Source organism: Drosophila elegans, unplaced genomic scaffold, assembly GCF_018152505.1.
Source record: "Drosophila elegans isolate 14027-0461.03 unplaced genomic scaffold, ASM1815250v1 contig_208, whole genome shotgun sequence".
Lineage (NCBI taxonomy): Eukaryota > Metazoa > Arthropoda > Insecta > Diptera > Drosophilidae > Drosophila > Drosophila elegans.
In genome coordinates, this window is record NW_024545578.1 from 14107734 (window position 1) to 14684449 (window position 576716).

General features: G+C 37.5%; 36 protein-coding genes across 72 annotated transcripts; 16 read left to right on the plus strand and 20 right to left on the minus strand.

Moving 5' to 3' along the window:
* The first annotated feature begins 71091 nt into the window (after positions 1-71091).
* Positions 71092-73680, plus strand: LOC108150117 (ninjurin-2). Of its 2 annotated transcripts, none has more exons than XM_017278081.2 (4): positions 71092-71415; positions 72500-72569; positions 72776-73158; positions 73296-73680. In XM_017278081.2, the coding sequence occupies exons 1-4, from the start codon at positions 71338-71340 to the stop codon at positions 73479-73481; spliced, it is 717 nt and encodes a 238-aa protein (XP_017133570.1). In that variant the 5' UTR covers positions 71092-71337; the 3' UTR covers positions 73482-73680. The 2 variants fall into 2 exon arrangements, with proteins under 2 accessions (XP_017133570.1, XP_017133571.1); XM_017278082.2 differs by having other exon boundaries at positions 72824-73158.
* Positions 73681-73954: 274 nt separating this feature from the next.
* LOC108150330 (NADH dehydrogenase [ubiquinone] 1 alpha subcomplex subunit 5) lies at positions 73955-75100 on the plus strand. The gene is made up of 3 exons (XM_017278452.2): positions 73955-74066; positions 74188-74349; positions 74800-75100. Exons 1-3 carry the CDS (start codon positions 74046-74048, stop codon positions 74989-74991), a joined length of 375 nt encoding a protein of 124 aa, XP_017133941.1. The 5' UTR covers positions 73955-74045; the 3' UTR covers positions 74992-75100.
* A 445-nt stretch (positions 75101-75545) lies between these two features.
* On the plus strand, positions 75546-76102 carry LOC108150331. Its single transcript, XM_017278453.2, has 2 exons — positions 75546-75803; positions 75887-76102. The coding sequence occupies exons 1-2, from the start codon at positions 75569-75571 to the stop codon at positions 75931-75933; spliced, it is 282 nt and encodes a 93-aa protein (XP_017133942.1). The 5' UTR covers positions 75546-75568; the 3' UTR covers positions 75934-76102.
* Positions 76086-77826, minus strand: LOC108150329 (guanylate kinase). Its single transcript, XM_017278451.2, has one exon. The coding sequence runs from the start codon at positions 77682-77684 to the stop codon at positions 76998-77000; it is 687 nt and encodes a 228-aa protein (XP_017133940.1). The 5' UTR covers positions 77685-77826; the 3' UTR covers positions 76086-76997.
* Positions 77827-79727: 1901 nt separating this feature from the next.
* Positions 79728-105283, minus strand: LOC108150274 (transcription factor dcp-66). 2 transcript variants are annotated; one of them, XM_017278360.2, is made up of 9 exons: positions 104689-105283; positions 84211-85092; positions 83827-84145; positions 82822-82932; positions 82656-82757; positions 82392-82590; positions 80876-81820; positions 80700-80801; positions 79728-80120 (listed from the first exon to the last, which is right to left on the minus strand). In XM_017278360.2, exons 2-9 carry the CDS (start codon positions 85050-85052, stop codon positions 79936-79938), a joined length of 2805 nt encoding a protein of 934 aa, XP_017133849.1. In that variant the 5' UTR covers positions 85053-85092; positions 104689-105283; the 3' UTR covers positions 79728-79935. The 2 variants fall into 2 exon arrangements, with proteins under 2 accessions (XP_017133849.1, XP_017133850.1); XM_017278361.2 differs by having other exon boundaries at positions 79729-80120; positions 82822-82908.
* A 387-nt stretch (positions 105284-105670) lies between these two features.
* LOC108150131 (1,2-dihydroxy-3-keto-5-methylthiopentene dioxygenase) lies at positions 105671-106735 on the minus strand. The gene is made up of 5 exons (XM_017278098.2): positions 106514-106735; positions 106363-106440; positions 106175-106302; positions 105963-106056; positions 105671-105893 (listed from the first exon to the last, which is right to left on the minus strand). Exons 1-5 carry the CDS (start codon positions 106634-106636, stop codon positions 105756-105758), a joined length of 561 nt encoding a protein of 186 aa, XP_017133587.1. The 5' UTR covers positions 106637-106735; the 3' UTR covers positions 105671-105755.
* A 470-nt stretch (positions 106736-107205) lies between these two features.
* On the minus strand, positions 107206-109302 carry LOC108150375 (ankyrin repeat and MYND domain-containing protein 2). Its single transcript, XM_017278515.2, has 3 exons — positions 109002-109302; positions 107751-108524; positions 107206-107481 (listed from the first exon to the last, which is right to left on the minus strand). The coding sequence occupies exons 1-3, from the start codon at positions 109203-109205 to the stop codon at positions 107251-107253; spliced, it is 1209 nt and encodes a 402-aa protein (XP_017134004.1). The 5' UTR covers positions 109206-109302; the 3' UTR covers positions 107206-107250.
* A 508-nt stretch (positions 109303-109810) lies between these two features.
* LOC108150261 (CYFIP-related Rac1 interactor B) lies at positions 109811-131192 on the plus strand. Its single transcript, XM_017278342.2, has 5 exons — positions 109811-110016; positions 111043-111332; positions 124006-124269; positions 129353-129615; positions 130031-131192. Exons 2-5 carry the CDS (start codon positions 111150-111152, stop codon positions 130293-130295), a joined length of 975 nt encoding a protein of 324 aa, XP_017133831.1. The 5' UTR covers positions 109811-110016; positions 111043-111149; the 3' UTR covers positions 130296-131192.
* Positions 126667-127905, minus strand: LOC108150263. The gene is made up of 2 exons (XM_017278344.2): positions 127489-127905; positions 126667-127423 (listed from the first exon to the last, which is right to left on the minus strand). The coding sequence occupies exons 1-2, from the start codon at positions 127534-127536 to the stop codon at positions 126758-126760; spliced, it is 714 nt and encodes a 237-aa protein (XP_017133833.1). The 5' UTR covers positions 127537-127905; the 3' UTR covers positions 126667-126757.
* On the minus strand, positions 128222-129253 carry LOC108150262 (genetic suppressor element 1). The gene is made up of 3 exons (XM_017278343.2): positions 129119-129253; positions 128505-129051; positions 128222-128444 (listed from the first exon to the last, which is right to left on the minus strand). Exons 1-3 carry the CDS (start codon positions 129187-129189, stop codon positions 128271-128273), a joined length of 792 nt encoding a protein of 263 aa, XP_017133832.1. The 5' UTR covers positions 129190-129253; the 3' UTR covers positions 128222-128270.
* Positions 131193-131323: 131 nt separating the features above from the next.
* LOC108150266 lies at positions 131324-131742 on the minus strand. The gene is made up of 2 exons (XM_017278348.1): positions 131617-131742; positions 131324-131552 (listed from the first exon to the last, which is right to left on the minus strand). The coding sequence occupies exons 1-2, from the start codon at positions 131672-131674 to the stop codon at positions 131416-131418; spliced, it is 195 nt and encodes a 64-aa protein (XP_017133837.1). The 5' UTR covers positions 131675-131742; the 3' UTR covers positions 131324-131415.
* Positions 131743-131821: 79 nt separating this feature from the next.
* LOC108150264 (nuclear envelope phosphatase-regulatory subunit 1 homolog) lies at positions 131822-133540 on the minus strand. Of its 2 annotated transcripts, none has more exons than XM_017278347.2 (4): positions 133383-133540; positions 133212-133283; positions 133009-133143; positions 131822-132241 (listed from the first exon to the last, which is right to left on the minus strand). In XM_017278347.2, exons 1-4 carry the CDS (start codon positions 133402-133404, stop codon positions 132087-132089), a joined length of 384 nt encoding a protein of 127 aa, XP_017133836.1. In that variant the 5' UTR covers positions 133405-133540; the 3' UTR covers positions 131822-132086. The 2 variants fall into 2 exon arrangements, with proteins under 2 accessions (XP_017133836.1, XP_017133835.1); XM_017278346.2 differs by having other exon boundaries at positions 133009-133155.
* Positions 133541-133798: 258 nt separating this feature from the next.
* Positions 133799-137341, plus strand: LOC108150294 (histone-lysine N-methyltransferase E(z)). 2 transcript variants are annotated; one of them, XM_017278399.2, is made up of 8 exons: positions 133799-134032; positions 134100-134825; positions 134924-135084; positions 135270-135284; positions 135639-135736; positions 135803-135992; positions 136057-136626; positions 136875-137341. In XM_017278399.2, the coding sequence occupies exons 1-8, from the start codon at positions 133911-133913 to the stop codon at positions 137282-137284; spliced, it is 2292 nt and encodes a 763-aa protein (XP_017133888.1). In that variant the 5' UTR covers positions 133799-133910; the 3' UTR covers positions 137285-137341. The 2 variants fall into 2 exon arrangements, with proteins under 2 accessions (XP_017133888.1, XP_017133889.1); XM_017278400.2 differs by lacking the exon at positions 135270-135284.
* LOC108150295 (chromosome transmission fidelity protein 8 homolog) lies at positions 137306-140826 on the minus strand. Its single transcript, XM_017278401.2, has 3 exons — positions 140712-140826; positions 137709-137832; positions 137306-137648 (listed from the first exon to the last, which is right to left on the minus strand). Exons 1-3 carry the CDS (start codon positions 140729-140731, stop codon positions 137343-137345), a joined length of 450 nt encoding a protein of 149 aa, XP_017133890.1. The 5' UTR covers positions 140732-140826; the 3' UTR covers positions 137306-137342.
* Positions 137938-140599, minus strand: LOC108150293 (general transcription and DNA repair factor IIH helicase subunit XPB). Its single transcript, XM_017278397.2, has 3 exons — positions 140470-140599; positions 138598-140408; positions 137938-138539 (listed from the first exon to the last, which is right to left on the minus strand). Exons 1-3 carry the CDS (start codon positions 140519-140521, stop codon positions 137994-137996), a joined length of 2409 nt encoding a protein of 802 aa, XP_017133886.1. The 5' UTR covers positions 140522-140599; the 3' UTR covers positions 137938-137993.
* A 373-nt stretch (positions 140827-141199) lies between the features above and the next one.
* LOC108150169 lies at positions 141200-142143 on the plus strand. Its single transcript, XM_017278139.2, has 5 exons — positions 141200-141446; positions 141509-141592; positions 141648-141795; positions 141854-141940; positions 141993-142143. Exons 1-5 carry the CDS (start codon positions 141246-141248, stop codon positions 142043-142045), a joined length of 573 nt encoding a protein of 190 aa, XP_017133628.1. The 5' UTR covers positions 141200-141245; the 3' UTR covers positions 142046-142143.
* Positions 142097-143823, plus strand: LOC108150104. 6 transcript variants are annotated; one of them, XM_041708422.1, is made up of 6 exons: positions 142099-142324; positions 142388-142471; positions 142538-142685; positions 142739-142837; positions 142903-143025; positions 143187-143273. In XM_041708422.1, the coding sequence occupies exons 1-5, from the start codon at positions 142193-142195 to the stop codon at positions 142986-142988; spliced, it is 549 nt and encodes a 182-aa protein (XP_041564356.1). In that variant the 5' UTR covers positions 142099-142192; the 3' UTR covers positions 142989-143025; positions 143187-143273. The 6 variants fall into 6 exon arrangements, 5 of the variants coding, with proteins under 5 accessions (XP_041564354.1, XP_041564353.1, XP_041564356.1 ...); XR_005977275.1 differs by adding an exon at positions 143771-143823 and having other exon boundaries at positions 142097-142324; positions 142739-143394; XM_041708420.1 differs by having other exon boundaries at positions 142097-142324; positions 142739-143025; positions 143187-143306.
* A 101-nt stretch (positions 143824-143924) lies between these two features.
* On the plus strand, positions 143925-144781 carry LOC108150171. 2 transcript variants are annotated; one of them, XM_017278141.2, is made up of 3 exons: positions 143925-144068; positions 144127-144358; positions 144415-144781. In XM_017278141.2, exons 1-3 carry the CDS (start codon positions 143955-143957, stop codon positions 144666-144668), a joined length of 600 nt encoding a protein of 199 aa, XP_017133630.1. In that variant the 5' UTR covers positions 143925-143954; the 3' UTR covers positions 144669-144781. The 2 variants fall into 2 exon arrangements, with proteins under 2 accessions (XP_017133630.1, XP_017133631.1); XM_017278142.2 differs by having other exon boundaries at positions 143953-144068; positions 144132-144358.
* Positions 144782-145125: 344 nt separating this feature from the next.
* LOC108150103 lies at positions 145126-145931 on the minus strand. Its single transcript, XM_017278067.1, has 4 exons — positions 145815-145931; positions 145666-145749; positions 145459-145606; positions 145126-145406 (listed from the first exon to the last, which is right to left on the minus strand). Exons 1-4 carry the CDS (start codon positions 145920-145922, stop codon positions 145126-145128), a joined length of 621 nt encoding a protein of 206 aa, XP_017133556.1. The 5' UTR covers positions 145923-145931.
* A 1009-nt stretch (positions 145932-146940) lies between these two features.
* Positions 146941-147858, plus strand: LOC108150173. Of its 3 annotated transcripts, none has more exons than XM_017278144.2 (4): positions 146944-147230; positions 147287-147405; positions 147467-147617; positions 147681-147858. In XM_017278144.2, exons 1-4 carry the CDS (start codon positions 147059-147061, stop codon positions 147812-147814), a joined length of 576 nt encoding a protein of 191 aa, XP_017133633.1. In that variant the 5' UTR covers positions 146944-147058; the 3' UTR covers positions 147815-147858. The 3 variants fall into 3 exon arrangements, with proteins under 3 accessions (XP_041564100.1, XP_017133633.1, XP_017133634.1); XM_017278145.2 differs by having other exon boundaries at positions 147118-147230; positions 147300-147405; XM_041708166.1 differs by lacking the exon at positions 147681-147858 and having other exon boundaries at positions 146941-147230; positions 147287-147401; positions 147467-147598.
* A 1927-nt stretch (positions 147859-149785) lies between these two features.
* Positions 149786-150584, plus strand: LOC108150144 (pathogenicity cluster 5 protein d). The gene is made up of 2 exons (XM_017278113.2): positions 149786-149874; positions 149929-150584. Exons 1-2 carry the CDS (start codon positions 149820-149822, stop codon positions 150336-150338), a joined length of 465 nt encoding a protein of 154 aa, XP_017133602.1. The 5' UTR covers positions 149786-149819; the 3' UTR covers positions 150339-150584.
* A 32219-nt stretch (positions 150585-182803) lies between these two features.
* On the minus strand, positions 182804-300848 carry LOC108150175 (sex determination protein fox-1). 25 transcript variants are annotated; one of them, XM_017278147.2, is made up of 17 exons: positions 300387-300848; positions 272788-273276; positions 209431-209892; positions 206812-207015; positions 203668-204396; positions 203063-203116; positions 202158-202250; positions 200933-200987; positions 200117-200158; positions 196905-196925; positions 191633-192344; positions 189400-189460; positions 189188-189241; positions 188373-188444; positions 187602-187762; positions 186426-186489; positions 182804-186285 (listed from the first exon to the last, which is right to left on the minus strand). In XM_017278147.2, exons 2-17 carry the CDS (start codon positions 272848-272850, stop codon positions 186241-186243), a joined length of 2892 nt encoding a protein of 963 aa, XP_017133636.1. In that variant the 5' UTR covers positions 272851-273276; positions 300387-300848; the 3' UTR covers positions 182804-186240. The 25 variants fall into 25 exon arrangements, 24 of the variants coding, with proteins under 24 accessions (XP_017133636.1, XP_017133645.1, XP_041563851.1 ...); XM_017278156.2 differs by lacking the exon at positions 191633-192344 and adding an exon at positions 195151-195424; XM_041707917.1 differs by lacking the exons at positions 272788-273276; positions 300387-300848 and adding exons at positions 261081-261392; positions 262994-263129.
* Positions 219177-219933, plus strand: LOC108150179. The gene is made up of 2 exons (XM_017278169.2): positions 219177-219512; positions 219565-219933. The coding sequence occupies exons 1-2, from the start codon at positions 219399-219401 to the stop codon at positions 219931-219933; spliced, it is 483 nt and encodes a 160-aa protein (XP_017133658.1). The 5' UTR covers positions 219177-219398.
* Positions 288801-290860, minus strand: LOC108150178 (cytosol aminopeptidase). Its single transcript, XM_017278167.2, has one exon. The coding sequence runs from the start codon at positions 290593-290595 to the stop codon at positions 289027-289029; it is 1569 nt and encodes a 522-aa protein (XP_017133656.1). The 5' UTR covers positions 290596-290860; the 3' UTR covers positions 288801-289026.
* A 2051-nt stretch (positions 300849-302899) lies between the features above and the next one.
* LOC121467053 lies at positions 302900-310980 on the minus strand. Its single transcript, XM_041707855.1, has 3 exons — positions 310840-310980; positions 303367-303862; positions 302900-302991 (listed from the first exon to the last, which is right to left on the minus strand). The coding sequence occupies exons 1-3, from the start codon at positions 310978-310980 to the stop codon at positions 302960-302962; spliced, it is 669 nt and encodes a 222-aa protein (XP_041563789.1). The 3' UTR covers positions 302900-302959.
* Positions 310981-316774: 5794 nt separating this feature from the next.
* On the minus strand, positions 316775-320010 carry LOC108150380 (cytosol aminopeptidase). Its single transcript, XM_017278519.2, has 2 exons — positions 319789-320010; positions 316775-319070 (listed from the first exon to the last, which is right to left on the minus strand). Exon 2 carries the CDS (start codon positions 318760-318762, stop codon positions 317155-317157), a length of 1608 nt encoding a protein of 535 aa, XP_017134008.1. The 5' UTR covers positions 318763-319070; positions 319789-320010; the 3' UTR covers positions 316775-317154.
* Positions 320011-320752: 742 nt separating this feature from the next.
* Positions 320753-321560, minus strand: LOC108150165. The gene has a single exon (XM_017278135.2). The coding sequence runs from the start codon at positions 321448-321450 to the stop codon at positions 320818-320820; it is 633 nt and encodes a 210-aa protein (XP_017133624.1). The 5' UTR covers positions 321451-321560; the 3' UTR covers positions 320753-320817.
* Positions 321561-322081: 521 nt separating this feature from the next.
* On the plus strand, positions 322082-325937 carry LOC108150361. Its single transcript, XM_017278495.2, has 3 exons — positions 322082-322425; positions 322493-324696; positions 324763-325937. The coding sequence occupies exons 1-3, from the start codon at positions 322236-322238 to the stop codon at positions 325663-325665; spliced, it is 3297 nt and encodes a 1098-aa protein (XP_017133984.1). The 5' UTR covers positions 322082-322235; the 3' UTR covers positions 325666-325937.
* Positions 325938-354779: 28842 nt separating this feature from the next.
* Positions 354780-356474, plus strand: LOC108150102. The gene has a single exon (XM_017278066.1). The coding sequence runs from the start codon at positions 354780-354782 to the stop codon at positions 356472-356474; it is 1695 nt and encodes a 564-aa protein (XP_017133555.1).
* Positions 356475-356803: 329 nt separating this feature from the next.
* LOC108150101 lies at positions 356804-358525 on the plus strand. The gene has a single exon (XM_017278065.1). It carries the CDS (start codon positions 356804-356806, stop codon positions 358523-358525), a length of 1722 nt encoding a protein of 573 aa, XP_017133554.1.
* Positions 358526-373198: 14673 nt separating this feature from the next.
* LOC108150128 (E3 ubiquitin-protein ligase ariadne-1) lies at positions 373199-375223 on the minus strand. Its single transcript, XM_017278094.2, has one exon. The coding sequence runs from the start codon at positions 375002-375004 to the stop codon at positions 373427-373429; it is 1578 nt and encodes a 525-aa protein (XP_017133583.1). The 5' UTR covers positions 375005-375223; the 3' UTR covers positions 373199-373426.
* A 152019-nt stretch (positions 375224-527242) lies between these two features.
* Positions 527243-528193, minus strand: LOC108150100 (odorant receptor 67d-like). Its single transcript, XM_017278064.1, has 3 exons — positions 527904-528193; positions 527518-527707; positions 527243-527455 (listed from the first exon to the last, which is right to left on the minus strand). Exons 1-3 carry the CDS (start codon positions 528191-528193, stop codon positions 527243-527245), a joined length of 693 nt encoding a protein of 230 aa, XP_017133553.1.
* Positions 528194-529404: 1211 nt separating this feature from the next.
* On the minus strand, positions 529405-534707 carry LOC108150099 (odorant receptor 67d). The gene is made up of 5 exons (XM_017278063.2): positions 534599-534707; positions 530663-531011; positions 530046-530483; positions 529800-529989; positions 529405-529745 (listed from the first exon to the last, which is right to left on the minus strand). The coding sequence occupies exons 1-5, from the start codon at positions 534705-534707 to the stop codon at positions 529524-529526; spliced, it is 1308 nt and encodes a 435-aa protein (XP_017133552.1). The 3' UTR covers positions 529405-529523.
* Positions 534708-537644: 2937 nt separating this feature from the next.
* LOC108150098 (transcription initiation factor TFIID subunit 5) lies at positions 537645-541041 on the plus strand. Its single transcript, XM_017278062.2, has 5 exons — positions 537645-537783; positions 537840-538281; positions 538338-538398; positions 538462-538614; positions 538669-541041. The coding sequence occupies exons 1-5, from the start codon at positions 537757-537759 to the stop codon at positions 541001-541003; spliced, it is 3018 nt and encodes a 1005-aa protein (XP_017133551.1). The 5' UTR covers positions 537645-537756; the 3' UTR covers positions 541004-541041.
* Positions 541042-562604: 21563 nt separating this feature from the next.
* On the plus strand, positions 562605-564024 carry LOC108150130 (odorant receptor 67c). Its single transcript, XM_017278097.1, has 4 exons — positions 562605-563430; positions 563485-563683; positions 563740-563895; positions 563958-564024. The coding sequence occupies exons 1-4, from the start codon at positions 562631-562633 to the stop codon at positions 564015-564017; spliced, it is 1215 nt and encodes a 404-aa protein (XP_017133586.1). The 5' UTR covers positions 562605-562630; the 3' UTR covers positions 564018-564024.
* A 3899-nt stretch (positions 564025-567923) lies between these two features.
* Positions 567924-569431, minus strand: LOC108150161 (importin subunit alpha-3-like). Its single transcript, XM_017278131.2, has 2 exons — positions 569068-569431; positions 567924-569008 (listed from the first exon to the last, which is right to left on the minus strand). The coding sequence occupies exons 1-2, from the start codon at positions 569353-569355 to the stop codon at positions 567998-568000; spliced, it is 1299 nt and encodes a 432-aa protein (XP_017133620.1). The 5' UTR covers positions 569356-569431; the 3' UTR covers positions 567924-567997.
* Positions 569432-576716: the final 7285 nt, after the last annotated feature.

Sequence of the window (576716 nt, forward strand, 5' to 3'; positions counted from 1 at the left end):
CAACTCCTTTAAAAAAAAAGGTAAGAAACATTAGTAAATACCTTCAAAACTATCATATTTTAATATTATTTATTATATAATTGCGAATCGATTATATTTCTTATATTAAGTTTGACGGTCTAAATATGCTTTTCAGTTCTTTTGTTTAAGATAACAAGTCACTACTTTTAATGAAAATAAAACAATGTATGTGCTTTCCACTAAGTGACTGTTATAGCAAATCCTTGGTTATAAAGTGACCCTTTGTTGTTCCGCCCATAAAGTCACAGCATCACTGACTGCCACAATCTGAAAAATCTGCATGTGGCAGACCAGAAGCCGACTGCGGAAAGCCCCAGAAAAAAAGGGAGCCCAAGCCAACCGGAGGGTATACATTTTCGGGATGGTCAGGTGGGGAGTACAGTTTACATCGGCATTCGACATCAGACCAGCCAGAGCAAAGGCAGAAATCATAAAACGAAAACGAGTTACAAAACTGCTGGAAATTCCGCCAGAGAATCGGCCTGAGAATCGGAGAATCGGAATCAAGGGGGCCGGACCGGGGAGAAAGGGGGGTGTGGCTGTGGAGACAGGTAGAGCGAATGGGTGAAGCAACGTTTGCGGAATGCAAAACTAAAAATAGGAAGCCCCAGCGATGTTGATGTTGCTCCTGTGTTGTTGCTGTTATTGGGGGGCTCTATTTATGCCTCCTGCGATGTGTGCAATCCAAAAGTCAAACCGAATAGAACAGTAGGAGCAAGCAGAAGGATAGGCGGTTGATAGAGGTACACCGGAAAAAATGCACAAAAAACTGTCCTTCGGGAATAACCATTGATGTTTTTTAAAAAACCTATCAAATTATAATAATAATTATTCTAATCTTTTATCTTTAACCAAGAAAATCAGTTCACCATAAGTACCAAAATGCATGCAGTCAAGCATTTTCAAATTAATTTAAATTAATATTGATCTCAGCATGCAGATTCTATAATTCAGTTAATTTTTACCATATAAAGTAAAACAAACATTTCCATTTTAGTGAGCCTTAGTCAATAGATTTGTAATGGTTAATAATTTCTGCAAATTGTTTCTCAGTGATGTTTGGGTCTCGCTTCTAATGTCTAGTTGCCGTCGTCGTTGCCATTATATCGTTAGACATGGCAGTCACCCCACATTATAGCCCCAGCTCTATCCCCTCCTATTCCCCATATCGCTTTGACTTTGATTGCAAAGTTTACATGGCACCAAAGTGCATTTTCAATAAAAGGAAATATCAAACTTCCCAAGCTCACCAATGCAAACATCACATACACACACACACACTCGTCGGGATATATATTTTCTATTCAGTCTATAGTATATTTATCGTGCCTTTAGTTTTTGCACTTGTTCTGCTTCTAAGCGAAAAGCAGGAGGAAGGAAAACCTTGCGGAAATTCTGTGACCTCGCGCTATGAAAGTTGTCGCCAACTTAACTCGTCTTCGTCCTGGTCTCCTTCCCATTTTCTTTGGCACCGCGCATGCCAAAACAGGTAAGTTTTCACTAGAAATGAATAAAGTGAAAATGGCCTTGTGGGTTATGCTTCAAAAAGATAAATTCGGGTTTATGTTCAAGGATTCTTTATGTTAATATATGGAAAATAAAAATAAGAAATACAAGACTTTACAAAAATGTTTAAAGCTTATTCAATTTCAAAGCCATCATTAACTAATATGTCTTAAAAATAATGAATGTGTGTTTCCTTAATAGAAGCATTTTAATTTAATTTAATATTTCTAGAAAGGCAAATACAAAGCGCCTATCCTTAAAGTATCAATTTAATTAGGGACAGCTACTTTGAAGATAAAATATAAAATAAACATTACTACCTTTCATTATTTTTGTTTGTAAGTATACCATTTATAAATATATTCAAATTAAAATTAATGTGGTCCATTTTTTGCGTAAGAAATTCATTTTTAAGTATTTACAGTGTAGTAAAACTGAATGAAATTCGGGTTTCTTCAGTCCGTACAACTATCAAATAAAATACAATCAAGGAAAACTTTTCCACAGCTAACATTTCTTTGGAATACAACTTTTTGACACTTTGTTAATTTGAGTGAGTTCCGTTGGAGCTCTTTGTGAAATTTACATCGATGGCATCGGCGTTGACTTGTGTTGATATCGTTTCGGGTTTTTTACGATACCACCTGCCAGGGATTTTGGCTAATTGAAATGCTAAGCAAATGCTAAAATTTGTAATCCTCACTTTAAACGCAAAAATCGAATGGAGGTGTTGGTTACCAGCGGTCTTTAGAGCTGTTCGCAATTGAAATTCATTTTTACCACCGGCCGGATGTCCGGAGTACTTGAGCGTGGTTTTGGTTCACCCTGTTCGGTTCTGGGTTCTCTTGGGATTCTTTCAGTTATTCTGTTCGTCTGTTACTGGGGACACGCCTCGTCGGCGTATTCATCAAAAATTCACTTTAACTTCATTATCATCGTTATTGTTTTATTTATTCCACCTTCTGTTTCGCCTCAAGACACTTGATCGCTCAATTGATTTTCTTGCCTTGCCTTCATCATCCTCAGTGGAGTTTTTAGAGCGTGTGTGTTTGTGTGTGTGTGTGTGGGTTTGTATCTGTGTGTTGACTTGGTGGCCAGTTGGCTAACCCCCCTGGCCCCCCTGGCCACCCCTCTTGCCACGCCCCTGCTGTTTGTGCCCGCTGCTTTTTGACGGTTTTCGTTGTCTTCCTCGGGGTTTCTTTCTCTTGTGTTTCCCCTGTTGTTTTTGTTGATACTCGTTGTTGGGCGCATTGTCGACACTTTATTGACTACTTTTCTGGATGAATTTGTTGGTTTCTTAATTTCGCTGCCTTTGGCCCTCGTCGACTCGGTTCATTGTTCAACGCTCTCTGATATCACTCATACGCCCCGCTGGCCCCCCATCCATCGACTTCCTTGGCTGCTCTTTCGCTGCGTTTCGGTTTCGTTTTCCCTCCTTTTTTTTGTAGCTTGCTTTATTTCTGTTTATTCGGTTGTTTTCGTTTTTAACTTAGCCGGCTGCATCGATTTTGCCGTTGCTGCCTCTTTTTTATAATTTTATTGTATTTTGTGTTATTCTTTTTTTTTTCGTTTACTTATGTGTTTAATTTTTTTGCATTGGCTGAAGGTGTTTTAAGGTATATTGGTTTGGAGGTAAAGTTGCCTATAAAGTTCTGAAAATTTTAAAACTTGATCAGATGTAAGATATTTTTTGTCAACTTAAATTTAGAATAAATGTGGAAGTAAGTTAATTATAAAGCCGGTTGAGTAAACTGAAAGCTTATAAGGCTGCTTTTTTCTTTAGCAAATATGGCAAATAAGTTAAAAATGTAAATGAATGATAAAATTATAAGTTTAAAAACTTCAAAATTTAATTACATATATAAGTTTTTTTTTTGCTTTTTTAATAGATTAATAAGTAATGGAGTCTTAAAATCGAATTCCTAAGAAAATTTTTATAAAAACATATATTAAGCACACTTAAACGATGTTCTTTTGTTAATTTAAATTTAATATAATAAAGTTTTACATCAAATGCTTATAATCCTTTATTAAATGGCTCTCAATATCGTTCAAGCTTAAAATAACCTTTCTATAAATAGATATTTTAAAATTAAAATATAAAGAAATGAAGAAAAATTATTATATTAGGCTCATGATATTAACAGGATATTTCCAGTTCGACTCCCCTTCAAATTAACCCCGCTCATTTGGTTTTTTTCATCGCTTTTGCGGGCCAGACACAAAGACAAACCGAGCAGACAGCGACGGCGTCATCCACGACGCATTGGGTGACTTGGGGACCCGGAGTCTTGGGGATCTGAAGGCCTGGGCTTCCACATAAGCACAGATACACACCGCCTTTAACGTTCTGATTTAGCTGCCTTTAAATATGAGTTGAGGTGTTGTCCTCGCTTAAATTAGCCTGCGACTCAGAGACCGAGACAGAGGCTCAGTCCCAGACGGCGGCGACTCCATATATTCCACTTGAAGCCGGGTCTGCAACTGTTCTCTTATGTGCCTGGGTACATATCAAATAATTTGCTTGCCCGATCGGGAATAAATATGTATGTATAAGCAGGCAGACATTATATATATTAAGTGTATATATATATATATCTTTTGTCTTTAAAATCTCCTTCTCTTTCTTTTAATTTACGTTCCTCGTTTTCGGCTCTTTGTTGGACAATTTTTAAAAATCTGTTTCTGTTACTGGAAAGGCCAACAAACCGATCGTTGTCCATAAATCAGTAACATTTCGGGCTCATATAACGGAACACACATCTTTTTATAACCCCACGATCATGATCAGCGATCGACAGATCCAGAGAGACGGCCAATAACCATAACGAAATCAAAGTGTGAAAAGTAACATAAACATTTAATTGCCGAGCGACCACAAATTGTCATTTAACCAGGGGTAACCCGAGTACTCGGCCCCAAATCGAAGGGGAGATTGATGTCGAGATGGGCCCAGAGACTGAATTGCTTGTCATATAATTTTATAGACTCGACCCGCCCGCCAACTTGGGGTGGCAGAACGACCAGTAAATAACGTGTCGAGCGATCTCTTATGGCCTGTTAACTGATCATAACCCGGCAAATTGCTTTACTGTTCTCGCCTGACGAGTGATCACGTCTTGGTCGCAAGATCACGGATTACAGGTGAGGACAGCTAAAGACAGCAGAGTGATCTCCTGAAGAGAGGATCAGTCACTGATCGTGGATCTATGGATCAGTCAAAATAGTTGATTCATTTGATGGAAATGAATGATAAGCAAAAGATCCGAAGTAAACAAAAACGACCTTAAACGATCACTCAAGAAGAATAATCGACCAAAGTCTATGGAAGCATATGAAATTAAATGGGGGATGAAGATCGGTAGCAGATTGGCCATTGAAGCGGTCAAGTGTAGTGTAAGGATCGGTAACTGATCGAAGGGCTTAGAAAAGTTATCTTTTATACATTGCGATTATCAAAATTATGAAGTCAAGTTAATTTAAATTAAGTTTCAATTTAAATTCTAGATCTTTCTAGCTACCAGTAGCAAACAAATTATTAAAAACAAAGTAAGAATTCCTTATGTTATGTGCAGTATATATAATGTTTTTAAAAATAGTTTAGTTCATTTATAAATCTTAATTCAAATAAATAAATATAACTGATGAGTTATTAAATGTAGAATCTAAATAAATTTTATGGATACCATTTTTCGAGAACGGTCATAATTCATCCTTCGGTCAAATTGAAATGCGAAATAAGTAAGATCTTTCCGACAATCTTAAGCCACTCAAAGGGACAAAAAATTCTTGCTAATTTAGTAGAAATTCCCCTCCCGATCCTTTCCACCTGCCAGAGACACGAAACAGATATTGACAACACCCTTCGTCAATAAACCATATCACACGATCATCACGATCATCATTATGACCGTCTTCGGTTGCTGCTCGTCGATGACATGGATTTGACATTGGAATTCAATACGGGTCGAGGAATAACACCGATCCCCTCTTAAGGCTTCTCTGTCGAAGTGCAGCCCTTCTCCTCTATGGGATCATCGTGATCAATTTCGAGTCATAAATCGCAACACGAAGGCTTTTGTGTATGCATGGCAATATTTACAAATTATGTGCTGGCGATGGAATGTTGTGCGATAGAACCGAGCGCCAATGTCAGGGTTATCCTATAGAAAGAGACAGGAACTGAAGCGGCGACAAAGACGGACGAACAGAGGTGGAGCCTTGGCAATGACAACGCACCCAACAACCGACAACCGACAAGCAGCAACCAACAGCAACAACAACCGGCAACAGACAAAACAACAACAATGACACTGCACTGGTTTACCTTCAGGACGGTCAGTTGGCAAGTTGGAGACCCAAGTCCAAAGGCAGTACACCGAGTACACCGATGTCTGGGCACCCGACAACACGTTCCATGCATCCCACTCCACACTGCAAAAATCCCGCCCGCTTTCATCCTCCTTTCTGGTGAGTTACAAAGACAGGAACCACACTATACGGGTACACTCGAAGTACAAAAAATATATTTTATAAAATATTCAAACTTAAAAAACAATTAAAGGCCCAAATATTTCACAAGTTTAAAAACAAAGATGTCCTAAACAAAACCACAGAAATATTAATACGATATGTAATAAAATAGTACACAAAATATTTAAATATATATTTTCAAGTATTCATAAGTTGAAACTAATCAATTCGCTTGCCTTTCATAACATAAATTAAGATTTTATATTACTTCAAAAATATTTTCTTTTGTGTAAAATGCAAGTGATGCAAAGTCATACATATGATGGCGAGTGTTCCAAAGAGTCCGAGTCATAGCCAAAGCTAAAGCCATCCATCCAGGACAGAGGCGGATAGAATCTCGGGGGAGGGGCGAGGGGAGTTGGCCAAGGGGAGGCAACTGTCTGTAAATTAACGCGGGCGTTAAAATTGCAATTTTTCACTTAATGCACACACTGAGACAACAACAACAACCGAAGCGGCAGCACCAACTGCAGCTAAATCATGCGAGTGAAGCGACGCTCGAGTAGGATTGAGATCGAGTTTGCTCTGACATTCATACCTTTAACTCATTTACGCATAGCAAAGTCAATGGCAGAAGAGGCAGAAGCTGAGATTTAAGATGCGCAGATCCATCTAGAGATGGGTTGGAGATCATTATTATACGATTTGAGGTAAGGAGGATCAATTAAATAGCTTACACGGTTTTAGTATTTAACAAAGTTAATATAATGAAAGTTTATATACAAGAAGACAGCATAATAATAACAAAATCAGAATTCAACAAATTGAGTTTAATGACTCTTATAAATTTAAATTAAGTTATATTTGTTGAAAAAAGCTTTGTGACTATACCTACAATTTAAAAAAAAAAACTAAATTAATTATTACACAAAATTTTAGTAAAATCAATTTTAGATTTTTTTTACTTTAAATACCTTACACGAAACCAAGCCACTTAAACTTTGAAATTTGAGATTGTTGATAAATGTATTGTCAAAGTTCTGCATTTGGATATAACATGAAAAGTATTAAAGTTAACTTAATAGGAAGAATAAGATTTTAGTCACAGATATTTCGCCCATCTCTAAGTGGAAAATCAGTGTCCAACTAAAACTTGTTTCTTATGTAAAGTGTCCTTGAAATAATTGTAAATTATGTCTGCACTTCCCTCGTTCTTACTCTGTGCCAGAGATCTCGGATCTGGAATCTTGAAAGAAAGAAGCTGAGGAATCTTCATCCAGTTATCGGTGGCCTTCCCCGCGCCTCTTCAAGTTGTGTGGGTGGTGCGCGGTTTCGAGCTATTAATAAATTTCAATAAAGTGCATTGGCGGCTGCCATGTGGCATGTGGCATATTTGTGGGGCATGTGTCACCCCGCCAATGGCCCCTCTGCATATCCCTATCCCGATGCCCCTTTCTTCGGCTTCTGCTTAATTGAAAATCGCAAAAGCACAAATTATGAGATCTCATGCCTTTGCCGTCTGGTTGGCATTTTCCTGCTATCTCCCGGTGCATCTTCTGCATTTGGCAATTGAACAAATAAACAGAGATATACACCACCCCACCTCATCCCCGGCATAAACCTGCTCACCAACTTGTGTTCAATCTCTGCATTCTATTCCCAACCTGTTCAATTTCATCGCTTTGCTCATTTCAATAATTTATTTAGCCAACAAGCAGACGACAGCCACAGAGCGAAAGGGAAATATAAAATTAGAGAACGAGAGGTAATACACATTAAATTTTCTAAATACCATAATATTACCATTTCAAATATAATTTATAAGATCCTATATGTTTTAAGATTTTTTTTATAATATTTTAAGCTTTTGTTTTCTTTTATTTCTTATATTTTCTGAGCCATTTTTTTAAATTAAAATATAATAATAATTTTTTGATTGGTTCATGTGCATTTCTTTAAAATACAAAACATTTGTAAAAGCTCTATATAATAATTTTCCTCAGCGTAGGGGAAATGCACCCTCTTGTGTTGTTGCACTCGGCTAGCCAAATTATTTGGCGAATAATCTGCGGCTGCTTTCGCTCGACGGATTGCAATTAAAAACTTATTTTTAAGAAAAATATACACAATCCGGGGGGTTTGCAATTGGGGAGGGGGGGTGGTATTGAAAATGAAGGGGCGGGTCGTAGAGGGGGTGGCTGTAAATTAAATGCACATAAAACGAAGGCATGCTGATGGTTGCGGCAGACAGCCCAAGCACATGCAACTGCGGCAAAAACACCGCACACAATTGAGTCGCAAATTTATTTGGTCGGGACGCAAAGTGATGAAGGGGTGGCAAAAGGGGTGAATCGAATGGGGGCGGGGCAGTGGACGGTGCGTCGACTCTTCGAATAATTCAAAGTTGCATTTGGTAGAGAGGCCAAAAAAAAAAACGAAAATTGGGCATACAAAAAATTATAAATGCCAAATAAATATTAAGATATATATGGAAAATTAAAGGAAAAAGTTAAAAAAAGAAGGATTTTCGGCGTAAATAGAATATTGTACAAATGACCAGGAATAACTATACTATATATTAAAATATAATAAGTATCAAAATAACAATATTCAAATTGAATTATCATGAATAAGATATATTTTATACGTAGTGAATAAATACACTTAAGAAGATCAAATCCAATACGATGAATATTTAAATTTTTTCATCATATTAAAACGTAAACGTAAATTCAATCTTTTAAAGCTTCCTGAAACAGTGCCATAAATGTTGTATATGTAAATTAAACAAACAAATAATAATAGAACATGACTTAACACAAAACCTTGATTGACTCGATAATTTGATGTTATCCCACATTCTCTATTCAATTTCCCATAATATTGCTCATACGCCCTAGGTGCCAAAAAGCCACTAACACAGCATTATTTCCTATTTCCCACCCTTTCTCCTTTCTCCTTTTTAATTTAGTCCATCGCACAGTTTTCCCATACTATTTTCAATTGTTTGGTGGCTGTACCTGCTTTCGTTCAATTTTCAATTGCCTTCAATATTTGCCAAAAACAATCATTGCAAAATCGAAAATATGAATATGAAATTGGCAAATCTATATGCGTATTTATACTATACAAAATCTACATGTGAGTATAGACAGGCTGGGTAATGTTTGCAAATAGCTGTGCATAAAATTTAATACAAACAGTGGATTTTTTTTTTCTTTCTTGCTGCTGCCGCTTTTCAATAAAATATCAAAGCACACGGCGCAAAACAGCAGCAACAAATATACACTCGAAATGCAATAATCATATTAAAAGCCACAGAGCAAACAACAACAACCACGGGCAATCTCTAAAGGCAACAAAATAGTTCGTTTTTAAAGTTATTATTAGCCGCAAAATGTGGCCCGATACAAGAGTGCACAGATATGCCAGATATACGAGCATATAGATGTACATTGTACACCCAAAACATATATATCTATATATATATATATATATATAAATAGTGAGTGTAGTTTGGGCTATTGTGTGTATATGTGCAATCAATATATTGTACATCGGTTATATCTGTATCTTGCGCCAATTGAACGACCATCTATATGCACACCCCGAATAACATATATATAAATATACATACTCGTATATCCCATTCCGCTGGTGTTTCGGTTCGGGTTCTGTGTTTGTGTATAAATCATTTAAGCGGCCACCAAATAAAAATCAAGTTGAAAACATTCAATGAACTACTTTTTCCCTCTGCCAGTGCTAAAGTGTTGCATGCAACGCACATATAAATATAAATAGTACATGTGCCATATCCACATAAAATTCAATATACAGATAAGTACATATAGAATTCTATACAGTGTACTTTTTTTGCTGAGCGAAAAATCAACAAGAACAATGCAAATATGGAAACATAAACTATTTGCCAAATAGCAAATGGGAAAGAGCGTTTTTCATTAGATTTTAAATGTTAGTAATTTTCTTTTTGCTTTCATAATATGTCGAGGAAATTATAAATAATTCAAACGTGAAACGCATTTTATACGTGGGTAAACAAATAAGGGAATTTCGAAAATAAAATGGTCAAGCGGTAACGTCAGAGGGAAATTGGTCGAACGAATTGCGTGAAGTGTTTGCAGTTTTTTTAACTATTTTATTTGCCAAAAACAAACGTTCATTTCAAATTCAAAAAACAAAATGGAATGTTACTTATGAACCGACTAACTGAATACCGTAAGGCAAATTCCAGGAAGTGATTCACAAAATTTAAAATTGTAATCCTGATAAAATCTTTGTTAGTCAATATAAGCCTATTCTAGATAATTTAAAATTAATTATTTTAAACTAAAATGTATTGGTATTGTATTTTTAAGATAAATTTAATTATCAACTTTATTGATTACTTAGGAAATCAAGTACATTTTGCATCTATAGGATGAAATAATTAGACAATAATATATTTAAGATAGTGGCCCTGTCTGAATAGTCAAATCACCAAAAACGTCAAACCAAATAAAATTCAAAATGAATAAACAAGGTGAATAAAACTTTAAATGACGAAATGTTGCAGTCATTTTGGGTATCTCATTTCAATGTAGCACATTTAAAAGATCATCAAATGGTAAATAAATCAAAACCTGACTTTTATTAGGCTTACCATAAAATGCGGATGAAATTTTTAACATAATCTTTTTCTACCTCTCCTTTTGAACACTGTCGTCCGAAATTTCTTGCAACAAAAAACCCATCATATCGATCAATCCTTCACGCTGTGAAAATTTGTGTATTCCCCACTGAGAAGAAATCTACGACAAAGTATTTTGATGGCTTCTTCTGGTTAAATGCGGCTGTCTTGCCTTGGCTAATTTAAGCCATCAGCCGCTGCAAATCGATTGGATGTGGCAGGCAAAAAAAAAGGGGTACCTGTCAACAACTTGTTGCGATCATTGTTTAGTCACGCCCCCTACTCAGCAATTAAAAGCCGCCTACCCGCCAACACTTTTATTCGGCTTTTAATTAATATGCAGCAGCGGCCACAAATAAGGTGGGCAGCTGCCGCCGTTCAGGGGGCGTGGTCGTGTGGCAAGTGTCGAAAATTTATGCGCCACATTAGTTATAGATCCATAGATACAGATACTGTATCGCGAAACAACGACACCGCCCAGGCCATTTAAATATTTAGCTAAGGAAAACAATTATTTATTAATTTGTTAATTCGTTGTTTGTCATTTTGCGGCTTAAACGTTTCGTTCTGCTACAAAACACATTAAATTTATGGGACCCCACATTATGGTGGGGGTCTCAAGAAAGAGAGACGGGGAGAGTCCGCCAGAGAGAGAGAGGGCGATACGATCTTCGGATGACCACGCTTCGGCTCAGTTCGGTTTGGTTCGACAGCGGCCTCGGCTCGTCGCTCGCAATTAACACGCCAAATTAGCGACGCAACGCCGCTGCCGACGTCACTGCCCCCGCCTCTGCTGGCATCGACGACACTGAAAAAAAACTACAACCAATTCGGTCATCAACAAATGTGTCTAGGGACTTAAATTTAAATGATATTTCAAATTCTACCGCTAAAATGAAATTTCTGAAATGTTATATGGTACTCATCACATATAAACACAAATTTTCACTACTTTCTTTCTTTACAAGGATTTATTTATATCACATTTATATAGTTTTTCTACCCAGCTTAAAATATATCGAACTCAAATTATGATTGTTACTATCTACAGACAACATTCCAACATTTTTCCTAAGTGTATGCAAATGTAAATTTCAGTTTTCATCTTGCGGCAGCAGCAGCGGCAGTCGAAAACTTGTTGAGCATTTTTATTGATACGTTTTGATATTTTTCAAGAATTTATTTAATACATTTACAGATTTATGAGCTCGCTCTCGACCATCGCCGCCTCAGTCAAATATTTGTAGATTTTATTTATGGCCAAGAGCGGACCAGCAACAGCAACAAAAAGCAACATACACACAAAATTTATTAGCCAAGTTGAACTTTTTTCGGTTGAACACAACTCTCAGCGCCTCGTGCTGATCATTTTGAGGGGGCCATGATCGGAATATCGGAATATCGGGCGGGGGGCCTTCTGCCAAGGTGACTGATCATCTTGGTCCAATGTGTCAAGTGGTTGCCAGAGCTTTGAATAATAAATAATTGTTTATAATGTATCCGCTGCGCGATCTCTCGCCGGTTTTTGGGGCAAACGGAAAAAAATTGGGTTAAAATCGAGTGGTGCGGGATGGGGAATATTTGTTTGAGTATCTCATCAGGTGATCGATTGGAGCTAATGAGAGTTCATCATGCATATATGCAGATTTTCGTTGAGTGATATAAGCCGATGAGCGATTGTTGGTTGTCAAACAAAATATAATAGAGGAAGAACAGAGTGGGAATTAGGTATGTTTTACAGCTCAGCAATTATAATAAGCTGATATACATGTAATTCTTTAATTGAAAACTTTTTATTTGAAATAATTTCTAAATTATTTGCACACTTTGACTTTAACAAATCCTTAGCCAATCAAGGTTATTGTCTTTCAGTTTTAAATTCTTTCTTTTGGGTAATACAAATTAAAGTTAACATTTATATATAAATACTTTTTCATCAAAGTTGTATTTTCCTGTGAAAATGAAGTTATTAAATTCCTTGTATGAAAACTTTTTATTTGAATTCCTTTATTAATAATTAAATATTTCCAAGAGCTCTGTCGTGAAATGGGAAATTCTCCTCAGCTTAACTTTGTGCTGTCTCCATGTTGGACTGACATTTTCATTCGTTTGCCGTGCTAACATCTCCTCGAACATATGTTCTTGGCTCGTGCTGTCTGAGTCGCTGTATCTGAGGCAGTACATGTATATGTATCTGTATCTGTAAATGTATATGCGTGTGCAGATGTATATGTCGCTCTATGTGCCGCACTGTCTGCTCCCGCGGCGTATACGTAATGTGACAATTGCTCGCTTCGCTTCTGTCACACACTGCAACTTTGTTTATCTGTCTATCTTCCCCAACTTCTGTACGCCCTTTTTTTCCTCCTTTCCTGCTCATCTGAACATCTTGTACAATTTTATTACGCTTTGCATTGCATTTTGTTGACAGTTTTGTCAACAAGCGTTGAAAATTGGCTAAATATAAATATATGTACCCATCAGATTTCCACCAGCCCCTTCGGCTCGTTTCGTTTGTCGCACTGGTGTGCAGGCAGGAATATTTATTACAACGGCAACAACTCGTTCGCATCGCATTTTATTTATAAATGCGAATATAAATAGGTGCAAGATGCACAGATTTCATCTGCCCAAAATAAGGGAGAGGGGGTTGGTGCCGAGGCAGCAAAATGAGGGATCCTGGTGGTGCACAGTCAAGCGAATTCGCAGCAAGCATGACTTGTAAATAGCTGCGAGTTAAGTATCTGGCAAAGTGCAAAGTAGTTGCCAAGGCATCATCACCAGACTGCCGCAGCATCTTCCTCGCCATCATCTGCGTCTTCGGCACTTTTCGCCCTCATCTTACATACAAATACACTGAAAAAATTATTATAGATGCCGTATTAGTTTATAACATAAATAAATATCTTATGCATGGTTACTTCATTTGAAACTTAACTGTGTGCTTTTTATTTATATATTTTATTTATTAGTTTTGAATATTATAGTTTCAAAAACTTTTATTTATACAATTTATTTATTTTTACATTTATTTCAATTGAGTTCACTATTTTACAAAGATTTGTCAGATCACAGGTTAACTTTTCTCAGATTTATCTTTTGTAAACCTTGAATATCGCTTTTTACCCGAATATTTTCAGTTGAATGGCTTGACAAAAGGTGTTATTCAAGATGGCTTAAATAAAATGTATTTTCAGTATAAAATTCTAAACGTATTTTTTCAGTGCGGCATCATCATCATCGTAATGAACTGGGCACGCACTTGTCTCGCTCAGCCGTAGAATGATGAATGTGGCAAGCGGCGGCAGATGTGACGATGTCTATATGGCTTTAACTATAGCCCTACCTATGCCACCGAAACTACTGTATGCGACCGCTGCGAGAACGAAGAAATTGCAACATTCTGACGCTTTATCGCTTTTCCTGGAATCGGAAAATGCTTCCGCATCAATTGAAAGCGCAAGTGCCACTATTTTTGTAAGACGTATCAAGCTGAAAGTTTTTAAAGGGAAAATACCGGCGATCTTTTTTTAACATTTTATAACCATTCACTTATTTTGCGATTCAAGAAACCTTGTATTTTTCAAAATATTTTGCAACAAGCTATGTTTATTAAAACAACTTCCAAAAAAAAATACAATTTGTAAATTGTTTGTGAACTCATAAATACATTAATTCGTTAAATATACATGTTAAGCTGGCATAATTTGTAGTAATATACATTTATTATCATCCATTTTAAAAATATAAATATTTGTAATGGTAATCTTATTATAATGATATATTTAATTACTCAAATAAAAATATCATCATACAGAGCGTTATATATATTTACAATTTTTGGGTGTATTTATTTAGCCGATGTGTACTAAATAAATTTGATCCCAACCCAAAAAAAATGCAATCCACACGTAAATATTTTTCTTACAGAGCGTTAAATATTTATAAATTGTCCATATATTTATTTAGTCAAAGTGTACTGAATCAATTTGGTCCACACCTAAAGAACTTAATCCACTCGGTAAATATTTTTCCCCAAACCCAGCTTACATACTTATCTTTGCTTGCTGCGATTTATTTGTCATCTCAAAGCACAAATCTTTCCACCTATTTTTTTCCCCTTTTACGACTACAATCCGTGGTTTATCTTTCGCACTTTAGAGGGGCTTAAAAATAGAAGACCACGACACTTCCTCCCCCTACAAAAAAAAAAGTGGAAACTGCCGCCCTATGGCGCTGTCAAAATCAGTTAAAAACACCGATTCGCTGTCTCATCGCCGGATCAACGACCACAGCGACTTGTATGCCATGTGTGTGGTTTTCTGTTGCTCATTTTTTTGTTGTTTTTGCTGTACTTTCTGTCTTCTATGTGATGAGGTACGAGCAACAAAATAAAAAATAATATAAAAACAGCAACGAGAACCAACCTCAAAGACAACTTTCAGGTGAAACACAAACAACAACGTCGCGCCAAAAAAAAAAAAACGTAAGAAAAAATATTTAAATATTTTAAGAGCGATGACCCAGAAGCCGAAGCCCCAACAACAACAACAAAAAAAACCTCCAACACCTTCCACCAAGCAAAGAGCAACAAAAACGAACTGGACAACAAAAAAAAATTAAAATGAAGAATTTTTTTGGTTCAACAAGAAGAGTTTAATTTGTCAGAACAACAAACTTGATCAAAATCTATACACACGCGAGGGAGCGAGAGCGAACACAAAGTATGGTAAAAAAAACTGAAGCGAAGCAAAAAGTTTCCCAAAGTCTTGAACTTCAGCAAACTAATTTTTTGCTGACATTAACGAATTTAGTTTATGTCATTTTGTGGAATAAAGTACAAAATAGACTTTATGCACAAAAAAAAAAAACAATTCATATTTTAATTTTATATGGAACCCATGAATATTAATTTTAAATTGTAGATCTTTACTTTATGACTTTCTCACATATAAAATATGTGTAACTTTTATGCTTGAGTTTAAACAAAAAATTAAAGGATAATGGATAGTCCCAATAAATTTGAATATTTTTTAAAAATTTAAGAAATATTGATAACCATTGCAAAACCATCATGGGTTGCCATAGGAAAGATCTTGTTGGCAGTATAAATATATCTTCTTCGAGCTGTCAAACTCCCTCTATACGTAGCTTCCCCTCACAATCTCGAAACTCTCTGATTCTATTTTCTCATCCAACTCTGAGATCATAAATCTTTGTTCGGCTGCCGCCTTTTTCCTCTTTAGCTCGAAGCTCGTTGCTAGTTTCTTCTTACGTCAAACACTAATTGGTATTAGCAGTTGCTATCACACGCATCCCCTCGACAGCCCCTCAATTATGGCCTTTCAAGATTAAAGAACCAACGGGTTCAATGGATCAAGCCAAAGTTGGCTTTACCTTTTACGGCCTTTGACTTTGAATTGTGCCGCTGAATTTTGTTTGCCGCAGCCGCTGACAAACAACGAGAAACAGGTGGGCGTGGCATTTGGAGAAGGAGAACCTGTTGTTAGAGGCTGTTGTTAATTCAAGAAGTGGGTGGTCAGTGAAAAAGCTCAAATTAAATTAGTATCGGATTTAACAGCCTTTGATAAAAACTCTTTAAAGGCTTTTCCATTTTTGGAGCCTATGTATTGTTTTTTAAATATTTTATAGACCAATAATTTAAAAATATATTTAGTTAAGATTCAAAAAGTTCAAAGCCAAATTTTAAAATTGCGTCAAATCCAAATTTTCTATTTACCAAATTTGTTTATAAAATATTTATTATATTTTCCTTAACTTAAAGAATTCGTGGTGTAAATAAAAAGCTTAACTAAAATGTAATGTTTGAAGTTTATTTTAAGAGTATTCCAAAAAACATTCAAGTTTTAAGTTTGCTGAGAAATTAAAAAATAAAATCATTTTTTTAAGTATATTAAGTGTGTAGATGTCTATTAGTTGAACAATCAAAAGTATCATATGTTAGAACTTAAATATTTAAGCCTCTGAATGTGTGATAACGCTGGGAATGCAAAACTTTCCTAGGTATTATATCGATACGCGATTATTTATATTTTGGAGCCAATGTTCAGCCAACGAACCCCAAAAACAAAGCGACAGCGCGACGTACAAAGTGCGAAAACGAACAACGGAAAAATTGTAACTCAAACGGAGGTCGAAGGGGGTGAGAAGGGGCGGGGGAGGTGAGGTGAGGAGGGGGTTGCGGTAAGCAAATGCAAATGCCCAGATACAGATACAAACGGTCACAGATACAATCAAATACATACGTCAATTGCTTCGCTGCTTTGTCGGTGTGGCTAAAAATGAAAAATTGCTTTTCAAAATTAAATCAACATTTAATTTTCTCGTAATTTGCTGCCTGCCTGCTCAGCCGCAATAGGAGAAAGGGGGCGGCTGGCGGCAGGGCGGTGGGCGGTGTTGGAAAAACGAGTGGTGGCTGAGGGAAAACTCACGCACATTTTTCTACAAATTAATTTTAGCACAAAGATTGCCAGATACAGAGAAATGTACCTCAGCTACCAGATACAAGACACCAGTGCACGGCTATAGATACAGATACATGGATCCGAGATACAGATACAGATACATCTACAGCTATAAGACCTGTCTGTCTTCCACAGATACATCGTATTGGTTAGCCATTAAATAACGCCAGCAACAACAAAACTACAAATCGTTTGGCAGCCAAGTGCCAAATAAAAACTTATTACTTATACGCCTCGTATGCCAGAGCAAAAGCACCCAGCACATGAATCTATTATGAATTAGACTTTGAATGCCAAAGCACACTCACATTCATCCATACACACTCACACACAGGGTAGGGAATAAATAAATATTTTGTAGCTCGTTTAAATATTCACCCTGGAGGGCAATTTTTCGTAAAGATTTTTCGGTTCGATTTGAATAGTATTTGCCGCAGATTTAGTTGAGTTCTCTCGCCGGTAGAATGAGTGGAAAATGTATTTGGATGAGTGCAATAATGTGGAACAAGGTCCACAAATAAACAATTGTAGATTATTGAATGTCGGTTGTGATGAGAGGGGGCTTAGAGGAACTTGGGTAGCAACCAATGAATAAATTAGTAATGGTAGGAAAAATAATATAGTTAGCCTTGTACTAAATTTCAAGTTTAAGTAGCTCTCAAAAATGTATTATCTGTACCAATCGTAATGTTTTTCCTAAACTGAAAACTATATTATTATTATTAAATCAAATACAAAACATCCAAAAATCCATTATTTTTTTGTGACGACTATTTATTTACTAAAATAATTACATATACAAAGTGATTTCATTAAACATTAAATTGCCCTCATTGTATGTTTCTTTTAATTTTCGGCTTCAGTAAGTCCATATTTTAAGCATATTAATGTCCATAAATCACAGTCAAGTGCTAAGCCACCATAATTTTATTTCTTGACCAAAATTATCCATCACATAAACGGGTCTTCATTCATTTTATAAGTCAGCCCCCGGACAGACATAGCAAATGATCCATGGCATAACTCTAAATAGAACGCATTTGTCACAGAAATCAAACGAAATTTCTAATATTTATAGACCACAAAGGTGGTGTGTCCCTCTTTCTATCTATATTTCTTTGTCTATATCTTTGTATGATTTGTTTAGGAACTGTGAAAATTGTTAAACTGCCACTTTATTAATAATGTCAAACTTATACACACACGTATGGGGAAAATGGAAAAACCGAAAATCATTTTTAGTTCTTTATTGTCAAACAAACAAACGGCCAAAAAGTTCTCTATTTGAATTGAAATATTTTGACGTGTTCCAAATAATTTTTACCGAGCTGTTGTTGCCGTTTATTATTAACTCGATTCTCTATCGGTGTGTTTGTGTGTTGACAAGATAGAAAAATGTGTCAGAACAACAGAAATTGTGTGTTCGCCCCGAGGGCAAAGGAAAGTTTCCATCAGATGAAGAACAATCCAATTCCCAGCTTCTTGGCTTGAATGGATGAGTTCCCGATGCTAATGAGCGCGTATCTGACAGATACAATTTATAAATTTGACAAGTGCAAAAGCACGAAAAAGTAATGCCAACAAACCCCGCAGTCAGCCAAATGGAAAACGAACAATAATGCAATTTGAAGGGAAGAGAGTGGAGCAAATTCCAAAGCAAAGCCAGAAAAAAATAACTTTGAACAACCCACAGCAAATAACAATACAAATCTCAAACAAAGCCAAATTATTTTGCATAAACGAAATTGTTGACAAATTATGATTTAGTACTGACCGCATTAACATATATCCATACACAAATACCCGGCATATCTGAATATATATAAATGTATTTATCTGGTCAGCAAGTTTTGAGCGCCGGCCATCTGTTCATAAATTTCACGCTGCTTAATTAAAATTTTGAATATTTTATGCAGTTGGGCATGGCAGTAGCCCAAGTAGCCGAAACTAATGCCCGATAAACTGTCTGACCTTTTGACCACAACTCATTTCCATGGAGAGGCAGTTGTCGACTTTAGCTTTGATACCCATTAATTAAAAAAAGGTGGGTCGGTCATTATTTATGACGTTCTAAGTGTCCAATCCTTAATCCAATTTTAATTACTTTTTTAACGTATCAAAATTTACTACATCTCTTTATTTAAACTCTTTATTAAGCATTTTTCTAATTAAATTTTGAATCATTTATCATCACATCTCAATTTATAATTATGAAACAAAATTAAAAAATAAAAAAAAAAATTAAATGCCATTACAATAAAAGTCATAAGGGATTATCAGGTTATTATTTTTTAAATTCATTGTCACTCAAAAAACCATAATTTTTGGTTTATAATCCTATTAAAAATAATTTAAGGTTTTCATAGAATTATAGCTATATCTTCTATAATATTAATGTTAATATTTTTCATAATTTCCCCAAATACTTAAACATTTTGAAAATAAGCAAAAATTTGTCTTCACTATAGGTAACACACAAGTCGTTTCCCAAACCATTGTAATTATTTATTGAGAGGAAGCAAATATTAAAAATGCATTTGGATTGAATAAACACATAAATCCAAATCCGAAGTCGTAGATAAGTATAAGTATATGTATATTTTAATCGTACGAATTGGAACAACCCACTCGTGTGAAAAAAATTCATTCGTACAAGCGTATGCAAATTCCCTGACCGCGAGGTGTTTACATTTCACTAATCGACATCATGACGCTGTTCTGTCGCCACTTTCTCAGCTTTTTGTTGTCCCTGTTTCCCCTAAATAAATCCACATCCGCTCTTCATTTACATTTTTACCCAAGCGGCGCTCTGCTGATAATCACCAAATTTACGCTTAAGTATTCCAAATTAACATTGTTGCGGTTGTTTCCGTCGCCGTGGGTTCTCATTTTGTGATAAACATTTGTTTTGGCTTTGGCCCGACGTGTGTCTTATACACACACATTTTGTTTTCGCTGCCTTTTGCTGTAATTGATTATTCTGCCAACTTTTCGCTATTGTTTGTCTCGCACATTTGGTGGAAATTTATATCCAACACGCGGTAAATTAATTTTGTGGAGTGAAATATCAAAGGAAAGGTTAAGAATCGTAACCAAGCAGTTTTAGCTTTACACTAAAATATACTGTTGATGACTTTAAATTACATACTTAGAAAAAAATCAAAAATATTGTTATCTTATTTATTTTAAACGATGATCTGAACGATAATATATCAAGTTTTATAGACTTCATTAAAAAGAAAGTAGCTTCTAATCTTTTATATCGCAATCAAAATCATTATGATTTTTAATGCCCAATAAAATGTCAACTTCTTGTCACCTAGATTGTTATTTAACACTCCCTAAAGATTTGTTTAACCGCCCTGATAACAAAGCTATTTTTAAAAAAACATTTTATTAGCAACCAGAAATAACTCTCTACAAAGAACGATCAACAGGCAATCACAGTTATCGACTCGGCACTCTGATTGATCGATTTGCCAAAGGTCTTGAGTCTAGACCGAAATCGCTACCCAGGATGATCAATCTTCAGAGCAGCTTTCATCAGTCAGCGATAGCTATTGAAATCTGGATCGGAATCGGAATACAAAATGTCAGCACTCTGTCAACGGCTTGACAGCGGGAAATAAAACGAAGGGGAGCGTTCTCAGACTGAGAGTGAAATAATGGAAGAACCGACAGTGGTTCCTTAATCTGTTTAATTTGCAGATGCAGTTGGCCAGATAAAAGGCAGCCAAATGGGCAGGGATATAATAAAAAAAGAGCATAAAACGACTGTTTCTGAAGTGAGCGCGTCTCTTGTCTCGTTGAATATAATTTATGAGTCAATTTCAGACAATTATTGTTAAATATTATTAAGCATTCGTTGGGCTGTCAAAACACGCGCTGCCATCGTTTCGAATGATTTACAGCGAATTGAAGACAATTGTCACTCCGTCGCGAGCGATGACAAATTTTAAGTGGATAATCTTCCATATTATATTGAAACTGAGACTGAGCAATGGTAGGAACTCAAAATAAAAAAAAAATAAAAAGGGAACAAGTGCATTGCTAGCGCAAATTAATGTCAACGTTGATTAAGGCTGGCAACTCTGGCCTCTCGGAAATCCCCCAACCTTTTCGAAACCCCTCAAAGGCATTCCGCAAATTTACACGCCAAGCGAAATGCGAAGACGCGTGGCTGCCAATTATGGCAAAATGAGAGGAAAAACAGGGTGGATAGAGGGGAATCACCGGGGGAAAGACAGACCAAACGAGACGAAGACAGATCGCCAAGATCATTGACAATTTGTCGGTGGCATCAGATCACAGAAACCAGTCTTAAACGATAGACGACAAACAAATTAAAACTTTATGAGCCAAGTTTTTGATGAGAATAACTACATGGATGATATAAAATCTTTTGATCCATAGCTGGAATTCAGATGCTTTACTTTCTTTCGAAATTATTGATTTTAGTGGGATATATAAGGCCTACTTAAAATAAAGATAAGAAATGTAAACATAACATAAGCAAAGTGACAAAAATTATCCATATGGTTCTTTTAAGATGTTAGTAAACAAACTTATTTGAAATGACACTAAAATTGTTAAGAAAATTAATGGTTTTTTATGTCTGAATAAAGACAAGCTTATTTCCATCTAAGTTGCTCTTATTGAATGACATTTTCTAAAAAATAAACTAAAATCTTGACTAATACTTTTCAGAAGTCAACAATTTTGCTCCAAATTCCCCTTGAGCTACCGCCAATAACCGCTGTTAAATAAAACAAACAAATTAAGACAATGCAACTCTCTGCGCTTCGGCTGAGATAAATATCAAAGTAAACACAAAAAACAAAGCCAAAAAAAGTGGCTCAGTTCGGTTCGGTTAAAATCAGCTTACTTGGGATCTGCTCAAATGTGTGAACAATATCGGCGTGCGGATCTTGCCCAGCAACCAAAACAGAGAGCCAGATATATCGAGGGGGCGTTAGGGGGTTAAGAGGGGCCAAGAGGGGCCAAGAGGGGTCAAGAGGGGGGTACGATGAAGCCGAGAGACCTGTTTAAAAACCTGTTAATCAGCCAGAGAGCAAATCGGAGAGATATATGGCGATGGAGAGCGAAATGCAGCGGTGACTGCTGCGCTTTTGGAGCAACTAAAGAGCTGTACTTTTGCATAGTCGTTGGGGGATAGCTATAACACCCCCTACCAAAATGTTTGGCGCCTTACTCCTCTGTTTTTCCCCCCTTTTCTTTATTTTTCCCTTCCAAAAGTGACGGGACAAACAGTTGGAGAATGACAAAACAAAAATAGCAACCGAAATGATTCCATTTCATTCGGTACGAGGGAAAATTTCAATTCATCCTTAGTCCTCTGTGGACTGTCCACCCCCCTTATCACACACCCCCCTTTCCGAACCACCACCCATGATAGCCACCCACTCGAGGGGGGAATCCAATCAGCCACGCGTTGGTGATAAAATGCGTTAACAATACGTGAAAAGCTCTTTTCCTAACCGTTTTCCCTCTCGCCATCCGTTTTCCGCTTTTTCCCCCTTTTCTCTTCCTGTTTTCGGTTGCTCTTGCGGTAACTGACAGATTTTTGTGGGTTGGCCTAATGGGGGAAAATCAGGCAGAAGTTTGTTGAAGCAGGCTACTAAAATCGGCAAAAGCCTCTTTTGAGGGATTGAAATTTTGGGTCACGTTTGGGGGGCGATGGTGTATCAGATTATCGGGGTGTATTGCATACCGCATCACACCTGATTTTTGTGGCTAAGGAAAAGACAGTTGGCATGTTTGAGTGGATGAAATTGTCAGGAATATTTTATTTCAAGTATAGAATTAGCTTGTTAAATGGAATTTTCTAAGAGAATTTTAAAAGGAGAAGCAATAAATTGAAAAACTTTTTAAGTGGGTATGTTACATGAATAACAATTATAAAAATATTTTAAAATTTTATGAATAAAGGGTTGTTTAACGAAAACCATTAGCTTGAGAGCTTATGTAAGAGACTAAAGTTATACAAAAAATATAAAAATGAAATTGTAAGACAGATAGTCAACAAATTAATGATAAAACACGGATTTCATGGCAATAAAAAAAAATATATGATAGTAAAGAATAATAATTTAATTTATGGAAATTAAAAGTTCAAAAGAATAGTATTAAAATCTCTTTAGTAAAACAATTCTTTAAAAATCAACTGAATTTTATTACTTCTTTAAATAAGTTAAAAAAAATACAAAAGGCTTTAAGCTCCATGTCCATGGGGAAATCAATTCAATGAGCTCTTCAAGTAATTTGCACAAAGTGATGGGTGCACTCCTTCTCTTAATGTCCTGGAATTTTATGAGCCGTATCGGATAATCTTAATTTAAATTGCTTTCCATTCCCCATTTACCGAAATTTTCGGGCTTCCCGCTTTCATTGCAGCACAATTAAGCATTAAAAAAATGGTTGATCATGTTATTTAAGCCAAACACTTGTCACAATAAATCACATTTCAATCCAAATATTTGCGCAATTCCCCCAAGTCAAGGCCCCATTGAAAGTGCCCTCCCGTTTGCAGCGGATCCCCCGCGTAACCCTCGCTGCGCATCACTCATACGCCCTGTGTACAAAAGCCGAATTGTCCACAGGCCAACCACCGGCTTGCAACAACAACAATAAATACAATAAATACAGTAAAGAGCGAAGCCGAGAAAGGCAAAAGCAAAAGCAAAGCATAGTGAAGCAAAGCAAATCTGAAAGCAAACAGGGCAAAGCAAAACAAACGCAGCAGCCGCAGAGCTGCCATTTGCCCATTTTGAACTCCACCTATCCCCAACATCGGAGAATCCATTACCCCCAGCCACCTCATCCACCATATCCCATATCCCCTCCCCCGCATTCCACGGTGGGCAGAAAATAAAAAGGAAAACACTTTTAAGCAAAATCAAATTCACAAGCATCAACAACTGGAAAAAGGATAAGAGTAGCGAAAATTTAAATACTCTTTAAAAATATTGGTTATTGTTTTTCTTTTTTTTTAACTTTTGAAATCCCAATCTGGGACCTTGCTAAAAAATATCATTAATCCCAAAATAGGATCGGAATCATTAAGATATATGATAAGCTATTTAAGCCCTCATAAGTTTAAAATCCCTATCTTAATATCATCTTATTTTTAATTTTCTTTAAATTGCGATTTTTTAATCCAATTTGAAATGTTTAAAATAAATAAGGTTATTTAAGATTTAGTAAATAAATGTTTAAATTTTAGTTTGACCAAATTTTATAGACAAATTTTAACTCAAAGTACTATTTATAAAATATATTTATATATATTTTTTAAAATTCGAAATACCTTTTTTTAAGCGTATTTGGGTAACAATCAAGCGCAAACGCAGAGCAGTCGGCGAGCATGACGAAAGTCCTTTCGCACATTACCACATTTTTGTAGCTCTTGCCGTGTTTGCTGCTGTTGTTGTAGTCTCGCATATTTTTGTTGTTGCTGCCACCCAGTGAGGCAAAAAAACAAAAATAACAACAAAAACAAAAACAGAAAAGCAAAGCCAACACGAAAGACAAAAGCTAAAAGCGACAAATGAAATAATAAGAGAGCTTAAATAACTCCACACGAGAGCGCACTCACATACACGCACACGAAAGGGCGACTCCAACACACACACACAGTCATAAGAGTTTCTTGGTGGGAAAAGGGGGTGGGGCAGGTTGTGTTTGCATGTTTGTTGTTACATTGACTTCCGATGACGGGCAGCAGTCTCCCTCTGGTCCTCTCTCTCGTGTATCCAACCCCCTCTCAGCACCCACCACCCACTCGGCGGCAGCGCCGCTCGCTCAGAAGCTGCGAACTTGTTTGCTCAATATGTTTCACACACAAGCGCACGCACACTCACACGCCGACAAAGAGCGGAGACAACGAGCGACGATGGCCACACGAAGCTTTTACATTCCACCTCCACCTCACCACCCCCAACCACAGTATTCGTTACACTGCGATAACAGTACGATGAAAATTCAGAAAATCAATTTCCTAAGATTCATTTTCAAGCTAATCAATCCAGTTTCAATATAAAAAATGCTTTAATAAAAACAATTTGTTTATTAAATCTTAAACAGATCTATCTTATTATAAAATCCAAAAATTGTCATTTCTTGGAAATGAATTAATGTTTATTATCGTATTGGTGTGCTTTTTATTGACATTTATTACAGATTATGGCCATACCTTTTATTTGTAATAAATACATTTAAAATTAAAAAAAAATAGTTTCGAGCCATTGATTTTAAAATACATAATTGTTTTCAGTGAGCTTCTCTGCCACATTGCACGCTAAATAATGACTGACAGTATGTTGGTGCTGTGCCCCTTCCTCCATCTCTCCTTCTCTGTCCTCTTTCGCCCCCTTCCAAACCTCTCCCACCCACCCACTGTGTGACCCCCAATTGCTCTCGCTCCCACTAAACTGACAATCCAACAAACGCAAACAAACCAAAATCAACAAAAAGAGGGAAAGAGAGCAAGAGAAGTTGAAAAGAGACAGAAAGGGGCCAACAGAAAGAGATGGAAAAACACGAGTTGATTGAGAGAGCAGGTTGCATCGAACTTGTTGCGTTGCGCCACCTTGCGCCCGCTGCCTCTGCTAACGGCGCTGCCTCTGCCAACGCTCTCGTTTTGCTCTTTGTGCTCCCAATTACTTTTTGCATGCTACCTTGTGCCCCCACTTCACCCCACAGCAACAACATCGCATTGCTTTTTGTTATTGCTTTTGTTGTTTTCGCTTGGCTTTTGGTCAGATACCGACTGCGACGTCGACAGCGGCAGCGCAGAGGCAGCATTGTGTTGACGTATTTTTATGCAGCTTTAGCCTTTGGTTGTTGTTGTTGTTATGCTTCATGCTATATCCGATGCGATGCTATATATGTATGCTTAATCCCTCGAAAACTGACGACCAGCAATCCACAATTTGAAATGTGTGAACCACTGTATGTTCGAGTGTCGAGTGTTTAGCTCCCTGTGTGCACTGAGAACAAATATATGGGCCAAAAACCACTGAATAATCTGTATTAAAAATGTTAATTTCTAATTTTCGAGCCCCACTTTTGTATTTTTATGTCCATTAAGCTAATTAAATTGAAACCCGAATTGGGAGAATTTAAAGCTTTTTATTTCATTTAAATTTATTATTAATTTTAATTGTTAAAAAAAAATTTATATAATTAATATGTTATCATCTAATTGGTAAGATAGTACCCATTATTTTCAGTGCTCTCGTGAAGTTTGTGCTTCGGGCTTGATATGACCCCCTCTCGAGAGCCCCCCTCCGCCCCCGCAATCGAGCACCGTTCGACCGCAAAGCGCTGGGGCCATGTTTTCACACAGAGCTTACACAGATAAACTCGATATGGTGAAAGAGGCGGGGGAAGGGGGTGGTGAGCACACATACATTAACATATCAAATCCAAAGGCGAAACATTCGCAGCGTTCTCATTTCGCAAATTGACTTTAATATTTGTGTTGTGTTTGTTTGCCTTTGCTTTTGTCTGTGCTTTTGTTTATTTCTTGCTTTTCTGCGTTTTAATTTTGTACGATAATTGTTTGCCGTCACAGAGAGCAGGAGAAAGGGCGAGAGGGGGTGCTAAATTAATTGATACGATATTATTATTTATTTTTAAATGCTAATGGGTCATTTTTGGTATTTTAACATATAACTCTTGCCCCAAATTGATGGGCCATAAAAGTCATAAGATATTCGATTTTTATGGTTGATTAATCTGTGATCATTTTTCAAGAATCGATATTTAAAGTCGTTCACCGATTTTAAGATCGTTGATACTGTTGCGGTAACGGTATTAGCAATTTCAGTAAATGTTTAAAAATTAATGGGTTTGTTTTGATCCATTTGTCAAGACTGAATGGCCATATTTTACAATCGATTTTTAAAATTATTGAATAATGGCAACATAATCAACTATTAAAAAATCTATTATATAAGATTTTTTGTCAAAAAACAATAAACAATTTCAATTTTTTTCTATTAATTAAAAAATTTTAAATTAAAAAAATGTTTATAATATGTTAATGCTCAATTTTTAAATTGAATAAAAAAACGTTCTCATTTCAACTATTTCAAAAAATTAGTTTATCATTTTTTTTTTTTTAATTTGGTTAAAAAACCAGACAATTTTCAGTTATTTAATAATACATTAATCAAGGGTGTGCAACAATTTTTGTCCTGTTCGTTGCACTGCAACAACAATCTGGGCGAGCTGTCAAAACTATTTAATCTAAATAACAAAAAACCGCAGAGTGGCCACCAAACAACAGCAACAACAATTTGGCTCCCAAAGGGGCAACACAACAACAACACCGAAAACACAAAAGCGCACACCAACGCGCACAAAGCAGCAACAACAACAACAGCGAGAAAAGAAAAAAAGAGAACAACAAACAGTAACAGCAACAACAAGAGCGCAAACACCGCAAAATAATAAACCAGCTCGACAAGTCTAAATCACACTCATTAGCAAAAGCCCCCCGAAAAAAAAAACAACAACAACATCACACTGACCCCATCTCTCCTTCTCTCTCACTCATTCTCTCCTTCTCTCTCTTTTAGTAGCTCCCCACACAAATCAAAATACACACAAACACCATCATATCTCAAATTGTTAAACGATGAGAACGAGATGAGAACCTAATAAGAAACCGAATACAAAAGATAAACACAAGCGTAAACATTTAAGTAACAAAATTGGCTTTTTGTTATGCTGGGCGAGCGAGAGAGCGAGACGGTCGCACTGTCGCTCTCTTTCTCGTGAGAGAGAGAGAGTGAGGAGCAACAGCACGGCAACACCTATACACTTGCGCCTGCAGCACGGCAACACTGCTTTTGAGAGGGAGAGAGAGCGCACCGCTCTCCGAAGTAACGGTGTGTGTTTGTGGCTGTGTGTGTTGACTGTGCAATTGTTTTTTCAGTGGACAGATTGCCAATTGATTGTTGTTGCTGGCGCTCGGCCGCTGCTGACGTCGCCGTCGCTGCCATTGCCTCTGCGGCGTCGTCGCTTTACGCTTTTTGTGCTTTTCGCTTCTTTTTCAGTCCCCCTCCCCTCCCACTCAACATCGTTTTTTTGTTTTTACTGCCGACAGCGCTGCCGTCGGGGGCATAAATGCTGCCTGCCCCACAAGTGCAAACACACACACACACACACACATGCCGGAACACACATCGATTTACAGTGGAGCCTGCGATGAATTGTACAGTTTGATGTTTAACTTAATTAAATTTAAAAATATAAATTGTAATAAAAACCCTAATTTCAGTTTTGAAACTCGTTGAAAACAAATATATCTTGCTTACGAACATAATGTTACCCATTTATACAATGTTGACATTCATAAAAAGAATTTAGTTCTTTTCAAAAATACATTTTATAGTTTTATTTATTAAAACAACAACTCCAGATTTCCATTACAAAAAGAGTTTTATCATCAAAGAATCAGAGCTGTAAAATAAATTACTGCCGTTATGTTCAAATCTATGTTCTGAAATATATATTATTGAACAATATTTTGAGGTAACTATAAAATTGTTTAAATATTTTATTTGTTTCCTATTTATTTATTACTAAAAATAATTTAAAGTTATAAAAGTTCGACTTATGCATCTTTTACGGTATGTGTAATGTGTTCGAGTTTGAGGCTGCGTCGTCGCCTCTTGTCGTATTTTCCATTTTCCATTTCCATATGTTGACTGTGCTTTTCTGCTGTTGTTATTGTTGCTCGGCTCCCTTTTCTTCTTCTTGTGTTATTTCTTTTTCTGTGTTTTGGTTTTGTTGTTGCGCAAAAGTTGTTAATATATTTGTAAAATGAAATTCATTTCGGAATTGCTGTTTGTTCTTCAGATACGTAAATGTGTGTGTGAAGGGGTGGTGGTGGGTGAATATTGGTGACAGGGGTGGTGGGTGGCTGACTTGCTTTGCATAAGTGGGTTGAAAAGAGGCGCGTTTGGGGCACCGGTGGCTTCTGAGGACTTTAGCGGGCAACCAATTTACACTGAATGACAATTTTGATTTATAATTTGTGATAAACATGGGAGAAATGTTATACAAATGGGTCAGTGAATTTGGTTTAAAGGTTCGAAAAGGTTAGAGTAAGGGTTACTTTTGAGTATGTGAATCAAACAACCGTTTTAATTTTCCTAAGAGCTCTATTAATAAATACCAACAAAATAATTATGTCAATAATTTTAACTTCATTAACGCTTAGATTGGAATTGAATATATACTAATTTTTGTAAATTGGCTTAAGCAAAGAAGTAGTACGTTATAAATAAATAAATATCTTATCGTCTTAAATATAAACTTAAACTTAATACATTGATAATAGCGGCGAAGTCTTAAATTAGTCTGATTTAATTTAAAACACTATTTCCATATATGTATACTTAGATATGTTCAGCTATCTAAGCGCAACTTTGGTCTTGCTGCCATAATCTGTTATGGATATCATAAGTAACGATAACATTAGCCCAAATAGACCCATTTCCCAGACCAAACTCATACAAAACAGCCAAGGAAGTAGAAAGAGAGGGAAGCACTTGTGTGTGCGCTCGGCTTTTCAAAGCATAAAACCGCGCCAGGCTCCATTAAACACCCAAAGAGTGGGTGAGAAAATATGGGTGGTGTAGGAAAAGTGTGGAAAATGGGTTGTGATGGGATGTTGGGTGGGTTTCGGGTCGCTTGCTTGCCAAGAGCCAAGTATAAAAGTGTCAAAACTTTCTGTTGGATTTGTTTTTGTTGTAGCCCTTTGTTATTTGTACACACACTGCTACAAATAAAAATACACTTAGAAAAATCACATAATCTTGACGAGCTTATTAAAAAATAAAACAATTATAAACCCATGCTAAAACAATAATAAATTAATTGTAGTAAAAATTATAGTTGATTTTAAACTAAAATTTAAGCTTTATTTCTAAACCAAAATGAAAATAACAAAAGTTTTACAACAAATTTCTTAAAACTAGGAACATTTTCTAAGCAAAATAAAGATATTTTTAATTAAGTTAGTTGCTCTAGCAATTTCTTTCCCTGTGTTGAGGACAAAAACATAGAAATAGTGATGAGAGAAGAACGCGCGCCAAAAGGAACAACTAAGGCAAAAAAAACATAAGCTTTTTCACTTCTACTCGAGTTAGAGGAAACAGGATAGAAGAACAGAATATGTGAAAGAGAGAGCAAACTTAGAGTGAAAGAGAGCGAAATAATGGAGAAGCAAAGTCAAACAAGTGACGCCCCACACACCCATTCCTCATTATACCGCACACATTTTTATTTATAGCCCAGCTATACTTTTTTCGCCCTATATGTAGGATATGTATATGTATGTATATATATAAAGGATATACACGGGAAATGCCTTAACACAATTACAATAACTTTGACATGAAAAGTGGTACAATAAACCAAACCAAACGCGGCTCAACTCGCTGGAATTGAATTGAATTGAATCGAAAGCGGGGAGTTGACACCACGGGAGGCAATGGCGGTTTGTCCTCTTCCTTTCGCTCCTTCGCACGCGCTGCTCACTTCCGCTTCCGCTCATACCCGCTCATGTGTTGGAGTATTTGTGTTTGTGTGAAATGAAGCGACAGCCGGCGGCAAATGTTTCCATAAACAACAAGCTCAAACACAACTACAACAACGAGGACGCAAAATATTTATTGAATGAGAAAAAGAACAGCAAAAACAAAACTATCGGTAAATAACAAGGCTTATGGATGCACTTCTCATTAGAGTAGGTCAATTTAAGAAACAATTATAAGTATAATTATAAGTATATTAATCCAAAATAGAAAATTGAATGTCAAATACATTAGATGTTAATATATAATGGTCATATTGGGCAAGACAAATAAATTGAGATTTAAAACATTTCCTTAAAAACACCAACCCAAATTTTTTTCAAATGAATTTGTTGAAAACCATGTTTCAAGAGTGTTTTAAAATTTGACAATTAAATATTTCAGAATTCGGACAGAAATATTTAAAAATGTTTATTTATTCTTGAAATATGTTGAAAAAGTGTACTTTTTTTGTAACGAAATCAAAGAACTCCAAGATGAAAACGTAGAGCAATCGCAGCTTGAGCAACTTGTAGTTGTGCTCCCGGCTAAGTTCTAAGCACGCAATACCACCCCCCTCATCGGTTCACTCCTTCTCACCACCCACCGCTTTTATTAATTTAGGTTAGTGACTTAAGTTTAGCATTTGCCGCAATTAAGTTAATTAGAAATGCATTTTGTGGTTGGGCCGAAGGAGCAGCCAAAGTCAACGAATGAATCAATGAGTGTGTGTGCGATTGAGTGTGAACGTGACGTGAGTGAGTGTTTGAGTGTACGGGATGGGAAAAGAAGACTCTGTATGCCAATAAAACATTTTGTCATTTGCTCACTTCTTTGAACTACACAGTTTAAAAAATAACTTCACAACATAAATATCTCTTTTCATATCCGGCTTAAAACAAAAATGACAAATTCCATACTCATACAAATTATTTAATGTGTTATCAATTTCTACATAAAAATGATTTTTTAAAACAAAAATTTATTACATAATTAAATACTAAAATCTTTAAAATTTTTAGGTAAGATTGACAAAATTAAATGGAAGAAATTGGGAAAAATAAAAAAACTTTTAACGACATCAATTATTTGTCTTTTATAAGATAACAACAATCTACATTTTTTCTGTGTAGACAAATATATGAATGAGCAAGAGTGAATACAATTGTGAGTGCTGCGATGGCAGCGTGAGTTTGCTTTATTGCCCATTATGGCAATCGCCAATATATATACACATTCGTGCTTATGAAAAAGCCTCCGTTTCGATTCGATTAACTAAATGCGTAATTTTGCTCTATTTTCTGCGGCAACATGGCGTATACGTCATGCTGGAAGGCAAACTTGGGCGGAAATAAAAAGCAAGAATAAAAAGGAGGCAATGGGCACACAGTGACACATGGCCCTGTGGCGGGTGTAAATGCGTTGAGCATCCAAGCGAAAACTAATCCAAATCAAGCGAAACAAGACCCCCAAAAAAAATGGCAAACAAAAACAAATCACACAAAAATAAAGTTTCAATCCGGTTTCCATGACTAGCTTTTATTTTATTTTTTTCGAGCAGAAATAACTGAATTTTTTCGGTGTTATCCCACGCATGATCCAACGCCCGCCACCGCCCCCTCCCGCAAATCCATCATGGGCAACACGTTTCGCTTCAACATGTCAAAGACTTTTCGATTTTTTCCTCCTGTTTTGTTTTTTTTTTTTAAATTTTTTTGTCTGGCTGTCTTTTTTATAATCATTTATTTTTATTTGATTTTATTTCTTCCTCCGCATATTTTTGCGGTCGCTCGCTTTGTGGTATGGCCAAAAACCAAATAAAACAGCGATAAAAAATTAGCGCTATCTGTATTAATCTTTCAAACCACATATTGTCGAGAGACTCGAGTGCGAACAACAATCGTTGTGCAATCGGAATTTGGATTTTGATCGATATATGCTCAGAATGTGCCAGTTATTGTGGAAAATATAATCTGAACGAGTGAATAAAACAAATCAAACAAATTATATTAATAAGTTGCCTAAATTTAATGTTTTGAAATTTATGATGCTGAAAGTTTTTTAAATCTAAGTTTGTTAAAAGCAGCCACAATCTTAAGTCTTTGGCAGTGGTAAGCTTAAAACTACAATTCAATACCAATTTCAGCTTTCACTTAAGGTATTCATTACCAAATATCCTATAATTCGGCCACGGATTCCAACACGCCGCCTTCGAATTTCGAGCATTCAGATACTCAAGTTTGGGCTCTCGAGCTTCTTCATCTGTTAATTGTATCTGTATCTATGAAGAGTGAAGACTGGGTCACACACACGGCGGCCACTGAAGTGACTTGAATGGAAGTCAAGTGGAGCCAAACATTAGCGAAGATGAAACTGGAGACTCCCCCGCAGAGAAACAGTCGAATGTCGGGGATCAGCGGGTTGAGCGGATGGTCGTAGGTGGCTCCACAAATTAGCATAACTTGTCATAAGTTGAAAAATCTCATTAGGCTAAAGATTTGCCCTTTGTTTTGTTATTGCTCGTGTACACAGAACGAAAAGATAATAGTATCAGATTGTTATCGACAGGTAATTAACTTATTTCATCAGCTATTTTTATAATTTTAAACTAGTAAATTAATAGTTTTTGTATTATAATTAAACAATAAAATCTCATTCATATATATTCTGCATAATACAAAACACCAACTTTTTTAGGTATACACATTCATTCGTTAATTATTTCAGAAAAAAAAAGTCTTATATATCTTTTACATAAAGCTTTATTTAAATATTATAAATTTATTATTACAGATATGTATAAAATTATATATTAAGAAAATATTCCTTGCAGAACAGAACTAAACAATTGTAGCCTTACAACTGATGTTAACAAATAATAATTTAAAATAAATTCCCCGAATAATAATACATCTAAAATATTCATTGGAACTTTTAGTTCTAGGAAACCATCCTTGAATCTGGCAACATATTTTAGAAGGTCAAATTATTTATTTTTGTTAACATTATTTTGTTATTAGTTTTTATATACCAGAAACGAATGTACTTTCTCATGAAAAAAAAACCGATTATATGACTAGCTTTTCAGATTTTCTGGGAATATTTTTCTCTGTTTATGCTTTTGGATTGTTTTGTTTTGGCAGCGTCGAAGGCTGATCAGAGCAGTCGATCATTAAGAAATTAACATTTACGAGGGGTGAGGGTTCCGCTTATTGGATTCCCTTCACTTCACGAATGCCAGACGAGGCAATTAATTTGCATAACTAAACAATGCGAAGATCTATTTCTGCCTTTAACGAATTTAATGTTTCATTTCCATTTACACAAAATTTCTTGGCACATCTAAGAAAGCCGCAAAATGTTTGGAGATGTTGCCGAAAATGTGGGGGCGTGCTTTCATAAACCCTAATGATATCGATTAATTTGCATTTCCCTTCACAGCTTCCGAGGAGGCAGCGTAACTTTTCCGTTGTAATTAAAACGCCAAAAGGTGCCACACCCAAGTTTTTCCCCCCCAGTTTCGATATTTTATATACTTGAGCAGGACTCGGATGTTTTAATGTCTGGAAAAAGTTGGCGCAACAGCAAAAGAAAAAAAAAAAAAAAAGAAAACAAGCTCGGGAAATAAAGAGAGCAGAAAAGTAAAAGAAAGGAAAGTCAATGGCTGAAGAGGAGGACAAAGTTTTATGGAGCCCAAAAGTAATAGGCAAAGACGTCGAGGATGAGGGGCAGGGATGGATTTTCCTGTGCCAGTCGTAAGTAGCATTTAACAGCCAACTTATGGCCAAGGAAAAGCGTAAAGAGGCTGAACACAAGTCAACCATGAAACCCCATGAGAAGCTATAGGAAAAGGCCGCCCCATAACCATTACAGATTTGGCTCCTGAGTGGAGAATATCATTCAGGGTAAATCAAAGCCGATTTGCAGTTGATCAGTAAGCAGGGCCATTCCATACCACAAATGAACATGGGTATTATACCCTTTGGGATATATCTACAGCCGATCCTTTTTTTTTCTGCCTTCGACAATTTCATTAAGTTTCTTTTTTAGTCAGGGCAGGGGGAGACCGAAAAACTTTTTTGCAGCCTTTAAATTTGTCTGGCTTTTCTTTTTCTTCCCCCACCTTTTCCATTTTGAACATTGCAATCTCGCTCTCAGGCTGGAAAAACTTTGTCTGCATTTTTGGCTCCTTCTTGCAAGAAGGAAAAACTTTTGCCTTTGCTTTTTGTCATATTAACAGCAGAAAATCAGGAGGACGAGGGGCTTGAGAGATGGTTATCAGACACAGAATGGCGACTACTAAAAATAATTTCTTGCTCGGAGTTTGTGCAGTTTTCACCCACCCAACAGTTTCCCTGACCACTGACCTGACTTCTTCATCATCATCATCATCATTCTCATCATTGGCAACGCAATCTTTGGACACTTTAACTTGATATAATATATATATAATATGTTAAGCTCTGTATATATGTAAATATATATGCAGTGAAGCCACAACCACAGGAATCGGAAAGAAATCGCTCAGCAATCAAAAGGGGATGAAAGAATGAAACATTCCAAGCGATTCAATATGAGGAGGGGTTGTCCTCTCCACCAGAAGATACACTTTCTCAAATCGCGTTTAGTTTAGCCAGCTGGAAAATTTATTTAGCATAAATTAAATGAATTTCTTAATACAATAAAGTCGAAGGATTTGTTCTTTCCTCTTTAATCTTGTTTAATTGAGGTTAGCTGCACAGATTACCAATCCACTGAGAGTCAAAATAATTACCAATGATTGATTGGTCATACGATCATCCATTATTTATGAGGTCCAGTTTTTTTATCCTAGGAATAAAAAATTAAATCTTACAATTTCCTCAAAAAAAAAAAAAATAATAATAATAATAAATAAAATAAATAATAGGCCATTGAAAATAAAACATGGTTCGTTTAAAGCTTGACCTTATAAGAATTCCTAATTTATAGTGATTCAAAGGGTATTAGTTCTGAAATTGGTCAATAAATATAATTTTTTTAATTTAGTTGATTTTCATAGTTTTTACCACACTTTTTACTCCTACACCTATAGAGTATCCCCCAAACTGTGACATATTTTCCATGTCACTTTTTTCCTTCGTCTTGATACATCCTTGCCTGAGTGCATTGGCGTCTGTTGTCCTTGCCAGCACACACACACACAAACACAGTGAATGAAGATTCTCGCTGACACACACAGACATACACAATTTTGCAGGGAGTGCATTGGCAGCTTCCTTTTGGCTTCTTTCACCCATTTTCTTGCACTCTGAAGATTTCTCCGCCATATATACTCTTTTTCTTTCCTATTTTTTCCTTCTTGTTGCCGCTTTCTGGCATGTGAATGTACTTCAAGCATTTCCGGTGCACATTACAGTAGAGAACAGCTCGGAACGACGACGACAACATCGTCCATTGTTGGCTCATACCACCCACTCCCACTCCCATTCCCGCCCCCTGACCTCATCCCCCCCTGTCCTATTTCTTTCATCATGAAAGAGTCAACTTTTTTTGCGCTTTCTTCGCTTTATTATACAGTACACATGACAAAATACTTGAAATATTTTATAATAAAAGTTTATAATGATAGATTTATATATTTATGCATTAAATTAAAATGTAAATATGTACACAATCTTATATTACTCTTTTTTTTAGTGAAAAAATGCCGATTAGTAATTGAGATTTAAATTTTAAAACCTGTATGGCAATACGGAATATTAACCAAAAACCAAAAAAAATTATTTTATCAGAAAGATTATAAGAAAATATAGAAAAAAAATATTAATGCTGGCTTATCAGTTGCGTAATAAAATTTAATTTTGAAAACTTAAATATAAGGTATACCAAAGGTTTAGCATTAGTTTTCCTAAAATATATTGTTAATTTAAAATACAATTTTAAATCAAATTTTTAATTCTTTTATTTTTTTAGTGCAGTAGAAGCAGTTGAAAGAGCAAAAAAAAAGGAAAAATTATCAATTTAATTTTGTAACTCAACTTCCGTGCGCTGGCTTGGTTTAACACCCTCCCCACCGCCACGCCCCCATTCACTCCTTGCCGAAAGCCACCCACCCCCATGCCTGCTCACTTAGTTGAACTGTTTTCCTTTCTTTACTCTCCTCACACATTCATTTTTTTAAAACTCGTTTTTTTCCTGCTCGCTTTTTCCGCCTTGCACACTGTTGACACTGCCGCCCCCTCCACCCGCCTCCCAGACACGCCCCTCTTTTGCACACTTGTGGGTTACATAAGCCAGGAGTGTTTGCTTGCTGCATTTCTTGCTGCGCTGCCAACTTGCCGACTAAATAGCAAAATGCAGCGAATACGCAATATGCGCAAATTACGTATACGTCGTGTGGGCAAATATGTGTTTTTTTCCCCATCACACTTACACATACGTATGTATGTACTTAGTTATGCTATAGCTATATAATGCAGGGCTTAAAAATTCATGGAAGCGCAGGAGAATAATGCGAAGTGTTAGTTCACTGTCCATACTTTTTCCTCCAAGTGGAATTTTATAAATTTCTGGGAAAAGATTTTTAAGAGGGAACATTCTAAAGACCTACGCCGAAAATTTTACTTTAAAAAAACCGGTTCTTAGAAATTTCATTTAAAAATATTTGAATTTGATAGTTTTATAGAATAATAGGATTATAAACTTTATACATGTTTGATGTTTATTGTACAATTTCTATCATACTATTAATTTTTTCAAATTAGTATTTAAGGCTGTTTGAAGCTGTTATATTCCAAAGTATTTAACCGTTTTTGATCTCAATTACTTCATCTACTTTCAGATATAATTAAGATTTTCAATTGTATTTGTGAAATTTAAATAAATAAACTGCTGGAATTGCCCTTTCTTATCTATATTTATATTTAAAGCTGTACTCAGCACGTAAGCTTTAGTAGCATTTAGATATAAAAGCAATGCCCAAGCCGTTTACTTTTGACCAAGTTTTTAGTTCATGACTATAACTATTTTTATGAGGATTAACCATCCAAGTTTTCATAGACTACTAAACAAAGTTTATAAAAATATTCATCGTTTATTTACGGCGTTCTTTCGGGTGATAAACTCCACTTTATGCACCTATCAAGTGGATAGCTTCTCCCTTTTAAGTAACTGAATGTATTCCCTTAAATTTCATCAGATTTCATGACCTATTGGTTTTGGTTTACTTTTTTCAGAGATTCTGTACACCAGAGACAAGTTTCATTTCTCATTTATGGCGTTCTTTTTTCGGAGGCTTCTGGGGGGCTGGAAATTTTAACTGCTGGCAATTTTCGAACATTTCGCCATTTTCTAGTTTGCTTTTACCAATTTTCCTTTATTTTGCACGCTGCCATTGTTGTTCTTGCTGTTGTTTCTGCTGCCTTTTGGCTTGGTTTTATGCGTTTGCCAGGTAAGCAAGAGGGGAATATGGGGGAAAAGTTGGTTGGAGGGTGGCGAAACCACAATAGCAACAACACGCAACGCAGGATTTTCGAAAACCCACAGCATAAAACATCAGTTACCCCCCGTTTCTCGCCCACTCACTTGGGGATTGCCTGAACACACCCGGTCCTCTTTTCCCCGCCCACCGCCTCTTCCGGTCCTCGCTCTCTACTTTACGAGCTCTGAATACAAAATGGGTTTTCTGTGGGTCTCCTACATTTCAACAGGACCGCCTCACCATCGCCCATAGCCCACAGCCCACCTCCCCCTGAGTTCCGCTTTTCATCCCGTTTAGAGTGTGTAAGCTTGCCGCGTGAAATTGCCACTTGCTGCACACCCTTCTCGCCTGTTCAACTTGGCCTCCGTCGTGGCATCGATGTCGACGCTGGCCCGTCCCTACTGGAGTACTTTCAAAAACACCACATCCTGCGCACTCAAACAAATATTACATAGGTTTTGAAATTTGTTATTGAAATCAAAATGATATCTTTAAAAATATACAAATCAAAAATAAAGACAATATTTGAGCTTTTTTAAAATCATTTATAATTATTACAGACCAAGTTGTTACATTTTTTAAACTTTACCTAATGAAAGCTGAATAAACATTTGATATTTAAGTTTTGTATTCCAAAAAAAAAATTAAAATATTTATATAACAAAATAATAATAAAGCACTTTCATTAAATTCCAAGTCGAATTCAACATAAGAACATAGAACATAGAAATGCCTTTCAGCGCATAACTTATACGTCCCGAAGTACAGCAAAATTAGTTTCAATAAAGGTACACATATTATATAAACTTTTTGTTTTCAGTGCATTACTCATCCTCATCTACCCATAAAGTTTATTTCATTTTCGCGCACATTGCGTTGTCACAGCCACTCTCGCACTCTCCTCTTTTCTTGCCCCTCTTCCGTTCATTATCCTCCTCTGTCCCTAGTTCTCCTCTTCCCCTTTTACTTCCCCGTGGAAAACAAAAGTGAGCGAAATGGCAACGTCATCGTCATCGAAATAGAAGAGTGGAGCATGAGGTGGTGCAGAATAGGAAATATATGGACGGGTGGAAAAAACAGTTGAATAAAGAGAGAAAAACCGAAAAACATTTTCACCAGCCCAACTGCAGCCCCCTATTTTGTACGAGAATATGTGTGAGTTTTTCTGCACCAGGCCGCCCACAAAAGAGGAGATCTCGTTTTGGTAGCATACTTTTATGGGCAAACAGAAAGAAAAGAAAAAACAAGAGAATTTCACTTTATCTTCGCCAGATCAGGCTTCTTCACTCCATCTCTCCACCATATTTAACCCACAAAGAATGAAGCAACAAAATTAAACCAAAAAAAAACTTAGATCCAAGTAGAACACACGCAAATAAAACAAAAACAAAATAAAAGCAGCACACAAGCAACGAGTGTAAGGAACAAGGCAAACAAAAAGCGGAGAAACAAAACAAAAAGGCACCAACAAACACACCCACACACAAACAGGCGGACAGAGGCTACAGATAGCAAGAGCTGAAAAAAAAAAAGAAAAAACACAAACGAGAGACAGCGACAGAAAACGCAATCAACGCAGCTATAAGCAGAAAAACAAAAAAGCTTACAAAAACATACTACGCAAAGGCAAAGCGAGAAAAATCGTAAAATAGGTATTTTGAAATACTTTTGTATAGCGACCATAAGCATACTCTTGGGTAAAGGCTCCTAATGAAACATATTACATATTCAAAAATCTATTTCGAAGTTCTAACGATTTTTTGCTATACAAAAAGAATGAGTAAAATATTAAAACAAAACAAGCTTTAATTACTAAAAATATCATTGAATTAGATATATAAAATAAAAATAAGTTAATAAATAAGCAAAAATGTATGTATCACATATTTAAATATTACAATTTCGAGACGTAATAGCCCCATAATCATTTATGTCTTTAATTAAACCATTGTTTTGTTCAAAATAAAGCAGATTATGATTGTGTGGCTTATAAGTACATATTTCATTTTATGAGTTTAATATTTCTATACATCAGTTCAATTCTTTCATTTTCTTTTTTTTTTAGTTTACATACCTATCCATCCTCTCTCTTCAAACTTAAACTATTCTTCTCCATCCTTTAACCATTTGCAGCCTTTCAAAAGGGATGGCTAAAGAAGCTGAAGGAATAAAGGATCTCGCTTGCTTGCTAAAATAAAAGAAAAGAAGCAACAGCAGAAGTCGCAAAAAGAAAATCAAGTGAGTAGAGCAAGGAAAAGCGGACAAAAACGGGGGGAAAAGCGGAGAAGCCAAAGACAAGAGCAGAGAGCGGGTGAAAAAAAGTGGGTGGCAAAAACTGGCAAGAAATGTTGATTTTTTTTTGTTGTACTCATTTTTGTATATATTGTGCCACACTGGGGCATTATAACGTTATCCTTCTGGTTATGTTTCCGCTTGCCAGTCAAGCCCAAGCGATGACACGAACCAAGGGAAATGAAGGGTGGGAAATGGGAAATGGGGGGAAGAGTGGATGGTTTTGGGGGCAGCAGCAACAATGGCTGACTGACTGTCGGCCAAGAGACACACACAAGCAGAGGAAAACCCAAACGCACGCCCACAGTCACAAACAAAGCGAGGAAAGTTCTCTTATTTTTTTTTTATAGCAAAAACGGGTGGAATAAGTGGGTGGTGGGGAGAATCGTGGAACGAGTGCAACTTATTTTTATGAGCCACATGTACACACACAGACACAGGCACAGCATCTCTGCCAGTGGCAAGCTCATAAAATTTATAACACAACGTCCTTGCCGCCTCCTGACTCCTTGCGGCTTTAGCTACAGCCAAAGCACCCAACCACCCACTACCGCCCGAAACCACCCACCCATTTTCCCCCCCTATATCTCTTGTGTATGTGTGTTTGCGACTTATGTTTGAGTTTCGCTATGTGTGCGTGCGTTTGTTGGCGGCTTCGTTTGCTTTTTCATAGCATTTTATGCTTTTTGTGTTGTCGGTGGCTCTTGTTAAAGAAGATTTGCCCAAAATGTCAGAGGAGGTAGTGCCATGAGATGAGAATGCCGCCCACTTAAACGCTAAGTGGTGCAACTTTTCCACGAGAAAGAAAATGGCATTGGGATGAGTTGAGTTTGAGTTTCGGGTGGCAAAAGTTGGTGGGAAAAGTGGGGGGCGTTGAAAGTCGCCGTGGCACCTGTCAGGTATGCAAACGTATGTAGGTGTGGGTGAGCGATACTTAATAATGCAGATATATACACATACGGTAAGGAATCTATATATTTCCATGTGGCAAAAAGCCAAATTTCGAGCAGTCGAGAGGTATTTTGTATCTATCTTTTAATTTTTTATTTCACAAGCAATTAGACTGAAATATTTTGATCCAGTTTAAATATATAGAAAAATGAAACAAAATTAATTTGACTAGTTCAGTGATCAAAAATCAACTTTTCATTTTCACAGAAAAACAAATGAAGTATTATTATCTGACACAGTAATAATAATAATAATATATATCAATTTTCCTTAAAATAATTAACTTAACATTTATGTCAACTCTATCATAGAAAAGTCACGAAAGTAGTTTTATACATGAATCCTGTCACCCATCAGATGTTTGCCCATATCATACTCATTTCATAATCACCAACAAAACGTAAACATTTCATTGGAACTTGGCCCCAGAGAGTGAAATAAAATCCATGTTGGCCCCCAATGCCTTAAACACAGAACAACACAAACAAATGTGCACGCACACACACACACACCCATGTGTAAAACAAAATTTTTCCGAGAAAAGAAAAAGTTAAAAATTTTTGCTTGCAAATTGCCAGGCGAACAGAAAAGAGAAACAGCAAACGAGTCAAGCAAATCTCAAAATAGTGACGAGGGAAGTGAGGACACATGCAGGACTATCAAACAGGTCAGACTGTTGTACATATGTATCATCCACGAGCCAGCACACTACTTTCCCCATTTTCCATTTTTCCCCACTTTCATACACTTTAACCCCAGAGAATTTCGTGTGCGAGCATTTCACTCGATGAGAAACGAAAAAGGAAAAATACAAAGGGGAATCCTCTTGGAGAAGCTCTTAAATGCAGTGGTAAACGAATTTTGATGAAATACTAACAATTTCTGGCACAGAACAAAACAAACTTTAAATTTAGTTACTGGAAAGGAAAGCAATTGCAGGAAAGAAACTGGACTATAGTATTTTATAAAATAAAATCTTTTACTTCTTATAAGATCCTTTGTAGTTGGTTATTTAGACGTTTAAAAAAAACATTTAATGCTCAACTAATCGACTTAAAGCCAAATCATGGAACCAACAAGGATTCTAAATTCTAAAATTAAATGTTTCTAATGGAAATTCTTGTATTGTATTTAATTTTAGGGCTTATAACATAAGTGGTCAACTCAATAATTTTTTAAACAGCAAACACAAATTAAAGCATATACATATAAAATTTAAAACTTAAATTAAATTAAATTAAATTCCCTATTCCCTTACAAAATAAGGTTGAAATTAATAAAGACAACAGCAATTGGTATCAAGGCAAACATTAACCAGCAAACATTCTCTCGATTGTCTGCATTTGCCATGCAAATGTTTGCAGGGGCGTGCCAGCAAGGGGGGTTCGGCAAATGCATTGTCAATGTCTGTTTTACATAGTATGTACAAATGGGGAAAGGGGAGGAGGAGGGGGGTATCGAGATCAACATTTATATAGACAACACTCGACACTTGCCCGAAAAGGGAGCAAAGGATGTTGCGAAAGCGAATATGCACACATGGATACGAGCAAATTGTAACTGTTCTGTCTGCCGCATTTGTGAGAGTGAGTGTGTGTGTGTGTGTGGGCTTACTACTGTCCCTATCTACTCCTGGTATCCCTATTTACCCGTTCTCTCTTCATTTTCGGGGGAAAGCCATCAGCTTGCGAAAAAGTTTTGAGGCAGACAATGTGTGCTGCCTTACGTGCCCATATCTCTCATAGCTTTCCCCCTTGCTCCTGCTTTCTTTCTACTCCCTTTTTCCTACCTCTATCCATCCCCCTACCCTTCCTTCCCCCTCTTTCTCTGCTTGCATCTGTATGGGTTTGCATAAATAGACAATGAGCAAACAGCTTGCGCACTGAATGATAACGCTGGAGCATCTGAAACGAGGTCCCAGTCACAGTCAAACCAGCAAAAGCCAACTACGAAGATGCTTCTTCTTCGCCTTCATCTCCATTGTGCCATGTGGCAGGCAAAATGGCAGCAACAACAACAATACAATCACACTCTCAAACGCACACACACACACACAGTCACAACGATGTCACCAAAAATTTACCCAGCCTCACACACACACACACACAGACTAACATGCTGAATATTCGCATCCAATTCAGAGTCCTTCTCCTTCAGTCGAGCCACTAAAACTTTTGCAGCCTTCAAAGATGAAAAAGATCCATAACAAGTAAAACGAAGATTGGATGTTCTGAATGTTTGTGCTTCAAATTTGATGACCAAAAGTTGAGAAACTAAAATAATATTTCTAAAGGCCTTTCAATAAGGTATCCATGTTTCATAACTTCAAAATGCAAGCATTAATATTTTGAAAATTATTTAAAATTTAAGTAAAACCATGAAAAAAGTAATAAATAAAAGTAAAATTGTCTTGCTCGATATTCCTAAAAATAAAAAAAAAATGTTATATATTCATTTAAAATCAAAAATTCACTTTACGCTTATAAGCAAAAATTGAAGTTCATTTAATTTTAATTTAATTTTTTTTTTAGTTTTAAATAAACATCTAACAACTAAGAAAATATTTAAATGTACTGCTTTTTATTCGAGTAACATCTGCATCACACCCAAAGTAAGAACCGTAACCCCAATTCCCCAGCCCTTAAAACAGCTTTGCTTTAATTTTCATTTTCATAGATTTTTTCTTGTTGGTGTTTTTTTCTTGTTGTTGTTCCGCTTTACGTTTTCTCTCTTTGTCTTTCGTTTGGCTGTGCGAAACTTTTTGGCATTTTTGCAGCTCTGCTTAAACTTTTATGCGCTCCGTATATGTATGCATATAGGTTTGCGTGGCTGAGTGAGTGTGTATTTCCGTGCGAAATTTTTGTATAAATGTTTTTGGCAGCCTCCTAAACGGCAGCGCAGGAAGCGGCACCACCAACACCATTCACCACCCGAAAAATAAAAACCAAGGAAATAAAAACAAACAGAAAAAAGGAACAAGGAAAGCGGGGAACTCCTAAAACGCCTGGCACAATTTGCGCCTCTCCAAGTATGTGTTTGTGTGTGTGTGTGTGTGGGTGAGTGTGAGCGGGGGATGGTCGGAATAAAAGGGGGGTGGTGGCGTGCTGTGTGCTCAACGGCCTTCGCACAATGTGGCGTATGCGTAATAATTAATACGCTTGAATTCATTAGTTGAGCAGATTTTGCATGCCACGACAAAAACGATGAGTACATATGTATTTGTGTGGGTGGGGCGATGACTGTATTGGTGTAAGTAAAAAGAACAAATTACTATATAATTATTAAAGTGAATTTTAGTAAAAACTTAATGAAACAAACGGTTCTATAAATTAAAATTCGAAATATACTCCTTGTATTTGTTCATTTTTGTTTTTGGCTTTTTAAAGTTAAAAAAAAAATATCTTTGCTGTTAAATAAAACAATAATCTAAAAACCGTTTAATTAAAACATTGCGTTTACTTTTGAAGCACCTCTTTTCGTACCTAAAATTACGTATACGCAAATAACGAAATTAAATATTACATTTTCCCATTGCTCAAAGAGCAAACATTTCACTCATTAGCCCTTTTTCTGCTCTTTTGTTTTGCCAGCCCCACTGCCACTACATTAACCCCTTGACGGCCCCCACGGCCATCAGCGAAGGCGTTTTGCAATGAAATTATTATTTAAATGAAAACAGCAATGGAAAAGTGAGGCGTTGGAAAAGGATGATGACAACAATTGCAATAACAACTAAATGGAGGGAAAAGGCAGTAAGGACAGAGATGGGTGGGGGATGGGGTAGGGGGCGTGGCAAGGACGATAATGTCGACAGAGTGACAATGCCAACAGCGAACATAACAGCGAAAATGTTAATAATTACATAAATAACAACAACAGCAACAGGAGGGAAACAAAGATGGAAGATGGGAAAGAATTTCAGGAGGTTGGGTCTTTTTGCCACGGAAAATGGGAACTCCCGTTTATACATGTTTATATATATATATATATGTATATGTAAATGTGCAGAGCTATAAATGAAACCGGGACAAAGAGGTGGAGAAGTGTGCTTGGTTTTTTGTCATTGTTCGAGGCTGCGGGATCGCCAAAAGTGACAGCGCACAATATGTAATTATGTTCCCGACACAAACGTACAAACTCACAGACACTCGCCTGTATACATACACACAAACACACACACACACCCAGATATTGTATGGCAGGATGGTATGGGTGCACACAAGAAATATGGAAAAAGGATGCAAAAATGTTGGCAATTTGTGTCGCGCTAAGAAGAAAAAGCAGCAGTTGCAAAAAGGAGACAGGGCAGAGGTTGCTAATACAGAGAACAAAATTTGGTTTTCAATTTAAGATATCAAAAATAAATATTTCATATTATCAGTGTATAAAAATCAATATTACTTAAGTTATTTAAAATAACAAGAATAAAATAATACATTTTTAATTCAAAATTTCTAATAATAAAAAAAGAATTAAATATATTTTTGTTACATAAAATGTTGTATTCGTTTAGAATAACAATACTCGTTATCCCTTCCAAATTTAAAGTCTTATAAAATTCAATATTTTATAACGTTTTGAAATTTAGTTATCAAAATATCTTCCTTGTGTAATGGAATCGGAACGGGTGGGTAGGATCCTTTAAGGAGTGTCCTTGTGCATTGTAAACTGGCATTGGTGGGGGCCGCCCTTTAATGTAAAAGGCAATATAGCCCCAAAGACAAAAAAGGTGAACTGCGTGTGACTTTTATTGCTCCAAGAGGATAGGACGGGGTGTCCTGAAGGGGTTCCCGGTTTTCGAGGGGTTCGGGGTAGAAAGGGTTGTCGGTGGCTTTGAGGTAGCGCAAAATTGGCGACAGGTGGCGCATGTGTTGACATAGCCAGCAGGCGTGAAGAATTCCATATGCGCGGGGGTTGATCTCCGATACCCCAGAAAGTATGCTATATAAAGCTAACTTCGTTAAAGGCACCCACCAACCCTTGATAAACAATACTTGCTCAAGCTTACCTCGCTTCGTTGGTTTGCTAATTAGCAAACGCGCAACGATAGAAATTTTAATTTAAAAGCCGCCACCTGCTGCCTCTTTCTCCTGGCGAAAATGTCAATTGAGCAACCTTCAACCTTTCCAACGGGGTATGCAGCTCGCACAAATTTTTTAATGCAAATACGTTGGCTTCTTGACGGAGAACAGTGGTTGATATACATATTTACCCAAAAGCAGCAGATCCTGAGGCTAACGTAACACCTAAGAATCTCTTATAGAATTATTCCGGTTTGCATAACCATTAGATACAAAGGGTAATTTTTTTTGGTATAAAAAACTTTTTATTTGGCCAAAATAGATTAATTTTTATTTATTTTATTGATTGACAACTTATTCTAATAAAAAAAATTATATTTGTTCTATAAATTTCGGTTTTCACTTCTTCAAGAAACAAATAAAATTCAAAATACAGTTTTATATTTAAAAAATCCATCAGAATAGCAAAAAATCGTTGTCATTAAATTTAATAAAAAATAATTAAGTAAAACACTGTTTTTTGATTTGCAAGCAAATAAAATTGAATAAAATCCATTTTATAAATTTAGTAAAGATCAAATATGCTTAGTTTCTGAAGATCTAAACATGTCTTTAAATGTTTCTATTTCCAGGCAACACTTGCTAAATTCTTTGAAAATTTGTGTGGGTGACCGAAATGCCACTGGCAACCAATTTCAGAGCTAGCAAAACAAAAGGAAGTTGTGGCGTAGGCAGTCGTTACGTCATTGCTCCGAAAAACCGTGACGTCATTAGAGATAGCATTTTCAATCTATAAATGGAAGCCCAGAGACCGAAAGCGAATGGAGAAATAAAAACAAATTTCGCCTCTGCTGTGTTTGTCATGTATATTTATTAACCTTCAACTGCCGCAAGGATGGCGCGCCAGCTTATTGTTAACCTTCGTCAGTTAGCCACCCTCGGAGGCTCCTGCGACCTGCGACCTGCGACCTACAACCCCGCAGCCAAGACCACCCACTCCCGCTCCCGCGGACCCTTCTCTCTCTTCGGTTAGGAACGGTGGATTCATAAAGAAAATGTGTGTGCGCGGGCTAAAACGGAATACAGATATACACAGCCGTATGTCGTACGCCCAATGGGCAACAACAACCCACCCATCACCCACCATCCACCACCCACTGAGAGCCGTTAGAGTGAAACGACCTCGCCCACCTAGCCGGGCCACCCATTAAACGCCTCCGCCCGCCGGTGGCAACCTTCATTCTGTTTTAACGGTCTCCGAGTAGCCTCGACCCATAAATACGATAAACTTGCAAACGTCTGTGTGCCACTGTAAGTGTGTACGGGTTTACTATTCATATAAACAGTTCCATTTTGCCAGAGAACGTCGAATAACCTTATCCTTCGACATATATTTAAAGAAAACCTCATTTTTGTTATTAAAAACACTTCCAAGGTGATAGCTTAAGTGAAACTAGAAAAATATTTCTTTCTTTGAAAAGAAATAAAAGAATTAAGCTTTTAAATTAAACAATTTTGGAAATAGATATTAAGAACTTGACAGAATTAAATGTTAATATAAAGATTAAATGTATAGTTAGTTTTAAAATGTAAATAATTTGTATAAAAGTACACTTTATTTAAGCCTGGTATTTTTCAAATGCCAAACACATTTAAAAATAGATATAAGTTTCTAGTAATGTCTAAATAAAAATCTATATAAATGAAGTATAAAGAATTACGACAGGAATTCAACTAATGGCCACCTTACAATTTGATTTGTATTTCCCAGTTCCAGTCGCATCATAATTGATAATAAATTCATATGCGAACTAGGGAAATACCCGACGACACCTGGGCATATCGAAATGTCCAACTGAACACGCTTATTAAAACTCGCACAATTCGCTTATCGAATCAGAAGCGCACTAATTCCAATACAAATAGCTGCGGTTCGGGAAGCGTGGAGGGATGCAGTTCCTCGACTTGGCCGCCACATATAGCAAATGCTAAGCAATATAAAACCAGTCCGATAACTGTTCATAGCCGATTAACCAAAGCGGCACGCAAGTCACCGAACGAACCTGACCGTCGAGAGATCTGCTCATCGCTCTCGGAGAACATTGAGAATGGAGAACTTAGAAGGCAGTTCGCAGTGATGGACAGTAATACCTTTAGAAAATAGTTAGATATGATCGAGGTTGCCTCTAAATAATTATGAAATATAATGGACATTATAATAAATTTTATAATTTACAAAGTGTTCTTGCAATCTTCGATTATTGTTAGGTCTTAGCTAAAAAACATTTAGAATTCGAGTAAAATGCTAAAAACGAATGAAATGATCTAAACATTATAATAAATTCCATAATTAAAAGATTGTTCTTGCAATTATGAAGTCGTCATCTTCAATTATTATTGTCTTTTATGAATATATATATATAATATTATAATTTTACATTTTCTACTACATTTTCTTACTTATTTAAATTAAAATAAGCTACATTATTTATTTTTATGCCTCATTCATCAGAAAATAAGCTTCCCATCTCTAGATAGATGCAACAGTTGTCGCTGTCCGAATGCTGAATACTTTTGATGAGCGTGAAAAAGAATAAAGTCGAGAGCAGCAACAAGTGGTAAAGAGGGCGTGGCAGGAGGTCGTCTCGGGGGCGGTACGGCCGGCGACAGTTGTGCTAAAGGTGGCCAAAGCCAGCGAGTACCAAGCACCGAACATCGAACACCGGACATTCGATATTCGACATTGGACATTGGTCTTGGTCAGTAGTCGGTGGTCGGTGGTCAGTGGTCAGTGGTCAGTGGTTAGTGGTCCGCTCTGCGGTCTGAGTGGCCGTCCAGTTCTTGGCCACTGACAAAACGATCGTAAATAATTTTTATTTCAACTTCAAGATACCAAACTAGTCTCCAGCAGCTGCGCTGCCGGCGTCGACTGCAGACAGCAGAAGCTGCTGCAGAAATGAATTTTTAAGAAAGTTTTGCACAAACAAAAGGCGATGATGCATAAAGAAATAAACGACTAAAATGATTAAAGAAGTCATGTAAATCGGCTAGGAGATGCTCTTCAGTTTGGAAAAACTGTTTATTTTTTAACTATTTTGTAACACCCTATCAATTATATCAGGATCACAATTGTAACGAGTAACAAGATTTAAACGCAGTTTTTTAGAGACTTAAGCCACAAGTTGTTAAAGGTATACCACTTTAAAATCAGATGTCTGCTAAAAAAGTTATGCACATAGAACAGCAGGTTTTTGGTCAATTTTTTCCAAAGTCTGTTTTTAGGAAATTTTGAAAGGGGTGACATCATAAAAATATACAAAAAATCCACCTGAAATTACAAACCAAGATTTAAACGCAGTTTTTTAGAGACTTAAGCCACAAGTTGTTAGAGATATACCACTTTAAAATCGGATGTCTGCTGGAAAAGTTATGGACTTAGAACAGCAGGTTTTTGGTCAATTTTTGCCAAAGTCTGTTTTTAGGAAATTTTGAAAGGGGTGACATCATAAAAATATACAAAAAATCGACCTGAAATTACAAACCAAGATTTAAACGCAGTTATTTAAAGACTTAAGCAACGAGTCGTTTAAGATATACCACTTTAAAATCGGATGTCCGTAAGACAAGTTTTGGACATATAACAGCAGGTTTTTGGTCACTTTTTGCCAAGGCCCTTGTTTAGGAAAAAAATTTTTAGATTCGGGATAGTTCTCCTATTAAAAGTCTTCACTTGTACAGTAAGAAATTTATTGATTCTTTTGCTGTATAAAAAAGCTAACCTCTCCATTTTATGAGATATCCTTTCGCTGGGTATCTTCATGACAAAAATAAGAAGTAAAAAGCCGAAACTGTTTTGGCCCGAGGCTTGTGGACTAATGATAGCCTTGATGGGGTTTCTCAGGGGTCTCGATCCCCAGATCTTATTTTGAAAGCCCTCGAGCCCGAGGCGAACCAAGCAAGGGGATCAGAAGTATGTGCATGAGGAGCACAGGTGACTGGTGCCAAAAACTCTTTGCATACATTGATCATCCCACCAAGTGACGTTTTGTGTACCTGCACGGGGATCAGTTGATCTGGCAGCGCACTCTCCACCTATTCTCCCCCCCCGCAACCCCCTCTATTGATGGCCTGGCCTTGCCCGGAACGTGTGACCCGAGAAAAACGCGCTCTGAGCTGTCTTCTGTGCTTGGGTCTTCGGGTCTCGATTCTTCGGGCTTCGGTGTGTGCTGTGTGTCAATGGCCGCAGAAGACTCGGAATCAGAAATGGACTTGGACATGGACACACGGACATATGAGGGGGCAGGGGAGTGGAAAGGAAAGGCGAGGAGGCTCAATCCTGGGAGCCGTCGCGCAATAGAAATGAAAATATTCGCAAATTGGCTGCGCCCCCTCCTCTGATGAGTCTCAGACCCACATCCCCTTTTGGCCCTTCATCGCCAGAAATCCGTTCTCTTCATTCTGTCTTCCTTCGAGTTCTCTTTTTCAGTGTGTGTTTGAGCCACGCAAATCGTCAGGCAGCAGGCAAAATTTCCTTGGACCGTCAGCTAGCTATAGGGTATTATAGAGTGTATCGGACTTACAAACTGGCAGAAAAAAAATTCTTTTCATCAGTTAAAAAAAAATCTTTAATAAGGAACTTCTCAGAACTTGTTTGTCTTTTTAATAAGAAATGTCTAAATTTTAAATTCATCAAAAATATATATTAATATTATATAAATATATATATTTCATTTATATATTTATGACTTTACCAAATCAGAACAATCTGAATCAGCATATCAAGATCTAAAAATATAAAAAAATCTATATTGGGCAATATTGGTTATTTAAAGCTAATGCATCAACTTTGAACTTAAGAAAATACAAAATTAGAAGCGCATGTAATTTTAAAACTCCTCTTATTTTTCCTGGGTATCCATCTGGTTGAGACCAAAGTAATAGCATCATTCTTAGCTGATCATTCCTGCTTATCGTTGTTGTGACTCCACAACGTCCTCACCTCTTCCTTCGGATCCATTCTTTTGCTCCTGCTGTTGTTGCTGTTGTTATTGTCTCGTGTGTTCTGTGAATGTTTTCATTTCCAGGCGACCATGTCGATTTATTTGAATTTAATCTCTGCCTTTAACATGTTTTGGGGCCCCAACTGGAGCTGAAACTGAAGCTGGACATGGAGCCAAAGCTGAAGCTGAAGCTGGGAGTCTTCATCGCCGGTTTGGTAGCCGTTTGCATTTGGATTCGACTCTCCCCTTTCTACCGACGCTCTTTAGCGGCATTCCTCAAGTTTATTATATGGCCTAGGACATCGACATCCACCACATCCACATCGATCGACACTTGGTGCCATTGGCCAGGCGGTGGGTTGGCAGGGGGCGGGGCCAGGGTCTTAGGAGGTGGTTCTGCTGAGTGAGGTCAAGCCGAAAAGCCAAGGGGCTTTTTCAGACCGATCTAGTCGGAGTCCCCGTTTTAACAGGTCTTCTTGGCGCTTTGCTGAGCCGAAGGGGATTAGCCTTTTCATTGATTTTTTTTTTATATAAAACTTATAAAGTACAAGTCCATGAAATGATGATTTAATTGCAGTTTGTTTGTGCACAATTATTATTGTTTTATATAATAATGTAAAAAAAAATTGGTTTAGACACATCTTTAGTAAGAAAAACATTTTAAAAATTTTAATTCTTTATTAAAACGTATTTTTATTGATCTACTGCAAATGGTATATAATAATTATATTATAATATTTTATTATAATAAAATATTTTTCTGGTATTTAAATCCTATTATTATAGACTCTTGTATTTGTTACATATGATACTTATCATTAATCAAGTCTCTTTAAAATAAAATCATTAAAGCATTTATTCATTAACTTAGTTAGTGTAGCTATTAAAACAAAAGGAATTTGCTCTAATGACAGCATGTAAAGTTTATTTATTATGCTAAATAGGAAGTACCAAGTATCTTTATGGCCACACTATTAGCCATCTCTGTTCGTTCATCCTCCAGCAATGAAAAAAAAAAAACAACTCATACGTCTAGTCGACGACCGCTCAGGAATTTGATTTATTTTATTTGGCGTTAAAACAGCAAAGTTGAACAATCATGTTTGGTGATCATCGTCGAGCGATAGAACTGTGGTACAACTTACAACTGCAGCTATTCGCCGCTAGAGAGTACGAGTATGTATGTACCTGGAGTTGGCAATTGGACACGGATAGCTCAATAGCCATATAGTCGAGGCTGCAGCTTCAGTTCAGTTCAGATTCAGCAGAAGCTCGCCTTGGTCTTTGGCTTTGGCTTATTAGATGAAGGCATATAATAAAAGTGTTGCGGCTGCTGTGTCAGCTTTGGATGGAGGGAGGTGGTGGTGGTGGGTGAGCTTGGGTTAGGAGAGTGGTCACAAACCAGTTGGTAAAAGTTGAAAAAGCAAAAGAAGCAAGGTAGAAATAGAAAAAAAAATCCGGCTTAGATGCATTTTTACAGTCAACTCTCGGTCGCACCATCTCACTCTTTCTCCGGCGGGCAGGTTAGGCCTCCATCTCTTTTCCCCCCCTTGGCCCTTGCTTTCTCGTTCGTTGGCTTTAATTTTTCCATTTGTTTTGGCATTTAAAAATGCGCTTCCTTGTGCGAAGTGCACTGAGAAAAACTAGGATCGCAGCCATAAACAGTTGGGAATTATAAAAGTTAAGTGAAAATTGCAACGAAACATATTATTTATATTTTTTTAAAAATAACCGATTAATCGAATTATATGGCAGGACTCAACTTGACATTACAAAAATAACAAAATTGAATATAATTTTATAATAATTAATGCTTTATTAAAAGTTAAAAATTTTTTGATATTTTTTTTTATTTTCATTAAAATCTATTTGATTTTTTTTCTGTGTACAGATGCTTTGAAAGGGGGGTGGTACTTCTTTCAGCTTCTGCTTTGGACCAACTTGCCTTGGCCTTAGCTCTTTTGGGCTTGAGCCGCAACAAATGCAAAGAAGCATTGAATTCCTTGGGATACTATTGACCCCAAAGTCGTAAGATTTTTACGCCGACTCTAATAATGAAGTTGTTTTTTCCGTCGGCTTTATCTCTGTCTCATTTTAAATTTATTAAATTATATGCAACTTGAGTTTAAGGCGCAGAAGCTAAAGCTGTATAATGCAGCAATGTGATATTTCCAAGAATTTTTTAGCAGCTGCTTCCTGTTGTCTCTTGTCTCTCGTATGTTGTTGGCACTTTTCGGCCACTCGGCACACGCACATTCTTCTTCCTCATCCTCACTCCCCTTCCTGTAGTATGTAAAACTTGCCACAAAAGATACAAAAAGGCACTCAAAAGATACAAAACAAAAGCAAAGATATGAAATGCAATGTGTCCCACCAAAAAAATGTATAAAAGTAAACATGACGCGGCAATAAAGATGATTAAGCTAAAAATGAATAAAGAGTTTGTGAATGAAAAGAATTCGCTTATGATAATTTTTTGATGTAGATGATTGCGTACATAATTGAGTGATGATCTAAAAGATTTAATCAGACTCAATTATAATGCATTAAGCTGATAAAAATATTAAACATGGGCATGCCGAAAAGAAAAATGATAAAAATGTTTTATTAAAAGTGATTATGTATAATTGTTGACAGTGAAATTACTGGGTAATATTGTATTTCTATGAGGATTAAAAGGCTTAACAGTGTATTTTTCTAATAACTTTAGCATTTTTTGTTTTTAGGAAAATGATTTTTTGGGGATTTCGTATAATAGTTTAATATCTTAATTTTAGAGCCTTATATCATCTCGTAAATTTATAAAAAAAAAAATTGTTTCCCTTACCTTTTCATCCAAGTCATTCATCTGATTATCACTCGACATCAGTCAGCTGCCCAATGCACCTGAACAATTTGTATTATACATAAACAATATTAAATAAGTGAAAATATGCATGGGACCCTGGCATTGTGGCTGTTGTTATGCCCTTTTAACTTGTTGAGTTCTTTTGTCGGATGCATTTTGAGGGCATTTAATGACCGATGCCAGGTGAAATACACTACCAGTTGCCAATTCGAAACGAAACCGAAACAGAGCCAAAGTCGAAGATCCAGACGAACAACGTCGACAGATCGTTCAAAAAAAACAAAATAAAAATAAACACAGAAATAAAGGAAAATATTAACCATGTGCGAGTGTGTTTGGGTCTTGGCCGCTCCGAGGACGCTAAAAAAAAAAAAAAAAGGAAAAGATGGAGGAGTCCCAAATGGAGGTGGGGGCGAGCGATCGCCAGGAATGTTGCAGATGCAGGATCCGCGGGACGATGAAGGAGACTTTGTTTTAAATATTTAAACTTGCAGCAGGATCTGCGGAAAGGTTTGGGGGAGACGGCCGGAGGATATGGTCGCTTCTGGCAGACGGATCTTTGATGTTTTCCTGTGTGCAGCAGCGCAGCCGATTAAAAAAATTTATAATGAGCGACGACGGCGACGACTGGCAATGGATCGAAGTTGAGAAGAAGAGTTTGTGGGGCTTATAGGGTATAACGGGGGGTATATACAGGGAAAAGTGGCAGGGGGAGGACAGACGTTGAAGGCGGCACTCGTATTTTATATATATATGCGTATACATATGCCATACCTCTCGATCTCTCGTTTCGATTTCGTATTTAGTCCCAAAAGTCCCTGTATCCTACACAGAAACCTAAATAAATTCATGTCATTAAAAAAATAATTTTCTGAAATATATAAATGTTTCAATAAATAAATCCATACTTTTGCAGAAATAAACATTTATTTAAATTCTATCTACATAAAAATTAAAGTCAATTGTACATTTAAATAATAATGGCTGTAGTAATCTACAAATGGTAGCGTAATATTATGACTTTTTTGATTTGTTAAGATTAAATTTAATTTCGCTTAAATTAATCTTAAGGAGTCGTACGTGTCATAATGATACTGACTTTCTTCCGGTGTATCTCTCTTATCCCCCTTTTCTCCATTTTGGCACTTAGTCAGTCATTTAGTCATTGGCCCGTCGACATCATCGTCTCGGTCTCCTTTTGGATTGCGTCTGTTATTATTTTATTTTATGTGCTTTTCCTTTGTCTTCTGCACCAATTTCTGCAAAATTTACTTACACGCATGCGGCAGAAGAGAAAAGAGAAGCCTCTTGCCAGTTGCATTCCCATACATATACCACCATATATATATATATAAGATATATCCTCCTTTTGTCTGCTCCTCTCATAATCCCCCTTTAATTTGTCTTTTTGCTGCCTTTGGCCACTTTTTTTTTTGTTGGTTTCTTGGCCGCTTCTCGGTCGGTCGCTTGGTTTGTTTGTTTGCTGCCAACTTCTGTTGTTGTCGCTTCTTGGCCAAGAATTTTAATTGAAACGAGTTTGAGCCGAGGCTCCAGAACCACAGCCACAACCCAACATCCAACCCAGAGTAGTCCAATCCGCTTCACTCCACTTCACTGCAGTCGCCTCTATTTCACTGCAGTTCGGTTGTCTAGACCTGGGTCAAGTTTTTTTGGCCAAAAGAAAAGAACCTCCCACAGCCACAGGGTCCAAATTCTGAAAAATGGTTAAAAAGATTCAAAACAACTTCAAATCGTTGAAAAAAACCGATTTATAAAAAAAAAAAAACAAAATAAAAAAAAAAAAATTTTTTTCCGTTTAAAAGATTATAAATAATGATACTATGTATTTATAATTTATAAGAATTTTAGTATACAAAATCTAGACAACTTCTGGTTCATTCTTTATTTTTAAGCTGTATCTTAGATAAGCAAAATAGGCAAGAAACAAACTAAAAATATTTCATATGTTACCATTAATAATTTATCATTAAACAGTAAATGTCGTTTTAATAAATTTCTGAATAAGTTTTTTTCCAAAACAGTTTCAAGTCCGAAGATAAACAGGCAATTGTAAATGTTAAATAAATGTATTTTATAAAAAAAAAAAATGGAGGATTAAAAGTAATGGTCTTAATTAAAAAAAAAACATTTTAGGCATTCACAGAAATTTAATATTATTTAATTAAATTTTGCAGCTTTTAAGAACACAAACATCTGAATTTGTAGTTATTCACGTGTAAAGTAAAAGCAAGCCTTAGCTTGCACTGTAGATTGTAGACAATCTTTGTTCACAGCAAATCAAAGCACAAATCCCTGATTTGGCTAGATATGGGATCCTCCCCCTAACAGCTCTGCATCGTCGCAACAAATCCCAGCATTCTCTGCCTGCCGATCACGACATGGCCGGTCGAACAACTTCTGTCTGCAGTGAGGCGGAAAAATCGAAACGCAAATATATCTGACAAAATACACGACACCTGATGGCATCCATATACACATACACATGTGTAGAGCAAACAGGAACAGGTAAGAGGAGTTGGCCACTGGGAAGCCGCAACCGAATCCGAAGCCTGGTCAATTTGTCTAGAGGGCAGCTCACAGAAAACTGGTCGAGTGCACGTGCTTGGTATCGAACCTGAAGTTGGGGCTTCATGTTGGGCCTCTGCACACACCGAGATTCTCGACAATTGACCTCAAACTGGGTGAGAAGAGGGCCGGTGGACGACAGCATCTCGTAAAGTTTCCTTTCACAAGCCGTTTTTCTGCCGCATTTTACTAATTGAATTCCAAAGCCAACAATATTTTGGCTTATTATGTTATTACCAAAGGACTGCCCTTCACTTTGCTTCACTGCCACTTAGACACGGCAATTGGGGCGAACTTTCTTTCGGCATCTGTCTGATCCTCTCGCCCAGTCTCTGGTCTCATGTCATTAAATTCACACCCAGGGGAGCCGGAGGGGGCGGGTAGGGGACAATTGGAAATTATGTTGTAATGCGTTGTGGTAATTACAATTTGCGGCCAGGTTAATGCGCATGTGCAACAAACACGTCAACAGCGCCGCTCACGCATAACCCGAAACAGGAGCAAGGAAACGATCAAGAAGCAGTTGCTTAAAGAGAAACAGGGGGCTGTGGTGCCAAACAGGACTGAAATTTGAAACTGGCCAGGCCATGTAAAGCGGCCCAAACATGCGCCACAGTGGCCACCAAAAAGCGACAGTCGGTCGAGGCGATCGGGCGACAATTTTTTTAAAGAAATTTTTTGGATAACTGTTTCAGGTGTGGAGTGGAGGTAAATAATTGGCGCCCAACCGGGGGCTTCATTAAAACCAAAAATTTATAAAAGTAGACAAGTGGCGCACACTTTAATTTACAAAATGTTTGAAACGATACTTCAAATACATTTACATTTTATTTATCTTTAGTTTTCTTTTAAAACTTTAGCTGGACTAAAATGTTTTTTTTTATTTATCGATGTAATATGTTATCTGTATGATCAACGAAATGTCAGGAATAGAAAGTAAACAATTTATTTATATAACTGGTTTCTATGCACATAATAACATATTCTGAAAAATAAAATAGTTTAGTTAAGATTTTACTAGTTAAATAATTTATTTAGTTGCCTTTTTTTACATTTGGAATTAATCTTATTAATTTTAACTATGTTTGCGTAAAAAATTGTTATTAAAAAATTAAATAAATTTGATATATTTTAGATAGCCCCACTCCAACCAGCGCCCAAGGCTGTTGGATCTTTGAAACCGCTTATTGGCGTTTGGCTGGCTGTCTGAACAGGCTTAAGCGCTGCACACGAGCAGCTGCAGTGGCAGCGGCTCCAACCTGGACTCACGCAGGTGCTGAAAACTTAATTATTGTATAACACACAACGACGCGCCGCCACCGCTCCGCTCCGCTCAACCTACCCCGCCCCTCCTGCTGCAGTGGCAACGGAAGCAAGTTACTGAAAGCGGTTCGAGTTAATTAATATTTCTTGCTGGCTGCAGATACTGGTACAAATGCTTTATTAATTCTGTTAATTAATATTGCCAATGAGCTTGGCTAAAATGTCAACGATAGGTACTGCTCTGTCCGTCTCTCTTTCGTCATGTCCGTCCGTCTCCTTCTTCTTGCTTCTTGCTCCTTTCTCCGGCCAGAGAGAAAGAAAAAGAGATATATAGGGAAACCAGTTTTTATTTTAGTAGCAGGCGCCAAAGTGCATGTACAACTAATTGAAGTAACAGAGAGAACAGGTGGAGAAAAAGAGAAGACACTGTTACAATTAGCACAGGCGCCTAATTAACTTCTCTCTTTTGCTCAATAATATTTTTTTGTACTTCTCGAATGAAATCTTTCTTGCGATCTATTGACTGGCTATCGATAACTCTCGATCATATTTTCGCATAACTGTCGACGACTGTAACTATTTACGACTCTAAATTGTCGCCGTTTGCGTTGAAGAATGCGGTTGGAAAACTCGTTTTTTTTCGCTGTGGTCGTCATCGAATGATTGATGGCTTGACTGATTGATTATCGAAGGTCGCGGAGTCTTTTAAGTGACTCGCTGACAAGTGCGCTGGGTGTTTCCTTTATGGTGTTAATAACACGGCCACGCCCCGCCTCCTGCGTTGACATTTATTATGCACAAAATGCCACATCAGAAATTACAAAATACAAATGCAAATCGATGTTTTAGCTCTTTGCCGAAATGCAATTAATTTGTAACTCCAACAATACTGTGTCCCTTTCACACCCATTCCTGCATGTGTGCGGTTTTATTCCACCTCTGTCTCTGGTAGTACTGCGCTCCACCGCCTACATAAAAACGAAGGCAATAAACTGCAAATTTCATGGCTGCAAAATGCTATCTCAATGTTTGTAGAGGGTGTGTGATTGGGTATATCAGTGGAGAGATATATTGACAAGTTTGGCATAACTAATACTGTAAAGGATTTGAAGTAAATTAATGGCGCCCAACGTGAGACTTTTTATATAATCGTTTTCGGAAGTCAGGAAGATCTTGGTAAAAATTAATATGCCAAGATGAAATACCTGAAATCATTTACAGGATATTCCCAAAGTGCTATCATTGTTAAGACCAAAGTATTTCTCACTTGTTTTACGTCTGCCACTGATAAAAGCATTTCCACATATCGAGCCCATGCACACACACACACACACACACACATACCACAAGTGATGTACTCTCACTCTACCATAAATATACACAGGCACACACAAACCAAAAGATATACATATATGAGCTCACATATCCAAACACACCCACACAAGGATACAGTCACGGACACGTAGTTATCCTGACACCGACACGCAGTCAAATGTAAAATGCAAACAGAAATTTCATGATTCTCTTCAGCTGCTGTTGCAACCTGCCCACCACCATCATACCACTGCTCGCGCCTTTGCCACGCCCCCATTTCCAAAAAGCCCCCTTATACGGCACCCCTGCACCATGCCGCCCTTTAGTGTTTACTTGCATACTGTGTATAAATACGAATTTTATGTTATTTACACAAACGTTGCATCCTCACCTGCCGCACATATCTCTCGCTTCCACTCTCTTCTCACTCTTAATGCATGTGTGTGTGTGTGTGTGTGTGTGTGCATCCTGCAAACTTTGTCATTTGCATAACCTTTTTTTTTGGAAACGAGGGCGGGACGGGCGGTAAGCTTTCCTCTTTATTTTAAAGCAATTTAAAATATTTAGTTACAATTACATGTCAACAAATATACTGCACAGAGGCAAAACGGACAGCAAAGGACACGCACGTACGGACAGGACACACTTATTTGTTTGTTTGCTTCAAAGGTGGCTGTGCAAAGGATAACTGGAGCCTGGGCAGCCAGTCAATGGCTCAATTCGAACATTTGCTGCCCTTTGAACGTCGTTCCACAATGAAAAGCACAAAAGTTTTGCCAATTTTTATGCTGCACAACGATGCGTATGATTAATTTAAGTTTACTTCGGACAAATATTAAGCTTACGACATGAAGGGCCTGGCAAAACTCTAGGACTGAGCACAGCGAGGCTATCAACCCAATAGACACAAGTCTAGACAATGACAATGGAGGCGAACAAAAAAGGACCGCTTAAGCAACATTAAAGGGAATGGGCGAGCAGACTTTTAAATATTTTCTAGGGATGGTAGCGTGAAAATTCACCTCAGTCGCGCGCTCTGCCATTTTGGTTTTTGTTTTAAAGAACACAAAATATACATGTATATATTTTTTTAGTTTTTTTTATAAAAAGAAAACATATGTAATTGTTGGTTGGCAAAGTTATTAAATCAAAAGTAAGTGCAACTATTTAAATAGGTTCAAAAAATGTACTTCTTCAAAAAGCCATTAAGCCAAAAAGCCATTAAGTACCTTCGAATATGAGGTGTGGGCCCCCACATATTCGAAGATCCGAAGGAAGATTTGTTCTTTAAATGATTTAAAAAATCACACATTTTCCATGGTTAAAACACATAAAAGGGAAAATTTCTGTATAATTTTATTTTAATACAAAATAATTACATTACTATTATCTAGATGATCACGTCTCATCTCTAAGCCGCAAAAGAAGATTTAATGGAAAAGTTGTAGCTGCCGCTATTGTCTGTTGGACTCTGTGGGCCAGAATCCGGGCTGGCATGGCTAACAAACAAACAGACCGAGTGCCGAACCAAAAACCGAAACCCAAAAGGGGGCAACAAATAAACGGCAAGCGAGCATCGTTGAGCACCTTTAGTCGGCATCCTGCCATCCTTTCACCGGTGTCCTGTCTGTTGTCTGCCACATAGAACGAAAACGCAATAACGAAAGGGACTGTAAGGAAATCAAGGAGGACGAGGAGGTGGAGTGCGAGTAGCAAGAGTCCTCCATGTTGCATATGCATGCTGTAGACAACTCCTTTGTATATAGTCTGCCGGTGGACTCCCTCTCTACTTGGACAAATACTCCCATATAGGACCCAGGTCCTAGGCCCCGACATTTACTTAATACTCGACTGGTAAATGGGTGTGTGTGGGGGGGGGTTGGCGCTTCAGCAGGAGGAGGATCCCGGGTTAAAAGGGATCCCAGACCCTGCGTGTGTATGCCCTGCCAAATGGCAGGTAACATTCAACGCAATTTCGCTGCCAACACACACAACACAAGAAGCTGGCTAAAAGAAAGTGGAAAGCGGCAGGAAAATCCGTGGGAGGAGAGAGATCCGTCTACAGAAACGAGTGGAAAGTCCCACGGAGTCTGTGTTGTATTTTATTGCAGTTTGCTTTTGTTGCCATCGTAATTGTTATTGCGATACTATTGTGTCCTTTAAGACGAGGAGGGAAAAAAATACTGTCTATACGCTGGTATAAAGTCTGAAAATTTGAAACTTTCTGTTCAAAAAAATAATAAAATGGGTATTTTTATTTTTTAACTAAAAAAATGTATATTTTATATATTTTATGTATTATACTTACAAGTTAAACATTTAAATGAGATGAAGATAAATTCAAGACTAATTTTAAGACAACATAAATTTAAGACTTATTTTAGTTATTTCCATCCCAATAAAAATGTTTTATGTTACTGCTGTATTAATAAAAATTAATAATTGCATGACAAAACAAATCATTTTATACCTTGGATATTTTATTTATTTTTTCGGTTACTGCTTAAATGATAATGTTAAGTTTTTTTGAAAACCTATTAACGCTATTTCAAACTCAATAAGTTTACATCTATTGATTAACAAATGTATTATGGCCACTTAACTACAAGTTAAAACAATACATTGAAATAACTTGTGTTGGCAGTTTCTATATTTATCTAAATATTTAACACAATTCTTACCTTTAATTGAATTAAACAAAAGTATACTTTTAAAAACTCAACTCACAGCTGTCAGCATTTTGGCTAACCAACTTTGATTACACATTTAGCCAGTGTGTTATTTTAATTTATAGCCCAGTAATTAACAATAAACCAATAACCAGCAACGACACAAAAATAGCAAACACATTAACAACAGCCGCCAGATGGCGCACAGCCGTAATAATGATGATGATATATGAAGCAAAGAGCAGGATCCCAAAACATTTCACAATTATTTGCCATATTTGAAACCGCAGTCAAAACAGGAGTTGGCAACGGAGGAGCAGGGATAATGACCTACCAAATTGTATATCCCTGGATGATATCCCTGTCATACGCTTTTCCTGTTGCCGTTGTTCCTTTTGTTATTGTTTTTGTCACGAATCAACGTTAACAACAGCAACCTGAACAACGACAACAACAACAACAACTATGTGATGAGGAGTGGAGCAGCAACAACAGAATCATCCACAAACCGCAGGAAACCCAACACGGGCGCCAGGAAGAAGGACTTATTATGTGAATTTATACGCCCGAGTAAACCTATATGTAAGTACACTAGTGTTCAAAATAATAGCAGTGTGCAAAAATCATATTTTGTACCTTTTAATAATGTATTTATTAACACCCACATTTAATAATTACTTTATAAAACACAATTAGATTAGATTTATTTATATAACACAATTAGAATAAAAGGACATAATTTTAACATTTTGCCTGTAAATAAAATTAAACTAATTTATTTTCTTTTCATACATGTACTCTTTAAAAACGTTAGACTCTTATTAAAGAAGAAATTTTTAGCAAAATAAACTATACAAACTAAAAACCATTTTGTGATTTAAGAAAATTGCTAAATTAATAAATAAATTCTAATCAGTTTTATAAAAAAAATGTTTTAAAAATATATATAGCTCAGGTACTATTATCCTGCACATAACTATTTGTGTGTGTAAAATGGGGGCGTGGCCGCTGCCCTCGTCCTGTGGTCCCGGGCAAAAATGTTATGCAAATTTGCATCATCCTCACACACGTGTGTAAATTGCTGTATGCATTGTTACCTTATAAAAACAGCGTAATTTTTTAAATGGGTTTTATTTACACTCGAACCCACACCTACTTTTCGCTGCTTTTATTCGAGCTCCCTGGCAAAAAGTGATTTTCCATACAAATTAACAAATAAAAACACACGCAAAAAAGGAGCAAACAGTAGAGAAACATTCGCAGGACACTCCACTTACTTATACAGAGTCATACACATGGCATACATGACTGACAGATATATATATATATATACAAAGACATACGCATACGTATGTATATATTATCGTATATATCTGTGTGCCATTTTATTTATGCGATGCCTGTGCAAAAGATTCAGGGAAAATGTTGAATTTTTAATGCAAATATAAAGCAGAAAATTGTATTTCTCTCATCCGCCGATCTATGCAGGAGATTTATTTGGATGGTCTTTATATCACAGATTCATTTGTTTCTCGAGATAAAATGTTTGGAAATATTTGAGGTTTAATTTGAATTTCAACTGAATTATACATGAATATGGAGAAACATATAGAGACATATTTTTGAAATTGTGAGGCAATAAAATTAATTGGCTTAAAGAACGAAGAGTTTAATAAAATTGTCAAAAAAAGGAGTGAGAATAAACAATTTTAATCTTTTATACGTTATAAGTTATAATCTGTATATATCGTTTATAACATTATTTAAAACGTGAAGGAAATCGGTTTAGATTTTTACATGAATTTGAAGCGTTTATGAACTTGAAAAATGTTTCCAATTCAGCAATCGAACTGTTCAAATAAAAACATCTGAAAAGTATATATACCCAGGAATTTCAAAGGGCATTCCATTCATTTAAATACCGAATATTTTTTTACTTTTTGGTAAAAAGTTTTGCAGCAGATTGCCAATTGGCCAGTGACACTACACACACACACTCAGACAATGTAAACACAGATATCCACACATACAAACACCGATATGTAATGGTATCATTTTTATTTGTTGGTCCTTTACCCAGAGTCCATTCCATGGTGGAAAAACGTTTATTTAAACAAGTGAAATGTAATTATTTTGGAATTTATTATTAAATTAATTTTAATTGTAATAATGTGCATGTTAAAATGGCTCTCTCGTACACAACCACTCGTACATATGTGTGTGTTTTTGTGGTTTTTATTGATTTTAATTTATTTATTTAACCATTTTTTGTTGACGCATTTCGGTTTTTGTCGTTCGCCCTTTTTTTTTTTTGCAGCCACTGTCGGGTCGGGTTATTATGAAAATGTACAAGAGTTTACAGCGTTAATCAATTTCATTTTCACTCTGGCGAGCAGAAAGCGAAGCAAATTAAATGAAATTAAAAATGCATTTTCATACCTTGCCACACCGCTTACCGTTAGGCCCCGTGTAAGCCAACAAGTAAACAAAAACTCGACCACAATTTACGCCTCATCTAATTGAGAAGCAGGAGCGACGACCAGACATAGCAACAATTTCGTTTTATTTGCTTGCATATTTTAATTAACCCAAAAGCCACACAAAACTCTCAACAATTTTCCGAGCCACAGGAGGGCGAACGGGACGTGCTAAATCCTTGCTCAATTGTTATTAGGTGTGATTTGTAAACATAATACATATAGTACACAATACAGCTTCAACGTGTGCGACATTGTGTTTGTGTGGGCAGTACTTGGTATGTCGGGTAGCATAAATCTTTTGTTAAGCTGAACAATTGAAGGTGAGCAAATAAAAAGCTAATACAAAGGGGGAGACTTCCAAGCCTTTAAAATTCTTTTATTTAAACAAACTAATTTTTGTTAAGATACCTTGACTTTAATAATTTCAATAAATTTTATTAATATTTAATAAGCGATCCATCTTTGATATCATCGACGAAAAAATTTAAGATTGTGTAAATCATTCCTGTAAACCTTTTTTATTATTTTATTAAAAGCATAAACATTTAAAATATATTGCTGTTGTTAAATGTTTTCTTTTTTATTAAAAATAGAGCATACAATATTTTGTAATATTTTAATATTTTGTGCATTGTTGTAAGCCTTTATGTGATATTTATAAAAGTGATTAAATAAAAGAAACTATATTATTAGAGTATTGAAATCTTTGTTAAACCAATTCCGATTTCCTTGTCTGTTTGGGCAAAGATTTAGCACTGCACGCACAAGCAGATACAATTTGTTGCCTACTTACGAGAGCTCCATATCCTTGTGACTTGCACTATCTCTCTCTCTCTTTCACTTCTCGGCTACCACACTTGCCATCTCGCTCGGGGGCTGGAAATGGGGCTCGTTAGGCATGAAACGGACGTGCTTAAAATTTCATAGACACACACACAAGCACGCAAGTCAGACACACACACACACACATACACGTGTGCATATCAAATGAACATGTGTGCGTATCCTTTATGGATTTAATCCGCATGCCTGCGGTCGGCCACAAGATCAACTGTTGGCAGAAGTGTGTCAACAAGGAGGCCCGGCTTCCATGTCCGTTTTTGGGGTGGGATGCGATGGTATGAAAGTGGGCGTGGCAGTGGGGAAGGTGTGGGTGGTGCCTAGCAAGTGGTCATAATGGCCGACCTCTCACCCCACTTTCTCTGTTGCGAGTTTGTGTGTATGCTCATCTTATGTTGTCCGTGTGTGCACTAAAAGAAGAGATTTACATTTGAATATTAAAATAAACACTTTAATGTCTTGAGGCCTTCAAAAAAGGACAATTTTGCAATACAAAGCAACTACCTATTGATTATATTAAAATATACATTAATGCTTTAAGCCAAGTTTTTGTAAAACATAAGAAGAGTTTACTTTTTTTTGGCTTGAATTTAAGGATTGTACAATTTAGAAACATATTTTATGATTTAGCTCCTGAGTTATAAGTAATATTTATATCACAAATATATTTTTATTTTTAGTTTTTTGTATAATGAACAAAAAAACTAGAAATGTTTTATAAAGCCATTTTTTTTGAAGTGTGCCCGAAATGTTTCAACAACAAGGATGCTTACCGCAGACGGAGTGTTTGAGTGCAAATGAGTGAATGAGTTGAGGGTAAGCATCAGTCAGTTACACTCGTCAATACTTTAAGCCAGGATCCGGAACTCCTTACGCCCACCTAACCACATATTGTTTTGGCAGGTAGGTTCCCATGCCTTAGTCCCTTCAGTAACCCCAATTAAAATGCCTTTTATCAAACAAATATCAATTTGTTTCATTTCTATTCAAATTAAGATGGCAAATTTGTTGATGGCCCATGTGGCGTATACGCAATATTGTCTTATTTTGACAGGTTCTCACCACAAATTAAAATATTTGCTATAACAATAAATCAGTATAAGACAAAGAATGAGAAAATCGATGGAAGATTCGAAACGAAAAGTTAAATTTTCGAAAAGAAGTGGGAGTGTAAAAGGATTTTTGTTAAAACGGCTTGACTATTATATAGCATATTTAAACAATAAATTTAAATTTTGTTTCCAAGGTTTACCTTTAGCTTTATTTAAGCGATTAGCACAAAGATGAGAACGAAACAGTAAGCATTTTTATTTATTCGGTGGCCTTCCAAATTTAAAAGGAAATAAAAGAATGAATGTAGTTCAAGGAAATACCAATATAAAGAAAAATGGATTTTAAACTTAACCAGAACTATAGTTCGCATTTAAACCGACAATTCCATTTAGTTATTCAACAAACCGCAATGTATGAATCACTGACATCAAATTTAGTTGGTATCTGCCATCTAATTCAACAATCAACAAAGCAACGGGATACCCACAAATACCGAGTCATCCAAACACACACATATGGACCAATGAATTCTGGGAATCCCCCTGCCATGACAGGCAAATACACATTGTATACACAGCCATTGAGGCGTGCTTGTGTGTGAGAGTGTGTGTGTGTGTAACGGCAATCATTATTGAGGCAATGATGTGCATTTCATGAATTATACACGGCAAGATGATGCGTTGCGATGTCGAACATCTGTGGGTGTGCTTGTGTGTATGTCCGTTTCCTGCTCAAGGACTCGTCCTGTGCTATCCTGAACAGCCTTCCATTCCCTTCCTTCTCGATCTGAACATGGTTGGTTGGGCAATGCGCCGAGGTAAGTAATAAACTTATTGGCCCCATGCCTGTCCGTTGATTGTCCGTTTGTAATACACAATATGCCGGGACTTTGCAGACGGAGAAGGGGAGATCAGGGATGGCCAAACTTATTGGCTGCTCATTTACGAAGTAATCTAGTTAAAATGCTTCTAGTTTTCGAAGTCTCATTTTGATTAATTCACTTAAATTATTAGGAAATGTTATGGAAATATAATGTACATTATGAAAGGAAGCTTTTAGCTATATTTGAATGAAACAAAAATGTACTACGTTACATAATTATGGTTGGTTGATTTTAAAGTCAGGTTTTTTGTTTTTTCTATTTCTTTATCATCGACGTTTAAGAAACAGTAAATATATTTATTTTGTATATGTATTTAATGAATATTAAAAGAGATCTTCGGCTTAACCAACTTTTAGTCGACTACGTTAAAAGATCCTATAATGTTAAAACATCTTTTAAGCTATAGCACATTTTGCCATCCCTAGCTGTGAGATTGGCGTAAGGGAATTAAGGAAAGTGGGAGGAATATGAGCTATTCGGAGCCGCCCACTCAAATGTGGCCATATCATGACGAGCTTGGCAATGCCAGCGGACGTTTCATCGTTAAATGTGGAACTGTTAAACAGATAATGACCAACCACACCACACCGGGAAAGGCCCACAAAGGCCACTCCCTTCCCTTCGAACGCAATGCCAGCCACCACCCTGAATTCACCGCAGGACAGCAAGGACTTTCGAGGCAGAGGGGCAGGAGTCAGTCATGGGGCGTGTAGGTGAACTGACCAAGAGGCCTTTGTTATGCTCACCGGCTTTCATAACTGTATCAATGGCGATGACTATGATGCTCCTGCTACTGCCAACGATGATAAACCAATGATGACGATGATGATGATGATGATGTTGATTCCACGGCTGCTGGTGTTGTTATTATTCTCTATTTGTTGTTGTCCTGCGGAAACCAGACAACTGTCCTGCTGAAATTCTGATGCATTGAAATATAATTATTGGGAAATGTGCGATTGTCGTTGGGTTTCCGTTTACGTGCTCGCCATTTCGGTTTGGGGCTGTCCGATTATGCATGCATGCGGATGCTGGAGTAAGGGAACAAGTGTATGACATGATTGTTTGTCCTTGTACATGCAACTACACCGGGAGTACGAATATTGGTAGTACAATTTCAAGGCTTGGCCTCTGGAAAAGGGGTTTCCATGTAACAATTTTTCATGTAAACTCGGCTTTTCTGTGCTGAGCTTGAATATTTTTTAACAGTCGTAAAAAATTAAATTAGTAGAAATGTTGGAACATTTTCAAATCTTGCTTCTTCAAATTCAAATAAACTTTCCAGATATTAAGAGGCATTTTTTTCTCACTTTGTATTCTAGTAAGTTTTCTATAATGTATTATAGAATATATAATAAAAATTGAATATTAAATGATACCTGATAACAGTAATTTGACCTACACTGTTTCCTATTACATACTTGTATCGATTTGGGCAAGGAATTGATACTCTCACCCTATACCTACCACCCACGCCCAAACCCACAATCATAATTTATGCAAGCCCAATGACATAACAGTTGCCAGATTATTGCCATGCATTATACACATGTACGCATGTGTATTGTTGCCAATGTCCGTACATGCACATTCAATTACCATATTAACCGAAACGACTAATTAACTAAAGTTGTATTTACCTCGCAGGTCTCAATTGGCACCCCAAAAGCACACGCACACAAAGACATTGCATATCAAATGCAAGACATTTGACAATGGAAAATGAGATTTTGCGGTCTGTCTCCGGTCTGCATTTTAAATGAGCATGTTAATTAAATTCAACCTTTACTTTCATTCTCCAAAGCTTTCATCAAATTTCATTTGAACTTTTTCCACCACACATGTTTCCCGGGCAAATCAACTAGTGTTGAACAGTAAATAAAGTATGGTTTGAGTCTAGACTAAACGGCACTACTTTTTTCGCGCTCTGTTTTGAGTTCAAAACATTGCCTTGGAACATTTTATTTGGTCTTCAATTAAAGGACTTGATTTCCTATTTGATAATAGATCAAACTTTATACTTCAAATAAATTTATGTGCACACCGTTTTCTTAATTTTAAGCTTATTAAAAAAATGTTTTTTATGATGATTTAAATGATTATATGGTTAATCTCAAACGACAAAAGTGCTTAGCAAATAAAAAATTATAAATTTATGTAACCAGTAAATTCAATTATACCGCCCTGCTATGGTCGCATTTGAAAATCAAACTCAGAATGTCCGACAAAAGCGCAGATATGAGAATTAGTGCTGTACAGTTCGGAAACCCAAAAGACGTTATAATTTGAAATTAAAATTAAAAAGACTTCACATTTATGCTTTTACGCATAAAAGCTTTAATAATTATTTTTACTTACATAACTATATACCTTTTTTCGCAGCGAAAATCGTATCTAATATTGAAAAGAAGCATTCATTCTTCCTTCATTCATTTGGTATTAAAATTCGGATTTACTTTTTTGAATAAAGTAAACGAAATTCTGTTTTTAGATAATTAAACAAATTTAAGTTAAGGCAAAAAAATAATCCGTAAAAAATTTCTTGCAACAGATATAATTTCCAGAAATAAATGACAATTTAACCAACGTCAACAATCTCATATGCCAAAAATAAATTCAAGAAATATGGAAAGCCATTGGGTTTCGGTCCAACAGCATCCCAGGCCATGTAGATACTCAGGGGGTAAACTCTTGGAAATTTTGTGTGTGGGTATGTATGTTTAATGCTACCAATCTTGGCAACCGGTTTTTAGACTCTCATTTCTTCTGCTCGATAAAGCCAAAAGAACTCGATTGTTCTTTAATTGTGAAAGTCCTCAGTGAGTTGCGCTCTCCCACTTGATGACTAATTAAAATCGTAAATATTCCCTGTGACATTTTCCTGCTAGCTCAATTGGGCTTTTTCCAAGAACTCGCGTTTTTCAAACAGTAGCAAAAAAAAAGAGCATTGAAAATACATAGTCTATAGACTATATATAAGTGCTCTGGGTTATCGCGCTGAATGTAATGACGTCGGAAAACTAAATGCTGGTCGAATGCATTTTAATGCGAACGAGGAACTTGGCGTGCTAGACTGCGGAAATAATTCACCAAAAGAAAGAGATGGGTATAAAATATTAGAAAGAGAGAAAGTTGAAAGAGAGAATGTGCGGGATAGGTGCTAGCTTCAAACAACTTTTTTATGCATCACTGAGAAGAAAGTCTAACCATATACTTATAATTCTACATATAATGTTATTTAAAGTATAAAAAAAATATTTAAACACAAAAACTTAAATGAGTTTAACCTAAAAATAGTTTAAAAACTTCTCAAAAAGTACTTTGCAGCTTAATAAATATTTAAACATAGAATTTTTCTTCGTATATTAATAGCCTTCGAACTTTTTAAAATGTATTTTTTACTTAAAATTACAGTTTCTTACAATTTTTCGCTGTATATGAACTCTGATTTACACCACTCCAACCCTCTTTTGGAGAATGTTGTATTAACAAATTCTTTTTATTACACCAACATAAAACTTGTAATTCTGTAGGCTGAGAACGTGAAATCCCCATGGCTGATTGTTTGGGGAAACGTAACGCTGGCGACCAACCGGCCAAACAAGTGGACGCGAGAGAATATTCGCAATTTTATTTGTATCTCTGGTCAGTTGTATGAGGAATAGCGTGCCGAGCGGTCGCAAAACGCGCACGAGTATTAACAAAAAGCCAGAAAAAAAAAGACATAAACACCAAAGTGATTTCCCCCAAAAGATCTAGATAAAAATATACTATATAACGGACACAAACAAACAAAGGAATTCTTCAAGTATCTGACGCCAAAGATCGCACTGAAGTTCATAATTTATAATTGCCCCAAGCCGTTTAATTGTATTTAATTAATTTTCAAAAAAATGAGTGACCTACAGCATATTACACTGCAAATGGATAAGCTGCCGCTGGAAGATGATAAAACTTTGACGAGAAATCAAGTGAGTTTAAGCTTAATAATCATTAAACTGCGGGAAGGCTGAACAAATGTACAGAACCGGTGACTTTGTTTACTTTGCTGATAGGTTGTTTAAGTGTCTACGAAAAATTATAGTTTCGCATTGCTTGTTAATTTTTGTGTAAACAGACGAGAAGCTTCCCTCAGATAGCACCTAAATTTTTTTGGGAAAAGTGACAGCAGAAACGTAAAAAACCCATGACTTAGTCATAGAAATAGACCCCCTGGACCACTAAATAGACTTTTTTGATTTATTTTTTATTGCAATCTGTGCAAGATCAATGAAATTATATTATTTATCTCATAATAAACATTAAAATTCGGTGATGTTAACAAATGTCATAAACCAGTTATATGTTTTCTGTGCTTTTAGATCTTTTTAATATAAAAAACGTACAAGCTGGTAATCGTTGTGTAAAGCGAAGAAAAACTTCCCCAGTTGGTACACTAATTTTTTTGGCAAAATTAAGTCGGAAAAATCACACGACCAGGGGGATCTATTTAAATGACTCATTTATCAATCATTCAGATTTCATAAATCTTTTGAAATGGTGTTTTTTTCTTTATAGTCATAATAAAATATTATTTCACGCTCGAAACTTGTGTTTCAAATCAAATTTAATAAAAGATTAATACATTATTAAATTAGAAACTATTTTGTATTTATTTTGTATAACAATGTTTATTATTAGCTTTTAACAAAACTTCTTTAAAATATTATTTGCGGAAAAAACGGTTTGATAGGTTTTTATTATTTTTTTGTAAACAAAGACTTGTAGTTATAATTTTAATTGCTATAATTATTAATTGAGACTTTTAATAACTGAATAATTATTCAGTTATCAGCTGGATTTGCCATGCATTTTTGTCCCTGAACCTTATCATTTGAATTTTTAAAGCTATTGAAAATTCTTTAATGTATGCCTATATACAGATAAGAAATTATAGTACCCACTTAACATATAGTTGCATTAATTTGCGTTTGCATATTTATCAGCGCTGAAAACAATGCATTTTTCAAGCCAACTTGTTAATATTCCGGAAACGTTGTTATTGAAATTTTACAGGAAAATATCAACAATCACAGCAACGGCGATGCAATCGACAGACGTAACAATGCACGAGTGCCCAGAGCAGGTTCGTATCCCAACATACTCGTTTATCTCTGAAAAACTAGATTCATTTTTTGTGCTTGTCTGTCTATATGTTAATCGATTTTGTGACTAATGCTGCTTTAAACCACAATCTTTAAACAATTTATGTAAACCACATTAATGTGTAAGTAGTGTAAGCGAGTGGAAAACAATTTATACTGACTATTTTATTTTTCTGGCTTTTGACAGTGCCCGAAACGGATGACGATGACAACGATGATCGTCCCTTTGTTAAAGATGGGAGTGGTAATCCCGGCGTGGACGATGGTCTTCTCGGCGGCGGTGGCGGTGGCGGAGGAGGAGTCAATGTTCTCGTACCCAATGGAGGCAGACGACCCAGTTTCTCCTTTCCGGGCTATAATGGACCCGGTTTTGTGACGATCAACGGAGTGGAAACACCAATACCCGATGTGAATGCATATCAGCACAAGAAAACCCTGGCCCAGGGAATGATGGATTTGGCATTACTCTCGGCCAATGCAAATCAGTTGCGTTACGTGCTGGAAACCAACACTCAACATCCTTACTTTTATCCCAGTTTACTGTTCATCTCACTGAGCATTATATTCCAGGTAAATTGCGTATACCCAATCATTAATTTCTATATTATCAAAGTTTTGGTTGTCCGAGTTTGTTTATAATTGGAAGGTTATTTATATGTATATCCATAATTTTAAAGTTATTTATATTATATTCCTCTTTATTTTAGATCGCTGTCGGCGTGGGCCTTATTTGGAATGGCCGGTACAACATTAAGAATGAGCAAGAGATCTGCCGGGCGAACAAGATCAACAATTACACAGTCATCGGCATCTTTATTGTGACGGTGGTCAATGTCCTTATATCAGCGTTTGGCGTTGCAGAACGAGCCCCTGTGCCTGCCAATACCATCTAGTTCCAGGATAAATTTAAATTAGCATGTAGATTTGTAAGCACAATCGCATCCTTAGATAAAATTCACAGCAGGTCGGAAGTTATTGAAATTCACAAAGCGCCTCATTTCTCTATGTTTAAAAAATCAATTGTGATAAATAAATAAAATCCCACGAGCATTTTACACTTTATTGGAAATTAATAAAATGTTATTATAATTATTTTTAGGAAATTTTGTATGGATAAATATGTTGTATATTTATTTTTGGGCTTTGAAAGGAAACTTTAACTTTGGCGATGGCTAAAAAATAATTAATAAATATATAACAGTTAATATATTATTAAAACTTAATGGTATCATTTTAATATTTTTGTAAAATTATTCAAACAAATTTAAATATAATCGTGTTTTAGCTTTTTGAATTTATTTACCGCCAAACTATCGATAAACTGCCCCACTAAAATTGACCAACACTGCAAAGTACCTTTGATATTTTACAGCACCAGGCAACAGCTGTTTTTCATTGACTACAAAAAAAAATCGTGCGGAAAATTAAGCATTTTCGGCTAAAAGTCTATTCCAAATATGGCCAAGATTATTAAGGCGGTAAGTTTGCGAGGAATACGATAAAACACAAGTCTGGATACTAGAGGTGTAGCGTTTTGAACCGCCGAAACTCAAGCCGATCCTCCAATTGTTATGGTTATGTCATCGCTTCCTTCTGCAGTCCACAGGTTTAACCGGACTCGCCGTGTCCTCCAATCCTCACCATACACTGAGTGCCCTTTACGGAAAGATCCTGGGGGCGGTGTCCAAGATGCCACAGGATGCCAGCTACCGAAAGTACACGGAGCAATTGGTCAAACAACGCGCCGATGCAGTGGCCCAAGTAAGATTATATTGCACGGGAATAACATCCTAACAATTCAATAAATGTTCATATTTATTGTCTCAATCCTTGGTAGAAACTCTAGAATGAATCCTTGTAAAATTTCATATGGAAATTCCTATCCTTTTTTAGGATTGTTCGTTGATAAAGTCTTGCTTCTATAAAATTTTTCTTTAATAAAACATTAGTTACCAATTTCCATTACTTAATTGCTCTATAAAATCATATTTAATATTAATTCGCTCTATAGTTTTGAAAGATTCTCTTCTAAATGTCATCTCAAAATGAGATCCTTTGGTAGGGTCTTATTTCTTTTAAGTAAGAAATTATTATTGATGGTCAGATAAATTATATCCAAAATGTGACTTACATAAAATTTGTAAAAATATATTTTATCGTTAAATCGAACACAATTAGCTATTAAAATTAAAAAATATATTTATCCCCCAGAACAAAGACATCGTTGCCCTGGAGAAGGCCGTTGGCTGTGGTCAGGTGGAGGAGCTGATTGTCCAGGCCGAGAACGAGTTGGTGCTGGCCCGCAAAATGCTCGGCTGGAAGCCCTGGGAGAAGTTGGTCCAAACCGCACCTGCCAAGCAGTGGGACTGGCCGCCCGCCCAGATCCTGGAGCCCAAAGTTTAGGCTCAAGCCTCAAGCTTTACACATAGAACTAATTATTCTACAGCGAATGGGAAATGAGATGAGAGCAATAAAGGCGTTGATAAGCTGGTAGCATTATCAACAAACAAAATTCTAGAGCTTCGATCTGTGATCTTTGGGTGTGTTCCGGTTTATGTGTTCACAAGGTTTTTTTTTTACTAAAAACTTTGAGACTATAATCTTAAAATTTTAAACTTAGGTCTTTTTGTTTGTTAAGGATACATTTTTGTTTTAAAAAAGGAATTAAAGTAAGTATTCCAGATCTTTAAAAAAGGGGTTATAAGTAATTTTTTTTTTTTAAATAGGACTTGAGATAAATTCAAATAGTTTGTGTTTAACGTTGACAACACAAAATTAAATTTAAAAACAGTTAAGCCGCTGAGGATAAGGCTCGAAAAAGTAAATTAAAGTAATTTTGAAATATTTCATTTACGATGACCACAAATATGTTGATTCTCCCTTTAAATCAATAAAATCTGGAACAACCCCCAACCAGTTCTCCCTTCAATATTCCAACCAGATTATTATGATCCATTGACGATCTCAGTTTGCTTTCAAGATGCGTGCTCTTCAGTTCCTCCTACTGCTGCTCGCGATTTCCTGCGGTTTTGTGGCATCGCTTCCCCGCCAGCGACGCCAGATTGATCTCACGGTTTCGGCGGAGCACGACGACAAGGATGATGAGACGGAACTGGCACTGGAGGCCATCGCCGGACTCTGGAGCAGTGCAGACAGTCGGACGAAGATCGATGGATCCGCCAGCCTGGTGCATCGCACCCAGGGAATGCAATCGGGTATGGGGAGCACCAAATACCAGGCACGCTTGCATGTCCATCATGACTATAAGACCAATGCGTATCCCTCGTAATAATCCAAGGTTCGGAGCAGGACTTTCGTCTGGGAGTACGCATTACGTTCGAGTGATAGAGACGGAAGTTCCAGACATCTGAAGCCGGGGGAAAATCGAGCGATTGCGTGTGGAAACCAAATACTGTATAAACAATCCCACTGCCGATAACATTTTGACCTTCGCAGCTCCGTATATTGTAGAATATGTAATTGAACCTTGGTGAAAATACAATATACCCGCAAACTGTTTGCTTTATTGATTCCATTTTAATTGCCTTCCCCGGTTTTTTTTTTTCAACCAACCGTGAAGCGGCGCAACAACTTTCAGCTTAAAGTAACAACTACAACAACGAATTTGCACAACAGTGAGGTGGACAGGAGGAGATTAATAAATACAAGCCATTCCTTAAGTATAAATGCCATTAGTCAACGTGGTTTTAGGGTGGGTGTTTTCGGAATCGCTGGCACGAAAAGTAATCTATGGCACGTTTTCATTGCAAATAATAGGTCAAGTTTGCACCTCTAATTGGGTTAACTTTGGCGGTCTTTAATAAAAATGTTTAACTTTACTCGAAATTGTGGATCCACTTTTTTTTGAAATGTTCCTCTTCTGACAAAAAAATTCTTTACTTTTTCCAACAATTATTAAAAAATCTACTACAGCAAAGAACTGAACTAGCAAAAAATCGAATTTAATGTTTTAAAAGAATATAACAACTAAAACAATGCTTTAGTCTAATTTATATTAAATTGCTTACTGTGAAAATAGTTAGTACATATTTTATCCAAATAAAACTTGTTTTCTGTTATTAAAAAAATAATAAATCTAAAATACCTATCTTTACTCTGAATAAAAAGGTATTATAGTAAAGGAAAATGAATATGCGAAGAAAAGGAAATTACTGACACTATAATTCTTAAGCTTTTGGAGTTTTAACTAAATATTAACCATCCTAACAGAATCTTATTTTCCTTTAATTTTAAGAAATACATTTAAATACCAGGCCTATGCCTTCCAATGAAAAATAAACTTCATGGATTACTTTTCTTACCATCGAATCGTGCTCTAATAAAATAACTATTTACTCCACCCTACTGAGGTTAATATCATTGCACACTGGTTCTTACAGTCCTTTCACTTAATTCAAGCTGATGGGCACTCCTTGGATCTCCTGCTGCTTGAGTTCCTGGACCACAAAGTTTCGGAACTCCTCGTAGGCCACATCGATGTCCACGTTGTTGATAATCTTGTGGAAATTACCGGGCGTCAGACCATAATCCAGTTCCACTTGGGCAGCATTTAGGCGTTTTTTCAGCGACTCCTCCGTTTCGGAACCGCGTAGACGTAGCCGTCGTTCCAGTTCTTGGATACTCGGGGGATTGTTAAAGATCAGGATGGGATTGAGGTCCGTGCGGCGTATCTGCTCCACACCCTTCTGTTCGATGTCCAGGATGCAGACCCTTCCCTGTGCCTGGATTTCCCGCACCGCCGCCTTGCTGGTGCCGTACATGTTGCCCGTAAACTCGGCCGTCTCGATGAACTCGTCGCCGGCGATGGCCGCCTCCATTTCGGGGCGTTCCACGAAATAGTAGTGGACACCATGTTCCTCACCTTCCCGTGGCTTTCGCGTGGTATGGGATATGCTGAAACCGAAGGTGTTGGGAAATTCGGCGAACAGACGCTTCAGGAGCGTACTCTTTCCAGATCCCGAGGGGCCGCAGAGGACGAGGGGGCGTGGTCCCGGGGCGGACATCTTCTTGCTCGATACGGAGGTCAGCGCGCTGCTGCTGAGAGCGCGATTTACAATGAACAGAAAGCTTATCATCGCGTGGCCTTTTATTCTTATAGCACCAGTGCAACAACAACGACACCGCTAATGGGGCCCAAAAAAAAAAAGCTGGTTCTTTTTTGTATTTGGCTAAATTAAGAGAAGCGTGCTATTGCAAATGTGTGTGTGTGTGATTGTGTGGGTGCCAGTGCGGGCCAGCGATGGACTAATTTCGATATTTATCGATTGCGCGATTAGAACGATAATTTTGTACAATCTTTATGGTCACCCCAATTTTCAATTTTAAACTGAAAAATGAAACAATTAAAAAAAATGTAAAATAATTAAATTAAATTGCAAAACTATTTTAGTTTGATTGAATTTTAAAACCTTTCTTTAAATCCAAATATTATCTTTATTTTATCAAAAATCAATTTAATTTGGAAAAGAAAAAGTAATGAAAGCAATCTAACGCTGATTAAAGAGTAGTTAAAACTTTGAAGTTCTACTATTTAAAGATTTTAAGTTAGAAGTAAATAATATAACATTGTAGTTAAAACAAAAAACCATCTTAAAATTGTTATCTTAATAATGTATCAAGAAAAATAATATATAAAGTAACTCCCAAAATTACAACCAATTAAAACTAAACGATTTTGGTTTAAAAACTGTTATATTCTTATACTGTTTTACATTTAGCATAGAATTTCAAACACACATACACACTGAAACGGATGCCGAATGAATTACAATGCATTTTTAGTTATTTTTGTGTTTTTTTTTTTTAGCTTAAATTAATTATGAATTTCTCATCTGCTTGTTTCCATTTAATTGTTTCCATTTTATTCTCATTTTCTTACGTTTTTTGTAATTTCATATTTTGATCACATTTTGATTTCGCATGCCCAAAGTGAATTTGGTTTGTTTCCGAATGATTCGCCTGAATGTAAACCTACAACTGCCGTCGTCCGATAAATCAAAAATATATATGTTTACTTCGTATGTTTAGGGATTTATGCAAGCCTCTGCTTCTGTCTAGAATCCTACTACTCTGTGTATATGCTAATATTCAGTCAATATTATTATATTCATGTCCGCTCAGCTCATCTTCACCCGTTTGGGAAGAGCTCGCTTTCAATGGAGAATCGAAAACCTGAAGATCTTTTCTGTTCTAATGGGAAGAGTGAGTATATAAATTTCGGTTTACCGAAGATGAATACCTCATCTGTTATATATGTATGTACAAATTATTATACGGTCTTTAGTTTTTTAGTTTTCGATGTATTTTATTTGCATTTGAATTGGAACAAAATCAAACAGTCCTACTAAGAGACGATCGTGATATTATATGGTTGCTGGATCCCTTACGGTCTCAACTAAATAACAGTACTAACTTCGTATCGGAGCTGTAACATGGATAAGGCATGTGGAGGATTTGATATCGGAAATGATTATGGTGTGTGTGTGTGTGTGAGCGATGAAACGTGGTTTATGTTGTGTGGCTGGCTGGCAATGCAAGAACTTTTGTGTGTGTAATTGTTTTCTGTAATTTATTATACCCTAAAAATTTGTTTACAACTAATACTATGCATATGCTTAAAATTGATTAAAAAATATAATTATTATATTTATAGATTTATTCACGATGCTACAAACTAAACGAATTGTACGACAAAATTGTTTAATAAGACCGAAAAATGGAGCGCTCTTCTTATCGATAAGGGTGGTGCTGTTTACCAATCCAATATTTGAGACTCCCAAAAAAGGTTAACAATTACAAAAAGTTGTGGCGTGGGAGTGGGTGTGGTATTGAATGTGGTGTGTGTGTGTGTGTGTGTGTGTGTGTGTGTGTGGGCCCCTAGAAAAACGGGGCAATCTTCTTACAGGCTAGGATTCAATATTATTCATATTTAATATTCAATTACTAGGAGCATAAAGGGTTGCATTTATTTATCGGCTGCTATATTCTGGCTGGCAAATTATTTAAAATATTTAATGCAGTGGTAACAAAAAAAGGAAACTACTAACAATTATTTTTAGATCGGCTTTGTTTTTGCTTCTTCCGTTTTGTATAATTATATATAATTATTGTTTACAAATAGCATAATTAATATTTACGTGTATATTTGATGTTGTTTTCTTATTATTTGTTTTTTGTTTTTTCAGTTTTGTTTAAATTATAAAATTACCTAATCAAGAAAACCATAAAAGTAGTTGTTACTGCTGCTGCTGCTTTTTTTTTTTTTGTTTACGTTTACGTTAACGTTAGCGTTAATGTTAATTGTAATTTGTCGTTAGTGGCGGCCTCTTAGGCCTTCCAGTTGTTCTGGCGACTGCCGCTGGCTCCGCTCTGCTGCTGGGGCGGAATCATCTCCAGTAGATATTGGCGCTGCAGCTCCGCCGCCCGCTGAACGTCCGCCATGCTGCTGGCGCTGCTCGAGTTCTTCGCCGATCCGGAGGATGAACTGCTCTTCTTGTTGTTGTTGTTGAAAGCTATGGATAAATATTCATGATAATTTCAAATTAGTAATGATTTATAAATATTTAATGATTTGAAAATATTTTAAAGCTCCATAAACTAACTGACTGGATTCACTAAAATTTAATTTTAATTCTGATATTTAAAATGTATCACTATACTACACTTTAATAAATTGTTAAGATTATTTAGACTGATATAACATTAAATTAGATATAGTTATTAACAGCAAATTCTTCAGCTCTACTTATGTAGTCTTTATAATCAAGAAAAAGTAAACAAAGCATTAAATATGGATCTAAGACTTTCTTTCCTGTTATAAGTTGTGTATAGTCCAACACAAGCTAATTTATTGTTAAATTATTACTTAAAAAAACTACAGTTTAAAATAAAAAAGGTTTTATAAAATATTAAGACAGTTTTCCAGACTAAAAGTCGGTTTAACTTATTATAAAGATGACAAACCGTGTCTAAATATATGATCAAGTTAACTTAAGCTAATACTTTAAATTTAAAATTATATCAGATAAAAGTATATTTCATTTACAACTTTTATATTTATGTCTGTCAGTGATGACGTGTTAATAGCTTACCTGCCACTTGTGCTGCCTGCGCCATGGCCATCTGGTAAGAGTACAGAAGCGGAGCAAACTGCATCATGTGCTGCGGATTGCCACCAAGACCTTGTCCCAGAGCTAAAAGTAAAAGTAATAAAAATTAGTTAAATTTATAATACAAGTGGAGTTCCAAAATGCAAACAAAAGCCCACCTCTAAAGAGCTGCTGTTGGAAAGCCTGCATGGCGGCCGCCGTGGCAGCTGGCGAGGAATTTCCAAGTGCCGCCGCTGGATTATTTGAGCCCGTCGAGGCTCCGCCAAAGTTGCCCAAGCCACCGAGGGCGGCCAGGTTGCCCAGCTGGCTGAGATTGCCTAGACTGGCCAAACTATTGATGTTCAATCCACCCATGCCGCCAAGGGCACTCAGATGGGCAGCCGCCGCCAGCGTGGCCGCCGAGTATTTGTCGTAGCTCTGGGCCTGCTGCTGCTGCTGCTGCTGCTGTTGCGTCTGCTGATCCCGCTGCTGATCGCGGTCGCGCTGATCCCGCTGCTGTTGCTGCTGCGACTGGTGATGGTGATCGAGCCGATCGTTGCGGGAGGATCTGGAGGAGGTGGCCGCCTCGTGGTGATGCGCTGCCGTCGGTCCGGGACTAAGAATGCCCGCCTGCTGAGCGGCAATGGCGGCCGCTGCAGCCGTGGCAGCTGCTCGCGAGGATCGCGACGCCCCCGACGACGACGACGACGACGGCGGCGGTGGTGTGGCTTGACTTTGGGGTGGCGGCGGCGTTGGACGCGGTGTCGCTGGCGTTGGCGTGTGGCATTTGGTGGGTATCACCGTCACCGACGGCGGCAGATTGACCAGGGCAGCCGCCGCCGAAGCGTGCGTCGCCTGCAACTGTTCCCGTTCCCTTTGCAGGTGCGACGATGTGGAGTTGCTGTTCACCGCGGAGACGGACAGCGAGTTACCGCCACCACTCGACCCATGGTTGTCCACTGGCGAGGGACTGCTCTGGCTGGCCAATCGCTGCTCTATCTCCTGCTCCTGCTGCAGCGCCTTCACGAACGCCTGTTTCAGTCGGTTGGTGTGCTCCGCCTTGAGAGCCTTCTTCACATTCGAGGTTACGCACTGCTCGCAAATCACCTTGGGATCTTTGTTGGCTGTAAATAGAGAGAAAGTCATTATATTAGCTGTTTAAATTTACTTTTTATATATTACATAAAGAAAGTCCTTAAAGTTCTGCAGAAAATAAAGGTTTTTTTGTATTTTAAATTTGCTATTAAAAGAGATTTTTTTTTGAGCACCGAATGATAACATTTTTAATTTGATTAGGGACACACAAAAGGAAAAGAGATGATTACATTTTTTTTATGGACCATTACCGTGATTGTTTTTTTAAATTAGCTCTAAATTAGCTATTTTTATTGTTATTATTATAATTATTTCTTTAATGTGCATCCCAGCACTACACTCTTAATTTAATGTGCAAGTCATTTAAACTTTTGCTTTAAAGTTTAAGGAGCTTATTTAACTCTAATTTATTTCATCCTACATTTTTTTTATCGAAAACGATTCATTTAATTAAATTTTTTGTAATATTTAACTATGAATCTACACATTCAGCTTACATTATTATTTATTTAAGATTTCTTTTTAATACAAGTTAATAAAATATTTTTTTGAGTCATTCTACTAGTCGAAAACTATTTTATGAATTAAGGATATACTTACTCTGCTTCTCCCACTTCCACACAGGTGTAAAATCAATCTTGCACTGGGCACAACGGAAAGGAGCTGCCACAGCATTGGCCTTCTTGTTGACCGTCAAATAGTCCACAACAGTTTCCAAGCCAAGAAGATAGACAAAGTCCGTGTTGCTGGGATTGGGTATAAAGTGCATCTCTGGCGGTGGTGGCTTTGGTGGGGGAATCTATCAAAGATAAACGAGTATAAAACCAAAATTTCTATATTTTCTTAAGCGATTTCAGCACTCACCTGAAGCAACGTTTTTTCCAGCTGCTTGCGAAGGGCCATTTTAGCTGCCGCCTGTCTTTGAGCAGGTGTCTGGGCATCTTCCCTTGGCGTGGAACGATCATTCTGCCATTTAAGAATTGTATTAATCATCTAGAAATCATCTAGAAAATTGACATAAAGCATTCACCTTTTGCTCATTGTGCTGATTCTGATGCGATTGGGACAGTGGGAGCGCCGGTGTGATGGAAACAGAATTGCTTATGGTCCCAGGTACCTTCGAATTATCCGAAATATTAGGCTGCATGTTTCAACGATTTGTTTTTGGTTTTGTTTTTGTTTTTTTACAGGATAGCAAATATGAATATACAGAGCAAAGTTGCGTTTTTAGTAGTTGGGGAATTAGTTAATGTTAAATGAATACGAGAAATTAAAGAAAATTTAGTGCCACTTGCACGAAGCCTCCTCGATTTTTGGAAAATCCTCATACAGAGGCCGACTTCGGCTGGTTTGACAGGTGAGTAGTGTTAGTAAGCAATGTTGGAAAAGTTTTGTGAACTTGTTTATGTTGTTTAGTGTTAGGCAACAAGAACTTTCAATAGAGAAGCTTCAAACAAATTTCAAATTTATACATTTGTTGGTAAATATAGAAAATTGAAAATAAATTGAATTTATATAAAAATGTAAAGAGAACAGTTGGTTACTGTTAGGCAAAATGTAATTAAAGGTTGCTTTTATGTTTATTTGTTTATTGTTTATTTGTTTACCTTTCGATCTCTAAAAAGTGTTAGTTTAGGTATCTTTTTTTAATTGTTTTTGATTTGGTTGCTTTTTTAAAGCATAATTAACATTTTCGTTTGTATTCAATATATTATTATGGAATGATTTTTAACTTTAATTTATGAAAATTAATTTTATAAGGCTATAAAAATTAGCAAATGCTTTTTAAGTAATTAAGTAGTTGAAGGCTAAAAGTTCTTGCTGCTCTAATGTGCTAAGTTTGTTAGTTTTGTATGTGTTTTGTGTTGGTAAGCGTGAGTTTTTGTTTATTAACGGTGTTTTGAATATGTTTGTTCTCATAGAATGTTTGTCTATTTATGTGTTTTTGGTGAATTGCAGTGTCTTTGGTGCTTTTGGACAAAAGGTGAGAGAAAAACTCGGCGCTTACGGCAACGATTACATTACAATAACTCACATTGCGTGGTTTCAGACTGGAGGGCGGCGCCGATGTGGGCGTGATGGTCACCGAGGGCGTGATGGTGAGATTCGGCAGGTTGGTGCGCGGCGGCAGATTGCTCGAGCGGTGCGATGAGGAGGTGGCGGGCGTGATGGTGGTACCGGCGGCTAATGTAGCGCCCGCTGGCAGCGATGACCTTGGCGGCGGCAGAATGGAGTTGCTACTGCTGCTGCTGCTGCTGCCGCGATGTTGACCGCTCAAGGCGGCCGCTGCAGCGGCAATTGCAGAAGCGGCCGCCGCCGCTGAGCTTGAGCTTCCCGTTCGACTGTTGGTGGCGCTGCAGATGTGAAAAAGTATATTGTTAGTCACTAGATTTAACATAAAATAAATAGAAATTCTCACCTAATGCTCACTGCCGGTCCGCCGCTGCCGCTTAAGCTGCTCCTGCTGCCTTTACTGTGGGCGGGCAGCGGTACCGCCGACGTCGGCGTCACACTTAGCGATCCCTTCGAGGTGAGGGCGGCGGGAATTGCGGCCAGCGGATTGTTGGGCGAAACGCTGGTCGGTGTCACCACCATATTCTCCTTCATCACCTGCTGCGACTGCTTCAGTTTTTTGAGCAGCATCAGTTTGGTCTCCTCGTTACGCAGATCCTGTCGCAACTTCCTCAGACTCTTCTCGCGCTCCTTGAGCTCCGCATGACTCAGCTCCTTGATGGGCACATAGGGCGGCATCTCCTCGTCATCCGTCTCCGAGTCTATATTCCCATTCTGCTGACGTCCATTGGTGCGAGCGGGTAATAACACAATATCCGGTGCTTCGGCATACGATTTGGGTTCGGTTCGGGGTCGCAGGACTCGCCTTTGAACCTTATTCTCATCCTGACCGCCTCCCAAGGATCCACCACCTGTCGCACCTGTCGCCCCTTCACTGCCACTGATGCTGTTGTTGTTGTTGCTGTTGCTGTTTGTGCTGGAGCTATTCGTGGGGTTACTGCTATTGTTGGTGCTGCTGCTGTTGGAGTTAATGTTACTGATATTGGTGGTGGCGGTGGTGGTGGTGCCGTTGTTTGTCGCCGGCGCCGAAGATGGAGTGATAGTCAGACCCGTATTGTTGGCCGTCAGCGCTCGCAGATCCCGATTACTGAGCGCCGCCGGAGACGGAGCCGGCGTTATGGTCAACGCCGGATCACGGCCGGATCCTAAACTCAAGTCGACCACGTCGTCGACCTCCATTTTGGCCATTTTCGCTCGTCGCGTCGTCGTGATTCTGTATCTTGGTCAACTGCAAAGGGTAAGGAAAAGAAAACTGGTTAGTTGTAGTGGCCTTATATTTTGTTCTATATATGAATCACTTAATTTAAAGATTTTGTTCCCTTTTTTTAGTTCTTATTTCCCAAAACGTTTGCTTTAAAATAATGTGTCAATAAACAAGATTATATTTTTGCGAAATTGTAATCCTATGTGACCAGAGTGAGGTTTCCAGCATTCAATACTTAGTACTGCTACTCAACCTTATAACATTATTTACAAACAACATTTGAAGTCAAAAATGTACCACAGTTTTTATTAAATTAATTTTTATTTCAGAAAACCAGAGTTTCTTCCATGCTTACAAAAAATTTTCATATTTTTTTGATATAAAAAGCGGAGCTGTGTCTGGTTAGGGGTTAAGAAGGCGTGGCCAGGAAAGGGGATTTTGTGGCGTTCTTGTTTTACCAAGGGTTGTATTTGGGTCTACAGTTTTTTATTTTGTTTCCCTTTTGCCAGCATGGCACTTTGAAAGCGGAAGTGCCACTGTCTAACCCCTAAATGTGTCTGTATCTGTATCACCTTTTTTCCCATTTCCGTGTTAAGAAATAATAAAGATATCCTGATTTCAATTTATTAAGGCGACGACCTTGTTGGGAATCCAATATATTATGTCTCCGCAAGGAAAAAGAAGGCAAGATTGGAAAAGAGAGGGGAGAAAGCTGCACTAAATCACAAATCAAATCTGATTTGATCGCAGATATGCAAGTGTAAGTGGATTTGTGGCGCTTGTGTGAGTGAGAGAGCGGCAAGCGAACAATTTCTTTCGATTCGGACATCTTCCACAAACAAGTCACGTTTTCGATTTAACAAATTTTCGCATACAAAGCCGCTGGTTTTGCGGCTACAAGAAAATTTACATGAAAACCGAGCTAGTTGGTGGGGTGAGAAATTTGCAAGACAGTCGTAACTCGCTAGCAAGAACTAGCTATTCAATTTAACAAATTAAGAAACAAAGACTCTACACCCAAAATCCAAATACCCTACAGAATTTTCAAAATTTAAATTTAAATATTTAAGTAAATGCATATATTTAATTAATGCATCATTTTTAAGATTGCATAAGAATAAAATATGTCCAAAAGCCAACAATCTCAAGGTCATTTAGAAATTTATAAATTTAATTATGGGACATTATTTTAGGCGTACTCCACTGTACATGGTAGTAAGAATAACTAGCAGAGATTCAAACCAGCAAACACAGTCGCATACAATCACAGCCCAACAACAACAGCGACCAGACACGTGAGAGCGAGAGGTGAATAAACCTTTCAAGCAACTTGAGCTGCACTATAACAACACAAACAACAAAGCCCAGCAGCAGCAAATACGGCAAACATTCACCTGCTGCTGATTTTGAAAAGCACACACAAACGATATAAAAAAGTCAATAAAAATCATTTTAACAAGACACAAACGATAAACCAGCAATAAGCGTCACAATTAAAATGATATATAAACGTAGGATCGTAAAATAAATACGTTAAAGCAGGTGGCAACCCTGGCAAAGTGGAGCTTGCAGAGAAGTATCCACTTTTGCAGATTCCGGCCGAAGAAAAGCGAATCAAATGGCATAATTACACAAAGCTGGGCCATATAAAAGAGAAGAAAAGACTATACAAAAATAAAACAACTTGGCATTGTTGTCCCCAACGTGCTATAAATTAACTCGCTTTGAAAGTTAGCACACAAACAAACACACACACCATGTAAGTTGAGTGTATAAGCACGCTTACTCGTTCGTTTTTTATTATTTTTTTCTTCCCCGACCAGCCGTTCCCCTTTCCCCCTCCCCCCCTCAAAACGGCTGTCGGCGGAGTCTCGTTACTTTCGACACTTGTGTCGTCATCAGATTGTGCTGCCCGCTATCAGTGCACAGTGGGTCGCATTCGCGGGGTGTACCAGATAATAGGTGGCAAAGCGTGCTGTGCGATAGTGGGCGATGATAACACCGAGTGGAGCTGCTACAGTGGTCAACACGTACTGGGAACCTTGAGGAATTTATATTTCAAGGAGACAATACACTACACATCTTTCCGTTCGATTTCATATTTTAGATATTGGTTACATTTTACTTATTACTTAACAATTAATGTTATTTTGGTTCCAGTTTAATATGCATAAAACTTTTTAAAAAATTGTTTTTGCCTAGTTAAGTTGCGGGAAAGTTAACTTTCTTAAAATTTGTATACTGTTTGTGTGAAAAATAGAACGCAAAGGGAAAACAATATTTATAAAAGATATATATATATGTATATGTATGCTGCGTTCACTCAAAACATTTTTTATTTTTTGGTACCGAAATTGTTTTTAAACGACATTTTTGTCTTCTGGCATCATTCAAGCCATATTCTTGGCAGAAAAAGTGTACATTATTAAAAATTAAAAAAAAAATTGTACTGTCGAAAATTGTTTTACGATTTTTGCTAATAACCTGTCCCAGTGTGCGTTGAATTTGTTGGCTTGTGTGCCGAGTTAATTCCACAGCGTGAGATTGTGTGTGTTTGCTTGTTAAAGTGTGTAAGTTTGTGTGCTTTGATGATTGTCAACTTTTTCTTATTAAATTAATGCAAACATTTTTAAATTTTTATAGATGCTTTTTAATGCTCGAGACCATTATGCGTGATGATAGCTTCTTCACCCCCTCCTCCTAACATCATCCGCCCCCTTACCCTTTAACCCCTTGGCCGCCTCCGAGAAAAAAACCGTGTTTATCGATTTGTTGCGACGTTTGGCATTTGTGTGACTATAATTGTGCTTAATAGCGCGCTAAATGTGCTTCAATTAGCGTTTGCGAGTTGCCCAGCTTAAGTTCACAATGGGTTGTGTGGGGATAACAAATACCTGATGATCTTAGGGGTCAGTCGGGAACAAGTGTGCCTTACAATCAAGTTCAAGTTTAAGGGTCGTTGGCACCTGAAGAGGTAAAATACAGATGCCAAAGACACATTCACATTGAAGTAAATGCAAATTGGATGGGGATTTTACAAGGATTGCTCAAAGATATCAATATCAAATTAACCGATGGCGATATTAGGAAGTTGTTAAAGTGACCGATGGAGATAAAAAACGAAAGGGGAAGGGGTAGGCAAACTTTGAGGCGAATGACTAGCAGCGACGACGCAAAAAAGCAAAAGAAATAAGGTTAAATCAGAAGTACAGTTGTGTACATAGCGCGACCAGCAGCAGCACCAACAAAAGCAACAACAACACAAACAAAAGCAAAGAGCAACAGCAAAGCAAGCGAAATGTGTTTGGATGTGGCTGCGGTGAGAGCGACAGAGAGAGAGTGAGCGCGGTGCGGTGCGGTGAGAACGAGAGGAGGAAGCGGGAGAGCGAGAGTAAGATGGAAGAAGAGAGCGCACGTCGCACACACGCGAGACGACATCGAAATGAGAGAAAGAGAGAGGTGAGCGGTCGGCGGTTTTGGGGTCTGGCCACCCAAAAGCACCACCCCCCAAATCCCCACCCACTCGCTACACCCCCAACTCCCATCTCCCAACCCATCGATTTGCATATTAGTTGCTTATCCACCCATGGGATAAAAACTCATTATAATTGAACTTTCTTTTATGTTTTGAGGTTAAACTCCATAATTCTATATCAAACCTTTCAGATTTGTTACTTATTGATAACGACAATGTTTCATATTAACTTCCTTTCACATTTAAAGTTGAGCTTAATAGAACACCAAACACCTCCAACAACACAGATACAGGTATTACGAAGAAAACATTCCTTACACTCAAAATTCTACTCAAAGCCCCCGCGTAAAAAATCTTTTCTGTAATCCTTTCCAAATTAAAACACACTTTTAAAATCTAAAACCAAAGTCATTCAAAGCAACTACAAATATTTGATTTGATAAACTACAATTATATGATTTGATTTACTACAATTATTTGATTTGGTGCCTTAATTTGTGAAAAAGTATTATTAATGGAGCCCCAAGGTCTTTGTCAATCACTCTTGCAATCTATAGAAACAGTTTAAATTTCCCCGGGTTTTATAGGTGCACCCTAAAGTATTTCAACACACGAATATTAAATAAAAGCCTTTAAAAATGAAAAGACAAGACGCAGCTTAGCAAACAAACATATTTATTTTGCCACGTTTCGGTTCGACATTATAAGAAATGCGCATATCTTATATCTTATGGCCATTGTACATAGGCGTCTAGGAGAGGGGTGTACGGATGGACGGGGGCTTAGTAGAGTGGAGTGAGGGTCTCTGCTTGGCTGCTGAGAGGAAAAGCGAGAGAGCAGGCGAAAGAGCACGACTTGTTGTACATGGGTGGGGTGGGGGAAGTGGGCGGGGGGAGGGAGGGAGCGACCGACCTTCGTACATATTTACTCATCCATGCTGGGATTTGGAATCGGAATGGGGAGGGTGGTGCAACGGGTGCTCAAAACACAATCCCAAACAATTCCAATTCCAATCCAAAATCCCTACCCAAACGTAGGCCAATTCCACAAATGCAGTCAAGTGATGTGATGTCATCGAAAACTATGGAGAACTATCGAATTGCATTCAAAGAGTTTTACTTGCAATTGCACCAAGACTCGAAATATGTGCTATTTTTATTCCACTTATAGACCTGACAAAACTTCAATAGCTAACAATTTGTAATTTGTTAATTTAGAGGTCTATATCGTTGATTGAATTTTCAGTCCTGCTACTCTACTATATTTATTTATTAAATCAATATTTATACACTTCCTGTAAAACAGTTTATAGCTCTGTTCCACTGACACATATTTTTAGATACAACCAGATGTTCAGAAGTTTACCTAAAAATGTTCACATACAAAAGATCAGTAGAAAAACAAGAAAGATAATGATACAAGATTAAAAGTAAAATGTATCAAAGTTATTTAATAAATATATAAAAGATGTTCATATCATTTACTATTTCTTATACTAATCGCAAAATAGTTTAGTCTAGAATATTTGTGTATTTGTGTATTTCCCATTTCTCCGAAATAATAATTTTCTTATCTTACATGTTTCTCTACCACAACCATTTCAGAAAACGTGAAGGAAATAAGCTAATCTTATCAAAAATATTTCCCTGTTAAGATTTTTGTACACACAAGTTTTAAAAAGGGCTTTCGCTGAAAGTTCCCTCATTTGATGTAATTAACTTAAGTGCGCTATGACAGTTCCCTCAAAAAGACCACTGTACCTAGTTGTTGTTCTCGTTGCGTTTATTTATAACAACCGATAAGCAGCATTGAGCAATTCGCCAGCACTCAAAAAAGCGAACAAATAAATAAATACCCAAAAAAAAAAAAAAAGTTCTAAATGGGTTAACTAGAACATTTGGCACCATTTAATTACGTGCACTGTATGACAAGCTCAAAAAAGTAGAAACTGATTCTTTACATTTTTATTTGGTTATATATATTTTATTCTTCGTTATCAGTTAATTATACACAAAAAGTAAAGCAAAGTAAAAAAAAATAGTGTTGGGGTGGTAAACAGCTGTTTTTTCTTCGTGCTCTTGACCAGTGTTGCCAACTAAACAAACAGTAAATACAATACATAAGGAGCAATAGCAACAATGCAAAGACAAGCTAAAAATTAATGACTTTCAAACTGGTTTTGTTTACTGTTTTTGTTGTTGTGAATGAGAAGAAAAAAACGATGAAGAAGAAGAAAACGCGATGAGGCTGATGCCAAAGCATCATTTAATGCTTTGTTCACCTCCGGCAGTACAAAAAACGTTAAGGTTTATACTTTATACTTTTTTTTTAATATAACATATTTTGTTATTTTACAGAGATCAGCTTTGCATGTAGGTAAGATGTGGGAAAAATATTGTTACAGCATTGTTACAACTACAATTTTAGTAAATGGTTTTAAAGAATAATAGGCCCAGAATTTTAAGATTTATCATGTATTAAAGGATGTAAAGTTTTTACCGAAATAAAATTTATTTAAACACTTGAAGGATAAACTTTTAAGTATGCTATTTTAAAGATGGCAACCTCTTTAAATATTGGAGGTTAATAAAATAACCGACGAAAACAATTTAAATATCATGTCATTTTGCAATTTGCTCATTTGGGCAGGTAGTGCTTATATACCATATCTATACATAAATATTTGATTGCATATACAAATACATAAATGCATGGCGAAATATGCAATTGCCCACCTTCTCTTCTTCTTCACATTGCGTCTTTGCTGTTTGTTGTTGTTACTTTTGATGTACATAAGCAGTCCCATCCATGAATGTGTATGTTTTCCACTCACACTCCCGCAAATTCACATAGGCAATGGGTTCAACTTGTATATAAAACCAAACGACCGACCAACTCTGCCGACGTCGCAGCCAACGTCACCGTCTCTGCTTTTGTCTATCCAACCATGCGCCCCCTCTCCCTCTTTTGATTCTATGTCTGTGTGTGTATGTATGTTAGTACGACTAGGGTCATTTAATTAGGAATAAGAAATAATCTCCTAATTTACCGGCTTAATAAATTAAGGTGTTTAGGAGACATGGGCCCCCACTAAAATCAAAAGTTAATGTTTTATTTTACGCTTTAGTGAATCAATTATGTTCAGAAAAGTTTATTGTGCACTAAAAACACTTCTATGATTTAAATTTTAAAATTATTGAGTTAGTGAAAGCAAACCTATACTTTATAAATTTAAATTTATTAATTAACTTTTACTACAGAAATGCATCTCAAAACATCTAAACCAAAATAAACCTTTTGGAAGATTGAAACAAGTTTAAGGTTAGACATGTATACGCATTTAAACAAGATACTTATATTTATATTTATAACAGAGACTTCAAAGATAAGATTTATTCCAGTTGAGTAAACATTATTATAATAATGAAGTAAACGTTGCACCTGCAACAAAAAAATAAATTCCTATTTTTCTGCCCCCGAGTGTAGAGCATGTATTTTATGGCATTTGGTGGCCGTTGACTGTTTGGCTGAGAAACGGCGAAAAGGCAACCGATCTATTTATTACAATTCAGAATTCACAATTCACTCTGTGTAGCGTACATCATTACGCATTTGCATTTGGCACATTTAAAATTTCAGCGTGCCTAATTCTTTCTGACTTCCTGGTTTTATTTTGTTTGCTTTTTTCGCTCGCCAAGCAATTGACGCCTGCACTTCGAATGCTTTGGAAAAATTCCACTTAATCAAGCAAATTACCAACGCGTTGCTATGCTTTTCTCTTGTTTTGGGCTATTTTTAGGCTTTGTGCTTTACCTTTTTTCAGTTTTTTTGGTTTTTTGGTTGGCAAAACAAAGATTGAATGCTGCATGGGAATGAAAATGAGAGAGAAACGTTAAGAAGCGTTAAGAATAACCCCGAAAAGTAACGCGTAAAAGCAGCGCCCGAAAAGAAATAACAAAAACCAGTTAGCCGATACTTTTCTCTCTCGTACGCACACAAACTTAACCGTTTTTTTATGACATAGTACGATAAGTGCGAAATATTCGTGAAATTCATTCAATTTCTCGGTGAGATTTCAGTTTCGTTTGCCATTAGTATAATTAAGTAAATATCAGTCTATAAATAGGCTTATCAAGCTGCCAGCAAGCAGCAGTTAGGGCAATGCAATAATAATAAACTTTAGCCTTGAACTAACCAACAAAAATAAATAGCATATACATATGTACAAACTTATTCATGTAAATATGCAAATGCTTTTTTATATATTTTTCTATGTACACATACATATTAGCGTGTAATTGTATCTTAGCACGCGTTTTTCGCCTGCAAAGTGCATGCCCGGACCCAAAGACTTGCATTGTGCACTCTACAAAGGGTACCGAGGGGTATATAAGCCACCTATCAATCCAACTAGGGTGTGTATAAAGTAGGTACTAGGTATGCGGCCACGGTGGTGCGTGCAACATGAAAAACTTCGAAACATATTATAACAGGATGTGATACTTACATTTCTCAAAACGGCTTAATATGTTTAGGTAATATATATTGAGGCAGTTTATTTAATAATTTTAGTTACCGTTATATTTTTTTTTACCTAATATAATGTTAGAAAAATCATGAATTAACTCTGGAGGATAATAAAAATCTGCTTAGATTAGTAACATGATTTTTGACGAATCACGGTTTAATCAACCCCATTCTTATTATCGCGTGCACACTGTTGTTTATTTACTTAAACCAAGCGGCCATACATAATTATATTTGAGCCACGTCACTTCCTGCATAGAGTCAATATACTGATAAATATCCCCACTTTTAAGATTGGGTATTTGGCAAATTGAACCCTTTGGATCTGCAGAGTTTGCATGGTCATGTACGGTTGAATGTGTGTAGTCCAAGTATTGTACATTTGTCTGTGCATATGCACGGCGTATAAAAATAAATGTCAGCGAAAAAAAAAAATGGAAAAAGAGAAAACATTTTTTCTAGCTCTCTAGCTGATAAGGAGGGCGACACTTACATGCACACACTCACAAACGGCCCAAGTATATAAGCATATGTATTTAGGGTCTCATAGTACGCGATACTTTCAATTTGACTGTTGTTAAGGCTGATTCAGAGTATTTCATCTTAATCCGTAGTGTGATAATTCTGCGGACTAACTTTACGAAAGCTACTTCGCTAATACTTAACCAAAATGATTTCTCGAAACAATAACTTAATGTGAATTGTTCATAGTTTAATTACTTTAGTATAGGCAAATAATTTATTTTTATTAGAATACCTTAAAAATTATATAAGAATTATTCTTAAAAATAATTCTAGCAATTTTCTTAAGCCTTATTTTTCCTTGATTAAAAAATGAGAGCTTTAAAGTGGCCTTTAATTAAATATCCATTAATAGAGAAGTTTTTATGTACTAAGCTTAATGTAATTGAATTGATTCTTTGTTTTATAAATTATATCAAATTAAGCTTTTTATCAAGTCAACAAGTAACCGTAAATATATGCATATATGATAATGTGATTAGGCTTCATATTGGAAAAAAAATGTTTCTGTTGGAAATCAGTTTGTATTTTTTTCAATACAATAGTGTTCAAGGTCTGTGAACTCCACATAAAAGAGAAATCGCTGGATGCAGCTTAATAACGGTAACGAGTTAAGTGATGCTGCAACTGCAGCCACTAATACAAGCACTAGTGAGTGCAACTAAAACTAGTATTAGTCGTTGCCTTCTATGTGCGGCACAATTCTTTTTTTATGCGCTTGTTCTTATTTTTGCACTTAATGACGTGTAACGAGCTCGCGCGCGTGTTTGGCGCTCTCTCTCGCTCTCTTTATATATATATACATATATATATATATATATAGGTGAATTTATATGGCCAGCATACACACAAACATATGTACTAATAGCTGGGGTGTGTGTGCGAACGAGATGGAGCAATTTGAAAATAAACAGGTAAAAAAGGTAAGCCAAAAGAAATAACAACAAAAAAGCAGCTTTGCCACTTTTTTTAGACGTCTGTCTTTGTTTTTTTTAATTTTTTCTTGAGTGAAATGATCGTCAGCAAACCAAATTGGCCTGGCGGTTTTCTTCTTCTTGTTTGTTGGCCAACAATAATTATCGTTGGTACCTTTAAATAATTAGTCAGCAAGAGCTGACCATGAAAATCAGCACAAAATAAGGAAATCGATGTAAGTTTTTGCCAACTGGTTACGGCAGCGCATTATCTTTTGTGAAGAACGTATAAATTAAGTAAATTCTTAACAATGGAATGAAAAAAAAAACAATTCCGCTAAATGAGTTTCACATTTAGCATTTTCCGTTTTACAACACAATTTGATTGATTGATAGCAGTTGATGTATTTTAACGCATAAAAAGTATTAAAAAATGTATAAGGTAAATATTTTTTAATAGTGGAAAGTTTAATTTATACATTTAAAGGCTAAGTTCTTACGATATTATAAAGCTGGGTATTAAAAAGACAACTGCCAGGTTTTTAACGGTCCCACAATCGATAATTTGACAAGAAAGTAAGTTTTTTGAGTAAACTTTGTAGCCATGGAAATTTTAAAAGCACACATCTTACTTGGTGGCAACTTTTTTTTTAGCTTTTGAAGATAGACTAACGAAATATAAGAAACATTTTCAAAAAAAAAAACAATCGGCAGATAAGTCATTTAAACGGTCAATTGCCTCAAGCGGCCAAAAGCAAATGTCCGAACGAGATGGCAATACGAGAAAAACACAAAAACCAAACACAAACTAAATGAAATTGAGAGGCACCACCGAATGCCAGAGCGAGAGGCTGGCAGTGGGGGAAAAAGAAGGGTGAGCCAGCTGACAGCTGCCCATTTAAATAGCAGCCAAAAAACTGCACGTCGAAAATTAAAAAATGTTTTATGGCCAACGGGAAGTATTTAACAACAGCATTGCACAAAAAGAATTGGTCCATTTGGTAAAAACAAAGAAGTTATTAATGAAATTAAAGAAGGGACATCGGTATTATATTAAAAAGATTACTAATTTTTTTTTAAGTATTTTATTATTATGTTGTAGTATTTCTTAAACAAAGCAATTATAACATTTATAGAATGTCCCTACTCTTCTAAGTATTTTAACTATTTTATATAAATATAAAGGAAACATAACTTTTAAATTTGAATGGATATTTAACAGCTGAATTTAAGCTGTTTTTCAAAATTCTTCAAATGTACTCACAAATTGGCCATTAAAATATGTTAACCACATCGAAATGTGCATAAATTATAATTTACCGAAGCGCAGCAGCCCCAAGATTTCGAAAAGGAAGAAGAAGAAGAAGAGGAGGAGGTGGAGGTATAGGTGGAATCAGGGAGAGAAGGCGACAGACCGATACCCAAGAGAGAAAGAGAGAGAGGAAGCAAGAGAGCCGTCTTATATACACGACCATGGAATGTTTGCCTGTGTGCACGCAACACACTCATACCCATATTCCGCCGTTTGGGTTCTACTTTCGTGTATATAGTACATACCATATAGTGGGCATTATGTACAGCTGTGTGTGTGCAAGCATCGGGACAGCTAATCAGGCAATTAAAGAGCCGCCAAATAGCCCAAGCAACAAAAAACCACAAGAAAGAGAAACAATTTAAAAACTGAGGTGGAATCGAAAACGAAATGTGCAAATAACTCAAGGAAAAGTTTGGCAGCAACTTAAAAATGTTTGCCATAACAAAGTTAATGTGTTGCGAAAAAAAAAGTATTGTTTATATAATGGGTGCAAAATTAATTTAATCCCAACTGATGGCAAGGAATGTGTTTTCAGGAATAAGCTGGGTTGTCATTAGCAGACGGTGGGTGGTATTTCCAACTGTCCCACCCTATTTTTGGGTTCAAAACACTCACCCATTCCTTCACCTGCAAAAACCACGCACTTTTCAACCAATTTCAACCACCAAAAACAACGCAAAAAGCAACAAGAAAACAAGTATTTTATCGTTAAGCTTCACGACTAAAAGATACTGGCTTTTCTTCGGTTTTCAACCCTTTTGCAGACATCACTTTAACCGTTAAAATAAAATGTTTTTAAAATTTACTTATATAAAATACAAAAAAAAACCTGAGTAGAATTAGAACATTTCCTACCTTTTAATGCCAGTTTGTAACACCTTATCTAAACATGGTAAGAGAAACACATGAGCTTTCTATTAAAGTGTAACAAGTTCGACTTGTAACATTTGTACAAAATTGGTAAAACCCTAATGGATTAAGGGTTTCAAGAAACACTCCTTGGTAAAGGGAAATGTTTTGTATTTGCCCGTAGTTTTCATGAATATAATACAACTCTCAAGTTAAGAAAAGCCATTATGAAACAAGAAGAAAAACAGATTCGACAAGTTGCTTCACTTAATGCAGTTCGTCGAGGGGAAGAAAATCCATAAAGGAAGTTGGAGAAAATGCAAAAACTTGACGCGAACCTTTAAAACGGTACTTTAAAAAGGAGGAAGGAAGGAAGGAAAAGAGAGTGTGGAAGGCTTTACGTCTGGTCTCCCTTTTTTAGCCTCCGCCCCCAGGGGTTATGCCCACATAGCAACACAACCCAATGGCGCCACCCACGTGCCACCCCTCAAAAACCCCACACCCCACCCCCTTGGCCTGTCTGTATGTTGGGTAACTTTTTTTTTCTTTTGCCTGCTTCTTCTTTTGCTTTTTGCCCTAACACAAAAATGTGTATCTAGAAATATTTTATGCAGGCAACTCTTCAGCGGGGGTGAGGGGAATTTGGAGGGGGTGGTGGCAGATATGTAGGTGGAGTAGGTGGGGTTGGGGTTGTTTCACCCCACACCCCCTGCCCATCAATGACAGCTGCTCTGGTTGTTGTTTTTGCTGTTATTGCCTTTGGTTTTGGGCGTGTTTCTCTGGTGGCACAAAACTATGACCAAAAAACCGGGTAGGGTGTTATATGGGGCGGAGATGTCGCTACCTCCGTACACATATAAATCCTCACAAAATATACAGTCGAACTTCCATAACTGAGACTGCACAATAAAAAGCAATAAAATATGTGTCCATAACTCAAAAACTTCCATGGCGTTTCCACTTTAAACAAAAAATCTTCATAAAACTAATAAAACAAATAAAACAAATTTAAGGGCACAGAAAAGTATTTTAAAAAGTCTTTTGGTTTAATTTAACATTAGATATTCTTATATTTATTCCAGAATATTCCAAAATAATTCAATGTTTCATTATACCATTAAACCTATTCCCAACTAAATTAAAGATATAAATTAAATTAGTATAATGTTGATTTTAAATCAATAATTGGTTTACAAATATTCTGAGAAGTTCCTAATGCATCCCTATTAATATACCAGAACCCCGGATTGGATTTCGATAAACAAGGAAACTTTTCTCAAACCTTAGAATTGAATAAAAAAAATAAAGAATGGCTATTGATGTTATAAGAAAAATAACCTTAAACCGCTACAAATGGATTTATGGATGACGCTGAACTGTGTTTATACATATATATAAATATATATGTATATATTGATATACATAGGCGGCACATGAAGACACATGTCCACATAATTGCCAAACGCGCAAAATCGAAGTGGCGACCTGCCCACTCCACCCTTAAACTCAGCACCCCAGCCCCAAAATTCTACCCAACTCCCACCCCCTTGGCTTAGGATTACTCACCAGTTTGCACTTTCAGGTGGATGGTACAGTTGCGCTTGCAATTTATAGTTCGAATTTCGGGGGCCTGGGCAAACTAAGTCAGTTTCATAAATAATTGCAGAATATTGAATTTTGAGGTGCCCAAAGCCCCTGCCAAAATAATTCCCCCACTGCCGATGATATTTGCGCTAATTGCCATTGCCGTCGTTGGCGTTTTCATTAAAATTGCGTAATATTAATGGTCGAAAACACAGTGCGAGGGGTGCTGGGTCACTATGTGGCTAAAACTAATTTCCCGTCCGACGTTTCATGTTCGCACACAAACCATACGAGTGCCATCAACCAATTCGGATTTTCGGCATTACAATTTGTGAAAATTTGCATACATGGGTGGGGGGAGGGTGCTGACCCCGAACCCCATCACAAATAAACCATATTTGCTTCGACCTGCAGCAGGAAGCTCAGTGATATACAATGGCGTAGGCATATCATCGCATAGATTACGCAACTATTCCCAGGATACCATGGACCAGAAAGAGATGGGCTGCTAAGGGGGGGAGGGTGTGTTGGCTTCACACATTCGCGGCGACGACACATTTGTGCCACTCGACTCCACAAGGTACGAGAGTAAGCCACCCACAGATGGCCACCCGAAAACGGTAGGAAATCCACTCAAGCACATCGAACACAACACATCGGACCAAGCCACCACCCAACCACATTTGACCCCACACTTCTGCACCACAGTTCAGTAAACCACTGTACAGCTGGTGTCAAAATAATAACACAAAATACCCTGTCCATAAATTATGAAAACTTTGTTATCTTTTAACTAAATCGAGTGATTTTGCTTGTTCATCACAAATATTGTGTTTGTTGTTGTTTCGCCCATCCTCATTTTTTTTTCCTAAGAAGGCCTAATTTTAAAACAGATAACCGACAAGAATATAATATTTTGCTTATGAGAAAACCAAATTTGATTGGTTCATTTGGGGAATCTAAGCAAATTAAACAGATTGAATGCTAAAATGAATATATTTCCATGGAGTTTTTTAAGAAAATAAATTTTCATTGCTATAATATTTTTCTTTGCTCCATAATATATTTTGGTTATGCAATTAATATATCATAATATTAAAGATTTTGTGATTTAAAATTACAAAGTAAAACTTACTAACTAACTAACCAAATTCCAAGTTATAAACAAAAATAAAATAGATTTGAAATCACTTATAAAAAAATTGTTTGCGATATATTTTGAAAACGGAAATGCAATGGATTAAATGTCGAAGTACTTTTGTTGTTAACTAACATACATAATTTCTCACATATTTTAAAGACATATCAAGCCTCGTCTTCTGGGGCATACCCGACTTAGGGTTTTGATTAAATCTGCCAAGATTGTCAATCTGGACGATGACATTTTCTATAATAACGACCACAGCTGTGCGTAGGCCTTCGATGGGCGGTGGTTCAGGGGGGTGTGGTGGTTCATCGGATGATGCTATGTTTGTTGTTGTTGCCTTCGTTTTCGGGTACCGACGAGCCCGGATATTATATGCATACTTGAACTATGCGAGGAAGGAAGCAGGCGACCAGACCAGCAGACCCTGTCATGCCATTCTACTCCCTACCACCCCCACCACCATTCCGCACCACCACCCCCTGGGCGCCCCTCTTGTCCTGTTTTGTATATGTATCTGTTTTTGCATGCTCCTCTCTCTTGCTCGCTCTCAGCTTGTATTTGTGTATGTGTGTGCGAAATGTTTATATACATGTGCATGCACAGCTGTACCGTTTCGGGGCATTTTACAGCCACAGAGCCGCCGCCACAGACCACCCACCCAGCCACCCACAGCCACCCCAAAAACAGGATCACCCACAACAACAATGCAAAACGTCTGCATTTCAACTAACGCCACCCGATACACAAACAAATGTAAGGGAGGGGAAGGGGAAAGGGCTCCACAGCTCCTCGTTCTCTTTTCCTCTATCACCCCCTCGAAAAAAGCAACACCCACCCACCGAACCACCCATCCCACCCACCTACAACCAACCCCCCACCCAACCATTGCAGCAGCAGCCTTCTCATATTGCCATAGTTGTTGTCTTCTTGTTGTTGCTGATGTTGTTGTTGCCGGGACTGCCGAAAAAGTTTTATACATAAGCGGAAGCTTACGGAAAAACCCCTACCACCAAAATGCCGCCCCCTCGAAAAGCCAGTAAAAACAGAACTCATTACAAAATCAATAAGTTCATTTTGCTCTTTTTCATTTACCATTAACGTGACATTTTTTTATGTCGGAGTTTCTTGTAATTTAATCAACAAATTCCTTGTAAATCAAACTTAAGGACTCTATCGCACTCAGTTTAAAGTATACTTACATAGGTGGACATTATATAAAGAAATAAATGAATAAATCCCTTGTAAACTTAAGTTAATTCCACTGTCTGCTTTAAATTTAAGTTGCGTGTCCTTCTTGGTCGCGCTTAATCGATTTTTTCAGGAGCAGCAAAGCCAAAGTTAAGACCACCCACTCATCCTCAGACCGAAAGCACAAAGGGGATCCATACAAAAATATATATAAGTAAAAACGACTGAAGAGACAGAAAAACTCCCAGAAGGAAAGGGGAGGTGCTTAAATTCGGATGGGTAAGTTGGGTTAAGGTTGAAAGTTTGGATAAATCCAAACAATAAACAAATTCCTTTGGCTGAACAATCTCCTCCCTGTGACCATTTTCATATCATACAGTATATTATAAAATTCTTAGACTAGTTCAAAACAAAAAATCTAAAATTTTTGTTTATATATTTGGATAAGGTATTAGGATTTATTTTTATTCAGAAAGATTTAAGACAATTCAAAGTTAAATATTAAAAAATCAAATAAGGTTTCGGGCTATTTTGAGTTGGAAAGTACTTAGAAATAACCATTGAAAAACTTTTGAGGTTTTTTCACCTGATAAGAAAATGTTTTCCTTTTCATTGAGTGTCTTATCTTATTCGCCATTACAATCGCTCTTGAATCGATGTGTAGACTTTGATTCATGGCACTTCATGGTTGTTGCTGTTGCAGTTGGGCTTTTGTTTTACTTGTCGACAGAGATTTTAGTTTGGTGCATCGGCTTAGGTTTAGGTACAACATAACCCCCCCTTTTTACCCAACCCTCAGTACCACCCCGAAACCCCTCTGCCCATCCAAAAACAACAATGCTCTCTGGACGCTGCATGCAACTATTGAAGCATGAACATGCAATTTATGTACCTATATGTGCATATATACCTACGAACTATGAAATACAGCAACAACAGCAACAGCAATAAGCGACTGTACTTTTGATATAAAATCCACTCCACTCCACTCCATACATGGAAAACCAAACAAACACTCGCACATACAGAGCAGATATACGTATGTATGTATATAGCACCAAAAAACCCCCCACCACCCACCTCCTACTTTTAGAGACACCCACTTGGAGTGGAAAGCTCTGTTTAGTTTTAGTTGCGCTTTAAACTGCATTTCGGCTTGCGATGCTTTGTTGTTGTAAGCTGTACATAGAAAATTGCATGGGTGTAGAAAATGGGGTGTTACTTGTGCAGCAATCGAAATAGAAAACAACTGCAATATGTTTGGTTCCATGGAATGCAGATTATATCGGCAGAAAACAGCCCCAGATGCGTTACAGCTCCAACCACAAAAAAAAACAGAAATTACACCCAAAACATGCCACCCACCAATCCCAGTTTTCATCTATAAATCGAAACTTCTACAGCAGTTATATTTGTGTTGGAAGGGAAAAACTTTGAAAGGGCTGCCAAAAAGTGCGCTATTAAGCGAAAGTTGCTTTTAAATCTCTACCAAGGGGAAACAAATAAGTTACAGTCGATATGTTAGTACATTTTAGTTAATTAATTTAATTTCTAATTCTACAATTGTCTTTGGATGTCTTTCAGTTCGACATATGAAATATACAACTTTTTTGTTTCTGGTGTCTTAAAAAAATAGTTATTGCTGAACTTTTGACCTTTTGCTCCAAAAAAATAGAGGTAAATCTTTGCTATCGATATCAAGTACAAGGGAGGTGTGCTGGAAAACATTGAAGGGCAGGAGAAAGGAGAAAGGAGAAAGAAGGAAGAACGGTGCTGCAGAACTGTCGACTTTTGTTGCGCCACTTGCACAAACAAAAACGCACGAAATTTCGGCTTTCGAGTTGCTCCCCCACCACTTAGAAATAACACATACACACACTCAAACTCACCTGCAAACGCAGGTACTCTGACATCTGTGTGTGCGGGTGAGTCGTGTGTGTGTGTGTGAAGCTGACACGGCAGCAAACAAAGGTAAACGCCAAAGCTACAGCGATAAATCTAGAACCGGGCATACTAGTTTCAATCCGCCAGATATTTTATTCCTTCGATTTTACATTTTGTTTTTATGGCAAGCCTATAAAAGAGTTACTTTTGTTAACAGTGGAAAACGTAATTTTGAAGTTGTTCAAAATAATATATTTCCAAAAAAGTTTAATTTACTGGGGTCTACCATGCACTGAACTAAACTGCGTACTTAAAATAAATGTTTTCGAGGTCAAATTGTTGAACTGTGAATTTAAAATTCATTTTTAGTAACAAATCCTCCAAATTCAATAAATATTTTTGTGGGGAATAAGATTAGCCCTTAATAGTTTTGAAAAATCGTACGATTCTTTCAATTGATTTAGATAAAATATGTTTTGGATTTGACCTGATCCACTGTGAACTAGTTCCAACTTTGGTTCCCCCTTATTGCCCCTTGAAACATCGACTATTACGACTACAGCAACAAAAACTACAACTACACTGTAACAATAACAACAAAAACAGCTAGAAATGCGGGTCTGGGTCGTAAAATCGAGACCAAAAAGAGAGAAGAGAGGAGGCGAGAGGTGAAGAGATGTGCAAAGAGGAGGAGAAGGAGGATGGGGAGACCCGACGAGACGTCGAGAATGCAGTGCACATAAAGAATGCCAAAATAAGTTTAAAACTAACGACGAACCGGGTTTTAGTGCGTCCGACGGTTTCTGTGCGTAGGAGCGAGACAGCCAGCAAGGTGGTTTTTTGTATGTCTGTGTATTTGTATTTTGGGGCATGCAACTTTGCCGAAAAATGCGTATGAGCGAGGGGGTAAGCGAAAAAGAGGGTGGAGGGCCCCAAAAAAGAGAGCACGAAATGGGATAGAGAGAGTTGCCGAAACAAGTGCATTTCTATATGTGTGTGTGGGGGGTAATTTTCGAGAAATTAACAAGTGTTGCAAAGCGCAAAAAGTGCGTACAGGTAATTAGCAAAAATAAATATAGAAATATACCCCGGAAACTTCATTAACACAGTTAAATAAAAACCCGCCAACAACTCATTCATAATCAAGAAATGTGTGTATAGATAATGGAACAAAAAGGAACAAGCGGCGACAACCCCTTCCGAAAACAAAAAAGAAAACCGTGGCAACTCGGTCGAGCGGCAAGGCAACAAAAAAAAAAGTAGCAGCTGAAACAAGCGCCTAAGCATGGCGTCACAGCAACAGCAGCAACCACAAATAAAAGCTATAAAAATTGTCAATATAGAAGAAAGAAAGGCAGCAACAACAAGAAGCAGGCTTTGGAGCTTTGCGAAATAATGCGCGAGAGTTAAAGAAGAAGAAGCCGCCAACGCCGACTGCGACGTCGGCAGAGCATTTTTAACGAGCCGAATGACAAGCGCACACAAACACAACCACACGTAGAGACGCTTATGCAGATGCACACAGTCGAGGGCGGGACAATACGACCAAGAGTTTGCCAAGTCGTTTGCATCTTGACTTATGTTTTAAATGTAATTCCTAGTTATAACTTTAATTCATAATATCTTTATGTTTTAAATTATCCAACGACAAATTGCTTGTTTGTTGTAATCAAACAACAATAGGAAAGGTTATTTGATTTATTGAGAACTTAAATAGATCCGATTATTTAGGTAAAAAGCGGACAGTAAAAAGATTTTTTTACTTTTTCACTCTGGTTAACACTCTTTTAAGCGGTATTTGTCAACTAAAAATAATCAGTGAAAAGTTAACTTTACATTTAAAGAAAACAGGTTTTATAAAATATTAGGTTTCCTGTTTATTTTCATACCATCTGCTTATATTTGTTTACAGAATATCGCGATGTAGTTTTATCAACCTGATTGAGGATTTTATTGAATGTCCGACTTTTATTGCCACTATTGCTTTGACCTCTATTGTCCAAACACACAGACACACACAGTCGCAGATGGCGACATGCATACGAGACCGGTTGAGGTTAAATTGGATAGTGGCAGAGAGAGCGGGCGAGAGAGGAAAAGGAATAGAGCGAGACAGAGATGGAGCTGCTCTCGCATACATATTGAATTTTTCTTCTTTGGCGTAATGAAAATTTTAGCACTGTTTTGGGGCACGAAGCTGAAGAAAAAAACTTACCCGCGTGTGAAAATCCGTTACTTTGATGGCGCCTCTGCTGCTGCGTTGCTGCTGCGGAAACTCCTTTTGATTCTCCCAAAATCGCATGCACAAAACTATATGGATTTCACTTAATTGAATGCACTGCTTATGTATTATGTACACGTTATATGCACCTATTCGCTGGTATATATATATATATATGTGTGTACGCCTCACTAGCACACTTGCAGCACGCTGCTTTTGCGGCGGCTTTTCCGAATTATTTCACACGCACTGCTGAATATTATGTTTAATAATATTAATATTTGTATTTTTGTTTCCTTTTCGTTGAGCCTTTTTTGCAATTTGTTTACTATTTCAAAGAGAGAGTGACCTACGCACACACAGACACTCCGCTCTATGCACTTGTGTGCGGCATTATTTCATTCCGATTTGTTTGTAAATAGATAACGATATTGTATTGTATCGCCTGTTATCTCTGGATTAACAGCTGCAACTCGATTTTATTTTAATTGTGCTTTCTCGCCGCTCCAGTCACGCACACTCACTCACTCACACAGACGAGACCGCGTAGCACGTCCGAACGATCCGAAGGCCGAAAAAGTAAAAAAATGTTTGTTTTGTTTTCCGTTGGAGGTGGAACATAAATCGATTACTATTCGATACTATCGGCGTAATTGCTTGCGCTAGGGATTTTTGGTTTTCGCGGTGTTATTGTCCCTATCGCAATTGTCACTCTATCTATCTCTCTTTTGTTTTAAGAGAATTGTTGGTGATTAAAAAAAAAATAATTTGTGTTAAATAAAACAGATTATTTATTTAGTTCCGTCAACATCGATAGTATCTCCCCATTATTTTGAACTCATAAATGGCGCAATTTCATTATTTTTCAGAGCTCTAAAAAATTTAAGTTCAAATTTTACATTTTTTATGTTACTGCTGTATTGTTCAACCTAAAACGAATTCGTCACGAAATAAATTTAAAAAAAACAGATGCAAATTTAATATATGTCAGCAGAACATTGGGATTTTTTTTGTATTTACAAATATCAAACTTTGTTTTAAAATATAGGTACATATATTCTTCAAACCTTGTTCAATTGAACAAAGTTTTCCGACTGATGTTTGATGTAGGATTTTCGGCAATCCATATCATCGGCGGGACGATTGTGCGGTGTCCAAACGGGCTCGCCAACAAAATAGCGACGAGCTCTAATAAAGTTCTATAAAAGCAAAAATAAAAATTTTAAAATAAATAAACCTAAGTAATACACCGCAATAGGTAAAATTACATTGGAATCTAAAGTAAAGCGATGGTAGATGCCAGCAGGTATTATAATCAGATCTCCTTTCACAACCAGAATACGCAGCCAGTTCTCCTCGTTGCTAAAATGCATAAATTAAATTGAATAAAAATTAAATTCTTTTCGACCGAGTAATAAATGTATTATAAAAGAACACAAATTAAAATTAAGTAAAAAAATAGACGTAAGCCAGTACTCACTCGCGGACATCAAAGTAACCGGATCCATCCAAAACTAGGCGTATTTCCTCATCCGTATGAAGGTGTTCGGTGAAAAAAGCCTTTAACTTGTTAGCATAATCTGGGAGACACTTTTCCGAGCAGGTGATCTGAAATAAATCTCGAATTTATAAAAATTCTCTCTCTTATTATGGGATCGCCGATCTTGCCTCATCATCATAAGTGTAACCACGTTGTGCCCTTAGTTCCGTAAGAGTGTTATCGCTCTGGTATTCGTCCGCGTTGATCTGCAAAAAGTGAATGATCAAGATAAGCTCGCAACCAAGGTCAACTAGGGTTTAAAGTCGTAGTTTGACTTGCTTTAAAGTATTCCACGCCGGTCTTCTTGTAAAGATCATCCAGTTCCAAATAAGTTGGGGGATTGCGATGGTGCTCCAAGCGTTGATCGGTTTCCTCAGTATCCATATACCAAACTTTCACCATTTTAAGACTGTTCTTAGCAACTTTTAACGAACAACTAGCCACAAATAGATTAACATGAAAAGTATTAAACTGTCGTCAGCTGTTTCTTGTTTTCGACTTTTCACAGCAGATAACAGAAAGCCAGATGAATACCGCTAACACTGTCAATTTAACATTCGAAAAGACACAACAGAAAGAATGGTGAATGTTGTTTATTCCGTTAACATTCGAAAATAAAATATTCTGGTAATGGTTTTTTATGATTTTTAAAGTAACCCCAAAATTTTCCATTTTAAAAAAAGTCTTTGAAAAAAAGATTTTTATATTTAAAAACAAATTTGTAATTTTGAAGTCACAACCCATTAAAAATGGTTTTTAAATTGCAGTTATTATATTATATTTATATTTTCGTTTAGTGGATATAAAAAGTTTGGGCAGTTTTAATTTCAATTTTTGACTGAAAGTTATTGAAAAGTTCTAAAGCTGCCTTTCCCTTCAGCCATTAATATTATCTATTTTTGTGGCATAATTTGTGTTGTCAACTGACAGATGGTACTAACTATAATTTACTACATGAAAATGCTTAGATCCGTGTTTTTATGTTACATTTATTAGCGTTACAAAGGATCGCAGGATTACGCAGTCAGCTTGGAAAGCTCCTCACGCAGCTCGGCGGTATCGATGGTTCCCTTCGCTTGCGATGGCGATTGGTTTTGGGATTGGGCCAGCAGACGGGCACAGTTCTTCTTGTGCATAAACCAATGGAGTCGTTGGCACTCCCGATCGCAATACTGCACCGCCTTGCACTTGGAGCACTTCTTGTCCGGCTTTTCCGCGCCGCAGGTGCTGCAGTAGCTGCCCTCGTCCTAAAAAATACAATACGAATTTTTATTACATATTTTACGCTTATATTCAAGAAACTTTTGGTGACTATGCTCTTTGTATGGTGGAAACAAAGTGTACCCATATTAAACTCATAGCTAATCCATTGTTAAGCCAGATAGCAATAAAAATTTAAAAATGTTTTAGGTACAAACATGAATTTTTAACTAAAGATTGTTTTTTATGATTTAAAAAAATTTAAAGATTAATATCTGAATTTGTATAATGTGAATAAATGACTGATAAAACTTACCACAAATCCTCTCATTCCGTTGATGGCATTTCGCAGGATAGTCAAAGCTGGCGGAGCATCCTTGGCGCCAAACTGGGTGGCGATTTGCCGGAAGATGGTGCAATCCCTTACGGGAAACTCGCGGGCGCACTCCCTCAGCGTGTATTCCACGTAGTCCAGCTGACCCAGCTTGTTCTCCTTGAGCACCCGCTTCACGAACATTTCAATAAAATCATTCTTGTTGGCATCGCCGGCCTCCTCGCCACCTTTTTCCTTGTGCTGGGCCTTGAATTGCTCCTCGCAGCGTATCAGTTCGGCCAGAATCCAACCCTGATAGTGAAACTTAAAGGCCAGAAGTTCGTTGAGGTCATGGGTCTTTTGCATCTCCTTTTCGCACATCAAAGACAGGGTCTTGCGAAGGTTTGAGAGGATCCTGAGTAATCCCAATGACTGAACATTCAGGGCAATCCTCACGGGATGCAAGTTGATTTCGGTGACAAAGGCATGGAAGGGATTCAGTAAACTGGGTGGAATCTGGGGCTCCGTTTGCTGGCCATGAGCCTGGGTGTAGTACTCCAAACTCGAGCGGGTCACATAGTTGTTGATGGTCTCCACGCAGCCGTGGTTGCCCACAAAGGCGGCCATTTGGGCGGCGGTCCTTTGGACACTATTAATGCTACTTGGCTTGATACCGGCATCCAATAGTTGCCGGCACACGTGGGTATTACCAGATAAGGCAGCAAAATGCAGTGGCGTATAATCAGCTCCATGTTGATTGAGGTTTATGTCGGCACCCTGAAAGTAAAAAAGGCGAGTTAGAAAGTGTATCATAAATCTTTAATGATTAAAAAAGTTTCGGGTCTGCTGTTTTTTTTAAGCATATAAATTCGTGAAATTTGTAGTACTTTAACTAAAAGTAGGAAAGGTTTCTGGGCGTTAAATTAGAACCTGTTTGAACTCTTGATAATCTAATCCTTGATATATAATGGACATTTTAGGAACCCTTTATTAAAGAGTTTTTAAGTTCTATAAGTTTTAGATCTTAAGTTGATAGATATATTTACTCGGAAACGAGATGCACTAAGGAATCTGTAAATGTAATAGACTTATTTGATTAAGTTAAGGTTTTATAAATCCGGTAGATTATGAGTTCTGTACCCCCAGTTATCAACCCTATGCACAGTTCAATAGGAACATTTACTGAAAAGAGGGACACTTGTGGGCCGAGTGGTAGATAACTCCAAAGAGGGTCCGAGTACCAGGTATACCCACCATATCCAAGAGCAGTTGGACTGCCTCGCGATTTCCTTTAAAGCTGGCGTGCGCCAAACACGACATCCCGCTGTCGTCCACGAAATTCACATTTTTGCAACCGACCAGCAGTTGCTTGAATCCACTGGTGTCATTTTTGGCTAGGCGATCCAGTAACTGGCGTTGCAGGTCGTCCAGCTGCGGGTTCTTACTCTTATCGGTCATTGTGGGTCGGTTTCTTACAGAAAACTCGCAGGGATTATCCGGAAAATAGTAATCAAGAAAACTCCACTGTTTTCGGCGTGCACTGGTTTACAGCGATAGTTACGGCGTTGTTCAGCACTTACTGGCTGGCCGATATATCGTTATATTGATGGGAGTCATTCCAATAAGTTTAATACAAACAACTATTTGGTTAATATTTTTGAATTAAAGAACACAATGAATAATAAATTATATGATGCTTTAAAGTTCTGCCTAAAAAAATTGTATTAGCTTGCAAAAAATATATAACAAATATTTAAATAAACATTGAGTTTAATTTTATATTGTTTTATTTAATATGTTATCCAGAGGTGGCCTCTTTAATTTAAAATCTAATCCCATAAACAGCAATAATGAATAGAAATATAGAAAAATATCTTTAGTTATTGGAAAATTAAATGTTTTCCTATTTATTTCTTTTAAATCAAACAAAATGTGTAGATAGGTTCAGACTTCCATCACTAGCTTGCTCGTTTTTGTGTGGTATACTTTTAGTATTTTATGCCAGTTTTATTTAAGTATATTTGGTGTCGGGATGCCGTTATAATACAAGACCCAGCGACGGTCACTCTGTTGTTTGTTGTTGTGTTTTTTGTGTGGCGGCGTGTGTATCGCATTCGCATCGAATTGAGACGAAAATCGTGTATGTTTTCTGTGTTTTCAAAAAAATACAAGCATTTAAATCCGCGAGGTGCCAAGCATATTATAGGCGCCATTGCGCTTTTTCAAATAAAATACAAATTAAACAAAGTCCGTACAGTGGATCAAAAAGGTGATAAGCGTGAAGAAAAAAAAAGGAAGAAAGCAACGAAATTCCAATGCAGACGAACCCTTTGGAAATGTATAAATAATAAAAGTGAAGATAAGCGCGCAAAATAGCGAAACAGGCGCAAAAAGGAAAGCAAAAGAGCAAGATAACGAAAAGCCAGATAAACAAAAGCCACACACACATGGCCACAATTCTTGAATAAAAACAAGACCGTTTTTGTTGCTCTTTTTTTTCGCAATATGTGTTTACATGTGCTCCGTGAGCAGGAAAATTGCCTTTTCCTACTAAGCACGATGTGTGAAAATTGGCCTTGCTGATTTTCCGTTTTTTTTTGTTTACCAATTTCGATTTGGTTCGATTTCGCAGCATTTCCTGCGTAACACACACAAACGAAGTGTGAGAGAGACACATGGCTCTTCTCCTTGTAATCTTCCTCTCTCCTTTGCTCTCCCACTCCTCTTCACCCCCCGCAGTGCAATTTCAGAGGTCGAAAATAATACAGTAAATATTGGATATGGTAGAAACAAGTGTGGAAAATCCAAGTTTTCTTTTGTAAAAATATAGAAAATGTAACACAATATCATCATATTTTATTAACTTCATTTTAAAATATAAGAAAAATTGAATTAAGATCAAGAAAAGTTCTTTCAATTGAAAAAGTTTTCATAAGTTTTAAGAAAAAAATTAAATTATTCGTTTAATACCTGTTAAAAGTGAACCTACAATACAAGAATTTCCCTTATGCGGAACCATCTGTGTCATTTTACCTTCTATGAAGGGACAAACATTGAAAGGCCAGTATTTTGTTTTCCCCGCGTTTTCCACCCTTGGTGGCCGTTTTCCATTGTCCTCCAAAAGATGAAATAAGTTCCTGAATGCAGCTTCCCCACAATCGACCTCCAAACAACTATCCCTAGCAACTTTTGCAGCTGCTTTTTTTTTGGGAACCACATAATTTATTAAGCCCTTTTGTGACAACAGGTGCAACAGCTGCTTATATATTCTTTGTTATATTCCCATTCCTCGCAGTGCTCAAAAAAAAAAAAAACCAAAAGTGCTAATTAATAACCAAAATATAAAAGGAAAACAAATACTACGATATCCACACCACAATAAGTATTAGTTAATCAAAGAAAATGGGAAAGCTGCTGAGCCTGCTGTCACGCGATGACTCGAATTGTTGCGCCGCCAAATCCTACGATGTTTTCCTGGATTTCGAAAATGCCGCACCCACGGAAACGGAGCGCGAAATCTATGACGAGGTGGAGCGAGTTCTTCGGGAATCGGAGGTGGTTCTGGAGGAGATTCAGATCTATCGGGTGAGTCTCGCCTTACCATATGTGCGTCATTTGCTCGGGCTTTAACCGCAACCCCTCCAACCGGTTATTAGGCATTTTTTAATGATTTCTATAGTTTGAACCATTATATGATATACGACTAATTGGAATTACAAAGCGGTTTCATCAATAAAAAAATTGTTTAAAGATAAGAAGATTAAAAATCGATATAGAAAAGTGTTTAAGATATATTTTCTAAGACAGTGATTATTATAACTATATTGCATGTTTACAGAAGTTCAGTTAAAATAGATTATAATTTTAACTTGTTTACTACTATCCAGAGGTCGCTAAAGTTCCAGCTACAAGTTAAAGAATTAAATTTTATTTTATCCACCAATTGATAACAATTTTGCTTCAGTATTTGATAAACTCTTCAAAGTTATTAAAATCGTTTAGACGTTCCAAAAGGCTGGAAAGTATTAAACTGATAGTTTCAACAACTTGCTAAAAATAACAAAAATCGCCGGGAAATTGACAGCCACAAAAAGAGCAACAATAAACGATCAACAAATTGAGTATTTAACCTTTGGCAGGGTGAGAAAAGAGGCGCTCTGAGCGTTATCTTGCTGGCAGTTATTACTCTCTTTCAATGTTTCATAGCCTCTTTGGTGTATACACTATGATTTATTTGTTTATTGAGGGTTTTCTAAAATTTCTTTTAAAATAAAATAAGTAGAAAAGTGATGAAAATAGAGTTTAGGATATCAAAAGGTGTTATTACCTTTTCTTTATAAAAACCATTTAAAAAAAACTGTTTATTTAAGCAATACAATTTTTTAAATTCACTTAAATTGTAACTATGATTCTCTTAAAATGAATATACCAAGTAATTATTTGTTCACAAATATTTAAAAAATCATTCACTTATAACTAGCATTGTACAAGTTTAAAATAGTTAAAGTTCTCCGTGCAACTGATAAGATTAACCCACCAGAAAAAAGCTATAAACCTTGCCACATTTTCAAGTGGAACCAACGAAAACTTCGCCTCTTTCAATATCTATCCATGGGGCTCTTCGCTGGTCTGACTCACGCACGTGCCCACATGATCCGATCGGGTGAGCGGACTTCTTTCATTATCGTCGCTTCACTGACGTCATTAACCAACTTTTGCCGTTGCTCTTCACACTCTGATATTTGTCCGCTTCTCTTCGGGAAGAATTAGTCACCCTCTTTCGTTACTAACACAGAAAAAAACGTTCTTTAATAGATTTTATAAATATTTTCTTATCAAAAATAAATTGATGTGCAGATATCTTTTTAACATTAACTGCCAAAACACAGGAGAATCGTTAATATTCACATCAAATAAACAGGAAAATGAAATATGAATTTTTTTGTATCTATCTGATAAAAAAGAGGCCAATACATTTTGATAAGAAATTACCGATCTGCTGAAAAACTCTTATCAGGACACTATAAAAAAAAAATTGAAATGAAAATGTTTTTTGGGAACTCATTAACATACATGATGGTTACTTTGTCAAAAATCACTAGATTGATTAATGCGCACATAAAAGAGATAAGATAGAGGAATTTCAATATACAAATTAAGGTATTTAGTTTTTCTACAACGTTTAGCATACCAATCTTTGAAAAAAAAATGTTACAATACACCAAATTGACTTTGAATTGATATTTTTCTGTGTATCTGACCTTTTTAGAGGCAAATTCTAATTTACATTGGTGTGTGCAAAATATTAATGGGGTTTCAGCCGCGAAAAGCGGAAAAAGGGAAAGGGGAAATTGAGGGACGGCAGACAAACAAATGTCAGGCCGAAAAGCTTTAATCAACGCAAATGAACTGGAAAATGTATACCAATGAGCTCATTTCCTTTGTGTTGACCCACTTAAATGGGACCGAGACCAACAAAGACGACCTCGGCGGGCATTTAACCCTTTGGTGCAACGGTCTACGTTCCTCTTTCATCTTTTTTTTAGAACCAACCAGAGGTATTTAAAATGCGCTTAATTTGTGGGCTGCATTTTATTTTCATTGCAGTTTTTATTCGACTGCTGTGAGCAATCTTTTTTTCCTCAATCGAGTGGGTGGCTTTTGGGTTGAAACACAACTGGTTGTCAAGGCAAACAAACTGGTTGTGGAGTAGGTGATTCCCCCCTTACCTCTTTCCAAGAAAATAGTTGGCCAGGCGCCAAAAGCTGCCAAAATGGCAAAAACTTCATGTTCTGTTTTTTTTTGTTGTTTCTTCCTCCAAGTCGGTTGCTATAAATAGAAACAAAATTGCAATAGGAAAAATCAAAGTTTTTTCTTTTTCCACTGGCATTTCTTGTTTTCTTTAAGATAGATAGATACAAATCCTTGAAAGTGCTCAAAAGTCTTTGAGTTTAATAATTTAAAGAGAATGTAAGTATTTATGTTTGTTTAATAATTAAAAAAACTAAAACCATAACATAAAATAAAAATTTTTTTTGCTTAAATATTTGTGTTAAATGTTTAAAAATTGTTGGCTAATTAAAATAGTTTTTTTTTAACATTGTTTTAAAGTAAAGTAAATCCCAACAAACAACAGTAGTTTTTTGTTCATTAAAAGAAATCATTGTACGACTTTCCTCCCGCCATAATTGGCTTTTCTATCTGAATTATCACCACTTGTTGGTGACGCTTTTGTCAAATATTGGGCCAGACTAGATACGGAATAGAAGGCGCCCATTGTGTGTGCGTAATAAACAGCCAACAACAAGGTCAACAAAGGGCCGCAAATGGTAATAATAGAAAAAGCCCCCATTTCAGTGCAACACTGATAATCATAATAATGATGCTTACGCACTCACCTGAAGAATGGGGAATACAACAATAAACATGAAAGTTGTAAATATCAACAAGTAACATCGTGTGGGTGCTGCACAGATAAAAATGTATCTGGTTTGTGGGCCAAAGCCATTGAAATTTGATGAGCAGCTTCGAAATTATATTAAATTTTATGAATTAACCCATCATTTTTGTGGTTTTCTATACTGTTGACAGCCGGGTAGATAACAATTATACATGGTTAGCTATCGTCATAGACAAACATATGTCGAACACATGGAGTAATCCAATACACAACCTTGAATTCCATGTGAATCCATGTGAAAAACAAGTGTCAAGTGCTGAATATTAGCTAAGCTTTTTGTGGTTTTGAATATTGTATAATGTTTGATATGGCTTATACCCTGAGCCAAAAAAAAAAAACTCATTGAGTCACAATGCTATAATTTTTAAAAATTTAAAATATGTCAAACACATTTTGAGTCATTTAACAATTTATTTATCATCTATCCCTTTCCGGTTTATATGTTAAAAAACAGCTTTTTTAACTTTATCAAAGCTTTTATTTTTTGCAAAACATTTCAATAATATTATGATTTGTCGTATTCCCCCATGATTTTCCCCTCAAACTCAGTCACAGCTGCTTTCACTCAAATGGGGAGAATTTAGGAGTAAAATGGAAACATGAGCGACCCAGTTAAAAGAGTGCTCCACATACAAAAAAAACCGATTTGCGTCGTATGAATAAATATATAAGCACTTTTAAGTATTTAATGAGAGTTATACACTCGAGGGCCAGTGACAGACAGTCAGCGGCAATCAGAATAATCACAGAATCGGAATGAGCAGTCATTAGATAGGCCCCAAACCTTTCGTCGGCACTCCCACCTCTCCGAGCTTTCCATTCCACGAATAACATAAATGATTTGCGCGAATGCAAAATCACAACGCGACGGAGAGGGAAAAATAAAAGTTAACTTCCGGTTGGGTCATTCGGTTGGTCAGTTGATATAATCGCTATAATATGTGCGTGCCAGAGATCGGCATTTGAAAATTATAAAATTATGATTCCTTATCAAGCAGCCCTTAAAAACGTATTTAATTTGTATAAAAGGGGATTGTGAAACTATAAATAGAATTTAAAGTATTTTCTTGTATGTTTTTTAGAGTTATATAATAGAGAATTATTTAATCAAGTTCTATTGCGCTATCATATAAAGGTTCCAATGACCGTAAGTTTAAATTGTTTGTAATTGGAAGTTGCCCACTAAACTCACAGTTTAACTAAAATGAAAAATAAATTTAAAATTCATAAATGCATTTTGCTTTTTAATAGCTAGCGTATAAGTATTTATTACGTTTATTCATACGTCATAATCAACAATAAATTTATCCGAAAATAGAGAAACCGCAAAATAAACAAGTTAAGGTATAAACAAAAATGCAAAGCGTTTTTAAGGTCAGTTATAAATAAATTTATTATTTCCAACGTCAATTTAAAAATCAACTTCCGCGTTTGTAAAATTTTCAACATTTCCCAAAAAGTAGGCTACTCCTCAAAAGGAACGCCCCGGGGTTTTATTTAACAACCACTAAAATCAGATTCCGTAATGTCTAACCTTTATTGTCCAAATTAGCCGCACTTAAAATTGAAATTCATCATTCATTGCATTTCACTTTTCCTAGTTTGTTTTGGTGGAGCCATTTCCAAATTGTTTATAGCTTAAACGTTTTCGTATTTCCGACGTCATCAACCACAAATCAATTGCGCCAAAAATAGAGAAATACAAAACGTAAACAAATTAAAGTAAATTAAAGTGTACACATTTAAAGTAAAAAGCTCAACGAGGAATTTGTTTCAACAACTACACATCAAGTATCATTTTCACGGGGTTTTAAGAGCACTTTAAAATAATTTTTTTTTATTATTTTGAGGTGGCTGCAAATTGTAGCATTTCTTAAAATTTCAAGTCGCCCACACAGATGAGACAACTAAAGTGCGTTTCAACATTGTATAATTATAAACGAAATGTTGCGTGTACTATGAAAATTGTATTTTATTTTAAAATACACCTGGTGAAGATTATAAGTTTATTTTTGTTGTATAACGCTCTGAAACGCACTGTCTTCGCATGACACATTTTTCTGATTTATTAAAATGGCACTGAGCTGAATTCATTTAACCGAATTTAATTTAATTGAATAACGCCCCGAGGATCGTTGTTTATGCTGTATTTTTTTTTTGCATTTCTTTGCCTAAGGGTTATAAAAGTTCAAACATAGCCTCGAAAATGCGTTTTGTGGTGGTCTTGGGCCAGGATTTTTGACATCTGACCAATCGTCAATGTCTTTAACCCTACTGCAAATGGTGCTTTAGATACTCTCCTTGTTAAAGTGGCTTTAAAATTGTCAAATGACCAATTTACGACTTCTGGGGAAGGTCTTCGTTCATGTCTGAGTCCCTCCTAAGCAGCTTAGAAGTTGAGTGCAAAGTGCAATGGCAACATTTCAGCTGCTTTTTACTGCATCGTCTGTGCAGTATTGTATTTTCCTTACTTTATATCTTTTTTACGAGCAACTGTTTGGCATCTCTGTTTATGCGTGTAATTTGCACAAAATAAATAGAGTTTCGCGTCGAAGAATATGCAATTTTTCTGGAATTTCTCTGATTTGTTTTTCATTTTTCTTTTGTCAATTAAAATGCCGACAGCAAACAGAGCTTGTTTCATTTTTATTCCGATGTTAACCCAATTTTCAGCAGCTGTTTATGAGTTTTAAAGTTAGAAAGGGATCGGGCGGTGGGTTGTTAATCGATATAAAAGCTCAATTTTTCCCCAACTGCGCCAAAGGCAAATGTGATTTATTTGCCTTAATTGAGAACAAGAGAGTGACATGTGTTATATGGGGAATGCGAAAGCTTTTTCCTTCTCCATCTGCCCATTTCCCAGAATTTTCCCCTGGGGACATTGACATTTGTTTGGCTGCTCGGATGAAGTGCGTCAAACTCTGGTTTCCGATAATGGAACTGCTGTCGATAATTAAATGCAATCATTTGGCATATCGTTCAATTTGTTATGTGGATTCAGGGACGTTGTGATTGGGGGTTTAATCATGTGGCTGTATTACTATTATCTTAATTGGCCCTAAATTTAATTCAACTTTATAATTTTTATGTAAAATCTTTTTTTTTCACTGAATTTAATATACTTTCCATGTATTTTTCGTGGAAACATTAACCTCCTTTTGATCTTTTTTGACATTGATAATGCTCAGGCTTATCTTATCTTTGTGGCAATTGCAGGTATTGTTGTAATTGCTGCTGTTTGTTTATTTTTACTCTTTTTTCTGTTGTCGGTTCGATTATCTTGATAATTTACGCCTGAACTCGTGACAGCCAAAAACCCCTGGCCCTTGAAAATAATTAAGCCATTCGCACATTGTTATGGCTTATTTAAATGTAAATGGTAATTACATTTACAGCTCACGCGCTATGTATATGAGCTGGGATAACGTTGAATTTAATGTTATTTACCCTTAATTTTATTTTTCTCATTTGATTATTAAATTCTTTAAGCTCTTAATGATTCACAACTGGTCAGTTTCTCTAGTTAATGTGTAATGACCAAATATGTCGCAGAGATTCATTTTTATTAAAATCCATAATCATCTGGGACTCACGCAATATTGGAAGGCTAGCTAATCTCTATTTATAAAGTGTTGCATCAACTGTAAGTGTTCTTTTTAATTGCAGAATGCTTTTGTTTACCAAATGACTTCGAATGATGCACAACAAACGTCACATTCTTGTGAAAATCAAAAGTTAATCCTCTCACCTTTTTTTCTGGGGTGTCTATCTCTCTCTCTCTCTCTCTTAGAGTCTTTCTGTCTCTGTCCCTCGACAAAAGCCCCAGTCAACGATCGTTCAGATTGAAATAGTGACTCACAAAAGCCATAGTTCCGAGTTCTTGTCCGAGTCAGCAATTTTACAAGTGTAACACAACAGCAGCAACATTAACAATAACAAAGAATTTTGCAAGGCTTTCAGAAGGGAAAACAAAATTTAATAGACTTTCAAATACAGAAAATCTTGACAATGATGTCTTTAATTAATATCTTAATACTGATATTTTATGATAAAAATACATATACATATACAAAAATTTGTTTGAACGAAAGAACTACACTAACATTTTTATTGTCAATTTAGTTTATATTGTTTTTTTTTTTTAATTCAGCGGGCCTTACAAAGAAATATAATTTTATATTCCTCTGAATATTTAAATAAAAGTCATGCATTAAAGAATTCTTGTTAACAAGATTAGACATAGGTTTATTCATAAAATAAAATATGTTTTCTTATCTTCGAAAAAAAAATGCTTAGTTCAGCTCGTTTTAATCTAGCTTGTTAAATAAAAAATTGTATATAAAAAGAAATAAAATCCAAGCCATTTCTTACTTATTTTGGCAAGGCAGTTTCCCTAAGTGTTTGTATGTATATATTATGTATTTACTAAATATGTCTGCTGATAACAAAGTTTGAAACTGGAGTAAAACGCTGGAGAACTTTTCTGAGCTGAGGCCCTTCCTTTTAAACATTGAATTATTAAGAGGTTTCTCGTCAGCGGAAGGGGCAAATATAAACACAAGTATTCGTTAGAAATTATGAAACATTTATGATCATGTTACTCATCTGGAGTGGAGCTTTGTGAAAATTGTAGGATGAACCTGTCATCGTTGTCGTCATAATCTTGTCTGTCGTTATTGCAGTTGCAGTTTGTTTGTGGTTTATTTGTACATTTTAATTTTTTAGTGCTGTCATGAAAGGCGACCGAGTGTCTGTGGGATCTGCTTCCTTTGTTCTGGTGTGCTTTCGTTTTCCGTTTTTTCATTTGACTCCTTTCTATTAAAAATAAATGATGAGAAATTATCAGTCACCAAAGAAATTCCCTCTCTGTGAAATGGTTTTGGTCTTTCTAGGAATACATTTGCATTGATTTGTGGCTCGCCAATTTTATTGCTTGTCTGTTTGTTTGAATATACAAATAAATATATAGCTATATATGTGTATATTGTGTAATTTTTGTTTGCCTGCGATTCATTCATTGATTCATTACAACGTGATGGGAATTCGAATCCGGTGCTTTTGATGATGCAAGCAAAGCGAAGGGAAATTAGAAAAGCGCAGTCTTTCTTTTTTTTATGGAAATGAAAATGTCAGCAAAAGCCAGAAAAAATGCCCGGCATGTTTGACATATCTGTCCTCTTAGGGGTACTGTTTGTTGTTAAACACATAGCGAGAGCTGTGAACAACTCTTGTGGCATCCACATAAAACATTTCCATTTCGCTTGCTGCAACACCACCCACAATTTTCCGGCTCTCCCCCCTCTCGAAAACACATGACATCAACTATTTTATAGCGTCACGCGTTTCCATTGTGGGCGAAAGTCCAATACCAAGTCTGAATTGTACTTTAGCGCCACTTGGGATAAGCAGTTGCACATGGGAAAATTTCAACGATACACTACATTAATAAAATAAAAACAGTTTTAGTTTATTTTATGATAAACTACCATTTTATCAAAAGCTTCAAAATTCAGTAAATATAGCACCAAGTTGCCAAATTTAATGAAGGTCTTTACAAAATATTATTATAATATATACCAATTATTCTCTATAATATTGAGTAATTACTTTAAAATCATGGATTTTTTTCTACCTTATATATAACAGTTTGTACTAAATTCATTAGGTACATACTTAGGTATTTCAGGTATTCATTTCTTTGGGGATATTCAGCGCTTCAAAAATTCATTTAAAACTACCAAAAGATCCGCACATTTTTTTTCTGTGTTTCCGATAATGCCGGCGCTTGGAGCAGGTTCTTAGTTAAAGTGAGTGGGGGTTACGATTAAAACACGATCATGTTCGCTAATGCTAAACAACACTTGCCAAGTGTCATTGGCAATTATCTGGGGCAGGCCATTCTCTCTTCATTTCTGCATTTCCGCATTGCTGCCTCTAATTTCGTTTTCAATTAAAAACACTGCCATTCTGCGGCAGATGCAACACTCGCCAAAGTTAATTAACTATTCATCTAAGTGTAGTATGTGGTTATGTGTGGTTAGCATTGTGAGTGGTTTTTGCTGCTCCATGTAACAAATGAAACGCTGACTGATTGCGCCTTTATGCTGCGCTGCTGATGATGAGAAGTCGACGCGCAAGTGTTAATTAAAACCCAAACTAGAAACAGTTACAAAACGAAAAACGGTTCTTGCCTTCTTATGATTTGTTTTCATTCGAGCGAGCATATATAAAAGTCATGCAAGTTCAAGTTTGTTGTGGGTGATTTTCTTTCGTTTTCTTGGTAAAACGCTCAAGCAGACAGCACGTGCGCTTAAATGGAGCACATCAGGGTTTTATTTGTGAACGTAAGATGGGATGCAGTGATGAATCAACACAATTGCTCAATGGACAGGAGACGGAATGCGGGGATCCCGATCCCGTTTCCTGTGACTTGAGTTTAAGTTCCCCTTCAACACCTACGCCTTTTGTTTTCTGTTCTTCTTTTGGCTCTGACATGAACATGACGCAAGATAAAATGCATGCAACATCGGCATAAAACGGCAAAAAAAATTCTTTGGCATTCAAAAATATTAAAATACCCTTGCGGATACAGAAAATATTGTAGAACAAAACTTCATGTTACACTTTATAAGTGGTAATAATTTTTTTATTGCTAAGCTTTTGCTTATATGATAAAAGTGGAGTGTTCAAATTTTTAGGTCTTTAGGGCTTTAAATTTGGCAATTTTAAATTAAAAGTACACGCCCACCAAACCAAAGGCTAATTATTTGTATACCATTAATTATTATTTCCCCAACGCATTGCCAAATGGTTGGCTTTTATCATAATGCCACCCGCAAGGGTAATAAACAAAAGTGAGCTGCCTAACGACGACACTTGGCCATATGTAGGGAAAACACAAGTATTCCTCTTCTCCGAAAATCTCAGCTTGAAATCTCTGGTATGGAATGCTAGTAAACAAGAGTGCGCGCCCACACAGGCCACGTTCATTTCAAAACCATACCATATACCAAGTCAAAGGAGAGGACCAGGCCAGAACCATTTCCGTTGCATGACCGTGTGCTCGGTTCGTGGCTTCAAGGGTCCTTAGAGAGTCACTGGCGTAAACGAGACAATGTCGCTGAACAAAATGGGAATGCACACGGAAAAAAAAACTATTAGAAAAGCGAGATCTTGGAAATGAGATCATAAAAAATCATTTTTGACTCCCAAAGGAAAGATATTTGATCATATATTGAAGCGCCAAACTAAACACAAAATAGGTTTCTACTTAAAATAAAAATATGAACTGTTTTCATTAATGATTTAAATAAATTATATTTAATTCATATCTCTTCAGGTATGATGAGCATTTTTGATAATCTTTAGATCTAAATAATATACTTTGTTTCCCCTTTTCTTACTGTGTAAAATGGACGACTGCGACCAAGTCAAAGACAGCAGTCCCCTTAATTTTTCTACACAACTCCCCTCACATTTTGTTTACTTGTTTGCGCGCGTTAAACATTCTGGGATGCATCAAGTGCAGCAGCCAAGGACATGAGATCTTGACTTACAGACAGGTGTAAATTATGTAGAGTGAAAAGAAATGCCAGCACAAAACCCGAGAATGAAAAAACAAAAGCCAAAACATCACAGATGCAGAGTTTGCTCAACGCTAGCTGCAGACAGTTGCGTTCTTATTATTATGATTATGGCAAAGTACTCATGGCAAAACACACGGGAACGAGGGCGGATGCTCTTCTACACTGTTAGAAAAAAACGATTTATTGCATTACAAACAAGCAAACTTCCATAACTCAAACTTTCTTAACTCGAAGTCTTCATAAATCAAATGCAGGTTTGAGTTTTGGAAATTCTCAGGCGTTTATTAAATTATATATTATTTATTTAAATAATAAACAGAAAGGTCGCCAACAAACAAAGTTACAAAATTATGAATTTTCCGTGAAATATGTCTTTCAATATACAAACTAAAATGAAGCATAACTTTATCATGTTATGTATTTATAAGTTAAGTTGTTAAGTTAAATAATTACTTTTCAGTGCAGTTCTTCATTTTGCCTTCTGTCTGAGTGTTTGTTGATATGCGCAGCGATTTAATTATAAACACACAACACGTGCTAGTCCATAATGTTCCGGAGAGGTGTGCAAACCAAAAATAACACTCGTTTACTTCTTTACAAAGTTACTCACACTCCAATACGCTGAGCTTGAACTTCGCAGTCCACTGAGCTGTGCGTAACTCGCATCTTTTAAATATCGGAGTTTTAGGTCGAATCGAAGGCGGGGTTGGCTATATTTAATTATATTTAATGTATGCCAATATGGTATAATCGGTTATACACGCAACAACAACAGATGGAGGTATGTCATTATCTAATTATGTTTTGTGTTGTTTGACCAAAGAATTGGGGAAGGCAAGGTATAATTCTGGTATATACTTAATAACAACACTAAATTGAAACCAAAATTTATGTTAGGTAATTTATAGCTCTACTACAAAACGTCATGTTTTTATGCTAAAGAAAACACTACAATATTTATATTAACTTAAAAATGTTTTGCAGCACATAATTTTATATCAATCCAAAGGCAGTGTTTTATTCTACGTTATTCAGTAGCTCAAATGAAATACAACTGATAAGCATGCAGACTTTTAATTGGAATTTACTATTAAGTACTAAAACATTTGCTGTTGATATGTGTTAGTTTTAAGATAAGACGAACGAATAGTTTCGCGTGTATTTATAAACTAAAGCTTTTTTAAGATAATTTTTATAAGCAATTGGACTTATAAAACAAATGTTGTGTTTATTTTTTTAATTAACCCTTGATTTTGCTGCTGTTGACCACCGTCAACTTGTACAGATCGTTTGGAAATATAATATTTACAGTATTATTAGCCACTTAAAAAGTGTTTGAAAATCGCCAAAAGACCTCAATTGAAATAATCAACGCCATTTGCTGATTGTTGTTCGAGTACAAAATGAACTCTTCACATCATGCAATGACCGCTCGTTAGCTCCAGTTTCCCGGTGCCGTGTCGTGTGTGTGTTTTCCTTTATTTTATTTTTGTAGATCATAAAGCATCGATAAAAATCACAGCGGCGGTCAATGCACGCAGCTTTGAACGTCGTTATTGTTGCATGTGCCGCAGAAATAAAGACGCCGACTTTTCCTCGATGAAAACTGGCCGGCCACAAAGCCTCACAGTTCAGTGATTGTAACAAAACAAATGCAGGCGTAGTTTTTTTTTAGAGGCCAGTAAAGAACTAAGCCCCACAAAAATTACACGTCAAAATAAAAAGTGGGGAAATATTAATAAAAGCTACGAGAGTAAAACCTGGTCAATTTGTAATATTGAGAGACATATATAAGATGTTATAAAAACAAAATTCAACAAAATAGGAATTGATAACCATCTCTATTTTTTTTTATAAAAAAAATCTAAAATTACACATAACAAACAGATATTCTTTGTTTTAGTATGACAACCCTATTAATATATCAATTGTAGATAAACTTAAATTAAATATAAATTTTACTGGTAAATAAGAATTTATTTCAAAAAAAAAAATAAAATAACACATACGATTTTTTGTAGGTTAACTAAAATAAAACACGAATTTCACTAGGTTAGGCTTAAGGCTAGGCTAGGTTAAGTTAAGTAAGAATTTCACAAGATCCCAGATTTTTCGAGTGTACAAATCGTTAACAGTTCGCATGCCAAACTCACATTTAGTCCAGTTTCGAGTCGAATGTATTGACTGACGTTTTTCCTGCGAACATTTTCAGGGTGCCGGCAAGGAAATACGAGAAGCCATCGCCGATCCCTCGCCGGAGGTGACGGGAAAAGCCTGGGCGGCGGTGCTGCCGTTGGTCAACAAGCTGAAGCGCTGCTACGAGCACTCCATGGAGCTGGACAAGATTGTGCCCAAACTGCTGGGCCAGCTGGTGGGCGGCAAGCTAAATCCGACACAGCATCTGGAGACCCAGCAGGCGCTGGTCAAGCAGCTGGCCGAGATCTTGGAGTTCGTGCTGAAGTTCGATGAGTACAAGGTGAGTGAGTTGCTTTGACAGCTGGGTGTTACAAGCTCTAGTCCATATTTGGAGGTACAACGCCCACCACGTTTAACCCATTAATTACTGATAGGGAAATAACCATACACTGTCATCAATAAATTAAAATATTGAAATTAGAAAAAAAAACAAATATGTAAAGGCGTACAATACATCATAAAAATTAAGTTAATTTTGACTTGATATGTTATGTAGTATGATGATTTAACCTGGTTTGAAACTTTATTTTTTCATTTTATAAATTTTTATTTTAAAATGTAGAAATGTTGATACTTTCAACCATCTCAAAAGAAAAGGAAAATAATTTAAATATAACTTATGATAAAATGACATCCAACGTTAAATATTTTCTAAGAAAACTTGTAACTTGTGTACATCTTTACATATCAAAAACGAGGTGCATACTTAGTTATATTTAAACACAACCAGATTTATTTGATTTTAGCACCGTCTGTTTGTTTATTGGTTAGTGGGTTAAATTCTGTCTTCTTCACTGCCTGTTTGTCTGTGTTTGTTTACCTTATGTGGGCGCTGTCGACAGTCAAGCTAACGCAAAGCAATAGCTAAAAGCCAAGTTAAATGAAGCCAGACCAAGTCCCACTGCCAACTCATTGTGCGCGTGGTTGCACTTTTAATTGACTGACTTTTTTGCTTGCCGTCTGCCTGCCTGGCTGACGATTGGACTGACTTGACTTGACTTGACTTGACTTGACTGCCTGGCCAAAACGAGCGCGTGCTGCGGCCCATTGATGAAAAATCTTCCAGGCTATCCGTGCATTCGTTCGAGCCACAGTGGAGCATCGGAGCCACTTACGCACACGCAACCAAATGGCCCACGACAGACGACCGATGGCCGGATGAAGTTGTAAAATGAATAAAGTCGCTCCGGTGGGCTGACAGTGGTGGTGAATTCAATAGCATAGATCTGAGGTAATTAGGAAAAATGTAGTTGAACAAAAAAAAATACATTACCAAAAAAGAAAAACAATTTTTGAAAGATAGTAAAATATAAAATAAAAGATAGATAAATATAAATATAAGTCCACTACTGAGGTTAAAGTTGTTCTCTTAAATTAGTATTTGAACCGCTCAAAAAATTGTTTGCCACCGTTAAATATGCAATTCTTTTTACTTTCTTTACTCTTAAAATTATTTTGCTATGAACAACTTCCCTTCAAATTTGGTTTCTTTAGAGAATTTAATATTTTTACCACAGTTGTGGAAGCATGCAATATGCAAACGAATATATCCGCACTGGGTTAAAACATTACCTTCAGTCACACCACTTTCTGTGGCAGTTGAAAATGCCGGTTTATTGTCCGCACTCCGGAGCCAACAAAATCGATTTGTTTAATGGCAAATCCCTGTGAATGGCGCATTTCCCATGACTCGCTTCCGTTTGGCGAAACTTTCATCAAATCGATTGGGGAGCGGAGAATACAGATGTGGCAGGCAGAAGGCGAGATCTAGGACAGTTGGGAGGTGTTTGGTAGGGATGGCCAAGTCATCGCCATCGTCGGCTTCCACTCTCTGATGTTTGGTGTCTGCAACTTTTTGCCCCCAGTTTGATGATGATAATGATGATGATGATGAGGACGATAATACCAATGATGATGATGTTAAACGCTGCAAACTGCACGTTCATTGTGTGCTCAAAGTGTCAGCTGCCTGGCACACCGAGAATCTCATGTAAAAGTTGTGTGTATATAGCCCAGACGTGCTTCCAACTAACAGCTACTTCCGTTCCTCAATAAAGACCATTGTCTCTGCGCTTTTGTTGCTTTGTTTCCAGTGGGCCGCAAAGTATGCTGTACAATTTATTGACTTGGGTTGTAACTGGCTTCGTTTTAATGTCGAGTTTTTATTGCGAAAAATCTTCTAACAAGAGCCACTTTACGGTGTGCTTTCTAATAGGTACGGGTTGCATTGCTTAGAGAGATTTAACTGCTGGGTTGCGAAAACAAAAAAATGTTCTACAAAATCCAAGGAACTTTAACAATTAATTTAACAAGAACTTTAACTTGCGGTTAAAATTTTCATTTAACTTATAAAAATCCAAATGTTTTGTAATAATTATTATGCCTTTGAAGTTTAAATGTTTAGTTTCTGTTAAAAATTAGAAAATATTTACATTTCGGATGCTAAAAATAAAATAATATGCTTAATATACTTTATTTTACACGGATATTGTCTGCATTTTCAAAATTATATTTTTTCTTCTTCTTGGTAAATTATAAATCTAGAATTTTAATCAGTTCCCTAATCTCTGCATATTTTCTAACCAATTTATACTGTATTCATGTGTTGGCTTTTCAGCAAGCTTCAACTTTTATCGGCTGCAATTGATCTGTCCAAAAAACAGACAAAATTATTTTCTTGGCACGCTTTCAATCAAAAGCCAAATGGCTCTTGAGGGGATTTATTCAATTTGGCTTTAGCACAGAGAACAAGTATATAGAGTATTCCTTCATTTCTCATCGAAATCTTCACTGGTGTTGTAAACTGGCTGCAGGCGTCTTGGATATTTACGCAAATAGTCGGCATAATGTTGTGCATATTTGGCCTGAAAGTCACGACGCCTGCAGGGTTGTGCGGGTTCAAAGAAGTTTTCATTGTTAGTGTAGATGTTTTGATAGTTATTTGTGGCCAATGAACGACTGCCTCCGATTTGGACCACTTGCTCGTCCTCGCGACGAGAATCACTTGAGTCTAGTTCCGAATTGTATGGAGGATTGGGTTGTAGTTGAGATGGAATAGTTTGGGGATATTGCAGAGGTGGCGATGGCGTTGTCTGCTGTTGTTGGTAGAAAAAGTAACCTGGCACATTGTTGTAGTTATGATTGGGAGCACGCGTTGCTGGTACTTCCTCCCTCCGCCAATTTGAATAGGGTTGTCGGTAAAGTTCCCTTCTATCATAACTATCACCATTTGGATATTGCTGCTGTTCTTGGGCACTGTACTGATTATCATTCACTACGATTGGGGATCCAGACCATATCGATTGCACTTCTGGTGGGGTATATGGTTGGGCGTATGAGGCAGTGGAAATTGCATAAGCAGCACTGCCATAAGGTGATGCATACTGAGCTCTCCCCCAAACTGCATCTATCATTAAAGGCATCATGGCATATAGCTAAAAATATTCATCAATAGATTAATCATCTCGGGTGTCGAATCACTTGGAAATGCAATGCTTACCAAGCTCAAGGGGCTGCTCTTGACGATCCGTCCTGTTCGCGGCTTCATTTCTGACTGTTCAGAACGATTTATGCTAATAACGTATTTATATGAGGTTTCGCAACAGTCACTCGACACTACAATATAGTATAGTATTTGTATAGTAGTGCATGATGTTCGTTTGCAGCGCCTCTGTCAAGGTGACTGGATGAGCAACCCAACAACTTTAACTGACTCAAAAATTTGTGGCGGCGAATCTCTGAAGTTGCTTTTTTTTTTTTTTTCTCACGCACGTTTTCTATCCAGCCCTGACAACTTAAGTGCGGCATCGTTGTTTTGGGCCTGGCTCGGAGTGGAAAACTGTTTGCCGGCACACGGGCAGCAGGCAAATTGTGCTGTCACGTACCGCGTAATTAGTAATTAGATTTTAAAGTCAACCGTAATTAGAGGTTAACAAGAGCGAGTGTTGAAAACGATAGCCTCACACCTGACAGCTGCTGACTGCTTTATGAACTTATTGGTAAAGCTACTTGCTATGAGGAAAGCTGAAGTGTAGAAAAAGTTATAGAAATGTAACATATATATACTTATATATTATTTAAAAGCATTACAAGTAAATATTTTAGAACGTTTTTTGTTAAATATATATTTTAATCAATATGGTATGTGATATAAAACTCCTTTGAAGTGCATAAAAAATGTTCTTATTTAAAAAAAAAACCCTAATAAATAACAAGTTTCGGTTTGGAAAAATATGAGTTTTATTTGTAATTACAATTTGAATTTAGCTGTTCAATTTACTTTTATAAATTTGGATGCATGTGAAAAATAAAGAAGGCACCATCGCGAGGCACTGGAAGCTGGCTCAGGAATTCGCCGCCATCGTACGAATCGTTGAACAATTGGTTTAAATTAAAGTTTGGTTCACTCTTTTTGACCACGGGCATGCCATGACACATACTGTCACGCGTCAAGTACTAAAAGATATAAATAATGAATGATTTTTGAGCAGGCACACATAATACTTATATATTTACCATTTTTTCCCTTATGATGGCCAAACTTTCGGGTGGCGGTGGTTGGTTGAAGGGCTCCTTTTTGAATATATTTTCGCCAAAGCACTTGAGCAGGTGGGACGTTATTATATTTCTGGCCCTAGCTTCGGCTGGATTATGGGAAGCATTGCGAAGTTTATCTATCCACATGGTGGCCATGGTCTTGGAGCGAAAATCTAGAGGGCACACCTGGTGCTCCAATTTCTCAATGTCCCGCTCGAATTCCTCGTCAAATTTGCTGATTTCTGGGTTTGGTTTTTTGGAGGTCGAGGGCTCCTGTTTTGCCAATTCTCGTTCCATTTCTCTTTCACGCTGGCGTTCTTTCTCGAGGTCTTCTTTCCATTCCAGCTCACGTTGCCTGGAGAGCTCTCTTTCCCGCTCGAGATCCTTTCGCCGTTGACGCTCCAGTTCCTGTTGCAGTTTACGTACAAGTTCCTCATCCTTTTTACGCACCTTGCGATCCCCTTCACGACTCTTTTCCAACTTCATCGTCTGCGAGCTATCCATGATTTGGCTTTTTTGCCTGTCACTGCGATCGGTGCGAATCAACATCCCGAAAAGTTGTTTAAAACACTAAAAACGATATTTTAATTTACCCTTCTTTCACTTCTCGTTTGTACATCTTTTTGAATATGCCCTTAAATCCATGTGTGTTTTTGTTACTCATACTGACGGATCTGTCAAATAAAACTGATGAGAACGGACTGATCCAGATTACAAAAATAATGTTATTTGAATGTAAACAAGGGTTTACTGTGGTTTAGTTCTTTTTAGATTCTAGAATCCCTTTAATAAGTTAAATAATAATATTTTTAATTTTCCATTTTTAGATGAAAACACCCGCCATACAGAATGATTTCAGCTATTACAGACGTATTGTCAGCCGGCAGCGTGTGGACTCCACGGAGAACATGCTGGTCAGCACTGAACTGGCCAACCGGATGTCCCTCTTCTACGCCCACGCCACGCCCATGCTCAAGGTGCTGAGCGAGGCCACCTCAAAGTTTGTCAACGACAATGCCGATGATGTCCAAAACACGACAGAAACGCTGGGCACAATGGCCAAAGTGTGCCTAAGGATGCTGGAAAATCCGTAAGTTATATAAAATGACAAAATTAGGGATCATAGAAAATGTTCACGATTGATTGTGTTTAAAAAGAATCAAAACAACTAGTTCAACTAGTAACATATCATTGATAGAATCCAAAATAAGACCACAGATTTGATCATAGTCAAACTTTGAAAACTATCACCCCTTTTTTTTATTGGCAATATAAATTATTTACTTTTCAATTTGAAATATATTAAACTAGTACCTCAAATAGACGAATTAAATATATATACTCTACTAAAAAACTAAATGTTATATTTTTAAATTCTCAATTTAGAATTAAGAACATTTTATATATTTGTAGTTTTAACCGCGATTCCGGGAAAATTATAATATTGGTTATATCAAAGGATCTCAATGTTCTAATCGATTCCCTATATATTATTTTTTTCGCAGCAAACTCCTGCAACAGATTGAGCGTGAGGACACAAAAATGCTGGTGCTGCGCGTGATGGTCGGCCTGGTGATCCTCTACGACCATGTGCATCCGGAGGGGGCGTTCGTGCGGGGCGCCCATGTGGACGTGAAGGGGTGCGTGCGCCTGTTGCAGGCGCAGCCGGCCATCAAGGCGGAGCCGCTGCTGAATGCCCTGCGATACACGACGAAGCACCTAAATGGAGAGAACACGCCGAAGAACATACAGCGCCTACTGGCCGCATAATATCGGAGGGGACCGAAGAAGGGCGGAGAGTTCATTAACGTTAATTTCTATGTGTATGCGTATCGATTTAAATGGTTTTACTTTATTTATGTAATTAGTAGGCTTCTGTATTATTTGTAAAAATTGTGAGCGAGTGTTGTGCTAGCAGGAGGCAGCCTCTAGTTTTATTTTTACCCTGTGTGCATTTCCAGCATTTGTTTCGTACTGTTTTAGACTCCAGCCTCCTTGTAACGTAACGATGTCGGACGAAGTGGGACGCATATATCAGCAGCAACAATATTTAGTTGATAATCTAGCCCTAATTTTAAGTAATGAAAAGAAACCCTATTAACCTAACAACAAATTAGCGCAAAGTTTAAACTGATGGTTGGGAAGATATGAGAGATAAATCCTAAATTTCACTAAAGCAGAGATTATAAATATAAAATTGCATTTTTAAATCAAATCTAGAGTATTTTTTTGTACATGACGACGATGTGTAGAACGAGGTGTTAAGATCTAAACAATGCATAAATTAATTGATTACTATAACAACAAACGAATTGTACGAACTAAAATGCCTACTCACAACTGAACCACAAGCAGAAAGCGGATGCATTTATATATTTCCACGCCGTCAACTTTGATAAACGTATTTAAACAAATCTACAAAATAAACTTGAGCTGCGCAATAATAATAATTTTTAAGATTTACAAATAGAAATAAAAAAATGAATGAAATGGCAAAACTTAACGCATACGATTTGTACCAAAAAAAAAAAAATTAAAAACAAAACAATGAAAATCACACAAAGTAAATAAAGATTTATATATGCGATAAGAGCGAGAAGAAACTAAAGAAAGAACTATAGAGAATGCTGAATCAAAATAAATATCACGCAAAATCAACCAGATAAATGTTTGCATTTTAATGGGTTATACTGAAATTGTTTTATATTTTATAACTGGAAGTGAAATTCTTTGAATGTAAAGTAAGATTGTTAAAAATCGTTTTTTTTCTGTCCAGAAAATTTTAAAGATCTTTTAGGTACATTTTTCAATATTGCTCTTTATTTAAATTTGAAGGCGTTTAAATATCGATTGTCGGAATTGTCGTCACGCCTTTGTCAGCTAATTTAGATTAGCCGCAGCAGGCGACATCGTCCTGCTTGGGCGGAGCCTGCTCATCGTCGGCGTAGTGGATGCTGCGGACCACCTGGTGATGGTGTTGGTCATGCTCATTCATCGGGGCCTCGTTGTCGTTGGTGTGGGGCAAAGCTGAAAGTGCAGGAGAACCAGTTATATGAAGCTGACTCCATGTGTTAGCCAATGCAATCCTTGCCAGAAGCCATTAAGATGGCGAGACCCAGGATGAGAGTGCAGAGGAGTAGGAACTTCATGACTGCGCTGGCTTGCTATACAGATGGCTCGGTTGCTTCTGATGCTCTGGAGCTATCCAGACTGCCTATTTATACAAAATGCAGCTTCCTAAAAACTGTTCCAAACGGGCAAAAACACTTGTCGTTGCACAATAAGCTATAAATTAATTGATATTGAAAAGTGGCTTGTATTTGGCAGCGATGGGTATCGCCATAACGAAACACATAAAGCTTAACAATTGAGTTATTTTCTTTTCTGTTTTTTTTTTGTACAATGGAGCTTCTATAATTAAACAAAGGCGAAGGGAGGAAAAAAGGGGGTAAGTTAAAATTACGCTTACAAAGCGAGGGTGTCCGAATCAACATATAGAGGGCAGAGAATGGAAAAAAACTAAGCATTAACTAATTAAATGTCCTGGAAGCGGGCCGGTGCTCATGTACTGTTGTTGTTACTCTGGCGCGGCTTTAATATCAGCTTCCCCGTGTCGTCACAGCTCATATTAAAATCTCCCAGTACCGTTCGCGTTCGGGACGTGATTATCTGCGGCGCTATGACCAGTTTCTGTATGCCCAGGATGAAGAGGACGACTGGAAAGTAATGGAGAGTGTGACATTTAGTACAGATTCAGCAAGTGAAAGAGTTTAATTTAAACTTATATCTGTTGGATTAGTTTCAAAACTCCTCAAAAACACATATCAAATGGCAGTTTACAATGGACTTAGTTTTAATGGTTTATTCTAGTTCATATCAGCACTTTAAAAACCCTTTCTATGATAATCGCTCTAAAACAAAATGGTCTCATATGTTTTTTTTTAGCAAAAATCCTAATCAGTTAACTATCTACATTATGGTGACATGGCAGAATAGCATTCTTTGGCAATGGAGCATATGCTCCGATTAGATCAAATCGTTTTTGTTAACAAAAGTAATAAGAGTTTGCAATTCATCATTAGTATTGAAATAATAATAATTCAAAGTAATACGAATGAATCTAAGAAATACATTTTTATTATAGCTTATGACTGGTTTCTGAAACATTTAACTGGTTTTTCTTTGCATAAATATATTTTTTTTCACTTATTAATTGGTTTTGCTCAAGACAAATATTATAAGGGAACATTATTATATAGGAATTCCCTTCTACTTGTCTTTTCCTACATATTTTGTAATACTAAGATACATTATGAAGAAACATTACTATATAGAAGGGCATTTCTACTTGCTCACTAAGTAACAATACATAATGGACTTTGAAATCACCGGCTAAAAGTGTTTTAAGTACAGTAGCTTAAAATAATTTTCATATTACCATTGCCTTGAATGGAATATGCTAGTGAATATCCGGAAAACTTACTCAATGTCAGGGTGGCGACTGTGAAGATGGGGTGGATCCAGAGGGACTCCGTCAGCGGGACGACGGTGGTCCGCGGATCCCGTAACCAGTACCAGGCGCTAATGGCTGTGCACATGGACATGGCGGAGAGGACAACTGCAAGAAGTTCTACTGTTATTACGGGCCGTACTGCTCGTGCATTGAGTTATTCGGGATTAACTTACTGCGCCAGCGGAACGTCGAGGGCCGGTAGGATGAAACCACTTCGGTGAGGCGCCGCTCGAAGGCCTTGAGATCTTTACCAGAGCAAACAAAAACAAACGCAGTTATTTGTGGTAGTTGGTAAACATAGTCAGTGGATTGCGCGTTTTCCGGGTTTTTTCACAGCAACTTACCTTCGCAGGCTGACGGTTCCATTTCCTCGATGCTCGTGGCCGCCTTTATGCGATTGAATTTGTCCAGCTTATATATTTTTGCGAAATTTGCTAGATTTTGATAGGATTCTCATAGCTTTTTTTTTTATGTTTTTGATGATATTCCACGTTAGCCAACACTACGAAGAGAATGAATTAGTCAACACTAAAAGACATGGTCGTAGCAAAAATGGGGTACTAAATGGCATCCCTTATAAATTATTATGCCAAAGAAATAATACATTTTATAAGTAATGTGTTTGCTAGTATTAATATAATTTTTTTTTTTTTTAATTTGAGTATTGCACTATTTTAATGGTTACCTAAGAGGTTTTTTGTAAATAAAAACCCTCAAAATGGGTTTTGGCCTACGTCCATGTGCTAAGGTTGTTTTCCTGAACGTGAAACGGTCACACTTGGGCAGCTGTTGCGAAAAAAGGCGGAAAAATAAACCTTGTAAAATTAATTGTAGTCGTAAATGCAAAAAATTTAAGGTGTTTAAACGACGAAATGAACAACACTAAGGTGCCACCCGAGTGGAAGAGGCGTGTCAAATCGGAATATATCAAAATCAGGCAACAGAAGCGCCACAAACGAGCCGACGAAATCAAGGAGGCGTGGATAAAGAATTGGTAAGCGCGGGAAGGAGAAGGTAGAAGTCTGGAAACGAAGCTATCGAAATCTTTGTTTATCCCCCAGGGACGAGCACAACCATAATGTTCAGGATCTGTATTGCGAGTCGAAAGTTTGGCAGGCTAAACCGTACGATCCGCCGCATGTGGACTGTGTGAAGCGAGCGGAGGTGACCAGCTACAATGGCATTCCCAGTGGCCCCCAGAAGATTCCGATCTGCGTGATCAACGCCGTCACACCCATTCCCACCATGTACACGTGGGCGCCCACCCAACAGAACTTCATGGTCGAGGACGAGACGGTGCTGCACAATATTCCCTACATGGGCGACGAGGTCCTCGATAAGGATGGCAAGTTCATCGAGGAACTGATCAAGAACTACGATGGCAAAGTCCACGGCGATAAGGATCCGTCGTTCATGGATGATGCCATCTTCGTGGAACTGGTCCATGCCCTTATGCGTTCTCATAGCAAGGAATTGGAGGAAGCCACGCCGGGCACATCCACATCCATAAAGACGGAGACATCTGTAAAACCCAAAGAAGGGAATGAGAATGATGAAGTGGATGTGGCTCGAGAATCTCCCGAGAAACTCGAGAAAACTGACAGTAAAGTCGATCTGCGAGTGGTGGAGAAGAAGGAAAAGGAGGAAGCTGAGACCAACGAGGCTGGCGATGTTAAGCCAGCGGTGGAAGATGCCAAGGACAAGCTGCCCTTTCCTGCTCCTATCATTTTCCAGGCCATCAGCGCCAACTTTCCAGATAAGGGAACTGCACAAGAGCTCAAAGAGAAGTAGGTTTTTTTAAGCAATTATTATTACATTAACATAGGGAGGGCTTATTATTATTATTATTATTATTCAAATTAATTGAACACACTTATTGTTTTAGGTACATTGAGCTCACCGAACACCAGGATCCGGAGCGTCCCCAGGAGTGCACGCCCAATATAGATGGCATCAAGGCTGAGAGTGTCTCTCGGGAAAGGACTATGCACTCCTTTCACACACTCTTCTGTCGGCGATGTTTCAAATACGATTGCTTTTTGCACCGTAAGTTTAACCGTGGGAACTTCTGCCAGCTGGGTTACCTAATGACTTTACGTTTTGTTTTTGCTTTTCTTTTCTTGTTTGGAAACAATTTAATTATTGCCAAAAAAAAAAAAAAAAAATCCTTACCATTTCTTAAACCCAAAAATGAAATTCAAAAATGTTGTATTGAATTAATTGCAATTTAGGTCACCATGTGCAGGGTGAGTCGTTGTTGTAGTTGTTGTTTCGATAACCACACGCACACACTCTCATGCCGTTAGCCCGTCCACGCCTCCGCATCCTCATCTCGCTGTCTATGAATATAATATATATATATATAAATAATCCCTCATATCTGTGGATAATTGGCTATGTTTGTCATGTGTCTAAATTGATTCTTCGGTGTTGCTCACCTCATTCCGTGTGGCTTTGCCTGGACCATTTCTGTATCCCTCTCTCTCTTTCTCTCTGGAAAAGTAACCGATTACCCTCATGCTAATCCAAAAGCATTTCATGGTCATCAAGTGTTGTGTGGTCAATGGAGTCCTTCTAATTCCGTTGCTCTCTTTCCACAGGCTTGCAGGGACATGCGGGTCCCAATCTGCAGAAGCGTCGCTATCCGGAGCTGAAGACCTTCGCCGATCCCTGCAGCAACTCCTGCTATATGTTGATTGTAAGTTGGATAAGTACATTTTAAACGCTTACGAAATATTCTATACTGTCTCATGATTATTTCCAGGATGGCATGAAGGAAAAGCTGGCGGCCGATAGCAAAACACCGCCCATTGATTCCTGCAATGAGGCCAGTTCCGAGGACAGTAATGACAGCAACAGTCAGTTTAGCAACAAGGACTTCAGCCATGAGAACAGCAAGGATAATGGTCTGACTGTCAATAGCGCAGCCGTCGCTGAGATTAACTCAATAATGGGTGAGTTCTAGCCTTAAACAATAACTCTTCCATGGAGTTAATAACTTTTTTTTTTTTTTTTCAGCTGGCATGATGAACATCACCAGTACGCAGTGCGTCTGGACTGGAGCCGATCAGGCGCTCTATCGTGTTTTGCACAAAGTTTATTTGAAAAACTATTGTGCGATTGCTCACAATATGCTGACAAAAACCTGCCGCCAGGTGTATGAGTTTGCCCAAAAGGAGGATGCCGAGTTCAGTTTCGAGGATCTGCGTCAGGACTTCACGCCACCGCGCAAAAAGAAGAAGAAGCAACGCCTTTGGTCGCTGCACTGCCGAAAGATTCAGCTGAAAAAGGACTCGTCCTCGAATCACGTTTACAATTATACACCCTGCGACCATCCCGGACATCCCTGCGACATGAACTGCTCGTGCATTCAGACTCAGAACTTCTGTGAGAAATTCTGCAACTGCAGCAGCGATTGCCAGAATCGTTTTCCAGGATGTCGCTGCAAAGCGCAGTGCAACACAAAGCAGTGTCCTTGCTACCTGGCGGTGCGCGAATGCGATCCTGATCTTTGCCAAGCCTGTGGAGCGGATCAGTTTAAGTTGACCAAGATCACGTGCAAGAATGTTTGCGTGCAGCGGGGACTGCGTAAGGAATTTTTCTTCTTTTTTATATATAATATCTGACCCGTTAAATGAGAGCTTGTTAATCAGTTATAATATCTGTTTTTTCTAACTTTTTAAGTCATAACAACTTTTAAGACTTAATACTATCATGTTATGGTCATTAGGTAGAACTTTTTTCCATTATATTTAGATTAAATGAGACTCAAAAATCCAGAAATAGAAATAGGATATAATTTTTGAAATACTAACCAATTACATCCCACTTTCCAGACAAACACTTGCTGATGGCCCCCTCTGACATTGCCGGCTGGGGAATCTTTCTCAAGGAAGGCGCCCAAAAGAATGAGTTCATTTCGGAATATTGTGGAGAGATCATTTCCCAAGACGAAGCCGATCGGCGAGGCAAAGTTTACGACAAGTACATGTGCTCGTTCCTCTTCAATCTAAACAACGATTTTGTTGTGGATGCCACTAGGAAGGGGAACAAGATCCGATTCGCCAATCATTCCATTAATCCCAACTGCTATGCCAAGGTGATGATGGTCACCGGCGACCATCGCATCGGCATCTTTGCCAAGCGGGCCATTCAGCCCGGCGAGGAGCTCTTCTTCGACTACAGATACGGACCCACAGAGCAGCTCAAGTTCGTGGGCATCGAGCGTGAGATGGAGATTGTTTAATGAATAGTCTACTGATGAATCTACTCTATATGAATAAAACTATATTTTCATAAAACACTCAAACGGACTTGGCCACATTGGCTATAATTGGTTTTGGACGCGATTTGAAGATCAATTTCTTGGTGCAAACAGCGCGAACAGTGTACTCGGTTCTCTGGCGACTCTTGTGCTCCTGGGCAATCGTGTGATCCAGCACAGTGCGTTCTGCTCCCGTGGTGGCATTCAGCATGCTCACATCCTGAGAGGCCATGCTCGTATCCAAGAGTCGTTCTCCCTCATTGGTCTTGGACTTTTCCAGCACCGCAAATGGTTTATCCAACTTTTGTTCGCGGCCCTGAAGAATGTGATGGCCTATGATGAGAATCTGGCAATGATAAAAAGGGGATTTGTTAATAATTGGTTTGAGTTATTGATTTCAACTCACAGGTTGTCCATATTTATTGTAGTAAAGGTCGCCAATGAACTGATCATGCATGTCCTGATTACTTCTCACCTCCAGGTCGCCTTGTAGCTCTATAATAGCCCAATCACCTTTGCCAGCGCTTTGTCTGAAATACAAAATCATAGATTTTAATTTCCCATATCATGTTTTTATATAATTAATCCTCGGTCTTAGGGATTCACTTGATCCCAAAAAGTGCAAGAGACTTATATTTATTTTTTGTAGAATTTTATTCATGCTTCACAGTTGCCTACGACTGTATAAAGTCTATCCCCTGAATTTCTTGAACAGCGGATGCACGCTGCCCACATTCTTGCGGCGATGTTCGTAGTAGATGGCGTCATCTCCGCCCGACATCGAACTTAGACCGCCAGCTCTTCGGACGGTGCCGCCCGCACCACTTGGACGGAAGCCCGGTTCGCCCGGCAGCTTCTCATCCTCGCAGTCCAAATCGGAGGCGGACAGGACTAATTGGAGAAGCTGACCCTGCTCCTCCTGGGTGCCGTACATCAGATCTGCGTCCGTGTCCATGCCCTTGAGATGCGTGATAACCTTGTAACTGTAGCCCTGGTTGACCAAGAACCGCTGACGCTTGCGGGAGTAGCTCATCTCCATGGTGTCCTGCGAGACGAGCGTGTAGAAGAAAGCGTTGTACTCCTCGGCAATGGCGCCCTTCTTGGCACGCAGGATACGACCCAGACGTTGGGCTTCCTGGCGACGAGAGCCTCCGTGCGAGGAGATCTGAATAAGCACGTTGGCCTCGGGCAAATCGAAACTGGTGTCGGCCACTTTCGACACGAAAATTGTGTTCACCTGTAACGGATATTGTATTATTAATTGTTATATTATTTATTAAATTTACTGCACGCACCTTGGAGTTAAATTTAAAGTTCTGCAGAATCTGGATACGTTCGTTCTGCGAGGTGGGACCGTAGATGAAAGGCTTGTTCATCTTGATGGCATAGTGCTTTAGGGCAAACACATTGTCCGAGAAGACAATCGTTTTGTCGCCTCGCTGCTCGTGATATTTGATGAGAAACTGGCAGCTGCGGAACTTGGAGGGATTCATCACATAGAGCAGCATCTTCTTGGAGGTCTTTGTGGTCAGGTACTCGCGGTAGAACTCTGGCGACATGGGGCACCACACCTCAGCGCACTGCACACGTGCGATGTAGCCCTTCTTTTGCAGCTCCAGCCAGTTGGCCTCGTATAGCTTTGGTCCAATCAAGAAGTTGAGATCCGCAATCTTGTCATCTTCACGCAGTAACGTTGCCGTCAATCCAAGCTTGCAGTGGGACTGAACTATGGTCAGCACACGACGGAACATTTTGGCTGGGATTGTGTGCACTTCGTCCAGCACCATGATTCCCCATTCCTGCTCTTGCAGCCAGCGCATCGTTTGCTCTGCCTCCCAGGATCTCTTTTGTGTGTGTGTGATCATGGAATAGGTGGTCACGAGTATGCCACAACCCATGGGTTTGTCTTTTGCCTCGGAGGTGAACCTACAGATCATGCTATCATCCGCAGTGGACCACATTTTGAACTGCTGTTTCCACTGCTCCACGGAAACGCCACTGTTGCACAACACCAGAGCTCTTTTCCTCACAGTGCAGCAGGCCGTGACTCCTACAAGGGATTTTCCAGCTCCGCAAGGAAGAACAATGACCCCAGAACGGGCTCTTCCATTGCCAAACATCTTGCGCAGACTCTTCTCCTGATATGGACGCAAAACGGCAGCGGGTTTCAAGTCTATATTGATGTCGGGATTGTTGGTGTCATTGCGAAAATCGTACTCGGCCAGCAGGGGATGCTCAATCTCGATGCAGCGCTTCTGAATCACCTCGATCTTCTCCTGGGCCACCTCAAAGGATACAGTCTTCAGATTGGCCTCATCCTCGTCCTCCTCCTCCTTGTCGATCTTCTCGTAGAAATCTGTGATGTCCTCGGGCACTGCCGTTGTTCCATCTGCGGCTGTAGGAGCACCTCCAGCTGCCGCAGGATCCTCTGCCGGCTTGTCCGTTGCCCCCGGCGGCAATTTCGTGCCGAACTGTGTGATGGCCTTGCCATCGAGGGTGCCCTGAATGAAGTCCTCACCTTCGCTGCGAATCAGGCGGCATTTCTGGATCACCGGATCTTTAAGTAACTTCTGCAGCACCTCGGGATGTGGTGACTCTATAAAGTACTTGTTGTGCTTCAAGACCAGCTTGACTTTGCCATAGGAAAGGGTGCAAAGGCGGATAAACTCCAGGATGCCCTCGGGAATGCTAGTTTTGCTCAATCTCTTGAGGTATTCCACAATGTCATGGGTTTGCAGGCCCACCGAAACGGCGGCATATAAACTATAGGCCGTGAGCTTATATTCATGGATGTGTTCCGGTCGGCAGACGGGTTCCGAGATGGCGATGAGGAAGTCATGGGCGTGCTTGTAGACAGGTGAAAAGGATTCCAGGAAGACGTGACCGTTGGGAGCCACCCAAAGTGGGCGATTGCCGTGGTCCTGGCGGAGTTGCATTTGCGCCCGGTAATCCTTGGCCCCGTATTCATCCGTATTGATTTGTTCATCATTAGTTTCCGCGTTTTTGGAGGCAGCACCCGGAACTCCGTCCGATTCTGTGGCATCCAAACTGTCGTTGTCGTCCACCAGTTGAGTGAATGCCTCATCCTCGACACGTCGCTTTTTTGCTGGGGAAAATTCCCTAAGTTACGCCTCATTTGTGTTGTTTTTCACATGTCCCATACTCACCGAATTTATCCGAACCACTGCGATCCTTTTTCGACTTTTTTGGCGGCGCCATTTGAACAAAAAACAAAAAATAATTTCACAATAGATCCGCGCACTAAATCGCAGATTGCCAGAAACGAGATGACAATAAGTAAATAAGGTGGCAACACTGCCACTTGCAGCCGGCCAAAGACAAGACCTTTGTTATAACTTATTTTCACCTTATAATAAGCCTTATTTATACTGGATTTCAAGATACTTACGTCCTTACTAGAATGGGCATGTTGTTTTTGGCTTGCACAACTCACAACAGTTAATAAACCGGCGAAATAACAAAGACGACCGCCTAAAACCACTTTTGACTCGTTTTGCAACACTGAGAAATCGATAGGCGATAGCAACATAGCGATGCCATATTATATATGGTCAGCTGTTTACAGTTTTACAGCCTATGAACATTCCAAATTCAATTCAAATCAAAAAAATTGTAAAACCTAAAAAAGTATACGAACAAATATAACACAAACTAACTAATTTGAGCCAACTAACTATTAAAAATATTCTTTTAGCTATCTTAAAGTACAATAAAAAAAAATAAAGTTTCTTGTTTACTAAAACCACAAAATTTCATATCATTATTTTCAAAAAACAACTATTACTTTATTTTCTATACTTTTTAATATATTTGTTTTAAAAATATATTTTTAAAAATTCTTTCCTAAGTCATTGTCGTAAAAATATAATCCCAAGTGCTTTGATCTTATGCTCAACAGATGTGAGAAATACATTTTGAAATAATGACCTCAGACAAGAAGAAATCCCCGGCAAAAAAGAAATCGCCGGAGAAAAAAAAGAACAAGGATAAAAAGTCGAAAAAGGGTTCTAAAAAAGGAGCTGTCAGCTCCAGTCTTGCGAAGATATGTTTTGCCATAGCTGTTTCCGATCTTTTGCATGCCTTGTATTTCACCATACAGACGATGATTCTTTTGATTCACAAGGTAGGTAATGTTTAATTAAAAATGAAATATTTTATAAAAAACACACACATTTAAATAAACAGTTCAGCATGTTTGCTATGTTGGCGCTTCTGGGTGTCATTTTCTGGGTTGTAATTGTCGTTATGCTTATTGTTGGACTATGGAAGGTTCGTAGGCACTACTTGTAATTAATAGATATCTTAAATATGAAATTCCCATCAGCGAAAGGCAAGTTTGGTTCGATTTTGGCTTATATTTTCTTTAGCTGGCTTTATCACCGATGTTCTATTCCTTCTTTGGGGCATAGCGACTTCAATCACTGTGGATTGGGACCGTCTTCAAGAGTTTTCAATCGTCTTCTTCGGCATATGTAAGATTTATATAAATTATATTAATATTTATTTATTTACCTCTGATATATTTTTTAGTTATTGAAAGTACCTGCATTTATCTCATACATCGGTATTATCAGACTATGGGTGAAAAGCATAAAGAGAAACGGCCCTTGTGTCCCTGTAAGCAAGCTGTTAACATTATTTGATAGTTATTTTTAATACTTTTTAATAGGTAGCGGCAATAGTGACAAGAAAAAATCAAAAAAGAAGCATGCCAAAAAATAAAAAAGTTCCATTGATATATTTACATATTTAAAACATGATTAGTTGGCCTTGTTTCTTCTAGCCTAATAAAATATATTTTTATACCATTGCTTGACAAAGTTGCGTTATTTAATAAGTTTTCAAGGAATCAATTATAATTCATAGGAAATGGCGTTTGGAATCAAAGAGTGGAATTTCCCTAAGGATAACCTTTTAAGGATGTGTTTCCTAATTTCCGCAATTGAATTATTGCGTTCGCTTTATTTCTCATTTAGTTCGGTTACTGTGATGACATCGCATGTAAGTTTTAACCAAATTTTTGAATATTTTAACTATATAAATTGATCACCCGATATGCTTTAGACGAATTATTATACCATAATAGCTTTTCTAAGCACTATAGCGTGGATTTTGACCGTTGTTCGACTTTTTGTGGGTTTGTGGATGGTAGGTTGTAAAAAAAAATGAGTTGTTACTGAAGTCAAAATATTTGATTAACTTATTTTTAATTAGAGTCGTCCAAATCTTCTTGTATTTTGGTTACTTTTTTCTGGCTTTGCCACTGTCACGCATATTATTTTCTTGATTTGGAATGTAACGTCTTCTCCCATTTTCGATGAGGATCATTTTAAGCACTGGGCTATTTTGTATTTGGGAATTCGTAATGTTTTTATTTAATATTGTTTGAGAGAAAATAACCAAATATTTTTGCAGTTTATGAGTGCACTTGTTTGTACTTAGTATTTAGATATTTCCAGAGGCTGTGTTCCTATTGTCTTCTGGAAGGCGGCAACTATGGTTTTATCTCTGAAGGTGGTAATGGTAAGCGGGCATCTAAGCTACTTACTTTATGGCGACCATTTCATCTAGAAACACAGAAGACTGTCACAGAGATGCTGAAACAGAGACAATTTCAACAACTTCAAACACAATTACTGCTGAAAATAAAACAGAAGATTATTAAGCTTATTTGGAGAAAATCAAGAAAAAGCACAAATCTCGTATGTTCTTTTGATTATGGGAAGGCACTCTCTATGAATTACAAAAAAAAAAAATTAAATACAAACATTTCTTATCGGTTGATTTCAATTTACCGGCCAATGGAGAGAGAGAACCAAATCATTTTCCTCCTACAAACAATAATAATAATTGAGTTACACAGTTTTCCATCTACTTTACGATGCCTTCGAGGACAAGAGCTAGTCACGTTGCCAACGGGGGACCAGGACCAGGACAATCCAATCTCCAGGGCCTGCTGACAAAACAAATGCCATAAATGAGAAGCAGGCAGATGGTCGCACAAAACTTGTCATATCTTTGTCGGCAAAGGCGGGTTGTGTGATTTTTTTGGGAGTCCTCTAATAGTGAAGGTCAAAGAACATAAATAAAATAGCTGTGAGGATAAATATAAAAATGAATATTTATATTAAAATATTAAATGCAAACATGGAGCTATAAAAATTGTTTCATTGGCAATTTAAGGCGAAAAAAAAATACTTCCAAAAAAGATAATTGATTCTAAAAAGTAAATTTCCCTTATCATACAATGTTGTTTCCTTGCCTTTCACTATAGAAATTTAATATTGTTTTCTTTATTACAAATGGAGTTAAATATTTGAAATTTTGCAAATATTGCTTTTTTTCTAAAAGTGTGTGCTATTAATATGAGTTTAAAAAAATTTTTAAGAAATACATAATCTTGTGATAAAAAGTTTAATATAGTTTTTATTCCTTTTGCCACTGTAGCAAACCAAACCTTTTGGCCCACTGTGCGCTGCCTGGGAATTTTGGCAATCAAACGGCATTGATTAACAGTCAGCCAAGACCATTCCCCCCACCTCCACCTCTTGGCAAGTACGTGCTTATCATCATTATAGCTTTGATTTAGTAGACAACATTCCCAATGATGTGATGAACCTGAGCCGGGGCGATGGGGTCAAATTCTGATGGATATTTAGTGCCCTGCGCCTATTGCATCGCCTTGCTGGACTTCATATCCGCCGTGCTATTCGCAATTATCTCAGCAGTGGTATTTTCCAAGCATGTAAGTCGATAAGCTCCATACCTTTGGTGAAATTATGGTTACATTTTGGCATTTCCAGGGTAGTTGGACAGCATTGGTAGCGCTGATCTTCACCATCTTCTGGATGCTCGTAATCATTACTTTATTGGCGGGGATCTACAGGAGAAAACTGGGATTGGTTCGTTTTTGGTTGGTGTTCACCTGTCTGGGAATACTCATAGATGGAGTTATACTGCTTTATGGCCTGACTTTGGCCATTTCGGTGAACTGGGAGGGTGTTAAGATCACAGTGCTGCCATTCGTGGGATTGGGTTAGTTTTAATAATTACTCTTAACATCAATTGGTGATATTATTCATATTTTACAGCTGTGGAAATGACATTTGTCTACATAATTTACCTCTTCTATCTGGATATGACTGGCTATAGTCCTCCAGCACCACCACATGAAGAGCCTCATAGACTAACTAGCGGCAGCGAGGTAGAATACACCGAGGAAACAGATAAGACCTTGGATCGCAAGGATCTAAAACGCATGGAAAAACAGGCCAAAGAACGTATGAAAAAGGATAAAGCTGCTTTAAAAAAACTACAAAAACAAATGCGAAAGGGAATGAATTAGGTGTTTTAATAAGTACTCAAAAAAATTAGTTTATATTTTTAAAATGATTTATATATATATTTTTTTTGCCTTTAATTATAAATCTTGTTTAGAGCTCTAAAAAGCGCAGTATCCTTTGTCTTCGTTTTTGTTTGAAAAAAAAGCTCTTTAACTTTTATCACATTTAGGTTTGTGCACCTTTTCACACCCACACAACCCACTCACACAGACTTACTGTGCCGATGTTAAACACAAAATCCTTTTAAAAAAATTTGTTCAGCAGCGAGTAAAGAAAAATCAAGATACATACCATTCACATTCAGGGAATGCGGCGCCTTGCATTCCCTGTAAGTAAAACAAAATAAATATTTGTAGGCAGTTATTAGGTTTCGGAATTATTCGAAAAGCGAACGAAAAAAATAGTTTGTTTTTTGTGAAATAATTTTTATAGATATAGATAAAAAATGAAAAATAAAGATCAATTATATGGCGATAGATTGCTATTAGAAGACTGAAGAAAACTCAGCTTCATGGGATGTGATGGTGTGTTGTAAACTATTTTTCCTCTGGGATGTTGGATTTGGTAACGATTCTTGGGTTGAACTCTGGTTTGACTTTGTCGTTGGTGTTTGGGTTCACGATGCGGCTCTGTAAGATGTTGTTTAACAACTTTTCTCTCTATGGCTTTGTGACAGGCTTGACAAAATTCCAAAGTTACATAAAACCGGTAAACAATGTAAAGGAAAATGCACTCTATAACTTAAAAATACCAAAATTAATTGAAAGGCCAATCGAATTGTATTGCACTCACGCAATCCCAGCATCAGCAACAATCCATTTTTGATCAGACCCAGTTGGAAAGAGCTCTCGTTGAAAACGGCATACAAAATCAGGCACATCTCCACCAGGATTCCAAGGCAGGAGAAGATAATCCAGACACGAACACATCTGGGATTGCGCTGTAATTAAGCGGACGATACCATCACGCTGCCATCGATTGTGAACCACTTTTTTATACCCCATGAATTCCAATCAGGAGCATCAGTATCATCGATACCCAGAAAAGCCCAAAAACAACTGCGAAAATTGTCAGCCAACTCAACTGGGGGAGATACGAATGGGATATGTGAAGGTTTCAGCAATTATAGAATATCAGTGCTGCCTTACGCGTTTACAGATCGTCTTAAAGCTGACCAAAGAAAAGAGCACGGCGCTGACAAGATCAAAGAGGGCCACTCCGTAGCCCCACATCAACAGCGAATTCTGCGAAATCATGTCGAATATAGAAAACACGATTTTTGGCAATCAATGAAAAGAAAGTTAGATCACTTTTGTTGGGATAAGATAAAGTTTTAGTTTTTAAAACAAACAAAAACAGAATGTATTAAAGAATGAATTAAGTAACAAATATCTTTGATGTTTTATCAAAAGCATAAAACTTTACAAATTAAAAAATTAGTTTTAAGATATTATTGACTCTCTTTTTTATATCGATTATATATTTTGTGGCATATTTTTGGGACTCAATGTGTTTGACTCGGATTTTAAATTAATCGTTTTGATATTCGAACATATCTCTAATTCAATTTATTATGGTTTTTTAATTTATGCAAATTGAGTAGAAAAGGTTTTTAACCACTGAGCAAGATCTGATAACACCCTCGACAGGGTATAAAAACGGAAACGGAAATGACAGCCAAGTCTCGCAGCAATGGCTGTCGCATCTATTTATGCAGAGGCAAAATGAGACATACCACCGTATAAGTATATACGCACACATAATGCCGCGCTGATGAAATACGTGCGGCGGCAGCTCACACGCACACTCGTCCATTTTTCTACCCCTGTGTGAGTGAACGAGAGCGGGGGAATCCCCGTTGACAAATATAATTTACTTTTTTCGCGCTCATTTGCAACTCGAGCGGAGCAAGAAGTGGCGATGCCCCGGGGTGCGACAAAGCCTTCTTAAACATCTCACTTCCAGTTTAAGTTTTGCCAACAGGAGCAACAGGGAGCTTGAGAACCATAGAAATGGGTTACCTTTTTGTATAAAACAAAAATCAAAAATAAATTGTGCTTTCTTTCCATTGCATAATATAATATATTGTTTTAAAGAATTTAATTTTTCAAAGAATTTGTAAAGTGAGTATTAAATTAGTTGCACCTTAGCATAGATAAGTTTCTAGTCATTATTTATTTTCCTTTTTTGTGTTAAACTCACGTAAAAACATTGCAGACGCAAATATTTTATTAAGCAATTAAAGTCCACAACAATAAATATTTATTTGAAGCTGCTTTTATTTTACGGACTAACAATGCAAAATTTGTCATGTAAAATGATTTCTAAGACTTTTATATAACAACCAAAAGGAGAGTGATAGGGCAAAAGATATATACGTACATATCTCAGCATGATGAATGCTTTGAATGCCTTTGGGATGGCCATTGGCTGGATGGACATTGTGGGAGTGCTCTTCTTCGAACTGGTAATGTTCTATATGATGCGGCGTCGTCGTTTGGCAAAAGATGCCGAGGATATATCGATTGAGGCACCAAAGCAAAACCAGATGAATTCATTGCCCAGTGAGTGCAGTCAATAATGGTATATTCCAACTTTGTAACCATTATGTTCCATCGAGGCCTCTTGAACAGGAAAAATCTGAGTGAGACCGGAAACGTTTGGATATATTGGGGCTACTTGTTGATGCTGAATGTCTGGGTTGGCATTACGCTGCTCATGATAGCTGGCATCTCGTTGGTGGGTAAAACTACCCCGAGGATTCCCCATTAATTACATTTCTTTCATTTTTACATTTTAGCACAAACCAGAACTTATGACATTTTGGCTGATTTGGTGCGCTTGCGGATTGGTATTCGATGTGCTCTTCATTTTGTGGTGGGTTTACGAGCTCTTTGTGGGAGATGCCATCGAGGCGCTGACCAATATTCTCATCTCCCTGCTGACCATGGGTAAGTTTCAAATGATAAACAAAGTTATTTAGATTTGTATCATTATGATTTTGCCATTTTTAGCAATTGAGTCCGGCTTCATCTATGTTATTTATACCATCTACATAAATTTGTCCAACTCCCGGGAAGATGACGGGCACAAAGTGAAAAAAGAATCTGGACTTTCCCTGATGATGATTTCAGATTTAAATCGATAGAATTAAACGTTCTGTTATTAAAAACAAAATTATCTTTAGTTAAATTTTAAGTTGTTTTGTTTTTCTCTTTTCTTGATACTTTAAAATGTAGATAAAATTAAGTTTTGTTTCTATTAAATTACAAATTATAAATTAACGTTAACTAAACGTTAAATTAATATCTATATCTTGTAGTACAAAGTTTACTTTTAAAATTTGTTGGCTTGTCTTCTTTGTTATAATATACTTTATTTTTTACCCTTAAATTTATTTACAAGCAGTGCTAAAATAATGATAAAGGAAAACAAAGTACATGAAAATAATATCATTAAATTTGAATATTGAATTTCTTTTGAATATCGCCATACTGAGCTTACATTTTCTGTTTTTTATGCAACAGACCACAAACTCATTAAACAGCAGCTGCCCTGGGTCGTAGGTCATCCCTCATGCAGAGTCGGGCAGAAAAGCTTATTTTGCTGTGCCGCCTCTTGTTTCTCGTTTTCCTGTACTTCATCTGATTCTTTGCGGGGCTCTTGTAGTTTTTAATGGTCTGCAGCACGGAAATTGATTCATTTCCGTTTTTTGTTCTGCGCTTCCGCTTTATTCTGCTGTCCCTCCGCCGCTTAAAGTCCCAAGTCCTCAGCTGCCAGGACCAAAATCAAGTTGAAACGCTGTATTAGTCCTAATTCGGCATCTAATTCTATTTGCCGGGCTTGAAGAACAAAAGTGCGGGGATTGCGATTGTCAACTGTCACTTGCAACACGATGCCAAAGTGAAAAGCAAAATATTTCTTCTTTATTAAACATTGCTTGGAGTCCGTTTATTTTGTATATATGTATATATATTGCTTTTTTTTCTGCGGGTTTCTTTTGCCTCTATGCGCGCCAGTGGTCGTCCTCGAAGGAGCAACTGGCTGCTCAAATTTATTGTTTGCAAATTGAAATTCTTGTCGACACGCACGAGCAAATCCATTGGGAATGCACAGCATAGCGTTCTAGCGTCGCAGCATCTCAGCAGTTCGTCAGCGTCATAGTCAAAAATTTGGATTGGGGCATCACTGATGGAGGGGGCGTGGCAGTGGCTCTGGCACTGGCACTGGCATTGGCATTGGCGTTGGGACGGATTTGATGGCTTTTGTGCCCGGGCAGCAGCTCATCATGGCTTTTTAGTATTTATTAAGACTCTGATGTGCCATTCAAAATATTTCGAAAGAATCAACAAATATTTTCGAGCAACGTTGACAAACGGAAAATGGTCTTTGGTTGCCGGAAAAGCCAAACGGAAAATCGAAAAGCATTATAGCTTTTCCCATAGAAATCCAGACATACGCAGGGGTTTTTCGGAGCATGCCTCTAGGTAATCAAAAATCGTCATTTGTAAATTAACTTGGCATATCTAAAATTTAAATTTCAACATTTAGCTTAAAATTATATTACTATACATCAATAAAACATTTGCTTCAAGTTTTATAAATAAAATGTAATATGTAAAATATTCAAAATCGTAGTAGTGTAATATAGGTAAGGTTATATGTACATACCCTTAAAACTCCAATTGATATAGAGTAATTGCTTTCCAAAATTATAATATATGAAGGAAGATATTAGATTTGTTAAGTTGCAAAATTACTATATTTTTCTATTTATTGTAATAGTTACATCAATTTTGTTTATAGTCTTAAATTCAGAATTTTTCTTTTCATATATAACCAAATTTAAGAAAATGATTTGAAGTTTGGTAAGGCACTGATATTAAGAAATCTATCTGCACCAGAACTATAGTTGTAAAGCGAATATTGAAAGCGCCCTATTTCCCTAAAGATTCTGGAGAAATTTAATGCCTTAAGCAAGCATTTAGAAGATCGTATATAAGGTGTTCCAAAATAGAGGGCCATGGTGAGTTTTTCTCTCCCACAGCACTCAATAGTTATACGAGAGGGTTCTATCGGTGACTCAGGCTTTATTTTAACGTTTCTATATAAGCTACTCCCCCACTGCATAAATGGTTTAGTCAACTTCAGAAATGGGAACTGTATACATATTGGTTTTAATCTGCTGCCTTAGCTTGTTGCCCGAAGGTGATATTTAGGAAAACTTTGTTATACATTAACTTCTAAATTTATTTTCTTTAGAAAAAGCTGAGGAGGATTTTCCTGTGGGTCCGCCCATAAGTCAGAGGAGACTCCAAAAGTTTAGCTCCTTTGGCTTGGCAGGGCAGCCTGGCAGACCTGGAATGCCTGGCCGACCTGGTCGACCGGGTCAGCCAGGAACTCCTGGCGGATCAGGAGGAGGAGGTGGCAATGGAGGAGGAGGTGGCAATGGAGGAGCAGGTGGCAATGGAGGAGGAGGTGGCAATGGAGGAGCAGGTGGCAATGGAGGATCAGGTGGAAATGGCGGATCAGGTGGAAATGGAGGATCGGGTGGAAATAGAGGAGCAGACAAAATTGGTGGTGCTGGTGGAATAATAAGAGGGAATTCAAGGAATGGAAAGCGGCCAGGACCTAAAAGGTTACCCTATGATTTTAATTTATTTCTCATATGATTTAAACGATATATATTTTTTTTAAATTTTATTATTTGTAAATTGCACAGTGATTTTAAGCAATGACATTTTTAAAAAAGTATTTATTTTTTGTTGTCTGCTGGCAGCAGTTCTAGTGTACTTACCAGTGTAAAAACCAATTGCCTAAACCAATTAGCTAAACCAATTTGTCAGAGCTTTAACTCGACTTTTGTAAGTACCTAAAAAAATGTGGGATTTAATAAATAAACGTTCGCTTTACACAAACCGTAAAGAAGAATAACAAGGAACAAAATGGTGAGCCCGTCAGAAGCAGAAAAACAAGTCAGTCTTTAGAAATTTAATTATATTCAGTGATTGCAAGCTTGCCATAAATATTTCCTTTTTATTGTGTGTTCCTCCATACTAATTAGTTTTCTTGTGAAGAATACCTCCAACGCTTATGCATTCCACCTGGCACATAATGCACTGAACAATTTTAATTAAATTATATAAGAATTCTTATACTCCCGCTACTTGACTCACCTGCCGGCATAATCAATGTCGGAGCTCGACTATCCAGTACTGAATACATTTCATTTACAGAGGGTCGAGTACAAAAAAAAACACCAGAACGGCAAGTCTACGCAGGAAATTGATTGATTTCCGCAACGTGGAGGTAAAGAAAAACGGAAAAATATTGCCTTTTGTAGTTGAACTTAGGGGGAGATTTGAGTAGGGAGGGGCGGGCAATTAGTTTGTTTGGGAGGGATGTAGCTGCTGTATCATCGGCTCCACACACAACACAATATTGTGCCACACCAAACACTAACACTAAACGCACGTGTCGGCTCCTCGGTGCTTGTGTAGGTGTAAGGGTCTTGCAGGAGTTTGAACACAAGTACTTGTGGTAGCAAACATAAACATGGACAAAACATATACGAGTACCATAACGCGATGCATACACACGTGTATAGTACACACTGTCGGGATGATATGTTTTTGATGGTGGGGGGTACATTTTGGCACAGTTTTGAAGGTCCTCTGGCTCTTTGTTTGCATATCCTTGGCACTGCCAATGCACGTATGTGAGTGCAAGTTAAAAGCTAAAGCTGTGCTCGTTACATGCTCAATTAAGCTGGAAATGACGCCACTGGAAGCTTAAGTCACGCTTTATATAGTTTGGCTTTGCGAGTTGCATTTGTAGCATCGAATGCGGAATCAGTATCTATATGGCACAACAGGCGACCAAAAGGCTTAAATCATTTTTTCCAGCTATACAATTTTTTTTTTATATTTTTCGGAAAAAAACCATGCTTTTGGTAAGTTGGTGTGATTAAATGTTTGCAGAACACATACATATTTGAAATTTCTACAAATTTAGTTTAAGTTAAATTGTATAATGTTTTAAAGTTATTTGAATACTCCAAAAATGTCAAAGTCCTTACCCATTTAAAAAGAATATTTTGAAACTGATAAATATATTACTTATAATTTAAAAGTATTTGTATCGTTTGTCGCCTGTGCGAGCACTTATTGTATTCCGGCAAATGGAACTCAAAAGTTCCTTTCAAAGAGTCAATTTGTTAAACAAACCCGCTGCTGCCGTGCATGTTTATTATACAATTTAAAAAGGAGCACTGCACTTACGGTGCGAGTACACTGAGAGGTGTGGGTGTGCAGAAGCCCGCAGAACCTTTGCATTTCGCGTCCTATCGCCTTGAGCAAGTTATCGAGCACGCAGAATTGCTATGAGCGAAGGCGGCGAACACAAAAGCGGCTGCCAATTAGCGCGGGCTGGATCCTACCTAATGTGCTTAGTCATGGAAGGTCCTTTGTGGGTGGTGCACGGCGACAGCGACAGCGACAGGACACGTGCCACACTCACACGTAGATTCAGTCAGCGGATGAAGTCGATGAAAGCCGGCACCTAATAGTACGGCTTGCAACATTGTTTTCCCGTCCATATAGTGGAAAAGTTGGACCCGAAACAGGACATGACACACTCGCTCACACACTGTCGCACTTGGAATTGCAAATCAGTCGACTAATGTGTACATAATCAGTCATGTCCCAACATGTGAATTCCATTAGTGGTACACGGCCATGCAAACAAACAAGCATTAATCAGCAAAGGACGAGGGTGCGAAGGAGAGGTTCGCCCACTGGAGGGACTATATAGGACCTGGATCTCAGCCAGAATCCCAGGCAACATGGACTCCTCCTCCTGCCAGTCAGCCAGTCAGCCAGTCCATGTCCATGTCCACTCGCTGTCTATTACAGCTGGCATGCCATCCATATGCCATATTCCATGCTTATGTTATTTATGCTTATTGTCTTGGGTCACCAGGGCGGATGAAAAAATATTGTTTCCCACTCGACTTACAAATTACGGCGGCAACTGAAGCAGCAGCCACATCCGCAGCCCACCTTGATTTATTCGCACATTTCAATGCGGGCACTGAGCAAAAATCGATTAAATACAATTTTTTGTTTACATACAATTGAGGTATTTTACCAATATTTTCATTTCAGAAACTTTGAAAAGATTTTTCAACGAAACAGTTTACATATAAATTCAGTTACCTTTATGTTTGCAAAATAAATGTATAGTTTTGTACTGAAAATAATAATAATAAATAATTTGAAAGGTAAAAAAATTTCCCCAAAAATGTGTTAAATATAAATTATACAAAGGGTGAAAATTGTACTTAATGGTTGCCAAAACCCGTTCTCATTTTTTAGTATTTGTAATAATATTTTATATATTTTCTTCAATGGTTATTTTTAAAAAGTACACCAAGTAAATATATTATGAAGTATGATATGAATATTTGATATAAAATCACAAAAATAACCTGTACCAAATCTATTTCTGTCCTTACTTTTCACAGTGCAATTGGAGGCGACGTTCGCTTAATACGCCATTCATTTGGTCGCGTTATACTTCATTAAAGCAGGAACCATCAGAGGATCATGGAGAAGCGGGGTGTTGCGGTAACCAGGACGGCCTTTTCCGGCGCCTTGGCCGCAAAGTGCAGTCGGCAAAAATTATGCGGCTCGTTTGCGATGCCTGGAAATGCGACGGACGATGGCGATGGCGATGGCGAAATGGCAAATAGCAAATGCAGTGCCAACTTCAACTGGCTCTGGCCATTCGTTTATCCCTTTGTTCTCATTTATTTGCATGTCATTTGCTCCGACCGGCATCTGTGTCGCCCTCTCGCTCACTCGTCACGCATGCTCTCTCTCGCTTGCCCATTTTCTTCAGCTTTTCCTGACTTTTCCTGCTTTTCCTGCTTTTGCTGCTTTTGCTGACGGTTCTGCTGGGGTCACGTTTGTCTGCCAGGATGCCAGTTACTTATGGCTGTTATGTGCATTATCAATATGCATTGTACGGCTCCTCCTGCCGCTTTATATTTTGCCAGCGTTATTCTCCTACTTTCTAGTGGGTAACACAAATTGCTTGTGATGTTGGAAAAACGTAATAAGCGATATTGAAATTTATATTATTTGTGAATAAATGTGCGCTTTTTAAGCTACTTGAAGTAATTTTAAGTAGCATAATTTTAAAGCATGCAAAATGGGTCAATTAGGAAACAACTTATATAAGCAATACAATCTTCAATTACTTATTTCCCAAAGTTCAATTAATTTACCAATTAATCAATATTTATTCATTTATAATTGACTATTTCTTACCCTTTCTTAACTTTTATAAGAAAAAGAACTACTCAATTAAGGAAATCGCTTTTTCGCCTTTTGGGTTCAATTTGCTTATTTTTAAAATAAAGGTTTTTAAATATTAACTCCATTAAATTAGTTACGTTAACATAACTCATGCGCCGTTGGCTTCAAAGGATTCAATTATTGATTTCCATTTTGATTATGGGTTAGAGTAATTTCCGTTCGTCGTGAACTTAAACTTTTAACCGTCTTTACCCGCATTGGATATTTTGCCTCTCTGTTATGCAGTTTTAATAACGAATTGCTTTTTTATGGTTTCCGGCTTATAGAGCAGCACAGAAATTGGCAAAGAACGAAGTTGCCAAGCAGCAATAGCACCGAGGAAGATTCTTAAATCATGTCTTGTTTTTGTTGGTATTTATTTTTAAAGTTGGATTTGAGATTCTTTTTTTTTTTGTTTTTGTTTTTTTTTTTTGCCCTGCTGCCTTAGCATGGTCTTTGTTAATAATGTTGTTGTCGTTGTTGCCGTAGTGGTGCTATTATTTTTGCTTGCGCTTTGTTAACCAAGTCAAGACTGCGCCAGCTGCAGCTTCCGTTGTCGCCACAGTTGCCATTGCCGCTGCCATTTGTTCGCAGGGCGTAATTAGTGCTCATGGCATAGGGAGCACTACTCCCGACGCCCTGCTCCATCCCTCCATCCCTTCATCCAACCCTCCCAAAACTCCTGTCCCAGCGCCCGTTGTTCTTCGGGTACTGGGAAAAAACGAACCACAAAGTTGGTCATCTATTTTGGGTTTGTTATAGTTGCAACAGTGTTCACTTTGTTATTATTAAGACTGAAATGTCACTAAAAATATTTCTTTCCATTGAATATATAATTTTAAAGATTTTGGTTCATGTCTAAAAACATGCTCATGTCTTAAAATGTTGATAGATTTTAGTAAACATTTAAAAATGTTTAACATTATTTTTAAGACTTAAGTATAATTGAAAATAATTTATTTTTGCATCAATTTTTGAATTATTTATCTAAATCTCAAAAATAAAATACTATATACTAAAAAATAATTGTCTGCAAATAATAAGTTTTTTATACCCTTGCAGAGGGTATTATAATTTCAGTCAGAAGTTTGCAACGCAGTGAAGGAGACATCTCCGACCCTATAAAGTATATATATTCTTGATCAGCATCACTAGTAGAGTCGATCTAGCCATGTCCGTCTGTCCGTCTGTCCGTCCGTCTGTCAGTCTGTCCGTCTGTCCGTCTGTCCGTCTGTCCGTCCGTTTATATGCAAACTAGTCTCTCAGTTTTAAAGCTATCTGCATGAAACTTTCCCAAAAGTTGTCTTTCTATTGCAGGTAGTATATAAGTCGGAACGAGCCGGATCGGACGACTACAGCATATAGCTCCCATAGGAACAATCGGAAAAATAAATGAAAAAAAATTATAACTTTGCTGTTTTTTAATTTTTTGTTTAGTTCTTCGACATTTAGTTATGGTAAAATATTTCCGATTTACGGTTTAAATTTCATAAAAATCGGACGACTATAGCATATAGCTCCCATAGGAACAATCGGAAAAATAAATGAAAAAAAATTATAACTTTGCTGCTTTTTAATTTTTTGTTTAGTTCTGCGAGATATAGTAATGGTTAAATATTTCAGAATTATGGTTTAAATTTTATCAAAATCGGACGTCTATATCATATAGCTCCCATAGAAATAATAAAAATATATAAAATAACTATCTAATAATTGAGCTGCAAATCATCTAGTTTCAATGTTTTTCAGCATATACTCAAGTAAATCATAATTTAAATATTTCAAAAGTATTTAATTCATGCAATAGCTGCAAGGGTATATGAACTTCGGCTTGCCGAAGTTTGCTTTCTTTCTTGTTTTAAAGTAAAATAAGAGTAATTTTCAAACTATCAGCTAACACGATTAAAGTGATGTTCTAAATTATCAATATATTTGTATTTTGCTCAGTGTTTCTGGAATTGCTGCTCTTCGTTTGTAATCACTTTCTGTGTATGCCACTGCCAACGCTTTGTTTTAAGGATTTGGCCCGCCTCTAAGAAAGCTTTCACAATTACTTTGGCCTGGACTGGGAGTTAATGCTTTAGCCATATCTTCGGCCTCCCTAGTTGTAGTTTTCGCGTTAACAAATGCTTTATGTGCTCGGCATTGAATTTCCGTTAATTACGACCATAAGCTGGCTAAGATTAGTCATGAACTGGCTCCCTCTAATTATTAACTAATCCAACAAATTTGCGGTTCATGTGAGAAAGGCATGACTTACTTCGTATCCCTAGATTTCATAAATATTAAAGGCAAAGTCGCGCTTAACTGCATCGCGTACACGTACCCCAAGACATATCAACTTCCGAGCCGGCTAATTGCCATTTACAACTTTTCCTGTCTTAACTAAAACTTTTCAACTGCTCGACGTTTCCCATTGTGGCTGCCAATTCAGCGACTCGATTGCTGTTGGCTTTGTGGCCATTGTTTGAGTTCACGCAGTCCGATCATTAATTTCGCAATTAGCAGGCCAACCACCTGCTCCACCCCCCAAGGACTCCACTTTCCCCTCAGCCCTTCTGAATGAAGTCGGGGGCAAAGCTTTAATTAATTCTGCACAGCAGCCACAAGTGCACACGAAAAAAAAAGGCTCTTTATTCTTCATTAAATTTAAGCTTAAATTATTCATAGTTTGGAGAGCTAAAAGAAAAAATTTTAAATAAATAAATACTAATTTTATTTATATCTTGCAGGTACCAACAACAAAAAATGGTTGGCTATAAATGTTTTTGTTGGTCAAAATATTAATTTTTATTGAATATTAAAGCACCATTTAATCATTGCTTTTAAAGCTCCAAAATATTCAAGTACTTTTCCCAAGTGTATGTATATGCGTTAGTTTTGACATTTTTTTTGGCCACCGGAAACTTTGTCTGAGGAAACCTGTCAAAAAAAAGAGAGCGGAAGTTGTTGTCTGGCCAAGAGCATTCTATGGCGACCCATGACTGGATCCTTCGCACTATCCTGACTCGCTTTTACTTTCCCTGCTGGCAATGATTTCAGCTGACTAACTTTGGCCGACGGACTGGAAATCTGGGAGGGCGAAATGCGCAAAATTTAAATTTATGTAGCTCAATATTTTATTTATACATACGAGAGCTGGGGGATGTATGGTCTATGTGCCGTGCTGGCTTTGCATTTTGCCTGGAATTTGCTTTTAGTGGCACCAGCATAACAACAATAACAACAATATCAGCGGGTAGACATATAGACACATAGATATGTAGATATGGCCGACAACATGGCGTCGCGTGTTAGTTACGTGAGGCCAAAGCGAAATTTTCTGCTGACGTCGCGTTGTCAACTTTCACTTCACCTGCAGCTGTGGCAACAGATTCCATACCAAATCCTCTCTACATATATAGTATATAGTATATACTCGTAGGTTCCCTATTTCTGGCTGCCTAACATGCATTAGCAGCGGATAGTCAAATAACGTTGATAACACTCATACGCCATGCGGTCCCTCGTTTTCAACTTTAACGTGAATTATATGCCTGTGCTGAAAAGTTTGTCATTTTTTTTGCCTCTCTCATCTCGTTTTGTTTGAAAAAAGTTTTCCCCATTTTGCTGCTGCCTTTTGCCGTTGATGTAATGAAATTTGTTGAATTCTAAAGGCCAAATAGGAATCGAGAAAAACCATTAAAGCGTATTCTTTGCGTCGATGAAGTTTTAGCCAAAAGCTTTCTGCAGATTGATTGGCATCAGTGGGCGGTTTTTTGTCCCCGCCCACACGACTACTGCTGCCCAAATTTTCCGAGCGTGTGTAAGACAATAAAAGTAATTGAGTGCGTAGCTCGTTGCTACATTTTCCTCACTGACTTTTCCCCAGCCTGCTTCATCAATGTAGTGTAAATTGTGTCGCCAATGTGCGTGTGTGCGCTCGACACTCTGTAAGAAGGGAAAATTGGCTGCGATGGGCGTTTGCAGATTGGCCCTCAGATAGACCGAAGCCATTACCGTGTCTTTGTACTTCGAGTACCTCTCCGATGTGTCCGGCATGTCAAATTGCCGGCTGGACAATGGAGATGAAGATGGAGATTACGCTGGCTATTTGTTGTCCAACAAAAAGGAAGAGAATAAAATTGTGATTATCTTTTGGTTGGGTCAAATAAGGTAGTGAAACTTTAACTCTGGATTGCCAGGTATGCAAGGGGAATTTACTATAAATTCTCCGGAAATCTTGTTTTGATTTATTTTGCTTCAAGCAATCATATTCTATTCACACTTAAATCCTTTGTAAGTGCTCCCAACAGCATCATTATACTACTGCTCACAATTGCGTGCGAAGCATACACTAAAAGAACTAGAGATAATTAAATAGAAATGTTTATTATGTACTCTGCTTAGGTTTGTGTTACTTGGCAAATTAAAAGACAACTAATTTAAAAGCTAAAAAAAATATACTTAAAAAGTTAAATTAAAACAAACAATGTAAAAATTAGTATAGGAAACTCATTAAAAATTGCATCAAATAAGTTGTGTTTAAATTTTCTGTACAATATTTTAAAACTATAAAAATAAAATAAATAAAATTATTAAATTTGAAATTGTATCATTCTATTTTGAGTTTAAGTTTAGTAAGAAAAGTGTATCTTCCATTGTGTTGAAACTATTTTATCTCGAAATTCAAGTTTTTCCCATTATACATTAAATTTAACTGTAAGAAACTGTTTTGCCGACTGTTTTTCAACCTTTTTTCCGTGCCATCATTTCCTTTATTGTCAGTCAGCCATTTTCTCTCTTTTGTGCTATTTATTTTTGCCGCTTCAACAAACAAAACCCATTGCGTACTGCCTGACTACAGTACGTTCATAATTTGCATAACGAAGTAGCGTCCAGAGCCGTCAAAGCGGATTTCCCCGCTCAGCTCGTCCAGACTTCCCTTAAAACGACAACATTTGGCCAAAATGTGCGCCCGTTTCATAACTTAATTTTAATTGAATTATGTAAATCACATGCTAAAAATTAGCAGGCGCAAACTATTTTTTAATGATGCTTTGTTCGCTTTTAATTAAAAGGCGACTGCTAATTAAATTTAACAAGGGGGGCTGGCTGGGCTAAAATTCAGTCCCTTGGGAGTATTTACATGCCTGGCTGGACGGGACGATTTATCATCGTTGCCTTGCCAAGATTAGCTGGCTGCCAGCTAAGCAGCTCACATTCTGACCCCCGGCCCAATCTGCACTTGCAAATGATGTTCATTTCGCCCAGCCCCTTCGTGTCCTGGCCCTCTGGAAATTATGCAACAATCTATGGGAATGCATGGGACACGATTGCATTCACCGTCGGATGTAAGCCAGAAGGAGCCGCACATCAACAAATTCAACAATTACAATGCCAGCAAGAACAACAAAACCGATAAACAGCTGTGGACTTAGCAATAGCCGTGAAAGCTAATAAAAATAAATTGTGGTTAATATCTCTGCATTTCAAAAATATGAAAAAAGCTTTATCATAAGTTACAAATTCAATATCCGAAAATTACTTGATTTGCCGAATAATTTGAGCTAAGTTAAGTTTGTTCCTGCTTCCTTAAAAGTGTTTAACGTTTTTTATTTTAGTACATATTCTTTGCCTAGAAGACTTTAAAATCAGTATAAATAGAACATTTTTTTAAATAACTGCGAAAGTGTATTGGTATTTGTAAAATTTTAAGACCAAAGAATGGTTTGATTTCTAGCATTTTTAAATGATTTATTGCAGATTAAGTTTTATAAACTTATTAGCAAAATTATTTTTTCACAAGTGTTCAAGTGATTCTTTGCAGTCAACACTACTTCTATGTATGTTATAGACCTTTTTATTTAATAAGTTATTTCATGCCTTAAAAATTTTTAAAATAGGGTTCTTAAAAAATAATTTCCTTAAATTTCTAAAGATACATTTATAATTTTTCCCACGACCGTATGCACCAACATCGTGGCAAAATCTGCTGCATACGTTACGGTGCTCATTTGTGTGCATGTGCGTGTTAAGTTGGCCGAGTGTGTGCAAGTGTGGGTAAGCGTGTCTCCTTTGCCGTGACAATCCGTTTAAGCGTTTCAGCCAGTAGTCCGTGAAGAGGACTCCAGTTTATCCCCACAGTAAGAGCTTTCAAAGCTGGACAATGACCCGAGGCATTTAATTATACCCCCCAGCATTTAACACAAAATAATGCAAATGGCATGCAACTGCTCTGAGTGATTTTAATGCACGTTTTTACGATTTTGTTCAAAACAGCACTCACAAAACGATTGCATAAAAATATGCAGATTGTCTGTACTGCGGAATGGACAAAAAAGTTAGGTAAAAAAGTGTTGGCGAAAAATGCATTAAAAAAGTTTTTAATTTATGTAACAAGATTAAACTTTTTCCAACCCAAATTAATAGTCTATAAACTGTAACTTTGTATACGTTGGGCAGTTCTGGCATTAATTATGATTTTTTCTCTTTACTAAACGAAATCCATTCTTTTTGATAATTTACTTTGTCTAACCATTTTTTTGCGGTCTCACTCAAATCATTTTGTGTTTAGGACACAAGGCACCATGCGGGTATAAATCAATTAGGTCTTTTGTTTTCAAATAAATTGCATTTTTAACCACAGCCGTTTCACGTGTTAATCGCCTTAATGTGGCAAAACAAAAATTAAATATAAACAAAAAACGGCAAGTAAGCAAACATTTTTACGACTTGTTAAACCAATCGCATTTACATATACGTATTTATTTCAATTGCCTGGCTATTTGTATGTATTGCCTCAGCGTACATTATCATTTAATCATTGCAATGTAGCAATTATATTCGAGGTATTAAATTATCCGAATTGAACCCGAAGCGATTCCCGATTGCTCTTTTTATGCTAATGCCAGGCTAATTTGCATATAGAGACTCCCACTCAAGTGGAACATATTTCATTCGACTGCCGGCATAATTTAAATGACCTATTGTTTGATTGTGCCAGAGTGAGCAAATTACAACTGTATGTTATTGATTTGTGCAATATAAGTTATTTGATCAGCCGAAGCAATTGATATATTTATCTTAGCAGTATGCAATAGCAATTTGTATTCTGATATCAGCTATTGAATGTTGAAAATAATAGAAACATCATAGACATGAGTGGATTATTACAAAAACTGTTTCTATTTGTAATTCAACTAAATGTGTCTTGTTGTGATTACGTCTTGCGGTTTCTACTGGTCCATGATTTTCAGCCAAGGAAATGTTTAATTAGGCACAACACAATTTCATTGTTAATATTCCTAGAATTATGCAATGAAGGCCTTAGGCCAAATTTTGGGATTAAATTTAAATGCCAAGAAAATGTTATATAAATCCTGAAATTGTTTTCATTACACTTATTTGTCGGCAATCCTACTGCAAAATCAGAAATGTCGTCCTGGGGTTTTGAATAAGTCCATGAACTTAAGCACTACCATTTAAGCTCTTCATTAATATTGTTGCATTTTGAAGCAAATACAAATAAAACTGTTTTTATTTGTCTGTCAGCTAAATGCGACTAATTACGCACACGCCAGGAGCTCTTTTTTCGGAAGATCCATTTTCATTTCTACCTTAATTGAACTATATTTCGAGAACCAAAAAAAGCCGCCATCTAAATTCTATATGGATGCTATTGAGTGCCCAAGTAAATATAAAAACGGCAACCATGACTGCATAAATCGTACAACTGCTTTGATTAGGCAGCCACCTAAATGTGACTAATTACGTATACGCCATGTGGTTGCTGCTGCTGTTTTTTTTGTCCGTACAAAATTCCAATAAACTGCTGCACAATATCAAATGGCGTACATAAAAAGCACAATGTATCCACATACATCAATATATAAATATTTCACATTGCCGGAAAACCGAGGGGTGTGGGAAGTGGTGGTTTATGGGTATATGGTTATTCAGGCTTCATGGATTTAAGCGAACCGCAGAAGGTTTGAGTGGCTGCCGTTACGCGCATATGGATTTGTCGATAAAAAAAAATGAAAACGAGTTACAACAATGCACATAAGACCGCATAAAATAGCAGCCCAACCCCCAAATTCCACCGCCTTTCCGACAGGAAGGGGTCAAATGGAAATCATGCTTTATTTATGATCCCCAACGCGTGGCTATGGCCTAAAGGGCACCGAATCCGGGCGCCGGGAAGGGAAAATGCCGGAAAGATTGACATGACATGACATGCCAATCGAGCGGCGAAATGTCCTTTTTATTTATTGCCATCGAAACGGCCCTAAAAAAATGTTTTTTTAATTTACCTTTCTTTTTTGCTGCTTTATTATTATTTTTGTTGTTGCAGCTAGCTGCCGAAAAGTCATTTGCCCCGGCGTTGTCAACTTTTTGCAGCACTTACAAATAATTGCAAGCACTCAAGTAGCGCCTATTGTGATAGAGTGCAGAAAGGGCGGGACGGGGCGGGGCGACCGGTTGGTTGTAACGTTTTAAAATAATTTAACAGCATTTTGAAGCGCATTCAAGGCGACTTCCGCTGCTGACTTGGCTCCTTGGCAAGGAATGGCATTTGGCTTCCTCTTTCAGCAGGACGACAACGACGGCGAGAACGTTTGTGCAATTTGTCATTTGGGCAAATACACACGCAGACGAATGGCATGTCCTTCTGCGGCGTCGAAGGAGCGGGCAGGATCGGGATGCTGGGGAGCAGGAGCTGCAGTCAAGAGTGTGAACATTGCACATGTGGGGGCCAACAGAACAAGCCCCTGGCAGCTGATGCACTTCAACAGATTTTCACAGGACTCAGACCCCGGATTCCGGCTAATTTTTCATCTTATTCATCCGATCCCTGTCGGCGCTTTCAATCATTGGATTTATGGATTAGGAATAACATGTGTTCTCTTTTATACATTTTACTGAACATCAAATATATTATTATTTTGTATTTGCAACAAAGTGAATTTTTTTACTTGCTTAATAATAATATTTAACAAGCGTTTTCGAACGGGTGTTGGCAAATTGAAACCAGTAAATATTAGCTGATATTGTTTGTTTGTAGCTGTCATCACTTATGTAAACATGATATTAAGGTAAATATTTATGAAGTGATAACATGTCATGTAGCTCTATATTTGCACTAGTAATAAGCTTTGTTAGTTAAATTCGTTTAAATATTGAACGGATGATAGTTTTGTTCAACATTGATCATTATTAATATATTATAAATTTTGCACAAGCCAGTTATAATTTTCAGATTGGAGAAAAATAGTAGCATACTTCAATGATATTTAAAATCCAATTAAACGAAAACTATTGGTTTCATGAGGACTTAATATTGTTTCCATTTAAAAGATATAATTTTAAGAGTCACTTCAAGATCGAAGACATTGTGTAAAATCAGAGATTTTTATTTTAAAAATTAGATAACTGCAGTTGTGTTAACAACAAACTTTGAAATGTCACCAAACATCGGATTTTTGTGTTCTTTAGTTTGTCTGCGACCTTGATTAATATTCTGATAATATTATGATTTAGAATCAACCTCATAGATTCATTAAAATTCAAAAGAGAATATTCCCTCATTTCCCCTATCAGAAAACATAAGTCACCCTTAAGCTGTTCCATTAGCAATTTAGAACCTTCTCAAATTTGGTGAAAATCCTCCTCACTTTTGCACTCAATATTGTTCATTGTTGGGAACAAAGTTTTGCCCTGAAATAATTCACATTGTATGCTGAGAGCGGTAGCAAAGAAGGTAATTAAGTACAGAAATTTCTCATCTATGTTTGGGTGAAATTTTTACACAATTTAGCGTTCAATTAAAAGTCACTTCCCTTAGAAAAGAAGCGAGGGAGAGAGCGAGATATTCGAGGCAAGGCCAATGCAGTTTCAAGTGGTCGATGGCAAATTGCACTTGAGTAGATATTTTTTCGAAAACTAATTGCTTTCATTATCGTGGCAGTGCAGTGCAGTGAAGCCGGCGTTGCAAGCTCATCATCGTTATCCCCATCATCATCCGGTTGTAGGTCCTAGGTCTTTGGAACCTGTTTAAATATTCATTGAGTGGGTGCCTTTTTTGCCCCAACCCCAGGCAAACAAGTTGGGGGCATACAAATTGGCCAGGCCAAAAAGGGCTGGGTATCCTCCCATTTTACATCCCATTCAGGATTGCCGGCTGGCTCTACGTGACCTTGCCAATTGAACGGGTTTAAGTTCTGCCATTGATTTTCGTTTGTCTTGTTTTCCGTTGTATTTTGCACTGTTTTTCCTTTGCAAACAGCTCAATTTCATTTCGTTTAGTTTGCCATGAATAAACTAAAGTTGCACTGTCGCAGCGGAGTTTTCGGGGGAGCGTAGTGGCTGACTCGGCACAACTGTACCTGTACCGCATCCATTTTGTTGTTCGCCTAAGTGCTTCATAATATTTTAACACGCTTGTCTCTGGAACTGGCTGGTCCGGTCCTTTTTCTCCCTAGCACCAGAATCCTGTTCCCCCCCCCCCCCGACCCTTTCAGGTGCTTAAGTTTTTGAAACTTCTTGCCAACTTTTACGCTGTCTCACAGCCTCAGCTTTGGCGCCGCCATTGTTTCCATTTTTGTTTTTTACGCTTTGTCTTTGGTATTTTAATTAAAAAACTGTCGTTAGTTGCGTTGCAAGTTTTAAATTAAACAGGCCAACATCTCTCATCTCTCCGCGGAGCTGCCAATGGTCGCCAACGCCTCTAAGTTGCGGCCGCTTGGAACTTGGAATATGGCAATCGGGGAGAGTGGTTTTCGGTAAACCCATGTCTGGACTTCTTAAGCGTCGTTGTAAAATACATTAAAAAATTATTAAAAGCTTTAAAACTAAATGTTTTAACCGTTCATTTAAAACCTAAAATCTTAGTTTGGTTTTAAGTCAGGGATATTAATCTTTATAAGTGACATATTAAAATAATTATTGTGTAACCGATTAAATAATCCTTAACAAATAATAACCTAATTGTGATTATTTTTTTCAATCAAACCATTAATTATTATTTAAGATCCCTGTTTTAAATTGACGTTTAAAATCAATGCATTTATCAAAGCCCTTTAGTAATTTAGGAAATTCGATCGTAAACCAATTTTTATTTTAAGGAGCTGAGAATTAGGGACTTTATTTTACACAGAGCTTTGTAGCCTAGACAAAATAAATTATTCCTTTTTAGGACCGAAACTCAAACTAGGGTTAATGAGGTTTCTGTCGTTGAAAATAAAATAAATTAAACCAGAAAATATCTATTGTCGTTCCTGACCAAAGTTTCATAAACTTTTGCTTGCAGAATTCTGTTTTTTGTTGTTCTTGCAGTGAAATGTATTAATGTTTTTGTCGTAAATTGAAAGCGGAAGAAATTTGGTTGAAAATTTCCTTTCCCAGCTATCTATTGCAGACTCTGGCCAAAAGTTCAATCGAAACTTTATCGAACTGCCCGTGGCAGAGATGCGTTGACCAACTTAGATTCGTGCGCTCCCTGATTAACTTTCAGGCTTTAACTTGGCCCGATGTCTACTATGTCTACTAATGTCTACTAATTATGGAAAGTATTGCTAATCACTGAGCACAAATCGCTTTATTAATCAGATTAGGTGCAGTGTCCACGCAGGCAGCATTGAGGGGCGTGGCCCGCCCCCTTGTGCTTGATTAGCCATCAGACGACTAATTTGCACATTGATGGCGTCTTTTATTGAGGCATCGAGCCGAGCTGAGGCGAGCTTTTCGGTTGGCCAAGGCGAGCATGTTGATTGGCATAATTAGAACGAAGTTAGTGCGCTCGTACGTGGCTTTCTCGGTGTGTATGTGTGTTGGTGTTGTTGGGTATGTCTGTATGTGTATTTGTGTGCTCGTTTGCGGCTGTGTGCGTGGCGGTCCTATAACTCTATTTCATTAGTTGTGCAGCCGGTGCCATCCCAAGCTAGTCCCAACATAGAGTACGGAATCAACCAGGCTGGATCTGCATTATTTTAGAGGAAGTAGATATCCACACAGACACCGCATGTGCAGCTTAACTCAGGGCAACAGGAATATTAACTATCTTGAAAGAAGCACCGATTGTCTTAATGTTCTTTTAGAGAATTATTTTTATTTTATGTGTCATACACTTGTTTTAAATTAAAATTAGTTTTAAGTAAAATACATTGTTTGTTCAAACCGTATTGTTTATATTTTTTTCTTAAATGGTTTAGGTAATCGTAAAAAAATCTTTATTCATTGCTTTATGTATAAAACACACTTTGAAAAATCCACTAACGATTTGGAAATTAAACCAACAGATTTTACCTAATGCAATATTTAAGAAGCAAAAATTATTGTAATATGATTATTTAAGTGCTGGTGATTTAAAAGGATTTTGCGATTTTGTAAATGGTGATGGCACAGCTTTATTAAGTTTTATTCTCTACAAATTGATTATCTTAATTAGGCAATCTTATTGTAAGCACCTTATACCCCCTAAAAGGGTATATAAGTCAGAACAGGAACCTAATGAATACATGGTAATAAAAGATAAGCTCCTCATGTGCCAGCATGCGTGTTGCCGAGCAAGCGAGAGGGGGCTAAGGCGAAAGCGAGACGGAAAGCCCGGCCATTGTAGCTCTTCGGAGATAAGAAGCGAAGCCCGACTCATTTGGGTAAAGTGCCAAGCGCAAATTGTATCGGGCTCTATCTCCATCTGGAGCATCCCCGATGCTCCTGCAGCGCATAAATGAGACGCATATTAACTGAATTTCAGTTCGAAACTAAACTCATTAAATAATGTTGCTTGCCAGCTAAAATAAGCTCCAGGCGAATTCTGGAATCCTGGGGGAGTGACATCGTATTTGATGGCATGGGGACAGGGAAAGAAATAATAGGAATAGGAGTCGACTTGGCGAAGCTCCACTGTTAAAAAGCCCTTTGTACACGATTGTAATCACACCTGCCACTATAAATTTGCTACCGGGGATTTGCATGGCCAACAATTAAATGAATGGAAAACTTCGCTTCAGTTGAGAGCCAGGCGAAGAGCTCTTGTTTTCATTTATGTTGCAATACCATTTTAGCTTTGTTGGAATTGTATGGCGTTTATACGCCAATAGTTTCCTTGAACCAATGTAATAAATAAAATTAAATGTAATTGAAACATTTCTTTGGGGTAATAAACATGTATAAATGTAAAAATAGGGGTGTTTCCAAAAGCCAGAAAATGTTTAAACGAATTTTTATTAAGCCAAAATGCAAAAATATTTATTAAAATTTTGTTTATTAATAATACTTTTAAAAAATAAATCTATTGTTATTTAAGTTACATATTCTTCTTGTTCAAAATGATTTTAAAAATTGAATAATCTCGTCTTATGGTCCTCATTCAAGTTTGTTTAAAGCAGCGAAAATAAAGATTAACTAAAAGATTAAAGCAATAAGTGACGTGTTAAAAATTATAAATTGTTTCAGTTCTCAGAGGTTTTATGGTCATATATTAAGCTTATCCATTGTAATTTATTTTATATATAAATGGGGATATCGTGTATAAAGTATAAAGACGTGTGAACTCCAAACTGCAGATTGGAAAGAGGATACTCGCCTGCAGGAATTTGACTGATTAGCCAGTTTGAAATGGCGTTGCTGCAAATGGAGCACGTGACTGCCAAAGTGGAGCGATTTCAGGAATGAAAGGACCAGAAGGAGCAGGGTGTGCGGACCAAAGCTTTGGGAATTGTCTGATGCCGGTGCCGATGTTGGAGATGAAGCTCTGTGCATGGCAAGTGCACGTTTTGTAACGAATTGAAAACATTGTCGACGCTGTGCATTCACTACCACTTTCCGCCTGCCACCACTTTATATACTCCATCCATTCAGTCCTTCGTTCATTCACTCATTTGCTGCAACATTGTTGCGAACCAGCCAACAATGATGTCGTCTAATGAATGCGGCAACCGTTTCGACAGCAACCGAAATTCAAAATGACTTTTATCGCTTTTAAGGGACCCGATGCACCCAAAAGAAAAAAAAAGAAATAAGAACTCCCTTGACAGCCGCCCATCAATGCCTTAAATAAACATTGACTGCATCAAATAGCATTTGCAATGACAATTTCTTTCAATTAAATTGACATTTCGCCATTTTGGCTTGAATAAGGGCACTGCTTGCCATTCCACTCAAAAAAAGATTTTAGTCAAGGTTGAATATGAGACTTGAAAGAAAATAAATGATTTAATAAATCATAATTCCAGATTAACAAATTAATATTAAACAGAAATTGTTTTAAAATGATTTATTAAAATAATATTTTTATCAATACCTATCAATATCAATACCTTTTTTTTCTCCTCACCTTTCTTAGATTTTATTTTAAATTTCTAATATGTTTATAAAAAGTTTTTTATTTAAAAATAACCATTAAATTGGAATATTTCTGAGTGTGGCCTTTATTCAGATGGACCGAGTGATAAACTATCTTGGGTATTAAATACAAAAATGAATATCTAACATGGCCCTGAGGGACTCCCTCTGTTGATTGCACTGCCATGGCAGTGAAGCCAATCCAATTCAAATTTCCGACTTGGCTAAGTAGCGCAGCGGCAGCAGCGAAAAACTGAAGCGAAAAGTTCAAACAAATGTGCGGAGGGGAGTGGGATTGGATGGAATGTGATGGGAAAGTGGGGAGTGGCTAAAAAGCCCGAGTCAAGCACCAAGTTTTGTTGACTTTGGTTCTGCGACTTACGTTCCAACACCGCCTCCTGCAATCCTTTTGGCCCTTTCGCCACTGCATTCCGCTTTTTGTTAATTTAGCATAAGTGACGAGTGAGTGACTCTTGGTAAATGCTTTTGGGCGAGCGCACGAAGATTGATTAGAGCGTGCAAATTGTTGGCATTTCGCGGGCTCCTCCTTTTATCACTCCGTTAACAGAATTTGGGGCGCAGCTGAGCCAACAATTGATGACTGTCAATGGTACATAATTAATTTACATTTAATTCGAAAAGTGCACTGCATAATTAATAGACTCGCCGGCAAATAGGCGTGATAAATATATGGGTATCGAATAAAAATGTATACATTAAATATAAATATTTAATAATTACGCTTTATGCATGCGACTGTCGCAATTGTCGCTTATTGCGCTTTTTGGTTTCATTTACCATTTTTACTGATTGAAAATTTCATGTCATGGGCATATGGGCAATCAACATTTATAATTGCGATTATAATTAAAGCTTGATGGAGTGAATTCCAAAGAAGGCTTTTAATATCATTAAGTGATGTTTTTTTAAAACCTCTTTTGGAAAATAATCTTTTTTTTCGGTTCATTGTTGCTTTTAAATTTATTTGAGAGATAAGAGTAAAGAAATAAAATTCCAAATTCCAAACAAAATAATAAAAATAAAGACAATTGATTGTGATTTAAGCTAAGAAAACTCAAAAGAATATAAAAATATATATATAATAATTGATTTATGATCCTAGATATATTTGAACTATAGCTTATTTTGTTCTGGTGATGTTAATAGTAAGTAATTGCTAAGAAAATAAAATCAGTAGTATTAAAGAATTGTTTTAGATAATATTTTATTCATTTTGAAATTATTTTATTCATTTTGGATTCACAAGAAGCTGTGCAAACTATTGATACCTCAATTTGAAAAATAAAGTTCGTTTGATTGCAACAGATGTGGCGTGGATTATACTTCTTTGCTCCGAACTTTTAATGCCTTTGCACTGGCCAGTTTCCACTCCAATGAATTGGCCAAACGAGTTGGGTGCGCTTCTTTTCAGTCATCTTATTCGCATTTCACTTAATGCTGGCTAATGGCCCAACAACCTGACAACCATGAGACAACATCAGTAGCAACAGCAACAACAGCAGAGACTGGTGCAGCCAAAGTGGCATCAATCATACGCCACGTATACCGCAAGCCGAAAGCCGCCAGTCGAAAGCCATTTTAAGCTGCATATTTATGGCTAAGCAGGGGCTGTAGTAGCAGTAGCAGTAGCGGTAGCTGCAACTAAAGCTATATAGCCGAGAATCGAGGGAATCGGTGGCAAAAAAGGCGGGTAGGGAACATGCAAAAACGTTGCAGCTGCGTGTGCAGCAGACGATAAGCGAACTGAGCGGAGCACAAATGAAAGTTGAACGTGGATGGAGGAGCCGGGATCCGGCAGCCTGTTGGCCTGGGATCCGTTTCCCAGGATTCCCAGGGGATTCGCCGCCCGACGAGATATGCATGTTAAGTTGCGCCGGGCAAAGTTATGCCCGATCCGGGGTGCTGGGGCCCCTGTAACTGTAACTGCGGTTAAGTCAACAAATTAAAACTTTTTCCACTGCCGGCCAAGGCAAATGAGATGGCTGAGGGCGAAACTCCCAGAACTTATGCACGAGTTATGCGCATAAGCGGCAGTAGTCAGCGCCAAGGAATAAAATACTATTTAATTAAACTTTTGCACGTGGCCGTTTGTGTGTTTGCTCAGAAATATTATAATTTTAATTCAATTTACACTCGGCCGAAAGGGACAAACACAAATATAGTGCCAGCGACTGGGAGTTTTAATTCAAAACTAAATTTGGATGTGGCAGATTTTCGGGGGTCGAGAGCCACGTGATTTTCAGGGCATAAATAACAGTCTGTGGTCCGAGAATGTTGCTCATTTGTAAGGCAGCTGGGAAAAAAGGGGGGGTGTGCTAAGGGGTTTCAGTTATATAAATTGCTTGTGAAATTGAATCTTTATGGTTCAGCTGGAATATTTTGGCAGATAGTCTATAAATTATGGCCACCAAGGGCATACATGCCCGCAAAAAGTTGTTGGGATTTTTCGACCCCCCTCTCTCCCCTTCTCCCTTTCCCGTATTTTATATATTTTTTTTCCTCCTGGCTCTTGCGTTTGCCCTGGGAAATTGCTCGCATATGGTGTATTCTTGTTGGCACAGCCTCTGTCTGCCGTTGTTGTTGTTGTAAATGATTATCTTGGGTAGACTGCCGGCTCATTGCGTTGAAGTGGCACATTTTGTGGCCTGGCAATGGGGAGAACATTTCGAAATAGTTTCTAAATTAGTTTGCAAATGTTTTTGACGTCTGTTTGCGGCAAAAGGGATTGCTTAAAGTGCACAACGTAACATGTGGCGTATGGGTAATATTATTTTAAACCCTTTTGGGGGCACGTGAATGATGAGTGTGTGAGTGAGGAATGCCCCTTCAATTTATTCCCACTTATCGAAAGTTGTCCCAGTTGCTGGCTTCCACTTTAAGCATTTACAATTTTCACATTTTTCACGGTGCGCACCGTGGCGTATACGCAATATGCTAATCAAGCTTTCATTGCATTCTTTGCTGCTCATTTGCATAGCGCTCACCCGCACACACACACACACATTGGTCTGGAAAAGTTGGCAGTTTGCTGTCAGTTTGCACATTTTAAAAAACATACATTTTTCACGAGTTTCTAAGAGTGTATACCATGAATTACTTCCGCTACACATATGATTGATCAGGTCGCCCACTTCGCTTGCACCTTATCATCCATTCGCAGAACATCTGAGTTCTTTGGCCCAGGCGTAGTCACCTCCTAGCTTCTGCGGCTTAATTCCCTGAAAGGACCCGCTGAAGCCCTCAGCTTTTGGCCTTCCATTTAGTTACTGGCCAGGTCCTGCAATATTCATGCAGCTCTCGAGTCTCGAGTAAAGTCAAATCGAGCCTTGGGCCGTTCGCTCGTTTACAGCTGTAAGTGTTGTAATAAGTGAAGTGTATTTACCCAACAACAAGCCCACGTCCTTAAAAGCTTCTCTTCGTTTCGCCGCTTCATCCACCCCCTTCGCCCCCTTTGCATCGGTGAAAAGTTTACGAAACGTTGGAAAATTGTTTGCGGCCATAAAATTGTGTGCAACCGAAGGTCCGAAAAAGGCCCCCAGGCTGAAGTTGTAATTGGGAATGAGCTCGAACAGACATTGCCCTCAGCCGGTGGGCAATGGGTTGCCTCTTTTCGGATTCCCTGTGTTGCCCAGACTACACTGTAAGCTTTGATTTTAGATTGTTTCGAGTCCTTGAAGACTACAAATTAAGTAGGAGTGATTTTAAAATGGAAGTATTTGCTTTTACTTCTATATTCCCCTTAAACATTTTTGCATAAAGTTTTAAAATGTTATGATATACTAGCTCAATGTCTTGTAAACAATAATAAAATTTATTTCTTAATTTATTTTAGTCATTTTATAATTTGTATTATTATTTAAATATAGTAAATACTACTCTTAAAAATAAAACAAATGTTATTGTCTTTCGTTGTGCCAAAAAGTGTCAAAAAGGATGGTTTTTAAATTATGAACGTTTAAGAAAAGGTAATATAGAACATAGGTATGAAGTAATATTACTTTATTTAATTGTAAACACAAGTTTTATATCTTTATATATTTCTGCTTTCTATGTTTTAATAAATATTTATTACAATTTTGTAATAGTGTTTAAAATTTGTAAGACTACAAAATTAACAACCTTTTCAGAAATGTAAAAAAGTCTTAAATATGCCAAAAAAATTTTAGGAACATTGATTGAATAATAATAGTTTGAAGCAAACTAAAAACGCAAATTTTTGGGCAGTGAAATGTTTGCTTCTGACGAGCTTATCTTTGGGGCTATCAAGTTATTAAGTTTATGTAATTGTTGTTCCATTCCGAGCATTTGATTTGGAATGGCTTATGGCAGCTTACAGAGGCGTTATCTTCGGATAACTTGTCCCCAGGGCGTCTCGGCTGTCAAGTTTGCAGCTCCGATTTGTGTTTTTGTTTCTGCTTCCGCTTCCGACTCGGTTTCAAGTATTCCCAAGTTTCCAGTTTCAAGTTTCAAGTTCAAAGTGAGTGCCAAGTGTGGGTTCTAATCAGGCTCAGATGTGCAGTGCACTGCAAAATCAAGTGTCAATGTGTTGACTCTTTGTTATTTGTAATCCAGACAGCGTACTGCTGCAAATAGAGAGATGCGAGTGATGAACAGCAGTCATTTCTATTACGTATTCCAATTCGTATTCGTATTCCCCATCCTAGTCCCAGTCAGCAATTTGCTCACATTCCTTTGGCCTTTGTCGATGCGATGCGCCTTGTCGGCAGTTGATTAATGATGACAAAAGTGGGAGCCCCGTGAAAAGCAGAGCGGAACGGAGAAACTGGGCAAAAGCTTAATCAACAGATGCGACAGATGGGAAAAATGGGCAATGGATGGGGGGACGGTGTCGTCCCATGTCAACCCCAATTCCGGGCCTCACCTCATCAGCGTTTGTCGTTGTTTCGCAGCAGGAAAAATGGGCGCGACGCTCGGTTACTTTGATGTGCCTCACGTAACCGAACCGCCTTGGCCACGCCCGCATTACCACAGCTTGTTCCGGCCGTAAACATGAAAATTCCGGAGAAACAAGCTTAAAATTGAAGGCGACATCGTAACCCACTTCAAGGGACAACGAAAACGAAGGCTGGCTAATAAAAATTGGACCAGGCAATGGTCATTGTTTTTGAATCGATTACCGGAAAAGGGTTGACCATAAATCTTGGCTAGAGAAAGCCATGAATCATTTGGATCGGCTGTAAAGGCCTCTTCGCTTCGCATAAATGTCAAAAAATTTGATAGAAATGCCAATCAATTTGAGCGAGAGAGCCAACGTCCGAAAATATCTCTTTTACATTTCGCGTATTTAATTTCGCTTTATGGCATTTTATGGGGGCATAAGTCAAAAGCGGCCATAAAGTAGCGTCTTGCCAGGCATGTGCTTGTATTACGCATACGCCGTGTTGAACACGCAATAAAAATACCAATTGCAGTGTGTACGCCCCACGCTAACGCCCACGCTCACGCCCATGTGCAGAAGGGGGATTCCCGTCGGCCATTGTTTCGTAATGTGGCTGCATGTAAAATTTATTGTTGATTTTATTTTCACCGTCGTCCTTTTTACACAACACATTTTCCGCTTCCTTTTTGTGCATTTTTATGGGCATAAATTTACAAGCAGCCACCGGGTTGGAATCGCATGGGTTGGGTTTGGTTTCGTTCTGGTCCGGTTTGAGGACGTTGGGCACTTGGGAACTCGAAGGCAGTCGCCACTCTTGGCGAACCCCAGGTGCGTTATTGTGTCAGCCTTGACCGACAGTCGAAAGTCGACGGTCGAGAGGCGGGCAATCCGTAGCAGGCATAAATTCTACTGCAAAGCCACCAGCTGGCTCGGGACAGTTCCAAGTTGAAAAGTTAAATATACACAAGGCGTTTGTCAGAGCACTTGGAAAAATACAAATTAAAACTAAATAAATCGCTTAAAACATGAGCCAAACCCTGAACATTTAAAGCTAAACCATTTATCCCTTTAAAATGAATTCAAATCCATTAATTAAACTCTATTAAAGTGTACAACAATTTATAAAAATTTTATAGATGCCTTTTATGCTTATCAAATTATGTATATTTTAGAAATCTGTAAATTATAAAATGTACAGTCTTTTATCTTTAAACGGTTATTTGACTTCAATAGATGAATTACCAAGGTTTTTTTTGTAGACTTTGAATTCCATAGACATTTTTTTTAGGTTTTTTATCAACCTGTTTTTATTTTATAAAACAAAGTATATACTGGATAAATATATATAATAAGATATTGTTTCATTTAACTTGTTTACTTCATCTCTTTTGCTGTTGATTTTAAAATCTATTGGCCATATTTATAGAGAGTTCTTGTTTTTTCACAGTGCTTGTGCTTGATTACATGTATTTGTGCTTGGCTAATCCGACGAGTAAGGACCTCAAGATGCTTGTCTTTTGGCAGCAACTCCGACTCGACTTCGTTGCCGACTTGGCCCAGGGATTGGGTTTGGGCCTGGTATTGGGCTTGCGTGTAGGACAGCCATTAGACGAGGACAGCGGCAACGAGGACATCATGGCGGGGAGCTGCGACTCCCGGGCACGTGGCAACGAGTGTGCTCCATATCCTTGCCTGCCTTGAAACGAGCGTGAAAGTATTTTCAGCATTTTTGGCGTAACGCTGAAACGGCCAATTAATATTCCCCAACTCCCAAATGGTCCCCCTTTTCTACATTTTTTTTTACTTTGCTTGGAGGCCTATTGATTTTTTGTTACCTTTGCAAACTTGTTGAGGCGCACGGTCGTTTGGCATGTTTGAGTGGGAGGCGGCCAGGTGGGCGTGTGCCCAACAATTAAGCAATTTTCTTTGGGGGCGGCAAAATGGCATGGTGTCTTTGGCGAAAGCCATTTCGCTATGTGTGTATGCGCGTTGTCCGACTGCAATTGATATTGCCCCATTGCATTCGGTTTCGTGTAATTGCAATGCATAATCCGGCTTGGCGGTTCAGCGGTTTGTGAAGCGTTATAATGCGCTTATGTCCTGCCATGTCAAGGAAATCGGAGGCAGCCAACTAACATAATTAGGCAGATAATGCTTACGCGCAAATCAATTGCAGTCAGTCGCCGGGCCATCTGCTTTGTCCACTGATTAATCGAAAAGATAAACATCTGCATGCTGACTAATATGTCTTTATAAATGGTTATACGTGAGTTAAATGTGGCCTGAAATTAAATTTCACATTTGTTAGTGAATAAATATAGAGTTGCTATAATTGATTGTATGCAAAAAATCAATATAGGAATGACGGCTTGTCATTTAATATTTTTATAAAAAACTGTCCGCAATTCTTAAAAAACGGATTTATTTTAGAGTCTTTAATTTTTAGAATTTAGATATGTTTGTATATCAAGTAAGACCTGCAAAGAGCTTCTTTATTATTGTTATTTGACAAGAAAAAATGTATAACTTAATAAATTATTTAAGTCCGTTAAGAAAATGAGATTTTAAAAATCTTGAAATAAAACTAATCGCAATTCTCAAGCATCCAGACCACATAAGTGTCCAGGATAAAATCTAAGCCACTTGTTGAGTGTTTTTGGCCCTTGGCAGCCATTAAGGCTCTGAAAGCCAGAAAGGCAGACCTACACACCCCTGCTGTATCCCAGTGTTGTCACAAAGTGTTCGCACAATTATTTTAAATGACTCGACACAAAAATTAAAAATGCAATTATTGCATAATGAAAGCGTGTGCCAACAAAGTCGAGTTGGCTGGCAGCAGGATTCGGGCAAGTGGCCAAAACGGATGAGGCATGCCTCCGAAACTTGTGTGCATAATTCGGTCAACGCTCGACAACTAACGCCCGGCGGGAAGCCAAATCTATGGGTGGATAAAAGGTACGTACGGATCCGAAGGACCAAACAACACAAAAAGGTCTCAGAGAGCGGTTGGCTATGGGCGCGAACAAAGAGAGCAAATCCAAAGCGGCTTAAATCTGTGCTAAGTGCCGTTGAGCTTATAATGAAACACCGCACACACACACACACTCACACCCGTCAACTTACACCTGCACCCCCGTATACACACTCTTACACACGCAAAAACAAAAACCAGGAAATGAATTCTGATTAAGGTGTCTAAAATTCCACCACAGACTTAGTATTTTTACTTAAGTTTAAGATAACATTTTACAAACAGTGAGTACAAAAAAATAAAATACAATAATTTTTTTCAAAAGGGAGCCAAAAGTAATTTCGTTTTTAATTATGCAATAGCTAAACGATTTTTTGAATTAGAATTAAAAAAACCAAATCGTTGCATCAAAAATATGATAACTTATATATTTTTGATATATACAAATGTATAAAAATTATAACGTTGTTTTTCCCGGTGTATGTATATACAAGCAGAAAGTTCGAGACGGGGATTGAGGGACACGCAGTGGAGCGCAGTTCCCGCACAGCAGCCACACCCACTTCCGGTGTTTGTCCAGGTAAAGCTGGGGGCCAAAACGCAAACCGCAAAAACCGCCAACACATAAAGACACCAATACAGCAACAAACACACCCACACCAAAACACACACACACACACACACCCACAAACAGACACTAGAAGCCCGAACAAAGCATTTAACTAGGCGCAGCCTCAACCGCAAAGAGCCGCCTCGTTTGTTATTCTGTTTTTTATGATTTATTTGCCGAACAGAATTTCCGTTGTCATCTCCTTGATTGATGGCCTCGAGGTCCCGAGAACGCTTGCCTGTCAGTCCTTCTATTCATTTGAGTGTGTTATTAAACTCATGCTTAATTAACGCAATTATTTCGGCCATTTGTTTGGCAGCAGCGAATTGTGTTTCGATTTAAGCCACCCACATTTGGCTGAAGTATACTTGGCTTGTCCTCCCATCCCATATCACAATTACTTGTCACATCAAAGTGATTTTCGACGCGGTTGCTTTTTTAATTTACTGCAAAAAAACCTTAAAACACAGGATAAAATGGAACTTTAATAATAAAACAATGAAACCATTTATTAAAATTAAGCTTAAATGAACTCAGTTTGTTTTACGGAGCCACACTGTTAAACAATGAAATTTTCTCACTTATTTATTTCATATTTGTTTTTACGTAGAGTAATTAGAAAGCAGTGAATGTTAATTAATTGAATTATCGTTCTTGACTTTAATTAACATTGCCTTTATACATTAATGATTTAATTGCAGCAATCAATAGTAATCTGTTGAATGTGTTTAACATACTGAAAAATGCCAGTATAAATATTTTAAAATAATTTAAAAATATTGTAGAAGGAAGAATTTCAGTTTGTAATTTTTGAATACACTTTCTTTACACACATAAGGTTAAAGTATGCATACAGAAATGTAACTATTACATATTATAACACATTTATGCTATTGTGATAAGTTTTTTAACTGGAATAAGCCTATTACAACTGTATAGTTATCTTTTTAAGTGTTGTACTTTTCCCGTGCTGTAATCTTTTTCCAACCAATAGCTCCATTTCCCCCGTGGCCGTCAATGTCGGCGTTGTTGATCACAGAAATTGAATTGAATATACAATTGAATTTTTGAAAAATGGCTGCACAGGCAACCCGCCCAGCAGCCATTGCATAATTCCGCCACAGACAGCTTCAAGGGAGGGAAAGTTTCCGGCGTGGAAAAGTCTCTCTCCCAGGGGTAGGGAAATGGGGAAAACTGCAAGTTGCAGCCTGAGCTATGACAGTCGTCTAAGGTCACGCCGGCAACAGCTGTCGGTGATGGGTGGCCAAGTGAGCGCGGACAGTTTCCATGCATGGCAAATGACAGGCGATGTCGAGGTGTTCGAGGATTTGCCTCGACTCAAGTGCAATGATGCGGCAATAACAGTTGGCCAAGGATATGCCAACGATCCGGGCTGAGAGGATGCCAAGTGCCTGGCAATTGATTGTAAATAGGAAAATGATTACACATAAAATTGGGTTGTCCTTGGCTTTCTTCGTGCGTCGAAAGGGTCGCTGCAAATGATGCGTTGTACACTTGAGCCCCGGATAATATCTTTCCACCTGAATCAAGGGATATTCCCATTACATTTTCATCATTTTTGGTGTTCAAAAGAGAGTTACCCAGAGCATTTGGTAGAACTAAGATTCATATTTTTTGTTTTAGTACATGTAGTTGCATTTTTAAAAGCAAAAAAATAAATTAAAATCATTTTACTTAAAAGATAAATGATTTGTTCAATAATAAAATAAAATATAAATCCATAGAAAATACTGTTTAAGATTAAATGTACACTTTTATTTAAAGAAACTTTATCTTTTACAAAAAAAATTTTATTATAAGTCTTACTGTCAAACAGAAATTTAATTGTTATGCAAGCACTGTTTTCTGTCCAAGCAGGTTTCTTTGAGTGCCATTTTGGATTAAAAGAAGAGCTTGGACAAGGGAAAATCTACTGTGTCCTCACTGGCCGTCTAAATATTTAGACAATCAAACAAGATTTGCGGCAGGCAAGCTATTTATTTTGTGGTTAAGAAGCTTGCTTTCCAATCGATCCGAATGGACCCATTGCAATGGGTTGCTTCCTTTGCGGTGTTGGCCAATGTTGCAGCCATGGGAATTTCGTTTACGTTTCAGTTGCTGCCCGATTTTGCGGTACCGGTGGTTTTTATGGTTCCGAAGGAGGCACAAAATGCCCCAAATGCAAAGTCAAAGGCGGAATTCAAAGGCCAAAGCCAAGGGGATTTTTCATTAAACGCGCAAATGAGGTCAAAGGGTAAAAGCGTTTGAGATGTTCCTTGAAAGTTCTATTAATTAGACATTGCCCTTTAGCTTTGTAGTCTATCGAATAATTACAGCTCAAGTTGGTATTGCATTTTTCAGGTGGAAAGTAAAAAAATTAGTTAGTTACAAAAAATTACTTATTTATAACGTACTTTAAACTATAAACAAGTTTTTTTTAAGTTTTTATGTTTAAATAGGTATATAAATAATAATATTAAACAGAAAAGCAATTCTTTCAATATTTAAATTAAGATTTTGTGACATTTTTAACCAAAATAAAATATTTTTGTGCGCCGTTTTATTTATTTTTTCTATACAAAAAATGTTGTTTTATTGTTGTTTTATTTTGGTATTGGAATGCGGGAAATTTAAAATAGCTTACTGCTTAACTGAATGGTTTCGGGAAAACGTTTTTAAATGTTATTGTAATTTTCGCGAAATAAATCAATTTTTATTGGAGACGAAGTGCAGTGCTGCCTCAACCCCAGCACAATTTGCATTATCGAAAATGAGATCTGGGCTTGAGGGCCTTTAAAAACTTTTAATTGAAACGCGCTTCGAGTCACGTACAAGGCGCCAACGACACTGTTAATTATAAATTTCGCTGCTTGTGTGCTTGTGTGGGTTTTTATTGCGCTGCATCGGCAATTAACAGACAAATATAACAACAAATAATTGCCAGCCAGGTTTGCAGATGCAGCGATTTTTATGCCCAAAGCCGCGCGTTGAATTATTGGCGGTTGTTCATGCCGCAGCTGCCGGCATTAATCCAACACACTCGCTTCCAGGACACACCCGTGGCACATCTAACCGATGCGCCTCGTAAAGCACAGCCCCCCACAATGTCCAACAATACGCCATCCGGAGGACCTATCCCGATACCATCGTCATCAGCCCTGGCCAATGGGCATTTTTGCAGTGATTTGCGTGCATCGGCATGTCCTGCGAGGATTTCGACCTCTCTGGCTGCTGGGCTTTTCTCGTTGTTGCGTTTTTATACGCCAAATATCGGACAGTTTCTAAGGTATCTCTGTTGGTTGTTTCAGTTGTGATGTAATTGGTCAACGGTTGATCAATACTGCAAAATCATTTTTCCAATGTAAAAAAGTATATATTTTTATTCAAATTTGTGTATATATTTTTTGGTGCGAAAATAAATCTGATTTATTATTATATATTATAATATTATAAATATTTTTGTGGCTTTTAAATTAAAAAAAAACACATTGAGTTTATCATTCGAGAATATTAATAAATACAAAAAAAATTTTTGATGAGTTACAACATTACTGGGTAAGGCATCGTCAATCACGTGTCAGTATTGTTTTCTGGTATTTTTTAGTTTCACATCCCCGTCTGGCATTCAATTGAACCGAAACGCGGATGGTCACTGGGGTAAACCGATGCGGGGTTGAGGGGTCGTGGGGGCACGCATACGCACTCTCTGATTGCATCAAGTTGAAATAATGTAATTAGTTTTTGTGCAGCGGTCAAAACCAGGATGCAATTCGGTGCAGTGGGGATTGGTGATGTGGCTTGGGGTTTTGTTGGAGGCGTGGCAACGATCGGACATGTTGGCCTGTCCGATGTTTTGGGGCCTCGTTAGCAGTTTGCTTTGTGGAAGAGAGTTGCCAAAAAGGTGGCTTTGGGACTGTTTGTTTCGATTGGAAATTGGTAATGATAAGTGCTTTGATTAGACCGCGAGTAATTTTGACACTTTCAAATGGTGGCAACTCTTTACAATTAGATAAATGGAGTACCACGGCTTTGTTTGTAAGTTTAAAAAACTGTGAGCTAAAGAATATGAGTCGAATATAGGCTTTAGTTGACAAGGCTAAGATTTCATTTCGAGAAGTTCAAGATTTCTTTTTAAAATTTTAAGCTCACTTGCTGGCAAGTCTTCTCATTATTTATAAACGTTTACCATATTCTAGCGCTCAATTAAACAGGCTAATTTCTTTCCATTTTAATTATGCCATTACTCATAATCCAACAGCCGGTGGACTTACTTAGCTCCCCTTGAATCGCCGGATTTCTCTATTATTCCGCTTCATTTCCCCTTCTTTTGGCAGTCAGCTGGGCTCCAATTGGCGGCCTACATATTTAAGTATCTCTTATATCAAGCTGCCAGCAAAAAGTATTTTTTGGCCGCATTCCATTGCGAGAATCAGAAAGCAGACCGGGCCAATTTAGTGGCGCCCATTACGCGCCATATCGAATGGCCAATTGTGCCCAAAAAATTATCGCACCATGGCATGCCATTGCCGCTCGACCGTTTGCCATTCGCTAGCCTGTCAAATAATTAATTAGAAAATAATTGCACGTAATAATTCATGGGCCCATCGGGCCGTTCAAATTGAGATAGATAGATAGATAGGGAGAAGAAAGCGAATAGCCCATGGGCAGCCTGCCACAGATTTCGTCCTGCGATTGCCTGCCCCGTAGAGTGGGAGATGGCTAATTCCAACTGTTACTGCTGTTAATTTCGTATGCATTCGATTGGGTGCGCTGCGTGTGCCCCACACTCCCGAAACTGTCATGTCGCATACATCTAAAATTAATCATTGGCATGCAGCATAATTTATTATGTCACACAGCGGCCACATTGGCCACAAACCCAAAACTGCCGGCAGGACAAAATCAAACCAGAGGCGAAGAGGCGTTTACTTCCTGCGGTTGTCGGTTTGACATGGCACATTTAAAAACAGAGCCATGTCTATGCTGCTCTGTACCCAACAGCACTGGAAAGCATTATAGACGCAACTCTTTATATTAATCATCTATTGATTTAGTCAAACCAAATCAAAAAAAACATTATTACCATATCTAACTAAAAGTCGCCAAAAATAAATAATTTTAAGACCATTGCGTTTATTTTTTAATTTACAAAATAATTATTTTTAATATTTAGCAAAGATATTAAAACTTAATCAAATTTATTATAAACTAAGCTATTAGAAAACTGAAAAAATTAAAAAAGAAAAATAAAAAAATAATACACTCACAATTCTAAAATCGGTTTCTTAACTTTGAATTGACTTAAAGAATAAAATTATTTTTAATTTCTATTCCTCTTTCCACCACTGTAACTATATGCTAGTGTGTTCAACCTCAGAAATGTCATGTTGAATGTCGGATGCCGGACTCTTCAATCAAATGCGAAAATTTGTATAATTACAGGCTGGCGAACTCAAGTGGTGGAGCCATTTGATTTAATCACGTAATAGCCTTTGCATGTCGCGGTGTTCTATATATATATATATATAGTCGATGTATGTGTGTGGGACTTAGAGGTGTTAAATGTTTGCGGTTGCATTGTAATAAACTTGCATGCAAATGACCCCCCATCAACTTTAATTACGCCCCGAGTGCCAAAGAGTTTTGGAGTAATGAAGAAAAACTGCCGGGCTCTAACGGAAGGCAAATTGATGATTGATGAAATTTTGTACGTCTACGTCTACGTGTGCGTGTGAGCCGGGCTAAGAGGTGTGAGACGTCTAAAGGGTTTCCGGTAGATGGTGGATAAGAGGCCATAAGTTTTTGCTACCTCTATGATTGATTGTGTGCTGCTAAATGCTCTTTTACAAACTCTACCTCGTGCATCAAAAAAGGGGACACGAATCCGTAATTTATGGAGGTCTGTCAGCAATGTTTGGCCCCCCACATAAATGAAAACACAATTGTTTGGATTATTTTGCATTTTTTAAAGTTATTTTTATTGCATTTCTCGCTCTTTCCCACTGGCGTTCTTTTCAAATGTATTTTGTCTGAATCTCAAATGCTTCAACCTTCTTGCTATTTTATTTGCCATTCACAAACAATATTACAATTTTCCATGGATTTGTTTCATGTTTCATTTTTGTTTTCTATGTTTGTTTACAATTTGTCACAACCTTACAAATTGAAAATTGATATAAACCAATACGTTTCGGAATTTGTGTATGTTTGTTATTAAAATTTCACATTCAATAGCTTCCGGTATGTATTATGTCAAGAAACTTAAATTTGAGCTGGGTTTTATATTAAGTTTACTTGTGTTTGCTGTTGGTTGGGCTTTGTTCTGCGATTGTTGCTAATATAATACTTGTTTATCGTCACTGCGGTTCTGTTATCAATTTTGTTTTGTAAGGTAGCGCCTGAGAACGCTCGGCTTGGCCTTTCTTTTTTGGCAGCCTTGTCCGTTCCTATACACAATGCTAAATTTAAAAAATATTTTACCATTACCATCTAAATGTTTTAAAATCAAAATAGGCTTCTTGCATATTCCGTTTCGGGTTATCGGGAGGAGGAAAACTGAATGCTATTTTCAATGTTTTATGTTTTAATTCATATTTTTATTTCAATTTGTGTTTTGCATTTGCTCATAAAAACAAATGGTACAACTTACAATTTGGCACATCATTAAAGATTAGAGTTTCCATATAATATATATTTATATACTTTATATTTATACTTTATATGACGCCTAGGCATCTGATCTATGTGAAAGTAAACAAAAGCTGGCGCTGGCTTATGGTTAAACTACACAGATTACAGTTTTTGGGGGTCACAAAATGGATCGGGTTAAATGAAGATATTATCATATACATCATATATCGTATGTCATAATATAGCTGCAGTGTTTGATTGAGTTGCGTTTGCATTTATAATTTACTTGTAGGTTGACTTTCCTCAACGCATTGCTTAAGACAAAAATTGTGTTTTTCTTTGTTTTGTTTTTTGTTTGTTTTTAAAAGTTTGCGGTGGAAGTTGAGTTCATAATTTAAATGTATATACCGTACCGTAATATATTTAAGTTTGCTTTATAACTAGATGGTTTATCTCTTGCTTTTGCTCATCAAACCCAAATATCTGTGTTTTTTCTCTGGTGTGTGATCGGGGTGGGCCAAAAAGTATGCTAGGCTTTTTGGCAAACTATTTTTGCGCTAGTTGAAAAATTCATTAAATTTAATTACGTCTTTATTTTATAATTCAGTTGAAAGCTACGATTAATTTGGCAATTGTTGGGTTCGATTTGTTTTTCTTTATTGTTTTCCCTTTTAGTTCGTAATCATTTACTTATCCTTTTGTGTCTGTCGTCAGCATATAAACTCTAATACCTAACTAAAAATCATTTAAAATATAAACTTTGGCTTTAAAAATGTCAACGTAAAAATAGTATATCAATGCATGATCATGAGAGAGAATCAAACAAGAAGTACCCTATATTGAGGGTAACAATGTGAGTATGCCATAAATTGCTTCAATTTCCCAGGATCCTAGCCTGTGCGTGTGTTGTTTGTGTGTGCGTTGAGAGGAATAGGGAAAAATACCATATGTCATCGTAAATATGTACAATCTGAGACAGTTGCTAAGTGATTAGATAAAAATAAACGTCAAAGTTGAAGCTCTTTGGAGTTGATGAATTTTTCATTCCTCTCTTCATCCCTTTTTTCAAGTAATTGGTAGTAGGTTTTTTAAGGAAATTCGAAGAAGAACACCTAAAGAATTGCACGATTACACACACACAATAATTAGTAGCTTGTTTTTGTTTAGCATAGTATGGTTGATAAACAACTAGTATAAATTTGATGACAGTAGCTGCCTAAGAATCAATATAGAGAACGACTTCCTTTTGTTTGGATGTTTTCCATTGAGCATTTAATCGTTAACATTTGAAAAATACACATTGTTAAAAGATTCATGGTTTCATTTTTGTTTTGTGTGTGCATTAGATTCGAGTGTGTATAAAATAAATTCTTAGTTTGCTTAGGGAAGTTTCGCTTCGGTCTAGACCGAAAATGAACAACACCGAAACGACGTTTCTTTTTTTCCATTTTTTTGTTTTTGTTTTGTTTCTTTACACAACACACAAGGAAAGTGCTACGGAGTAAGAGCTAAAAATTGTAATTTTTAATGCTTATTATTCGATTTCCACATCATTCATCAATGGCTTTTTGTCACTGGAAGCTTGACTTTTTAAAACTAGTGTTTTTTTTTTTTAATTTTTTTTTTTTTTTTTGTTTGTTGCTTTGCTGCTATGGCGGCATTTAAAGTAAATATTATTGTATATTCCAAGGATATGTCTACGTGTTGATCTTTTGCATTTACCTATGCGCTACAATTTTTTTGAGCAATTCGAATTGAGTCGTGAGTTTAGTGTGAGTGGTTTTAGCTGCCAAAATATAACATAATTAGGAACAACCAAGCAATGTATTAAAATTAAATTCGTTGACAATACAGTACAATACAGAAATGAGTATTCTTTGGGTAGTCAAGTTAGAGATATCAATCTAAAGTATATACGAATAAATATTTTTGTTTGTGCTTTAGCGGTTTGCAAATAATATACAATTTGATTTGTTAACGTGGCTGCATTGTTGCTTTCCCTTACTACATCCTACAACGCTAATGTTTTAGAATAATTTGTAAATCATAAAGACTAACTTAGTTCAACGAAGTTATTAAAATCAACAACCGAAGGTTTATATATATATATATTTTTTTGATGATGTTTCAGCATGAAAAGTACCTAAAAACATTGCTCTCTTTCCTGGTTTGCTTTGATATACAAATACAATGCCTATATATAATAACTATATATCATGTCGGTAATATATATATATATATATATATAAATATATATATATATATATAAATTCTGATCTGCCGCACAAAGTTTCAGCTTTTGTTCTGGTAAAAATCTACGCATGAAGCACATTTTTCTTTTCATTCTCTGCAAAACTATTTTGCAATTTATGTTTAAATATTTTTTTTTTACTTTTCGTTTGGTTTACTTATATAAACTCCATAGAACTGCATTTAGCGGCGTATATTTTTCTTTTTTGGTGTAGCTTTTTGCTTTTACTGGACGACATTGATTTGTTTATGTTCTTTTTGTTTCTTTGTTGCTTAGCTTTGATTTTAAACTCTCCAAGGACTTTGAGCGTCTGTTGTTGGTGTTGCCGTGTCTGCTGTCGGGTGTGAGTATCCTGCATCTATCGGTTTAGTTGTAACTTCTACTTACTGCACGTAGGGAGGAGTATTTACGTCTAAGTTACTTATTTGCTTTGTTTTGTTCATATATTGAGCATTTTCATCGAGAGTAGTTCAAGTGCATTATTTGGCTGACTGGCGTAGATTTTTCTTAATATGGCGTGAAACGATTGAATCCACCGCGATACATGGTAGCCTATTAAAAAAAAATGGGATAAACAATAAAGAAATTTAAGAGGTTTAGTGAAATAGAATACAAAAATCGTTAGGCATAAGTCAGAGTCATTTATGTTACATATTATTATAAATAGTTTACAAAATTTTATAAAAACTTACCCCGTATCCAGGAACTGGTCCAATGCCATGTCCTAGATAAGGATCTGCATATTCGCGCGCATATCTATAAATATTTGTGTGACGTATGTTCAGCTTATTAATAATACTCATTGACGATTTTTTTCTTATTGTTAATGATATGGAATGGTTGATTGATGATTTCAGTCGGATATAGCTTAATTAAATGTTAATTTTAATTAAGCACCAGTAACTTCCTTTTTATGGTTTTTAATTTTTTAATAAAAATTATTAAGTTTTGATAGGGTCTTGCAAAAGTCTTCAATCGACAGTTGTAGCTCTTCAGTTTTCGGTGTTAGATTTCTAAACTTTACCCAATTACACACATTTAATGTCAAATTATACAAAAAGAAGAGGTAAAATTAAATTATTAGTCAAATTTCAAATAAAAAGGGAAAACAAAAACAAAGGAATTGATATTATAAATATTAAATACTGGAAATAAATATAAATAAAATAAGCTGATAAGTTCTAAAGGTTAGCTTTAAGATAAACAAATTTTACTTTATAGCTTAATAAACATAAAATATGTACTGATAAGAAATAAAACGCAAAATACAATACATAATTTCAAAATCATAAACTTAATATTTAGTTATATGATATATTTTTTAATAACATTTATATACTGCTGTTATTTACGTAAAATCTAAGGAAGTTATAAAGTTATTAAAAATGAATACACGGAATATAAGAAGTTACTTATATATACATATAAAATAATGTACAAATATTTAAATGGTTAAATTTAAATTCATTAAAAATATAATCTTTAAGAACAATTTAAAATATTAATGGTTAATTGCCTAGGCCTAAGGAAAATAAGGAAAAAAAGGTCCAACTGAAGTCGTCGTAAGGTAAATGGGACTTTTATGATTAAAATGTTAATACTGGGTTTTGGTTGTGCTGACCAAGCGTTGCACTTAGAAAAAAAGGAATAAGGGAACACATTTCCTTAAACAAAATTTTTTAACTTCAGATTTAAATTAATATCTTGTGACTTTGAATTACTGGCCATGTGTGCCATTATTAAGTTCTTTATCAATTTTATATCTTATTTAAGGATATGAGTACAAATTTCCCTGATTTTTAAATTGTTTTCCAAGTGTGCACTTAGGTAACCTCTTCTGCTGATGAGATCGGGGATATATAACTTACCCAGCTACGGTGGCGTAGCCGGCGAGTGCCGGCTGGGCGGCTGCTGCGGCAGCGGCCCCATAGGCGGCCCGAGCGGCTACCGCCGTGTAGGTGGTGGCCGCCGTGGCGTACGCCTGCTGCTGGGCCTGAGACAGCGGTGTCTTTAACAGCGGAGCAGTGGCCTGGAATAATGGTAAGCAAATGGGGCGTTAAACTGGGGCAACATGAGGTCGGCGACTCGAGGAACAGACGCAGTTACAGTTCGGGGTTTGGGATTTATTTTTGTATTTTTTTTTAAATATTTTTTTTTTATACTGTAGGGCGACAACGGCAAACGACAAGACTAGCGGAGGAGACGGTGAGAGCAAGTGTGGTGAGAAATTAGGAACCCAAACCGGTGGAGGCCAAAAGTATACACACATAATAATATAAATATTGTAACCAAAACCAAAAACGGGTGCAAACAAGTTGTGGAGTAGTGTGGTTAAAAGTATTCTATATATACACTTAAAGTTCTAAGCCAGGTGATGGGTACCTTTTTGAACCGAGCTACGAAGAACCCAAGATGCCAGGCTATAAAACCGAAAAGCGTGGCACGAACCAGTAAATAACTTATCGTATCGAATTACTTGCTAGGGTTAACTTAAGACTTAAGGCATAGACATACAGTTTTAAAAATGGTGCATACAAAGAGGCATTGAGCAAAACGCAAAAATGAGACAACAATCAAACGGAAAGTCGGGTTATCTAGGTGCATGGATATGGACTAGAACTAGATATGATTATTTTTACCAAAACATTCTGTGGAACCGGAATGCGGTTGATCGTATGTGGGTTACTGTTTAGCGTAGTCACAGTGCGGCGCTGTAATTTATGGTTTTTGTTTTTCAATCAGTTTATATTTTTTTTTTCAATTGTGTTGTAGTTGTTGTTGTTGAGTTGAGTATGTTGTAACGGTCGTGAAAGATAACCAAAGAAGAATTTGTAGTAATTACAAAATGTTTACAGCATTGAATAGTAAATATTTATTGTATAAATAGTTTGTAGTTGTTATTATTTAGCGAAAGCAAAATTGTGAAACAAATTAAGAAAACTAGCAGAAGTACTTAAAATGTATATAGTTTAAAGTAGTCAAAGAGAACGTATGCTTTGTAAAGCCACCTGTGATCACTAATTGAATTTTTGTTTAAAAAGAAAACCAAACAAAGGATGCAATTATATGGTAGAGAGCTTATACACAAGTGTTCTGTTATTCAGACATTGAGTTAAGTAAGCTTAGCTAAGCTTAAGTCAAGTAAATAAAGTGATATACGACCAGTTACCAAGTTCGATCTCAACTGAAACGTGTTACACAGCAAGAAATCAGGACGCGTCGTTAGTTCAGGATGGACGTGGATAATGCAAAAGAAAACTTAAAGGAAGCGACTTAAAACAATATACGTATGAGTAGTAGATAAAAATGTTTCTTCCAAAAACCAAGTCAAATGTTTCAAAACTCAAACGGTGTCTTTCACAAGCTACCATAAAAATATACAAATTAAAACTGAATTGTTCTTAATTTTTTTGGTGGTTGTGGTTAGGATATTAGTTTGAAAAAGTTTTATTACATTTAATATGGCGGCTGGCTGAGCGGCTGGAACTTCAGTGACCGGTTTGGCTGCCTGTAAGATTTATATAATATTTGTCATGTATTTTCGTGGCAAGTTAGGGGATCGATTAAGCTCTAGCCTAGGCTTTATACTTATTCCTAAAGACCTAGAGTACACTTAAAGCTACATATTATTGTATATAAACTAATATTTGGCTGTACGAAACTCACCTGGAAGCGTAGATTCGGATCAGCGGATGCAGCGGCTGCTAAGAAGGGATCATAGTATACACTGCGTTGGGAGCAAGATGGATAAGAGAAGACCATATATTAATAAAGTAGTCAAGGTAGGGTCGTGTCTGGGTAGGTGAGTTAAATGAGAGGCAGCCAGCCAGAGGAATATATAAAATATTCCTCTGATTTCCTGCCTCTCACCCAATTTATGGCACTTAAAAGCAAAATTCAAAAATTTTCTTTTGGTTCATTTTTTTAACGCACTTGTGTGGTCTTTGATTTCGGCGCTATGAAAAACCAGACGGGATAAAGTTTCCTTGTTATTCAACAAAACAAAAAAGAACGAAATGCAAAATATTTCTCGCTGGCCAATAAAACTTTATCCACATCCGGTTTCTGTATTTTTCTTTTTTTTTTGGTTTGGTTTTTATTAAATGTTGTTGTTGTTTTTTTGGTACCGGATGCTGTTTTTGTGGGTAAACGGCTGGAACTTAAGGGGCAACTGAAAAACAAAAGTTGGCACCTAGAGTTGAACACCCCACCTACCTAGCTAATAGCCTGTGCTAAACTGACCTGATCTGACCTGATTCCCCACTTGATGACGAACTGATTGGAGGAAATGTTTGAGACAGAGGAAACGAAACAAAGGGGAAATTAAAAGGTTAAGACATTGTCGTTTATATAGAGTACTAGAGTACAAAGATAGCCAACCAACCAACCACATACATGGGTCATTCCATTCCCCAACACTACGAAAATTGTCTTGCTTGCTTCAATTTTGCATTTAATCTTTAGACAAAACAGACACTCATGCACCTAGTTAATTAGTTATGCTTTTTTTTTTTGTTTTTGCTTCTTTGATTTGGCATGTCTTTAAGTGTGTGTTTATGGTATACAATATTTAATGGAGCATTCATTCGTACGCTATGTTGTGAGATTGGATATATGGGTGAGTGTGTGTGTATAGAGAGCAGCCACAAAAAAATAAGTTAATCAAAGGTCTATGTAAAATATATATATATATATAATGTCGGGGCAGAACATGCACGCAAGGCGCTGGCATATAGCGACGCAGTCGCATTAAAACACTTTCAATTCAAATTCAAACTGAAATTCATCATACGCCTAGTGGTACACAATATACAACCGAGTAGGTCCCTTAACCAAAATAACGATAATAAGGTAGTCATACGATGCCAAAAACACACTTCTGTCAGTCAGAGTATGAGCAAGTATATGCGTGTGTGTGTATATAATATATATATTGAGTTTTAGGTAGTTTACGTGGATGTGTGTGTTAGCGTGCGTTAATCGGTTGCTGATTTTGCAGTTTTGTATTCAGTTTGCGTTCGGTTCGTTATACTCTTCTATTGCTGGATTTATACAAAATAAGTCAAAGTCTAGATTTCATTATATGCGATATTAAAACTTTACACACACAAGATAGCTAAAAAACATTTGTCACCAACAAGATAGAGACGTATAAGTATTAGAGTAACACAGAGAGATATGGAAAGAAAAACAATCTTTAAGCTATAAACAATTTAAGCTTTGGGTTAAAATCATGAAGGATGAGAGAGGTTTCTTGAGTGATTGCATTCAAGACAACCACAAAAAGAAACTATGAGGTTGATGAAGTAATTTTACAAATTATGAATATAACTACATTTATACGACAGCCATAAATTAACTGTATTTAAAAATTTGTTTGATAATTCCTTTGAATTGATATAAAAAGAATCTTACCAAAAATTATGTTTTTTTCTTTATGTTTTTAATATCGAAAAAAATAATTTTAAATAAATATGTTTTCAAAGCTCTTTCAAAATTTCATTTGTCATTCAAGAATGATTAGATTTTAATACAAATTTTGTTATAGGATTGGGTGAAATTTTGAATAAGTCATTCAATAAATATTTATTAACATTCTTTTAAAAAATGTTCAATATGGTTGAAATTATTTACTGTAGTTTGTTTTTAAAGTCTGACTAATGAATGAATGACAACAAATTAAAGAAATGTGAACCGTTTTGAATTTTGATTATAAAATTAAGAGAAGGCGTGCGTATAAACGTAGTATTTAACTATTAAACAGGTAATTGTAAATTGGGGTGCGCTAAAACTACATTCGCAGCGGAACCAACAAAAGTACAAAGTTACAGCTACAACTGACTAACTACGGCGGGATCGCGGGTGTGACGGAGTGAAGTCCACGGCGGACTCTACTTACGGCGCGAATCCATGCAAAGCGGCCGCATTGTTGGCCGCATTGGCCGACGCGGCCATGGAAGCAGCAGCCGCAGCAGCAGCGGCCGATTGCGACGATTGTGTGGCGCCCGACGCCGCCGACAGGCGGGCGGCATAGGCGGCGTTTAGGGCAGCGTTCGGATTGCCGCTCGGATTCTGGGCCAGGGCATTGGCCAGCGATTGCTGCAGTGCGGCGGCACTGTTGGCGGCCGACGGCACAGCGACCGCCTGGAGTTGCGCCAACTGGGGGCCAAGGGCGTGGGCGTGGGCGTGGGCATGGGCGGCATGCATGTGCGGATGCGAAGCGGCAGCTGCGGCGGCTACGACGGCATGTTGCTGTTGCTGCTGCTGTTGATGTTGTTGCTGCTGCTGTTGTTGATGTTGCTGCTGCTGTTGCACCGCCTGTTGTTGCTGCTGCTGCTGCTGTTGGTGCTGCTGCTGGGCGGCGGCCACAACTTGTTGCTGCTGCTGCTGCTGGACAACAGCCTGCTGCTGCTGCTGTTGGGCGGCTGCTGCAGTGGCCACGGCGGCGGCGGCCAGTTGGCGTTGCTGCTGTTGTTGGGCGGCGGCGGCGGAGGCCGCCAACAGCGCCGGATGATGATGCGGGTGATGGGGATGATGATAGGGTGCGGCGCCGACCACGCCCATTTGTCCGCGCTGGATGGCCACTCCACGCATTGCGGCGGCAACGGCGGCTGCAGGAATCACCGAACCGATACGGAAATTCGTATATTTTTTTGGGATTTATATGTATTTTTTTTGTTTTGTTTTGCAACCATTTGACACAACATTTTTGACCAGTGTATTTTGTTTATATTTATGTATTTTTATTTTATATATATATATTTTTTTTTTTTTGATTTGGTTTTATGTGTGTGTTTTGTGTGCAAAAAGTAGAAAAAGGAAAAGAAAAGAACATAAAACGCATGCGGTTAGTTTTCTCTCTTGATATATAAGTAAATATTTATATATAGTATATATAGTATATGGCAAATCTAGGCATTATGTAGTAACGACTTTTGTTTTGGTATATATTCATAGCGCTGAGATGATGTTGATATATACATATAACAATACATAAGACATACGTGTAGCTCATACATATGTAAATGGGATTTATATCGGAACATACTTAAACATTAGAACACTGAATTACCAAGAAATGCTACGCAGTAGTTGCATTTTATATTGCATAATTGTATATATATAGAGATATTATCATCAACAATACGAAAAAACATTGGACCGATTTTTAGTACAGAAGTATATAGCATATATACATCCATATGTGGACGTATGCGGCAAGACCTTTTTATTTCAACAACTCATTGCATTTAGCTGTGTGTGTCTGTGAGGGAGTTAAAAGCAGTTAAATAAATAAAATACATTTAATTTATGTTTAATCCTTGCACCTTTCAAACACATTTAAAACTAGCAAGAACATTTACCAAGTGCTAAGTGGAATGATAGAACAAGTAGGCCTATTTGGAGAGGATAGGATTCATTTTTCGGAATTAAAATCTATTCCTAGGTTTTGGAAAGAAAAGGGTTTATTTGCATGCAGACAGAGTAAAAAATTAAAACAGGTAAATTTGAAAAAAAAAATACAGACTGGTGATATAAGTAACGATTCTTCAGAATATGTTTTAAGCCCTTAGTTATTATATTTTTGGTCTGAATAATTCATATTAAAAAACAGAATATGTGTCTGCAAGTGTTTTGCAGTTTAATTTTTGCTTCAATTAATTTGCATTTAATTTGTGAACGGACCACATATGCCGCAATTTTAATATCGTACTTTGAATAATTCCACTAGGTTTTTTCACTCAATTTATTATAATGGTAGGCCTCATAATTAACAATTTCGCCAGAAAAGCCAAACGATAACCAGAAAGCCTGCTCATTATGATCGGCCACAGGTATGCCTAGCAATTTGTCATTTTTCGTTGAAATCAGAGCACAAATCATAATTGATATGTATGAAATTATTTTGGGGCTACGAATGGGAGTGCGTTTGCACTCCGTTTGGCAACATTGCGCCACAAATTGAAAATTTGTTTGACCGACATGCAATTAAAAATTCGATTTGCAATATTTGTATGCAAATTATTGGACTAAAGCTTAATCGTCTGTGTGTGGCAAAGAATTTTATAGAAAATATTCAGCAAATATGAGATGAAATTTGTTTGCCGAAATTCTCTGCTAATTTCCGTGGCTATACAAACTCAATGTTTTGGCAACAAAATAATCAAAGAAATAAAATAACTTTCTGGAGTGGTTTAGGTGTCATGCGAAAATCAATTTTTTTGGGGGTTTAATTGGCAAATTGAATGCGTGTTCTTTTCAATTGTTCAAAGCCAAGTTAAATAGACAAACACAAAGGAATCGGAAATCGTGCAAATTCCAAGAGTAAAACCCATAACAAACAAGAAATAAAGGTAGGCGGGATAGTTGGATAGAGAACAAAAAGAGTACGAGAAGTATGGTTGCTAGAAAATTATGCTCTAAGAGAAAGGCCTTACGAAAAATGCTTGCTTCGGCAAAATGTTCGCTACCGATAAACATTACGATATTTTCGATTGTTACGATATAGAATTTAGACTATGGTTAAAGCTAAGACCTTGCCATTCTTAACAGCTAGTTACGGTTACAGTTTCAGGTGGTTGCCACTAGTTTTATTTATTTGAAATATATACTGCTGCGGTCGAGTGTGTGTTGGTGTGAGTGTGTGTGCCTAGACGTTGGAACAATGCAATCTCAAGGACGCCAAAAATGTATGCAATATTTATGGAATATATCGATAGTCAAATAGTCATACCCAAATGCGTAAACCAAAGTAACAAGACAACAAACATTTATACTGTATTATGGTACAAAGATTCTCATAGCTAAAGAGTTGGTGATCTTGGTTCTGGTTCTAATTGTTGTTGTTGCAGTGTTTGATTAATACTTTTATCGGTTAATCGATTACTACGCTTAAAAGCACGCATCTATTGGCTTTTCATTTCCAGCACAAATTTGGATTGCGATTTAAATTATTAATAGGCTTAAAAAAATGTACGAATCAATTGTAATGTATTTCGGAAAATTTTTAAAAATAGTTTTGAAAACAATTTTTTAGAAATTATGTTATTAGAATTACTTGAGATTTGAACTGATAGGTTTGTATTGTCGGATTCTTGAACATTAGAGCTAAAAAATTATTGTGTTTAAAAGATAAAAAAAATGTTATTTTAAGGATATATATTTACCAAAACTTTAAGTAATAAGTTTGTAAAGTTATACAATTACGATTAAGTTACTTGAGTGGCTATTAATGGCTCCTTATGTTCAGTATTACTTTAAGCGTTATTTATAAACATTTATGTTGTGCAAATTGCTCGCCTATAAACGTAGTAATCCATTTTAGTCTTGTGCTTTTTGAATTCTGCTTTTAGGCGCACTTTTTCACCAAGGATCCCGTATCGAGAATCCTTTTTGGTACACCTTTGGTCGTCGTACCTCCGCCGTGGCGCTGCTGCTGTGGGCGCTGCTGCTTGGACAGCGGTGTGCGGTGGGCGTGGCGCGAGCATTATGGGCGTGGCCGCCGCTGCAGCCGCTGCATGTGCGGCGGCGGCTGCTGCGGATGCGGGCGATGCCGCCGGACCGGTCGCGACCGCTGACGGCGCTTGCGCCATCTGCATGGAGACGGGCAGCTGAAGGTGGGTGAGGGTGGGGGCTCCGGCGCCGACGGGGGCGCCCAGGAACGGCCAGGCGGCGACCGGCAGGCGATAACCTTGGATTTGGCATACAGGTTTCAAATAAGTTGTGTTTTTTTTCTTTTTTCAATATGTTTTTGTTTTGCTGGTCACCAGTAAAATGAACTTAGAATGCAAGTGTTATTGGTGTGTGCGTGGGGGAGTTCTGTTTTTTTTTTTTTTTTAATATAGTATATATACATATTCGAGGGATGCATGATGAGGTTGCTGTTGTTGTTGTTGTTGTTGCTTTTTGGCTTAGTACTAGTGCTAAGTTAGACTTTTGGTTGGATCTTGGCGCGCGACGAGAGTTACCAGTTACAGTTTACGAGTACGAGTACGAGTATAAATAGTTTACGCTAAGGAGCATTTCAGACATGTTCAGACCAAAGGAATACCAGACCAAACGTAAAACGTGTAATAACGATAATGTAAATCAGGACAACAAAGAAATACACAATAATCAAAGTCAAAAGTCATAATCATAATCATAATGGAAACGCACATACAACGGAACTGGTTAAGAAAAGGATATGTAGATAAAATATTTGGCATATAAATTGATATATAAAGTATATATAGTAGGTAGTATGCATAAGACAACACAGCCGCAATATGCTAAACTCATAACCATCAGTATAATGATCTCAGTCATTGCCATCAGCATTATTCGTCATTATTGATTATTAATATAAAATCAGGACTAGAAAAAAAGTGGCGGACGGGCCTGCTTTAAAAACGGGATTTTCGAGCGGGTGTTAATGTGGCTTTTTATTATGATTTCAAATTCAATTTCTTTTGTTTTGGTAATTTTGGCTTGCTTGGTATTTTTTCACTTTGATTGAACTTTGGTTATATGCAGACAAAAAAGAATAAATGATAAAACAACAAAAAAAATGTTGTTTTACAAACGGTTATCAAATAAGTTGCAGCAATATATTCATATATAGATTGTATGCATAGTTTATATAGATTAACGCAATTTCCGTCGGGACCTACCAAAAATTAAATCATATTATATATCTCTATTAAAGGAAAGAAAATGTTCGTAAAAATATATATACTTTGTCCAAACATATTTGCCGATTGCAAAAAAAAATTAAACTGAGAATAACGAACAAATGCAATCGCTATAATGGTTTCATTTTGGTGAACTCTGGACACTTTAATCCTCCCAGCGATGACCTACACATGGGTTTATATTGCGATGGCCGTAAATTAATATCAATATTTGCGCCCTGCCTAAATATTTGTTTTTGCTTTTGGTTTTTCGGCTTAAGAGCTAAAAAATTCGTTGATAAAACTCTTATAAATACATGTAGCTTTATATGTATGTTTACAGAAACGAAAACTGGTCAATTATTGTACATTTATGATAACTTATTGCTTCTCTGTATGGGCTTGGTGTTAAATTGTGTGTATAATTATTTGAGAGTTTACAACGAAAGTACGGCAGGCAATAAATACGTAATAATAGCAATAAAACATTTAAGAGAAAAATATGGACAAAACGCTTACCTTCGGGCCATTGTACACAGACTGTGTCCGTCAAAGGATTTATATGTTTTTGCAAATATATTTGTTTTTTGTTTATCGTTGGCATGGAAAAGGCAAAAGAAAATATTTTTATTAGTTTCTCATTTAAATAGAATTTTTGTTTCGTTTTTTTTTTTATTTTTGGGTTGCCTACAATCAATATTGTTGGATACATGTCTTAGGCACATTAAAAACAGGCAGATCTATAACAGATACTAGATTTATTTCGTTTGTTAGTGCTTATGGTAATTGGTTAAATACTGTAGAGCTCTAATTTATTTGTGGCATTGTGTTTTCATTGTTTGCTGGTGCATGCAGCATCCTTGTGTTTTCTCTCATTTTGAATGGGGTATTTGCATACATATAAGAAGTCAAAAATTGGTTTCCACATAGAGAAAAGTGTTGGGGCAAATGGTATTTCGTTGAATGGAAAATAGCTTGAGTTTAAAAGAAAAGGGTAGTTGAAACATTCCGTATTTCTCATTAGTTCTTATATAAATACAAAAGAGAAATGTACAACTAATTTCACTAAATTTGTTTACAGACAAATTTTTTTTTGTTTCTGTGCAATTGAACTTTGCATTCATTGCAAATGCAAAAGAAATGCTTAACAAAACGACAAATAAGCAAGCAATGATTGCTTCCTTCCAGCGATCGAATGGTTACACAATGAGCTCCTGTCTCTTTGTGCTATGGAAATTCACAGGAGTCTGCAATTGCCTTGGAAAATGGCAAAATAAATACCCAGAAATACCATCGAAAAATGCAGTAAGAGACATGTCAGGCAGACAGAAAGACACTAGCGTGAAAAAAAAGGGAACAGAGCAAGGGGGCAGAGCGCATTAAGTTTAACATGTCAAAGGATCAACGCAAAACGAAAGAAAAAAAACGCACACACACTCAGACCAAGAAAGTTAAAATGGCAGGAAGATGAGCCAGAAGATTTCAGAGGGGAAATTGTGCGGGAAAATCAACCTATACGGAGTAAATTTTCTTTCAAATGCACAAAGTAAGCGTGTGGGGTGCACATTTGCATAAGACATAACAAAACAGAGGGCTTGGATAAAACGTTCTTGTGCCCCTCGCCCGCTTCCCAAGGGTGCTACTCCGCCGCCTTCAGGATAACCAGAAAACTTTACATTTTTGCTAAATTTATGTCTGTGCTGTGTGTGTGTGTGTGTGTGCGTGTGTTTGAGCGGTTTGTTTTGCCAGCAGGGGTAAGGCCACCACATGTTTGTAACTTTGTGGTTTATTTGCAATTATCCCGACTGCCGCTTGACTGACTGACTGACTGACTGACTTTTCTGAATCCTTGACTGCCGCCTAACGAGCAGGACAACGACGTGAGGAGTCCTCCGGTTGGGTAATAATGCAGCAGGCGATTTGCCATGCCAAAGGAAGACAGTTCGAAACGTGATAAAGTGACCTGGAGAAACTAGAGCTCTGCGATGTCCTTTCGATGCTTTCTTCTGTCTGCACTTGGGCAAAATGTTTGTAATATAGCTGCCTTATATATCTGATTTATGAACAATAGATTGTATTTCAAAAGTATTTTCTTTAAAAAAGCAAAGTTTATAGAGGACAGTCTTTTTCTATCATTAAATTTATTTTGATTTTTTAACAAAATGTAGGTTCTAATGACTCCTTTTTGTACAGCAAATTGTGTCTTTTTTGTAGTGTACAACATACTGAGGCAACAGCATTTAGTGCAACGCAAATGAAGCGCATTAGGTGCACGTGCGCCAGGCCAAAGGCTGCAGGGAAGCTGCCGGGAAAAACGGCAAACATGCTCTTCTGCTCTCGGTCATATTGGCCTTTTTGTGTCCGAGTCGAAGAGTCTAAGTTTTGTTGGCAATACAAAAGCATTTTGCATCAGCAGAAGGATAACCGACCACCAGGGAACAGGAGCAGTAGCTGCAGCTGGAGACGGAGATGGAGTTGGGAGATGGAGTTGCAGCAAAGCTGCCAACGTCCTGAGCCGCTTTACCAGAAGGCTCCTCTGTTCCCCAACCTATCCTTTTCAATCTCATGCCTTGGGTTCGGTTCGGTTTGGTTTGGTTTGGTTTGGTTTGCTCGGTTTGTAAGCGGCTTATCGTATTGAGCGTACCCAAAGTATAGATTTTGTGCTGTGAATACTTTTTAATGGCAAACAGAGACGGAAGACGATTTAATCAGCTGTATTATTTATTATACATTGCATGGAAAAACTTTTCTCGGTTTCAACTTCTTTTACTCTCCTCACGTTACTTTTTATAGTTATTTCTTCAAAGGAGAAAAACAACCTCAACTGGAACTGTGCTACAAGAAATAACTAAGAACTTTTAGCTGAATGAACTTAGAAATGGATATTTTTGATTCTTGTATTTGTAGAGAGATCGAGTCAGAAAAGAGGGGGAAAATAGCTTAGCAATCATAGAGAATAAATATGAATCAAGGTTTTAAAAAAAAATTCATTCTTTGTTAATAATCTTTATTGAAACTTTAGAAATGTTTTGAGTGAGAAAATATAGTAAACTGAGTAAGAAAAGAAGACCATGAAGGAAACCAAGGAAAACCCAAGACCATGAAGACCATACCAAGGAAAACCCATTATCAACAACAATAAATACATCAATGGATTAAACATAACTGAATTGTCACCTATGATAAAAGAGCATTTTACACATTTTACTGAAGGATGTCTATAGTTCTAACGTAATCCATTATCCACAGTATAAGTTTGTATAATTTTAAGGAAAGTTTTAGAAACCAAAATAAATTATTCAAAATTACTATTGATTTTTGGGTACCCCATAATTTTTTTCTTGAGCTATTTAACATGCTGGGAACAGATTTAATCTTTAGCTTGTTTAACTTCTGGAGTATATCGTTTAAAGGCAAAGGTTTCAATTTTGATTTCATTCAGCCAATAAGGGGAGGGCGAGTACAATACACAGTTAGCAACAGTTAACGTGCAACATGCTAAGGCATCTCTGAGGATCTCTCAATAAAGTCCAACGAACATTTAGCAGGGCGGATGGGATCGGAAGCTGCAAGCAGCGAGCATTCGTGTCATAGTTTGCTTAACTTTTTTTTTTTGGCAGGCACACAATTTACAAAAACTAAAAGATTACGAAATACGTTCATTATTTCATTTTGGTTTTTGTTTTATTGAGTGAAGGATTTTGGGTTTTTTTTTTGTGGATTTGGCTCACCTAGAGCTGGGGCCGGCATACCACCATCTTTGGTCAGTACAACTGTGTGGGGTGTTTGAGAGAAAACAAAATGAAAATCATATAAATAACTCTGGTCAATCATAATCATCATCATCATCAATATCATAGTCAAAGGCACACGCATTAAACATAACTTAATCGAAACCACAAATACGCATTAATTTCATGTATTTTAAGTATTATTTGGGTGTGTCATGAATGTGCGTTTAGTTAGGCAGCCGCAAACCCCCAAAGAAATTAAATTACAAAAATATACAAAAGGCAAGGTGGGCTGGTATATTGAAAATGGCTTCCCGCGAGTTAGTGGCATTTTGTGTTAACAACTTTTTTGGTAATTTTTTATTGCTTCAAGCCGGGTAACATGTTCTAGCGTGTGCTGCCAACGAAAAAGGCAGAACTAAAAAAATTGTAACATTTTCATTAGGAAACACACATTCGCTGGCAACTCAATTTCTCAGTTTCAGTTAGTTTCAGTTTTTGGCCACCAAAGAAGTTGATGTGAAAAGTTCCAAAAACAAACAAACAAACAAAACAACAACGAAGAACCAAAAACGAAAACTTGAGGAATGTTAAGAAACTGAACAATAGCAGCAAAAACAATGCACACTTAAATTGGGCAGACTTTTATTGCTATTTTCGTAGCTTCTGCTGCTGCTACTGTTGCATTTCATCGTAATTGCATTTCTTAGCCGAGCATTTGAACTTGTTTCATTATGTGGCTTAAACTAAGCTGGCATGTATGTGGGTATGTGTGTGAGATTATATGTGGGTGTAGTGTGTGTTAGGGTCACTTACCGTTGGGTACTGTTGTCACTTTTTTGGTTTGTACACGTGCAGTGGCGTTATTCACCTTCACAATTGGTTATTTTTATTTTATTTTTGATAGATCAGCGAGCGTGGTTGTTGTAGTTGTTGTTGTTGGTTTGGTGATGAGTTTTTTAAAGTTTTTTTTTATATCATATACACACATATGAGCAGAGTATATATATTTATAAAGATCGCATGTATAGAGAATGTAGAAATAAATTATGTGTTAGTTAACAATTTACGAAAATCTTTGCAAATAGTGTTTAAAGTGTTTGTGGATGTGTGTATGTTGAAAGGGTGTTTTAACTATTTGTAACAGCATTGTTTGTATTATTTTTATCATACAAGAAAATATACTCTATGTTTTAACATAATTACTTTTTTCAGGGTTTTTTTTTTTCAATAAATAAAATGAAAACAAATGTATTTTTAAGGTAGCTGTTCCAAAATATGCATTTAAATTATATAAAAAAAAATGCTCTCACAATAAAAAAGACTAAATTTTCAGTCCGTTATCATTGCAAAGTTATCATATCAAAACTGAACTTTATTTAAATTGCAATTGTTTCGATTAAAAATAAATGGAGAAAATTAATTTTTGAAGGCTTTCAGCGAGCCGACGGACACTCGTTTCCGTTTCCGGTTATTCCATGCTATATATATATATATATATATATATATATATATATATATATATATGACGGCCATTTGTGGACACAGGACTTAATTAGACTCGCGCGATTTCCGTTGCCATTTGGCAGGGAAATAACATTGCATTTCAGCCTTTTATGCGGCTCAGTTAATTTGTTTAACCAACCATCGGACGGGCGAACTTTTCCGTACTTTGCGCATTTTCAGCATATTTTAAATGCCAATTATTTGCGGCTTGCACGACAGTGAGCATTAATCAGAAAGGAAGGCGAAAGGAAGAATGTGTAATTAATTTTTAATGAAAGGCAAATAAGAATCAATCACTGTACGCTAGTCCTTGGATTAAATGAAAACAAAAAAAAAAGTGGTATGGAGTATTTTTAAAGCCATATCATTCTGACACGCAAGGATTAAAAGTTGAAAAGCAATTTCTTTTCGCTACTCCTGTGAGACGATACCATATAGTTTATAATAGTTTGTGTGTGAAATTAGTTGGGGGTGTGTGTGTGTGTGTTTGGTGTGTGTTGGTTGGTAAGTTGTATATGACATGGCATGCACCCACCTCGATTTTGCGTCCCTCAACCACGGTGCCGTGTAGACGTTCGCGTGCTCGTTCTGCATCGTTGCTGTTAGCGAATGTTACAAAACCGAATCCCTGCCATTCGCAATCAAACATGCAATTAAAGAAACATATAGAGTATATAGATTACGATTTTCAAAAAAAACTAAAAAATAACGATTTGGTACAACAAAGTCATCTCTTCGGGTTTCGTTGAAGTCGTATATTTATTATTATTATATATATCAAAATAGATAAAGCTAAAGCTACAAATACATCAACAAGGCGGCCAAGGACATGCGTTTGGACAGGGGCCATTGGCACATCTCCTTTTTTACTCCTGGGTTTATTTTTTTAAGTGGGGTTGTTGGGTTGGGATTTTGGGTTTCAGGTTTTGGGTTTTGGGTTTTGGGTGGCGACTGCGACTGCGACATGCACGTGCCCTACTTTGCTCTACTTCTTAATGCGCCTCCTCCTTTTCACCTGCCCACTAAACTCAAACCCTCGCTGTCCCAAAAACAAAAAAAAAAAAATAAAAAAAAATCCCCAAGCATCTCAAGGTGTTGGTGCTTCGGTCCTGAATTATGCACAATTCCTGGTGCTATGGTAACTATGCAATTATTTTCACCAGGCTCCACACCGTCCATAATAATGCCGTAAAAAGGACAGCTCAACAAGGTTGCCCTGGCGACGGACAAAGACATCTCATCTGGGAATACTTGAAGTGCATAATTTAAATGAATTGTGCGACAATTAGATGCAAAATGTCCTGCACAATTGGCGGCAGAGCGAGACAGCGACACTAGCGGGACAGAGAGGGCGCGAGAGAGAGCGAGCAGGCAGGCGATATATTTGCAGAGGGAGACGATGGTGAGCCCTACAAGAATTGAAAGTTTGGCGAAACTTACCTTGCTGCCGCGTTCGTTGAAGATAATTTCGACATCCAGAATGGTGCCAAATTGCTGGGGGACATAGAAAAATAATAAATATTAATTTTTTGAAAAGTATGTAAAGCTTAACTTTAGAAATAGTAAATATATAAAAGAATATTTCACTTGGGAAATCTTACGCATTCTTGAGAGGAACGTTTTAATTTGTTGTTGCTAAAATATAGTATAGATATAAAAATATGCCTAAGTTATAGATTATTTTAGGCTTTAGGGAAAATCTTGTGTAAGTTCTTTTCTTCACATTGAAAAATAAATTTTTTAAGTCATATTACATCAGTTAGTAAGCTTTATTGATTAGTAGTTATAGTTCTTGCAACCTACATTTTTTAAAATTTAAGCTGTTTAAAATGTCCTAATTCGAATTCTTTTCTTATTCTTTAATAATCATAATAAATTAAAAATTTGTACACCAATTCTATACAATTATTTTTGGTACGAAAAATTACTGTTTGCTTTATTGATAAGTAAATTTTTATACAGATCCAAAGTGGTATTTGAATACATATTGAGAAGATTGAAGTGCTGATGAATTAACTAATTTTAAATCTCATTTTTGTACTCACCCCAAACATGGCCCTTAGATCGGGATCCCGGAAGCGGAACGGTATGTTGGAGACGTGCAGCCGCTTTGGCTGGCTCTTGGCATCGAGGGAGGCGACCACCGACGGCACCGACTGGGCCGGGACTAGAGCGCTGCTGAGACTAGTGGCCACATTGGCCGTGGGCGACATGATGCCGCTGGCCGCTGCGGCTGCTGCATTCAGGTGGGCGATCACCTGCGAGGTGCTGGCCGGTACTACGGCACAGCCTGCTCCACCATTGGCAATACTATCCAATCCGGTGGTGGGCAAAAGTCCAACGCCACTGCTGCTGGTTGCCGCCAATGTGCCGGATGCTATCGAGCTGCCCGTCACTGAAGTGCCCGCCGATTGCATCGATGTGGGACTGCTGCACAGGAGCGGTTGTTGTTGTTGCTGCTGTTGTTGTTGTTGCTGCTGCTGTTGTTGTTGTTGTTGGAGGGCGGGCGGCGTCTGCAGGAGCGGTTCGCCGCTGGCCACCGGCGATGTGTCCCCGGACATGCTACCCTCGTTGGCACTGCCGTTGAGGGTCAGTCCGCATCCGCCTGCCTGCGATGCTGTTACGCTGGACGGGGAGCTGCTGAGCGGTGAACTGGGCGTGCCCCCGCCTCCACCGCCGCCGCCTCCACCACCACCAGTACTGCCACCTCCAGAATTGGGTATGGCGGAGCTCTGTTGTGATTCTGCTGCCTCATTGGCGATCAATACTGTGGACTGCAAAAAAAGAAAATACATAAATTAGTAAAAAGTTTATAAAATATAAATATTATTTTATAGCAAAAGTAAATGGATTTTAAAAGGGTCCTATTTTATTTAGAAACATATTTCATAATTTATTGTATTTAATGGCATTTGCGGTATTCGACTTTTTAAATAACAAAAATTTATTTTCCCTCGATTAATATTTATATAACAAAGGTTAACAATTATGAAAAACCTTTTACCTATAGTTTCCCAAAAAACGTTCTACATACTTCGCTAAAAGATATCTCAAAATTTGTATTTTAGTATAAGCTTTATTAAGTATACTATTTTTCATATCAAAATTTGATTAACTGATTGCATCTAAGTCCTCTTAAAGAATAATTATATGATAGAGAAAATTAAAATGTTTTTAAAGAAATTTGTAAAAAACATTTAATAAAAAACATGTGTAAATAACTTTTTCCATTTTGGTTTTAGATTTTAATTCAAAGCTTCTTAGATTATTTTGTTTACTTATCCTCCACAATACATTTGTATCGAAAAGAACAAATTTGCGTAAGCAAAATTCCTCGAAAAGTGAAAATACAATTTTCCAATCTCATTTAGTGGAAATGTGATTTTTGTAAAACTTTCGAAAGCACTCCAGTAGCTGTTTGCCGTTGCTGTTTGCAATTGGTATTTTTTGCAGTTGAATTTTTAGCGCTGCCTGGCAAATCGAATGCGAACAAGTGCCGCAATAAATAAACAATTGAAATGAAAATACAATTTTCAAGTGGTTTACATCCCGGGAGAGATGAAAATCCTGCTCGAGGGTGGAAAAGCAGGCCACACGCATATGTGTGTATGGGTTTGACCCAATAAAAAAAAAAACAGCTAACACACACACAGACAATTGGGACAGACAGGCAGACAGGAGAACAGGAGCTGGAAGCCCCATACATGTACGTACATATTTTGTGGCACAAACTTGTGTTGACTTATGCAATAAAACTGTCGCGCAAACTGTTGCAATATACCCAATCCACCACAGTGCAGAGCAGAAATCCCCCAACGAACCCGCGGAAATGTTTGCATTTTGTATTTCTGCATTATTAAAACTGAAAATGCACTACCATCGAAGGGTATTGTTTGTTATTTCAACCAACGCCCCCGACTGCCGCTTCTCGCCCGCTTTGGAATAATATGAAAAATTCTCGATTTACGTAGGCGAACAGCAGAGGACCCGACAAAATTCGATGACAATGCAATAAAAACCAGAATGAGCCGTAGGCAAAAAAAAAATAGAATGTTACAGAATGAAAGATTGCGCTCGCCCCATAATGTAGGCAATAGAAATAACGCTTAACTTAATTTGCTGCGCATTGTTGACACATAAATCTAAACAAATTTTTGGTCCGCCCTGACAATACACATTTTTTCCTCGCTTTGCATTTTTTCTTGTTTTTTTTTTTGGTTCAGTTCTCGGTTTGCATGTTTACCGAACATTTCGGGCCCAAAGTGAAATGGCGTGAAAAACTTTGGCCCCATAAATGGCCAACTGGCGGAGGTGGAGGGTTTATTGTTTCGGGTATCGGGTTACACGTAAATGACATTTAACGCTTTTTAGTTTATCGAAATGCTTTTGTGCGGCACGCGACATGGCTGAAAAAAGGTCGCCAATGGCAGTGTTTTGATTCGGCATTAAAAGAATTTCTGCATAAATTTGAAAACTTTTCACCCTGGCAAAAGGCAAGAAATTTGCACTAAATTGTTTTGATTTAAATATTTTACTGGGGTAAATTTCTTGAACTTTGAATACTTTCTGTGGCCTTACTTGCGAACTTAAGATCGAATCAGATTGCTTTCAAAGCTGTATCTTAATTAATCCTGACACGACAAGATTGGGAATTTTTATTTGATTTTTATTTTAAAAAACAAAATGCCTTGAATTTGAAATAAATTAAATTAACCAAAAAGTGATAGAAAGACGAAAATAACCTAAAATAAAGAGAAGCAATTATTTTGTAATAAAAAGCAAATCCTATAAGCACGTTTTGTGGTTACAGTAACACCCCCACAGCTGGGGGTAATACCCCTTCACTCAATTAATTATAAAAATACTTGTCCAGCATCTGCTCTGACAAGGCATAAAGAACAAAGTTTCCCTGATGATGGCAATGCATACAAAAATGCAGTTACAAAAGAGTTCAAGTTGAGGCAAAAAGCAGCTTTGCCCTGGCCAGTCGGTTGGTCGCCTAATGAAGATGAGCATGGTAAGCAAATAGGAGAACAAAATGGGAAAAGAAAACATGGTAAGACCAAGAATCTGGCACGTAAATTTCAATTGTCCGCCCGGCTCTTCTCTATATTTGTTTTCTTTATGCATATATACATTTTTTCTCCTCTGTTTATTTTATTATAATTTTTTGTTGGTGGCTGACTCACTACGCTGAGCACATTTTGTGGGGGCAGCGATGATTGCAGATGCTGCTGGTGTTCTGGTGGCTGCTGCACTTGGTCCATGGCATGTCCATTTGTCAGTGGAAGCGGAATGGGACCTGGGACTCTTGGTTCTGCAAGGCTGGTTCCATTGTACTCGTACTCGTACTCGTACTCGTACTGTGTCTGTGTTTGTGTTGACAGATTTGTCTGTGATAAATTTTCAGATAACAACAAGGATTTGCGTTTTAGTTGCTGTTGCAGCCTGCGCTTATCAGCGAGTGTGGGTGTGTGTTTGTGTGTGTCTGTGAAGGACTTGGATTAAGAGATAGAGTGTGGATGTAGGCTAAAAAACCAGATATGCAGACAGGCAGGCGACCAACACCAACAAATTTCTTAAATGGGTAGCTTAATTTCTTACTCTCCACCATTTTACAGCTTCTTAATTGCTTGGAACATGCCTTGAATAATATAATTGTTACATTAACCACATAGAGTTTTATATATGTATATAAGGTATATTTAATCATGACAATATGCAGAGTGGGTAACAAACTTAATGCTTGCCTACGATCATTCATTCCTAAACAAGGTTTAATTTTCTATTTAATCTATTTTTTTATATAATCAAATAAGTAATAGTAAATAATATTTGTTATTTGTTATCTATTAAAAAATGTTTTATTTATGTCTCTTTCTTCATTTGATAAATAATACAAATATATTTATATAAAGCCATTAAAAACACTTTTGTGTTTTATTGATATATACATTTAAGTTTCCCTTTCTCCATTTATGATTTATTTGTTAAGTTCTCACAGCCATTTTAGTTGTTGCTTTTTGTTTGGCCAATTAATATTGACAAATATTTCGGTGGATAAAATTTTCAGAGTAATTGAAAGTGAAACCAAGTGAAAATTAATACATGTGTGAACACCCGAATTATTGCACATTCAAGTGTCTTAAGTCATGGATACAATAAATAAATATGCTAAGGATTTTTCTCCTCATTTACTTTAACTAACAACAGACTTCTGCTGTGAATAAATAAGCATATTAAATTCTCAAACCACGTTCAAACATAAAATGAAATGGCATTTACGATGCATTTTGCCGCAGCCCAAGCAAATTACAGTTTTAAAACCAGTGTGGGATATTCATAGTTCCACGTGGCGTATGCGCATTGTCTGCATAAAAGACTACTTAATTAATTGCGAGTAAAGTAAAACATGAGACTAGTCAAAAAGAACAAAAGAAAAAACTATTTTAATTAGTTAAATATTTGATAATTTATTACACCTGCAAGGTACGAACTCAAAGTGCATAAGTGCATAGTTAGACAATATGTGAAAAGTACACCTGATGCTCTCATCTGTTAAATTATTCAAAAGCATGAATCAATTTTCATAAGCAAATACTTCTTGGTCAATAGCCAAACAAGAACTTGTATTTATTCAACTGGTAATATCAAAATTTACCGATTGCCCAGCTACTAACTTTCTCTGCTGAAAACATTTTCGTTTTGTTTATGGGATGTAGACGATTGTGGGGATATTCTAGAAAACCGCTTGAAACTTTTTGCGTTTGTATGTGCTGCAGTCAATTTTTAATTAGAAGCGTAGAAACAATAAACTACAAAGCATATAGAAACTCAGCTCCAGGGTCAAATGAGAAACGAGAGCGAACAGCTACAAAAAGTATGCTACATAAAACGCCCATCGCAAATAAATACAGGTTAGTTAGTGTGTGTTTGTGTGTGTGTGCTTGTGGATGCCAAAGTGCGTGAGTGTTGCTTGCTGTTGGCACTTTTCACAGTGCTGCTTGCTGCAATTAAAAATGCAAAAGCAAAGCGCTCATACCAGCAACAAATACAGACTAAACAAGTCCAGGTGCAACAGCGATAACAAGCATGGCCTCTATTTGAATGCCCTGGCTTACACTAAAAGCAATTATATGCTTTAAAAAAATATAAAAAAAAACACTTGGAATTAATAAATATACGTTTACAGCTAGGAAAAACGCCTTTTATTATTGTAATAAACAAATTTATTTACCGTATGGTCAAAGGTATTACATTAAAATAAAATGTTCGGTTAGAAATTTATGTTTAATTTTTCAAACCCAACAACATTTTAATACAAGTTTTTCCCTCTTTTTTTAATTTTAATTAAATGGCTAAAAAACAAAATTTTATGGTTTGAAGACAAGACAACTAAAGTAAACATAAATAGTACAAAAACACACCATTACCAACCCAAACTATAACTAGAAACAATTCTTTGGTTAATGTATTTCAAGTAAGTAATGTTTTCTTAAGTGTAGCGTTGCTATCTTTCAATTTCTGTATGTGTGCTGGCATCTGTGTATATTGAGTGTGCGTAACCAAATCAAAACGGAGCAAAAACCAAAGCAGACCACACCAAACCAAACCAAACCGAAGCGAACCCAAAAGCCAAAAACCAAACACAGCTACAAATGCATATCAAACACACACACAAACACAAACAAAGTGAGATCAAGCGAATGGGTGGGTGTGTGTTTGAAAAGGGGATGAGTAGTGGGAGGAAATGGAAATGTGTTGGGAAAGAGGAAAGGTCAAACAATTAGCCTGGCAAACAAACTCACCTTCTGTTGCATGAACATCGAAACATGTACGTCGGAAACACTGGTGGTCACCACCGCCGAATTGGCCGCCGATGCACCACCAGCCCCACAGCCAGTTGAATATTCTGTGGTCAATCCTCCGGCGGATCCTGGCGTTCCTGCCGCTCCAGCTGTGTTATTGTTGTTGACAGCTCCTGCGGTCTCGCCTCCGCCCGATTTTATTTGGGCCACTGGCTCAACAGCCTGTTTGGCCGCTGCCGCTGCCACCGCCATTGACAGACTGTCGGCAGCGTTGGGCGGTCCGCCGGCCACCTGTTGTTGTTGCTGTTGTTGTTGGGCCTGCTGCTGCTGTTGTTGTTGCTGCTGCTGCTGCTGCTGTTGGGCGGCGGCCGCTGCTGCAACAGCCGCCGCTGCCGGATTCGGTGCGGCGGCATAGCCGGCCGGAGCGCCCGGGAAAGGCGCCACGCCCGCCTGCACCATGTGCTGCATTTTCAGAAAAGAAAACAGAAAGAGAGAGAGAGAAAGAACGGGGGAAAAGAAGCAGAGAGAGAGAGAGATGGGTTTATGGATTAGTAATGGTCGTAAAAGTGTATGTACTCCCCATTGTACACTCAAAAAAAAAACAAATTCAACCTAAGAACCTTTTAAAAAAAATGCACACACGAAATCTCTTGACAAAGGCATATCCTTTTGTATATTATATATATCAACCTTCTTTTAAGATTGTTGGGAGAGCCGATAACAACAAAACATTATTCCATTAAATGTTCGACACATTTTAAATATATCGTAATTTGTACGCTAACATACAATATATTAAACTAAGTTTCTATAAGAAATACGTTAAAAAAAACTCTGCAGAATGTACAACAGAAAAAAAAATATTTTGACACATTCAACTTTCTTAAAGCTTTTTTAATGAATTTTACTTGATTGTGTCAATATTTACTATTCAAAATATTATTCCGCTATACTCTAAAATCCACTTTACAAGTCTTAAAATATATAACTTCAGTAGTGAAATTCATAAATAAGTTAGTTTCCCGGAAAACAAGAATATCAGGCTTTAGCTTTACCTTAATTTGAGAGATGAAGTTTATTATAAAGTTTAATATCTCCAAAAGTTAGCATCCCTCTTTTAGTGACGCACTTGAACAATATTTTCGAGTGCACATTTAAAATGAACATTATGAGTATGAGTTTTGGCCCGGAGACACTTTTCATACTACTTTCCCTCTTGCCCCACGCAGACGCTAAGCATTTTCCTATTTGTGTGTGTGTCTGTCTGGTTGCGCCGTAAAACTGCAAAATTAAATCCAGGTAGTTTATTTTGCAGGTGGTGGTAACCCCATCGGGAGCTGGTCCAGAGCTTTCTGTATTAAGCTCTTGGTTAGACAAAGGACACAGACAGACGGACGGACAGGTTGGAAATGGGCCAGGATTTTGTTGGGTTTTGGGCGGATAACAAAAAGCGCTTTAAATTGTCAGTTTTATTTGTATAAATTTTTGCCATTATTTGGCTTGTCTCGCCCGGATTTCTAACCCAACCTCTGTCAGCAGCTATGAAATATGCAAAATTTGCAGCTTATTGTTGCTTCTTGGCTAAATTCATATACACATATAGGAACAACAACAACAACAAAAGTGGTAAGGCAAAAGAAAACTTTTCTGGGTATATTTTTGCGGGTGCTAAAACGGCAAGAACGGGGCTTATCGTGTTGAGTGGCATTTTAATATGTTTTCAGCCAAGAACATTTAGGTGCTTCTGCCCCATATGCTTACATGAAATGGTTATTAATTTTGCAATTTAATGAAAATGTCAAAAAAACGTAGGTAAGTGGATGATTTGAATGCTAAATGCAGCAAAATATTTTTGCTTTTCAATTAAGAAACGTTTTGTGTCCGACATGACATTTGGTTGCGAAAACAGACTAAATAATATGCTTGTGGTGTGGTTTAGTTCGTTTAATTAGTGCATTTTAAAAATACCAAAAACGATTTTAAGTGCCTAGACGTAGAACTATTTCATCCGATGGACACAGTTCATCTATCTTGGCAAGCAGGCCATAAAGCAGCTATTTCAACGTGCTGCAAAAACACGTATACATCAGTGCCTCTATGGGTATCTGTTTAGTTTATTTTATTTATATTTTTGTTTGGCACAGGCCATCATATTGCAGTCGTAATATCTGTGTGTGTTCTGTTTTGGCTTCTCAGCGATTTGCGCTTTGAAAAATTAGCTTGTTAATTAAATGCAAGCCACATATGACAAGTCGGCGAGGTGCAAGTATCTCTGCCCTGGCATTCCCCCCATTTTGTGACATAATCCGCAGTGCAAATTGGTGCTCATGTTGCTCATCCGCCACGTTGGCCAACCTATGATATATGCGTACTCTCATACATACAAACATGCATACATACATATCCCATATATTTATATAACAGCGCGTGCAAAAAAAACTTGTCATGTTGAATTTACATAAAATTTGTATGAAAATTCATTCCGTTGTGCCAATGAAAATGTTTTCCCTTCACTTTTCCCCTGCTTTTCCGACAGCTGCTGACGTAGGGAATGTGCTGACTTGCACTTGAGAACCACCATCTTCTTCTCTTAATGAGTCTGCGTGTGCGTGTGTGTGTGTCTGGGTTGCTTTCTGCGTCTGGCTGAAGTTTTTTCTTTCAAAAACTCCTCCCCCTTAAACAACTCTCCAATAAGTTTCATAATTTTCTGTCAACCATTTCGAAGGCAGGGTCACAGCACTTGAAGCAAATACTTCGCTGCATTCGCAAATATTTTTCATTTAATTGCTCTTGAACAGAGGACCAAACCAGGACCAAAGAGTATTCTTTTATAAATTTTTGTTTTTCGGGGCCATATTTACATGGCAAATATTTCGTTCGGCACTGCGGCCCTGGCAATTTGCATTTGTAGTTACTCTGCAGAAAAAAGAAAATAGGGGGAAAAAAAACAGGCAACAAAAATTGTCGGCAGCTGGCACTGTGACTGGGGCCAGCGCCAACTGCCATCGCTTTTTGTTTACATTTCGCTACTGTTGTTTTTGGAGAATTTTCAACAAAACACTTTACGTTTCCATTTTGCAACAAATTCGCTTGCTGCGCTTTCAAGTGGCCGCTTTCAAGCGTTTTGTCTACCAGCGATTTTTCGGCAATTCAATGCAGAAAAAATATAAGAGCAATTTTCCATTCTCATTAAATATATTGCGTTTTGACAGCACACGCTGCGTATGCGTTACGCTTAAGTGTGTCACACATTCCACGGCGGCTGATTGATGGGCGCCGCAACAAAAAAAATATAAAAAAATATACCTACAAAAACATAAATAATGAACGAAAAAATGCGTTCAAATATTTGTGGGGGAAGCCTGAAAAAATCACGCTGGGAAATGCATTTCAAAAACGAAACAAACTGGAGATGTGAGTGAAATATAATTACAAGCATAACAATTTGACGTTTTAAAATATGAATTGCAATGCGGTATTTTTGGATAACAAGGGACAATTGCAAAATTCTTATTGGTTTTTTGTAAGAAAACATTATCTTTTAAATCCAATGCCAGCATCTTATAAATATAGTTATTACATGCGGAAAATGTATTTTAATTTGTTACTTTAAAATCACAAATAAATTTTTGGATATAAAAACCAAAATCACTTTGGTCTTTAGTGCAGAAAACGTTATTTTTCAAATGAACACAAAATATTCACATATATTCTCGTTGTTGTTGAATAATGTTATCTTAAATTGAACCAAAATATTTGGACAGGAACTAAACAAACCCGAAAGGCTGCCACACTTGTCAGAAGTCAAACCAAATTATATATAAATTATGTGTGCGTTGTCAGTCGCATTACATCAACGGAATATTAATAAACCGTGACGTGAATGGCGAGTGAAATTTTTTCGTGTGCTTTGACTGCGTACTTTCCTTCAACCAAAAGTCTTTTGGCCAAGTCTGTCCGTTTCAATTAGCATTACCATTACCCATAACGTATTCCTATGCTGATTCCCAAGTTTGAACCTGACACAGTCAGAAGGCATTTGACCAATTGCTCAATCGCTGACGCAATTCAGCGACCGAAGCGCCAATTTTGGTCTACGATGCAATGGCAAATTTGGGGCGACGCTTGTTAAAAATGCCGGGCCAACTCGGTTGCTTGGCTCATGCCGCGAATGCCAATTAAAAAAAAAAACTGCTAACACGATAAATAAAAAAAAACGATGCCAATTGAAACTGAAAATTTGCCTAACACGCGCCAAGCGATTGTTTGAATTAAAGTTGGGTCTCTCTCTCTCTCTGGTTTTATTTGACTTGTACCGATTTTTGGTGATTGCTCAATGGGCGGATAGCTGGCAAGTGGGTCGATGCAGGTCACGTCTGCCGGCCAGTTTGCATTTGGAAAGTATTATATCGATGTCAGGGCAATATGTCACTGCCTAGTTTGGAGAGATCTGATCCGGTCAAGTTTTTCGGCCTGGTCGAAGGTCAGATCTCCATAATTGCCACGGAAAGCAATGCAGAACGTGCCAAATCAATTTACATGGCAATTGCAATCGACACAGCCAGCCAAGGACATTAAACTAGATACCCAGTCCTTTTGCAAATTAGGACGCTACACAGATACACCAGAGCGAAAGAGATTTTCTGCCTCTGACAGTTTATAGTTTTTGCCAACAGGAAATTACAGCGAAAGCGTGTTGAAGTGTAAGAGGAAGCTCAGGTGTGAAGAGGGTGTGGTGTGTGTGTGTGTGTGTTTATGTGCTGTGACATGTAATATGACTGCAGAAATTGCTATGGCTCTGAAATTGCAGAATGCGGGTGTCAACAACGAGCTACAAGATATATAAATACAAGTGTGGGTGTGTGTGTGCGTGTTCATGTGTTTCGCAAATCAACAAAACGGAAATTTATTTCAAAATACACAAAATGCCATGTTCGCCACTCTGCATCCTTTTAATAAGACAAACACTACATCATCGCATCGCAACGACAGAGGGAGAGGGTTGTAGGATGGAAAAATTAATGAAAAGCGCGTCACACTTCTCGTTACGTAATGAGCACTGTAATGCAATAAGCTCGTCGTCGCTGCTTGTCTATAATTAAGGCTCAGCTCCGAGCATGGAAACACGTTGCTAGTCAAGGATAAAATTACCATTTGAAAATACCCATTATTTAAACATTTTCCTCTGCTAATTTTGCATGCCCCATAACTATAGTTATTCATTCACTCAACCGTATCAATTCTCACAGCTCTTCCATGATTGTAACTTATTTTAAGTATTCGGTTTTGCTGTGATTTAAGAACCCTCAGCTTTTTGAAAGGAAGCTCAGCTGTCAAAGTGCAATTTAATTAGCAAATTGCTGTATTAAAATAGTCGCTAGTCGCTAACTTTTAACAATAGCCTTTAAAAGAAATTTCCTAAAATTGCTTGGCCATTTTTGTCCATTAACCTTAAAGTTACGAAACGCTGAGGTAAGCCAACTTTATGAATGAAATTACGGCCTCGGCAGACCAGAGCAGCGGGCAATAACTGACCAGGTTAGCAGTGGAGAACTGCCACTGCAAAACTGTAAACCTAAAACGTCAAATGCAGGTGCCTACAGCACAGCAATATCCACAACAACGGCAAAACGTTTGGCAACGGGAAACGGCTAAAAACCCAAACAGTACAAAACCAAAAAAAAAAAAAAAAACAAAAGCCGAGAAGAATAGATGGCCCTAGGCAAGCTTGGGTAAGCCATAAAACCGGTTGGTTGAAAAATCGGGATATAGAAGGGGAGATCAAGGGGACGACCTGCCTGCGCATCTGCAAAAACCAAAAGCGAAACTTGAAATGCAGCCCAGCATTTAAATGCGGTTTCTGTTACCTCGTGCAGACATTTTATTTTCTTTTTTTTTTTTTTTTAATATAAAAAATAAGATTGTTTTTGCTGCTTTCTTAGGTGCCACTTTAGTGTGTCACTGGGCTGCCCACATAGCAGTTTCCATAGTAGTTAATGGCCCAACCTGAAGAAGCTAAAGATGCATCACAGCAGTAAGTCGATGTTGGCTGATGATGATGATGATGCTCAGCTGAGGACTGGTTTGCCATTTAAATGGAATTTATGCTGCCTTACCCAACGTCGAAGCTCCAACTCCGAGTCTGTCATCAATTGCCTTGCAGCTTTGCCAAATGAAGCATGAAGCCAGTGAATGGGAAAAAGTGGCTCACACCCACACATACACTGGAAAAAAAGTGCCATGAAATAGTGTCTACCGTAGAGGTAATTACATTTTACAACAATGCATAAACCTATGCCGTTAATTTCTAAAACTAACACAAGTGGGATTTCGAGTTTAAGCTGCATTTTCAGTCCATATTTTATAAAGCGGATTACTATATTAAATTCCTTTGAGTGTAATTTGTCAGCCCTCTTGCAGCCCCCTTTAAATGGCGAAGGCGATCAACTAAACCTTAATGCCAATGGAAACGTGAGAATGTCGCCGCCTCCAAGTTGAAGATGCACTTTTGGTTCGCTTCTTATTCGGAGATTTTTATCGCTAAATTTCGTTGGGATTTTCCTTTTGTCGCACTTAGCTTGAGGGGGCCAATGAAAAACTACGAGAAAAACTAACAAAACGTGAGCGGAAAATTAAATAATTGAAAAGCTACTGTGTGAGTGAGTGGGAAAGTGTGCGAAAGGTCGATAGATAAATGCATTGTGATTATTCACTGGCTTAGCAAATGAAAACGAAATTGGCCATTGACCACTCGCTGTCTACCATCGTACGTACATGTACGTACTAAATCAGCACCGAAACCCTCGGCAGTAGCACTAAAATCAATAAAAATAAATGAAGACAAATACCCAAAGCACACAAAGAGTCGAACAAAAAATATAAAACATAAAACAAAAAGCGAAGAGATCTTCACGTTCCTCAACTTGTCAATAAACAAGGCAAAATGTGAGTGAAAAAACTCGCACAAATACCAAATAAATTTTTATTTAAGAGCAAATGTTTGGCTATGCAAACGGCGTGCCACCAACAGACAGAAAGACTTGAATTATGGCAACTGAACGATGCGTTGACAAGACCAAAGGAAATAAAAAACCAAAAATAAAGAGCAGCGAGAGGAAAAAAACCAAAGAAATTAAAGGCCCTGTCAATTGGCGCAACATCAAAAAAACATAACACGAAAAAAAGAGAGATAAACTTTACTTTTATTTCGTCTAAGCATATATTTTGATGTGGCTTCTGTCATGGGCTAACAGGCATCATGAAAGCGTGTCCAAAGGGCTGCAGCAGCGAATCGCATTTGAAATGATGCGAAACCCATGCTAAATACGTGGACCACTCAGAAGTATGGTAAACTCAGCATATTTGATGTTCGACTGCACTTCCCAGGTTTTCTCTTTTAATTGGATTTGCGATTATCGAGTGGCCAGATTCCTTTTGGCATCGATAACGAAATGATGAAGTACAAAACTGAAATAGCCAATTGAACCGAAAGCGCAATCAACCCGGAAATATCGCATTACACTGACACATCCACTTCAAGGTTATATATATTTTAAGGATTGCACTGAGAGAACGAGCAACGCAAGATCTATTTAATTTGGGAATTCTAGTACACATAATGTAAAATTATTTTTATTTTTTGACCACGCTTTAGTGAAATGTTTTTATATTTTACAGTTGATATTCCTCAATTTCCTTTTATTTTTATATGGTTATTTTACTTTTATTAGTTTGCAAATTTTGTACAAATTTATGTATTGTTTAGCTAATTTATTCACAGCCCGTAAATTAATTAAATGTTGCACGAATTTTCCCACACCCCCAGGAAATAAAATGGCTTTTACATAATTGATATTGATAAGCTTTTTTTTCTGTGTGCGCAAAAGTCGAATTCACTTGTCTTTTTAGAATTACCAACCAAAAAGCTTGACGGCAATTGAACAGTATTTTAGCTGCGATTTCGCAACAAATAAACGACTCTCTTGATTGCAACGATTGCAGCGAAATCGAGACGCTGTCCGTTGTTGTTGCCGTCGATTGATTTGCGCTTAGACATTAAATGCAATCAAAGCAACAATATTTGTCCTCTAGCCACGCCCTCCACCCCAAGTCCAATGAAGTAAACAATACATCAAGCAAGACTCCACCATCCAATCAATGTGGAACACCTCCTCAATTGAAACCTTTAAGGCCCTTTAGCTTTTTTAAGACGGGCCCCGAACAAGAAACACGCAAAGCCCCAAGACGCTTATTAAATTGCCTCACAAAACAAGGCCCAAACAAACAAAACGATACAAAACAAAGCTCAACAGAACGGTACTGAATGTAGGCAAATAAACAAGCAGTCGAAGCGGAAGGAACTAACGGCTGAAAAACAAAAGCTCACTTCCGGCCACCCATTGCTCCCAACCCCTACAACCTTTAAGTTTATGAAATATAAATGAGCTTTGTGAGCATTCAAACAGCAAGAAATCCAAAATTACACGCAATTTATGGATGTAGCAGGTGCAGGAAGTGGGCGTGGCCCGGTAACCATTAAGTTGGCTTTAATAAGCACGCGACAAAATAACGCTACACATGGGAAAATAAATTGCATGTCATAGATTTTGTTTTAATTTATTTACCTATCCTAAAGCTACAATCAAATCGTATATATATATTTTAAAAATATGACTTGACTTTTTAATTCGAATCTATTCTTGCTTTTTGATTCGCACAACCTTTTATTTTTGTAACAATTTCATTTCATAAAAGCTTCTTATGTATAAATCTCTATTTAGGAATGTGTAATGCTTTTTGAACTTTATTAATTACAAAATCAATAACAATTCTATGATGAGTTTTTTTTCAAATCGAAAACATATTTTTTCAGTGTAATTAAACGGTAATGGATGTGGGTGTTGTACGGCAATTACCGTTAAGCGGATTATAGTTTACACTCTCTGTTTGCCATTTACTCAGAACTAAGCTAGAACCAAATGCGCATTCTTATGGTACGTTTTCATTTTCATTCCCATTCCCAGTCGGGCGTTATTGTTATGACCCACTGGCATTGCCACCTGTCTCGCTCTGCGCATTTTCACGCTTGTAAATCAATTAATTTTACAGCTAACATTGTTCTTGTTGTTGGACTGGCTACTGGCCACTGCCCACTGGTCACTGGTCACTTGGCTACTGGACTACATACTACTACTACCACCACCTGCTGGTTGGTAATTTAGCCTAAGCGCCGGCTAAGCTCAAAATGCTCGACTGGCCAAGGATTGTGAAGCCCTTGCAATGCCCAACTCAAAACCCAAAGTGTGTGCTGTGTTCTCGTGTGTGGGAACTTTTGTATCCCCTTTTGTTGTTTCAAAAGCAAATTGTTGGCCGTAAATGTTGATTGTTGTAGTTGTTGGAGTTGGCCGGATTTTCTGATTTGCTTGAGCGGAGACCGTTGAAATGTAATTAATACATGGCCCACAACTTGGTCCCACACATTCGGGGTCAATTGTGTGTAAAGGAGCCTCCGCAATGCGGTGGCGGAAAGGTGATTATTATGGCTATATAGGCAAGCAAGGGTTAAGATTCCTGGGGGGATATTAATTGGGAATTAAGGTAAAGAATGGTTTTTGATTTCCGATAGTCAGGGCTTTAGGGAACCGAGTTCTAAGCATGGTCATAGAAATTAAATATAAATAACATTTTTTATTTAATTTTTTACAAGTTATTGTTTCTAACATATATTATAAATATGCTATTTAATTCATTTTCTCGCTGCCAATAAATATTTTCCATAACTAGGCAGGCTGTTGACTCTTTGTATATTATTTTCGGTGAAACAAAATTTATTAGATTTCTCAAAATCTTTTTGTAAATACCAGGGTTTTTTTGTACACCCATAAATTTTGCCAAATTCTAGGTAAATTTTTAATTTAATTAGCTAATCAGTTTTTCACAAGTCAACGCACCGCAAAGTTTTGATCAAAATGTCGGAAAAATGTTTGGAAGTCTCACCACATGGCACATTAACCTTCTGCAAAGCAAACTGTAGTCAGGAAATCATAATAAGAAATGTGTCCAAAATGTCGGTGACCTATAAGGTGATAAATATTATTAATTTTACTGACTTATTTGATTAAATTATTCCACCAGGTGCAAAGCACAGTGTACGGTAAGTTTTCTGTGCGACCACGCTGGGGAGTCCTTAAGCCCAACGACCACTCACATGTCCTGATAACCATGTGCAAGGATGCGGAGCTCTCAAAAAAGGGCCGCGACAAGATAGTGGTCGTCTGCATGGCGGCGCCCATCAATGCCGTGGACTTCGACATGACCTCCTCCTTCTGGCGCCGCAATATCTGTTACGATCCGAATATCGAGAAGCATCAGTTAACCTGCCATCAAATGGATGGGGCAGGCGAGGGCGGCAACAAGGACCCGGAGAAGGACGATCTAAGGACTCGCAGGGGAGTGTTCTCCTCGCTTTCCAGTGTTCGTACGCCGAGCAAGTACTGGCGGTAGTTTTCGTTTGGGCATTATATCCCTGCTCCTGGAGTGTCAATTATCCCGTCCAACTGTTTTGCCCTAATGGCTGCAATGACTAAGTAATTGGTTGGCAGCCCTACCTTTGCCTTTACGTGAGCGCCTATGGGCCAACATTGTTGATGATGAGCCTTCATTAAAAACTCAGAGCGTGTCTATCTGGTTGTATAGGTGAATGTGTGTGTGTTTGTTGGTTGGGCATCGAGTGGCTCGAAGGATGCTCAAGCATCCTGGTTACATGAAGTGCGTAGGAGGCAAACCCTACACTACAAGCTGATAAAAAGGCGTAAATTGCTTGCATTTTAGCCGTGGGCCTGGCTCCCTTCACTGGCAATTAAGCAAACGTTAACGAAGGATTTTGAACCTCTGATACTCCCATCGATTGACATTCTAGTAAGGGGCAACCAGGTTGCCCGGCAATTAACAAACCAATTTTGTAATTCGAAGCGTTAAGCAATTAAAAGGTGGCGTAATGCAAAGTGACAAGGGAAGCCATAAAAGTTTGTTTTTTGACTCCCTTAATGTGGCCAAAAAATCTCCTAACAGGTTGGTTTTTACAGTAGTTTTTTTTATTGGAAAAAAGACTGAATTTAAATGTATTAATACATGACTTTAGGTAAATAAAGTTAAAGATTCTTTTATAACCTACATGTTTCTATTATGTTCAATTAAAAAATGTAATAATTCTAAGACGTATGGAACTGATTTAAAAAAAAAACTTTTAAAAGTTTATTTGTCGTTTTCAAAGCACAAATTGAAGTTGCACAAATCAGGCTAGCGTTGTGTATTTTCCTCGGGGTTTATGGGCTAAAAGAGTGCTTTTCGAAAGGAAACGAGAGCAAACGAGATAAAGACATTTGGAAATGCTCCGCAAAAGGCCTGGCCAACAGCATGAAAGGCACTCAGCCAGTAAATTAGGTTCATGTCTCAACTATAGTTTTGACCCAAGTTCAAGGGGCCAAAACAAACATTTCGATGATGATGATTATGTGGACTTGGGTTTTGCAGGGGCGTTGCCAAAAACTGGGCACTTGTTCTGCTCGAGCTGTGTTGTTGTGCTTTGGGGTGGCCAACAGCCCTGAACAATGAAGTAAATCATAGCCATGAAATATGTGCCAAGCGAGGAGACGACTACACCTGGCTGTGGTAATAATAATGAAAATACAAAATAGCCCAACAGGGCGGGCGAATATTCATCGCTGGCCTGATGCTTCACCTTGTGCAATTGCAGTTTGTTTGCCCGAATTTACGAGCCGGCACAAAAAGCAAACGTGACCAGCAGCAAAACATACAAATATTTTCCTTTTGGCCAAATAAAAAAACACAAAGGAAAGCACAAAAAAAAATAAATAAATATAAAAATGTAATAAAATTGCAGCTCATGCGAGCGATAAAACGCAACTTCCCTCCCTTAACGGGGAAATCTCAGTCGTAAACTATACAATGACTTGGCACTGCTTAACCCTTTGGTGACCCTCTGGCGCCTTCCCCAGTTTTTCCTGCTTTCTGCATGATTTAATGCGTAATTTTCAGGAGTTTGCAAAATTTTTCGTATAATTTATCATTTTTAGAGTGGGGAATAAGTGGGAGGAAGCGAACTTTGCACTGGGATTTCTCCATTTTTTTTTTGTTTGGCCACAACGACACCTGCCTGAGGCAGTTTCACCTTTCCCCCCGTGGACCATTACAAATGGCTTTGGAAGCAAGCTAAAATTTGTGACCACAGCCCATTGACATTTGAGATTTAGTGGTGAGTGGACAGGCCATCGACCATTGCCCATCGCAGCCTTAATTAAAATTTCTCCATTGAAATGCGGCTGGAGAATAATAAGCTGCCGGTACAGCCTCCGTTGATAAATGTCCTGGGGATTTCACAGGACTTTCAGAGGTCTTGCGCACAGGCAGACTGAATTTTATGGAAATTGTTTTTAGTTAAAGTGTAGGAGTTAAAATTTATTTGCATGAAAACAGCTCCAGAGTGGGAAGTAAATTTTGGTGAAAATTACATAAAACTTTTTGGATTAGAACTAGCAGTAAGTTTTTTTTTACTGCAAAAAACTCCTATTGAACTTTTGTTATGATAAAACGTGTAGTTTAGACTGAGATTTGGGTTACGGTCTAACTAAATAAATGAAGCATAAAGTTTCAGGCAAAACTTTAGAGGAGATATAACCAATAAAAGAAATAGGAGAATAAAAAAACTTCACTTAAAGTGCAGTTTATTATTTTGTTCCTAACTATGAATTTTACCGTCCTAGTTGGTTTGAGTTTTGTACTCATCTAAGAAATGCTTCACTAAATTACAAAATTAGCAAACTATGCATGCTTCGTCTGATCCAATCTAATTGGAAAGCAATATCCATCATCAGCATCCTTTTTCCCCACAGCAAACTATCTTCTCGAAAGCAATTAAAAATGTAATGCATATCCTGGCCTTTGAATTACATTTTCCCATCCAGGTCCAAGCGAATTCTTGGTCTATAACTTTAGCCTTGTGGCTTTTGAAACCCTAATCCTCCACATACATTATGCGATGGCAAATATTTTGCCAATTTTTAATAAAAGAGCACTTGCAAAATATGCAGGAATATATCGAGAAGGGTCGACATGGAGTGGATTTTAATTACCCAACAAATATTTGCATACGGGAAGAACTTGGACTCTGCTCTCCTTTAACCCTTTTGTAATCGAAGCCAATTCAGCATTGATTTATTAGATGCACATGAAATTGCACTCAACGAAATTGTTAAATGTTGTTCTTCTCCATTGAATCGGGAACGAAATAATTTTAAAATTAATTTTTTTTCTTTTGAGCAAAACGTTGTTAGAAATCGAAGTTTGCATTTTCATTACAAGAAATAAAAATTCCTAGTTATAGAACTAAAAACCGATATCTTTTAAGGAAGATGGTTAATTGTTGTTATTATTATATTGGGTAATGGTTAAAATGGTTAAAGGCTATTAAAAGAGCTCATACAAAGATTTAAATATTTGAATAACCAAAGGTTTTTAATGAAGTCTAAAACCATTGTTAAAAGCTAGCACTCATAAATCAAGACTTGCAATCTTAACTCGCGTTATCAAGTTCCATTGTATACAGACTCCAATTAGTGGAAGTTAGCTTGTTTCGCTGCACTGGGATTTGATTGATTCGCAGGTGCAGAGCTTCACAGTACAGTCTCCCCTCGACATCTGGCAATTTGTCGTCTCATCTGGCAGTGTTTCTTTGGCTCGGGGTTCTCCATTCCATTTACCCCATACCCATAACTCACACACTTTGAAATGCAACACATGGCGAGTGCAGAGATTTTCCCTTTTGCCCGTGTTTTTCTCTTTTTGATTTTCTGCTACGTTTTTCTTTTCGGTTCTTTGGCCCTCAGTGTTCCTCCACTTTGCTACAATATCCTTTCTGCTGTCTATTTTTATCCCCGAGCACCGAGTTTCTTTGAGTTCTCTGGGGTTCGTTCGCATTATCACCCAAGAGTTGGGGTATTCCAAGTGCCGAGTACCGAGAGAGCTGTGGACTTGTCGTAATTGTGTATGGAGTGTTCTCGTCCATTGCAGCTCCGGCTACCTCTTTAACAAATTTTCCTCAGCCTCTTTGCAAGCCCCTATTCCCTGTTTTATATCTGTTTATTTTCTTTTCTTTCTTCTGCCTTTCCGCTGCTTTTGAAGCAGACAACCCCATGCTGCGTTTTTGACTGTGTACACCACACAGAGAGAAAAAAATTTGTAAGAAGAAAATCGGAGCTACTCAAATCTAAATAGGTTGTAAATTGAATTAACGTTTTTTGGTCAAAAGAAAAATAAAAGAAATCTCTTTTTTAGTTTTATAATATTCTCATCTGAATCATCTGCCTTTTAAATATTTTGTATTGGCCTTTACTTATATACAAATTGGAGATACTAAGACTTTTGTTAACTCTGTGTTTAAAAATCAACATGTCATGCAAGTGATCATGAACGGACCATAAAAATAAATATCAGTGTAATCATCTCAACCCCACAACCTTATGTTAAAACAGAAGCACAAACAACAGCCTATTGCAGATCCCTTGGCAGTCTGAAATCGGAGACCAAAGGCGTCTAAAATTAGACTCCAGACGATGTCGATATGGCAGCAGTTTGCTCATTAAGCGACCAATGGCAATGGTATTGTACATGCGGTATAGCATTTTAATTTGAAAAATTAAGGCGTAGTAAATGAGTCAGTCAAGATTTCCATTCTATACCTTTCTACCAGCTATTTCCGCATAAAATGCTTACTGAATTACAAAAAAAGAAAGAAGGCAAGGCAAGACTAATGGCACAGCGAAAAAGTCTAACGCACTACCACGATTTGTAGCACAGCTGTAAATCACTATTATTAAAATGTATTTAAGCCAGTCCATTACAAATTTAATACACGATTTACCAACAGCATTCAAATGGTCCTAGGCTCAAAGTTTTTTTACGTGATTTCCCAATATTTTCTGATGTTGGACATACCTGAAAGAAAAGAGAAAAAATTCTAATTAGATTTAAACACACAAATATTTGTTTAATATTTACCCTGCACTTAATTAATGCACCGCGCGGTAAATTAGTTTGCTATTTCAAATAGTCATATTTATATAATATTTTGATGGGAAAGCTTAGTATAGATATATACATGATCCGCTTTGCTTCGAATTAAATTACTATAGGTTAATATTAGCATTTGCATTTTCCATGAAATTTATTTTTAAAATAAGCACAAGCCTGAAGCTCATATAAAATAAAACATTACGCCTCAGAACATTCACATAGGTAAATCCGCTTATTTTAACATGAATTGAGTTCAAAAAGTCAAAAGCAAATATATTATTCACCCCAAAAACATCTGCACTTTAGCGCAGATTTGTTGCGTGACAAAAATGCAAAGCGGAAAAAAAACAAAATAAAAACAAAAACGTACAGAATAAATTATATACAAATATATCGAAATATATATGTGGATTTTCCAATTTAAATGTGCGTAAATTGTTTGGAATTCCCGTGCCAAAAACAGATTTTGCCGGGTTGTGTTTTTGGCATTGTCTGCAGTCTATAAACCCGAAAAACGTAAATGTATTTGAAATGTGTAAACAAATGGGGGTTATGGAAAATGTTTCAATTACAAAATTAAAAATAACGAAAAACAAAAACAGAGAGAGAAGCATTTCCGCCAACGACACTCTGCGCATCCCGTGCCCATTTTAGTTCTCACTCATCTCGCAACGAATGAGAGTTCTGGGGGCTGAGCTCTCGGGTCTGGCCATTTAATCAGTTTAAATTGACACTGGGGGTCAAATTCATTAAGATAGAATTCCTTTTTGTTTTTGTTTAGCTGCTGGGCGTTGGCTCCATGCGACAACGAGGCAACGAGGCAACGACAACGTCAAAACGTCGACGAAGAGACGACGATGGAATTTTTAAAATCATAAATTTCAACAAAATACATAGATAGGCGGGGGGGCAAACTGCAGGCACTTTCCATTAGCATTCCGTTCCCCGCGGCAACTACGCAACACCTACACCAAAACCATGTAATTATTGCTTTCCCGGAAATCGCCTGAAGCGACTGAAAAAAAAAGAACTTGTAAAAATCGTAGGAATTAAATTCAAGGCGAAATGTTTATAGATAACTTTAAAAATAGCAACCAAATAACAACCGGAGTTGGGGGAAGCGCCTTTTGCAGGATATGCGTGACTGGCATTGAAATTAAACAAAATATTTTAGCGCTCAGTGTCAAACGAGGCGAGAGACAGTATTAAATGGGTGGAGATTATGGAGGTGTTGTGCCGTATATGTATATACTGTCGACTTGGCAACCTACGGAAGAGGCTTCTACTCGAGCGAAAAAAAATACAAATACATAAATAAACGTAATGGCTTTTTACAACAATAACAACAGTGATAAATCTTGCTTAATTGAGAGTTAGGCGTTAAAATTACCCCTTAAAACAAGCTAGCTCAAATTTAGACTTGTTTTATTCTTTAGGTGTTTAAAGATACTTTTTTCAAAGTCTAATTTTTTTCCTTTAGAATAACATACAGGAAAAACCCATGAGAATAAACATTAAAGGATTTTTTTAACTACACACCTTGTAAAGTAAATGCAAATTACAAACTTTATAATTTATTGAATTTATGATACTATTAAAATCAATTATATAGATTTTAATTTTAGAATAGATAAGCTGTAAAATCAGTTTGGAAATAATAGTATTCTTTGCTTTTATAATTTTGAGATATATGTTTCATAATATTTTTATTTACTATTTGCTTACATTTTATATAGCCAACTATTTGATTCGTTACAGGGTATTTCCGTAACAAGGATATTTCCATCACTAGTAGCTACCAATTTATTTTCCGCCTTAGCTGGCGTAGAGGGGCGTGGCTATGCCATGGCTTTGCATTACTTTGATTTCCAGAAAAAGCGTTAACTTAACAAAGATCTATGGAACAAATTTGTGCGTGCGTGGGCGTTGATTAAGTGCTTCTGTGTGCGAGTGTACACATGCGAGCACATGCAGAAATTCAGGTGGTGTGGGGACCAAGAGTAAACATTCCGCCTTCCTTCCCATTTTAACCAGCATATGTACATATTTCAATAAACTTGTCAAAGTTACATTAAAAATTCCATAACCCGGACCCGCAGCGTTCAAACGACGAACATATTTCCACAAACGATCAAATTTGAATTGCCCAAATTGCTCTTTATTAGTTTTTTCACACACACTAAAACAGGGCGAAATGAATGCCGGCAGAAACAATAACAACGGCGATAACGCTAAGAAGTAGAATAAATGTTTTCCACGGTTGTAAATAAGGGGCAGTAGCAACAACAACCAAAACAATAGTAACAACAAATTGGCTTGCGTGTTTCGGCCGCATTAAAAGGAAGTTTTGGCCAGGAGTAAAAAGGATGGCAAGAAACCTGGCCACTTTTAGTTTTTATTCACTGTTTTTCTTTGTTGCGAACAACAGAAGAAAAAAGGAACTAAAAGCCCACAAAGAAAGAATCACTTTGGGATACCCTTCGAATATATAGATGGATGAAACTTATTGAAATTATCAATGAAATGATATTTATACAGTTTTCTTAATCATTTTTATTTAATTATTAAAAATTATTTTCAATGTTTTCATTTTTTATAGTGCCTTGCAATAAAGGTATGTGCTGCAAGCTTATATGAAAAACTATAGTACCCTATACCAGTATAAAAAGGAAACAAAGGCGAAAACAAAAAATGTTGTTTACTCCAATTCTTAGCTGGCTCAATTTCTTATTTTGTTTTACTACACTACTCTCCCCAGCTACTGCCTAATATTACCCTCATTATTATTTCGCTTTCGTTTTATACACACATATACACACAATTAAGTGGCCATGGCCTAGGTGGATTGGATACTCGCATCCTGCTGCCAAAAGCAGCCCTCATCAAATCGTTATTGATTGTGTGGAGGTGCTGCTGCTTCTGCTGATGGTGGTTTCGGTGGTATGGTGGTTCTGCCGATGCCTGGAGACTGGGAAATTAAGTGGCCTGTTTTGGGCTATCATTAAAGCCCGTATCCTGCGGGCGCGCCTCATAAATATCGCCAAAGCATATTGATGGCTATCTGGCACGCAACAAGACTCCAACGACCCGAAGGCAAGAAATTTACAATCTTATGTTTTTTGCTCGTACCAAGATAATTTGATAAGTGTTTGTCTGTCTCAAAGGATGTGGGCTACCGTATATTTCTCAGCTGAGATTGAAAATGGAAATTTACTCATCATTTTTTCTGTTATCAACTAAAAACATATACATTTTTTTTCAAATTTGTAAGAAATAGTAAAAGTAACTTTTGCTAAAGTGTAAGTATTTAGTGTATTTTCTGTTTTTTACATACATGAACTGATTAAAAAAATGAATTTCAAAATAAACATTCGAGGAGATAGAATCCTTTTAATGTTTTAAAATGATTAAAATAGTTTTTTAAAATCTAAACAAAATTTTGTTTTAAGTTCCTAGTACTTATTTTTTGTATAGACAACAAAGCAGGTATTTGAGTTGACCATCTAAAACCCGTCTCAACACATTTGACAATCGGTTATGTAGTGGCAAAAGCTTCGATGTCATTTGCATGCAGAGCAGCTCCAAAACAAATGTCAAAATCATAGATTCCACTGAGAAGGGAAGTGGATGGTGTTGGGTTTAAATCGTCACAAGGCAGGATTTCAAGTGGGGTCGAGCACTTGTGTGTGTGCGTGTGTGTGTGTGGGGAGTGTGTTGGCAATGCCGTTTGCGCTTATTGAATACGCAAAACATGAACAGCACAATAAAGCACCAAGGCAGCAACAACCACAAATACAAACAGCCATCACAGAACAACAGCTGCAGCAAAAACATCGAAGACAAAGCCAGCCCCAAAAACAGAATCACAATCGAAGAGAATCACAGACAAAGCGTGCATAATTAACATGCAAAACATACACCGATTATTTGAATTTATGTGCGCAAGATAATAGAGAAAGGGGGGAATAAAACGATGGGGCCAGATGTGTAATGCCAAAGCCAATAAGAGACCCGTCGACAATGACTTGGTCAAGCTAAATTAAGCGTTTGAATTAGCCAAAAATGGAAAACGTTAAAATTGATTTGATGTTTTGGATGTGAGCGTTACTTTAAACACCCTGCAATATTAACAAGTTTATTGTGTGTTTTATTTATTAAAATTGTGTTTTAAAAGTTTAAACTAGTTTGTTTTATTTTTGCCGGGGAAAAAAAATAATTTTAAAAATGTGAAATATTGTTTTCAATTCCAACACAATATTGCACTATTTAAACAGCTACAAAAATCACAAGCCTTTCAAACTTTTACAACGTTCTATACTTTCTAAATTAAATATTTGCCTGAACAAGAATTGTGTTTCATTACGCCAATTGCAAATTCACATATTCTTTGAAATTTAACAACCACTGTTATTGTAACCTCAACTGAAAAATTATTTTATTTTAAAAGCAACAAAAAGGCAAGACTCTTAAAAAAGGACTATGCTTCGGGCAAGGGTGTAAAAACGCGCCGAAAAACAAAAGCTGCACCATCTGAAAGAGGAAAGTGCAAGCGTCGAATGAGGTGCATTGTGGCATAGAATTGTGTGAGGGGTTAAGCGGTGAAAGGGGAACGAAGTATGGGTATAGAAACAGGCAGCTGCTGGCTGTGTCTGCGAGAGCGAGACAGAGTAACGCAGAAAAAGCCAATTTAACGCTTGAATACAGTTTTCAATTTAAAGTTTTCGCTTCTTTTTCCCGTTTACTTTTTTTCGGGGCCCACACACAGCTTTCTTATTTCTGACTTGCTGCTGTGGTGTACCCCATTCAGTTTTGCACCACCCGTGCCAACACAAATCCCTTTTATATGGCCAGGCAACTTGTTACTCCTGAAAAACGCACAATGTGTTGATGGGCTGCAGGCGGGCAAAGTGGTGGACTGGAAGTATCAAAATCCATCAACCAAAGTAACCAAAAAAAAAAAAGAAAACGGAGAAGAGAGCGCCTTAAAAATGGTGTATTGCCAAAGCCAAAGAGCATAAAAGTTTACTTTGATTAAAGTTCGATCTTAAGTCACAGTATACACAAATACACACAGATACAAAAATATTTAAAACAGAGCCGTACGCAAGTTCTTTAGAAGGGGGTTGTAGATGTCAAGTTTTTGGAAGTTTTTCGAAAATATTCGTATCGATTGTTTAGTGCATCAAAATAAGATAGTTTAATAACCAAGTGACCAAAATAGTTTTTTAAGGCTTTGGCACTTTTTAGTGATATATTCTCAACATGGCCAACAAACAAAATTTTAAACTATACAGACATTAAGAGGGTTAGGGTCCGCCACTGCTTTTACACATCAGAAATCTAACATAAGGAAAAAAGGGGGCGGTATGAGATGGCAAACAGAAGCCAAAAGGCAAGTCAATGTAAGTGAAGCTATAAGTGAGCCAAAGCTGATTGAAATGATTGAGGCGAAATGGCGCGATATCGAGTGAGGAAAATAGGAGTTGAGAGTGAAGGATAAAAGTCAAAGGAGGAAAAAGCTAAAATGCCAGAAAAACCTCGTCTTATAGATGGCAGCTAAAGTACGCAATGCTGTTATGTGTCAACAACGCAGACAGGATGCTGTATATATTGCCAACATCAACTGCGATGGCAAAGTAGGAAATTTTGTTCAAGAAAATTATTGAGATAAAAGATACTTGGCTATAATCGAAACGGCGAAAAAATGAACATGGGATCCGCTGTTGACCAAGATTAACTTGGATACAACATGCCAAACTCAAACAATACCAAAATATTCAAGAAAATCGAAACGGAAACAAAGAAAACTGAAGAGAATCATGTAAACGTTGTATCACATTTTTGCTCAACATGAATACATCTGTATTTTATACGCCGTTAGCTTAAATGTGTATAATATACTATTTTTTAAGAAAATATTTATACCCTTATATATTAACAAATTTAGGAATTTTGAATATACAATATAATAAAATAATCTCAGCCTTGACCAAAATTATTGCGTAAGAAGAATTTATTTTATAAAGTCCGTAGCTATATATTATTGCCTTTTTTTAAGGTACAACGCCCAGATTTTTTTATGACTATAAACAACTTGTACTTAGCACTGCATAAATCGTTTTCAGAGAGATCCGAAAGACCAAACCCAAATCATAGACGTACCTGCAAATAGAAGAAGACAAATTATAATTAATGTTTGAAACTTGAACTCCTCGACTTAATCATCTATCAAAATACATAACAACATAACTTTAATGTTTAATCAATTGTCAGAGCCGGTGTTCATAATATTTTGGCATTACTGGGCAGTTTCTTGCCCTCTCTATACATATGTGTATGACAAAACACGACGCAAACAAATTAAATTTGTGTTTTTCATATTCACTCGGAACTCGTTAGGCGCCTAAACGTGGCTCAACTTTGCCCAATCTTTGCGATGACTTGTTGTTGGTTTTGAAGCGATTTTTTCTTTATTTTTTAATGAGCCACCTGGGGCAGCAGCACATTATGATCTCTTTGGCCACGCACAAGTTAACCAAGCCGAAAAAAAGGCCTTAGACGAGGGCATAATTAAAAGCAAAGTAACGAAAAAAACATTTTACCTTGCTGGCCTAAAAAACTAGTTGAGTGGATAATTTTTTTTTTCTCTTCACAGAAGTGCGGAAAAGTAATAACTTACAAAGCACAAAAAATGTTTTTGAAATGAGGCAACCTGGACGGTCGGTCTAATGACTGAACTAAAGTATCAGTGGATCTGCCCCATTGACCAACTCGGACCCTGAATTTCAACCGTATAATTTTCATCGCCAAGTCTGGGTCACAGCCTCTATGGAAATTCTCGTTTAATTTTTTCTGGCGAAATGGGTTTTCAATGTTGTTTGTTTCATAGTTTGCTACGCACCCGAAATCAAATAGAAACAAGGGGGACACAAACTGAACAATTCCATTTTTATCCTATTTCAGGGAAACTTTAGATTGTCTTGTTTTTTGCTTCTCAAGTATCAATCAATATGTGTATGAGGAAGCGGAGAAAGCGGAGATTCTGAGGTGAAGCATAGGCTTAAATTGATTTTCCTCTGAAATGTCAGCTGAAATGATAGGCAACAAACGAAGCTGCCAGTTGACTTCATTTCAGTTCCTTTGTTTTCAAGCACTCAATCTTGTTTTTCAGTTCTATTTCCCCTTGTGCGTTTGCAACCTTTCTAGTCGATTTTTAATTAAACTTTTTTTTCCCATTTTTTCGTCCTCAGCTTGTTGCTTAAAATTTGAATTAAACTCGTTCAGGTTTGTTTCACTTCCAGGCACGCACAGAAGACTTTTGACAAAACAAAATCAACACTGGGAAAATATGTCTGGTCTTGAATTATAAAAAAGAATTCTGACTGGAATCTTGTTCTAGAGTTATGGCAAACATAAATTGTAAACACTTTCCTATGTCCTTTAACTTTTTTAAGATAAGGAAATAATTAAGGAAATATATTTAATATGTTCAAATTCATTCGTACAATATTGAATCAATGTTTCCAAGTTTTTCCATAGTGTATGTATTTTTGGTTTTACTTTCCCAGCTTTCTCCCGCTTTCTCGGCTTTTTCTCTTCCCACCCCTTTGCATTGTTGCATCCTGCGTACAGTTCGCGACATTTTCATTTCAAATTTTATGCCCAAGGGGAGGGCCACATAAAGTAAAACTACCGCAACCCCCTTGCTTCCACCACCTCGTCTCCATCTACTTTTTCATCTGCATCTGCATCTGGATGCCCAGTCCCCAGGATACCTCCATCCATCCACGCATCTTGTTTTCATTTCCGTGAGCTACAATTGACGCTGCTCAACTTAACCTCATTCGTCCTGCTGCCCGTCGCTGCTGTTTCTGCATTTTCATTTGCATATTCAGAGGAAATTTTTCGCCGAGTTGTCGTTGGTTTTTCCAACAATTGCACAGGCCATGGCACACCTTTATATGGCCATAAGGGAGATGGCCCGAAAGGGTTAAAACAACTTTGTTGTACTGGTTGTCAAGTGCCAAAGGGGTTAACGATCTTTCATATTTTTGGGTGAGTTTACCTTGGAATAATTCTTTAATATGTTTTAAAGTCATAATTTAACATACTCCACTCTTTTACCTAATTTTAAGACCTGTTAAATACATCTCATAACATAATATTACAACATTAAAGTTACCTTTCTCAGGTCTTTTGATATATATGTTTTACAATCTTTACAAACTGTCTACTTGAATGTTCCCCTTAAAGAACTTGCAAAGGGCATTTTTATCTCATGCATATTTTTGCACGTTTTGTTAATACTTGTTTTCAGCTTGTTTTATTTATCTTGCCACCTTTGGGCGGGTTACATGAAATTAAAACAAAAATGCAACAGAAAGTTCCCCCATCAACTTTTGGGGTGCCGTTTCTGGCCAGCTCTGCATCCTGCTCTGCATCTTGCTCTGTTTTATTCCATTTCCACTTTGCTAACTGACATGATAAAGTGTTGCCTTGACTGCCTTGCGATGTTGCAGTGTCTTCTTGTGGCCCATCTCCATCTCCCAGACCTCTTGGATGTCGCAGCATTGTCACGTTTCAGCGCCTCCAACCCTCAACTGGAAAACCCCACTCGCGTTTCCCTTTCGCCCTGCAACTGGGGTAATGCACTTACCCATCCGAATAACCCACCAACGAACCAGGCCACTTGTTTCCCATCAAATGAACGTACATAAGCTTCGAGAGAAAGAACTTGACTTGCTATCGCACCAGCTTTGTCACTCACTCAAGCAGAAAAATTGCGATTCATTCAAATAATAGATTTGTATCCAATACATTAGACTAATTTAGAGACTCTTGTTATCTTGTTAACATTTAATAAATCCACCGTTTGCTAACTTAGTTTTAACATATTATAAATAATTTCATTAGCCAGATTTATACGTATGTTATTATAAGGTTTACCACAAAAGCTGTATGTATTTGGTAATCAATTAATGATTTATTAATAAATACATTTATTTAGATGTGAAAATTTTCAAGAAAAGTTCATTTAGTATATTATTTTCTTCAGTGCTTTCTAAATTCAACTTGGGAAAATGGAAAATTTACAAACAATTTACCCTGGCCCTCGGCTGTTGCTAATTGCAAAAAAGTGAAGATACGAAATTCGAAAAGTGCTGTGGAGTTGTTCAGTTGCGGAGTATGAGTTACAAACGCAAACAACATGAGGCGACATCAGGAACATGGCCAAAGTCAGCTCGCCTGAGTGCAATGCAACAGCCGTCTGTTATCCCTGTCTCTGTCGCCTTTGATGTCCTTGTCTCTGTCTAACTCTGGCCCTGTTGTATATTCCACGTGCAAAAATTTGTTGGAATTTTGTGTGCGCATAATTACGTGGCAAGCCAGCAAGCAGCAACGGCTGAAACACAAAAGTGTTGCCAACAGGCAGTCAACTCATCAGAGTTGGAGCCGCATCCTTGTCTGGCTTTGTGTCCTCTTGCCTCCTTTTTCTACCAGTCTTTCTGGCTCTTCTCTACACTGAGAATCTGAACATTATTGGATAATACATTTTTGGGTTGAAAACCAGTCGTTTTTTTATTGAATCAGTTATCTTGATAATACAAATATTTCAAATGAATTCGGGCAGTCATTTAAATGCAATATTCCATTACAAAATAACATTCCCTACGAATAATTGTTGTTCACAATACGCTTATTATACATTTTTCATTTAAAATTTGTAATAATAATTTGTAATTTTTGAACAAACGGCAAAATATTTTGCAATCCTACTACATTACGGATGTCTCGCTTTTGTTCCCTCTGTGTGTCTATGCCATTCATCTAGAATACGCATACGTCATGTTGTACGGAGGATTCGTGGCGCGAGTTTGGCTGACTCTGCAAAGTTGCTCCGGCTGCATATATTTCTTGTAATTAAAATCGCATTGAAGCATGCAGCGATGGCAGAAACAGAACACAGAACCGAGAACCGAGAACAGAGAACAGGGAACAGGAACAGAGAATCGGAGCAAAGGGTGCGGAAAAGCCAAGCCAAGCCAAGCCAGACTTTGCCTTTGAGGCGGCGGCAACAACAAAACTTGTTAACGTGTGTGCCAGAGTCCCTCTGTTCCCGTCTCTCCCGTCGTGTGTTTGGTGTAATTAAACTAAATTAAGAACTCTCTTGGCATTAAAATGAGATTTACGCTTCAGCAGGATTGAACGGGAGAGTGGCAAGAGCTTAGTGAAATGACATTTTCAAAAGCAGATTTAACAAACCCCACGCCACCCGATTCGCTCCCCACTTAATTACAGCCGGAAAAAAATGGAAAGAAATGGAAATCAAGGCGAATACTAAATTTCCTCACTTTTTTCCAGGAAACTTTTGTGACAGCTCCAGCTCTCCAGTCAACAAAAAAAAAAATTGATCCATTTGCTTTGATTGCTTTCAACCATTTTGTTAAGACCTGGTCGAAAAAGTTTTCCTGCCTGATTTCAATTAAATAAACTCACATCTCGCCTGGGGAAATTATTTCCTTGAGCTTGTTCTGCATTCTGTTACTCAATTAAAATGCAACAGAACAAATCGTTTTGGGGTTTTTGAAACTGTACAACTTTGGCAGTTTTTGCTGCGCCTGCTCGTATGCAATACGAAAATTTGCATGCATTTGCATTTGCATGAGAAACGAGTTGAGAAACTGCCCAAAAGAAAAGAAAATTAAAAGGACTTTAAAGATTTACAAAATGTTGAGGGAACCGCAGAATGAAAGTGGAAATGGGGAATCGAGCGGTAAAACCAAATTGAACGAAAGACGGGCAATTATGCAAACGCGTGTAATTAGTTGGAGGGAAAAGTGGAAAGTGGAAAGTGGAAACGGCATCTAGCGGGGGAAATGTCTTTCTCCAGTTCTTTCTCGTTTCAGTCTGTATGTTTTATTGCCTTTTTATGCCTTTATTTTCGGGGTGGGAAACAATGCCAGAAGTTGGCGAAAAGCTGCGGCAGGCTGTCAGCACAAATGCGTATTTTATGCTTGCCGCAAAAGGTGGCAGAACGGAAAGAAAACTCCGATGTCGAGAGCGCGCAAAAAAGAAAATACTTTTTTACCATTTTTCCGCAGCCAGAATTATAACAAATGATGCCACGGCCCCTTTCCACCGAACAAAGAACTTCCCTAATAATAATAAAAAAAAAAGTAATTGTTTAGCACAAAATGCGCATTTAATGCGTTGACGCAAATCGAGCAAAAGAAATAAAGTTGAATAAGCGGTAAGGGAAAAATGGCGAAGGCAGACAAGTGAAATCCGGAATACGAAATGGAAATGCGGACATACCGAAAAATATTATTTTAATATGGTAAATAAAACCAACGGCTGAGAAATAAAATTTATGCATTTCAATTATGCCCAAAAAAAAAAGAGAAAGAGATCAGGACATGCTATCCAGTGGTGCAACTTTTTCAGCTTCAAAAAATTTAACAAAGGCCCAAAATTAATTAAGAGCAACTGCGGCAAGCGAAATGCACTGAAACGCTCTCTTTGATTGCTGTTTTTACCTCTCACCTATGCACCAAAAAAAATGCAAAAAGCTGCAAAATCCAAACGAAAGCAAAGGTCAAAGGGGAGCCACAGCTGCCGCCAGGATATTGCCGATGCCAAACAAAAGTTTTGACTAGACTGCCACAGGGCAAATAACAAACAGGAAAAAAAAGAAGAAGAAAAATAGGTGAGGGAGAAAAACTTTGGCTCGAGTTTTCATTTCATTTGTTGGCTGATTGAATGGCTAGGGCAGGAAAAACCGCAAAAAACGAGAGGCTGGATTGCAAAAAAAAAAAAGTGATTTAAAAATCAGAATGGCATAGAACACCACATAAATAGCAGTTGCCAGTCCGTTTGCTGCCCCGTCATGTGGCGCCGAAAAATATGCAATAAAATTTATTTGCTCACACTTGTGCAAAAACACAAGGATACCACTGTACATATATATATATATATAGCTATATATATTTTTGTGGGAGACAAAACTCCGCACTGGCGCATATGTTGTGCAACATTTCCGTTTCCGTCGACAATTTTTCATACACCATGCATAAACTTTTCCCAAACCAACAAGGAAAATAGCGCGAAATAACAAAAACAAGGAAAGAATGAGCTGAGCGCACCAAGAATATGACAAAGTTTGCACTTTAACAAGAAAATAATCAAATAAATTATCATAAAATGTCTGGAAACCGAAAAAAAAAACAATGGCAACAAGAACCGTTTTGTTTTGGCCGGAAGTCACGTACTGTCTGCAAAAGGCTGAACTTATATGCACATGTGGATGTGTGAGTGAGTGGGTGGTTTTTTGGTGAAAGGACAGAAAAAAACACTTTATTAACTTGCTAAAAAGTCGTAAAAACGAAATGTCAGAGAGCGCCCGTTTTAAATTATGGCCAAGTGGCTAAATTATGGCAATGTCGCGTTACCGTCTCCAAGAACCAAGCCGGCAAAGACAAATGGTTTGAATGTGTAAATTATAATTGGAAATGAAAGAGCAAGGGGTTGACTGCAATAACGAAACTTTGCCCACTCATCGTTACCAAAGAAAAGAATGTGGATGTGCGAAAATGTCGTTAAACAGAATTAAGTTTTAAAAGGCTTAAGGGATGTCATTATTCATGTCTTATTTCACATAAAAACCATATAAATAGAAACAGTGAGCCTTGCAAAAGAATATTAGGTAATTTTAAAATTGATTCTGACTATTTGAGAATCAAAATGAAGAACTTTACCACACACACTTTGTTTTTTCTTACAAATACGCCACAAAATTTAAAGGCCAACATTTTAAAGGGGGGCCAAAAGCTTGAAACTCGGACAACTCATTCACATGACAATCATAACAGGCCTCCAGGCTGTCATACCCCGCAAAAGTAGTAACCATTCTCTGCACTCATCATAGAATCCACTTCACACTGAGCCTGAAAGCCAGACAATGTTATCGGGTTGTGGAGGCAAAAGGCGGCACATGACGTCCATGGCCAGATAAGGGTGACAAAAATATGTATTAAGTGCGGTGGAGAGTCGAAGAAAGAGAAGGAACGAGTGACGGAGATAGAGATAGGTAGACAGAAGGACAGCAGTCGACATTTGGCTAGCAAAGAGGTATAAAAGCGAACAAATAACACCCGACAGCAAAGAAAACAAAAAGCCTGAAAGAAATGAAATGAAATCCTTTCACACACACTGACCATATAGGAGGCATATTCATACATACACACAAATACATATATGGATGTAAGCGAATTGAACAAAGGACATGGTGAATGGAAAAGGGGGTATGGCTACAACAAGTTGACACTTTTATGAGGCACTTAAATGACACAACATACAAGTCAGAGCCGCCCTCTCTATAAGCATGAGATTGACATGCAAACAAAAGAACCCAGATGGGATCGGACGGGCAAACGAGGTGGCGAGGTCAGCGCAACAATTGCAATTGTCCAACACTTTGCCAAGCTAATGTCGCAAAAATAAACCGAAAATAGGATAACAATTGCTTAACAATAGAAGGAACCCGTATTTGGGCTAGCTTGTATAACAAAAGCAACTAATTTTAGGTTCTAGAAGAGGCGCACACAAATTCTAAATAAATAATTGAAACTGCCAACTTCCGCTTACGTAGTCGGCGTTCCATCAGCTATCCATCAGATTCAAAACGTCCCCATTGAGTCAGCAAAACCCATCCCACCCTCACTTCATTTCCCTAGCTGCCGTAAATCAGTTGGTTGGCACATGGCCAAAAAAAAAAAATAAACCAAAAAAATCCAACACAACGAAAAAAACAAGAAAAGAATTTATGAAAATTGAAAAGTGTAAAGCGGGGTGAAGGGAAATTGGGATATTTTCTGACACATTTTTATCGTTGGAATTGTCAAAGAGTTTAAGCATGTGACGCTCGGGAGACAAGATTGAACTCACATGCCTACATTATTGACAGCAGCATAGCATAGATGTATAGAAAGAAATCTATATATATATATATATATATGCACCTTTGCCTGTAGCCTAAAAAGAAATTTGAGAAGAGCCGAAGGATGTGGAAATTGCTTTGTCAATATATCTTCAGCATAATTTGTATCTGTCAGCAGTTTAAAAAAAGTATTGAAAGCATCAAAAGGGAAAATAAAAATCTAAAATAAAATATCTCACGGAAACACGAGCCAAAGCCAATCAAGCAAAAAGCATTAGGCGTTGTTAAAAAAACGTCAACCAAATAAACCCATTATTGCAAAGCTAAACTTAATTCTGTCAAACTAATAATTTCCTTCAAAATATATGCGAAATTATTTATTTTCCCTGCTGATAAAACCAATTATAAAATTATTGTGTCTATTCAAAGAAAGAAAACGATTCTATAATAAAATGAAGAAAAAATGAATTCGACAATAAATTCATGTTAACATTAAATGCAATTTGACAACTAATTTAATTTTGCATGTTGTAAATTGGAAATTATATTGATTGCCTCCGCAATTTTTCGAACCAAATTCTTTTGTGCAAAATTCAATTTTAATTTCTAGTTACGACAGGACTGTTAAGCCAAATAATTAGATCATAATTTGTTAGGTGAGTGCCAAAAGGGTTTTTGGCCAACTTTTTTACAGCTTTCCTATAGGAAAGCCCAACAACAATTACTGTAATTACTCAGATGCAGGCAGAAATAAAATAAAATAAATTTAAATGAAATAAATCAGTGCCTCCTTTACATTCCCATTCGTTTGAAGTTTAAAACTCATGGGAAACCCATTCTACAATAATTTTAATTCATCGCCAGTTGCGGAGGCGCAAATGATTTTTTAACCAGGCTCTTTATCTGGTTTTTGTTTTTGTTTTGCGGATTTTTGTTTGAGCCAAAGAGTCAAAGGAAATAGCTCTTGGTCGTTTTTATTTTTGCATGACTGTGCGAAAAATTAATTAAAATATTGCATATTAAAGCTTTCTGTCGACTGCAGAGGGATAGGATTACCGAAGGTAGTTAAAGAATGACTTCAGGATATAGTTAAAGCTAACAATTTGTCATGCGATTAATTAATTAAAATATAATTTGTCTTCAGGCATTATTGTTCAATTAATTATGAAAATTATTATCACCATTTTAATGATGTGTCAATAAAATCTTGTTTACTGTAATATTATGAAACCAAAATATTGTTTGTGGCTGAAATGTTTTCTGAACTGTAAAGTAACATTTATATTCTTTATATTCTTTAACCTCATTTCTTTATTTCAATAAAAAAATGATGTAATTACTTAATTAGTAAATTACCTAATAAAAAAATGTATTTTTCATTTGCACAATAACTCGAACACAACTACTATTTACCTTTATATTCGAACAAGAAACTTATCAGCTATTCCTTTACTCCCAAAAATAGCTATAATACTTCTCCAAATCTTATTTCATGATAAAATCAAGTTTTGCTTGAATTAAAAATAATTACTTCATTATACCAAAGCATGGATTTTATACCCCTCCATTCTTTCTAATAGAGACGTAAAAAATTCAGCGTTAAATTTGTAAATTGTTTGTATTGGCCCATTAGCCAGCACAAATTTTGTGTGTGTAGCCAAAGCAACAGCAACAGCAACAATTGACTGGCTTATTAGCGCTACCTCACTCCCCTTTAACCCCTCCACAAAAATACAACCAAGGCGGCTGCCTTGGGCTGGTGTTAAAACTAAACTGGAAAATTGCTGGCTCGCGTGTCGGTTCGGTATTTTGTCCCGACTTCCACTTCTCCGCCTCAGTAATTTTCCCTTGCCTTGGCTGAGTTTTAGTTTTGCCTCGCGTTTAATCAATAAGTTTTATTTGGGAAAGGGAGAGTGGAGTTCAGGGGGTTCCCAAGATGGTTTCTGGCCTGCGGATAAGCTAAGCGAGCGATAAGCATTTAATAGAGCTCTTTTTCTTCGCCCCCAAAGGGCTTCGAAAAATTATGCTAAAGTGGATTTCGAAACATGGCCAAGGGCCTGACGAATTTTCCTTCCGTTTGGGGAAACAAGTGCAAAAGTTTTTACTGGCTGGCGCGAAATTTAAGCCAATCTGTCAATTAATTGGGGAATGGAATTAAAAAGGGAAAGACGTTGACACAGGCTTAAATAATGATGTAATTTTTCAACCCGAAAATGGAAATCTCTATAAGGATTTAAAATAAAGTTTTGACTGATGAAAATGCCTTAATGGTAAAATTTCAATACTTTTTCTTATTTATATAAAAATTGCATTTAAGTTCACAACTATATGTCAGTACTTGGGTCTTATCTAAATAAAATTGCTTTGTTTTGTACCACTGTTCTTTCGCCAAATAAAAGAGTTTATTTAATGCAATTAGTTAAACGAGCTTTTATTTTGTTTCATCTGCTTACATTGAACAATGACACGGCTAAAAGCCTTCCTATTTTTCAGAAAAGACAAACATCGATATATATTCAATGTCTATGTCTGGGAAACTGCAACTGAAACGCATTTATCAGATTAACGAGCTTTGCCAAAAATCTTCGTCAAGGTCAGGGTGTCTTAGCCGAAAAACCGTTTTGCATTGATCGATTGCCATTTGGGCTTTGGCAAAATATCTATCAAGGCAGTGGATTAAAAATAAATTGCATACAGTTTTATTTATAGAGATTCGGAATGAAATTTGAATTAAATTGTGCGCGAAATTAGTTACGGGAATTTCAAAAGGAAAATGTTAACAACATTAGAAATTCAAATAAGTCAACAGATAAAACAATACAATTGTATTGTTTGCATACAAAATTACGCCATCAATATTCAATTTCAAAATGTTTTTGGATATAAATATAAAATAAAGAAATGGTTAAAATGTAAAATGCATTATTTAATTGGTTTATAAATGGATAAGTTTCCACAACACCTTAAAAAATTTAAGTTCTGTTCACCAAAATTTAAGTACTGTTTACCCCACGAAGCTTCTAAAAACCGATCTATTTATTAAAAAGTAATAAGTGTTCCACCCATACTTAGTTCTTCAAAGGATTTTTATATTTATGTACAATACATATACGTGCGATATCTTTTTCAAACTTATTGATTCATAAGAAGCAGGAGAAAACCCTCAATAACAACTAACGGGAATAATAACAACAGTATTTGTGCAATAATCATAAAAAACCATTTAATCTTCAATGTATACTCTCATATACAAGAAAAACCATGTGCACCCACAATCATTTTTGAGCGAGTAAATATTTTGGTTAAGTATACGCCATGTGTGTGCACTCGCTTTTTTCCTCTTTTCCCTGAAAATTTCCGTAATATCTCCGACTGTCTGAATTTCAGTATATTCGTGCGTGTGTTTGTGTCGATTGCGATTGCACGTTTTGTTTGACATTCAATAGTTTTCATTTCTGTGGCAAAATAAAAATTGTAGAAAAAGGCAACGGGGAAAAACGATAGCAAAAACAACAACAGCAAGAGAACAATTTTCATTTATATTTTATGCACAGACAAAAACTGCTAATGATTCTATAATAAAAATTGCAAAGATTTAGATATGTTTGTAGAAAACAATTTGTAAGCAAATCACGAGTACGAGTACTTTTCAACTAAAAAACACTGCAAACTATGGAAAGGAACGCGCTTTGTTTAAACATAATGGGTTTTTTATTTCCCAAATAAAAAATATAACATATTTAAGAAATCCATTCAATAGACTCACAACAGAAAACTCTTAAGACATCTATTTTATTGTCCAGAATCCGCCTTTCTTATGCATCTCCTAATTGCTTGCCTATTTGTCATTATATAAATGCTGTTGTTTATATGCAAACATTTGTACATTTTGAAAAGTTCCAGTATTTTTTTTACGGTGTTTCACTTCCCAGTGCCCCAAATCTTCCGACCCTCGCACTCTTTTGCTCTATTTCCCCTCACTGTCTATCCGCTCTCCCCGGCTGCTCATTTGAAATAATTTTTATGTGTTGCCTTCTGGTTTTGTTGCTCCAATTGTTATTGTTGTTTTTTCGTGGATTTCAGTTTTCTGCGGGTATTTTTATTGCATTTCATTTTTATGTAGTTACAATGACAATTTTTCTTTCTGCTTCAAGGGTTTTCAAAAGAGCCAAAAGATAAGCGTTGCATTTGCAGGGAGGAGCTCTATTTTTTATGCATCAATTTACGCAACATGACGGGTTACGATCCTCATCATCATCATGAACAACGTGAATACTTTTTTTGTTTGTCGCATATGCATACATAGTTTGTCATTTGCATTATTTTTTACTACAATCGAGAACAGATTCCTACGTGTCAAATGATTTCCATACTCCACACCCCCGAACCCCGGGGGCATTAAATATTCATTCTTCGAAATGTTTTGCAGCACTTGAAATCGGTGCAAGTTGGAATGAATATAAAACTTTTCTGTGGCAGTCGTTCTGTTCGGGAAATGTTTTCGTGCTGTTTTGCTGCTTAAAAAGTTACAACTTGTACGACGTTCTAATCTCTGTTAAAAAACTGCCAAAACATGTCACATGGCTCCGCTGCTCCCTTCACACACTTTTCAGTCCCCTCGAGGATTCCCCGCTTGGCTTTTGAGTTGTTTGCTTTGCGAATAATTTACACAGAACAAACTTTTGACTTAAGAGAAGGAAAATGAAGAAAATGAATAAAGAACACGGAATAGCACCAAATTTATATATATATAAAATACGAAATTCGTGTCTTGACCGAAAACCGCAAAGGGGCCTTGAGTTCCCAAGAGAGGCGGCATGGGGGGCGTGGCACTCAAAAAAGGTAAGAAAAGTTTGGGTATAAAAAAAAAGTGTATAAAATAATCCGCAGAGATTTTGATCTTATTAAGCTTAAAACTGTCCATCTCTGTCTTTACCTTTCCCTATCTATCTCCCTCTCTCGCTCTATTTCTTTCTCGCTTCCTTTCTGTATTGTTTATCTTTTGAGAAAATCTTGAAGCATCTGTTTCATCTGTCTTGACTTTTACTTGGGACTTGTACTTTTGATGCAGGTAACGAAATATTAAGCATAAAATTGCCAAGGCATTAAAAAGTTGTTGATGCTCCGTCTCACTCTCTTACTGGTCCTTCCGCCGGCTGCTATCTCTGTCTATCGCAGACTAGGCCTTTCATCTTAATTCAATTTACCGGGCTTTCGGCCATTGGAGCACCTGTTTGGTTGCTGTTGCTTTCGTGTTTTGCAAGATTTATGACCAAATCCCAGTCCGAAAATTCTTACGAAGGCGTGAAGATTTTTTCTTTTTTTTTGTGGTTGTTACTAATTAAAGTTGCCCATGGGCTCCACACCTATGATGTAACTTTCCTCTGGCGCAATTTTATGAGTTCTTCAAACTTACCTGTAATGAAAAAGTTGCAAAGAGAAGAGGGAATAAGTAATTAGCACAAATTAGCCGAAAAAATCTTAGACTATGGTTATGAGAAGTACACTTTGTAATGGAGTGCTCCTTATAACAGCGGGTTTTAGTTGAGGGTAATACATAAATTAAAATTCTTTTTAGGCGGTGAAAAAAATATCAAAATATAAGGGTGTTTCAAATACCACCGTTTTTTGGTTTTAAAGCATTAAAAACAAGTTATCTTATACCGTCTTATACTTTTGTCTTCAAAACTTATTTTCAGAACCCTAATGCATGATGTGCTCAATATGTACGAAGAAAACCCTTTATGAAATAATCTTTTAACAGTTTCTTTGCTTTCTTTTGCATAAAACCCCCACTTTCATTCATTTCCATCCAGCTTTTTGTCTTTTTTGTTACCTGGTCGTGGTAAAGATGCCTAGCTGGGCCACCCATCAATATAATCAACGCCCAGAATGCGACCAAGACATGCCCTAGATGGGCATCAATCTCGCTTTGTCAGCGCCCAGTCAAGTTGCCTCATTGTAGTCGCTGCACAAAGACAACAAAAAAAAAGTCGAAAAAAGAAAAAATACAAAAAGCGCAAAAAAGCAGTCGCCTTGATGACGTAGTCGACTGGGACTGCACTCCATTTCCACACCCACAACCAGCAAACCAGTTCGCCCTCATTCCTGGGCGAGAAACAGGATTTTATCCCGGCCTGGCTTTGCTTTGTTTTGCTTCTGCCTTAAGGCTAAATTCATTGTCAAAGTCGCAGCGCCTACAACAAACTTTTGTCATCAGACAAAAGAGTTGCAAACTTTAGCGTTGCTGCGAGTTTTTTTTTTTTTTTTTTTTTTTTTTTTTTTGTTTTGTCTCCTTTTGCCACGCCCTCAGTAAAGACACGCCCAGGAGACACCAGTCGGGAGATTGCATTTGTCTTCCCGATTTGAGTTTTTTTTTTTATGGCGAGGTCCCCTGAGTGACTGAATGACTCTTTGGTGGGTTGCCTCAGTTGCCTTTTTGCCAGCTTGATGGATGATTTCGAATTAGCGATGCGGCAAGCATAAAAACAGCACTGGAGATTCATCGATTTTAGTGGTTCTGTTGGTTCTGTTGGTTCTGTTTTTTTTTCTATCGCTAGTATGGGGGTAAAAGCCACCGAAAAAATGCCAGCACATAAGTTCTCTGACAACGGAGAGTGGATCCATTCCGTGCCATTTCCCCCACCATCTTGCTAATGATGTGAGCTTGTCAGTTCATTAAAGCTGGACATGAGTGGTTTACATGATAGAGGGAGTCCCTTCAAGAGATTAAATGAGGTAGGAAAAAGAATTTGTCGAGGCTTTAAGGGATTATGTGGGAGATACCAAACTATGCGGAGATGTGGGAATCCATCTTCAATATCTTTTAGTACTAAAATAAGATTTGTTTAAGTATGTAGAGTCCCCTTTTCTTTTTAAGCTGATTTAAAATACATTTATTCTGTAAGATTTGTTTCCCAATAAAAATTTCACTTCTAACGCATATTTTCTTTATGTGTATGCGCCCTGGTCTATTTGTGTCCATCTGTCATTACAAATTTGTTTCAATTGCACATAACCATGTATATATGTATGTACCTTGGTTTATATTTTTTTCTTGTTTCTTTTGGCTTTAATATGGCCCATCAGGTGCCAAAAGCGAGGCGCAACAAATTGCAATTAGCCATGTGCACGATTTGTTGATGGCTGAGTCTAAAAAAATTTGCATTTGCCAATTGGGTTGGCGACAAACCAAACAAAAAAATGTTGAGGACTTTCAAAAAAAGAAGTTCAGCTTCAAAAATGCAATCTAAACAACTTTTATTAAATAAAGAGAATTATATTTACCAGATGTTTAAAAAATTCCATTTTTAAAGCACTAATTGTTTATAAGTTTCGTTTTTTTAAAACGAGGCAAATATTGTTCATGGATGCTTACTTGCCTGAATTTAAATGAAGTAAAATTTTAAATATAATATTGTGCTTATCTGCACCCCATACATTCTCCTCTGGCTCTCAGGGTCTCGAATATTTTACGTTTTATCATAAAATACCTCGACGGTATCTGCGCACCACTTAGGGCCAGGTAGCCCATAGATATTCCTATTGTTGCCACACGGCCATCAATCCCACTCGACCCCATGTGCGCACACACATCCAGATATTGTATCTTTTGCTTTTTGTATTTCATAACTGCGCATCAAGTGTTGCTTCCTGTTTCCTGCCCCTTCGCTTCCCGATGCCTTCTTGCTTCATGGCCCAGGCAACAATGCGTAAATTTTTATTAGCCCAGTAGTCCCAGGCCCAATCCGTGGCCATCGTAAAACGCTGTCTGCTGTGTGTCCGCCTCAAATGATGGCATCATTAGACAATTTAGGCTCTCCGCGTGCCAAGTGTCTGGGTATCTGAGTATCTGGGTATCCATGTATTCTTGTATTCTAGTATCTGTGAGTTCCCCTTATGAGTGCTCGTTTGGTGTTGGCTTTTGCGTTGATTGAATAAATTATTGCCACTCGCGCGTGCATTCAAAAAAAAAAATAAATAAAATAAATAAGAAAAAATCGTTGTCACTTCGGCTTTTATTTCCCCCCATTTCGCTGCCCATCTCCCATCGCCCACTCCCTCTCTCTTTTTTTTCAGCCTCTGTATTTAGAGGTGTGCTTTGCCACCGGAAATGGCGAATTATGCGCGCATCGTCGCCATATATGTGATGCAATATTCAGTTGCGGTGTTGCAGAGGTGCAAATGCAGTTTCTGTGGCCGTCATGTTATGCAGTAATGAATATTTATCTATGTACGAAATTTTATCAATTTTTATACATTATTATAAAATCAATCACGAAATTAAAACAGCTTTATTTGATAATAAACTTAATTTATTTTTTTTTAATTTACAGAAAGCTTTTAAAATTGGACATAAACTAGTTGTTTGTGATCTTTAAATTTCATATAGTTGTTCACATTAAAAAGTGAACAACAAAACAAAAAATTGGAATATTTTCGGAATTTTCCTTTTTCTTTTTTTTTATTTGTATAATGAATCATAAATTAGATACTTGATTGCTAAAAATATATAATAGACATATCAAACAAATTAAAAAATGTTTTTAGGCCAACTGTTATTTTATATTTATCAACGCAAATGAATGTTTGTTTATATATTTACCTTAAATAAGTTTAAAAACATTACACCGACTGCTAATAAAAAATGAACAAAAAACTCAAGTTCTCGTTTTACGGTCTCGACAAGATCTACATAGTTTTTTCCCCAACCTCTTAATTTACAACTGCCATTGGGTAACATGTTCATTCGCCCTAGGAGTGAGCGTCACAATCCTTTCCATAAATTAAAATTGGTCATGCAACCGTGGACCAGTCGACAGGCCCAGTTAGCAACTGCGCCAACCACTTTCACTGTCACTAACCGAGTTTAATGCACTCGCAGCCGCAATTCGCTTTTCTGCCTACTGCTCTGGTGAGTTTTCGGTATTTCTGTAGCCTGTAAAGCCTGTAGTTATGTTGTTGATGATGTCGGCGCAGTTTTCCACTGGTTATTCCGGTTCCTCTAACGCAGAAGAAGCCGGGTTTTTCGAGAGGCATTGGCAGTGTCATAATCAGACCAGACAACCGCGAGAGCTGACCAGAGAAAAAACAGAATACAGAGGGAGCAAATGTGACTCCGAGGGCTTTGAGCTCAACTTAAACAGCCTCGACTCAAGGACAAATCGCTTCAAGCGTGCAAAAATATCTCAAAGTCGAAACTCTATAAGAATACGTTCAATGCGTTCTCTTTTAAATTATTGCACGGCAAAAAAGCGTAAAAAAAAGAAACCGAAATCTTGATTAATTATTTTTTGTGTGCGTTTCCGTTTTGCTGATTGAATTGTTCAAAAAATTGGGCGGGCAGGCACATAAATCAAAAGCCCCAAAACGCTTGTAACGCAATCTGTTTAAGAACAATTCTTTTTTAGGCTCTAATTGCTTATTTTTTTGTGGTTTCGATTTTTTGGCTTAATGATGGGTTCGATGACAGCAAGAAACCCTCAGAAAATTGGATGTACTTTTAATTAACCTAATGAACTGACAAGCAACCAGAATTTCTGGCTTGGAGGTAACCATGGCAAATGGCTTAAATGGCTTAGCTTATAGGTATAAATAGACGGAAAAAGATGATGGAAATAAGCCTTAACTTATAATTATTGATTTATTATGCTTACCTCACAGCCAGTGCGGTTAATTAATTTTCGCAGCAGCCAGATCAAAGCACCCAACTTGGACCTATCCATACATATATATATATATATGTCTTATAACATATATTGCATTAATGTATTCTTGCTCCGCTTGAGTTGTGCAAACTTCGGAGTCAAAGAAACTGACACCTTCAGCACAAACAGCTTTGGCATCTCTATAAACTCAGGGATTTGCATTGGGCATGACATGGCAGCAATTCCAAGGCAGTGCAAGTGCGCAAACAGCAAAAGTTTATTTGCCGAGTTCTTAGTTGTCTTCAGACAAAAATTTATTACGACACTTCCCAGGGAACTCTGAAAATTGCACAGCCTGACATACACAGACTATATACGCTAATATGAGTATATAAATTACTCCCCAAATGTTCGAGTGCCTAATTTTCTCCGCCAGCTGCAACTGCATCTCTATGTGGATGTATATATATATCTGTCTGAGAACAGGATAAGCATCCTCATAGATTAGATTAGCTGTCAGCAGAAACAGATGCCAACATGCTTGGCAGTGCATTAGAAAATTATGTGTGGCTGCCATACGACAAACTTCATTAGGAAGTGCTTCGAGAACACACTCCAAAATGTATCGCATTCAATAACAAAATTAATTCAAAATTTAATTTAAATATGTACAAGATTGTTGCGCATTTAATAGTAAGATTAGACTCATGTTTATTTATATGAACTCAATATTGATTTTTGTCCTAATGTGGTTTAATAAACTGTTTTCAACTAATTTAGCTATCCGAATGTAAAATAAAATACAGTAATATAAAAAATATAATAGTATAAATTTAAAAACCAAAGCAACGCCTTTGTTCTTTTAAATCAACTAAATTATATGGTACTTTGCGTTAAATTGCAAGCTCACGAACTACATTTTTTTATTAGTAAAATGTTATAATACTCATATTATTTAAATTTGTTTCTTCCATTACATATAGAAAAAATTATATAAATAGTTGACATAAAAGAGAAACTGTCGTTTATAATTAAATAGCCATATCCGTTAGATATATTATAAAATTCGATCACTTAAACTAACTGAAAAAACACTCAATATAAAGAATGAGTCAGCCGCCTTCTTTTTTCGCTCCCCAGCTGTCAGCACATTTTTTCAAATTTTAAATTAATTTACTTTCGGCTGGGAACCACAAAAACAAGGAAAATTGACACATACAATTTTTTTTGTCTTTTCGTTATCAGTTGCCTGTGACATTTAATAAATTTCCATGGAAAGTTGTCACAACCCAAAACCTCCGTTTGCCCTCAACATCCAGCCGAAATCTGGTCAACGAGGCCACAACTTTTTTCCTCTGTGTGTGTGTGTGTGTGTGTGTGTGGGGATGTCCAAGCAAAGCCTTTAATTAATATTTTATTCATGGTAGAAAACCCATTTTTCCTGGCCACATTGCAACAACGTAATTAACAACAATTTTCGGGGTATTTAAAAAACGAGAAGGCACACAACATTTTGTGAGAGACGTAGATGAACTGGCCACATATGACGCATGAATGAATATGGGGAGAAAAGGGGATATAAAATGTGAGGCCCCAAAGCAATCAAGCCAGGGGTAAATGTAAATTTATGCTGGAAATTCTTTGAAAATTGAATTTTTATTTGGCTTGCGTCAGGCGATGGAATATACTTTTGAGATTCATCTGGAAGTTTGAAGACTTGCAAAGAGCACACAAATTAAGCTGTCAGACTGCATGTACGAGTATATGAAAGATATTCGTCGTACTTAAAACACTTTTCGCCCTGTCATGCCGCACCTCAACAATAAAATTCCTTTCACATTCAAAACCCTGATTGGCAGGCAAACTTATAGATACAAAACTTAAGCCCGCTTTGACAGTTTGCATGTATCTAGATAACAAACCAAACAGCGCGAAACAACAAAAAGACTAATTTTGTGTGTGTGGCAAACTTTTTTGATTGAAGCGGCAACAAAATGGCATACGCACTCAAAGTCAAAGTTCGAATTCTGGGGCGTGTGTGTATGCGACAGCTGCCGCCATTTAATTTTGAGATAAAAAGGGGTTCCCCCAAACCGAAAAACCGAAAAAGCTAAAAACCAACCAACCAAAATTGGTTTAGGCAGCAGCTTTCTGGCGGCTTATCTTATCACCAGCCTAATTGTCATTGGCCCGCAAGACTGACAGTTAGCGTTAATGTTGCCCAATATATATATATACATGTCTGAATACGGCTGGGATTTATCTAATGAGTCCCAAAACACACCCGGAAAAGTGTGACGAGCATTTAATGAACCTTTAGCCTTTCACCTGCTGCGGAACAATATTCGGCTATCAGCGAAAATGACAATGGTAATGCCGGATTTCCCGACTATTGGAAAAACAGCGTTAATTAAAGTGGCCCCAGGATATAAAAGAGCTCACCAGATGGTTTTGGGTATTTTAGTTTATTTATATGGTGAAAGTATGTTTAGTAATTTGACAATCGGATTACAACAAGGCTTTTTCAAATGATTTTTTATAATTACAAATCTGGTTATTTTCTTTGTTTACGAAACGCACTTTTTAACTGCGTTAATAAATACGGTCGGATGTAAAAATAAATATAATAAAGGAAATTCAACATGTATCAGTTAATGATATAATTATGTAAAAGTTTTGGCTATTATTTTTATTTGTTTCGAAAGGATGGCAATAATTAAGCAGTTGAATGGAGACGGAAAACAACTATTTTCTTTGCTAGCTACTTTAATTAAAAAAAATTGAAATAGGAAACTCAATATAAAACAGGCTAATATAAATTCTAACGATTTTCAAATAGGACGAAACCGAAATCATTTTCCCATTTTTGTTAATTTTTTTCTGACAAGGTATGTAGTTGCCTATGTCTATTCTGCCAATAATTCCAATCGAAAAATGGCCATAAAATACCTTTCCAAATTTTCTTCCACTTTATAAATCCATTGAACTTGTCATCAGCATATTCGCCTTTTGTTTGCTGAATAATAAGTATTTAATTTGATATATATTTCAGTGATTTATTCAGTCACTGGCTTGCGGGCCACCCACTGCGAAGAACTCGGACTCGAACGTTATTTATAACCAGGCAAAATGTCTGAAAATACACATTTTCGCATATTTCAGGCCATGTCTTTGACTTGTTTCTACCTAAATTTACCAAAAAAAAATTATTTGATTTGTTTTCAATTAAATTAAATTAAAATCCCACATTTTTCCTGTTTTAATCATTCGAATACTGTGACTTTTAAGCTGTGCGAGAAACCACAAAAATAAAATCATTTTTAAATCATAGGCAAGTCGAGTTTCCAAGAATAATTTTATGTTCACGGTTGGTGGAGGTTTTCCATAAAATGGGTGTTTTAGAGAAAATGTATGCAAATTGCTAGAAATTATGTAACACAGAGACGGTATAATTAAATTTTGGTCTCATTTTTGTGGTTGCAAAATTATGCAAATTTCTCCTAGAAATTTTGAGCAGGTTGGCGGTATGGGCAATTGTTGCTGTCGCCTTTGCTGGTATCATTGTAGATTTTAGGCGTAAATAATAAATTAGAGCGATATGCTAGCGGAATAATATTAAAATCTATAAAAGTGAAGTAAATATTTGGAAGTTTGTGTGGGGTTTTCAAAGGATCTGTTGTTGGATACTAAAAGATTTAAGCATGCTAAATAAATGACTAATGTAAGCATCTTACTTGGTATTCATTTGGAAAATACTCATTTAAATCTATTCACAGGATAGGAGCATTTAAGCTGAGGGGGAAAAGCATTTATAGAAAACTTTGTATCAATTTCTTTTATGGTTCCTCCCATTATCACCTTCTTATCATAAAGCAATTACTATTGATGAGTAACCACACAGCTAATTTTAAATAGCTACATAACTAAACTTACTCTTTGCATTTTGCTTACGGTGATCTTTCATTACGTGAATTTTAAGCAAAACTCATTTAAAGTAATCTCATTTTAATATATTTCTTCGTGCCATCACATCAGTCCTTATCTTTGTATATTCCTGATTGCTTTAATGCTTCCCATTGCTTCTCTGTGTCTCTTCTTTGAGTTTCCTGGTAGGCTTCATTGCATAGTTTAAATATTGATTTTTAATTATTTTAAGCAGCACCAGTACCACAAAGTATGCGATGCTCCAGAGGTGCCACACACCCATATATATGGTGTATATACATTTGTATATATAGATTTATACAGCATCACCCACGGTGCTCCTGAGGGGCCACACACTGAGCAAAGGACTCGACTCGCCTTGCCTTGCCTCGCCTCTTCTCACACCTTTCAGTGGTGGCCTTCCCCTGAGGGTTGCTCTGGGAATTGCGAATGTGGGTGGTCTTTTATGGGTGGTTTGGGGGTGGTGGTATGTGCGTGGGTTTTGTTTTTAGCCCTACTGCTACTGCTGCTGCCTCTCTTGAGCCTCTTAAATGTCACAATGGTGATGCCTAGTTGCTTTGGGGTTGGCGCTCGGGTCACCCCATCAACCATCCTTTGCTGCACCGCCCACCCCCCTTTTTTGCCACCCACCCTGCCATTTATTCATTTTTTTTTCGTTTGCAGTTCGGTTAGAGAGGTACAAAATATAATATGTATGAGTTTCTTTGCCGCTGTTGTTCTTTCTTGGCCATTATTTTGCACTTGCCGGAGAACGAAAGGGCGACCCTGACCCCAGGTCCACTGTTAACCCATGGTTTGTCCTACGTCTTCGTTTCGTTTCGGTTCGTTACGTTTTGTTTTCTTCACTTAGAAAAAAAAAGAATATTATGGTAAAAAGATACAACTCTAACATAACTCTTTCAATTTCAAGTTACAAAGTATTTCTCAATCCAGAACGCTATAAAATCCCTACCAACAAAACTCCAACAGATTGTTTATGGAGATTTGATTATTAATCATTTGAAATTAAGTAAGTTAATGTTTTAGTTTGACAATTTTTCCCAGTGTTTATGACAAAACGCATATGTTTGAAGGCAAAACGGACTCGCAATTTGATTTGTTTGAAGCGGCATGCAGGAAAAGAGAACTGGATAGGGTGAAGGGTCTGTAGGGTACACAATTACAAAATGTTTTCGGTTTGGGGCCTTTTCAGCTATGTCAGCGCGACAGCGACGTTGCCAAACTTCAGCAATCCCAAGCGAAACGATTTAGTGGACCGCTGTTCACTCAGCACCATTTCCAGCGAGCGAGACGCCATCATCAATCGATGATGCCGGGAGAACGAGTGGCCCACAAACTGGTAACAGATGCTGCACACGTGTCTCGGGTGCGGTTCGGTGTGTAATTGGATGATGTTCAAAGGACAGACGGGAAATCGGGGACTTGGGTCGAGCGCGGTGCTCGCAGAGCTCAAAACAAATAAATAGTCAAGCGGCGGCCATTTCAACGTCGTTCATTTCGCTGTGAGTGAAATACAAATAACATTTAATAAGAAAAGGAAATTGTCTATTTTGGCAGACAGGCTGAACGACAGGAAACTAGAGGATGGACTTTATCTACACAAAGAAAAATGTCCTGCGATAATTTTTTATACCAAGTTAAACGTTACAACAGCCTACAAAAATGTAGTTGTATGTGCTTAACTTCTTATATCACCTAAATAAAAAGATTTAAATCTTTGTAAATGCTATTTATACAATATATTCTACATAATTTAACCATGTTGGTTGACTTCAGTTTAATTTATCAAAGATTTACCCACTGCAACATTTTTGAGCATTGAATCGCAGAAGTTCGTTCAATTTGTTCCTGTGTATCCACAATCAATGAGAATTAGCAAAGGGCAAAAAAAATACATCGGAAAGGCTGAGGATTGAGCTTCCATTTAGAAGTGTTCGAAATGAGATTTAGTCGAGTGTGTGTGTTAATCAGTGGGATAAATGGAAGGAAATAGATAGGAAGTAGAGATGTCTATTCCTGAAATAAAAATACATTTCCATAGATACTTGTTACATTTACTGAGCTCTTTTACTAAAAACGTACAAGCAACTACATATATTTATTTGGCCTCTTGATTGCAGCTGTGCATTAACCTTTTAATATCCCCCACCCATCTCACTTAGATGTTCATTATAATAGCCATGTTAATTGCAATTTAATATGCGCGCATATGGGTACAATATTTTTTTATATTTTTAATAAATTTAAATTGATGTCAAAATCGTGCTGAAGTTGAAGGCCGCCTTTGTACAGACTTGAACATCAACAAACATACATACAAATTAAAACTAAATAAATTAAGTAAACAAAACAGGCAGACGGTCATTAAAATCAACATTAACCATCAAAAGGCATTGGGGCTATAAGTTAAATGAAAAGGAATCAATAAATTATTTGAGCTTTAATATAAATGGAAACGACTGAATGTGAGTGGAAGAAAACTCGAACACTTCCGAGTAGTGCAAATACATGAAATAATATCCTTCGGGCAAAACGAACAGTGGAAAATATTTACTGAGATAGACCTGTGTCTAAGGTTAGAGGCCTTCAGTATTTAAGGAGGTATTTAAACGAGAAAAAATTGTTGCAAATCAAATTAAAGGGAATAAAAAAACTAAAGTTAAAAACAGAAAAATGTTTATTATTATGTTTCTGCAACTTAAATGGTTAAACACGCTCGTCGTTTAATATTATAGTAAATATATATAGATAGTAAAAGTTGAGGAATCTTATTTGAAATATTGCTATTTGTTGTTTCTAATTTATATATAAAAAAACATGACCATTACATTCTTTAATTAAATTCAAAATCGCTGATCTTAATACCATTAAGGCCTATAATCGAAAACAAGTTCGTTGATCTTTATTATCACCATAAATTTGCTTTTTAAACCTTTAATTAAAATGTTATTGATGCACCCAGTTCAGGTTCTGGGTCATTGCAATTGTAGGTTCGATTTGCCATGGCGAATAATTAAGAGGCCATAAAACAGGGAGGCGGAGGTGCTGGCTTCAAGGTCACTGGCTGTAAAGGTCACAAGTTGGCCAGGTTGCTAGCCGCTGATGATGTCAGCAACTCGTTTATGGTCAAGACAATCGAAACAATGGCGCCAGACGTAATTTATACCCCACCCTTCCATTCAGATTTCAACCCGAAGCGCATCTTCCATTTATCTTTTGCATTGCAACCTGACTTGTTCACCTTGTTGTTGCCGGCGCTGTCGCTTTATGTTAATTGGCAACAGTTTATGGCAAAGTGAGCACAGTTTTCCACCAAACGGGTGGCAACGAGTAGCAAATTTGCACTTTTCAGCTAGCTAATAAATTAGATTCGTCGAAAATGCGAAAACCTCGAGACGCCATTAAAGAAAAATGTAAAAATATATACACTCTACAAGGAACACTAAATAAAGCAATAAACGAAGGGGTAAAATAAAAAGTTACATTCTTGAATCGTTAAAGTGATTTGCGCGGGTCTCTCTCCAAACGCGCTTTTGGCATTTTTTCCAAAGCGAGAATTTATGGCAAAAAATCGTGTAAGTATGCAGGCATTGTTGTAGTAATTACAAAAAAAAAATTGTGCAGTGGACAAAACTCCATTAATCGTTGATTAATTGCATTTGCATAAACTATGCAAAGTTTTTAGTTATGCAAGATATTTACAAAGCTATTTTTTTGAGTTGAGGCAGCATTCTATAAATAGTAACAGACTGCATGTCTCTAAATATATCCGGTTTTGGAATGATTCAGGTGAGACTAACCAATTAAATGGAATGCAATGGCTGGTACTCAAGAGAGGCGCTGAATCAGAAAAAATAATTTGAACCTTGAGTTAATGCAGCGTTAATGAACGATTTTATAAACAAATAAAGTTCAATAAATTTCTTATGACTATTTTAAGGAGTATACACTGTGTTTTCAAACTTGACCAACCCCCTTTCTGATATCAATTAAGTGGAGGTCTGTCTATCCACTTTAAACTTTGACAAACTTGTAATACAACAATTATTTGTATAAATCCATTCAAAAGTTGTTTGCCCACTTTTTATTTTTTGACCAACCCTAAAAACAAACTTAAAACCTTGCTCAATGCTAAATCAAGTGAGCATGTAAACACAGTGCGTAACGTAAGCAAACGAGCTGCCATTTTATATCTAATTTAACTAAACTAATTTAATAATTTTTGGGTATAAAAAAAATTTTTTATTTTATTTTACAACTTTAGTAAAATAAGAAAAATAATACCATTCTTGATTTAATATAAAATTCAATTCCATTATTTTGCCGAAACGCACTGTTCTTTTTTTGACTTTGTAGACATTTTTTTGATTACTCAATAGCAAAATATTTTGTCTAACGAAATAAAGTCAACAAAAATATTATATATGCACGAACGACATGCCTACAATAAAATCTCGTTTATGACATGCAAATAAAATGTAAATTTAGTAGCCCAACAGTGAGCACGGCAGAATAGAATTGACCAAACGAAATAAAATTGTATAAAAAATTTCAACGAATTGAGAGAGCGAAGAGCAGAAGATAAATAAAAACAAAAGCCGGCCGCAATAAATAAAAAAAGCAAAACAAAGCCCGAGATCGACTCGAGGCGGCAATAAAAATTTGTCGACTGTGTCAGCGATCAAAAGCGTTCAAAAAGCACGTGGGGGCGTAACAAATAGCCAGATAGAGACAGAATGAGACGGGCAGAGGGCCAGCGAAAGAGACGACAAGTGTGGTGAAGAAGCAGAACTGATGCACTGAGCGTTACACTTGCTGTTAATGAATGAAAACGAATGGCGGTTGAATGGAGCTGGGAAATGAAGTGAAAACAATTCACAATGTCGTAAAAAATCAAGTAAAAAGACCATAAATAAGTACCCATTTCACGCTATAAAGTAAAAAGTACAGCAAATTAGAGTGTAATCTTGCAAATTTATCCTTAGAAATTCATTTTTAGTTTAAATCACGAAACGAAAAATTTTCCCATAACAAAGAAATACACATCTGTTTTTATAAACTCATTTGATTAGATATTTTTCCCATTATAGGTTACAAAATAAAGTCAAAATTTAAAATAAAAATAGTTATCGAAAATAAATCTGATTGTATTACGGAAAATCAGATGTTAAAGACAAAAAAATTTTGATTGAATGGTTTGAAGTTTAAGAATTCTCAATTTATTATAGCGATTGGATACTTTTATTTATTAATCAAACAATTATCACAACAACATCTTCATTGCGAAAACGAAAATTTCTATATTAATTCCAGAACAGAGAATTTCCATTTCAATGGCTTTAGGCACTTGATTCAACATTGTTTTACAATTATTGTAATTAAATGCCTTCCGAAAGAGCTGATCTTGAGCTAACCACTCATGCAAAACGAATAGTATTATGAAAGCGCTCCAATAACTTAGATAATGCTATAGACCGCCTCGATCCGTCTGACTGCTACAGATACCGTTGCTTTGGCGACTGCACTACAATGACAACGCGAAAACCTGTTACACTTTTGACCAAGTTTTGTCCGCTTGCTGCTGACTCATAAAAAAAAAAAATAAAAAAAAAACGGGCGTGCGACGATCTTGCTAATTGCTGGGGGCAGACAAGCGAGGGGAGATACTTGGGACTCGTGTGACTGACACCTGCGATTAGCTTTTAGCCCCCGCTTTTTACCACCACACCGCACCCCCTTCAAGCTCCCTAATCGTTGAACCGAATAATTTGCATGAAACTTGGCTTAAACGTTTCACTCAGCGCAGAGAGAAAAAGAGAGAAAAAAATTGAGTTTCGGTCATTCACATTGCCCCAGGTTTTGTTGGCGTTTGTTTATCTTTGGCTCTTTCATCTCGAGCTGTGAACTTGTCAGTTACAGCAAATTTGCATTGTGTTAATTTAAAATATTCAATTTACTCGTTTAGTAATTTTATTTGAGGCATTTGATATGAGCAAAACTGGTACATGCGTTTTTAAGAGCATTTTAACGTTATTCGACCCGGATTTAAATTGCTTTCGGCAACACCTATGCGAATTAAACAAAAGTATAAAACACCTAAATAATATAAATAAAATCGCAAGTTAATTGTCAATTTATTTGCAATTTGCATTCCAAAGGAATTACGCAGAGGGGATGTTAACTTGAGTACCTTATTTTTAATTTTTACGAGCTTAATTATGGGTAATTTATCATCAAACACTTTGAAAGTGAGAGGTAGCCTACATTTTATATAATTCCGGGGAGCACTCATTTGGATTGGCTAAGGAATTTAAATAATGTTTTCTATCGTCGGTTTTATCAAGGCGATGAGAAATAAAGAGGGATGGCAAGAAATGGAGACGGAAAGGCAAAAATGTAAATCAACTTTAATTGAAATAAATTGTCATATCATTTTGCCCTGGAAATGGACTCAATTAGATGCGGGCCTTATGCCGCTCTACTCTACATTACTTTGCCTATTCTAAAATTTGGTATTTCGTTCTCTCTATGGTCCCTGGAAAATTATAAAGCACCATCATTCAAGGGGGGAAAATGAGAAATTGAAATATGACAAGAACCTATCCAATCAGTCAAGGGATTGATGACCACTCTGGGTAATGGAAAAAAATGGAAAATCTACTTAAGACGTTGTCGGACACATGCCTACATAGATGTAAGACTAATTGAGTGAAAGTCATTTTGTACACGAAAATCATTTGAGATGCCAAACAGCGCTATAAACACAAAATAAACATAATTAATTGCAGACATAAAGTTTGAAAGAAATAAAGAAAGAGATATCTGCTATAATACAGTGCGTTGCATGATCTTAGGTAGTTTTAAGGCCAAAAATTGTGTAAGGGTTTATTTATTTTGAATGTTTTTATTTATATGGTTATTTATATGATTTTCTTAATTCAAAAATAATCAAGTTTTATATGACTTATTCTGCAAAAAGTCCATCTTAAAGCTTTACAATTTCAAAAAGCACAGTGTAAATACTTTAATCTGTTTGGCTTGAAATACAAAATCTTGACCAAAACTTTGCGGTTAAGTGCGCACGCACAATGGACTTCCTCTGATCTCTCTGCCTCACAAAATCTCCGCCTCCCCATAAAAACCACATCTGAAATACAATTTATGCCAGCTGCCGTCGACGTATAACCGTTTTATGCAATTTATGTGCAATTTTTCAATTGAAAAATCGCCGGACCAGGCCAGGAAGGTTTCACTTAATGCGACGCAATTTCAGTATTATTTTTTTACAAAATATTTTCCTCTCGCTCTGTTCGTTGGCGAGTTATTTCGCATGTGCGAAACGTTTCAAATTTAAGTTACTACTGCTACTGCGATGACAGCTAGGCGAACTTTTAATTGCAATTAATTTGAGTGACATTTGCGAAATAAAATGAAACTAGAAATCGATTCGGGGCGGTGGCGACATAGAGCAATTGCAAAATTATTGAAAATATTATGGTTGTCGCCTAGAAAGTTGTGACTTTTTAGATTAGTTGCCGATAACGCAAGCACGTAAAATAGAATTTAAAATCTTTAAGCGACAGAAAGAAGAATAGACCCGCAAAACACATTAAATATTTTTCATTTAATTTAAATTAACTGAGAAAAAAATAAATAAACTATTTTTAAATATAATGGTCTGCCTTATTACAGATTTGTAGCCCATCAAATCTTGTAAATTTTGGTTAATTTATAGATTTCTTACTAGGCCACAAACATTCATGTGCGTATCCATTCATTTATCGAACATACAAACTCCAAAAAAGGCTCGTTCTGGCTTAAGCCACCAATTCAATGTCAAGTTACCGGTCTGACATCATTAAAACCTCATCGTTAACCAAAACAACCGCTTCTAGTGCCATTCATCAAAATCTGGTCTATGTTAAGGCCAGGCCAACTTCCTTATCAATCATATGGCATTAAAGTATTTTTTACCCATTCAATTTGCATTTCAAACGTACCTGCAAAGAAAAGAGGAGAGAAGACAAATGAAATAAATTAATAAAAATTGAAATTTATTCGCAGACGTGGGAAAATATGCTGAAGATACAAGCCAGAAAAAAAGTCGTTCTTGTTAACACATTGAGGGATCAAATGAACAGGCAATAAATTGGGGCCAGATAATTATATTATGTCGGTGGCATTAAGAATATATTGTGTATTGTATATGTATCAGATTTTAACGACAGAAATAACCATAAACACGGCCAAAGTCAAGTGGAAGTCGAGAGCAGCGAAAATCCGAAATCCAAAAAGCCGCAAATTCGACCCGCATTTTTGGTTTGGCTATCAAATTACCCCCGTTTCTCCCCTGCAAACAATTGTCCCGCATTAAAAAAAGAAAACGAAGACAAAGTCAACATTTGGCCCTAAGAGGGGTCTTTTTTTCTCTTTTCTTTTGGGACACACGTGTGACTACAACATTTAACATTATTTGTTGTAGTATAAGCAAATAGGTAAACAAACAGAGACACAAACAGCGGCTAGAAAGGGAGAGGTGTGTAAAACAGAGAGTTTGATTTAGCACGAGCTAAGATTCGCTTTAAATCGAGAGTAAGACACACAGAGACTGCGGCTCCGGATGGAAGAAAAAGTAAATAGTGGCGACAAAGATACAGTGGCCGCTGTTTAAATATTTTACTACTTCTTTAGGACAGTTTTCGAATCAGCTGTACGCTTTCTATAGCAAAGGTTAAGGTTTTTTTTAAGGTTGTTACTGTAATTAACTTACAATTTGCTAAAAGATAGTAGACAAAATTTAATAAATGTGATTTTTTCGCGAAAATTTTAACGAAACTATTAACTCTTGTCGAGGTACCACTGTTCTAAGTAAATCGCCATTGAAAAGTGCACCTTCAGACGGCAAACAAAAAGTGTAATAGAGCCGAGTTTGCTTTTTATCGTTGCTTGCCTGTGATATTTACGACTCGCGATGTTTGGCAATGTTTGTTTTTACTGCGGATTGCTGGAGTTCTTTTTTTGTCTTTGCTTACCGGATAATACATTCCTTGCGGAGGAAGAAAAAATGCCCCTGAGCCCCACAGTTTGACGGCTTTTTATGTTCACAGTGGCGTCGCAAATGATGTTACTCCTCTCTTGTTGTGCACTCAACAATTTCGCTGCGTGTATTTGCAGGGGGTTGGCCGACAACAAGGGTAGTTCACTATTTTTCTATCACTTTATTCTCGGTTTTGCAAATATTTCTCTTGTATTATGATTTCAGTTTGATTTATTTTGATTTGAATATTTTCTTGGTTTTTGGCACAATTTTGTTTCTTTGTATGTTTTTTTAAGATTCACTTTGACTACAAAATAAGTAAGTCAGAAATAAGAACAAGCTTTTGCACTTTAAAGGTTATTATATCTTAGCACACGCAAAACTATTATATTTTTCAATGTCGCACGTGCGAGTGAGCGAGACGGTGCGCGACTGAGCGATAGGGAGGGGACGACGAAAGGCGATATAAAGTACAAATTCTTGTTTGTTGTTTTTATAGGGGTGGCTTTTTGGGCTCCTGGGAAACTGAAAACTCCCTGGATGTTTTAATTTTTCGAAACGAAAACAGAACCGAATCAGCAAACCAAAGAGAAATGCGCAAAAAGACGGCGCAAACGCGAGACAAAAGAGATGATGCGAAAGAGGCGAACCAGAGGAAACGAAGAGGGGGCGGCATCGTCAGACGGTTACAGTAGAAACATTTCAAATTTCGGCTATTTTTATTTTATTTTAATTTTATTGTGATTCTGATTGTTTTCTTTTATGTAAGGTTTTTGTTATGTATTAAAAGTTTTTGCTTTGTTTTTGAAATCACTCACAAAAAGACAGAAGAAAGTTTTATTTTCAAAGAGCTTGCATTTTATTTTCAAACTTTATACCTCCTATATTTATTTGAACGGAAATAAAACCATTCAGTAATTTTAAGTTGTGTTGACATTATAAGTACAATAAGAAAAGTTAAACAAAACATAATCAATTCATGAATTTTTGATAAGAAAAATAATTTACTCAATTATTATAATTATAGTTTCAAGCAAAAGAAGTCAATAAATCCATACAGTGTCGAGCAAAAGAAGTCAATAAATCCATACAGTTTGAATAAAACTATTTAAAACAACACAAGTTGTTTGCTGCACTAAGAATAGGTAATTTAGCATTCACATTCTTAATATTAACTTCTTTAAGAGTACACTTTATTTAGCGCGGACTGTATTTTTGTTGTCTGTTTTTCGATTTTTGATCACACACAAAGAGGTTTGATTGTCTGCGTTACTACGCATCCCTGAGATACTTTTTTCTTCGCGCGTCTGCACCTTTTCCTGCTATTCCGTGCGCTTTTACTTATGAAACGAACTTAATCATCTCTTTGGGTTTATTTCAGACTTTTATTACCGATTTATTTCAATTTTATATATGTTTGGCGTATTGCGGACAAACAAAGAAGCTGGGAGAGAGAGAGAGAGAGCGCACCAGATGAGTGGGAAAAATCGAATCAGAATCTTTGGAGAGCGGCCAAAAAGGATGGCAGGATAAACGAGCAGGCGAAGAGGAGGCGGCAAAGGCAACAACACAGCAACGGCCACAAAAACATGTGCTGTGAATGAATTTTTTTTGTTACTTTTGTGGGATGCTGCGGGTGCGAGTGAGAGGGGGCGAAAGAACGAACAGGCAAAAGAAAGAAATCACGTCCCTTGCTGCTGCTGCTGCTGCTTCTTCTTCTTTCACCCAGCCGCATGGCATATATATTTATTTATAACTTTTCATTTCATTTATCTGCGCGGTTTCTCGCTTTTTTCGCTTAGCTTCGTTCGGCACTGCACTTTTCGTGTTTCAAAAATTAAAGGGGTTTTCCTTTTCATTTTCCCCTCCCGAATTCGCTGTTATTTTGGTTTGGATTTTCTTTAGTACCGTTTTGCTATCTTAAATTCATTCGTGCGTGTGCGTTTGTTTTCACTTTCAAGCGTGCCGAATTTCCACGGGGAACACGAAATTGCCGCTTTCCGACACCCACGACTTGTTGCGATGAGAAAGGTTTGAAAATAAACCGTTTTCTTCTTCCCTAGAGGTGGAGAAACTTCGATGCCATCATCGATTGTTCACAATATCGGTCCTATCGATGTTTGGCAGGGATTATCGTTGTTTTTCCATCCCTAACGAAGATTTCTTTCTCTTTCTGTTAGTTCGACGTTTGGCTAACATTTCGCTGTTAGTTCGACGTTTGACTAACATTTTGTGGTTAGTTTCCTTACAGAAACCCTCTCCCACCGTCGTTTGCCCAACAGAAATCCTCTCTCATCGTCGCTTGCCTAACATAAATGTCAACGCTCTCTCTGTTAAAAACGGTTTAGCGCATTGCTCACAATTGCGGCTGCCAAAACCACTGTTAGCAATTACAGTAGATGGTCAACAGAAATGTTATGGCCAAACAGAGCTCTTCCAATGATATCGATAAGTGCACCACACTGTTAAGGAATTTTGAAATTTTTATAACGGATTTTAAGCAGGGATTCAAATAATAACTAAGAGTTGAAATTTCGTTAAAAGGTTTTCTGAGAAAAGCTGTTTTATTTTTAAGTTGAGATAAATTTTAAAGATCTGAAGTTCTCAGTTTTCATAACACAAATCTTGTATTGCATCTCATATTATTATTGAAAATTAAACTTTTTATTCATCATTCATCACGTCAAAATTCAGTTTTAAATCCAAATCCAGCCAGATTTACTACGTCCCATGTTTTTATTGCTGCATTTCGAGTGCTCCGCCACCCTCTTGAATCCTTCAACCCGTTGTTGACCATCAAAAGCCCTTTGGCATTGTCTCAGTTCCGTCAGTTTTTCCCCTTTTCCCGCTTTCCACTTTCCCTTCTCATATGACCATCATATAGACTGAACAAACAACGTTCGGGTTGAGTTGGAAAAATGTGTGATAGTTGGGTGGTCCAGTAAAACCAAATCAAAAGTGTCAAGCCTCATTTTCGGTTGTCCAGGACAACGCTTGTCAAGATTGCATTAGCAGCATGTTGCTGGCCAAAAATGCGTAGAAAGGGAACTGGTATAGTGCAACTACACTAACAAATAACCTTTAAAATGGTTTAAAAAAATGTTGTTGAATAAAAAAAAATATTGTGAATAAGTAATACATATTTTTTAGAGAATCAAAAGACAACTATCTTTTTATAGAAACTTTTAAACTGCTTATATGACACCTTTTCAATACAAGTAAAATAATTTTATTCTTTGTATTCACATTAGTAAATACATACTCTAATGATATGGAAAATCATTGCATTTTAAGGCTCCCAAAATGTTTAAAAATAACATATAACGTCTGGCTTAATAACACATTTTTCTGGAACAAAAATGGATTTATTTTCAGTGTAGAACATGCAGGACCAACAAATAGTAGGCGTGTTTTTTGGGGGGCTTATTAACGGGACGGACAGCAGCAGGCGTCAGTTTGATAGTGGAAAACAGGAGGGACAAGCGTGGAGCCGGGAGAAAATGGGAAAGGGGGAAAGGGGCCAAAGAGGGCGTTTCTAGATTTACAATTCAAATGGATTTGCCACCAGAGTGAAAGAGAAAGGTTCGGGCAGACAGAAAGAGATGGTCACTCATAGAAAGTGAGAAAAGTTTTGCACTGCATCCGGGCCCAAAAGCCGCACATGATGCGGCGCCCCTTGATTTTGCTCCTCCCCCCCCCTCGATTTTCCCCGCCACCCGCATAAATGCAAAAATCCCCACGGTGGCAACTTTTTAATCCCTTTTGGCCGGCAAATTGTCGCCAACACTCTGAAAAACGGTAGCCGGGGCCGAAATGAGCAACGTGCCAGGTTTTTCACCGCTTTCCACGCTTTTCCACCTTTTTTCGGCTAAGCTGCTTGAGGCAGCAAACGTAAAGCGAAATTGAATGCAGGCGGGTTGACATAAACGGAAAAAAGGTAAATTATGAACATCAGCCGATAAGTTATGAAAGTATATTAAATATTTTAAGGTAAATATGGGGGACAAAAAGATGGTTATTCCAGGGGTAAATCACTTTTAATATGCTTAATGGAAATGCGATGAAAAATGATTTGATAGAAGACAAATGTGAAATATGTGAAAGAATGACATGAAAATAAAATATTTTTTTTGGAATAATAAATTGTTTTCTTTATAGGGCTTCATTTACAAAATCGACAAAGATAACAAAGATACAAAAAATTAATGGTAACCATACATAAAAAATAGTATTTATTTAAAATAATAATAAATCGTAATGGCAGTATTTATTAAACAGCCATTTAATTATGCTTTTTTATAGATAAATCTACTTTTATATCATATGCATTAAAATACCATATTGAAGCTTATTTCGCTCATAAAGCCCAAAGTTTCCATAGCCCTTCAATCGTCGGCCAACCGCAACTTGGGGAAAACTAAAGGCAAATTCCTCACTTCTGCTTACCAACCCCCCGCACCCCTCCTTCCCTCGGGAGCTGACCTGCCTCTGAATTTGATATATGTAAAGAGGGAAGAAAGGGGAAATGCGGCCAACTAACCGCAAACAATAACAAACGATGGCCAAAAGCGAAACAGAAGCTGTTTCTGTTTCAGTCTACACCTACACACCTACACACCTACACCCCTTGCCCCCACCCCATTTTCCTCCTCCCAGGGGCGTAGGCAGTGGGCGTGGCAGCTGCTGGGGGATCTGTCGGGGTGCCATTTACAAGGAGCAAAGGATTTATGATGCCTGTTATCGCGCCCACAACGCGAAGGGTGCACAGCAGGCGAAAACGATGACAAAAGGGCGCCCATGGAGGGTGGGCGGGAAAAATCAGCCAGGGAAAACTCAAAGGGGGTGGGAGATTTCACGGAGGAAGGGCTGGGAAAAATCAGCAATGGCGTGGAAGGCAGATAAAATCTCACACGCAACAAACAAAATATGGACAAAAAAACAAAGCATACTTTTTTGGCCATTTAAACGAAGGCATAAGTTTCATTGAGTCAAAGGTGAAGAAAAATAGTTAAAAAAATTTGGAATATTTTCGAAGCTTATAATATTACTTCTTGTTCTGGCTTTTTACAAATATTTTTTCATTTATTGTGAAAAAAAAAATAAAATAAAAGTTTTTATAAACTTTGTCTAGTTTTCTTTAACTTATTCGCAGTAAAAATTAGAAGAAAGGAAATATAAAATCAAGAAAATACATTTTTAACTTTAATTAAGTCATTTAAAAAATCTAAAAGTGACAGCACTGGCTAAGTGAAATCTACAAGTGCCAAAACAGAAGATTTAATGACTTAAGAGGGGCGAGAAGAGGTCTGAAAGGGTTGTTTTCGTTTTTTTGGGGGGAGGGCAGCTATAAACACATGTGTTCGTTGTAGCGCAAATTGGGTTGAGCTTTTCACCCGCTCCAATTAATCGGGATCTTATGGGGTTATTTATTTCAGGCAACCACCACCGGTGACCTTGAGTGTTGCCATAAAATCTGCATTAATTAAATTAAATTCCCATGCCAAAACAGAAAACCTAGCGTCTAATTAAAAAGCCAAAAAACCGTTTGCCCATTTGGCAGAGGCTAAAAGTATCTATTACTGAATTTTAGTGGGGCTCTTACCGCGCCAGCCTCCTAAATTAGTCAATAAATTAAGGCAGCCAGAAAGTTGCTGTTTCGCTGTTTCCGCTCGCTCCATCCTAACGAGCCAAAAACCATTGCATTAAAAAAACCATTCATTAAAATGGCGAAATGTGGCGCTTGAATTTATGGCTTAAATGGCAGGGAGACCTGTGCGTCTCAAGTGGCAAAAAAAAACATAGAGAAATAAACTGAAACAGAATCAGAAACAGAAATAGAAGCAGCTTCCTCATTCAGAACGATTCAAGTCTTTAACCGGAGTTTCGCCTGGAATTCCCTCGACTCCTTTGCTTTTTACCGCAGAAAAGTGGGGAATAAAACTAGCAGGTGGGCGAGGCAGCAAGTGGAGAACATTTGATATCCTCTTTTTACGATTTATCAACTCTTTATCTAACATTTACCTCTGATTAAACATTGGCAAACATTTTTGTAACAAAATATAATGTAACAATATATAAATTAACTGAAAACTGTAGAGAATTTACTAACTGCAGTAAATTAAATATAATTAAATATTTAGAAAAGTAAAACATATTTAATTTAAGATAATAAACCTACGGTATAAACTATATTCATGGATATTTATCAAAAAAATAAAGAAAAAGAGAAACCAAAAACTTTAATTACAATAAAGCTTAAATGCATTTAAAAGATTTATTTAATTTGTAAATAATATTTTACTGTTTGATTTTCGGAAACATTCTCACGATGAGTAATTTGTATGCAGTACACTGTTCAAATTTTATCCTGAATTTAGGCAGGAGGTCGAGGAGTGATGGTACCCACAGGCCCCACAGTTCAATGCGCTCGCCATGCACTCAATTATAATTTGCGAACGACTCTCAGACAGAAAGGCCGCCCATGGGACGACGATGACGCGTCATCAGGCCATTAGCAAAAAGCAACTCAGACATATGTTGGGGCAGGGAAAAATGGGGAAATAGCAGAGCAAGAGATACACTACAAAAAATTACATTTTTGTAACGCTAAATTTATAAAAATTATATTTAATTTTAAAGAACTCCGTACATTTTGCAGAATAAAATCAACAAATGTGCAGACTTGGCTAAAAACATATATATACAAATACTATATTTAACTTAAATGTGTTTTCTGTGAGTGCAAACACAGCCAAATTGTATGCAGCATTTGAAGAATGATAAAAGCATGTTGTAGGTTTGGGTTTATTTCTCCTTTTCTCCTGGACTCCCCACATATTTCTTTCATTTTGTGTCGTTTGGTTTACTTAATGTGTGTGTATTTAGCTGCGGTCTTTTTTTTTTGGGTTTTTTTTCGTTGCTGATTTGCGTAATATTTCTTGATTTTAGTTAGGCAGATAAAGCAAACAAGGAACAATGGGAATGGTTTTCCTGAGAAAATATATACAAAGAAGGAAATGCGGTTGCCGCAAACTAATTCTGCCTTCCTCAGGTAATAGCTATTAAACTAAATACCCAAACAATAAGCTTAATTCGATCGATGGGGGAAAAATAGGAGAAAGCCATCATTAAAGACCGCAACCACTAAGAGGCCGTTCATAATGGACTTTCCACTTTATTTGCTTTTTTTGTTGGCACTCGCGCACATAAAAATCTATTTGAAAGAGTCGTATTATTTTTGACTAAATTCCAAGGAGATACAATAAAATTCAATTGCAAACTTCGCTTGCGGCAGCCGCAGAAAATGAAAACAAAATAATGAATATACTTTTCTTGGCCGGCTAAAGCTTAGAGACGCCGAAAAACTTGGCAGTTCTTAGCCACAGGGGCGAAATGTGCTGTCCTGCTGCTGCAGCAAACACATGTCTAAATGCCCCTCCCCATTCCGCCCGCCATTCTTCTATTTGGGCGAAAAAAACAAGTTTTTACTTCTAGGAAAGCTTTTCGAAAAACTTGCACGGACAAATGGCAAAACTGCTTATCTCAGCAAAAAGCCAAAAAGAAATGCTGAGTAAAGGGGACGAGAGGGGGCGAAAGGCGTTGCCTTAAGGGGCGTGGCAGTTGCACTAATGGTGCCAAGCAACCGGAAATGCCGCCATGCATGTCTGCCTCCATTTCAGAGGCTGTGTATCGCTCTTCTCCCACTTTTCCACCCAATTTTACCCTCAATATTCCTTCTTTTTTTTCTTCTCTCAAGTAAATCTTGATTGCCTTTTGCTGCAAGCCAAAGAATAAACTATATGTTTTCTTACAATTCCCTCCTCGAACTTATCTTTCGATACAGATATCTACTTTTTGCTATGATAATTTCCGCAGTATTTTATAGAGAAACAAATGGCAGACTGTCAGTTTGATTTTAAAATCAGAAACAAGACACACTGCTAAAAAAAAAATCAGGGGCACCAGGAAACAAAAAACGTGATGAGCGAATCGAAATTGACATCTTGGCCAGGGGCCAAAGAAGGCCAAAATGGAGTCAATTGGGAGGTCTTATGCAAGATGGCCCAAAACCATGTACGTCGCCAGAAAGATTCCTCTTTTTGCCACTCACAGCTTTTGTTTGTTTTGCTGAAGTACATTAAGAGATCTTAAAATATCAAATTATTTATGTGTTCATGTACTACATTAAATTAAATATTTTAGTGGTTTTAAAAATGTTTATAATAAAAGATTTATTAAAAAATTACTTGATTGAATATAAGAATGGCCAAAAAAAATTTCAAGTTTAGTTAAGCTTCTATTAATAATTTGTATTATTTTTTAAAGGTCTTTAATTTATATGAGCTGCTGCAATACGAGCCAATTAAAACTAACGCCCATTACTTTATGATGGTCAACCAACAAAAATTGTTCAAAATTAAGCAACTTATGTCCACATATAAACTTTATCTGCAAAACGTATAATCAATGCGATGCCACGCCCCCAGCCGCAGAGAAGACAGCAACAAAAAAGTGTGAAATGCAGCTAACGTTAATTGAATTTTCAGCACAGCCAAAAAATGTTGGCTGTTGTGCTTTTAAAACCTATTTGTTGTTTTTGGTATGGCTGCTTATCCAATTAGACACGAAGTTTTTGCTTCTTCTTTTTTGGTTGTCGATGGTTTTGTTGCCTGTTTCAGTTCGCGGCATTAGCTCAAAAGTTGGCCCATTAATGGCGAACTAAATTCACTTTTGCAGCGACGAAAATTCCATTTCAAGAGTGAGCGCAAAAGAGCGAGTGTGGTTGCACTGAGAAAAACTACGTAATTTCAAAGAAAAGGTTTAAAGTAAATTAATTGAGGTAAAAAATGTCTTGCTTGCAATTTTTAAATACTTTTAAAATGTTTATATATTTCTTACAAACACATTTTCAGCATAAATAAAATGTTTTAAAAAATATGTCTCAATAGATTTTTATAAACCCAAACTAAAAAATAAATTTCTTAAAATCTTGCAAAAATTTAATAGCTTTTAGATTTTTTATTTATTTTCTGAATTTTTTATTTCAAGGTATTGAAACTTAAAATTTTTTTTAGTAGTTGTAGTTTTTCTCAGTGCGGATGTGTGATTTTAGTGGTTCTCGCTATTGTTGTTGCTTTTGGTGGTAGCGGTGGCTGATGTTGATTTTCGATGTTTGCTTTTGGCCAGCCGCTGTCTACTACTCCTTTTTTCCCCGCCCTTTTCTGTTGGTGATTGTATTAGCCATCCAGAGGAGTTGGCCAAAAATGGCGCGGTGTGGCAAGGGGTCGAGGGGCGAGGAGGCGGAGCAAAAGGTCCTGTGAGCCGACAGAAGTTTGCACTTTGCGATGGCTGCGAATTGCGGCGGAAGTCAATAAAAGTTGGCCTAGTCCGTGTGGAACGGTGAATAGGACGACTGTCTGAGTGAATTGCCAACATCCACTAACCAAATTAGTAGGGATCGAGATTTAGCTTTGGCCCAGAAGAAATTTAGGAGGTAAAAGTGCCCTTAAATTTAACAGTTTAACAACTATTTCTTGAAAAACTTGAAAAACGTTTAGTGTAAGCGAAATTTAATATGTTAAATAACTTCGAACACTTTCGATGATAAAATAAACTATTTCTTTTATTTGTATAAGACTTATACCATTCCACCAAACGAAGACAAATGAAATCTACAAAAACAGAAGTATAAATTTAAAACCTCTTATTTTTAGCATGTTTTTTTAAGTCCCTATTGTTCATTGCTACTATTATTCAATTTTATTATTTTTATATTCGTTCCCATTTTTTAAGTAATCGGTGTTTGTTGTTTATTCAATTTATAATTATTGTGTACATTTTGAGCAAGATATGATATCTAACTAAATTTATAAAATTTAAAGTCAAGCCATTTATTTTAGATATAATAAACACAATTTTAAAGATAATACACGAACCCATCCCTAGTATAAGACCAAAGCTAAGACACAGACCGTAGAAGACATCGGTTTCAAAAGTGTCACATAGCCAAGGCAACGACCGCTACAAAAAAGCTTAATTTTTCCAATTTACGAACCACTGCACAAAAAGCCCTTTGCAAACTTTAACATAAGTGGAGAATTGGGGAGTTCTGTTAGCTTAACATTTTTCCTTATACCCACATTTTCTTTGGTTTGCATCTTTACTACAATTTTATGTAGTATACGTAAAAATATAAGAGTTGGACAATGCGTGCTCTCGAGGGAAAGCTTTTGAGGGGGTGAGAGGTTGGAAAATGGATCTGGCATCACCTTTGGACTTGTTACAACAACAAACATAACAATATAACAACAAACAAATATATTAATATAAAGTATATTAAAACGCACCCATATATCCTCGTTTAGGTTGCTCCACTCATCGTTAAGTTCACCGTTTAACTGACAGCAGCGATAGAAAATGCCCCAATTTCCCGTTATAGAAATTCCACAAACACCTCCACATTGAGTTATAATTTCCAATGGCCAATCTTGATCCATTTTTATGATTTTCTAGTGCTTTTCTTCAACCACTTATTTAATTTCACTGATTTCCACACAAAATATTAGAACATCCAAAAAAATCAAATTAAACTAAATAAATCCAAGGGCACGCGAGAAAAATCAACTGTCTGCGACGCGACGAAATTTAAAAAGGAGTTTTAAAAAGGAAAACTGAGAAAAGAAAAATGGAGTTGGCAGAGGAACGGCAGAGGAGCGGCAGAGCAGCGACAGAGGATCAAGATCAAAGCCCGATAATAACCAATTAAAAGCCAGCGAGAAAGAGAGAGATGATCGAGCTCTCGACGCCGACGCAACAACAAAAGTCTGCACAAGTGCGTCGAATATGGCAGTTCTCGAATGCATCCAAAACAGCTATAGCTGCCTTTTCATTGCCTATTATTGCAATTATAAATATAAAGATCGACTTGATTTAGCCATTTTTTTGTGAAAGTATGTAATTTCAGGGTAATTAATATTGTTAGCAATGCATAGTAACTTATTGCATGACTTGAATTCCTTGTATAAAACTTTATTAAATAGTTCTTTACCATGACTTAATATATAAGAACTAATAAAAAAACAGTCTTTAATTGGTAAAGTAACATATATTTATATAATCTCTTGTAATTTACTTAAATATTTAAATAAATGAAAACAACCATCGATATTCAGATTTGGCTAGAAAAAAGAAAAGGGGTCAGCACTGTCTGCGTTACCGAAGCAGAACAAACGCAAAGAAGTGTTCGCGAAAGGCAGGTATGTGCGCAAGCGCGAGCGAGACAGAGGTAAAACCTAACGGTATTTACCTTAATGCAGTTGTTGTTCATTTTTTGAAGGCAGAGACTAAAACAGATTGATAAAGATTTCAGTTAAAAAGCTCTTTGTACCGTGCGAGTGAGATCACTATACAAGCAAATGTTAATTGAAAAAAGGCTCACAAGCAAGCGTTCGCTTTATTGATTCGGTTTGGTTTTGCACCTCATCAGCTATATTATCACGTTAATAATAATAAAAAGAATCCTTATTATAACAAATTTCAGTTTGTTTGCCATTTTTTAAAGTGTTTCGGTGATCAGTGCAATTAAAATCTTACAAAAATTAAAGTGAGACAAATTGGGGCAAAGTATGTGATTTGAAGTGAAAGGCGAAAAAAAAAAAAACATTAATATATACATTTTAAGGTAAGTTTTAAGAAAATCTTACCTCTCTTATGTGAAATTCCACTGGCGGGACATTTCCATTAACTTCAACTGCCGACGCAGACATTTGTTCGAATTTCTGTTCTGTTTCAAAAGTTTATTATTTCACTGGAGTTTTTGTTTGTTTTTACTTTATATCACGTAAATATCAATACACAATCAACGTTTTATTGTATTATTTTGTGACTTGACATCTGTTCGGTTTATTTTTTAAAGGCATTCGCCTATTTTAGCACCTAATTGAATTCACGTCGGGATTTTCCGAGATTTTTCGTAAGGAAGCTCAGTTATTTTTGTGGTTTTTCTTGTGGCTTTTCTCGCTGTTTTTGTTGTTGCCAATGGAACGTGTCGCCACTGCGAAATGCCGATGTGATTTTTCCACCAGAGTAAGTCCAAAGTGGGCGGTTCTGAAGTGGGCGAGGGTGAGCTCTTGATTCTAGCAGTTTATTAAGGGATTTTGATTTGGCCTCATCTCTTGTTTATGTTTGGACACCTGCAACAAAGAAAAAAAGGAACGATTTTCTTTAAATGCGTAAAAATACTTTGCACGGTATGTATATAAATTCTACATATTTTTTGTGTTTTTAAGGAACCCAAATACATGTTTAAACACTGTCGAGAATTGGCATTTTAGTAAAAATCAATTGACTGTTTGACATTTTAAAATCTTTCTTGTTGACAAATGAAATAAAAAAACTGTTGGAGGAAAAGAAGTAAAATAGGTTACAGACACAAGCAAACTTCAAAAGGCCAACAAGAGCCAAGAGATGAAAAGCAGAAATGAAAGTGCACAATTTGGTTTATTCAGAAGAGAACGCTTAAAAAAAAATGCACTTCCGACATTAAAACTTGTGTAGGGCTCATTTAATTTACGTTACTGTCGTTCAATTTCAGAACCATAAAAATTAGCCACAAAAAGGAAACATTTTTTGTGTCTTCCTTTGGACTTGGTCCTCTGGCTAATTTCCTGCATATTAGTTTAATTTATTTTAATTTATGCTTCCGTTGGTCCCACTTTGTTGTGAACATGGCTTTTTCAGTTCTTTGCGTTCGCATTTCCATTAAAATAAATAACACTGACATAAAAATTCATTTCTTGCAGCGAGCAGAAAGGGAAATTCCAGAAAAAATACTATAAAATGGGGTAAAGCAAAGGGTGGGAAACTCCATGAAGCAGCAAATTAAGCAATTCAGACGATGTGAGTTTTATGTTGCCTCCTTCCTTTTTTTCGAAAGGTTTGTTATTACACTCCAAATTTAGGTGGATTTTCTTATAAACAGCAATTTAAAATCTTGTTTAAAAAAATGTTATGTCCCGAAAATAAACAATTAAACAATTGAACAATCAAATCCATAATCCATATTATAGCTGCTAAGGCTATTAAATATTAAATAGATAATAACTATGTTTTTTAAAAATCTAGTAGAATTTAGCTAATACCTAATAATGTATGAATAAGACTAGGGAAAAATATCCTGCAACTGGCTTTGTATGACCAGAATTTTCCATTCTAGCCAACTAAAATGTACAAAATCATAAATTGGTACTACAATAATATTATCTTCAGGATATGAAATTGGCAACCAAGCGCCACCACTGCTGACACATTAAGCACATGGTGCACTCCACCACATTTTCCACGTTCACAGCACAGAGGGGTTAGCATTTTCCCCCACCGAACATGCTACATTGCTAATGTGTCCCATTTGCAGTGGCGGACCACTGAAGCTTAACGCGTTGTCTACGCAGACAAGCCGCCCTGCAGCCACGCCCCTTTGAGCCTCCATCTGCCCACACAAGCGAAGAAGAAGCAGAAGCATTGCCGCCTTCAATGTGTGCTATAGTTTTTGCCTATCAATGTGTGTATAGTACAGTAAAAGCTCAATTTAAAAAAAAAGTTAACTTTGTTGTTTTAATCATTAAAAAATGATTACAATAAATCAATATAGTTTTAGTTTGGGGTAGAATCAACTTAAGCCTGGTAAAAGGTTATTAAAAAGAAAGTACTACGTTTTATATCATTTTCGTTCTAGATAGTTACATTTTAAGTTTTGTGTTTTTAACCCATAAAACCCATACCAGACTAGGTTATTGAAAATTCGTTACCATATTTTTTGGAATAATGAAATAAACCCATAATTTTTAATCAGATTTTTAATTTTTGACAACATTTTTCTTGAGTTAATTGGAAGCCACATTTACATATATTGTGTGACCACTGTATGCGTCTGCTGGCACACATTTGCTATTCTGAAAGTGTGCTAGTGTGTAAAGCTATTCAAACTTGCATCTGACTTGGACCCCCGGGGAAAAAAACGAAGGCAATGCAATCCCAGTGGTAATTGTCTCGTTACTCGCTGCTTGTCGACAAACATTTCCCCCACACAGGCTCATGGACACGAGCTTCACTGTACCGAAGCACAAGCGGAAGTAGCTGCCAGCACCCTCCCATTATCACCCGCCTTTTCAGGAAAGGAACCCCATCGAAGCACCAGTTGGCTAATAATTTATTTACAGTTAACATTTTATAAGCCCAGGACGTCCACACACAGCCATTGAATGCGATTGGGACCCCTGGCTGCCATTTGATTTCACAAATATTTGCACTCAGCTTTTGCACTTTCATTTTTGCACATTTTCTCTTAGGGTTCATGGGTATTTTAGCCAGTTTCGCAAAAAATTATAAATATTTATCACAAATTAATCACCATATTTTTAAAAAAGGTTATTAAAGAATGAATTTAATCTCACATTTAATTTTTTACTTAAATATTAATAGTTATCTGGAATTAAATTCTTTTTAAAAATTTCTTTAACGTAAATATTTTATGTCTTTTACATATAAAAGTTTTGTAAGAAAACACTCTTTAGATTGTATGATCAACTTTTAATAAAAAGAGATTGGGTGCTTATAAATACCCTTCTATAATTCAGTTGTATGCCCTTGATAAAATGTATTGTTAATATTTAAATCAGGGTATTAGATCTTCGATTTAATTGATTTCCATCCTCTATCTTGTTTCTTTGGATTCCTGCAGACACCTGATTTTACCCACTTTCCTCATGATTTACCCCGCTTTCCCGTCAACAACCGCTGACAACTCTAGTGCGCCATTTGCCATTTCAGCGCTGATGTTAAGTGAAATATGCACAATTTCCGTTTACCATTTTATCCGAAGTGCGAGGGAGTGGGAAAGAAAGTTGGAGAAGGATATAAGGTAGAAATGTTGTTAGCAAATGTAGAATGCAGTTAACGCGGATGTCTCGATGTGTCTGTGTGCCACACATAAATGAATAAAAAGGGCATTCGGTTAACAGGATGTGCAGAAAGAACGGTGGAAAACAGAAAGCCACCCAAGAAGCAAGGCAACGCAACAGTAAAAGTTGCCATCAGTCGCTTTCAATAGCCATTAAGGTGGCTTTTCCCCACCCATTTTCACTCTTTTCCGATCCGTGAATGGAAATGCACTTCTACTGGCCATTCAAAGCAGACAAAGTTATGCTCGTTGCATTTGTTATAAATACCAGTAGACGACTGGCTTTTCTTTTATTTTCCTGTTCAACAAGCTCCACGTGAGTGTGGGAAAGTGAATGTGATTTGCATGGGTTTAACAAATTGAAGTTGTTGCGGATGGTGTTTTACAGTCATGGTTTGCTTATCGCACTGGAGTCCAACTGAAATTGTTGGCCAGGGAATTCGGAAGTCGATTTTTCCAACGCTGCCAAGTTGAATTCTTTTTGAATGCATGTAAAATCCTTACATTTCGGACTTACTTTAACTTTTGTTTTGTTTTCTTCTACCACTTTAAAAAAGCTGATTAAATTTTAACTAATTTTGTGCACATTATTTAAGTTGTTCAATTAAATTTGGAAAAATATTAAGTATAAATTATTGTCATAAAAAAATTAAATGTGAAATAAAATAAATTCTAAATGAATAAAATTAAAGTCTAGCTGTATTATAAATAGTAATTAATGTTACGGAATTAACGTTACGGAATCTTGTTTGAAAGCAAAAAATTCTCTAAAGTTATTTAATATCTCAAATGGAGTGGTCCTCAAAATATTTTGTGTGGCATACAAAAAATTTTCCCTTTCTACTTTATCCCTTAAACACTTCTTAGTTGTCGCCTTATTGTCAATTTCCAATTGGTTTTTGCTTAACGCAGTCAACTTTAATGGTCGAAGCCTTAAGTGCCCCAGAAATTGCATTTCATTTCATTGGTTTTCTGCAAGCGAAACGTGGAAACTTTGAAGGATTTCGCCTTTGGTGGCAAAGTTGCAAGTACATTTTTGCTTTTCTGATGAACTTTTGACTGGGTGCCTCCGTCTGGGACGCTTTATTTATTTATTTGTTTGTTTCGTTGCGTTTCTTTTCGTAATTTTTACTTTTTTTTTACTTTACGCGCATAAGGAAAAACTTTGGTTTTTTGCATTGTGCTGTTTGTTTGTTTGTTTGTTTTGTTTGTTCAGCACTGTTCCGTTTCGCTTTTCTCTGTTGGTTCTGCCGAGAAAGTCTCGAGCGAATAACCCAAGGTAACGCATAGAGCAACGGAACGCTTCGCTGTCACGCGTAAAATATTTCCATAAATTTCGCCCACTCATTGCATGCAACGTGACTTTAAGGAGAAAAGAAACACACTCTTGCATGTGCATTTCAATACAATTTATACATCATTTGCCTGTCAAAAAATAATATAATATACAAAATGATATTTGTAAATTCTGTAAAACAAAAATGAACTTTAACTTAATTCGCTGTAATAATTGTTTGCATTATAAATTGGTAAACAGACACGAACAAATTACGAGTTTTACATAAATCAACCTGTTATGAATAGATCTAGCAGTTGTCTCATGCATATTTATTATAATTTGTAGCTCATTAATGTGGCAAATTGAAATGAGGGGCTCAGAGTAATCGAAATTTTTTATTGTGATTGTACTTTGCAGCAGCTCTTAAAGGAAATTGTAGGCACTCACTTTTAAATTAAATTTTGAAGCCTTTAAACATGAGAAACATTACAAATTTAAATTTAAGCTTTTCCGTTTTTTTGTAGCTTTTGAACTTTGCATATTTTAATTACTTTTATTTGCTTTAGAGGTTATTCAATAGTTATTAGTCCTAACAATCCAGAATTTTAAAATGTATTAGCAAGTGGTTACTTAACCACTGTACTTCAACACTTCACAAAAGCATTTTTTGGCAACAAGTTTATGCTATGTTTTTCTTTTTCTCTGGGGTTTTGTTGTTTGTTTTATGCTTTTTAATATGGCGACTGCGGTGCTCGTAAATTTACGCAGCAAAATTGTTTGAAAACCATGGAGAACGGGAAAAACTCGGGGGAAGTTGGCTAGCACTCGTGCTTAGGGTGAACCCGCTGTGCCATTTGACAAGAAACCGAGTCACCCCAATGGAGCCAACTCCCTGCCAGCAGCTTCACTCACTTTATGACAATTTTTGCCCTCTGAAGCAGAGAAATTTTTGCACGCCTTACGTCGTTTAATGTTTGCTTAACCTTTGGCATTGAAGTGAAAAATGGTAGCTCGCTTTTTGGGGCCACATACGGAGTTTTATGAGTGATTTAATATGGGAAATTGTGCGAAAATGGGATGTGTGAAATTGAAAAGGGAAAAAGGGAAATTTAATATGGAAACTGAAGGAATCGCTAGACATTTTATGACAACAATAATGGCACAAGAGTTGCTCAGGGACCTTTTTTTAAATCGAAAAACTTGACAGAGAGATTGTATTATTTTACAAGTAATATAAAAAATCGAAAGCGATTATATTTATTGTGTATTTATCAATTAATCAATGTGTCAAAGAATATTTTGATCAATACACTTTAATTCATCTAATGCACAACTGAAAAGGTTACACACCAATATGGCGGATCTATGGGGCCCTTATTTTTATCCCAATTTCAATGTAGAACTTTTGTAAAATTTAACTAAAATCAAAGTTACAATGTTTTCCTACCGTCGTGTATTTTTTTTTAATATTCCTATGAAACTTGTGACAGTTTCTTCTTTGTTTGTCTCAGAATTTGGCTATAAACGAAATGAATCTTTTATTTTAACACAGCTGATGCTGCAGATTGGGTTTACTTCTTTATTGCTTCTGGCTTGATTTTTCCGTTTCTTGATTAGGGGAGGTATTTACCCATGGGAATTGCAGCTGATTGGTTTTGTGGGAGGTTTGTTTTTCGTATTTTTTTCCGGTTGTTTATCTCTGGCACAAAACGAGGAAATCGAAAAGCAAACCAGCAACGGATAATAAAAAAAAATTAAATTATCCTGGAGGTGCTATTTTAATTTGGAACTGTAGAGCAAAAAGGAAATAGACAAACTTAAGCAATTTTAATGGAAAATGCTTGGCACCTGGCCGGGGAATTTTTCGCTAATTTAGCCGCAAATATTTACGCAGAGAAGAACCGCGCGTTTTTCTTTTTTTTTTTTTTTGTTGGTGTTCTCAAACTTTGCCCATTAAAAACATTTGTTTGCGCATCAAATTAAACGCGTTGGCAAGCCAAGAATCGTTTCGGCTTGTCTTACCATTATAATTGAGAGAGTGGTGGTATTTTTGCGAATGAATGGGTGGGTGTTTTCCGCTTGCACTTACTCACACTGACGAAGTCTGCGGGCGAACTAAATTGAGGGAAAGCGGTTTTCCTCTGAGCCTGAGAGAGCGTATAACAGTTTTAAGGTTCGATTTTAGTCCCGGAAAACTCTCTCCACTGCTCTCTGCTTTGCTCTATCGTTGGCTTTGTTTACATTTACAAATTGCTGCGCAGGATTGAAACATTACAATTTGGTCAAATTTCAATTCATTTCGAAATACTCTTACATACTAGTTAAATTTTAATTTAATTTTTTTTTTATTACAATGTTTAAGATAGTCCAACAAAAAATACAAAATTTAATTTATACAATCAACTTTGTTTACACTAATTTATTTGTTTTGTAATATCAACTTTGTTATCTTTTTTAACTAGAAAAGAAAATCCGTTTTCAAGTTATTTTAAATAGAAGTACTACTGCCTTGAAAGGGTATGAAAACCTTTTCTTAATTTTTTTTTGCTTCCATTTTCCCAGCTTATTTGTTGTAGTTGGTAGCACAAGTTCGGCTGTGATGTTGTTGCTTCTGTTGGTTTTTGAGGTTTATCGCTTGGCGCATAAATCGTTTGTTGCCTGCAGCCAGTTGTTTGCTGGTGTTGTTTTTCATGTCAATTGCTTGACCTTCAATTAATTGCTCTGCTTTGCTGCCTGACATTGAAACAATTAACGGTCTCTTCCGTTTTCCCAGCACTTTTTTTTTCTTTTGGTGGCATTGATTGAGATGGAAAACTGCATTCAAAGGTCGATGGAGAGGGGGCGTTACTGTGGTAGTGCAAGCAATTAGTCTTTGTTCAGTGGATTGTTGCACTGACACCATTCGGTTCGTGATTTATATTGTGCAGGATGTCATAGGACTGACAAAAACTGTGAATGATTGGTGTAGCATACTTTTTAGCGCTAGTTTTGGTTTTAAAAAAAATGAAAATGAATAATGTACGTAAAAGTTGTGAATGTTTTTGTGATTTTAACTAATGAATAATAATTCTTTTTTCTGAGCACTTATATATGAAAAGGATATAATATTTTTAATGGATTTTTACGTTTCACTTCTCGTTTCTATAATAGTTCGACATCAATATATACCTCCTCTTTAATTAACAAATAGTTTAAAAATAACAAACTTCACTTAACTTGATTAATTTGCTAAAAAGTCAAGCATTTCTTTTAATCATTGAATTGATTTGTACGCTGTTTTCTTTGAAGTTCTGACCTTTTTTTATTTATTTACTTGATGACTTCCGATAAAAGGGAGGTTTTTAAGAGATTATTTAATATAGATTTTCCCATTTCCACATTTCAACAATAAAATCGCAGATATGTTGTCATTCATTCGTCCAATTTAAATAGCCTTTTAAAATCAGAAATGTTAACATTAAACCCACATATCCTAATATTTTTCATTTTATTTTGTGGAAGCACTCATAACTTAAATATATATAAAAATATGCATATTTTACTAGAAACCTTTTCAGTCATCGCATTGCAAACAACATGCGGTTGGTCAAACATGCTAAAAAAGGTGGACAGCCGACGGCAACAACGAAAATGGGGGCAACAAAAATTTTAAACGACAACCAAGAATATAAATTTTAGGGGATGGAAAGTGGAGTGACCAGAGGACGAACACATGTCACAATTTTGTGTAAAAAGCGTCTTAAAAATGTCCAAGCTGCGCTCTGTGACAAATTTTTTGGGTAACACAACACATAAATTTACTCGTAAGCTCGAGGATTTTCGTAACTGTGTGCGTGTTTTCAAGTTGAGAATCCTTGAAAATATGCAAATATCCATTTACATGAAATACTAAAAAAAAAAGGGACATAAGTGATGACAATTTGGCAAACATGAGTGGGAATAACAAGCAACTTTAAATTTACATACCGATGCATAAGTTGAAATATTATTGAGCTGAAAAAATGTTTTTATATTTTTTGCGGTAAAATGCAAAGTCAACAAACTCTTGAACGCAATCAATTGGTACAGAAATGCGAGACCGCAACGAATAACGAATAATTATAGGAAAATCCACTCGAAATTCCTTTTTAATTGAGTTGGCTGCAGCTGCGGCAGTTCATCATTAGAGAAAGGAACAACGAGAAAACGTAAAGAGTGGAGGAAAACTGATGAAGAAATTTTTTAGCTTGATTAAGAGGATATGCTATGAATATTTCGTTTTTCCTTCGCTCAAGAGGAAAATGGAGGAGCGCAGATTGAGTCTTAAAATGGAGAGCAAAATTTTGCACGGGCTGGCAGAAAATATGTCTTTAAATTACACAAACGTTTGCCTTTCGTTCCAGATTTAATTCAATTAATTTCCGCATAATTGTAAATGCTGGAAATTTTACAGATTAATTAAAAGACATTTTGGTCAAAAAGGGTTCAAAGAAGTAAATTAAATATACTTACGTAAATACCTACTTTCAATTTTATTTACCTAGCTAGCTTCAGGATTTATAAATATAATATATATACATTTATATAATATTTGCTTGCCAAATATTTTCCTTATTAAACCAAACCAAAAGAGATAAGAAAATATTGTAAATCAAATCCAAATTTAATTGGTTTCATTTTGCATCCTCAGTTAAGCAATTGCTTCTGCCTAAATGCTTGTCTTAAATAAATTCCAAGAAAACCCATTTTTGGTCTACCCATCGTATAATTTTTGTTTCTCTAGCTTTCAAATAAATATTTGCATATCTATGAAAGAGGAGGCAACAGAAAACAAGCAAGATACGAAATCAAATTATTGTTTTCTGTGGCAGAGATTCGGATTCATATTACTGCCGGCTACAAGAGAGACAATATTTGGCAACAAATTTTGGACAATGTCAGATGGCCGACGGCGTAAAATTTTAATTGGATCATCTGGAACAAAGAAACGAGCTGCTATACCGGGTGTCCATTGCATAGTATAAATATTTTTTGCCTCTGCCACATTATGAGGCACATCAAGCTAATGACTTTTCCTCTGGCCGACAATAGATAACCAGAGGTGGTGGAAAAATTTTGGGTGGGTGAAAAGGCGCCACTTTGAAGTGTCATAAATGGCACAGCAGCAACGGCGAGAAAAACAACGACCTCAGTGTAGTCAACATCACGAAAATCTCCCTCGGGGTAATTCACGTTTCTCTTTACACTGAAATGCGGCTAATTTCAACAGCAACAACAACATCAGCAATGCGGCGGGAAAATGTAATGGAAAAGATGAACAAAAGTTCTGTCTACGCCACCTCGCCAAAACGAAGCCAGTGGAAAACTGAGGGGAAAATGTGAAAAATACACCAGCAAGACAAAAAGAAAGCTTTGGCCATTTGAAAATAAATATGGTGCATCTTTATTAGGATTTATCACATTACCATTAGTCATGTAAATTTTTAATATAATTCAAGTTTGTTCTTACTATCGAAACATTTTATTGTTGAATGGTAAATTCAACTTTTATTCTAAACTTAAGATCCATTAAAAGATTTCTAGATATAGGTCCGTATCTTAATTTATCTATTTATTATCGATTAACGCAGATAAAAAATTTTGAACGCTAAACAATTTTTAAACAAAAAAATATTTTCTTTTTAAACTGACATTTTTAATTAAATTTTTATATTTTTATAGGCACATAAATTTATTCTGTCATGGTCGGTAATTTGCATTCGTTATTTTAACTATGCTAAAAAAAAATTGTATTTTGTGTTTTATGCCTACTTTCTTCAAGTTGAATTTATTTTTGGCTAAAAATTAAAGATTTAAACTTTCGTAAAATGGAAACTACTATTCCTTTGTATTTGAGAAAATAGATAACAACAGAAATATGAGAAAATTATGCAAACCAAGAGAGCTTCTTCGGATTAAGCTTTCTGCAGCCTCAGACCCTAAGTAGTCAAATTTATGGACCATTGTTGGTCTACGCTCGTGAAGTGAATAGACATTTTCAATTTGGCCATCGTGAAGGGGACAAGTTTTCGCTGTCAAATTTAGCTTGCCGGGACGACTGGAAACTTTTTGTGCGACGGCTTCCTGTCTGATCCTTGGACCGAGGAAAAGTCCGCCCGGGAGCAGAGCTGCATCCGGCGGACACGAATGCGACATTATTGCCAACTGCCATAAAATGGAGCATCCTCGAAAGCTGCATCAATTATGCAAGAAGATTGGCCAAGGGTGCCACTGAGAAACGGTCATCTTCTTGGCTAAATTTACATTTAATTTTCATTATTAATTATGCAATTATTCAAGGGGGCTTCGCAAACTTTGACCCTAAGCCAGATGTTTGCTCATCACGCGCGGGATGGGCAACCTGTTCTAGTTTATCATTTTGCAGAGGCCATTATGCCAATAAGCCAAATTGTTTATGGACTCACATTTTGGGTCGAAGGACGGAGCACTCTAAACAATGGGGGAATTTTCCTAGGAATCATTAATCACACGCCCCAAGCCTGTTTATATATCTACCACAAAGTACGCAGACAATAGCTCCCAGCCGAATATTAAGTTGCAGGCAAATTCCCGCAGAAATTTCACTCAGCTTATCACCCAAAAGCAAACGGAAATTTTCTTTCCACTTCGATGATAAATTCAAAAGGCATAAGCCTACGAATTGATAAGCCAATCGACTCCCAATCCCCCAACAATAGCCGTAGAGCACGTGCCCAACTATTTCCCCAATGCCTTTCAGGCATATGGCGCCGAAATCAGTTAGGGAGCAGGCCTGTTATTAATACGCCAATCAGCATAAGCAGCTGATGCGTTGATAATTTCCAGGGGCAAGAAAACCAGGGGAAAACACAAAGGCGAGGAACTAATTCGCAGACCTCTGAATCGTCAGTAGTCATAAATTTTTTCCCGGGGCTAAAGAAAGTTAAGGAAAAAATTGCACAAGAGTAGAACAGAACATTGCTTGAAATACACAAAGAAAATATGCAGTATTTTCTGTGAACCATTTGCTTAAAAAAACATGCAAAAACGATTGAGCAAACTAATTTAAATTGTATAAATTAGCATAAATATATGATAGCTTTATAGCCTAGTATAACTAATAAATACAGATACAATTTTATCCTAAAATATTTTTAAAAATGTTGTAAGTTTTGGTTTATGTTTCTGACTTCGCACTTGTTAGTTTTATTTTGTATGGACCTAGTGTTCAATTTTTTTATTTTATCTAATTTTTTTTTCTTGTGTAGAAAGAAAATACTGGTGGGATATGGGTAAAAAAAACTATATGGCCCGCCCCGCTTATCGCTAAAAGAAAATCAGCAAGCAAAACTACTGGCCCTACTGGAAGGTCTAGAGGAAAAAGCTGAAGGAAACAGGCGGAAGTGCTCGAAAATATATGTAAAGCCAAAAGAATGCCACTCTCTCTCTTCACAAAACACCCACAAACACACAAAAGGCCTGAGAGGAAGTGAAAGAAGGCAGAAGGACAAGCTTGCGTTGTGGGTTTCCATAGAGAAGAGGACACGGGGAGAGCAAGGATAAATAACAGATGAGCAAAGGGTGTCAGCTTTGCTGCTCCACGTCAGCTCAGGGGAAAACGGGGAACTGAGTGAAAGGAGCGGGTAAATTGGGTTCGTTGCTTATTGAATGTACAACATTGGAGCAAACACTAGAAGGAGATCCAAAACATGATGGAAACACAGGCGACACAAAAATTAGGGCCATAATTATGCATTTAAAAAAATTTTTTCAGAAGTCGTAAAAACAAATACTTTTTCGGACAGAAAATTTTTATAAACTTTCATGACAGATATAAGTCAAACCATCTTAAAGTTTTAAAAAAAAATTAAATTGTTTTTTATATTAAATTGAATTTAAGATAATTGCTTAAGCTTTAAAGTTTTTAAAATATTGTAGTTATGTAAAAACCCTAGGTATAAGACACTTTAATATTCGTAGTGCTCCTAATTATTTTTAATTACACACTTAAATATTCAAAGATCTACTAATTATTTTAAATTACATAAATTTATAATAATAAATGTTTACAAGCATTTATAAATATTCCAATAATGTTTCAGAAAAGATCTTCAACTTTTCTTTTGTCGCCTGGCAACAAAAAATACCTAAAACGAAAGTGAATAAAAAAGTACTCGTGTCGAATTGTCCGCAGGATATTCTTGAGCATCGCCGACAGTTGCAACTCTTGGTGAAATTTTGCCAAATACATTGACTGTGAGAACGTCATGAATATTAAATTGCGATTATTGCCACTGGCAATGTGAAGTCGTCTGACTTGGCAACGTTTGGTGGCACTTGGGTTTGAGTTTTCCGGCGTGTTTGGGCAGATGTTTCCACTAGTAAGCCAAAACCAAGGCCCCTTCAAGGCATCTCGATTTGGACGGACAATCGTTGAGCTTAATTAAATGCACTTTAATTAAGTCGGTTAATAACCGAAACCTTTAAACAATGTCAAATGCATATGTGGTTTTGAAATCCATCCATAGCTTCCGTTTTTGCCCACATATGTTAGAGTGTGTTGGCTTCTCTCTATCTCTCTATTTGATTGATTGGACGAGATGTTGGGGGCGAATAAGTGGGCGTGACAGTGGGAAGTGGCAAAGAAAAAATTGACTCGATGCTTTCAGCTTGATGTGATTGAGAATTTGATTTATTGGCAGCAAACTAAGTTTGGCCAACGTCAAAAGCAGTCGACCGGATGGATATTGATACTATGCTTTTTGACATGCAAAAATACACCGAAAAATAAAGGTAGATTTAATTGAAGCGCCATTCTTTAAATTTTAGAATATTGTTTTTTGCCATCAGTGTAATCACTTGAATATGAATCTGAGCGATCAAGAGCATCAGACTAGCGTGGAAATTTCTAGCTGAAAGTTCGATTTAGATGTCAGGCCCGTAAGCCCCACATTTCACTTCATATTCGTTTTAACAATATAGTACAACCGATCACCAAAATCCAGAATTTGAATTTATTTTTTTCGGTAGGAATTGTTTGTAATTAATATGTATCGAAATCTTTTGTATATTTTTCCGCTAATTGTGAATCGGTTGCCCCCTGCCGTCGTCAAACAAATGGTTGTTCGAAAGGATTCCAGCCAGACCACAAGGTTGTATCGGCCAGCAGATATAGCTGGGAATAACATCAAGAGTTCCTGGGCATTTCGTATTAATCAGTTTGGGATTCGCAAGCCCGAAGACCTTTTGAAGAACTGATAAAGCAATCGAAACAATTCGGAAATAAGGCGATTTCTACTCTGCTAACGACTTTCTAACATTCACAAGGACATCATTAATAGACTTTTGTGTTTTTTGGTGTTGTTCCTAAGAAATGTGGACTATATTACTAGTGTCTAATAATTAAGAATGATTTTTAAATAATATGGCGCTGTCACAAATTAAATAACTTGTTTTGTTTTTACATTTACAGGATATTTCTGTTTTTTCTTCAATTTGTACAACATTTTTAACCACAAAATGCTTTCTGATTAATTTTACTTTTGTGGTCCATGCATAAATTTATTGCAATCAATCTGCAAGTGAAGTGAAACGAGCTGCAAAACTTTGATCAAGTTATCTGATGTGAAAAACTTTTTCCTCTTCGTAATTAAAAGGAGAAAAGTAAGAAATAAAAAGCTGTGAAAAAGTGTGAGCCAGAGCAAATCAAATTAAAAAGTTACATGCTACACACACACACACACACACTCAGTCGCTCCTTCGACATAACCCACTTTTGCAGCATTATGATCCTGGCTAGACTACCTCTTTTTTTTCCACTCGTTTTGCCACATTTTTCCTAGCCACTCACATATGATGGGGTAATATCCTAAGCCCATTGGGTTCCTTTGGCTTTTGTGGCTCAAGTTCGAAGGAGGCTTTGTCGTCGGAAGACTGTAATTGAATTTGGCCTTTTGTTGACAAACAAATTATTCTTGACTTAACCTGTGGGGTCGTAAAAGTGTAAAGTAAATTATGTTAATTTTTCGTTGTACTTTTGGCACTTTTGCAGCATAAATGTGAATTTAATTCGGTTTACGTACGATCCAATATATTTAATGGCAGCCAATACGCCCGCACATGGAAAACGAAATAAATTGAAAACGTTGTGGCCAGGACGTGTGGCCAGAGCAAAGGACCAAGGACACTGGACCAAAGACCAAGGATTCTCGCATAAGCGGATATCTATAGATAAACGTCCGACGGTCGCGTGTGTAGCAGTAACTGCCGCCCACTGGATAATGACGAAAATGGTTAATATCCGTTCACATGGAAAAATGCGATCTTACATAAAAAAAAAGTATACATAAAAGACCATCTCGAGCAGTGTCGTTCGTTTATTGTTCGCAAGAATGCTTGTGTAAACGGAAAAGTATTTTAATGAAATTTTAAATGCCAATCAATGGAAAATCGGTATAAGCCGACAGAAAGGATGCCGAAACTTCCGCGTTGCTTTCATTTTATTCTTCGACGAGTACAAATACTTTTAATTGGCATTTCGAATCGCACATTAACCGATTGTCGCGTTTCCATTTGCCAGCAAAAAAAAGTAAAAAGCATTCAATTACAATCGTGGCTTGCGAAGACGAAAAACCGATTAGTTGTTGAAAATTTGGTTCTTCTTTGGCTATCATAAATCTTAACTCAGAAAAATATTGTTTTTCGAGAAAATATAACTCGAACTTTTTCAATCAGTTACATAACATTAAAAAGCAGATATCCTGTATTAAATGGCATGCAGAGTTTGGTTAGTTAACTTTTAAGTTATTTTCCTCATAAATTACTCTTTGTTTAAGTGGATAATAATTTAAAACCCAATTTAAATTATATCTTTATTGTGGCAAATTTTATAACAAGAAAAGGGCCAGCTTTAATATCCAGCCCTAGTGTGTGTTGAAAGTACCACCTGGTCCTTTTCCAACCGCAGGATACACAAGGACTGGCACACATATCGTTGTTGCCGTTGCCATTACCCTGCTCGGTTATTTATGATAATTCAAAGTAATATCCTGGAGCAATTTCATCAACAAAGACACGGGCAAGGTGGCGTGCTTATGTGGAAATGCAAATATCCTTTTGCCAGCCAAGGATGCGCTCGACCCTCAGACCTTCATTCCACTCATAGCAATGTGTCGAAGGAGGCCTTTCGAAATGGCTAAAACGTGTCAAATGTGTGGAAATTGGGAAAATTTGTTGGTCTAATTGGGGGGAAAACGTGTGCTAGGATAGCTATTACCCGCATTTTGGGTCTTTAATTTAAACAAAATGGCAGGTGTGCCTTTCCAACTTTAATCAAAAGGGAATTTGATTTTTTTAGAACATGAAGAGATTTGAAAATAACATTTTCCCATCCTTGTTTCATTGAAACCGTTCTTTGTTCTAATGATAAAATGTGCAAAATCTCAGAAATAAGTGGCAGTCTTCTTACATTAAACTAGAAAGTATTTGATTATTGTGATATTTATTTTATAACAAAAATAAAATTCCTCTGCCAACATAAAATTTTGTACAACTTCGGACATTTCACAGAAATCGCTGAACATACGCCACTCCACAAGGACTCGTTCGATACATATACCAGTAAAATTGTTTGCAGTGCGTTCAATTGCACTGCATTTTGATTCGATTCAATTCCGGTCGGTTCCTGCCGACTGCATCTTAAATCCGACTTCACTTTTGGTTGGCGGGACAGGCCATTTGGTAGAGGAACTGCACCAGGGTGCGAGTGGGCCGCCCCGTCATGTATTTTCTGGTCAGATATGGTATCAGACCGTACTTAGTCAGCATGCCAGTGCCCCGGGTGTCCAGATGGGCCCAATCCACGCAGGGAACCAGTTCGTGGAGAACGGCAGCCGCCAAACAGGAACTCGCCAGTCCTCGGCCATCGTTGCTGATGTCGTAGCCCCTTTCATCGGTGATCTGTTTCTTATAATAGTTCCATAGTGGCATACGCCACACCCGATCGCCAGTTAGGGCGCCCGCCGATTGGAACTGCTTCCAGATGTAGTGGGAATTGGAGAATATGCCCGTGGCACCGCCGCCAAAAGCCTTCGTCACGCCCTTACCCAAGGTGGCCACATCCACCACCAGGCGGGGCTTGTACGTGGACTGTCCGTAGAGCATGGGATCCGCCATTACCACCACACCAGCCTTGTCCAGATCCCTGACAGCCAGGGACTTGTTATTCATCAGGGTGACTACATCGCCCGGCTTGCAGGCCATTCCCGAGGGCATATTCTCGCACAACGGGATGATGCAGCAGACATTGATGGGCAGGGATAGCGCCGCACAGCATCGCATCATGGCCACACAAGATGCTGCTCCCGACATGCACGCCCGGTACTCATCCATTCCCTTGCATTCCCTTAGATTTATGGCGCCCGAATTGAAGGTAATGCCCTTGCCCAGGAACAAAATCGGCTTGTCCTCCGGATTGGTGCCGCAGTAGGTGATCTCCATCAGGACTGGCGGCTCACAGCTGCCCTTGGCGATCATTAGGAATGAGTGCAATCGCTGCTGTTCAATCCACTCCATGGTACGGATCTCCACGGTGATGCCACAGGGACACAGAGCGTCCACGGTGGCCTGGGCGAAAAGAGTGGGCGTCATACAGCACGCAGGTGTATCGCACATCCGGCGTGCCAAATTCTGGGCCTCCGCCTTGAAGACTCCCCGAGTCCAACCATCGTAGTCGGGGGATTCGAACAGCTCCAGCTTGGGGATGTGAGGGGGTTTCCGCTTGGAGTTCAGGTCGCAATACCGCCAAATGGCCAGCACGGCACCCTCGGCCGCCTGTTCGGCATAGTCCATGCCATCGACAAAGACCTCCGAGCAGCCGATCTCCTGCAGCGATCGAGCTCCAATTCCGGCGGCCACACGCACATTCTCCATGCCCTCGTCGAGCATTTCCAGTTCGTTGAAGCCGATGCCCTCGAGGCCGACGCCAACCACGGCCAGACTGCGAAACTCCGGATCAATGTTGTTGAACACCTTGCCCCTGCCCAAGCGACCCGTGATTTTGGTCTCACAGATCAGCTCCGCTAACTTTCCTTGCAGACGATCGTTGACCTTCTCGCCAGCTGGCGTCAGCTTGGGATCCTTGTCGCCCTCCTTCTGATACAGTCCAATCACCAGACCCTTCGACACCTTCTGTTCCCCGCCGCAGGCATTTCGGACTTGGATCACATGCGGCAGGCGACTCTGCACAACGGTCTTCACAACATTTCGCAGCTTGTTCATGTTACTTTGTTATCTATCTGCTTGCTCCGACCAATTTAGTTACGACTGCAAATTTTTTGTGCACAAAATGAAAATAATTGTTTTTTTTGCCTTTCGTTAATTGATGTATTCGGAATCGATTGTTAAAAACAGCTATATGACAATTCACGAACATGAAAGACGGGTCACGAAAAACAACAAATAATTTTGATGAAAAAATTATGTTTTTTTCTATGTTTTCCAAACCGGACTAAGCACACAACACATTCAGAGTAATGTTTAAACTGAGGTTTCGTTGGGTTCCCATCAGGGTAAACAATTTTATCATTTGGAAGTTCGTTTCAAGGGCTGCTTCATCCTTTGTTCCCTTTGGTCCCTTTTTCGAGAATCTTCGGAATTTGAAAAGAATGTGGTTTTTTTTAAAGATAGTAGCTGCAAACCTTGATTAACTTAATATGAAATATAAACCCCATTGCAAGCCCCACAGCAGATTATTTAATACATATCTGACCCAGCTCTTCTTGATTATTATATATAAAATAAAAAAAAAATTGTAAAACCCTTTAGACATTTTCTTACTTTTCTTCCTTAAGAAAAGCGTACATTTTAACCTTTACTGTTTAACAAGGTTTACTTTCTTCCCGGAATATTCATTTATACTCATTATGTTAATAATCTGCTTGCTATTCAAGTAAAGAGATTGAATCAAAATGGCAGCTGTTTCCTGAATAATGCTCGACCACATTGCATAATTTTAGGTACAACTAATGGAGTCCAAATGATTTAAGCGGCTAATTAAACGCGAAACTTATCCCATCTGTTAATTTATGCAAATGGTCTGCTTTGATTATCTGGTTGATTAACAGCTTTAAATCGCATTCTATTCGTTTTTCGTTAGCGCAACAGCTGCCAAATTAATAAGCTGCATAACCACAAAAAAGTCGAAAGTTGAAGTAAATACTTTGCTTATTTTAATTAGAATAAATGACTATTTAAATATGCTAGAAATCTACTAATTTTAAAATATGCTAAAATCGTGTTCTAACTTGCTAAGGAAACCATATATAGATCCACAACAACGAATTTAATAACATATCCTCGTGTGAACTTTTTAAATCCCATAAATTAACTAGTTTAACAAAGTCAGTAGCAAATCCCACGAAAACTTTTCCTATAATCGAATAGAAAACCACTTTTTCAAAGCACTTTTGACGCTTTCGTGGAATCTTAAGCGATTCGCATAACTGTAACCCAAAACAAGAGGATACAACAAAATGTAAGTCTATCTCTAAGCTCAACACAGTTTTCCCTTAAAGTTGCCCTTATTTTTGTTGGGGTTTTGAAGAACTTTTCGGCTTTTGGTGAATCTGCAGGATGCCGCTCCGCCGGAACCATGTCATAAAATGGTGTTGATGGTATCTGTCTGAGTGTGGGTCCGTATGTGAAACCCGTATGTGTCTATATACGAGGGTATTTCTGTATTAGTGTTGACAACATTTGCTGCCAACAATTTCATTACCGCCACATTTAAAGTTTTGCCAAGCGCACATTGAAAATGAGACAGCAGAAGATACATGTCCGCCTAGATAGTGACACTTAGAAAAATAAATATAATAACTAAGGACAACATTCCGAAAAAAAAACAAAGTTGATTTAATTGTAATAATAATAATAATATAAAAATGAGATTGGTCACATTGAAAACGATACAATTTAATACTTGGTGACATTTTGCGATATCTCAAAAATAGCAAAAGAAAACTTATAACTAGTAAGCTGTCCATTGATTTTCGAAATCGAATTTATTTTCCCCGGTGCACCTGTATGTTTGTCCTAGCTAAAACTCGCGTTCAACTCTCGCTTATGACTTAGCCCCGGCAGTCGGTGCTGTTTCTATTTGTACAGCAGTCAGGCCATCCATATCCAGCCCGGGATCCCGAGCCCTGAACTCTGCCCTCTGAAATCCACTGGAGAGCCTGAGCTCGTTATAAATGGAAAACTTTGGCTGCTTTCTCAAGTGGTTTTTCTCTACGGTATTTTTTTTTTTTTGGCTGTTGCTTTCAGCTTTGCAGTTCACATTTGATTCGGAAAAGTTTTTTGCGCTTGTTTATTTTACTTTTTAATGAGAGAGACATGTCGGAAAATCGAGATCGCATGTCCCTCGTATTTGACGATTAGCCATGTGAAATGGTTGGTCAAGTTTCGCATTTTCGTGGAAGGAACAACTTTTCTGCCCCTAAATGTAGTCGGGTGATTTTCATGCCGGACCAAGTTCCTGGAAAAGTTTCACGATGGATGGCGGTGAACGGAGTGTGGAAATTTGTCAAGTGGCAATTTCAACCGGTGGTATGTGTCTGTGCAACAGTTGAACTCACATTCCTCTCATCACAACGAGAAGTAGTAGGATGTGATATCTACTTGTCTGCCAGTCTGCATAATATTGATTACCCCAGCTGGGGCTTTCTATTTTGAATGACTCCCGGCGGGACGACTTATCCACTTATCCTTAGTTCGATTCTAGTCCTTTGGCAATCTTCAATCTCACTCTCTAGTGACTGACGACTGACGACTGGATAACACACAATTTCGAGTGTTTTTAATTTCTACTTTCCTTTGCCGAGTGCGATAGCCGGGGGTATCGAAAGTCAGTGAAGGACCATCATCTGGCATTTGAACACTGGTCTTCTCTTGTTTCTCTGCTGCCCTTCTGCCCATTTGCGTTCATTTGTTTGCTATTGAATGTGGAGCAACTTGTGTTTGCCTTTTTATTGAAAGTTGCAATCAAATGATTGCAGTATTTGTCAGTGCCATCGACCCGCATTTTATTTTTTTCTTGTATATCCCAATTTTGCGGCTTTTTCTCATCTCCATTTATTGGTTAGATATTTTTGTTGACGGCTTTGCTAGTCAACGGACAGAAACAGGTCACCGATTTTTTTTTTTTTGAAAATAGCCTTCTTTTAGGTTATCTAAACAAATGTTTTATAATGCCATTTATATATTAGGTATTCATGTTTATTTTGAAATATTTTGCTCTTTTTACATTTAATCGAAAAAGTTAGTTTGGGCTATATTAAAATAATAATAAATTTTAAAACCCCAAACTTTTTGACATATATATTTTTTTTAAGGGTTTTAAATTTTGTTTTTCAAAAGACCACTATCAAGTTTGCAGTCAAGCCAAAGTTCACTGGTCCATTTTCCTAATAGAACTACATATATGCAGTCTCATTCATTTCCTCCCAATTCCCTTCTAATTGCCTAATAAATCGGTTAGGCAAACTTTCTGCTGAGCTGCTTAGTCCGAATTTGCAAAAGCTATTTCTCTTTTTATCTCGCTCGACTAAAGTTTGGCAAATTCCAAGCAAATATATAAATAATTGAGTTATTTGAGGAAGGGCGGGTAAGGAAATTGGCAGAAACGAAATGTGCTCATCACTTAAATTGAAGGCAAATATGTAGTTCGATTTCCCCCTTCTGATTTTCCATCAGAGTCAAATTGAAAAGTTGCAGCTCTCGAACGAATTTGCCAGAGGTTCTCAATGAAAAAAAAAGGACGAGAAAATGGCATCAGCAGCCAAGGCAAAATCCTGGCTAACACATGAATGTGTGCCAAAGTGTGGGTGTGTTAGTCACAGTAATCTGCAGGCCAAAGGGAATGATTTCCCCCTTTGGATGGCAATCAAAAAGTCATCCAGCCTTGTGTGCATGCCTTTGATTTTTTAATTGAAGATTAAAGTTAATTGAAATTCATCATTAGTCTGATTGTTTCAGACAACGGGCGTGCAATATTTTCCTTTCATTTCCCTAGCATTTATCAATTTGCACTGTTCTCGCATAAGCCGATTATGGGCAAGGCCAAAACGAAAGCAACCAATATGCCGGAGGAATTTCGTTTGGTCACGATAGCCCCAAGAAAAATGGGTCATGGCGAAAATCTACTTGTCAGCAACTTTTCAAACAGAGAGTCTGCGAACGAGACGCCGAGCCCCAAGATTGAGTGAGACTAAAAATGAGACCAATTAATTTAAGAAGCTCTGACAATCAGCATCTGTTGGTTTCTGGGTGGCACTTGGGGAAAATCTGTCGTCTGGTATTCAAATCTCTATGAAATATTAATAAAATGTTAAAAGCTTAAAATAAATTAATCCTTTGCCACTAAAATGGAGGTCATAAAAATATATACAAATATAAATATAATTATTATGTTAATACTACAAAATTTAAAAATTTGCGTGTATTTTAACAATTTTTTACCCCTCATTTATTATGTCCCTTACTGGCTGTCTGCCTAATGAAAACTGAAAAGAATGCAATATGTATAACTTAGTGGCGATAAGTGGAGAGTCTGTCTTTTGGGCAGTGCAGCGGAAAACGCACTGACATTTATTAATGTTAACGCATCAAGAACAATCGCTCCGCCCAATTGAGTGGGCGTGGCAGTAGCTGAACAAGTGGAATTAAATACGCATTTGCCCTGTCAGCTTCACAGTGAGCCAAAGTGACTTTGAAGAGCGCGTCATAAAAGTTTGTGAAAGTCTCGGATGGGTGGATGAGGTTGGATGAAGAGATCTACCCTGATGCCACCCTGAAGATAAAAAAAATGTTAAGGTGCCGGGACGCAATATGAAAATGACATTAAAACGACAAAAGAATCACCCTAGTTAAAATAAAATAAAAAAAAGCTAGAGAGGTTCTCGAGTTATTTAAGTGGATTGAAGAGGCAATCGCTGGTATTTACTTACCTCTCTTAAATCTCTCTGCAAGGCTCAATCACGACAGATAAGGGCAATCATTTCCAAGTTTGGAACTGCAGAACTAAACCGATTTGCTGGTTAAGCACTACTCAGCATAACTAAATGATAGAAATTTATGAATGTCAAATGACGGGGGTTGAATAGATCTTAAGGGTGGTAAAAGAAAAAAACAGAAGAGAATGAAATGAAATGAGGTATGCTTTGATCTATTTCGTCTTAAGAGACCAAAATATTTTCCTTTACGAATTTTTAAGACCAAGTTCAAAGCTTAAACTTCAAGCACAGATATATTTCGTAAGAAAAAATTTCTAACATGGAATGAACCTCTCACCTTAGCCTACATTTCGATATTTATTTGTAGGTTTATGAAATTAAGAACTAAATTATATACTTAAGCCTTACTGAACGAATGTAAAGTGATTTTGAGTTTTAAAAGGTTAATTACGAAATACTTTTTCAAGTTACTACTTTTTATGAAACTTTTGAAAAAGTTTGACTACAACTTTTGCGTTATTTTGAACCCACATTTCGCATCCCTTTCGTTGACGTTTCCCTTTAAAGGCTCAACAATATTTCAACCTGTTCGTTATTCTTCCGCTCCTTTTTTTTCCACAAAAAATGATAAAAAGTGCAACTGTGCACCCCGGGCTACCTAATCCCATGCATGTTGATCCTGCTAACATAACTCATCATTTTATTTGTAGTTTTTGCGCTGCCTTTTTTCATTTGGCGCCAGTGGCAATTTGACGCGCAAAATAACTAAATCAGAAAAATAAAAAGTTTTTTAAAAGGTTTATTTTTTTTTTGTCCTGTGGCCACACAACTTGTGGAAATAAAGCAAAAGAACAGAAATGCAGAAAACCAGAACAGCAGCGCCCAAAAGTCTGCAATTGTTAAACTGTTATATGGCCAACAAATGTCCAAGACGACAGCATCATAGAAAGTGTGCTACGAGAAAGGATAAAGGGCGCATGATCAGGGAGAGCGAAAGAGCTGTAAGATGAAAGGGCGGATGCAATGGACACCAACAACAGTTAAACTGTATGCGAAGCAACAAAAACAACAGCAAAAGGCCATGGGCTTAGGCCAAAAAACGTAACAACAGCCTGACCTTCACCATTACCGCATTTTTTCCTTTTTTTTTTAAGCATCAGAAAAAGTTTTGTGTGTGTATGTGTGTGTTACTAAGTGGGGGTGTGTGTTTGGTATCTGCTTTTGTTGGCTTAAATATTTTTTCGCTAAATGGAGCAGCAGAAGCAGCAAGAACGTCATTGTGACGGCATTGATACGCGGCAGTAGTACCACACGGCGTATACTTAATGGGTGCGTGTATATACACTTAACAAAATATTGATGAAAAAAAAAACCAGCGTAAAGATAAAACCTAATTAGATTCGAACATTTCTATTCAAAATTCGTTTAATCCAAGAAATCTGAAAAAACTAAAACAGATTTTAAGTAAACAAAAATTTTTTAGAATAAATTTACAAAGCTTTTTATTGTTAATATAGATGAACGGAAAGCTTTTACAACTTCCTTATCATTAAAAAAAAAAATTTCGTTTAAATTAAGCAACTTTAAGATTTTTCATTATGTTATATAATAACTACATCTTTAACATTAAACATTCTTTAATTAAACTATTTCTTTCTTTTTATACTACCATCTTTTTTTGAGTGTTTTTGGTGCGCTTGTATCGAAGCTTTCATAATGATGCCAAAGATCTAATGAGTTTGTTAACCCAAAAGCTCGATATGGCAAGCAATTTATCTCGCGCACACAAATCGTTCTCAACCAATGATTGAAATTTTGAGGAATTTTCAAATCGATTTGCTGATTCTGCGATTTGAATGCTACATTCACTATGTGTTGGTTCAACAATTTTCGATGTCATTCGTTTTGGCATCGCTGGAAATATGCTGGGCATGATTGATGACATGTCTGATTGAATCGGGGTTTCGTCAAAGTGCCTAAAAGATAGATGGTTCACAATGTCAAGAGCCAGAAGGACTTGCAGCAGGTGGCGGTTGCCAGAACGTAAGTATCCTTCGCTAAGCGGATTTCAGCCAGTACCACCATCATCTACAAAAGGAGTTGATTTTTTTTTGTTTTTTTTTTTTGTTGGTTTTTTTATGTGGTCTGCGTGTGCGGAAAGTTTACTGTTTTTGAGTGGAAAAGAACTTAAGTAGGATTTTTCCATTCTCCGTTTTGCATGGTAATGCAATGGGGAAAATGGAAAAGAGAAGCATTTAATCAAGTTTATGTGGAATAAATTATATTTATACGCTTTTCCTTGAAATAATGTCTTCGAAAATGCCATTAGGCTTATTAGAAAAGGGAAAAAGAGATGAAAATGAAAAAAAAACGACCCAAAGAAGTCAAAGCGATTAAGATGGATTATGCCCGTAACTGGAGAGCCAATAAAGTGGGAGTAAGAAAACCTAAAATGTGTTAAAATTCTTTTTCACTTAATAAATATAAACATTTTAAAACATGTCGTCTACAATTAAAGGGTAGTAGTGCATTAGGTGATTAATTTTGCCCGGTAGCTTTAAATAAAATATATAAATAAAAATTCAATTTGAAATTATTCAATCTCCGAAAAATACAAACCACATTTTTGTACAAATATATTGTGACTAAAATACCCACAAATTGCTTGCTCATAAAATCACAGAAATACATTTTGAACATAAATTCCTTTCGTATTTTATTGAAATTCTGTGAAAAACTTATGCACAAGTTCTTTTTGGGGGGAAACGAGCTGGTTGAATGAAAAATATCATTTTGCATACTGTCCGAAGTAAATTGTACAAGTTTTGTGCAAAAATGTGCTGTCGGAAGTATGCAGAAAATAAGAAACCATATGCCACCCAACATCCATCCGCCACCCAAAAAAATGTGTGTATTCTCATGTAAATAACTACAAATGGAGCTGTTGAGAAATAGTTGACAATAAAGTTTATCATTGGTTGGCTAAGCAAGTCAAGGTTCAAAGTTTTAAATGTAATTGCTTTTTATACCAAATTATTGTGCAAGTTTTTCTTTTCTTAGTCCATATATGTGACGGTGTCACGTTTTCGACCCTTGATTTATGACCCACAATTTTCGAGGCTCGTTGTGAAAAAATGAAAAACTTTTTGGTGGGTCAATGTGAAAAGAAGTCAAACAATAATAAGCAAACAAAACTTTTATTTTGTGTGCCATGTCTTCATTGTTCTCATTTGTTGTTCAATTTCCAGCTTTTCTTCTTTCTTTTGACAGTTTTGGATCGACCTTAGGTGGACTTTTTAATTGTTGCTCTTTTTTGCCGTTTTCTTGTCTTTTTTCTTGCAAACAATTTGACATATCCATTGATAAAAATTGGCATACTACATTTTGTTTTCTCAATTTTAAAATTTGACAAATTGTAAAGTAGGTATAAGAAATATAAATTGTTAATTATGTAGAAATAAACATTTAGAACATGATTTAGATATTAGTTATGATTTTAGATAAAGCGATTTGATTATCTTGTTTTTTCTTTTTTTTTAGAATATTCTAGAGTTAATTCTTAATTCTAAGTTAAATAATTTGTAAGGCCATCGTTTTTATTTTTATCTTTTTCCATAAACTAAAAACAGTTGAGTATTTAGCAAAGTACTTAAATGTTGGGAGTCTCATTTTTCGCATTCATATTTTTCCCTCAACTTTTATCCTGCTGATGACGGAAGTCTCAAAGTGACAGACAATTTTAGCGTTAACAAGAATAACAGCAGCCGCAGACTGCAGTGATGGAAACTTTAGCCACATGTGCGCAAATATTTTTCCTTTTTTCTGGCTTCTTTTCGCCCCCATTGCCTCAGTCAGCATAATAATGAATCCTGGTTCCTGGAATCCTGCAATCCTTGCCATTATCAACATCAGGCAACTACCTATGGAATTGCTCTGAGCACTCGCTTAGCTTCCTCGCCACGCTTTGTTGGCTGTAGCAATTTTACAATTGACTGTTTCCACAGTTTCTAAATGGGGAAACTCCCCATTTGCGCTGCGAAAGTCTTCTGTTTAAAGCAGAAAGGGGTTGTGAAATGGGTGGGTTAGTAAAACGCATGACTTGTTTTACGCATTATTTACTTAGTTGCGATGCTGCCTCGTTCCACCCCATGTACAAGTGCACGTGTTTGTGTACCTACACTTATGAAAAATTGTCTTCAAAATTTAAAATTTAGATTTAAAGTCTTTAAAAGGTTTTTTTTTTTTAAATTGAAATGATTGTGAAATATTAAAAGACCGTAATATCGAATTTCTCCTTTTAATTTTCCAAGTTTTAAATTTCAAGTTTATAGCTGCAGTGCTTCGAAAAGTGGAGTAATAGGGCCCAATGCATAAATGAATATTTATAAAATATACATTTATAATGTTTTTATAGAAAAAACATATTTTTCTCGGTGTTTATGTACGGGTGTACCCAAGTAATTGTGTGAGTGTATCCATTCCGTGGGGGATAGGGGCGTGGCAAATGAACTAACATAAAAGTAAGTTTGCGGCAAGCAGCAAAACGTCTGGTTAGAATTAATTTCGTACTCTGTGCCGGGCAATAAGAAGAGATATCTACATAAAGATGCAGGGGATGCGGGTGTTATAAAGGGGGATGAGATGCCAGAGGGTGATCCCCTAATGTGAGCAAGTTGAAATGAAAACCGACCCCGGAGTCCTGTAGCTGTTAAAGTATTTTGTGGCCATTCCTACCATTATTTCCATCTCAAACGCTGGTAAGAAATGAAGGGTAAAGACGAATCGAAATTCCCTGGCAGGCCATTAACAAACGGAATCCGACCAAATAACAAACGACGAAATTACCCAAATAACAAATTAAAATTATCTACCTGGCGGGAGATTTTTTAATGCCGGACGTAAAGCAAAAATGGGCAATAAAAATGTTTAAAATGCGTTTGGGAAACGTAAAAATTCTTACGATATCTTAGCGGAAGTATGGTCCAATAAAATATGTTAACAGAGGCAAAAATGAGTAAGATGATATGTTTATTTCTTTGACATTTAATACCCGCAACTTACTTGATCAGCTTGTTTGCGAATTATGGAAAGAGAATCCGCTGTTGTCTGTCCGAATTACTTATGATAAAAGCAGCACACACTCCCTTTATTTTTTGTTGGCACAAGATTCTAAATGACAGGCGGCTTATGTAACATTTATTTAATATTGTATTAAATATTTAACGCACGACACGATAAAACACTTTTGCCTCATTAATCTAACGCACACAAGACCAGCGGAAGAAAGAGGAAAAGCTGCTAATTAAAGCCTGCACAACTAAACACAGCTCACACACAAAAATCACACATTCACTAAGAGGAGCAAAGCCTTTAGTCGATGATTGATACGGTTGGCCCAAGGAATTTTAGATATTCCCTAGGATTGGGGGAATTCTGAGGTTTTCCTCTTCCACGAGAATTTTACGCGACTTTCCAATGCGAGGCGAGAAGCGATGAGCAAAAGTTTTTCCGTCCACACGAGAACACTTGCAAAGGGAGACTGAAATTTTGCGCAAAAGAGCCTGTAAGTATGCAGCAGCCTTGCCGTATAACACTACAGCCAGTATAACAGTTTTGTGCGTGAGAGCGAAATATTGAGGGAAATGGAAAAGTGGCTGAGCTCTTTGATACCACCTGCTAAAAGGTAACATTAAATTTGGTTTAATGCACAAACGACCTTCAGTATTATCAGCATAAACTTAGCCAACTATTTAACCACTAACAAAAAAACAAATACTAGTACAAACATATGTGTGCAAGCCAGGAAAACATTTCCGCCAAATTGCCCAAGCAAGTCGCACAATTTATTTTTATTGGAGCCAGAGAACTTTATGGTTTCTCCCTCCACGTAACACTGACGATTATGATTATTTACTCAGCCTATTTATGTGTGGGCGTTTGGTTACATAATAAGGCCATTAAGTATAAGTGGCTGTGTCTCTGATTTCTCTCCTCCAGCATCACAAATCGATCAGGATGGCAAACAAATTCCATTTGACAAAGAGCGGCAATTTTAAATGGAAAACAGAAGGCCATAAAGAAACTATTTTCAACAAAAACTTTTCTTCGGCGGAAAACGTAATTGAATTTTTATTGACATTTTAGCGGAAGCGGAGGTGAGGACAGCTGTCACTTGTGCGACAGCGTTGGCTGGAAATAAAGCGCAACTATTTTGCAGAAAATGACCAAGACTGTAAAATGAATGGAGGAAAAGTCAGAAAATAAGAGACAGACCAAAAAGGCGACCAAACAAAGCGTAAACCTAGGGAAATCCAAGGAAAATAAAAATACTTTAAATTAATTCCGTTTTTCAGACCCCTTTAAAATGGAAATGGAGCCATGAATGGCTTATGGTGGGCCAAGAATAACCTAATAAGGGTTGAGTTTAAGAACCCATGGAGCATTTTTGCAGATTAAGGAGAAAAGTTCTTAAAATAGCAAATACAGAAAATAAGGAAAAAGGGGGGAAAAGAAACTTCCTGCATAAATATAAAGGTTTAAGTAAATAATTGTAGGTATTATAATTTTTTAAATATATATTCAAATAAGAATATTACTTTAAAGTAAATATAGAGTTGCTCAAGTAAACGAGTAGATTTGATAGCCCAGTGATTAGTAACATAAATTTTATCCATGAACTTGAATTTCTGAATTCATGTTGATAATAATTGTTTGTGCTTATGTTGATTTAACAGGAATCCGATGAACTATTAAAGTGCGGCCAGGGCATTTGTCACGGCTATCTGCACCATAATATGCCACTATTATCATTAAGAGTCTTCCGCTTTAGTGGCCCCAATCGTTTTGCTCATTACCAAGAGACGTCGTCGTCTCTGGCTGGTCATTAAATTATTTTATATGGCACATTAAAAGCGAGGATAAACACACACACGCCCACTGTCCATTCAATGTTTTCCGTATATATATATATATATAGTAAGTGAACTGCATTTGCAGTAGGGGTCATAAGCCAAAGGCTTCTGGGGGAAAACGTGGGCTGTCCATCTGCGGCAGGTCCTATTTGCTATTATTATCATAGTCGGAGTGCTTGGGCGGTTATTATTGTAACGAGTGTGTGCTCGGCTTCTAAGCAATTATTTAAAGCACACCAAGGACGGTAGAAATGCAGAGACAACTCTCCCTTTTTCCGTCCGCGGGGAAAGTCCAGCGCTGGCTGCTGAGATTTCAATTTAAAAACGAGGCCAAACTGCTGGACGAAAGGGAAAAGGGGGCTCCACATACATGTGACCACAAGTTTTTATGCCAGCACAGCAGGTTCTCTGAAGCACTACAAAAATTATCGATTGACAATTTAAAACAAGATTTTAAAGATTTTAAAAACCTTTAGAAATATGTTAAATATTATTTTAAAATAACTGGTTTGTTTTTTGTGTAACTAAAGTATATATTTTAATTCTTTCTTTTAGACATTTTATGTGATTAGATACATTTCTTATGTAAAACCATATAATTTTATAGTACCAGTAGTTTTAAACTATATTTTAATTTATAATTTAAGTCATTTAATAATTTATTCAAAAATATATGAATTTTGAAGACATTTAATTGTCTAAAAGCATTTTAAACGTCCATAGTCAGTTTGTTTCATTAAGATTCGTCAACCATTCTGTAAAGAAAAATATGTAATAAAAAGCATTTACATTTATGTAAAAACTTAGTAAACGTTATGATCTGTGTCAGGTAGCATTTACCAGGAGGTTTTAAAAATCACTCTTTATAAAAGGGAAATCCAAGCAATAATAAGTCGTACTTTTAGATGGTGTTTTTTTGTCGGTGCATCAGCAGTCACCTCTGTGATAGAGCTTCGCTTCAGGCTTGTTGATTGCGTGCCATTGTGCGGCGAGATGCTTACATATTTATTTACAATTTAAATGCAAAAGCCTTGCCCCTTAGGCCACATTTCGCACCTGTCACCGCTTTTGTGCCTTTTTAATTGTCGCAATCAATTGAGCCAACAAAGGCTAAAAGCTTAATTTATTACCTGTGTTTCGAATAGCTTTTCCCAGCAGACAGCGGATCTCATCCAAAATCGGCGAGGGATCGGTTCCCAGTTGAATTTCTGAAATGGCGTCAGCCTCGATATAATCGTCAATTCTAGGCTTAATAGGTTCCGACTTCCAGGGCCAAGCAAAGAGAGTAGTATCCCGATCGTTAAATACATTATGCCATTCAAGTTTTCGTCGGATGGCTTGGATAATTTGTCGTTTCGCTTGGCAGTCCTTATTTGAAATATCACTGCACAGATTCAAAATATCATCTATGTTTTTAAAAGGCGATGGCTTATATTTCTGGTCATCCGAGATAGTTTTATCCATCTTCTGCTGAACTTGATTTATTTTGTTTATGACATTCTCAAGGGTTGCATATAAATTGTAGTGTACCATAAGGCACTGGAAAGTTACATCAAGATTTGAATTGCCTTTTCTAAACAACTCCTCACAATGTACTAAAGGTTCTTTGGTCTTTGGTATCTCGCCCTGTTCGCGACAAGAAGTAAAACTTATAACTTGAAACACCACAAGAACTAACAACATCTTCGATCTGAGGTCACAACCAAACTGATATCAACTCGATGTCGAGCGTGTGGCTTCAATTCTTGTTAATTGATTTTGTACAGTCAGGGAAATTAAATGTATACGACCTGAAACATTGGCAAAGCTCTGCCAACTTTCTAAACAGAGCCATAAATTACAGTTGGCACTTGTGAGGCTGCAAACTTTCGGAAAACTTGCAGCTCATCCGGATTGGCGCGCGGACTAGAGTTTTGCCAGCTTCACTTCCTTTGTGTCCTCATTTGGTGCCAGCAGCAGAAACGGCAGAGCGACCACCATAAATAATCCACACAAATTAATGCAGCCGTACACGTTTGGCCCCCAAAAACTAAAACCGAAAACCGTGAAGTTTCAACAAAAGCACCAAATTGTAGAACAGTTTAATCGACACCAGTTCGCTGAGTGGCAAAAAAAATCAAGAAAAAAAGAAAAGAGCTGCTAAATATTTATATTGCGGTATAAAAAATAGCGCTTATACTCTTACCAACCCCACAGACCACTTTGCGTTCCGTTTCGGCATCAGGCCGCAGCTTCTTTGGTAAGCAAAATTTATTGTTTGCGGAAGTTGTCTTTAATGGCGCCTGAGCAGCCACACAGCCACACCCTCAAGAACCATCCACTCCACTCCAACAAATTTTTCCTCGATTCCCCCGCCACTTATTCAGTCTGCATTAAGTTGACCTTCAGCTGCAAATAATTTCAACTCATTGAGTTTAATGTCCTGCGCCTTATGGGCGTATTCCAGTCATTTATAAGGCCCAGTTGCCACGTGGATACAGTGCGTTTCAAAACCAAGTATTAAAAAACGAAAAAAGTTGGGACTAGAAAAATGACTTCTCATTAAAATTATCGATGTCCAAATTCTTTTTACAACGGATAAGTACTCCATTTTCCCACAATAAAAATAGCTAAAAGACTTTAAGAATTTGTTGTCAAACGTAATTATTTTAAAATCAATATTTGTTTCTCAACATAAAGTTTGCCTTATAGTTTTGAGGCACAGCGTATATTAGCTCTATCTGGCCACGTGTTTTCGCCCAATAATCGCATGATTTATGGCTTGCAATGGTCAGGGAAGTCCTTTCCTTCTTGGCTCATAAATATTTTGCTAGCCTGAATTCGTTTCCTTTTCCTTTTTTATAGATTCTTGTTTTCAAAACCGATTGTCGTTAAGCTTGAAAACTGAATTTTTATATGAGAACCAAGACACACGCAAAAATATACAATATTTTCCGTTTTCAAGATGTTGACTGGACGCTAATGCGTTTATAAAGTGTTAACATGGCGTATGCGTAATATTTAATAGCAGCTGTGCAGATGGCTACCCCTATAGTGTGTATACTATTTGATTTATGCTTATGAAAAAGTGTGTGCCACGCCCTTTTTTATGGTTTCGTTATGGGCTGGGCCTTGGTGATAAAAATGGTGTAATAAAAATTTCAAGCCAACTTGAGCGTTTTGTTGAGTTCCTGCAAGTCGGTCGTAAATTTAATTGCTACGATTATTGCCGGGAAATTAGCGCAGATCACAGATAATCGTCATGCTTAAGTCAACTAGCAGATTTATTGTGTGGACAGTGTTACGATCAAATTATTTTACACTTATTGTACTGAGATTTTAATGAAAAATCTGTAAAAATAAATTATTTCAGCACAAATAAGTTTTTAAGAATTAATTAAGTATAAAAATCCCGTTAGTAAAAAAAGAAATTAGCCAAGTACAAGCCAAATACATATCCAAATTATCAACCTTAATCATTATCTGCAGAATTTTGGGAGCTATATTTTATACTAGTTAGCGAAAGTAAATTTAATATCTCAAATTGTAGCCAAAATCATTAATATAATTTCACTAAAATCAACATTAGTATAAGCTCCTTTTAACTGGCTTTTGTTAGCAATATTAAATTTTCATTTAGGCAAAATATTTAAGCCTTAAAAGCGATTTCAGTTTCCCAACGGCAAGGCCAATAATTTATGCTAATTCAGTTGACTGCCATGCAAACGCCAGCAGGCCACAAAAAATGACAATGACTTCCTGCCGACGAGAGTTTCGCACACACAAATAAAAGAATATTAGGCTGGCAAAAATTAAATCGAGCCGCTTGTAATTTGGCCAATTGCAGCAAAGTGGTCGACTAATTGCCTGGGGACCAAGTACAGGAAATGAATTTGCATTTCGGTTAACGCACTTGAATGTGCAATTCAAATGTGTGTCACATGCAGGAGAATAGTGCTTAAGCGTAAGTAAGCCAACTCGTTAACATGATAAAGTTAAATAAAGCCCGTAGTCAGGCATAATTTATTTAAAACAAACAGACGGCTGGCGAAAAGTAAAAGTTGGACGAGGATAAACTGTGGAAATACAAACAGAATCACAGCGGGCGTTCATACATGTGCTTTCCTAACAACAGTGGAGGATAATCGAATAGGAGTACGGCTAGGTCTAAAAAATATAAAATTTTAAAAAATAAATGTTCAATGTATATTTATTTCCAATATGTTTTAACAGATAATGTTTAGTACAAATTGTTGGATATAAGACCTATAGAAACAAATAGTTTAACAAGAAAACAGGATATAAAGCTTTACCACCTTTTTAAAATATATACAGATAATAAAAATGTAATGTTTATTTATTAAATTGATTAATGGTAATTAAACGCTTAAAATATACATTTTTTTAATCCAATTACTTACTTTTAACAGAATGTATGCATACTCTAAATCGCATCAGGATTTGTGTTCACTTTTTGAATATATTTTATATATATTAAAATTGCTTAATTAAAACTGCAGTTATCTTAAAATTGTAAGTTGTTGATAAGTACCATTTTTCTGTAACAGATTAAGGATTATTTTTTCAACTTGAGCTGTTAATGCGTCTGTTTTCCATTTGCTTTTCTCATTATTATGCCCAACACTTAGTTGGCAATATTTTTTGCTGCACGACGTCACCACGCCCACGACCTTCACACAGTGGCAAAGGCAAACAAGAAATGGGCGGCGCTTATCCCTTCTTGAATTTTCCGGAGGATTGAGTAGACTAAGCGTTTTGTCTACTTTTGCCCGGCATCCGTTTTTGTTACCCGTTCTATCTTGTTGTTCATTTTATTTTTTTTTTTCACTTTTCTCCATTTTTTGTTTGGTTCATAGTCACTTAAGGATTCATGCAGCAGCTGAAGCCGCAAGCAAACAGGCAGCACCTTGTTCATATAGTCAGTCAGTGGGTGAGTGGGTGAATTGGTGGGTGTTTGACTGGGTGGGCTTTTTTTTTTTTGGGGTGGTTGAGTGGGTCTGTCAGACGCCTGCGGACATGCCCTGAATTTTAAAAACGTCGCGAACAGAATTCAGCCTTGAGACAAAGCAATGCCTGCGGTTTTCAACCATCCATCATGGGCCTATTTATTCGCACTGATTTTATTTTAATTTCATTAAAATGATGTGACAGGACTTAATTGGTTTCCATTGTGAACGAGACAGCGGAGGCAGGCGATTAAATCGCTTTAAATTATGAGAACAATAAACTGCTGGTCCGATATTACCATTCATTCTCGTTTAAAGGTGTAACCTGAGATAAATTTCATTAAGCATTCGTTTTTCATTTGACAGAAGTTTATGAAAATAATTTATGGATTCAACTGGATTTCGAATTTCGATTATGTTCTGTCAACAGAACGAGTCGCAGTCCGAGTAAACAAAATGCATTTTCCATTAGCATATTTAGTTTTTCAATTATGCATTTTCCCCCCGCTTTTTGCCCACTTAATTAGCATAGACTCTCGGTGCCAGGGCATTATAAACAGTTAACCCGTAATCTAGGATATGGCATACTGGAGGATTTGCCACCCTTTTTGGCCAAGGTCTTGCCACTCGACGTGCACCATTCAAATTGAGTTGCATAACTTGCACTGAGGTGAGTAAAGTGATTCAAATGCAAATTCCATTTGCACCCATACCAGCATACTGGCAATCGTAACTAAGGACACTGGGAAATGTCAACCAAAGTCGTCATCATCAGAGTCGTGAGAGGGCGTAACCCTGCGAATTATGTGTTTCCGCCTCGGATTCCATTGTACTGCCTTATAATTAACAATAATGCAGTCAATGCGTGGAATGACATCTGATTATAAATTTGAGCCAAGAAGCCGCAAATCTGTTTGTGGAATTATATATACAATTGCCGAACTTTGTCAGTATCGGAATGTGCCGACACTAGTGAAGTATTTTAGAATATTGAGGAACTTAATAGAATGCGAAGCTTTAAGAGGATTTTGTTTGGTTTGAAAGACGATTAAAATGCTGAGCTCTTTTAAGCATCAAAAGACTATAGAAATTATAAGAAAATTTTAAATTTCTTCGAATGTTATGGAATAATATTTATTTATCCATTTGGTTATCACAAGTTACCAAATAGTTGTTATTGAACCACCATTGGTCGCTTGAGTCCATATCCCTAAATTTAAAAATTTCTATTAAACATTTGGTATTATATAAGATGACTTATATAAAGAAATAAGACAGCTGCCCTGTAATGTTCATCTAAGACATTTAATGACCAAAAATCTTCGCATTCTTTACTATTTCAAATATTTTCCAGACCCTTTTTGTTTTTGACCCTTTTGCTTTGGAATAAATTGTGACCGCAGATAGCTGCCAAAGGAAACTGAACATTAGAGAATTCATCGGAATTCAACTATCATCCTCCTCACCGCAACACAGTCATGTGTGTTTAAAGAGCAACCGCTCCAACGCCCATCATTCCATTTAGATGTAAATTACCGAGTTGGAAACGCGAACTGAAAATAGGAAATAAAAGGAAATAAGCAACAAGCAAACAATGAGAGCTTGGTCTTTCCTTTTTCCCATTGTTTGACTGGGGGTTCTTTGGACATTTGTTTAGGACACAGACAGGACACTTTAACCCATATTAGCTCAACAGAGAAACCGAAAAAGTTTGTAAACATTAGGCCAAATGTTTTGCCCGAGCTTTAAGCTAGCGAAAATTTAATTTCTGCCGAAGAGGCCGATACAAATACAACTCCTGGGGGTATGTGCAAGTGGATACCAAGATAATGAGCCTGCAATCAGCATTTGCCACAAATGCTGCGCATTTAAACACTGCGAAAAGATGAAATATGCGATAAATAAATTAACTATCTGGGTTAAAAAAATAAATTTTTATTTTATTTTTGCAGTCAAAGTTAAAAAAGTTAATATAGTAAAGTATAAATACATACAGTTTTATAAAATTAAAATATTTTATATTGTTTAGACATCTTCTGTTTTTATTAAATTATAGGACATTTTACTTTGAGCATAATTTAATGTGTTCATTTACATTTTATAAAAACGACAGGCTCACAATTACATTTTGTGTTTTAAGTCTTTAAAGCTTATTATACTGTAAAACTAAACATATTAAAAATTCAGGATTAAACTAGGATAATCTTAATGTAAAAATTTTATTTACGAAGCAGTAAAAAATTGTTTTTATTTTCATTAATTGTGACTGTTTAGCGTGGAGTGACTCCCACAAAAAAAAATTAAAATGTACATCAAAGTCAGATCTTTCTTTTTAACAACAAAATTGAAATAAATTAATCTTGGCTTTATATAGCAATAAAGTAATGAAAGAACGCCTATGTATAAAACAAAATCTTAAAAAAAATAGAAAAGAATGTTTTAAGAATGGCAATCCCTTGTTTTTCAGTGTCCTTTTATAAGCCACATTGTCCTTGCCCCATCCGTTGCTTCCGGTTACGACTGGTTTTGCATCTTGCAGTGTGCTCGTCTGAACTTTCTGCCTGTCTGCCTGACTTTTGGCCGCAGATCCAGCGGAGGCACCGCAGCTCCACAGAGATCGTTCTATTCGGTACGTGCTGTGCATCGCAGTGTAATGCCATTGCCATGCCATTTCGTACATAAATTAATGCAGCCGTGATACAATGCCCACAGAAGCACACACTCACTCACGAAAAGGAAAGGAAGGGAAAGGAGAAACCCAGACGGGGATACTCACATCCTTTCCGACACCGAAATGCTGCAGTGTAATTCCTCTTTTGGCGTTATTAAATAGAAATTTCTGTTCCATGACTCCTTGTGTGAGCAAGTGTCTCTGCCAAAATTTCCTTTCATTCTTCCTTTATTATTTCTGTCTTTTCTTCTTGTTTTTTTTTTGGCAAATGTATGCACTGCAGATTTTTGGCTTATCTTGCGGGACTTTGTCAGTCTTAAAGTTGATGTCGAACTTCGCCAAAACTTATTCAAATGAAAAGTTGGTGAGCAAATTTCGGCAATGATTGTTGTTTATATGCAGAGATAAAGGCTAAATGTTTTGGCTAAACAAAAGAATTTTAGGACTGCAAAATAGAGATGAAACAACGAATCTTTTAAAATTGACTTTTTATTATAAAGCTTTAATGCTTTAACAAATAAGCATTAAAGTCAAGCTCAAAGCGAAAATGTTGTCCACTCAACCGTGTAAAATCAATTTTAATTTTTCTTTCGCATTCCTTTGCACAACGAAAATAAAAACCAAAATATTCTTTTGGCAAGTCACTTGGCAGGTTCGTAAAAGCCCAAAAATGGCCATAAAACTTAACGCAAATAACACCAAAAAAGGAGGCTGCCTATAATGGCCCAAATGTGTTCAATCCGTATAACAGTTTGCCAAAAGAGTAAAATCGGTGAGAGGGAAAAAGGCTAGGAAAAGTTGGAATGAAAGCTGTGAAAAGATTGTTAGCCTCATTTGGATTGAAAATTCATTAGGCAGGAACTGTATGGCTTCGCCTAATTAAACTGATTTATTGATAAAGTTAAGGCAGGGAAATATTGAATATTTAACGGTAATACTGAGGCGAAAATAAGTTTGCAGAAAAAAGGATAAAACATGGCTCTTACCTGGCTCAATTGGCTGACAGCCTTCGGACCGGCTCGCAATACTTGGCAACTTAATTCAATTGGATTGGCAAAGGACTTTGGGCAGAGGATATTTTGATAGCCCATGTGTTCGCTTAGCTGGGTTTCCTTTTTTTCCTCCATTTTCTTTTTGGGATATTTTTCCTCTGGTAAATGGGATCAAGTTGTCGGTGCTTTTGATTTGGGTTTTCCGGCGGATAAGAAACCGGCTTATCAATGTGTTAAGCCTTGTGTTGTTTCTTACACCCAAACATTTTCAAGCGTGAATATTTATTTTTGTTTAGTCACATCGGAAATGGCATTGCTCCAAAGAGCCTCATTTATAAGCATTACCAAATCCAATTATGTCACAGGCTGACAAATTTGTGTTTTTCTTTTATTTGCCATGTCAAAATATCAATTTGCATGCAAAAAATAATAATAAAACAACGTATTTTCCAAATGAGCCGGGCACAACAACTGGCGTCCATGAAACCAAATGAGATTTTGCGGGTGCCACGTCAAATAAATCAAATAAAAATAGAAAACAAAAGGAAATTGCTGCGCACCATTTAAATTAAATACTATATGCAATCAGTGTTTGGCATAGAATTACATAATCCATTGAGCATAATTGAAAATATAATTTCACCAAACCAAAAGCTAGGTTTCCATACATTTCCAATAGGCAGAAAGTGTTTTGTATTGCGATATTGTCGAGATATTGTGGCGAAATATTTATGCGTGAAATTTGAACGTATTTTTATTTATATGGGAAAACCAATAAATAGCGACAGAATATTTAAATGAATTTGTGTGTGTCAAAAGCTTGTAAGCATTATATAATTTACAATGCTCAGTAATCATATGTCATTCATAATTATGTTTCCCATTGATTATTTGGATTTGTGATATTCGATTTGCTTAACAATTTTTCTACATATTTGAAAAAGTGCTTTTGCATGTATCTTAATAACATCTGATTGGTAAGAGATATCATGATGATTTTTCGCCAATCAATGCTCAACTCCTTTTTTAACTATTAAATTGATGTGCCCGTGAGTTTTAAATTAAAAGTTAAATACTTTAAAATGTTTAATTTAGTTAATGTTTTCAATAAATGTTAAGTTGGAAGAAACCATTTTAATCAAAAGTCATTGTCTTCATCCTAACATTAATTTTATTCTCTTTAGAAAGTACACAAAAATAAAGTCTTATTTTATAAAGCGAAAACTGGAGAAATGTGTATTTTTCTTTGTTTTTAAATGTACTTTTTAATTCTTCCCTTGATTCGTTTTACCCTTGGCCCAAATGCATTGGAGCCGGCTTTTCATTGCGCTTTGATTACCAAGTATTGTTGTTACCCTGACTTTTGGCCACCGTCGCCGTCATTCTGTTTTTCGTTTACGTCTGTGAATTGAATCAAGTTTGCCTCGTTTCCGGGGAACGCGAATCATTTTTTCTTTTTTTTTTGGCTTTTCTTTTTTTTTCAGTTTTCTTTACCATGGATGCAGCCAAGTTTTTTCCGCCGGAAAACACAACATCCGCTTTTTATAAATTCTCAATTGTGCGCGAAAATTCAGCACAAAAGCAGTAGCAGCAACAAAAAAAATCAAGGAGTGGCCGAAAAAGAAAAACTAAAAAAAGGGAAGTGACAATTGCGTTCTAGCGCAGACATTTTCACGATTGTTGCTCCATTTTCACGGTTTTCTCGGATATCTGGTAGTGCCTTTTTACCCACCAGGCTCGAACAGGTGACACTTTGACAGTTGGTAGTCATTTTAAGTGGATTTTCAGTGACTGCTAAGCGTGTGCGTTTGTTGTCAATTTTTTGTAGAAAAGAAAAGTATGCTTTATATGGTAACACGAGATTTGCTGATAATATTATGCGAAGTCTTGTTATTCTACGATGGGAAAACATTTTACTGTTGCTATAAACAGAAAACAAATTTGGTTTTTATTAAGTATTCAACCTGATAATTATTTCTCGGTCAAACCACTTATCACGTTTCTGCATTTATTTTAATTAAATTGATTGTTATTTGATATAGAAAGTAATTAAATACAAACAACTGGATCAAGAGCAATTTAAATAAAAGGGCACTTGCCAAACATTTGTAGTTAGTAAAACCACCATTTTCAAGGACTGATTTAAGCGAATTGCATTATATGTAATAGCCTGCTCATAAATGGCCGCTAAAACGGCGTACCGAAATTGAATAGAAAGCGGGGGAAAATTTAATTTAGCACCGCCCTATGCGAGCATAGGGATGGCTCCCTTTTTTAGCGGGTAAATACAAAATTATGCACCCAGAATATGGTATGGCATTAATTAAAAGCGACTTCATTCCATCGCTCTGCCATTCTGCGGTCTTGTAGGTAAATTGGGATGTCAGAGGGGAGAGTGCTACACTGACCACAACATTTATGGGCATTGGCATTACGCATAGTGAAAAGTCGAAATGCAAACAACTAAAGGAGCAACCACAGAAAACACGCAGTACAACCGGTGTGCTTAATATGCACTTTAAATGGACCTGTTTTAGATTTGGCACTGAATGTGCCACAGCACCAGCCACGAAATTGCGCTTAAAACTGGCCAAAATTGTTTTGGGGATTTTAAGTTGCTCTCAATTGCACTTGAATTGCGTTCTCAGGATTTATTGCTGCTGAAATTTAGTTAAAATTAGTGAAACAAAAAATTTGCAACATCTAAATAATTTGTATAAATCAGGATCGTTAAACAAATAATCGTAGAGAATAGATATAATAGAATAGATATAGAATAGATGTAGCGATCTTGATATCATTTAATTTTCATGGTTTGCTTTAACAACGCTATTTGACTTTCCATTTACGTAAAACGTATCTCACCAATCTCCTCAATTTTAATGGCCTTCAGCCTTGGAACCTTATCGACAGCATCGCATGGAAGTTCGCCAGCTGACCTTACTGACAGTCACCTATCACAACAGGCCAACTGCATCCATCAAATTGTGGGTGGTTCTCCGATTGGTTGGGCGCGGGTTGGGGCTTTCAGTGGGTGGACTGCAGACATGGTCGAAACGATTTGTCTGCCGGCCAACTCGTCCAGCCAAATGGCATTGCATGCCAATGCATCGGGGTCACATGGATATCCTCCGACGACTGTGACACGTTGACGTCTGTGCACGCATATCCGTTTCCTGCCAATGGCCGTCATAAATAACAATGCACAATAGCAGTCGGATGGGCGAAATTAAGATGGCTAAGAGATGGAGATAGTCAGCAGATCTTATCACAGTGACGGCAAAAGGCAACTTACCGTAATATTGACCTTTGCCCTGCAATATATCAGAATTAAAATCATTTAGATGAAAAGACAACAACTACTTTTAGCCAAGAAAGGTAGAAAAAGGCTCTACAACATTTATAACAAAGTTATAATATAAAGAACATATTCTTCTGGGTTATAAGAAAAAAGTGTCCTCATTTCTTACTCTTTAAGCCGAAATTAAAGCTTATAAGGGAAAGTAGAGAAAATTTAAAATGTATTTAAGAGGTCCATAAAGACAGAAAAAATTGTAAAATGTTTCAGAATTAATCATTGACTTTGGTTAAACGGGGTACTGATTTATTATAATGCGGTGGCAAGGCTATAAAGGCAGTTTAAACATTCGTGGACATTATAAGCCATATTACTTTAAAGATGTTTATCAAATAAAAAACTTGTTCCAAAAATTGCATTGCAATAGATTTATAAACCAAACATCAAGAGAGTTAGTTTTGGTTATAACACAAAGTCGATACACTTTTGTGAACACAAGGATTTTGTTTCGTAATATCTGTATAAAATAAGACATAACATAAAAAAGACTGGCAGAATAATAAGTTTGTAATTGTTTATACGGCATATTAAATCTAGAGAGAATGCAACTTTTGGAAAACAAAAGTTGGAAATTTTGAGACGCTTTGAACAGATCACATCCGACCTTTTAACTTAATTACATGAGCTCCGACAATTAATCCGACCAAATGTGCGACAACTACTTTAAACCACGTGACACTTTAATAGTTTCAAGCCAGGAAAAGTGGAAGCTCAGTTGGCAGGCAACCAACTTGCTGACAACACTGCCAAAAAATGAAGGAGAGCAGTGCAGAATTAACCCATAAAAGTTTTTACACCTCTCACAGAGAACAGGTTGTTGGCCCCGCCTCCCACTTTTCCTCATATTTGGGCCCCCCGCTTTTTTTGGGCCACTTTGCTGTCAGCAGTTTTCCACGATTTCCATACAAGATTGGGGGGAAGAAGAGGGGTCAGGTTCATAATGAAACACTTTATCATTACCAAAGTTGACAGGGCGGGGAATGAGCTACACTGCCGGCGAACAAGCTCCTGCAATAATTATTCATAGCGCTGATTTTGTGCAAGGACCGTTTAAAAGTTCTTAGCCTTATTTTAAAATATTAAATTATTTTCAGCCACTACTAAAAATTTCCTTATGACACAGATTTAATGGAAATAGCTTCAGTTATAAAATTAAGGTATATTTAAGGAACCGTTATTAAATTATATTAATATTTGTATAGCTATTCCATCTGACTTAAATATTTTTTTCAGCATAGTTGCAATTTTTCACCCATTATACATTAATATTTTTCCAGTGCATGGCCACAAATTTTCGCTGGTCCGTGAAAAATGTTTTCAAAATATTTTTAAGGCCAAACATGGGTCATACATAATATTGACATTGACAGATTAGCTGCCTCGCACACTCACATAATAACCAGCCAAATCAATTAGCACTTTATCAAAAAAAAAAAACTCGAATTGAAAACTTCAATTGAAACTACGAATAATGACAAATGATGTGGTGTCTACAGCAGGCAACTTTGTGAGAAATGGTTTTTAAATGCATTCGAGTCTAGCTTTTTGGCTTTTTTTTGTCAACTCATTTTGCTCGAGCATTTATCCCAAGCGGTTTAACGTTGACCAATTGAATTAGTCGACAAACAGAGTGCAATGGAGGGAGCTCTTCAATTGTCCCGAAGTTTAAAGTTTGAAATTAAGCCAAGCTGAGCCGGACATCAATAACGTGCTAAAAACTTTGCCATAAACTCTTGGATATCCTGTCACTCGTTCTTCAGACAACTCCATCCTCCATCCTCCGCTCCATTCATTCGCCTCATTGATATGCCAAAAGTCGAATTAGTTTGCACATTGGGTAGGACTCGGCCGAGTGTTTGTCCTTCGGTTCTTTGCGTTTTTGTCTGACTTTGGCGGTGCCCAGTCTGAGGACCTTGGACTGCAATTTGTGGGTATATTTTTCAACCGAAAATTAAATAAAATTGGTCGAAGTTAAAGCCAAGGATTAAAGCTTTAAAAATAGGCAACAAAATAAATGGAAGCTGCTAAATTCTGCAGTCACAATTATATAGTAAGCTTGAAAAGTCAAAAATTTATCTTTATATAGTTATAAACTAATCGACTTTTAGTAAAATATGCTAAAATAACAAATTTTCTGATGTATGGAATAGGACTCCGATTATTATTATTCAATAGAATAATATCATCCGTCCCTGATCGATTTAAAACAATTAATTTAGTTTTGACAAAAAAATCGAATTTTGTGAAACGTTTTTAGAAAAATTTATTTTTGTCCAAATTTCAGACTTTTTTGTAAGGGGGTACATCATAATTTTTTGCAGAAATTTGAAAATCTGATAAAATTTGAGCTGTGAATGCCATTCGATTGGAAATTTTATTACGAATTCAGCTGCGTATGACATTCCACATTTTGACCATTATTTCCCGGGGTTTTGACACAAAAACCAAGTTTTTAATGTGTTTTTTGGGATTTTTGCGACTTTTTTGTAATAATTATTTCTAATATCGTTGTTTGAAAAATAGAGTTTTTCAGTAACTTACCACACAAAAAACAAAAAAAATTAAAATGAATTCTTTTAAAGGACCCTAAAATTTATTACATCTAGTTGTGAGCCGAAATAGGTGATGATTGGGTAATACAATGATTTATCTGTGTTAATTTGGAAATTTCTGGACTCAAGACACACTCTGCCAGCCAACTCAGCCCCGGGATGCGGCCGAGTCATAAACATCAAAATACAAACATTGAACGAGTTCTGGTCCCTGGTACTGGGACTTCAGTCAAGCGAGTTAAAACGTTGGGCGATGAACACATCGCCATGTCTCATCAATACACACTTAAAGCCAAACATCCAATGCCCCGGGGTTTTAGGGAGTCGCCTGTCGAAGAACCAACCAAAACGTATTCATAGTCGTCAACCCATTCGTCATCGTAAATAGATGGAACAGAACTATTTGGGCTGTTCGGGGCAGGCGATTTGGTAGAGGAACTGCACCAGTGTCCTTGTCGGTCTGCCGGTCATCCTTCCAGCCGTTAGATAGGGTATTAGTCCATAGGTACTCAGCAGTCCAGTGCCATAGGTGTCCAGGTGAGCCCAGTCGCTACAGGGCACGAGTTCGTGGAGAACAGCAGCCGCCAGACAAGATGAGGCATAGCCCTCGCCATCGTTCAGGAGATCGAAGCTAAGGTGCTCCGCCACACGATCCTTGTAGTAGCGCCACAGGGGGAAGCGCCACAGACGATCGCCGGTCAGGGATCCAGCCCGCTGGAATTGTTTCCATATGTAATGCGAATTCGACCAAATACCAGTGGCTCCGCCGCCCACCGCCTTCTTCACGCCCTTGCACATGGAACCCACATCGACGACGAGTCTTGGCTTATACGTAATCTGGCCATAAAGCATGGGATCCGAGATGACCACCACACCCGTTCGGCTGATGTTCCTAACCGCCAGGGACTTGGAATTGAGCAGGGTAACCACATCGCCCGGCTTGCAGGACATGCCAGAGGGAAGATTCTCACAAAGCGGTATCACAGCGGTGATGTTGATGGGCAGCGACAATGCGGCAGCTGCTCGCATGGCGGCCAAAATGGAGGCGGCACCGGTGAGATCACCCCGGAATTCGTCCATTCCCTTGCATGGACGCAGGTTGATACCACCGGAATTGAAGGTAATGCCCTGGCCCACCAGCAATATGGGCTTGTCCTCGGGGGCGGTGCCGCAATAGGCCACCTCCAGGAGAACGGGTGGCTCGCAGCTGCCCTTGGCAATCATCAGGAAGGAGTTGAGATGTTGCTGCTCGATCCACTCCATGGTGCGTACCTCCACGGTGATGCCGCAGGGGCACAGGGCATCCACGGCAGCCTGGGCCACCATAGTGGGCGTCATACAATTGGCCGGTGCATCACACAGTCTCCTGGCCAAATTCTGGGCCTCCGCCTTGAAGAGACCCCTTGTCCAGGACTCCACATCCGGTGAGCCATGGAGCTCCAACTTTGGTATGGTGCTGCGATACTTCTTGGCCAGGTTCTCCTCAAACCGCCAAATGGCCAGGGCGGCACCCTCGGCAGCCTGCTCGGCATAATCCATATTGTCCACATGCACCTCGGAGCAGCCGATGCTCTGCAGCGATCGGGCCCCAATGCCGGCGGCTATTCGCACATTCTCCATGCCCTCGTCCAGCATCTCCAGTTCGTTGAAGGCGATGCCCTCGAGGCCAACGCCCACCACGCAAATCGAACGGAAATCGGTGTCCACATTGTTGAAGACCTTGCCGCGACCCAGACGACCCGTCAGCTTCGTTTCGCACACCAACTCGGACAGCTTGCCCTGGACACGATCGTCGAACTTCTCGCCGGCGGGCGTGAGGCGGGGGCCCTTGCCCGATTCCTTCTCGTAGAGGCCTAGGACAATGCCCTTGCCGCCCTTGACGGCATCGCCCGCTCCACAGCCGGCGGTCACATGGCGAACGGACCCAATCCGCGGCAGGACACTCACTGGCACTCGGCTCAAGCTCCTCGCCAATGCCGGTCCCTTCAGCAGCAGTTGTCCACGCATATTGCTCGAAATAGTACTATATAACGCCGTTATATTTACGTGATATTAATCTACACAATTTTGACAACGGGTTTCTTGTAGTGTAGCTCGTTTGTGTGTGTGTGTGTTTAGTTGGTTCTTAAAACTGGTTCAATCAATTTTGAGTTGCCACATTCGGAGGTTTATCTCAAGTGTCCAAAAAGGTTCAAAAAAGTTTCATGTGATAACGTAAAATGTGTATTCCAATAAAAATAAAACAAAAAAATCCGGAGTCTGCTTTCTTTGTACAAAACCGAAAGACTAAATCAACCCGAACAATTTGTTATTAACTGAAAGGAGCCAGATTACTAGATCGGTCTAAAAACGAGTTTTCAAAACTGTGTGGTGTTTGAGATCGAGGAAGCAACCAGGTGAATGCTGGAAACTTGCAAATATAACACTTTGCTCACGTATATTTCTATATAAATCATATTAATTTTGAGCAACAATTTTTGTGCAAAAAAAATATTTACTTTTTAATACCATTTTTACTGAAACAAAACTTGTCTGCTATTTAGCTTTTTATAATTTTTTGTTATTATAATTTTAGTCAAAAGTTAGCAAAGTAGAGGAGACATTTCAAATCCTATTTAAAATGTATGTTCATGTCGATCTTACCTTGTCCGTTCCATCCATAAAGCTAATTTAGGAAACAATCGAAAAATAAATGAAAAAATGTAACTTCGTTGTTTTTTGTTTTATACGAATATATATATATACTATTTAAGAATTATTTTAATTATTTAACAACTTTAATCTTTTAAATATATATTAATAAATATTTATTATTTATTGAATATTGAAAAGATGCAAGGGTATACAATTTTGGGTTTGCCGGATTTGCCGACTTAAGCTCCTTACTTGTTTTAATACAACCTCTTATTTCCCTATAAACCCTTGACTCGGCAAGCCTCAACTCTCTCCACTAAAACCATTCAAAAATTGGCTTAATAAATAAAAAAATCTGGTTGCTTCCCCCAGCGCTTAGTTTTAAATTCGAGAACTTACCAGCAAGTCGAAACAGTTGACCGAAAGGGGGAGTCTAAAACCGCTTAGAGTCCTGTGCTTTGCCAATGCAGAACTTAAGAAATAATCCTTGGAACTACACAGCTCTTGCTGATTCTGCTATGACACAGTTCGGTATTTTGAGTGTCTAAAACGCGATGTACGTTCGGCACAAAAGCGATTTATTAAAAATGTTTATTTGGGTAAAATTTAGAAATATACTCGGAGAATTCTCGTTTTAAAGTGAACTTTGATCGGTTGACTGTCCTGTCAGTGATGTCGGGATTTTCTTAACAAATTGTTAATTATTTAATGGGTATAAAGCAGTGGTTTTATACCTGTTACTCGTAGAGTAAAATAGTGTATCGTATTTATTCTTGATCCTAATGTTATAGGCATTAATGTGAATTTCCAAGTAATTGTAGTTCTTTAAGAATAAGTCTAGTCTAGTTTAAATCATTTGGCTAAGGGAAAAATTTGTTTTTTTGTTGATTTTTACCTCTTTATGGTTATTTAAATGGCCTTTTTAATTGTAAAACTTTTTAATTAAATGTGCAACTGGTTGGTTGCACTTGCTTATTTATGTATTTATTTGCTTCACAGTTATTCAAGCTGAGTAAAAGTGAGCAAGAAATACTAAATGCTGCACATTTCCCACGTGATGGAAAAGTTTTTTCCAACAATAAACTTCCAAGCGGTGCAGAAAAGTACATATAAAAGTTTACTCTTCAGTTGATTGAAAATGTCGTTTATTGCCGTAGACGAAACCACTGAAGAATGAACGATAAAAATATAGTTGTCAAATTAAAAACTACAAGTATAAAAATAGAACGGAGAACAACTGTTTATTAATTGCTTAAAACTTATTCTTTGTGGCATTTTCTTAGGGTACGATGAAAACTAAGCTGCACGTGTTTTTTTTACAATATTTAAAAAAGGGTTTTTTAATTATTTTAAGCCCTAGAATAAAGAACCATAACTTATATAATTTATTTTTTCCAACAATACAAAACGTAAGCCAAAGTACCATGCTCAGTCCAACAGATGGGTTTCAAAATTAATAAAATTTTCCGGCAGGCTAGATGCTCCTCCTCCTCCTCTTGTTATTTGTAACCAGGCCACTGCCAAAAAGCGATGCAAAAAGAGCACCTGCAGTTCTCCATATAGCTGAATGGCCCTCCAGTTGGAAATGCAAAAATGCTGAATCACCATATAAAAGCGAAGATAGTTAATCAATCCGCTGGCCACGAAAGTCAATAACCAGGGCATGGCAAAGAGAAGGAAGTTCTTCATCGGAAATGGTCCCAATTCAGTTCCGGAACCCTGAGTATTTCGACTGAGCCACACATTTTTCACCTCATTGGCTGTTTTGGGTTCAGGAGCCTTTGGAATGTCCCTTTTTTCCTCCGATTCCTGCCCGTCATTAGTTTGCAGTTGCCTACTATACCAAAGACCGATCATTACCAGCAGCGAATACATCGTCGCCTTGACCAGAATCCAGGGACTATAGGTGTAGCTTAATTGGAGCATTAGACTACGATCCACTGAAGGGTAAACCGATTTGAAATTGGCATGTGCCTCGACCACAGGCTGTAGAACTGAGCACACATGCATCCATGTCAGCAGCACAAAATATCCGATGTCCCAGAATTTGGCCTTAATCATGGTTTTAGAATTTGGAGTTGGAAAAAACCAATGTTTTTAAACAAAACTTAAATTTTGTACGCTATTATTGAATGAGATAAAAGTGCTCTGCCATTGTAGGTTTGAGAAGGAAACAAAAGTCAGATTGTTTATAAAACTGCTACTTGGGTAGATTTAATGCTGTCAAGTCAGCAGATCAGGATGAGGAGATATGGATGGCCATTCCCACAAAGCCACCATCCACCTTCCACCATCCACCGTCCATCAAAAATCACAGTGGCGTATGTACAATCTTTCACTCTACCAAAATTTTTTTAGAAGTATTTTTTCCGACAAGACCTAAGAGTTGCACCGAAAAAACATCGGCTAAATATCGGTTATAAACGTGCGGTTAGGAACATTAATTCCACCGTTAAGGAATAACCGGGAACTCGCTGTTGCAATTGCCATTTTTGTGATTATTTTGAGAACGAAATGCAATATTATTAATTTGGCGGGAAAGTTCAAGTTCTAGTTCCCTTCTTCTTATTTTTCGGTTGGCTTATTTTTTGTAGGCCGCGTCGAAAAACTTTTCAGTAACCACTTTCAAGCGGCTGTGGAAACAGTTTGTTAGTAAATTTTAAGTCTCAGTGTGAAATGGGTATAGGGTATGCCCCAGTGGTATGCATGGTATTTTTATTTGGTATTTTTCATAGCAATTTGTAAGGCAGATTCGGCCGGTTCGGCTGCGGTCACACTAGCAACAAAAACCTTGCGAAGCCTATGAATTTTGAAATTGCGTGCAAACAACAGGAAAATCTTGCAGGATGCAGCGCGAAATAGCGCACAATTTGTCCAGCGGGGAGCAGCGCAGCAGTGATGTGGCATCTGGGCAGGTGAAAACATTTGGGGAACTGCATCTACACCGCCACATGATGCGCGGCCTGAAGCGCCACAATTTTGTGACGCCAACGAAGATTCAGGCGGCTGCCATTCCCATGGCACTGAGTAACATTGGTAAATATATCGCTTAGCACACGCTTTTCAAAGGGAATTTCAATTATAGCACATTGCATGTTGACAGATCTGCTGGTTCAGTCGAAAAGTGGAACGGGCAAGACCCTTATTTATGTGATTGCCGCCATGCAGGGATTCCATCGCACTATGACACGACCACATGCCCTGATTGTGGTGCCCACTCGTGAATTGGCCATCCAGGTGGAGGACACATTCCGCTTCCTGTGCGAATATTATCAGGATTTTAAGCCAACCTCCTTTATAGGGGGCACAGAAGTGGCCAAAGATCGCAGGCGCATAATGAAGAGTCAGGTTATTATTGGAACACCAGGTCGGCTATTGCATCTCTATGAAAATCGAGTGCTGGATGTCTCAAAACTCGGACTTCTTGTGCTCGACGAGGCCGATCAGCTATATCAAACTAAGGGCCTTCAAGGAGCGGTCAATCAACTCATACGGGTCCTGCCCAAAAGTCGTCAAACAATCGCCTGCAGTGCCACTTACGATCAGGATTTGGATGTGCGTCTGGCCAAGATAATGAATCAACCCATGCTTATATCGAATAGCGAAAGGGCCACCGTGCTACTGGGCATTCGTCAGTTTGTGTACGAGTTGCCTCCACAAAGAAACAGCGCAGAGGAGATGCGTCTAAAACTGAAGATTTTAGCCGAAATCTTTAGCCAGTTGCCTTACGAACAGGCCGTGCTCTTTGCCAGCTCCCAAATGCGAGCGGATTCGTACAAAAACTACCTGACAGCCAGCGGTGTCGAGTGTCATTTGATCTCGGGAGCCATGGCACAATCGGAGCGTTTGAATGTTTTCGAGGGCTATAGAAACTTCACCATGCGCACTTTGGTGGCCACCGATTTAATGGCCCGCGGTGTGGACTCGCCTCATGCCAATCTGGTCATAAATCTCGATCCGCCACAGGATCATGTGACCTACTTGCATCGCATTGGACGTGCTGGGAGATTTGGATCGAAAGGCATAGCCATTACTTTTGTTGCCTCCCAGACGCAGAGTCAGAAATTCAAGCAAATGTCCCACAAAATCGCAACTGCTTGGTCTGTTCTAGAGTTTCCCAAGGAACCAATGGCCAAGAACTTCAATTTTTGGGATTTCGATAAGTACAATTTTGAATATTTTATAAAAGAGACAAATCCACAAGAAGAAATGCCTTCGAAGCATACACAACCGAATGTTAAGGGAAAGGATGACCCAAACAGGGAGGAAAATCTGGATGATTCTACCAAAAAACAAGTTGAGGCCTTAAAAAATTCTAAAAAGGTGAACGAATGTATTAAGAAGTCTAACAACTTGGAGAATGTTTCAGATACATCACTTGTTGTTTCCAAAAGTATACCAGAGGCCTTAGAAAACGTTGTTATTTCCTGTGATCAATTGCATGAAGCAGTTAAAGATAATAACCAGAAAATGTTCAATGCTCAAATTATACAAGATACACTGGACTTGGATATCGCACCAAGTACTTCACAAAAAAATATGAATCGTAAAATAAAAGAATTAAAAGAGATCGAGAAAGAAATGTTAAATCAATATAAAACTATAAACTTATTGAATACTTGCAACCCCAAAGAAGAAACCTTATACCACAAAGACTCTGCAATGAAAAGGCAAGAAAAAGCCAAGAAGTCTATTACCACAAGCAAACTTTTTGTAGATGCTGTATCACAGATTGAAAAACAAACATCCAAAACAGAAAATCACGAAATGCAACTAACACCAGTGATCACAGTTAATGAATATTACATAGACAACTATATTGATGAAAGCATGGAACCAACAGACGACAAGGAAAATAAACCTAATAATGGAGTAGGCATTGCACTTCAGACAAAGAATGCCGTAAACGCGGAAGAATTGATTTCCCCCGAACTGACAGCAACCCTAACACCACTTGACCTAACTCAGGAGCCATCGCCATCCACTGTGACGCCACCTGCACCACCAGTCAACTCGATTAACAACAAGACCTACTGTCTGGCTGCTCCCACACAGACCAGTTCGATGACCATACAGAACATGGTTATATCAAACACGGTGGACGATGCCAGTAGCATTAGTTCGGATAGCATGGGTTGTGGCTATCAAAGTGACAAATCCTACGACACCATATATACAACCAGCGATGAGGACTTAATCTGGGAGAGATTGCAGACTAAAAAGAAGCGTTGTTCAAAGAAAGGAAAGGGCAAACGCCGTATGTTTCTTTGCAAACCACCACAAGCTAATCGCTATTTGAAACAAAAGGTGCGTTTAATACGGTTAATACGAATCACAATTAGTTACTTAAATCTTTACTTTCCCCCCAAGCAGATTTCCCCCGCAGATACAAATCTATCACTTTTGCCAGGTATTAACCAATTTTATATGCTCAAGAAAATGAAAAATCGTGAGAGCATCTTAAAACGCATTTACAACTACAGCAAGGAACATAAAATGGACAATGCTGAAGTTGCCCTCTTGCTGGATAGTCTCCATGATATCATGATCGAAATGTACTACAGTAGAAATGAGGCCAAAAAGCTTATATCTGAGTCGCTGAAAGAGGAATTAGTTTCCCTTGTAAATAGCCCGAGTCAGGAGTCCATAATTTTGGAGAAACCAACAGCGCAGAACAAGTTAAGTGTTCATGTGACCCATCAGATGGACATTCCACCTCTGCCACAAGCCGATGATGAAGTGGCCCCTGGAAGTGGATCCGAATCGGAGGCCTCCACGGAGACCATATTCATCGAAGATGATGAGGATGATGAGGACGAGGAGAGTGATCAACCCAATTCGTCGAGTGGTTTTGTGGAGAGCAACGAGAGTGCTTCGTCCGGGATTGATACATCAGTATACGATACTAATTCCACTGGCTCGTCGCTCGAGGAATATGAATATGAATCGGATGAGGAGAACTATAGCGTATATAATGCCTCAGAGGAAGAATACGATGATGAGGGAGAAGAATACGACTTGGAGTCCATCGGAGAGGAACAGGACGACGAGACTGTGAGTAACGTCAGCTTGGCTGGAACAAGCTCTCAGGGATCTGCGGGAGAAAGCAGCGGCAGTGAATCGGATGAGTCAGACGACGGTTCAGATACCCTGACTGATGGTAATCCATTGCACAACGTAACACACGATGCCCAATCTCTGTGGGTGCAGACTTTCAAAGCGCAGTACCAATTCATTGCCTCCCATGTGGCCAGCCACATTAAAAACTATAACTAAATTGCTATGGAAGCAAAACTAGTCGAAGCTCAGGCATTATAATTAATTACTCATTCGCAAACGAAACGGATCAGTTCCAAGAGGCTGTATCAGTCTCTCTCTCTCTCTCTCTCTCTTTACATCCTTATATCTTAGTCTGTTAACACTTTTTCTTTCATTTGAATACTCTATATCAATATAGTTGATACCATGTTATGGATTTTGGAATACAATCGAGGAATGTTTTAAATGCAAACAATAAATGGCAGTCTTTGTTACCAAAAAGATATGAATTGAAATACAAATTTTTCACTATTATTAGTTTTATTTTTGTTATCTTAAATAACATTTGTTGGATTTTCATGTTTATTTATTCTCTAATCGCATCGAACAAATTAATCTGCATTGTGAAAGTTTAAACCCTTTGATCGCAGGTAATAATTTATCTTGGAGATGGAAAAACAAACATTTTTCTTTGGTTTAGGCCAGGCGGTTTTGGGTATGGAAGCGGCGCCAACTGAGTGCCGGGACATAAATCATAAAGTCAGTGGGATCGGTCGACAACGACCGACCATCAGCTGTGTGGCAGCAGCAGGCAACATTGTTGCACGGCCGCCGCTCACTTTGCATTGATTGCAACTATCTCAAAAGGTGTTAACCCATTATTTAGCACTTGTCGGAAATTGTTCACTGAATGTGGAACGTTTTTTTCTTACATCACTGACATAAGTTATATGAAAATTCCTGTTAAATATGATTTTAATATAAACATTAATTCAGAAAACATAATAAAAATGCTATCAGTAAATGATAGTATCAAATTTGGGCACTACATTTAGGGAATTCATAATTTTTTTAAAATAAAAATCAAGAAGTTAACCACTTTTAAATTACTTACACTTAAAACATGTTGTTATTGTGTTTTTTTTTTAATAATTTAATAATTAAATTTGGAATTTATTGGAATAACATTTGCTACCAATGAATAATTTAATACATTTTATTTTAAATTGTAATTAATTATTTGAATGCCACTAAAATTAGTTTGACTTATGAATCAATGTTATATTACAATTAAAACAATTTAGGAAGGTTATGAGATTCGGCAATACTATTTCATGTGTTTAATGGGTTAAGCCAAAGAGACGGTCTACAGGCGGCAAGCCGCGTCGCGTCGGTGGCACAGTCAAAACATTCGCCCTGCGGTCGAGCACGCAAAATTGCCGGCATCTGGATGGGACTGTTCAGTGGTCTCCGATCCCCGATCACCGATCCCCAGTGCCCCTAACCCCCCCGTCCAGATTCACCCGATCCCCCTTGCGTTCCAAATCCAATAAGGAGCGTGAGAAAACGCGAGGCCGCTCGCAAATGCAAAGCGAGTTGGAAGCGACAACATTTTATAGATCCTAGAGACATGGTGCCAGTGGCAGCAAACTCAATTCGATTAGCGATAAATGCGAGATGCGAAAAATGCTCGGCCAGCTGTTGCAGGTGTTAAAGTCTTATAATGATGTTAACATTTTTATGGCTCACAACAAAATAAACTAAAAATTTGTTCGGCGCAATAATATTTCTGCGGTCCGGTCGTCCATATATGGGGGCACAGCCAATTGCCGCCGCTTTTTTTTTCTATATCTGGGGGCTAAGTGAAACGCTCCAGGGGCAAATTGCAGATACGGATACAGATATACCGGACCGCTCAAAACTAATTAAAATAGCTGAACGTTGTAAGGATAATTATAGCCAAATTACTGGAAAATTAAGTAAAATATAAAGTGGGGGGAGGATGGTAACAAAAATATGTTTTACAAGATACTTAGCAATGGCTATCATTGTTTGAATACCTAAAAACCTGTAAAGGTCACTTAGCTTTGTTAAAATGTGCAAAATAAAATGTACCCACATATAAAAAAAAAAAAATTATAGAATATGTATAAAAACTATATTTGCCTTTCTAAAAATTAATTAAATGAAAAAGTACAGGAAGGAAAACACATTAATCTCCCAACTCCTAATTAGAATTTATTGCTTATGAAATTATGATAAATGAAAGAAAGATCTCAATTAAGATGAGAACCGGACTAATCAATTTAATTTAAACCTAGCCCTTGGCTAACCAAAGATTTCAGCACTTGAATACTTCAAAACCGCCCTCCGTCTTTCGCCCCCTTATCACCACTTTGTGGGAGTGGCAGAGTGCCGATTTATGCGACCGAATGCCCGACGCCTGGCCACGCATTCATAAATAAAAGTCATCATTAATTAAATTTAGTATAAACAACATGGCAAGCCTGCAATTATTCACTCACTCATTCACTCGCTTGTTGCTCTTTCGGCCCAAAACGCGACGACATGCCAAACCAAAAAAAAAAAAAGTAAAACGTAAGAAACCACAAAAAAAATATATAAGTAAATAAGAAAAAAAAGAAACGATAGGAAAACACACGCAATGTGGACAGCGCGCGCATTTAAATATGCGCCAAGCAAACAAAGCTGAAAACATCGTTGACAAAAATGATCTGTGGGCAATTATAATGAATTATTTTGACACTTAGGGCCTGAGCAAATGCATAACTAAAATGCATAAACGTAATTTATGTAGTGCCCCACCGAAATGCTGTTTTATTGCATTTTAAATGTGATAAATAAACTTTGTGTTGTGTGTTTTGGGCCACATAAATAGAGTCCTACGCCTGATATAATTTACCTGGCATTTTTCACTTAACTTGTGGTCGCACATTGCATGGAAAATTGTTCAGAATCCGTTTTTAATTGGTGAAAAATAGCTAAGATTTTCTACGCTCTCGGTGTCGGTGCTTTTTTTTGCCCCCAAAGGGATTGCCAAGTAGCCACCTTTCCTGGCTTTTTTGACCATGGCTAAGTTGGACGTGGTTTTTATTTTTTTTCTTTTTGCCAGCGGCTCAAGTGCGATTAACATCGCCCCAAAGATTCGCAATGCCAATAAATTGTGAGCATTATGGCGAGGTGGGTCGCCGGCCAAGTAAAAGGGATCAGGGGCCACAACTCCCATGCGATGCATACTTTTACGCGGCACTGTTTGAGAGGCTGCTGTGGTAAAACTCTTGTTCATTTGATTGCTAAAATTCAAAGCAATAAAAATAATTAATGGAGATTTACAGGCTAATCGATTAAAAATTGATCAAATATTTATATAAATCTTTTACAAATCTTGTTTAAAAGGTGAAAACATTTAAAACTTAAGAGATAAAAAAAAAGAAGTAAAGTGGTTTTAAAAAATTTTAAAAAAATAATTTAAAAAAATGGTACTTGAAAGTTTATAGCAAGATAGCAATTTATTATCATATTATATATTTTTAAGAATTTAATTAAATAATACCAACTACTTACTTTCGTTACATTCATATTTACGATCATTTTTTAAATTTTTGTTTACATTTAAAAACTAAAGTTTACATATTTGTTTGAGTTTAGTAAAATTGATATTGAATATTTTCCGGTCCTCTTATAATTTTAGAGTTACGCCTGCCTTGGTTCCCCTTTCAAAGGCCGATCATAAACCTCTTTTAGAACGTCTAAAAGGCCGCTGAAGTGGGCAAACTTCCAGTGGCGGCGATGCCTTTACGGTGGTGCCCAATTGGCAGCGAGACTTTTTGGCTTTTGTGGTTCCCAGGCGACTTGGAGCGAAACATGCGAACTGCGGCTTTAATTGTTGCCGCTGCCGCCAAGTGGATTTTCTAATGCAATTTTCCAAAAGAGCTTACGCAATGCCCGGCAACAGTCACCACATTAGCAGCAGCAACTGCCGTAGTAACTGCAACTGCAACAGCAACAGCAGCAGCAGCAGCAACTGCTGTAGTAACTGCAACTGCAGCAGCAACCGAAGCAACAATGGCAACATGTTGCAATGGGCTGCCGCCTTGAACGTGTTGCGCGCATAATTACTAAACGCAGTCGGTCGGTGAGTAACTGCGGCTTTTTAATCCCCCCCTTTCGCCATTTTATACCCGCCGCCGCCCCCCGAAGTTCCGACGCCTTTGCTGTGTGCCGATCTGAGCCATAGTCCCAGATCCAGTACCAGATTCAGAGTCTCAAGCTCCGGCAGTAATCATTCCGCACATACGCGCATATTTAGCATTTTTAAATTGTTGCATTTCGCGCATTTTTTATGACAAGAGCAAGACTTTGATGCTGACGGTTGGCCATCACACGGAGAATAATTTTCATACTTTTGAACGCTATATGAATAATCATAAATAGCAAAGAAATTGCAGTATTTATAAAGTGAAAGAAGTTTTTCCTATTAAAGTCTTTTTTACTTATATTCTTTGAAAGTGCTGAAATTTGCTATTCAGTTTAATGGCTTAAAATGGTAAGAAAATGTGAAATAAAGTACTGACCCAAAAGCCTTTAATTGTTTTTTTTTCAGTGCATTACTCGGCCACAGTGAAACCACAATAACCAACTGCAGCCTCTCGTCCAGCTGGACTCCACTCCATCCGAGTTTCTCCAGCCAGCTGCTGTCTTCTGGTTCATTTTGCTGCACACATGTGGCCCATAATTAAAATACATATTGCAAATCTCACTAAATAGTTGCTGTTGCTCAGGTATTTCGGCAGTGATTGTTGTGGGGACTCACAGGGGGGACTTGAATGTACTGGAAAGTGAACACCCAGGAATCTTAATGGGTTCGTCTGGAATTAATTGCGGATAAATATAAGCTGCCGAAGAGTGCAACTTTTGAGATGTAAAGACGAAAAGGAAAATATGCCAAAATAAATAATAATTTATTAATATTTTATTTAGACACACCTCTCTGCTATAGTTTTCATGCTTATATTTATTCGCATTACATTTATATTTTAAGCTTGTTAAAAACAGTGTTTATGGTATGAGCAATTAAAAATAAACATATATTTACATATCATATCATTAAGTGCCCGCTATAGGTCGGTATTCTTAGCCAATTAAATAAATGTTTTGAAGCATAACATTTGCTTCAACCCAGGTTTTTATAGCTCTTATTCTCAATCAGGGGAAGAACTTGGGCAAATGAAAAAGTTACTGCTTGAGCTAATAAAAGCTTGCTATTTCTTTGCCTTTCTGTAGGAAATTATAAATCTAGAGTCCCATAAAAATAATATTTGTTTAACTTAAGTGTTGAAGCAAACACTAAATAAAGCAATTATTAAACTCGCTTCAGAAAGACAGACATCCAAGACACAATCTGTCCAGGGTAGAAGCTACAGCAGCAATTAAAGTTTTTGAAATAAAAAGTGTTAAATGCACTTTAAGGTGCCTGATTGCGAAACGCATCGAAAATTGCTCAAGTACCATAGATTTCCTGTATAACTGGTGATCAGCGATGACGGCAACAGGAAATGCACAATAATTGAGTTTTGAATTTGAATATGAAGTTGATTTTGAGCGGAAATTATAAATGATGTGCCGTATATTATTGTTATGATAAAATACGAACGTTTTGCAATTTGCTGTCGAGCTTTTCATTTATTTATTTATTATTTTGCTTGCCAATCTCTAGCCAGTCGAAAAGCTCTCTTGGCGGCAGCTTTCAAGGTTGCCTTTCCAATAAGAACGCCGGCTTTGAGCCAAATGCCCAATGATTGATTTATATTGTCAGTCGAAAGAAGGAGGGGGATTTCGAGAGGTTCGCGAGGAGGGGTTCGGTCACATGTGTGAGCATAAATGTGCAATTTGCTAATTGTAACACATAACGGTCGGCCTCCCTCTCGGCACCCTTTCTACCTCTTCTGTAACTGCCCACAGTTGCGGTTAAAATAATATTTTTATTACTTCTACAGAAAGAAGTAATAGGACAGGATTCTTTTTTTACAGTATAACCTTTCAAGCAAATGAATCACAACGGACATTCGCCTTCAAAAACATTTTGCTTCTAAACCAATTAATTTACAAAATAAAAAATACAAATAGGGAAACATTGTGTTAACTTATCAACATTCAAAACTGGGTAATGGGAAATTTCTATTAAATAGTGTATTTTATATAAATGTATTTACAGTTTGTCAATATCAAGTTGTCTTGAGAGGCAACTTTCTTAAATATATTATGTAATATGTTGAAATTGTCCTTAGAAATTTTAATAAAAACTTAAAATTTCTAAAATTTTTACTTCATGACATATGACATATCGTCTCGAGCTGTTTCAAATATTCTGTCACTTAAAATTCTTCTAATTTTTATGGCTTAACTCTAGATAATAGTTGCTAATACTTTATTAAATATATATCTCAAGTTGATCAAAAAATCCATAGCGACACCATTATTCTTTTGACCCAGGCTGTGCGGTATTCTGTCCCTTTCCTGCACTTGTGGCCTGGCTTTTTGATGCCCGCTCCAATCGTTAAGCGTTTTGTCATTGTTGTTGGCCCGCTGGTGTTTGGCCTTGTTGGTGTTGGCGATGCTGGTTGTTGTTGTTCTGCTATTGCTGTTGGTGTTGTTACTATTGCTGTTAGCTGTTCTTTCGCTCGTTTTTCACATTGATGTTTCAAGGTTGCCCAATTAAAAGTGACATTTTGCAACATAATGCGACTGCACTTAACATGTTTTCTTGTTCTTACACAATCCAGTTGTTGCCTCTTGTTGTTGTTGCTGTTGTTGTCGTTGCTCGTTCAATTCCCCGATCACTCTATTGCAGCCGCTGCTAATTCACGCTTAAATTATATAATTGAAGTGTATTTTCCTGCACAAAAATTGCTCATTAAGTTGCAATTTGCAATTCCCTCCAAAATACCAGAAATGTTCGACCCTGATTTCGGAAATATCACGATTTAAATAGCTAAAGTACTTCGAAAAACCGTGGTCTCTTGTTAACTTAATTAGTAGTAGAACGGCATCTTTTTTAAGCTTGACATTTAAAACGAAAATTACGGAGTTAAAACGTAAATTATTTGTAAATGTTCCACTCATTAAATCAGAATTGGTCATAAATTTGTTTAACGCCGACTAAAAAATAGGGCTATAAAAATTATACAATCCACTTAAAATTTATTTGATGTGGATGTGGACCAATAGTAATAATATCTTTAATAGTAAAGATAAATTTAAAAAAATGTTTTATGAGCGATGTTTTTTTCCGAGATTTTATTAACATATTTATTTATTTTTTTTCTTAAGCTCAAAGTATTTATTTAATTAACATTAAATTGGTCTGAGTAACTTGCTGAGATCATATTTTTTATTGCTTAAGTTCTTTATGGTATATAGATATTTATTATAATTGAAATATTGAATGTATCGTGTTTTTGTATTGCTCCAATAGGACTTTTATGTGTAAATTTACCACTGTATCGACCATGATTTTAGTTAAGCTCAGTCTTGGGAAAATCACAATTTATTCCGATACAATTTAGCTGGCGGCCAGAATTTGTCATTGGCAATTTTCCAATGCCCATCTCTGGCAGCGATAAACTGCCTGCGAATGACAACCCAGCATTTTGCAATACTATTGGCCATTTTCTGGGTCCGCTTTTGGTCCGAAGTGTTGAATTCCAAATTACCCGGGCCGAAGCATCGAAGCTCTATAATCTGGTTACATATATCAATGCGAACCGTTGCGGCGGTGGCCGCGTTGATTAAAAACGAATTAAAAATGCAAGCAAAAAGCCCCCGGAGGGCTTTCAACGCTCGACGCTCGCTGACCACCCATAAACTAAGAGAATTACTGGGGGCGCGTTAAATGGAAATCGAAGTGGGGCCTTCGCTCCCTGCTTCATGCTCCCTGCCCCCTTTGCAATTACCCCCCTCGGGGGGTCCGCCGCCCCCCTTCTCGACACATTAAATACGCATTTGTTATGTGTCGCAAGTTGGAATGGATAACTTAACCGAGAGCTAAAATCGAACTGAGAGCAGGCGTAGCCTTGTCCATTATTCAATTGAGTAATTTTTTATTTAGTCGGTCTGGTTTGCTTTTTAGTTTCGGTACACTCACGAAAATGAACTCTTTAAATTTAAAGGTTCTGTAAAAAAAAACAAGCACTAAGAAAAACAAAAGACTCAGGCAACGAACTTAGCTGATTAGTCGGTAACTCTACTAAGACTTCCTTGTAATAAATTTAAGCACTGTTTAATAAAGGCATTTATAGTTTTACTTAAGTATATAAACTATTAATTTAATAAGGAAATTAAACTGAACCCAGTTATAAATCAAATTATTAATCAAAAGTTTTAATTATTGGCATTTTAAAATTATTCTGTTTAAGAGGTTCATATTAAATCACCAGAGATTTGCTTTTCAAAATTATAGAAAAATAAAATAAGCGTAACCAAAGCCAGAAGCTCATGATTTGTTCCTATTTATAGAACGTCTACTTCCCAGTGTATAATTTCTTTTTGCCCTAAGGCAATTGAGCCGAAAATTCGTAATTGTAATTGCTGGCATTGCAAAATGTTGCTTTTTAAATGGTTCGCCGGTTGTGGGCCAAGTCGATGCCAGGCGCTTTGGCTCTTGGCTACCGTTGTGGCCCAATCTTGGCACGACCGATGTCCGATATCTCTCTCTCTTGGAGTGACGCACACGACATGACCGACTGACAAACCACCAACGCCCCCTCAACCAACCCCCCGGAACCTCAAAATTTTCATTCTATTTGGCGCACGTGCCACACGAAGCAAATTGATTTTGCCAGTAGGTGGAAAATAAAATTAACTTTGCGGTTAGATATACTTTTTGTTTTTTTTTTTTTTTGTTGTTGTTGTCCCACTTGGGGCCAGTTAAATGACTTTTGGAAATTAGCTAGATTTTGAATTTGTATTTGATTTGCTAAGGCCTGGCGTGGGCCAACATCGATCCGTCTGTACGTCTGTCCTACTGTCCCTGTCCATTTCGGCTGGTCAAGATCTCGGTTCGTACGGCTGTCAGTCAATGTGACTGTGACTGCAAAAAAGAGTCGGTGACTGGGACTCGCTTACAAGGCGCCTGCGGTCATTTCTACCGCTTGATTTATGGCAAGAGATTGGCCGGCAAACGGCAACTAGCCTCGGAACTGTAGATACATTTTTCAAATGCATTTTCCCCCCAATAAATGTGCTTTTCGTAAATATACTTTCTGGCTGTTTTTAATGAAAAATGTTTGGGGGATTTTTGTTTGATTTCCATTGCTGTTGGCTAATTCAATTTGCATTTGTAATTGGTTTTTTTTTGTAGTAGGATTTTTAATGCTCGGTTACGACACTTAATCATCATCGGTTGATTAATAAAAATTTTATGACTTTTATAAATGTAAACAATTTATTTTGTTTCAATTAACTCAACAATTCCATTTTCATTGATTTTAACAATTTTAAGTTAAGTTTAAATTTATTTTCAAATAAAAGGCTTGTTCTTCAAAATTATCTATTTCCTTTCATTTATTTCTAGGATTAAGCTAGAGAAAATTCGCTTATTAAAGAAAGATTCAAAATTCGCTTTAAAAAGAAAGATTCAATTTTTAATTTTACATTCAACAACACTTTCTTGCCAAACTTCAATATTTTTAGTATCAATCTTAAAAAAAATAAGGTAAAAAAATATAAACAAAATTTTAGAAATCAATTTATAAATAATAAACGAAAGACTGCGGACACGAACTTGTCTGAGAACCCAGAAAAGTCTTCCGTCAGCTGCCCGTAATTGGTCGTTTGTCCGTTGCATCGTTTTCGTGTCTCTGCACAATTATCAATTACTCCAATCACTTTTATGTCACATGCAAATGCCACCGCCTGAAATAATAATAATAGTTCATAATAAATACCGTGCATAAAAGTTAACGTTGCGCCCACATTTGGTGCCGTTGTTTTGGAGTGTTTAAGTGTTTGTGTTCGCTATCAGCCAATTGGCATTAATTAGCCAGCAATTTTCTGTTGGCGGCTTTTAATTTTGCCAAACGAAACTGCCAACTAACAACCAACCACCAACCAACAATCCACTGTCAAGCTGCCACCCACTAGAAGTCCGAGAGGGAGGTGTTGAAAACAGAAACAAACAAATGCCACACCACCGATTTATTTCTCATATTCCAGCGCGATTTAAGTGCTAAGTTGTTCTGCACGGGATTGTGTATGATTAATGTTCTAAAGATTTATGTTGCTCTTGAGAAATTATGAGATATAAAAAGCCGCAAATAAATTTACTGACACATTTTTGACTTATGTTATTTTAACTATTCTAAGACCAAAATTTAAGTACAAAAATAAAACAATTAAACAATTTAATGTAACCAATATAACTTCTTTAGAGTAAAGACATAGATAGAATTTCTAAAAACTGACCCTTTATGTCACTGATTTTTGATTATTAGAATATTAAAGAATTATTAACTGAAATCAAGGGAAAAAAACAACATAAATCAGTTTACGATTTTACATTAATAATTATGGTTTTTTAAATGAAAAAATCATGTTAAGTTCATAAAAATGCAGTCAATTTTTAACACAATTGCCCAGAATACATAAAACGAAATTGTAATCACCTCTGCAAGATAATCAAAAAATAACTGAGGATCATTTACTGAGATTGTGTGTGTGCATGGTCGAAGGGAAATTATTTTCCACTGGGGCTTGGCCAGGGTCGGTACTCAGTTTTTCCCTTGGTCCCCCTTCAAAGGGGTCTAGTAGTTTTTGAATTATGCATTTTGTAAGGTTTTCTTTTTTGTGTTGGGTTTGCACTTCTTTGTATTTCACTGGTCTGACAATACATAAATTTGTCTTTGAAGTGGGCCCGACAAAAACTGATTGTTGTGCCAAGTGTTGCAGTTGGCAATGCAATTGTGTATTTGGCTGGTTTTTTTTTTTTGTAAGCCTTGTGTCACCGTCACCGCTTGATTAGTTTTTAATTGTATGATTTATGGCATTGCACAAAAGTATTTTGCGTTATGTTAATGTTGATTGAGAAATTATCATTTTATATATTTGCCCGCTCCTCGATCGCCAAGACAACTTGTCAGTTCGCTAATGCTCATCAATCGTTTGGGCATTTGATAATTCGCTGATTTATTAGTCAGCCGTAGCACGAAGCGACATTTTGCATTAAGCCAATATTAGCATAAGACGGAATTTATTTCTTATCTCTAGCTGGTCCGGGCCCCCTTTGGCGATTTGTTGCAGCATTTTTTGGCATTTGGCGCGCAAAGATTTTTCTCACAACGCCCACCGCCAGCAGATTTGTGTTGGAACTCATAAGCCCGATCCGTTTTGCCGTCGAGTGCCGCTGCAAAAAGGCCACAAAATGCTCAGCCGGCCTCTGACTTTCGGTAATTTGAAAATTAATAAAGTCGTTTGTTATGCAAAGTGGCAAGCGGGTGGCGGATGGCGGATGGCGGATGTGGGCGGAGGTGCGGGCTTGGCCGCCTTGCCAGCTATTTTGTTTTCTGTTTCTTGTTGCCTGTTTGCTGTCTTTTTCTTGCGGTGTGAATTGGCCCAGCTAAATGTGGGCCACGGCATCTACAAAGTTGCGGCACACACGCATGGCCCGCTGATTTCCGATTTAGTAAATCAAAATTCAAAATATCGAGAAACGTTGAAGGCTGAGACTTTGTGGGGGCTGGGTTGCGAGAAATATATATATTGTGCTGTATGGTGAATATAGGGTGAATAAAAGGGTAAATTAAAAATCTTGTGTTAACAATTAGCTGTTAAGCTTCATACTTTTCGCTCTGCAAATTTTGCCATAGCTTGGTAAGAAATTAATTAAGAAAGTCTATACAATTCAATTCATTCAAGAAAAAGGCATATAAAATTATTGAAAAAAATATATTGTGTTAATTTTTAAGGTTAAAATTTATGTTTACATTTAATTTAACGAATATTTCAGGGCACTGATCTAATAGTTATTAAATAATGAAAATTCCAATATACAATCCATTAATTTCTTAAAAAATTCAATCAAAATCAAACCTCAAAATTAATATTTTTTCTTCAAATATGTTATATTCATTATATTAGTGAGTTATGAACAGTGAGTTCCCTTCCATCCCCCATCAGCGCTCACTGATCTTAATAAGCTAGCTCCGAAATGCCATAGCAAACAAAAGGTGTCTCTGTCAGTGTTTCTTTTTGTTAGGTTGGCCCCCGGCTTCGGACTACTGCTACTACTACTCAACTACCGAAACTTCGGCATCAACTACGGCATCTGAAAAAAATGAAAAAAGGCAGCCACAATGGCAGTGGCTACTAGCCAGCTTGTTTGGCTACACCTTTCCCCATTAGCCCGCTTAGGGAGCCAACTGGGTCAAAGTGGCACAAACCCCACCGCCATTATTAGGCGAGCAGTGGAAAATACAAAAATACAAAAAATAAAATACAAAATAAAAAAATAAACGAAAACGAAAAAATGTTAGAAACCATGACAATCTTCAGCCCACAGGCCAAAACGTTGACAACCAAGTGCAGGCAAATGTATCATAAATTTTCATATAATTTTCAAGCCGTGTCTTGCGAGCTGGAGAAACCGCAACATAGTTGGGGCTTGAGGTTTTTTGTGGACTTTTGAGAGACTTTTCAGTCTGTGGCAATGCAAGTGCCGGCAAACACTTGCAGCTGCAAACAAAAGCAACAATGATCACTTGTAGTTAATTTTTCACAAGTGTCTGCAAGTTTTGTGCAATATTGCGAAGCGGGTTTTCTGCTGTTTGATTTTTCTTTTTACGATTTTCGGGGGGTTTTCATAGCCTGACCTGTCGCGACCGTTGCCAGGTGCAAGCTGGAAAAATGCCTTGAGTCTTTGACTTTTCTCGCTGTTTAATGTTTTGTTTTTTTGTGTGCTTTTTGGGGCTTTCGGCAGTCACTTAAGTTTCTGCAGCTGAGACGATAATTAATTCGGATCACACTCATACGTATATAGAAAACCGATCCGGTTCAATTATGTCTCGACCGGCCAAGGAATTTTTTTTGTGGCGGTCTGAGATTTTTTGGCAAATTGGAGCAGTTCCATTTCCATGAAGGCAGCTGTGTGCTGGTCAAAAAGAAAAAAACAAAAACGATCAAAACACAAAACTAGATCCGACACTGACATGCCAATGCCGCACAAAAATTCTCAGGCTTGTTAATTGCCGTTGTCAGCTTGCGGGCTATTTATAAATTTTACAACAATATAAATGCTGCCAATGGAAATGGAGTTGCATATTTGTGGTTAACATATAGATTAATGCAGTACAAAAAAAGGAACAAGAAATCCGTTACTGAAGAACAGCTGCGGTCAAATTGCGGTAACTGAGGCCTGAATTTAAAATTAAATTGAGCCTTTTCTTAAATGATTTATATAAACGATATTTTATAAACCATTTTATAGCATAACTAATCACAAAACATTTTATTACGGAAAAAGAAATATAATATTATACTATAGTTGAGGAAATGTCTTTGAAATTTATAAGCTAAATAAACAAATAAATATAATAACAAGCAATCAGTGAAGCAAGCAAACAACTTCGATTTATTTTTTTAAGCTCTCATTACTTTAAGTCCAAGTGTATTAACTTATCAATGGATAACTCTTCCTGGGCAACCGTACTCAATGGCATTATGCAAGAAAACACTTTACAATCGGAAAATGTCACCATTTAATTACGCACACAAAACAGTTTAAAGTTGCAACTTGCAGCAGCCGTCAACTGACAGTGACAACGGCAACGGCAACGGCAAAAGCAACAGCAACTGCATTGCACAAATCTCGTCAGAAATTAACATAAATCCAATCACAAAAGCCCGCGCAAGTTGCCAGTCTTTTGGAAGCCGTAGGACGGCGATCGTTTAGGCCAGCTAGCCAGGAGGAAAACTGGGGATCGCCTTGGATTACTTTGGTTTTCAGTTTTTTTTTTTGTTTTGTTTTGTTTTGTGGATCGAAACGGAACGGAATGGAGCGGATCGGATCGGATCTGTCTGCCTGTCCGCCTTGGTCCCCGAATCTCGAACGGCATATGTCGCTGTGTGTTGGCCGTCATGTTGCGCCTGCGCCTGCAACTGCATCTGCATCTGAATGCGAGTCCCAAACTCAGTCTCTGAGTCTGAATCTGAATCGGAATCGGAATCTGAATCCGAATCGGGGGCTATATAGCCGCCCGACTCCCAGTCTGCCCACGCGACTAATCGCGCAACTGTGCAACGCCAACTGCTGTTACGTCTGTTGCGTTGTCTTGTCGCTCGACTGCCGTTTTTTTCGCCGTGTTTTGATTGCTTTTCTATGCGAAATGATGGCCAGGGTAGCGTTTGGTGTATGCGAAATGCTTTACAAGTCTTTATTGTTGAGTTTCATATATTTTTCTAAATTTTATTATATTAAACATCGATCTGTTTTATATTTCGAACAATATTACTCTTTAAAAATATTTTAAATTTTAGGTTTCCAACAATATTAGCAGAATTTACCTTTTTTTTTAAAGTTCATGTTGGTTTTGTTAAAAAGCTTAAAAATTATTTAGATTCAAATGGCTAAAGATTGATTTTCTATTAAGTAGAAAACAAATTGCTAAATTTATTTTAATTTAGTTGTAAGTTATCAAACTGTCATTGAATGTGTAACAAATATATATATTTCCACAACATTCTAATTAATTAGGTGCTTTAACTTGAAAGATGATTATTACCTAAATGTGTGTAGTATATGTATTAGTACGAAATGATCATGACCTGTGAATATTTATAAATAACTAAAAAATCCTAATTAAAACTAAGGTATCCCAAAGTCAAGAAACTCTCCTCCCAGTCTCCAGACTACTCCTTTTCTTGATCTGCCTACGGCGCCCTCACATGCCATCCAGCTGCCCGGTTTTTCTTTTAAATATTTGGCATCTCTCTGGATGTGCTTTGCATGTTGGCTAACTGCCTGCCCCGCATTACCCACTCAAGACCCCTCACGCCGCCCCAACCTTTCGGATCTGGGGGACACTTTGCGTTCCTTTTATTTTTATTGCAGATTGTTGGGAATTGTCATTTTTGGGCTGCACGGGTGCGGGATTGGCCACTCATGCCACATAAATGTTGCATTCAAGCCAACTGAAAAACAATTCAATTATCAGAAAATGCAAATGCCAAATGGTGTCTCGAAGGAATGTCCCGCAACCTGCTGGGAAAAAAAGGGAAGGGGCAGTATTGTGCACATGGAAAATAAGCGAAAACAAAATCGCTTCATTCTGGATCTGTAGTTAAAGAAGAAAAGAAAATGCAAAATCCTAAAGTCTTATATAATTAATTTTACACATTATTCTACAATTTGTATATCAACAGAGCAGTATTATTACGTCACTTTATTAGTTCATGGAAAAGCATAGCTCATTGCATTAATGTTTTCATCTTTCGTGATGAATCTGAAATGAATTTGATAATTTAATTGTAAATTTTTATTTTATTTTATTTTAAATTTGTATATTATTTTTCTTGAATTGATTTTTATACAGCTATTAATATATTATTCCGTTAAAGATGGTATACATTTTTCTAAAGCTTTTGACTCTGGTTAAAAGCTTAAGGAAAAACAATACTTTTTTGCTATTTTTTCTTTCTGTGTGCTAGAGAATTGCACTCGTGACATATTCGGCCGTGTATCTTGATTTCATTTTTCAATTTCCACAACAAGCTGAAAAGCTGAAGGAGGAGCAGAAGCTGCAAACGCAAATTATATGGGGAGCTAGTGAGCTTGCAACATGTTGACAAGGCGCGCCAGAAACAAAAACAACAGCAAATGCAAAAGCAAAAGCAACAACCACGCTGCCAGTATTTCCGTTTCACAATTAACGTTCTACGTGACAAGTGACACCAATTTTACCACCTTTAGTTGTGCAGTGCAGCCCGGCTTTTTGTTTTTTTTTTGTGTTTCTATCTGTTTCTGTTATGTTCCATGTTGTTTTTATGGGGACCACCATCAGGGCCGAAGTTAGAGCGTGCTGCAGATGCACGTTCAGCGATTGTGTGCGCAGTTTTGTTTTGGGTTAATGGAGATGATTTGTTGCCCTATTCTAATGCCGTCACCCTCCCAGCTCCCCAGCTTTCCACCATCGCATCCAGCCCACTGCCATATTGCAGTGGTAATAAAAGTGTCGAAGGGACCATGCAGGCTAAGGCATTCTCTGCTTAAGAAAAAATGAACGAAAAAAAATGTATAACTCCTAAAGATAGCTTAACTCCCTTTTAAGGGATAACGATTTGTAAATAAAAATATCTTGTAGGAATGAGATGATTACTGAAGCTGAAATAATAATTGAAAGTGTATTAGTCTTAAATAGTCTTCAATACTCCCCACAAGGTTTTATACATAGTTTGTTAAATTTAAGTCATTATTTCATCATTTTATATAGTAATAAAAACTAGGTTGTTATTGGGGCTTAGTTCATAAAATTAATATCGTACATATTCTTTTTAACTTTTGATTTATTGAATATTAAAATGTAAAATATTACTAGCTTAACAAAATAATAAGCCTAAAAAGGCAAACGAAGTCAATAAGAATTTATACAACAAATAGTTATTAAAGCTTAAATCATAAAATAAGTTATCTAAAAAATTGTAGTTTGAGCATGATTTGCCTGCAAATAATCTGCATACCAATAGAACCAAACACTCCTGTTTTCTTCATGTGCGACTGTGAGTTATGGAATTGACAAATTGCCGCAGCAGCCGCTTGACCTTTTGTCTGCTGCACGCCGGCTGCTGCATGTTGCAAGTTTAATGCTGCAAGTTGCTGACCCTGACGCCGCCTAACCAAGTCGGTTTCACTTCTCTTCTCCATGTCGTCTTTTTTACTAGCTCTTTGTGGGGTCAGTGTGTGGGTCGTGGGGCTGACAATGAGCTGAGTTATGGCCGTGCAGATGGAAATTGTTTTTCCACCGTGGCGAGGAGTCAGGTTGCACATGTGGGCCATAATCGTAACCACCATAACCATAACCGCCATAACCACCATGACCACCGAATGTGGCAAGCCATTTTCTGCGGAAAATGAGTTCACAAAGTTCACTTACCGAGGAGATGACTGGTGGCAAGGTGAGAGAATGTTTCAATTAGTTATTGTCCAATGTGCTATATATGGACTTCCTATGGGTAGTCTAAATTCATGGCATTTTCAGACTTTTTCTCGCACTTTGTTGCACCTGTTTGCAGTTTTATCGTTTCATTTAATAAACATTTGTTGAGAAAAATCTCTTGACACAAATCTCAAAATGAGGTGTGTAAAATTAAGTTGAGTAAGTGAGGCGTTAAAATTCGATAGATATAAATGAAGCAAATTCACACGTTTGACAGGGGAAACTGATTTTGCAACACAACCAAATTTACATACTAAAATACATTAAATTAGATTTAAACATTTAATATATGAAATGTATCATCGAAATAAACTTTTTTTTGTAAAAATAAGTAAAGTTTTTTAACTGTTTAAAACCGTTTAAAATTCGAGAAGAAAATAAACAAAAATAGTTATGTTATTTATCAAAAATTAACAAAAAAAATTGTAATTTAGAAGAACTAGAATTTGTTTTAAGAGCAATTATAATCTGAAAACTGAGCTGCATAAAAATCAGCATTAAAGTAAACAGAAGCGGCGGCAACAACATGGGCAGCCACGCCGGCAACTCAGAAATTAATTGCGACAACATCAACACTGCACCAGATCAGTGTCAAATCAAAACAATTTTCACCGATCCGATCGCTGTAGAGGTGTTTTCCCTGGATTTTTTTTTTAGTCGTTTTCAAACACCAATATCAGCTGGGACATCAGCAACACATCGACAACATCAGCGATTTTAGATGCTTAATTTATGCTGTGACTATGCCAAAGCATTTGCATAGCGTTGATTACAAAATGCCAATCGACCGCCCCTCCTCGGTTTTTCTTTTGAACTGGGTGGCAAACATGTCGCCTCTCGAATTGGCCACATTCAAGTGTGGAGAAAAACGCTTTTTGACAGGCGGAAATCGTTGCCAAACGCCTCTGTTGTTGCCGTTGTTGTTGTTGTTGTTATTGCTGTTTGTTATGGCAAATTCAATCAGCCAAGAGTGCAAGGCAGGGGTCAAATGCCACTAATGAGTTGCCCCACACGCAGACAACCGGCTACAGATGAGGCAGAAACGATGCAACCAAAGCCGAGTCTATTCTACACTTGGGGAAAAAAATTAGAAAGTATTGGGTAATGACTTACATAGAGAAAAATTCATCGAGTTTTCTTTTTAAGATTTTTATCAGAATATTAGAAAATACATGGAAAATAATACGCTTTTGTAATGATTATGATATTTCAACCAATTTTATAAAACTATTCATAATTGCAACAACAAAAAAGCACCAATATATTGCAAATTTTGAATATTAACATTTAAAAAATTACCGTGTTGTTACAAAAATATTTCTGTAACTGGAATTTAGTTTAATTATTAAAGTACTGAAAAATTCTAAGTATTTAATCATTTCTGTAATATTGAGCTTATTTGACAATTAAAAAAAATGTTTTTTTTTAGCATTTTTGAACATTGACATTTGGTCTTACATCCTAGGCATATTTTTTTGCGCAGTGCAGATGCATCAACACTCGAGGCTATTTTATCAATGCGTTGATGTTGTTGCTGTTTGCTGTAATTGCAGCATCATCTTGAAACTTATTACATGCCAAGTCAGCGGCAGCAACAACAATGATAAAGCCGTTGCTGATGACAATCGCATAGACCTGGAGACATGGACATGGCCTGGGATTCGACTTGGTCTTTTTACTTGGCGGCGTCGATGAGTTAAAAGTGCAGCAGCAACAGGCCAGCTAGCAAAATCAGCAGCAGCAACATCAACAGCAACAGCAGCAACAACAGCAGCAACTTAGTGCAGCTGCTTAGATTTATTGGTCTTAAGTAGCAGCAAAATGCGTCTTTTGTTGTAGTTAAAGTTTATTGGCCACATTACCCCCTTGCAACAATCTGCCAATCCCCCATGAAAACCCCCCGTTCATTCTGATATTTCTGCTGAGTTGTGCCGCCGATAAGCATCGTTCATTTGAGTACGAGCTGAGCTTATTTATGCCAGCTACAACAGCAACGATGACGACAACATAAGCGTTTATTACAGTGCATTAAAATTTCAGATAATCGGAAATAATTGCATATCGTATCACTCAAGGATCTTTCAGCAGATGAGCGAATCAGGTGCAGTAATAAAGACGATTTATGATAAATGGTTGTTGCAAAGAAGGCGCATTTTACATTAAATATGTTATCCTCTTCAACTAAATAACAAAACAATGTAGCTGTAGGTATACTCAAATATTATCTACCAAATTTAATAAAAATATATAGTAGCTTCAATATTTAAAAAATTAATTGATCACATTTATTGATCAACACTTATGCTTAAATTTAGCAAAAAGTTTTACTTTCAAATCTCTTTAAGCTATAGTGCCAAAGCCGACGCAAATAATTTAATAAAGAAGTAAAGTTCAAACTGTTCAAAGCCACATGTGTTATTTATGTTCAATCAAACCCAGATTTGGTTAACCTTATTCACTAACTAAATGTCAATAGAAATATCATCTTTAAAACTTAATCATATGCTGCTCATGCTTCATGCCCAAACAAATTGCCATAGCTAAATACGAAAAGTTGCAATTTCAATTTGGGTCGTTAGTTTTCGTGACGCCAACAACATTGCTCCAAATTTTCCGAGATCCAAAAAAAAAACAAAATAGTATAATACAATCAGAAAATGTTTTCGTTTTGTAGTTGACCTTTAGCAGCAAATGGATTTAAATAAATATGCCATAATTTATGCATAAAGTTGGGGAGGGGGGAAAAACTCAAATATTTGGTATAATCAAATAAGCTAGAAAAGCTATTGAGCTACCGATGGCTGGAGGCTGTTGGCTGCTGTTGTTGTCATAAGCTATGAAAATAAACTACATTTACCACAGAAGCCGAACGAATGACAAGCCACCTAACCCCTCGAAACTTCGGCAGCCTCGACTCAATCGTCAACTCATTGAGATATTGATCTGCCACCCCCCTCCCCTCTCCCCATCTCCCACCTCACTCCTCGGATCAGCGGACTTTATTTTTTGGCCAAGACAGACTTGGAGTCTGATCTTCCAGCCGCCGGGGCCGATACTGAACTATTGTTATTTCACGAACTGTGACACGTTGCCTTTTTTTGATGTTTGCCATAAGTTTTTGCTTGGTTTATTTTCTTCGTGTTTGCTTCTGTTTTTTTTGTTTCCCCCCTTCCTTTTTGTTATTTTTTTTTTTTTTTTTTTGCTATTATTTATTTCTTGATTGTACAATGAGTAAATAAATTCAGTGCTACTGTACCCACCCTCGACCTTTTGTGGCAGTAGCTCTGGCTAAATGTTTGTGCTGCGATTTATCATTATCGTGACTTGTGATCTCCGTTCCGTTTAAACCTTTTTTGGCTGGCCATTGTTGTCTTGGGGGTATTTAAAGTTGTGTTTCGGTGTTTCGTTTTTTTTTTTTTTTGGTTTTTTTTTTAGTTTTTTGTCTTTATTTTGAGAGTTAAATTAACATGTTTTTTGCTTTGAGTGACATTTGTAGGTGTACAATGTGGCACAAATGAAGTGAAGTGTGCAACAAATATGGCCGGGGCGATTGTCTTCGATTGGATCAGTTGTCGGTGGGTCAAAAGGTGACGTGAGCGGTATGGGAAAGTCCTCGTTTCTTTGCGACGGAAAAGGAGGGCTTCGTTCTGTTGTCAATCCGTTACCTACGCCCACACAATTCGTCACCCAATTCAAGCCAACTCGCCATGACCATAACATTAAAATAACAATCGTCTACCACTTACTTATCCCTCCACTTCGGGGAACGCCTCTTACAATCTCCATCCAACGATCTGTTTAAAGTCTAAGTATGCCCCCTAGCGACACTTGAGTTATTCGCCCCTCTCAAGTCTACTCGAAAATCCGTAAAATCAATTTGCCAAAACATCTACAACTTTATCAGAGGGGGCCCAAAGGGGTGTATGTTTTAGGGATGCACTCGTGAGGAAATATTTCCTCTCCGACACGAAATAAATCACAAATTTGCTTTCTGCCCACACTTTTTACTTTATTTGTACTAAAATTGTATATTTTTCATAGTCTATATAAAGGCCAATACTATCGTTTCACCAGATAAATGATCTTTCGCATCTCTATTGCCCACCATTTGAACCCGCATCTTGGCCCAGACAACTCCATCTGCTTGGCATCAATCTTGGAGTTCACTTCATAGCCTTAAGAAATCAAAAACAAAAAAAAAATCCACCAAAAAAACACTCAAATTTGTGTTATCGCCTAGGCCATATCAATTGACTTTTCGGGCCAAACATAAATTACAATCCTCGATGAAAACAGAGTGCCAAATATAATAATTCAGTTTCGGGCGAGCGGAGAACTGCAATTTTCGCATCAAACGCTTTCAACTAATGTCAGAGATTAGGCAAATGGGTGGGCCGAAAAAGCGAAATAACTGGAAAAGTTGGAAAGCAAGGCGATATTGCTGCGATTGCACTTGTTATGTGTACTTGTGGGTCAGTGGTCATTTCGCAAATGGTTTCATTGCCGTGGCGGGGTTAATCAAAAATTACTGACCCCGAAGAAGTAGCTGTAGTATCTATAAATCAGCCACGCATGCCTCCACCTTAATTGGCCATCATAAGAGTTGCCGAAAATCCAACTTATTGCCAGAGAAAATTGCTTAATCAAGGCGTTGGCTGTGCCGATCCAAAGTTAATGGGCCATAAACACAACCGAAGTCAAGCGATTGCCTGCCTAATTTGTCTCTTGGCAGGCCCATCAGGCGCAACATGTTGCTGGGAACAAGTGCAACATAGTCAGGGCACTTAAAGAAAAAATTATCTGAGAACTCTAAAACTTATCTTACTCTAAATGGAAAATAGCTAAAATGGTGGTAAAAAAAAACTAGAAACATTAAAAAGCCATTTTAATCTTTTAAAAATATTAACATTTTTATTATACATTTAATTTATCTAGCGAATGGCTTTTAGTATTTTCATTATACATCCCATTTAATAGAGATAATTCTTGATTAAAAAACGGTAACATTTTATTTTAAAATGATTTAGACTTTGAAGTTATGCGTCGTAATTTTATCTTACTTTTGTTTTTGGAAATATCAAAATACTTTTTTCCGTTTTACAAGAATTGTGGGAAAGTTTTGCGTTTATTTAAAGTTAATGTGTAATTAGCATTCAACGTTTTTGAATTGAACTTAAAATATCAAATAAGTTTAGTATGTTTTGAAAATGTTTGTAATGTTTAGGTGTTTTGAATGAATAATGTTGCATAAAAATTGTTTCTGGATCGGCTTGGATGTAATTAGCTTAGAAAAGTAATATCTTATTTTTATTTTTTATTGATATGACCCAATATTTTCCAAGTGCAGTTGCTTGTGTTGTTTACCGTCAAATGCTGACATTTGCAACGGTCGCTCCAATATGTTTGACATTCATTTGGCGATTCCAGCCGCTTGTTGTCCAGGTGCCTGACATTTTGCGTTTGCATAACACGGCCAAAACATTGGCAACTGCAACGGGCAGCGAAAATCAAATTCAGTACATCACCTGATTGCACTTGTTGCCAATCGATGGAGGCGACAAGAGCGCAACGAGTTTGCAAACGGCATGCAAATGTCGCTGGTAACATGATGCGGCAACATGTTGCGACTGTCAAATGGGGGCAAAAGCAATGTGCAACAGGTTACGGTAGAGCTTCCATAAGCTACACAACGATCTGCCGGTAAAATAAATTAGAGCTATGGAGATTTATAGTTGTAGAATTTATCTTATTTCTATTTAAACGCTCTGCTGTCAAATAAAACTAATTTAAATTATTGCAACAACGACAGAGGCAAGTTCAAGTTACGGAAGTTTAACTGTACATGGACCATGCGAAAGTTATTTACTTAAAGGGGTTTGTTTGCCTTGCGAAAAGGAGTACAACTCCAAGTCAAAAACTTGTCTGTGCTGCTTTTTTTCCTCCTTTTTTTCTGGTTGATGGCGGGGAAATGCGTTTGCAATAAAAAATCAGCCACATAAACGGGCACTTAACAACAATAGTTGATTGATTGTCGACAATTGGCAGCCTGACTTTATATTTGTTGCTTTTTTGACAGCCGTATGTGCCAGGCTGCAGGTGTTGCCTGCTTATTGATTTGTTTTTTTTCCTGTCCATTTTTTCTCATTCATTTTTTTTTTGTGTCTACATACCTTTTGGTCGTTCCACTCTCAGGTCACAGTCGGGCTTACAGGTCTGGGGCCCAGGGCTTAGGCACAACTTACACGGGCTTAGGACCACACACAAGGAATTTCAGTTATACGATATGTTTCCCAATTGAAATCGCGTCTGTGAAATGATAATCTTGTGTTTTTTTATTATTCGGATAAAATTTCAGGGGTTTCAGATAGCTTGGAGATTACAGATTTTTGATGTGAAATGGCTGTCGACTGAATTTTTATGTATCTTTGTAGCGTTTAAAAAAAAAATTAAAATTAGCTGGGCGTCTTTTCACAATTAATTATGTTTGCACATATAATTTTTGTTCGTTTTAGGTAAAAATAATACATATTAAAGATATAGTTATTTTACAGTTTCTTTGTAAATTTGTGTTATTTATTTGACTTTAGTTTTAAGTGGTCCAACACCTTAAGGTCGATTTAAAACGCTTTCAACATTCTTTAACAAATTTTGTAAAATTATTTATGTGTTTCCTTTTAGAAAATTCATACTGCCCAGATACACATTATTGATTTCATTTGTCAATACTGTTAGCATTTTTATATACATACAAATTGTTAAATATATTATACATTATATATTAAATTAATGAAGGGTTAGATTACTGTTACCTTGGGGCAATTTATGAACTGTTCTCCGCACCCACATTTCATTTTGTTTACGATTTCCACATAGGTTTATCATAAAACTTCGATTTGGTTTTCCCATTAAAAAGCGTGCCAAACAATTTCCAAAGGTTTTTGGAATTTCATGTCTATTATTAAAAGTTTCATAAATTCCCCACATAAAAATGCGGACTTATCTTGAGCGCTTTCGTGTTGTCTTGACTTTTAGCACGTAATTATCTTGAAGTTTGCGCCCACACCGACAACAACGAGAACAACTAACACCGAACAGCGAATAGCGAACAACGAACAACGAACAGCTAACACATGAGGGCCAAAAAAGACGGCTCGCGGCTTTAATAACCATAAAAATGGCAGTCAATGCAGCTTAAAGCCAAAATGCTAGGCGTGCGAGGAGGAAAACCAAAAACCGAAATGATTGTTGGGCGCACAAAGTAAGCCATAAAAAATATTTAACACACCCTCGGACAAAGCTGTTAACAGCATTGGAAATGCGTAGGATAAGACCATAAAAAAAACACCATATTGAGTGTGTGTATGTTGCATTTGCTGCGACAACTGGCGACGAGTTGTTGGCAATTTTTCTCTCCATTTTTTTTTTTGGTTTTTCTGTTGGTCTGCGGCGGCGACAAACGACAATTAAAATGCAAACAAATTGAATTTGTGTGCGAAAGGTTTGGCTCTGAAGTATGGCTCTTTTGGCTAAGTGTTTTGCGCCATAAACTCACGGCAAACGGGCAACAAACAACCAAACAACAACTAGTGTTTGTTCGTTGTTGTTTTGTTGTCGCACGCGCGCTCGCAACATTTTTGGTGCTGCGAACGATTTGCGGCGAAAGTTGGCGTGCCGTTATTTTAATTGCAACATGTTGCCCGGTAATTTGTCTGGCACTCGTAAATGTTGCGACGCTAATTGCCGTCCAACAAAAAAATAATAAAAAAAAAGAAAAACAACCCACAACAATGGTAACAACGACGGCAACAACAATGTTGCCAACACGTGTGGGTCGCCAGTTTTCCGCACATTTTCTATGGCCCCTAAAAACTGATTTGGTTAGTTGAGCGTTAACGCCCCAAAACCGTAGAATCCCACACCTAAAAAACACCGCTCGACCCCTTTGAAAAAACACCTCCTCCTCTGGCCCTTTTGGCCACGGACATTAACCTGTCAACGTGGCCAAGTTTGCAACACATTGAGTTGCCGGCCCAAAGGCGCAAGTTCAAACTTAAGTACTTAATGCACAGACCGAAAAATCCGCAAGTAAAAATGGTTTTTATAATTTCAAGATTACAAAAAAATGTGTATATATAATACAAAAGTTATAAAAAGTTTTTTAAGGATCAAATAACTTAAAAACGTTAGAGTTTTGAAAAAAAGCACATTTGTAAAGTAATATATTTATTATTTTGTGTTACTTCACAATCCGCTTAAATTGCATTAACTGCTTGAGTTAAGATTTTAAGGGAAAATTTCAATGTCATCGATTTTGTTGCAGTGTACCGTAACGCGCAGCCACTCCATCGCCGTTCTGTCCGCCGATCTAATCTATAAGCAGTAATCAAATTTGAGCTCGCAGCTACCAACTTGCAGCGTACGTGGCCGCCACAGCCCGTAATTATGCAACACATGTTCAATGCAACAATTGGCCATAATTTAGTCAAAGGTAATTGAGTAAGCCCCGTCTCAGAGCCCGGCTAACGCCAGGCCCCAGGTCCGCTCTATCATTATGCGGTCTCCAAACTGCGCGACCGGACAAGAGACAGACAAAGCCGGTCCCGGTCCCGGTCCCTGTCCCTCCCATCGAGTACGCACAGTAGTCCGTAGTTCGGCTTAAAGTACAGGCCAACCTTGATTGACGACCACAATGGGGATTGAGTGATGGAGCTTCGCGATTCGGTGGTGCAGTGGCAGTTGAGCGGTGGTGCGGTGGTGCGGCAAGTAATGCATCCGAGGTGGTGGTTGCCACCGGGCGCCTGCCTGCCTTGTTTATTTATTTCTAGTTAGTCGCATTATCTAGCTGGACTGTTATTTAATTGTATGGCTCGATTGGATGAGCATCAAGCAGCCACCTGATTTAATGTGCACTGGAGTAAAATTATTGCGGGTTTCTTTTAAAACATTAAAAGAAAATCATTGCTTTTAAAACTTACCAGTAAGCAATATACATTCTTTATATTAAATAATCAATTAGTTAAATATAGTCTAAATTCACAGATTGCTGTTGTTTTAATGGTGTTTTATTTTTCAACAAACATTTTAATCCTCTGGAAATTTAAATTTGAGTTTAAATGTTATTTATAATAAAAATTTTATTATCATTGTCGGATTTATTTAATTTATTTTTGAACTTAATTTAATTTTAAATGGATTTATATTCTTTAATAGTTAAATATTAATTTTTTTATCGCAATATATATAATAGAATATAACATAATTTATATATTTAACAAATCTCTCTACCTGCTCTTTTTTGTTATAATAAACTTCTAAACGTTTTCAGTATTTTGTTACGTGCATCTCTATACCACTGGAGAAATGTGTGGAAATTCTTGGTGCTGCGTCGTATCCTTCGCTCCATAATAGCTTCGGTTAATGATTGTGGCCAATGTGAGCTAAGCGGCTTGCTATCTGGTATCAAGGAAAATAGAAATTGTTCTTTAATTTGCGGAAATTGTTGGCAAAGTGCCGGCACAAAAATATCTGACCAAAGGAGAAGGTTAAGGTGGAGAAATATGTGGCATATTTAGTCCAATAATTTTACATTTCCGCCGACAATTGGAATTTATTCCACAAATCGCAACCCAGCAAAAAAACAAAAAAAAATTCAACCACCCACACATAAACGCCTTGGGCCGGCCCACAGAACCGCCTTCCTACAGCTCGTATCTGGAATCTAGTATCTATAACCTTGCGCCGATTTCTCAAACAAACAACACACACTCTCAGAACATTGCTCAGCAATTTGGTTTGCAATTTTTGCGGTACAAAAATTATAAATTAAGTACTAATTACATGGACAACTACAACAACCTTAAACAGCCAACGAGAAATCTGAGGAAAATCAAACGATTTGCCGCTTTTAATGTTCGCTGCGGCCACGCCCACTTAATGCCCAATGTGTGGGCGTTGCACTAATGAACACAGAAATCGAGAAAAAATGGAAATATCGAAACATTTTGTAACAAACGGAAAAAGAGACAAGCACAGTAGAGCCCATGAAATAAAAGCTTTTTTATTGATAAATAAAATCAGTAGCTAATGCAATATTCGTTTAAAATGTCTTAAAGGTAACAGAAAAATAGTGAGAGATTTAAATTAATTCTAAATTAGTAATTGGTTGTTAACAGTATATGAAAAATTGTTAATAAACTATTCCTGCTTTTGTATATTAAAATATAATTAATGGCTTGTAATTTTCATCAAAGAACTATTGAAAAATATATTAAAATGCCCCATTAAAATACATGTCTTCTTTAGTTTAGTGGATGCAGGACTTGAGCATTAATTTTATAGTTTTATCTTATCTAAACTTCTTAAAATGATATTTATAATAGGAAAGAACCATATTAATATTTATTGGGTAGTTATCCAAAGATCTGGTTCTTTACTGTATTGAAATGCTTGGATGCCACATTTGATTGGTCGTTGTTGCCGTTCGTTGTTGCTGTCTTGAATGGGTGATAAATTATTTCCCGCCATTTACATAAATGCTTTGAATGCATTAATTAAAGTCCAAATGCCCTGACTCCCTCCTGCTCTAGCCAACCCAAGTCCCACCCCTCAGTAACGCCCCCTCTCAAAATATCTAAGACTGCAGTTGTCGATATAATCAATTGTTTTTTATTATTGGGCCAGGCCCATAGAGAAGCCATTATACCATTACGATTAGCGGATCGGCCTTATATGTGCGAGTATCTGAATCTTTTGTTCGCTCGTCGTCGCCGGAGCTGCGTATCTGCATCTGGGGGATACATATAGTGCATATATGCATAAGTCTGTTGGCCATTTTAAGTGGCTGCCGCCTAATTGTTCATTAAAGTCAACAGTCAATAGCTCTTTATGTTTGCGCTTGAAATTTATATTTATTTATTGTTATTTCTGTTCGCCAGTTTGGCGTTTCTTTAGCTTCATAATTTTTGCCCGGTTTGGCTGTGTTTCGCATTCTGCAGTAGCCATTGGAAATGAGTTTTGTCTCTTTGAATTCCAAGGTCTGCCATTCTTTACAATTAGCAACTGAATTTATGAGCGATTTCAATTTCAATGCGATTCGTTTGTTGCTTTTGCCCGGCTTGGCTGATCTCTCTTGTGGGCTAACGAGTTTCTGGCCAAAAGCTACTACAACAACAAATTCAAGAACAACAATGACAGCCGTCTTAAATAACAAATTCAAAGTCACTGACAGCATTTGCAACTAATCAGAGCAAAGGGTCACTCAACAGTGAGTTTCGGAATTATATGTAAGCTCTGTCAAATTTAAAAAAATTTAAACAAATTTATATTTATTGAAAAAAGATAACAGAGTTATTTTGTTCGTTTGTAAAAAACACCGACACATCTTGCCCCATGAACCAACTGCATTTATCAGCATTTAGATTCCACTTGACATCACTCATTGGCACATACCATCTGGCTGACATAATTTTTCTTAGATCACCGCCCAGTTTAGCGCCCATTTATGCAATCATGTAATTTTATTAACAATATCTTTGACATTTAGCAATTGTTTGGTCACGTTAGAACTGCCGAAGCCAGACCGCAAACAATTACGTTTACGTGGTCGTGGTCAAAGGGGCAATTTGGTAGATGCTGCGATAAGCCACACACTGAAAGAAAACTATTTTCCGTGACTATGTAAAGATAAGGAACAATATATTTCAAATTAAAGTTGCGTTAATGATTTTATTATTTATTTTTTTAACCTGCTATATTGTTTTAAGGCACAAGAATTACATTAAGATAAAAAATAAATTAGATAAATGTACATACAGGAAATTTAAAAAAAGAAAAACAAAACAAAAAAACTATTTAACAGAATTTGGAAGACCACTTGTCTAATATTTTTTATCATTAAAGTCGCACTTGTGTTTCCAACTTTTGATTTGATGCTGTTTTTTCACAGTGCACTCACCCGCGCACGACTTACTCTTGGACTTCGACTTCAACATCGCCTCTGACTTCCACTTCAACTTTAACTTATTGACAATGCAATGTAATTGTTTGCGATAGAGATCTTGGCCAGGCCTTAAAACAGCGAAGGCTTTATGTCGAGGGTCTCAGTGTCCTTTTCTCTGGCTGGACTGCATCATGTGTCGCTTGCTGATTTTCATACTGATTGTCCTGTCCCTTGGCAGTTCCAAAAGTTGGTCAGCCAGAGAAGTTATACATCAGCTTAACAAAGATCTGCAACTACAGCTTAATATTTACTTGGATTGCCAAGATATGGAGTTACAGTTCAATCAGGAAGTGCCCAATTTAATACTGAATTCTTTAAGGGAACAAAAGAAATTATTGGGTAGGTTCAGTGAGCGTTCTTTAATCATCGCCTGTTTGAAAGAATCTACGGAAAACGAAACTTTAAACAGAGTGGAGAAACTACTCTGGGGATTACAACACTTACCTATGATTTATATCATAAATTCGAGTTTGGATTTTTATTTCGAGCAAGCTTTACACAAGGGCTTTATTCATGTGCTGGCCTTGAATAATGGATCGCTGTACACTTACAAACCCTATCCCAAAATTAAAATCCAGCAAATAAAGGATATGCAAGAATTCTATGGCTTGACAAAATTGAGAAATTTGCAAGGACAGCCGGTTTACACCTCCGTGGAGACGATGACACCTCGATGTTTTCACTACACAAATCGTCAAGGCAAAGTAGTCTATGCTGGTTACATGTATAAGCTGGTAAAAGGGTTTATTGAAACCTATAATGGCACTGAGGAGCATGTTTTTGGTGATGTGGATACCATACCATATAATATTGGCTTAAATGCATTGGCAAATGGTGAGATCGACATGATGCCCCGTATAATACACGCCTTGGACTGGAAATATTTTTACCGCAGTTATATTGTATACAACATTAAGACATTTATTATGGTACCTTGGGCTGAACCCTTGCCAAAAAGTTTGTACTTTATCCAACCTTTTGGTTGGCAGGTTTGGATTACGTTCATAATGAGCTTTATCTATGCCTCTATTGCGTTTTGGTGGATACGATATAGGCAGCACGAGGGATCTTCTCTATCTTCCACCTTTTTGGATGTGCTGCAGCTGTTGTTTCAACTTCCTGTGAGCAAAATTTGGCATTTTAGTCTGGGAATACATCAGGTGCTCAGCTTTATCGTGCTTTTCACCGTTGGATTTATTTTGACCAATCTCTACACCGCTCAGTTATCAAGTTCATTAACAACTGGTTTATTTAAGAGGCAACTGAACAGCTTTGATGATCTATTTCGTGAGAAACGGATATTCCTTGTAGAAAGTTTCGACGCGGAAGTGCTACGCAATATGATTAAAGAAAAGATAATTCAACAAGAGTTTCAAAATATTACTTTAGTGGCATCGATAAAGGAGGTTTTTAAACAGCGAAAGAGTCTGAACACTAGTTACGTCTATGCGGCCTATGAAGATCGCATTGCATTTGAACTGCTACAGCAAAAGTATTTGCGAGTGCCGATTTTCAAGACATTGAACGAGGTCTACGACCAAAGGCCGGTTTTTGTCGCACTCCGTCATGGATTGCCATATATCGAACTATTTAACGATTACCTTCAGAGAACCTGGGTGTCGGGTATTTGGTTAAAGTTACAGAGAGACGCAAACTTTGAGGGAATTTCCAGTGGTGAAATTAGCTTTCGGAAATCAAAATCCCGAGAGATCCAGGTCATCGACAAAGAATTTTATTTTTTTGCCTATATTTTACTGGTTCTGGGATGGTTTGTTGGCACAATCGTTTTTTTACTGGAGAAGTGTAGATTTTATTGCCAGTCATAATTGGTTTGTACAAAGTTTGTAACTTCGTCTTATCATAAATAGCCCCTAAACTTTAATATATGTAATTAGTGTAAGCATTCCAATGATAATGAAATCAATAAACACGTCTGAATATTTCAATAAACTTATCACTTACTTCTCCTGTTGACAGCTAATGACTTGCCTTTTTTGTATAAAGAGTATTCCTGACTACCCATTAGATATATTAAAATGGTCGTGCCCTCTATGGATTAAATCAGGCCCTGTAATGATTTAATGATACCATTTGAACGGCTGAGTAATATTGCCTATAAAAGAAGACCGAAGCAGATTATTTCATAGTATTTCGAATGGATTTGCTTTACATCAGCACACTTCAGGGCCTTTCGCTGTTTGGAGCAAATCGCCTGGGCCAAACGGTTCAGGAGTTAAATAAGTTTTATCAAACAGAACTTAATGTGTTTTTGGAGTTTGGTAATGGAACAGATATTTTACAAGCCGCTCGGCAGCCTTTTATGCCCACCATTTGGATAACAAACACCGAAAATCAAATAGTTCTGGAAGGCAACTTCAGTAGCAGAACCTTAACTGTCTTGTATCTTGACGATAAGTATCTCAGTCATGGTCTTTTATATTTGAAAGCATGGTTGTGGAAATATCAACATCTTCGAGTATTAATACTTTACAGCGGAGGAACTTATGAAAAACTGTCATATATTTTTAACCGTTGTTTTAAAGAAGGTTTTGTTCAAATACTTATAATGTTAACAGACTTGGAAGGATTCTATAGCTTTATGCCATATCAAAATATGAGAATCTTGCAATTAAATAGTGTAAAAGAGTATTATGATAACTCTCGCATAAATTGGGATTTTAATGGATTTAATATCACAAGTGGTCTTGTAACAGCAGGAGCACCTCGTTGGTTTTCCTTTAGAGATAGTCATAACAAACTGATTTTATCTGGATATATGCTCCGAATGATTCTGGATTTTACAAAGCATTTTAATGGATCAGTTCGATTAATTAATGTGGTAACTGTAAACGATGGCCTTGAACTTTTGGCCAATCGTACGATAGACTTCTTTCCATTTCTAATCAGACCGCTTGAAAAGTTCTCGATGACCAATATTCTTTATTTGGAAAATTGTGGTCTAATAGTGCCCTCCTCCAGACATTTACCCAACTCGGTTTATTTGATCAGGACGTATACCTCTAGCACCTGGATTACCTGGATAATAATGATAATATATTGCTCTCTGGCTTTGAGAATTTTATCAAGAGGACAAACAAACATAAGTGTAGCTTTTCTGCAAATTCTTCGATTGGTTTTATTTCTCTCAGGAGGCAGAAATATGGGTGCTCGACCAACCCACCATCGCTTCGTACTCTTTATAATATTAACCACTTCAGGATTTATATTTACCAATCTGTATCTGGCTCAACTTTCCAGTAATTTGGCTGCAGGACTTTACGAAAAACAAATAAATACATGGGAAGATTTAGACGAAACCAATGGCATTTGGCCCTTGATCGATGTAGACGTAAACACCATGCAAAAATTAATTCCCGATCGAAATAAACTATTGAAACGCATAGTACCTACATCAGAAGCAAATGTTGATATGTATCGCAGAAACTTAAACACAAGCTGTATTCACTCGGGATTTTATGATCGCATTGAGTTTGCCCTTTACCAGCAAAAATTCCTCAGACTTCCAATTTTCCGCAAGTTTCCACATATTCTATACCAGCAACCCCTTCAAATCTCAACTGCATTTGGACGTCCCTATTTGCAGTTGTTTAATTGGTTTATAAGAAAAATATTCGAGAGTGGAATTTACCTGAAAATGAAGGACGATGCCTATCGACATGGCATTCAGAGTGGTTTACTGAATTTCGGATTTCGTGATCGGCATTTGGAAGTGAAATCGAATGATTTGCAATATTATTACCTAATTGCGGGATTGTGGCTGGGTGGCTTGATTTTGGCTACCGTTTCCTTTTTCATTGAGTTACTTATTGGAAATACCAATATCAAAGTCACTATAGACCTTAAAATGATAAATTGATTATTTTGAGGCGACAATGTTATATGCTAAAAATCAACAATTGGTTTAATAATAGTGTAAATGTATTTGCTAGGAAAAAACTATTGTACGCAAAACAATATACATTCTTAACATTTATATTTTTAATTTGTACCTGTCCAAATTTTGATGTTCACTTAGTAAATAAATATCAAACCACCACGCCAACTTTATAATTAACATTTAACAAATAACTATTGAATACCCAATTTGGTGAGCGTAATTTCTGGTGTCATATTTTTTTTGCTCAGCGGGGCTCCAAAATAAACTTTGGCCGTAACCGTTTTCTTCTCATAACTCTCCACCCAACTGTAATTACAACGAAAATACGCTAAAATATTTTGCCGGCAAGGTGACGCCTCCCTTGCGGCCTCATTTGCATGCCCGCTGGCTGCACTTGTTGCGCCTCAAAATCCACTGGCCAAATGGCAAAATGGCAACCTGCAACTGGCAATTGGCAATCGGCAATTGGCAACTGGCAACCGGCCAAAGCTGCAACTGCCTCCGAAGGTGTCTTCGATTATTGCCAAACATTAATTATTTGCGCGCGATTTGGCGCCCGCCTCCTTTTTTGTGAAAGGCCTGGGCTAGTAGTTCAAATGTTTATTTTTCTGCTCTCCCTGGTGTATCTTTGATTGCTGGCTACACGGCGAAAAATTGGTTGTTGGAAAAAGAAATAATTTAAAACAAAACAAATGTTTCGCAAAATATTTATTTTCTAGTATTTAGCTTGTATTTATTTTTCACTCACAAATAAAATGGTACATTTTGATTATGTAAAGATATTTAATATATTATAAGCCATACGAAATTTACTTTGTAATAATTATAAAAAGTTTAGAAAACCAATTTGCACATTGTCTTATTAAAAAGCGTTACTTAGCATCTATTGAACTCAATGATATTTTGTGTAAAAATGTGGTTTACATTAAATGTTTCGTTTTTGTTTGTGTAATATCGTCAAGACACAGGCAGCAGTTTTTGCGCAACGAATGTGAGACGAGGGACGGTCAGGTCGGATCTCTGTCCTCCAGCCTGGCTTATTTATTTTTGGCCAAAATTGCACATTTTCCCATGCTGCTGTTGCCGGTTGTTGCTGTTGTTGTTGCTAGCCAATGTTGTCTAGCGATGTTGTTGTTGTCGCGTCTAATCAAGGAGCGGAGTTAAGAGTTAAGAGTCGCTGCCTTGGTCGCCCCGTTGCCATTTAGCCCGAAGCGGCCGCCGCAGCCAAAACGATGAATATTGATTTAATTGAAAGTCATTGAAGCACACGTACTTCATAGACACGAGTTTGTGGTACCCTTTAAGTGGGCATGATGTGATTGGGGAAACGACTCAATCAAATGGCAGCTTAATACACTGTATAACTTAAAAAGATTATTCTTACTTGAAGTAGTTCCCGGAATGGGATCCAGTTCAGATATGGTTTTATATTATAATTACTCAACCTTAAAAAAAAGAAAACGTATGTATTTTAGAAAGCACATTTTTAATAAAATTATAATATAATTTCTTGATGGTAACCAACTCTAATCATCAGTATTCTCAATGCTGACTTATTTTGTAATATAATTATTACAATTGTTTGTGATAGAGGTATCTTAATCTTCGATTCTTGGGCATATTTTAGCTGCGGCAACTTTCCATTTGGCGTGGCAGCGTACCGACCGCCGATCACAGCTTGTGCCCTCCCACATGCCAACATCTTCACACAACAGCACACTACACACACACACCCTCAAATGTGAAGAACCGACGCGCCGGCAAAAGTTTTTCTTGTATTTGCTGTTGTTGCTGGCACATTGACACAGTTTTCCATGGCAGATGTGCCCAAGCCCTGCTCCCCACTGCCCGCCCTCCTCCTTCCAACTTGCCCCTTGATTTTCCCTCCCGCAGTTCTATCTCCCCATATCGGAATTTTGTGGACTTGTTTTTCTTTTCTCCACTTCGGCATCGTCGTCGTTGGCGATGCTGCCAAATGTCAAAAGGTTAATACGTGAATTAACAGCAAATTTCTTTGACTTGTGTGTGACTGCAAGCTGCTAGTTGTTGCTGATGATACACGGAAAATAATTTAAGTTTATTTAAACATCAGTGGGGGAAATTAAAAAATGCATAGTATTCCAAGGAAAAAATTGACTTATGATTGTAATCTTATCTTAACTGTCCTGAATTTTAAATATTTGAAACTAAGAAAATATTAATTATAATGTGCAATTAGAGTTTGTTGAAAAATTCTAAAAATTCCAATCTTACTTACATACTTTTTTTTTAATATCTAGTTTTTGTAAATACTAATTATTTGGTATTTTCGGTTTCAAGTGTTTATCGACGTATTACAATAATATTTAATTGTTCAACTCATTTTCAATCATATTTAACGAACTCCAAAAGAAACCAAACTTTTCCAGTGCAGTTGCTGTTACTAGTCGCTGTTTTTCATGCAGCTGCTGCTGCTGGCGCTTTCCTTGGAATGCGGGCGTTGCTGTGTTTGTTTATTTTCTTTTAGGCGGCTCCGCTTTTCTCGTGGTCTCCCTAATGCATTTGGGACACCAGCATGTGGTCGGTATGGGTGATTTTCGTGTGGTGGCTTTACAACATATTACATTAAAAATGCTTCTTTTTGTGTCCATTTTTTTAAAGCTTTTTGCCTTCAATGCTAATAAATCAATAGGAGTTTCAGTCGGGCAAATTCCGATCATTTTCCCAGGGTAAACTTAAGTGCGGGATTACCAAAGAAAATCTTGAACATTTTTTGAAGTTTCCCACATGAGTTAGGAAATGATTTTAAGTGAAAATGCTTCTCGGGAATTTAGAGCTTATTTTTGTAGGTAAATTAATTGAGTATAAACCCTTTGGGAAATGAAGGAAAGAAAGAGGGATTACATTCCTTTCAACAAAATACTGTTCGAAATTGTATCAATTTTAGAGGCTAACCAAATTTATTTTACTGGTAGATTATTAGGTTAAAAATTATGTTTTTGAATTATAATAATGTTTTATTACACTTTTTTTTTTACTTAAAAAAGCTTCAAGGCAAAAATTGTCCTTTACAATTTATTTTCCCACCACTAAAGCTCACTGTTATAACTGTTATCCTTACAGTGAGCAAAGACACAAACCCGTATCCTTAAGGACACTTCTCACTAGTCCACCTCGTCAACTTGGCGCCAGCACATGCTTTCCTTCCGAACTGCATTTCAATTATACAAATTTTTCAATTACTTACAAAAATTCCATTTGGCACGCTCGATTGCCTTTGCCAGATGCCATGACTCTAACCCACATAGATGGCGATTAAGCGGACAGAGCAAAAGATATGCGAGGCGAGGCGAGGCGAACCGAAATAGAGTCGTATGTCTATGCAAATTTTTTGCGCAGTGGCAAGTGCATAATTTTTATTATTATATTTCTCAGGCGCTCTGGTATCTATGGCGCTACGCTAAAAGTGCCAATCTAGAGTAGATCAAAAAGCGCAAAGCCTACGGAGCAACGAGTGCCGGCCCACTTGGCGACTGCCCACTTGGGTTTTTCAGCTCAATTCAATTCATTAACCGAGCTCTGGGCAGCGATTAAATCGCTCAACATATATATATATATATATATATATATATATATATATATATCTGCATTATTTGCACACACATTTATTTATTTATTTTTATTTAGTTTTTAATGGAGCCGGCCACATAATCTCCTGACAATTTATTGCCATTTTCATGTGAATTATACTATTTCAATAAATATACATTTTTCTCTAACTGCCGCAATTTACGAAGAGTGCGCCAGTGACTTTATCTAATATCTGGTGTGAAAAGTGGTTTAATCGCGATAACTACCGACTGCAGTATTTTTTTTTTTGCGTTTTAATTGATTCCTAATGGAAAAACTTATTTTATCGCGATGGTAAATTTATGAAATGTTAATTACAAAATACATGATCAACGTAATTCGAGTCAAAGTATATTGGTTGGTTTTTGTTTTATTGTTGCGATATGTTGCGAAAGCTGTCAAAGATTTTGTAGAATTCCATATATGATTTGATATTAATGGTTCGATAAATGAAAATAATCACAGCAGGGAACGCAAAATTGCGAGAACTGCAATTAAAATCGGAGATCGTAAACAGAAACCAATTTCAAGTGGGGAGAATTGCTTTTGAGTTATTGCTAAATTTGCATAGCCTTGGGCATGGTCTATTGATTTAGATTAATTGTGCAGCACATGTTGGCCAACTTTTAACAGCCCAAGAAATTGCCTCATCACAGTGCTTTATTAACTAAAGCAAATTACGAACTATTTAAAAACATTTTTTATTGGTTATTAAATTTGATTAGCTTCTCTTTCTAGACTGTTATCAATATCCGAAGCCTCAAGTCCCATCTTTAGTGGTTAATAAAGATCTTATGGTCCACAAAAAAGTTTAAAATTCTCCACATTCTTACATATATGGGGCTTGCTCTTTTCCACAATGGAAAATCAACTTTATGAGCGTTTTTTTCAAAAAGAAATTTTCAGCCTGTATAAACTTTAGTATCTAAAACTAAAACCGATGCTAAATAGTTTTTTTTATCACTTAATTATCTTTTACTTCTACTGAAACGAGTACTTGCAACATTTTCTTGGCTTTCTTTTTATTTTCGTTATATTCAAACTACCGTTTAACCATCAATAAAGTTTGAACTCTCCATTACTTTTTTTTAAAACAGTAGAAGGAAGGAAAGTTATTATTCATTTTTAAACCGCTTACTGTACTGATCTCAATGAGGATGTTTTCTATTTTACGATCACTCATTTGTATTTATTAGTTTCCATTTCGAGCTGGCATCTGGCTTTCCCTTTAAACTATTTTGCCTCCACTTGACTTAAATTTAATATCATATTTTGAATTCATAACATTTTAATGCACTTTACTCTTCCCATTTCATGCTATTGCTTTTCCGAAAGCTGTCCCATATGGGCTACCATTTAAATTCCCAGCTGTGTTCTCGCTGGCAGTTTGCCGTTGGTGTCCGTGCTTATTTCCCGCTGCCTTGTCGCCATTGTTGCATGCAACGCGTTGGCGGCAGTCGGCAAAATGAAATTTCATATTTTCTTATTGCACAACAAACAGAAAAAAATTACAAACATTTTTTCATAATTTTTATACACTTGGAAAACAATTGTTTTAGCTGAACTATGTTTATTTGTTCTATTAGAAATGTTTATGTAAATACTTAACAAATATCAATTTGTACAAAAGAACTGACAAATTTAAATAATACTTTAAAAGTTCTAAAATATAAATATTTATTATAATATTTGTTTGTTTTTTATTTACTCTCAATACACCAAAAAATAAAATTATCAAGAGGTAGCTTTTATAAGTTCCAGAAAACGGAATAATATTAAATTGCCTGTGAATAACAGAAAAAAAAAATATAATATTTCTTACATGTATTATTTAATTTTGAGCTTTTAACTCTTTTAATACAAATATTTTAATAGCCATACAAAACAAGCACAATATTTTTAATAGTGATCGACTCTCTAAAGGACTCTAGCGGCCTGAGGCTTCATTTAATGTACTAACCAGTGTTAGTCCACTCCACCCACTTATTTTCCCAGCCCCCCGAAGCCGTAGACAGTCGCATTTAGCAATTGCAGACCAAACTGAGCCATGGCCAAAAGCAAATGTCGTCGTCGCATCCTTTTTTGGTAGCCTGTGAAGGGAAGAAAAAAAATCCTTTTTGTCTGCGCCGCGTCGCCTTTCATTTGGCGGGGCGTTCATATTAAAATGCATGTAAAAATGCAGGAGTCCTTTGGGGCTGGGCACTTCGCTTAAAAATGCTCCCATCGGGGACGCCAAAGCTCATGTGTGAAAATTAAGAAAACGAGCGAGATTGTTTGCCATAAGAAATTATGATACGTTTAATTACCAAGTGGAGCACGTGACTGACGAACAAGCGACATGGCCCATTCCTTCGCCACTTGCCTCGTTCATTAACAGCTGTCAGCACATTTGGCACTCGGATTCCCCAAGCTCCTTTCACAATTTGCACCTTTTTAATTAACGTGATTGCAGTTGGCACCTTACCTCCCTCTTTTTTTCCGTGTTTCATGTATGCAAACGCGCTGATCTATGTTCTACGTGCTGAATGCATCGCTCAGCACCTGACTGCCACACCCCTAAACTTACACCTCCCATGGGGTATTCGTCACTCATCGTCGTCATCATCGCCAGCCTGCTGTCTCAAGTGTGCACTTGCAAGTGACGAAAAAAAAACCCACAAGATAAAAAATTCTACAAAAAAAATTTGAATAAATCCAAAAATAAAAAAAAAAAACGTAAGCTTGGAAGGCGTCTGGCTTTGTCTTTCTCCACAACTCCATAAAGCGAAAGTTCTGGTTGTCGTTTCGGTTTTCGGAGTTTTCCAGCTCAATGATGGCACACAATGTCACGTGCTTTTCTGATTTTCTAGCTGCTGCGACAGGTTCATGTGAGCCATGGAAATTTCCAAGCTCTCACCGGGATACTCAGCATTTATGCACTTCAGCGCGCACTCAGTGGGCGGTGGGTTGTCGGTGGTTTTGGGCGGTGGGTGGAGTTCATAGGGTGGCACGAGTGACAAAGAACCTTGCCGGATTGGTTGAACTTTAAGGAAATGCCAAATTATGAATGGAAGCTGATATCAGGGATTGAAAGCAGGGGTCGCAGAATTTTCGGAGGATTGATTTGTAATAAGCCCATTAATGGGATTGAAACCATTAGCAATATTGCTTTGGATATACCGAAGTAATGTTTTTCATGGCCTAAACATCATCAAGTATGATAATATAATGTTTGTAAATAAAAATATTATATTTGTTTTTATTCCAGCTAATTCTTATAATAACTAATAAAGAAATATACAATATGATTTAGTTTGGCTTAAATAAATATTTGCCTGCAACTAAAATGACAAGCAAAGAAGACATTTTTATATTATATATATAAATTTATAATTTAAGTTATAATTAATTTGAAATTTCTCGTCATTTTGCCTTATCAGCCACCCTACCCCTGTGGAAATAAATTGTATTTTCTGTTTCGAACTTTCGGTGATATTTCGTGTGAACCCTTCGGTGAACCCTTTCACACTTTCGGCACAAATTAAACGACGATCAGCAGGCGATGTCCGGGTACAGTCTCTTCTTGTTTTGTTTTTTGTTTTTTTTTTGGTTTTTTGTCGACTCGCGTGGGGCTAGCACTCAAAACAATTTATAATTTCAACGCCTTGAGATAACAAATAGCCCCAGTGGTGTGCACGATTCGACAATTAATCAAATGCCGCGGCGCGTCGCGTCGTTGCTCGTGTTACTTTTTCGGCATAATTACGTTAAAATGTGGCACGGAAAATAGTTGCAGGCCAGGCTAAGAGCCGAGTCTTACCACGGCTCCGAGACACCGAGATAGACAGTTAAAAATGACAGCAGGCCAACAAACGAACCGAAGCCAAATGACAAAACCCGCCGTCACAAAAACAAAAACAAAAAAACATTAAAAAAAATTTAGTACACAACACCAAAGCCGCGTTTCATAGCCAAAATGCAGCCGAAAAAAAATAAAAAGAAAACCAGGCCCGATGATCGATTAGCCAATGCAGTCGCTCAGTCTCTCGTTTTTTGAGACTTTTCAGCCGCCGTCGAGTCATGCCAAACAATTGCGGCCACAAATATTGGAACAGCACCGAATATTGGCCATGGCTATTCCCATTTCTACGTCCGATTCGTACATTTGTATTTCCTAGGTTTGGCATAATTTGGCAATTGAATTGATTTGGCCAAGCCCTCTGGCAAAATTTGGTTACGCTCACGTTCGCGGCTGCAGGAAATCCAGCTGAGGGAAAATCGAAACCCAAACCGAAACCAAAACCGATACCCAAATCCCAACTCCCAATCGAAAAGTTTTCAAGCTCGGGAAAAAGGGTTTGGCTGCGGCTGTGATATTTCATGTTCGCCGCCAACGCTAAAGTTCTTAGTATTGATTGATCGAATCTGGGGGCGAAGGATTGGTGGGCTTTGGGCTTGGAAACGTATTTAAGCAGTATTTTATTTTATACTCCTTAAAGCTGTAGACTTCATTCTTAGCAGTTTTGACTGACACTAAATATTCATTTGACTACAGTTACCAAAACTAAAGAACTAATATTACTACTTTAAATAAATTCTTGTGGAGCTTACAGCTGAGCTAGACTTTCAATAATTAAGTTTATTGTAATATGTTCCAAGAATTTGTATGGTGTTTAAATAGCACATTAATTTTGTATACATTAATCATTATTTCCCTTGAAATCTTTTCTTGGTTTGGACCTCATCAATTTAATAATTTTATTACAAATATTATAATAAAAAAAAAAGTTTATTCCGCATTTCTTAAGAATGCTTAGGTCATAAATACTTCATTTTTAATCTATCGATCGTAGATTCAATCAAGAAGACATGTTCACAAAGAATTTTATTGTGATTTCATAAATGTAGTGGCATCGATGTATTTTTATACAACAATTATTTGTTTGGATTCAGCATTATTTTCCTTGAGACCTTTTCTCTTTTATATGCCTACGAAACACATTTGCATCCCCGATAGCTATCGATTGATAATTTGGAATACAAAAAAAAAAGACCGAAAAATCTGCAAAAATCTTTCGCTGTCGGCACACAATTTAAAGCAGCGAAAACATTGAATTGTTCCGCGTTATTGTTAAGCAGTTGAGCTTGATATTTTTTTTTGTGGGTTTTTTTCCTCCTGTGTTCCGTGTTCCATGTGCAATTTTTGCATACTTCAGCAAACGCGTCATATTTTCGAGTGGTTTCGCTAACATGCAAAGGACACTTGAGAGCCCAGGCACACAAGTGGATCCTTAAAGAGCATTTCTTCAGCTCCTGCCATCATCGCAGATGCCTTTATCCGGGCAGGGGCTTGAGAGTATAGCTACATTCTGAATGGGCCTGATGAGAAGGCTGAGGGCTGGGGTCCTGCAATGATGATGAAGATGGATCTGAATGCTGAAACAGCAAATACTAGTGTATATGGGCAGTAGGCAAAAGTTTTTGCCCAACATCGTTACACTCTTAAAGTATTTATCGGCTCATCAGGCTTTAAATTTGCCATTTGGCAAACAGAAACAGCAATCTCAGTGGCTGAATAAACAACAAATATGCAATATGCAGATGCAGATGCAGATGGCTCCCAATGGAACTGCATACAGAGCTTGTTGCCATTTCCGTTTCCTGTTTAACCATCGAACACACACACACTCACTCACACATGGACAATCGGAGTGGACAGCAACATATCCTGTGCATAATGTGAATATCATTTACCGTGTCAATCACAGCGCACACATCCAGGCCATGGCCATTCAACCAGTCAACCAGTCATTCATACGGGCCGCAACAAAAAAATCAACCACATTCGACGTTCAAACAGGGGACAGGAAGCCCTGGGATAAAGCCAATATCCCGAGTGGATTTCCCAGATCCTAGGCCCCAGTCGAGTGTAAAATGTTTTGCGGTCATTTTAATATTAAATAATTAATTTCTGCGTAAATATTTATAACAGCGAAAATGTGCCGCATAATTGATATGTTTGCCCAAAAGGCACACACAGCAAAATAAATTCATAAATTTATAATAAGCTTAGATTTTTAATTTATATTAATTGTATTTTCAATGTGAACATAAATTTCAATTTTAGTGGAATTTTGCAGCCTTGATGTTAATAGTCCATTAAACACGTTTGAGGAAAATAATCATTATAAGGAATTAGCAATTATTTAATTTACGATTTAAAATAAAGTTTTAAAAAAGCTAGAAAACGAATATTAATTTACCTACTGGCAACAACTTATTAGTAATAAAATAAAACAATATAAATTTAAATTTAAAACTTTTATATTCATTCGTAAATCTTTATAAAGCTTTCTGTTTAAATAATTGCTTTAATAATGTGAAAGGTATTTTAAGACATTCGTTGATTTACCATAAACTATTAAAAAAACTGAAAATATTATGGCAAACATTTTTTATAAGCCTCCTTTTACTAGCATTTCTTAATTAGAAAGTATCCCTAAAATATTCCCAGTGCAACACACAGGAGCACGAAATTTCCAGGACGAGGCCAAAAAGCCTCATTTCTGTTTGATTTGTCCAATTGTCCATTGTTATTGGCAGTCATCATTCGAGCCGCTGCAATTCAATCATTACGAAATGAAATAAGCATAATGAAATGCAATATAAATGCATTAAACGCATCTGCTGTCGAGCCAAATCAATTTCATTCCAGCAATTTCTCCATGCGAAATTATTGAAATTATTGATGCCCATATGGATATACATATATTGAAGGGAATGTGAGCCTCGGGTTTTCGGTGCAGCTCACTGTTTTGGGAATTGTGGTCATTTTTCGCAATTAAAAGCTTTACACATTTCGCAATCAATATATGAAATAATTAAATAAAATGTCGCTTAATTAAATTGGCGCGACCTTTTTCGGTGCGGCTTTTGCCGAGGAATGATGATGATGATTCAAGTGATAAGCAGAAAAACAGAGGCCAGGGCAGCTGGAGCCTAAGGAATGCGTTTAATTTGTGAGATGAGTTAAGTTAAGAATACCCTCCATTAATGGGTATAAATGGTTGTAGGTGTTATATGTGCAAAATGGACTGAGAGATCCAATAGTTGTATAAGCATTTGGTTTTTATTTAAAGTTTATTAAATTGCATCTGCATTTTTTTTAAACGAATATCTAAGAGTCTTAACTTTCTAAAATAATACATAAATTTACCTTTGAATCAAAAAGAAATCAAATAATTAATATTTCAATAATTATTTCAATTAAAATGAAAAATCTTAAAATTAGTTTATAAAGTTTTTTACTTAAGACGCCTATATAAAAACATAACTATATAAAATTTTTTGCTTCTGAGATTCAATACTGTTAATTGTACTTTAAAGCCTACAATTACATTTAAATAATAATTAAGTAATGCTTACATAATTTTATTTGTTGATAGAATTCTATTTTTTCAATTTAAGATATCCCTATCTTGATAATTTTGACTTTGTTTAGTAAGTTTACTTCTTATTATTTGTTTATCTAAATATTTGTGTTAGTAAATAATGCATTACAAAGTTTGCCATTAACAATTTCGATATTTTTGTAAAAAAAAGAGTATTTGCTAGTTTCCTTATTCCCATATACATATATCCTCCGTTTATTTACGCATCTGAGTTCCAATTCTCGCGCATCACAGAAATGTGACAGCTAGTTAGTGTCGAAAAGAGCAGCGTCTGCCCCTCACAGTTGGCCAATTAAATTCAATTGAAGTTTTCTTTTTGTTTCTGTGGACTGCTGGTTGCTGGCTTTTCTGGCTGCTGGCTGTTCTGGCTTCTGTTCTGTTTATTTGTTTACTCTTTAACGCCTGCGCGCGTGCCTCAATTTAGTGGTCCGAAGTCGGAACATTTTCAATGCACTTTACCAGGCGATAGGCAAATGAGACTGCGCATTAGACGGGGGCATAACGCAGGGGGGCTTTTCTCGCCGTGTAGCCGCTGTGTGCCGCCTGTCAGCATATCAACGCAATTTGTGCACTCGCCAATAGACGCGACCGAGAAGCCAAGACGGCGGCAAATTATGGCCAACGATGCTCGGCGACTGCGCAAAGTGCCTCATAAATTCACGTCGCTGATGAAGTGATAGTGCGCCGAGGAGTTCGAGGAGTTCGACCAAAAAGCGGCCAAGGAGTCGCCTGGCAGCCTCAGATTCAGATCCAGCTATATGGCTATATAGTGTCCGCCGCAGATTGTTTATTGCAGCGCTACGACTTGGCTGCAAAAATCAGCACGAATAGATCCAACACAACAACATTGTGGCTCAATGGCCCAACTAATGTGCCGCAGATAGGAAATAAAGGGGAAGCCATTAGAAAGTGCACAAACAAATTGGCTGCAATCGCGAATTACATAACACGTCTTTCACCAGCGACAAGTGCTTATAATTTAGAAAAAATACCTATAAACAAATGTAATTACGTTGAACTCAATACTAAAGTAAAAGTAATAATTTTTTAAAAACATTTAACATTTAAAATAAGTTTAAGAATTTTAACAATCATGAGCAAAAAGAAATTAAATCAAATTTATAATGATCAAGACAAAAAAATAATGGTAAAAAAATATATAATCTTGTTTTAAATTGTTGTATTTACCTTAGTTCATAAACCTGTTTAATTGATCTGATAACAAAAATGGGTTTATCCAAATTGAATGGTGATAAAAAATACATTTTCTGCAAATATTTCATTTAATTGCGCATTCCTACTTTGAAGCAAAAACAGAGGTCAACGACAATCATTGAATCACTTCCTCATCCATTTGATTGATTTACGACAGCCATTGACACAGTTTCTACGCTAATCTTAGCTGGCTTACAACACTTTCTGGCCCTGGTCCATTGTCAGCCGACCTGTCTATTAACCGACCTTCAATAAAGGCCAAGGACAATGGCAGGACGAGGGCGCGTAATTGAAAGTACGCGACCAAGTTGTAAAGCAGATGTAAGGACATCAAGTGTCTGCCGCTTCAAGTCGATGGAAAAAATTAAGTAGAGAAAAAAATAACTGAAGAAGAATTTACCATAATAAAAATAGCTAACGCCCGGCCCGAGATACGAGATTCAGTGAGATGCCATAAGCACAAAGGCAAACTGTAGATAAAAATTCAATAAGCCAGGCCAAGAGCCCAGGAGCAGGACACGAACCGAGACCGAAACCGAGACCGAGACCGTTAAGCCTGAAGAAGGGGCCGGGTCTGCGGTTGGGATTTTGTGGCCAATAAATAAAATTAATACGAACGCACTTGAGCACAACTTGACCAGGGAGCAGGTCTCCGACGGAAGGACTCGGTTTATCTGAGGTTTTTTTTTTCCCCATCCTCCCTCTCATCGCCCATCATTTTTTCTGCATTCTCTTCTGTGTGTTTTGTTTGTTGACTTGTTGAATGAGCCGAAGACCAAGGGCCAAGAACAGGCCAACTGTTGACTGGCACTTGCAGCCTTATGGCCAAGCCGATATTGTAGGTAAATAGAGACGAGGCGAAAAACTTAAAGCTGGGCCGAGAAAAATTTTTAAGTGCTTAAGCTAAAATCAGAGCAATTTAGAGCACTTTAGGGACATTCATAGAGTACTTTTTAAAGAAAATTAAAGTTCATTTACGAATTTTACTAAAACAAAAATAAGACCTTTAAGTAAAGGATTTTAACTTTGAAAACTCATAGCAAAATTAATACTTCATTTTGATAAAATTATTAATAAATTAAGTTATAAAAATTTGTATTTAATTCAGAATACTGTTTGGAAAAACTATATAGTCTAACTTAATATATGTAAATGTTTTAATAAGGAATTGCTCAAAGCAAAGTACAACTTCAAATTTATTAAACTAACATAACAAAACCTTTTTGAATGCCAATACATTGAATTGTTATTTTCAACTAGTTAGTATGTGTTTAATATTTTGTAAGCTATAAAGCAGAGATTCTTATATGTTAAGCTTCATTATTAGTTATAAGAAATAATTTCCGTACCTAAATCAGTAATTTTAACAGGCTCGACTTTCACCTCGTTTGGGAATATTGACGGCCACTTGCAGATTGTATTTCCCGGATCCCGAAATTCTCAAGGCGTTCCCACAATGTATTCATAAATTAGTGAACTCCAGGGTGCAACTGCGCGGCATCCGCACTGGTGCAATTCGAATGCTGACACGTTGATGACCCGGCAATTGAACTGCCATAAGAAATCACTCTGCGACAGAGGGGATTATTTGAAGGGGGAGGTGGGTGGATGGGTGGATGGGTGGATGGGGGCTAGCACTGTACCGCCCACTTTCAACACTTGCCACAACAATGGTGCGCAAATATTTACCAGCCAGCCGCAGCAATTGGCAAAGGCATCGGATCAGCGGCTTGAGTCTCAGCCTCAATTTGAAATCCAATAAAATTTAATTGGAAACTTCATCACGGGTGCGAAAATTCACACTCTAAGCCAAGGCAGGCACGACTTGGCTGCCGTTTGCCGTAAATCTATTGGCCAAGGCTTTTTCAGTTCCCAGTTTTCCACTAACCCCACAGAAAGCCCCCCACACCCCTCGACATCCACAATCCACACGTTTCGTTTTGCACCTGGCGGCGTTTCTCTTGGGGAAGCATCGCGATAAGGAAATATTTTTCATACGGTCGGTGGGGTGTTCAATCCGTTCCAATCCGTTATTGGCCATGGCAATATATGGCTTATTTATGATTTTCCTCTTGCCATGCCATATCTCTCTGGTCCATTGTCGACATTAATCGCTTTGCTTCGCTGAAAAGTATAACATGAAATTGGGATTGATTTATGTTATAATTACAAAAGCCAGACGCATATTAGGGGCACTCGAAAGAGCGCAAACAGTGGGGCTGGCACTAGATAAAGATCTATACTTTGCAAAAAAATTCAGCACTAGTCTGAAAACCACTGTGATATTTAAATGTATTAACCAAAGTATTACCAATAAAATGTCTATAATAACAAAATTGGAAATATTGAATTTTATATCTAAATTCCTCAATCCTATGTAAATACAAAAACTTAACCATTTCTTGTTTAACGATTTATTTCATTTTCCTTCCTTCTATTGCTGTATAATAACTGATCAATTTTGGGGGGTCGAATCGACCAAAATCAATTCAACCAGAGATAGGAATCCAAAATAGTTCATGTACTTTTTATGTTTATTGAAAGTCTTCAGTGAAATTTACGGATTGCTTTCTATTTCGATGTGTTGCCAGAATGCCAGAATATAGAATGGATATTTAATTGGGGATTATGTTGTGGTTTCCTCAATGAACTCCCACCAATCCTTTTCGTAGCCCTCTCTGACGTGGCACAGGAGGACATGTCGTCGCTTCTGGCAGTAGTGTGAAAGGTCAAGGACCTTGTGTTTGATTTCGTAGAGATTTGCCACAGTGATCTCTCTCTCCAAGCACTCGGAGATCTTCTCGGTGGCCATTTCCATGTCCCTCTGATTGTCCTCGAATATGATCTTCTGATTGTTGTTGATCAGATAAAAGGCAAACACATAGCTGTACATCAGCGTGGATCGACACTGGCACAAAACGTCGACGGCATCGCGAAGGAACTGAACCTCAATCCAGCTAATCTCCTCCTGCATGTCATCCATTTTGGCCTGAACACTGGCATACAACTTGTTCTCCAAGCGCATGCTCTGCATGTGGTTCATATACCGGTTGTAGTAGTGCAGATATCGGGCCATCGACGAGCGATATCTTTGCTGGGCCAATCTCGCCTCCTTGGCCTCCTCGTCGTCGAAGCGATTGCAACTGTACCACGACGAACCGTGCGGCTCCCAGGATCCCAGACACACCCAGCAGAAGTCATGTCGGCAGGAGGGATTTTTGCAGACCACGTGATTGCATCCGCCATCCTTTTCGATGGTCACATTGCACTTGGGACACTCCTTCGTGTTCTGGGCAATCCAGTTGGAGGTCTCCGAGTCCTCGAGGCACTTCTTGAGCCACTTTTTGAGCGAACTACAGCTGGCGGGCTCATGCCAGTTTTCGCCACAGCCAAAGCAGAACTGATGGCCACATTTGCAGTGAACAGCTCGAGCCTCCGTACAATTGGCCTTGATGGCATGCGTGCAATTGGGGGCGGGGCACCATCGCATCAGCATGTTGCACTCCACAAAGGTGTTGGTTATGAGCTGCTGATAACGCTCTATGACCTCCGGACTATCGGCCAGTTTCAGGAAGGACTCATAGTCCACCAGGATGTCGCAATTGGCAGCGGGACAGGTTATCGTATGGGCCAGGCCTTCGCTGCACGTTTTATTGGCCAAATATTGTTTCCAGCAGGCGGTGCAAAAGCTGTGACCACAGCCCAAGCCCTTCAGCTCGTGCTCGTCGCAGGGAGAATAGCAAATGCCACAGAATTCCTGCGAAATACAGGATTTGCGCACCGAATCCGATGAGCTTGCCCTCAAATCCAGTTCACCTCTCTGTTCGAACGGATTCACCACATGAGCGCGCTGGAAAAACTCCTGTGGACTGCTCTCGAAATAGTTCTCGAACAACCGCTCCTTGTCCCACTTGAAATGATTGAGGATAATCCGCGTGACCTGCGGCGATAGATTCAGGACATTGTTCACCTCATCGATGATATTGCGCTGGTGCTGAACGATTTGATCCACCGAAAGGACCTTGTACACGAAGTCATCCGCATCGGGGCTTCCAATGGGACTGTCCGGCAAAAGGATTTCCGTGCAGGTATCCTCGTCGCTGTCACCGGTTCCGCAACTCATCAAGGACGAGGGATTGTGACTGTGGAGCGAGCGATGCGAGTCACCGTGATCCTCATCGGAGTATTCCGAATCGGAATTCATAGCACCAGCATGTGGGTTATATCGGAACAGGATTTATTTCACCGACTCTCACACATTTGATGGTTGTCCTTTTTCTTTTAATTTTTTTTTTTTTTGGTTGATGGAACTATGAAATTCTGACAACGGCAACAACAATGACAGCACGATTCGATTTAAGTATAAAACACATTCGAAGTAATGAATTGTTGTATTTTCTCTGTATTTCTACTGAAGACTGAACCTACTTGGATGACATTTGACCAGTTTTTCTTTTCACAGCCTCAATGACATTGTTTGCAAGGCTAGCTTCTAAATATATTATAGGTTTCACATAGTCAGGTGGAATTTGTGAAATTGATTTGACAATCACTTATCTATTTTGTATTTTTTTAGTTTACAAGAGTGCCCTACACAATAATCTAATGATTGTTAAAACTGTCTATAAAAGATTTTTAAAATATACAAGTAAATTAAACTAAAGCTTTAATAAATTTATATTTTAATATATTCATGACTATTTCAAAACCTAAAAAAGAACAATACTTTAAGTATTTTAAAAAATATATTTTAGAGCCCTTTCTAAAAAATTTTAAATTAGAATTCTCAATAAAAAATTATTTAACAAACTTGTGTTGTGCGTGCTACATCACTTTAAAACCAGTTTTATAAGCCGTGTTTTTTTCTTTGTATTTTAGTTTACTTTTGCCTACAACCATTTTAGTTGCCATGCGGTTTTCCGAATCATGCGTTTTTAGTTGTGAGTTGAGAGACCATCCAAATGCATTTGGCCTGCGCTTTCAACGCGTTCTCACATGCACACTAAAAGCTTTTCGGGATATTTTTTTTGCATAACCCCTTCGTGGCATAAAACAGAACAAAGCAATGTCTCAAGTGGCAAGGGTAAGGCACGTAAATAAAAAACAGAAATAAAATCCAGGAAAAAATACACATACATGCGATATGTGAAATGAAAGTGAACGAGTGCACAAGGATAATGGCGACCAGAAAGGGAAGGAAAGCGAAAGAGAGAGACCGAGATATGGAGTGAGGGTAATGAGTGTGCATAATGCAGATGCAGATGCAGGATCCCGGTCCAGGATCCCAGGACCAGCCCAATCCAGCCCATCTCCATTGAACAAACGGGCTCAATCTGGCATGCCGAGATGCACTTGGGGTATGTGTACACTCAAAGAAAGCGGAATTTACAATTTAATTTCAGAAATAATAACAAAAAAAAAGGAAAAAAAAAGTGTAAAGTTTTACTTATTACCTATTGCAATTCCTGTGGCAAGGGAAAGTTTGTTAAAAAAGTCTGTCTAATTTACTTTGCGATTTATCAACATTTTCGAATATATATTAAATTTTTAATAGTAAACATTAATATAAAATATTTTAGTAAATAAATAATAGTGTACCTAAAAATGTTTATGTTTTCAAAGTAAAACAAGTGTAAAAAATAATTAGTTTCCCTATGCAAACAACTTTTTTTTATTGTGTTTCTGATTTTATGTACGCGGCATATGCATTTATAGAGGAGAAACACACATTGTGGTTATGAAGCTGCCTCTGCATCGCCTTTATTTCGTTCCCTCCTTCCCTGTTTTTTTTTATTATTTTTTTTATTTAAAACAAAAGCTGCACAACAACCCGCCAAAAACAGTAGCCCGTTCCAGTATGAAAAAGTAAAGCGAAAAGAGCTTGGCAAAAATCATTACAAAATAAAAACGCAAAGTCGCCAAAACAGCAAAGGCAGTCACAAAATCCCTTTCATCAGTTGACAGGGGCGGAGATCCACATTCTCGCCCCCTTTTCACTTCATCCAGCATCTTTTCAAGTCACAGCCAAATTACAAGAAATCCTTTCGTGCGCGTGAATGCTTTGGTAGAAGATGCGGAAAAGGAAATAATTTGACCATTTGCTGCAGCGCAGGCACATAAAAAAAGAAGGAGCGGATGGAGGACGGTAAGGCTACGACTGGGCGTGGCCAGTGTCATATGGGGAAAATTTCAAGAATTTCCCCCAACCCATGCAAATGCAATGCCAACAAAGATGCGCCACTTGTTGGCCACGACGCTTTATCATTGCCAATCGCGTCGGAAAAGGCCGAGAGAAATGGCCAGCTCCGATGATGGTCAACAGCGATGGCCCTGTGACGTGACCACGCCACGACCAAAATACTGCCCGATGATGATGCCAAATAGCTGATAGGCCAAGCCAACAATCCCGGCCAGGCCAACGCGCATTTCTCTGCGCCCACTTAAAGTTTAGCACTACAAAAAATTAAAGTTAATGTAGTGATACCCAAAAATTATAGTTCTTAATAAGTGATTTAAAATTTATTTGTTGATTATAACCAATCATAATTATAGAATATAGCTTATCGTCTAGTTATCCCCAAACATTAAAATTCATAAGCAATTATTTGAATATTATTTGCATAAATTGGGAAAATGACACATAAAACAGAAGTACTTAAATGAATTTTTTGCTCCTTTAAAAAATAGTTTATACAGACCTGAATAAAAATATATAAAATATATAATTAAAAGAAATACATTGTAAATTTCACACACTAACAGTAAATGGGAAATCATTTCAGTTAGTGCTTGATATTTTCCCCCGTGTATTTAATGTTCCTGGAACTATGTATTCGCAGAAAAATATTCCTGGGAACAATTTCTCCAGCTCCCCAAAACGGTTTCTTGCCAAAAGGATGTTCGCTTGGAAATTCATGTAAATTAGCTAGGTAATTACAAGCTTTATATCAGCGGCAAACGGATGTGTGCTGATCGCGGCGATAAATGCGTTCGCCCGTTTCTCGCATTATAATTACTCTCTAGTCTGGTATTGTGTAGTCGATTTGAAAAGCAAAAATTAGCTGGAAACCAACGAGCATGAAGCGCCAACCCGAGCCGGCACTGTGGAAGAAAATCAGCGCTCGGAACTAATTTGATTTTGATGCGACGGGGGCCCAGAGAAATGATATAGAAGAATGCGCGTATATATTTATGTTTAAAGCCGAGCTCTCGGCTCATAATCAAGTTGCGGCCAGGCATGAGTTATTACATTAACGGTTGGCACGGACAGCTGAATTTATGTTTTCTCTGCGCCATTGATTGACCTTGACTAGCGGTTTAACAGTAGCCGGCCAGCGATGAATTCGTATATAATTAAAACGAAAATTAATTTCAAGTTTCGAGTGTGTCAGAGATTTATGTGAATTTCGTTTTGGTCTAGAGTCTAGACATTAAATTCGTTTTAAATGCGATCCGGGTGATCATTCATCAAGTGGTTGGTAGAAAAATGGGTTAGGGGAACAGCTCATAGATCATAGAATTCGGGTGATGATGGATTAGTAAAGCTGACTTAATGGGAAAGGCAAATCTGCGTGACACGATCGCATTTCCAGCTTAAAATTGGTTGAGCTTCTCTTTATTTTTTAATAATTTCCCTAACCCTTTATTTTCGTGTCACTTGCCTTCTGGAATTGTCATTGCACAGCTCTTTCATCTCTTCGTCAAAGAAAAATCATTGCCAAAAATTTGCTTTGAAACGATTGTACACCGAATGCAACCCCAGGGCATATCCTTATCATAATCCCACCCTCTCAATTTTTGGCAAATACTTCCAATCAAAAAGGGTCTCCATAAAAGCGTGATGGAAAAAAATATCCCTGTGGCAGGCGAACAAAAACTTGGGTGCGAAGAAAAGTGAAAGTGCTCCCCCTTAGACATTCAACCCTCCCAGCAAAAAAAAAAACAAGAAAATTCAGCTAAGGAAAAACTTTTCCACCACATGTGTGGCCTCGTACGAGCAGCTATCTCTTTTCACCGTTTGGCGGCTTTTCGCCTTTGAAATTGAAGCATTTCCGCCATCTTTTCTGGATGGTATGGTCGCCGTTAAGGTTTTGGAAAAACGCTGCCAACGAAGAAAGTGCGTTAAGAGGGAAAACTACGCCACTTCAAAGTGGCTGCTTAGTTTGTAAGTTGGTCCGCAAGAAGGCAAATCAGTGGGCTCAGACTTCAAAGCGGGTTTTACATTTCGTCCGCCAATATTCTCGCGCTTTTGCGGCTTCTTTTCGTTGGAAAAGCCCCAACTCTTTACCACCCATACATTATTGTGACATGGAGAACGTTGACTTTTGGTTTTGAACACACTTATTCGAGGGCCTGGGAATATATGATTCAGAGCAACACAACAGGACTCTGACCAGTGAAAGTCCTGCTGCGGAATTTCGCGTGTTTAGTTGACATTTAGTGGACTTGACGGGTTCACACTCGTCTAAGTGAGGGGCGGTACTGGTTTTTATGCCTTTCTAATGGGTACTCAGGGGTGGATTGGTTGTAATTAGAGTCGATTACACAGGGTTGCATTTAAGTTATTGAGTTATTGAAGCATAATATGTATTTCTTTAATAAATTTATAAGCCACTTTAATCTGTTTTATGTTATGCCCTTCAAATACATTTTATTAAATTTATGTTTACCTTGATATTTTAATCGTTGGCTTACATCAACTGCGTTAATTCCTCTTTTGGAGTTTTTACAAAGACTTATTTTCTTAAGCAAAATGTTTTTTGATAAATAATTAAGTATACATTTTTAAGAACTATAATATAGATTATAGATAGTTTTGTGAAATTCAATTATTAAATTTTTAAAATTTTAAGTTCAGTTTTTTTTAAATTAATTTTCCCAAAAGTAAAACAGTATTCCAATTTTCAATCATTTTTTTGTTACGTTAATTGTTAGACTAATTACTTGAAATTCTAATTGTATACATTTCACTACAATTTCGTTTTTATTCAATGGAATTTTTCGTGGGCAACATCGTCTCATGCATTCCTCATACGTTTAGATTATCTGGTCGGCCTTTAATTGTTTGTTTCATTTCTTTCGCATTTTCTTTGTTTTTTCTCAGGGTTTTGTGCTGTTGCTTGGACCGCGACTGTCTGGCACGTCTTGGTGATATCTTGGTGTTTGTGTGACTGTGTTTTCTAATGCACGTCACGTGACAAAATTGTATAATTTCCAAAACGGGCAGCGGGCCGCACGTCGCCCATTGCCATTGTGACATTTCCGGTTAATTTGGCGCCAGCTCAGCCGGGTTCCAGTCTCGTTCCCCTTTCCTTTCCTTTCCGTTCCATTTTTTTTTTTTGTTTGTTATCCCCCTTTTTGACCCTCCATCGAAGCACGGGAACTGGGACTGCCACATTTTTGACACTTGGCCAAGCAAAAATCACAGCTCAGGAAACATTTCCTTTCCCTTTTTGGCCAAATCGCAATTACCTTTCCCTCTGGTTAACGTTAACGTTAACGTTGCTAACGTAATCGTAACTTACTTTTCCTTTCATTTTGTGGCCGCCGGCGGACGGACAATGCAAAGATCAATGCCAGTCGCAGTCAGAAATTAGTAAGTGCAACTAAGGCGAACTAAAACGAGGGCGCCCACTCCATTCCCCCCTCACCATCGTCATCGCCATCACCACCGCCATCGCCATCACCATCACCATCGCACTCAGTCTTTGGAGCAGCAGCCATGCCATGAGTAACTGACATTAATTCAAATTGTTAATTCATGCCTGTCACGCTTTGGTACAGCGGTGTCCCCACAATATTTCCTAGCCCGGCTCTAATGCACTGTGAAAATCTTAGGGCCACATCTTGGTTAGTTCGCAAAGCAAATTTCTTCAAAATGTGTGAGTAACATCTATAAATGTTTTAAAAACTCAGTCGTTTTAGTGGAACTTTACTTTGTTGCCTTGTAAAGGTTGAATCATTTCATAAAAGCAAACAGAAATTGAATAATCATGTGCAACTTTAAAACTGATTTTTTTGGGTTTTAAAATCAGTTACTGCTTAACAAAAACCTAAACATATCTAATGGCCATTGTCTTTTATATTCTAATTGCCGTTCCTTCGCCCAGTGCAACATTCGAGTCGCTGTGTGGTGATTGTGTTGACGTCTACTTGGCCGACTGTTGTTATTGCTGCTAATCCAGATCAGTGACCAGTTCCACTTAGTAAATACAATGCAACAGTGGGTGCTTTTGCGTGTGCCCCACCGGTAGTACGAAATACCAAAGCCAAAGCCACCAGAACCACTGGAATCAACAGCAATAGCACCACCCTTTTACCGTTCGACAGCCAAGACGTTAATTGAATTATGCGACTTCGGCTTAATTACAAACGCAGTACTCCCAATCACACTCTTTCGCCCCCTTGGCACATTTCATTCTCCATGGGAAATTAAGTTCAATCATTTGAAGTTTCTGTCTGGCTGTCCAGCTTTTTTACTTCAATTTCATTTGTTTTGTGTTTTGTGTTTTTTTTTTTTCATTTTATTTGCAGTACTTTAGCGCAGCGTTCTCGAGTACAAAATGAAAGTTGTTTTTAGAAGTTGTTTCTGGTTTATGGTTCTGATTTAACCGAGATCTCTGTGGCTGGCACCACTTGGCTCTTGGCTTGGTATTTTGGCCAACTGACGTCATAGCCAGTCCACCACTTATTGGTATACAATTTAGAATTTTTGTTCACTTATTTATTTCTATATGCAGGCCATGCAATTTATATGCATGGCCTGACTTCTCTCTCTCTCTCGGCTGTACATTTTTTTTCTCCAGCATTTTTTAATAACATTTTCAAATGCCATGGCATTTATTACCATACTTTGCCTTTTTTTTGCGCTTACTCTTTTATAACTCTATAAAGCGCAATCAGAAATATTTATATAGCAGGCGGCAGCTGGCAAAAAAACACGTTAACTATGCCATTGCTTAGATACTTAGATACAGGCACTTATAAAGTCGTAACAATGGCAACAACTCAATTGTGAATGAAACTGATACAGTTGTAATGGCTGTGACAAAGGCGTGGAATTCGGTTGCTAAATCAGTGGCATTAGTTCCGGAGTATTGTGAGGATATTTTGGGACAAGTGATAAGATTAAAAATACTAGTAAACATAATTTAAGGCCTAGCTAAATTAAAAGTAGTTAGCTGTTTTCCATGATTATGGCTTATAGCTTATTATATTAGTATAAAATGCATTCTCTTTTTCGTGTAATTCGAACCATGAATTTTAATTTTTGTATTATTATGATTTTTTGCATTTTAAACTACAATCACTATTTTTAAACAATTTAAACGGATTTCGTAAACCAATTTTCATTTTATTATTTGCTAGCAATTAATTTCAGATGTGCGACGTTAATCTTTATTGCATTTTATTCACGGATTTCCAGTCGCCACTTAAGCATAATTATTATGCAATATCCCACAGAAGTCCTTTGTTTCAACCCCTTTCGCTAATTAGCAACGAACATCATCCGCACGAACAAAAAATGCAATCAATGAAGAAAATGCATGAACACTTGAGTGAGAAAGCAGGGAGCCAGAAGCCAGCAGCCAGTACAAAAAAAAGGAAAAAAGTGAAGAAAAAACTCTTGAACAAATAAATGCAAGCGAGGTCTCTATACAGACGGGGCTAAATGAAGTGTAGGCTCAAGTAAAATGAAAATAAAAATTGCAGCAATGGAAAAAAAGGGAGATGAGAGATGGAAAGCCAACAAAAAGGATAACTCGTGATGGGGCTCGGCTGGATTCTGAGGTGCACTTGAAAGTGGAATTTATGCTTCATGCATGATACATCATCATCATCGTCATCACTCCACTGGCATTTTGGTAATGGAATCGTACGCACAGCTTCCAGAACTGCAGAACTCTAGAACACCAGAACTCCGTCCTCATTGTGCTCGTCATTGTCGTTTGCCGTTGTCCTCGTACTCATCCTCGTCCTCGTCCTTCTGATGATTGTCGTGATATAACCCATCCAGGATGGCTGACTGAGGGGCCATAAGTGTTGCTACGTGCTCAAAAGCGTTTCATATTAATACGAAAACGAATACGTATACGTATACGTATTCGTATACCACCAGCATGCCATATTCCACATCCCATGTTCTATGGCGGCTGTGTAAGCAATCAAGTCATGTGATCCCTCTATTTGAGCGAGAGGGTAGAAAGTGACTTCACTACACATGCTCCCCATTCCCCATGGTTCAAATTCATATTCACATCCACAATCCTGTCAACGGCAGGACATCATCTTGGCCAGGCTGGCATTCATTGCATATTCATATGCTCGCCAAGTTTGTTGACTTTTCATTTTGCCTGGCGCTGAATTGTTTACTTTTAGCGCTTGGCGTGCTCAAAACAAAACGCCATTCGTCGGCATCCACGGCGTATGAATAATTTAGTGAGTCATTAAAACTCAGCTGCAAACGTCATCGCATCTCAGTCGCAGTCTCAGTCACAGCAGCAGTCCCATCATTCTTCGCCTTGTTATGACACTTTTCACTTTTCGCCAGCTTTGCAATTAATATATGGCTAACATCTGACTTGCCTTTCCCCTTTTTGTTTGGCCGTAATACACTCAACTATTTTCCCTAATTGCATATGGGGTGTCTGGCCATAAATAAAATAAAATTTGATTTTTAATCTAATGAGTTAAATTAAAAAATTAAATTATACAAAAACAGTTAATTGCTAACAAAAAATATGGTAATATAAGAAAGTGAATTAATATTTCATACTTATCAAATACTTACCCACTTCCTGTTTTTTAAAGCTTATATGTTACATAGTATACATTATACATTGTGAATTTAACTTTATTATTGTTAACTTTTTACTTTTAAAAAGTTTTTAAATAAATTATTAAAAAAAAATAGAATGTGTTTCATTAAAAAGCTTATTAAATTTTTTTTTTTTCAGTTGACCAAATAATTATTTGGAAATTCAGCACATTATTGTTAAAGATGTAACGAGCATTGAATATACAAAAGTTTCCTGTGTAACTAAAATTTGGTGAATGAAACTTTAAACAGTTAAATTACAGCCACGACTTTATAAAAAACATACTATTTTTAAAGCAGCAAATGTATAATAAAAGCTTTGATTTATTGCTTTTTGAAATTTATGAACAAATAAATTTAAGATACTTCTTTTGAAAAAATTTATATAATTTATTAGGGGATTTTCAAAAGATTCACTGTATAATTATTCTATGATCACTGATTTATTCATATAAATAAAAAATATTCTCAAATGTATTGTTGTTATTAATTGATGTCCATCCTTCATGACATCAAGATTTAGAAATGATAGCTTAAAAAAATCTTAAAGAAATTTGCTTAGAAATTTTTGTTTATTTTTGATTAAAATGGATTTCTTGTGTTAAATTACATATCTGAATACAGAAGAAGCACATATACACAGTCTTCTGGACTAGAACAAAACCATAAATCCGTTCCTTGTTGAGCTCTCAATATTGCAAATCTTCGTGCGAGTACTTAAAATTCCCTTACAGAGCTGGCTATCAAAATCCAACCTGTCCACCGCCTCATACTCTTTTTTATAGCCCACACCCCATGGAGGTTACCTAAGTCAGCACAAATTGCTGCTATAGCCAGACGATGACTTCAACTACGACTACGAATACGTGATGATGATGATGAGGACAAGGCAAGGTGTTGCTTTTGTTAGAAAATTTCATTATTTTGGCTTAAGCCGACTAACACACACACACTCCTCTGGGATATTTATGTGCCAGGTTTTCGTATATATGCACACATGCCATTTATAGCCAGGGATTAAAAGTCAAATCCTTTTGTTTAAGTGCCAAAATTAATTTTCATTTGACATGCAATGGGCCACAGAAAACATGTTTTCCGTCTGGGCTTGGCCAAGTCATGTGGCCTCGGCCTCCCATCTTTTATCCTCATCTTGGGTGGAGTTTTTCGGCAGACGATGGCGTATCTTCACTTAAAAAAAAATATAAATTCAACTGCAGCCGGAGCTCCGGCAATTTTATTGGCAATAAATGCTGGTTGAATGCAAAAATCTCGCCAATCCATTGATTGCGCTTAATTGAGTTGGCCATAAACGGTCGTCCAAATATAATCAAATACCAATTTAAATTAACTCAACAGCAATTTAAGCCGGCAAAAAATTTCAACTAACCGACAGCATCAACAACGGCTAAACGCGAAAAAATTAAATTAGTGCAAAAATGTAAACATGTTGTCGAAGGCAAGAGAGGATTGGGAGGCCGGAGGCTGGAGAGGCACGCGGACATGTAAATGACGCCCGGCACCAGCCTCAAACATGTTAACCGCATGTAAACTGGGTCCAAACCCCGTAAACTGGGTCCAAACCTCGGAACCGGGGAGTGACCGGTGCGGACTGAGGGGTCCAATTGAGCGTAGGCATTTTAACGATCGGCGGCCAACTGAATCTGAATCCGAATCCGGCCAATTTGCCAGTGTCTTTGAGCGGATTATTGGGGAGAAGCTCGATTGGCGGCGGCAGGAAAAAACAACTTGGACACTTTAAGTGGTCCAGCGACAGAGGAAACATTCTATTATTTTGTGTCGTGAATATCATAAGCTTTTCTTTCTCTTTAAGTGATTTCATGTAGCGTACCGGCCAATCAATTACGGACAAGAAGTCTGGATTAAAAAAAATATATAAATTAGTATGGTACATAAATATAAAAATTTACCTAATTCTAAGTTTAATTTCTTGAGAAATTAATTAAAGTCCCTTTATTAATACAACTGTTAGCCTATATCAAAAAAACCATGAATATATATAATAATAATATATTATTTAATCATTTCTAAGAATCTAATGGAAAATCAAAGTTAAAAATGAAAAATGCGGCAGTCCCCATTCGGCTTATGTATAAATCTGTCCATTTGATTTAAGAAATGTGTTTTTTTTTTGTTCTTTCAGATCTATAACTTTACTGCACCCATTTTTATTTTCTTGATCCTTGTTATTAAAGCTAAGACCCATAAAATTCCTTTCCTTTAGGCAGTCCCAAGCCCGTATTTAATTTTTTGTTTATACCCTAAGCTTACACACTCGATCGATTACCACATGTGAGATGAGATGAGCTGAGTTGAGTGGAGGAGCTCTGAGGAAATTGAGGTTGAGGCCATGTCAGAATTTTGCGGTTGGGCCCCAATAGGCCCCCATATCCCCGCCACCCCTTTTCCCGGTAACCTGGAAAAGTATCGCATTTCAATGGAACATTGTCGCTGGCAAATGCATGTTATTTCCATGGAATTATGATATTTTCTGGGAAACTCGAAACGATTTTAATTGGCGCCTACTCTCCAGCCGCCCACTCTATAAAATTCAGAACATGCACGTAATTTGATGCTAAAATGAGTTTGAAATTTTATACATAAATGTGTTGTTGTCCGGCCCCTCAATGAAAAAGCAGTTAACTTTTGTTTCTCTTTTTACGTAGAAATTTATTTTCCCCATACAGTGGACAATGGCAAACGGCAACAATGTTGACAATATTGAGTGTAGTCAATAGAAATTAAACTATATTTGTTGACATATTAAAAAAAAAACCTATTATATTAACATTGTGATAACTACTTTGTTTAAATGGCAGGAGATTTTCTAAATAAATTTATAATTTAACAATCCTTTTCTTTACCTTCTCTCTTAGCAATCTTAGCAATCTTTCCATTTTTTTGCGTGTTCACTGTTTCGATATAAATATTTTTTTTTGGGTTACCGCTAGACGATGCCTCCTAAAAATTGTGAGAAAGAGAGGAAAGTCGTGCCTAAAAACTTGGCAGACAGGAAGCCAAAGTTTTTTGTTACCTGACTGACTTCTGATACGCCAGGCGGCGACTAACGGCAAAACATATTTTTGTTTACCCTTCGAACTGGCGGGATTAGCCCCGGCGACCCACCGAAAACCTGGATCCACTGGGGGCCATCACCGCACTCTTATCGCCTCAAATTAATCAGCTTAATCCGTCGAAAACTTGGCTAGTTGAATGGAGTCGAACCCCTCACCCACGGAAAGATTTTGGCTAACCAGAGATAAGCGGTTCTTGTATGTGCAACATGCAACGTTAACATGTTACCTGCCCCCAAAGTACAAGTAATCATTGTTGCAGGTGGGTTAGGTTTGCCTTGGTTTGGCTTGCGTTGGTTTGAGAAGTACTCCGTTTTCGTCTGTTTCCAGTGCCTGGATTAATGCTCACTGCCAGAGGGTGTAATGCATATAATCTAATAAGCAGGTGAACTCTGGCCAAAAGGGTTGATGGCTGCCAATCTGATGGTGTGGGGAAAGGCAGCTGTACTTACGTTAAAGTTGCATTAGAACACTGCATAAATAACCAGGCAAGGAACACAGACTAATTTAGTGGAAACTGGCAGAGTGGGATCTCAAATTAACTTGGCTAAAATCAACACAAGTAATGTATCTTAATGGTGCTTCGGGGGTAATTAAATGAGATAAAACTATGGTTGAAATCCACTGAGTTTATTATATTGTTTAAAATTATAAAAGGATTTTTTTCAGTTTACGTTTAGCTTACAATCGAATGAGAGAAAACTTGGCTTGAAAGCTTATGAGTTAACAATATATTTGTAATTCTAAATTCCATTTTACGTTTAACCAAAATATAAAAATATTCTTTTAAATTCATTTAATTTAAAGCAATGTTAGCATAAGCTGATTATTATTTTGTAACTAGTAGTAAAAACAGCAATAAAGTTGTGTATTTTATAATTACCCGTACACAAACTGTAACTTTATTATAAAATCACAATTTATTTTTTAAATACTTAATAAACACTCTGCGTGATATGCTTCGAACCATTGTCTGTCTCCATTTATTGCGAAAATCAAATTAGAGGCCGACAAAATTTCGTTCAAACATTTTCCACAAAATGCATTTTACGTTTTCCGTCCAAACCAATTGAACGAAATGGGTGGCAGTCGTCGTCTGTGGCTCGTCCATTCAATTGTTGCCACATTCAGAGGCAGATCCACTGTCACTCCACTTTGAAAAAGGCAAAACCCAACCACCCAGTGTCCCAATGCCCAGTGTCCAACTGACCATTAGGCTAACCAATCGGGCGGACAAACACTCACATATCGGATTGAATCGGCTGTGAAACTACTCAGCATAATGGGCCATGGAGTGCCATTCAGACGCACCCGGGCTGTTGGACAATAAACAAAACATTAAACTAATAGCGGAAGAGTGAGCGGAAGAGTGAGCGGACGAACACTGTGACAGTTGGCCATTATTATGATCTCCAACTTTTTGTATTACTTTAAACAAGTAACGGCAGTCATTGAACGATTCCCCTCAGAATCTGTGTGTGTGTGTGTGTGTGTGTGTGTGTGGTTGTGTGTGTGAGGCAGGGGCAACCACAGGGGCAGCCACAGAATCCTCCACAACCTCCGATTCAAAGGACTGGCCAAAACAGTGCTGGCCAAGCCGTCAACAGCCGACAGCCGCCTCATCAATAGAGGCAAAATAAATAATGCAAACGGCAATTTGAGCCTGCTCTCTGCTTTTGCTCCCTAGCCAACGGACAGTGGGCACTAGACTACGGACATCGGACGACGACGATGATGATGATGATGAGGAAGATCACAATCCCAATCCTGCTGTTGGTTAGCGGACACAGCAGCATATATATGGTACAGGTAGGAAAAATAATGATAGCAAGTTTATCATAAAAGATTGTAAATATAAACACCTTACTCATTAAACAATTACGAAGTAATAATAACAATAAGCTCTCCAAAAATATTCGGAGTTTGGGTGGCGCCATCTGACGGAAAATTTACAACCATGCTCAGAATTTATAAAATAATGATCCCATGACAGAATTTGTGGGTGTTTACATAGAATATGGAATCTACTAAGATCTCCTTTTTTCCGAGTGCAGTCAGCCACATTTGCCTGCATCTTTTGAGTCAAAAGGAATGTGTTTCATGAATTTTAAATTGCATACGAAATTGCAAAAAGATTGATATCCAATCTCACGCAAGGCCCATGCAGCAGGTGGGCGGGGATGGGTCTGGGTGGTTCCAGGGGGCGTGAGTCTGCAGGTGGGCAGAAGGACAAGTGGACAGGTGAACTGGTGGTGGTGGTGGTGGGGTGCCTGGCAGATGGACTTGTGGACGATGCGACATCGCGACTGGACCAGACGACATTGCATTGATTGGTGCCGTTGGTTGGCCGGCAATCGCCGCGGGCTATTTACTAGCCGGATTGGGTCCGGAATGGCCAATGGTCCCATGTCCAGCAAAAGTAATAGGGAATTGAAAAAAAAAACAGGAGATGCAGGAGATGCAGGAGCCACTGCAGCACACACAAGCTTATGGCGAATTTAAAATGTATGCCTTCCGTTTGCTCATTTCAAGCATCGGGAAATTGTGATTTGTGACTTAATGTATTTATATAAGTCAATGGCAGTTGGACAGGCTCATCGAGATGGAGAGAGATGGAAAAGAAGCAACCCGGACAACTTGTTCAAACTAATTTTATATGTAAGTGGTGTAAATATCATTTTCTGCCCCGCCATCAGGTGCTTGAATGCTGCTGCCATTGGCATTAATTTGTAAAGATTTCTTGCCATTTTTCTTGGCTGGCTCGGGCTCTGGCTCCTCTCTTTTTTTGTACATTTCAAATGGACAAATGCCAATATGTTGGCGTTGATGTTGATGCTTGGCGTGTTTGAATGTGATGATTGTGGGAAAATTGCCTGGGCTGGGATGGTTTATAGATGGGTGCAACGGATGCTTGGGTGTGGATTCAAGTTGATTGAAGGTTGTTCTTGGGTGGGGAGAAGAATAAAAGAGGTAAATGGCAGGGATTTACATTGTGGGTTGGTTATTGAAAAGGTTAATTGAATTTAAATGAATTAAAGTGGTTTTCTTCTTTGTTAGTCTAAAAATGTAGTAGTATACAAATTAATCTTGAGCTTAAAAATGGAATATTTAACAGATTTATGTCAACTAACATAATTGCTTTGATCAGAAGGTTCTTCGACGGGGTATCGTAACTTATCGGGATATATAACCGATATTTTCCACTTTGTCTTCATCAATCTGCTAATGTACATTTGCCAACTCACTGCAATCAATTTGGGACCCGTTATATAGACATTTTTCGTGATTTATTCGGCTAATGGCAAAAGCCATCGCCAAGCGCATCCCCGAGACCATCGCGATTTCAGACTACGGCTCATCTGCATAATTGTGGCTGGCAGGCATTTCTAATTGATGTCCATACTTGACCACGTCCAGAGTGCAAACAAAACGCAAATCAATCAGCTAACAAGCCAAACCAGAGGCAGTTGTCGACCAGGCCAAGCAAGTAACCTCAAGCCAAAAGCAAACACTATCGCTAAAATTAATCTCACCGCCCGCCCCGCGTTCTCCCCGAAGCATGTGTGTGAGTTTGGCCTACCATATTAATTATGTTTATAATTTGCACAACGGTTAACACGCTCTATTAATTTTCCGTTTGCAGTTCAAGCGACACTGGAAAAAAATGGAAAATTACTAACACAGCAACTAACTTAAAAATATCTCAACAGTCAAGAAGTTTATTCACGTATTATCTTATCGGATTCAGAAAAAGTATAAATATTTATATTAGTTTTGCTATATATTATTGTGTATTTTGTTTTATAACAATAAACACAAATTAAGAGAATTATTTGAACATGTCAAACAAATTTGTTGTTTAAAAACTACACTTAATTAGTTTTCTTTAGCTCAAAAAATAGTTTCGTTGTTATTATTATTTTAGTTAATCATAATACATATAAACCAAAACAAAAACACATATCAACTATTTTTTGTTAAAGCAAATGCATATGTAAGTTATTAATTCATAATGAACCTAATAATTTAAGCCAAAATAAACCATACTACACAGAGGCTCATATAATATTTTCTTCCAGTGCATGAGTGAAGTTTGCTGCATTTTGATAGCTTTTTTTGTGTTCGCTTGGCAGCATTCTGGCCTCGTGTCCCGGCGATAAGCCTCAGCCGCAATTTACACACTTTATTAACGTATTAACGCATCGATTGCAATGGCAATGGCAGGTTTTCCAGCGGATGTTTGGGGGAAAGTTTTCACCTCCTGTGCGGAGCACGCTTAACTGCACTTCCTTTTGGGCGATTGTACAGTAATTGCATTGTAATTGCACAGCTAACGGTGCAAACATGCCACCCCCTCAGCGATCGATGCAGATGGATCTTAACTTTATATATATATAAATATATATATTTTGTAATATACACATTTGTTTAATAATATATTGTAATCGCGATTAGGTATGCATTGCCTGCTAGATCTGCCGCGCCATAAATCGCACCCAAATCGGAATATCCAACCTCCCACTGCCGCTTCGTTTCGTTTCGTTTTGTATCTGAACATGCATAATTCATGGCAGATCAAGCTGTTGCTATATCTGCAGCTTTGGCCACACAAAATGCTTGGCAAATATGTGGCGGCCTTCGGGCCAAAAGCTGGCTACCAACAACTGCAACTGGCTACTCGCACTCTTTTGTGGCAAGATCAAACCGCATAAACCGATGAACGGAAAAACGGAAAAACGTGGCAAGAACTATGCAAAAATTATGGCTCGGCTCGGCTCGGCTCATAGAGCACTTTGAGTATTGGCCAGAGGATGAACACCATTTCCCATTTTCCCCATCCCTGAGCAGCTCTTGGCCCTGCCATTTAGCCACACTAAAGAGGTTTCAATTACGAACACGGCTACTGCAAACGCCCCGAACGGAACGAGAAAAAAGAATGGGGGGGGAGGTTTGAAATACCAGAAAAAACTGAGGCCCAAAGCCAATGAGTTGGCCAGGGAGCTGGTCTAGCTTCACTGAAATTACAGTAATTCCCATCACTTAGAGCGCATATTAATGGCCATCGAACGGCGGATGGCGGAGCAAAGCATTCAATCAGTTTTCCCCCACAAACCCCGTTTTTTTTTTTGCATATGGCCCCCTGTGGCTGATTCGACTTAAAGTTCATCAACACTGAGCAGCTAAAGTGCACTGCCCGAAAGCCATCTAATGCCAGGTAAGTCCATTTGATAAAGACTCCAAAATTGGCTGTACAAGTCCAAATGATTTAACATTCAGATAAATTCAATCAACACGAAAAAAGAGCTATTTATAGAGAAAATATCCTCATTAATAAAATATTTCCATATTTTTGAGAATTACTTTAAATAAAGAAATTTACTTTTCTTTAAATTATTTAAAACGAAGTCTCGTCATTCACGTTTCTTATCAAACACCATAAATTTTTATTTTTTATCAAAGCTCTATCAGTCAAATGATAATCAATATTATATATATTGGTTAATTTTAGATCGTAATCTAATCAATCAAAATTCGAATGAAAGAACAAGAAATAAATTGATATGTTACAATGTGCTTCTTTCTTTTTTTTCAAAAATAATTTGGTGGAGCAGAAAAATAATAATTAAATGCAAGTTTAAGACGACTTAAAACTGCAATCAAACAAAAAAAATAGAATTTGTAATTAATTAGAGTAACTTTTAATGGTTTTATATAAGTGCTTTTTATGTTAATTGAATTAGTTTTTAGGTTATTAATAATAAATACCCAGAATTAATAGGGAATTTAACATAGTTTAGTTAGGATAAAGCTTATTTCCGTGAACTTTCCATTTCAATTTATATAAACTGAATAGATTATATTTTTATTTAAAACAATACATTTGTTTGTTTTTCTCAGTGCTCGGCTCTTTTGCAGCGTCTGACAAATGAGGAAGGGAATCTGTATAGGGGATATCTATTGATCTCTAATTATGCCAGGGAACGCAATCGAATAAGAAGCACTGGCCGCAGTAAAAAGAAGCAATTTTAATCAATGCCTCTCGCTGCATGGCCAGCATTTTAGCATTTTAGCATGTTGACATGCCACGGCTGTCAACAGCTGACAGTTGCGGCCCGGCCACGAAGCCGCACTCATTATGGCCCGATGACCAACTTGGGCACACGGAATGAGCCCCAATCCGCAACTGCAACTCCAGTCCCTCTCTCTCTCTACTGCCAATTGCGATTCGACGGCGCTGTAAATTCCTAGAAAATGTGCGCATTTCATCATCATTTTGAGACATGTGCTCCATTTCGCGTTGCCTTAACTGACTGACATAACTAAGTGAAGATGAATGCGCGAGTCAGCTACACAGAGGAAAAATGCATACGAAACGTTGTTCTATTTGATGACTGGCAGTCTCCTGTTTGTTAAGCAAACAAAATTTTTAAAATTGTTAAAGTAAAATTTTTGAAAATATCAATTTGTTATTATTATTTCACAGTTACATAATTTTGGTGACAAAACAGAATTTATATATCTAATAAAATTTCAAAAAGCAGGAAGTGAAAAAGTAGGAAGTGCGGGAACCGAATAAATCAAAAAATTTATATTATTCACACATCGAAAAGTAAAAATCATTGTACACATATTTTAAGTCTGCGAGTACGAAATTTTAAATCGTATGATTTTTTCTGTGTAACCAACATCAGCAACTAGCAACATCCCAGCAGCAACCTGCAACAACATCCAACTGACGAACGGCAGCAACATCCACAGATATCAATCATATTTGAGATGCAACTGGCGAGCGGAGACCAGGATGGAATCGGAACTCCGGCCATGGCCGTGCCTTACTGTCTGGCCCGGTCCGCTCCATAATTATATTATGTGGCATGAATTATTAGACCATATTGGAGCGGCTCTAATGCGTTTCTCGGAAACGTACGAGCCAGGCCCATACGACCATACGAGCAGCCTGAAAATGATATTGCCTTAATGATGGTAATGACTGGCACTCTCCTTTGCCCCCAAATCCCGCGTAACTTCTCCATCTGGCCAAAACCGTTTTGGTTTGCGCCGTGTTGCGCCCAAAATTGGTCAATGTAACGTTAATTAAATCAAAGTCTGCTGGCCCGGCCAAAGCCAAAACGCAGCCTGACAAATAGATACAAATGGTTATTGGCACGTACGTGTCGTTTGCCATTAGACACTCACTCTTTCGATCCCAAAAAATAAAAAATAAAGCCTAATAAAACTTCTTCTTGGTAGGACAGTGGGCGTCTAAATAGCAATAGCAATATCATCTTAAACTTAAAAATAATCCTTAGTCTTAATGCTGTTAATAATATATTTTTGATTCTTAAACAATTTATTCTATTTTCGATTGTTTAGATGGTATTTTCCAAATTTATGTTTTATCTTCAATTTCATTGAATTAATTAATTTATGGTATTTAATTTAATAGAATTTCTGATTACTTCACATACAAATTAATAGTTTAATACATTTTATCACTTTAAATGATCTGTATTTTAAACAAAAGTTAAGTAGAAGTAGTAAATATTATTTCAATGTAATAACTTTGACTTCTCCCCCAATTCTAGCTTTAAAATTTCACTTCGTCGTGGGCTGTTACCCCTTTCCGTGCCACGCCCCTGCATAATTAGACGCGTGCTGTAATTATGCATTTACATACGGCTGAGAGTGCGTGAGTGTGGGCTTTTTTGTGGGCGTGGCCCGTTGGTGTTGCGTATTTAGCCCTCGACTGTTGACGTTGCAAGGCGATAGAGCAGCAATAGCCGCAACCGAAGGCGAAGCCAAAGCAATCAAAGACGCATGAGCGATGAGCGGTGCAAACAGTTGCAACACTGCACGCCAAATGGCATTATAATTATAGTGAGGGGGCTACGGGGAGTCCTATAATTATGGCCAGCGGTGTGAAGACGGCAGCTAGAGGTGCCAGAGTCGTGTGGCAAATGGGAAAATAACAGCTCAGGTTGCATCCTCGTTAGTATCGAGGAGGATAAGCCTGCAGCCGAATAGGTGGTAAATACAGCTAGCCAGGTGGAATAGGGAAGTAGAAAACATTGTTTCGATGCAGAAGTCTTTAAATATGAAATCATGTATTTTATTCCTTTTTTTTTAAGTTTTTAAATAAATAGACAAAGAGATTGAAACAAAGTTATGGTGTTTTTAAGATTCTGTGAGAGATTTATACCATTCACAAATCTGTTGACACTTTCAAAATATTTGATGAAAAAACAATTAATTAATAAAACGAACGTATAGTATAAGAAAGTTGTGATGCAATTATTCATAGATATCAGAATTTATATTCAAATTAAAAGTATATCTAGGCTAAAGCCCAAGGATGTCAATGAAGACTATGAAAATATGCATCAAAAAACATTATATTTTAAAGCCAACACAAATTGCGAACTGGATTCATTTATCCGCTTCCATTTACTTGGTAGATTTCGTCCATTACTATTTTACTTGCAGCTTTAAAATAATAAATATTTTAATTGCCTCTCTACCCCAGAAAGTTTTCATTAAATCCAGGGAAATGTTTGCCAAGTTGCCGACATAAATCATGCTCAGCCTTCGTTTTCACCTGTCCATCTGTCTGCCCGCCTATCTTGTTCCCTCTTTAAATCTCTGGCCAAGGCAAATATTTATAAAATCCAACAATGCATTATCAAGCGGAAGTGCAATTATTCAACGTGCAACATTTTGCGGCAACTGCTAACTTGCAACGCTGCTGCACTGTAGTTGCTGCTGCTGCTGCTGTTGCTGCTGCGTACCAAACCAGCAATTTCAAGCAGTAGCAACAGCAACATGAGGCAAAGGCTCTAATTAGTTTTTGCAATTTCCACGCGTTCCACCGCCTGTCGCTACTTAGTGTCAGAGCAACAGTTGACCCCTCCGCAACCCCAAGCCCCCTCGTCTTACCCCTTTTTACCCCTTTTTGGTCATCGACTCTAGACAAATATGCAATTAGCAGTAACTCAGCAGCCTTTGTTTTCGCCTCGCTTTTCCTCACTTTTTTGTATCGATGGAAATGATAGAAAAGCAGCAGCAGCAGCAGCAGTAGCTGCAGCAACGAGAATCCAGCATACTTGCCGCAATCAGGCTGCCACTTTGCCACTTTACTGATTTGGTATTTGGCATTCGAGCGAGCCACTCTTTGATTGCCGGTTACCAAAAGTGCCGGGCAAATATTTAGCCATATAATTTGTGGGGCGTGCACTGAACTCCCCGTCAAGTCAACGAACGGACAGAGCGCTCCTGCACTAAGAGGAAATAATTTTTATGAATTTTAATTTCGCCATTGTCTTGTTTGCGAAATAATTATTGCCATATTTTAAGAACTAGATTAAGAACTAGACTAATATTTGTACTTTTTATTATGAATTTAACAAGGTTATGTACACTCTGGATGTTTATATTTCAAAAAAAAATTGGTATAATAAATATGGTAATAAGTTAGAAACCTTACATTTTCGTTTTGAATCATATGCAATAAATATTATTATTTAGAGTGTGTTACTAATTAAATATTCTCCAAAGAAGAAAACAATTCCTGTAAAGGTTTTCTGAACTATTTTTTATAGTGAATTCTCCTGGCGAACTACTCGAATGTAACTCACAACAATTGGAGTTCGACTGAGGCAGTCACTGCGGCGAAGGTGCGTTTGCATTTCTAATGAACATGCTACGCACTTCCGCTCGCCACAATGAATGATGGGAAGCCCAGCCCCATTCCCATTCCCATTCCCATTCCCATTCCTGTTTCCAATCCAAGCCTCGCCCTTACTACATCATATTTTGCAATGCCATAATTTCTGTGCCGAGCTCAACCGCCCCTCCACGAAATTGCATTTGGTTATGCGTGGCTAGGCACACATATATGTACCCTATATTCCGGCTGTAAACACACATTCTACATCCCCATCTTTCGAGCCACATTTCCCTAGGCATACATCTTGCCTTAATATTTCACAATCATTTTCGGAGCTCCCAATACGATAAATCATTGGCATAATTGAAGCAACAGCTACCAATGAAATTCGGGTCCACCCTCATACACAAATTAATAAGTCTTAATGGCTTGGAAGTCGAGCATGTTTGCGATTACAGCGGCAATTTACAAATTAGTGCCACATGGGGCAATAGTTTTTCTGGGGGGTGAGGGGCCAGCAATTAGGCTCCCACTCAACTGCTTGTCGTTGACCTTCCCACCCCCCTCGCCCACCGACGATGTGACCCCTTTCAGCGCCCCCCATCAAATGGGTTAGGGTATCTCCAGGGATCGGATCTGTTAAGACACTCAAATGGCCCGATAATAAACCGCGAAAAATAGTCATTTCAAGTCATTTGGATGCACTACGAAAATAAGTAGCGACTTTTGATTTATAAATTTTAATTCATAAATTTAATAAGATATATTTTTACATTCAGACATAAATTGCATTTTAACTACTTAGTAGTCACCAATAAACAAGAAAAATCCAAATTGGTAATTAAGTTTATTTTTACCTTTTCCGTATAATTTGGAATGTTTAAATACAAATTAATAAAGAGAACAGCACTGGTGCTTGGCATATTGTAAAGCTTAAAATAAATTAATATCTCTTAGATTAAAATTGTAAATCAAATTTAAATTCAAAATAAAAAGAAACCTTGCTTTTTTTAATGAGCTTTTTAAATAATACTGAAATGTAAATTGCACACAGAATGGTTACTTCGGAAATATTGAAAAATATATTTTTAATAATTTTTTTTAAGTATGATCGGTAAACTAATAAATTTTTATTTCTCACGACCAAAACTGTAATTAAGATTATCATTTTCAAATGTGACTTCTGAATCACTCCTCTCCAGATGACATCACAGTGCATATGTAAAGTATCTGATAAAGAGTATTTTGCTGTTTGTTTTGGGCAAACACGAAAAGTTCTCAGTCGTAAAAACGGAGTCGAGCGTTTTAACGATGACACACTCAAAAAACACATTCGAATTGCCAACAGATAACAGGCAAGTTCAGCCGACTCATGAGAGGGGCTGCTGTAAAATGCTTTCAACACTTTCATAAAATATTTTTTTTTACACATTGTCATTGGCCGTGGAAGCCGGGCGAACATTACAATAATTTTTTAATAGCTCATAAAATGCTACAGTTTAAAATAGACAACGTCAGAGCGGCAGAAAAAAAAAAAGCAATTTGTACTCGTAATTCATTTGCCTGCTGGGATTCGACCCGCATTTTTTTTCCGAAGGCTTACAACTTTCTTGAACAGCTTCTTGTGGGCGTTTGTGCGCGATAATGCTGCTGCTGTTTTAATTGCAGGTTCAGTAACCTTTTAGCGACCTAAGGTCGCTGGTCGGTCAGTTGGCATAGTAGTGGTTATGGCCCAAGTCGAAGTCAACCCCCATCAGGCCAAGCGAAACATGCGAAATCCCAAACGAAAGTCAGGGAGTAATGTAGGGAGCAATGTTACTGGTGTGCCGTTGGTGTTGCTGCTGGCGTTGCTGTTGCCGCTGACCAACGGGCCGCGTCTAATGCGGAATGTCAAATGTCAAAATATATGGTGAAAATGTGTCAACTTTCTTATCTGATTTGGTCACGCTGCTACTTTATAACGCCAAATGTATAGAGTTGTTGCTGTGCGTGCTTCAGCGCACATTTTGGGGTGGGGCGTTGGCGGTCGAGACCTGTTTAGAATTCAATTTTCATACAAACGAACCCCTGTCCCATACCCATTCCCATTTCCACTCCCATACCTTTTAACTATATACATATATTGCAGGTAGCCAGTCTTTTCGACATAAACGCGCATTGGGTTAATAACAAAAAATAAAACAGAAGGAAACAAAAAAGAACCTAAATGGAAAAATGGAAAAGTTAAAGGTTTTTCCTACCGACATTATCGGCTGCCTGCAAACTAGAATATTTCTTGTTAATTTATGCTGCCGAAGTGAATAAGCTGCAATTATACGGAGCGAATTAACAATTAGCGAAACCCATTAGAAACTTAAAAGCGGAGTAATTATTTTATAATCTGCCGAAGCCTTTTCCCCAAAAAGCGTTCGCCAAATTATGTGGTACTTGAGCTTCAACTGCAACCTGGTAGATAAAGTATCTGGGGCCACAGTTCAAGTCACTTGGCCATGCGCAACACGCGTCGCAGCCAAGTCTTTAAAACCGAAACGGGAGGCACGTCAAAAGGCGACCCAAATGAACTTTGCTTTGACCCCAAAAACGTTTGACAAACTCTGCAGCAGCAGCAGCAGCAGCAGCAACAGCAGCAGTCGCAGTAAATGCGACTGCTAGCAGCAACTGCAACAGCCACTGCAGCTGAAAAATCCAGCCGAGATCGCCAGCATCTGCAGCTGACAAGAAGTCGCCGAGCTGCGAGCTACCTTGGCTGAAATGATGTGAACCAGTTATAGTGGATCTGCTCAAAGAAATAGAAACAGGAAGAAAAAGGTTGGAAAAAACCGAAACACAAACTGCACCGCTAAATGCACTGAGATGAAAACGCTGCAAGAAAATAAGATCACACAAATATGATTAAATTATCAACTCTTGCTCTAGATATTTAAGAATTGCTCTAGATATTTGTAAATTAGTGCTTATAAATATCTGTAGTTTTCTGTCTTGTCAATATTATTGCTATTTTAGGTAGTGAGTAACTTAAGATTTATAATTAGTCATATTAAAGCTTTAACTGTGAAAGAAATAGGATATGCTTAGGATAAATACTTTTAATTTTTTTGGTAATATTTTTCTTTCCTTGTGCTGTTTGATTTTGATTATATTCCCACTCCGATCTGTACGACCTGAAATGTTTTTTTTTTCGTAGTGCATTTAGCTAGACTGACAAGAGTCGAAACGACCATTTAAAGTATATTTTATCATTCATTCAGCTGCATCTGACTCGGACCAGCTCATTATCATACAATGACATTTTCCTCTGGCAAACTGTAAACTTCAGACTGCCATTTGTTGCTGCTGTTTGCGGCAGCAACTAAATTCCTTTTCGACTCGTTTCCTAGTTGGTTTCGTTTTGACTGCTTTTAAGTATCTCTCCCGGCAGAGCAACTAAAATTTTGTATGCATCTGATGGACAGCAAACACAACATCGGTAACGTAACAAACGGGGCCAAGCAAAAGATCAGCGGTTCGCTACTTATAAAATGGGCATAGATATCCATATGTGTGTCGCTGGATTGGGAGCCATCGAGGGGCCTTCTTGAACCCTTTGCATTGGCACGTAAGTAGCCGCAACAATCGCATACAGATCGGGCCACAAATCGATTGTCATGTTGCAAATGCAGTTGCAGGCGACGAACCTCCATTAAAATTGCAGCGGCCAATGAGAGTAGCCTTTCTTGGAAAAATTTGTGCCCTACAAATAATTAAAATATATGTTGGATTAACAACAAATTAAATGCCTGCAACAAAGATCCATTTTTTTATATTTTAAAAATACTATTAAATGGTCCACTTTATGTATAGATTGTTTTTGATGCAGAACATTTTAAATATTTTTGGACAGGTGTAGCAACGTATATTATTTGGATAAACTATTTCTTTTAATTTTTTAGGCTATAGACCAATTTATTTTCCCTGATTTTTTAATTTAAGGGTATTTTCTGTTCTTGAAACTGTCCCATTGCGCTTAACAAATGATCAACACAGTTACCGAACTAAGCCAAACTGAGCTGCTCAGCCCGGTGGCTGCTTTAGCCTTACAAGCGACAACTGTTGCTACTGCAACAATTGCTGCCCAACAGCAAATGCAACAGCAATCGCAGTACGTGTGCAATATGCCCGTTACTGCAGTTTGTAGTTGCTGCCGTTGCCGTTGCAGTTGCAGTTGCAGTTGCAATCGCTTTCCCAGCGTCGCATTGTCGCTTCTTTTTTATTTTTGCCTTCGCCTTCGCTTAAGTAGTTCGTGAGTGGAATAACTTTCAATTGAATTGTTAAGTAAACATTGTGTGTCTCGGACACACCCCATCATCGCAGCCGTGGCCTTTTGTCTTCGTCTTCATAGACCCGGGGAACTTAAAAAACCTGCGAGATGCCACCGCATCGTGCTGGGGCAAACATTTTAAGGATTGTCCCTGCGCTCCTCAGCCGGCAATCGTTTAATTGTCATGCATTTGGTGCATTTTCCTCCGATTGAGTTCTGGATTGGATTGGGATTGGGATTGGGATTGGGATTGCGATTGGGACTCGCTTGGCCCGCATGCAAGTTGTGCGTGAAACTTAATACGGACTCCGACAATTTTGATAAGCATAAAATGCAAAACCTGCTGCATAAATATCGAATTTCACAGCCGCCGTACCGACAGCCAAATCCCCCCATCGAACGCCATCCAAAGATTGTCAATTGAACGCAGCCAGTTGCATAAACATGGCAAAGAAATTGTCATGATCAAAATGTGATATTAAACGTGGCGGCTTGCCGCAGAGTGGCGGTCTTTACACTTAAATAAATCTAAATTTAAACTTTCAAAGAGCAGTTATCCTACTTTTAAAACTTTGACTTTAACAGAATCAAATTTTTAAGTTATAAATAAATATTGAACTTCTCCAAAAATGATCACCTGGCCTAAAAGTTCATTATTAAACTAAACTTAAGTAAAACTGCTGCCTTGACCAACTCCTTAATAATTAAATAAAATAGATTACTGAGGGTTTTATTTATTTAGAATAGATAAAAAAAGAACTTTAGAACTTTATTTTATAAAAAATTTATTTTATAAAATATTACTTACAACAAAAACCTAGAATAAAGAGGAATAACTGAGGAATACTAAGTTAAATTAAATTAAAATACAAAATATAATTACCACTTAAAGCTATACCATTTCTTAATTATCTTTTCAAAGTGCATTTTCTGTTTTTGTTTGGATTTTCTATTTGATTTTATTTCCCTAGAAACGATCGTAGACGGACTTGCAATGGGAATTGCTGCTGTCGCAGTCAATGTTACTCTTGCTGTTGCTATTGCTTTTGCCGATGCTGTTGTGATTGTCCACTGGCTCGGGTTCGTCGCATAAATAGCAATTTTCTGGCATTTCATTTGACATTTAATTGAGATCGTAAAATTTTGTAAAGCTTTTCCCCGGACATTAAGTGTGGCCGGCTAATGTGAGATCTTTTGCTGCTTATCAGCGAGCGACAATAACAAATTTGACTGGTTTGCTCGGGGTAACCGGTAACCGGTACTGCGAGCACTGTCTTATTTTTTTCTCCTTTTCGCTGGCATGCCAATCCAATCTTTTCGCCCCATTAGGGCGCCTCCCGGTCAACGTTTTCAATATTAAACGGCTGTCAGACGATCGGCTGGATGCAGCAAACTAAGTGGCCCACAGTAGCGACCACGCAGCAGCAACATTAGCGGCAGCAGCAACAGCAAAAGCAACAGCAACATCAGCAGCAGCAATCGATGTTGCTGCCGTGCTCGTTCTTGACTGGCCGCTGACTTTGCCCACACATTCGTGCCAAAAGGCAGGGGGCATAAACGTTTTGTTGTTTTTAATAGAGCCAAGCGATTACAGGCAGAAAAAGCAACAGCAACAGCAACAGCAACAGCAGCAGCAGCAACAACAATTGCTGCTCGAACGACGCGACGAGCGACGAACGCGTAATCAATAAATCTAAAAATAATTCCACCAATACATGTCAAAGCCGTAATAGGGAAACCATAAATTTTTTTTGTTCTGTCCAGCGAAATGTCTAAGGCACGGTAGCAACTCTTGTTGCATGTTGCTGCCATGCGGCAATGGACGACGGCTGCAAGCCATTAGCAATTGTTGTTGCTACGTATTGGCAATAAGTAACGCTGATTTGGCAGTTAAATGCCGCGCAATTGTTGTGGGCAGCCGGATATGCAACGGCAGCAACAGCAACCGCTACAGTACCAGCAGCAACAGCAACAGCAGCAGCAACATGTTGCCCGCAGCCGAATCTCTTGCATGTGACACTAATATCCGGGCTATGGCAGGGAGGCCAGTCATAATGAGCAGCAGTTGTTGGTGTCTATCTATCTATAATAAGTTCGTTCCCAACTACAGATTCGATCGCTTCCTCTGCGATTGCTGGTAACCATTATTGCTATTACAGCAGCAGCATGTGCAACATGTGCTCTGTGTTTATTTATCATGGTGCGGAGCAACACGAATCTAGTTGCAACCCTCGCTGCAACGAACATTGCAATGATTCACTTATCAGTCCGAGGTTGGCAGCTTAACCTGGCCCTTCCCGGCAGCAACATCAGCGCCAGCAACAACAACATGTGTCCCCTAGCAGCATAAGCTTTAACTAGCCCCTAGCTCAGCTTAGTTCTTAACTCCCTCAGAAATCTCTGAATACGCTGGGGAAAAAATAAAGTTTTACTACAAAATAAAGGAAATACAAATTAGGAAGAATTTTTAGTATTAAAAGAAATACAATTTTTTTAACAAATATTATCATAATGTAGCTGTTTGCTCTTATTCTTAAATAAATTTCCTGCCTTAGAGAAAAACACATTTTTATAACGAATAAAAAACTATTATGTATTACTTTATTCTAAAAGCGGTATTCGCAGATAAACTGACTTTCTACAACACTAAGCTTCTTACTCACTTATAGCTAATTTCTTTAAGTGTATACTCCGGCACATGTGGCTGCCGCTGCAACGGCAGCAACAATCATTTGTCCCTTTGTTTGTCCTTTAACAACTGCTCCACATAGTCCACCCAGGGCATCGCTGGCTGTCTTTTGGCATGGCAGTTGCAGCACAATGACATTATTGGCAACTCCTATAGCAGTCCTACCAACCAGCCAGCATTCTCCGATCCCGAAGTTGGACAGTGGTCAGTGCACTGACAAAAACGAATGAGAGACAAAACATATAGATTAGATATTTGCTCTATAACTTTAGACTTTTTAATTGCAATTCTTAACGTGATATGTAAGAAATAAATTTTATAAAATATTATCCAATGTTTCTTACAGTTTTATTTAGAATTTTATCATAACCAGTAGTTTCCTTTTAATGAGCTTTTGAAGTGATAGTTAATATGATACGTTATACACTAATGTTACATTTTCCAGACCTCTATTTATAAGTTTGATTTTTTAACATATTGACAAATAAATGATTTTCTTAGCCCTTTTAATTTGTATTGTTTTCTTAAGAAATTGACATAGTTAAGGAGAAAAAATCAATACTGCTAGTTCCTATAATTTTTTCTTTATGTGGTCAGCAGTCGCATGCAAAAGCGCCGCACGGCGCTTGGCCACAACAGCAGCAACATGCAGCAACATGCAGCACATGCAACATCCAAGACCGGGTCTTCGTCGTTGCCCCGATCTTGATACTGTGCCATGATTTATTTTTAATAGTTTGCGCTTAATATGCGCCAGCATCCGCCAGGGTAAAAACTCAGAGTCTAGCTTCAGAGGCTGTCTAGTTGTAAACAACAACTGGCGCAGCAGCAACATGCTGTTGTTGCCGGTGCTGGAGTTAGTTTCTTTTGGTTTCTTTTACTTCTTTTTTTGTAAGTTTTTTTTGTTTTGTCTTCATCTGCGAGGGAGCAGCCAGCCGTGTGCAAAGTAATTGTTGGTAACACCTGCTTCTTCGCGTCGGCGTTGGTGGCAAAGTATCTCTCTCTCTGAGGCTGGCTTTTTCAGCCGATTTGCAGAGTTGCAGAGCGGCAAATGCGGCAACCTTGGCACAGACAGGATGCATGTTTAATGTGCCGTCTGTTTTTTTTTTTGTCTTTTTTTTGCCCTGTCTCTCCTTCCTTTTGGCCAAGTTGGAGTCGAGTTGGAGTCGATTGGAGTGGATTGCCGATTGGATTGTAGTGGAGTAGAGTAGAGTGGAGTGGAGTCTTAACTTAGCCTGGTAGTTACATTGATTCGATGTCAGCATTGGCATTGTTTTTATGAAAGGTTTTGCTCGGCTCTCGGTTGCTGTTGTGTGTAATTCGTTGCAATCATTTTGAAAACGTCAAAGACCAGCAACGTGTCGGCCAAGTCAGCAATCAGCGTCATCAATACTCGTACACTGAGCCAAACCAAAATAGTCCTAAGTCAACACGATAGCTTTCTAGCGTAAACAAAGTTGTAAGAGTCAGCTTGCAGCTTATAACGAATAACCAATACTTTTTATTGCCAAATAATTTAACACTTTATATATTGTGACCGCTAATAAAAATATTTGCATTTTTTATTGTTTATTACAAAATTTCATAAAATCCTGTCGTTTTTTAAATTATGAAAAGAGAAGACCTATTAAAATTAATAAAGCATAAATAGTGTTAGTCCAAGTAGCAATCATCTTAACCAAGCTTGCTTATTTGTTTCTACTCTGCGTATAAAACCAATGTATAAATGAATATACATAAATCAAATGGTTACTTTCAAGTTGGCAGTAAAGTCAATTAATTATTAATATTTTTGTCAAGTGTTCTTTGCTACTGATCGCTGGTCCGGTGTAGTCGGAAAGATATAGTGAAGCTATGCCATTATTTTGCCATTATATTGACATCAATTTCAGTTTGCTGTTGTTGCTGCAGCATTTCGTTAATTGTTTCATAGACGTTAAGTTATGTTTAGTAGCTAAAGAACTGACGGTGCTGCTACTGCTATTGTTGCTTTTGTTGTTGTTGCTGCTGCTGCTGCTGCTGGTAATTTCAATAATAAAACTACAAAACGAAAAGCAGCAACATCAACGACAATTGCCTTGCATGGAGTGAAAGGCTTCAATCAAAGCGAGCAACACAATCAAAAAGAGACGTAGACGGAGCGATTGTTGTTGCTCGCGTTGCTGTTGCTGTTGTTGCTGCTGCTGATGTTGTTTGTGTTGCTGCTGGACGAAGCTGTGCCAGCTCTTTTTTTATACATTTATTTTCCTCCTTTTTTTCCGCTGGAGTTTGCTGCTTTTTCGGCAGACAATGGCAATCAGCAATAGCAACTAGAACGGGCAAAGACAGCAAACGGCAATTGCAAATAATAATGCCCAAGCGGGCAACAAGCAACAACAACTACTGGCACAACAACAACCATCGCGTCATGTCATAGTCACGTCAATTTTGCTTGTTGTTGGCCAAAGCTGAGGCTGCGGCAAAGATTTTTGCTTTTTTTTATATATATTTTTATTTTTTTTTTGCAGGAAATCACAGCATGATTCATGCGCTCAAGCTCAGCTGAGGAAAAAACAAAACTCTGAGTAAATATACAAATGCACAGGGAGAAAAGTAGTCAGATTTGGTTATCAAATATCCAAACACAATTATATATTTATAAAGATCATTCTTTAAATGAAGTGTCCAACAATATTTATATTTACAATTCATTTTAAAGAGATGACTTACTATTTATTTTGTAATTATTAATATGTAATTGTAAGAATAAAGCTTGAGCTAGCTTATCACAAACCTAGGTAAATATTTAAGATAACCCCTATGAAGAATGTGTCCTAAAAATGTTATTATTTGAAATGATGACAATGAAAAGATTATTAAAAAATTAATTAATGCTGTACATATTAAAATTTATTAAGCACAATGGAATGGATTGTGTCAAACTAAAAAAAGATTTTGTCGATGGCCTTGACAGCTATCAATATATGTTCCAAATAGATTTATTTGTTTTGTAAACCTAATTTTTTTTTCTGTGCACGAATATATATATAAAATATAAAATCCAAAATAATCACACGATGCGAGTGAGTTGTGTGTGCCCGAAACGCAAACTGTGCTAAGCTCTGTGCTGACTGAAAGTCTGTGAGGATAAGGAGGGAACTGGGTTTATAGAGAGGCAACTTTGGAGTAATATAGGGGCTGGCAGGCGGGGGGCGGGGCAGCTGCGGTTTTTGTTGCCTTCATTTGGGATTTGTGTTTTTTTTTTATTTTTCCTATTTCGGTTTTATTTTTTTGTGGCGGCGCGCGCAGAGTCAAAAGTCAGGCGCATGTCACGCGTATTTAAATCAATTTTTTACTACAATATTTAGTTATTTTCGTTTAAGTGGCTGTTCTGAATTCGAGAATTTCTTCGGATTCTTATTATGCATTTTATATATTTTGAAAAGTATATAATCTTATTTAAATAGTAGAGATAATGAAGCTGACTGATAATAAAAAGCTTGCCAAAATGTATTTTAACGATCAAATGTTTAAAAATGGCACCACCATATTTAACAATTTTAGCGACATTTAGCTAAAGACAAACAAATTAGTCTGTCCTCATTAGGCAGCAATTTGTTAGACAAAAAAATAAATATACAAAATACAATCAACAAACTTTTTCAATAGAATCGGCAAAATTATTTATAATTAAAAGCTGATACTCTTTTTGCATTATTTTGAAAATATATTCACATGTTCAAGTCGTGAATGCTTCTACTTTGTTCAATAACAATTTCAAACATTTAAAAGTATTATAAATATATACCATATAAATTTTGAAAAGAGTATCTAAAATGTTTATTCTGCTTAAAAAGCTTCCCCTTTCTTGTATTTAACCTTTTTACGTTTCCTTGTTATTTCTTTTAAGCCCGCCTTGTGGGCGTTTTTGTTGCATTAATCAACATAATGTGTGTAGTAGTTGTTTTTTTCTTTTTTTTTTGTCTCCGACTTGATCGATAGCAAAAGCAACAACGCACCAAACTCTTTGTCCCAAAAGCGATTCGTTGCCTTTTTTGTGCCAAAACGGGTGCTGGTGTTGTTTTGCAAAATTAAAACAGCAATTAAATGGCCAAAAGCCAAACCAAGCTCCCCTTTTTCCCCCCTTCAGACTCTGCATGGCAAATGAGTTGCAACTGAAATTCAATTAGCTAACAAAATTCCATTTCAGACCGCAGCCACAACAACAGCAACAAGCAGGCAGTCAAATAGCCAAAAACTTATAAACACTGTGTGGGCGGGATTTTCGGGATGTGGGAGTTTGGAAAATGGGGTTTTCCGGGGGGAGGTTTGAGGGATAATCAACCCTTCAACGCAGTTGGGTCAACAGAATTTTCGGGTTTTGAAAATTGAATTAGATGCAGTAGACCGTGTGTTTGCCAGGGAAAACAGAGAGAAAGAGAGAGACAACCTGTCAGTACATCCCTTTCCAGGGATGCTGTCAATATTAACTGCATTATTGAGCATTGCGGCATGCCACAAACATGTAATTGAATTTCACCCTTTACTCCCCATCTTCAACCATCGCTGTCCATTCCAGGCAGACCGCACTGTCCTGTGTTTTCCCTCAACTCCTCTTTCTGCTCATCATCAGTCATCGACTGGTCCTGTTTTCCTTGTTTTCCTTGTTTTCCCTGTTTCCCCACGGCTACTGCTTTTGCACTTGTGGCTGGAAATGGATCCACCTTCATTTGCGGCCTTAATTCAGGAAGCCAGGGTGTTGGGCTGTGGGTTTTATAAATATCAGGCCTCGGCAACACGCAGAATTTAATTGCTCATTGCAAATTTGTGCGGTTTTAACGCTAAATTTAGAGCACTTTCTGAGCAACAAGGGAGAAGAGTGGTGGGATGGTCAGTTTAACTGGGAAAATAAATGGGGAAAGGTAAGAGTTGGCTGCGGTGATGATTAGTATCCTAGAAACATATTGACGAAAGCTATTTTAAACAAGCAAATTAAATTTCAACCATTTCATATTTATAAAGATCTAAATTTAATTCTCATATCTATATATTTATCGGCCTAATTTTTCAATCTGAGAAAGCAACACAAATATTACTAATTATCTTTAGCCACATATTTACGTACAATATTTAGCCACATTTCACATAAATTGCGTTTCTGATCTGGCATAACCATCGATTAAATAATTAAAATTTTCCCCATAAAACAACATTTGCCGCACATTGTGCCCACAAAATATTCATCGTTGATTTATTGTTTTGCTGGCTAGTTTTGAGCTGGCTCAATTATGGAACACGCTTATCAGCGGTTATTTTTGAGGAGGGGAAGGCAGAACCAGAAACCCATTGTTGACTTTGTCATAATGATTGCAATTGCAGTTGTGACAACAATAAAAGCGCTTGAGCTTTTTGCCATTAAGTCATCAATTAAAATAAATAGAAAATTATAATGAATAAATATTGTAAATTGTTAATTCTCGTTGTGGCTTCCATTTTTTTTTTAAATTATGTTCTCTATTATTTTTTGCAAAATGTGTCATTGCCTGGGGGACCAAGCGAAATTGATAAGCACGTGTTTCGAGTTCAAATTGCGGGGTCAATGAGGAAGTCAGCTGGCGAATTCTATTGTTTCATCTAACGATGCAGCAGCTGCAAATGCAAATGCAACGCAATATTATTGATAAGCCATGAGTCAATGAGCTACATGATTTTTTACTTAATTTAAATTGATTGCGGCTTAATGTTTTGCATATTTTAAAACAATTGCCTTTGAATTTTAAGGGAAGCTGTACTTTTAACGAATGCTAAATGTAAATACTAAATTATAAGTTGACCAGCCTCACGGTCACTCGACTCTTTGTAAGTAAAACCGATACGATGGCAGCCCAACCCATCCACTTTCAAAGTTAATTAACACATTCCATTCCCCCTTGGATGGTGATGCAGCCTCTCCATTTTCTTTACTCTGCTTGTCCATTTGACAGACTTAATGACTTAATTTTAATTTGCAGCGGCAAATAATCAATTTGAAACTGTTTGTGCAAAGTCTGACGCTTGATGACATGACATGATGTAGACTGGACATCCAGTAGTCCACATGTGTTCACATATCAACGCAGAGGCCAACTCCCGACTTTTTCCGACTATTTGCAGACAGCTGAAAGCAAAAAAAAGACAAGAAAAGGATGCTTGGCTGGAGAATCGAAGTTTCGGATACCCTAGATAACGTTTATTAAAATATCCACACAGATTTTGAAAACATAATGTACATTTTTGAATAAAAGTAAGTAACAGGGAAAGGGGTGAAGAGATATACTGTTTTTAAAATCTGTTTTCAATTAACATTGGTGTCTATTATCTAAACGGGAATTATTTAACTAAGGGTTTATTTTTTAAGTGAATGATATTTAGGAAATTTTTTTAACTGGCTAGCTACCTTTTGGCATAATTAAAAACATGCCCAGGAAGGGTATGAAAAGAAGCTGCTGTTGAAATGAAAATAAAAGAGGCGAGCAGCAGTAACAGCAGTAACAAATGTTACTCAAGTAAAATGTTTGCTTTTCCCCGTTCTAAGTGCAATCAGGGGGGTTGGGCATTGCATGGGTAGCGCATTTCAGAGGGGGAGGGGTGCAGTATAACGGAGGGGGCACCACGCCCCGGGGGCCAGTGGCGCAACTGTACCCTGAAAGCTGATAGCAGGCGTAGGCCTCATCGATAACAACTGAGGCCATTGGACCGGCCACTGACAAAGCCCACGATGATGATATCAATGCACTAAAAGAAATTTTTACTAGCAGTAATTCTAAAATTAAAAATATGTATTTAGAAAATCGAACAACATTCAAATAACTGAAACAAAAAATGTAGGAAACAACGGAGTTTTTTTATATTAGTCATAAAATAAAAACAATCATGTCTTCGACATAAATTTTTATTTTTTTACTTCTTATCTGCATTTTAAATATTTTATTCTCTATATAAAATCATTTACAGCAGATGAAATTAATAAGACCAACGTACACTCTTTGATTTAAGGTAAACAATTATAATTCATGAATGCCCCGTGCAAAGGCACTTTTGTAAAAACTAAAATAAAGCAATAATAACATATATAGTTATCAGCCAACCAAATTGCGATATATGGTTTTTTTTCGCTTTCTGATTTTAAATATAAATATTTTTTTTTCTGTGGAATGATGATGATGTCGTAGCCTGGACTGATAACATTTGGCAAATGCAAACGGCAAGCCAAACGCAAGCGCGTATTAAAAATGCCCAAAGAGCATTGGAGAAGGCAAATGCCAATGCCCGATGTCCGATGTCCGATGTGCGATGCTCCGATGTTGGTTCACCATTTGCCGGGTGCAATGGCCGATCTCAGCTGTCTGCTGTCCGCGGGGCACAGTGTCCACTGTACGGGTGTCCACTGGCCATTCATTTGGCCGGCAAACATTTGCATTGGCCATTCTCGGTCAATATAGACAGATTTCCATGCAAATTTAATACGCAAACATTTCGGGCCGAGCCCTAGCCAAATTGAAAATCTCATCTGGGCAAAGTGGCTGGAATAGGAGTGGGGGGTGGGTGGCATTGGGGGGTATTGGGCGGTATTGGAACGTATTGGGTGGCAGGTGGGCACAGGTAACGGTTGCTTTTGGCCCGCTTCACCGGCTGTTGCTTGCGCATTTTGAGCTGTCGCTGATGCTGTAGCCAATCGGTTAGACAATCAATTATTGCCCAGCACTGATAAAAAAATCGTATTTATTCGAAAATTTGAAAGGAAGCTAATTCCATCTGACCTTATGTAACCACCCACAGTAGGTTTCTCCGGTAAAAAAAAGTTTCAAGTTCGATTCCCGCTGCTGCATAATGTTTTCTACATGTTTATTGACAAACCTTAAGCATTATAACAATGTAAATGTAAATATAATAATAATATTTTTTAATTAAAATATTATTAATTTGGTAAATACAGATTGTGTAATTTTCATATTATAACATATATAAATATTTCTCAGTGCACTTCTGCACCCACCCAACCCCCCTTGCCCCTTTGAATCGTGCATCTCGCTAACGGATGTGCAAAAGCGCGTTGCCAATTTAAAATACAAACAACTTCAGCTACAGCTTTGGCTCTGACTCCTCGAATGCATCCGTTTCCGCTGGAAAACCGCTGGGATGAGGGAGTAGGAAAATTGAGGGGATGTCGGAAAATTCAGGGGGCCACAAGTGATTGGCAATGCCCTTGGGCCATTGCTGCGTTAAGTAGGCCTACGGCATTGACGCTGGCTTACTGCAAATTTGCCAAACGCTTTTGTGGGCAGAGGAAATGAGCAGAAACTCAGGGTTATGAGGTGGGAAATGGAAGACAAATGGGTTGTCTAAATGGGGAGATAACTGTGTGTGCATGGGCACTGATAGCGATTAATGGCAGTTAGGTAATCGAAGTGATTACGTCTCAGGTGAAGGCAATGCAATAAGTCTAGTAACATTAGCATAATACAAATGGCTATTAAATAATAAAAAGAATTTTAATTAAAATAACAACAAAAAAATTGTTAACTGTTCAGCCGTAGTGATGATTGATGTCATCAAATAAACAGTGGTGATATAAGTCCAACTTAAATCGATGCTAAAACACTAAAGAATTTATTTTTAAAATGGATTTAATAATTGATTGTCACAAGCATCCACATCCGGGTTGAATGCATTGAATAAAAGGTTGATCAACTACTTAGTCGATATTCATTTCAAAGTTATAAGCTTAAAATAAAATCAAATATTATCTATTCCTAACGCTCCTCCATTTTGTCAATTCTATTCCATATTTAAGCCATCCCCACCTGCTACAACCAATCAGGCATAACTTCGGGCCACATCCCGACCAGTTAGACCAACTGTTAGCCACTTAAATGACTATTAGCCAACTGTTTCCCAAAGAACCCTTTTCCACTATCGACGCCGAGCAAAGCGACAAAACATAACGACATAAAAATCAATTAACGCGTTTCATTTGGCTCGCATCCTTAGCGCGAGTCCTGCAAAGTCCTTGCTGCCAACGCTCAAACGCTCTCTTGGGCGGGCATTTAAATAATGTTTCGTGTGAAAACCGAAAAACAGAAAGGAGCTGAAGGGAACAGCCCCTACTTGACACCAGACGATTGAAACGATCCCCGTTTTGCCCAAACTTCCGGAGTCCTCCTCCTCGTCCTCGTCCTTGTGCTTGTCCCCGTCCACGGCGTACTCCGCAAATTAAATGCAATGACAAATGCACTCCGTCAAATTGAAAAGGGATTTCTCTTATTAATTATGACGCCGCCGCAGCCGCAGAGCAGCGAAAGGGTTGATGACAACATGTCAGGGAATGGAAGTGGATGTGGTAGTGGAAATGGTAAGGGTTATGGAATGGGTTTTCGGAAGGGGGGACAGCCAACTGTCGATTTTTACTGCAATGCACATTTAAATAATAACTCTGCGGTTGGCCGCAACATGGCCGCCTTTTGTTTTCCACATCTCCTTGTTTTTTTTTCCGCCTTTTTATGCATTTTATTTTAATTTTTTTAAGCTACTACAATAAATGTCATCGGCTCAGCTAAAAGCGCCTGCGCAAATTGCTTACCCCGAGTCAACTCTTTTGTGGCTCAGCCTTCTCCCTCCTTTTTTCACTTCATTCAAATGAATTGTCCAGGGATGTAAGGATTGCATTGTGCACTCTACGGCTTGCTAAGTGATTTTTAAGCATCTAAACGATTTTTTCAGAACTAAATAATGGCGTTATGTAAATCCATTTAGTAAAAATCCAAACTTTTGTTTAATGATTTGACCACTTGGAACTATTTGATTTTACTAGTTACTTTTTTAGGACTTGCTTTACTTTATTAGCTAGAATTACTTATCACTCCTAGCTAGCCCAAATTCAAATCAATTGTTTTTGAAAATTAAAAAACATGAAACAATGTACTTTTAATTAAGTCTACAGTTTCGCTGTAATTTTAGTTACTACAATATTAGAGAACAACGAATAAAAGTATTACATTTTATTGCATATATATTTTCCATATAGCCATTGAATTCACATTTCTGTGTCAGCTTTCACTATTTCTATATAATTTTATGATAAAAACTAGAAAATTTCACCAATTATTATTCTGAAAGCTTAAAGAGAATTTGTTGGGTAAAAAGTTGTTGTTTTAATTGTTCCAATCGCTGGTGCTTTAATGCCACTTGATCTTGTATACACACACGGCCACGCAGACAGATCCAACAGCATTTTATTCGCCACTCCGTCAACATGTCATGTCAAATGTAATTAAGCGATTATAAATTCGAATTTATTTTCGTTTTTCCTCTACTTAGCTGGACCTTGGAAGCCTCTTCGGGTCTTTTCTGGTCTGGTCTGGTCTGGTGAAAGATGAAAGTCTTTTTTAAGCCACTTTGACAGCATAATTAAACTCGCCGTCTCCCTCTCGCTCTCCCCATATCTTCGAATCGTTTATTCGTATTTGTCGAGGAAAATGCCTTTTGAATAACCAATTTTTGAATATTTCGTTTACACTCAAATTATGCAGATGAGTAAAAGTTGTTTTTCATAATGAATAACTGGGACTTAATTTTTAATAGCGTGGTAATAGACTTCGGTTCTGACTGTATTCTCCACAGAGAGCAACGAATATAATAATAATGTTATAAATGTGAAAAACATTTGTTCAAATCAAATTGTATTTCATTATTGGGAATACTTTTAAGCAGGTAAGTTTGAACTCAAGAACAATAACAATTTTTAAAATTCAACACATTTTGCTTTTGATGTAAATCTAAAATTGTATATTATAAACATAATAGAATTTAAGGAAATGTTCTTTATTTAATGAATAATAATAAACTTATTTTTTCAGTAATGTAATAATGTAATAAATGTAATAATAAAGTCATTCTTATTTTTAGGTTAGATTTAAAAGAAAAGTCTTTCTCTAAACATATTTTGGGGTGATGACTTCAATAACGTTACTTCAAATATAAAACAATTAGAATTACTAAAAAAAATATGTAATTTGCCTTATGACATTTTTTGTTCAGTGCCAAATTGCTATATTAGCGGGGTTCCTTCAATTCGGGCACCCAGCTGCATTTGGCCAAATCCCCTCACCCCTCCTCTTGGGTTGTTAGCCAAAAGAACATTTTGATGCCGTGTTTTGGCCACCGTTTCGTGATCGCTCCTTTGGCCAATTGCAATGTTTGGGTGTCAAATTGATAATCGCGTGAGTTGTTATCACAATGCGGGGTGGGGAAGGTAAAAAGACATTAGCTACCCGTCGGCACTTCGGTGAAAGTCCCTGGCCCGAGGGATAATAGTGCCGGACAACTCCTTTTCGGGGTTGCTGACCAGACTTGTAACCCAAATTTAATTGTAAGCGAGTGCATTTACCGTTTGTTCGCATAATTTGCTATCGGCCGATGTAAATCGCCATTGAAGCGCACCCTGAAAATGCATTTTGCATTCTGCAATACATTCTGCACTTTTGAGTATCAACTTAAAGGCGCAAACAAGCCGGGGGTTGTACTCAGAAAATATATCGGGTACTTGTACTATATATAAACAAAAATACAAAATACAAAATATATTTTCGGCTTGTGTGCGCAATTCAGTTGTTTGCACAGGGATGGAAAGGTGTAGATAAAGTGCAATTACATGCGATTATCATGAAATATGTAGCGAAAATTATGAAATGTATAATTTACAGTTAGCCATCGAACAACCAACTCTGTTTGCCCGTTGTTCGTTGTTTGTTTGCCATCGTCGTCTTGGGGTGTGTGCCAAACCATAAAAATGTTGTTAAACACACGATGCACCGAACTTAACTCAACGGAACTGAACTAAACTAAAGTGAACCCAACTGGCGATCGGGGGAACATGAGGAAGGGGCTCCTAAAGTGGAAAGTGGCCGTGCGTGTTTGTCGCTTCAGTGTTCGCTGCATAAAAAGTAAACAAAATTGATTTGAAAATTGCACGAGACAGGGCACACACTCAGTACCCACTCCCCTGAACTCTAAACGCGACTGCACTCATAGAAATTTTCTCCAAAAAGTGCAGATAATCGTTCGCAATCGTTTTTTAAGAATCCATTTTAATATTCACAAATTAAGCTGTTTATTAATGTGAAATAAATAAAATATATGCAAAAAATCAAAGCAAAATTTAAAACTAGATAAAGTTCCACTTGTTGAATCTAAAAATGTATTTTATAAAAAGGAAGATCAATCGATTTCGAGAATTCTTTGCAAATTTTGCAAAGAAGTTACTTTTTACTTTTAAAATATGTTCTCTCAGTGTTTAGTAGAGCACACATAATGACAACGACAGGCGACAACAGCAACAAACAACTTTTGGCAGAGCAACCACCTAAAACTATGAAACATGCGCGAAAATCACTAGTTGCAATTACCCCAGCCGCCTCCCTTCTCCGCCCCTTGATGCCCCGCCCACTTGCCAACTGCATCCCTGTGCGAAGGCACCAGTCCCCCTTCCCCCACTTTCACCCCTCTCAAAACTTTACACCCCGCCCCTGTACTGTCTTGCATTTGCTTTTCCTTCAACTTGGCGCTGCGTTTTCTTTGCTGTTTTATGACTCTGTCGTCGCTGGCATGTTGATTTTGGCTTAAATGTTTTGACCGTTGTTAAAATGTAAAGTAAAGTGCAAATAACGGTGCCCTCAGCCAGCAGCAATCTATCATGAGCTAATAAGTGGGTAGGCTTTATAAAGCCCTGGCCCTCTAACCAGTTGTTATATGTTCTATGGGAAGCAGGAATTTGGTAACTAATTTCAAATGACATTTTGGGCATTTTTTAATTTAAATATTTAAATAACAATATAAATCGTTTTTTTAAGTAGCCTTTGTGTAGTCATTATAAAAATAAACTCAACACGCTTAGTAACAAAATTACTCAGCTATCTTACACCTGTTTTTGTAAGGCTAAAGTTGCTCATCATTTTTATCATTTATTGGGAAATTGATAAAATTCTCGGTAATGTTGGCCAACTAACGTATAGAGCCACTACAAACAACTAAACTTAAACTAAAAACAAGCAGATGATCTCAATCATAATAAAATTACACTTTGTTAATGTCTTATCGTAAACCTAATAAAATTCCCTGAAAATGACTCTTCATTTCCACCTGTGATTGCCTTAAAGCCACTAAAAAACTAAGCAAAAGTAAAGTCTTCAGACACTTGTGCTCCTACCTCGCGACCGCTTTCTTTCCGTTAATCTGTAAGCGATTTGCAACAATGTTGCACTTTATAGAATGCATCTAAATATAGAAACCAAGTCGCAGACCCAGCTCAAAAAAAAAAAAAACAGAAAAGGGAATGGGGTCCTCTACTCTGTTCGTATTCCACTCATTTTATTGATATTTGATAACATTGTCATGCCAGGGGAAGTGAAGCCTAGGCCTCGATTGTCATACGACTTGACTTGGAATTCGATGCGCTAATCGGCTTAAGGGGCAGCCTCGCTTTTCCCTTCAAGTCCCCGAGCCTCCGACTGCTAAATGGATTTGAGTGTTTTAATTAGCATGGAAAATGTTGCAAATTGCCGGGGCATTCGCCAAGTTGCGAATGTTGCGAATGTTCGACGACAGTTTAATGGTCGCCGTACAGTTTCAAGTTTCCAGTTTAGCTGGAAAAACTCATTTGAGACATTTTTTGGCAGCCAAGTTCCCCGTCTCTACCCTTACCGATTTTTTAATGCATTCTCCTTTTGGCATTGGCCTGGCAAATAAATCAAGTTTATGCTCTGGCAAAAAAATAAACTATTCCAAAATACGAGAAAAATGTTTGGGAATAAGGCAGCAGCATTTATGGGCGGCAGACAGCAATGACCTCTGCCAAATAAATCATGTTGATTATTATAAATTCGTTTAAAAAAAAATAAATAAAATATTTAGTCGAGCTATGTTTGCCATTCGTTATCAACAGCTGCAAGTGGCACGTTTCATATTCACATTTGTTATTTAGTTTTTACTTAATATTTTTTTATTCGAAATTTGCGCAATATTGTATATGCACCATCAAGAATTGAATATGTATTCTATATACGTGACATTCGCCAGAAAAGTAAGGGTTAACAGCTGCAGTCGATGGCAAGAAATTCGTTTTGAAACAATTTAAAAACAATGGAGAAAGTGAGGGGATTTTAAATATAAAACAAAATTTGTTTACTTTTTAAATGGGTTTTATAATCGAAAAAATATCTAATTAAATGTTACTGTATTTGATTACAGTACGTATTAAAAGTATTTATATTTTATAATTTTTATAATTTTGTTTTAGCACTCATTTTTTACTTAGCTTAAAAAATATAACATATAATTACTCATCTGCCGTCCTAATTTTCTATCTTCAAATTCAAGTATTTCCATTATTTCGTCGCATTTTGTGTGTCAAATAATTTGAACCTGACCTTGATGATTTCAGCGACTCATTTGTAGTTAGCTTGTAAAATGGTCTATTAAATACACATTATGAACTCATGCCAGCATGTTGAGCTGATATGTTTGTGCGGGGGCTGACTGAAAAGTTTGCCAAAAGTAGCCAATGTGAATGCCTTGAACTCGCCAAACCAACCAAAAGAAGTCCGACAAAAAAAAATAGTGACCAATTTTTGGTCTAATGATTGATGGCAGTTGCTCTCCTCTTTTTTCTCGTTTTATCTCTGTTGATTAAGCTGAAAAAAAAAGATAATAAGCATACTTTTTTGAGATATTTTCAACGTTTTTATTAGTTACGCAAAGATCTAGTCCGTATATATCTTTCTGCGATTCTGTGCGATCATGTCAAGGTATCTCATCCTCATTATACACACACACCGTCATAAATCATAATTGTTTGAATCTTAAATAGTTGTCAGTCAGCTGGCAGCGTCATAATTTATAATCAATTTGCCTTTCAAAAAAAATAAATCCAGCAATAGCAGCAAATATATATAACTCTCTTGTCGCCGCTGCAAATGTGTGAGCAAATATATGTATTTATAAATTTCGTTTTATTTTATTTCATACAGGTCGCGAATATGTGTTTTCCGCTGTCGTTATAGACATTCAATGAATAATGTTTTCGTTTGTTGGCGAATTTATTTCGCTGTTTTTTTCTTGTTGCCATTTTGTTTGTTGTTTTCCATAGCTATATTTCTTGCCAGCTAAATTTTGTTGAACTGCTCATTTCGTTGACATGTTGTTTCCAAGCGCCTTGGTGAAGTGATTTAGTGGGTTCGTTTGCCAAATCTTCCGGTTATATGTCGAGAGGTGGAACGGTGGAACGATAAAGAAAAGGAGGTTAGAAACCCAATAGGAGAACTGCCTAGAGAGCTATAAAGTCCGAATTTCTTTCAAATTAATGAGGAGTCATGTAGTTTTATGGTTTTGTCAACCTTTTTTTTCGTTAATCTTTGCGATGAAATAAGGGGAGTTCACATATTTAGGCTAATTTTAATTCGTTTCCTATTGTGTTAAGCTTAATTTATAGAGGCAAATTTTGATTATATTTTTAGTTTCATTTATATATTTAAAAAACCTATAAACAAATTTTCTTGCATTTTTATTACAATTAAAGCCAAATCTCTAATTAAACACCTTGCAAATTTTAAAATACGATTACTATGCTTCTAAAAGCCAGGGTTTTTAACCTGCACACAGTATTACACTAATAATCTGAGATCATTAAACTCATATGAGTTCCCCTCAGCCTTCTCAACGGTTTTTCTTTTTTTTGGGCCGCTGTTACTATGGAGCTGACGACACAGTGCCTGCCAAAATTAGCTAACGCCAGCCATAAATTAGCCAAATGAATACGGAAAAAAAAATTAATGATGCTCCAGAAACAACAATAAAAACTTTTGTATATGTTATTCATTTCTTTACGTGAAATATCTTTTTTACTAGGGAAATGAAATGTCTTTATATCAATAGTGGAGTGTTATCTGATCGAACAATTAATTAGTATGAATTTTTCGTGTGTGCTTATTCAGCGCCTCCTGAGTCACATTTATGGCTTGCGTTGTTTTTATTTCGTTTTTGTTTTTGTCAGACATTTTAGCATAGATAAGGATCTGCCAGCACAAAATAAAGAAACTCAAAATTAATTCAACGTTTAAAATAAAATCGTAAACATTTTTTATGACAATTCGTTTTCGGTGTGGATTGATGTGCCACAGCCGGCACTTTGTCATCGACAGAACTTTCCCAGACACGTGTGTTTGCCAAATCAGCCAGATAACCAAAAACCGAATTTCAAAAATCGAAAACTCAAAACTGGAAACATTAAAGCATTGAATTATCTGTGTATAACTATTTCCTCTATTCCGCTAAGTGGTCCGGCAACTTGTCAGCGTGATAACAAATTCAATGAAATCGAATTAAAAACTCAACAAAAATGCTAATCACCGCCAGTGCTTCCCCCGCCTCCTTTATTTTAAAAGGAGAAATTGTAGAGCTGGTATAGGTGTTTTTCCTCTCCTCCTTGGAGTGGTTAAAATATGGTAAACAAAAAAAATGTGGAGGAATAAACAACAAACTTGGTAGTAGGCGCAAAATAAAACGAACAAAAAATACCAAAATTTAGTTAGGTGTGGCAATTCAAATGGTTCGACGCCTCTCAAAGTGACGCGGCCCCAGGTTGTTCTTCTTGTTTTTTATTTTTTTTGTACATTTTTTTTTGTTGTTGTAGCTGTCGGTTTTGTTGCTGCTTGGCTGATTTCCCCCTAAGGTCTCCGTCGCAGACTCAGACTTCAACTTAAGGAAAGACTTGGATTATGAACGAAATATGCAAATTTATCTACAAAGTCTCCACATATGAACTTCCACACACATCTACTTTTATATATATATATATTTGTATAAATTTATACAGCATTTTGTTGCTGCTATATTTTTCACTCATATATTTTTCTTGAATTTGCATAAAAAGGGTTTGAGTAGCTGAAGATTAACAGGCAAAAGCAACAACAAATATAATGTGTGAGATTGGGATGACGATGCCAATGACCAAGCCTCTGTCATGGGGTCACCATTAATTTATCTGTATATAAAAATATACAGAGAATAAAATAATCCAACGAAAGTATTAATAATTAATGGAAAAATTAATTATACAGCAAACCAAAAGAGATAAGAACTGCATATGCTTAAAGTGTAATTAGCGTTTTAGTTGTAAGTAAAACTACAATATTTTTGTATTATAAATACAACTAATTATAGTTTTAAAAGAGTGCTGTCATTGGTATGATAAAATTAAGTGATCTCATTTATTTCTATTTTAATCTTAGGCATTCGTTTTTAAATCTGGTTATTCTTGAATTACATATTTTCAAAAACTTAGTTAAGTTATACAAAGTTTGGTTATCTGCGGAATATACTAAGAGCTATAATTAGACTAAAAAATACTGTTAAGCACTTATTTTACTAATTATTATTGTTCTTACTAGAAGTGGGTTTCTAGTTAATTTGATAAAACAAATGTTAAATAAGTAAAAAAAAAATTAACTCAATTGTAATACTAAATGAACTCTAATTTTAAACAATATTTATTTAAATATTTTACTTAAACTAGGTTTCTTAAAGACCTAATTTGTTTGCAAAATTATGAAAATGTATTAGAAAATAAAAATAAAATGAGACCGTTAATTAATCTTAATAATGACACTATTTTTAACTGAAGAATATAGCAATAAACTCTTTTTCCTATTCCTTCTACCCTAAGCTTAGTTAAAACTTTAATTATTACGAAAAAAGAGAAAAAAATTTAATGAATAAGATTTACCAAGCAAGTATTTAAAGTGATTTTCTTTTACGTTCTCCATATCTTTGCTTTTTTTCAACCCAACCATGGAATTATCTAATTTATGCAAATGATACTATGGATATTACCCTATAGATTGCAGATTACCTCGATCGTTTACTTATCTAAATGCCATTTGACAACTGCTGACGCAGTCAGCATGCATACAATATTATAATATCTCGATGGTAATGGGAAATCTTGCGGGAAAAGGGGGCTAAAATCTACACCTGTTGCCAGTGCGTTTGATGTAGGAAGCAGAACTTTACTTCCTGGTTGCTCTTCGTTCTTCTGGGTTCATTGGCATTTGAGCATTTGAGTCACATGTGGCTCACGTCCTGTGTCCTGTGCATCCGCACCTTCCTCCGGTTTCTTCGGTTCCTCGACTAAGCCTGTCATCTGGGCTCTTTATTTCGCTTCTTTTTTTTAGCCTTAGCCGAAGCCAAAGACAAAAGACGTTTGAGGTTGATGACACCCAGTGGCGGCTAAAAAATAAAATACAGCGAAGCCCATAGAGGTTGGCTTTTACAGTTGCTTGAACTAGTTCTGCCTCCCTCTTGCAGCGCTCCCTCTCACTCCCTCGCGTTGCGTTAAAGGCACGTGGCCAGAACCAACAGAAGTTTGAAAAAGGGGCGCAACTTTTTCGGCCAACTGGCTGAATTGCATAATACCCACTGGACCCTCTACACTGGGGGAAAGTTTTTCAATAGTTCTATAGAAATATTGCCACAAAGCAATTCATTGTTTTTGGAAATGTTAATTATTTATTTAGTTTAATATTTATTACTTTCTGACACACTATTAAAAATATGTTGTTCTATTTAAATAACAAAATTCTTTTTCAGGATTTTAAAGTTACAATATTTTACTTTAAGAAATATTTTTAGAGTTCGAATTTTTTGCTAACAAATAAGAACATTTTCATTAATCTTACTTTAAATTTTAAAAAGTCTTATGTGATACAGCGCTTCTGGGCAAAGACCTTTTATATTCGGTGTAGCAATATTTTTTAATTTGTAAAAAATCTAAAAAAAATGTAGAAATTCCTTTTTTTATTTATAAGTAACGTGTTTTCTATATAAATCGGCCAATTGAATCTCTGTTAGTTTTAGTGTAAGCTGGCAGCTGGCCAGGTTAACTCTGTTGTCGGCCGTTTTGTTGGCAAATCATAAAAATATTTATGTAAATTAATCATTTAAACGCAATGGGATGGACCCGTCTGGCTGCTGCTTGGGCATGCTCCACACGCGCTCACTTTGCTAAAATTCATCGGCTACACTGCCCAACAAAATACAAATTATGGACGGCGGGATTAGCATAAATTGTGTGTTCGTTCGTTCATTTCCAGACCGATCGAGCCGATGCCCATAAGCATACGCGAATAGTCGTGGCTTTTGGACACGGCCGTGTTTTTATTTTCTGGCCTGTCGTCGTCAGTTTGGCTGCCAATCCAATCCAATCCAACCGTCGATCGATCGGCAGATCGGGTAGATCGCTTATATGGTCTCTATATGGCCGACTGATAAGCCCTGCTTTTGGCATGCCAAACATGGCAGCGCTCGCACGAAATTCCGACTCATATTTATGTCAAAATCCATCAAAGCTTATGTCGCCGCACAATCCGTTAGGGGCAATGCCAATCCACCGTATCTAGTTGGAAATCGGCTTGTGGCTTTTCGTTTTTAGTTTTCAGTTTTCGAGTTTTCGAGCTTTGGTGACCGAACAATGCTACGCAAATCCGACAGTGAAATAATGTGGGGACACCGGCGATAACTCAAATAAATAAGAGTCGAAAAAAGTAGAAAAGATACAGATACAAAAGTCACACACTTTGTATCTGTAAGCCGCACACAATGTTGGCTGCTCGTTGCTGAATGTTGAATTCAAAATTAATACATTTCAATGAATAACAAATGATCTAAATGATTTGTTTAGATCGTTCTACCGCTCACAGATCGGTCGTCAGTATAATACGGGTAGTATGTGGGTTGACCAGGCCAACGAAACAAGTTTCGTACCGAGCTTAAATCGTGGCCCAGCATTTCCTGCTGCTGCCATTAAATGTTTGTAGAATTATATTCTACTTTTTTCAACCCCTTCACACTGCAAATAAAAAGGTCCTACAAAATGCTATAAACGACTCTTAGAAAAGAACAGATCAAAATAAAAAAAAATCACTCAATAAAAAAGTGTAAAATTAACTGAGAATCAAAAGAAGAGTAATTTTTCACAATAGGAACACTCGCGGCAAAAAATAGCATTCTTGTACCAAAAAATGTTTCATGACATGACAGTTAAAAAATTTTATTAAATTTATATGAATTCCTTTTAAATAAGAATATTAAAGAAAATGTACTATCATACGCAACAATTTCATTTCCCTATGCTAAAAATTCTTTATACAAAAATTCTTGATAACATTTCTGAAAACTCAAATTTTATAATAGGAAAAAAATGTCATGTTATTATTTTCAAAACTTTTTTGTGGTTAAAGTTATCTTGTAGTTTCTTAAAAAAACGTTCCTCAAATTTTTTAATTATTATTTATTTATTTATTTATTTTTCTGCCCGATTGCACCGGCAATCTTTAGCTGAGTCAACTTCCGACGTGACAACAGTCAGTCAGGCTCGAATGTCGAGCTGCCCCCGAGCGATCTCGAAGCTGTGGGGCCGCAACTAAACTTAATCGATTGAAAATTGATTCTTGTAAATAATTTCGTTGACGTCAGCGTTAATTACATGAGCGCAAAAAAAGCGCAAATCTTTAGCACGACTCTCTCGAGCTGAATCACTCGAATGCACGTGGCTGATTTATTACATATATATGTGGGTATATGCATATAGTCATATAGCCACCTCCACAGATTTGAATCGGAATCGGTTGGCTGGGTGGGAGGGGGGAGCTAGAAGTAGGTTTAAACCTTTTTGCCCATTAGCCCAGCCTTGACCGCCGGCGATGTCGAGTGGCTCAACTGGTTGACAGACTGACTAGAGATAGTCGTATTTATCCGCGGCAGCACAGTGTTCGCCCCCAGATAATTAGCATATTTTGCGCCGATATGGGTCAGCCTTAGCTGTGCCTTACTGTGCTCGCTTCGAAATCTGGGTTGGGCCGCCAAACAAAGCTCTTTTCAAAGCGGAAAAAAACTAAAACTGAACGATAAATTCGCTTACAGAGGAGTACATTAAATGGTTGATATTTATGCGGAATGAATTCAAACTACATAATATTCCACTTAAATTTCGAATTTTTTATTACACCTTTTACAAGTTTAAAAACGACTAAATCAAATCCAAAAGCTTTAGCAAAGTACTCAAATTCCACAAATAAAAATATATAAAATATGTAAATCGTTCTTTACAAAAGTTTATAAAACAAGTGTTTCCAAATGATAAATGATTTATTGATAATAATACTTAATTTCTCTGTTCGTTGGTTGGTCTTGATTCTTTGATTTTATCAACAACCTTTACCGCTTTTCTTTCTATTGAAAAAATGTAGCTGTAGCTTAAAAGATTTATAAACATTTTCATTTTATAATTTGTAAGCAACGGACTCTTACGTTGCAACTATTGATAAACTTTTTTTTTGTTATTTCATAACCTTTGAACAATTATAATGTTCTGGAAATGAAATCGTTTTTGCCCCTAGATAAATATTGAACATTTAAATTAAAGGCTGAAAGTTAAAAGCATTATTTCAGGGTATCTTTAATCCGATCAGTTCACTAGCCATTTTTTAATAGATGTTCGCCGCTGTCCATCGGATTACTGGAGTAGATACTGCACATATTTAAGTATATATACGTGTTTTCTGCCCCGACTTAGTCAGCAGTTTAGTCGTGTCAATGCGATTGGCATTTAACGAGCTTCATTGCTTATAGGGCTAACATTTTGGCATAAGTACACACCCGTTTTCTATTTTTTCTCTATGCATTTTACTACGTTTTTTTTAGTATTTCTGCCAGCACATGTATCTGTGTCGCCCATCTCTGCTCTGGGCCCAACTATCCAACTATCCCCGACTATCTATCTAACTATTGTGAGTACTTGTCATTTAGTTTACTATTTACTGTCACGCTTTTGAGTGCCCCTCGAATGGAAATGGAAATGAAAATGGGAATGGAAATGGGTCTGCGGCTTACGGGGCTTGGTTAACTGGGAAGGGCCGACCGAGAAATGTAGAGGAGTGTATGAAGTTTGAGAGGGCAGCGACTGACCTGCGATAAAGTCAATTATTTGACCAGTGAATCAGAGATCACAATTATAGGGTATCTAATTGTTGGGGTGAATTAATAAAAGCCACATTTTTTACTTCAGTCAATATATTTAATTAAAATTATCTATATTATTTCAACATTTTGTATTACGTTTAAAATATTACAATACTACTAATCCTTCTAAGAAAACGAATGCGAAAGTGATTCTATTATTTGACCAGCACTTTTACCCTAAGAAAAATGTTTACAAACATTTAAAAGCAAAAACAAATAAATAGACTTTTATGTGTTTGCTTACTTCATGTTTTTATTAGATACAAGTATATATTTAATTTTTTGTAGTGTTTAATATTACAAAAAAAATACCAAAAATCATTTATTTATAATTTAGAAAAAAAAGTATTTTATTATATGGCCAGGCATTATTAGAAACATTTTAACATAACCAACTACATAGAGTACTAAAAACTTGTTATAAATCAATAGTTAATTGTGTAAAATGCTTTCAAAATTTTTAATTTGGTTCTTAACCATGTTAAAAAAAAATTACTTTTAAATTTATAGCTTTTAACCTCTGGTTGGCCGATACTATTACGATGTAAATGTTTTCTTTGGTAGCTAGAAAATTGCGTTATTATTGTTCCCCTGCTAATTGCGGTTCCATCCTCCCGATGTTGGTCAAACATCAGGCGGCTGTGAAGTGGACTTGGCCAGCTCTCCTCAGTTTTTGTTGCCCAACTCCTGGTCCTCCTCCCGATCCTCCTGCTGCTGTTTCATATGTCCGTTCCAGTTGTCCAGTGTCCAATGTCCAATGTCCAGCGATGTCGGTTGTCTGGCGACAAAAACGGCGCGTCAAAAGCAAACATTTTGCGCGGCACAGTTTTGATTTATGAGCTGAAATTAAATTAACTGCTGCAACAGCAATGCAGAAGTGAAGGAATTTAAAGCGTTGAAATCAACAGGGGCAGACGGCCAAATATTGCAATGCTGTTTTGCCTGGTCTCCATCCTTTTGGCCAAACTGACAGTGGCGAATATGCTGCGAAAATTGCGAAAGCCACAAGGAAACCGTTTGCTCGTTTCATTCCCATTTCGCACGATAAAGTAAATATATATAAATATTTTTGCTCTCTCTGCTCCATTTTTTCAGTTGATAAAATTATCATTGTGGCCTTTGGTGTGTCACTGCAAATTGTATGTGTTGGTGATATTATTTTTTATTTCGCTGCTTATCGGGCATAGCACAAAAAAAATGAAATAAAAATGGCATGCATTTTTCCTATCAGTTTGGTTCAGTTTGGTTCAGTTTGGACTCCATATCTTTCTTTTTTTTTGCCATTTTCAGACAGTTATATCGTGGTAAATGATTTTGTAAATGCCTTTAATTTCCTTTTAATTTTTTTTTCTTATTTCTGATGTCGATTCTCGGAAATTCTTGAGTGCCATAAGTAAATATGAAAGTAAATTAAATTTGTAAGAAAATAATAAAAAACAAATTAGTATCCTTTTTCACAGGTCTTGCTATATTTTTGTATAGCCTACTAAGATTACGGCAATCTTCTTCTTGATTCACATCTCAAATAACAATTAAGCAATTCTCCCAGTACTAACCAATCAAAAGCAAACAATTTTCATTAGCCGAGAGACAACCTTAGCAATACAAAGTGGAAGCCATTTAGCCGGAAAAAGAGAGGGATATACTTATGTAGACAGAGACAGAGCACCCACAACCCATCGTTATCTGTACTTGGCAATTAATTGAAATTGATATTTAGTTAGATTAAAAATAATGTTTGTTAATTTATGACAAGTAGTTTCAAGTGACTCGAATCAGTCGCACCTCGATCACACATTACTTGAAATTAGTTTTTCAGAAGAGCCCTTCCATATCTTATCGTTAGCTTAAAAAGTTTCTCAAAAGTTTGCATTTTCTGACGTACAAACTTGTTTTTCTTATGGAAAATTTGTAGTATAATTTGGTATATTTTTTAATTTAAATGATATTGTTCTTTCGTTGATTCTTGCATTATATTTTTATACAAGCAACAATGTTTAGCATATGGATAAAAAGTCGCCAGAATTAAGCGCGCCTTTTTCATCCTTTAGTACTTAATTTTTTTTAAGATTATAATTTTAATTAAATAAACAACTAAGATAACTACAACGTTTGCATAATGCGCTCAGTGGCTGGCTCTAGAGAACTTTACCGATTAATCGAAATTTATTAAAGTAAATTTTCATAAATTCATGTTCAATATATATATACGCTTTTAATATATTTTTAAGAATCATCAACACTTTTTGTGGTTTCTTACCAAACAATCAAAAGCCGCTAACTACTTTAGGTCGTTTCTCTAGCTTTTTAAGTCTCACTTTTATGGACAACTTTAGATTAAGGTCTGCATTTAATTACTATAATCAATTTCGGTAAACATCACTACTGAATTTCGGTTAACATTTTAATAGTAACTCTTACTTTCCCATCATTTTCAACTTCCTTTTGCGTTTACTCAGCGTTTTCTCATCGTTTTAAAACGCACTTTTTGTTTGTTTTCGTCTTGCTTTTTGAGATTTTTGCATTTACTTCGTTGTTTTTTGGTCTTCCAAGAGCACGGTATGAAGTTCCTACGAGTTTATAATGAACGTAGGAACTCTATACCTCGCTGATGGCAAAAACCAGGTAAAAAATATCTTGGCAGCGTTTCCCTTTTTCTTTTTCACAAAACTCGAACCGTAAAGAGGCGAACGAACAACAGCTCGCATACCAGCTTACAAAAATTCCAACTCTTTTTTTCTGTAGTATTTCAGTTGTTGTTATTCTGCTGATGGGATTCTCTTCATGGGATTTGTGCTGGGGGAATTTCTAGCTTGATGATGATGACGACGACTGTTTGGTTTATATAGTTGGTTTTATATGGTTTTATATGGTCCTCAGCCGTTTCTCGCTTGGCAGCTTTTTCAGCGTTGTTTTTTTTTGGGTTTGGCGTTTTTTGCGGGATCAACTTTTTGTCTGATTGAATTTAAATAATTTTCAAATAATTATTAATAAACTGGAAATATGTGTGTGGGGGCATTACGATTATTATTAGTTAAAAATATAAAAGCTTCTTTATGCAAAGTACGATTTTAGAGGAAAGTTTTTTTGGGGAAGTGTATTTCTTGGAAATGTATGCAAAATTATTTCTGTGTAAAGTTTTTAAGGAAGTCTTTCAGTTTGTTTATTTCTGGAGAATTCGTTAGGTTATAATTAATTTATTTGTTTATTTTTGAACAGTTTTTAAGAGGTAGTAAGGCCTTTTTCTGCTTAAACAGGATATAAACGAAATTTAGGAGTCATTTGATTATTTTCTGCAGATATTTCTAAGAATAAAGTTGGAGTTTTTTCAATTACTTTTTAAGATGTTTGGTTTAAGAATTTCAATACATTTATTTTGTTTAAGAATTTTATAATTTTTTTGTTTGGTTTAAAAATGTATTTAAAATAGTTCACCGTTTTTTTATTCGTGTTCACGTTACCAGCGATTATTATTCCGATTCTTGAGTTGTAAATATTCATTTTTGAATTAAGCCTTTTAAAGATACATTTTATTAAACTCTTAATGTTTGTTTGAAATAAGCTTTTTAGAATTCAAATGCAGTTTTATTTTCCTTCATACTTTATTTAGCCTTTTATTATTCCAAGGGTTTTTAATTGGTTTTTATTTCGAATGCAATTTATTAGGTTGCTCATTTAGTCCGTTATTTTATAGATTTCTTCAGCACTTGTACATTGTTTTCGAATTTTTTACGAATTTGTTGTCTAGTCACGCGAACGCGAAAGCACGGAGCGACTTGCGAGCGTTTGATGCGCGACATTGGAGCTCCGAAACCCATCTGAAAAAAACGCAGCGAAGTCGCGCAGAAAATAACTCGAAGTGCGGCGATGTTCGATGCCGGCGTCGGCAGAGGCAGAGACAGCGACTGCAGCCGAGACGACGGGCAGCGACGGCGACTGCGGCAGAGCGTGGGTTTTTGATCGCGCGACTTTAAACGCGCGAAGTAACTTCAAGTAAAGTCGCGCGCAGCTATGGAGTACTTTTTTTATTATGGAGTAAGTTTTTTTTAGAGTGTTTGAATTTTTTTTTGGTATGGGTTTTGTGGCTTGGTATGTGTGTTGCAGTCGCTGACTTCGTTGACGTCGACTTTATCGCTATCAATCGATAATCGCCAGATTAGAAAACGCGTCGACGTTCACTTGTGCACGTAAGCAGCGCTACAAGTGCAGCACACACACACACACACAAACTAATGAACCTTTATATCTGACCGATCAAGTAATTCCAGTTTTTTCTCTTTTATTAACAATGCTTTTTAGCGTTCGAAAAACACAAAAAAGCCAGAATTTATTTATTTATATTTCTTCTAAGCCGACATTTCACGTCGAGCTTATTTTCGAAAAATGTTTAAGAAATGCTTCGTGGATTTTTTTCGAATTTGTCCGCGCTTGCAACCGTCGTTTGAAAAAATCGTTCGGCGATTAAAACAGAAAACAGAAATCCGAAAACAGAAAAGCACGCGGTTTCGTGGTTGGTCGCTGTCGGCGTCGCTGCCGTGGTGGGTTTCTTCCTTGGTGGTGGTTTTCCAAAGTGGTGGTGGTGAATTGCCCACTTGTGGCCGCTGCATTGCACACATATACAGAGAAACGAAGTGCATATTTTGTCGCGCCGTCGCCCTTGTCGCTTTGTAGCCCAACATGACGCAAGCAGCGGTGAAAGCCGCTCGGCCGGCGTCAACGTTGACTGCGCTGCTGGCTGCGTGGGCGCCGCACGCGTTTTCAACTCAATTAATATCACCAAAAAGCAAAAGGCAAGAAAAAAAGCAAAGAAACTAAGCGAAAAAAGCGTCTGTTAATTAATGAAACAATTAAAAAGTTTTAAGCCAAAAAAAGGCATACACCGAAAAAAAATGTATTTACAGGAGGCAATTCAAGGCCAACGGCAGCCAGCAAGCAACAACAACAAAAGCACCGGAGTTCGATGATCTGTTTACGATTGTTTTCGCCCGGCGTAGTCATCGCTTGTTGTCGTTGTTGTTGGTCGTGTTCGCTGGAAAAGACAGCAACAAAACAAAACAGCTAAGGGCAAGAAAATGAGAGTTTAAGAAGATTCTGTAAGCAAACGCTATAAAAAAATTTTAATTCAAACAATTACTTTTAAAAAAACATTGAATTTCTAATCTTACACCTCAGGTGAAGTTTTTATAGTTTCGAAATTATTAATTTCTAACTTGTGAAATAAATTTTTTTTACTAATTGGCCTATAATTAACTTATGGTGTTCTATGGCGTAATGATTACATAAGGGGAGTCTGAAAATGTCCAAACCGAAGTGGCATAAATCTTAAAAACTGTTATTTTGTTAATATATCAAGAAGGTGTAATTTTTATCCTTTTAAAATTATAGTTTTGATGTCAGTACATATTTCTTTTAAACACTTTTGTTGCTTTACTAGCATTCTATCTACTTCAATATTTAAAGTCAAATTCAATAAATATTATTGAGAATGTCAAAACAAGCGAACCAATAAACAATAACTAGTGGGATAAATACCCTTTTAGAATACAAGAAAAATTTTAAAAACTGTGTTATTATTATGGACCCAAATGTGCCTAGGTCTAGCGCAGTTCGCGTCGCTGCCGGCGTCGCAGTCGCCGTGCGTATGTACAGTAGCTTGCCTCAAGTGTATTTTCACAGATATTTATCTAGATACGCGCGACGAGCGCGCGCTTTTTTGTAGTCCTCGTTGCCTATGTTGTTGCTTTTTGTATTTACCGTAAAAGTAAACAAGCGCTACACAACAACAAGAACAACAACAATAACAACAACCACTCGCACACGACTTTTGAAGTGCCCACAAGAAAAGCAACAAAAGCTATGGGCAAATAAAGATCTACAATAGGCAAACTCTTCGTCATCGCGGCAAACGTCCATTTACGATTAGAATATTTCTTATACCCTAGCAAAGGTTATAATCATTTCAGATACATTTTAATGACCAAGAACATTACAATTTTAGGAAAATAATGTGTCCTACAGATACTATAAGTACGATAAGATAAACTTAGCATACTTTTATCTTATTTGACTGAGGAGTATTTCAAGAATACGTAATTTTGTTAATTCCAAACTATTTCTTTATTGTTTTAATTGTAAGGGAATATAAAACTCGTCTGTTCGGATTTACAACTTCCTATTAGCTTGTGTGTTTTGTGTCGCGACGTCGAAATATTTTTGGCGCCTTTTTGAGCTGTTTTTTTTTTTAGCTGGCTATATCTGTTTTTATTCGCATGTTTTTTTATAGCCCGCAGTGTGATTAACACCTGAAAACGGGCTCTTTCATTATCAATTTTTGGCACGTGTTAAGTGCAACAACTGCAAGGTTAAAAATCGCCAGAGAAATGAATTTCGATCGTAAATAATCGTAAAATGCAAGAGTTTCGGGGGCTTTGTTGCTTTCCGCTTGAAAAAAGCATAATAAAATGTTAACAATAGAGAGAGCAAAGCGACAACCTGTTTCCAAGCAGCTCTGACTTTTGTTATTTTTCGTATTATGTATTTTTTTTTTTTTTTGCCATTTTCGCTTGGCTGCGTTGCGTTTTTGAAGGTCAACTTTTGGCTTTATTCCGTTTTTTTTTCTGTTGTTAAATGAGCTTGCTGTTAAATGAGCTTGAAAGAGTTGATTTTGATGTTTAACGGATCTGGCTAAAAAAATCTTCCTCAATTGCGTGTAGTATGTATGTTCCTAAAAAACCTAACCAAAGTACAAAAACATGTCCAACAAATGTTGGACAAGCAATTTTGGCGGTCAGAACAAACACGCCACGAAAAATTAGTGAAGGGAAAAATACAGAAAATTCATAAGAAAAATGTGTCAAAGCCGGCAAAGCCGAAAAATAAAGACAAAGACAAATGCGGCATGTCTTGGGGTACATGAGAAGCGATTAGCGACAATTTCTGTCCAGTCATAGCTTAATAAAGTGGGATAGAAATAGCACAGCTAAGGTCAACATTTTAGAAGCATTAAAAATTAAAACAAATTCCGTTTAAAACCTTTCAATACTAAATACAAAACAGAAACCATCATAGTATGTACCATTTCCTATTACTTTTGAGTTTTATTTGGGCTACATTTTGTTAAACCCTTTACAAACTACTATTATTTCAACCTCAACTGTGAACATGGAGATGGACAGCTGAAAGATGCGATGATGCAATCGCATTTAATTAACAAGCGAAGAAAGAACTTTGCTTTGTGGCAGGTTCTCTTGACCAAAACCGAAAAATGGTAAATGGAAAAAACTACGAAATCCGAACGAGAGATGAACATAAATTTCAAATTTATGACTGCCACTTGAGCACACAGCCACATAGGAGAAACGTATGGACACCTTGCCAGGGCCCCTAGATTTATGAGAGGCCCATACAATTCATACATCAACAGCTCTTTTCATAATCTCCCCACAGAATTGTATTTCTCTTTATTTCTTTTATATTTCTTTTTCAATAATAGAATTTGGAAAACATTATAATTTCCCTTCGTTCCATCGAAATAAATCTTTGAAGGCATTGCGTAGGCGCACAAACGCGCACATCATTTAGGCCACGCCCTGTTTTTGTTACTTTTCATTTGAGGCTCATCCAAGAGCCTCATGAATTTCAATGAAATTTATGACAATAAATCAGCTGGGCCTAAAACTGAAACGAACCCAAAGTTTAACCAAATTTTTCAAATTTGTTTTTCGGTAACTCTTTGGCAATCCAAAAAAGGTTTGTTACACTTCACGGAAAATTTAGAAAGTTTTTTTTTTGACGGCCAACAAATCATTTTATAGTATTTAGTCACATATTTCAAAAATTCGTATTTTAAAAACTTAATTAATCCAATCATCGTTTAAGATATGACTTCAAATATGCAACCAAAAATAGCTTTATAATGCTGAACACAATTTAAATTATTAAAATTAAACTACTTTGTTGTAAACTCATAATTAAACCATTTAAAATTATACCCGTTATGATGTGGTAATTGTATGCTTTGAACTGCTTTAAATTGTGATTTAAAATTAATTACAGCTTTAATATTAAATGTTTTTGATATTTAATGTGATAATTGCTGCACCATAAAAAGAGTAATTTACCCAAAGCTTTTAAATTGTTTTGTTTTATGTGTGGTTAGAGTGAAAGAGCGAGGTAGAGTCTGGAAAATTTGCGATTGCTTCTTATCTCGCTCGTTCACACACAGATCTGTGTCAGCAGACAAACTTTTTTTCGGGCAGAAAGTTTGTGGCACACTTTTTCCCAACACTTTTTCTTTTTTCTATTTTTTTTTTTTTGGTTTTTTTGGGGGTGCCACAAGGCGACGCCTACAATCATGTGTGAGTGTGAGAGTGTGTGTGTGTGTGTGCGAAGGACAAACATGGCTGTCAAACGCCTGAAGTCCTGGCCAAGAAAACCACCACAGACACACACATGAGAGAAAAGTTATGAACTACCCAGGCGAAGGCAACAAAAATTGTAACACATATGAACGAGAGGGAGGAAATATATATGGATAAATCGGGGGTGACTTCTCCCACATTCGTCGTGTTGACCGGGTATTACTTATTGATTATTGTTTTCCTACGGCAAGGAAAAGTGAGGAAAGTGGGGAGAGTGACGCATTTTCCGGCCAGCCCTTTCGCACATTGCGTGCCTATTTAACATTCACATGTTTTTCCTTTTTCCTTTTCCCTTTTCCCTTGTTTTCCTCCAGGGGAAATGTCTCATAAATATGATTTATATAGCACCGCATATATAGCCCAAATACGAGTACATGTACATGTAATTGCGTGTACAAATCTGATATAGAAAGTGTGTTCTGCACCAGCTTATTAAGACGGCGGAGATCCCGCTCTTAAGTGCCCTCGGATTTTGGGCCAGCTGAGGAGGAGTCTCGGGCATTTTCGAGTGCAGTATTAACAAAACTGCAAACCGAACGCAAAGCAAACACTTGCCGCCAAAAATAAACGATATGTGTATCGCTGCCAACGCTCCACTCCCTCACTCATTCATTCGCCCGTTCAATCGACCATGTCAATCATATGCCGGACGAAAAGCAGATTGAAAATAAAATTGAAAATAAATTCATTTGGGCTTGCCTTTTGTCTTCGAAGGAGCACTGAGAAAAAAAGTTATTAGAAAATAGGTTGTTTTTGAAAATAAGTAGCTTTATACTTCTATGAAAGTTTGAATTTAAATGGTTATATTTATAAAAGCTTTATATTGATGGTTAATTGATAAATATTTTTCTAAACCATTTAATTAAAAAAAAAAACATTTCGTAATAAAATTAGATGAAAATAAAATTAGAAAAACCTTTGATCAACCATAGTGAATATCTTGTTAAATCACACTCAGAGAAAAATCATTGTAAATTTTAATATTTTCACTTTGAATTAAATATTTTCGGTACTGATTTAGCCCCGTGGAGTGTTTTTATTAAATGAAAGCGTGTTACACTTTCTTTTAAATTTTTTTTAATTTTAATTTTATTTTAAATTTAAAAAAAAATTGAAGTTTATATTTTAAGAAACAATTTCATTCAAATATTTTAATATTTAATTTTACTATGGGGTTTTTCTCTGGGTGCACATATTTAAAAATATGTACTAATAAAATGTTTAAGTTATATAGCATGCAGGAATATGTTTTTGAACAAAATAAATGTTAGTCTATCCAATTTTCCCCAAGTGCATTATGTTTGTTTTGCAATTGAAAGTCAATTGAGCAGACTTCTCATTTTTATTCAGTTTTTTGTTCTGAGGCTGAATTTGGGTAACTTTTTGCGGTCCTTTTCCTGTCCTGCGGTTCCTTGATGTAAATGCAAATTCACGCAGCTGCCCGAAAGTCCCCCCCCCCCATTGCCCGCCCCCTCCCCCTTTGTTCCCGTCATGCATTTTAGCAATTTGCAAATTTACAAGTTGCACACATGAGAGAAAAAGAGAGGGAGACACGCGTGCATGTTTAATATCAAATTATGAAGCGGCTTTAACCCTCTTCCGCTGCAAAACCCCCTTCGCCCCCTTTTAAAGCCCCTGTGATTGTGCAGTTTTTGAAGAGCGTTGGCAACATTTGTATGCAAATTGCTTTTGGCGAGTGCATGTGCAACATGTTGCCTTTGTGGTTCCACAGTTTCTCCAGTTCTTCAGTTTTCCAATTCATTTTCTGGGTTGGGGCTATGGAAAGTACGGGTACGGGTACGGCTGCCGTCTGCCTGCAAATAAAGAACGCATTGAGTTTTTATTAGTTTTTGATGATGCTCATAAAACGACGCGACGGCAGCGATGATAAAAATCAGTTTGCTTAAGTAAAGTGAGGCATTTAGAGGGTAGGAAGAGTTGAATTGATTGTTCGAAAGTAAGCGTTGCTAAAATGCAATAAAAATAAAGTGAGCTCACTCCTTTGCCTTCTTGCCTTCTTGCCTTCATGCCTTCATGCCTTTTGCCATTTGATGGCGTTGACAAGTGGCCAAAGTGGCGCTGGGGCGGAGAGTGTGGCTTGTGTTCCCTGGTAAATGGTGATTCAAACGATATGTTCGAGGTCGTATCTGTATCTGGGCATTCGTATCTGGCAGTCGATGAACCTGTTAATGTGCGCAGTGGATAGATACTCCTTCACCTGGGTAAAACTTTAGGGTTACTTTCATAAAACCAGCCCAAAATGCACCTCCATAAAGCAGCGATGCAAAAGTTCCCCAAACATTCATGGAGCCTCCATTATGATGCCCTGCCCATTGAAATCTTATGCTATAAAAGATGGCACAGACTCGGGCATAAGATCGAAAAACTTTTCCATTGTATAATTTTTATGATCGATTTTATTTGCCTTGTAATTGTGCTTTATACGTGGCAATCTTCAACGATAAAAAATCTATAAAAAATATTTTTATTGGCTATTACTCGACAGTTCTATAATATTGGTGTCGTATACCAAAAATAGAATTGCCTAAGTAATTTGGTGTAGTTGGTCGATTGAGCTTTGTGAAATATTTCAATTTAAAAACTATTTCTCACGGTGAAAATGACTAAATTGTAATCAAAAATTAAAAAAGATATTTTTGTACTCTTATTCTTTGATATTATAAAAGTACTAATAAAGAAAAAAGTTGTAAGCCATCAGAACTTTTAAAAAATTCTCTGTTTTTTAGCTTTAAAGACTGAACCCCATCGAGGTCCTTTGGTTATTCTGCCAGCTCGAGGCAAAATCAGGTTGCCCCATCATCATCAAGGACAGTTCACTGTCCCTGAATATAATGATAATGACTGCCGGCCGTGCAGGCTGCATGTCACACATCATAATAATTACGGCTATTGATGGGCCCTCTACCTTTCGGCCATAAGGCATAAGGTGTAAAGCAGAGGTCCCCGAGTGCCTTATAAACAATTACGTTAATAGTTCCATCGGCCAGCCATAGGAACTGTAACGTTTAATGGACTTTTAGCTAAATTAACAAAACCAACAACGAGAGGGGGAGCAAAGCTAATCGCTGACCAGACGCGCCCCTCTTTTTTTCCTCTAATGACACAACATTTCATTAAAAATAATTTCACAAAGCATTCGACGTATTACGTGCAATTGGCATTTCTAATGACAAAACAGCTGCACATAGTCTAGTCCATCATCCCTATCTCTCTGGTTTTTGTTATAATTTTGTTTGTTTTGTTACCGCGCTTGTTACACACTTTGTTAAGCTCGTTTTAGTTGTAGTTTTAGGTAGACAATCTTATCACCGTTTAATCACTGTTAAAACGTTTTTAATTTTCCAATCGCCGCGGCACAATCGCTTAATTATAGTACCTGATGCAAAAAGAAAAAATAAATATTGATTTACTTGTAGATCTCTTATCAGACTTTTTGAGCTTACAACGATTTTCCCAGCATTTTTTTTTAAGTAAACCTGTTTTGCTTAAACCAATCTGTGGACTCCATTAAGCATTATTTTGTTCTTTTTTTTTTTGTTTGCCAGCTGCTGTCAATCAAGTGTCAGATGCAAAGCCATCAACAATATCGAATTTCTGGCCTCAGCAAACTAATTAAATTACGAGAGAAAAGCTAGATGTGCTAATCGTGTTCATAATGATGTTGTTGTTGCATCTGCAGTGGCTAATTTTAAACAAGTTGAAGTTGCCGTTTCTGCTGGTAATATATTTTAATTTATGCTTGGTTGGCAATACTTTTGGCCAGGCTCGCAGGCACGCTGTAAAATTGCGCGTAAATAAACATTAATTTTAATTTAATGAATTAAATTCCAACAGCGAAAAAGTGAGAGAACGAGGCGGCCCATCACTTGAAAGCCACCAGGGTGACTCACTATATATCTGGCCATAGTTTCCTCGCTTGCCGGCGAGTTGGTCGCCTTGGCACAATAAATAAATATGTAAGAGGTTTCCCTGGTCGATTATGCGCATAGTGCAAGTGTTTGCCACACATTGTTTATACCAACACCCCGGGTTGATACATATATTTATAGATAAGTCTGCGTATATATAGTCCAGCTGATGCATTAAACAAATGCAAATCGGACAGAAAGTTGTTGTCATTCACAAAGAGAGTCATTGCAGTTCATTCAGGAATTGAGTAATAGCATTCTCAATTCAAACTCCATTCCAATCTAATTTTGTGATATTATAATAATCTTAGTTTTTCAAAATGCTGTACCGCTTTCTTACTTAAAATCTGCTTAATCCATGTTTCATACCGCAAAGTTCAAAATATTTCTTAATACTTAATACTCTTTCTAATTTATAAAATACTTATATAAAAATAAAAGTAATATAAGTAAGTTATTGGGCGTAAAGCATTAAACTTCTTAGTTTTGGATTTAATTTTATTTGCGTATTAAATTTAAATGGGACATTTTTAAATCTTGATTATTGCTCAAAAACTATAAATTAAATGTATGCATTGGCCGGGAAAACATTTAATTAATTACTGCAGGTTCATGGGCGTATCAGGTTTAAATGGCAGACATATTTAATCTTGTTTCAGGGAAATCAATAGGTTATTTCCCTTTTTAATTGCGTTTATCACTTGATTGGCTCTCTCAATAAATTTACCAGCACTCGCTCATTAAATCAAAGCAACCACAACACTGCAGCATAATTATGTTTGCAACCAAAAACTATGTACAATTAAATTAAGCCCGGCTTTGTTGCTACCGTTGAAGTTTGTGTTGTTTATGTTGCTGATGTTGCTGTGGGCTTATCAAGCCATGCATCGCCTGTTGCAGGTTGCTGGTTGCCAGTTGCAGGTTGCTGGTTGCTGGTTGCCAGTCGCAGGTATTTCCTGTCAGAGATTTTGCATAAATAATTTTTGATAATCAAAGTTTGCGACGGCCACATAAATTTAATTAGCGGCATATGTTGCATTTAATTAAGCAGTAAGCTCGCTGACTTAGTGCGTCTAACTTTTGCTGTTGGCGGTGCTTTAATTAAAATTCACACGATGTGAAATGCTCATTTCGTAGGCCAACTGCGTGCCTCGGTTCGTTTGCCATTATTGCAACGCTCTCGTATTTGTATTTGTATTTGTATCTTTATTTTTTCCTGCCTCCCCTTCATGATTTTTTGTTTTGCCACTGCATTATTATTATAATTTTTCACTGTTGTTTTGTATTTTATTTTTTTCTTCTCCTTGTCGGTTTGCATTGCATTGCATAAGCAGCCTGTTGCTGCCGTTTTTCTAATGCAAACGCATATGCGGCATGCATAATTAGCAGCCTCACACAGATACACTCGCATGTGAATATTTTCATTTTTATTCATATTGCCAACAATAAATTCGTAATCAAAAGGAGGGAAAAACGCATTCGCATTCGAGGCCGCCCGCTCGCTTTTCTCGCTTTAATGAGCCATTAAGCTTTAGATTTCTGTGCTTAGATACGCCCCACCAATGTGGCTGAGCATTTCCTCGAATCGAATTAAGTTATTAGTAATGCTTCAGCTGGAAAACTGTGTGCCAGCGCATAGAAATGTTCTCGCAGATACGGAGAAAATTCGTTGGGAAATATGGATCAGATATGGCAGATACAGTTAGGGAAAACTGTGTTCCACGCATCTGATTGAGAAAAGATATTGCGATTCGATCGGGGAGATACCTTTTTAGAGCGACCTACCAAAAGGTGCTTGAAATTAAGTGTATTTTGCAACCCAAGCAGTCAGTTTACCATATGAAATATATTTCCCCCTTTTCACTCGACCAACTGACAGCTATTTAATCCAAAGCAATCAGGCCGACAGCCAAGAGAACTTCATTAAATATTTCGCCACAATTACGAACGAGAAAAAAATGTGGCAAATATTTTAGCGCTTGATTTTCAACTGTCAAAGTTTGTTCATTCCCCGCTTCACGCCCATTCTGCACTTTCTATGTTTGTTTTAGTTAATTTTAGCTCTAAAAATATGTTGCATGTGAAGATTTCTGCTCGAACGGGGTAATAACGAATAAAAAAAAAGTAATAACGAAATAATCAACAGCAAAACATGAATAGTATTACAAACAGCAGTTAGACAGAGTAAACAAACGCGGGGAGGCGGCGAAGAAAATACCGGGCAGACGGTCTGACGACAACTGGCATGTGAGTGTAAAAAGTATCTGTGTGAGCGCTTCTCTATGCGACTGTGGGTATCTGTGAAAGTCATGCAAACTAACTGTCAGACTGATAGATAGACGTTGCGAGCCCAGCCGAACCAGAGCAGCAGCAGCGATTGCGATAGGGAGAGGTGCTGAGAGGGCACTTTCAGACAACAGACAAACAAATAATAATAAAATAATAATTGTTTGTCAACATTCGTTTAGCATGTGGTCTGGTCTCTGGCCCATACGAGTATGTACACTGGGAAAACAGTTGACTTAAGACTGATTTATATCTTGATAAATATCATTAGATAGTAATAAGCTTGTTTAATTTTACTTAAATTATTATAAGTGGTTTAAGCTTGTTATTGTTATTATCATAAGATGTGCATAAAGTGATAAACGTTATTTCATAAAGAACAGATAAATAGTTTATAACTTTAGCTTAAAAATATACATACATCTATTAAATAGAACATTTAAAAAACCATATTTTAAAGAAACAATTTTAATGAATTGTTTATTTTTAAGTTTAGTTATCTCAAATATTATTTCAAAGTAAAAGTTTTTGAATGAAGATTTCATAACCACTAGAAGTTCTCTAAGTGCGTTTATAAAAAAGCGGCAGAAAAATGAGCCAGAAAACTCAACTGAGCATGTGGAAAAAGGGGTGTAGCTGTTACAATTGACAATTGTCTGCATTTTGGCATGAAATGTCATTTATAGAGTTGAGGTAGATGGCATGGTTTCCATTTAAACTGCGTTTTGTGGTTGGGAAAAAGGTGAATGCCACATGGAATGGGCAGTGGACGTGCAATCGTCATGTTGGAAATTTCAGTTTCAACTGGCAGTCAGCACGTCATTTGCTTATTCAATTTCATGACACATGAATGAATGTTGCGTGTGCCTCGAACCTAGAACAATCATTCTCCCACCAACTCAAAAAAAAAACAAAAAAACGAATGCGACACCAGCAACTCTGCGATAATTGATGATAAATGTTGTATAATTTGACAAACCCAACTTACAAAAAACTACACCTAAGCAAACGAAGTAAAAGAAACCGAAGAGAACTGGCATGGAGTAAAAATGTAGTGCCACCGGCAATTATCGCTTAAAAAGCATTTCCAAATAATTACACCACAAAAAGGAAATTCTAACACAAAATAGCTAAGAAATGGTATGACAGAAAGAATTATTACAATAATATGCAGTTTAAAGCATATTTCACCTCGGCCTTTTAGATGTGTGGGCGTGGCTGCCGCGTAATGATGGGAATAGTATGCATATGGAATTTGGGTAAGGTGGCGCCTACAGTGCGTTTCAAGTAGTTATTTATTTATTTGTTTTTTTTTTTAATCAAATACATATAAACCTGTACAGTATGTATAAGTATATTTTTGATAAAAATGCTCAATAATGAAAAAGTAACCTTTTAAAAAATATAAAGAGTGTTGGCATGATTATTGTAAATTGTTAAAACGAATTTTAAATAAATTTTCTTAACAATTTTAATATAACAAAACCTACTTTAAAATAATGCTTAATAACAAAATCTTGTTGGCATATTCGAATTTTTGAAATTATGCTCACGACTGGCACTGTACAAAGTGATAAAAAACGCTTTGGTCAGTTGGGTCACTCGACCTGTATTAGGCAGGGTTCGAGGGGCACGGGTGTGGCAGCCATGCCTACCTTCTATCAATGAGCTATTATTAAAATTACGCATACGCCATGTTCCATTGATTCATTTCGCTTCGGTGCTTATTTTCTTTTATTTTATATCCCAATTTATAAATAACTTTTAAGGCACGAAACGAGAGCAGAGTGGGAGAGAGTGTCGATGAGTAATTGCCTCATAAAAATTATGTGGAAATTAATTTTTAGCGTTTCGTTTTTCTATGCATTGCAACTTTTTTTTTTCCTCCTCCGATCGCCAGCTATTTCGTTCATTGTGTTCTGTTTCACTCTTCTACGTACTGCCTCCTTTTTCCACACACTGTTCTTGGTGGCTATTTTTAAAAGTGGCCAACCGAAAATATTGAAATATGAATGCAGTCACTGCATCTTGCTCCCCATTTTCCCCTTTTCTGCTGCTGCAGGCACTTGTCGTTCATTCCACCTGCCAAAAAATTTATGAAAAAGCCCCACAACTTGCCTGACACTTTTAGCCCTAACCGCCTGGATACACCGATCTGCTTTGCACTCAGAAAAAAATATCAAGCAATATTAGATTTGGTATCATAACAAAAAACAAAAATTTCAATCTCAAGTTAAATACATAGTAATATCATAAATATTATGTGTTTGCTCTTTTGATCATACAATTTATAGAAAGAAATTCTTAACAAATTCTTAACACAAATTAGCTTTCTCGAAAGTATTATTCGATAAAGTAAATGTTTTAGAAACAGCAGTTTTAACCACATAACATGAAATTGAAAAATCGATAATAAACCAAGTATATGAACCACTAAATTTAAGTTTATTTAACGCACTGCTACTGTGTTATGGAAAAGTAAAACTTTTTCCCAATACTGCTTCTAAATTATTATATATTTTTCTCAGTGCACACATGCTGGTATTTTTGGATGCCTTCAAAGTCGTCCGCGTGTTACGTATTAAAATTAGTATGCAATATTTTTGTTTCAAATGAGGGCCTAAGCGAGAAAGAGAGGGAGAGATCGGGCGGTACAGAAGTTCATGTTGCGCTTCCTCCCTTTCACCCACCGCCCCCTCCCCAACTTTCCCTTCTTCGTACCGCCTGCGTTTATTTTTGAAGTGTTGAAAATAAACCGTAAATAATCGCGTCGCTCGGTCGGTCGGGCAGCTTTACAATCAATTCACTTGCACACACGTCCGTCTATATATACCGATGGATATGAGTATGCACGTCTATATGCGCCTTCATAAGTATCTGTGTTTATATTTATAACAAGTTGCTTGCACCCGTCCAACGAAGCAGAAGCAGCAAAAAATATGAAAAAATAAAATAAAGCAGAAGCAGCAGCAGCAGCAGCAAGGCAACAAATTTAAAAATTATTGGTAATAAAAATCCACCTTCACTACCCCCTCGCATTATGGATCGTAAAATCTGGATATTTAATATATGTTTTGAGTGCGTCGTGCTTTTGTGTGACTTTAAATATTTTAAAATGAATTTATATAAATACGGCATAGCTTGGCGTTTAAGTGATCACAAATCTGACATTTAGCTGTCCCACCTCCGCTCATGATTTTCGCCGCAGGGGTGCTGTTGACCCAAAGATGGGTTTTATATTCATGCAATTAGCTTTTTATTGGGTAGATTAATGGGGACAAATTATGAGTATGGGGACTTTTTTGGGAGGATTTCAGGTGCCAGATGGCAACACTGATTGCAACTAATGATGGCTATCAACTTTTTGGGGAGTGTCATAGATTTTTGTGTATATTTTAGGTATAAAAACAAAGAACATTACCTATATTTCGTTTTAATTTTGTTATTATGCAAACCATATTTTTGAAACAATGAACACCTAATTTGAAGATATCAACACACTCAATTTCTTTTCTTATGATAATGAATTTAAATTAAAGAATTTATTTATGCAACAATTCTATTCATTGCAGGTACAAGTATTCATATTTTGTTCTCCAGTATAATGATTTGTTTATCAATAATTTTTTTTCGTTAAGGAGGATATATATATCCAAACTTAAGTTCCGAAAAATCAATCAAAGTATTTTTAAGATATTCCTCTTTTTAGTCTTGGCTTTAATAAAGCCAGTAAAATGTATATATGTTCTTTGTTAATGCATTAGTATTTAAAAGTTCTTTTGAAATTAAATCTTAAGGATACGAAAAACCAACCAAAGTATTTTAACGACATTGCCCCCGTTTGGTTTCGCTTTTATTAAATTAAATTGGGAGTTTCTCAAACAATTGGTTAGCTTACAAAGAAACAACACACAAGTCCACCCATCGCAATTCTTCTCTGCCCAGTTGGCCTTTTCTGGTTGGGCATTCTTTTTCTTTTTATGACAAATTGTCACGAGTGCATTGATGCAAAAAACTTAAATGAAGCGACATGCTGTTGAAATGTCCGAACCGCCTTTTGGCCCTAGACATTGCATGGGCCGCAGATACGGATACAGAGATACACAGATACCCAACCAACAACTACAGTGTGTGTTTGTGTTGCGTGCACTTGCAGATACTCAAGCTGTGTGTATGTTTTGTATCTGTATCTTTCGGGCTGTGCTCGTCATATCGACGAGAGCACAACAATGCGACCAGGGGGACTTGAAAACTAATATGGGCTGTAGGACATTACCCAGAAGTGACTAAGCCCGCAGCATGGCCTAATATCCCCGTCGTTCCCTGCTCCCAATGTCTGGGACATGCTCTCGGATTACAGGGCCAGAAGCAATTGAAAACTGAGCTTGACAGTTTTTCGTTTTCTGCTGTGTTTTATTTTCGGTTTATGAATTGCCCAAAAAACGAGAAGAAATTGAACTTGGGTTTGTCGAGGCACTGAGAAAAATGGAAAAATAAATAAGTTTTATTTTAAATTTTCTTTAATATTATTAAAGTTTGTGCACTAAAAGCCGTGTTCGAGATATGTACTCTAAGACCACTTCTGTGATTTTCATTGATTTTGATTGTTTTTTTAATTTATGTAAACTTAAGACCAATTTTAAAGAGTTAAATAAAAATTTACGACGATTAAATTTGAACTCAGATTCTCAAGTATCAAAAAAAAATCGCTAACTTTAATTTTTATAAAAAAAACCAAACCACTGATGGCAGTCAATTCTCTTTGCCCTTAAAAACTTGGACATACAAATTTACAAGAATTGAAGACTTTTTTGTCAGTGCTTCTGCCCCCATCTCCATCTATTTTTTCGGTTATTTTGGTTTTTGTTATAGCTGCTTACCGTTAGAACGGAGTCTGGCTTTGTCTGGGCATTTGTGGGTCTTCTTGGAAGCGATAGCAATATGGTCGAAAGGGTTTTCTTCCAGGGGGCGATGTGAGTGATCGGTGAAGTATTATTGTGGTAGAGGGGGAAGGGGGAAGGGGGTTGTGGCGCAATTAAATGTGCAACCAGAAATGGCAACATACGAAGCAAACTCTTTGTTGCTATAATTCAATTAGCACTCTTTCGGTTTCGTTTCGTTTCATAAATGTATTAGCTGGATCTGTAATTTCCCCCACGTTCGCTCTTTCTTTATTTTTTTAATTAATGTGCAGTTATCATGCAACCCGATTAACAGTCGAGTGCTGCCACTGCCGCTGCCGCGCTGTAATTGCAACTTGTTTGTTATTTGTAGTCCAAGTCGGCAGTCCGCAGTCGGCAGTCAGCAGTCAGCAGTCGCCTGTCACTGACTCTGTTCTTGTTGTTGTTATCTGCCAGGAATGCTAATTATAAGATTAGCGCCGTAGCCCAATCTATGCTCCACTCGTATGGCATATATTATAAAGCCATATATATATATATATATATATATATATATATAGATATTTATTCCCTGTCTTTTGGCCGTTGGCGTAGTGTGTATCTGGGTGTCTACGTATCTCTGTATCTTTGTATCTCCATCTGCGGCACTTGGGTGATAGCGAACACGCACATGACACTTGACAATGTTGGAGGATCTGGTGGTGATTGTTGGTGAAGGTTGGTCGTGGTGTAGGTTTTCTTGTTTTAGTCGTTCATTTCCTACGAGTTGTCTTACATCTTTTTGTTAGTTTTCATTGCTATGTTTCGTCTGTGTTAATAGATGTTGGAGTCTTAAAAACAGAATTGTTGTAGAGTTGTTGGAATTGTTGTTGATTTGGTGCTATACAGTTTGTTTTTTTGAAAGTGCATTGGTTAACTGGTGTACATTTTTGTAGAGTTGTTAGATTATAGAGATAAATAATATATTAAAATGTTGTTTTCATTCTTTTGGCTTATTGTTATTAAGATTGTTGGTTAAGTTTTTCTCGAGATGTTTTTTCATTGATTGTTGTGCAAATTATCTTTAAACGAAACCAATTTTAAATTAATGGCTTAAAAGATATTTAGATCTATTTAAGTTTTCACCAATGTTGTTGAGAATGAATTCCCAATTGTAAATTCCCATTCTCCAGAATACAATAGTACAAGTTTCTTGTGGTTTTAAGAATGAGGTTACATTTATCGCACTTGATATTGCTGATTTGCTAATTCAATTTGAAAAAAACTATTCATTGAGGTTTTATGTTTTAGATTCCAGGCTTTGTCTTGACCTTGCTCCGAAGCTCAAAATATTTCCCATCATCTGCTACAAGCCCGCCGACCACAGCCCAACATTTCGTATTCGGTTGATCATAAAAATACTATTTTTTGAGTTCTTGGCTTGGCAATTGTGTTTTTTTGTGTGTGTCTTTTGTTATCAGCATCGGTTTTTTATTCTTTCCTCAGCCCCACATCATCGGCAGCTCAGGCCGCAAAAACTATGCACCAGGCATATGCATTCCCATCATGTGCGGAGCACATAGACGTAGATACAGATACTTATGGACGCGCTTGTATCCGAGGGTATGTGTGTGCGAGGCCTCGGCTGCTCTCCCTGTTTCGTATCTGTCGTGTGCATCTCTTGAACTATCAATTTAAATGTCAGTTTAAATTGTAGAATTTTTCATTTCGTGGACTTCGTGCATGAAAACTATAAAAATGTTTTCATTGTTTTTTCTCTGCCTCTCTCTTTGTGTTTTGAGAACTTGCTTAGAGAAGGCTAAGGAACATTGCCGGGCCATAAGGTGTACTCAAGTACAGCGAGGGTTAAAATAATAGAAGGGGTTTTAAAGCAGAACGAAGTGCCTTAATATGATTTTATAAAACATTTGTATGAGTACCATAAACAAAAGTTACAAAGCCGTCTTGTTAACCGTCTTATTAAAGCTGCTGGTATTACATTTTTATTGCTTTTAAACACGATGTTATGCAGTAATAAAATATTATTAAATTTAACATATGTAATATTGCCATTAATAATAATAATTTTGCCGGCCAATTTAAGACACTGCTATTATTTTTTATAGGTCACAAACACGATTTTTTATATAGCGAGCTGTTAATGTTGTTAATAACTTTAGCTAGTCATATAAATTCCTATTAACATATATGGAAAACTTTTAAATTACAATGTATTATAATAAATTCAAATTTATTAATGATTATTATTATTATCTTTTTGAAGTCGACAAATTTATTTTATTTAAGTTTTGTTAAGAAACTATTGTATGTACATAGATGTATAAAGTTTTTTTCAACATTCCATTATTGGTGGACATTGTCTATTGATTCGAAGGACAATCTATTTCAAAATTTTGAGCTAAAATATATTGAATTAATTTTTTTAAAATTATATATAAGCCTGAGTTTAAAAATTGTAAAATTCTTTAGACTCCTATTGGATTAGGCCCTGGTGTACATGCCCATATGTGTGTTGGTATAGAGATGTTTTGGCGATATGCCTCGAGCCCAGAGACTCAAAGACCGACACTGCAGCCTGGTTCTGATTCAACTCCGACTCCGACTCTTACTCCTACTCCTACTCCGAGCTCCAACTTCGACTCTTTTCGTGTGTGACTTGTTTTAGATTTCTGCTCGAATGGGAGCTGGGGCTGCCTTTCAGCATTTGACAGCAGCTGTCAAAAAACGAAACTTGAAAGCGAACCGACCTCGGGGGCCCAAAAGACCAAAGCCCTCAGATCCAAAGTAAAAGTTGCAATATGTTTGTTTTGTTTCGTAAGTTTCTGCCTGGCCTTTTTTGGCCAAGTTTCTCCGTTGGCTGTTTGCTTACCTTCGGGTCCCAGAAGTCGTACTGATTTTCCCCTGTAAATAGAAGAAGGGGAGAAGACATTTGTTAGGAATTTGTGAATACTCTACTTTTTGTGTGTTAAGAATGGGAAAGTGAATGGGAATGGGGGGAAAACTTAACTTTCCAACGAGATATGTCTGGTATGAATGGACATATCCATCAAACGAACAAATATTTTTATCGAGCTGTCCAACAACTTGGAAACTGTTAAAACATATCGAAAACATTTGCCCGACAGACATTGCCCATTAATTACACATCTCATCTCTCTGCCAAGTGGAGTTTGTCTTGAATTTATGAACCCCGAATCTGGTTTCCATTGTGACGATAATTATCAATTCAGCTTTGTTTTGCCAATATTAATATCTGACACTAATTGCTGCCACCGTTTTTGGCTGGAATCGATGCGATAATTGGTTGTGACTGGCCATCAATGGCCCGAATTAACTTGTTTACAATTAAAGTGTCATTAAGTCATTATCTATTGTGCGAAGTCTTGTTTCCCTGTTTCTCTCGTTATTGTTATTTTTTTTTTTGGCAGTTTTTGCAATGCGCCCTTAACAGAAGGCTTGGTTTCAGGGTCCTGAATCCGGGGTTCCCTTCAAGAGTGCCAAAGTCAATACGGGTTGGGCCCGTCGTGCTCATGTGTCGAAAGTCGAGAGTCGAAAGCAACCCCTGTCTTCTTCAGTTGTTGCCATTTCAAATTGCCAATTATCGATGAATTTGCAAAAACACAAACAGACAGCCAAAGGGGCGCGGCTGTTTTGCAGCTTAAGCGGCTCTTTCTCCATATCACTACATTTCCCTGTCCCTTTTCCTTTCACAATCCCCAGGTCCTGTCAATATTTTGCTAGTTCATTTTTTTTCGCATTAGGGTTGGGTCTTCCTTTCTGTTTGTGTGCTGAATTATGCAAATCAAATAGCACATATCGATGTCGGTTGCAATATTATTGCTGCAATTCAGCAGTTTAACCCCCTTTCAAAATGCAATCAACATTTCCTGAGCGATTCGAGGTGGGGCTGGCTGTCCATTCAATTCAATTCAAGGAAAGCAAATAGAAAAGTTGCAATAAATCCTGCCAAAGGATTACAGCTTGATTTGGTGAATTCTAAATTTAATTCCATTGACAGGTTTCTTTTGAAACGCTTTTATTGGTACGCATTTTAAAATCGTTTAGATACATTTTTATAAAAGGGATTAACATTTTAATATCTAAAACAAGTTTTAAGCTGGCTTTTTTATTAAGAAATTGTGATTTATAAATAGTTAGTTAGTTCAGAAATGATGATAATGCCAGTCCGTTCGTTTGATTTTGTTATATTCGAGAACTTATATTAATGTGTATATTTATAAGAAACTTTTTAATTGAGTTTATTTTCATAATTGATTTTGGGTTATTTATTCACTTATTTTTCTTCAAATTTCCATAATGATTTTCCCATATTTTCCCTTGACAAAAACCGTTAGAAAACAGTGAAAAACTTGTTTAGCCTTCGCCCTATTTAATCTCTCCTTGGGTTCCCTTACTGATTTTGAAATCGGAGACCAGCGGCAGCTGGTTGAACGGCGATACCGCCACGCCCTAAGATTTACATATGACTGCGCCTGTCAATTGCCATTAAGCAGCCAGCGAAACTTTGGAGAAGAAATCAGAGGAATACAAAAAAAATCGGTTTTCTTAATAGATTTTTTTATAGATTTTTCTCGGGGACTTGAAAGGCGGCGCGGCGAATCGAATTGAATGGAAATGAAAGGAAACCCTAAGCAAACAGGGCAGGGCAAGTCCTTTCGTTTTTCAAGAAAAGAGTAGGAATTAATTCAGCAGTAAATACAATTTAGAGGTATGGGGAGGGAATGAACGCTGCGGCCGCTGCTATTTAACATTCAAATTACAAATCCTTTTTTTTATGACGGCAGGAGAAGGGTTCGAACAGAACAAATCGTTTTTGCCTGGAAACCCTCCTTTTCTCCAATCCTCATTGACTTCAGCCGCTCGAGCTGATGTCAGCATCATCAGCATCATCGTCATCGTCATCGTCATCATCATCATGATGATGAACGAACCCTCGTCCTGAATCCTTGTCTGTATTTGGGATGCAACTCATTTGAATATCTATCTTTGTGCGTATCTTTCGAGTCTCGAATCGCGAATGCGTGAGAAAATCGTCAGCATATTGATTCGATGATTATCAACAGTTATGCGCATATTTAATTGTCCTGTCCCCGCGGAATTTATTTGAATTTGTTGCATTTGCATTTGCATGCGCAGTTTGAGCTAAGTTGAAGTGCAAATATCTATTGAGAGGCTGAGTTTTGTTTAAATATTTGAACAGCTTTCGGTTGATTGACAAGCCGCAAGTTTTTACTCGTTGCCTGCCCATTCAGGCAGATGTTGTTTGGGGTCACCTCCCATCTGATTAGGCGCGTAATTAGGCGAGGCGCGGTCTTGTAGCCTTCGCTTCTGACCTTAAAAAAGGATCAAATGCTGGCTCTGCACACGCTGCTATCTAATTTTCTTTTTTCCCCCACTCTCCTTATGCCTTTCTCCGCCTTTCGCTGGGTTTTTTGCCGCTTTTTCCCACCCGCTGAGCACTTTTGGCAACCAACAAATTGGGGAGTTGCTTTCCATGCGGAGAAACGCCAAAGTGATGAATGTCGTCCCACTAGAACACAACAAAACATGGGAAACCTCAGTCTAAAACACTAAAAAAAAATATTTCATTTTTTTAAATTTTAATTTTTTTATGGCACATAGAATAAAATAATTTAAGCAAAGTGCTTAAATTTGTTTACAAATTTGCTTTGTGCTACTAGTTATACTTTTATTTTTCCTGGCTCAAAAGGGGATAACTATTGTATTATATAAAACTTAACATCTTACAATTTTTAAATTCTTGTATATTTTTAGCTGAGTGCATAGCTGAAATTCCTAAACCAGACCGAAAGTTTCCCGTTTGGCTGCTTGTGGCATGTTCGCTTGTTTGGCTCTTTTAGCCCCGGCATTAATCAGTCGGTGGTGCGTCTGATTTTGTCAGAGAAAGGAGAGAAATAGGGAAATAGACACACAGGGAAACTGAGAAACTGAGAAGAGTGGTGGGGAAACGGAAGGGTGCACGTCGGAGGGATCTGCTTATTATTTCACTGTAATTAATAAAGATTAAACGTTGTGACACGGCTAGACTGACGAGAAGACTGTCTTTTGAGGGTCTGGGGGGAAAGCCCTCTAGTTGCTCTGCTCTGTAATTTTCAGCATTTTCTCGTTAGTAGTTGCCCGATTTGTCCTGCTCGTGACAGTTGCCATATTTAAGCGAATAACAAGCGGCTAAAGACTAAGCAGTAAGAAAAATACATTAAAACACTCAAAGTATAAAGTTTGCTAGAAGAACGCATTTTCCATTTAAAAACCATGCCTTTGGTCATAAATATACCCTGATCCCATAAAAGCAACATAAAATCGTATTATGATGATCATAAATTCTCAGTTGGGAGATCACAGCTCTGATCTTTTATGCATTTCTTGGCGGTATCAGCTTTCAGTTTTTTAGCAACAGTTTCGGTTTCTCGGCTTGCATAAAATTTGATAAACAAACTAATGAACATAAACTAAGATTAATGCATTCATATATCACTCAATGAACTCAAATTTGGGTCATCAAGTGCAGTCAGTCCGTTTTTGTTTTGCTGTCTGATGTCGGGGCTTGAATTTGTATCTATGTTGGCGAGGGTGCCCCACTCGTACTTATGCTTAATTGCACTGGTAATTAATAATGTTATTTATTAGACAAACATGGGCTGCGCTGCTCCTCTTTGCCTGGATGACCTCACCCGAAAAAAATTGTGTGTGCATGCACGGTAAGAAAAAAAATGGCATTAGAAGTTTAGTATTCTATTATCACTCGTTTAAAGTAGATTTAAATTAATAAGAACAGTTATTATATTAAAAATAACCGATACGAAATAAATAATTTGTAATAATTGGTTTACTGAAGCCTAGAATTTCCTACCATTTAAATTCAAAAATAAATTAATTTGACTCTTAAATTAATAGTGACAATGTTTATATAAAGTTTTTAAGTTCTTACCCAATTTAAAAACTCTTTGCATTTGTGTTTTATTTTAGGTGTATTTGCATAATCTTTAATCTAATTGTTTGTTTGTATATTTAAACTAAAGAAAGAAAATGTTTAGCTGAATTAACATTTAATTTTGTAATTTTAAGTAGAGGTAGATAGACCACATTTTCTAAGATAACAAATATAATACATTTTTTTTCTAGGTGTCGTTTTGTGACTCGTGCTCCTCTCTAGATGTGTGTCATTAAGTAAATTAAGTAAATAAACATATGCCCGCTTCTAGAAAGGGAGGGGGCGAGTAGTGCAGAGGGAGAAGGCAGATCGAGTGAGTGAGAATGAGCGACTTTCGGCATAATTAATTGCCAGTCAGTTGGCCTCGTTGAATTTGAGTTTTACCCCCGCTGAAGCAGACAGCTGCCACCGACCGACCAACAGACCGACCAACCGACCCCCCAAACTATCCGCCACTGTCCGGTTTTATCTTTTCCGAAACGCGTTAGTTTTTGCGCCCTTTAACTTTCGGCTAAGTGAAGTGACCAGCCCCGAAAAGACTCCTCTTGGCCTTATGTATATGCGCATTTCAACGCCTTCATTTGCATGCGTTTTATGGCTTAATAGTGCCCCGCCTTATCTGTTGCAAATTTTCAGTCAATAGATTACCGATAAGCCCCCGTACAACATTTGCATTTCATTTGCGCCCCTCCGAAAAAAGGGTCCCAGTTAATAAACCAGTTGGAAATTCCTCGGGGGCCTTGCCAAACGTTAAGGTAGAAAGTTGTGTTCTTTTTCAGCTCTTGTTGTTTTCTTTTTTTTTTGGTTCGGTTTTTTATCGTACTTTTTGTTTGTGTCGGTTGAATTTTTCGTGTTTTTATTTTCCAGACAGCTTCCGCGTAGCCATTTCTTAACCTTTCCTCGGGCCAAGTCTGCGGCACCTCATCAAGGGCAGCTGGAATCTTATGGGTTCGCATCGGCATCGGCATTGGCATTGGCATTGGCATCGGCACCTCCGATTCCTGTTTCCAGCAAATTGAGACACAACTCAGCTTTAGTCGCAGAAAATGTTTAATTTACTTTTATAGCCCCAGCACGATTTATTGAAATTATTTTCGGTTTGCTTCTGTCCCCTTTCATAGTACTATTTTCGAAACCAGTAAAGGTTTTTCTTAGCTTTTTTGTTTTATTTTAGAATATGTCTTGTACGACTTTAAATAATTTAAAAATATAACTAACAAGTTCCAAAAATTATTCACAAATTAAAGATTACCTAAGGCGTTTACGACATAACTAATTTTATTAAACTGGTTCTCGGAATTCTTAGGCTGCAACATAAATTCAAAAAATATAGATTTAATAAGGGGTAATCTTTACCATTTCAAATCAAGGCCATAAACAATGAGATATAATTCTCTATATTCAGACTAGTTTAGCCTGCATTTAACAGGCTTTTGGTTTTTATGGGCTTCGTGGCATTTTAAAAAATGAAAACTCATTACCGATTATGCAAATAAAAGTCAGTTTACTGTTTTGTGGGAGCGAGGGGGCTGGGTGGCAAATGCATAATGTTTGTCGCTCGTGCCGTGGCCCATAAAACCATAAAACCCTCTTGCGATCGATCAAGTACGAAGTGGAACTATTCGCGTTACTTAGATATATAGATAGCTGCAGATTTGTATCTGCAATGGCAACGAAGGAGTTGCTGTAATCGAGACTGTTTTGCATATTTATAAGCCTTTTTCTATATGGCTGCGATCTGTTTCTCTGTCCAGTTTATGTTAATTGCATGGGGTCTATGAAATTAATACTTTTTATCGCTTGCTCAATCGCCGCGAACTTGTAGCTCACATGTTAGCTGTAAATTAAGTTGACAACTTGGCGCTGCCGCTGACTTGGCTCAAAAACTGGCTCTAAGCCACAATTGAAGTTGGCCAGGCCAATCAATTGAAAGTGTCTATGCAATGGTGATATATATTTTGTTAGGATATAATGCATTAATCTGTCTTAAACTTATGGAAAATGTTCCTTAATATGACATGAAGAATGTTTAAGCAAATTGAAAATCTGTATATCTGTAAAAAATATCCAACGGCTTAAAAATAAAAATCCACTAGACGAAATAATTAAGCATAGACCTCGAAATTCATATGTAGTTCTTTAAATAAATATGTTCATGTATATTTAATTTAATTTAGGTAAATTTTAACCCCAACTAACTAACGCTTTCTTTTCGATTGGAATTAAAAGTTTTCCCCTCGAAAGCTAAACCTTATGAATCCGCCTTTAATGTCGATGGCAATGTACTGAAAATTTGTAGCCCGACCAGGGCTTTATTTTCCCATTGAAGTCGCAGCTGGGGCCGCTCACAAAGGTGACCATCAATGTCCATCAAGTGCTCCCCACATACGGGCAGCGATACACCAATATCCAGGGGGTATGCGAGTATATAGGCTGCGGCTGTCCGTCAGTTGGTCTTCCATACACTTTGCTACGCAAATAGCCGGGGCTATTCAAACGCCAAAAGCAAAGCCACTGCCATTAGCTTGGACTTCGTTTGTTCGCTGGTTTCGCCAATGTTTGTCTACGCCTGGCTGCCTACACACCAAAGACAAGTCCCCATTCCCCATTACCATTCCCCATTCCCATTCCCGTCTCCATTGCCATTCGAAGCTCCGCCTGTCTTCTCTATTATTTAGCAAATATTTAGAATATTTGAGCAACAGCTAACGGAGACCGGCCACTTGCCCACTTGGCCACTTGGGCTACTGCACGCGCTTCGGCAAACAAATCATGTTTTTCGAGGGGACGAGTTGTAGTTGGAGGGTTTCGAGGGAGCCAAAGAGAACTGCATGTCAGAGTTTTGTTTTTTTTGTTGGATCTAGCTGCTCGTGTGTGTGCTAAACTTTCTATAAATATGGACATGACTTTGGCTAGTTTCAGCCAACAATATCAGCGTCATCGCCCGTCAAGGCAACAAAAAAAAGAAGAGACATATTTATTGTTGAATATGTTGAGAAATATATTTTTAAATAATTTATATTAAAATTATTTTAAATAAATATTTTAAACTTAAAATTTTATTTTAGTCAGCTGATTTAAATGATATTGAATTTCCTTTTAAAATATTAAATATATTAAACATTTTCTGTTGTCTTAGAATTTTGTTTGCCTTTATCATCTTCTTTAATTGTCAGGTGGCGACTCATATATCACTTTGCTGTCCTACACCATAAATAACTTTAACAATATGCTATCCTCTAAATGGCTTTTCTCCCAGTGTGGCCATCATCATTATCAACATCATGGACACATCGGCATGATTGCGGTCGTTAAAACCACCTGCTGTCTGGTATGTTGCGTCTAGCTGCCGTATTTTGGCCTTTAACCTTTCCGTCTTTCGTCTCTTTGGATTTTTTTGGCCAGGCCAAAAGCGCAGGCTTGTAGCTTTTCGCTTGTGGAGCTGGCCATCTGCATATTGGCCAGGCTGCGACTGGAACTTTTGGGCTTGGGTCGGGCCCAAAAGCCGATGCGTCGAGCGGAGAGTTGTTAACAAGCTTGTTAATAAATTACCAACAAAATGGCCATAAAATGTGCCAAGCATAAATCATGGCGCGCAATCTGTTCCTCCGCATACATAAATAAATAATAGCAAGTGTGGACACAACAACGAGTCAATGCGACAACGCGACAACCCGACCAGGCAAAATTAGCGACAAGAAATACTATATATATAAATTCGAAATTGAAATTGATAGCGAAAACCAACAAAGCCCCATGCCAAAAACAAAAGATATTGTACAAAATCCAAAAAGGAAAAACAAAAAATACTAAATCTAAGCGTGGCACACGGAAATTATGAAAAGCTAAATAAATTCAAATGAATCAAATCGAATGGGTTAAAGCAACAGCGGCAGCTGCATAAATCAACTCAATTAGCGGGGTATTATAAGCTGATCACAGATTCGAAAATAAATGGAAGCCAGAAGTCACAAGGAGTTGTCTAACCGTTTGTGAAGTGGCAAAAAATACATTTCAATGGGTTCAAATTATATGCTAAAGCTTTCAGAAATTCTGCTTATGAAATTTGATTTAAGTAATAAATAAAGAATAAATACAAACAAAAAAAAACAAAAAAAAAAAAGAAATATGTTTGGATTTGAAATGTCAAAGTTTTGTTTTTTGAATAAGCTTACAAATAACTGATTTGAAATAAATTATAATTTAGTTATCAACACTACAAATTAGTAAAGCAGATTTTTTTTGGTATGAGATCTTAATACTTTCCAATAATAAAATAAATTTAATTATTTGAATTATACATACCAAAGAGTGTTATGCTGTAATACTCAAAACTTATAGTAAATTAAAAGTTGGTGTGTTTTCATAAGACCCTAATTCCCTAAATAATAAAATTCACCCGTGTGAAACTTAAAAAAATGTTTGGATAAAAACCAAAGAGGCAACTTTTAGCCAGGTGGTAAATGCATTTTAAAGGAGGACCCCGAAAGGCATCTCATCATTATTGTGTGGTGCTCTCGGTTTTGGCTCAACTTTACTGCTGCGGCTCATTTCGTGTCGTAAAAAAGCATTTTCAACACATTTTTTAACGACAAGTGCCGGTCGGCAACAGCAACAATGGTGAATGTGGCCAGCATTTGCAGCTTTTGTGGCCCAAAGGCGTTGGCGTTTGCCATGGCAACTGCAGCTATAAAGAGGGATACATAATGAACAAATTATAATAATGATATGGGGGGATATACATATGTCATACGAAACGATCGCCGGCAATTCAAATGTCACGAAGTCAACGCTTTTATGTAGCCACAGATACTGGCATCTGCTTATATTATATCCGATTTGGCTAGTTGTTTGCGCTTAAATTAGTGGAAATCGCTTTGAATTTATAATGTGCGATGTTAGGCAACCGAGACGTACACAAAACAGACGCCATGTCATGTCAGATCATTAAGAAAATATGGTCAAAAATGTTTCAATTAAAAAGAGAGGAGAAAAAAAACAAGCAGCCCAACTCATACTGAAAGGAAACTCACAATCGAAAATTGTAGGCGGACAAGTTTCGTTTCTGTTTCTATTTTTTTTTTTTTGCCATAAATTGTGTAGGCTACTTTACTGTCAAGTCATCAACAGCAACAACAACAACAACACTCATCGCACAACGGCAAGTGAATCATTAGGAATAAAAGCCAAGGGTATAAACTAAAGAAAATGAGAATTTCTTAACAGCTTTTTGTGGGTTTTTTATAGCCTCAGATCCCGCCTTCTTTTCGGATTGATCTGTTGGGAAATTTGTTCCACTGCTTTCTATCACAAACATTTTCCATTTGGCATATTTTTATGTAGTTAATTAGTTGACTTAAATATAAAATATATACCTATACTTGAAGCGATTTTATACAAATTTGTTACGATGTATTTTTATTATTTCGCTTTTTTATCTGATCTCTCTCCGAAATAAATTATTGTACTGATAAGCCAATAGTAAAAAGGTTAAGTGTGATCATTTCAAATATATCTCATTGAAAAACATTCAAGTCTATTAATACCAAGATATAAAATGTAACTAAAAACCCACTTGAAAGACTTTTAAAACACCTTTAAGCTTAGGTATCATTAGACGTTTGGCCCGCGGTAAAAGTTGCGTTGGCCCGAGTTTATTCAAGGTTAAATCTGTAATTGACTTATCAACCCACTCGTCTTTTTTTCAATTTTTTATTTTACCTTAGGCGATTTTATAAGCGCTTTTAAAACCGCTTAGGTCAAAGCTTGAAGCGATGTGTGGAATAAGCCGCAGCCAAGCAACTACTAAATGAAACTATTTTATTTGAGTTATTTTGCACATGCTTTTAAGACCGACTAAGCTGAAAAAAAACCTCCAAAAAGTCTGATCATCGCGCTGTTTAAACCGCTTTTAAGCCCCCCAAAACTTTTTGTTTGGTTATATTTTTTTCACTATTTTTATTTTTGGCTCGTCATGTCCCAATGACTTGTGTCAGGGCATCCGACACCCACAACGATGCCGGCAGGCCATAATGGAAAAATAAATCTTCTATATATGTTGGTACTGTAACAACGCGGCAGAAGTTAAGAGCCGTGTATCTCCAAAAAGCCAAAGCTGAGAACCGAGTTTGAAAAGGCGTTAGATTCGTTGCGGGCGCGCGCGTTCGTGGCCGTTTTTTCATCATCTGCCCATTTTTTTTTTGGTTTTTTTTTTCACTTGCTCACATCAAAGCGTCGAAAGCCGCTAAGCAAAATGCCCACACTTGGCCACAGCAACATAACAAATGCCTAATTGTCTTGGCGGCACTCGTAAAACCTACAAAATTATTACGGCTGCACGAGAAGACAGCGGAAAAAACTACAGAGGAGAAGAACACATTAAACAAAAAATACGGCAACAAAGTACACACATAAAGCAAACATATACCCGGCAGAAACAAACGCGCCACTTCACATGTTCTGACCAGGCCTAAAGCCCCTAAAAAAAAAAAATGTGAACCTCTCATGACGGCGACAAAAGTGCCAAAGGGTAAACTAATGACAGTTTAATTTACTCCCATTGCGATGAAGTGTAACGACTCTCAAAACTCAATTAGGCCTAGACCGACTCCATCCATATTTTGCGATTACAGTATACCCCAGGTCACAGAAATAGAAAGTGCACAGGTGAATAATATATTAACACTTAATCACTTGTATATATAATTATACCCATTTTAAAATAATTTTTTAGTAAATTCTTTAGTAGACATACCCTTTTCTGCCTCTTAATTTACTGGCATTTATTGTACATTTTAAATGTGTTTTAGAAAGTGTTAACAATAATTTTAACTTATAAGAAAGTAAAACTCTTTTCAAACACATTTTAAAAGTGTAATATTATTTTATTAGAAATGCATTTAAACCAGATATAGGGAATAATAAACTAAAAGAAAAGCCAACGTAACTGTATTTTATTTAGTTTTTTCCCAGGCCCACTTATTTTTCTCTGAGTGTAAATTCACCTATGATAGTTTGGTTTCAGTTATGTAAGATGCTAGTCCATTTTTTGCTGACATTTTTTATTTGCTATTATATTCCATAATATTTTTCCTAGTCCTAGCATCTCCACAAAGAATTCATTTCAGAGTGCTATTATTTCCACCTCAACTGTGAGTGTCTCAGGTAGTATTTGGCACTTTGGCCAAATGCCGCTCTAATGCGATCGATGGTCTATATGTGGTCCGGTTTGGTTTCTCCATTTACGGGCAGGTGCACTCCAAATCCAAAATGTATGTGACTGGGGATGGGTCACGACTTAAAAACGCATAATTTCCGGGCTTTATGAGCCGCTCTATTGGTATCTGCCTGCAGCCATCTCTTTCGAGACCGCTGCACCTCTCTCTGTCTCAATTAATTCGCCTAGTTTATGTTTATGACATTGGCTCTACGCATATTTCTGGGTCATAATTTATGATAAGCGCGGCTACGGATGGGTTGGCAAACTCCTTTTCGGTGCCGCGTTCTTTATTATAATGAACTTTTACGCAGTGCGTATCTCACAGATACAAGACTGCATAAAGGTTACTCTCCCCCCACTCCCTTTTTGCATGAATTTATGTTATTAGCCTCGTAATTTCGTTGAATATTATTGCATTTATGTTTCGTAGGCGCTGCGCCTAATGAGTTTTTCGCTCTGCATCGCATCTTCGGCCAAAAACTTGCCGTGTTTGGGTTGTTGTTCTTGAAATTTATGCATTGCCATTGTTTTCCCTCAAAGCCGAAGAGCAGTTGGTTGCCGCTGGTGGGCGGTTGTTGTAGTTTCCGTTGCGGTTGCCCCCAGTTGGCCGCCTTTTGTGGCCCAACTCGACTCCAGAACGCCCATCACACACAGTTTGTCAATTGTGTGGGTTGTTGGGGGCAAGTGCCGCAGTCCCAGCTCAGTTTCCCTCCAAGGAGGCTGGCACATCCGAAGGATGCCCCTCGGCTGCAAGCCGGCTAATTGGGCTGCGGCGAGCAGTTGAGATACAGCTTAGGATGTAGACTCCATACGGAGAACCTACCTTTAGTTTAAGATACAGTTCGCCTTGGGATGAGGGGTAAAACATTATAGTTTTGGAACAGCTTAACAAACTGTTTGCAATGAGTGCAGAGAAAGATAATAGTTTGATTGAAGTAAAAAATACTATTTGTTTGGGATAAAACAAAGGGTAATAGATACTCTTAAACCAGCAGTGTTTATATTGTAATAAAGTAAGAAATGAAAGAGTTCACAGTTTGGTTTAGTTTCAGCTTAGAGTACAACTAAAAAGCAAAATATATTGTCGTAAAATCTTCTATTAAACATTATTTTTTGCAACACTTAAGTCTGTATCTGTTCCTTTTAACTTAAATAATTTCACAATAAAATATTAAAGAAAATACGGCAATTCTTGAGAAAAGCATCCAGATTTAAGTGATTCTATCTGCTAAAATAAAAAAATAAACAAATACTTTTCAACATGCTTAGCTAATTGAAATAAGTCATGAATATCTAATGCGCCATGATTATAAATCTCTTGGCAAACATTTCAAAATATTTGAATGCTTGAAAGGAGCCCCTTTCACAGCGGGAAATTCCAAGAGATCAAGCCTACAGATATGTGAGGCCCATTTAGGCTAAAGAAGATGCCCTTTCCCAGCGAGATCCCTAACTATCCTTTCACTATCCATCAACCGTCAGCGTCAACCGCAAGGCAATGGCAATCCATCAACGGATCGAAACTTGTCATGCTCCAATTTGGAATGCTTTTCAATGGCACCTTTTAACCAGTCGTCGGTTTGTTGCTGGCCAGCTACTTGGGCCAAGGGAAATTCAATTAGAAGACAAAGAGGCCCCGAAAACCGCTGCGATGCGATGCGAAGCGATGCGATACGATCCCGCTTGGCATTCTAACTAAATAGCATTCACCTGTCCGGCGAAATACCTTCACACACAAAAGGAGAAGATACGGAGATACCCTAACCACGAGCAGCTGTCAATATGTGTTGGCGCCAAACGAGAATTCTTTTCGTATTGGAGTCGCTGTCGGAGCCAAAGTCGCAGTCGCATTCGAAGTCGAAGTCAAAGATCCATGGCCATCCATTAAATGCCTACCGTCAAATCATAATTCATTTTTCCCCTGTCTGGGCCCCGATATTCCTCAGCTATTAGGCACCGGCCACTCCTAGACACGCAGCCTCGGGGCACAGACCATAAAGCCATTTGCAGGTGAAGGAAGGAGGAGGGGCAGGTGAAACGCCGGAGCGGACAGGTACGGACAGGGTTACAGGTTCCACTATTCTTCTACCTTCGATGCTGCGGCAATCTGGGCTTGGGAATTTGCACCTTGCACTGCGGATCCTCACTTATTCGGTTGCATAGCCCGCGGCGCTGGGAAAAACTCTCGAGTTCATTGATACTCTGTTGCAGCTCAGGTGCTCAATCAAATGCAATTAACCGGCCGACTAGATGGCCAAGGAGTGAAGTAAGGGAGTGGGCACTGCATATAGCCGGCAGAACGGAAGTTCGCCTCTTTGCCTGGATGTTGTAGCTATTGAAATGTCAGCTTAGCTTAGTCACTACGTCCCATGTCATTTGCATGGGACGGCCAGAAAAATGCAAATTGCACTGAGGAAAACCACTACTTCATTGTTAGTAGTGCTGTTTATCATTAACTAATAACTAATTACATTAAAAGTTTTCTGCTTAACAATTTTGCCACAATTTATTTTGTCACAAAAAATAGCAAGACAATCATTTGCTTTGATTTTAAGTTGTGAATTATTGAAATAAAAATCTTTGGTCTCATGCCATATAGACCAAAACACTTTATATTTAACCTTACACTTTAAAGGTAAAGATAAAATAAAGCAAACATTAAATTTTGATTTTATTTCCGTCAATAATATTTATTTAAATTCTAAAAGCTTTCATTTCTTTTAAATCAGTATATAAGTCAATAAAGTTTTTATTTCCTAGTGTACGTAATGCAGACACAGCCAATCATATAGAAACCGATATAGCTAGACCAACTTTGTCGTGTTTGCCAAAATCAAAATATAAAAAATAAATGTATAGAGAAAAACGAGAGAAAAAATAAAAGCTAAACACACAAATGCCAAAACTTTATTAGCCCGTTGACGCAAATTAACGGCGACCGCTTCCATTTCGCATTTCAAAGCGTCAAATCGGTCGTCGCCGCTGATGTGGTGCAGAGTGGTGCGGAGTGGGGCAGGGTGGTGCAGGGTGGTGCAGAGTGGTGCAGCGGTGGTGCTCTGTACTCAGACCAGTTCGCTGGCAGCAAAATAATTTGTAAATGTCAGAGCATTTTGACAGTTTGCGGTGATGTTTTTCAAATTACAATTTACAACAGCAACGACAACGACAACGCCAACAAGCGAACAGCGCCAAAGTTAAGTCGAGAAAATAAAATAATCAGGGGATTTGGTGGATTTTAACTTTTTTTTGGGGATTTTCACATTTTGTTTCGTTTTCGGAATGTGTCGGCTTAATTCCAGAAAACATAGAAAGGCTGCAGGATATTTTATATACGTCAATTTTATGGAGAAGCTTATGTGTCCTGCTGGTTTTTAATTACAAAAATCAACTCTTTTGGATTTGTTTCTATAAACAACCGAAAAACATCTCTATTATTTTTGAGGGGGGTGACTGTTAAGCGAAACCAAATCTCGTAGGTCAACTTTTATTTATGTTTTTATGATCGGACTTTATGCATGGACTTTTCGTAGTTAAAAAACCAAACGTCGAACTGTTAACGACTCGCTGACCCATAACTCAGACCATAAATTTAATGTTTGATTTTCATGGCCCGGCCGACAAGTTGTGGAAAACTTTGGAGCTTAAACTCCAGCCGGGCGTGGCTTTAACGACTCTTCAACGGCGGGACAGATGGCTAATCTGTTAATGCGAGAAGAGCTGTGGCTAGTGCTAGTGCTAGTGCTAGTGCTAGTGCCAGTGAAAGGTAAGCCGCACTTTCACCCGAATAAAAATGAGTCGCAAGTTGTCGGGCTTTTAATTTAATTAGCCAGCAACCAACCAGCATGTGACCCAAACTAATCAAACTTGGTTTCGGGGTGTGGTCACTTTGAAATGGAGAACAAAAGATAGGTGGTATGGGTATATACGTAAACTAGACTTGGCCGGGGGAAATTAACTTCCAGGTGGATTAGGGGCACCCGGTGAAGGGTTGGCAAACGGCAAATGGCAAATGGCAAACAAATGCGATAATAGTTGGCAAACTCAATGGCTAGACAGCCAGCAAAAACCAACAGCACAACAACAATGAAATTGAAGAAAATTACACTAAATTGGCTTCAATTATTGTATTAATTTGGGTTCCGTGTTGCTTTCCGGCTTATCCCTTTTTGGCCCGTTTTTCCTGGTCGTCTTGTTTGTGTTTCTTGTCTTTTTTTGTTTTTTGTTTTATTTTTGTTTTTTTTTTGCTTGGTCTCTATGGTCGCCGGTGTGGCCCTGATCTGCAAGCAAACATTTCGTTTTTCTAACTTGACGCTGGCATCTTGATGAGCCACTTCTTGTGGCCCCGGTTTAGTTGAGTTATTCCACAGCGAAATTATATTAGACAGTCCGCAAAAGGCTGCCATTGTCCATTGACTTTGCCATGTGATTGCACAGTGGGAAAATGGTACCAAAACTGGACATTAACTAAGGTATAATTTGCTATTACAACGGTATCGGGAACTGGAATTTCAGTCAACAAATTCACAATTATTTTCTTGTAATTGTAATTAAAATGTTTCAGAGAAAATTCATCTTTTAAAATTTTAACTTCAACATTCTGCTCCTGTTTACTCATTAAAAAAAATATGAAAATAAATAGGACTATTCTATTGTTAAATAGATTTTTTATATAGAAATATTTTTTTAGTAAATCAGTAGCTGCACAACCATAATCAAAATATTTATAATTTTTTCTTCGTGTATTACTGCTGTTGCAGTTGTTGCTGTCGTGCAGGAAGCCTCCTCTTGAGTTGGCCAAGAGGAAACTGACGATTATAATTCGTAAGTAAGTAAGCCCGTAGATGCGAGTATGTGACTGGCTGGAGCCAAGTAATTTTTTTAGAAGTAAATGAAGCAGCCGGAAGAACTTCATTGCTTGACATCTGCTAGGAGTGTGTTTCCCTTCATCCTTCTCTTTGTATTTTCTACAGGTAAATTGTGACTCTGGTTGGTTGGTTTAAAAGTGCGTGTGATGTGCGGAAAACGAATATCCATTTTTATTGGAATAAGTTTTAGAAAGACTCATTTGCAATGGAAATGTTTCAAGTAATTTTCTAAACTGGAAAATTGATACATGCAGAAAAACACATTTGGTCTATTTTATGGTTAAACAAAGTGTGTTTAGTTTTTGGGGATTGGTTGGTCGACTTTCTCCTAGAAAAGCTCATTTGAAGTTTTATTTGAGTTTTAATTAATGTTTGGCAACTTTTGGCATTGAAATTGTGTTTTGATTAGAAGCTTAATTTTATCATTTAGGCAAGTATTTATTTACCTCTCTTAAAATTCCCATGAATTTTAATTTATATTTGCTGGGCAACAAACTTTTGTTATTTGGTATGCAAAACTCTTTTCCCCAGCACCCATACAAAATGCATTTAAATGAAAACTTTTTTCTCCAGCGTTTTTCAATTAAAAATCCACAACTCACCAAGAAATTGAAGATGAGAGGCCACAAAAAACATTGGCAAACACACAGACACTCGGGGGCACAAGCACAAGCACACGAGTACACTGCCGGAAAATGTTCAGCTTATTTTTGCAAAGCTCTATAATTTTATCTGGAGCCCAAAACGTTTGTTATTATTTTGGCACACAGAAAAAACACACATTTAGCAGAGAAAAGTTATTAAAAAAGTGAAAAACTGGGTTAGAGAACGTAAGTCACGTGGGCACGAGTTCGACTCCCAGGAGAATCTTTTGTCGATTCTCCGGAGAATTCCTGGCTAACTGTTCTTTTTGGCAACCCGAGCGGCTTCAAAGCCGAATAGCGAATGCGGCAATTGGCAACTGGCGGCTAAAAAAGCCACTCGCACCGCAGCAACATCGCAACGTCGCCGTCGACAGCAACTTTTGGTGGGCAGAAAGAAAAAATCGTATAATCGCACATATATATATATATATATATGTTTGCCCTCTCCCTCTGGCCCGATATAGGCCTCTCTTTCTTCAAGTTACGGGCCATGTGTATGAGTGTGTTTGCGAAATGCAATTTTGCAGCAGCAGCAGCAGCAGCTGCAGTCAACATGTTGCTGGTGTGCTTTTGTGGCTTTGTAGCCCACCACAAGTTCGAGAACCCACCACACTCGACTGTAGCTGTATCCGTGAGAATCGTATCTGTGAGTCAGCCAGTATCTGTATCTGTGTGTGGGCTTGCACGTGTTTCGCCAAAGGATTTCCACTCAGACCCTAGGACCCAAAACTCAGCTGTTGTTGTTGGTTAAGTGCACAGAAAGAAAACTGATGTTATATACAATTTACTGTCCAAAGCTTAATCCAGCTTATATAAAATTAATTTAAAGTCATCTTTTACCATATGCAATTGCCTTTAAAAGTATTTCATTTCAAAAAATTCAATTTAAAAAAAATTCTTTTTGTAGCAAGAAATTTATAAAACTATAGCTTACATATTCTAGTCATATTTGGTCGAGTACCGACGGCTTTTGATTCCAAAAGTTTTTACGAAAGAAAGAAACTGCTAAATTATTTTTGAAAACTGTTAGTATCGAGCTATACATTTGTTTCAGTGTGATGTTGCCCGTGTTGCTTTCGCTGTTGTGGGCTTGTCGCCTGACTGACATTTCCTTTTGATGCGCCTACGTGCCCGCTTTGGCATATGCATTAGTTGGCCCCCAGGGGGAGGTCAAAGGGAGCGGCGGGGCAACTTCAATGATCGAACGTGACATTTCAGCCCCACACAGCACAGAACTCAGAAGGCCCAGAACTCTTGGCTCGCAACTCAAAAAGCCTTGCGCATGACGGAGCTGCCAAAAAGGGGCAAAAGGGAAAGGCGGCCAAACAACCGGCTTGAGTGAGTTTTTCCCGCCTCGAGTCTGTTTCTTCTCACAGTCAATTGCATTGTTTTTGCTCAGCCGCTAATTGTGGGTGTTGTTCTTGTTTCGGTGATGCAACCATTAGACGATCAATTTGCGGGGCCAACATGCCTGTAAATGCATGTCAAAAGTGTCTATCAAATGGAGAAAAATTCGTATTAAAATTCATAAATTTGGAAAATTCACAAAAACTATATTTTTGAGAATATGTAGAGAATCTTTGAAAAGTATACTTAAAGGAAAAGTCTTCAAAGATAGAACAAATAAATATTTTGAAGGAACTAATTTTGAATTCTTAACAGCAAATAAACCGTTTTTTTTGATAATTTTTTGAAGGTTATAAAATAAATTTGTTCTTACAAATTTCTTCAAAATAAAGTTTTTTCTAATAGACATTAACCATTTTTCAAACCACTTCTAGTTAGGATTTTTCGTTAACAAGACCTTAATTGTTTCTTATTGCACAGCAGGTAAAATCCCAGCCAAGTAATACTCAATGACAGGAATGGCCTAAAGAAGAAGGACACGCCCTTTCACCTGAAACCCCGGGCTAATTACGATGCACACACCTCGGGTCACAAAGGCCAACACTTGTTGTTCCCTTTTATCTTTATGACATAATCTCTGGCCCGCTGTTGACCACAAAGTCGGGCCAGGAATTCTATTCTCTGCCGCTCATTTCGATTTTTCCCACTAATCAACAGATTTTCCCTCAACTCAACGGCAATTTATGGCCAAGGAGGGCCACAAGCACATGTTCCATTCGGATGCGAACAAAGAGACAGATGCAGATACACAGATAGGGATCGGCTTAGGGATCGCGGCGTATTTATTACATCACAGTCCAGTCAGAGAAGCAGAAGCAGAATAACAGAAGAACAGAAGGGGTGAAGCAATCACAGAACTCGGCGGTAAAACCGAAAGTGCCATGAGGCAGTAGCCTATAGACCTACATAACGCAGGGTCACCGATAACAACAGGATAAAGAACGACGAAAGGGGCCCCTCCGACTGGCAAACTGGCATTGTTTCGCTTTCATTCAGACTCAGATTGAGATTCAGATTCAGATTCCGATTCCGATTCGGTCGGATCCCCCGAGAAAGGAAGCCAAAGGCAGCCAGCAATAAATCAAAGACATAAAGTTGAATGCACCACAAACAGGCACCGAAGGGGCAAGGGCGGATGCAAAGTCGTCACCAGCTCGTTGGGAACCTGAAGATGCGGACGCGGACGCGAACGCGAACGCGGACCTTGAGAACCTTTAACGACTTTAACCTACCTCAATGAGGGATCTTGAAAAACAAATCTGAATGCGGTTGAGGTTGAGGATATAAAAAATAAATGCCAGAAAGAAGGAAGCGGACCATGTGACGTTTTTGTTTTGAGAAACGTCAGCTGAGGGAGCTCTTGGGAATCGGGGTTACTTTTATGCCAAAAGGGTTCTTCGACCATCGGGCATCATTTTGGGGGGGACAGGGAAAAATGGCATAATTTGCTTAGGGAAACTTTTCCAATTTATAAATGACAAACACAAAAAGGCGACCGAAAAGCGCCCAAGTATAATGAGGAAAACTTGGAAGCGAACGGCATTTTTCACCCCAACTCTCGAAAGGACATTTTCTGCTTTTCTAATTAAAGTGCCTGGAGATTTGCATAAAAGGAGTCCAGCGCAAAAAGGAGCAAACGTTTAAGCATTAATCAAAAAATCAGCTGAAAATTAAAAACGAAGCCCAGGAACAAAGTGAAAGGATCAGGGGGAGGGGGGTGAAAAAAAAGAGTGGTAGCACAAAGCAAAAGGTACGAGAGCAAAGGAAAAGGATAAAAATGTGCTGATGAAGCGATGGTTAAAAGTCCGAGGCAAAAAGTACAAAAAAAAGAAAGGATTGTCTGGCGCTGTTGGATTTTTACGGCGGAGATGAGGCACAACAGTGGGTGGTGGGACTTTAAGTTCGGTTAAGAAAGATTTAAGCATAAGGACATAAGCGTATTTCCCACTAATGGCTAAAGTTTTCCGCCGAAAAAACTCTTGGGCTTTGTGCTGTTTTTTGCCACATAAGTTATTCAGGATAAGCCGAACTAATTTAAAATCTATTTTTAGTAACTCCCAGTTCTCCTTAGCAAATTTTCTGTTTAGGAATTCCAATTTATTTAGTTGAATTTTATGCACAACCAACTTCAACAAACCATCTTAACTTTGGGAAAGTTTAAATTAAATTCGAGCTGCAGCGTCTTAATTTTTTTTAATTCGGGTCACCTTTTGCCACATGTATTCCCATATGCATTGAATGCAAAAGATGCAGATACAGATACAGATACATGTGATGCAGAAACGCCCAGACACGTGTAAGCTTATTTTACCCCCTTTATAAATATATGAAAACACACACACATTTCACTTGCTATTATTTGGGTTGGTTTTTGTAGCTGCCTCTGCCGTTGCTGTTTACGTACGAAAACATTTCGCTTTCTTCTTATTTTCGGTCGTTTTTAATGATGAGACTGGGAGTGGGGTTTTCGGTTCCCGTCAGTCCAGTTCTGAATCAACAGCGTTGAAGCTGCCAATCTGCACTTCACTGCGCTACACATCCCCGCCCCCTTTCTCCACCAAAAGTAACCGCAGGTACACGTTGAAAAAATGGTATTAGATTGGGTTTCTTCCAAATAAAATGACCTAATATTTATTTGAGGAAAATATGACCCTTTCAATGGAAAAAAAAATCAAAACTTGAATATACATAATTTATATTTTTAAATGGTTTGTTAAAGTTAAATAATGTATTTTATAAAAATACTTTTAAAATGTTTAATACATTAAATATTGTTTTTAATGGAATTATAAATGTGTAAGGTAAACATATAAAAAATAGATAAATATAGATAAATAGAGAACGAAATAGATTTAAAACGGTTTTAAAAATACCTAGAACTCTTCATCAGTAACTAACTTTCGAATAGCCATGCTATAACCACTTGGGAATTGTATGGGCAAAAGCTTAAGTATCGAAATGCAGTTTTTCGATTATATAAATATTTAATATGTAACAATTTTTTAAATATTATATGATAAATGTATTTGAAAGATATTTGCATATTTTTTTTGCTCCGTGCAATCTCGCACTGACAATTACTGCGAAAGAGAAGGATGCTGAATGATGGGGCCGTGAATGCGAAATTCTCGCAGTGGGTCGGTGGTTGTTTAAGTGGTCCTTGATAAGCGGCTGCCAGCTTAAAACCGTAATGCGCTTTACCAACTTCAGTTCACTTCAGCCTGCTCAGTACGTACATATACTTTTGTGTGCGCCGATACATATGAATGTACGTATATTTTAAATAAACTCTTCGAGCTGCTGATGAAATATCAATATTGAAGCAGTGGCAGAGGAAATTTTAATTCGATAGTCGTGAGAGACAAGCCGGCAAAATAAAAAAAAAAATAAAGAAAAAATAAAAAAGAAGGAAGAGGCATAAAGAGAGATTGCATTCGCTGTTGTTCAGTTAGTGGAAGCGTTAAAAATGCCACTGATTTCGCCGATTTTTGTTGCTGTCTTTTCATTATTTATTTAATGGCGTACAGGTGCAGATTCAACTCGATTGAACTTTTTTCCCATTAAGAAATGAAACGGAATGCGGGGGCATTGATATGTGTGTATGCGATTTAAAATAACTCTTTTGCATACACATGTGCAAATTGATATTTGTAAATGGCAAATAATGTTTATTGTAATGCGAAATTTTAATTCGCGAATGTCAATTAAGTGCTATTCTATATTCAATTAAACAGCACTCATGCACCATAAATGCAATCTAGATTTAATTAAAGTAAATCCAATTAAAATGGAAATAATTTGTTTTTTACCATTGACATAAAACTTTAGGATTTGATTGCTTAAACACTTTATTATTCTGCCATTTGAGATATGTAGCTGTTAGAGTTATTCGTCGAGATTTAAAGAATGGTTCTTTTATTTTTAACACGTTGAATTAATAATAAAGTGCATAAGCTTGTTTTTTTTTGTTATAAGTGTCGTTATTGAAATTCAAAGGCTGTAATTTGTTGTTTTTTTTTTATTAAATAATTATATTTCTTATCATAATAAAGAAGCGAAATAAAATTTGAAGAGTATTAAAATTCTTAAATGGCCTCAAATATATATCTACAATCTTTTTGATTGGACAAACTTTTCACAACTTTTTCCGTATTTTAAAACTAATTGTGAAAAATAGAACGGAATAAATTAAATTAAACAAAAAAAGCTTTTATTTAATAGAACTCAATAAATTAAATCCTCTTTCAACAGGAAATACATTTCGAAATCAAAAACATTTTGTTTACTTAATAATTTGCCAGAAATGAACGTGTCGCTTAAAACTTACTTGTTGTTGAGCCAACAAATGCATCGCAAACTTTGTCCAGCGCGTGGTTCTCTTTTTGCGGTCCAAAGCGAAAGTTGTTACAGTTGGTTAAGTTGAAATTTATGTTTCAGTTTTATAATATTATTTATACACAAAGTTGCACACGGTTGTTGCCGTTGGATATGGTATAGTTGGGGACGTAGTTATAGATGTGGGGAAAACTTCACCCAGCAAAAGTCAATGTCACATGACACGCGCACGATTCACCAACACAGACGCACTTTCGGGGCTTTACAGTTAGTGGCTAACAAGTTAAGAGCCAACTGGTCAGGAGTTCCAGTTCCCGGCCAGACAATAAAATTTGCGCCATAAATCAATTCAGACTCAGCAAGTTGTTGTCGTCGTTGTCGTTCCGCTGCAAAAAGGCTGCAAGTGTCACAGCAACTGGATTCTGGACTGAACCTGGCTGTTTAGACCCAGCTTTAGCTGATCTCGGCCAGTCTGCTGATGACTAAGATTTATTCGTGCCAACTGGCAACTGGGCAACTGGCAACTGGCGACATCGGCTGCTGGCGGGTAACTGCACAAGGCCGACTGGCAGGATGAACCACGGAGCCTGTTCCGGCGATTTTCAGCAATGTTTTCCATCCAAAAAGGGGGTGGCATTGGCCGTGGCCGTGGCAAAAACACACAAAAAACAACTGAAAAATAAATAAAAAATCAGCGGGAATATATATACACACAGCCAGCCGCACCACAACACTCATACGTATGCAAATTAAAAGGGAGTTGGAAATAAAAATGGAGCAGAAGCCATCAACCGCAGGCGTCGACTGCGCTGCCGGCTGCAATTTTTTCTAATGAACCGCGTTTTGCACTCAACTAAAAGCGGGGAAAGGCTTTCCGATTTTTATACATCTATTTTTTTACGTCTTTTCCTCCTCTAAATGGAGTTACATTTTGAGTAAAAAAAGAAAGGAAAATGTTTTACAAATGTGTTTTCTTCTAAAACATTTTCTAACATCAAACTTCAAGTATTTTGTTTTTGATACCATTGAAAATATTTATTAAAATTTGGAAGTTCTGAATTAGCTCTTACTCAAATTAAAAGGTTGCCTAATTTCTATCTTATTTGTTAATTTTTCATATATGTACATATACTTAAAATGCCATTTGCTTTGGAAAATAAACATTTTTATGTAGTTTATTTTAGAATGAAATTTTGATTACTGACTCATTTTTTTTTGTTTAATTAATTACTAGTAATTAACTACTTTCATCTTGCAAAGTAAAGAAGAGTAATTTAAATATCTAAGCATAGCACATTTTTTTATTAAAGGCGATTTGCTCTCAAAAATCCTGGGAAATACTTTCCATGTTTCTATATATATATTTTTTCAATTTTTTTTCACCACCATCATTTGGAGTTTAGTTTTGAGCCAAAATGCAACTAAATCAAAGCCGCAGCAAAAAAATACACCTAGCAACAAAACTCACCAATGCCAGCCACCCACCCCTTACCACCCTCTATTTTATGTACAATTTATGTGCGCGCGAAAAAAAAAACCGGGAAAATAGAGAAATCAACTTTTGAGCCACCCTGCAAAATGAGGGTGAATATACGGCCCACAGAAACCGCCGGCATTTGGCCAAGAAGAAGACGGCGGCGGCAGCGGAAAAAAGTGCTAAAAATCCAATATGGCCACAATTTGCCAAGAGAGAGAGCGAAAGAGAAAAAAATTGTACATGAAAATGTGCTCGGGCGGTTTTTCCTTGTTTTCCCTCGCCCTCCCCCCCGCCCCCTTTTTATTTTTTTCCCCACTTTTTTCGTTTTAATATTATTTGCCCTGGCAACGCAGCGAGACGAACTAAGTAAGCGGGTGGTTGAGTGGTTGTGGAAGGGGTGGGGTAGGGTGTTTGTGATTGTGGGGAGCTGTGGGTGGTTCGTAGGTGGTCGGTGGGTGGTTCAGTGTGTGAGTGTCGCACGCCAGCAAGAAAGTGTATTGAAAAAAAAAACTCCGCCCCCTTTTCAAGACGAGCGTCTGCGCGAAGGTGAAGCCGAAACGCTGGCAGAACGCCAGCAGAAACAGAGAGAGAGCTCTCACTCACACAGATAAAACAGAATGCACACAGATACTCAAACACACACTCAAAGAATCACCCACACATCCTCACCCTCTGTCACTCAGAATGAGTAATTAAATGCTTATTAACGGCTCGCTGAGTTTTTTCGCTAGCCGCGCGCTATAATTAAACTCAGTACTGAGTGGAATTTATTCCGCAGCATTTCGTAATTGCAACCCCTGGTACTCGTGCATGAGTTCTCTAAAAAACCCAACCCCCTACTTCGGCCAGATGCAGTTTTGCGGCTTTTTTGCAGTTCCTTGGCCAAAGATACCGCCTTCATCTTGCTGCCATTTTGAAAATGTAATTGAGAGGTGATAGAAAAATGTACGAGTTAGGGTAGATTTATAGGAAATCGTTATATAGTTAAAGTAAACAGAAGGTAAATAAAGAGGCACACTGAAAAATAGTAAAATTCTTATTCCGATTACTAGGTTTTCCTATGGATTAAATTTTAAAGTTGAATGAGACAATGACAATGCATTCCAATGCCTGATTAAAAAACACAAAAGCCATATCAGTTAGCTGATTAAAATTAAATCAGCCAGAGAGTTCAACAACCCCACGTTTTTTATCAGACCGTAAATGTGACAAACCACTAAAATAATCTCTCTACTAAACTCAACCCATTTAATCTAAACTTGACCATTTGATTTGAATCGAATTGTTTCATTTTGGCTTTTTATTATACATCTTTAATGAGGGTTCCATTCCACACACACTCACAAAACGTAATAATTATCGAGCCTATCAATTCCAAACAGTTTTTGGCGGCAATTAAAATCGCTTTATAATGGAAACGTATAAATAAATGCATAAAATGTATTTAATTAACTTAATTGATTTTGGCCGAAATTGAACGCTTATTTTGCGGCTCATTAAAATGCCATCAAAATTAGTTTTTCGTTTAAATTAGTTTCTCGGTTATTTTCGGACGGAGGTCAAAGGGCGCACTGTGGCTTTGGGGTATGTTTAGTATGCGGAATATTAAATCAATTAGAAATGTTGCTATGTGGATTTAAGCTTTATGCCAAGGGAATTACCGACCATAAAAATAACATGGCGGATTTACAGTGTTGTTTATATTTTTTTTGCTCTTAAATAAATACATTTTATGAATTTATTTCATGGGAATATTGTTAAAATCAATTTTCCGCTTTTCACTCACCCATTAAATTCCAGGCAAAAACCATAAAAATGCTCCCTTCTCAATTAGCCTTCAATGTGGCACTTAATTTGCCTTTTGGCCCTGTGCCACTAAAATGCCATTCGAATTCCTTTCAAATGACTCATTCCCAATTGTTCTTATTTTCCCGAAATGACATTACACAGATTTGCATAAAAATTGAAACTCTTTAGGAGGCACACAGACGCACATCGATACCAGGAATTAGGAAAACTCATCCTTTCAGCCCGGAAAACCCTTTTCTTAAGCACGAACTCTTTCATTTCATTTTTTTTTTTTTAAGGTTTTCTCTGCCCGATTTCCTCTCAGTTCTCTGGGTTTTTCTCTCACTGTTCGAGGCGAGCGACGCGGACAAACTGTCGTTGAAAATGTGGAAAGTTGGCATCAATTTTCGGAGGACTACAACAAGACAAAGGCCGAAAGCTGCGTGCCATAATTCTCCCTTCGCCGCTCAAAACTTGTTCAATTTGGTTAGGCGAAAGGGTTGAGCGAGAGAGTTTGTTTGCGGGGGGTTGGCAGGCAGCCACTTTGAAACACCAAACGCGAAAAACAATAACACAAAATGCGTCACGCACAACAAAAACAGGACACGAACAAGTCCTGAAGTCCTGGAGTCCTGAAGTCCTGTTGGAAAAGTGCGTCATGGCCTGGAGAACACTCATGATGGTTGCAAAGTGTGTGTGCCAGAGAGTGTGGTCAGCGGGGAAGTGTCAAACGTTTAAAGAGAAAGGGTTAGAGGTAAGGGTTGACATTCCCGTTCCCGTTCTCGTTCGCGTTCTATTTTTACGTTGGGGGTGGTGCAGCAGGGGGATGCAAAGTGCCACAGGAAGCGACTAAGTGCCAGGCAGATGCACAAAAGGTGGGTTGGGCTCTTGTCCACGTACAGTGGTCGCGTTCAAAATGGGTTTCGAATAGAAAACCAAACAGGCAAGCTGGAGGAACTTAAAAAAATAAAAAGTCATTTAAACTTCAAAGACTGCTCAGAAAAATGTTATTTATTAATAGTTATTTAACAGTCTCTTCTTCAGATACATATACATTTTAATGTTTTTAAATAAATTATATAGCACTTCACAAAATGTTTTTTACCGAAATCCATTTTATAATGTCAAATATACTATGTAATCAAATTTATCATAATAGGGAAGCATGTAGCTAACATTATGTTATTCCTAATTATACTGATTATTTATAATAAATGAAATAAAATAATTTTTTTCTTTTAATATTATTTTTAATTGAAAAGTAAATATACTAATTACTCGAAAATATTTTATATAGACTGTTAATTAGTTGCCTTAGTTTGAAACCGTTTAATATGAATTTGATAAACTAGATTATATTGTTCATAAATCAAGAGAAAATAATATTTTTAGAACAAATTTTAATTCCACTGTGAAAGGCATTTATTCAAAAGCTGTATCTTATTTATTCAATGAATCAGTTTAAGCTTGTTAAAAGTAAGAAACAACTTCGGTGAATTTGTAGCCTGCGGCGAAATATATATTCGAGAGGATAGCACTGATCGTTGATCATCTGCTGGGTTTCTATACCCATCATATAATGAGAAACCAGTTTTACAATCGCTGATAAATAAAGGGTTAACTAAGGGTTGGGTTTTTGGGCATTAAACTAGAAAGGTGGTCGCGGTCAGATCAGAAATTTTTAAATTTGAAAAACGTGAGTAAAAAGCATTTTTCCCCAGCTGCCCCGGTCACAGTGAGACGAAAAAACACTCACTCAACGACTGTGAGGGGAAATTAATAATATATTCCACTCGCCGGCGATGTTTTCAATGTGTTTGCGTCGGGCCATTCACTCGGTTTTCAGACTCCGCCCACTTTTTGTATTGTTTTGCTGGCTGCTCGGTCGACGTGCGATGTTTGAGTTTGAGTGAAAACGTGCGAAGGCGATGTTTTGAGTGGAAAGAGAGGGGAAACATTCATGTCTACGTTTTACAACCGCACAGATTTTGCAGTCAACGTTTGCCTAAACTGTTCCCATTGGAGGGGAACTGTACTTATGTCCTTTGACCCTTGTTAGAAAACATAGAATTGCGCCCCAGGGGATGAAATCTTTGCTAAATATTGCAGTGATTTTGGTTGCTGTCTATGCTGAATATGTATTTCAAATTTCAATTATCTTAAATTTTGTTTCATTTTTTTGAATGAAAAGAATTTAAGCTATATATCCTTTTTTTTTTTACTGATAAACAGCTAACATAACGGCCCACATAGCTGAGAAAATCCAAGCCCTATAAAGACCTGTAAAAACGCATAGTTTAATTTGAAAACTGCTTTGTAATTGCTGGCTTAAATTAACATAATTGATGTGCGTACCCCCAGAGATATTCTGTCGGTCCGCTGGATTTTGCCCCCATGAATGGCTCACAAAAGCCCAGCAGGTGGTCGATTCTTCTCGTCCGAAGGCGAAACAGCAGGAGCAAATCGCATTGATTCTCATTTGCTTGTTTACTCCCGTCTGCCAAATCCAATAAGAACAAATTCGCAATATGCGAATCTGCTGCATCACTCCCGGTTAATTGATTTTATTTGCTGCGTGTTCTCGCTCTCAGGAAATTGCCATTAAAATGTCCGGACAGCGGGAAATGGAAATTGATTCACAATCGGCTTCGGCCATCCACCCTTGAGCAAGGACTCTGCAGGGCGACATCTATTGGCTGTATGGGAGAAGAGGGTTTTCGTCCTCTATCGGTGAATCACGTAATTATTAATCTCATTTGAAGGACATTAGAAATTGGTTAGGAACTTGGCTATCGAAGCACAGTGGTGTAAAAATTAATCAAACCTTAAGTGTATTTATTTTTAGACGATGATATGCTATCATTAATTCACCGTGTTCAATATATTTATTAAACTCCTTGCAAATTAAAATGAAATTAACATGGGACGTTATTTTGCCATTTCTTTCTTCTTGCTTTTGTTTTTAAATTTATTTATAAAAGAAATTGTTTGTTTTATTTATTTTGTACTATTTATTATATATATAATTTACAGATCTTTTAATTGATTTTGTTTGACTTCCCTCGACCGTTCATAATACAAAATTATATTTTTTTAATTTTCTCCTCAGCTTAAATTAGACGCCTCTAAACATTTTAGAAAAATCAAAGTTAAGTACCAAATTTTATAAAGCTTAAAAAATATACTCTTAAGTTGAAATAGCATGAAGAATAAATAAATTACACTAAAATAATCTAGTTATATTTGCTTTACATGCTCATAGCTTCACGCTTCATTGACTTATATTTCGCACACATAATCCCTTTGTTTTCCCCTCCTGTATCCTGTACTGTAACCCGTTCAGCCTTTACCTTTACCGTTAATCAAGTAGATATGAAAATCCGCAAAAAAACAAATGAACCGTTATCAATTGCGTAACGGTTGCTCGTCCTTGCAAACTGTTCGCAATTAAACGTAGCCATGCAAATGCCAGGATAAAGATAAAAACGCAGCGATAGTACAAAAAAGGGGTTGAAGGTCCTTGGCGAGCTCATATCTCTAAGATGCAGTTAAAGGTTGTTGAACTCCCTTCGTCGTAGGATATCCGAAACGGTTTATTATCTTCAAGGAAAGTGTCCAATGCGATCCGATCTCAACCCTTTCTTTTAGGTTGTAAGTTAGGGGATAAAGAAAAATTTGATAAGTGGGTTGAAATGGGGTGACGAGAAAATATATAAAAGATAATACGATACTTTATTTCATTCAAAACAAGCGCTTTCAACTTGTAAGTATTATTGGTTTAACATTACTTATTTGATTTATTTATTTCTTAGTTTGATTTTGGATCAATTTTGGAGAAAGGGAAAACTTAAAAAGTTTATTTAAACAATTTTTTGGTTTATTTTTTTATTGAACCATAATGTTTATTTATTTTTTTTTAATTGAGCCATACTGTTTTATGTACTTAATTAAATTCCAGCTCTAAAATTTATACAAGCTGCGATCTAACAGAAATTTAGTTATTCACTTTAAAAACTTGTAACACCTTAATCACTTTATTTGTTAATTCTTTATGTTGGTCGACAGTCCTCCAAGAGCACGGTATTAAGTTCCTACGATTAAATGGGAACGTAGGAACTCTATACCTCGCTGATGGTATAAAGACTTCGGTTTTCTGCTTTGAATGGTCACAATTCACTCGGTTACACTGCACTTCATGTGTCTACTTAGCCGGCGCTTTGGTGTTTGTGTTTGACTTGTCAGTCTTAAGCTGCAATTAGAGTCATAAACGGATTATGTTTGCCAGATATTGGCTGGTCTCAATAATGAAATTGGCTGCCAATACTTTTGGCAAATATCAAAGTCCCAAAAGCGTCTGCCAGACTCTTCGAATTTCCCATCCATCCCTTCCGTTGGCTTTCCTTTCGGCGGCGTCTTAAAATTTTATGTTTGCACATTAGCTGGCGCCGTTTTTTCTGCAAAAAAAAAAAAGGAAAGAAAATTGAAAGGCAAAAAGGGAATGTAAGTAAAGTTGTAGATACTTAGGCTAATGCATTAGCCGCAAAGAGTGTGGGTATTCCCCAGATACAGATAGAGATATCGCATATATGCCTTGGCGTTGGCATTTATTTGATTTGCACTCGAACCAATGGGAAACTGAAATTAAGACAATTTCAATGGCTGAATTAACCTTGGAGAACTTTCCACCCGCATTGGATACTTGTTCCCATATTGAGAGTCACACCCCACACGCTAATTACCGACTGCAATACTGAAAACAAAACTAATCAACTTGATTGATTTATCTGACAGAACTGCACAAGTTGACATTTCGAGAAGGCGACTCTTTAACGCCCACCGCAACAGCGAATACAAAAGCACTTGACTGCACACAAATTATCATTTGAATTATATGCAAAATAAATGCATTTGATTGCCAGCCCAGCCTTGTTGTATCTGTATCTGTATTTGTGTTTGCAGTCGAGATACCCAAGTATCCAAGTATCCGCTGGATACGCTTGCTCTGCAGTGGTAACCACCATGATTTGCATTTAGTTACTGCCATTTCAGATTTGACTGTTTGTTTCCCTGCCCCTCTGCCATTTGTCTGCCAGCGGCGTAAATCAATTTGGATTTGGTTTGTGCTTTGGCTTTGCCGTTGGCTTTTGCTTTTGGTCTAAGGTAGCCGAGCAAATGTTTAGCCGCCCGCTGAGCCAACACAGCAGATATTCAATATGTGCTCCCTGGGATGTCACGAGAACGCAAGGCGAAAGCTTCACTGTCGAAAAAAATGACACCTGCAATCAGTAGCTAAACTATTCAGAATTTTTAATTCCTGATATTAAACAGAATGTCATTTCTTACACATTGTATGCTTAATCATATTAACTTGCTTCTATTGGTTAATTTTTATACAAGAAACTTTAATTTAAAACAACTCCCTTAAAGTTGTAAGTAAAATTTGTTTAAGGCAAATATAACAATATTATTCAAATATTTATCAAACATAGTATTTAATTTAAGCAAATATTTAAGGCAACACAACAGACTGAATAAAAACTAAAGCAGCTTTACATACTTTTGGAATATTCAAAATCCTTATTTACATTTTTTTAAGTTGCCTTACAAAGAATGTAAGTATATTAATATTAATTAATATTAATCAAAAAAAAAAAAAATTCTACCCTGATCATATATATATAAAAATATATTATACATTTTCAAATAATAATAATGTTAGTTTACATACAAATTTAACCGTGTCTAAGTTCTTTGATTTTTTAAAAAGGGTTTTGCCAACTCTAAATTTAGAGTTCTATCTTTATAAGAAGTATTTATTGAACTTTTGGCACTCTGTTAATTAAAAATTAACTTGTTCCTCGATTTGTTAGGCATTTTTCTCTATCATTTAACAACGTTTTCACCTTTTTTTCTCGGTGATTCTTCGCAAAGCTCGGTGGCAGCTGCTACCGTTCCTCGTGGGCCATAACGGCGCCATAACTTTGGCCCGGCCAGTACATAAACTGCCAAAGTCTGGGCTGATTAGCATCGCTGCCGGTGCTGCTGTCTTTGATTGACAGTTTGCATACAAAAAGCCAAGTCAGGCAAGCAAACAAAACTCGCACATAAATCGCAACCGAGCCGAACGTTTGGCAAACTTTCGGATGCTTCTGCAGGAGCGCCTGACTCCAGCTGACGAAGTGCCTGGGTTGAGGTTTATATGAGCCTCGGATTGGCACTTTTATCGCCGGGCTTGAAGTGTTGACGTTTGCCTTGCCTAATGATCAGTGATCTTGATTAGCCGCCTGGTTTATGAGCTGTTTAAGTGGTGAGAGGCTATACCCATATATTTCGCCCTACGAGAACGGGAAACAATTGATTTGCGAATGGATATGTATTTGATATTTTTGCCACGCTTTTTTTGTAATTTGAATTAGAAATTCTACGCTGTCCACGGGCGGATCCGACATGCTTGAAGTCCATTTCAACAATCACTTTGATTGATGCAAACGGGCACAGACATCATCCCACCCACTGCCAGCCAGGCAATTTCTCACTTAGCAAAGAATTAATTAAACCGCCAAAAACCATATCTGGGCGAAAAAATCTCAACTAAATAACTGAGCGAAAAAAATTAATTAAAGCAACTAAATTAAAATGTATCAAGCTGGATACACGCCCAGACAACAGCAAATGTGCCACGCCCCCTGGCAGGGGGCAGAGACGTGCTACGAAATTTTGATGCAATTTCATACAACTTTTGACGGCCTTTGCTGAAGCTCATATGAGAAAAAAAGATCATAAAGGCTTGAGTCGCATCATTAAATGCTTTCAGCTATTGTACAAATAAAAATAAAAATGAAGGCAATAGAATACTGTGCAAAGTTGAAAAGGGCTTTAAGATAGCTTTGTAGTATTATCAATTCAAACAGTAAATAAAATATGTATCAGACACTAAACTGAAATAATTTGCATAGCTTAAAACGAGGTATATAAAATGAAAGTTTTTATAGTTATTTTTATTCTTACAAGCAATTGTAATGTTTATAAAACTATTTAATTTGTTTGTTAACGTGACTAGCACATTAAACTAAAATTTAAATTACTAGGATGCAAAATAAATTAAAATAAATTAATTTAATTAAACGCATATGATATTGTGAAGATCAGCATGCAAAGTAAACATGGCCATTTATCTAACACTTTTTTACAAATAGCATGCAAAGGTAACGGTTTCCGTTCCTTTGTTTATCTTCTTTTTAATTGTTATTGGTTCGGATGTTGTGTCTGAGTGTTGAACCAGTTTTGTCGCTCATTTGTCCAGTTTCCTTTGGTAATTTTTTTCTGTGCCATTTTTTTTTTTATTTTACTGAGGAAGCGCTGCCCACATTGGGCCAGAAACTGGAATTGGAACTGAAAAACTGGACGGGATGATGGATGTGCCCGGCTCGAGCGTTACCGATAAGCTTGAGGAAAAAAAAAAAAAGTAAACTTAATTAATTCATATGCATTGAACTTTAATCAAGCGCCGGGCAGCGCAAAAGTGAAGGCCTGACCATGGCGACGACCAGTCCAGTTCAGTCCAGCCTCAGCTTCAGCTTCAGCTTCAGATACAGATAGCCAGATACAAGATACTCGAATACCCAGATACTTGGGTACTCGGGTACTCTGGCTCACCTGCTGCGCGCTTTAGATACCTGTGCTATTAGTGTAAACGTGCAGTTTTATGTTATGGCAAATTGCCGTTGACAGGGCCGGCGCACATAGAATGCCAGTGCCATAACTCTCGGTGTGCAGGCACAATCCAATCTGCAATCTACCAGATACATTCTATAATTGTTTTTTTTTTCTCTTTTCTGTTTTTTTTTTTTTTTTGTGCTTTGTTTTTTGTGCTTGGTTTTCGGCACTCACTGTGTTGCAATCTGCATCTGGGCAGATACGTTGCACAATATGCCACAGCTGCATCCGTGTGTATCTTTCAACTCGCTCATCTCTCAAAATCGTAGACATTTTCATTACGTGGTCATTACGCCGCTGCAGCGCTCTGCCGCTATTACTATTATGCTGCATTTTATTGCTTTATAAGCGCATTTTAATTTTTGCCTTTCGCCAGGCCACAAAATTTATGTAGCTCAGCGTTGCAGCGCATCTGCGGCCGCAAAAGCGAGGCAAATGCTCGTAAAAAATGCACAGCACATGCGGCCCGATGATGACCAACTGGCGGTAGCAACAACCAAACAACCGAACGAACAACCAAACTCCGAACAACCCAACTCCGAGCAACCCAGAGAGCCACGTATCATGTGCCATGTCCGTTGTCAACGCGGACGTCGATGTGTCTTGTGGCTTGTGTGGTGTCTGTCTGCGTCTTGGCCACGTCAAGTGTCTTTTGTGAAAGGCAACCAAATTACGAGCACACACTCAAGCTGCCACAAACGGACACTAAGCGAAAAAGTGCGGCTATAAGATTGATTACCGCAGCGTTAAATTAAATTCAAGCTTTTCAATTCGAACCTAATAAAAGACTTTTAACGTCGAAATAAAAAATATAACCTGCCACATGTTATAAATAATTTTTATATATTGAGACAGCATTAATTGTAAATTCATCTTAAAAATAAAAGAATATAAACAAATTATTTGTAAGAATGAAGATCTTGAAAATAGCATAATAGTAATAATTTAAATTAATGCCAGAACTCGAAAGAAAATATTTTGTTATAACTATAAAGTACATTGTTTTATTGAATTTAAACAACAGCCTTCTGATGCATTTAAATAAATATTAAAATTGTTGAGAAATTATTCCCTAGCCCTATACCCAATATTTTGTCCCTGTGTAGATGGTCAGTGAGTGCCACGTCTGCAGTTTGGCCGAAACGAAAGGCTGACTCCTTGTTGCAATTGCGATTGTTGTTGCAATTATTAGCAAGTCTGACAATTTAGTGCGGCTCGCCTTTGACGCTGATTGATTGCGTCTGTAACTAATCTGTACATTTATTGAGTTATCTGCCTGGCATTTTTAATCGGTCGCCTTCTCTGCCCCACCACCTCGGTGACCAATTAAAAGCAAACGGTTTCTGCAGCGCAATTAAACGGGGCCTAAAACCGGCAAATGCTGATGCAAAATCGGCCAAATCGCTTCCTCATGGTCAGTGCAGTGTGCGCCCATTAAAATACCCAGCCTGCTGCCTGGACAAACATAAATATTCGCACTGATTTCGACCCATTCCCGATTCCCGATTCCCAGTTGCCAATACCATTGGCGACCAGTTTCCGCCGTGCGAAACATGTTGTGGCAGCGTTTGGACACCGAACATGGCCACGCAGCACGCAGCTTATCAATCGCGCCACCGAAACACAGCATTCAGGTCCTACAAGTTTGCTATTAATTTGCACCACTCCCCCCATGAGAAACCCCTCCCCATTGCCGCCCCCTCAGCTGGCAGGCTCGCCCATCTGCTTTGCATTTCAGCGGCTGCCTTGTCGAGCTGTCAGCCTGGCTGAAAGAGTGCACTGCAAAAAAAAACTATGTAGTAGTTGATAGATTTAACTACGACTTCAAACAAATCAAGCTTAGAGTTACTTGTCACTAGTGAAACTTTTTAATGATTTAAATTAGCTAATAAACTTCTCTTGTAATCGCTAACTTTTCTAATTAATTTGTTTTTCACCATTTAAATAAAGTTTTAAAACATGGTAGTAATAAATAAACAACATATTTAAGTCTGGTGAGAAATAAATATATGAAAATTAAACTTTTCACAACAAAGATTCTGATATCAACATATTTATATAGCAAATAATTTATTGTATTTAACTGTCAGGACTTTGCTATTGCTATTTTTTCAAAAAACTCTTTTAAGCTTTGTTATTTTGTTAAGTTATTTGGCTAAGTTCTTGAATATTTTTCAGTGCCCCTGGCTGACTGGCTGGCTGCCTGGTTTTGCTGGCTGGGCGCGTGGTTATTAATGAAGTCAATCAGCAATTTTGACAGAAATTTATCTATAAGCGTCGGCATTCTGCCAGGCAACATGTTGCACGGTCTCTCACTCACTTTGCTAATTTTGTGCGGCACTCAAACATGTTTGCCGAGACCGCTAACTGTAGTTGGCTATCTTATTTATTTAATTTTTGTTTAATGTTAATTTGGAACCAGTTTAATTACCAACGACTACCCGCTGGTGAGCAACTGCCAAAGAGCGCTTAGCAATTTCAATTAAAGTGCGCTGCAGTTGAACTACGGGAGCGTGAAGTATCTGGGAGATAGGTTTGTTAAAAAAATGCATTTATAATATCTTATTATTTTTAATGATTTCTAATATAGTTTTAAAAATTTACATTTCGCAATTGAATTATTAATTCTTTTTTTCTTTATCTGGCCAAATTTGGAAGCGCGCTCCCCTAGTATTATTTTGAGTTTTCTGCTACCGCCTGGTAATTTGTATCTTAAGATTTGTATCTCTATAACTGCCGGCTACTTCTTCCTACTAACGGTTTTCTTTTAACTGCTGCCATTTGTTTGCTCACGCCGCCTAATGAGCCAAATCAATTTACAGTTCAATTTTTTCTTGTTTGCTAAATTAATTTTGATATCTATAAAGGAAGTTGTTTGGCCAACGAATCGAGTTTGAATAATTAATGGCGACTCGCTTACAAAGTTGCCATGCGAAAAAAAGTGGATTTATCAGCCGTTAATTGATGGCAAAATGAATTCAAACGGAGTTTTCTGATAAGTGAGATGGGTCAATAAAGTAATTTAGTTATTCTCGGTGGATGGCTGGAATTGTTTACTTAGTATTATCTAGTTGTGAATGATATGTTTGCCTTGTCTTTCATGCAATTATGTACCTTGTGAGTTGGTTTTTAAAATGAACTTGTTCTTGGTAAATGCAAACTTTTACAGCTTAATTAAGTTTTTGAATAGGGCCTATATGGTATTATGGTATACCAATAAATAAGTTTGTTATTATTTGCGAAAATATATAAACTACTGAACAAAGACTCTAAATAATTCGTCTGGTTCATTGACTTTGACTGTGAGGTTCTTGAATTTGACCTTGCTCATTTTTCTGCCACTAATTTCCCTGCACTTCCATTTTCTGTACAGAAAACTTGGCTCCCTCTTTTCTTTTCTTTTCATTTTAATTTCACTTTTCACGGCGAATTTTCTTTGCATTTTCTTTTTATTTTTCTCGCCAGACGCGAAGGAACCCGGCAAACTTTTTAATGTCGCGCGACTGCTGCAGCTAATTTAGCCTGCGAGGGAGGCGGTGGGGGCTGGGGATGGGAAAATCAGGGGGTGGGTGTAAGGCGGTGAAAGCCGGGAAAACTTGGAGCTCAGACTTCGGCTGGCAGTGTCTTTGGCTTCATTTTCGCGCTCCTTGAGGTTTTCTCTCTTCTCCCGGCTCTTCGTTCATTTCCTTTTGCAATGAAATTAAAAACAGCAAGGAGTCGTCCTTGCACACACAGATACTCACTCACACAGCGACGGTGGGTGGGAGAAAAGTTTGCTCCTCGGGAACCTAAATGAAAATGAGTAAAGTTCGCACCCACAATTTTCCTCTCTTGTTGATTATGCACTTCGTTGCCATCATCCTCATCATCATCATCATCATCATCATCGTCGTCTGCGTTTTGCTTATTAACCCAGTTCTGCCTGCTTTCTCCCGCTTTTCTTTTTGGCCTGGCCCACAGCTGCCGGCTGTTGCTATTGCCCTCTCCCTCTCTCCCTTGGCCGAGGACGATGACGCTTTTTTTGTGTCCTTGTTTTAATTTTAATTTTTGTTTGGTTCGCTTTCTTTTCCTCGTGTCTTGGCCTTTTTGGTGACGTCGTCTCGGCTTTTCCTCCTCATTTTCCCGCTCTGGTGTCGTCATCGTTCTGTGCCTGCCTTTGTTTCTAGGTCAAGAACAAATTTTTCTTTTCCGCCGGCATCTTGAGGTTTTTTTTTCCTGAAGGCAAAATAAAAGTTGACATTGAATTTTTAATTGACTTGGGAGTGGAAATGGAAATGAGAGGGAAATACTCATAAATTTTGGTTAAAGGGACACAGATATTTTCCAAAACTGGTACTAAATATAATGTTATTTATTTAGTTAGTTTTGATACTAATAACTATTTAAATTATAGACACTTAGAAAGTGGAGAAAAATTTATATATAATTTTGTTTAAATGAAATCGTAAGAGTTTATTACTTTCATAAATTAAGTTGAAATAATAGGCGTCTGAACAAATTAAATTAGATTATGTAGCAATTGGTTGGTCCGTTAATTTGCCAATTTAAAAAATTACACATTTTTGTGGAGTTTAAAGATTTCTGAAAGGAAACACTTTAAACTAGACTAATAAAATGCCATTCGGTACATTCAGTGCATATACATAGGATTGCTAAGCAGTAGCAGATACATATATATAAATATATGTATATAGTATAGTAAAAAGCTGGCATAACCACCTCGAATCGCTTAGAGATGTAGATACTTTTCGCTTAGCTTCTTGTGCCGTGGATGCGCAACTGTCATGCAAATGACATCACGCACTATAGTCATCAATTTTGCGAAGCATCAGCTCCGCTGGCAGAAAGCTGAAAGCAAATCCCCCAAGCCGAAAAAAGCCAAAGTCGGGGTACGAGGATGTCGTGTGTTTGAGTTTGAAATATTTGCAATTGCGAATCCTGTCGTATTTGTCACAGGATGTACATACATTCCAAATACATATATATATATATCTATATATCTATATATCTATATATCTATATATCTATATATCTATATATATTTAGGTATGTATATAAAGAGCCGAGGGTACATTATTATGATGGAATCCTATTTGTTACAAGCCGTGTAGCCGCCGCAGTGCCAATGACAGAACGTCAGGAAGTCTGAGGATGAGTCCCAGGATACACCTACTCATCCTGCCTGTCCTTTTCCTTGCCGCAGAGTAAATTATGCTAATGTCAAAATAATGCATATTCGATGATGTGGGTGTGTCCCGCACACAGAAGATGAAAACTTTACCGCCTTCGTTTCGGAATATCTTTTTCGGAATACATATTCTAGATTGATTTTTCGCGGTGTGTATGGTATGGGAGTGGAAAAATCTTTATAAATCACATTTATGTTCAGCTTCAAGTGCCAAAACTAATGATGGAAATAAATTCACGAGAGCGCAGGACCAGAACAAGGACAATGCTGACTGCCAGAACCAGTCGTAGCCAGAAATTCTCTGTACACAGAGGGAAAACGCTGTGAGGTGGGAAAACTGGGAGGAGAAAACGCCCGGTAGTAGGGGTAGTAGGGGGTTGGGGGGTGGTTGGGGGTGGTACTTTTGGGGATAGCAACGCACTCAACTGTGCGCCCGTCGCCTCGCGCAATTTTTGGCTGCTTTTGACGCCGGGCCAATATGCAGTAAATCTGCCAGAATGTGCCTCTAGATTTGGCATCGCCCAACCATCAGTCCCAAGTACCGTCGTCTTCCTCCGGCTTTTCCCCATTTTCCCCCATTTCCCCCCCATTTCGCCTTTGAAATGGGTTACATATTTTATGCTTAATATTTTGCATTTTATTCAGGAAGAGTGGAACGGGCAAAACTGTTAACTGTACTTGAGCTTGACTTGGCCGGGGATCGTAACGTTTGCTTTGTGCAGAAATTGAAAATGTTTTTCCCCAACAGCACAATTGTTTGTTATAGTTTCTTTTTCGCGTCCATAAGAATGCGGCAAATTGTTTGTGCAAAGCTTTTGGCCAACGGACGAGAATGAGAATGAGTTGAGATGTCGAGAGGTTACGGAAATGTCTGGATTAGAGTTCTAAACTAGAGTTGAGATTGTAAGCAAATAAAGAATAATGATTCTAACTTGGTGGTTAACGTTTTTACAATTACAAAAAAATAACTAAATATTCTACTTTGAATAAAGTTAAAATAAAATGGTAATAAGATCTAAATCTTTTCGTGCCTTAATCCAATTATAAGTTATCTACCAAACATAAATTATCTCTCCGAATCTTATTTACCCACCAATTGTGAAGCTCTATCCCATTGCTACATCAACTAGTTATGTCCCAAGTAAATTGCTAGCTTTCTGAAACAAGAAAATCAATAACCAGATTTCTCTCTATATTCGGCTTATCATCCCTCAAACCCCCCAGGTCATGTGCAACCCTAACAACTTGAGCTTCATTTGCATATTTTGCCAACTCGCCTCGCCTCTTCTCGAATCCTCCCTCTTTCGAATGCAAAAGAATAAAAATTGCAAAATTGCAGAACGTAAAAATTGTAAAATGTCGAATGCGTTCGCTGCAAAACTAAAAAAAGGCGAAAAGGAAATTCCCGCTGTCCGTAGGTGAAAGCCGAGTGGGGTGTGTGAGTGTGTGTGTGGAAATTTATGCAAATTTTCTTTTCGCCTAACACGATGCTTGTTATTGATTTGCGAAAAATAAAAACTTGTTCGCCGTTAATTTGCATAATCTGTCCCGTCTGCCTCGTTAAAGGATTTGCCCGGCTAAAAAACCTTTCACTCTCGCTCTGCGACACCACCATCATCATCACGCCATGCCCAAAAATTGATTTGCCAGCATTGCATTGTTGACTTTGACAGACGCATTCGGCTGTCTGTCTAACTGTCTGTCTGTTTTCCTTTTTGTCTGTTTGTCTGACTGCTGGTGTGCATATATCTCTGTTTAGTCAAGCAAATATTTTGCCAATGAGTGGCCTGACAGCCAAGAAAAAAACCAAGTGAAAATATTTGAAAATTGGTTTTGTCGGCGCACCTGACAAAGGCAAACATTCAACGAACTCTGAGACTGCGAAAAGTGGTGTAAGGTCGAAGTTAGAATACTCTAAATGATTTGGGTAGATATGTGAGTAAGGGAAATCAAACAGCTTCCAGATGCAAACATAAACGTGTAAATATAATATATTAAATCTACCATTCTACTTCTTATGTGAATGTAAATTTTATAGTTCTTGGACTTAAGTAAATTAATTTAAATAAATACTATTTTTTTGTAAAATGAAAGACTTTGGATTTCAGTAAATAAATTTAAATAAATATATTTATTTTTCAGTAAAAGACTTATATATCTTTATATAACTGAAATGTAACCGAATATAATTTTCATTTTATTTATAAATTGTTATGTTAAGTCTTATCTACATCATTACTTCAAAATCAAATATTTTTACAAAAGTGGAGTGTCTTAATTATGAATTCCAAAATAGTTTTTGTTGTTATCTTAAATATTCCGGAATACACTTTAAATGTTATCTCAATATTTTTTTAGGTGTAGAGTTTTCTGTTGAAGAGAACTTCATGTATGTCTGGCTATAATTCAATTCCCTTCAAAACCCGCGACAGTTGGACAGAGAAATAGATGGCGACGGAGTTACAGCGAAAGGATAGATACATTCAGGGGCGTGGCGGAAAAGGGGGCGAAGTGCTTGTCGTCCTATCAGTTATTTTCAACATTTTGATAGGTATTTTTTTTCTCGTAGTTTATTTCTTTTTTTATACAGCGTTCGCTTTTTGCTAAAAAGGATTACGCTAACACAAAGCAGAGAGCAAGGCAAGGAGCCACAAAGGAGTGCGGCGAAGGTGTAAGGGGAGTTTAAAAGTGGTTTTCGTGGGGGTTTTTCGGGGGCCAAAGAGACTCGGCAGCCGCAGATACAATATTTGGTTTATTTCGCTGGCGCTGTCTCTCATTTTTTCCCGGTTTTATACTTTTTGCACATGCCAATATGGATGGAAACACGAAGCACTCAACCACCCCCTTGGAAAAGCAGCCACCCCCCAAACTTCATGTGTGAGTCCCACGCTTTTCTATTTTTTTTTTCTTTTCGACCCGCTTTGTTCACCCTCACAAAATTTGTGTGTCTATGGTTGTTGTTTGTATTTGTATTGGTACAGCAACCATCAAACATTTACTCATGTGTCTCGATGAAGAAAACGCTCCGAATTCGAACATGTGTGCGTGTGTGTGCTTTGCAAAAGCCAAAAGAAAATGGCAGTTTTCCGTCTGCCATGTGTGCGTATGTGTGCGCACTGGTGGGTGGCAATTTCCCATTTAGTTTCAGCGGGTGGCAAAAGCGTTTTAGATTTGAACTATGGGTGCGTTGTCATAAATGGCCAACGCAACGTCGTTTCGGGCCTTATCTAAAACGATTTCGCATGGCGATTGATGGCGAAACGAAATCGCGAAACGCATCTAGAAAAAGCCGAGCAAAAAGATATCGATTTACGGGGTGGAGTTGATTTCGCCGGGGGCTTAAGGTCCTTTTTGGGAGCGGTTAGATATGTGTTTTGTGGAAAAAGATGAGTCGGTGAGCATAGGATATGCGTATACAATTTTTATTTGAAAATTTATGAGGCTTAAGTTATAGACTTTTATTTTGAGTTGGTAAATTAACTAGAAAGTACAAAATTTCCCTACAAAAATTTACAAATTAATTTATATACTTTTCCAACTTAAGAAAATAATGAAAACAAATATTTTATTTATATGTAAATATGGGTAATCTATTTTCTTTGGATAGATACATTTTTTATTTTTCTGAAATATTTGTAAAAGCTTACAAGATTGTAAAGTCAAATATTGTACTGTATTTTTTTTACTAATTTTTACATTGATGTATTAAAATCGTTCTTTTGACCCCTTACAAACACTTTTGAGTTGGTCCCTTTTACAAATAGCGATTCCGTTTACCCCCCAAGCACATCTCGTTAGTAATTCGGTTCTAAGCTCATAATTGGCAAAGGAGACAACCCGTACCTCTCCTGGAAATCCAACCCCAACCCCAATTCCAATTTCAATCCGACAACTAACGACAAGCACTCAAGCAATCGGCATCCGTCGAAATCAATTCGGTAATTGACAGCGGAGTTGCCCGCGGAACATGATTTGCAAATAATGCATTTGAATTTGCATAAAGAATTTGCGCGTATGCAAAAAAAAAGAAGCGAGCAAAATTGCGAATATTTATGCAAATTAGCCGGCGACTGTTGTGATCGATGTACTGCAATTAAATCCCGACCAGCTGCAGCAGCCCCTAAAAAACAAAAACCAAAATTACAAAAAAAAAAAAAAAACGAGGCCCTCAGGTAAGGGCCCGAAAAAAGCTCATTTGCATAAAAAAAGAGGAAAAATAGAAAAAGCGAAGGGTTGTATCCTTGGGCTCATTAACATAGAGCGAATAGTACAAAATTCTGATGCTGTCCAACAGCTGCTCTCGTCCTGATTTCCCGATTTTCCAGTCAGCCAGGTTCAACGCCCGTTTGTCTCACTAACCCAAATTAAAATTATGTTAATGAACGGTGGCTTCGACGGGGGGAAGAGGCGGCACGAACAGGACCAAAATCACGGCCAAGGACAACGAGTCCTGCGCTTCTCATTTGAGTAATGAGCAGAGCCCGGGCAGAGGCAGAGGCAGCGACTGCGGCAGAGGCAGCGACTGCAACCGCGACTGCGGCTGAGAGGTCCTTGCTGTTTTTGCTCCTGTTACTCTACTACAACTGCTCATTAATTTTGCCGTCGCATTTTTGCATTTTTCTCCTCTTGTTTAATTCTCTCGCTCTCTTTCGTCCTGTTTCATTTTTCATTTTGTCCCTCGCTCATTTAATGACGTCACAGTCAAAGAGAGAGGGTGAGGAAGAGAGAGAGTCACTAAGAGCGAGAGAATCTGCCTCTCTGTTGTGTGTGTCCTGGCATAATTAAGATTTTAATTTATGCAATTATTTTGCCGGCTGCCCTTGTTTTCGATTTCATTTTCGTTTTCATTTTCTGGCTCTGATTTTGATTTGGCAGGATGTGAAGTTATTTTGGCGCGTTGGCTCGTTGGGTGCGGTTGTGTTTATATTTCGCGAGCTGATCGAAAGTGGTGATCTTAACTAATACTATATAGTGCCTACATTGACTGAAGTCTTTCAATAAATACAAACATTTTGGAAAGTGGCAATAAAGATATAAAAGTCTGGTGAACACTGTGTAATTGATTGCTTCTGAAACACATTTGCGCAAGACATTTTAAAAATGATTTAACAAAAAACATATCACAAATGGATTTATTCAGTGATTTTCATATGAATTAAAAATAATTAAAGATACCAAATTTGTAGAATAGCAATGCCAATTGTCAACTTCAAAGAATTTAGATTTTTTTGTAATACACTATTAAACTAGTTGAAAGTTTTTTAACATTCATTATTTTACATATTTATTCAATAAAAATAGTTGAATAACTACATTTTTTTTTAACTTCTTCACTTCAGCTTTCAAAAATGTATAAAAGACTTTTAGGACAAACTTAAGGATATCCGCAAAAAAAACGTTGTTAGTTAAAATATTAATGTTGAATAACTTAAAATCTGTTCTGGAGGGTGATGTAAATACAGTATCTAGTAATCATTTGTAAATTTGAACAAAACACAGTACTTAACAACTTTCCAAAAAGTTAGTAAGAAATAGACTTTTGTCAAAAATGTATATCAAATTAGTAACAGGTGTTAACAGAATTTTAATTGAACGTATATAATCTTGATAAATTCATTTCCAAAAATATAAGGATTGTCTTTACCCTATCATACAAGTTTAAAATAAAAATAAATTCAAATTTGTTTGGCATTAGAAGAATTTAATATAATAAAACAAACTAATTTTATTAAATGGTTAAATAAATGTTGCATAGACTAAAAAATAATTAAAACTTAATTGCCAAAAATTAATGTATATAATGCAACAGTACATTATTTAACTCGAGCACTTTAAAACAGAAGCACTTAGTTGTTGTCACTCACTTACCTCGATAACTATATATTTTTTTTTGAGTTTAATAGTGCTTCTTTTTTGAGTTGCCTTGGCTTCACAATTTTTTTTTTTTAAATGGCTCAATTAATGTGTCAATTGAAATATTTCTTAATATGTTGTCAAAGTTCACGGCGATGTCACACTGTTAATCCACGGATATGCCCTGAGTTTCTAAGGATTTGCAGTGGTATCTATAAACACAACCGCACCGAGACGCGTCGCGTTAAGGAATGATGTTGCCAGCGACTCCAATAAGATACTTTGGCTGTGGTCCTCGAGTTTCGAGACTTCGCCATCGCCATCGCCATCGCCTTCTTATCGCACGCACACGAATTGGAGTAATCGCGAGGCGTCGGCGTCAGGAATCCAGTTGGACTCAGTATTCAGGGGACTATGGGGTGTTCTGTTCAGTTATGGAGACCGAAGAACGAAGACCGAAGAACGAAGACTTGCCGGGCGCAAGGCCCGCCAGCTACTGCCCACAGAACTTCTGGCTGGCATTTGTTTTTGTGGTCCGCTCACACACACACACTCACACACTCACACGTCAAACACACACCCTCACAGGACAAACACACACACACACTGGAAGACCAAATGCCACCCCCAAAGAAAAAAAAAATATCATATTGAGGGAGAAACGTCAAGTGTGCGACGCTGGCAGCGCTGCTTTTTAAGTTACAACGCAGGCGCACTTGCTTTTCTCTCTCTGCACAGAGACCTATTATAGCCCTCTCTTTTCTGCCCGAACAACCCCTCTCTTTCTACCCTCAGGTGTTGGGTCTTTCTCCTTCGCAAAGCCAAACGGGGGAAAAAAAACAGGAAAAGCTGGAGAAAGGCGAGAGAAAACCATTCCAGTGAAAGACGTGCCCCTTAGACCTAGTACTCACCACGCTTTCAAAACCTCTGTTTCTGGCCATTTGTTGAGCAGGCTTTAAGGCAGTACTACTAGCCACGTTATCAGCCAAATGCCAGCCACGCATTTTGTCAAATTCAAAGGCAAACAAGGGGGCGGAGAAAGCAGAGAAAGCTGAGAAGGCCGGGCAAGGGAAGGGAAAATAAAACGGGGACTGGGAGCCTGCTAAACTGAGCAGCGACTGAAGTAGAAATGCTTATACGCTGGGGATTTGAGCTTTACAAGCGTAACAAAATATGTAAAAAGAAATAAAGAAAAGCCCCGGCATGAGAGGCCCTCAACCCCCAGGACTAAAAAAAAAAAAAAACGATAAAAAAAAACCAAACAGAGAAGAAAACCTCTTTCTCATACCCTCACATTCAGCTGCGTTGTATCTGTATCTGAGCGTGCAGGTTGGCGCGTATCTATGAAGTTCCTTCCGTTCGCCGCCTGATGAATGATAGATGGATTATGATTTTGTTTGGCGTAAATTGAATTTCGCTGCCTCCCTAACCAAATATTTAAACTTTAAACACGCTTCGATCGCTTGAAGCTGTCAACTTTTTGCGATTCGCAACCTTCTCGCCTGCATTCATTTGGCGCCGGAAATCAAGTTAACGAAGTAAAAATGTAAAATGCAGCAGCAACATGCCAACAAGGAAATGTCCTCGGGTAAATGGTATGGGTATGATGGGTCTGACTTTTTTTTTTTTTACTATCGATAAAGGGGAACGAAAGGATTCGTGGGGCTGAATCGATAGTGGAGGCTGAGGCACAACCAATAACAAGCAAACCAATCGAATGGGGCTACCAAAATGTTAAAGAAGCTTAAAGAATGGATTTAATGGTATGGAATAAAAATAATAAAAGTAACTAAAAGAAGTTGTGCAAAATCGTTTCTTTAAAAAACAGAATTTTTTTTTTTTACAGAATTTAGAAAAAAAATCAAGCATGTACAAGTTTCTCAAATTTATTTTAGTAAACTTGAGAAAATTTTATTGCTATTGTTAGACAACAGAATGCTCTTCAAAAATGTAGCTTTCAAATGCATTGTTGTTTAACTTGCATAAATTTTCACTTTAAGCTAATCCAAATTGCATTCCTGGGCAAATATTTCCCCATCTCTTCTGGCCGCCTCTCAATTTTGTGCACATTTTTATAGATTTTATGTTAGTTGGATTTTTACTTCGTTTTTTTTTTATGAGCCACAAGCTGTAAGTAGCAGTACTCGAGATATTGTTGTTGCTGCTGCTGTCGGGCTGGATGCAACATATTTTCATGGATCAGCTGCAACTTCAATTCAAAGGGATGCCAGAGGCGTGGGCGTGGGGGGCGGTGAGGGGCGGGGACTTGAAAAACGGGGAGGAGGGGCCTTGGGGCTGTGATTTTCTCGAGCCATGTCTGTCAGCCTTGGCTGCCATGCTTATTGCCAAAGCTTTTGTTATGCCGCCTCACACAAACTCACATCCAACTATGGGTACTATGTTATATAAAAGTTGAAATCCGCTCGAATGTGTTTTTTTCTCTGCTTGTGTGTGTGTGTGTGTGGGTATAGTTACCGACTTTTATAAGCAGCAAATTTTTATTTTCCCCCATACTTTTGCTTACCATTCGCATGCGTCATAACTCAATAACCAGCTTAAAGGGGGGTTGGGGGTTGAGGGTTGCCTAGGGCGGTTGGCAAAACTGTAAGCTAACTGTAATCCTAATGAAACTACAACACACACTTACTCGCAAGTACTCTGCATTTGCATGCAACAATTTGGGCAAAAAAGGAAAAATAGGGAGGCAAAAGTTTCCTTCTTCCCATTGAAACCATGTCGTTGCTCGTCATCCTCAACTCGTCTGCCCGTACTGGAATTTATTATAAGATCCTTTTCTTCATATATGAATGCGAGAAACTTGTAGTTCCCGTCCATGTTGTTGTTGCTGTTGCATGTTGCTGCTGTTGTGCTGGCAGCAACATGAATATTTCTTCAACATCAAAAAGGCATTTCGAGTTATTTGGCTCTTGCAAAATATTTTTTATTATAATTTTCCTAGTTAGTTACTGCATGTGTGGGTGTAAACGGTAATGGGTATTAATAAATGTATTTAAATTTGATTTTGGTTTCCTTTTATAAAAATGTGTTAAATTATATGAGTACTTCCTTAAATTGAAAATAATTTGGGGTTTGGGTTTTAAATCTAGAGGCATAGTAATAAATTTCGATATGATATATTATTATAACAAAAAACTATAAAACGAATTGAAACGGATTTTGTATCTAAAAGAGTTATATATATTTAATAATCAATTTAATCAACAAAATGTTTGTAAATATGAAATCTGGTCATAAAAACATTTTCGGAATATCAGCCAACTGAAAAATATATGAATACATTTGTCATCCATACCTACCTACTTAAAATTACAATATTTTTTAATTGACTTCAATTGAGATGCATTACCCTGATTTTCATCTCGACTTTTGCTTTATATTTGTTTTATCTTATAACTTTGTTTGAAATTTAGTAACTCTTTTTTGGGATTATTTTGTTCTTTATTTTATTATGTTGACCCGCATTGTAGCCTGCGTATAAGTTTGCATACGTTTGCAACTCTTGGAATTTCATAAAAGCAAATTCCTCCTGAGCAGCGACTAATGACCATCGCAAAAAGCTAATCAGGCTGGCATGAGGTCGATTTGGTATTTTTTGGGGGCGTTTCCTGGCCCTCTCCACATTTCGCTGCCAAATCATTAATCTGCCATACTCGCTCAGACATCAGACGTCAGTGGCAGGCAGCCACCAGAGGCTTCCCACACCTTCCCCATCACCATCACCTATCCCCAAAAAGGAACATTAATTTCCTCTGCTGCGCTGCTTAGGCGACATTATATAGTACCTGGGCGATCGAATTTTGCGATAGCTTTAGCTGATTGCACACAAAACGGATTTGCCCAGCTGCACATCGCAAAAAAGAAAAACCCAGCACCGAAAATTGTAACAAATAATAGCAACTCATAAGCGCAAACGAGACGAATCTTTCGATTCCTTTGAGGCAATGTCTATGTTTCGCATTACGCATACGCCACGTGTGACTGCGATGGCTTGTTTGATGTTTCCAACGCAGCTGTCAGTGTGTTTATGTATTTGCGCCTATGAGTGTGTGTGCGGTTTTGATGTGTGTGTTAAGTGTGTGTGTGCGTGCTTGTGTTGCTTTATGATGACATACCAAACATTTATGCAAAATGCTAATTTAAATCCAAGACTTGAGTTGAGGAAGTTGTTCAACTTGCTGGCACAGTGGAAATAATTATAAAATTCAATTTAATATTGATATCAGTGTAAGATATATTCAACGGTGTCATGATAAATAAATCCTATTTATAGCTGCCAAGTATTTATGATGGTTTAGAATGTTTTTTTTTTTTATTGTTTTTTTTTTTTTTTAAAAGCCACATTTTAAATTGTATTGCTAATTTTGCTGTTAAATACATCGTTTTTTTTTTGAGAATTACAATAAGTTGCTAACAATGAGATGTAAATAATGAAACTGAAGCATTCATTTTCTAGTGATTACAATTAGTATGGTCATTTGTTACATATTCTGTCATTTGCTAAAAGCTTCCTATGTCATTAGCCCACTGTGCCGCTGTCTTAGGCGTAAACGCCTCTTCATCAGCATAACTCGTCAGGCATGACATTCCAGCCCCTGCAGTTGGGACCGAGCTAATGCCTCAATGTCCGACTTACCGAATGAATAACTGAATAGCCCAAAGAATGATGGACTTGGTTGGCCACACCTTCGGTGCATTTTGGCCATCTTCGTTCCACTTCGCCCCATTGGCGTGGAAATCCGAAAATGGCTGCGACAGGAAATTACAGGAGATCTCAAGCCGATATCTCGCATGGATATCCATCTAACTGGTGCAAATCTTGGGGGGAAATTAGCTGCGAAAATGCTTAAAATTGGAAATTGAAATGTGAGCAGAGCGGTTAGTTGTCGTTGTTGTTGCTGCTCATTGTAATTTGCTAAAGTATTTGTGGAATATGAATTGCGAGCATTTGCATAAATGAAATGTGTATGTAAATGTCGAGCTCGTAATGCCAATCAATCACCCCAAAAAAAGGGAACTCACACACATTTAAGGACGGCTCCTCCCACACGCATACAGGCACACAAAACCAATAAACTAAATTCGCAAGAAGCGAGAAAAAAATCAGAAAGAAGGAAGGACGAAAAACTCCAGCAGAAATCGTCAACAACATACATGATGTAGTGGGGAGGGTCCTTTGTGTGTGTGTGTGTGTACGTGTGTGAGTGTGAGTGTGCCAACCCTTATCCTTGGCAGGATATTACATGCTTCAACAATGTTGTAGCATTCCCAATAACAACAACTCCGCTCAGAGCATTCCTGCCGAAAATGAAATTCTGTTTTGCATTTTATGTCGACATCTCGTGAACCCAAAATGTATAAAAAAAAAATATACAACAAAAATACGTATAGAAAGACGAACCCGCCAAAGAATAAACCAGAAGGAGAAACAGGAGCAGGAGCAACAAGGACATACAGAAAAAAAAAATGAAATCTAAACAAAATGCGTTCGAGCGTGTGTGTTCAATTACAATGTGTGTGATTGCTTGGCTCGCTAGGCAGCAGAATGGGGGCGGAGGGGTGTGGCAGGACCTTTACCCCTCCCCTTCCCTCCGCTCCCTCCTTTCACATACTCCCACAACCACACACTCCCGTTTTAGCATAAAAATTTACAATGCGAAATAAGCAAGCGAAACGAACGAACACAAAACGCTTTTTATTTCAACGTTTTTTTCTGGCTGCTGGTTTTCAGGACCTTCGCAGGACCTTTAGGACCGCGAGCATGCCATCCTTATGCAAATAACATCAGCCAGCGTCCTCGACACTGGCACATAAAAATAAAATAATAACAATACAATATTTTTTGATGACAACCGCCGCCCCAGAAGAGCACACACAACAATGGGGGAGTGCCCCCGCCCATCATCTATATCCTCGTCGAATAACGATTTGGGTTCAAGGTTTGCCCATCAAAGAAAGGTTTAATCGATAGCGCAAAGCTCAGCCCGTGCTTCTTTATTTTTCCTGCCCTTTTTTAGTGTACATTTTTAAGATATTCCATCGACACCATGAATCATGATGGGGTGTCATCAAATTTGGTTTCATTTTTAATGCCGCCAAAAGTTATAGACTGCGATGAAATGGGGTTTTTTAGGATCAATAAGATGGCATGGAGATCCAATGTATAAATTTAGTATTATTTATTTTATTTAGATACTTTGGATACACAAATTATTTTAAGTATTTAATATAATTTAAAATAGTCAACTACAGATGATAATGATAATTAAACGTTGAGACATTTGTCAGAAAATTGATTCCATTATATCTAAGCTTGCTAATTTAATACAAATTCTTAAGTCAGTCTTCAAATTTTTGTTACTTATCAAAAAGGAAATATCAAAGCTCCATTTCAATTTTCCTCAATCATCGTTCCGAGGATAATTAAAAATTCTAAAAATTCGTTCAGCATAAATTTTGCAAAACTCTCCTGCTCTTCGAATGCAACAATATAAATAATTATTTTTGCATACACAATGTAAAGCAAACAACACGATAAACACAGGCTGGCGCAAAGGATGCATGGGAATGCGAGGAGAATAAGAAGCGAAATCACATTTGAATAACAATCATCATCATGCGAGTTATTTCAATTGACTAGAGGGGCGGGGCGAATCGGGGCCGGCGAAGATATTGAAAATATGAAAAGACACGAGAGCTGAAATAAAAAAACACACGCGAAATCACAAAGAATTCATAATAAGCGTCATTGTCGATGCCAGCGAGCGGGAAATGAATAAAAATCAAAGTACAGTGAGGAGTCTGCATGTTGACAAAGGTGAAAGGGGTACGAGTAGGGGGCGACTGAAGGACGAGTGAAGAGGCAGTTTTACTAAGGGCACGTATGGGAATGTGGAATTGAATGTGTCGTGCAGGATGCGTGTTTTTTCTGAACATGCACTGCAATTAGGACAAAGAATTTTTAGGTGGAAATGTTTTTTTATAAATAAAATATAAATACGCCTTTGGTGATTTGAATTTCTATATTAGGAACATTTTTATGAAATAAATATTTTAAATAGAAGAAATACAGATTTTCTAGTCGCTATTTCAGTCAATTCAAAGCATTAAATTTTGTTCTCAGGCTTATGGCTTTTATAATTTTAATTTAACTTTATTTAACTTAAAATTAGTCAAGCAATGTAACGTTATGAAAGTCCCATTAAAAAGAGACCGGGTTCCCATTGTTTTGGTAACTTTAATCTCAGCTGACCATTAGGCTCGAAAATGGCCAGCTGTAAACTCGAATCACCTTATTTTTCGCCGTGTTCAAGACATTTCCAAAGCCTGCCACCATCTGCATGTGTAAGTCGAGTCGAGAGCCTGCCAAAGGACGCTTTTCCTGGTGCTGCATGAATTTTGAATGACAATTTGCAGGCGGCGGGAGCACCAACCAATCCCAGAATTCAGCCATTGTTCGCTTATTGAAATTTCAGCCAAAGAAAAACGGAACGAGCCACTTGAACTACAGGATGCGAGGATGTGAAAATAAGGACATTCCATAGTGTGAGGCGAAGTTGCTGTTGTGATGTGCCAGTTGACAAATTGTGTCAGCCAGCAAGTGGCATTTCATTTTCATACCCACCAGTTGCTACCAGCTGCTCATCCTCATAATTGATTTCATTAAATGGCAAGGCAAGGCGAGCAACAAGTTGCCACCGGAAAGGCAAAATGAAAAAAAGGACCACCCACTCCCTCGGTGCTCGACTGAAAGTAAAAACAAATTAAGCTCTCGACGGCGACGCCGAAATAATTGGGGGAATTCCCACAAAACGCCCCAGACAAGCGAAAGAAGAAGAAGGAGCAAAAAACTGAGCCAGACACTTTGACATAATTTCCCCGGCAGCAGACTTCGCCACCCACTTTATGCCACCCAACACCCACCAGCCACCACTCACCACCCGCACAAGGACACGACCATAACCAACCCCAACAAAGTTTTAATTAATTGCGCCCGAAACACACAAACACACAGAAACACACACACACACAAATGTTTGGCGGGTAAAAAATGGGAAAGGGAAAGCGGGGGAAAATGAAAATGAGTCAAGCTGGCAAAAGTTGGGCATTCATTTTCACGTACACGAATTTCTCTTGGGTTTCCTGAATTTTCCAAAGACACAGCAGCAGTTAAACGCCGAAGGAAAACTGGCAGGGAACTGGGAGGAGAAATGAGCTACACAATGTGGCTTAATTTCATTATGTTGCTGAAGATGTTGATGTTGCTGCCGTCGATGTTGTTGTTACATGTTTGATGTTGCTCTTGCAACTGAAGATTTGGCTTCTTCTGGGTGTCTCAATGTTGCTGATGTGCAAGTTAGAGTTGCTGCGGTTCAGCTGTATGTTGCTGCTGTAACTTCAGATGCAGATTCTCTAGTTTATTTATGTGCAGACTTTGTGGTTGCTGTTGCGGATGTGTGAGGTTTTATTTGGATTGTAACTAAAGTCAGTTTGCTACTATGATACATATTGATATTACAATTTTTGACCAAGAGATGTCTATGAACTAAAGGCAATTTTATATTATTTATTTAAAGGTGAAATCTCCACTTGTATATTTTATTGTTTGTTCAAGTAAATGCTGATTAGTAATTTTGATTTGAGAGTAAAATAATGAAGGAAAGTGCTGCACCAAAATATAATGTCCTCAATAAAATTTAAAGCATTATTGAACTTCCTTTAAGTTCCCCTCCCTCATTAACCAACTCAATCCAAGGTGACTGTCAAGTGCGTTACTTGCAAAACTTTTACCTTTTTTTGCACTTTCACTTTTTGGAAAAAGTTTTCAGAGCGCCGCCAATAACAAGGGAAAAGAAAATCTCTTGAGAGAGATATTTCCGGCGGGCAACTTCCTGTTCCGTGTTGAATGAGTAGAAGCTGCGTAAAATTATTGAATGCAAAGCATAAAATCCTCAATCAAATTCATGATGCGTGAAGACGAAAGACAAAAGCGTTTCGAATTCGCTTCAGGTAGCCAAGGAAACGATGCGGGCCTAGATTTTATATGCAGATGAGAGATTCGACGCGATTTCAACCCATCCCCACATCAGCAATTTGAGCATGAAATGTGTATTGAAAGTTTGGCATAAAAGTCTAATTAAGTGCGGCCCAGAAAACCAGAAACCGATACCAACCGCAAACACTCGAAACGAGCAGTTCAATGTTTTTGCGTGGCGAGCGATGGAAAGTCAGGTATTCCGGTGTGTTTTTATTTTTACTACCCCTATTGTCAATAAAAACCGGAGTAAGTAAACTGGATAGATAGGATGCTCTCAAAACGAAACGAAACGAAACAAAACCCTTTCCCTTTTTGCCCCGGCCCATCGGGCCATTGTCTGAAGGCGATTTATTGCCGATTTGCCCCTCGGATCGCGGAAAGTGCTTTCTGGCCAGAGAGATAGAGCATTTATCTGATCTAACCCCTTTGTGATCTGCCATTGTCCCCTGGCTTTCGGGCATTATTATAAATTTGCCTTTTAATTTACGTTACGCCGATTCCAGACAATGCCAACCTATGAATATTCATAATGCCGAATCACAACCGAACTGACAATCGCATGTTAATGGGCTGGCATATGTTGAGGATTCCCCTACCCATTTTGCGGATTAAAGGGGTTAGTGCTCTGCTATCTCCGGCAATTGCATAAAAATTGTTGATTTATGCCCGCTAACTTGGATTTTTCGCAATGCCAATATTTCTTTATGTCGCCGTCGCATTTAACAACACATTTACATGCTGTTTTGCTTGTCCTCTATTTTATTTTTTACATTCCAAATTTAACGGGTAAAGTTGGCTGTAAGGGGTTTAGCATTGAATTGCCCATGAAATTTCAAGTGCTGTTCTGAATGTCACCCAGAGTTGGGTGACTCTTTGGTTTGTTTTACAAAAGGTTAAAGTGGTTTGTGAACAAAAAAACGGAAGTATTTTGGCCTTTAAAGTAAACAAACAAAAAATAATGTTCAGGATCAAACAAACAATAATATTTGGTCCATAGCTAAAATTAAATAGTGCATTTTAAGAAATAAGGCAGATTTAATATTATTATCATTTTGTGACTCCCAATATATTTAGATTTTAATTTTTTAGACTTTGCTTATGACCTTTAATTTTTAAAAATATCAAATTTAAATACATATTTTATATCGATTAGCCATAATATTTTTAGTACCTTATTTTTGGCCAAAACAGTTTGAATGTTTCAAATCAATATTTATGATCCAAAAAATGGCAGCTATGTATTTGAGCCATAGCTTTTTTTTCCTTTATCCCTTCATTTGACTACCGCCCAAAACTTGAGCAATATTCATGGTCTAACCCATCATCAATACAAAAAACCAAACGAAAAAAAAGACAGCGAGCCTTAAGCCGCCACAAAATTCAGACGCCAGCTCATCAATCAAATGACAGAGAGCATTTATCGAATTTGTCAGTTCATAAGCCGAATGAAATATCAAAAAATGCCCGGCGAAAATCCGCAGCAGAACGCCTTCCAGAAAAACAAAAATATAAGTAGAAAAGGAGACGGAGGACAGATTGATGTGGGCATTACGTGACCAGTTCTGCAGTCCTCGAAAGGGGTTTTTTGATCTGCTGCCTTCGAATGCCTCTCGCTGGGTAATTTATGCGCCGGCGTAAACGCCTCGGTGAAAAAGTGAAAAAAACTGAGGGACCAGGAGGCTGTTCTACCTGGGCGGTGGATATATAGGTATTGGCATAGGAATAGGGCAACCCTCTCGATGGCGTCGCCCCTCCGCCGGTCCGCGCTGAATAAATTAGAATTTATGCGCGATTTGCATGACTGAGGCAGCGAACCCTTCACAGCTGTTCTGCGATTCCGTGGATCTTCAGTTTGTGCGTGAAGCTCGGGCGCGTTGGTTGCTAGATCGAGATGGTGATGTTTCAGATGGATGGAGATGTAGGATAGCTAGTTGCTACACTGCGAAAAATACGTTATCAGTTGGAAACTGTCTTCGTAGAAGCAGAATGTACCTTTATAAAGTGAAACAAAAAGTTTGAGGTCTTAAAAGACATGCTTATGCTAATCAAAGAATTCTGTTTTATTTTCGCTTTGACAAAGTTGTGATCAATTAAAAAACAAAACCACAGAAAAATGTGTATCTAGAGTTAGAAAATGTATGAGTAAATTGTTATATGCTTAAAATATGAAATATTTCCAGTCATTTTCCAATTGAAATAATTAAGAAAATTTAAACAACACATGTTGAATGGAATATTTTGATTCAAATATTTTTTAGCAATTTATAAAGATTTATGACATATGACATAAGCTAAATATTTATTTAAAACCTTATGGCTTTGAAAAATAAATACATATGTTATAAGCAATTATCAAGCTTAAAATGCAGTTCATCAATGAAATAATAGTACATCCACATTTCTTGATCTCAATTACTAGTTTTTAAAAGACCTTCGCATTTTCTCCGAGTGCCTAATCCCCTATGGAATTGACACTGTCTTCCACGCATGCGTGACTTCTTTACGGTCAAGTGGCAGTGCCTCGAGAGGGTTAAAGTTGGGAAAGTCGGGAGTTTTCCTCCTCAAGCAGTTGCAGTGGCAGATGCAGTGGCTGCTCCTCCACTGGTGGCCACTTCACATGAGCCGACTCCTCAAGCCCAAGTTAATAATATGAAAGAAATCACTTGGCAGCCTTGGTGCATTGTTAAAAGTTTTTAAGCCGCGCCTCAAACAAAAAAAAAAAAGAACACGAAAAGCGCCGCCTCATATGTGGCAAACAAAGTTATTTGTGGTAGCGCTTTTGTGGTGCCCCCTTTTCCCATTTCCCTCCCCAATTTTCCCCGACAAAGGTAGTTCTCATCGGGCGCCAGCAAACTTAGCTGTTTGCAAAACTTTTTTTCTCGTCGCTTTTCCTGCATTTTTTACTCAAATACGCAGTAGCTGCGGCAGCCGCTGCGTAAAACTTTTCACTTTGACTCGACTTTATTGTATTTCTAATACTTTGCCTTTCAGCCAACTTGCTGACTTCGGCGGCAGCATGTGAACAATGTAAGCGGCCAACGGTTGCCAAACTGTAAGCGTCCATAAAAATGTTTTGTCTCTGGCCACTCGAGAAGATCCGTGGTGCAGGGATGCAGGGGATAAGGCAATTCCTGGCTTTTCCGGGAGATCCCCGGCAGTTCACTGGGGTTCAAGTGGAGTCAGGGCAGCAGCAGCAGCTCACACACTCTTTCGCACACAGATTGCAGACAATTGAAAATTTTACATTTTATGACGCTGCGCAATTTGTGGCTGCTGCCAAGACTTTGGCAAATTCTTGATTCTTGAATGAGGGAAAAGTTTTTGGGTTGGGCGAAGGTGTCTTACCTATCTAAAACATGACCGGCAACTTTGACTAAGGTAAAAATTATAGTTACTTAGTTATTGAACTATGGCTTTCTTCTGCTTTACAAATTTGTTCTATTATTCGATTATATTGTAGAGGGTGCAGGTGGTAAATATTGAATAGTTGTGTTTGTTGTCGATTGAATTAAAAGTGAGTTTGTACAATACAATCTTGCATGAATATAAAATAATAATTGTGATTTTTATAGACATTCAACATAAGTAAATCAAGATAAAATAATAAAACTAATTGGAGAACAAATCAATAATTAGAATGACATGTATTTTTGAAATTATTACCAAATAGTCAAGAAAATGCACATAATAACTGTGGCAAAATAATATCATATATTTGCTGTTTAATTTATAAAAGAAATACTTGGTTTGTATATTCTTGCAATGCCTCTGGAAGACAACTAACATTTTCATCGAATTTATTACAAGTCATCCCAGCTCAAGCTGACATCCTTCAAGGCTCTAAAGTTACCTTATTTATATGTGCACATATCAGGCAATTGGATTTAGCTACAAATTGGGCAGACAAAGCCAGACACATAGGTACCGGCACCGGTACCGCTGAGTATTCGGATGGCACAAAGCTCGTTTGAGGGCCTTTGTCGCAAAGCCCATTAAATGCCGGGCCACCAATTTGGCCAGGACCTGAAGCTGAAAACAGCAGCACAAACTGAAACGGAAACCCAAGTCGAAACAGAAACAGAAATAGAAAGATATATATCGGCAGAGGAGATGCCTTCTGCCTTCTGGATCGACTCTGCCAAATGAAATGTGATGAATTGTATGTAATTTGGAAGGGCGACACATTTGCATGAGAGGGAAAATCGCCACCACCACCTACTCCTCGCCGCCTTTCCTTTCCTTTCCGCATTTTCCTCAAAATGGCAAACTGTCAGTTTGGAGTCCTTCTTGGCAGAAACTGTGCGGCACTCACATCTCATTAATTTGTGATTGATACGCTGACTCCGAGCTCTCATCTTCCCGGGAAAATCCCCCTCACTCCGGTTGACAGTGTGTTTGTGCGTAAAGCGTCACAAATGAAATTGAAGTGTGTTTGTGATCCCATTACAAATAAGTAAAGGGAGCTTCTGGGGCAGGGACTTTCGGGGGACAACACATTTGATGGATTTGCATGCGCTGTGACACAAGTCACTAAAATATCTTATTACACCGACACACACTCAGACACACACACTCGTCCACTCATGTGGGCTGAATTGCTGCTGCTGCTTTTGGCAGCCATTTTTTATTTGGAACTCATATAGGCCGCAAAAACAAACAGGACCCGCCATCGGACTCAAGCGGGTATTGAGCTCAATCCACCTTAATTCACCGAAAAATAATGCACAGTCTTCAAAAAAAATCAAATCCCGAAACTGTATGTGAATCAAAAATTAGACTTGAAACATTTAAAATAATTAAGTAAATATAATTTAGGGAAAATATCTGCAACTTTATTTCATAAGTTCCAACAAAAAGAAAAAAAAATTCGGAGTTTAATACATTTTTAAAGCTTTTTCTCATATTTATCCGGGATTACATTAGATTTGTATTTTATCATAACTTATTTTTCAATTTATAATTTCATAAAGATCTTAAAATTCTTGTATTCTTTTTTATAAACTTTAAACCGTTGATTCTGGGTAATTTGAGTACTTATATTTGGTTTGGAATATATTTCCAATTGTATTTAGATTCCAAAACATTTTCCCTATCAAAACATTATTATTATTATTCTGATTTCTATAAGAGAGAGTGAACATTTAATACTTTTGTACTAATTTCGTTGGGTTTTTCTTAGTGTAATTCCCATTCTTATTCCCTTTTCGTCCTGACGAAATTGTCTCCCATTTATTTTTCAACTTCGATTTTTGCCTGTCGCGCTTTGCGTGTTTCCATTTCTTTATTTTCTTTTGCAAATTGACACCCTCACGCACGCACACACACGCAATGAGAGAGCTCGTTAGAGTGGTTGTTGTAGTTTTCCCTTTTCCCTTTCTTGTTGTTGTTGTTGTTGCTGTTGCTATGTCTATCTGGCTGTCAAGCTGCGGCCGCTGTTGGTTTTTCAGCATTTTCCGCTGGCTGTTGCCGCGTACTCCTTCAGCAGCTTCATCAATGCCGGAAGCGTGAAAATCTACAGCCCAAAAGAAAGGGAAAAGTTCACAAATGGAAAATTACGGGTGCACACGTGCTCGCACACACACTCACATGTTCAATAGCCACCCCCTGACCCACAACAACAACAACACACAATTTCCCAACCCCACGAACTCAGTCTCGTTTGTCATTTCAGGTTGTTTTATTCAATTTCAAGGCAAGCGAAATTCGCAAAAAAAAATATATATATAATATAAAAGCAAAGGGAGAGATGGCTGCGAAAAAAACTCTTTGAAAATTCAACGCGCTGAATGTCATGCGATATGTCACACATGTAGCCCGACTGCCACGCCCCCTCCCCCCCATTTGTATTTTTTTTTGGCGAACCGCTGCCTTATCGGCTGCCATATTAATGTACTGGAAATTTGCCATTTTTCCTTCTGCCCAGCAAAATAAATGTAAAACACCCCGAAATAGGTTGGGTAAGAAAGGAGCTTTTCATTTAGTTGTCAATGTTCTTTAATCTTATTTAGAGCGAAGAGCAAAGATAAAAACCATTAAGCATAAATATCAGTTGAAATATATATTCTTCAAGACAATCACAGTAAAGGTTAAATGAGTATTTCAAAACAAAAAAATAAACGAGGGAATTACAACGATGATTTCAATGAGTGATTCTCTGTACCAATTATGTTTTTAAATTGATTTATAAATTTTAGAAACTAATTATTTTTGCAGTTGACAGCATTTTTGTTTTAATACATAAAAAAAAGTATTTTGGAAGTATTAAAGTATTTGTATTAAATGTTATAAATTTCTAATAATGATTTATTTAAACATATAAGGCATACATTTTTGAAGAATCACAGGCAAAAGGCAACATATTTTAAAAGTCAAAATTTTGAATAATCTCTAATTTAAATTCTTGAAATAATTGTATTAATCTTTAGGAAGGGGTTTTTAAAGAAATAAGGTATTAAGGTATGCAATACAATTCAATAGTCAAAAATTATTTAAGCAAATAAAATTTTTCTGTATGTTATTTTGTTGTTCAAAACAGTAGAGAAATTGTTAAAATTCTGACTACCGCATCAAATTATTTTAAAATATGTGAACCACTATTATTTTGCATTTGAACATATTTATATATGCTGACACTTTGGCAACCTTTGGCCATTCAATGCCAACGATGCGTGTCCACAGTCGATTCTAATCAGAGAATGTCAGTCGGGCAGCAAAAGGCAACAAAATGGAGAGCTGAATTTCCATTCTTTTTGTCGGTTGCACTCGACTGAGTTTCATTTGCCAACTGGCAGCCATGGAAAAAGGGTCAGTTTTGGGTCTGTCCGCTGCTGATCCTTTTGTCAATAGCTTGGGCTTCTTGGTTTTCGGCGCCTTTTATTCTCTGACTTTTCAGCTTTCAAGTCAGCCAATGACTTTTGGCTCTGTAAGATTGGGAAATGTATAGATTGAGTGACTGCTGATATTGTCGTTATTGGATAAGTCGATTGATTGTCGTTGTCAACATGAGTGGGGTTTCCTTTCGTCATGAGTGATTGTCGCTGCGAATTTGAGATATTTGAGTAATTAAATGAGCAGTAGGGATGATAAGGTCACCCAATCATATTAGATTGGTGAAGTGGAAAATAATGCAAAAGGATGTGTAAAAAAATAATAAATTATTATAATTATTGCCATATATGTTCAAATTTAAAACAATGTTAATCAAATTATTTTAGGGTTTTTTGCTAGATTAAGCAATTGAAATAGATTTTAAATTAAAAGCTTTAAACCTTAAAATCAGAACTAGAAAATTCACTTCCATTAATTTGTTTTCCTACAAACGATTTTCCCCACTACTTTTTTTTTTAAAACTTTCGCAAATAGTTTTGTCTTGAAAATTTCACCCATTAACTTGAACGTGTCCTCGGTGGCACATAAATCTTGAAAACTATATAGCATTTTCTTTGTTTTTTCGCCCATTTAACATCCACTTCCCGCCCACGTAGCCCATTAATTTCTTGTGCCATTTTAATTTCGCTTTCGTTTTGGGAAGACGTTGCAAGGGCAAATGCAACAACATCTAAGGCTGCGTCTGGGAAAGCCCCGTGGAAACGAGTGGAGTGGGTGGAAAATTGCAAAGAAAAACTGTTGCATTAAAAGGCAAGGCAGCCGCTACGTCATCGCTGTTGCTGCTGTGAAAATGAGCCAAGTTGGTAGTTAGTCAGCGTTCGCTTTTTCTCGCTGCTGGGCTCCGCTTGTTTCATTTCATTTATTTCATCCCGCTGCCTGCGGAATTTCCACAGCTTTTCCTCCTCTTCTGGGGGCTATAATTTCATTCGCCCATTAAAAATTTACTTTGCAACCCACTCGGTGAAGTTGTAGCTGCTGCTTTGGTGCTGCTGCTGATGCTGCTGCTGTTGGTGTTGCAGGTTGCCGGTTGCTGGTTGCTGGCTGACGCTGTCGTCCTGCGTCGGCGTCGGCGTTCGTTAGTTTGTTTTTGGGACCAAAGCCGCAGGAGAGCGCGGCCCACTTTTCTACACCCGCCAAATGAATGGCAGTGAACAAAAGCACGGAGAAAAACTAAGGAAATTGCTTGCATTCGGAAACCTAATAATTGATAAACTTAAACCGTCGCTTTAAAGGTAAAATTTTCTTTTTGTTATTCAATGGTTACAGATGATATTATGTTAAGTCTGGATGTAAGGACGTTGCTTTCTAAAATATAATATTTGTTTTCGAATGTTCGTTAAGGAAAGAATGACGTTTTAAACAAAGTTTTTCCTTTATTTTTTGTATATTAAAGAGAATTTGAAATATCTTCCTATTAAAATTGGCTATTATTAGTAGAAAATATGTTTCTTAAATTTATAAAAAAGTTATTTTATAATTGGTGCCTGATTTCAATTAATCGCAACTTGCCTTGAAGCCCAAATTTTATCGCCGTGTGATAATGAGAGTTTTTCCCAGCTAAAGCTGACTGAGACGTCGGCAGCGCTGCCTCTGGGAGCTGCGCTCATTTTCATTTTCATTTTCGTTGATGAGATAATGGTTTCGGTGTCTCTGTTTTTCCTCTCCCTGCGAAGCGTGATGATGATGAAGCTGCCGGGAGTGAATTATTTTAAATGTGGGTTTCAAGGTCAAGGTGACGGCGGTTATTGTTTTGCTTTACGCGCTGCCGGCGTCGCAGTCGCTGGATCTGCTGCGTTCATTAAGCGCCGGCAGCGACGTCGACTTTTCCGCATGGGTTTCCTTTCTTGATTAGCATAATGAAGAGGTGAATGAACCGGCGTTGTAAAGCAACTGGTGGTTGTTGTTCCTTGCTTTTAATTACCATTTGTTTCTTTTTTGCAGTGAATTTTTCTTAGATTTTTTTTTTTGGCCCGAGGGAAAGTATTGGAGGCTCCATTTGCCGGGAAATTCTCCCAGAGCGCATTCGATAAAATTGCGAAAATTGTTGAGGGACGAAAGGGAGAGAGTGGAAGCGTCGAACGTCGACGACGCACATCAAAATATGCAAATTGGAATTTCAAAAATACAGCAATATTGCTGAAGCCTTCAGTTTCCACTCCACATCTCCGGCGAATCTGCCCGAGCTGCCACCCCCTTTCTACGAGCACCCAAACCCAACCACCCCATCACCCAGGGCACATACTTTTGTATGTATCTGACAGTAACCACTCGAGAGAAAAAACATCACTTTATACGGCAAAAAAAAATAAATAAAGCAATCTATAATTTATGAATAATGACCAAAAAAAATGAACCTAGAACATATACAATTATAACCAATTAAATTTCAAGATTTTTGTTCATGGTGTTATACTATTATTATTATTAATTAATTCTGGCTTAAAAAATAAAGAAATACGCGTTAACAATACCGCGACTATTTTATTTTCACCTTTTTTTGGCATAAATTTAAGAAATTTTGGCACTTAAATTATATATTTTCTAAAAAATAAAATAAATGTTTTTTTAAACAAGTTTTCCTACAAGATATGTGCTAGTCTAAGTATAAAAATCCTTTTTGATACCTCTAGATTATTGTTCGAATCTTAATTATGTCCTATTTGAATTGAAGCTTGTAAAACTATGTTGTTTTAAAAAAAGAAAATAAATAAAAATTTAGCTACTGGTTATATTCCGTGTTTTATTTCCCTTGGATTTTACCAATCTTCACTGTTCAAATTTATCTATATAGTTAACCCGATTTTTGGGCGCATGCAAATTTCGTCGCCCTGCGGCAGCGAAGTCGCTGCCAGCATCTCTGCCCGAGGAGCAGATGGAATGAGACAAAGCGAGATAGCAGCGGAGAGAGGGAGAGGGAAATAGTGGGTGGGTGGGAGCTAAGAGTGCGGCTGCCATTATTCGCCTTTGGCCTTTGGTACGCTGCTTCTGTTTTCCGCAGCAGGGGAAAACTCTCCGCCCGACAGCGACGGCGGCAGCGACGTCGGCTTTTCGACCAGTGCGCATGCGTGCTGCTTCCCGCTATTCTGCATCCCTTTCGCACACATTACAAGCCAATTGCAACCCCCGAAAAGCAGCGCAGCCGCTGCGTTTCATTTCCCAAGCGTTTGCGGCGGAAAAGCAGAAAAATCGTGGTGAGGGGAACGCTTTGGCATTCGGCACGAGGAAATTAACGCCGGGTAATGAATGAAAATGAAAATGAGAAACAAAGACGAGCGAAGAATTACCCAAAATGAAGTTTCCCAGCAGCGAAAAGTGCAGCAACTGCGACGCAGGCAGCCACAGGAGAAGCGGTTGGAAAATTCATAGGAAAATCGGCAGCATATTTAATGACGTAATGCGGCGTCGGCGTCGCAGCCTCTGCTTCTGCCAGCAATTAAGCAACAGTTAAATTAAACGGGTTTCTAGTTCAAGGACACGACCCAGCGACGACGTGCCGGCACCACAACAACAGCAACAACGACGGGGGAAAATGGGTGAGTGGGTGGGTGGTGTTCGGATTGGTGGGTGGCGGCTGCCGTTGCTCTGTTTTTAATTGACCTACGGAAAAGTTGGGGGAATGGGTTGGAATTTTTGGGCATATCTGGGCGATTGCTTTGGGGGTTCCTTATGAATGGAATTAGAGATATATAAGCGTAATTAGAGAATGAACCAATTAAATATGTTAATAATTACATTCTCGTGTTTTTAGTTTATGTAAAGTAAGTTTATATTTTGAAAAACAATGTTACATTCCAATATTTTAATGGTTAATTTTATGTTTAAAACACAAAATATTTAGCACTCTTATTTATTCTTATCCTTATTATTCTTAATGTTTAAAGGCGCATTTAATACCCTATTTTAAAGAACTTTTCATTGATAAGTTAATAAATAGAACCAATACATTATTCATTGTTTCGATAAACTATAACATTTAAAGTCCCTTTGAAAAGCTGAACTCTGATTTTACTAAACAATAAAAATAAATTATGTTCTGTTTATATTTCATTTGATGTACATATGTATATCTTTTTGAAAAGTTGTATTCTGTTTTTTAAGTAATATGACTTTAATAAGATATAAATATAAATGCTTTTTTAATAGAAAATTATTTTTTATCCTTTTAGCAATAAGCTCCATCCAGGGTCAACTCACTTGTAAATTTAGTAGACGGCAACACGTGCTTTTTGGCCAATGCGAAACACCGGCAACGTCCCGACGCTCATTTTCATTTGTGCGATTTTCATTTTCATTCATTGCGCCCACACCAGCGCACAGCTGGCTGGCTTTCCCCTCTCCCTTTTCCACCTCATTTTCCACCCCCCGCTCATTGCTCTCTCCCCACACTTTCCACGGCTAATGACGATGGCAGCAACAGCTGATGACGCCGCCGCTGTTCATTTTCTTTTTAATTTTCCGCGACTTGTTTTGCGCGCTCTCCTTGCCTTTATTTTTATCGCCAAATTCGCGGCCGGCGGAAAAACAGCTGTTCATTAGAAGGAAATGCGAGGGAAATTAGCGCCCAAAGAGTTGGCTTGCCAAGATTTTCCCGCTTAATTGTGAGCGGGAGAGAAAAAGCTTGAGGTCCTTTCGATTGATTCTCGAGCAGGAGAATTCCACTCAGAAAAAATGTGTGCTACAAGCTAACTGATAAGCAATTATATTTTTAAGTATAATTGTAAAATCTTTTTCTTTATATACATATATACATATATTTGTACATGCAAACTTCTATAATTTTGAAGTTAAATGCTGTTTATAAAACCAAAACAGTTAAATAAATTAAAAAATATGTTTTTTTTTATTAAAGAAGCATTTGTTGTTTTAATTGTAATCCTCTTTTTCTGTATGTGGATTTCAGTAGAGGGGAGGAATAAATGCGAAGCTTGTGAGCTGAGCCCGTCCAACAATCGCAACATAAAAATGTATAAGTACGCATAAAAGAATTTTCCTTTTCTTACACTTTTCCTCCAGCTTTTCCCCCTTTTGGCCCTTTGCAGCTTTGTTGTTGGCTGTTGGCTCGTCGTGGAGGACGTTTTACATATATTTTTATGAGATAAAATAGAAAATTTTGTTATCAGGCAGCAGCGGCAGAAAAGGATATAAAGCAGCGGCACTCACACACAGATAAACACACATTCTAACACACACACACACACACGTGGACACAAAGGCCCCACTTGAAATGGCAGCCAACCCCCCCAACCCCTCTTCAAACCATCACCATCAACCGCACTGAGTTGCCAGTGCCAACGGAAAATGTCTTCGGGTTGAGTGCTTTTCCGGGGAAAATGTAATTTTCTCATGGCAGCCAACCTTCGCCGTTCGTTCTCTGTTCTCGCTTTTCCTCTGCCCGCTTTTCCCGCCTTGCTTTCCCGCTCTTCCCGCTTTTCCAGAGTGGAGCGTCGAACGTGGCACGATTGAAGTGTCGGTTGGGTACCTAGGCGAGAAAGGAAACTTAAAGGATGCTCACAGGCAGCGCTTTTCCCCCGAACAGCAGTCCCCCATCTTGACAGTTTCCTGATGCCCTTTTTCGCCAGCGCCTTGCAAATTGCTCACGCTTGCCAAGTGTGTGCCTGCATCGGTGTGTGTGTGTGTATGTGTGCACTGCGATCAAAGTCGGCACCCAACTAATACCACAAGTATTTATTCATAAAACGGAAAAGAACGCTTTCATTAATATACCTAAATTATTTTTTACCTCGCTGTTTGTAATTTAGTTTGGAATCTATTAAATATTAAATTATAAAATATTTGTATAAGTCAACAACAAAATATGTAGATTTAATTATTATAAAAATATGAAAAAATTCGAAGTAAACAAATAAATTTGCATTTCAGATATATATAACATTTATTCCGACATTAAATTTAATGAAAGTAATGAAAGTCGAATTTCAAGTTTATTAAATTGATAACCAAGTTTTGTCTAATAACTTATTGACTTGTTCTAGTGTTTTTCGCTCAGTGCTTATGGCATTGTCCTGACTGCTGCTGATGTTGCTGTTACTGTCTTTGTCATTATCCTTTTGGGGTATTGCGACGTGTCAAAGCAACAACGCCGTGTCCTGTCCCTCCCGAGTCCCATTTCCCCCTAATATCCCCCTTCCTTGGCTGTGTGTGTGCAGTAGCATCCATCAATTTGATGGATAAATATATGCAAATTGTGTATTAGCTGTCGTTGTTGTTGCTGCTGCCGCTGCTGTTGTTATCCTTTAGCAAACAGGCACACACATAGCAAGCGAAAGAGATGGCAGATGGGTTAAAGATAGAGAGAGAGAGAGAGAGAGAGAGAGAGAGGGGGAGAGAAAAGGAGCACCCGCAGCAACATCAATAGTCGCCCACAAGGATGGCATGGAAATGAATTTGGCACACGTGTAGTTGAGCACTTCTTCTCTAGCTCTCAACCATTTTCTCTCGGTATCTCTGTGTGCATTTGGTTTGTCCTGAAAAGTCCTCGCGATTCCCCTCATCCCAGACAACTGCCGGTTCAATAAATCATCCCAACTGCTTGTCGAAATGGAATTTCTCAAGAGCAACTTGAGGAGATGAACATGTATGCACACACACAGCAGAATTGTCAACCTTCCCAGCGAACTCCGCTAATTGAATTACCAGCGAAATTCACACGATCTGCAGCCCTTTCACTTTCTAGAATTTTCATTTGTTATTCTGTTTTTTTTTGGAAGGTAAGGTAAGGTAAGGTCGCATGCAAATTCCTTGAGAGGGTTGCAAAAGGAAACTTGATTTATATGCAAAATCATCAACGGACAATGGATCTGGAGGATCGACAGAAATAAAAAAAAAACGATCAAATGTCGACTCGATTGTTGCCTCATTTGCATGCGAATGCCACTGCATGAGGGAAAACCTGAGGGAAAAACCTGAGGCAGATGCGAGTGCGACATGTCAAACTGTGAAAATTAATATTTTCGCTTGTTCTGGTTGCTCGCGCAGTTTCGCAATTTCGCAATTTGATGACGCTGCGCAAAAATTATGCAAATTTATTCTCGCACCGCACACACAAAAGAAGTTGTAACAGTTTTCCATCGCTCGCAAGGTGTGAAAGGGTTTTCCTTTTGTTTAATTAGCACACAAAGGCCAAGGTTCAGTACCTTAAAGGGCAAAAGGGGCGATCGTATGGGGTGCGAAATTATGGTCTGTGACTTCTAGCTGTTTGCTATGGCACTAAATTTATAAAAAAAAAGAATTTAAATACAAATTTGATTGAGCTTTAAATTAATTTCATAAACTTAAACTAATTGTTTAGTAAAGAAATTTATTTTTAAGATAGCTTACAAATAAAAATATATTGTCCAGATCCCAATTTTTGCATAATTTTTTTTTAGATAATCTGTTGATATTTATATAACATGTTTTATATTATTAATTATAATGTTAATTTGCAAAGTTTATTATTTATTTACAATGAAATTGCAAAAATAAACACTCTCGAAAGCCGATTGCTATGCCACTTATCCGCAAATAAAGACAATTATAAAACTATTAAGAACATGGATTAAAAATGAAAGGGTAGAAAATGTGTTTGGCCTTTTAAACAAATTTTAATTAATTTTAAGTAAAATTTTTAATTTTAAAAAGTACAAAATTTTAAAATTATAAAATACTCAAAGCTGCCAATTAACCAAAAATCAATTGAAACGCGAAGCAGCAAATTCTAATGCCCATAAATCATCCCTTAGAAATTTGCCAGCCAACAAAACACTGGCGCCATCTAATGCACAAACAAGGAAACCGGAGACGAGGCAAGCAGTTCTCAGGATGCTGCAGTGCGCAAGCAGTGCGCCAAAAGGACCAAAACCAATTCCATTAAAATGACTTTAAAATTACGAAGCTAAATATTACTGTAAGTGGGGCCCAAGCAATTATAATTTTGCATTTTTGGCAAGACAATGCGTAAATTAATTTCAATAAATTGCAACAAGCGAGCGTTTCTGCCCTGATAAATTGTGCGAATGTTTACCAGACATATTTCAATGCCGTACTTGCGGCAATTATTAAAAAGCAATTAATAAACAAGCGATGGCAACAAGTTGCAAGTTGCAACATTGCAATTATCCGATGGGCAGAAAGGAAAAAACACAAAAATGAATTATGTTGTAAATGCCGGACATTGCCAGCTGACCAAGCCCGCTTGTAATTTCATTGGTTAATGAGGGAATACCGCAAGTCAGGCCAAGCCAGCTGCTCCCTGAGCTGCGCATTAATTTCAAAATAAACGCTCTTAATGCCCAACAAGAACCCATCCAATATAGGCTTCGATTTGATGATTGCTCGTTAATTTGCGTTAACGATCCACAGAGAGGTCTTTCTGCTCGGATCGGATCGGATCGGATCGGATCGAATACGTTCGGTGGGCAAAACAAACAAGTTAGCCGTCCATCGACTTTGGCTCCGGCAAATTATCTCCTCTTTTGCGGATCGAATCGGATCGAAAAGGATCGGAGGGCCAACGGGATAATCGCCAGTGTAAACACGCATCGGTTTGCGTGCCATACACACGTACGCAGCAGAAGTCCTCCCTTTCGCTGATCGCCGTTCAACTGACCAACTGGCTGACTTTTGGGATGCACAGGAAAAAATTGTATTTCTATGTTTATTTACAATTTTAAAAAGCTTTCCCAATGAAATAAAGATAGATATACTCTATATAATAAAATACACCCAAATAGAACAAAAGCAGGGTAATAGGAACTTTGGAATATACAATGTAATACAAAAATTGTTAAAAGTAATAATAAAATACAACCGTAAGCTGTATATGTATTATATACATTTTATTTGTTATATAATAAATGATATTTTTGTTGATACTTTTTAAATATTTATTATTTTAAAACTCAAATGTTTCTTTTTAAGTGCCCAAAAAGCGGCGTTAGGACTCGCACTGTTGGGCAAACAAAGTGGATGGGTTCTCAAGGAGGGAACAGAACTCTGGGGCAAGTGAAGAATGCCGTTGCAGTTAAAAAACCCCTTAGCCACTCCGCATTCATTCCCTTCAAATTATGTGTAATTAGGCTTGAAGTCGTTGTCTTCGACTGGTGAGAAACAAGATCGGGAGTTGAGCTTTTATGTACTTGGCGCTTCCTGTGCCAAGTGTAAAAGTGAAAGTCCCCATCAGGAGGAGGGCATAACTGGTTCTCAGGCATCAAAAGGGAACTGAACCTGGTCGAGGTTGTTCTGCGAAATGAGTTGTTATTTTATAATTAGAGGGGCTTGGCGCTTTAAGTGATTTTACAGAAGTTAGCTGGTGGTTTTAATTCAGAAAAAAAGGGTTTTTGAGAAATGGTTAGGAACACGTTAATAAAAGACTTTTCTACGAGAACAAATTTTTCCACCTTGTATTTAAAAGGTGTGTTTCAGTCAAAAAATACTTATACCAATAAGTTAAGGTTTTATTTAAACTTAATTGACATTGTAACATATTTGTTTAATTTTAAATTAAATTTGAAAAACTTCATAAATGTCAGCATCCCCTGTTTTGCAAGAAATTTGCGTTCATGTCTTTGGCACATAAAAACGCATCGCCCCAAACGGAATTAGCATTGTAGTAAACAGCCTGAGGCTATTCGAAAAACTGCATCTTCCGTGTAGTGTTCGCGTTCTAATTACAATGTTTGGTGTTATGGATACACACACGCAACGTATGCAAATTCCCGCATCGTTATGTCTTCATAAAGATGGCAATCGGGCCAAAAGCTGCTGCTATCGAGTGGTGCGAGCCATGTAAACTGGGCCAACAACACCCGACCATTAACTAGTAATAATAACAGGTCATGGAGGGGTGTAATGCATGTTATTAACAATATTTTTAAATGTGCACTGTGCACTGGCGACACTTTGCATGATTTTCCGCTCGACTGGCTGGTTAAGTGGGACTTGGGAGTTGGCAAAAACAAAAAAAAAAACAAGGAATGGAATGGAAAGGGTTAAGGGCCCTCGATGCAGCCGTCGCTCGGCCAAACGATCTGTTAATAAACACCTTCCATTGCTGCTGCAACTTCCACTCGGTCTCTGCCCACATACTTCAGATGTATGTGCATTATTTTAATGACAGCCCCAGCTTTTTGGTTTTTTTTTTGCCAGTGACGCACGCCTCAGACATTAAAACCGACAACGAGGAGAACAACGACAACGACAACGACAGCGACAACCATGATGACAGCTCTGGACTTCGCCGAAAATGCGAAGGACAACATAGCTGGGGCACTTGGTTTTCCTTTTTTTTCTGGGTAATTGCAGGGGGACAGTCACCGCCAAAAGGAGGAGTTGGTTAAGGGGATAAGGTGTAATGGGTAATCGCGGTATCGAGGGGCACAACCTCAATGAGCGGTGTGTTGTGTGTGTCACTCGATCGAAAGTTGTTGCGCCGAAGCTCCCGAAAATTAAGTAGGCTGCACGCACGCGGTCTCATTATTGGGTCAGCAAACTGGCTCGATGATGGATCGCTTGCTTTTGCCATTAAGTCCACAGACCGGGGCATGACATTAGAGACATAATATCAGTGAGTTTTAAAATGAATGGCATCGGGTTACTCTTTAATAAACTCTATAATTTAGAGAACAAGAATAACCACAAAAACTTAATTGCCTACAAAAAGTTAACTTAAAATACTTATAATATGATTTCTTAAATATAATTGTCAATAATTATTGTCCAGCTTTTAGGTTCACAATTAAGATGAAAATTTGCACAAAGATTATTAAATTAAATGAAACTTTTTTGTTTAAGTGCCTTGTATTTACGTAAAAAATCGTTATCTTACAAGCTAGTATTGAAATATTAATATTATTTATTTGTATATAATTAATGCTTATTTCATTACAAAAAGAACTTACAAGGTTTATTGTTTCAAGTGAACTGTTAATCATTTACAAAAAATAACGCTTTTTTGTTTGATTACCTACTGGTGGTATCTTTTACTTGGGTTTACAGAATAAAAGTTTCTTCCGCCCTTTTTTAATTCCTATAATTTTACCCATAACTGTGTAAGTATCCACCGGTGGAAATATAAGAACAAGATATGCAAATGGCAATTGCAAAGTTGCAGTTGTTGATTTTGGCTTAATGAGTTTGCAGTTGATCGCAATCATATAGTACGCCCCAGCTGTCCTACATAGTGGACTATATAAACGGGCGAAACTCCAAATTATTGGATGTAGTTAGCCCAAAGGTTTTGCGAGCACTGGACGCCACTCAGCGCTAGAGGGCGCTGCAAAGAGTTGATATTGATTTAGGGGTTGCTCGAAAGCGATTGGAAGATCAATAACTAATTGGAATCGAAATGGGAAAAACGAGGATAATGGATGGGGTCAAAATCAAATGACAAGCTCACCTTGTTCAAGTCGTCTGACCCATGACCTCATACAATTTCACGGCTCAGTACACGAGGGATAAACAGGAGGACAAACACGCATTAACCCATGCTCGGCTCCAATTTCGAAAAGCCATTAAAAGGCCCCGGGCAGAACCAGTCAGTCAGGACGGAGCAAACAAACAAACTAAGCGAACTCAAACTGAAGCCCTCGGGCAGAAAGGACTACTCTATGTCTATGTTGGACAACCCTAACCCTTTCCCCCTCCCCCCCTCTCCTCAGCCACAAAAAACACTACCCTCCCTCTGCATCCTCATCACCATCACCATTCTCATCCTCAGCATCCCTGGCTTCCTGTCAAATCGTCATGATTTAATGAAAAAATCAAGTGAAAAAAACTTATTTGCATAGGGATATAATTTAGCATTAAACGGGCATGGAAAAAAAGGATTTTCAAGCGAGATTTCGTTTTTTATTTTTCTATTCCTTTCCCGTACTTTTTTTTCCTCGTTTATTATTCCTGTGATAGGAAATGGCTCATTGCTATCTGTTTGTCTGAGATTAATATGCCGTGCATCTGTCGGTTTGTTTTATGCCGGGGCTTGTCCCATAGATCTTTGCCCTGTCAGTCGGCTTTCAGATTTCGGTTTATCGTTTTTGGGATTTTTTTGTTTTGAACGATGGTTGAAAATTAGCATGGATACGATTTCACTTTTTCTCTCTTCTTCCCCGAATGTTTTTTTTTTTTGTTTTTTGGCCTGCCTGTTTGCTGTAATCGATAGGATTGCGTTTCGCTGGTTAAACGAAGCGAACAAATGGTTAGATCAAGATTTTTGAAAAGCTTTAGCTTATATGATTTGTACATTTTATATGCTCTTTAATTAGATATTTTTTTTAAAAGCTCAATGAAATATTTTATACTAAAATTAGCACACACCCCACATTTAGTGGCTGGAAATGATTTTTTGTAATGCCTTCCCAATCAAACCGAGCTATCTCTATGGCCACAAATCCCCTTGCTAAAATCCTCTCTTATCCGTAAGTCTGTCCATTTCAAAAACCCCTTGAACACCCCAATCCCCACGTTTTCTTTCCGCTGCTTCACAAAAAGTTAAGCTGCCAACTGAAATATTTATTAGAACTTAAATTGCCTTCTAATTACTGTCGACGCTCTTGAATTAGCATTTCTATCGCGTTTTGCTCACCTGTCGAGCACTCGCCCGCCGAAATATGCCCCATCCCACCCCATCCCCCAGTAATTCCCGCTTAATTCTGGGGTAAAAATAACATGCAATGGCCTGGCATTTACATAAGAAATTGGCTTGTAGAATTAATCCGCAATAAGCTCGCTGCGAGACATCGACAACGACGGCGGCGGCGGTGGAGAGTTGAAATTACCGTATTAGAAAGCAATTAGCATTGGAATCCCTTTCTATCGCGCCCACTCAAGACAATAGCCTCCGCCGGGGGCGTGGCATTCAGCATTATCTTTGGCTATAGCTCCTCAAGATTTAGCTTGGATTCCGCGGAATTTGTTTGGCCTGGCCGGTCTGGAAATTAAATTTCCGTTAAGGTTGCCGCTGACGTTTGGCGGCGATTGGAAATTAAATTTACGAAGACTTCGGCATGGCGATGGAACAAATCAAGTACACGGAAAAAAGGAAAATAATTGGAGCTTAAAAGGTTTTGCTAGTCAAGATTTTAAGAAAGCTTAAGGAAAATTTTAAGAACTTTATATCTAACTTTATTGTAGAGTAGTAGTAAGTAAGCTTGTAAAAGAAAAGTATTACTAAGTTTTCAAGAGATTGATTGGGAAATTAAATGGAAATGGAAGGTATAGAAAATAAATAATATAGAAATAGAAATAAAAAATATAATTGTATTGTTATCAAGACAATGTGTATCAATTTTTGGATGCATTTGAGCAGGAACATATTTGAATTATTTGATGATAAGTAACTTAAAGTTGATAAGTATTTTTTTAATTCATTAAATTAAGTTCTGTATTTCATTAGACTTAAACTTATAGTTTTGGGTACCTGCATTTTCTCTCTGTGGCCAAATCAGCGATGTTGGCCTGCGTCGTTGGTAAACAAACGCGTTCGGAAGCCATTAAAAATTATCATTTGCGCATATTGATTAGGACGCCGAAGCTCCTGAGACATTGGATTAGGCGGGCATCGATGTGGGAGTGGGTGGATGTGGCTGTGGATGGAGTGTCCCGGGTGTCCTGGCAGTTGCTGTTTCTGTTTTGCTGCCAGCGAAAACAAATATCGATTCCATCCCTTAAGCCTTGGCACCCACACCGCCCATCGCCACCCTCAATGGCTGCCAAACAAAGGAAGTGAACAGAGGAGGAAAGAAAAAAATACGTCGGAGTGGAAAAAAAAAACCACCCACCCACGGACGGTTTCACCCCTCGCGGGCGAGTTTCCAACCCCAACCCCCCGCCTGACAACGCCAGACGACGCTGACGAAGTTGACTCCGTTCTCAGGACTCTGGGAAGCCAGGACTTCAGGACTTCAGGACTCTGGGACTTCTGGACTCATCCAAGCAGCGAGAGCCACCATTAAAATTTCGAAAATCCATCATTGGAAAAATGGTTGAAAAAAAGCTGGGTAACAACAACAACGCACCACTTCCGTGGCCATGTTTTTTCACTCTCCTGAATTTTTTTTTTGGCTTTATTGAGGGTGGCGAAAATGTCGATTTAATTTTTCAATATTCATAAATTTATGTGTGCGTTATTCTGTGTATGTGCTCCTCTCAGTTTTCTCTTCCTTTTTTTTTGGCCGACGGCGTGTGAGTCCGGCCGAAAGTGATTTGATTTTCTAATTTGCAACGAATTTCGGTCTTCCAACAGCCCGCCCACCCACATGTCTGGCCTTGGCCACCCACATCCCCCTTTTCTCTGGCAGGGCAGCCATGTAAACACAAATCCAATCAAATAAACGAAATTAAGTGCCACGTTGATTGGAGGCAAATCTGTTTTTCAGCCTCAATGATGACAATCAAGCGAAGTCGGCACAGCTAAAGGGAAAAACTCAAACTCATACTCAAATCCAAAATCAAAATCTAAATCCAAATCTGAAAAGCTGGCAATCAAAATAGAAAGAAAATAAGGAAGATTTTTTTAGCAAACGCAGCGCAAAAGCGAATATTATTTTTCAGCTGGAAATATGGCACACAAATTTGCATTAGGCACCTGTAATTTCCACGTAGCCCCGCAGGACTTGCGGCAATTTCCCCTGGCTAAAAATCTTATCCCCAGCGGCAACCGGCGGGGGGATATTTTATATTTTGATTGTTATTTGTGGGGACAGTAAAAAAGCCAACAATGTGCGGTGCGTTTGGCTTGGCCAACTGTTGTGGCCCGGCTGTTTTCCCGATTCCCCCCCATTGCCCACCTCCTCGCCATAAATCCAACGCCCACAGGAGGCGGGACACTGGCTTTTATTACAAGTTTTCCGGCCAAGGTGGCCCACAGAAAGATAGAGGGAAACAAGTGCGTCCGGGCCAGTGGGGAGATTGAAATGTGAAATATTTTTAAAAACCAATTTCGCTGAGCCTGGGCCCCAGCAACGCACGATGCGGATTGGAGATGGGGCCACTCGAGTTGCCATAAAAGAAATTGTTTTTATGAATTTCATTGAAACGAGCCGAAAACAAAGTCCACCGCCGCCAGTTGAAGTCCAAGTTTAAGAGAGATTCCTTGGAAGCACAATGAAACACAAGAAATAAGTTCACAAATAATTGTTACACAACGAGAAATATGGCTTTGTGAAACTGCATACCCAATGTGAATAAATTAAATTCCCTGAAAATATTCGTAGAGTCCAAAGAATGTTTAAGTTCATATACCTTTTGCAATAAAAAACTAATTTATTTAACCACCAACTTTTGTCAATAATATAACACTTGAATATTGGCTATTTACAAGACAAAAAGAACAATTTTCAATAATGTAGAATTTAAAGAAAAATTATTATATAATATTATTATTTAATAATTAATATTTTTGCCTAAAAAGCCTTTAATAAACCAAATAATTTTAATTGAAAATCCATTCTGCAACCCCAATTAATCAAAAGTCATTAGAAGAAAGCGAGAAAGTAATCAAGACCCATTCAAGTGCATTGTTTACTTGTGTAATCCGGGCTGTCATAACTTCACCTCATAATTAGGAGAGCGGACGGAAATTGGCAGACTTTTAACCCTCGACCCCGGAGAAAGAAAGAGATTGGCACACAAAGCGAAAGGTGAAAGTGAAATGGCAAACACGGCGAACAACAAAGGGAATTAGCAAACATGACAGTGATAATGCCAGTGACAAAAGGGAAGTGCGAATGCGTCCCCTGAAAATCGATTCGATTTTGCGACTTAATTGCTTTGACATTTGACTCTGCCAATTTGGCAAATCTCTTGCAAATCGATCAGGGGTAGATCGACGGAGGGGTGAGGATTACAGGCTATACAGGATATACAGGGTTTTATCGATTTGGCAAATTGTTTGGGCGTCAACTGATTGACTTGTGGCCAACTCAAACCTGTTGATGATAGTGCAAGGAACTCTAGTTTGGTCCAGAAGGCGAAAAAAGTTTCGAAAAGCAGCTGCCAGGAAGAGGATTCTTGTCTGGCAGGACTATAATTTTCGGCCTGGGAGTTTCTCACGGGCCTTTTCACTTGCATTATGCATGAGATTTGCTGGAGATTTTTGGAGAGGCTGAAAAAATGCCCTCCCCTCGACCCAGAATCCTTTGAACGTGCCTGTCGCCTCTTTTGTGTCCTCTTCGCCGGGCTGCGTGACAGGAAGCAAATGTCCTGTTGTGTCACTCATATGCAAATTGCCAGGCATCCGTGTTTTTCTTTTTATTATGTTTTTTTTTTCCTTTTAGCGTTCACTTCTTCCATCTGCGTCTTATTAATTAGAATAATAATTAATAAAGCAACTCCTCGACGGCGGCGCACGTGCAAAGTCGCTCAACCCTTCGGGGCGACGGCATAAATTAGTTGCCTCATTGCCAGGACCTTACAAGGATACCTGCCCCGCAAGCCAAAGCAATTAAATTACGAGCAAGCGGCCAATGATGCGTACTTAAACACGTCGACGTGATGTGGAAATGTAACCAAATATGATTTTCCTGCCGTCGAAGGGTTAATGGAAAACGCGATTCAAATTTGCATATAATTTCTATTTAATTTAGGAGACTTTCACCCCAGTTGCCAGCTCGACCAGCATCCCTCTCGCATTTTGTTCCTCTGCCGGCCAATTAATAGCTAACATTTTTACTTTGACTACAATATTTTTTCATTTTCCACCGGAAAAAAGCTGCCGACGTGGAGTGAACAAAAACGAAAACCTTTCAATGTGCACACTTCCTGGACAGACAACCGCAACAACACCAAAAAAAAAAGGACGCATCCTGTTTCAGCTGCTGTGTATGCAAATTTTTTGGTTCTAACCTTTTTTTCGTGTGTTTTTTTCCGGGTTGTTGCTGGCTCTGATGGAAAGTGAAGCGTTTTGTTGTCCCGACAATATGTAACTGACACTTGAAGGGGTGTTAGAGCAGCATCTCGATGTTTTTGCCCCGATAAAAAACAACATTCAGTCGACGGGAAGCAATCTCTAATGTAAAAACTCCATTAGCAGTTCCTGTTTCTCATCCTCTGACCGCCTTTCCTGCGAAAAGTTGTCGCCTGTCTGATGATTCTGTGCAATGTAAGTCTGATTTATGATGTTCCAGCGAAAAAACCCACGGAATTCACTTTCAGGCCGCAATAATATACACTACAAGTTCTTCAAAAAATAGCCAAAGATTTTCCCGAAAAAAAATCAAGTAAAGTAAATACAAAAAATTAAAGAAAAAGAAAGGAAAGAAATCATCAGCACGTGGCTGAGCCAAATTGATATGCGCCATTAGGGTGGCTATGAAAGTGATTAGGGTGGGGCTTTAAAGAATACGGGATGGAAGGGGAGCTCTAGGACTAGAGCTCACTTTTCCTGAATTTTCTTTAGCTTTGGCCACGTGTGTGCCGGTTGGCCAGAGCTCAACAAAGTCTATGTAAATTATGGTAAAATGTGAATGTCATTTTTGGATATTTCATTATGAAAATTACAACAACTGCAAAATAAGCTGCATATTAAAGCACGGACCGAAAATAAACATTTTAAGAGAATTTTATTTTCTAAGCAAAAATAAACTTTATTTTCTTTTACCATCAAATTGCTTAAAAAAAAGGAATTAAAAAAGTTTTCAGATATTAATAGTCTAAAGAACAAGAGTTTTCTGTCCCTGTCTTCGATCTTTTAGTTATTTAGAATGCAGTTCATCTTAACATATAAAAAAGTTTATAAACATGCAGCTATTCTTTAGAATGATAATAACTACTTGAATTCTAGCATTGCTTTACTTAAAATATGAGAATTTTGAATTGTTAAATCACTTTGGATTAATTAAAAATTTAGGAAGATCAAAATCTACAACAAACATCATTTTAATATATAAAGTAAAAGAATATGACTTACTAACCTGCAAAACCATTTTTGTTGAATTTTAAACTGTTAATACTTAAAATAATTTCATTTCATAAGAAGTTTATTTTGATTAAGTTTTAAAGCCTGCTAGTTTTATATTTATTTATTTTTGAGCAATTTCATAGCGCTTAAAAGTTTGTTGTTATTTTATTATCTAATAATTAATATACATTTATTATAATGGAGATATTTTCAGCGGTAGAAAAAAACATTCGACTTATACTTTCCTTAATATCCTTTAGATACTCTCTATTTAGTTCTGAATTTTTGTAAAACCCTCCAAGCCATTTTATTTTGTATTACCAAAAAAAAACAGTAGACCGAATATGGCAAGTCATGCGGACTTTCTTGAGGGGCTTCCACTTGCGAGAGGTGGTGGGGGCGGCATAGCACCTTAGCCATAAGCAATGATGAATAACTGTGCTTACGCTTCGGACATTTGATTAATGATGCGTTTACCGACCTCGCCGCCCCCTCTCGCCGCCTCTTCATCCATCTTGGCAAGACGAATTTTGCGCCCGCGCACTCAATTTTTAACGCCATTTTTTGTGGATTTCGTTGAATTTTCCTTTTTTTTTCTTACCAAATACACTATTTTGGGTGCGTTTCAGCGGAGCGCGGGCTTTTTGTTCTTTATGCCCGGACATAACTTTATTTTATTAGCACTACGTGGCAATCTGCTGGATTTGCGCGGCATTAAAAGACAATTTTTACAACTTACCAGCGATGCTTTTTCATACTTTTCCCTCATTTGCATCGCCTGGGCTTTCCTCTCCTTATATTTCTATTTTTTTTTGTTTTCTTCTACTATTTTTCATGGTCTGTGGCCTGGCAGACATAATTTTTTGTGGGCCCATAAAGTGCGGGACTGTTTATTAAATTCTTTTGCAGCAAGTTCATTAGATAAAGAGCAAAAATTAATCAGCTTTTCCCCGCCCAAATTCACTGCTCCCGTCCGCTCATCAGCAGCATAAGAACAGAGTAAATGGCCTTTGAAATCTGCACCGCGGTGTTCATGTTGAGGGGCATCATTTTTCCCACCGAAAGTCCGGATGTGGATTGGGATCTACGGAGCATGAAGAGCAGCAATCGCTGTTCGCTGATGGGCAAATCGTACCATCGACAGGTGTAGATGGTGTCACTGCAGTCCTGATTCTGGGCATAAAATAAATCAAAGATGTGCAAATGAATGTGCTGAATACCCACTAAATACCCACCGAACTATCGACCACTGTTCCTAAGGCGCTGAACATAAGAAAGGACGTGATAGTGAATGCAAGGTAAATCTTGCCCGAGGGCCAGACTCCAATGAGGACGCAGTACAGGATACTCAGGTTGCTCATAAAGCTGGTGATCATCTCCACAAAGATCACTATGAAAAAAATCCGCTCAGAACACTCCAGAAGTCTGAGAAAAAAAAACCCGTTAAATTTAATTTCTCTTATATTCTACAGTTCTCTGTGTGTTGTAATTCCGGTGTATTTAGTTGGATTTTTTTTAGCATATAAATTGTTTAAATTTAAAAAAGTAATGGCTTCCATTTACTTGTCTTGAAAAGAATGCCCATCAATTTACACAACTCATAATATATATATATATATACCTTAGATAGTTCTTGTGCCAGTTAATGATTCCCATTATATCTTTATGGACATCTTTCTGTAAGATCCTCTGTCCATTAAAAGCCTCCAACTTGGCATCAAGGTCCTCCAGCTTGCATTTAAGGATATTCTTTACCAGCGGCGCACTCGTAATGAAGACGAATATATACATATCGGCGGCGAAGTTTCCGAAAAACCCGCACACTGTGCACACAATGTGCACGACGGTGAGCATCCAGTAGCCAAAAATCGTATCGGGGTCCAAGCCCGGAATCAGAAACTGCATAACCATTAGCTTTTCATTATATAGAGCATAATACGCTGCCGGGAAAATTATACAGCTCAAACGGGCAACCAGATAGACCGAAAGCAACCCTTTCGCGCAAGTTATTAGTAATTTCAAGGCATCTTCCAGCGACTTCTTATAATTTAGGCCAAGGCATTCGTGTTTCTCATAGGTAAAATGTAGAAAGTTCAACACTTCCACCACGTCCCTAAGGATGTTGTATTTAATTAGTTCAATGATTATTTGATGCATAATTATAAAATATTTAAGCTCACAAATAATATCTTTTAAAAAATGATTTACAAAAACCTTAAATCATTTAGGATATGTACAAAGTGAGCATGGAGAATAACTGTTTAAATGTATTTTGTAGGTCGATTTTAAATGATTGACTTTGTTATTTAAAAAATACATTATTACATTAATTAATTCATATCCATTCATATCCAGATTGCAAGGATATAAATTAATTAGAATTATTATTCATTTATTTATTCATTTACTCATTTATTCGCCAATGGATATATCCTTATCTGGCTATCACCTAACTTAACTTAAAACTAAGTATTAAGTATTATTATTATTTTTACTTGCGGTAAAACAGAACGCAGAGGAACTTAGTGCCTCCTTGGATGCCTGCACCGCTTTGACAGCAGGTTTGCAGCAGAGCCACCCAATCGTCATTGATAACCACGTCCACATAGACAGTGTATCCTGTGCAGAGCATGAACATGAAGATCAGCATGCCGGTCATGTAGGTGCGCCAGTATAACTTGTACTCCGGTGTGGTGACATCCGCTCCCACCGTCCAAGTACAGAAACGAATCGCATTGGTTAGGGTCCGAAATTTCTTCGAGGAGCTATCCTCTTTTTTTCCAGGCCTTGTATCCCGATCAGCGACTTTGGTTATCATTCTCAGAATTTCTCAATTGTTACAAATAGGTTGAATTTCTAATAGTTAAGTGTTTGATTCTTGGCCCAACGAGGTCTTTTTATAGGTGACAAATAATTGTCAACTTAATTGGCCTGGGAATGTTCTTTGCTTTATCGATTACTTTGTAGTAATTAATGTGCCCTAGGACAACTGCCAATCAAGTGTCAAATAAATAATATTTTTATTGCCCTTAATTAAATATAACAATTCTTTAGAATTTATTTTTCTTACATGTGTTTTATATATATGATTTTAATTGGTTCAAAAACTTTTACTTGGTGAGTAGATATGTTATATTAATTTTTTTTTTGAAGAGAACTTTTTAGTTATCCCTTTCCAAGTTGTGTATTCATCAGTATTTATTTTGCTTCAATGAGTAGTTTTTTAGTTTAAGCAAACACTTTATTTATCCTTTCCTAAATAGTTCATTAGCAACATGCTGAAACTGTATATTCCTTTGGTCAACTGGAGAGCAGTATTCATGGACAATGGCGCCATATCAGCTGCGGTGAGGCAAACCTCCTTTTGGGCCTTGGCTATCATCATAATAAGTAGCTTCTCCTCCTTCACGGGCAGCTCGTACCACAGACAGTCCGTATAGATAACCGTCAAGAAATCCTCGTTCTGAAAATGCAGAGATTAATTACAGTTACCGTTAAATAGCAGTTTTAGTCTTACAGAATTTTCCACCAAAGTGCCGAGACCGCAGAAAGTGTAAAGTATTATGGCAGCATATAATAGATAAAGAGGTGCTGCGGGCCATGATTTTATAAATATGCACGATATGGTGCACAGCAGACTAACACAAGTGGTTGAAAGCTGCACGAACAGCACGATGCTATAGATCCTCTTTGTAGTTTGTAAGATACTAAAAACCAATATAACATTTTAGAAAAAACTTCGGAAAATGTAAAATGCCTTCACCTGGAGTATAATTGATGCCAGGTCAGTAGATCACAGAGCATAGCCCTTATCCTTGGATAATCTCTCCCTTTGACGACCACCTCGTTAAATTCCTTAAGCTTTAAACTGAATATGTCCTTGATCAAGGGCACGTGGGTGACGAACAGAAAAAGGTACATATCCCCACCATAATTGCCAAAGCCACCGAAAGTAATCAAGGCCACATGTACGGCAGTGAGCACTAGGTGTCCTCCATCAGTATTGTGATTAAGAAAAGGCATCAGAAATTGCATGACCAAAACCTTTTTGTGAAGAACCACCAAGTAGAAGATTGGAAAGCATATAATTAGACCCAGGAGAATTATGTAGACGAGCATAAAGCCGATGAAAAGTTGCCAGGTTGTACGGATTCTTCGTTCGAGGCATTTGGCATACTCCCCACCTTTTGCACCATATTCCCTAGGGAACAGAAAATTTTACAAGAAATATACAAATGTTTAAAATAAAATAAGTTAATAAAATGTAACTGTATTAGAAAGAGGGAAATACTTTTCAGAACCGAATATTTACAAATCAAACAAATTTATGTTATCAATACATTTTTCACCATAAATAATCATAATATTTGCACTTCTTACCTGTAAATTTCCTCATAAGTATTCTGAATTTCTCTCATTTGGGGGGCCATGTTGGCGGTGACCAGGAGCTTGGTTAGTCCCTGGACCGCCGATCCGACCATTGCCAGTGCCTGAAGGATCACAGTGAGGTCTCCTTTGATGACGACGCCCACGTAAATGGTGTATCCTGTGCAGGCGAAAAAGAAGCAAATCGCTCCAATCACCGTGTAGGTGAGCCACCACATCCGGAAATTGGGATCGGCTACGTCATTTCCGCAGAATCCCACGCAAAAACGGATCATGCGAATGACCTTGCGGTAGCGTTCCACAGGCTCGACTTTCACCATTTTCACTGCCAGTTGGAAACGATCTTATGGTAGAAGTGTTTGCAAATAGCAGGCAAATGCCGCTTTTATAGTTTTGCCTTGCACACATTTAATGTCAAAATATTGACGATTTAATTAAGGCATTTAGCAAAACAATCGATTCTGGGTAATTAAAAGTTCAAGAGGGGCCACTTAACCGGCGTTTGAAAAGTTATAATTAATTGTTATATCCCACAAACATGGTTACCACCCATTAAGAAATACCTTTAGGTTTACTTCCGTTTTTTTCTTTATTTTTTATTATTTCAACCAAACTTTCCAAATCGGTAGATTTACTTAAACTATTCACATATTATAATGGCGAATACAAAATCATATATTATTAACTTTGGTAAAACAAAAAGAAAGATTCCTCCAGATACTCTAATCGAATTATACTGAAATGTTGCCAACTTTATTCCACATTCAACATTAATCCGCCATCGCCTTCCAGCCAAACAACTTTATGCATGAGCACATCCAACACCCCGACTAGAAAAACACAATATAAGGAGAAAATCTCCACGCAATTGATTTAATATAAAATTTTTTAATAAAATTTTGCTGCCGGAAAAAAAGCGAAATTCGAATGGAAAACGAGGATAACGAGTGAGGGCAGCACAAAATTATATATATTTGCTGAGCGCACGAGTCCTGACGTGGAAATTTTCGGGACAGGATGTGAAAGTGGGGGAAAATGTTAAGGCCGCGCCTAAGCTTTGGGCCAACAACTAATAAAGGCTATCAACAACAGTTCAAACAGCAGCAGCATCGCAAACAACAACAAGGACGGCAGGACAATGCCCACAAAATCAGCTAAACAGGATGAGGAGGGCAACGACAACAGCGCATACGCACTCAAGTGAATATTTTCTCATTTTCTTGCATTTAAGTTGAGTTCGCTTTGAAGTTTTGACATTTCATAAGGCAGCAGCGAAACAAATTTCGTTCTTCCTCATTTCGCTTCTATTTTATTTTATTTCATTTTATTTCATTTTATTTTTTTTCGTTTATTCTATATTTTTTTTCGATCGAAAATCCGGGCAAACAAAAGTAAAAGCGAACGCTCGGCGCACGCAGGAAAACGAAATATTTCTTGTTTAGTCACCCCTGCAAGCGTGGAAGGTGTGGCCTGCCAAAAAAAAAAAACGACCCTCACAGGCCTTCCCCCTGACAACAAAAAAAGCGAAAGCACCACCCTCTACGCACTACCTCACCATCTCGGCGTATACTTAATATAGGAAAAGGCCAAGACAACGGCGACTTAAAGTAGCCAAGGAAACATTAAAGACGCTGTCAGGCAGCTCAGTTGGCCCACAAAATTACTTGCTCGTTAGTTAGGAGGCACCAGGTATTCGTACTCTCCTCCCCTATACCATATCTCCCTCTCCCTCTAACTCTCTTGTCTCCCTGTCTCCCTGTCTCCCTCTCTCGCTCACTCGTTCAACCCTCGAGGAAAAAAAAAACGAAAAGGTGGGCTGTCTCACGCTAATTTCCAGCCGAACACAAAAACTTATTCCAGTGGAAAGTGCGTGGCATTTCGCGGCCACCGCACGCCAGTGGGCGCCACTGTATACACTGCAATTTTTGGATTTAAACGGAGAGGTTTTAACTAGCCAATAATGAAGTCATAAATTTGGGTGTTATTAAATGTACCAAGGTACTCATAAAAATATTCCGCCAATAATTATCTCATTCAATTGGTGAAACATGTATGTAGGAAATGAATAAATAAACTGGATAAGAATAAAATAAATGTGCAGAGTACACTGATAAAAAATAAGATGTTTTAAACGTCGTTACGTCGTTACACTTGCGGAAAGCAATTTTTGGCAATCGACTCGATTCGATTTTGTGTCAAATATTTAAATAAAGCTTTGTTAATTACTAATATAGTCAATCTTGTTAAGGGAACTTCTGAACTTAATTTTAATTTCCATTTAGATTATTTTTGAAATAATTAGTAGAATTATTTATAGCCAAAAAAAAAACCATTTGCCTACCCCCAACAATTCACCGACTTGTTTGTCTCTAATTATATTTTAATTTGCGCAATCTGCCTGTTGTTATTTCTGTGCACGGCAATTGCCTCCAAGTGTTTGCACTTCCCGGCGAACATTTTAATTGCAATTATGCCAGGACAGTCCTCCAAGGAGCGTTCGTCCTTGCCGCAGGGAGTTCTGTTTGGCACGTAACGCCCGGCCGCCCCTTCAATGGACACTAATTATTCCGGCCGGAGTCGGGCCGAGAAATTCGTGTCAAATCAGAAAGATTTTGGGCCCGGCCCTTTTTGGGTAATTACATTTGGGGAATGGAAGGAAATTGAGCGAGTGCACAAATTTAGAATGTTAAACAGCAGGCCGACTTGGGGTCAGTTTAAAGAGTGGGCCCGGAATCTCCGTGACCCTTTCGAGCAGCCAAACAATCGGGCTTGAGCAACCGAATATTTTACATTTCCAATTTACGGGCAACAACGAAAACAAGTCACGTACGGGCCAGCTCATTTCCTGTGCCATTTTGGGCCCGACAAAAGGTGTCAAACGGATGCAGACAACGTGCCGCGTATGTCGAATGTCCTGAGTCCTGCCAAAGGACTCGCCTCACCTCAGAAGACACTGCTGCTGCTGTTTCTGCTCGTGGCTGGTAATCAAAGGAAAGCCGCGCCCCAAATTCACCGAACTTTAAACGTTCCTTAATTGTTAAACTGCCGCTGGGCAGCACCCCAATCGCAATGTTTTCTGGGGGGGCATTGAACACCCAGAAGCACTGAAGACGATGGTTCACAATTAAGCCGGAGAAAAAACCGCCAAAAGACAAAAACAACAGCGAAGAAGGAAGAACAGCAAAAAGCTGCACTACGAAAAATGCGTTTATTATTGTAATTACGGAAAGTATTAAAAAGGTTTTCTTTAATAAAAAAACAAAAATAATATATATTTAATAAGCTTTCTTACAATATTTTGAGTCAAAAACATTTTGTTAGAAAAGTGATTTAAATATTTCAAAATTTGTAATTTAGGTTGGGTTAAAAAAAAACCTATTAATTTCTATTTCAATAACTTTGAGTTGTTATTGTTTTTTTATATTTTAAGCTTTTTTATTTTCTATATTAACAATTACTTAATTTGTAAATTGTTATTTTCAGTTTGAATATTTTGTCAAAGTTTTCACTTACATGAACCAAAGAACCCCAAGATTTTGAGTGTGGAAAATGCTGCCAGCGACTGAGCGTCATGTTAATTAATTTGCCAGGACATTCGCAGTTGGGCAATGGGCGATGGGCGGTGGGCAAGGAAGGCAAGGAAGGCAAGGGACAAGGGGCGTGGCAGCGGTGGAAAGCGGCTGCAGACCGCGTGTTTATTTTATGCCGTCGCGCTTAAGTGGTAAGCCCCATTAACAACTGCCTGTCGTTTGGCGGGGAAATAATGGCGTTAGATCATCATCGTCGCCTTGGCCAGAAACAGAGAACCAGAGCCAGGATGAAAAGAACAGGACACTGGAGTCCTGCACAGACGGCTGTGCGTCATTTGAGCGCTGAAAGCTTTCAGCGTAAATTGTTGGAAATTAAGAAATGTTCGCCCCAGCCACCCACAGTTGTGTTTTCCTTGCGTTTCCTGCTCATATTTCATGGGTTCTGTTCTCTGTTGTTTTATGGCCGCCATTTGCTGCTGCTCCTGCTCCTTTTTTTCTGGAGTTTCCATTGTTAATGTCCTGGCAACCGCAAATGGCGCCACCGCCCATGTCCTGGCAGCGGTGTTTTTCTTTAATTTAGTCGGCAAGACGGCTGCCCAGTGGCTTCCTTGTGGGCCGCTTACAATAATTAGATGTAACGGATATTGTAATTGGTGTTAAATTGCGTCAGAGGCCGTGTTAATGTTTGTCATGCTCGTGGTTTCTTGGCAGCCGGGGACATTTTCCTTCTCCCTCCTCGATTTTCTTTCGCCCAACAGCTTATTTTGTGGGTGGGCTTTATTTGTTTTCCATGGCTGACTGCTTGTTTTATGGTTTATTTAACGACTGCCTTCCTTCGAGGCACTTAACGCGGCAATGTCTGTGAGGAAACTAAGTTTCTTAACAGCTTCTACCTGGTGTTCGTCCCGAGAATCCTGGGAATCCTTTTTGCCTCAATTAGCATGACAATCGACACGGACAAGTTCTGGGCCGAACAATGCGCAACAGGAAAGGTACGAAGGGCTTTGCTCAAGAACCAGTTTCCTGGTGGCAGCATGACAGGATATGATTGAATGGAATTTATATGAGATCTGAAGATTTGAATATGGGAAACAGCTTGGGTTGCTAAGAAATTGCAGAACCTCAAAAGAGCAATCTTAGCATCTTTGCTAGGCGTGTGAAACTATTTTGTAACTACTGCAGAGCACTGAAATCGTTTCTTTAGATCAAAATAAATAGAATCTAGATATCACTAAATATTTAAGAACAAAATTAAATCTATTAATAATTCTACCAAAAAAGTTTTCTTAAGTGTATTTTTTTGTTGGTTTTTTATCATCAAATTTAATACTAAACGTTTGGTAAATGCTTTTAAAAATTGCATAAGTGTAACATTTGTATACCTTTTTTTATATATATACAAATCTTCTTTAATAGTTGGAAATTTGGCCGCATCGAGCAGCCACGTTGTTTTGTAAAATTCAATTTACAGCCGCACCCCAAGGAGCAAAGTTTTCTGCTCCACTGGAAGGCGAGAAAATTCCGGGCATAAATCACACAAGATAATTTGCATAAGTTGGCAGGCCAGAGCGAAATCAGCAGCAGCTAAAATTGTTTATGGCCTTTTCACTTGCCACGCCCCATATTCTTTTTTTTTTTTTTTTTTTTTGCAGACCCCGCCCTTTTTGGAAAATTCCCTAATCAAATTAGCAACAGTTAACCGGAAGTGCGAAAATCCGCAAGCAGTTGTGCTGCATTGTTTGTGGTGTGTTTATTTTTGGCTTTGTTGCAGTTTGGGATTTGTGTGGTGCATTTATTTTGATTTGATTGTTGCCCTCACAGCGGGTTTTTCGCTCTCGCACATTTGCATTTTTGGATAATTTTTGCATTTCGCATTCTGGCGTTCTGGTATTTTGGCATTTGCATTTGAATGTTCGCGTGCGTTGCATGAATCATTCATGTTCAAGTTTCTGCTGCGCCCGGTGATGATTCAAGTATCGATTTGCATTGATTTGCATTTCAATTGCAGTTTTTCGACACTTTACAATGGATTATGCTGCAGTGTGATTTATTTATGGCCAGCCTTACATATCAAGTGATTTGGCAATTGTTGTTCGCCCATAATGAGGCTTTGTTTGCCATTGTTCGCCTCTAACTGTGGCCCTTGATCATTGACACACATATGTAACCATCCATGGATGGCTAGATTGTTAGTTTTTTTTTTGTTGACCAGCCTTAAAGCAGTTAAAGAGTTTTCCCCGAGCGCCATAAATCATGACGGAAATTACAAAACAATATGCAGCAACATTTCTGCTCTTGCTGCGGGTTTGTCCTGTCGCCTGGTTTTTGTATATTCATTTTTTACACTCGTCTTCTTTTATTTCTGTGCCCTGCAAAGTGAGTTGCCTGGCCCGACATATTGCCCGAACTACAGAAGAATTCCAAACGCATCCGCGGGTTTGGTGCGCCAGCATACTCGCACAATTCCACTAACAAGTGAGCGGTGGAAAAGAGAAAAAGCAAGATAAATGGTCAACTCAAGGAACCGAACAGCAAATTCCCTGGAAGTTTTACTGAAAAAGAAAATGTTAAGTTAAGTTCAGCAGTGTTATTTTGTCGAAAATCCTCTGGAACTTCAATTTTGGCTGGGCGAAAAAATAAATAATTTCAACTTACAACTTTATTTAAAACAACAACACAAGTGTTGCGAAGTGAAAAACAATTTACGAAAAACATGAAATTTTATCTTACTGTTTTGAAGGTTATAACATATTTTTTAATTGTGCATTTTTGCATTTGCTTACATTTTAATTCAAATTATATTTTTTTTATTTAAACTTTTCTTTGATTTTATAACCGATTTGTGTATTTAAAATTCATTTAAAATCATAAAGCCCTTACCGAGGGTATCACCAAATAAAACAGAATCCCTCAAGCGGACAGTAGCATGGGAAGCATTGCCGCAGCAGCAAATCCGTTGAATATTGGGTATGCAAATTAATTTTTTTCCTACCTACGGACCAGTCCTCGTACCTCACCACCCCTCGCTTTTTTAAGGACACCGTGGATTGTAGCGCCCTCATGTGATGTGATGCTGTGCCAGCATTTTGTTTCAGATCAGCGGTCGCCGTCGTGTCATGTCGGTGGAAAATTGTGGAAAAAGTGAAAAAATCGGGAAGAAAAAGTATTCGAAAACATAAAATCAACCGCAAAAATTGAACTCCTTTGGATGGCAACATTTTTTACATAAAATCTGTGCATGTGTCCATTTCAGGACAAAAAATATGTTTCAATTATATAAATAAGATGCATTTTCGGTATTTATAGCAACGATATACACCTAATTTTTTTAAGGACCATTAATATTGTTTTATTTAAGACATTTTGAACAACATAGTATTGTAAGCAACTATAAAGTCACATATTATTCTGTATTTATACCTTTCAAAAATAGAGCCACACTTTTCCAAGCTGTCAAATTGAAAACTTGAAAAAGAAAAGACAATTTTTTATTAATTGCTGAGCAGGAGATCAAATTTGTTCAAAGTTTAAATCGAAGCTATAACCAAAATAACCAAAATGAATAAAAATTCGAAGCGAAACAAAGTGAGTAGAAAAATTGACCTTTTAGCCTGTTTTTTTTAACAAAAAATGCATACCAGAGCTCAAAATCAGAAGAACAGAAATATTCAGTAGACCAAAATGAAGACTTTGATGTAGACGAGGAACTGGAAGCATTACTTGGTGGTGCACCAACTGAAGACATAGATGAGGATGCTTTCGACATCAGGGGTGCACTCAAAGCGCTTAATGAAAATGTGAACGTCATTTCCATTTCGGATTCCGACTCCGATTCGAAGGATGAGACACGTAAGAAACATGTGAAAGCTTCGAACAAACAGGATAGCCAGAAAGCCAACCAACCTAAAACAGAATCGAAGCAGATGAAGATGAACAAATGGTATTTAAAGGAGTTCGAGGAGCACATGGGTTTCGAAATCGGAGAATCCGACGATGAAGGGGATAAAGCTGAAAGTAAGAGCGAGAAATCCACCAGCTCGGAATCGGAAAAGGTCAGCGATTGGGATGATTCCAACTCTGATGGTAATTATATTAATACAAATAAAATATAGGAAAAAAGTTATGATGATTAGCTACAGGTTCACCCTCTGAATGGCTGACAAACCTGAAGGACATCGGTAAATTTACATTGGATAAAAGGTTGAAGACCTATTAATATTATTAAATAATATGAAGAAAAAAGATATTTTTTTAATATTTTAGCTCTGAAGAAGCAAAGCCAAGCCAAAATGAAGAATGCGTAGCTCTGCCAGTTTTTAATGGTCCCATGCCTTCGATGCCAATATATGATGAAGAGACCAGTCAATTCGAAATCGTACAAAATCACAAAGAACCTGAAATAATAGAACAGATAATGTAAGTCTTAAATTATAACTAACTCTAGTTGTTTAATATAAAGGCGAACCTTAGTGAAATGGAAAAACCAAGTCAGTTTGGCAACGAAACCGAAAAAACCGATTTGCCACCTTTGGAGGAGGAAGACTATCTCTCCGACAGTGATATTAGCTCCAATTTTAGCTTAAGCAGTGGGAATAGCTTAACTAGACTTGATGAAGGCAATGAAGATATAAGCACAGATTTAAATGACGAATCAGGCAGGAATGAACTAACTTACTGGGAGGAAATGTCTACGCTCCCCGTGGACAAAGGTGAAATTTCTCAAGAAGATATTATGGCAATTATGAAGGAAGAGGAAAATCAAAAAAATTCCGACAAATCACCGGAGCATCGAAGTGATTCGGAGGTGGAAGAAGCCGCAAGAGATCAGACCGTGCCCCATAATGGCTCAGATTTTTACGAAGACAGCACTCAGTTTCCGGAGAACAGAGAAAACTTTAGTGTTCTGGTCATCAAAGAGGAGTCGGTGTTCGTGGACTATGAAAAAGCCGTCGAAAAACTTGTTAAGCTCGTCGAATCGGCTCCTAGTCATTGCAAATATGAGATAAATCAACTGATATACCCCCTGGTGGCCCTGACTTATCTACAAATGATGGCCAGTGATAAGAGGCAGGGGGCCAGATTGTTTTTGATTCGAAATCAAGACTATTTGGACGATTCGTACTTGCCAAGACTAATGAAACTTAGGGATATATTAAGGCCTCAAGACGTTCCCAATAAGGCCCGAAAATTGCTGGCCGGTCACGAGAAACTGGAGGTTCAAATGTCGCAGGATGCCTATCGCCAGTTTCTTTGCTACACAGAGGAATGGCCCAAGGGTCAGCAGGAAAAGTTGCTGGCCCATTTTCAGATTCAAACCTATGGAGAGGGTGAAAGGCCACAGCAGCGTTTCGTCCTGGGAAAACCCCTTTTGGAACCCATTTTCTGGGCTGCTCCGGAACCGTTGCACAAGAAGGAATACACCACTCGTCCTTTTCTGCAAAAACGTCGCCGGAGGAAGAACGAGCCGCAGGCTCATAAGAATCTTCACTTGCCACCGGCGGACAGGGTGTACAACCCCAATCCCAAGAGAATGGATTTGCTGCACCGCAAGAACGATGAGCAGCACCGGATGAGATTGGATCGGGAGCACCTGCCCTCAACCTATTTGTATACAGCTCCTCCCAGCGATGAGAAGGTGATTTGTGCCTCGTTTTCTGAGAGCATCAGCATGTTGGCCTTGGGAACGGCATCCTCTGCCGTACACATTTTCTCCCTGAAACCCTCGAAGTTGGTTCAGCTGAAGTCAGCCAGTTGGTTGAATGTTCTGGACACCGGAATGGCTGGCATTGACAAGGGCATGCTGGATCCCACCAAGAAGTCCTCGAGACGCACTCTTCACGGGCATCAGGGACCGGTCTATGGGTGTTCATTTAATCCGGATGATCGCTTTCTGCTCAGTTGCTCGGAGGATTTCTCCGTTCGCATGTGGTGCCTTCTGTCCTGGAGTTGTGTGGTTATTTTTCCTGGCCACTTGTCTGCCGTTTGCTTTGTGGTCTTTGCACCAATGGGTTACTATTTCGCCACCGCCTCGGATGACTGCACGGCCAGGGTTTGGGTGCAGGATAATAGGAGACCCGCTCGAATCCTTCAAGGACATTTGGCCGAGCTGGCGGTGTGCATATTTCACCCAAATCGTCAATACCTGGCCACTGGATCGGCTGATTGCACAGTGAGGATGTGGGACATCGTCAAGGGAGCCCAGGTGCGTGTTTTCACTGGCCACACGCACAGGATTAACGCCTTGACCTACTCCATCTGTGGTCGCTATTTGGTTTCTGGCGGGGATGACAATCTCATCATGGTTTGGGACACTGCCCATGAGGTTTTGATCCGTTTCTTGGACCATCATAAGGCAGCTATTAACACCCTGGAAATTGCCTTGGACAACAACTTATTGGTGGTGGGCGGGCAAGACTGTCAGCTCACCATTTGGGACTTTGAACGGATGCTAAAGGACTATTTAGGAAGGTCCAAGACTTTGAGGAAGAGAACTGAGGAGGAAGAAAAAGAGAAGGGTGCCAAAGATTTGCTCATTGGCTCGTATCCCAGCAAGGGTGCACCATTCTATATGATCCGCTTTAGCCGTCGAAATCTTCTAGTGGCTTTCTGTGTGTCGCCCCAGGAATCGATAGGTAACAACACTGATGTCAAGGAAAAGCATTCCCAGCATCAGAAAAATGGGCAAGTTCACGATTGGCTGAACTTGCTGGACACTCTGAAGTTAAAGGCTTGTGTTGGTCTTAAAAAGGAATTGCATGTGGATACTGAACAGGTGAAGAAGGAAGAGGCATCAACAAACAAATAAATTGTGAGAATGAAAAAAATAATTTACAGAATTTTGTATTTTTTCATCAGGTGTTGATTAATAAATAAGTAAAGTAAATTAATATTCGAATTATTTGCCTCTGAAAAACAATATTAATAATTTGAAAAAGACTTTTACTTATGAAAGAAATTTTAATTTAAAAACTTGATATTTTTTTTACTTGTTTTGTTACTAAAATATTTTTTCTGTGCAGGGTTGTTCCAGGCTGTTTATGAAATAATATTGGGGATAAACATTTCGTATGACAAATATACAAGATTTTCGTGAGCAGAGACAAACCCCCAGGGGGAAGGAGAATTGTGCAGTAACAATTTGACAGTTTTAAATAATAAAAAAACTGGTCAGGCCACGTGTTCAGCTGCCCACGACTCATTCCTCTACAAAAAATATTCACTCTTCCTCCAGGAGCTTACTCCTTGGTCCTCACATTTACAAAAGGCGTGCAAAATTTATAGAGGCACGCATTAAAAAATCCACCAGGCACGCTCGACTAACTGCGTCCAACGCCCACGGCGCTGGCAGCAGAGTTTCGAATTGGTCCCGGCCGACCGCAGTCCGGATTCTCTCGTCCTTCGTCCTGTCCCGGATCTACGGAAAAACACTGCCCATCCCCCTTGAAAAAAAGCGACAGGACAATATATTTACGCAACTTCTTATGCTGCTGCTGCCGGTGGTTGTTGTTCTTGTTGCTCGGCTTCGAAAACAGAACTCAAGTGCTGTCGTTGTCCTTGCTGCTCCTCTGCCACCCTCTGCCACCCCCTCGACGTCCGAAAACTCCTCCCCCCTGCCCGCTACGCCACTGCAGCATCTTGCGTCTCGTTTGTAGCTGTTATCTTGTGGGTCCTGCTGCGCGAAATGAAATTGTTTACTCCACTGTCATATGCACGTGAGCCAAGAGATGTAGCTGGCATATCCTTAAATACACAATCAAAAAAATTGTTTATAAAATTAACAACAACAAAATTTTGGCTACTGTAATAAACATTACTCTTTAGCGTTTTTTAAAGACGATATAATATATATTTATATGTCAAGACTACTGATTCGAAACTGTGATTTAATGGCAAAGAGTTACTAAATATCACGTTTAATAAATACAATTTTTAACTCGGTGATTGTAAATTGAGACGCTATTATTATTATTATTATTATTTTAATCACAGCTGATAATTGAACAAGCACAAAACAAAAATAATAATTTTAAAAGAAATGTTATTTATTAGTCAAAAATGTCGAAATATTTAAATATCTTAAATATAAAAGAATTTCATCTGGTAAAATAATAATAATATTAATATATTTTTGAACTTAAGCTGCATGTTATTTATTTTATCAAAACTAAAAATGACTAAAAATGTTGTTCGAAAATAACTGATTCTTTACTGAATCTAATATTTAGTGTGTCATTTTTCTGCCTGTATCCTTACGGCAGCGTCCTGGTGGGCTATCAAAAAATGAGAATTCTTTCGCTTCGTTTTCTTTTCCTTTGCTTTTTTGGGGGAAAATTCAACGTAATAATTCTTTTCCGCTTGGATATGGCGCGGGGTTAAGGGGGCTTGGGGGATGGAGGGTTGCGGGCGAAGTACAGTCCGTTTGTGGCCCGTAATTGTGCACAATTTGGCCTGGACATGTTTTCTGTTCGCTGCTCCTTCGACTCTGTCTTTATCTCCTGCTCCATCTTTGGCTTAGCGCCATTTTGTTTTTGAGCCCACACCTCCACACATGCCACACTCACATTCGCACACATGTTTAATGTCCTCGAAGGATCAGCCTCCCTCAGACGCCTTCTGTTATTTGCCCATTATTCATGGGGCTTATTAAGGGACTACGTAAAAATAAACAGCACAGTCCATTTAACCGATTTCCACGTTGCGGACTAAAGAGAAAAGCCCCAAGCTGGGCAGAGCAACGCATAAAATAAATATTTATAATCATAACAATGTCCTGGCTGGTTTCGAGCCAATCTCAGCCTGATGATGAGGAAACAAAGCCGAATAATGCCGACTTTAGAGAAAAAATAAAACATTTGGTCGAATGATAAAATTATTCAATATTATTATTTATAATATTAATTAAGAGAAAATTAGCTTTCCATATTAACAAGCTCGAAAATTATTGTATACAAAATCCAAGCCAAAGAAATATTTTTCTAACAGTATACATTTATGTATAAATTATTTTGTGTTTTTGGAAACTTTTGTGATGCTAAAAAGTTTTAAATTTTTTATAAAAAATATTTTTTTTGCAATTGCAGCATCCTTTTTATGAATAACTTTAAGTTGAAGAGCGAAAGCCTTGCTTGTTGCACTCATTAAACTTTAACCGCGTATTAGCAGGCCGTAAATACAGGATGTGTGTGCGTTTGGAGTCGGTACTTAAATATGATAAATGCGGCGTATTGTATTACAATTGGATTTAGGGCAGCGCCAAAGACAATAAATTAAAGGCGGACACACACCGATAATTGCGGCCACGCCGAGTGTGTGCTGGTAAGTGTGTGCCGCCAAAAAGCAGCGGCGAACAATAAAAAAAACCGAGTGCCACAAACCTATAATTACGGAAGAGGACCCTCAATGGAATGGCCAGCCGAAGTTAGCCAAATTTATACAAATTCCAACTCCAGTAGTTCGCTGGCTTCGATTGGGGAGTGCTGCCAGTGGAACGTGTTTCCAGAGCAATTACCCCACGAACCGCACTCCGCATTATTATGGCCAACGTGGCCCCGCAATTATGTCGTCCAATTAATATCAACGCAGCGGGAGTTGAGAGCCGGGTCCAAATGGAGCGGCCCAAAGGAGGGGAAGCGGGCCGAAAGGGGCGGCAGCGACTGCATTTTATGCATAAGCTATTTATGAAATTTATTGTCTTAAATGGCCAACGGTAGTCGCCAGACGAATCTTAATGTCCAGCCACTTGACGGCGGACCACCCGTGGCAGTATTTGCACTTCACAAAAAGTATAGCATTTCATTTAAAAACGAAAATATTTTTAAAATTGCATAAAAAATAGGTAAGTTATTTTCAAAGTATAAGAAAATGGTTTCCTATTGAAAGAAAAATAAAATAAATCTTTCCTTAGAGATACAAAACTTATAATTGAAGAGACTCTTCGGTAGTTAACTGCAGTTAAAGCCATAATTTAATACTCATCTGGGAGAGAGAAATTGTTCATATCCAATAGTAGTTTCAATGAGAATTTTTTTTTTTGGGTGTAGTTTTCCATTCTCCATTCATGCAAAAGCTCCTTTTGGAGCACAAGCAGCTCAATCGATTTCGATTCGGCGCAAGACGACTTGGGATCCAAACATCCATCATGCTGTCAATATGGCAATATGCAATTGCAGTTCGCTGGAGATCGAAACTGGGAAACTGGCAAGCTGGCAAGGTGTCTGCATAATTATGGCCAGCAGAAACTGCGGGCCAAATGCGGCTAAATTTATTATAATTTCTACACTTTCGGGCTATGGCCAGATCACGTTTAAATTGATAGACGTGGTCTGAAGAGACGGCAGCTGCGCTGTCAAAAGGCCTTTGGGCCAGGAACATGAGCTGGAGCTGGTGCTGGTGCTTGAGCTGGAGCTGGAGAGCTGGGAAAAGGACCTCGGCCGCGACATGTCCTGGCCATTTAATTAACAATAAAGTGGAAACTTTTATTACGCAAATGCGGTGCGGGATTAAAGTTGCTCCGACTAGTTTTCGACCGAATTGCTGGCAGGCGTTGTCGCAAATGTCCTGAACCTGCTCCTAGTTGCCCTCGTGAGTTTATTAAATTACGCACTCGCCTCGTTTCGCACACAATGAATCTGCAGCTGCAACTGCAACATCCACTTCAACTTCGGCTTTAACCGCAGATCGGGCTAAGGATAAGCTAGGATATGGGCATCGTCTGCCTTTGCGGCTTTTGTGGCGGCCACTTATCGCACATGACTGTCTCGGTTCGTCCCGCCTAATTGAATTCGCCAGTCAGAAGTGGCGAGTCCGAAGTGCATATTCACGTACTTCATCTTATTAACATGTTGCGGCGCACATTGTAATTCATATTTTTATATAAAACCTCTTGAGAAAAAGCGGTCGAGTGAAGGGCCCCTCGGGTGTCAATGGCGACACGCTGATGGATTACAAGCGAATTACGTGGAGTGCTGCTGATACATTTTGATGCACTTTTAATGAATTTAATGACGCTGCGATAACCCTTTTACCAGGCCCTTTCCAAAAAGCGTTGAAAGGATCGCCGTCGCCTTTCTCAACGAAAGCTCTTTAACAAGTAGTTGGTTAAAATATATTTTGGCTTACGAGTACATGCTTTGAAGTTCAATTGCAGGATCTTAAGTAAAAACAATTATTTACTATTATTTATAAAAAGGTTTATGCTATTATTTTGTATGAAAATTTATTTAGGAATACTTTCTTATCACGAGAAATATCAGAAATATTTATTTACTTAAATTAAATAAAACTTGGCAAGTTATATGTACATATATGCAGTCATGTTTATAAATTTCGTCCTAAAATATAGATATGAGTATAAGAAGTAAAAGCATTCATAAACACTTCATAGGGGCATAATTAGTTTTAATTTTTTATTAAGCAGGAAAACGGTGCAAAATAAAAAACTCGATTTAAATTTCAATTTAGATATCCTGTCGGCTAAGGTGTTTGTTAAAAATGATAGATCTCGGTTTCTAGCCCGCTGTCAGGTTCACATTAAAAAATGGCACACTACCCACGGGCAATTATGCCGGGCTGACTATTCGAAAATGCATTTTGCATTAACTTAATTATTTTCCATTCCACAACAGGTCCCCGTTTTATGCTCCGTTTATTACCATGTCGCACGCACTTGTCGAGCTGCTTTTGGACTCAGATTGTGGACGGTGATAAGGGCCAGATCCCAGAGTATCTAGTCCGATAGTACTTGCCACAACGTTGCACGCACATGTCAGCGCAAAAATATATGAAGATATGGAGATCGGTTCAGGTGGTAGAGCCTAATTATGGGCGGACTATCGCTCATCAAACATGTATGTGGCACTGGGAGATATACGACTGCAAATCATGAAACTTATTGTGTCGCCTGCGGCAATTAGCACATTGTATGCCCCAATCGGATAAATTGAATTTGCACTGCGGAATGCACTACAAATAACATACAATTTAAAAAGGTTTTACAAACCGTATAAAGTGGGTATAAAAGTCATTAAGAACAATACAGACTTAAGCAACGTTTTTAATTGAGTCTTGAAATTGTTAAAACATTTAGAACATTTATTTTACTTATTTTTAAATTAGTCAAAGTACATTAATGCAACATTTTTATTAATTTTAGCTTTAAATAATATATATTTTGATATTTTTCTTGAAGTTTACAGTTTCTATCATCGGAATACATTCGAATAAATCCCGCGAAGAAATTCAACACGAGGTGAAGTCGTCAGCTGCTCCACCTGAGTTACTTGCTCTGTTGCCGACTTTGTGACTTAACAAATCAATATGCGTTTTGCATGAGGCCCGGCCACATCCTCATTCTCGTCCTTATCCTGCAACTCGTATCCTCGAATGCCCGTATCCTTCTGCCCATTTCCATTTCCATTCCCATCTCCGGACTTCCAACCTCCGATAGCATGACGACATGGCAGGGCGCACAGGAAACCGAGCATGGGGCATGCGACGAATAATGCCAGACGCGACACTGAACCCTGTCCTGCCATTCCCCTTTTACCACCCACCACCCAGCGCCCACACTCCCACACACATACACACACACACACTGGAAGTGAACTGCTGACTGGCAACGTTAAAACCGGTAAATCTTCATAGAGACGCTGCGTGTGTTGGCCTGCGATGTATTTTTCTGAACCAAAGCAGGATCCGAAAGAAAAGTCAGGAGTATGGTGCTTATTCTGATTGGGTTTGCAAAATAAGATTAAAGAAAGCTTTCTTTGATTTAATATTGAAAATCATATTTCTTAATTATCTGCAAATTAAATTAAATTTATTTTAATAGTAAATTCTAGAAGTATTTAGATTTTCAATGTTTATGCTTTTTGTTGTCCAATGTCTCAAAGTTCTCCACTTTTAAATTATATATATTATATATTACTTATAAGATAACAAAACTAACTTTATAATTTAGAAGCAACAAAAGCTCAAAATATATTTTTTTCATATATTGGTTTACTTTTTAAATGCATATAAGATCGGTTCTCAAAGCAAGTTACTAATTTATTTTATTTTATATTGAAAAGGAAGAGCGCATCTCTTGTTTGTGGGGTTTTCACACAGTCTGCTCCTCGTTTGCCTTCGCAGACAACGTTGGCGCTGCCTGCGTGGACGATGAGGGTTTATTTCAAGCTTACTTTGGCTTTTTCTTGCCAGCCCCCAAACGCTAAGCCCCGATCCGCCAAACATCCCGCTTTTCCGACCCAACCCCCAGTCCCTGACCCCAGTCGTTTTCGTCCTGGTTTGCTACTTTTGCACATTCTTTTCAATTTCAACGGCGACGCAAGGTGGAAAGGGGCAAAAGGGGCGAAAGGGAAAAGCGGTCGGGAGGGGTGGCTTACTTGGGTTGGCCCAACTGACTTGGCTGAGGCATTTTCTTTTGCAAAACTTTTGCAATTTTCTATTAAAGCAGTACACACATGCATGTGGTGGTGGATTTGTCTGTATCCGCCCTGTATCTCTGTGCGTGTGCGTGTGCGTGTGCTCTTGGGTTTTTCCTATTTTCCATATAAAATGGAAAATTTTCTTTATGTGGCCTTTGTTAGTTTTTCCACCCATGCGAAATGGCTTTTCGCCGCCCAACCCTCTCAAAACGTACGCATTTATTCAGCAATTTCTGCAAATGTATTTACAAGCAACTCTATTTCGGGCGGCCATGTTGACAGCAGAACGACCAAGTTAACTGCATTTTAACGCGCATTTCAATTTGGAACGGATATAATTTATAGACGACTGACTGGCGCTCCCCGCTTATGAGAGACCCGACTCCCGACTTTGTGGAGCGAAATGTTTGCCTCAAAATTGAACCTTGCGCTTCACTGCCTCCCAGTACCTGCCCCTGCCCTTGCCACGCCCCCTTTTCTAGGACGACCGCCCTATCTGGCCGGCATATTTATCTAGATTTTGTTTCGGCCCCAGCAGAACGCCTCCACTAACGTTGTTAATGTGAAAAATTTAATAACCAAGTATTAAGAGGCGGCCGCTGCGGCGGTAAAGAGTTGCATTAAACTTACTGCTATTTTGTTGCAAACGCAGGGAAAATTCCCCAGAACCCATTTTTTACAGGTAGGGGTTTCGGTTTTGGTTGCTAAAATGTTTTACGAACTTCGTGCAAAATTTACATTATATTAGCAAGTGTATTTCACATATTTCGAATCTTTTTTTTTTGGTGAAATGTTCTTTTCATATGTCTTTGTCTTCTTCTCAATATAAAATTACGAGCATAGGATTTGGCATTTCAAAACTTCCGACTTAAAATTGTCACGTTTAAAGAAAAAAAAAATATAAAGTATTTTGTTGTAAGCTTAAATTGTATAGCTAGAAACCCACTTTCGTCCATTACATAATTCAAAGCATCAACGTGATCTCTTGACTTCTTGTCCAGTCTTAAAGTAAAGTCCTGCAACTATTTTCCTGTCAAATTTGTCTATGGCTGCAAGTGACTGCCCTTCTGACGTTCCGTCCTTCAGTCCTTCCATCAGACTGTCCTTTCGTCCTGGGTTTTTGTCCTGCTCTTATCCTGCTGATGCTGAACTTTTGCGAGCTTTTCTTTTTCGGCTGTCCCGTCCAGCGACGTGAAGTTTTTCCACTCTTTTGCAGCCACTGTCTGCGTGCTTAAATTGAACAATAACCCTAAGTTGTCGTCCTCGAAATAATATTTTATGTACCTTCCAATGCTGATTTCTCATGCGTCTCTTTCTGTGGAGAACCCTCTGTCTCTTTTTTCCGTCGTACCTTTCTTATTCACTCTGAACAACAGCGAAAATCGCAAAGCAATCAAATAAAATTTGAATAAAAGATTTTTGTCTGCCGTTGATTTGCGAAAATGTTTGTAAAGTGGGTTTGGGGGCAGTCGCAACTGAAAATGGGGGGCGGGAACTTGCGAGTTTTCAACGGTGGGCGCTACTGTGCAAATATGCGTGCACACATATAGGCGGAGGAAAAGTGGAAAAGTACAAGAAACTCTGTGTAAAGAGGCAGATGTGAGTACAGTTTTGGTTAAGCTACCGGCTTGAAAGAAACGAAAATTTTCTTTGAACTGGGGGATTTCAAAATTGAAAGCGTTTCGAGTGGTAGAGCCTGATAGAAAAAAAAACTCGAACAAAAAGCCTCAATTATGTATGAACATAATAATTGGGGTTGAAAAGGAATGATATTTCTTGATTAAAATTTACAGTTAATAAAACGTTCTACAACTTAGAATATATTTCAATAACTGTTTTTCATATATTTCGCAAGGCATTGGTTAATAAAGTTTGATGATGATTCTATTAGAATTAAGTTTGCTTAGCTCATGACTTCAACTGGTTGTGAAAACGTTAAAGTTTTTTATTTTGAATAAATATTTTCAACCCTTTTCAGCCTTTCCTTACTCCTATAGAAGAGCTGACCTTCATTAAATTCATTTTATAAATTTCCTTGAACAAACCTCTCCAACCGCTTATCATCCCAACTTCCGCGACCCTGACCCGGCTATGAATTTATGTTGACATTGACCTTGACCAAAACACGGGAAATGCAAATTAGTGGAACCCAAAGACCCAGACCCAAACAAAATAAAACAAAAACTCATTATAAAGCGTTGGTCAGCCAAAAAAAAACACCCAGAAACCACCCGGAAAACACCGAACTAATTTCATTTCATACCAAATTACACCCACAACGGTGACGTCAGAGTGTAAGAAATCCGGGGCAAAAACCTAATTAGCCACTTTTCTTGTCCTTGCTATCATTTTCACTGTCACGGGCGAAAGGCGAGGCGCAAGGAAAACCAAGGAAAAGCAGTTGGCCGATAAAATACACCCACCACCCCGCGAAGGTCGAGACCCAAAGATGAAGTTGAAAAAATGGAGAAGGAGGAAAAAGTGTCGCATTAAGCAACCGAAAAAGGAAAAAAAAAGTTTATTAACGCCGCGAAAATATTTACGCAATTTTTTTTTGGGTGAAAAATGGGGAGGAAGTGTGTCCGGAAAATGTCCAGCAGGTGGCGCTTCGTTGACCCCGTTACGAAAGTGTTGAAAACATCCAGCTGACCGCAAATTGAAGCGGAGGTCAAAGTTCACAGGCGCTAATGCAATTAACACTCTCTCGGTAAATTCTTCTCTTTTAACTGCCTATCGCTATCCCTCTCTCTCTCTCTTTGTTTCTCTCTCGCTCACTCATCTGCTGGCAGAGCAATTTGCCGTCACTTGTACCGGGCTCCCAGAAATGGAAGGCTAAGTTTTTAATTAATTTAGCTCGCAAACGGTGGGCGTGGCCCGGAGTTTCCATTTTCCTTCGTGTCTTTGAATGTGTGTGTGTATGTGTCTGCTGTGCCACTGTGTACGTGTCCTTGAAGTAGGTGTGAAAGGACATCGAGTTGGCTGCCAAAAAGGAACTGGGCGAACAGAAATGATAGACTGACGACTAGAAGAAATGTTTAGGGATTGCTGCTTGAAGGAAAATGGTGAAAAGGGGAGCTAAGAAATCAACAATGGTTTCAACGGGTTAAATGGTCTTAAGTGGGCAAAGTGGAATTTTTTTTAGCAGATGTTAACCAAGGGTTTTGATACCGTTTTAAAGTTCCTTTAGATCTGTATCTTAAATATTAAAAGGTGTAAATGTATTACATTAAAAAACTATAAAATTATGTTTAAGAAAATTGTATCTTCAAATGAAGTCTTTTTGCTAATTTTACAATTTGTGGGTTTAGCACGATTTTAACACGAGTCTTGTATTATCATGAAATTCTTAACGTCTCAACATCTCCGCCAAAATACAACAAGTGAAATGCTTATAAATTATTTTCAAGCCTCCAATTCCTTACCTCCCATTTCTATAAATTCTCCAAAACTCCTCCAATACCTCTCTATTTTTTCTGTAAATTTCAGAGAGTTTTGTTTTGGGAGTCCGGTTTCTGCCACGCAGTTCATTTTGTGGTGCTCAAACTTAGAAAGCGCCGGCAAGTTGTTGCAACTTTGTGTGGCCACGCAAATCAGCGTAACATAAAGCGCCAAATGATTCGCTAACTTTTCAGGCAACGATTTTCCCCTTTCTCCTACTACAGTTAACTTGGTTTGCTTTAGCGTATTTTTTTTCCAAGCCATTTTTATTGTTTTAAGCTGTCGCAGCGTGAAAACTTTGGTCGGGAAAAAGTTTTGCAAAGGTCCTGTCAATGCAGGCCCGGAATATTTATAGACTGCTGGGAAAAAAGCGGAGAGGGGATATCTAAGGTGCGAGGCATCAACAGTATCAGCAGAGGAATAGAACCAGGAGCAGCTGCCTTGACTCCGTAAGCGGCATAGAATTTTCACACGCCGCCAGAAATTTGCATAGGGAAACATTCCCCGCTCAGATTGAAACCCTTTCTTTGGGCGACAGAGAATTATATGGAAATTATGCAAATGCAGTCCATGGATATCCTCGAAATCCTCGGGGGTAGGGTTTTATACACCCATAGACACCAAGGAATTTAATTGCAACGTTTCGAAGGCAGCAGCATCAGCATCAGCATCCTTTGTTCATTTTGCAACAGGACATCGGTTTTGTTTGCCTTTGTTGTGGCACTCCGCCTCCCTTCAATTGCAGGGCCCTTTTTTGTGCGAATCGATTGGCAATCGACAATTGGCAATCGGCAATAATCAATGGCATAAGTGCTAATTTGCATTGTCAGCTTGTCAGCCTGTCGGAGGGACTGCCATTTTAATTGTGCCCCGCAATTGACTCTCATGAATCGTAAATACGTGTTACATTCAGTCAGTCAAGTGGTGGCTTATTACAGGGCTCGATGGTTGAAATAAACGGCTGCCTTTCACCTTGAAAACGACACCAGCTATGAATTACTAAATAAAAATAAATATATGCAAAAAGAATGCATATGCAAATACATGTGCCATGGAAAATATTACAGAGAGCAAAAATGGACTAATAACTGGAATCATTTGGAACTACTAAATTTCAAAAGGGTAACAATTTATAGCAAATTATTGAATTTACTTTTTTGTTAAGATCATGTAGAATCCACAAATAATAAGCTTAAAAAAAGGTTCAAAAAGGTTATTTTAAAAATTAGCTAGCATAAAAACATTTAAAAAGCGGTCTTAATTAAAAAAAACATTAAGAGTTTCCTATTAAAACTAAACAAACTTTACAAAAATTGCTATTGCTGACAAACTAAACTGAACATGTAAATGGAAATTACAAAAAACTTCATAAGCACCTGCACTTAATTTTTAATGACTGAACTCTTAATTGTGTTAGGTTAATACAGAAAAAACAACTAAGCTATTAACACCAAGCAATAACAAATCCTTTCTTTCCCTTGCCATCAAGATTTAAGTGTTTGCTCAACGGCCAACCCAACTGAATAAATGCAACCTGCATTTTGAAAGCCAAAATCAATTTCAGGCATCATAAACTCAGCTCTAAATTACCCGAAATCGAGAGGAAACAAAGGCGCATCGGGGACCGTTGGCTTTTGAGTGGTCTGACTCAATTAACAGTCCATAAAACTGGCAATGAGAACGCGCGGCAAACGGTAGCGCCTTGCAATTAACCGGGCTAATTAAGTCGCACCCATGAATAGGAGCCGAAAACATGGCCTGTAATGAGCCAATTTGCATGTTTAAAAGCGCATTAAGCGGTGGCTAAAAAAAAAGCGGCCGCTAAGCAGCCAAGCTTAAAACAAGGCCAGCAAACGATCACCTTAGCTTGATGCATTTGATAAGGCTGCCAAGGAACCAATTTCCCAAAGAAAATACATTTGCACTCAGAAAAGAATTCAACTTCTGGGGAAGTAGTTTAGACAAACGTCTATTAAAATCAAAATAATGTTTAGTAAAAAAAGGAAATAATTAATATGAAAATATTGAGGAAAATTATATATCTTGTGGGAAAGGAAAATATATTTGCACACAAAATGGAATTAGCTTGAAAATACAAATTGCTGGGAAAAAACAATGTATTAGTAATTATTAAAGATGGGAATATTAAACGAAATTATACATCTTGTGGATTAAAAATTTTAAAAACCTATTCAAGTTTTACATTGCATAAACTTTTATTATGACATTAAAATAAATAAACATTAATATATTCAAAGTAATATAATATAAGATATATGTATGAAAAGAACATATACAAAATTGATTATTTATTGTCCTTATTTTATGTTTAAGTATGAAAACTTGTAAGTGAGGAAAACAAGCAAGAATTAATTTATATTTTTAATTTCTTTTTTATGTGGTGTTGCTTTATTTTAACCTAACTATTTTTAATTTTTCTCCCTCTTTCGGAACGGCTTTTTCTCAGTGCCTGGCCTATAAATTTTCTCACTCGGCCATGTCAAAACATTCGCTCAGATCTGACCAGCGTAACCCCCATGTGAAAGCCAATTCAGCCGCAGACTTTGTTTCACATGCACATTTCTTGGCAAGGCAAAAGCAGTCGTTCTTTTTTGGGAATGGTGGGTATTTAGAGGCACTGCAGTTGGCAGTCACATTGGCCCATTGGCCATTTGGCCAACCATTTGTCTGCGGCAGACAGCGATGACGATCCGAATGACGACGGGGCGTGCATTTTGTTTACATTTGCTGGCCAAAAACGAGAGACCCAGCCCGGAAGGGAAGCCGTTTCGTTTCGACTGTTTTTTGGTAGCCAGCTTATGATTAATTGCCCCTTGCAGGCGCCGGTCCAACCTCCTCGAACAGAAAAAATAGCCATTTAAAGCCAGACAGGGGCACTAAAACTTCACTTGTTAATACCAAAAAATTAACGCAAATTATTTCAACGCACGCTGCAAGTGATGGCCAAGATAATTCCGAGGGGCGTATCGAAAGCCGAGAAATGGAGAAGGGAGCGGACTTCGTATTCAGATGGTAATTAAAATTGATGTGAGCTCATTTAAAATTGAAAGACCGTAGGGGAAAAACGGTGGAAAAACCGTTGATTGAAATTGGAAACGAAGTTGTTAGTGGTCGAGGGTAATGGAAATAGTAAAAACATCGGCAGGAGGTTGGGAAAATCAATAAACACGAAAAGTCTTTGGGCCACTGCCTAAAAAGTTTCCACTAAATGCCAGCTAAATTCAGACGAATCAATTTTATTACCCCGAAAGTTAGCTCTTGGCAAGGTAATTAACACGTAGCCAGAAAATAAACACAAATAAATACAAGAAAATAAATACAACGCCACTTTAATTAACACCACTTTAATTATTTTTATCTCTTTCCAAATTCCTTTCTTTATTTCTAAGTTACAAGCTGTAAAATTAAGAGAAACTCAATAATAATTCTAGAATTGTTGGTCAACTGATTCTCAATTGATTACCTTGCATTAATAGAAATCTCTTTAAAAGAGTATTTATTTTATTACCTTGAAGGTGAATTCTGGGCAAGGCAATTGAAATAGTAATAAAATATGACTTACATTTAATTTCTTAGTGTTAAAAGTTAATTTCTTACTTTCTAGCAAAATAGATAATTATAAGTGCTTCAAGTTAATTGATGGCTCTTCAAAAGTTAATCATCAATTACCAATTTTTTCATTTTAACTAATTCATGCATTCTGACAAGACCTTAATTCTAATTAGAGTTCCAACAATGTTTACTTCAGCATTTCATTTCCTCGTTGCGTAACTCGTTTCATTGGATCCAATTTTGCTTATTGGCTCGTTTATTGGCTCCATTCAGCGTCATCTATCTACACTTCGGGCCACTTCAGATCCGATCAGGTCCATTGTGGCCACTCTCAATGGACTGCCACTTCAGCCGGCAAGTTGGTTACTAATTTTTTGCAATTGTATCTACTGGATCTATGGCATCCGCATCTATCTATCTATGCATCCAGCCATCCACTTGTAATTGTATCTATGCAGCAGTCGGCGTTTCAATAAACCGCACTAATGAAGCCCATTCAAAGTGCAATGATGTACCGATCCCCCTCGAAAACCCTCGCCCTTTTGAGACCCATCCTTTGGGAGTTTTCCGCTTGGCGTCGATTTTAATGGGCGCGAATATTAATGACATTTCCATTGCATTTTGCGGAGCCAAAGCCCAAAGAAGCCCAGCCAGAAAACTCTTGTCAGCATAATTATGAGCCATATTCTCCCCTGTCTGCGAATGGAATGTCTACGACTAGGACTATCTACGCGCCCCCAGCTTTGGTTTTTAGCATTTTTCAGTGCTTTCATTATTTCTTGCTGTTTTTCATTTTGGTTTATTACTTGAGATAATTTCCATATGCGGCTGAACCATAGAAAAATATAGAAACACTCAGAAAATCTTTCCATATTGACAATAATTATTTCAATAAACTTTTCGTTTAACTGTCTTTATGTAAAAGTAGTTTATTTATGGATTACATTTTTGTGACAAAATTTTCTAGAGTTTTAAATTTAAGTGGTAGAGAATACTACTGTTGTACCTGTTTCTATATTAAATATTTAAGTTTTAGAGGCAAATACTTTTTGTTCATTACTTTGTTATTTATTGATTAATGAAGCTTAAATTGAAACATTTTATAAAGGAAAAATGAACCAAAAGTCAAAGAAAGAGTTGTATGAAAGTTTAGCTATTTTTGGTCTAATGACTTTCTATATGTTGGTACGTTTAACTATTATTCTGATTTTCTCTTATAATTATAGATAAATGTACTGTGAATAACAACCTTAAATATTAACTTAAGATGAAACAGTTTTTTATAAACATGCATTTATAAAGTTTAAATGAGTTTTTATTTGACTCATACGAATTTTAAAATTATAAGCGAAATAAATGTTAAAATGCATTTTTAAATACTTGCAAGACTGAATAATAGTAGTCCAGAGAATTGCAGAATTCTCCATTAATTTTAAATTGAAAATGAATGGCAGCGGGGGGGCGTGGCAGCGGCCATGCGAAGTACGTTTCTTGTTCGCCCCATTCCCGTCTTTTCGCGCCAAAGTTAGAGCGCAGCTGGGGACTTTTCAGAGGCACTGTTCCTGTTGCATGCCTCAATGCACTTCCACTTGCCGAGCAGCCAACCAAGAGCTCGAGGGGCAGCGGCGAAAATGGAGTTGTTGCGATACCTTCAAGTACGAGAATTATTTCGCTTTTCTTTATTTCCATGTTGCCATAATTGCGAGGTAGTCGTCGACGTCGCTGCAATTCTTTCATCAAAGTGCGCCTCATCAGCGAAAAAAACAGAGCGAAAAAAAAAAAATAAAAAATAACTCTGCCACTTTTTCATCCCACTCTATCTATCCCGGGCTCTCTCTATCTCGCTTTTCGCGCGGTAATTAAAGCAAACTGCGAATTTTTTTCGGCGCTTTTCAGAGCTGTAATTAAAAATGGCAAAAGTTTTGTTTTTATTTTCATCGCTTTTGTTGCATGCAGCGTCGACTGTGTGGGAAAAAACCGCGTCAAAAGCAACGGAAATGCAATGGAACGGACCCGCACCCAGTCTCTGTTTTCCAAATTTTCCCCCCCATTTTTCCCCATTTTCCAGCCTTCCCCAGTCGCAGCCCTTTCCTTCGCCCTGTTTTTGTGCACTTCATTTTTGGTTTTTATTTTGCCTGGCATTGATATGGCAAAAGTTGTTGTATTGCCGTTGTTTCGGTACCTTGGGTTTGGGCAGTTATGACCGCAAAATCAGCTTAAAGTTGTATAGACCGATGGAGCTGAAAAAGCCAGCGAACTGTGAGTTTGCTATGAAAAGACTGCTGCGAAAGGTTTGGCAAAACCTCAACTGAATAATATGAGTTATTTTTAAAGGATCATATGCCTTAACATTTTGGTGTTCTTTAATCTTTGAAATTTGTTTGCAAGTACGTTTGTATACCAAGCACAAAAAGTATTTAAATACTTTTAAGAAAATAACCATAAGCTGTTATTTTTTTTAACCTTTTTCAATAATTTAACTTTGTGTAATTATAGTTTATAAGAAAATATGATCCTGATCAAGAGTAAATATACTTTAATGGGTCGCAACCTTTCGACTGAAATTATTATGCGCTCTGCAAAGATATAAAATTAATTTTAAATTGTAAATTAAAACTTTAATTTTCATTGAATTACTGTTATGGTATTTCACAAAATTATCTTTTAATTAAATAAAGCAAACAGAACAGTACAGTTTGAAGCATACTGAGCTTATGTAATTTACTCTTTAATAAAAATTTATTTATTTAAAATATATTTCTAGATAAATTATAATACATTATACATATTATTGTATCCATTAAATATTTGTACCATACACATTTACTACGAACACGAAATTTAATGCTTTCTTACTCTAGTTTCCAGGCCTAGCAAACTACCATTCCAAATAAAAATGTACTTGAACTCGATCAACAATTAACCCTACAATCATTTACATCCAATCAGCTTGTGCCAACACTCCTGGCCATCCTGTCACTGGCCACCTCTCAATTCCGTCAATCAGTCGGGGGAACAAATCGAGTGAAGACCGCCAACTAACCATAAATACGCCAGAGCCGAAAAACAAATTAAATTAAGCGACGAGACAAAAGGCAGACTTGCAGCAATTTACAGAAAAACTGCCAACAAATCAAATTGCCATAAAACCAGGGGCAGCTTGAAAAAGGGGAAGGGGAAGGGTGTGGGGTGGCGAAAGGGGGCCAATTCCCGGGTTGACAATTGCGGTGGCGGTGGCGGCGGCAGCGGTGGCTGTGGCAGAGTAAATAATTTCGTCTTGGCCATAAAAAGGCTGTTTTTCAGTGGAGCAGGCCTGTCAATTGCCGGGAGATTGATGCCCCTGGATAATAGCGACGCGAACAATTTGCAGACGACAACACGCCGCAAAACCGAGGAGACAAACTTGGAGCTCCTTGGCCTGTTTGCCCCTGGCTTGGCTGAAAGCTAAACGAAACAAGAAAGAAAAACCAGCGACAGATGGAGACGCGACATCATCTCCAACGGTGGTCTGCGGCGACAACTGAATGACAACTCTTTAGGCCGTCCGCGCTAACGGGATCTCAGCTCTGAGCCGCGCAACTGAGCAAGTTATTTGCCCAAAAATGGCCAGGAACATTCGAAGTGTTGACATGGCTGCGACGGGTGACACAGGCGCATGCGTGACACCCCCAGGAGATGGATTAATACAGGCAAGGGTGGGGGAATGGGGGGGGGTGGGTCAAACTTATCTATCCGATATGGTAAACAATCCTCTGGCCCCACAGACATGGGACAAACTCCAGCCAGCTGTCCCAGCTCAATTAGCTATCAAGATCATCGCGACTTTGACTCCGCGAGATGGGAATTGTTAGCGGACAACAGCTGGATGGCTGGCTGGCTGGATGGCTAGATGGCTGGCTAGCTGCATAGACGAGGCTAAACAAAGGCCCCATTGTTCGGCCCTCCGGCAGGATGCAATAAAATGCAGGTGCATATCCCACATCCATCTCCAGCCACAGCTTTGAATTCAACTTCATCTGCACCTGCACTTGGCACAAATTCGTACTGTATACATATTTATTATAATAGTAAATAATAATAATTTCAATAAATAAACAAACAGCGTTCATATTTTTCGGACTTATATTTGTATTTATATTAATCGTACTTAAAATTATTAAGTTTGTGCTACCAAGTAAGCACTGGTATAATATTTCAATTGCCTCTTACTTTTTTACAAGCCTGGTCATACTATATTGATCTCGATTGAATATAAAATTAATAGAAATACCTTCCTTGGATTATAATATTTCTGTCTACATTTAATGGGGAATTTGGAAGAAAGAGTAGTCATGTTGTCCAAATAAGTATGACAAGAATATGAAGATTTTGTTTTAGTAGTTATAATTTTAATAGATTGAGATTAACAAATTGATGACTACAAAATTAAAAAAGAGTATAAATAAAATTGAAACTTTCTTGAGAATGTTATATATTATAAAGTATAATAGCTTAATGATAACACACGAGCTTAAGTTTTAAGTTAAATATCATTTACTGAATAGCATCAGTAATGGTTTCAGTGCATGTCCTTTTCGTAGTGCATCCGAGTTGTGCTCTCACAGCGTTCTCAACATGTTGCCAAGTCATTAACTTGAGCCTGTTTCTGGCTTTTGTAGCATGTTTGTGATTACACGAGTGGGGGAACTCGCATGGCAGTGCCGTCGGGGAAGTGGGAGGGGGTAGGGAACCGGGGGAGGGGGTCCTGCGAGCAAGGACTGCAACAAAGGCGGCCAGGACATGGACATGTCGTTGCTGTTGTTGCGCCTTGAGCGTTTGGGCCATTTGAAAATTGCAGCAGGGTTGCAAGCAACCACTTCGAGCCAGAATCTCCCCCTCCATTTCCTATCCCCTCCGCCCTCCCTATTATTTTTTTGCCAGCGCCATTGTCTCGCCTTTTCTGTGTGAGTGTGTGTGTGTGTGTGTGTGTAAGTGTGTTTTGCTCATGTGCGAATTTTTTATGGCTCGAAGAAAACAACCCCCAAGTGGCAGACACGCTGGTGTGCGTGTGGCAATGTCAACTGGGGCGTCTACAAGCTGCTAAGTGCACTTGCCCAGCATTTCTTTGGCCCCTCCCCAACCCCCTTGAGTGTTTGCCCCACCCCCACGCTTTGCCACACACACACACACACATGTGTCGTTGCTTTTTCTTTTAGCCATGAATACATAATGCCCTGCACTTGAGGCGGACTCTTTTCTTTCTGCCTTCCTCCGAGTGCGACAAAGGCGAGCGGCTAATTCAGATGCCAGATTCCAGATTCCCGGCACCGAGGGTCCGTCAGATAAATGCATTCTCTAAATGTTGCAAAAAGGATACCCCCAACCGCCTTCCCTCCCACTCGTGAGCAAATGGATACCCCTTTTGCAAGGATCTTTGTGTGAGTTTCTTCCGTTGCCAGTCGGCCGGAAAGTAATTAAAATCTGCGCCTAAGTGCAGCTCTTCAAAATGCTGCTGTGAAACAAAAAAATGTGCAAAATTGAGTTGCAGAAATATGAAAGAAAAGCGTTTTGAATAGCCTGGTTGAGGTCCTTAAATCGGACAGAAATAGTAAACACTTTTCTCGTACTGAACGACGACACCTAGCGTCTGCTTTGTGCAAACTAGGAAATAAATCTGTATAAATAGAAAAAAAGTAACAATCATTAAAATAATATGCGTGTCCTTTCAGAGCCCATCAGCGCCCTCTGTTGGCAGGAAAAACTGTTCCCATTGCTTTAGCACGGACACATTGTGAGTGGGAATGGTTTCAATGAGGGGAAAAACATGGAAATTATCTGAAAGGGGTTGAAAACATAGGATTACGTTGCCAAAGAAAAAACATGGAATAACATACACTCGAACTCAAACTTAAGCTCAAACTCAAACTCAAACTCACCCTCTACTCAAAATTACCCCTCCAAAGAAATGACTCAAAGCAAAAAAGTAACTCAACTCAAAAGGAGCAGAGGGGAACATAATTGAGTCGAATCAGGTTGAGCGAAGCAGCCCCTGTCAATTTTCGTACATAGGCATTACTTCTATGTGTTTTTTATTTCTGGCAGCTGTGCTAATTAATCCAAGCTAGTAATTGAACAGAATAATTGAAAACGTGTTTATGTACTTGGAAATGGGAAAAATGTATGAGCAAATACGTAACAAATAAATTTTAAATGTCCCGTATATATATTTCTTATTAAAAATTAAATTATTTAATTAAACGCTAAACAAATTTAAATGATGTATTTTTTAGTTTTGTTTTGATTTTTTCCTTGTTAATAATTTAATCGTTTTGTCATTATTTTATAAATATTCAGTACTTTAGTAGTGTTTAACAAAACTACAGATCCAGAAAATTATTGTTAATAATAATATCTGTATGTTACGTATTTTGAGAAGTAAGTTCTCTTCATAAAATTGATGGTGTCCCACAATTTAGTTTAGTTTGGTAAATTACATTTCATGTAATTTTGCTCAAACTCACAATAGATTGACAATATATATTTTTCTGCAGAAACTTTGCAATGTTTTCAATTCAAATTCTTTTCTATTTCCCCCATATTATTAAATACAGAAACTAACTGAAAGTTTCACGGGGACCACGGCAACGTAAGCGGCGAAGAATGTTGAGAGTTTTCAATATGATGCAAACATTTTCTACATTTCCCAAACTTTTTTTTGCCACACGCAGCTGCCGGGATAAAGTTTTCCTTTGGCTGGCGAGCGATAAAAAAAAACCCTGAAGAGATTCTCCATCATCATTTGAAACATCATTGTTCGCTCCGGGCACAAGTTCAATTCTCAAATGCAAGCTGCAAATGAGCAAAAAATTGTCAGACCAACGGAGTGGAGGAAAACTGTGAAAATTGAAATGAAAATTACCCATTGTGGCATCGGCAGCATTTCAATTTGAGCTGCCATTTTGCACGTGCCCAGAGAAGGCTTCCTTCTGACCCAGGCCCTCCCCTCCCCCCCTCCCCTTATTTCCCCCTAATGGTCCATGGCTGGTTGAATTTTCACCATTTTCCCACCCACAATACCAGCACCCGCTCTTCGGTAATCTTGGCAAATGCCTGGGAGCCTTGCATTTTATTCATGGCCTCCGTCCACGTCCGACTTTATTAGTTATTTTCCGCTCAATTTGTGCTCCTGGGGAGGCAGGATAACAAGAAAAATTATTTTCATTTCATTCAACACATTCATTATGGTCCAGAGTAGTGAGTCCATTGCCACACCTTCACCTTCACCGCCTCTTCTATAAAAGCAAGGCATTAAAAAATCAATCCAACTCGATTTAATTAGGAATAATTAAATTGACTTCTTATACATGTTTTGGATACTTAAATAAAATACCTAAGCTGAATTCAAAATTAAAAACGGACAACCGAAAGATTTACTTGCAAGAAGTCTTTTAAACGAAGAATCTTTTGCAGAAAAAAATACCTAAGCTGAATTCAAAATTAAAAACGGACAACCGAAAGATTTACTTGCAAGAAGTCTTTTAAACGAAGAATCTTTTGCAGAAAATATTTTTGTTAATATATTTTGTATTCAAAATCATACGAACTCTTTTAAACTGTTTATCAGTAACTAAATTTATGTTGGTTTAGTTTTTCGTTCAGTGTGGCACACAATTTTCGCAGGTGTCAAGATGGCGATATCTTTTGTTGCAATTCATGTTGATTAACGGCCGGTGAAGGTCGAGTCCTGTTTTCCCGAGTCCCCCTCAACATTTTCCATTTGGGAACCTTCTCAGCTGGTGGCAGAAAGTGAGAAAAGTTCACAGCTAATTACATTGGTTAGTTAAAAGTTTAGGCACAATTATCAACACTTTCCAAGGCGCGACATGATGGGACATAAAAAAAGTTTCCAGAAACGCCCTCAGCCGCCAGCTATATAAAACCAATGCGACAGACTGACCACAAAACAGTTCCAATTCGAAATTTTAAAGAAAAGCTGCCGGAAAAATAAATATAAAATGGAAAAGGCAGTGGATAACTCAGTCAGGACCTTTATGGACATGATGCGAGTGCCAGTGCTGTTTTACAGGACCATTGGCGAGGATATCTACGCATATCGATCCACAAATCCTTTGAAATCGCTTCTGCTCAAGATCTACCTATATGCGGGATTTATCAACTTCAATTTACTTGTGATCGGTGAGCTGGTGTTTTTCTACAAGTCATTGCAGGACTTTGAAACCATTCGTTTGGCCATTGCCGTGGCTCCCTGCATTGGATTTTCACTGGTTTCCGATTTTAAGCAAGCCGCCATGATGACTGGCAAGGAGTCGTTGATAATGCTGCTCGAGGACCTGGAGGACATGCATCCGAAGACCCAGCAAAAACAGAAAGCATACAAATTGTTGGACTTTGAAAAGACTATGAAACGTGTGATCAATATCTTCACGTTTCTCTGCTTGGCATATACGACCACATTTTCATTTTATCCGGCAATTAAGGCCTCGGTAAAGTTTAATTTTCTTGGTTACGACACCTTTGATCGGAACTTCGGTTTCCTCATCTGGTTTCCCTTCGATGCCACGAGCAATAATTTAATTTACTGGATCACATACTGGGATATAGCTCATGGAGCTTATTTAGCGGGCATAGCTTTTCTCTGCGCGGATCTTCTGCTCGTTGTGGTCATTACACAGATCTGTATGCACTTCAGTTATATATCCCGGCGTTTGGAGGAGCATCCTTGTAAATCGGACGAGGACAGAGAGAATATAGAGTTTCTCGTTGGCATTATCAGGTATCACGACAAGTGTCTTAAGTAAGTACAGAAAATGCTCTTTAATTTCCGGAACTTTATTTATCTTACTTATAGACTCTGCGAACGCGTAAACGATATTTACAGCTTCTCGATCCTCTTAAATTTCTTGATGGCCTCGATGCAGATATGTTTTATAGCCTTTCAGGTCACCGAGTCCACCGTTGAAGTTATCATTATCTACTGCATATTCCTGATGACCTCGCTAGTACAAGTATTTTTAGTGTGCTACTATGGCGACATGTTGATTGCCGCGGTAAGAATAATATACAAATCTAGTATTCATGCCACTCAACTTTGTGACCTTTTTAGAGCCTGAAAGTGGGCGATGCTGCCTACAATCAGAAGTGGTTCCAGTGCAGCAAAACCTATTGCAGCATGTTGAAGCTACTAATTCTGCGAAGTCAGAAGCCCGCTTCAATAAGACCGCCTACACTTCCACCCATTTCCTTGGTTACCTATATGAGGGTGTGATTAAAACAATTTAAATTAATATTTTAGTATTTTATAAACGCTGAACTATTCCCTAGGTCATCAGCATGTCGTATCAGTTTTTTGCCTTACTGAGGACCACATACAGCGATAATTGAATAATCACAGTGCCTCTCTCCGCGCTTCTCAAAGCATCCACTTGGTGGGAATCGATTCGTTAATAGGGATTTTCAACATCTCTTCAATATTCTCCCCTACACCGCTCTTCCCTGCAATTCAACGCCAATCGCTACATCTGAAGCATTCGAACTTAATGACGCCCTCGACACGCTTTGATAATATTTAATTAAAAATCGCATTTAAAATTAATAAGCTTAAATGGAGACCAATAGCGCCTGGCCGAGCACAAAAATCCGGCAGCAGTAGAGGCACACGAGGCAAACAAAATAATATTTTTTTCAAAAGGAATATTACAGCACCGTCCACACAAAAAAAAGCGCCAAGGACCAGGGCGCAAATAAAAGCAGAAATGGGGGTCCCATCCCCCAAAAAAACACTCCCGCTCTGACCTGGTAATAAAAGGAACAACATAAAACGCAATCACAATCATCGACAATAATCTGGCAGCAACAACCAACAAAAAAATGCTTATTATAAAATTTCACAGTTTTTCAATGAGCAAAAATGAAGCGGAGCGGGCGTAAAAAAAAAATGGTCGAGAGTGCGGGGGTGGAATGGCAATGGCTTTTCAAAATCATAATGGCAGCTAGTAACAAGAGTTTTGTGTGCAAATAAGTGGGCGAGGGTGGTATGAAAATTTGTTTTGCCATGGCGGCCAACCGATCAGAGTCGGAGCTGGCAAATACCACGTCAGCAGGAGACGTCCTCCGTCTCCACAGCCCTGTACACAGAGAAAAAAGAATGAGAAGTGCATCTGAAATAAACTGAAGTCCCATTAATGCAATTTTAAACTATTCGATTCGACATTAAAACACTCAAACTGAATAAAATAGTTTGAATAAGTTTAAAATGTATTTTTTTTAAGTTAATCAACTAAAACGTTAGTAAAATGTTTCCAATTTTTTAAAACTTCACTTAGTTCAATTTAATTAATGCGTTAAACACATTCATTAAATCATTTTTTATATCCATTGTTAAAAATAAGTTGATTTTATAAGGTACTTTAATTTATTAAAGCTTCTCAGAAATATCAATACCTTTTACTAATTTTTAAATAAGTTTTTTAATATTTCTTTTATTTTATATTAAACAACAACAACTATAATTCTCCTTTCGGTGTATAATTCCAATGTGCACGTCACGCGCGACCACTTAAAAAACCTTGGCCACCCGGCCCCCAACCACCCACCGCTCCTTCGCCACCCCCTCTTCTTAGCAAGCCCCCCTGCCTTGAGCTCGTTGCATTTTCCCTTAACAGGCCGTTAGTCGTTATTATTTTGGTCCATTGACGCTGCGGGCCATTGCTATATAGTGTAGTATACACAAGGCGAAGAAGAGAGTGCTGTGTGTATATAATGGCTCCTGCACATAAAAAAGGGAAAGGCGAGGAGAGTAGAGGTCCTTATGTACCACCCCCAGGATATGGACTCAAACTCGAACTCGAACTCGGACCATCCACCCCCGGTGACGTTGATGTCCCGTATTGGAATCGCGTTCGTTTCGTTTTGGTCCTGCTCTTGGTCCTTGGTCCTTGTCCTCCTCCTCCTTCTCATCACCACCATCACCATCACTATCACCATCATCATCATCATCATCAGGAGCAGCAGCAGCAGCAGCAGGACGAATCTTTGGATGGGGGTGCACTCTGAACCACCAGGAGGGCAATTTTTATAATTTTAGTCTCGTTTGCTTTGAATTTACTTTTTATTTTCCTATTTTTTTTCCAGGGCAGCGCTGTTTCTTCTTTTCAAGCTTTAGCTTCCCTTGGCCTGACTCCTCCCCTTCTTTGAGGACTTTGTCCTGGCGGGTGGATGCTCCTCTCCCCAGCCCCCTTTTCTTCGGCTTGTTTCTTTTCTAACATTTCTTGTCAGCCAGCGGAGACAGACAGAGACAGACAGACACGGACAGAGACGGACTGACTGCGGGAGTGAGCCAGATTTACTTATGGCCTTTGTATTGGTTTCCGTTGACGCTTTCAACTACCATCAGCGAAATGCAAAATGGCGTTGACTGTATTGATTTTTGATTTATTGCCGATTTGCCTTGTTTATGTCCGGATTGCGGGCCCACTGTACAGGGCCAACAAGGCGGCTAATGTCGGGCTAATGATTAGTCATCGACGAGGCAACTGTACTGGGTATGCAACATATACTTTAAGATATAGAGATCTAGAAACTACATATCTTTGATCGATTGAAATTAATGTCCATTTAATGTTTAAATGTCCTACAACTTGGATTGCAATTTAAAAATTCACAACATTTTTGGTTCAATTTAATAAAATAAACAAATTGTATTAAAAGAAACATTATTGGATAACAAAAGTGCAATTTGTTGGTATTGAGATGCCTTTTGCTGACCAAATTATGAATTAAAACAGTAAAGTAAAATGTTTGTAAAAATAGAAAAATATTGTTAAAATTTACTACAAAAAACACTACTGACACTACAAATATTTAAACATAAAATTTAAATTGAAATCGGTTTCTGTTAAATAAAAACATTTCGTATGTCATATAATATGACTTTGATTTCAATCAATTACGCAAATTATCTGTTTTGTTTTCCCTTTCATCTATGCCTTTATTCCCAGTGCAAAGTCACTGCCTGATGTCCTTTTATCGAACATTATTTCTTACCCATTGCGTCCACTCCATTTGCTGCTCATATTTCCTGTCGCATTTTCCCCCTTCATTCGGGCAAACATTTCGTTTTGTCCTTTTCCAGGAATATCAGGAGGAGTGGAAAAAATTCGCCGGACACAAACTACGCAAATACGTGAAGAAATCTTTTTTTATTTTGTACAGCATTCAAGCTCATCAGCTTTTAATTTTATGCTCTTCCCGGGCTCCCAGAACCCGGGATTTCTCGGAAGAGTACATGACTCTGGACTCCAGGACTAAGGCTAAGACTCAGTGTCGTGGCAACCGGCGCTAATGAGATCCGAGCGAAGAGCCCAGGCAACTTTCCATTACGTTGAGTTTTTCCAGCTTTTTTATTCGCCCCACTCCTTGTTGTGTTTCGTCGAGAAGCTTTGTGCGATGGCTCGCCATTTTCCCCATAGGACAGCAAATGTCCTTTTGGCTTGTTAAGAAAATGTCGCTCTGCAAAGCCTGATAGGAGGGGGGCGGAAAATTCAAGGGAAAATGAGGGGGTCACGACTGACTAGTTGACGTTGTTGTGTTTCCTCCGTCGCGCTCTTAAATTAGAAAAATGTAAATTTATTTTAATTAAGATAAATAAGTAACAAAATGTTTTATGGAAATTACGTTAACAAGGCGTGGACAAGAGGGTGACGGGTGGCTTGGATGGTCAATGGGTGGGGTGGTGTTTGGTGGCACTTTCGAACATTAGTGGACAAGACGAAGGACGACAGACGCGGGGACCGCAGGACAACTGCTTTAGCATGCAAATACACATAATCAGCAGGCAGCAGGCAAACAGCTAACAACAAGCAACAAAACCAGAGGTTTCTCCCCCCCCTGAAAACGTAATTTTATTTTTTTTCCCCCATATTTGTACACTCCGCCATTTTATAGGGCTTTGTTGGAAAGTTTTTTGCCGACTGTTGTTCGTTTCTCGTTTCTCGCATTTTTATTAACATCGATCGATGAGTGATTCGCGTTTATTTGCATTGATTATTACCCATGTACACACACTTTCAACAGGCACTGTTATCGACACTCGTCTGATGGTGGATGTCGATGCTGAAACTTTTAATTGAGTGCCCCCAACCAAGGGCTTACAAATTAATAAAATATTTTTCCGTTGTTCTTGTTCAAATTAATCAGAGAATTAACAAAGCAAAAATAATGTTTATTTATGGGAAAAGTTTGAAAAGTATAATTGCGATTGACGGCCGTTTTTTTTCTGTTTTTGTAAATTTATTCAAAAGGGGTCGAGTAAAAAGTTACATGCAATATAGCATTTTTGAATAAAAATTCAAATTTAAGCTGGGCTAGGTTTCACAGCCAAAGTATCGTTCTATGATGTTGAGGGCTAACTGATAGATTTGCACATCTTCGTGGGTCTGAAGTATCTCGATTTTGGCCAAACCGCCACACTCGTCGATGGTTTGGGCCACCTTATCCGCAAGGGATTGGGAAACCTCGAACATATTTCTAAGGCCATTTAGCACAGTCCGTGAAAGTTGTTCAAACTGGCTGGTGAGCAGATCACAGAATGGCTGAAGGACATCCCCTTCAATAAGAACCAGTAACTGTTCCTCATTGCAATTGATTGTGAGATTACTAATGACCATAGCAGCCACTGCTTTTTCATGCATTTCTCCCCTGCCTAAAATCTCAGTTATTTTAGCCAACAGTCCCACGTTTATGAAGGCCTGCACCCACTTCTGACTTCGGGAACTGGCCCTAAGGATGAATAGAATCTCCTCGCGCAATTCCGTGTCGGAGAAGAAGGCCAAGGTTGGAAAATACGACAAGGGATCGAGGCCGAGAACTTTCTGGCACTGCTCATCGTTTCCGGACAGAATATTTCCCACGGCACGCATTGCCGCCCTTCGCACTGTGTCCTCCTTGTCACCCATCAAGGATATCAACTTGCCCAGCATTCCAGTATCTATAACCATTTGGATCTGATCCTGACTGCCGTCGGCCAAAAAGCTGATGGTCCACAAAGTGGCTTTGAGTATTTCCACGTCCTCGTGATGGATCAAAACATTGAGTGTCGGCAGGATCTGATCAATAGTTTCTGCCGATATCGGTGGATCGTAGTGACGGCATAGATTCCCAATGGCCAAGATCACACTTCTTAGAAATTGGTGGGGCATGTCCTGTTGGACGAGGGAGAGCAAGGGCGGAACCACGCCCAACCTGATGACAAAGTCGCGTAGCAAAGGACCATCGCCTATTATGTTACCCAAAGCCCAAACGGCCTGTTCACAAAGATCCAGATCAGGCGATTTCAGAAGCTCCAGCAAATATGGTACTGCCCCAGCCGCCACAACCTAAAAGGGGATTGGGTTAAGTTAATGCCAAATCCTGTTCATTCAAATCAAAACTCTACCTGGGTGGTGTGTTCCGAGTTGCCAGAGGCTAAGTTGCTCAGTGACCAGGCGGCTTCATATCGCAGACTTTTATGACCTTTTTCCTTGAGGCACTCCACCAAAACTGGCAAAACCCCATTTTCGATCAGCTCATTGATGGGTGGACTCTCTGAGCACACCAGCAAGCGGATCTCCTGGACGGCGGACAACTGCTTCTGTGGTTTAGTGGCATCTCCCGCTGCCTGAATAATCATCATTAGATAGGGTAATTCCGATTTCAAGTAAATATTTAATCGATTGGCCGGCATAATATATCTTATTTTTCCCTTATCCGTTTGAAATGCGCAAAATTTGGGACTTAAAACTTATGTCATATGTAAGTTATTTAAAAAAAACGGCCTACTGTGATGTGCACTATATTTAATGGTTATAAAACTCTTAAATTCAACATACAAGCGTATGTTTGTAAAATCATATGTTTAATAATTTCATTGTGAATACGCGAGAAAAATATATTCAACTTTTATATAATCTAAAGCAGCTTAAACCTTTAAAATGTGCTTTTAAAAGTCGTCAAATTTAAAAATAAAATAAAAATTAGGTTTTATTTTGCAAGTGACGGTAAGTGTCAAAAAATATTTAATATATAAATAGTTTTTTTTTATTTTGTTCATTAGAACCCAATTAAACTTACTGTTTTAAGTGTTGTGCTTATACCTAACCATTTTCTACCTGCCATTGGGGGTATAATTAAGATTTTGGCTTCTTGTTACTGGTCCTCAAGTGCGTTCTAATTTTCTTGGCTGTAACGTAACTGCTGGCGAAAATGCAACGACAACCACTTGGACACCTTCCTCGCATCCCCTCCGGCACACCAAAGTCTACTGCTTAGCCTGCAGCATACTTTTCGAGCTTAATGGCTTAAATATTTACTCGTAATTAAAATTCAGCTTTATGCACATCACATCAAGTGCATAATCACAGACCAAACCAGACCGGGCAAGGCCATTGAGACAATTTTTTTCGAGCGCCAAGAGTTGCCAACGCCCCGTGCGGCTGACACTGCCTGCAAAAGTGGATGCCCAAGGAGCTGGCGATGCAGATGGAAGCGGGGGGGCAGTGGGATGGGCAACCGGAGTGGCAGGATCAGAGGGAACAGGAGCAGAAGCGGCAACCATAGCTGACATTAGCCGTGGGGCGGAGTAAGCAACTGAAGATTATGTCGCCCCCAAAGTAAATGAAACTTATGCAAAAATTACACAAGTCAGTTGACTGGCATCTACACAAACGCACTGGAAAAAAAGTATATATGAAATTGAAATATGAAATACTTTGGCTGGACAGTTATACAACAACATTATTAACAAATTGCATCAATTGGCATTAATATTAAGGTTTAATATGGTATCCTACAGCTAATTTTTGTATTAATAACAAATAATATTAAATATAAACAAACACTAAAATTATAAGCAAATGATTATATTAGAAATATATTAAAAAAGAGTTAACTCAACTTATTGCAAAATTTGAATTTCCGGTATCTAGCACGTTTTTTTGATAATCTTTTTTTAGTGAAAAATAAATTTGAAAAATGTATTACCTAACTAAGAAAATTAAATTATATTAACCAACACAAAGTTTAAATTCTGACAACTTACAAAAATCGTTGGTTAAAAATATAACTCATTTTAGCAGAATAAAATTGTTTTCGATTTTCCAGCGTTTTATTTATTATTTAATTTAACAAACACACGGTTTCTTTCGGTGCACTTCCCCTCTGAACTCGGCTCCCTCTGCGGCTGACTATCCACTCGAGGCGGCGTCAGCACTGGTCTCCGTTCATAATTAAAACCCGTGCTGAATGAAATCGCATAAAATGAATTAAACATTTTAAGGCTATTTAGGGGCGTAGGTAGGTGTAAGCGGGGGCATGGCTGCTATTGCTCTTGGGACAATTGCAGCGTTAAATGAAATATTAATGGCATGGATGTCGGCAAGGAGCGACTCGGCTCTTTGGCTCTAATAAAGCGATGTTCCAGGACGAAGGAACGAGGGATTCAGCATAGAGCAGGGAAAGCTTTTAATGATATATATATTTTCTTTTTTTTCCAACTTCTACCGCTGTTGTTTTGCACACAAGCACACACACACACACACACACACTGAGTTTTTCAAGTGCATCATTATTTGTTGCAAATGGAGGCTGGCGGGATAAGTAATAAAGGAGAAAGGGTGTTTCGGAGGCTGTGCAAATTCAATGCGCTGCATTTTTAATCCCGACGCAAGGTTTTTCTCCTCTTTTCAATGCCTCAGCTCAAGTGTATGCCACACCCCCTTTTTTTCCGTCGCCCTGCACTTCATATGCAAACATTTATGATGACGTTGAAAGGGGCGTTGGGCGGTGGACGGTGGGCGTGGGGCAGTGGGCGTTGAGGGGGCGGGGCCGCTGTGGTTCGTACAAAGGTAGACCGCCCAGCTTTTGTTTTTTCCACCATGGAGGCATGTGTGTTTGTGTCGAGTGGAGGAGGCCGCATAATGGGATGTCTGATGAAGCTCTTAGTCGGCATAATTACTTTTTTTTTAGCGCTCGAGTCAGCAAAGCAAATGATACTCTATAAGGATTCCTCTGGGCCACCTCAGACCCCACAAGTGCCCCTCAAATGACGTTACAATCAATCGGAGGCGGTTCCAAATTAAAGGACTAGGTCAAAAAGGCCGCCCCAAAGTGCCACTCAATGGAATCAAAGGTAGATTTGTTCAGTGCCACAGCAGTGTGGTAATTAGGAGATATGGATACTTCTATGCCACAGAAATCATCATTTTTAAAAAAAAAAAATTTAACCATAACTATTTATATTGAAATTCAAATTGAGATTGAATTTTTATGAGAAATTTGTTGAAGATGATTCCATTTCGAAATAATTTACCCCGTAGGTCTTTATCAGTCTCACAAATTTTAATTTTAGTTTGGGAGTGGACTATTTTTTCTTATTTAGTATTCTTCTTCACTTAACCAAGTTATGCACAGCTGGTAATTTGCTTAAACTTAAATTAAAATTTTTGTTTCAGGCCTGTATTATTATGAATAAAAATAATAAATGAAAAGTTACCTCTCATCCTTAAGAATAGAATAAAGAAACAGTTTCAGCATGCTATTGTCACTAATGAGGAAGTATTAGCAATCGATTTAAGAAGAAAACGAGAAATGTCAGCAGGAGGTGCCCGACCACTTGAGTGCCAATTAAAAATGTGTAAATAATTTCTACGACAATTACGGGCCAGACAAAGGACCTCATTCGAATATGGGTTTCCAGGGGAGCACTCACTCGCAAGAAAGGCGAACCTGTAGCCCGGACCACCGAAGGAAGTGAATTTATGGCAACTGCATTAGCATAGAATGAGCAGGGTTAAGGATTGTCGAGTGGAGAGGCCCAAGAAAAGGACCGCTGGCAAATCATAAGCATAAATCGTGGGAAACGACGACTCCGGCGGCGGCAATATTCAAATTAGACGGAATGTCACTTCACAGGACACAATCCCCGTCGAAGGATAACGCGGTATTAGGAACTAAGGCAACAGTTTTGTCAACGCGGATCGGATCGGAATGGATCGGGGAAAGGGTGAAAGGGTAAAAAAAATAAAGGTGAAAGATGAATGCCGCGTAATGAATGGAGATCGGTTGGTGACTGGCGTTCGCCGATTGTGTTCTCACAATGTGGCGATCATCTCTGTTTTCTATTTTCCGTGTTTGGGACTGTGATTGCGATTGTGTCAAGGGTCCAGAGGATGCTGCTCTACTTCCCCTACTTCCACTACCGAATTTAATTAATTCACCCGAAACTTGTCCAGCTGCATGCCGAAAAAGGGGTTTAATTTATTCCTTCTCCCGGGATATTCATATGCGAAATGGCTCAAATATTTTCATAAAAAATACCACAATAATTCGTCAAGGAAACCGGTCGAACCGGTTCCATATTATTTACTGTTATCCTTTTATATTCGGGCATCCTCATCTAAACAAAGTTAAAGCTTAGAGGTAAAGGTTCATGAATTAAGAAAACAACCGAAAAGTTTATTGTTTACAATTTTGTTTAAAAATATTAGTGAGAAAATAAGCAAAGGGAAACATCGAGATAACTTATCTTTAAGACACTGTTTTGTAAAAATAAATTTTTCTTCAAAAAAATTTGAACATGTCAGGTTTTTTGTGAATACACTTAAAGTATTCAAAGAAATATAAAGAACTATGAACTTATGCCATGATTGTAAGCACAAAAATGTCTTTGTCTTTATTTGTTTATTTTTAATGAAATATTTTATCTATTGTTTTTGCATTTACATGTTTGGTCCGTAAAAATGCAGTAAAATTTTATTTCTATCGCAAACCAAAGTTCTACCAGCAGCTGGCTGAAATTCTCCATTTTTGTGGCAACTTAATTTACGCTGAAATCCATTTGACTTTATCTGACATTCCAATCAAGTCGTCTAAAAATTAAAAAAAAAATTATAATAGAACGTGGAAAAAAACGAGAAACTTGCCAACAGTCACGTCGTACAACTTTTGCTACAAATTTTTTTCCAGAATCCGTTTATTCACAATTTTTTTTGAGGATTTTTTTTTGTTTTCGGTGAGGCGTTGATGGGGAGGGGAGTTCCTCCTGGGCTCTGCCGATGATCGTGGGGTGGCACTCGGCTAATGGCCAAATGCCCACCCCTCGCAGCTTCCGCGTACTGAAATAATTCAATTGTTCGTGTCGCGCAGAAAGCGACGCGGAAAAATTAAAATAGTGAGGAGCACAACACCATAACACAAAAAAAAACAAGAGAAAATGCCGAAAAAAAAACGCTCTCCCTGACAACAATATTGCGCTGCGTACTTATGGTTTATATAGGTGAATATATGTACCTCATGGCAACGGGTTCCTCCCTTTACCCCCCCCCATCTCTTTACGCACATAATTTCCGGTCGGTTTTTATTAAAATCTTTTTTCACATTTTTTTGTTCATTTGTTTTTTTTTTCCTTTTTGGAATCACATGCTGACATATTCTCTTTTAACAATAAAGGACCCAAAAAAGGAAGAAAAAAAACAGAAAATTTGTAATTTTATAGTCAAAGTGTAACAATTTTTTTTGTCCTCCTTACGGAGTGCCCTGTTCAGTGGAAATGAAATGAAATTAAAATAAAAAAGCGCTCACTTTATGCTCTATAAATTTTAATGTAAATGGATTTTGGCCTGTTGTTGCCTCTGTTGTTTCGCTTGGCTCACGCTTGTTAGCCTAAAAGCGCAGTGCCACTGACAAGCTGTCGGCTGCATTTAGTGTTATAAATTTCAACTCAAAGTAGCGGACAAAAAATCGGATTTTAATGCCTGCTCTGGTCGAGTGGAATTCCAAATCGGGTGAAGCGAATTACGATGAATGCTCGGGGATCAAGTTGGATTAAAAGGCGAGAACTATATTGTCAGTGAAAAAAATTTTCTTTTTTTGGGCTAAAAACTGGAAATAGAAATGGCATGCCATCAAAAAATATACCTCGGAAAACTCCTCTAAAGCTTTTCATTGGAATCGGTAGTTTGATTTCTTTTCCAATTAAAAGTCTAATATTATTGTAATTAATAGATACTTTATTAAATGATATTGATTGTATAAATTTCTTGTACAATTAAATGTGGGAAAACATAACTAAAGTTTAATATCATTTAATTGATATATATATTTCATTAAATTTCATTTACAATTAAATGGGGAAATTCAAAACTTAAGGCTAATATTATTTTAATTAATATATATTGTATACATTTCTTCTTAAGTCTAAGATTATTTTAATTAAAAGTCTAGACTTTTAGCATCTATACGCTCCCACCATTTATACTCTCCCACCAATTAAGTTAGTCCGCTTTAGCGAATTAATCTAAACGTTCACTAATGAATATTAAATGAATTCCGCTTTCATCGCCTTTTTCCAAAATTTTAACCTTATTTATTTGTCCTCCAATTCGTGTGATTAATTGATTCTGGCAGCCATCAACTATCCTCCAATTAAGAGAACATTTTCCGGCAGATTTCCCCGCTTAGACAACTTCATCAGCATCCATCAAAATCTTCCACTAACTTGAAACCACATTAATCTGTTTTGCGATGTGAGAACATCAATCAACCAGAGTCGGGAAAAAAGCGAAAAAATAGCAACAGGAGGATTCCATCTAAATCTATTTCCCTCCCTCTCGTTTCACAAATATTCATGCATTCTTTTTTTGTGCCAATTTATTGACAAACAAATGGGATTTTGACTGGGTACCGCTAGGAAGTCAATAAAGCTGAGTCACAAAATTGTCAGTTTCAAGTGCTTGAGCAAATTTCACACTAAACAAAAGTGGACGACAAAAAAGTAAGCCTATTAACCTTTTTCTCCTCCGCCAAAAAATGGGAAAAAAATCGTCAGGGGTTGCACCCCTGCTGAATCTCACCCCTGGCACAAAAGTCAGGGTTAAGGGTTCAGAGTTCGCGGTTCGGGGTTCGGGCTTCGATCAATGCTCACTTAGCTGCTGTTGTTGCTGCTGACATTTCGGCTACTGTTGTTGCACTGATCGATTGTACGGTTCCTATTGATTGGTATATCGATTGTATTGATTGTTGATACTCTCATTAGGACCGAAAAAGGGCAGGGGGCTTAGGGAAACTGTCACCCCTAGGGGTTTTTCACAATTTGCTGCTCATAATTGCATTGTCTGTGGCTGCCAAGTAATTATTTTAATACTTTAATTTGCCACCTGAGTTCATTGGCGCCTCCCGAGGGCATTCCCGCCCCCTTTGCTGACCCTTTTGTGTGTCTCCGCCTCCCGAGGCTCGGATGCCAAATGAAAATGCCGCAGACACAGCCAAACCAACCAGAAGAAGTTCGTTTCAGCCAAAAAGCCCGGCCGGAAAAACCGGCGAAAATAGAAATAAATGTACAGTCGACTCCTACACCTAATTTCCCAAAGAATTCTAAGATTTTGCATTTAATAACTTACTTTTTATGTAAACTTTGAAATATATTTTTATATTCAGGAAATTAAATTAAGTATATTTTATTACATGTCCCTTCTTCTTTTTTACTCAATTATCTTTTGAAATTTGGGATATATATTAAATCTGTCTGCAAGATAAATCAATTTAACATTTTAACATTTTTTTTGCATTGAATTTATATAATTAATTAGAAGAAATAGATGTTTAATTTATTTAAGAGAAATCTTTATGCTTTTCTTTCAATATGACAGACCCCTTAATAGAGCACTTTCGAACCACTTCTTGGCCATCAATTTCACTTGCAGCTCATCTGAGAGTTCTTGTGGCTGACTCCCCTTCAGGGATTTCATTAAAAAATGCCTCAGCTTTTCCATTTGCCATTGCCACATTTGCGAAACCGCAGAAAGTCAGAGAAAAGCGAAGAGAACGGGATGAGTGGAGTCTGTGGGAAGCAAAGGGATAAATGGAAATGCCTTTAAGCTGGATGTTAAATTCCGTTTGGCTTTAGCTCACTGATATTTCTTCATTAAGCCGCATATTTGAGGGCATTCCGAGCCATCGCCTTGGCGAATATTTTCCTGTTAATAAAATTATTTGCATGCCAACTTGATACCACACCGCCAAAAATGCTCCCATCGCCGCTGGCCAATTCAG

Coding starts and splice junctions, on each gene's coding strand:
- LOC108150117 (XM_017278081.2), top strand. CDS start 71,338: ATGAGTGACCTACAGCATATTACACTGCAAATGGATAAGCTGCCGCTG. Junction 71,416..72,499: donor AAACTTTGACGAGAAATCAA/GTGAGTTTAAGC, acceptor GAAATTTTACAG/GAAAATATCAACAATCACAG. Junction 72,570..72,775: donor TGCACGAGTGCCCAGAGCAG/GTTCGTATCCCA, acceptor GGCTTTTGACAG/TGCCCGAAACGGATGACGAT.
- LOC108150330 (XM_017278452.2), top strand. CDS start 74,046: ATGGCCAAGATTATTAAGGCG. Junction 74,067..74,187: donor TGGCCAAGATTATTAAGGCG/GTAAGTTTGCGA, acceptor TTCCTTCTGCAG/TCCACAGGTTTAACCGGACT. Junction 74,350..74,799: donor GCGCCGATGCAGTGGCCCAA/GTAAGATTATAT, acceptor TTTATCCCCCAG/AACAAAGACATCGTTGCCCT.
- LOC108150331 (XM_017278453.2), top strand. CDS start 75,569: ATGCGTGCTCTTCAGTTCCTCCTACTGCTGCTCGCGATTTCCTGCGGT. Junction 75,804..75,886: donor CACCCAGGGAATGCAATCGG/GTATGGGGAGCA, acceptor TAATAATCCAAG/GTTCGGAGCAGGACTTTCGT.
- LOC108150329 (XM_017278451.2), bottom strand. CDS start 77,684: ATGATAAGCTTTCTGTTCATTGTAAATCGCGCTCTCAGCAGCAGCGCG.
- LOC108150274 (XM_017278360.2), bottom strand. CDS start 85,052: ATGGCCAAAATGGAGGTCGACGACGTGGTCGACTTGAGTTTAGGATCC. Junction 81,821..82,391: donor GTGGAAGTGGGAGAAGCAGA/GTAAGTATATCC, acceptor CTCTATTTACAG/CCAACAAAGATCCCAAGGTG. Junction 80,802..80,875: donor CCAACAGCAGCTCTTTAGAG/GTGGGCTTTTGT, acceptor TTTTACTTTTAG/CTCTGGGACAAGGTCTTGGT.
- LOC108150131 (XM_017278098.2), bottom strand. CDS start 106,636: ATGGTGAAAGTTTGGTATATGGATACTGAGGAAACCGATCAACGCTTG. Junction 106,441..106,513: donor CCGGCGTGGAATACTTTAAA/GCAAGTCAAACT, acceptor CACTTTTTGCAG/ATCAACGCGGACGAATACCA. Junction 105,894..105,962: donor GCTTTACTTTAGATTCCAAT/GTAATTTTACCT, acceptor TTGCTTTTATAG/AACTTTATTAGAGCTCGTCG.
- LOC108150375 (XM_017278515.2), bottom strand. CDS start 109,205: ATGACCGATAAGAGTAAGAACCCGCAGCTGGACGACCTGCAACGCCAG. Junction 108,525..109,001: donor TCCAACTGCTCTTGGATATG/GTGGGTATACCT, acceptor TTTTACTTTCAG/GGTGCCGACATAAACCTCAA. Junction 107,482..107,750: donor ACGGAATGAGAGGATTTGTG/GTAAGTTTTATC, acceptor TGTATTTTTTAG/GACGAGGGCAGCTACTGCAG.
- LOC108150261 (XM_017278342.2), top strand. CDS start 111,150: ATGGGAAAGCTGCTGAGCCTGCTGTCACGCGATGACTCGAATTGTTGC. Junction 111,333..124,005: donor AGGAGATTCAGATCTATCGG/GTGAGTCTCGCC, acceptor GAACATTTTCAG/GGTGCCGGCAAGGAAATACG. Junction 124,270..129,352: donor TGAAGTTCGATGAGTACAAG/GTGAGTGAGTTG, acceptor TTCCATTTTTAG/ATGAAAACACCCGCCATACA.
- LOC108150263 (XM_017278344.2), bottom strand. CDS start 127,536: ATGAAGCCGCGAACAGGACGGATCGTCAAGAGCAGCCCCTTGAGCTTG. Junction 127,424..127,488: donor AGAGCAGCCCCTTGAGCTTG/GTAAGCATTGCA, acceptor GAATATTTTTAG/CTATATGCCATGATGCCTTT.
- LOC108150262 (XM_017278343.2), bottom strand. CDS start 129,189: ATGAGTAACAAAAACACACATGGATTTAAGGGCATATTCAAAAAGATG. Junction 129,052..129,118: donor AAACGAGAAGTGAAAGAAGG/GTAAATTAAAAT, acceptor CACCGATCGCAG/TGACAGGCAAAAAAGCCAAA. Junction 128,445..128,504: donor CCATCATAAGGGAAAAAATG/GTAAATATATAA, acceptor TATATCTTTTAG/TACTTGACGCGTGACAGTAT.
- LOC108150266 (XM_017278348.1), bottom strand. CDS start 131,674: ATGAAGTTCCTACTCCTCTGCACTCTCATCCTGGGTCTCGCCATCTTA. Junction 131,553..131,616: donor CGCCATCTTAATGGCTTCTG/GCAAGGATTGCA, acceptor CTGCACTTTCAG/CTTTGCCCCACACCAACGAC.
- LOC108150264 (XM_017278346.2), bottom strand. CDS start 133,404: ATGGAACCGTCAGCCTGCGAAG. Junction 133,156..133,211: donor CTCGACGTTCCGCTGGCGCA/GTAAGTTAATCC, acceptor TAATAACAGTAG/AACTTCTTGCAGTTGTCCTC. Junction 132,242..133,008: donor AGTCGCCACCCTGACATTGA/GTAAGTTTTCCG, acceptor ATTACTTTCCAG/TCGTCCTCTTCATCCTGGGC.
- LOC108150294 (XM_017278399.2), top strand. CDS start 133,911: ATGAACAACACTAAGGTGCCACCCGAGTGGAAGAGGCGTGTCAAATCG. Junction 134,033..134,099: donor GAGGCGTGGATAAAGAATTG/GTAAGCGCGGGA, acceptor TTTATCCCCCAG/GGACGAGCACAACCATAATG. Junction 135,737..135,802: donor ACTCCTGCTATATGTTGATT/GTAAGTTGGATA, acceptor GATTATTTCCAG/GATGGCATGAAGGAAAAGCT.
- LOC108150293 (XM_017278397.2), bottom strand. CDS start 140,521: ATGGCGCCGCCAAAAAAGTCGAAAAAGGATCGCAGTGGTTCGGATAAA. Junction 140,409..140,469: donor CAGTGGTTCGGATAAATTCG/GTGAGTATGGGA, acceptor AATTTTCCCCAG/CAAAAAAGCGACGTGTCGAG. Junction 138,540..138,597: donor ACTTTAAATTTAACTCCAAG/GTGCGTGCAGTA, acceptor TATCCGTTACAG/GTGAACACAATTTTCGTGTC.
- LOC108150295 (XM_017278401.2), bottom strand. CDS start 140,731: ATGCCCATTCTAGTAAGGAC. Junction 137,833..140,711: donor ATGCCCATTCTAGTAAGGAC/GTAAGTATCTTG, acceptor TTTGTATTTCAG/ACAAAGCGCTGGCAAAGGTG. Junction 137,649..137,708: donor ACAATAAATATGGACAACCT/GTGAGTTGAAAT, acceptor TATCATTGCCAG/ATTCTCATCATAGGCCATCA.
- LOC108150169 (XM_017278139.2), top strand. CDS start 141,246: ATGACCTCAGACAAGAAGAAATCCCCGGCAAAAAAGAAATCGCCGGAG. Junction 141,593..141,647: donor TTATTGTTGGACTATGGAAG/GTTCGTAGGCAC, acceptor AATTCCCATCAG/CGAAAGGCAAGTTTGGTTCG. Junction 141,941..141,992: donor GAAACGGCCCTTGTGTCCCT/GTAAGCAAGCTG, acceptor ACTTTTTAATAG/GTAGCGGCAATAGTGACAAG.
- LOC108150104 (XM_041708419.1), top strand. CDS start 142,193: ATGGCGTTTGGAATCAAAGAGTGGAATTTCCCTAAGGATAACCTTTTA. Junction 142,325..142,387: donor TTACTGTGATGACATCGCAT/GTAAGTTTTAAC, acceptor GATATGCTTTAG/ACGAATTATTATACCATAAT. Junction 142,686..142,738: donor TATTTTGTATTTGGGAATTC/GTAATGTTTTTA, acceptor ATATTTTTGCAG/TTTATGAGTGCACTTGTTTG.
- LOC108150171 (XM_017278141.2), top strand. CDS start 143,955: ATGGGGTCAAATTCTGATGGATATTTAGTGCCCTGCGCCTATTGCATC. Junction 144,069..144,126: donor CAGTGGTATTTTCCAAGCAT/GTAAGTCGATAA, acceptor TGGCATTTCCAG/GGTAGTTGGACAGCATTGGT. Junction 144,359..144,414: donor GCTGCCATTCGTGGGATTGG/GTTAGTTTTAAT, acceptor CATATTTTACAG/CTGTGGAAATGACATTTGTC.
- LOC108150103 (XM_017278067.1), bottom strand. CDS start 145,922: ATGATTTCGCAGAATTCGCTGTTGATGTGGGGCTACGGAGTGGCCCTC. Junction 145,750..145,814: donor TTAAGACGATCTGTAAACGC/GTAAGGCAGCAC, acceptor TATCTCCCCCAG/TTGAGTTGGCTGACAATTTT. Junction 145,607..145,665: donor TCCTGATTGGAATTCATGGG/GTATAAAAAAGT, acceptor GCTTAATTACAG/CGCAATCCCAGATGTGTTCG.
- LOC108150173 (XM_017278144.2), top strand. CDS start 147,059: ATGATGAATGCTTTGAATGCCTTTGGGATGGCCATTGGCTGGATGGAC. Junction 147,231..147,286: donor CCAGATGAATTCATTGCCCA/GTGAGTGCAGTC, acceptor TGTTCCATCGAG/GCCTCTTGAACAGGAAAAAT. Junction 147,406..147,466: donor TGATAGCTGGCATCTCGTTG/GTGGGTAAAACT, acceptor TTTACATTTTAG/CACAAACCAGAACTTATGAC.
- LOC108150144 (XM_017278113.2), top strand. CDS start 149,820: ATGGGAACTGTATACATATTGGTTTTAATCTGCTGCCTTAGCTTGTTG. Junction 149,875..149,928: donor CCTTAGCTTGTTGCCCGAAG/GTGATATTTAGG, acceptor TATTTTCTTTAG/AAAAAGCTGAGGAGGATTTT.
- LOC108150179 (XM_017278169.2), top strand. CDS start 219,399: ATGTCGGAAAAATGTTTGGAAGTCTCACCACATGGCACATTAACCTTC. Junction 219,513..219,564: donor AAATGTCGGTGACCTATAAG/GTGATAAATATT, acceptor TTATTCCACCAG/GTGCAAAGCACAGTGTACGG.
- LOC108150175 (XM_017278147.2), bottom strand. CDS start 272,850: ATGTCTGCGTCGGCAGTTGAAGTTAATGGAAATGTCCCGCCAGTGGAA. Junction 202,251..203,062: donor TCAACGAACGCGGCAGCAAG/GTAAGTTTCGCC, acceptor TGCGAATGGCAG/GGATTCGGTTTTGTAACATT. Junction 189,461..191,632: donor GCTTTGCATGGATTCGCGCC/GTAAGTAGAGTC, acceptor CTCCCAACGCAG/TGTATACTATGATCCCTTCT.
- LOC108150178 (XM_017278167.2), bottom strand. CDS start 290,595: ATGAACAAGCTGCGAAATGTTGTGAAGACCGTTGTGCAGAGTCGCCTG.
- LOC121467053 (XM_041707855.1), bottom strand. CDS start 310,980: ATGGAGGAAAAAAAGGAAACCCAGCTAAGCGAACACATGGGCTATCAA. Junction 303,863..310,839: donor CTGTCAGCCAATTGAGCCAG/GTAAGAGCCATG, acceptor TGTCGCGAACAG/GGCGAGATACCAAAGACCAA. Junction 302,992..303,366: donor AAAAGCTATTCGAAACACAG/GTAATAAATTAA, acceptor TTTTCTTTACAG/AATGGTTGACGAATCTTAAT.
- LOC108150380 (XM_017278519.2), bottom strand. CDS start 318,762: ATGCGTGGACAACTGCTGCTGAAGGGACCGGCATTGGCGAGGAGCTTG.
- LOC108150165 (XM_017278135.2), bottom strand. CDS start 321,450: ATGATTAAGGCCAAATTCTGGGACATCGGATATTTTGTGCTGCTGACA.
- LOC108150361 (XM_017278495.2), top strand. CDS start 322,236: ATGCAGCGCGAAATAGCGCACAATTTGTCCAGCGGGGAGCAGCGCAGC. Junction 322,426..322,492: donor CATGGCACTGAGTAACATTG/GTAAATATATCG, acceptor GCATGTTGACAG/ATCTGCTGGTTCAGTCGAAA. Junction 324,697..324,762: donor ATCGCTATTTGAAACAAAAG/GTGCGTTTAATA, acceptor CCCCCCAAGCAG/ATTTCCCCCGCAGATACAAA.
- LOC108150102 (XM_017278066.1), top strand. CDS start 354,780: ATGTGTCGCTTGCTGATTTTCATACTGATTGTCCTGTCCCTTGGCAGT.
- LOC108150101 (XM_017278065.1), top strand. CDS start 356,804: ATGGATTTGCTTTACATCAGCACACTTCAGGGCCTTTCGCTGTTTGGA.
- LOC108150128 (XM_017278094.2), bottom strand. CDS start 375,004: ATGAATTCCGATTCGGAATACTCCGATGAGGATCACGGTGACTCGCAT.
- LOC108150100 (XM_017278064.1), bottom strand. CDS start 528,193: ATGGTTATGCAGTTTCTGATTCCGGGCTTGGACCCCGATACGATTTTT. Junction 527,708..527,903: donor TGGCACAAGAACTATCTAAG/GTATATATATAT, acceptor TTTTTTTCTCAG/ACTTCTGGAGTGTTCTGAGC. Junction 527,456..527,517: donor GAACAGTGGTCGATAGTTCG/GTGGGTATTTAG, acceptor TTTTATGCCCAG/AATCAGGACTGCAGTGACAC.
- LOC108150099 (XM_017278063.2), bottom strand. CDS start 534,707: ATGGAAACTCCAGAAAAAAAGGAGCAGGAGCAGCAGCAAATGGCGGCC. Junction 530,484..530,662: donor ACTTATGAGGAAATTTACAG/GTAAGAAGTGCA, acceptor TCTGTTCCCTAG/GGAATATGGTGCAAAAGGTG. Junction 529,746..529,799: donor GCACTTTGGTGGAAAATTCT/GTAAGACTAAAA, acceptor CTGCATTTTCAG/AACGAGGATTTCTTGACGGT.
- LOC108150098 (XM_017278062.2), top strand. CDS start 537,757: ATGAATAAAAATTCGAAGCGAAACAAA. Junction 538,282..538,337: donor GGATGATTCCAACTCTGATG/GTAATTATATTA, acceptor GATTAGCTACAG/GTTCACCCTCTGAATGGCTG. Junction 538,399..538,461: donor AAATTTACATTGGATAAAAG/GTTGAAGACCTA, acceptor TTAATATTTTAG/CTCTGAAGAAGCAAAGCCAA.
- LOC108150130 (XM_017278097.1), top strand. CDS start 562,631: ATGGAAAAGGCAGTGGATAACTCAGTCAGGACCTTTATGGACATGATG. Junction 563,431..563,484: donor TATCACGACAAGTGTCTTAA/GTAAGTACAGAA, acceptor TCTTACTTATAG/ACTCTGCGAACGCGTAAACG. Junction 563,684..563,739: donor GCGACATGTTGATTGCCGCG/GTAAGAATAATA, acceptor TGACCTTTTTAG/AGCCTGAAAGTGGGCGATGC.
- LOC108150161 (XM_017278131.2), bottom strand. CDS start 569,355: ATGCCGGCCAATCGATTAAATATTTACTTGAAATCGGAATTACCCTAT. Junction 569,009..569,067: donor ACTCGGAACACACCACCCAG/GTAGAGTTTTGA, acceptor ATCCCCTTTTAG/GTTGTGGCGGCTGGGGCAGT.